Genomic DNA, 515,323 nt, shown 5'->3' with positions numbered 1-515,323 from the left:
CTGGGGAACAAACATGTCCACTGGGATAAACTCCAGCTCACCGAGACCATAGTTTAGATATAATGGGTATAGAAAATGGATGGGAGAGTGGATGGACAAAGGAAAAGAAATATAGTGTTTGGGTGACGGGCAGGTTTTTTACTTGAAGGGGAAGGAACACTGCAGCCTTCAGGCCCATTGTGGACTTTTAGATGTGTTTTCTGTCTGTTGTGAGCAGGCAGGATGTTCGCCTAATTCTCACTCTCTTCGTTGATTTTGTGACTTCTTACAGTGGTTACAAAGTCAAACAGCTTTTAATGAAAATAAATTGACAGCCCAGGACGATAATGGCTCTACGATGCTTTAATAATAGTTAAAGGTCATCATATTTAAACATATATTTAAACATAAGGCAGTTTTAATGATTTGTAGATGTAGGGGTGAATATATCACTCTTGTCCTGTGCAGGTCTTAATGCCCTCGCTCTTTCCTGCTTCTCCGAATTAAGTGTGCACGAACTCGGAGGGTGATTAAGACCAGTTGAGACATTTCTCCTCTCCCTTGTTAATGCAGTCATTATTTAATGCCACACTGACTGCCACATTTCTCCACAGCCAATTTAAAGTTGCAGGCTTGTTAGGTGAAAGTCGTGTGGATACTTCATACCGCAACACTTCAGTCTGGAGAGCAGATTTTCTTATTAAACTGTATTATCTGTCTTTATCAAAAAATAGGGTCATGAGGAGGATGGTGATAATGGCGACGGGTAAGGGTACATGCCGGACAGATAGATGTATTAGATATATATGGTCCAGAGAGAGACTGACACTGAAATTCATACACACACAGACTATTTAGACCAAATAACCTCAAATAGATGTTTGTGTTCTGTAAAACTACCAAGAAAGCCTCCCTGTGAGGCAAGAGTACTAACCACTGCACCTAGTGCAGGCCACTATATATTCTACTATAGTATTTTTATATTTTCCAATAATTTGTTTACCTGTGTTGATTACTATATGTAGATATGACTTGGAAAAAAAGTGCAAACTGTGCTCATTCACTCTTTCCAATTTCCTTTGTGAAGGCTTCACATTAAAACGCTTACATTTTGGATTCAACTCTATTTCTATGACCATTGAGTGATTCCAGCACACATACAGCTCATATGCGATATCTGCCTTCAGAAAAAAAGTTTTTTGATTTAAATGCTTTTAAATGTTATTCAGTATATTCTCAACAAAGATGCATTGATTGGAGTATTTAATATATTAAAATACTAACCAATAAAATGTCTTTATATGTGAATAGAGCATGCTCTCTAAATTACTAAAGATTTATTTAAAATAAGACCGACTCATTTATGACTTTTACTGGTATTCATCACGCTCTTATTAAAGTTAATGATCCTGCTTTGTGGATTTTTTTCTTTCTTTTTCAAAGTTTCCTCCTGATGTCAGACTTCCAATACACGAGCCCTGTAGTCAGATGTGTTTCCTGTGAAGACGTGCCAGACTCTTGTCATTATGGCTGCCGCCCTTTATTTGAGATGTCGCTTTGGTTGGAGCTATTACTTACATGTCATATTAATTGGTAAAAGTTTTGAAGTCACTTGACATGTTGGCGGCTGTGTTTTGGGTGCCTGCTATGGCGGCAGCGGTGATATAAAAGACATTTACAGCTTTAGGAATTATGTTTTAAAGATGTCAACAAAAAGGCTATAGCCTGAAAATAAACAGACTTATCCCTTCTGACAGGTTGAACTTGCTGCTTCCATTACTCGCATGGTCGTCTTTTAATAATAAGATTAACAAATAGCGTCTTACATAGAGGGCTCATTATGGGAAAGGAGGCCTTGAGCAAAGATATGCGACCCGACCCTCACCCTCCTTGAGAGACGTCACATTTATCACTTTGCTGGGTGACTGTGATTGATTGGTTCTCCCTCATGGTCGTTGTGCTTCTCTTTGTGAAGGCTGAAACCTACGTGGCGTGTGTCCTCCCTTCCTAGTTTCTGGTATAATCTCAAGTCCCACCTGTTCATGTGCCGAGGCGTCCTCGGGAAACCCCATTAACCCCAAGTTGCTTCCAGTGCCGGCACATTCAACACCTTGTATGGCGTCTCTGTGTGTCTGAATGAGATTAAAAGTGTGAAATGTATTTTCCAGTTCAAGCTGTGGCTGCTGGATGTTTTATGTCTCCGAGTGTTTGCTTTACAGGGTCGGATATTTGGAATCTGTGATCCCTGCAGGTTCTGTCCATTGCCCTCATTCAGTGAACCGCCCATGGCTACAGGACTGAAAACCAGCATTGTGTCTCAGAACTGTTCCGAATGTAATACATCAGTGCTTTTATAAATCGTGTTGGTGAGTATATCATATCACTACTGGGAGTCCACTGAGCACATCAGTGCAGTTAAATTTGAAAACATCCTTGAAGTAATAATGTGGACTATTTATTGAGGGAGAAAAGTTATGCAGCAGTTCTGTTATTATCAACTGTAAACTATAGATTTTACATGAAGAAAACAATATTTCCTGTGAATACAAACCCCCAGTGAAACCAGCTGTTTTATTTTGAGCTTACTTTTTGGAGACGGTTTTAAGTTTTGTGATTGAGAAGTTTTCTCCCAACAACAAGCAGAAAAGTGCAGTTTTCTGTTGTTCAACTCATCTGATATGCATTACTATGTTCACAAACATTGCTGAATTCTGTCAAAAAAAGATAAATATTGTCAATATGAACTACTACTACTACTGAAAATATAGTTTATCATTTGGTTTCATCAGCTTATATTTAATTAATCCATTCATAGTGAAGCTTTTTACTAACGTCTAATGGAATGTCTGATGTCTCGGGAGACATGTAAATGGAGGGATTAAAGGTCGACATAGGCTTTGTCATGGCAATTAAATACGTTTTTGGACATAAAGGCAAAAGAAACCTAAAATCAACAGAGTTCTATAAATCAATGTATTGGTTTAAGGCTTTTCTTCCGGGGCGTGCGATTAAAATACAGTTGAACATGAAAAGATTTTTAATCTATTTAGGATGGCCGCTGAATTATAGATGCAGTGTGGGCTTTTCAACATCGCCCCACTGAGTGCAGCTATATAGAGCACCACTGCGCCTGAGATCTTCAGGCAGTTCAGCACGGCTGCAGCTCCACTCTGTATCACTCTGACTGTGGGATGACGGACATGGCTGAGCAAATCCACTCTGTCAGAATACATAATGAATGGGTCTGGCGCATGGCAAAGTAATGAAGGTTAAAACATGAAAACATTGGTAGTGGCACCTTATACAGAGGCAGAAATCTCATTTTCAGCTCATTTCAAGGAGATTATCGATCAGACATGTCATAGCGCAGTGCCACGTTAAATGGTGACGACAGGTTCAAGTCCAGTACAGTGTTACAGTTAAAGCTGTGGTTACAATAATTGGCCACTCGGGGGCAGTAGAAGATTGCGCCAAGGTCTTTTGAGCTTTACGCAGACACGTCGTGTGCCTGACAAATGCCAGGACTCTGCACCATTTTAACTTTGCACCCAGTTGAACTTTATTGAAGTTATTAAAAAGGGATTTAGCATATACATAGAGGATGAATTATTTTCTGTTGAGGCAGGATGAATGTTTTCTCACAGTAATGAGGTATGTCACCAACAACCATGTTTCATCAGCTGCATAGACTTTCTGCACCTCACCTCTCCGAGAAAGCATCTTCTTCCCCAAGCTGGCCTCTCAACTACAGCAGGTAATATATAATAATAGAAGGAAATAGGTGTTTTCTTTAGGGTTTTTTTTAATCTACAGATGAATAAATTTTTATAAGGGCAGTTCAATCCAGCAGTGTGTCCATGATCAATCAGCTCTGATTTCCCTGGGGTAAACAGGGAGAAAAACAAATCTGTCTGGGAAGTGTTTTTTTTTTATTTTTAAAAGGAAAACATAAAGTCTTACCATTTAACCAATATGGATGAAACCCATTCACTAGTCTGCCAACTTCTGCAGTTTCATTAGTTATGACTGTTACTTTAAGTTGCTTTGATTCTTTCATTGTAACTCTGAATCATCATTGTAGAAGTCACATTAAGTAAGAACCATCTTTGAAGAATATTTAGAGCGTGAAAGCAAATAGTCAGAAAAATAAATACTCTGGTAAAGTACAGATACTTGAAAAATCCGCATAGGCCCACCCTATTAAATGTGTATATAAAAAGATATTAAAAGTGCTCAGGGTCTGTGACCTGTTAATAGAGATAAATGTATGAATCCTAGGAACTGAGGTAAACACCATCCGAATAAAGTAAAAATCCAAACAGCTTATACAAACACAATACCCAAAAGGGATTAATGAATGGTTTTGAAAAAGTTTTGGGGAACCCTATTTGTATTCAAAGACTTTAATTCTTGAATTGCTAACACAGATTCATGGTTTGAGGAGCAGAATAATAAAACATCCCCTTTTATTTCAGCTTTAAACTCCGATTAATTCTTCATCACGGCACCGTATTGGACATCTTTTATTTGACCAATTAATTGACTAGTTATTCCAAAGTGTTGTGTGAGGATGTTCCTGTGTTTGTGTTTGTATTTGTAATATACAGAAATAACCCTAACAACTACAACTGCATTCTTGTTGTTTTCTGACTTTTGATCTTCAACTTCAACCTGAGCTCTTAGAAACCCGCAAGGCACCTTAAGCCCAACATTGATTTATATTTTCAAGGTTTGAGAGATGGACCCAGTTAATACAACATCCATCCATCTTCTATATTGCTCTATCCTACTCATGGTTGCATGGCGGAGGAGTGGGTGAAGGCGGGGTGAACCCTGGGCAGGTTGCCAGTCCATCACTGAGCACATTTACAGCCAATTTCAAGTCAACACTTAACCCATTAACACTTAAGGCATGTTTTTTTATGACTATGAAAAGATAGTGAAGTGGAGAAAACTCATGTATCCACAAAGGAGAACATGGAAACTCTACACAGAAAAAGCCTCTATCTTGACCTGGACTCGAACCGGGAACATTTGTACTGCGCAACACAACATCGTCAGAGAAAACATCCCAGACCTGAATTTCCCACACTGATCTGTGGAGGTCAGTGTTGAAATGTGTTGCATTGTGTTCTCCCTCAGGAGTTCAGTGATTGTTGGAGGTGGCTGGTTTATTAGGAAGCTCAGCCGTTGAATAGCCTACACAACGCCGTGAATCAAGGCAGATAACCTGCCAGTTATCTGCCATCGCACTGCTCTCCCCACGCTCCACTCCCCCACTGTCAGCTCACTTTTCTCCTTCTGCCTTTTTGTAATTGCTTAGCTTTTACTTTGCCAATCTTCCCTCTGTCTCCTAAGTCATCATACACCCCCCAAACCTCCTTTTGCTCGCCCTCTCAAACTCTCTGTCTCTCTGACAGGTTCTGCAAACAGCTGATGGGGAGCAGAAAGTGGAACACTGCTGTGGGTTTTAATGGGACTCCCTGATAATCCTTATCTGACAGCTCATCAGAGGAGGCCACGCTGCTCACATTCCTTTATTTTCAGACATCGTTCACCAGTTTGCATGGACGTATAATCTGCGCCTGCAGCCATTTGAGTATGCGTGTGCATAATATAGCAGATTTAGTGACTACGACTGCAGATAGGAAGGAGTTGGAACGTGTCAATCAATGAACTAATAAACTGGAAGAGGTGAAAGGTAATTCTGCGTTTACAGGTGTATTAGTGAAATATGGCAGTGTACACATTAATCTCAGTAAGTTTAGTTAGAAGTCAATAACTGCAACTTTCTTTGGGGGGGGCTATTCTATCAAAGTGATACAGTATATTCCATACCCTCACCTCGGCCACAGCCGGATAACAATAGCTGTGAGAAAGCTGTAGAGACATTTATCAGTGGAAATAGGTTTGTGCAAAGGTGGAATTTCGTACAAAAAACTCAATTATGCTGAGAGTCAGACTTCAGATACAGTTCAGTGTGTGCACCGGCAGAGTTGCCGTTATATTACACCATTGATATTCCACACCTCAAACTTTTTAGCCAATTTTAGGAAATTCGAGACATCAGAGATCTTCAAAAAGAAGAGCTGTAACACAAGACTCAATATAGTCATAAATGATTACTGCATTTCAAATTCTTCTGAAATATATCAAATTTTTTTCCCCCAAAAAATCATAGATGAACTGACTGACGTATCTCAATAGTTCCTACTCTTTTTGTTTGGGTTTCAATACATTGAATACACTGATTTCCTTAAATTGTGAAATCACTACAAAACAATTAGTTAGAGAACAAATGATCTCAAACAGTGTGTGATTTTGTCTTGCTGTTGTCAGAAGTGTCGGTTGCACACTCGTGAGAGAAGAGGCTGTGTGAAAGTGCATAAAAACAATGGCACTGTATAACCAGGCGCATCTCTGAGGGGAAGAGACACACACACAGAGCGAGAATGACTAGGCGGGCCAGGATTTACTGGCTGGGATAAGTGGGCTCAGGTGCTCCACAGTCCTCACTGTTACCAAACAAGAAGATGAAACATAAGAAATTCGATGTTCTGCTCACAGCGGGAGACGCCACAGGAGGCTGGACAGCTCCTCTGCCCAGGGTGCTGACTTCTAGGAGTCCTCGCTGGTTGCCAGGCAACCTCTCAGTCACAACACCAATTGAAGTGTTAATGGGTGAACATTAAAAGGTGCCAGTGGCGTGATCGCAGCTTGACAGTAAAGCTGGGATTTCCAAACTTTTAATGGTTGAACCTGACGGCCGGGGAATGGACTTTCAGATGAGTGGTGTCGGAGTGTAATATATACATAACATTTTTTTTTAAACATTTTAATTCTCTGACATTTAGAAAGTAAAGACAAATAGAAGTATATAGCAGAGAAAAACATGTTGCCTAAGATAAAATATCACCAGAGGAAAAACTAAACTAAACTACGTGTTAAAAACTTAAAAATCATTAAAACTTTCAAAACATGCTGTTTGCCCTCACCAATATTTTGATAACATGCCCTGTGGACGACTGGGGATGTTTCTGTGGGCTACCGTATGCCTGTGGCAAATGCTACACGACATTAGTGTTCAGTGTCCGCCACAAGTAAATACTTAAGCTGGCATAAATGTTATCGCTTATGGCCAGCAGCTCCTTTCAAGTTTGACCAAATGACTCACAGCTCGTAGGAATTAAAGTTTACCAAGGAAGTCCGTATCCTCTTGGAACAGGCTTTATAAAAGTGAGACTAACAAGCCTGACCTTCACAGGTAGCAGCAGGGCAGGTGGCAGCAGAGAACGATGAGTGAGTGAAATCGACCCACCTAATTGGTGACGGCCGTACTGTATACTGTATGAGCATGTACTATGGGGGACACACAGCCTCACTGTGTGTGTGTGTGTGTGTGTGTGTGTGTGTGTGTGTGTGTGTGTGTGTGTGTGTGTGTGTGTGTGTGTGTGTGTGTGTGTGTGTGTGTGTGTGTGTGTGTGTGTGTGTGAGAGTGTGAGTGTGAGCGCGCGTGCGTGCGCGCTGAGTGTGACTTTGTATTTATTATCAGATATCTTTGCTTTAATGGTAGTCTGAGTGTAGCAGTCACAATGGCTGCAGAAAAGAGGAAATGGAAAAACAAAGGGATGAAGTGAAGCTGACCACAGAGGATAGCGTGTCTTGCGGTTGGAGGATGTATCCACTGAGTGCTTCCAGTGTAAATCATCATTTATTCTCGGCATGCCCAACAATGATACATACTGTGTGCACACATACGTGTACTAACATGTAGTGTTTATTGTCTGTTGATGGACTTTGCATTTGTTGTTGATCTGTGGATTACTTACAGGGCGCATGCCTGTGTTCCAGGCATTCGTCTTCTGATCCTCCCCTTGTCTGTGTAAACGCCATTTCAGCCACGAGCTCAGCCCACTCTACATGTTCTTTTCTTTGCGTCTCATTGTGCACTGTGCTCGATCATTGTCATTCCATTTTGGGGGGGGGGGGGGGGGGGTTCACCCAGAACAGATAAATATCCTGTTTGTCTAAAATCTAAGGCCTCGTTTTAGTCACAATCTGCTGAGTTGAGTCAGACATCTAGTTATATGCACTCTGGAATTGGTTTCTATAGTCTTAACATGGTTTATAAAGCAAGAAAGCACAGTCCACAGTTTCTGTAAAGTTGGGGACCGGAACAGCAAAAAGAAAACATTCGATGCATCATGAAACAAAAACCCTGGAAAAAAAAAAAAGCTAACATCTGGCAGGATTTCTCCCCATTTATTTAAATTACATTTCACTTAAAGTCCCACGTTAACAGTAGATTATATGTTATCTGTTGCTTGGAATTCATTTGATAAGAGTAGAAGTCACCCCTCCCCCACTCCCACCCCAAAACAAGAATCCCTCTTGTTTTCTTTTACGTGACATTGATGAAAGTAAAGTAATAAACACAGTTTTGGCTTTAGCACGGCAAGTATGAAATACAGAGTGCTATTTTAATCCCTCAAAGTTGATGTGTCAAAGCAGAAAGAAAATGGTCAAGTGTGAGAATGTGACCAAGTTTGACGAGATCAAAGTTATAATACCTGAGCAACTTGACAAGATCGTGTCCAAAGGTGTTATTATGTTGTACTGGTCTGCAGTAATCCTTCTAAAGTGGTGAACTGGGGCGAGGTTCATGAAGACTCAAGGTCGACGTGTGCGGTCCGATCTTTCGGATGAGCTGCTGTCGGCCAACGTGCCGCAGAAGTTCATGCTGTTTGTGATAGAGAGGTGTCACAATAGACAGAGCGTCACAGTTGGATGTGTATGGGCTACAAAAGGAGGACCTACAATAGTACTATCTGCACGTTATGGCTCAAAGCCTTTTACGCAAATTTTTTTGTCAGCCGGTTTCGTGCTCTTTTTTTGGGTTTCATGTATGCGTCTGCCATATAAAACCTTTTTGCAATTTCTTCGAAAGGGTTATTTGCAAAAGTGACCATTAGTATTAAAAAAAAAAAAAAAAGAATTTTTTTGTGGTAATTAATGCAAAATAGTTCCACACTGATGAAATGAGCATAAGTCTCTCGGGGGAATCACCCCTGGGTGTTTGACTGTCCACCCACTGATTAGGCGGTTGTCATCAGAGGCCTGGTTGCCACGGTAACCGTCGTCCGTCACCTCCCGTTCTCATTCGCTTCCTGCTGCTCTCTCGCTCCTGGCCTCACTCTCTTACACTCTTCCTGTCTTTTTTTCTCTCAAAGTGTGTGTGTGTGTGTGTGTGTGTGTGTGTGTGTGTGTGTGTGTGTGTGTGTGTGTGTGTGTGTGTGTGTGTGTGTGTGTGTGTGTGTGTGTGTGTGTGTGTGTGAGTGAGTGAATAACGGTGAGTTTGTGTTATCAGTCACGCAGGGTGGCCACTGTCTTCCCCGGTGACGGACTGCGATACCAATCTGTTGCAGCAGTTCACAACAAGTCTGTCAATGCTGAGGTGAAAAAGACGGAAAGTAAAAGAGGTGTTTTCAATTTACTCTGTCTACATTTCTGTTTCCTTCACTCTTTAACGCCCTTCTTTTCTCGTCTGATTTGGATTCCCTCCTCTACAGTCTTCACCTCTGCCTTATGTGGGTTTTTTTTCTGCTTTCTTGACTTTCTGATCCTCTGTTCTTTTTTTTTTTTTTTTACTTCCATGCATTTATCCCATTATTTCAATCCTCTTTGAATCTCCCCATCGCTGTCTCTTTAATTGTCCCTTACGTACATAGTTTTTCCATCTCCCTGTCCTCATTAGTTACTTCTTTTGACTTTATTTCCAACAGGCCCTTGACACGTCTTTCTTTTCTTTCCTCTCTACCCGTTGCCTACTTCCCAGTTGTAACTGGGAGGTGAAGGAAACATTGAGCACAAAGCATAAATATTCAAAAACATATTAGTTTCACAAACCTTGGACTGTGTAACTAATAAGAACTAGGACTGAAGGGATATCGGAAAGATTGCACGCATGGTGCCAATACTGTGATGGAAAACTAGATGTTCCATAATATAAAGCATCTCAGCATTAGATTTGGAAAATGACTGTAATTATGTGGGCAGGGGTTCACTAGAGGCTAGAAAAGCGGACTTGGGTTAGGGAGTTCGCAGGTTCGAATCCCACAGCTGATGTGTCACCACTGTGGGTCCATGAGCAAGAACTATGACCCACTATGAGTGTGTTTGATGGGTAAATGTCCCTATAAGCAGGAGGTCAGTGCATTAACCACTACACAATCAGGCCATCTTCTGAATCAAAACAGCCATAATATGTCACACATACGCTTTGGTCTCTTAAATGATATTATTAAAAGTAAAGATGAAGTCTGAAGGAAAAAAAGAAAAGAAGGCTCTGTAGAGCCGAAGCACCCTATGTGATGATAATAAGGAGATTGCTTTTGATAGAGTGAGACACATTGCCGGTGAATGATGGTAACCTGGGGAGAGATGAAGAATAGAGAGAGAAGCCAGTGTCACGGTGTGAGTTTAGAGTCACACCTTATCAAACAGCTCCAGGACACCTAGACCCAGGAGTGGCGGTCCCTGAGCCTCGGAAACTCCCCCTCCCCTCTCCATCTGTGTGTGCTTGACTGCCAGATGGACGCTGAGGTCTACCATCGCCTGAAGCAGAGCGGCAAGGAGCTTAATTCACATTTTGCCACCTGGAATTGTTACTTGTTTAGCGTATTACAACATCGTAGTGATATCCGTAATGTTTACATGTTAATATGCCTTAGGGAAAACAGACAATGACACTGCATAATGAATTTTCAGATGTTATGGGGATGAAAACATTTAAAATCTGGTGTTATGAATGAAAAAACGTGTAGTTTTGTAGCTCTTCCCATCCTTTGTTGTTCTCTTGCGTCACCTCCCTCCCTATTTACATGTTCTGCTCCCAGCAGACCGATAATTGGCGTAAGAGTTAGCAAAGGACTGGCTGGTCCCACAGGATGGTCAGTCCTCTGTATGAGTCTAATTAAACACAGCGTTCACTGTGGCGCCCCTCCCTCTTGCTATCCTCCTGCTTTCTCTCCTCCCTTTCACGTCCCTGCGATGCACAGTGAGCTTATTAATTACTCTGGAGTTTACAGATCAGCGGGCTCCCTCTCAATGTCATCCAGTGCAAGAACATACAAGCGCACTGCACTGCAGCATAGACGCCGCGTTTTCATCGTTATTCCTGAGAGGCCACTGACTAAACCATCGTATTTTATTCTTCCAACTCAGATATTTGTCCTGCATTTCCATATATCTCTCTGCTACTTTGATGTTTAACACAAAGGCAGACTTTCTATCCCAGACATCGGTTTATAGTGAGCCACCAACCAAAAGAAAGATAAAAGGATGGGGTGAGAAAAGCCCATACAAATTAAATACCTGTGTAGTGAAATGGTTTGGTTTTCCATATATGAAAGTAAAACCATGGCTTGGTGTTACATTCATAAATGGAAAATATAATGAAAACGGGAAAAAGAAATGTGAGAAAATGTATTTACCTGACAAGATTTTTGTTAAAGAGTGATACTGAACTCAAGTTCAAATGTGTGTATTGATTGTTTGTCAAATACACATCATAACTTAAGATAAAGAAGTTTTTAAGGTAGAATGCTTATGACATAGTTGACATTGTTGAAATGGACATGAGGGCGACGGTCTTGACCTTTACTGCAACCAACCACCAGGGGAAATCAAAACATTTCAGCTTCACTGACGGGAGCTCTCAGCATCCATCTTTCTAAACAACAGCCCTGATGCTTTCTGTGTTAACTTCAAGCAGACATTGTGGGTCAGTGTTCAGGATTGTTGTGTGTGTGTGTGTGTGTGTGTGTGTGTGTGTGTGTGTGTGTGTGTGTGTGTGTGTGTGTGTGTGTGTGTGTGTGTGTGTGTGTGTGTGTGTGTGCATGTGATTTTTGAACTGAGAAAGCAACAAATATATTTATATGATAAAAACTGGTGAGTATTCCTGTGGATCATGCCCCTTGTTTATAATTGATGTTTCACTTCCATAACTACCTGTAATATTGCATTTGGGGGGGAAAGAAAATGCTAATTGCTATGGCTAAGATGAACAAAGGGGCGGTGAATTAACAGCACAATTACCATTCAGACTGTAAAGTCAATTCACCCTGTGCCAATCATTTGTACCACTGAAGTGCTGCCAGCTGTGCTTTACAGTGATTGATGATTATCTTTGAAGAGTCATGAAACCCATGATCCCTGCAAATTTTTCATCTTTGCCAGTTCTCTAATGCATTTTCCCCTCGTGGTTACTTGCAGTCAGATGTTTTATGCCTTCTGTGTTCTTTCCTATAGAACATTTTTTTATCTTAGAACAAAGTCTTGGCTGTGTGATTGGGTCCATTCTGAACCGGCTGTCACAGTCGTGGTTTAAAGCCATGCCTCATATGTGACATCAAAACTATCATCAGTGAAAGACACCAAACAAACACTTCTTTTTTTTGTTTTATTTTCCGTGATCTTCACTACTTCACACAATACTTCAAACTGATTGCAGGTGAAAGATCTCATTTGAATTACAAGAAAGCAAATCTATTTTTACTGCATTGTCAACATGCAACAAACTGTACAGCAAGGTTTCTACAGCTTTCCACATCACTTGATACAAAAAAACAACAACAACAACAACAAAACAACAACACGATACTCTGAAAAGTCGAACGTGAGTAAACACTTTCTCGGTCCAAAATAGTCTGTTGATGATGTACAGTCCTGTTAGTTCAGGTCTATTTTGATGGCTTTTTCAGTGTGACTTCTGAAATCTTCATGAAATGTTTACAACTAATGAACTAATGTAGAGATCAGTGAAACAGAAAGTAATGTTGCCTTGTGTATACTGTATGTAGAAACGTTTATGCTTTTTCTTGGTTTGCCAGCTGATAATCAGATTTGACTCGGTCCCTCGTCCTGCAAATCAATTCAATCTTTGAAAACTGATAGTAATGCAAGACAATGAAGCAGGTGCTTGGTTATAACAAAGAGCAAATAAAGAATAACACAGAACTTAGAATAAGGAATCATTTTTGAAATGATCTGGGAATATATCAGGAGACTTTGTATGTTTTTCTTCAAGCTCTGGCTTCAAGTGTTGTTGTGTTGCACGGTGGTGGAGCATTTCAAATTCCCTGCTGGGTGAAGATTAGAGGAAGGGGGTGTTTAAGCACTAATGCAACGGAGTATATTCAAGTGATGATACAGTAATAAATTACACTTTCGTAATAATGGGATGTTACAACCATTTAAATCACTTTTTTTCTTTTACTATTTTCTGTTTTAGAATTAGAAATACCAAAAGAGTGGATGAGAACTGGGAAGTTAGGAGGGTTTCGCAGGCCAGGGCCTTTCTGTGATGAATTAACAGGTTCTCATTGTGCCACAAGCTAAAGACGGTTCTCTGTCTGATGGTGACTCTGTTCATAGGTGTGAATGTGTAGTATTTCTACATTTCTGGTGATTCTCTGGCTGTGTTGGTTACTCGTACTAAACCCTTTGTAAACGCCAAGGGCTTCAGGGTGAAACGTGTGAGTTCTGAAAGGATTTTTCATTCTGTTAAGATAATGGAAATCATGCCAACACTCACGCTGTAATACTTCCCACGCATCTAGAATATTTCAGCTTACTCTTTCTAAAGTGCAAAACAACTATTTTCTGCACACTTTATAAGATAGTATGCACAACTGCTCAAACTTCAACTCCAGTTATTCGCAGGCACGATAAGAAAGAACAATTTGATTTTTATAACGTTTTACTTGTCGCTGCTCCTCACCCCCTCATTTAAGATTGGATGAGGGACGCTTGGGGGTAGAGCTGGCCACAAAGGAAAAAAAATACAAAATTTTTGCATAAAGATTATTATCAGCAGATTTGTTTCATTAAGGATTGGACTTGACAACATCAGTTAACAACAGAGGAATGAAAAACTAAAGATCCAGATGTTTCTCTGAGAAGGAGGTGGAGACAAATCCAGAGCAGATGGTATTGCTTTTTCACTTGGAAAAATAACCACAATTGTGATATTTACAAGACGTCTAAAATGAGGCTTTTTGAGAGCTTCTGTTTCTCTCTCTTTTTTTCTTTTTTGCACCGTCAAATGAGCGGTTCGATCTTGCCCTGAAACAGGTCACCACCACATGCGACACGGTTGGGATGCAGATCAGCACCTACAAGTCTAAAGGTCTGTGATTCTCTTATGGAAAAATGTGGCCTGCCTTCTCCAGGTGAGTGTTTTATTCACAAGTAATGGGAGGAAACGTTACTGTACCGATGCAGTGACGAGAGAGCTGAGCTGTGAATTCATTCTCTCCACAGCCCTAACCTCCCCTGTGGTCATAAATTGTTGATCATGCCTGAAAATATGGGATTGTAGATACCGGCAGCTGAAATTAGTTTTGGCGACAGTGTGGTGGGCATCACTGTTTGTGATAGTGAGGAGGTCAGCCATCCAGAGAGGCTCAAAGTCAGGCCATATTGAGAGGAGCCAGTTGAGGTGGTTTGGGCGTATTATGAGGATTCTTCCTGGTCACCTCCCATTGGAGGTCAACCAGGCAAGTCCAGCTATGAGGAAGTCTTCAGGGCAGCCTAAGACCTGCTGAAGAGATCATCATTCATTTGATCTGGGAGCCCCAGAAGAGCTGGGCGAAGTTGGAGGAAAATTGTTGTCTAGGCTTCTTTGCCAACATGGCCCTATATAGACTAAGCAGGAGAATAATGATGGATGATAGATTCATACTGTATTTACATTCTGTTCTAACTAAGTGGCCACTAATGATACCTTAACACTTGAATTTGTTGGATGTTGTTGTTGTTATTTGCGGCAGGTTCTTATCCATCCATTCAGGAAACGCATGTTTCTTGGACTGTAGGAACTGGAGTACCCAGACAAATCCCACACATGAACGGGCAGACTGCAAACTCCACCAAGAAAGCCCAGATTTGAACCCATGACCTCCTGCAAACAGGTAAGCCACTTTAAATGTTGAAGGTTCCAGAAATTGTACACATGCTAGACATATTTGTTCATGTATCACCAAACATGGTCACTTGTCCAATGGAGAGTTATTGCCACAGTGGCTAATACATGTTGTGATAGATTTATGTTTATAGAATCTAATAAATCCAAACATACAAACAGTTTCTTTTTCTTCCCCCCAAAAAATCACAAGACAGATTTCAGGAGGGAAAAAAGATAATTAACTGTATAGGTCATCCAAACATAGAAAACTTTATACCAGATATCAACATTTTATTTCTTAGACAAGTGTAACATGTCACTGTTGCAGGTATGATATCAAAGTGACTAGTTCAAAACAGATAGGCCATAGTCATCATGGAAAAGTATTGGCTGGATTACAAGTTACTGCACATAACATGGAATGGACTAAAAGATGGACAGCAAAGAAGAGATTATCAACTCGACTCATTGCTTTCCGAACAATTGAAGTGAAACTGTGAGATCTATTTCTGATTGCCAGAGAGAGAGAAAAGACGAGGGGGTGAACTATGGAAGACAAAAGGGAGTGAGAAGGACACAGGAAGCTGAAAGTTGAGGGCAGAATGTGAGCGTCGTGGCCGAGGTGGTTGAATAACACTTTACTGGTGTGTGTAAAGGAGAAGTAGACGAGTGGTGGGACACCGGCCTCTTTGAAGGCAATTTTATTTGAAGCAGGTGTCATCTGATTGCCGACAAGATCGCAGAAACTGAAATCAAGCTTCTGATTTAGACGTGCACTTCAATTTCGAGCCTCATAAATAAGATAGTGCAGCTGCTACAAACAACTTGAATAAGGCCAGCGAGTGAAGTGATGAGAGCAGGTGGTTTTGTGCCTTGTGGTCATTTGGATGGAAAGCAGGGGAGCAGAAAGCTTTCAGCGGTCCGCCAAGACTGAATGAAAGATAGAAAAAAAACCCCACAGAGAATGAAAAAATAATGTAAGTAGTCAGTGGTAAATTTTGTCATTTTGTAATGAGACTTTATGTAGCACAAGCTCCCCTAGACGTAATGTTGGTTATGTACTAATGGCAGAAAATGTGATAAAATAAAGCATTTATTGGATCTAATATTTTGCAACTTTATTCAATACGTTTTAGGTCAATGAGTTTTTGTATGCTACTTCTCATTGGCGCAAGAAATAATGGTAAAGCGTTCCTTTTGAGATTGTATGAAGACTTTCTGTTCAGATATCTTAATCTATGTCTCCATTGTTCATGTCCCTATGGAAGAGCTGTTCATGTGCATATAGAAGTGCTAAACTGATGACGAATACGATCAATTGTGAACCACTAAGTAATTTACAAATGTAATAGTGGCTTTTGAGGGGAAAAGGCACCTGTTAATGTTGAAGCATGGTCCAAATGAATATGGTTAAAGTGGTTATACACAAGGAAGTCACTGACTTCATAATTCTTAGTAAAATCCTCTTTCTGCGGCTATGCTTCCTTTCCCTTGTTTTAGCATTATTTCTCAGTGGGGCCTGTACATTCTTGTAGTGGTTTTCTTTAGACTTGTGTGCCGACGCATTCATCTCAATATCCTCCCAATTTTTGTCAATATTCTCGACACTTTTGTCATTTTTCCATTCTAAAAACCACAGATGATGATTATTTATCGCTCTGAGGTCTGATTTTTCCAGAAAAGGAAGACAAACTAATAAAAGTGCAATGTGTTGACGTGACTGTGGAGGTTTCAAATTCATTTAGTCGGAAGGGCCAAATGAAAGGCCCACTTTTGCCTTACCATTGTAACTCCTGAAATGTAATCTGAAATAATTCCTACCGATGTGTTTAGCTTGGGACACATGTGGTCACATATTTTCACTGAATCACATGTACTGCATGTTGGACACCCCTCGTTTACCTGTAAAGCAACACTAAAACTGAAGTGAACGGGAGTTGCCAGCACATATTCTTCCCTGTAAGTTTTGAGAAGAAAGGATATTGAATAGAAAAAATAATTGGAGCGAGCTTTAAACATTAGCTTTAATCAAACTCACTTTTTTTTTTTTTCATAACTGAATGGGAAGTAAATGTAATGATTACCAATTAAAATGACAAAAGAACCTTTAATGTAAAACCATAAAAGGTTTCAACCTAATTTCAGAGTAATAGCCTCTAACTAGCGCACATCCGCAAGTGCTGTTTTTATGGATTCCAGCAGCCGTTAACAATAATAAACTTCAATTTTAAAGAACATTAGGAGGTTTGGCATTGAATCAAAAATTACTACTTGGCCTGAGATAAAGACTACAGTATGCGGTGTGAAAGTTATATGAATAAATTATGTGAGCTTCACATTTAATATGTGTTAGTTGATTGAACTGCTTTAGATAAATGTTTGACCTTTTGTAACGGAGCCTATTTATTATGTGTCTGCTTGGCAGACACATAATAAATAGCATTACGACAATACTAGGGTATACCCTAGTATTGTCGTAATCTGCAGTCTCTGGTTTAATTTCTGGTATATTCTATGGAGGAGAGTTAGCATTCCAAAAGTTCAAAGTGTGTAAATGAACTGACACCTATTGGATATGGTATTTCTGTACTCATTTAGAAATGCCTGGTTCATTTTGTGTGTAATGTCACAATATTTTCATATTATCAGTTTAGCGATTTGTGCTGTTTGTGGAGACAAGAGAGTTTTCTCCTGATTTTTAAGAGTTAGAAAAATATCCAGGTAATGTCTGGTGGTAGACTTGATCTAACCGCTTCACGAAAAGAATTCCGCCAAAAGGGAAAGACAGCTTCACAACAGAGACAAACTGTATCAAGCTCATACTACAAGTATGCAGAGCAAGTCTACCAACTACTGACTTCAGCTCATACGCATGGGATTTAGATGTTTTTGTTACGGTGTGTCGACTTGTCGACTCTGACAAAGTCTGAAAGAGATAAGTCAGCGCTTGCCATGGTATAACTGTGTCTCATGGAAATTCCACTGGTGGTCAAAAGTCACAAATGCATGAATTTACTTTTTTGTTTTTGTTATTGAAGCTGTTTATTATTGTCAAAGTTGCCAAAAGGACTGAAGTCATTAACTCTGTGGAGGTTCAGATACAGTACTTGTGTAGAGGGAAAGAAAGACTTTGGTTAAAAAAAATATATACAACCTCTTCAATTGTTAAAAATTTGAAAATACAGCTTCTGAAACAGAATAAAGTGCAGAAGTTAAAATAAGTTTCTAACTTTCTTGATGCACCAGAGTGAAAATAGTTAAATATTTTAATGAGTGTTTGCTCATAGACGATGTATGCCCAGTTTGTATCCCGTTGGAGGCCTTTCTATATGAAGTTTGACATGTCAGAAATGTTCATGCACACGTTTTTCCATATTTTTAACTCCCATATATTTAATATCGTTTTCCATTTTTAACTTTTTTTGTGGTTGAGAAGTGAGTACTTGATTCTTCAGTCTTTATTGTCTCAACTCCATTAAAGCAATAAAATAGCTATCATGGATAGCATAGATTGACAAAGGCTACATGATTTAAATTCTGTGTTGCTCTGTGATGGGCTGGTGAGGTGTCTGCGGTGTACTCAATCTTTATCCCTAAACTAGATAAAGTGGTTTAGAAGAAGGATGGATCCTGGTGTGATTCAGTCTGGGTGCTGTGATAGCGGAACAAAGTTGATACAGATAAAAAACATTTGTGTTCTCTTGTATAAGCTGAAGTAACGAGGCCCATGCTAATGAATGTAATTCCAATGAAGATTCTGCTGTGTGGTGTTTGTAATGCAAAATGCATCATGTAAGGAGTTTCGAACAAAACACGGTGTTGTTCTGAGGCCCAGCGGGGGTCGATACTCGAAAAGTGGTTGAATCTACGTATCAGCGTAATAAGATCAATAAGTAATTAGGTCTGAAAATGCACATCCCTGCCGTTATATGCAAACAATGAATCTTGAAGACGTCTGTAGATGAAGGCTGATAAGTGAAAGGAAATGGTACATTGGATTTTGATTTGTGGGCTGCGCAACCTGAAGACATGAAAGTATGTTCAACACAATCAGTGTCAATTTGAGCAGTAAATTCAAAATAGGCAAAACAGACTTGAACCACTTGACCTTTGAAATTAGGAAAAAAGTGTCAATGATAGCTTTTTCTACTCTCACCAACCTTGTCATTTTTTCATTCTTAGAAAGTGTCAGGAGAAGTTACTGGCTAAAGTTAACATCTGTAGATGAGATGGTGCATCCTCTGCAGATCACAGATAGCAGCCACGCTGTGCTGCACATCAATCGAGTCCATGTCCATATCAAGTAGTGGATCTGAACCTCCGGGTGACAGTGGGTTGAGATGGAGACAGATTGCATCATTCTCTGTCTTAACTCCTTATCACAAAAGCCACACTTATCTGCTCCCAGTGGAGCGTTGTTATTCGAGGCCTGAGTGAGGGGGGCGAAGAAAGACAAATGATTTGAGATGCAGAGGAGGAAGAACAGTGAGAGCTGGAGAGGCAAAACAAAGTTTAGAGTCAAGCCAATAATTAGGGATTAGGTGTGTGTAATTATAGGGAACACTGTAAATGAGTGTTGTTAAAATCACACGTTTGGTGGAGGAAAAGCAAGAACTACGTCACAACAATCTGAGTTTAGGAATTCAATGAGAAGGATATTGAATTACGGAGATGATCGTGGGTGAGTGTGAGGCGGGAGGTCTTCTGATCAGGCTGGTCTGAGAGTGTGTTTGCTTTGTCGGCTCGGCTGATTGTGGAGGTTCTGTCTCGGCAGATAAATCATAAACCCACAGATGATGCCTCAAAGAGATGAAGAGAGGGATGCAGAGGGAGGTGTGTGACTGGATAAAAAGAGGGATTAGCATAAGGTGGAGGTAGAAGGATTATTTGACAAAAAAAATAGGGATGAATAGGAGAGGTATGTTGGGCAGGAAAGAGGATAAATGTATGAAATGAGGCATTGGTGGGCAAGGCATGGGCGAGGGAATCTAACGAGGATGGGTAAAGGGGATGTAGGTGGGGGGTGAATCATTAAGAATGTATGTGTAAATGTAGTATTATGATTTATGGTAGGTCAACCATAATCATGAAGTGGTCACAGCTCAAAAAGGAAATTTTTTTATTGTTGTTCCAATGCTTCTCATTGTACGCTGTTAGAAAGAATTATCATTTTTCCTCAAAAGATCATACATCTGTGCGATTAGCTGGAAAAGCTGAGTACGTGCCTTACATGCAGGAACAGTTTCCCCAAACTTAAATTTGCATGGCCTGCAAACTTTGGTTATCTCAGACTCACTCTGCTTTCCTGTTCATCCCACAAGTGCATTTTTCTTGATAATTCCTGCGAATGTGCAAATGTGTGTGTTGTTCCCTCTGTGTTCACTGTGTTTCGCCTCTTTTCTTCACATTGCAAGGAATGCAAACATGATTTCTTATAGCGGTATAGCGGCTTCCTCGTTGCTCTTGCTTCAACATAACACACACTGTTTAGAAAGGAACATACGATGACATTGACAAATGTCTTGTGCTTCGTCGCCAGGAGTTTGTCCCGTGAATCACTTACACAATATGAAATAGCTTTGGAAAGACATTTAATGAGGCATATAGCACATGGGGCGAGTTGCACAAATAGCAGCTTAATTTCCTGTAATGTTATTATGCATCAGCAGCTTCATGCCGACTCTGAGGTCCGACCCTCTTAAATTCACCGACACAGTCAGCTGAGATCTAAAACCACATTGCAGGGACTTCCTGAGAACGTGAGAGTGGCTGATGTCCACTCCACGCTTGCATATTATGTGCTTCTAAGTAAAATCAGTGACAGTGGTCATGTTGTTTGGTTTGTCAGTTCACTGGAACATTTTTTCTCTGTTATATGAAACCTAAACGAAACTTCTGTTGTTACCATTATAGTGGAATAACTGCAGTAAGCCGCAGTGATGCTGAGGTATTTGCAGATTCTGTAATTCAATTTTTTTTTTCTCTCTTGTACTCATAAATAAGTTAGTTTGCACAAGTTTATAACGTTGGCTGCTTCCTGTGTGTGTGTGCGAAAGGGTGTGTTTGTGTGTTAGAACATGAATGGACATGTCAATGCAAATAAATTCATCTCCAGTGAATTTCAAAAACAAGGAGTAATAAAGTGAAACAACAGTGGGCCTGAAGAGCAGCTGTCAGGTGAAATAGAAAGTGTGTATGTGTGCGGTAAATGTGTGTGCATTCGGCCACTGTGTGTGTGTGTGTGTGTGTGTGTGTGTGTGTGTGTGTGTGTGTGTGTGTGTGTGTGTGTGTGTGTGTGTGTGTGTGTGTGTGTGTGTGTGTGTGTGTGTGTGTGTGTGTGTGTGTGTGAGCCTTGAATTCCTGTATCTCTGCTGATGCCAAGGGCTTGTGTTCGTGAGCTAAAAGGTACACGACGGAGAAGCGCTTTCATTTTTCTCGCCGTCAGCTTGATAACGGAGTGGGAGGGTTCTCACAATGGAGGTCTCATCAATTCAGCAAAAAAAAAAAAAACACCGACTGTACCACAGCTCATTCATCCCCACAACACCCGACCATGTAAAGGACGCAACGCAGCACCTCGCTCCCTGTGAAGGTCACAGATGATGAGAAATGATGAAAACTACCAGGAAGTAGAAGCTTTCGTTTGATTTTCGTTTCCTTAAAGATAGTTTTTTGGAGTTACCTTGAGTATTTGATTTAAAATCATTTCTTGAACTTTGTCATGCAACTTTAATGTACTACTTTCTCGTTAAACCACAACATGCTCTCACGTTCTTTGTGTAGTCATCAAAGCAATTATCACAAAGGAATCTACAGCCTCTTGGCTGTCATAACAACTCAGCGTGACGATCAATCCCTGTCCAGAAATCAGGAGGGGACGTATGAAAATGAGGGAGTCATTCGCCTGGGGCGAGTGATGGGCGATACCAATGATCGCCTTTCGGTTCAGATAACAAGTAAAACCAGAGCTGCTGTTTGATAGAGTGCAGACAGTTTCAGAATTTCTACATTTAGGAATATTTCAACATTTGGTTGACCGACAGCACATCCTTCCCTCTAACAAGCCGGGTCACAACAATCAAAACACAATTAGAGTTGCTGGATGAACTCTTTTGGTTCTTTAGTCCTCTCGGCAACAGCAAAAGCAAAAAGCAGCTTTAATACTATAGATGTTTTGAAAATCGAACTGTGTTTTAATAAATCAAGGTATTTTAAATTGTATCCCGTTTGGTAACACCAGCTGTGTTTTATGTAACATTTGCTAACTGTGCCTGTGAAGGTTTTCACTGGCTTTCTGTCGTAGTCCAAACATGTGCTTGTTAGGTTAATAGGTGACTGTGAATTGTGTTTGCGGTTGTCCGTAAGCCCAGGGACAGACAGGCAGCCTGTTATTTGTGTACGCTGCTTTTCACTCAATGTAAGCTGGATGGGCTACAGTCCATGTGACTCAAAACTGAATTAATGGAAGATTAATCGATTATAGAAATACCAGTTTTAGTCTGACGTTTAACTCATGACATGAAGAATGGTGTTGGATTCTAAACCTTTTGGGGCTCTTACAGGTGGAAGACATGTTCAGTCAGATTGGAATCAGGTGATTAACTCTGTCATTACAAGATATTCCACTTCGTCATGCGGAAAACCGCTGCGGCCGCGTTGATATCTACAGTTATAATCCTGTTCAGTAATGAAATGTTGTGATGTTTTGAGTTTTGCCGCTCAGAAATTCCTCATGTGTTCTTCCTGCTGCTGCTATCAGCAGAGAAACCACCAAAAAATGTAGGTGTACAAGTCCCAAAGGCAGCAATGTACGTGCATGTTTGACAGGTGTTGTAGGTTTGAGGGCAGGATGTTTCCATAAATTAGATTTTCGACATTTCTTTTGTCCAATGAACGTCCTCCTCCGGCAGTAGTTTTGTACATTTTCTGTGACGGATCCATCGCGTCATGAATCTTTGGAGGTTTTTTTCGAGAGACTTTTCTCGATTCTTCACAAGGAATACAGCATGAATCTCTACGTGTGTGTGTGTAGACCACGTTTCAGTTGCTTCGCAGCAATAAAGCATTTGTTTTTCTTTACAAAGCAATTGATTTTCTGTCTATCCATAAGACTTGTGCTTCCCCAGTGCACTGGGTCAATGAGTTCGTAAGCTGTCGTGCATTTGCAGATTGAACTCAAACAACAACAATGATAAAACAGCCAAATCATTAATTTATGAAGTGCCTTCGTGATATGATGATAAATGGCTGGATGATAAGTAGGGCTACTTGTACAAGTGAATCAGACAGAAATTGGATCTGAGTCATTCAAAGATAAAAAAAAAAAAGAAAAATTCCAGCTACTTCATAATTATCTCATGTAGCCTTTTTGTCTTCTTTTTGATACATTAAAACCATTGTAACACAACCGCTGCTTGAAATAAAATCCAAATGTACAAATGTTTTCACAAACTGTAGTAAAATTAGGTCTGAGAAGTATTCATTTCTCTAGATTTAAATCATACATTTTTCAGGTAATGGTCGGTGTGTACACGCTGCGTTACCTCAATGTATCTTCAGCAATCACTACCGAAGTGGGTCCCCAAAAATTTGAGGATTTTAGGTTAATTGGTTACTAAAATTGTCTGGACAAGTGAATGTGAGTGAGTACACGCTGAACTTCACCTATAATCAGATGGGATCAAGACCTCTGAGATCATAAGTAGAAAGAAGTCATATAGATAAGAATTTGATATTATTTGACAACAACTTTACATTAATTTCCTGAGTTTCCCCTCGTGGTCCTGCATTCTTGGTTAAAGTGATTTGTAAAATGAAATACTTGTGTGTGGGCACATGTGCTGTGATATCTATTGGCTACCTGACAGTGATAACGGCTGTCATAAATTACCTGTAGGTTTTTCACAAGGCTTGATAGCTGGTTAATCAGTTGTTATAGTCATCCCCGGGGGTCTATGAGCTCTCAGAGTTACTAGTGTGTCTGTGTGTGTGCGTGATCTCACAACTTCTCTATACTGCTTTACAATGACAAACATTTCTGATTAAGTGCATATTGCCTCTTAACCTTCGTACAGTAGGTTGTCCACTGTCTTGGTTCCTTAATGATCGACGTGTTAATGAGTGCCAGCTTGTATTTCCATATCATTTGCTGGTTTCTCTTCATTTTGTTCCATTTCCCAGTGAATAATGAGGTCATCAACACATTGGCAGGCTTTTCTAGCATTATGTGCTCAGGGCCACTCATCTGTAACACGTAAATATACGACAGGACGTCAGCTTGCCGGAGGTGTTCTGACAGGACAGATGTTCTGCTGCAGATTGTTTCCATAGAGCCATTTGTCCTGTTTGCTGATTTGCATGTTTGAACACATGTATGGGTTTTCTCTTCCTGCCTCTGCCTATCCACCGGTGTCTTTTGATTGCTCCTATTAGAACTGCATATGTTTTACAATTTGCATATTACTGTGGTTGTGCAAGGAGCACGTGTCTGTGTATATGAGTCTTTCCCTCTAGCACATTTACATTGGCTTTGATTTGTGGGCTAATCGCTTCGTTTGACTGCAGGTTCACCTGTGGGACACATGAATGCAGAGAGTTGAAGAACAGGAGCGAAGTTGGAAAGGAACTTCTGTGGCCAAAAGATAATTAGAGGGAGCAATAGGAAGTGACAAAAGCATATGGTGGCTGGATTTGTATTCTGTCAATGTGACTTTACACTCCTGCCGTTCACATGCATGATGCTGTCTTTGCACATCTGCAGTAAAGTAATGAGACCCCTTAACAGACGCCAAGGCTCTCATGCGTCCGAGGTGAGCTGATAGATTGTTGTTTGATAATCTCATAGCTCACAAATAGTTTTCCTACATATTTCTCTCTTTGAGGTACAATACACAGTCCTTATTGTGGCTGGATGTTCATGAGCTATGTGGCTTTGTTAGATCAGTTCCATAGATGCTAGTTATTGAATGTTTAGCTTCATGCAGTAGATGTTATCCACTGTGTTGTTAAATGTACTCAAGATATGTAAATATATATGTAAATGCAGAACACTAACAGTTTTGGACCAGCACAGTTTTATGTGTTTATAGATATAATTTATCAGAGGGAGTGCTTGCACATACTCCCACTCATTAAACATAGATGTGCGTGCCTGTACGCACACATGAGCTACACATTCATCTTCGTTAAAGCTGTGATTGGGAAATGAGGCCTGGGGGTGGTATTGGTAGTACTGATGTGCCTCTCTGATGTCTTTCACTCTTGTCTGTTTCAAATCAGGAGCTGTAGGCCTTTCATCTTCCCGGATAAACTATATAACCACTCCTCGCGCCTGATGTCTAAGTAGCCCTAAAATCACATTAAACCTTGCTGACATCAGAGCAGATAGACCACAGCTCTGACTCTCACTGGGACTGTTGTGCAAGGTCTATTCATCTCTGGAGATCTGGTTGCATTGTTTTTCCCTCTGGTTTGGATGAATCGACAGATTGCTCGGTGATGGGGTTATTTTCTCTATTTCCCGTCTCGATTCAGTGTTCCATCATGTTGACGTCAATGTGAAACAAATGGCTCGGGTAGAAAACAGTTTGCTCTAAAAACATCCATCTATGCATTCATCTTCCCGACCTGCTATATCATGATTTGTAACATCCTGCACAGCTCGCCAGCCCATCACCAACAATCACTGTGTACGCCTCCAACCAATGTAGAGTCACCAATTAACCTAACAAGCAGCCTTGGATTGTGGAGGAAATCTTGAACACTCTGGAGAAAATGCCACAGAGCAAGAATTTGAGGGAACCTTGAATCGGCCTTCTTGCTGTGAGACACTTTCTGACCACTTTTTTTTTTTTCTGTGAAACAACCACAAACTAATTCCTATGCACCTATTTTTACCAGCAAAATCATGCCGTTTGCTGTACTGCTTCATCTGAAAGACACATGTCCTACAAACTCCTAAAAGCATGGTCTCTGACAACATCATTTTCTTTTTGAATCCACCGTATTCTCAAATGCTGGTTATTTTTTAATTGCCGAAAGAAAGCATCTGAAAGTGTAATTACGAGCACGGTTCAGTTATCCTCGTCTGCCTCTGTGGAGGCACACCGTCTCAAAGGGAATGTATGCTAAGCTCACACGGTACCCATGGAGATTTAGGCTACAGTTTAATTTATGCTGATGTTTATTTTAATGGTCTGGCAAGCACACTTGTCTGTTATCAAGTTGAACACACGCACAAGTAAATACTTTGAAACACCCTGTTTGAGTTCGCACAGTGATTTGTCCCCCTTTCACGAGACACCCTTTCATCTATAAACATGGTTTTTAATATGAATGCACTCCAGCTCTGTTTGTACAGCACTGCCACAATTTCCCATTCATATTTGATGACTCATCGAGCTTAAATGATGAAGGTAATTGTGGCTGCCCGCGAGCCTTGGCTCCGGTCCAACGTCACAACTGGAGCTGCCAGCAGCGAACTCTCCTCTACCACACATGTGAGATAAAAGCCTGCTCCACCAATCAGCATATGGCTCAGTCTTTGCTCTGTTCACTTTGAGGTTTGTTTCGTCACACAATCTTTGATGGAAATTAAACGCTCAAGCCAATGTGCTTGAACCTGATTTTTCCACAAGGTCAAATGATGTTAATTCTGTCTAATCAGAGCCGACTGTGTGTGTGTGTGTGTGTGTGTGTGTGCCTTTATACAGCTTGCTTCTAAAACAGAGGACTGTACAGAGATTTACAGTCGCTCACAGTACGGCTCCGAGGTCATTATTGGAAGAAGGAAAGGGAGCCTGATGTTCATGGTAATGCATGCACTGATTGGATTGATGCATGAGTAAATCTCGTCAAAATATGTGCAAAGCAATGCACAAATTAGTAAATTTATGCATTTGATGATGCGGTTTCCTCAGTTTGTGGTGTAATGGGTAGTGTGCTCTCGGGTAGTTGACACATAAATATGTTTGGAATTGGGCAAGAGAGCAACTTGAACAGAGGTTTGATGAATTCACCAAAGGATTTATTGCACTGTTAAACATTTCTATGTACAGGTCGTCTCGGTCTCATTGAGGAGGCATTAATATATCAGGAAGAATGCATGTGACAAGCTTTCTTCATCTCCGGCTTTTCTTTCTTTAACTGATTTGAAGGTACAATTCTTAATCTGTGCACAATAAATCACTTTCAGTTTATTTACCATAACATTACAAAAATCATCTTTATAAAAATATATGTAAATAAACTCAGCACTTAAATTGAGTCTGCATTTATGCCAACAGTATTTAAAGCTGGAGGTTCATTTGGTTAGAAAGTGCCTTTTGCCAAATCCCATATATTCCAATTTTGTTGGTCGTCTTGACATGTTTTGACATTTCTATTATCTAAGTGGAGGTTATATGGAGCTGGTCCCTGTCACAGCAGAGTCTGAGTAACCTGTGTGTTACATGCCGAAGAGGTTGCTAGTCTATCACAGGAATCCGACGGAAAGATTACACACAAACACAGTACAAAGAGAAAGGATTAATCCCAGGAAAGAACCAGTGTCTTCTCTCTGTACTGTAAGAGGACCAACCTCTTAGTTTATTTTTTCTGGTATTAAACTGAACATCAGCCTGTGTACATAGAATCATTTTCACTTATTAGTCTGAATGTTTGACCTGTAATTGATGACAGGAACTTTTTTGGGAGTAGTAGAGTCACTTCTATGACTAAAGTGAATGCCGGTGGTGTCTTATCGCAAGATTTAGCTCAGATTCAGATTCAGAAGAACTTCCTCCCCAAGAAAATTTGTGTGGCAAGAAAGACAGACGAAGCAGGGTGTGTTAACGTTGAACATTTTAAACTAGTATTAAAATGGTGAAACCTTGCAAGGGTTAAATTGTATACGTTCACAAGTACGTATAAACAGTCAATGAGAACACTTTGGTGCACTTTGCTGCTGGATGTGCACCCAGCAGTGGATAATCAGCCATTTAGTATGACGTAATGGGGCCTGGGGTGTTGTGGTTGAGGAGGGGCACTGCCGCAGGAACAAAATATGAGGTGCAACTAGAATGTGAGTCATGTCCTGGATGATGCTCCTGGTCTTCATGCAGTTTGGCTGACCCCAATGAGGAAGACCTCTCTGAGGAAATACTGGCTTTGATGAGGTTTTTTTTTTTTTTTTCAATTATTTCAGATCAATGAGTCATATTATTTCAATTTAAATATATCTCTACATCTGTGGCTGTCATTCAGTGTACAGGACAGATTGATCACCAGATTATAGTCTCATGATGTAAAACTTGTTGAGGTTTATTTAGGACTCTATTTGCCCAGTGTGGGTCCCTTTGTTATTCATAGTCCATCTGTTTACTATTAAACACACCATCTATTGCAGCACTGGGCCGAGTGATTGACAGTTAAATTCAAGCGCTGCCCGAAATAGAAACACAAGATGAGTTTTTAATGAATGTGTGCAAGAGTTCACTGGTGACAGATTGTGGCAACTAACAGTCTAAGAGCTGTTGTATAAATCTATTATTAAGTTCATATATAACATCATTCATCACCATGTCGAGCTGGGAATGGGGTTGTTGAATTCTTGTTTTTCTAATATGTTTCCTGTCTCTTTTATTATGATGGTTTTCCAACTACTACTGTGAAGAGAGATGATGCTATATATACACTGTGACTGTCCGTTCTCCTTCCGCGTGTTCTTGAACGTGGGGTACCACTCAAACCATAAGCCAACAAATCTCTTTCTGACGAGTCTATTTGTGTTTTTTCTCCCGTGGGACACATTGTACTTTTCTTGTCATTAATTAAGAAGGAAGACGGAGCGCGTCCATGCGAGTGTGTGTTGGGGCGAGCGTGAAACAAAAGAGTGAACTTGAGTGGAATAGAGGAGAGGACGAGCTGTGAACGGCTGTGAATCATAAGTCTGTGATGAAGGCTAATGAAAAAAAAAAAAAAAAAGATTGGACAAGAGACAAGACACCGCAAAGCACCCGTCTTATCCTTGTCCTCTCTTCTCATTCGTCCCCCGTTCTGCTCCCACTTTCTTCACACCCTCCTCCTCCCATTGTCAGGAAGTCCTTGCATTTCTGTCTCTCCATTTCTCCTTCTCTTTGAAGGCCTCAGACAGATAATGGGAAAAGTGGACACAAGCAAGAATTGAGGGTTTCCTAATACTTCCTGAATGTGTCATTATATTTATCAGGCCTGGAGACCTGGAGCTCAGCAAATTTAATTAGCTATGAGGAAAGACCCCTTTATTACTTTAATCGCGGAATACTAATATCATGACTATTGCTTTTTCCGTGTTTGCAGAGAGGAGCTGCACACAACCTCCTGCTACAATATGATTCCTTCTGTTTCTTGAACCATCATCAGCAAAGTGTGGGCAATGCGTATAATGGATGTAGAAACAGGACACAAACAGAATGAGACATGATGAGTAAAGAACAATATGGAATATCTTCTGATCATGTTCAAAATGAGAATGCGTTTGCTAAACATTTGTCAACACTATTTTAACATTCTGTATTCTGTGTTTTCTCAATAGTGACCACATTTTTAGATTTAACTCTTCATAGGACACTCATGAAAACACATAACAGCTGAAAACATATACTGTATGAGGATCAAAATAATAATTCCAATGTCGAAGTAAGTGTACGAACACCATATATTCATCCAATACAATTCTATCAAGTCTTCCTGAAATCGCAAAGTGTATTCTTCCAGTCAAATTAGTTTTAGCTGTTTCTCATGTCTCTATTATTAATGGCTGAATTATTAAGAAATGTAATGCATGAGAGGAGAAAAAAGAAGTGGTGAAAAAAAAAAGAAGTTTAATTTCCTAACTTGGCAGGGGCAAACCAAGTTAATTAAACTTTTACATCCGGAATACGGAATAAGAAATTCAAAATACAGATAACTGAAAAATCTTCTGGATTAAAGGAAAGAAGTACAAATACTCTGTTATTTGCCTCCTTTGAAACTCTGTATCCGTGTTGGTGTATAAATGAAAGTTTGGGTTGAATAACAATGTTTACTTAAAAATACCTCAATTCCCCCATGATGATGTTCGTTCAGTTGTCAGGTGAGGTGAGGTGTCACTGAGACACAGTGATAGGAGACACCTGGACTCATAAAGAAGACAGATGGAGAGAGAAAGAGAGAGAGAGACACGGTGGGACAGAGACACAAATAAAAAATAAAAAATAAAAATAAAAGAGAGAGAGAGAGAGGGAGACAATATGAAGCAGACGAGTGGCTGCACTTTGATAGATAAGCCAGCCAATTCTCAGGCAGGTCCTCATATCTCTCCTTTTATGCCTGATTATGGGGACAGAATAACCTTTCAGGAACACCCCATTCTTCCTGCCTCCTCCTCCATCTTCGGCCACCAAATTAGTCTTGAATTGCACCGTGTGTTTTTTTTTTACATTGGATGGGCACCTGGATTCAATTCCCTGTGGCTTACATTGTCTTGTTCTTTTATTGTAGTTCCCAAGGTGGTGGAGTGACGGGAAGCAACAACAGAAATGAGCGGATACATTTGGTAATTCATTATGGAACAAGCTTTCTCCCATTAGGCAGTTGGCACGGTGCATTCCTGCAATGTTACTGTAGATAGAGGAAATTAAGCGACTGGAGAGGACAGATCAACTGAGAAATTTAAACTGAACATGATTTCATTACCGTCAAATCAAATGTTGACTTTGTGTCTTTCTCTTATTAGACAGAAAAAAAAGCAACTTTTTTTCTTGTGGTGGGTTGTTTCTCTCCTTCTTTCCTTTGTTTTTTGTCTTCCATCTTTCTCTGATTTTTTGGCCTGGGTTTCGGTTCCCAGCTCTGACTCGGCCAAAAGGCTCCTGTTAATCAAAGGGTGGGTTGTCTGCTGAAACAACCCTCACATCCTCGGGTTATTATTTTTGCTCGCCCCCTCCCCCAACGCACACAAAAAGCACCATGGCTAAACCTTCACTGCGTGGTCTCATCCATGTTTTTTTTTAAAAAAGCTAAGCTTTTCTCTACTGCTCAGTATATATTTTTTTGTTTGTTTGTTTGTTTGTTTCCTTCACTCTTCAGACACTCCTTTCAGGGCTACACTGAGGTGGGAGAGGAGAACGAGCAGCTGCGGAAATGCGAGACAGCGGAGACTTTAGGGGAAACAGTAACGAATCCAAAAGAGAAGAAAAGGCAGAGGAGCTGAACGACAGGAGAGCAAATACAAAGTGTGTGTGTGTGTGTGTGTGTGTGTGTGTGTGTGTGTGTGTGTGTGTGTGTGTGTGTGTGTGTGTGTGTGTGTGTGTGTGTGTGTGTGTGTGTGTGTGTTCATGTTGAGAAGAAAGTGGTGCCTCAGTCTATAGTTAAGCACCTGTGATCATTTTCTTATTTACTTGTGAGGAAAGAAGCACACTCGTGCTCTTCTCTTTCATCTGGCTCTTTACACACCGGTACATTTTACCAGGAATAACCATAAAACTAAGTTGATTTCAGTTTGATTACTGAACATTTTTCAGAAGAAAGACACATAGCAAATATGGTCAGATAGAGGCTTTCCACATTGAACATATCTGTTGATAAATCCAGTGTCCAAACTCTCATTCTGAGTCGGAAATATTTGAATGTATTGCCAGATAAGATATCTTCATCGGCATTACCTGATTTCCTTGGATACTGCAACATTGCCACTCGACATTGCATCAGGTTTGTTTTTAGTGTTTTCAGCGAGCATCTGTAAATTTGCTTCCCTTTATGCAAGGGTCTTTTTGTTTTATTTCCCTACAAAATTTTCAGGAGTCCTTTCCTTTCAGCGATATAAGTGTTTCATCTGACAGCAGCAATTGGCCAGCGGGAGACAGCTCCTGTCTTTTGCTCCACTGGCATAGCGGCCGTGCAAACACATACTGTACACACAGTCCTGTTTAACGAGCAGAAACCCCAGCCATGCAGCGAGTCGGCGGGATGAACGACGTTTTGCGCTGGTGTGTGCGCGTGTGTAAAAGAGGAGTCTTCATCATGAACTTCCACACTGTGTGCCCAGGCAGCATGTACTCTGCACACTTGTCTCATTTCTTTTCACCTCTTTGGATCTATAGGCTGAGGATCTATATAACTGTTTTCCCAGTTGCTTTGGCTGCCACTCAAATATGCGGTGGTGGGCTCCAGATGCTTTTGAGGGATTAATCTTCCCTATTGTGTTCCTCTTTAAAATTAAAATATGTTTATCAAGTATTCATAATTCATGTCCAAACCAAAGTGTTAGAGAAATGTTGCATCCATCTATCCACCTTCTATACCAGTTTAACTCAGGCTCTGTTTACACCTGCTTTAACGTGCGTTTCAGGTGATTACATCATATTTGGCGAGCTCTGGCGCAGACTGTTTAAACTTCTTCGTAAAGTGCGTTTCGGGATAACCACTTGAGTTTGAATTGTATCACTGCCACTAAGTCACTTCTGCTTAAAGGTCAAAGAGCGTATTGCAACATTATTCGGTCCCCAGACAAGGTTTGGTTTAATCTGGGTGAGCTAAGAACCACGATGTTTCTCGAGCTGTTTCAGATGTTTTTCAACAAAAACTCTCCAGGAACTCTCTAAATCTTGAGGAAGAATGGAGAAGAACGTTTGTTTCCCAAAACTAGATCAGCCGAAGACCGGATTCATATAGCCACATCATAGCACAGGTCAATAAAGGGCGGAAATGTTGGAAGCAAACGTGCCAGAATGAGAATTGGACCATGGTGGAGCTGCAGCCATAGGTTTTCTGTTTGTTTGTGGAATTAATTCAAGACTTAACCTTTCATGCAGGAAACGGTGAGGTCAAATTAAAAACAGTGACAAGAGGATAACATATGATTACAATAAAGGTCACCTCTAAATTAAATTCCAATGTATTCATTTGTTCCTAGCCAGTTAATAGGATTTGCTGATGTTACTCATAAACTACTGAAGCCACCAAACTGTGACAGGAAGTCAGAGCTCAGCGGCTCATGTGTGCAGAACGATAGTGCTGCTTTGTAAGAGGCTTCAGAGGAAGTAATCTCATAATGCTTTATAGGAAAGAACTGCTGTTTATGGGGGATAATCTAAATAAATATTTATTAATCATCGTTATTATTCACCAGGTGAGAGAGTCTGAACAAGACAGTTTGTCTCGGTACATGTTTGTCATTAAACATGGCTCCATATTGTTTTTGGTTGAATGCCGTGGGCTAATGGTATGACCATCAACCGACACCAATATTTCTTTCTATTAAATGCTGAGAAAAGAAAACTAGACAACTCATTTGAATTTCAGCCACCACTTCAATCTCGTTTGGCTCTCTCCCAGGTGGGAAGTGAACCGTTGGCTCCTGCAGCTAAGCCAATATGTGAAATCATTACCGAAGCGTCACAGAATAATGGGGTCTTCTCCCCGGAAATCGTGCCTTTTAGACCTCTGGTGTGTTTAAAATTGCATGACAGTTCAATAATGGCTTCCAGTTGGGTACATATTATTATCACTAATCATATAATTACACAATTTTAATTTGATTTAATTGTGTGAGTACATAATAGTGCATTAAAACATGTTTGACAGTATCGCAATGGGACAGACCTGCTTTGTATGTGAATGAAGGTTTTTTTTTTAATTCTTGCCCAACGCAAGTGAAGCATGGTCAATGAAATTCTAAGCGCTTGCAGGTTGCAATTAAAGTTTATCAGGATAAGTTAAATGCTCACTAAAAGAAAAATACAAAACTAGTAATTTCCCCAATGGGATAAATAAAATATGATTTCTTTCTTTCCGGTGAAGCCTATCATATGGTTCCTTTAAAGGTGCAGCGTGATCTAGAAGAAATGATTCCAAATAATGTTTTGAGCAGTAAATTAGGACACCAACAAATCAAACGCTGGGTTAGCAGGGGGCTGTTTCCATACTTTGTGGATTTTACTGAATCTGAAGACACTTCGGAAGTTATATTGAGAAGAAAGCTGTATTCCTCTGGTCACAGGCTGAAACCTCTCTGGTTTAATTGAACCACTTCCTGCATCATTTTTTTTTTGTAATGCTGCAAGCATTTGTTTTGAAAGCTCTCACTACTCTCTCAGCCTCATGTCACTTCCACTTCTTTGTTCAATAGTGTGAAAAATAGAGACTCTGCCAGCACCTTCATTCTCTCGGGACCTTTTTCAATTCACAGCATGGATTTCCCACGACTGCCCAAGCTGGTTGAGAGTGTGACATGAAGGCTTTTGGCAAAGAAAGCTAACAAGCCGTTTTTAAACTGTGGGATGACAAGAGGGCGGAGGGCCAGTATACTGCAGAGTCATTTACAGTTCTCAGAGAAGCTGTATATCTCTATAGATAAGATATAATATAAGTCAACAAAGGACATTGATTCAAGTCATTCTTTACATAAATCTGTTCTGTTTGGTCCATTACTCACCCCTGAGAGGTTGTTAAATAGCTGTAACATCATTTTGTTGTTTTGATAGCGTTTTGATTTGTGTGTGTGTGTGTGTGTGTGTGTGTGTGTGTGTGTGTGTGTGTGTGTGTGTGTGTGTGTGTGTGTGTGTGTGTGTGTGTGCGTACGTGCGTACGTGCGTGCGTGCGTGCGTGCGTGCGTGTGTGTGTGTGCGCATTTCCTTTTGCCTCTTGTCAGCTGAGAAAGATTCCATCGTCTCACAACAATTGTTGCAATCAACAGGTGTAGTATATACCTGGTTGATTTAATTGCTTGTGACTTTTTGGAGCGTTGTAAACAACTTTTTTGACAGTGAATACTATTTCTTCTTTAAAGATGACATGTCAAGTTGTGTTTTGCTCTCTTAAGTTTCTCCTCAGATTTCATTTATTGATTATGTCCTAGTCAATGAGCCATTAAGTCCATTTAGCCACAATAACTTTTTTTTTTTTTCATTATTTTCGGTTCCTAATGCCTGAATTTTAACTACAATATAATGAACGTTGACAGTGTTCTCCCCAGAAATCAATGCTATTGCTTTTGATGATGTCACCGTGTCATTTCCACTGTCACAGAATTTTACAGTTGGAGAGGGTTTGTGCTTTCCTTTGACGAGCCCCGCTTCACTCATAGACATTCATTCAGCCAATCAAGCCGCGCTGTCGATACTGATTCGGAAATTAGACTTCCATTCAAACTGACATCAGTACGTATTAATTTGATTTCAACCCAGGAGGTTTGTTTACTTAGCAGGGGGCCTCGCACTCGAGACTGCACTGCGGGGACATCCAGTTCTCCAGCTGTTGTGTTCAGCTGAGGGAGCAGCCGCGGTGCCACGGACAGTGTTGATCCTCCCAGCACAGGCCACTGGTGGGGATAATTGATGGCAGGTTTCATTGATCTGCTCTGTGTGAGCGAATGAAACCACATTCCTCACTCTGCGTAGACTTCTCGCTGGAGTCTGCAACAAGTCGCAAAAGCAAAGGTGCAAAAAGCTGCTGCTGCTGCACTATGGGAACATTTATGACAGCGATTCATCAACGCAGACTTACTCAGGAAAATAAAAGATTGTTTTTCGTTGGACTACTTCATCACTGTAATTGATTTTTAAACTAAAACTTTTAAAGAATTAAAATTGGGAAAGAGAGCAAAGAAAATCACTCCCACTGCTGTTTTTTGCTACATCGTTGGTGTGCAGGGAAAGAGTTTGAGTTTTGGTTGAACACATAAGAAATATAATGGTCCATTTATGAGTAACTGAGAGGTGAGAAAGGTCCCACTTCTCACTGGAAACTACAAGCCTGCCACAAAGTTGACATCATTCAACGTGGTATCGGTTTTGTTGAAACTTAAGGAATGTACTCACTCTGCACACAAACTTATTTTTTGTAAAATTGTGCTTATACCCATTAATTTAACATTTATTCCAACACTACCTCGTACTATCCGAGTGAAACAGACCAACATTTTAAATCTAAAGTAATATTGCAATGGATATAATTATTGCCAAATCATTTAACTACAGAAGAGATGGGTACAGCGAATACATACATGTGAATATAAGTTCTGCCTCCTGAGCTTTATTTCATCCTCATTTTGAGATGATAAGCTTATTTATCTTTTTTCTGAACACTTGAAGCAGCAACAAAGTGGTGGTGTGATGGTTGTTTTATTTTTTAATATCATTTAAAGATTGCAAACTGCCAACTATTAACTGTTTTACTCCAAAACAGCTTGATAACAATTGGGCATATTTTTTTGTTGCTTCTAAAATATGTGTATATATAAAGTGGTCGATAATGAAGGATGTAAATATTGATCACTGGCGATCATTTAACATTATAGAAAATTGAAATTCAGGCAACTGAAGGGGTTTTTAGTGAAGCACAAATGGTTGAAAATACATCAGCATAACAGAATATAAGAAACAGACAGAGGCCAAAAAAGATTTTTCGGAATTTATTTGCATGAATTTGCATGGCTTTATGTGCATGCGTGCATGCATGTGCATATGCTAGCACGCGGTGCAGGGTTGTGATAGACGACTACGCACGCGGCGTAGCTCCGTGCGATTCAGACAGCGACGCACACAGCGCCGGATCGCTTCTTAATACATGCAAAATGGCAGAATACCTCATTAAATGCTCTGTCACAAGTCGTTCATCAAATCCTGGCAAGCAGACATAATAAAAGTTTCAAACATTTCAGTGCCTCAGCCATTACTTGGCACCAATAAAATATGCATGGGGTGTGTATTGACTACAATATGAACCTGTTATTAAAATCTCAGCCGTGAAATATGTCATTGATGGAGGAATGGGGTTGGGAGGAGAGAGAGAGAGAGAGAGAGAGAGAGAGAGAGAGAGAGAGAGAGAGAGAGAGAGAGAGAGAGAGAGAGAGAGAGAGAGAGAGAGAGGCAAATATCCAAAGTAAACTAAAGGGCAAATCTGCAGTCCTCATGGGAGTGGTGCTCGCATTGATGGACGCATAATTGATTAAATGACCAGTAAAATGATCATGAAGTCATTGGCAGTTGATTGTGATTGGCATTCATGCCCTCCTTTCTCTGACACGTTAACACAGATCGGCCTGATGGAGCCAGAATGCTACAAGGCCCTTTTCACTCACGACTGACCCAACAAATACACCACTTTCATCCTCATTTAATCACACAGATAATGTGAGCGGCGTTTTACAACTGTGGTCGGCGTCTCCTATTCATGGCTTCTTGCACACTTTGCTACACATCAGCATAAAACCTATCCTTCCATGCAACATTTACCCTGTTTACTTTTTAATTTCATTGGATTTTACTCATCTCCATGTGCATGTTACCCTGAAGCGCATCCCCAATCTAATGTACAAATTAAAACAAATGGGTAAAAAAATTGATCTGTAATCCCATTATGCATTTTCTCCTTTTTGTGCTGCTTGTGGACAACATGCCTCCAGACCCGAAGAAATAATGACTTGAGCTGGTACCGAACAGAAGGATGTGCTTGACAGCGAGGGAATGAGTAGAAGACAGGGTGTGAAAAACAGGAGGACATTCATTATGCAGACCAACAGAAATGATTGATATTTGTCAACCTTTGCTCCTGTGTGTAATTTCCTCTTCGTCATTTAAACTCTGCAGCCCGGTTTCTTCACCAACACACTCGCAAGGGTCTAATTTACATGAGAAAACAGGAAATAGCAACGCTAATGGAGCCAAAGTTTGTTTCTGACCAACTCTGGGAGATATAAATGTTGAAAGAAGCTTCAAACTGACTGTGGGAGCAAAGTGTTCTATCGACGGTCCCTGCAAAACTTATGCTGTCAGCATTTTTCATTAGTTTTCTCTCTGATATCCCCTTCTGGCGTGAGAAATGTTTTACTGGCTATCTCGGGGATCTCAAAGTGCTGTGTTAAGACTGGGGAAGGAGTGCAGTCTCAAATAAATACTGAGAATGTCGGTGCTGACTCCAAAAAAAAAAAGAAAAAAGAACCGGGCAGAATTATTTAAAATAACAAAGCTCACTGGTGGTAACTGGTAGGAATACATGTCTGGCATATCAATATCAGTTTACATGCAAGTTACAGCTTTACAGACTGAGGTGTGGGTTGCCAAATAAGTCTGAGACCAAGACGAGCCCATCAAAGGGTCCATTCCTGCGTCATGACTTTATAAAAATTACAAAAAAAACAAAAAATATGTTATGGCACTGTGATGGTGAAAGCCAATGCAACACAACACTGAGGCCCAAGCCCAAACATCAGTGATGCAGCAGAGAACACGAGATACCTCGCTGCTCATGAAGTAACATTAACACCAAAGCCATAATCTGAGAGTGAATTTATAAGAATAATGAATGCTGAAAGGCGGCAGAAGAGCTCTGACTGAAAAAGAGACAAGCTTTTACATGTCACGATATTGTGCTCCAGGGGGCATCATTAAAAAATCCCATGCTGTTGAAATTGCACCCACAGTGCTTCACAGTAAAATAAACTGGAAATTTGAAGCTGTTATTGTTGAGAGGCCATAATAGAATTTTACTGGTTTTAAATATTAAGAGAAAGATATTCTGCATTTGCCATTGAGACAATGCCTGGAAAATGTTCCATCATATGTCTGTGTGCCTGTTAAAGGTAGCCAATGCTGTGCTACCCTGGAGCCCCTTGTAGCCCGACGGGATTATTTTCTAAAAATAGTGGTCAGTACAAACAGGATTTAATCATTTAGGAGTGAAAATTTTAATGGAAGTGGTAAATTGGGCAAAAATGTTAAATACATGATTCTGAACAAAAGTTTTCAAATGTATTTATTATTCAAATCTATTAAGATGTATTTAATTGACTCTCTACTTTTGGAGAAAAAAATTGAGATGAAAGTAAATGGATGATGCTGCCTTGCTAAATATATCTCTTTCTCATCGTGAATCTTTGTTAATGACCAAGTCTCTTAACATACTTGAATATTTATTGTCATTAAGAGTGATCAGGGTAATTGCATTCATTTAGGATGTTTGGAACAAGTAGCTCTCAGTTTCAAAAGGTTTGATGACTCCTCGTGTGGTGTTGTGCAGATTGCGGATGTGGTTTTTGATCGTCTGCCCGTTGACAGTAACGCTATTGTTCTCAATGCGCCTATTGTCAGCCTGCATAACATGAGATTTATTAGTCATCTTGTTTTTTTTTTTTATATGTGATTATGTCTGCATACAATGGATGATTTACTGATTGTTTATCTCATCAGACGATAGATAAGGAATCAAAACATGGATTTGCTACGGGTTGCAAGCACTGCTGCCAACACTGGGAGAGGACGGGAACAAGACAAAGGTGACGGTGACTTTGTGAATCTCCTACAACAAGGTTTGCAGTTTTCTATCTTTGACAGACTCCACAGAGAGTTAACACTCTTTTGATGGACTCTTCTGTCTGGATGTTGTAGATTTGCAGGGCTGAAACTCATTGTTTGAACCAGACTAAGGGATGGTTGGCATCACCAAACTGCACATCTGGTGTCCCCTGCTTCCTTCTCCTCTTTCTGACAGCTTGCCCAGCAGACTGGACTAACCTGGCCGCCAGAGGGATTCACCTGCTTGATTTTTAACCAGACACGAGAAGCTGCTCGGTGGCGGTAACACAAATAGAAACAGGTGAAAGCAAGGCTTGTGTGTATGAAGGGCTGTTGTCATGTCACATCTCAGTCTGTCAGTGTTGTGATAGATGCGTCCAATGTGAGATTAAGAATTGGAGCCAAATTAAATTATTTACCTGTTTGAATGAAAAAAGCACTTCAGATGGTCCCTGTTCTCTAATCGCTGTCTGATTCTTGATTCACTTTCAGAGTAGCCGTATTGTCCAATATGCGCAATATAAGAAGAATGTTTGGATCACTGGTAAGAATTGGAGTGGCATTTAATCTGATAATACTTGGCTTTTGCTGTGTTGCAACACATAATTCAATTACACCTGACCAGTACTCTCTGCTTTCCATTTATCCTTGTCTGTTTGACCTGAACACTCAAGGAATAGAGTATGACGGCAAACAGTTGAGAAGACGCACAGCCTTTAATGTGATGTTTAATTCGTGACAAATCCCTCCTTATTAATCATCTGCTGGCTTTGCTCTGAAATCACAATTTCACACAGAATATAGGAGTTCTCCTGCACAGGCACGTAGCCTTTCTGAAAAGTCTCATCAGTGATTTCTCAGCAGGAGTTCTTCCTGTGACAGACAATAGAAAACACCTACTGAGACACAATGATTGCACTGAGGACGGAAAATTTCAGACCCATGCAGAGACGCCATATTATCCAAATCTGATTTACCTACTCGAATAGGCAAACACTGGGTTTTTTTTTTAACATCCTTGAATTCGTCTAACTTGCCTAACATGTGTATTGCATGCATTTGTCTGTCCAGAACACAAGACTTTATGTTGCTTGTCTGTATTTTGAAATGGATGAAATAATATTGATGCAGTGGATTATCTGCATTGAGCAGAGGGAATAAGCGTGTCAATTGGACAAATGCAGCCCAAATGATGACCTCCCTTTTATAGACCTACTCAGTAAAACGTCCCCTTCTTGAATTGTGTGCTTCTTATACTTGCACTATAAATGCAGAAGAAGCTTGGGTTGTAGTGAAAACAAATTACTCTGGATGGATCCCACTTTAAGTAGCTTAGTGTAGCTTTGAAATCACATGCGTATAGGCAGAAAAAGCTTTTCTATGCAAAGCCATATGGCAGAGGAGGTATCATGACAGACCCCTACACACACACACACACACACACACACACACACACACACACACACACACACACACACACACACACACACACACACACACACACACACACACACACACACACACACACACACACACACACACACACACACACACACAGACGCACAGCCACTCAGTGCCACTCAGGATTTCATGTGCAGTGTTACGCTAGTTCACCCAATTCTCCTTCATTTTAAAATTAACGGTTGGGTTGTAGATTAAAGTGGAGCCCGAGCAATGCTAATGTGCTACCCGGTAACATTTTCTTCCATTCACAGTCACAAGGTGCACTCCACTTGGTATGAAAGCACAAATCGGTGTACTGGGAGGTTTAAAGAAGTGAGCCCAGCACCTTAAAGAGAGCATGGCAGCAGTTCAATGTCATTAAAAATTTCCATGTGTGTAATTAATTTTGCATGGCCGCTTCACCGGATTTTCAATTTGACTTCTATCACTGTATTGTGGAAACAAGTTGAAAATGTGATATAAGAATGATTCACAACTGCTCCAGTTTAATATAACAAGCTGATATTTAATTATGTGTGGGCTAGGTACCTTTATAATATCAATGATAATCATTTAGTTAAGCCACATGTTGGATGAACCAGTGAAAAGATAATTTTTCATTCGTATGATGATCAAAGGATAGGTACAGCCATCTTCTATACTGCTTTATCCAAATTAAAATCTATACATACACTGCAAGAACAGAGAACTGTTTTTTTTTTTTCTCTCCTTAGGCTGTGAGAAAAGAAAGATGCCAGTGATTCCTAACTGTTCTTGTCTGAGAGTTCATGAGGCTTATTCAGACCAATATGTTCTGGAAATAACTTTTTTTATTGTTATTGGTCAAAAATGTGAAATGGGTGTGGCTTAGGGCAGATGAGCAAACATGCTATCTGTTTAATGTTTTTCTCCCAACTTGGCTTGTGCTTGACACCTGAGAAAATGAACAACTTTCTACTTTGTAGCATATGTCATGGTTTTAGGGTGCTCCATGTTCTCCATGGACTGGTGCAACACAGGGCAAACACAAAGACACACCTAAGGACACCTAAATCCAGGGTCGAACCAGGTTTATTCTTGCTGTTAGGTGAGCATTAACCACCACAGCAACCTTCAGGCAAGCTATGAAACCATTACACATAATATTCTGGACTCCTCAAAGAGTTTGTTCAGGGATTGTTGAACGTATTATTTTTTTTCAACAAGCTTTAGTAAACAAGACAATTTGCACACTTTGATAGTGTGGTTAGAAAAATGACCACCAATTAAAACTGCTCTCTGTGAACGTGTTGTGTGCATAAACACAGGAGTGGATCAAAGGCCCCGGTCAGGACTGGTTAATGTCTGTGTGGGGGTGCAGGAAGTCTCTCATCATAGTTAATGGGTCTCTGTGTCCAATTACATGTAGCAGCAGCAGGAAAAAGCGAGAAGGTCCAGGCGATACTTCCAATATGATTATCCGGATTTCTTTTGAAATCCAGATTTTAAAAAAATTATAATAACTGGAGTATGAAATGTATTTGGTAAAAACACATTTTTCCTGACTGAATTGTTGTAAGTAGTGACTAATTAAAAAACAAAACAAATAAAGTGTGACAACAGCTGCAGTTTACCTAATAAGACCTCCTGGATTTAACATTAACACTTATTTTACCTGAACTACAAGAGCTGTTATTACCATAGATCACAATATTATTCAACACTTATACTATCAACATCTTGCTGCCTGGATTTCAACCAAAGATCAACAACAGGTGGGAATGTTAATTAACCCCTTAATTATCTGTCTCTCTTAACCCTCTTCTCCTTTGAAACACGACTTCAAAAGGAAGAGGTCCATTTACTGGAAATTGAGGACACTGTTGTATTAATTAGCTTAATGAAACTTGCAGAATCAGTTTGTAACATGAGGTTATTTGTTTTGGTAAAACAGAATAAGTACTGTTGGGGTTGGCCATCACTCAAATTCGCTGATTCCACCAAGTTCATTAAAGCCATTTTCAAAATGTACATCTACATTTATTTACTTCACTTCGAGCACTGTAGTGTAAATGCGTCCGTTGGTCAGTGTGAGTCAATTTATTTTGAGCTGGTGACACTTCATCTCTTCCATTTTGTAAAAGGTTGGCTTCCTGCGCGCGCACTCCGGGTGCGCTCTAATTGGCGAGCGCGCACCCGTGCCAAGGTGGAGGCTTGGTGCACATCGCTGCTGCGCCGCTCACAAGAAACTTGTCCTTTCGAAACTTTGACACACGCTGTGAAATGCCTGTCGCACGGGCACATTTCTTTATTTCAAAGTAAATGGTGCACAGGAACTCTCCAAATGTGTGACGAGGGAGAGGAAAGCGACAGCGGCGGGAGAGCGCATCTCTCCGAGTCTCCCTCCCCGCCTCAGTCCGTCAGTCTTCCCCGAGGATCACCTTCCTCTCCGCGGCCCCTGGACCTCTTCTCCTCCGCCTCTCCTCTTCTGGGGGACACGGACCCGCCTTACCTCGCCTCTCCGGAGTGTCTCCACGCCTCTCCAGAGGACCAGGAACTCGAGGTATCCACGCACTTCACGCCGCCAAAGTTCCCCCAGCGCGCAGTGGACGCCGGCTCTCCGCTGTGTTCGCGGCCGGACGTGCGGCTTGATTTGGCGCTCGACCGCAACGATGACCAGTTCCCCAAGTGGAGAGGACGCGGCGCGGCGACCCCTGAGCGCTTTCAGCACCGCGGACAGAGACTCCAGCGGGGCCCGGAGCTCGCGGACCACGGGAACCACTTCTCTGCAGAGCACATAGACACCGAGTTCAACTCGGAATCCCGACAAACGTGAGTCTCTCGTTATTATTACGCCCACAGTTTAATTCCCCCTGTCCAGTGAACCGGCCTTGTTCAGGGTCTGGTGCTTATTTATGAACTTTGCAGTTACGCAAAAAGGGATAAATGGCAAACCTATTTTGAGGGAGGAGAATCAAATAAAGAGCACATAATCCACCTGGAATGTCAACAAGTAGAGGTCACTTCTGTAAAGTATAAAGCAGCCAGAATTTTTAGCAGCACCCAGCCTGTGCATGGACCACAGGTCATTGTCATGTGCTTTATAAAGTCTGCTATGGATTACATTTGTTCTGGATTACAACAAGGTGACTGAACTGCACACTTTTGTAGATGAATTAAAGGTTACATGAGTTCCGCTTTGCTTTGCTTTCACCACAACCTGCGCTGTGTGGGGTCCCCACCATTCTCTGTTAAGATGAAAGTGTCCGATTGTGTAAAGTGGTGAGTCCCCATATACATGGACGAGGTGTTTTTGAAAGAACACATGACTTTAAATGTCTTTTTCCCCAGTTATTTGTTGAGAAAAGGTATGTTGATTGATCCTACTGCATGACAAAACACTAGGTGTGTGTGTGTGTGTGTGTATAATATAGTGGTCCCCAATATAATTTATCTAAATAATTAATATAAAATGTCATATAAATGTATTTGCATAACTTTGAGATAAAGGCTCACAAGGCCATTGGGTTGTCACAATTCCAGTGAAGTGGTTTCATGTAGAAACTATCGACAGAGACAAAGTGGCACACATATGATGACACTTAATGTAGGTCCATGTAGCAGTGCCAGCTTAGCTTTGACTAAGAGAAACTGAGACTGCCAGGCCTCAGTCCTGGGTCTTTGATCTTCCCTTGTCTGCCACTTTGATACCTCAGTGTTCATCTTAAAAGGCCTGGCATGGAGGAGAAGCATGTATGCTCTGACTGCTGCCTGACTTGGCTCAATATTGGCCTCCCATGTATGTGTGTGTCTTGTGTGAAAGAGGGTGCAGAGAAGAGGGGACATGTCTGTTTCTCATTACCACTAAATTACGGTGAGAAACTCACCTTTGATCTTAAAAATTGGCAATTTACTGCTTGAAAGGAAGCCCGTGTGTGCATTTGATAAAGGCAAAGGGAGAGCTGAGAATTCAGCTCTTCTCAAATATTCTGCTTGTGTCTTGGTACTGATAAAGTTGTCACTCATTAGATGATTTCTGCACATACTCCTGCTGAGCAGAAACACATTTCTCACTCTCAATTCTCGTTATTTGATTTCAGAGCTGGTTCCTCTCCTTTTCCTCTTGTCCCTGGTTCACCAGTAAATGACCCAACCTAATTGATTGCTTGGCACTGATTAGAAGTGACTTGGTTCAACCTCCTAAAGTTCATCTCTGAAAAGGAGGACATTGTGTGGAAATAAGACCTGGTTATGCAACTCGTTGCAAAACCGACACTGACATCCATTTTATGGTATTTTACTAAAGCAGTGATCTCCATAACATTTAGTGCTTCTCGAAGAGCACTAGAAAAGAAGAATGGACATCTATAAAAGGTGTCCGATCACTCTTTGCTTGTCTACTTACAGTTAATACAACAAATGTATGAGCAATATTCACATGGCTGCCACTCCAGACAAGTTTTTTTTTTCCACATTGAACATAGTTCTCTGGGTTTAAAAGAAAATATACCTCATTATAATGCTTATATAACATCGAAGTGTGAGGTTTCATAAGTTCGGGCTTTCCAAATGTACTTAATTAGTGAAACTTTGATTCAGATTGAACTTGTACAACTTGGTGATCTAAACTGGAGCCAATTAAATTTTTTAAATGTCAGAATGAGAACTTGAGCTGAATAGGGGAAGATTTTAGAATATGCCCCGGTGGTGTGTTGGAATCACATTCAGTGCTGAGACAAGAAGGTCTTTCTCTTTCTTCTGACAGTTTCTGTTGTTAATAGGCGAGGGAGCTCTGTGATTGGACAGCCACTCCGAGTGATCTGTGGCAGGCTCTGACCGAAACATTGAACATAGTTAACTCAGTGGAAGCTCAAATGCGGTGCTGTTTCAAGATTGAGAAACAATAATGCAGTGAGAAGTCCATTAACACAAAATCACTGAGTGTGAAAAGGTTACCATCACTGGTGATTTCACTATGAATCAAAACCCATTGATTTTCCATTCTGTGAGACTGAGTCTACCTCCCTTCCAGATGGAGTGACAATACACTTCACCGCCTGCTTCGCTCAGGATCCGATAAAGGAGAGTAGTAACAAGCAAATGGGCAGTTAAGACAGTACACAACAATAAAGCTTAGCAGATGGGCACACAGGGAGGCTCCTGAGGTCCAATGTTGTCATTTTTGCCTTGTTTGTTTGTCACAGACATTTCAACTAATGTACAGTTTTTCTCGGCCTGTTCTTATAATTCATATCTTGAAACAGAAGTTAGGGATAGGGTCTATACCCTATATAAACATATTGTACAAAACATTGTGCACGAATGAACATTGACACATAGATGAACTTAAACCATACCAAACAACATCACAGGAGAAGAAAAGAAATAAAAAGAACCAAGTGGAAAAATAGATGTTAAAGCAACATATAAATCAAAGCAATAAGCAATCAATACAGAGGATGTCCGAAATAGATGTGCATATGTCAGGTCCTTGTGTAGAAAAAAAAACTTAATACATTTGAAGGTGTCTTGTTTGTGTGTGAGTGAGAGGCTCCTATAAAAAAGGCCGGAATTCACTGGAGCGTGAAGCATGTGTTTGATTGCAACGCCAACTTCATCCCAATACTGCCATGTGGTGAGTTCTTCCGCCAAATCATTAAACTGATAAATGATGCATAAATACAATCACACAGTGGACAAATGAGTGCACATTCATAACTATCCTCTTATTTATTTTTCCTGATGGTCTGTCCGACATACACAGACGTCGTTCCTGTCTGTCGAGCCACCTCCATTGTGTCTGCCTCTGCCTGTCCACGTGACTTTAATTCTGCATAGAAATGATGCAAGTAAATTGTATTTAAGATCTGAATCACAAACAGTCAAAGATGGATGGGGAGGCGGATAGAGAGGGATGGAAAATGGCGATTCATTACCTGGTATCTGGAAGTTATCTAAATGGCCTGGCAGCCAGATTTGTTCATCCATTCATGAGGAATCCCTCTAATGCAAACAAATATGTGTGCGGGAGTGATGGTGCAACCACACACTGTGTGTGACTGTCACTTTGGCCTCATAGGAAGAGTGACGTCAGTTTGGAGCCAGGCTTGGGGTTCTTTCTGTGTGCCCATGTCTTGCAATGTGACGCAGATTTCCGAGTCTCCTGTCACATCCAACAAATACCCATTTGAGGTTGATTGGTTACTCGAAAAAATACCTGTAGGTGTGTATTTGAGTGTGTGTGGTCGTCGGTCTCTCTGCAATTGCCCTGTGATGGGCTGCTGGCCTCTATAGTCAGCTGGGATTGGCACAAGCCCCCTAGTTGGATAAAATGTTATAAAACATAGGTGAATGGAGTGATTCTGTGCGCATGGAGGTAGGAGGCTGTGGGAAACAGTCATAAGCCACTGTACCACACAAACGGTGGCCTAAGAAAACAACATTCTTCTTTCTAAGCAAACACAATAATAAGCTTCACAGGGATGGCTGTAGGGCTGTGGCATTGGTATGCTTGGTATGCATTACATTTTACAAATAATGTATATTGGATCCCCCTTCTATACGTGTGTGTGCGCTAGAGAGAAAGGGCCCTTCACTCCTTTCCCAATTGATTGATGCCCAAGGCGTGCACAGCTGATTGTATAAGTTGAAAAATCAAATGCTACAGAGCCTTTGCAACCTTGAATCAGAAGTATCTCTTAACTCCACCTTTCTGTGGTTGCTCCATACACACATCCACAAGATTTGCCTTGATGTGTTCTCTTCATCTTCTCTGTTCCACATTCTTTGATGGGGAGAGTGCTTCATGTTAACCTTTTCCTTCGATGTCCTGGCTGTGCACACATATACATCTGCGTATGCACACAGACACACAAGTTAAAAGGATTTCAACAAATTTAACTAACATAATGTTTTTTGATTATTTTTTTTTTATCAATATTTGATATAGACAGGACCAACCGATTATGGTGTAAGTTCACGAGTCGATGAGATTTCCTTCAGCCCACTCAATCAGGACTGTTCTGATTAGGCGCTGAGTGACACACTATCATATTAGCCTTTTCTAAATTAAATCTCGTGTCTGAATTGGTTATTTCAACGTGGAAAATCGATCTGTACTGGTCAATAACTTATTCGCCAAGTCCACTCCTGATTTTCCCTTCCTTATTTTCATTTCAAAGCTTTCCAGATGTTTTCTGGTGACCTTGAAGGGTTTTTTTTTTCCCTCCCCAGTGATTAGTTCAGTGTATTGAAGCATACAACAGTCAGAGATCATCATATGGCAGATTTCTGTGTTTTTAAAATGCAATTGAATCAACAAGAGTGATAATGTTTCGTGCAGTTTACAAGATGTCACATTTGAATATGCAATGATAATGAAGGTGTTTGTTTAGAGCTCAAGGTACATGTCCACGCCTGTAGTTAGGCAAGCGATGACCGGTAAAGGCACAGTCAGCAACGGTCGAAGAGTCATTTAAGATGACCTCCCTTGTGTTGTGTGAGTTTGTCATGCCCGGGCCAATTAAACTGACAGCCTCATCTCCGACTTGCCAATCACAGCTATTGACCTGAGATGGCCACTCAGCGATGCTTTGACCCTGGCTGCAGTTCATTGATCGAGCCAGGATACATCACTGATGTCTTGGTGATGCTTTCTATGAGCTCAGGAGAGAAGCCTGCGTTAAGCACTGTTGATTGTGTTTGAGTCAACCCTGTCCGCAGCAGACATGCACAGGAGGAGACACTAATGACTATGTTTTCCTTAAAACACCATAGGAAGTTGGATGGAACTAACGATGCTGTCTTTTCTTCTTGCCTGTACCATTTCTATTTCTGTTGTCCACTTTGGTGCCCCTCACTCTGTTTCGTACATGTCCTCTCGCCTCTATTATGACAATCAACTGTTCCTCATTTCACTGGTTCTCCCTGTCTCTGCTGTCTCCAGGGTGGAAGCCATGCATCGGCGGCACACCACGCTGAGGGAGAAGGGGCGTCGCCAGGCGGTGCGAGGCCCAGCCTACATGTTCAACGAGCGTGGCTCGGCCCTCACTGCCGAGGAGGAGCGGTTTATGGATGCTGCCGAATACGGAAACATTCCTGTGGTTCGCAAAATGCTGGAGGAGTCCAAAACCCTGAACTTCAACTGCGTGGACTACATGGGCCAGAATGCTTTGCAACTGGCAGTGGGGAACGAGCATCTGGAGGTGACTGAGCTGCTGCTGAAGAAGGACGGTTTAGCCCGGATCGGGGATGGGCTGCTACTGGCTATTTCCAAAGGTTACGTTCGAATTGTTGAAGCCATTCTCGCCCATCCCGCTTTCGGTGGGGGTCTTCGGCTGGACTTGAGCCCTCTGGAGCAGGAGATGCGTGACGATGACTTTTACGCGTACGACGAAGATGGAACACGGTTTTCCCATGACGTCACGCCCGTCATTCTGGCTGCCCACTGCCAGGAGTACGAGATCGTCCACATCCTCTTGTCGAAGGGGGCTCGCATTGAGAGGCCCCATGACTATTTCTGTAAATGTTTGGAGTGCGTGGAGAAACAGAAGAAGGATTCGTTCAGCCACTCGCGATCCAGGATGAATGCGTACAAGGGTCTGGCCAGTGCGGCTTACCTGTCACTCAGCAGTGAAGATCCTGTGCTGACCGCCCTCGAGCTGAGCAACGAACTGGCTCGACTGGCCAACATCGAGACGGAGTTTAAGGTGAGATGAATTCTGTGTTTTTCTTCGCTTTTGTCTTGTGAATCAATTAAATGCAACGCATTCTAGTATTTGATACAGGAAGCATTTCAATTCATTTTCAACCGAAGCTGATTTTCGTAATTACATCAATCAACAGAGTTATAAATGCTTATAAAATGAAATCAACACAGCTACACGTTCAGGTGACACTATAGACTTCACTTGCTTCGGTGATTTTCCAAATTCTTCATTGCATGTTTTGCGCATAGCTGTGCTCTGTCGTGCTCTTTCAGTCTTTTTTAGTTGTGGATGATAATGCAACTGGAAATTAACCTCATAATGAAGTGAACTATAGTAAAAAGTAGTAACTGTCATTACCCAACCTTTCATTTTGGGTTGGTTTGGTGGTCTGTGCACTCTTCGTCACATGCTACTGCTGCTCTGTGACAATGATTAACCCCATCCTTACCCATGCTTCCCGTGGGGAAACTCTTTACTCAGGCCTGTGCAGTATCCACACTACTACGGGGCCTCAACTACAACTAACACAGTGTATTAATATTACATATTTATCCGGTAAACATCAGTTCAGTAATTCTGATTTCTGAAGTGCAGAATTAGATCATTTTTGCATCACTCTAAGTCCCTGAACATGGCGGGCTAAGCAATATAACTTACTTTGAGACATTGTATAAGTCTTTCAACAGAGGATATCGTCTTTTCTCTTCTGTTTTCAAGTTTTTCCAATTTACATGTCTTTCTGTCATTCTCATTGAGCCCATACGAAAGGACAGTTTGCTAAGTGGTCACACATTTGCAAACATCATCTGTCCTTTTCTTCATTGCCAGTCGCCTCAGGGAAAGATTCCATACCTGATTTGCTGGTCACTGGTCTTTAAAGATATAGATAACCAGCTTTCAAGTTATTCCATCATTAATCTTTACATTCTGATCCTATTCGTTAGTGTGGTATAACTGTGCACAATCTTTTTACAGCTTCATATTTTTTTTCTTTCAGTTGAGGTACAAAAGAAATATAATGCTTAAAGAAAATCTGTAGCTTGGCCTCTGCCAGTGTTTTATCCATTTTTCTGGCAAAAATTCGACTCGACTTTCATCTTTAATGGATTTCCCAGTGCTCCGCTAACGTTTTAATACCCTTCCTTTAGCACCGGTTACCAATCGAATCGCATATCAAGTTGCGTTGAAATAAGAATTGCAAAGTAGGAACTCTCTATTGTTTGAGAGGAAGTCGAAATGAATTTTGCGGACTTTAACCGAGGGGAACAATTGCATTCAATCTACCGCAGCGACTGAACCGCATCTCTCCACCAAGATTGTGCTGGCAGAGCAAAAAAATAATGATAATATATAGAAATGTGTTTGTGTGTGGGTGTGTATTGCTCTCTTTGCAAGGACCCATTTAAAAAAAAAGTTGATGATGTCATTTATAAGTGTAAGCTATTGGATGCATAATATTAAAAATTGCTCAAAAATGTTGCACATTTGTGATGTTTGGTAAATTAACTGAGTGGAAAGTGATTTTAGTTATTAGAGATCAAACCCAGCTCTATGCTGGCATCTGTCCTGCTTCAGGCTGATTGCTTTGGGCTCGAGGTACAACATGTTACACTCTGAGGGACACGTGTGCAAGCTCTAAGTAGCAGCTTGAGGTGGAAAGGAAAGTAATTCCCTCCGACTATGCCAGCAAGTAAGTCTGTACCAAATCATTGGGCTCGGGATATTAAAGCCATCGCACTCACTGGCAAATGACACACAGTGAGCATTCGAACATGTTTACCCAGTTAAATTCTCGCCTCGATCATTTTTTTCCCAGCCCTTTGGGAATCGAGGCCCCACCCCGATAATGACAACGTGTTTCATTATGGATTTATCTTACATGTGCCAATCACTAACTCAAGCCCAGCTGTAACACACTCTCCTTCAGAGCCAGCTCATATTCCAGGTTAAAATAGCTACGGGAAAGAAATATTTCTTTTAAACTCCTTTGCTAATACTATTTCCTTCTTTCATCTCAAGCCAGGAGATTTGTCGCTTAGTTTTAGCGACTTTACTGACGCGTCAGTCAAAATAGTTTATTAATGAGATTTTCTGGTGCGTTTCTTTGCGTCGGTTTTATTTGACTTTGTCTCCACCAGTGTGCAGGTTTCTAAACGGGTTCAGTTTGTAGGTGAAACATCTAGCAGCCTGCAATATCCTGCATTAGTCCAGATCTTGTTTGCAGTTTTAGTATACACCTAATTATATTTGGAGTTGAGCTCATTAAATTGAAACGCAAACGCCTATAATTGGACCAACCAGATAAGAATAATCTTATCATGTTGCAGTTCCCATCTCTCTTTTTATTTGTTTGCCTTCATTCATTCATGCGTTGTTTTTCTTCTTTTTTTTTTTTTGTCCCCTAACACCCTTTTTAATTTCCGCCTACCCTTATGCCTATGTTCCTTCCGCTTTTTCTGGCCAGCTTTGTGTTTGATATTCACTCGTTGTGCTTGTCATTCTGTTCCCTGTCTTCAGACAAGTTAATGAGAAGGGCTCACCTGAGGGACCGGAGTTGTGTTGGAGCTCATCTGTCTCATTACCATCTCATTATCACCCCCCCCCCCCCCCCCCCCCCCTCAGTCTTCTCTTTTTATGTGTATGCCCATCCTTCCTCAGATCATCTTCTTGTTTATTTAAAATATGTAATAATGTTTTGACAGTCTGCCAATAGCCAATCAAGTTTTATATGGAGAAATTAAAGTCAAGGTATCTTGCTGCTGGCAAAGAAATGTAATAATATATTAGCACGAGGAACAAACTCCTGCAGGTGCAGTCTTGAACTATAATGTTAATTTGTACTGAAAACAAGTGCAAAAAAAACTCAAATAGTGGCTTAACAGACTGGCGTTAAAACAGTATCTCTCAAATGCACACATTCCCCTTACAATGCTTAGAGGTTTCTGTCAAAAAATGAATCATGAGAGTTAAAATGAACCCATACCACATGAATAATTGTGGAGGATAATGTTCTTAAACCTAAATCATCCCAACAGCAGTATGTTGTTATTTGAGAGATGGGTGTTACGAGTCTCTGCAATATACTGTTCACTGCTCCACATCGCCTTTCTCTGTCTAAACCTGTGATATCAGTAAAATAGTGAGAAAACAATGCAGCGTTAGACTGTAGCTGATGTGGTACTCAGGTTTAACTGGAAAAAAAACCTTCGGGCGTTAGTGTAGAACAGTGCATGTGCAAGTATAGTTGGCAGTATTGTCCGCGGAAATATGAAGTTTTTAATACAAGACCAAGACGCTTCAGCGTCGGATATTAACAAAGATGTCAAGAACAAATTTCACTGGGAATGACTTCAAAGAAAAGTCACAGTGAGGGGTTAAAATTGGGAATAAGATTAATAAGATCAGCAAGACACCTGTGCAGTTTTTTCAAGAAATGTGATGTGCCTGTGTAACTTGTATTCATTAAGTATGTAAGATTTATTCCAGGTCTCATGATGTTCTTGTATAAAATATAGCTAAAATGGCTTTAAAATGTGTAGAAATTGCTTAAAAACCTTCAGCGAGAGGGTATGGCCCCCAAGACCTCCAGCTGAAATCATTTATTGATGAAATGGATTACTCAAATATTTCTGGCATTTGGATGCCTGACCTCATGTTTTATTATATCTCCCATCTGATTCATCATATTTTAAAAGCAATGAAGCATGATTGAAAGCAGCACAACTTAAACCTCCTCCCCTGTTGACCTATTGTTGTTTGTTTCTGTCACCCTCCTAGATTATAAGTGTACTTCCATTCATTGCTTTTCCCAACCTCATCGGTCTGAATAGTATAATAAAACACTTCAGAATGTGTTTGAAAGACAGGGAGCAATGACCACAGGAACCTTTATATTTCCTTGAAGAGAAACGTACTTAAACTAACTTATGGTTTCAGTTTAACATGAGGTTTTGTCAGTCACAGTGCATTCCCCATCTTCAACCAGTAGCAAGCAAGTGATTGTGTTAATGCACTTTAAGATTCTGCCGAGGTGTTATTTTTATTCGTATGCATCAAATGTTACCAGGAACTAAATCGATTTGATTCATGCTTGCGGTTGTATTTACTGACTATCCACGGTTCATGTGTTTTGTACGCCACTAAAGCAGTAACGTACACAGGATAACTTCATCGTTTACTTACTCAGGATAGTTTGAAATGCAAGACGGGATGAGTCAGGGTGTAACAGCAGATGATACTGTGGACTTTTCTTCACTTACACAGTCACATAGTCACACAGTCACAGTTTTGAGGGTATTTGTTGCAGTTGGTCCTGATCTCCATCACAGCTGTCACTTTCACGTCATGTATTTGCATAGTTTATTCAACAAAAGTGGGATTCTGATCAAATATTTCCCAATTTCAAAGATATGACAAATGTGAACCCGTCTTACTCAGCATCATATTTCATATATTGTCTTATAGCATGTCAAAATTTTAGGCAAAACAGGTGAGTTATCAATAACGAGGGTAATTACAAACTTTTAAAACCATGTGCTATACTTTTTTATTGTTGTTCTTGTTTTATTCTTTCGTACGTAGCAGAGCAGGATTACTGTTGCAACAACACATCATCAGTAGGGTAAAACTAACCTGTCTCACGACGGTCTAATATATATATATATATATATATATATGTATATATATATATGTATATACAGTATGTGCGTGTGTGTATATGTGAAGATTCATAAACGTGAACAAGTGCAAACAGGCACCATTTTTCAGGGAGAATCAGGGTACACACACACACACACACACACACACACACACAGGATTACATAATATGTCAGTTTGAGAAAATACAGAAACGCAAGAGAAAAATAATGTATTTCATATTTTCATTTGCATTTCAAATTGGAATTTTATCATTTAAGTTCTATTTTAATTCATTTGTTAATTTAATGACAGAAGATGTCAAGCGAAGATGTAAAAAAAAAAAAGATTAAGGCGAAGGTTCACCGAAGTCCAATCTTTCTCTTCTTGTCATCCGTCCCACATCTCCTCCTCTCCCTCCCTTTGCCTCATGTCTCTCTCAGTTCACTCATCTGTGACCACTCTCACTCTGTTTCACACCATTCCGTCTACAATTTCAATCTCACAGCATCGTTCACGTCCCTTAATCTCAGCTCCTCAAGCAAAATCCTCATACCTTGTAGTGTGATTGGATTTGCCCATATGTGTGTGTGCTCATGTATGTCCTTGTTGTGTGTCATATAATGTAGATATCAATGATAGAGTATTTTTTGAAGATTGACCACAGAGAAAAAGATTGTAATTGATTTCTTTTACCCAGAGGCTTAAATACACTTAATGCTGACATTTCCGTCTTTCTCGACGGAAGGTGCTGTTGCTTGATGTGGAGATAGTGATGGGCTTTCACACCGGCCTTATTTTGATTTTGATTTGAAGAGAGTGATGGGTCTTCACGCCAGCCTTATGAAACGTGCCTCCCTGCTTCTGGACCGGAGGATAAAATGTATATTTTGCGGCTGGAAGGTGTACAAGAGTACGACCACCGTGATTTCACAAAACACTCATTTATATTCAAGGCAAACGGTGTCCAAGACATTCCCTAAGGAAACATGTTTTCTTAAAGGGTCACAAGCTGGAGGAATATAAATGATCTTCATGAACAGAAGGTGCACCATAATACCGAATAGCCTCACACCCCCACCAATTAATCAGGTAAATGTTTTTAAAGAAATTGAGGCCAGAACGGGTAATTTTACAACCATATTAGGGGATAACTATCTTACCGGAACGAGCCATGTAAAAAGGTTTTGCTTCAACACACTGTGATGGTTTGCTTGTACATAGCACAAACATGGTGTTGAATGTGTAATGAGAAACGTTCTTCAGGGGAACGGAGCCCCGGCATGCTGCCTGTCATTGAACAGAATGAGGCAGGAGGGTGAAGGAAAGTTGAAAGAAAGAAAAAGGCAAGGAGGTAACTGTGCAGATTGAATGAACTTAAAATATCCTTCAAGAAACCTAATCAGCTAATATTGTTTGTTAAAAGCTGCATTTACGGTATATCAGATTCTAATTGGTATCGAACTGCGACAAGCACATAAATCACAAGGCTTCATTTCGTATCTGGTGTGATCGAGAGGTTACTGCAAAGGTGAGCCACTTTGGAAAGGGGTTTGTGCTCTTCATCTGCACTCATTATTAGACCTTTGTATACATGCCAATTATAAACGTCATCTTCAGTTAAGGTCATTTCTCCTTCAAACTCCCATATTTTTACATTTTGTTAACACTGGTGAAAGAAAATACTTTATCATCACGTTCCTACATCTACAGCCTTGATTTGCTGATTTGAGGTACATACATTTATTTATATAGAGGTGCAACATTTATTAATGTTAAGTGTGGTGAACACCTCGGGGGTACCACAGGCCTTTGGGGGAGGTAAATCTATTTTCAGAGCATCAGTTCATGCAGTTCACTTGTCGAGACTGACCAGTATCATAGAGCACAGTTGGAGGCAAATTAAAATGATTCAAGAAAAGGGCTCAAACCCATAAGTATAACTGTGGGATTGAGCGTCCAACTAGCATGGGATAATTTGTCCCTTTTATTGCCTTTGTATCCCAACATTTGTCAACATTATCTTATAATGGGAAAAAACATTAGTTTAGCATTCAACCGAAAATCGCTACTTGTTGTGAGACGAAGCCAGACCTGGGTCAGACTCTACTCCTAGTCTTTTCGGTTTTCTGTGTGTTATTCAACATTTATTGTTTTATATTTATATATATATATATGTATATATGTTTTTTTTTTTGCTTTTTCAGCTGAAGATAAAATCCCAAAATATTGTGGATTTGGGAAAGGATTTTCAGGTATTTATTTTTAGCTTTTTTCCTCAGAAATTTCAAATGTGTACATAAATCAGAGGGATCAAAATGAACAAATTAAAAATTATGAATAATTCAAAGTGCCTCCCATATTTTCTTCTGCACAATTTTTGTATGACTTTAATTCCTGCTGCTCTGTGGACTGTGCTATGAGTTCTATATTTTGTCAAGTGAAGTTATAAATGGGAAAGGTCAACAAACCAATTCACACATTTAATTTCTTGGACATGAGCTGTTATCATCACAAATGTCTGAAGTGATGTTGACATTTCTCATGTCAAAGGGCTGGAGAAATGGTTTCAAGCAAGGCTCAACATTTTTATTTTTATTTTTAGAAATCACACAAAAGACTGTGGAGGTGGGTGACTACACTTTACACAGGCAGACAGATGCCCGCATGAGTCGACAGCCAATCGCCAGCTTTTGTAAGATGAGATAGCACTCAGACAGAATACAAAGAGCGCTGGTTGTGAGTTTGATTGAGGCAAGGCCACCAAAGTGCATGATGTGAGAATATCTAAGGTGATATATAAAACAAAGGGCGGAAAAGGCAAAAACAAAGGGGCAGCTGGAGACTGTCACAATCTGATGACTCCTAGAATTGATGTTGTCCTCACTCATATAGCAGATGAATGAATGTCTAACGGTGACACCTGAAGGTGACTTCTCAGCTAAAATCTTCTTCCTCATTTTGTCTTTTCTTCCCATGTCAACTGTCCACTTCATCTCCTGTGCAGAATGATTACCGTAAGCTGTCCATGCAATGCAAGGACTTTGTGGTGGGCGTGTTGGACCTTTGCCGGAACACAGAGGAAGTTGAGGCCATACTGAATGGCGATGTGGATCAGTGCCCACCTACCGCCTACAACCGACCCTGCCTCAGCCGCGTCAAACTGGCCATCAAGTATGAAGTAAAGAAGGTAAGAAAACAAGAGCGGCTTGATTAGTCTGCTTGTCGAATATTTTTAAAAAAGTGATTGAGGGAAGCTATCACTTCATGCCAATGTCACTAAGGGCGCGTTCCCATTTCCCCGTTTGATCCAGACCAGATTTCCCTTCACAGAGTTTCTTGGAAAAACTGTTTCATTTGAACGCTCTTCCGAACTCTGAACCGGATCTAACAAGGGATCTTTGGTCCCCTTGAAAATGTGGATTTCAGTTTGCTTGGAAATGGTCTTTCCAGCGGGCGGGGTGAGAGGATGCATTCTGGGTAGTAAGCAAACAAAGCTAACCACGCGAATCAGAAGACGCAGAAACGGGAAGAAAAAGTTGGAAAATATCTTGCGGGCAGACGTGGAGTAGTGAGGATGAAGTCATTGATATCTGGTCTGAATACTATATCTCGTGGTTGCTTGTGGCTACTCATTAGCCATGAGCTAAATAGCCTAGCCACCATGGGCTACAGAGGCGGGACTTCTGCTTTCGATCGGAACCAATCAATGAGCCATGTTTCTTCTTTACTTCCTCTCTGGTCAGTGTTGGTTACAATTGACAGCGCCTCCAAACGAGCAGCTTCTGTAATTGCATGACATTTTCCTGGCAGTTTGATCCGGTTCCAAAAGTGTTGCTTGAACACAAACCGAATCAGATGAAGGTGTGAAAATTCTTGACTCCCCGCCCCCCCAAATGAACCAATTCCCGGACTATCTGAATGTGAACGGCCTTGAACATTCAAATATGGTATAGATTTTCAAGAAGCTTCTATTTTACTGCTTTACAATAAGAGTCTCCTCCTAAATAGAGACATATTCGATATAACTCACACAAATATATTTTTTCACCACATATCTTGGAGATCTGTCATTTTGTGGTGGTGATGCCATTTGTAGTAAAAACAACCCTGATCCAGTTCACCACTCTATATGCTGTCCATTATTCAATGTAATTGCATTTTTGTAGTATAGAAAATGATTAAAATCTATATTATTGCCAGAATACAGAGTTCAATTCACAAGATTTAAAACAGACAATGCAAAAAAACAGACTAAAAGCAATCATCACACAAAGACTTATGGTGTGTACACTTTTCAATTTTGGGTGTCCCAGACAAAAAAAAATTACAGTTCGGGCCATATCTTTGACAACTACTTCTACACTGAGCTCTTTTTTTCCCTGTCTATAAATGCTACATAAACAACAATACATTTCTTGGTTTTCTATGAAATCCACATTACACTGTGTAGTAGGTAATCAGCACAGGTGTAGGAGGGCAGAAATAGTCTGAATGGAGATGAGGAATATGACGAAAACAGTGCGACACAACAATAGTACAAGACAAAAACACAGACACATTACGAGCAGGGAACAGTGTGGGAATCACAATAGAAAAAAAAGCAAAACACAAGAGTAGACACTGAGGCTATGACAGCCCATAAAAGCTCACAAAAGAGAGAGGTGTGTGTGGTCAGCCTTTATGTACCTATTTATGTAAATCTTTTGATTGGTGAGTATGAAATACAATAGTTTATGTTCAGATTTAATTAGTCTAATCTAGTCTGCAGGCAATAAATTCTCTGTGAACTTTGAATATGTAGCGGTGTCACCATATTAGCAGTTGAAAGTGCTTTACACTATTAGACACACACACACACACACACACACACACACACACACACACACACACACACACACACACACACACACACACACACACAGACGTGCACAAACCCTCCATCGGGAAGAATTGTGGTTCATTGTATTGCCGAAAGGCCTTCCAGCACATAAACAAGTGGAGAATAGGTTTGAGCTGCCAAACCTGGTTTTGGTGACAACCTGCTTTTCTCCCTAAGCCACAGCCACCCCAATTTATTTTAGTTTTCTCCAGGATTGTAGTGAGTAGTAATGAAAAAAAGAGCAGCATGGTGCAAAATACCAAGAAAGGGAGCCTCCATAGGTATTCATCCAAGCAAGCTTCCCATGACAAACCACCTCATGGCTTTTGCTTTAGGCAGTCTTGGCCTGGAGGCTAGAGAAGCAGACTTGGGATCAGCAGGTCACAGGTTTAATTCCCACAGCAGACAGGTCACCAATGTGGGTCCCTAAGCAAGACCCTTGAACTCCCCATCAGCTCCCCAGAGCGCCTTAATGTGGCTTCTTAAGGCATCCTGGAAATAAGATGAGTGGATGTGGAAATCAACAACAGGTGCTGTCACATCCCTGGTGTTTTCCTTTATATTCAGCCGTGTTTTGTATTTTCATGAGTTTTTTTCCCCTGACATTTCCTTTTGTTTCAGGTCTAGTTCACCTCTTGGTTTATCTCAGTCTATTCTTAAGATTGCTCTATCCTCTGTGACCTTAGCCATCCTATGTAGAGAATGAGCAATATTGAAAACATCGCACATCATGGCTTAAAAATCTGATTTTCCATTATAAAGAGAGACAGGTTTGTGGAGGGACTACATATAGCCTGGGAGTATTTTCCGACAGTGTCGGAAATGTCACTTCACCACAGAGTCTACGAGCTGCTGCTACGAGCTGCAGCCCTTAACAACCATTAGAAATGCAGCAAAGAATGGCAAGACAGCCCTGTGCTGTCTCAAAACAATAGTTAGCAGATTCCCAAGGAGATAAATGTCGCGTCATGTCCCAATTCTCCTGCCATTTCCATACCAAACATTTTCACTGTGCGTCCATGTTACGAGAACAGTAGCTCGATTCTGTGTTTCACTGGTTGACTTTATAAAGTCATTGGTGGCAAACTATATGTAGATAAGATAGAAGATAATGTTGTTACTCTTGTGTACTGACGTAGACTGCAGAGGTTGTCACCTCCTATTCATTGCAGTGATGTTCCGTCAAAATCCATAACAGGTAAACTCACACGGTCCACAGGAGCCTTTGGTGGAGTTTCACATTGTCTGCCGTGTCTTCTTCATGTTGCTTAGCTTCACCTGCTTGTATCAGCTATGGCTCCCCTGGGTTTGTGTTATTCAATTGCAACCTGTCCTTATGTCAGTGTTAGTTAGTCTGTCTTTTGCCTGTTTATTGTCTCCAATTCATTGATCTGTTGATCTTTGTCCTATTTTGGTGATGTATTCGGGTTTTTTTTTCTTTTAACTCTTGGTTGTGTCAAATATCTTAATCAAATGTTACTTTCCATTGTTCCATCCATGTCTTTATCTATGGCAATTGCACTACATCAAAGGCGATACTGCAATGGTTTGAAGCGTTTTTGCTATAACCTTGATTAGGATCTTTTGATGCTTTAACCATAATGTCAAGACTAATTGATTCAGAGCAGTGGAGCTACTGTAGCTAACCTCCTCATTATGGATAAAAAGCATAGAGACCGTGTCCTGTAAGTGGATCAATAGTGTATTACATCACATCACTAGTGAAATAAATGAAAGCCAGGGCAAGGGCAGGGCAGGCAGCCCATCCCACTGTCTAACATCCCTAAATGTATTTTATTCACAATGTCATTTGATGCAATAGTGATGATTTATTTGTTAATTTGTATTCTAAAAAAAAGTGGACGTAGAAATAGAACCACCTTCTCATGCAAGACAACACTTTACTGTTACGTAAAGTTTTGTACATCAACTCAACCCCGACAAGAGCTGATTTAACATATAACACACTAATCAGTGTTGTTGAATCTTCATCACTAAACCAATGCATTATAGAAGGTCGCAGAGTGGTTGGAGACTGCAGCCCACCCCAGCCCCTGAGACACTCAAGGAACCTGTCTATTATATTGTTTGCAGTTCTAGGATTTTTTTCTTTTTCTGGTTAGATTGCCAGTATTAATATATGTTAAATCTTATAAACAGCAACATTGAAACTTACTGTATACTTTTAAATATCTTTATTACATAGCTTGCTCAACCCTGAATAGCAGGGAGACAACTATTTAAAAAATTCTTTGGTGTGACTTGTGTGTAAGTTGGTGTCCATGAGCCTTTCTGTGCACCTATACATAGAGGGTTTTTGTATGATGCCGTGCATGTGGCCTCAAAGGGACCTAAGTAAACAACTCTTGGCCTCTCTGTAAGAGCTAATCCATGCTGAGCGGAGGTGCTTTTTCAAATGTCAGACCAAATCCCCTTTCTGTTTTGCTCTGACCGTACCCTCTCATCCACTGGGATCTCTGTTTGACCCTTATGTGCGCCAGCGTTTTGTCATCAGGTGTATTGCAAGTGCCTTTGTGCACGTACATTTGTGTGGTTGTGTGAGTGTGTCTGCATGTTGGGTACTTTTATTTTCGCCCTGTACAACAGAGTGTGCCCAAAACAACATAGCTGATTACAGGAGCGACAAGAAGAGGGGAGGATGGATTGCCATGGAAACCGGGTGGTGCATGACTGTGTGTTGTGCTGGACACGGGGAGGGTTCATGTCATGGGTCAGTGGTTTGATAGACCACTCACTGGACACCTGTGAGAATCTGTCTTGTATGCGTTGGGGGCATTTCCTTCTTCTATTTAGACCTGACTGAGAGCACCTATACACACTGTTTATGTGTGAATGTTTTCATTTGCAGAAGTAAGCGATGGATCTCAACTGGCAGCCTGGATAAATGCTAAATGTGATGGTAGAGGCTGGTGGGGGTGTGTGTGGGGGTAATTGATGGATGGAAACAAAGACACAGGCAAAAAAAGGACGGCAACTTTGAGCAGAAGGGAACATCTTGGTTCGATCAAGGACACAGACCAAGAATAATACACAACACAGTGTTAGATTGTTACACTAGTCGACCACCGACTGAGCATCGATTGTTCTGTTGTCCACATCCTCCCTCCAGCTGGAGGAAAAACATCCATCCTCATCAGACCATCTCAGGCTTCTATCTGTCACGTGTTTTCTTGGATTAAAGTCCGTAATTAATGTGAACACTCAGCCCTTCATATTTGCTGCTCGGTTTCTGTTTCATGTTGTATAATGAATTGATTTTCCAACCTGCTTGTTGGTGTGTTTTTCTTCTCTCTCGGCGGAGCAAAGTGGCAGCCATAAATACAACCATGTTGTGAATAATGGAGTTAGACTCTAATGAAAACAAAATAAATGTGGCTCTAAATACAGCCAGCACACTCAGCAGCTTGAGCTACCTTGAAATGTAGAGTATCATTATGAAGCCTTTTCATTGACGCAATATAGTCGTGAACCTTCGTGTCACACTGAAATATTTCCCACACTTATAGTACAAATTCTACCTGTAATATATTTCATGATAATGAACACGCGATAAGTGCTGTGGTTTTAAACCTGCTGTCGAGACTTACGGATTATTTTTCCGCAACCTGTTATGACCCTTCACAGGATGAAGCCAAAATGGATAATAGATAATGTGGTTGGTCAGGCCACATCCTGGAAATACATCCTGGCAGCTCAGTTTATACATTTTTTACATGTCTGTTCATGTTCATGCACTTTGGTTCAGCTGTAGCTTTTTTCTTTTCTTTTCTTTTCTTTTTTTTATGTTTTACAAATAACGTTGAGTTTAAAACGAAAGAAAATCCATGACAAAAACTTTTTAATCGATATAAACTGTTATAAATCAACATGTTCCTGGTTTATCACTCATTCATTTGAAGTTCTCCTCTTCTTTCCCTTCAGTTTGTTGCCCATCCCAACTGCCAGCAGCAGCTGCTCACGATCTGGTACGAAAACCTGCCCGGCCTGAGGCAGCAGTCTGTCGGTGTGAAGTGCTGGACAGTGCTGGGAGTCACCGTTGGCCTGCCCTTCCTGGCTATCGCCTACTGGATTATGCCGTGCAGCAAGGTAGAAACACACGGCATGCACCAGCACATTGTTAAACCAAACTAAACAACAAACTAAACCACACAACTAAGCACGCGGCACTTCAGGATAACTATTACGGGTGTTTTCATTTCTGCCATAACTTCTGAGAGAAATGTTCTCACTTATTATTATTGTTATAGCAGCAGCTGCTTACAATGCACTGGGTGGAACGTTGCTGTCACACCAGATATGAAATCTGTTTGCAGCACTATTTACACCAAACCTATACGGATTTGATGTTTGTTTCAGGACATTTCAGACTCAGCTTTACATTTAACTTGAATGGCACACCTATCTCTTAAATCCCATTTTAAAGTATTTCAATTTAAAAACAAATTGCATGCTTAAGGGATTCATTCAGTCCATCCATTTCCTGTTCTTTATCTGCTTTATTCCAATTCATGGGTTCTGTGTTCTGGATCCATTCTCAGCTGCCGATGAGTGAAATCAAACAGAGAGAGACACGACCGTACACTCTCATTCACACTTTACAGTCACCATGGGGAGTGCTTGCAGACGTCACCTAGGCTGGAACGAGGGATATCCTCCCTGTAACTGCTACAGTCACTTTAGTTGTGAAGCACTGTTTGTAGTTTGTAAACCTACCTCAGTTTGATTGTAGCTCATTTATAATAGCAAAGATTGTAATAATAAAGCAGGCATCGCAGCTGTATATGCGCTGCACACACGCAAAAACTAATTATATTGCTCCTCTTTGTCATCTTAAATGTTCCGCTCATAAGATGACGTTATGTATCCAAACTCGATGCTTTCCCACTAGCTGTTGGGACAATTTACTTAGTGCCAATATACACAGACAGAAAAATGCCTAACCTGTCTAAAAACATCAGAGATTTCCGGTTTAAAGAGCGCCGTGTAATCATCATTTGATTATCGGGCTTGAGGCACTTTTTCCTAATACTCCATCAAGCAAATTATAATTTGTAAAGTGACACAATACGACACACATGCAGCAGCTGAGCAAGCGGTTATGCAAATGTGCTCATCAACCGGAATAATCCTCAACCTCATCGTGGTGTGTGTGCGTGCGTGCGTGTTTAGGTGTGTGAATGTGCTAAACTGCTACCATTCGGAAAAACGCTGAGGACTTCTGAGTGGTTCACTTTATTTGTGAGTGATGAATTAGTCATTTTGTCGACAAAGTGGAAAAGAGCAGCTGATGTCAAGTGTGTGTGAGTAGATGTGGAGTGTTTTAGCGCAGCCTCTGCTGACCTATGGATTCCATCACGAGGCGATATCTGCATCTGATCTCGTTGTGCCGTCTACACCTGTCGATGTGAATATGTGTGGCAAGGGTGTACGTGTGCACACTCGTGTGTGTAGGATTACTTTTGATCATGAAGCAACCAACCGATGAGTCTGCATGTCACAGTCTGCAATTTTGGGACGCAGCTGAGAGAGCGCAAAAATAAGTTGCAGCGTTGAGAAATAACTGATTATTTTCGGCTGGAGGGCTCGGCGTCATCTGATGTTGTTGTTATCACTTTCTATTTCTTGTCGTGCACATCATTACAAAAAAGCTGTTTACATTCGAGATGTTTAAAGTGCACTGCTACGGAGGGTGGGATAGAAAAAGCAGTTTAATGAAACAAATAACAGAGGGGGGAAAAAGCATGTTTATTCATGCTTAACAACAATGTGTCATGGGGCTCGGCAGCGACAAAAAAAAACAACAAAAACAAATGTCCACTAAGGATTCAATAATGAAAAAGATAACAGAAAAAGCACACGAGAAAAATACAGAAATTAGACAGACAGTCCCGGTGCAGAGAGACGGCTTTGATGTGATTTGGTTGATTGTGTATAGTGTGTGCTCTTCTGCACCTGCAGCTAATCATGCTATTTTGTTCTGCTTATTGCCTCGATTGCTCATCCTCTGCAGCCCATGATATTCCCAGTTTCTGCAGCACCATAACACAAACCACAAACCACGTCGCATTTCACATCATCTGGAAGCGTTAAAGAGCACATTGATACGTTTCTTCTACAAACATGATAAATAAGTCCTTGATTACGAGCAGAAAAAAAACGTGGCTAAAATCCCTTTTATCAGAACCATATATTGGTTTTGATGGGATGGCAAATTTGATGTGCATTCAGATATACTTTGTTCATATCAATGAGATTAGGAAATAGTATAATAAAATCCTGTATGATAATCTAGTATGATGATGTTACATGTAGTTTAAACAAGATAAGAAGTTGGCTGTGAGACCTTCTGCATCAAACTTCTAGTTCGCCAGAACATTCACTCCGTCTCAGTATTTGATCAATAAATAATACATTTGTATTGCTCAATTAATATGTATGCTGGATTCATGAATACAGATGACCAAAATATTAGTAATATTGAGCGTTAAATATCTTGTCATGGGTGTCATATTTTCCTATAAAGCAGGATTCCAGCCTTGAGCAAGTGGGTTTTTACTTATGGCTATACCAGCTATCACAGTCAATTCATTGCTGATACGCTGACTTTTGCAAATACTATGAGTTGCTCCTTTATTAACAGATGTTTTTGTTTAATTACTTTCCAACAGTCTGCTAACCATTTAATTTGCTCGAATTTCATTGCACTGCGACTCTGACCACATTGTTTAGAGTTTTTGATGGTTGTGGTTCTATAAATGTATTCGGATAACATGAGGTCTCTCTATACTCTACTGCTGAAATAGTTACATTTCTCTGAATAGTTCTGCACTGGGCATAATCTTGCACATACTGTGACACTGGTGTGGCTTAAATACTCTATCAATAATATCGTGTTCCCCGATTTGACTAGATGGTCAGTTCAGTTGTAACTATAACTATACAAATATCAATGTTTAGCTCCCTATGAGAACCACAAGATGTTAAGGAATGAGAGGACCAAGCAACTTTATTCTGGCCATCTAAGAGTTTTATTTCACACCATACTTCTTTTTTTTTTTCAATCTGCATTAGCGAGCCAGCAGCAGCCAGCCTTTTGTCAGGGTGGAGAAAATCAACATTCTGCACCGTCCCACTCAGAAACCCACTGTGTTTTGCGACCATCACGCGTCAGAAAGTTTTATCCAAGAAAATCATCTCATTTGACCGACAACGTGAAACGGGTCATCCCTATCAGCACAGCAGCTGAGAGAAATAAAGAAGAAAAAAAAAATAGTGAGAGGAGGTGTTGTAGGGTTAAGAATCACCAGACAACCTCTTCCCACTCGGTTTTGGTACTGTGTGCGGCAATGGTGGAGCGACTGGATCTGATGTGTTATGGTGCATGCAGAGAGAAGAGATGTCCTGTGGGTAGTTAATATTGAACACAGCAGGTTCAGAGAGCGGCGGATGTTCGATCTCAAACGTCTCTATGGGGTTGGAGGTTTGTGTGTCGGCGTGAGCGTGTGAACATTTGTTGCTGGTGTGGAGACCTGAGTCTGTTTATGCAGTCACAGGTCCTTCTTATGGAGGCAAAAACGAATTCACAATCAATCCATTTTAGACTAGGAAATGGTTCAGCATTAGTTAAGTGGAAGGTGGAAGTTAAGCAAATTGATTTGAGTTTTGATTATGTCTGCAAGAATATAAGTAACTGCCATGTCATAGTCGAATAATGTTACATAACATGCCTGCGTGTCATTGTCTTGGCTCAGTTTAGTGCAGTTCTAAGCTCTCCTCTATGTGAAGGCATGTTGAACACTGTTTGTGCAGAAACATCTTGTATCACGTTCTCCCCATATGGTGCATTTCTCAAACTCTGCTGTTTGTTTGGCATCTAGTTACCCCGGCATTGTGTTGCCGTGAAAGCAATTGGCGGTTAAGCGCATCCATGACTGACAACAGCTGCTGTTTGCCTGCTATGATTGTTGTGTAGTGGTGCTTTTCAGCTTTTCATCACCGGGGACTGAAATCTCAGGAACCCCACTGAGAGAATGAGTTGTCCCGGTAAATAAAAACAGGTGTTTTCTTTGGCTGCAATTTCAACTGTTCAAAAACAAGTCATATGTTGTTTTTTCTATTACTCCCTGAGAATTAAACACATCTTGTTAGCTTTAACAATAGAGGCCGGATTGTTGAACTGGCTTTCTACTAAGTTTATCAAACACCGGTGTGAGATTTACCATTCCAATTAAGTTATGAGATTAATCTACTGATCATAGTCACGGTTCTTCATTCACTCGCTAATATTACCAAACCGCTTGTAAGACTTTCCTGAATCTTTTTCCCCAACAGCTTGGTCAAATCCTGCGAAGCCCCTTCATGAAGTTTGTGGCTCACGCGGTTTCCTTCACCATCTTTCTGGGTCTGCTGGTCGTCAATGCTTCTGATCGCTTCGAGGGCGTCAAGAACCTGCCCAACGAGACCATCACAGACCACCCGCGACAGGTGTTCAGGGTCAAAACCACCCAGTTCTCCTGGACAGAGATGTTGATTATGAAGTGGGTTTTAGGTGAGTAACGCGTATATAGATTTTCATTAGAGTGGATCAGTCACTGATAGCTCAAATTGTTCATCATGAGTGAATACATGAATGATTTAGAAAGTATTTGAGGCCAATTCAAAGTATCCTTTCAGGTTTATCTTAACAGCAACAGCCTGTTGCCCACCTTTTGATGTGAACCTTATTTAAAGTTTGATAGCACACTGTACCAACCGTAGCGATAAAAGCCAAGGTCCTAGCAACACAAGGATTTGTTCATTTCCATCTTCAAGAGATCAAAAAAAAGTTTCCTGGTTGGATTGATGACTGACTGGACTTCTCCAAGCCGTGGCCATGCCGAGTCTGAACTATAACCAAGAAGGAATTGGAAGTGAGAAGTGGTGTTGAAGATATGTTGAAGAAGTGAACAGATGGGGAGATTGTGAGAAAAGGGTTTGTTGTGAAAAGCAAAAGAAGGTGTGCCACATGTGAAAAAATAGGCATGAAAAAACGAGGTGATAGAAAGGCGTGACAGACAAAACAAACTCAATAGATAAATAACCCGTGGCACTAGCCTGCCAACCTCAGCTTTTTCCCGTCTGTCAGTGGTCTTCCCTGTCATGCACACACACACATGATAAAATTGGGTATGTGTTCTGTGTCTGTCGGCACGCACATGGTTCTGTTTTTATTTGCTGACATCTAATAGCTTCATTTTTTTCCCCATATTGGGTAATTTAGGCAGCAGGTGCTGCTTATCCTTCATAAACCTCCTTCGAACGTCTGTGTGTGTTTTCATGCGCACACGCGTGTGTGTGTGTGTGTGTGTGTGTGTGTGTGTGTGTGTGTGTGTGTGTGTGTGTGTGTGTGTGTGTGTGTGTGTGTGTGTGTGTGTGTGTGTGTGTGTGTGTGTGTGTGTGTGTGTGTGTGTGTGTGTGTGTGTGTGTGTGTGTGTGTGTGTGTGTGTGTGTGTGTGTGTGTGGACCTAGTAATTGGAATTCCTGCGCCATGCTTTGAAGGCCCAGTAATTGTTATAGAGATGATACAGATCAGGGCGCCTTTTTCACTAAGCAATTTTCTTCTTGTTTTCGCCCCAGATAGAGAAGTCAGAGTGGTTGCATAAGAGGAATTAATAAGTGTGTGCGTGTGCGTGCGCGTGCGCGTTTATACACTGACATTACAGGAGCTTGTTGTTCTTGTTGGTCAAAACAAATGTCCCCACTATTAAAATCATAGCATGTTTATGTAAAACACGCCTTTTAAAGTCAAACTGTGGTTGAGTTACGGTTTAGTTTAGAGTTGGTCATTGCAATGTCTGCAAGTGTCTGTGTGCGTGTGTCTACTTACAACCACATACAACCTTCCATGTATTTCTAGAACTTCAATTGATTTATATATATAAAATTGTGCTATATTTTTAAGGAACAAGCAGTTGTGGGATGAGTAGTAGAAAAATGTTAATGGAAAAATTGCTCTATCTTTTTTGTGAATGCCAAAGAGTTTTTCTTTGCTGTTGCTATTAACTCATTGGAGTTTATGGTAAACCCTTTATCACTGAGTAAAAGCTCTGAGTTTTTAGAGAAGAGCTGTCTCATCTTTTAGAGTCCAAATAAGTTTGTATTATTTATTCTCATTATTTGTTAATTCCACAACATAGTTTATTTCTTTGTGTATGTTCTCCACCTTCAGGTATGATTTGGTCAGAGTGCAAAGAGATCTGGACCGACGGGCCCAGGGAGTACATCATGCACCTCTGGAACGTTTTGGACTTTGGCATGTTGTCAATCTTTGTGGCATCCTTCACGGCGCGCTTCATGGCTTTCCTCAAGGCTTCCAAAGCCCAGCAGTACGTGGATATGCACGTACCAGATGAAGACATCAGCAACGCATCGCTGCCTGACGAAGTGGCTTACTTCACTTATGGTGAGCAGCAACTCCAAACTGAAAGACCGTTTTCACCACTGATTCACTGCACAATTCCGTTTTTGTGTAAAAGTGAATATTTCTGAGCCCCATCTTAGTTTCGCTTCATGCAACTTTTATTTTATTGTCAATTCTAGTATTTGACTCACTCTGTGTTTGAGGTTGTATTACTTGATGTCAACTATCTAATTCTTTCCACAACGCTGCTTCACATTTATTCTTTAGAAAAGGCCAACTTGACACCAAATAATAGAAAGTACAAACTCCTGAGTGCCTGTAAGTGTCTGCAGTAGTACATCTGTCATCGATAAGGACTGACAAATCAGAAGGTATCTGTGTGCAAATGTGATGAGTGCATAAAATTCTGAGATTGTGGGAGAACCAAGACAAGAGAATCTCGATGTATTTGTCATTTAGATGTAAATGTCATTTTTGCATACTTACCCTGAATAAGAATTTGTGCACGCAATCTCTTATTTGACAATCACAGCACTGCTCAGAAACAGTCTCAATGTTTGCAGCAGTACAACAACAAATACAAAGACATTCATGCAATCGCTCAGGCTTGCATGTGTGTTCAGAAATTACTCAGCATGGAGGTGAATAACGTATGCGGACAGATACAAAGACATGAGCAAAAAAATCAAACAATAGAATACAAGCTGCAGGCTTTATGGCCTTTTTAGTGGCCTCCTGGTGCAACCTTCATCAGTGCTGTCACCTGGTGGTCTGATGCCGTCATGACACAGCAGATCGACGGAAGCGTATCTCACAGACAGCAGCAGCAGTGGTCATCATCATGATCTGTTGTCCTTATGCCCTCTGATGTGTTGAAATGTAGATGGATTGTGTGTGTATCTCTGGATCTCAGTAGTCACAACAGCAAATATAGTCAACAGGAGTCCCTCAAGCTTTAATCATCTCGTTTTATGTTTCCCTCTCGCTTAATTATGTCGTCTTTCTTCATGTTGCCTCATCGGCAATCCATTTTTCTCATCTCTCACTCTGTCCTCACCTCTCCTTGAGGACTCTATCCTTTTTATGTGTTGCTGCCCACCCAGCTCATCCGCCTTGTGTTCCATCCCTCCTTTCCTCTTTAAGTGCGACTTTCCAACATCTCTCCGCACTTAATCCACCTCATGTGGTACCGTCTCCCTCCAACCAAACACAATATTCTTAATGGCCATGATTATGCATGATTTCCTGCAGATCCACTGTAATCACATGTCTACTCAGTACATGCTGTACTCAGGAAGGATTCACAGACCAAGCAAAATGATCACGAGCTTCAAAATAAATATGGGTAAACTGAGGTAAAATGGTTTATGTCCCCAATATGTTGATGGCAACAATTAAGAACAATGTTATCACTGATTTTAATTTTGTCACTCTTGTAAAACTGCTGATCTAAATTGATTTCCTTTGTACAAATCACAAAATAACTGAAAATATATGTTGATTCAGAAATGAGACATGCTCTTCTAAATAGTCATTACATGTGGATTTGCACCATAAACAGTTTTTTTTTTTAACAAAAATGAACAAGAACAAAGAAACCCTGTTCTTTCTGTCTTTCAGCTAGGAACAAGTGGAGACCATCCGACCCCCAGATCATCTCAGAGGGCCTGTATGCCATCGCTGTGGTTCTGAGCTTCTCACGCATCGCCTACATCCTGCCAGCCAACGAGAGCTTCGGCCCACTGCAGATCTCACTGGGGCGCACGGTCAAAGATATCTTCAAATTCATGGTCATCTTCATCATGGTGTTTGTGGCCTTCATGATCGGCATGTTCAACCTGTACTCGTACTACCTGGGAGCGAAGTACAACCCTGCCTTCACCACGTGAGTTCTGAGAGCCTGTTGGGGTCGCTTTCTCTGTGCACAGGAAACGTATCTGACTCTGTCTTCAACTTTGACATCTCTGGATCCGTCTCACTTCACATAGAAAAGCTTTTTCATTTTACTATTTTTGACGAGGTAGCATTACGATCAACTGCGAAAGAGGGAGAACAAAATTACTTCTAATCACTTATGTCAAGTCATTGAATTTGTATCCATCCGCATCATTTCCATAAGAGCTGCTGAGATGAGATTGTTTTCTGGGTTCATTAAATGCTCAGTGCTTTATCAGCAGCAGAGATCGAACTTTAATCTCCCCTCAGGTCTAACACCGGCAATAAGGCCATTTAGTTAAATTTAATAAGGAGAATGGTCAATGGGGTGGCACACTCACTAAAATCCATAACAAACGCCGGTGAATTATGGTTTTATCTTAAAGCTCTGACAGATTTATGGGTATGAAACTGGACATTTCTTTATCCCCAATTTGTATTCAGTGATTTGTACAGGACCAATCCACAGAATGAAAATGAATGAGAAAACAAAATTACAGATTTTAGTGTCAAATAAGTCTGATTTCTGTCTACTGCTGCAGTACTGATATAATTAGATTGTCTGTTTTGTCTGATGAAACAAATACAAAGATCTATGCTTACATTTGAATCAATATGGATTTGAAATGTCAAGAAGTGAACTCTTCTGGAGTTTTGACACTAATTGTGGGGATTTCATTGCCTCTGTGGTACAAGACTGAGCTCCTGAATTGATAACCACCAGGCTAAAGTCAGTGAGTTGAATTGACCATAGACTTAACGGTGACGGGGACCTTGACACAGAATTTACTTACTACACCCATATCCTCCGCTCCTCACTCACAGCCCGATGTGACCCAGTACGATCTGTGACGTGGTTTCGGGTAAAGGAAGACAATGAAAGTGGGACAGGTTATGTTTGTGTTCATTAATTGAACCTCGTGCAGACGGAGAGGGTATCAACAACACTTGAAGCTTTAAATGCACTCCGCCTGGTGAGAGTGCTATATTCAATGCAAACGTCAGGGTTGTTCAAATGGAAAAGGGTTCATTTTGACATGGGAGTTCTTTTAAAGCTGACCTTACAAAACTAAATGTGTTTTTTTTTTTTTCCTTTTTTCAAACATTAACCACTCCAACTAGTGATTCAAAGTCTATTGTTATGCATTACCATTAAATAAGCTGTGTAAACTTGAATATAAAAAAAATAAATTAACACATTCAGCACATGAATCCTTGAGGTTTTGTTTCATTCATCTCTCTGTGAATGCTTGACTTACACTGCCGGATATTTGAGGGAAAATGATATGTCTTACCAAAATCCCTCTCTGAGGTCCCAAATCCATTGCTGTTTTTCTCAGAGGATCTTGTTCGTAGATTTAAAGAGATTACATTATAATTAATCTGCCCAAATCCAGTAAAGGAAACCATACTTTAAAAAGTTCACATACTAGTGTTTTACTTACCAACTAGAGCAGAAACAATCAATAATGTTTAAATGTTTATCATGACAGAGATCTTTACACTCAAGGATGTGCTGCATGTTGGTGTACCGTTGCACACTCTTGCCCAACGGGAAGACAATTCCCAGTTTATTTCTAAATTCAACACATACTGCTTGGGGGATTTGTATGTGGAGTAGCCTGTTATTTCTTCTAAAGTGCTCGATCCAGCTCAGGGTTTTGGTGCACTGGAATCGATCCCAGCTGACTGTGGCTGAAGGCAGGTTACACAGTGAACAGGTTACCAGTCTATTATCACCGGCAATCGCATAGATACAGACAATTATATGTATTCCCATTCCCTACTATGGGCAATTTAGAGTCACTGATTAATGTCAAACACAATTTTGTATGGTTGGAGGAAGCCAGAGTACCCAAAGAATGTGTGTAATTTGTCTGGGTACTCAAAAAGTTCAAAAAGTTCTGTATTAGATGAATGCATTTCTTTAGACTTTCCAATTTAAAGTCAGGCAACGTTTTTAAGAAGATGGATGATAAGAAAGTCAAGGGTGGCAGAGCCATGCAGTGCTTAATCACTACTCACAGCAAGAATACCTGGGTTCAAATCCAGGCTCAGGCTCTCCTGTATGGCGCACACCTTGTGGCTGCATGTCCCTGAGCTCCCCAGCCTCAAACCAAAGACATGTATGTCATTACAATTGGTGCCAAAGGCTGCAAGGGAGTGTGAGCTGTGAACATATTTTCGGTAACCTGTCCAGATCCTTTGTTTTCATTTCATGGAAACTACTTTGTGGAAGAATAACTCCCCTTAGTTCTGTTACTCAGTTGTTCTTCTCATATCGAGCTTTCCAACCTTGACTAACTGCTGTCAGATGTCCACATCTTTATTATCAATTGCATAAGCCCTGTGCTGTGTGCCTCCTTGCTTGGCTTCAGACCTGTTTGCTTATTTGCTGGTTTGGAGTTCTCCCAGTACACCTTGAGGTAGTCAGAGGCGCCAAAGTTTAGCACTGCAGACTCACTGCACTGCACCCCAGCTTCAACGTCCCAGCACAACCAAAGCCGAAGGATTCAACACGATAAAGTTAGAATGACCTCAGAGGATTGCGACCGCTTTGTTGTTAGTAGTTGTTTTGGCAGGCTGCACAGTGAATGTGATCCAGTTTTCCTGGCAGCCTTTGTCATGCCAGTCAGCTTGATTGTCCATCTGTCTACTTTCTAATCTGGTTGTTCACCTGTAGGATACAGGAGTGTTTCTCTTTAACATGTGTGTATCAAAGCTGAGCCGCACTCTGTTTCCGTTTTTACATCTCAGTTCTGTCAACAACAGGGCAGAAGGTCCCTAAATTGTCGTCAATCCATTCTGATAAAGCAGCTTAAAAGCTACAGAAAAGAAAAAAGGGGATAAACACCAGATGCAAGGATCGCAAACAGCCTTTGATTTGAGCTCACTCAATGTATACATGTATCCTTACATGTTCCCATCAGCTGTGAAGTATGTGCACAGTGGAACTAATTTCCAAGTTTGTGTCTCACTGGAGGTTTATTTCAGAAAGGATAATGAATGATAAAAGGTGTGTGAGCTGACTTCCAGTGCGAGGACTCTGCTTTCCTTTGCTGTCTTACCCTGCACCTCCATGCCGTGCATACACACTAGTTCCTCTGCTGAGTTTCAGCACCAAGGGTGTTAGTGGCTCTGAGTTCTGCTCGGCAGCCCACATGGAGCCAAGGATCCAGGCAATGTGATGAGCAGACAGACGGAGCAGAGATTTCCCTGACAGGAAGGCACACAGACAGGTAGAAATAGTCTAATGGAGTTGAAAAGGAGTGCCGGAGAGATTGTGGTCACATCCCAACTGTCTGACATAATAAAGACTTACAAAAAAAAAAGAAGCCAAGAACAAGTACAGAAAATACCCTTGGCCTTGTAGATGGAAGCGTCTTATCACTGCTATTACACAGTCATTTCCACTGTGAGTGATCCGGCTCCATACATTGTCCCCTTATCGCTTTTCTTTACTACTTCAGACACCAACATCAAGGCTGATTTCAGAAATCAGCATTAACACAGAAATGTTAAAAATAGGAACCACTTCTTATTTGAACAGCCTTTCACTGCACTTCTTCTCAGAGTGATACGAGAAGGTGCCCCTGAATTTCTTCCTCATGAAAGAGGCTCTGACACTTCAGCTGCAAATTCTGGCTGAAAGAGATGCACTGACGTTTATGCCTGCTGTAATCTTTCCTGCCACCAGGGGTCAGTCTGACATCAACTCTCACTCTCACTCTCGTGGTGTTTGTCAGAGTTAATATTGAACTAAACTTAAAGGAGAGAAAGTACCGTAATGCATTTATTTAGAACAGAGACGTTTTTTTTGCCTGTGTAAATCATTTTTATTTCAGTAATTTTCTTTGCCATAAATTCATCATTGAAATTGCACCGAGACGCTTTTTTTTTTTTTTTTTTTAATGAGCCTGGTTGATTTCACTGCCACTTCGGTTTGATGTCTGTATCTCCCATCTCGTGTCATCATGCGGAGAACATATGCATTTATGGGTGTCTGTTTCTGTGCTCACCTCCACATGTGTGGGCAGTGTGTGACTTTGCGTATCTGACAGGATGCATTTGATGGAGGGCAGAAGAAAGGGCTTTGCTGATGGCTCTGACTCAAGAAGCTAAAGAAGGAGCCAGGTGGAGGTGGTAATGATACCTCAGGAGGGACCTTCCATCTGGGGGACAAAAGGCAGGGATGTGAAGGGCAGAATATTGGTGTATGACAGTAGAGTGAGGCTGGGGAAGAGATCACTCTCTTTCGCAGCGGCAAAACTCACACACATAAACGCACAGCTTGATGGGGCTTAATGAAGACTGAGCAGTAATAGCCACACGCACTATATCCCCAGAGGCGTGAAGACACCTCTGACTCACACACTTAAAAAAAACACACACACACAAGCCACATGCTCTTTGTGGAGTCCTACGCAGTTATGGTTTCACATGTGCAAACACACTTCAGATGGAGCATGCACGCTGATACGCACAAAGGACGCTCTCAGTGTCTCTCAGCAATATCCGATGACAGGCGCTTGATGCACAAACAAACCTTGAAAAGATCAATTCAAACTCATCAAGGACCCGTTCTTGTGTTTTCCAGTTAGCCCTGCATTACGACACACCGCAGAGCAAGGCAGCAAGGAAGTGGAGATGCATTAAAAACAACGTCGTTGAACCTCTACATCCTATATATATATATCAGGGCAGTATAAAAAATTAGACTGTGTAACACCTGGGCCAAAAAAAAAAAAAAAAAGGAACGAGATGATGTCTGTTGGGAGGAGGAGGAGGGCAGCGTGAGATGGAGGGAATGAGGGATGAGAGGAGAGCCACATGGAGCAACGCAGACGAGGGTGCTTTTGGCTTGGTTCTTTGTTCAGGCAAAATGCGGGAGATGGGCCAACTACATAGACAAAGGAGGAAAAAGAAGAGGGAGAGAATGAGAGAAGGTCACGCAGACCAGAGAACAGACAGAAACAGGCTCCGTACACATTTACTGTGGTTATTTGAAAAGAATGGATGTGCTTTGTCCACCATCAGTCAACTCTCTTTATTAAAGGGGACATATCATGCTAAATCCACTTTTTTAGCCCTTAAATGCATTTTGTTGTATATTTAGAGTGTTTAGAAGTACAGAAAAGTTCAAAGTAGTCTCTTCAGGTGCTCCGTTGATATCTTTATATTCTGTTTTGGTCATATTTTGCGATCGGTTTCGATTTTTCTATTCTCTATTACGTTTTTTGAACAATGACGTCACAGTATTCTCAGCGGAACTGCCAAATTAGGACATCGACATTTCGAGCAATCCGCCATTTTTGTTTCTCGCTGCGATTTTGTAGTCCAACCGAAGTTACGAGAGGATAAGTCGAAATGTTCGGTTGTTGGATGTAGTCACCCACAAGTTTCGTTACACCGTCTCCCAGCATCAGAACCTTTTCGAAGTGCCTGGTTGAGTTTTATTTTTCACAGAAATGTACCCACATCTGTGGGTAAGGTCATTTTTGTGTGCGCGAATCACTTTAAGGACGACTGCTTCAGCAACCTCCGCCAGTATAAAGAAGGATTTGCCGAAAGACTTGGTCTGATTGAGCGGTCAGTTCCTTCTATCTATGGAGACGACGAACAGAGCACTTCGGTAAGCTGTATATAACGCTAAAAAGTGTGATGATAAGACGTCCCTGTCATTGTTTTGTTAGCATTAGCAGTTGCACCGTCTTCATATGTTAGCGCTGTGTGCTCGTTTTAGATTATAATGTAACTTCTGTGTTAAATAGTCGTTGTAATACAGGCAGTATTGTAGTAGTGGGCATGGATGGAGAAGTTAGTGTAAATATAGTAACACACCATTGCGTTACATCCATATGAAGACGTTGTTCTTCAGGTGCATCATCGTCATTTTCATCTCGCTCCGCCGGGTCCGACTCTGGCTCCAACATGTATGGCTGGATGGACAAATCTTCCGTTGTTGACATTTTGTAAATAATGTGTGAATATAAAGTTTCTGCGCCGCTAGATAATTGTATCTGTTCTATCAAACTACAAAGATGGCCGAACAGGGTGACGTTGAACCGAGTGTCACCTCTGCAACCTGGAGAGGAGGAGGGGTATGAAGTGTCTCATTTGCATTTGAAGAGACCGCCCCAAAACGAGTTGCTCTCAGAAGCACATCAGAAAAGGGGTTGAAAAGGGGCCTGTGGAGCTATAATAATGAGGAATTCAGACCCAAGCATTGCAGTTTCGCGTTGTATAGACCACAACTGTATGATTTATATGTAAAAAGGAAGGATTTAAAAGCATGATATGTCTCCTTTAAGCATCTCATGATCATTGTGTTTCACCTAACTTATATGCCATTGTGCTGCTTCATGTCATTACTGCAATGTCTTTCATGCGAGACACTTTCAATGCAAGAAAATACAGGAAAGATAAGAGGCATTTGAGACTAAACTGAGGAACAAAGTCAGTGAACACAGAGAGGGCAGGGATTTAAGGGCAAAGAGAATAGTAGAGTCAAAGATGGCACAAAGAGTCGCAGCGATAAAGACGCACAAAGGAAGTTCAAATGAAAAGTGCGGTCTAAAAAAATGTTTGGGATTAAAGGGAAAAACTAAATGAGCGTTAAAGAGGGTCTGGAGTGGCGGATAGAAGACAGGTGGTGAAAGAGATGTGGTCTGAAAAGAAGATAAGAGGTTGGTGAGAGAACTGAGAGTCAAAGTGTGAACAAAAGACAGAATTTATTAACTCTGACGGCAAGGCAGAGGTGTCGTGTTCAGCCTTTACCAGTCAGCCACATCTAAATGTCAAAATAAGGAAGGGAAACGCCATTATGATTAAGGCAAGTCAGGCTGAGTGAAAAGAGACCCAAAAGTTACAGAATAAAGAATTCACTCACGCTACGCGTCCAGCACTGACTTTTGAACTCTCCTGCTCACATTGAAAGTGATATTTAAAATGTTAAAATAACTCCCCACATTATCATTACAAATGATGTCAAGCTTTAAATATCCTTCTTGGTGACATATAATACTTAGATTATCACAGAACACTAAATCTTTGCAATGAAAATTGTTCTTTTTGCAAGGCTTCACTCTTTACACGGTGTGTGACTACATCCGCAAACTTCTATTTTATTTCGCATTTCTTTTACTCCAATGCTGATAAGTTATTGGTAATCACAAATTATGTGATAAAGGAGTTGGTTTAGTTAAGATGAGATGTAGCTTCCCAAAGTTAGGGATATACATTTTGTATTGTGAGAGTTGAAGGGAATCGAATTGTTTTGATCGGGAGTCTAAAAAGTAGGCCGGCACCCCTACATATAAGAACACTGGAATAACACACTGGAATTCATTAGGCCCATAGTTTCAGGTCTTGTTTGTTGTTGAAACGGAACTGCTCCTGGCATCTAACTGCAATAACAGCGGTGCCCCTGTGTGCAGTTCAGCAGATCTACACGGGCACTCCAGAGCCAGGCTTGTTGTAGAGGATGCTTTTGCAATACTCGCAAACACCGTGGTGAGATTTTTGGAGGGCCACGGAGTGTGGCGTGGAAACCAAAGTCATCAAGGCATGTGTTGTTCTACATAACTGTCTTCCTGATGCTGATCCGTTTGAGCTGAGCGGTACGTCTCTGCTCTACGGATGGACACAGAAGCTGTATAAGTGTAATTGAGACGAACAACGTACTGGATACTCAGTAATTAGTGCCAAACAGAGCAACACAACATGCTTGGGTGAAATCAGTTAGCAGATTATTTTCCTACTATTGAGGGAAGAGTTACGCGGCAGCATGTGTAAAGGGAAAAAAGTCTTCTTAGTTACTTTGCAATTTTAAAATACAAAGATGCATTCATTCAATGCATTCAGTGTACATTTTAAACATGTTGGCAGGTTAAAGCCATGTCTATAAAAGTATTATAAGTGACTAAATTCATGGGCTCCTGTAAACCACCCTTAACATTTAGATCTGATCTGCTTCAAATAATTAAATTCTAGTCTTATCTCATGTAAAGAAAAATATGAATTGCATGGCTCAGACGTGCAAATGTCAAATTACAAAATATTAAATATTCCGAACAGGCACTCATGTGCAACAAAATAAATTGATGAATACAAAGGTCACTTTTTCCAGCGTCCAACCTTGTTGCAGAGATACAAAGAAAATGTTAATGCCTTGTCCTGAGCAGAGCATTAGTTGCTGTGTTACTATTACAAACCACTTTGCCTCCTGTTAAGGAAGTTGGAACAACATGCAAACATGGGAAAATATTGCTTGATTGAGCTTCTTGGCAAATGTCGTCTAGCATCAAGTTGTGCAGGGTCAACAGGATCAGGAGTCCAGCATTGTGTTTCCTTCTTTTTACTTACTGTGAAGTCCCAGATGGAGGAAGAGCAGAAGGGCTTACCACATCAGGGGAAGATAGTGTTCCTGAATCGAATGAAGCAAATCTGAAGCGCTGATCTCTCCTTCATCTTCCAAAGCACATGTGTCAAACTCCGGTCCTTGAGGGCCGCCGTCCTGCATGTTTCCATGTCTCCCTGCTTCAACACGGCATGTTCTGTTGAGCTTCACCTCCAGGACCTGACTTTGACATCCCTGTTCTAAAGGGTTCAACAAACAGGCCAGATGTAAAGGACGAGCAGTGTGAATGAACACGAGTCAAGTTATTTTCCCACTTCAGTCTGTCCAGTTCATTGATTTTACGGAGCGTTTGATAAAAACTATATTGCAATGAAATGAGAAATTGAGTTTTTATGTTGTGTGCGTGCAGGAGTATGTTGTTCTTTGTATTATATTAACTAGTTCAATGAAGTTTAGTTTAAAAGAAAACCATAAAATACTTATGTAGTTATTTATGCCATAAATAAGTTTAATTGTCTTTCAAGATTAAACAGTGTCTTTATTTGACATTACATTGAAATATATTTATCCATTTCTGTCTGCACATTGTGTAGATAAGCCAGATTTAGAGTAACAAAATCAATAGATTGAATTATTGCTGTTTCATTATCTAGTGAGATGGTAGCTGTCACTCTTTAATTGATATATGCTCTAAGGATCCAAGATGTTGCAGAAATGGTGTGTCCTTCACTTCATCAGGGGCATTACTGCTCTGTTGTTTGTTCCGGTGTCCAGCAGAAGAGTTGTCATAGATGCTGAACGTTTCTGACCATTCATACAACTTGTCTTTATAAAGTATAGCCATGTTCCTTCTTTGTATCTCAATCAATGGTCACACAGGATCATACTTTGAGAACAAAACTGGCTAATGCAGAAATATTTCCCAGTTGGTTTTGTCCCCAAGATTATCCATTTAGATAATGGAATGTAGAATTATGGGCATTAGTATCTTCATTTCCTATAGTATGTTTTTTTGCATTGAAAATGCTCTGAAAATCATTTCTCTCACGAGTCTGTGAAGCTGTAGGATTCAAAGTGCTGTTCCAGGGAATAAAGGGAACGGTCAATATGTTATTCAAATTTGTGAAAAGGAAAAAAATATATAATCTGAAGACAACACAGAATAACACAGACAGAAAAAAGACAAACATTGAGGGAGCAGGCAAATTAAAAAAAAAAAAAAAACTTGATGTCGTGCTTGATTCGCTATCAAAACACTCTTAATTGCTCATCTTGTGGTGTTGTATTCCCTGCTTAATAAGATTTCTCTCACAGCTTGCCTGAAGACACACACACACACACACACACACACACCCACACACACACAATGGCAACTCTTGTGCGTTGTTCACTTACTGCCTCATTTTCATTCCCACTGTCTGTCACACAGGCATGCACACACACTCATAAACAGACACACGCCGGTTTAGTGCTCAATTTCCCTTTAGTTTATCATTTCCCCCCCCCCCCCTCTTTATCACACAGACACACACGCACCAGGCCATCTCCTGGGAGCCGCATTCATGCATTCATCTTTCATTCATTCATTAAAAGCCTTGGTGGGCACGGCTCCACCCTGATTTCGCCATGGTTACAGCTCCACTTGATATAACAGAAAGTTAAACTTGATTTAATATTTAAAGACTTTTCATCTATATTTGTCTGTCAGACCACTTGTCTGTCAGCTGGAGACGAGAGGAGCAGCTATTGAGAACCTGAATTTAATATCTTGCTAATGACTGAAGGGTATAGGGAAGGCGGGAGAGCAGGAGACCGGGAGCAGCCATTAGCGATAAGCTATATTTACATTTGACCAGTATAAAAATATTGCCTCAGTTTAAACAAAGAAAAAATACATATGTGGAGGGAAGCTGATGTAAAGAGGGGGGAATAAAGTCAAGACTGGAGTGAGTGACAGAGATGGCTAAAAGCTGTCGGGCTGAAAGATGGATACAGCGAGAGCGAGGCAGGGAGAGCGATGTTGACGGAGATATAAAAGCAGTGGCGATGGGAATATAATGAGAAAATGGGTGCGAGATGAGGCAGCCGAGCAAGAGACGGTGACCATCGTGGAGGAGAAGAGGAGTTGAAAACGACAGCCGCAAAACATGAAACGCAAAGCTGGAGAGATGGAGACAGACTGAGAGCATGTCTCTGGGGCAAGGAGGTTGATTTGGGCCTGTCGGCGATTAGGCTTGGACTGCTCCGGCATAGCGGAGGTGACTCACCAGTCTCCCACACACACACACACACACACAGATGCACATCACGTTGTATGTGGTATGCGAGAGAGAGAGAGAGAGAGAGAGGGAGAGAGAAAGAAAGGAACAGGGAGCCAGCTATTTCCTGACAGTGTCCTGCAGCTGTAAATGTCTGTGTGAGCAAGAGTACCTCATAATTTGGGAACACACAGTGTTTCTGATTAAGTATCGTGTGGGCTCAAGTGATTTTGGAGAGAAGAAAAAAAAAACTTGCATCATATTAGATTTTAGGGTGAAGGCTTGGTTTAAGGTTGAAAAAGTCTGCAGCATATAGATGAAAATAACGGAAAGACCCTTGGGAGTGATTGGCACAATGAGGACCAAAATGGAAATCCCACTTTTTGGAAAAATGAATAAAGTTTTGGGTTCAAGGTCGCTCTGTTAGGATTAGGTTAGGGTTAGGCAAGTCGTCGTGGCTTAAAGTTTAACGTCAGTCTGCAGGTTGTCAATGCATATTACCCACATAAACATAGCATGTGAGCATGTGTGCGTCATTCAGCATCTAACTTCGCCTTTTGGAAGCTGTCACTCTTAATAACAGATAATAACATACAGGCTATCGCCCTCTCCAGCTGCTGACTTTCCACGCTGATTCACGGCCTGTGTACCAATTCCGTTATGAAATGCTCACATACCCGCAAACCGCCACACACACAATTCTGAAATGAAATAAGCGGATGCTCAATGTTGTTAAAACCTCTTCCATTATCCAGAGCATCAGGCACCGCATCCATCTCAGTAAGACACTTATTGTATTACACACACATAACCTGTGTCCTAGCCAATGTTGGTAAAACACAAATTCAAATTTATCCGTTCTCCTGATCTCTAAAGACACATTTAAAGTTTTCCATAATTGCACGTCCTCCCTGAGAGGCATCTCACGCACATTCCGAGGAATTAAATAAGCCGAAAACTGGGCAAGCAAAACAAATGACAATGCACAACGGTACTGGCGGCCCATACATCAGCATTATGCAGTGGGAAACAAGAACCTCTGCTCTGTCTGTACGTGTAATACGAAAAAAGCTGAGGTGTAATATACACATGCTGTACACTAACATTGGTTAAATGGAGTGGTGCTTTTAGGTGGAGCCACTAATTCCACCAACACATAAATATCCCACACGTTTTTGGAATTTATTTTATTTTTTTGTAAAACTAACAATCTGTCGGGGGGAACTGTGAATATAAATAGTCTGCTATGTGGTGATGTGTTATTATAATTTTGCGCCCGTGTGTGTGCGTGTGCGCACACACGCACGCACATTTGTTCCGCCCGTTGTGTGGTTTGATGGCACATTACTGTAGGCTGGAACAAAGCCCTTCATCATTATCTACATTTACATTTTGGGGACACGAGAATGTAAATCAACTGAGTATTTCACAGTGGTTGGAAAGTGAGCCGCAAGACTGATTTGAAGAATAATTTGATTTTGAAGATAATTGGGATATAACGTAATCGAGACCAGATAATTGTTCTCTTTATTTTGATGCGTTTCATATTTCAAAGCCACGGGGAATGCATCTTTATCTTGGAATAGAACCTTCAGATAAGTGACGAGACATTATTAAAAGAGAGAAGGCTCCCAATAACAGGATTTCAAGAGGAGTCCACCAAAATCACCTTCCTCCACTCATCTGATTGTAAGATAGGCTTGCGGATGTGTGTGATGAGAATAGTGAGTGAAGAGATGGTATTGTTGGAAACAGCCTTCCCCATTGCTATTAGTCTGAAAACAGTGTCCTTTCCTTTGCCATTGGGGCAAAAAAAACCAAAAAACTGAAAAACAAGAACAGTGTTTACACTCTGTCGCTGCATGGTTCTTTCTTCAGCAGTATAATGATGTTTGTAAGCCACAATTGAAATAGTCGCTTTTTTTTTTTTTTTTTTTAAATTGTCCATACTTAACACGCATTTTTGATCGTGCTTCGTGTCTTAAAGCAACAGTTGGGAACATCTGAAATAGGGTTGTTGTGGACAGGAGTTCATTGCTTCAGAGAAGATAACGTGCAAACAGCTAAGCAAGGGAAACTTGTAAAGATAAATGTCAGTCCAAGCTATAATCAGACGGTTCTTGTTGCAGCTGTCAGACAATCCTTTCTAATGGGAACTAAAGCTGTTAGAACGCTGTCTTTGAAGACACCCGGCTCCACTGACAAAAACAGTCATTTTATCTGCCAAAACACGGGACCTGCTGGTCCACTGACGTCTCAATTAGTTTGCTTGTGTTGGTGTGTGACTTCGTGGCATGTCACCAAAGTTGCACAATAACACAAGTAACTGATAGAGACAGCAGTCGGCCTGCATTGTCCGTGTCCGGGTGGGTAGATTAACAGTTTTTGACAGAGGAGCCTGATGCATGTACCAGTCCAGGTACCTTCTCTCCTGAAGAGATTTACCACAGATTGTACTCAAGTGTCTCTTCTGATCTGACTTCAAATAATCCCCAGGTAACAGGTATTGGTTTTCAGAATGACAAAAATATTCAGATTGAAGTTAGTTGGCAGCTGTCATAGAATAATATCGAGCTTGTTTCTGATGACAGTCAAAATCTGATGTAAAGATGTTTCTAACATCATTTTCAGGAGTCTAATGATGTCTGAGTGTTTCAGCAGTAACGTTTAACAAACACAAGCTTACATTCATGATAGCAGTCTGCTGCTCCCTGCATGTTTGTATTTCAACCCAGCTGTTTTGCCCAAACCTCTTCTCATTGTTATTGCTTCATGAATTCCTTTTTTTCAGAACCAATAACATGCAGAATATTGCTCACCTTCCCAGAAATAGCTGGTCAAACTTCAGCTGAACTTAATAACCGACTCAGCCATGAGACTGACCCACATAATGGTAACAGCTTGGGGAACGTGTCACAGCAACACTCCAATAACCTCCTATGTCTTCACTATTAAGTGAATCAAAGGAGACATGAACAATATTGCAAGAGTTTCTTTCCCAACATACCAGTAACTGCACTCCTATTTATATATATATTTTTTACAGAAGAACCTCAATTACACAACTATTCGGTTATATGAAAAACTTTGTCTCCTCTTGTGTTCCATTGCAATACAGATTTGCTAGTTTTCCAGTCCATAGGACTTGTCAGTCTATCCAGTTGGATTAAATTAAGAGCTTTCTACGGAAAGGAGAAATGATTTGACACTCTCCATGTTATATGTCAAGGCCATTTCTCCATTCAGAACAAGCTGTGACATATGGCCATTGTATTACTCTGACTTTGGTCACATTTGCAGTGGAACCCTGTGTGCGTTTCTATAATTGCTCTACAGCCATTATCCTTGAATACTCTTGGGAGCCAAGAAAGTACAGGTAAACCCGATGTTCCCTATATCTGCTATGTCAGCTGGTGCCATATTCTATTGGATTTCAGAAATGTAAAGGCTTCGGGAAAGTTCAGTCTGAAAAACCATGTCAGCTTACTGCATGCAGCCAATCTGGCATTTAAATTCTCTGACACATTTCTACAACAGTTATAATAGCCAGCAACTGCAGCTATAGTGTATTCTCTCATGCATATGGCAGTAATCACAGTTACAGTCTGTGTCTGTGTCAATAAGGCCGCTGAAAGTAAATGCAAAAGCAGCTCCCAGAGAATGCCACCTTCTGAACCTCCTTTAGCATGTTAATACTGAGCACTCGGCACAAAGTTCTGTGTACCCTATAAATTCAAATCATCTACATTGAGTGCCTCCGCTCGTGCGGACATTTTGACTAAATGTGATTGCATGTTTGAGGACCAAATAAATGGTTCATTTTTTAGAGTTCAGAAGCAATAAATATGAGGTCTTCCCACTTGTGTTCAGCAGAGCCAACAGAGACTATGTGCCAGCATCTCAAAGTCAGCTTGGTAAAAGAAAGCGTTTGTATGAACTATGCAATTAAATCTGTCGAGACATTGGCAGAGTATATTGTTAGAGCCCATTTATCCGAGTGAGACAAATAATACACAATGAATAACATCCAGATCAAGTGTCGAATGTTGAAGAGCATGTCGGGCTTCCTTCTTGGAAAGGTTGACGCTGAAGTGCCAAGAAAGGTCTTTCTGTTTGTTTCTCTGCTAGACAGAGGAGGGAACACTCTATTCCAGTGTCTGTTTCTGTCGGGGTTTTTGTTTTTTTATGCATGTGAGTGTTTCTTCACTCCGCGTGCCATCACCTCGCTGTCTGTTTGCCAGGGAAGCTGCATCCCTTTAAAAGAGGATCATTTGGAAGACACCGACAGCTCTCCAGTCCAGGAGCTCACTGATCTTCTCTCCCCACAGCCTCCCCCCTGCCCGCAGCCCCTCCAGCAATCCAACCAGGCAGCACCTTCTTCCCTACGAAGCCCCCCCTCATGGAATATTTAACAACTGACATGTACTTGAATATCAATGTTCACAGGTCTCTGAGCCTTGTGCTGTTTTTTTCCTTGCCCCCCCCCCCCCCCCCCCCCCGGCACAAAAGCACACACTGGGTTAGTGTCAGAGAGAATGATCCTTCAGGCAGAGATTTGATTGTGGACTTCAGGAGGAAGGTACCCTATAGGTCTGAATGAAACATTAGCCATGCTATCATTCAGTATGTAAATGCAAAGGGGAAATGCAAGTGAAGCTTAAGAATTGCATAGATTGCATTTGCAATAGTGAGATATTTAATTCAGAGTAACATTCAGAAGAAGAAAGTAATATGGCCAGCATAAATCTTTGAAAAACCTTCATTACAGTATTTAGAATAAACCGATGGACACTCCGAACACCCCCAAAACTTTATTCCAAAGTAGACAAACCATTATTGCTTTTCCAATAATTGCAGTGATGTTTCAGCATGTTTTTGCATAAAGGTTGACCCCGGACTACACTGCGGACCTAATGAACAGGGTTTTATGAACCAAACGGTCTCAAAGCCGGAGCCGAGTCGTCTACTGCCATGTCAGATCTGTTTCGTGCATGTGTTGGTGCTATATGCCTGTAATAGCAAGTGAATGTGCAACAGTGAGAGAGAGGCAGAAAATAGACAATGTGTTCAAATTGGACATGACTCATCAGGTATTTCATCAGTGCCACCTCATGAATCCCACAGTATTAAAATGCCTTTCATGTGCTTGCATGTGTAAATATGTGTAACTCAAAGAACAATTATCTGTTAATGCAATGGGCTTTTATGTGTGTTGGCACTGCCATGTGATTTTATTTAATTCCCTTGCAGGGTCGAGGAAAGTTTTAAGACTCTTTTCTGGTCGATCTTCGGGCTGTCTGAGGTGATCTCCGTGGTGCTGAAATATGACCACAAGTTCATAGAGAACATTGGCTATGTGCTGTACGGAGTCTACAATGTCACAATGGTGGTCGTTCTTCTCAACATGCTCATCGCTATGATCAACAGTTCGTATCAGGAGATAGAGGTACGTGAACGAGACGGCCATTCAATAGACAGAGGGATTGATACTGTTAATAAGGATTACAGAGAGTGGAACTTTCAATATTACCAACAGCTTTGAACAATCAATTTGGTGCCAACAAACAAAGAATGATGAATAGAGGAAGAATCACAATACAAATGGAAAAAGCTGGAGTAGTTTGCATTTGATTTTATTGATTTCTTTCAATTTTATCACTCACTCTTATCTGAAGAAATTTGAGCTGGTTGAGGGAATTTGCAGTTTGGGAGGGGTTTTTTTTACAGGTAGACTTATGGTTTGCTTGATTACTTTAAGCATAAGTGAGCAAGATGATGCCCATGGGCACAAGGGAGAGCAAGCAGAACTAAGACTAATGGTGAGTTGAGCAGGTGATAAGACAGGATACATTTACCTTAAATAGGCGGATCAACGCAGGCTGAGGAGGCTTGAAACACTTGAGGCTCACACTCAAGTGACATACACGAAGGGTGGACAACGAGACACTCAAGATGAGGGTGAGAAAAGGTACACTTAAACACCCATCCATCTTCCATACAGCTTTAACCAGCTCATCCAAACACTTTATCCAACTCAGGCTTACAAATGGTTATAGAAAGGTGAATTGTTTGGTTTCACTCTAAGAGTGCCCTGAAATGACTTTATTGTTTTTGGTGCTATATAAACAAAGTTGAATTAAATTGAATTATTTTAATCAGCTTTAAATGAATGTATGCGGACTGCAGGAGGAAATGTGAAGCAATTAGGGAAAACCCGCGCACAGAATAGGCAACTCTTCAGTTTTGGACACACGTTCATCACCCTCTGTCAGATTACTATTGCAACAACACAGCATCAGTACAATAAAACTAACCTGTCTCACGGCAGTCTAAACCCAGCTCACGTTCCCTATTAGAGGATGGCCAGTCCAACACTTCTGCTTCACAGTAATAAGAAGCGCCGACATTGAAGGATCAAAAAGCGACGTCGCTATGAACGCTTGCCAGCCAGTTATCCCTGTGGTAACTTTTCTGACACTCCCTCTCTGTCTGTGCAGGAGGATGCCGATGTGGAGTGGAAGTTTGCCCGAGCCAAGTTATGGCTCTCATACTTTGATGAGGGTCGCACCCTACCTGCTCCCTTCAACCTGGTCCCGAGCCCGAAGTCGTTCTACTACCTGGTCCTCCGCATGAAGTCCTGCTTGATACACCTCTGCAAGGCCAATGGCCATCGCCACAACAATGAACTAGAGATGGGCATGCTGAATTCACAGGCCAAGGTTGGTGTCAGTGACTTCTTAAGTACACAAACTGAATAATATTAGATCATTTTGTAAAGTCGCCTGTCAACGAATGGGGTGATTGTATTTGATATCGGTGCAAATGGGTGAAGTATTAATTTTCCAAACCAAGTGATTTTAACAGAATAATACACAATAATGTTTTGGTTTTTTTACATATTAATCTTCTATGAGTATTTTGTTTCAAACATTCTTGCATTTCGAAGGAACTGTAGAGTAGTTATGAAGTTATTGTCTAATAACTGCCATAACATGTACTTCTTGTATTTCATTTAAAATATGAAGGTGGTACCACCAAGTGTAATTCTGCAGAAACATCACCACTTTCTAATGGGTTTTATTTTATTGTGACATCACTTGTATGGTTTTCATGCAGGAGTGTTAAACTTAATTTCGTTTCCAAGCCAAATCCAACCCACTTCAATCTGACCCCGGCCAGTCAAATAACATAATGGCCTTCAAATACCAGCAACTCCAATTGTTTTCCTCTTATTTATGTGCAAGAAAACAGTACATTCTGAAATTGCATTTTCTACAAAACGTATTATGAACACACACAAATACAAATCATGACCATTCAGTGTTATCTTGGCAGAAGCCTATTGTTTCTCAGACTGCATTGTTTTTGCAGCCCTCAGTGCGCCTTTTCTCACAATCTCACCCTCACACTATGTATTTGATGTTAATGTAATCCCATTTGCAAAAAGATAATTACCTTACAAATCTTGCTGTAATTTGCTGTTCAGTTCTGGATTGTATTGTTGCGTAATATTTATGTTTGACTAAAACAGTGCAACAAACAATGGGCTGAACAGAAAACTTCCCATATAGACCTGCAGCGACAACAATCCTTTTTTTTAACGGGCCTTGGTCAGTAGGTTGTCAGAGGACACAATCTTTATTATACTATATGTCATGACCTATGAGTGCATTAAAATAGTCGTCGGGTTCTGACCCCAGAATTGGCAGATATTCACACTGTGAGAATATCAAAATAAAATTGGTGTAATGAAAAGAAAGACTTGCATGAAGAAAATAAGACAGACCATTTAATGTGGAATCAATGTGAGCGCTGCACTTGTCTGCAGACGTTCCCCCTGTCTGATCCCTCGGCTCAACGCAGCACCTCAGCGAGGCTATTAGTCAGGCCATCGGCTCTGCCTGCGTCCGCGCAAACGCCTTGGCAGGTTTCACACAGGGACAAGACGGGTTACACCCTGCTGCCTCTGTGAACACCTAAACTTCTGTGCAGCACAGAGCGGCCAATCAGGTGCAGCCGGCGATCGATGAGTAGCCTCTGACTGGAACGCTGTACAGCTTTGGAAATGTCAAGTGAGATGTGGGAAAAGGCAACGTGGGCTTTCTGAAACATTGCATGGTGCGGGTTTCTCAATCCTTTAAATTAGGTGAAGCTAATTATATTAATTTCAAAGCAACATATGTTTATGAAGATAACAAAGTTCGTCTTGGTGAAATATTTTAATGACTGGAATGTTGGAGGGAGGAAATAACTCAGCCACTGGTAATGTATTTTAATTAATGTTTGGAATTCATATTAAAAAAAAAAATTACTTTACATGTTCATTCAGGAAATGTTTGTACGTCTACTTGTTTGTGCTGTTTGACTGTGTGGGTTTGTGTGTGTATGTGCATTCTCCTGCTTGAGGACCGGAAGTTATGCTTGGTCCCTTTGGTGAATTTGCCTTTCATATATTCACAGCGGTTAGGACAATTAATTTTCTTGCTGAAAAGTAAGCAGATGAATTGAGTATATGTTTAATGGAGTCAGCAGAAGGCAACAAAGCAAGTTATTGCTAGGGAAGAGCTGACAGTTCCCAACACTACAAAGAGATCCAAGCATCGCCAGTTGGTCTTTGGAAAACTTCGGCATAAAAGATGTGTCCCCTCACTCTCACATGGAGATGAATCAGTAGATGCCATCTGAGCAAAGCCTTCAGAAATTGTAATGATAGATTGGGGGGGAAAAACAAACATTTATTCGCTTTTTTTTATAGCTCATAATTAGCTGTTGAGGGTAGGCGATATCGTACAGCCTTAAAAATAGGTACATGTTGTTTATGTTGTTTACAGCAGTGGAGTTTTCCTGCAAACTGAAAAACATCTTTCATGAATTTCATTATTACATTGAGAGAGTAATTGAATGCTGAAAGGTATTGCCTCTATAGTGGCTAATCATTGAACTAACCACATAATAAATGCTTATAGTCTTTTTTTATTTTTTTGTTAGAATTGACACATTCACAGTTCTATTTACATATGTCTACTGTAGTAAGCACAGCTTTATGAAACAGACCCCAAATGTAAAGTCGGGCACATAAATGATATGTTCTTCACTCTCAGTAGCAGAAAACATTCAGTTCCAATCCCATAGTTGAGTCACCAATTTTACTCTGTGGCAAAGTGTCCTTGAGCAAGTCAGTGAACCCTGAATTTCTTCCACTGGCGTGCAAACACCTTGCGTGTGTGCGTGTGTGTGTGTGTGTGTGTGTGTGTGTGTGTGTGTGTGTGTGTGTGTGTGTGTGTGTGTGTGTGTGTGTGTGTGTGTGTGTGTGTGTGTGTGTGTGTGTGTGTGTGTGTGTGTGTGTGTGTGTGTGTGTGTGTGTGTGTGTGTGTGTGTGTGTGTGTGTGAATATGTGATGGAATAAGAGAATTTTCTCCTTCAGGTCAAAGTGAGAAGGTCATGGGTTGAAATACTAGTTGGGCCCTTTCTCTATGGAGATTGTATGTTATCCCTGTGTGTGCACGAGTTTCCAGTATTTTCCTCTCACAGTCCAAAAATATGCATGTGAGGTTAATTGACTACCTTATATTGCCTATGGATGGATTGTTTATATTTTTAAATATTTCCTAAAAAAAAAAAAAATACTTGGTTCAAGTACAAATGATCAAAATACAAATACTCTACTTTTCACTAATTTCAACATTTGCAGCTTGACAATTGTTCTTGGGCGGATGAATATATTGTTTGTTTTTCCTTTTCCAGTTTTACACTAATAAGTTATACACACTGATAGCCGTCCGTGTCTGTACTGTATTACTGCTCACACTGGGGAGAAGCAGCTCGTTGCATGAGTCCACACTTGAATGAAAACTCATTTTTGCACCACGGTGCCAAAATGGCACACATGCTACAAAGCAAGGTCATGGACGTGGGAGGCATCTGGAAGTAAGCTAATAAAGATTCACTCAGGTCAAGTGTTGTTGTCGAATCTTATTGCCTTCACTCTGAAGACGTACGAGCCTCAGACACTAACACCAAGTCCTGCCTTTCATTGTTGTTTTGTTGTGCCGATATATTGCCCCTTTTAACACCTGTTTCGAATTTCTTCCATTTTACAAAGACCACTCAGCCATGAAATGCGAGGGTAAATCTGGGCTGCCGTCTGTTTCAGGATGAACGCTTCAGGTCTTATCCGCGACCAGGAGAAGAGTTCATCCAGAGAACAGCTCGAAAACACCCAACGAGATATCAGGTAAGACAGAGGCAGAATCAGAAACACAGGATGCAACACAGATGAATTGAACATTTGACGGAACCAAGAGGAAGAATGCAATGAGAGACAGAGAAACTCACAGGGTGAGTAACATGAGACAGAAAAAAAAAGGAGAGATATGTGGAGTCGGGGAGTGAGGAAGGCTGGAGTGTGTTGACAGGATGACAGGAGGAAAGGAGACATAAGGAGAAACTGATGCAAGAGACTGAGGTAAGGAGGTGTGAGAGAGATTGGCCAGAGACGATAGAGAGGAAAGAATTTAACAAGCTTGGATAGAAGGGCATCGACTGGAATGAAGTGGCGAAAAGAAAAGGAGAACAACAGGGAGAGGCTGACAATATCTCTAATGAGCTGTTTGGGGGGAAATCGAAGGCAAAGCGCTTCAATAAATGAGCTCAAAGTATCGGAGATGAGCGAAGGGAGCCTCTCTTCCTGACGCTGCTCTTCACCTTTACCCAGGGGGAAATCATACCTCCTTCGGAGGTTGAGTGCACTTTTGTCTCACAATTCCCATGTTGTGTGTGTTTTCCACTCCACACTCTCAACAGCAAGATTACTCATTTGTATGTGTGCTGTATGAGTGGTGACAGGTATCGACCCCCATTCCACAGCGGTTGCATGCAGCGAGCGAGGCTGTGCCAGCAGCTGCAGGACGTCCCTGTTGGCCAGAGATTAATTCTGAGTCTCTGACATCTCATCTCAGAGAGACGGCGCTATTGTACTGTTCACTTAGTTTAGTCCGCGTGTGCACACAGTGGAGGCGCACGCAAAAGTACAGACACTTCAGAATTTAACTAGCTATGTTTATTCGTCACCTAAGTTGAGCAGGTCACCTTGTCGCGTCCTCGCTATTGTAACCTTCTGCTTTCCTCTTCCCGTAGAAGATTATGAAGCGCCTGATTAAGCGGTACGTACTAAAAGCTCAAGTGGACAGGGAAAGCGATGAAGTCAACGAAGGTAATAATTCGGTCTTCATTAAGAACGGCTTCCACTCTGTCATTTCATGCTCAGGGTGCTTAAGGGAATTGACTGGACAAGTGTTGGTGTCAATGTGTGCGTGTGTGTGTGTGTGTGTCTGCATGGCTAAAATCAACTGTGCTGCAATGCGTACCATCTATCATTGTATAACAAGTGCTGTGTGACACTAGCACGTGCCATTGGCTGTGCTGCTGCCTGACCTTGTAGCCAAGTGCTCATCTGCATAGATCTCTGATTGTGATTGTCCTGGTTTTTTTTTTTTGCTCACTTCTTTCTCTTGTGTCTCTTTTCTGTGTGTTACTCTGTTGTAGGCGAGCTGAAGGAGATCAAGCAAGACATTTCCAGCCTCCGCTACGAGCTCCTGGAGGAGAAGTCCCAGGCCGCAGGGGAGCTGGCTCTGCTCATACAGCAACTTGGCGACAAGTTTGGCAAGAACACTATGAGACACTGACAGGACTAGTAGAACGAATGGGAGAGGGGAGGTGGGGGGGCGGGGGGGGTGCGGGTGGGGGTAAAATCAGAAGGAAGTAAGGGCAGAAAGAAGGGTCAAGGCAGGTATTTTTAAGAGCTCAATATTGCAAGAGAGAGAAACAAGAGAGCGGAAGCAGGATGTTTATGAGGTTGGACAGGATGAGTGGAGGACAGCAGAGGAGAAGTTTGAGATTAACTGGTCACAATGAGAATTTGCTTAAAGAGCCAAGAGATTTTGGTATGCTGCGACCAATTAGAGAGGAAGGAGGGGGGGATTGCGAGTGCAAGAGAGCGTGAGGTCAACGAGTCAGAGGTGAAGCAAACTCAGTCAGGGGGCCTTTGTGTTGACAGTTCAATTCTAATTAAACGCAGTGTCTTCAGGGAGTGAGAAGGGAGAGCAGAGGAGATCTTCGCAGGATGGGTGGGAGGCAGAGCGGGACGAACGAGAAGGAGAACCCAAGCACTGTGAGATATATGGGGAGGCACCACAGGGCACAAGTCTGAGGCAGCACAGTGAGGAGGGCCCCCACGTCCACTGCCAACAGGTATCGGTGCATCACCAACTCAGAGAGAAAGACAGAAAGGAAGGGGAAACCCAGACAGTAGATGACACAAAGAGAAAGCTGTGGGGGGGACATCGGAGGGAAAGATATCTTCAAAAACTGCCACTGTTATTCACTCCCGAGAGGCCGGCTTTGAGTCTGCCTCTTCACTTTTGTCAAGACAAGCAGAGATGCCTGTCGAGATACTGCACACACTTTTTATACACCAGGCTGTCTAATTAACACATTTCCATCCGTAATGCACAAACTTACGATCGGGAGTCCGACGATTCAGGAAAAAAAATAAAGAAGAAGAAAAATTGCAGGAAAGTATGATTTATGCACTCGTTTGAAAGTCATTAAAGAAACTCCTCAAAGACTAAACATCATCCGCTCATCTTAACGCCACCCAGAGACCGAGGTCCACATCACACGGAGCACTGCAGCAGGATGGACCTCCAACAGATCTGTGCATGTAAAAAAATAACTTGGAGTTACAAAAACCTCACAAGGGGCATTAACATCACTCCAGACGGCACCTGTCTTACCTTATTCGCGCTGACAGGCATGTTGCAAGTACGAGTGAATCTCGACTAGCAAATGCACGCCTCATGTATAAACACAAATTGGAAACAAATTCACGAGCTTGCTCTTTGGTGCGTGTTTGAACAACTCTGAACCAATGTGTTTTTAATATGACCTCCATAATGATGTTGTGGATATTTTCCTCCTCATTGTGCCTTCGCCGCACTAATTGTCTCCGTGCAGCGTGTCTTCTGAAATAATAACCAAATGTAAGATGTCCTGGAGGAGCTGTGTTTACAGCTGTAAAAATCCTGGAGGTCAGTGCTGCGGTGAAGCGCATAAAGTAAGCAAAACTGTTCTTGTCTGATTGCTTTAGGGGTGCCAGATGAGACAAGAAAATCCCAGCAACGTAGAGGTATGTTTATGTGTGCCATCGTTTGGTTGTAAAACTGGGATACTGCTGCAGAGGCTATATGTGGAGTCGCTCTTTGTTGCTCTTGTTTTTTTCTTCTTGAGACATATTTGACACACTGCTGCACAAACTGAGATATTCACTGACTTGTGGGAGTGTGACTAATAGGTGAACCGGAGCTTTGACTTTACATTTCTGAAAAGTATGATCTGGATTATAATGCTAAGTTTAAAATAACTGCTAATTTTACACACTGACACACACACACACCGCAAAATGGCTTTCCTTCTCGTGTAAATGGAGCCACATTTGTAAAGAAGATGCATTTGTTGGATGAGCAGTTGCCGGATTTATCGCCCCTAAAGCATTGTAACCACAAAAAAAAAGTCCTACCAAACTGATTTAGATGTACACAGGCGGGAAAGAGTTGAGCTGAATGATGAGTGGCGCCGACTTCAAAAGTAATCTCAAATAATGAGATTAAATCATATTAAAAAATAAGCAATATGTAACTGACAATTGTATGAAAACACAAACCTTTAGGACCTAATGTTTCAATTAATTCAACAAATTTAATCAAACTGAAATGCGCATGTATTTTACTGGCGTGTGAGACCTGCTATTGCATTCACTGTCACAATTAAGTCTCCAACTAGTAACTGTAAACAAATGTCAGCGACTGACATTGGCTCAGCTGTCAGACAACATAAATGTTCCTCTCCAGTGTGTTCCCTGATGAACTGATTCTCTTTTCCTTTTTGACATTGCTTCCTCCATTATCATAGGTTTCTCATTTGTGGCTTAATTTGTAATCCAGTTGGGTCCTACTGCCCCATATCTATGTGACTGATAAGAGAATTATCTTTTCAAATGGGATGACAGCGTTCATATCCGCTGCATATGAATGCAAGCTGCAGTTTGAATTTGTTAGACTATAAAAATACAATTTGCAGTGATCTGTGTTTGGGTGAAGTAGCAACATTTGAATGAGAAATTTGTGTTTGAAGTCAGACTTAATTTGATCTTTTCCTTATTTCACACTTGACCCTTATAGTGGAGTTGTTTACTAGAACCTCGGTCTCTCCATGCTTTTCCAACACCCATCAACATTGTTTCATTTAAATTTATTGAATCCACTGAACAGCATACATTTTTCTGTGAAGTCCAGTATTTGAATACCTCTTTCAGTCTTTTCACTATTTACAAAACATCAAAAAATAAATAAAAAAATCTAATTCCATCAAGCCAAAGCGGCACGCTTTTAGTATTCTATTATTGTGTGGCACTATCAAATGTCATTAGCCTGAAGACAGGCGGGTCAGCAGGGGCTTACTGCATCTATTTACACATTTAAAGGAGTGCCATTTGTTTTGACAGATTAGGAAAGGAAAAAAAAAAAAAAACACCTTTTGTTCATATCAACACCTGTTTCTTTTTCAGCAAACTTTCAACCAGCCATACTGTGCGATAACCTTTTGCCATAATAAATGTATTTATATTGAAATTCTTACTTATAGTAGGGCGAAACTCTTTGAGGTTGAAAGCCTAATCTCACAGGTGGGTATTGGTAGACCCAAACAGACTTCCCAGCACCATTAAAGTAGCGTGTGTAATATTCATTCTGATGATTTTAGTGATTAATGAAGGGATTGTCTTATTACTTTTTTTTTTTTTTTTTTTAACTTGTAGCAACTGATTGTTTCAAATACACAAATTCTATTTAGTCAAGTTTTCAGTTTCATAGTACTTCAGCTCTTGTTATTGTCTATTTTTTTTTGTGTGTTATGATTGAGAGCTGGTGACTTTTTATTTCTATTTTATTTGTTGATGTGAAATGGAAAAACTCAGAGATTGTTTTGTGATTCCCTTCTGACGACAAATTACCTGAAATACTGTATTTTTAACTTATGCGCAAGAAACACTGAATAAATCCAAAATCTTGTACTGTATATTGTCATATTTTTGATCCTAAATTAAACAGAGTAATCTCTAAACTCATGGGTTCGTGATTGATGCATTTGGTGTTTTTGTGCTGGAGGTTGAAATGGTCTAACTCTTTTGGTGTCAAACTGTAGTTCAGGTGCTACATACAACCCAAAACGGCCTCGATGGGACTGGAGAAGTAAAATGATAGCATAATAGCTTACAAATACAGGCAACTTCCATTTTTGTTCTTGAGTTTTAGCTAAAGGGAGAACCGTATGTCCTGAAAATGTTCATATGCGCTAAATGTTTTTCACAAAATCAACCTCAGAAACTACAATCTGAAATCATTTCCGCAGCAGTCCGTCTCCTTTACCACTTATTCAAATTATGACCGTGTGGCGCTAAGAGATGTTCCCAGCTGGCTGTGGGTGAAGACGGGGTACACTCTGGACAGACTGCCAGTCCGTCCGAGGGAAAGGACAGATACAACCCCGCACACTTGGATTTAGATCTGCAGGCACCATTTCTTCCTGTAGGAGGAAAGTGAAGCAGCCGGAGAAATATCACAAGCTGAAAGACCTTCAAGCCTGGACTCAGACCAGGGATATTCTGGTGTGAAGCGAGAGCGTTGATCACCACACAGCCCACCTTGTCTCACGACTTCTCCGGTCTTTAGAATGATTTCCACCAACTCAGCCCAATATCTTTTTACTGTGGACACCATTAAGTCAGCGATATTATTGCTGGATTTTTACTGCTGCATTACTTTGAGGATTCCTGCCATCTAGAAGTTACTTTTTTTTTTATTTCAAAACAGCAGCTAATCTCATTTTTATCCCTCAGCACGGGCTGCCTTTGGTCCTCTGGCCCGTCAGTTTAGTCCACAGGCAGCATGTTTGACACCCCGAGTCTATTTGTTCATTGAGGTTTGTTCCCAGATTCTGACAGATACTGCAGCAAAAACAACAGTGGCAGTGCCTCAACAAACCCACAAAGATACACAACAGTTGCACAAAGGAAAGGTTGTTGAAATGCATTTGAGGAGGTTACGCCATAGAAAAACGTTTACACTCGTACACTGTCTCACAGCACGTGAACATTTTTTTCTGCTTGTACAGGAAGCTATATTTGACCTTTTAGATGTTTGTAGTGGGGGGGAAAATAACTTACTACAAAACCTTTCACCACATCAGTAGAACATGCCTTGGAGTGTTGTATCCATGCTCAGTATGACCCCCGATCAATGTCTCCACAAGCTTTGTCCGTTGCCTACAGCAAATGTGTATGCGTTGGTGGAGCTGGCAGACAGCTTCTAAAACCATGTAAAGAAAGCTCCTTGAGCACAATTCACGAGATGGAGTATGCCGCGAAACGTGGGTGACCTGGGAACCAACTGTGGACCAAAACAGTGCCGTGGAGAGTACCTGCCCTCTCCTTCTCCGTCTTCTTTTTCTCAGCTTTTCTCTTCTCCGCCCGTTCTTCTCTGCTCCAGCCGTCTCATTCTGTTTTTTTCATTTTGTCACCACCCTTGTATTGTGTAGTTCTTGTTCTCAGACCTGTCATCCTCTGTGACAGGGTTTTCCAAACCGATATTTACTGGTGGGCTATTCATAGTGCACAGACCTAAATTTGTGAGAAACCTGTCTGAAGGTGTTTTCATATATATGTGGGCAGCAGTTGGCTAGCCAGCGTAGTTAGGAAGATACAAGTATTTAAAGCTTTAACGCAATCCAAGTTTGAGGATTAAAATAAAAAAAACACTTTCAGTACTTTTACATCCAATTATTTGAGAATGGCTTTCAAATATCTTGTGACTCATCCTATTCTTGAGGGCTTCCCCAAACTCTGCACCCACAGGGAGCGAGAGCAAAGCAAAGAGTATACGCCTGTGTTTCGTTCCTACATTATCTATATTAGGGCCGTAATATCACGCCTGCTGTGCTCATGGCTATTGGCAATTTAAAGCCACCAATCTTCAGTACGACAGAAAATCCTCCATTACCATTATATTTCAATGACAGCGCAAGTAAAATATCATCCCAAACAAAATTAAAAATACCCAACAGATTCCATCCATCCATCATACTGCTTCATCCTGTGCAGGATCACAAGGACACGACAGAACTGAAACCAATAAAATTATTAAATAAGTAGTAGAAAATGGAAAAAGAATTTAGAGTGTGTGAGAAACCTGTGAGGGACTGGAGAAAAGCTAAAAAAAAAAAAAAAACATGACGAAGAAAACAAAGAAGGCCAATAATGGGTTAAAAGCACGATAGTCAGAGTTGGTTGAACAAATTCACGGGTGGTTCTAGAACTGCAGCAGCTGGCTGAAGCCTATCGACAGAGCAGGTACTTCTGTGCATGGAAAATAATTGTGTCTTACACATCAGTGGAACGTAAATATGTTTTTCCTTGATCTAGAAACACATTTTTTGGCAGAAGCAACTTGTAGTCCATGGTACTTCTTCCCCAAACCTGACGTGTGGTGCAACGTCAGATACACTTTGTGTGTGTGTGTGTGTGTGTGTGTGTGTTGCACCGTCTGAAGCAGCTCTATAAACACTGCAGCTCGATGTGTTTCAGGCCTCAGGCCACTCCATACCATTCACTCACGCTTCTCTCTGCATTGCTTCAAGCTGTCACCGAAGGACCCACTTTTATTGTCTTGTCCTCTGTAACGAAAACCTCAACAAACATTGTAGCATCGTCACGAGAACAACCTTCCTTACTTGGTCATCGTTCAGTCAAACACATTTGTGTTTGCATCCATTCGAATTTATTGTCAGTTCTGAAGCGAGAGATATTCTCATTAAGAACCGTTTTTCCATTCAACTTTTCTTCTTTTATTGCTCTTTGCTTGTGTGTGTGTGTGTGTGTGTGTGTGTGTGTGTGTGTGTGTGTGTGTGTGTGTGTGTGTGTGTGTGTGTGTGTGTGTGTGTGTGTGTGTGTGTGTGTGTGTGTGTGTGTGTGTGTGTGTGTGTGTGTGTGTGTGTGTGTGTGTGTTTCTCAGTGACGCTACAGACAGTGATCAGTTTTTCTGACAATATGCCTACACAAACAAGATGCGGTTGAAAGAAAAGCTGAGGTATTCAGAGGAGCATCTTTAACTCACAATGCCGTTAAGTCTGGTATACAACCCCTGTCACATCCTGTCTCTCTCTCTCTCTCTCTCTCTCTCTCTCTCTCTCTCTCTCTCTCTCTCTTTCCCATCACTCACTGCTGCACTATATATGAACACTAATAAAGCAGGGATGCCAAAACACTGTCTCAGACACACACACAAAAAATAGAAGACGCAGTCTTAATTTAACCCTGCGGAGGACTGCCAAACTGAACACAAACAGCATCCGAGACCCTGACTGGACAACATCCAAAGCACAGAAGTCACTTTAAGAAATCTCTGCTTTTTGGAAACTCAAAGGAAATTCTATTATCTGATTTCCTTCCACGCTCCGATAGGACCTTTGGCCACACACAAAATATATGTGTGTATGCGTTCGTCTCTGTATGTGTGCACACAAATGCGTATGCAAGTACGTGCATGGATGTGAGTGAGTGGGCTACTTTGTCTCAAGCTGTTATTTGCCAGAAGAGGCGTAAATATGTCATCGTTGTAGTGCAGGACAAATGGTACAGAGGCGACCCCAGACTCTTGTTGCCATGAACCTGTTCACCTTTTAGCTGCAAGTAAAAAAAACGTCAGTATGAATGACATCTCCAGAGAAGCACAGTAAACATGGTTTTTAAGTTTGAACTAGAACGCTTTCAATGCCATCACAAAAACAAGTCAAGTTTACATCAAAATTTGGTTTTTGCCTCAAAAAAACGAACCGTCTGTCCCATAATGCTACGTTTTGACATGTGGGAGCGCCGTGTGTGACTGTCTGTGCTGGCGTGCGTGCGTGTGTGCCTGTGGATGTGACGTCGACATGTGTTTGTCTTTCGTCTGTTCTAACCAGACACCCTTTTATTGACGGAAATGTTTCTATTTATTCAGTTTGGAAATGACCTGTAAGTTAACATTGACCTGTGTGTGTGTGTGTGTGTGTGTGTGTGTGTGTGTGTGTGTGTGTGTGTGTGTGTGTGTGTGTGTGTGTGTGTGTGTGTGTGTGTGTGTGTGTGTGTGTGTGTGTGTGTGTGTGTGTGTGTGTGTGTGTGTGTGTGTGTGTGTGTGTGTGTTAGAGCAACACAGGATAACTGACATCCTTTCTCTGGTGTAATTTGTCCCAGAGGCCCAAGGCGAGGAAGTCTTCATAGTCTCTCTCCCTTCATCTCTACTCCTCCTCTCCTCTACGTCCTCTCTCTCTCTCTCTCTCTCTCTCTCTCTCTCTCTCTCTCTCTCTCTCTCCTCCTCCTCCACCTCCATCTGTCTTTCTCTGTTTCTTTCTCTCCTTGCAGAGTAGTGAGCGATGTGACCTCTTGTTTCTGAAAGGCAGTGATAGCAGGGATCCAAAGGAGCCTTTTCATGCACTCTCTGGTGTGCCCTGGCCTCCTGCAGAGGTCACACTTAACACTAGTTCACATGTGGAAATATATACGCTTGTATATAAGAACAGACACACATGGCAGCTCTGTTTCCTTGAATATAAACGTAGGTGGGCTCAATGACCATCTTCGCCAGAAATCCACACACTCGCTGAGGCGTGAAAGCACACATATGCATGCGCATTCTCACACCAGACCATCTGTTGTAAACATTCACATTTAGCCTCTAAATGATAACTTGCTTGTAAACAAACAGATAAAAGACTACTGGCGTTTGTTAATGGTTACATTCGCGCAGGTGAAGGTTATAAGTCCTTACGTGTGGCTCGTAGCCCCCACAAGATGTAGTGTAAGTATGTGTCGCTCAGCATTCTTAAACACGCTCACGTCAGGATACAGTTGCCATTCAAGCAATCAATCTCACCCTTGAGCCATCTCAGTTTCTCATCACAGTGTCTCATTAGAAGAAAGCCCTCCTGAGAGGACCTCGTCAAGAAAACTTGGTCAAATAAACTAAAGCGCCAGCATGGAGCATGAAGCTGTCACAGTCTTCCAGTCATGCTCATTTATCACCGAAAAGATCCACTTTGTCAGTTATTTCTTTCAACTTTATCATCATGAGAGCCTGTTAAAAAAATAAAAAAATAAATAAAAAATCACACATCCATTCTTGTGAGTTTTTTTTTTTTTTTTTTATGATTTCTCATTGCTGGTAAAATGCCAATATCTCATTTCGGCAGCAGTCAGGGGGGCTGATGGAGTGTTGGAGGACAGACCTATGGGGGGGCCATCAAAAGAAAAGATTTGCCAAGTGTTTACCAATTCTTCAAAGCCACAGTGCACCGGTTGGAGATGGATGGGGGGAAGGTTATGACAACTCTGACAAGCTCTCCAGGTGGCTCACCTGGCCCTCCAGCTACGTGGTCTGCCGCTCGGAGACGTGAAGCGCAGCCACGAGTGCACTCTTAATCGTGAGCGAAGCGCACAGAAATGCGTCTATGATGAGATGCTTTTCCTTGTGAAATGGTCATTATTGTTGCCTTCGTCCTTGTCGCGATAGGAAGGCGCCTCAGATCCGAGCAGTAATTTCATGCAATTGTGGCATATAGTAGTTCACCAAGCCAATCATAGAGTCTGATTATTACAAACCCTGATGCTTCCTGGTATGGAATCAAGTTTAATCAAGCAAGCATTCTTTGACCTGCTGTTTAACCTAATGTAAGGGACAATTAAGCTTATTTCAAGTCCTTTGTAAACGTGTTATCCTGATTAACACTCAAGTCCAGTGACTGCCCCCACCATTGTACCAGCTAGTGGGAGACATCGCTGGAATTTGGATATCTTAGTTTTATTCTACTTTTACATCTGCTGGGTGAAATGCTTTATGTTTTATGCTTTGTTAGACATTTCTGTCTTATACTGTATTCATCAAAGATCTTGTTGAATCTAGTCTTTAAAGGCAAGCATTAACCTAACAAGCCTGTGGATTGTGGGAAGAAGCAAAAGTTCCCAAAACAAAGCCTGTTTAATATATAACTATACAAAGAAATGCTCTGGCTCAAGATATATTTTTACATTGCTGGCCTCTATTTACGGTGTGGCCCATTACAGTACAACAAATGTCTGTTTATTTCTGACAAAGTCAGAGAATCTAAAAGTTGTATAAACAGTTTGACTCTTTTTTTTGGCTTGACTCTGTAGATCTTCGCTGTTTATTTAGCAGTAAATCGCTCGTCGATATCTGTGCCATCATAAATTCCATGCTCAAGTTTCCAATCACATGCCCATGCTTGGATTATTTTTAACATAATGACCAACATCGGGGAGTAACAGACATTTATGATATAGACTATAGCTGAATTATCCTGGATTGCAAACAAGCGCCCATTCACTCTCTGTGAACGCCAGGTGGGAGTAAGAAAAGAACGTAAGTGAGGCATGGAGAGGAAGTGGTGTTTATAACAATTCCAGTGCGGCTGCTGGTAATATAAAACAACATTTCCCCTCAGTTTATTTATGTACCTACGACATATTTTCCCTTTTATGGGTGAGCCATAGTTGTGGCGCTCGTCTGAGTCTTTGCCTTCTCATTCCTTCATATTTTTCTTCCAACCTTTACATTCTTTGAGTCACTCACCTATTCTTTTGTTCATTTCACATGTTTTCATCTGTACTTAGTTGGAGCATTTTTATCTATTTTTTGGGGCTTTTCCTTCTACCCTTATTCAAGCAGAGAATATGCACAAACCCGAACTTTACACACAAGAGCATACAGATTCATGACAAGACCTGGAAGTGTGTTCTATAAGGAACATCAGTTCTGTTATTTTCCTTTTGATCTGTTCAGGTACCCCCTATTCCTCTATTCTCAACACCTCCTCCTCACCTCTCCTTTAATCCCAGTTTCTCATGCTCTTCGGGTGGGTCTCTGCTCTGTCGCATAGCTACTGGACCGCAGGATCCCTCCTGCACTCACACAAGCACCCATTAACCTGGGGCACTCCCCCCGTTTGGTCCTGAAATCATCTGCACTCATCCCGAACATAACATCTCCAGAATGAGTCACATTTGAAATTCAGATAACTTGCAAGGAAATGCAGAGGCGAGCTGAGCATCAGCATCTTTGCTCCTTGTTCTCCGTTTCTTTATTATACCTGCCTTGAAATACATGGAATGTTCTGCTTTGGTCGTATCGGTAGGAAATAAATACATTTCTGACCTTACTCTGCTATGCAATATGATTAACTATCACCTTTTGTTCGAGGTTGGGATAATGTGTAATATCTAAACAAAAACGGGATAAACTGATGTGCTTTTATGAAAAACCTTTTCTATTATTCGTAGTAAAACATAGAGAACATAAAAGATGCAAAAGTAAGATTTTTTTTTTAATAAGTATTTTGATGCCAGCAATAAAACAAAATTGGGATTTGAAAAGTGAGATATATAAATGAGGTCAGTTGGCAACATCTCAGTAACATCTTCCGTATGCGTGTGAAAATGCACTTACAGCAATGTATTCCTAAATGTACATTTATACATTCTTCTACATTTCCGCTGTATATTATATTGGAACAATTCATATAATCTGGAGACATTTCAGTGCACAAGGTCACAAGATGTTAGACCACATGCTGCAGCATTCAGCTTGGCTTCACAGTCGCAGAGTCTGGCTGCTGCTGAACTGACCTGTGCACAGAGGAGGCAGGACTGTGGAGCAGCCAGATTCTTGAATGAGATAAGAATGCAACAACAGTCCCCTCTGAACAGTCTCCTCACCTCCCGAATGTTTGAAAGCTGTTGTTAGAGGAAGTCAATACACCACAGAAAGATAAACATTTCCCAGTCCCAACGTTTTCAGGCATTTCTGCTCTGCCATGTTATTCAAAATGACCCAATATCTGTGTGTGTACGTGCGTACATGCATGCGCGTTTGTCTATATAAAGAGTTGGAAATAAGGAAGGGTCATTTGCATAGCTGCCCTGAGTGCAACTTCTAATAGAGTAGTGTGTTTGGTTTAGGATGTACATCCTAAATCAAACATCTGATCACGAGTATTTTTTGCCATTTTTTCTGAAGTGCGTCTCTTTTCAGTTTTCCCTGACATGAGAAGGAGCATTTGGCGTTGTGGTGAGATAATCAAGTGACTAATTGTAGGGCATCTGATTTCTTCCATTGGTGGCATTTGATGTGCTGGCAGGGAGAATTTCTTTTCTTTTTTTTTTCTGGATGATTTTTCATCTGACATTAAAGGGAAGAGGGTTAGAACAAAACAAGCACAATTACAGAAAATGAAGCAGAGATTTGTGTGTCATGTTTTTTTTTTTTTTTTTAGATTCTTGCTGGAAATCTGTTGGAGTGTTAATAGAAGTTTGTTGACACAAGAAATAAAATAGTCCTCGCGGCTCATGCAGCCATTAGTGATCATATTGTTTGTGATGTGTGACAGCGTATTTCCCTGGCTCTGCCTGCCTGCATCTCTGCCTATGTTTATGTGAGTGTGTCGTAGTGTGTTGATAGCCCTGCCTGTGGTTTACGTGCCAGATGTCTCCTTCACAAGTGTTTGAGTGTGTACATGAAGGACGGCGCACATCAGTGTTCTTGTAATCTGTCTGGCTGTCTTCTTTGTGTTTTTGTCTGGGGAGTCTGTCAGGGGAGTCTCGCCATTATGAGATGCCATATGTATCTTTGTATGGGGGTCTGTTCTGTGTGTGAATGTCTTTGCACACAGAGGAAGATGGTTTCATTGTTTAGAAGTATTGATCATTAATGTTTTGGGGGCTTTGGAGGCAACACTTTTATGAGCCGATATGCCAGTGAAGCCATATTTCAGCTGTTTTTAGACTCTGTGGTGGCGAACAACTCCACTGCACTGTGGTGTTTGTCCAAAGGAAGGCAACAAAACAGTATTATTCTTTCATGAAGCAAAAATAAACAAAGCTCAGCTCACTCAGGCGATGTGGTCTCAAAGGAATTAGCAGTAACCACTGAGTAAAGCACTGCTGTGGGTACAGATTTCCACCTCTTATGACCGTGCTTCTTACTTTGCCCTCACTTGACAGGGCGTAATGCGAGGTGACTGGAGACTAATGATGTGAGAACGTGGCAGAGTGCTTTGAGGAAAGGTTGTATAGACGACGTCAATCGTTTCTCTCGCAGAAATAATGGAAAGTAAGAGAAACAAAATAACAATCCCTTCGGCAGACGCCTCTCAAGTCGCTCTTGAAGAATCATTGAGCACTTTAACAGAGTGAGTGAAAGAAAAAAAAGAGAGTGGTGTGGAGTGGTATGTGTAGCCCTACACATTTATAGCCCACTGACGCGTGGCTTGTCATTGGCTATGCTTACATCCCATCAATACGAGCATTAAGCTACTTTTCAGCATTGTTCCATTTATCTTTTTTCTTCACGGAAAAACAACATTCTTAAATACAAAGAAACAAAAACTACCAGACTTTTCATTCCCTTGTTTATCTCCATGCTGAGTTCTTAGTGTTTCATGGCTGAGTTGTCATTCGCCCCTTTTTTATGGATTAAAAGGATTAAGCAACTGAACGAGATGGAAAAAGGGGTGTAGGAAAAAAGGAGAGCGGAAGGAAGCTAAAGGCACAAAGAGAAGTAATAAAAACGGAATACATAACAGATTAAGCCAGTGTTGCACAAGTGTTCCTCTTAGTCATAGGGTGAAGCATCAATCAACTCATATGTTATGGTATATATAAGCACTTGGTTCTCTCCTGGCTTTTTTATAAATATATATTCTATGTTTTAAGGAGACAATGTTCACTGAACACATGGGGTTAAGTCAGGTCAACTTCTGACCATGTCGTGTTTGTCAGTGTGACACTATTCATCACTCGAAGGCACTCACACAGATTTAGACAAAAATAGGTCAGATTTTCTCAATGCTTCTGTAGAATGTGTGTGCGAGTGGCCGAGGAAAGAGAAGCCTGTAGCGAAGCACAGTGCCACATGCAAAGAAAAAAGAAAAAGACAAAAAAAAGCTGTAATAACAAACAGTAATCTCCATCACAATTGTTGCTGCCCCTTCACGTATGTAAACAAGGCTTTGGGCTGTATTTAGATTTCCCATGTGACATTCACATTCCACCAAACTCTGGCCCACTGTAATCCTCTTTTGTGTTTACTCCTAAGTTGATCTGGAACACCAAGCCATTAGGTATTTGTTTAATATTTGAAGAGTAGTTTGGCACAAACTAAGAATTGTTGGTCCATGCGCACATTGTGGCAATGTGGCTTCAAAGTTGTTTTCCAATTTGGATTTGACTTACGGTAAAGTTTAAGGTGTGTGTTTATGCTGTCTTTTGTGCCTTTTTGGGATCCTTTTCAATATCTAATGTCATTTCCGAGGCATTGTTTAAAGTTGTTTGATATGACTGAGTTATATGTTCAAGATAACACAAGGGTTCGGGTTTAGGTTTGGATAGAAGTTGTTTCCATGTCCTAACAGAGAGGGTGCAAAGACGTGCATGCGTGCGTGCGCGTCCCTCTGTCCTTGCTCTCTTTGCCTGCCAGCTAGTCTGTTGTGACAGAACAGGTGCAGATGAATATGAAACAGATCGGCATGGCTTTCAGGGGTCGGCTCTTTGTATTCGCACTCATGTCTGAAGCATCATGTAAGAGCAAACTGTCTTCCAACCTCCATCTTCAGCACCTTCTTTTTAATGTCTGCTAAACAAGAAATGGCCCTTGCGGGTTATTTCACACACAAAAAGCAAACTCATTCATATCCCAAATACACCAATCAAGGTTGATGATTTTACTCTCACTAATCAAAAGTCTTTGACCATTTACAGGCTTCAGGCAGTGAAGCTCAGATAATTAACAACGAGTTGAGCAACTTTTACAATTTAATAAATGTAATCACCGCCCCATGAGTTTATGAGGCACTCACCAATCTCACACCTTTTCCCGTTCTCTCATCACTCCTGTGTGAGACATTCCCCACACGGGTTCCAAAATCGCTCCGACTCAGCTTTCTCTCATCACTCTGGATAGATAGATAGATAGATAGATAGATAGATAGATAGATAGATAGATAGATAGATAGATAGATAGATAGATAGATATTATCTCATCTCCTTTTAAGACACATCTTTGTCCGGTGACGTGACTTCTCCGCCTTCCTACCTTCTCCTAATCTGAATGACACCCCCGCTCTTTCTCTCTCTCTCTCTCTCTCTCTCTCTCTCTCTCTCTCTCTCTCTCTCTCTCTCTCTCTCTCTCTCTCTCTCTCTCTCTCTCTCGCCTCTGTCACACACATAAAATACAGAGAGAAGGGACGACGCGCGCACGTCCAGGACCTGGTGTTCGGCGGCGTTTTCTCACTCATTAATCCCTTCTTTTTCTCTCATTTTATTGGCATCGGATCGATAAACCCGTGAGGGCAGACTGGCGGCCCGAGCGGTTCACCACGTGGTATTGATCTTTCACTGGATAAAAAGGGACAATCAAACCGAGACTTCTCCGATTTCATTGCGCTCTGGACGCGCTGCGCGCAGGTGACCGTCCTGCGCTGCGCACTTTACGCACAAAAAATGTGTGCGCAGCAGCGTTCCGTCGGTGAACTTCACCAATGCCAGACCTTTAGAGTCACCAGGATATCGCTACAGTAGCCTATGAAAACACACTCAGAGCCCAACCAACCGCGTGGCCAGAAAAATTTGGACTGGAAATCCAACAAGTGGAGATTGGTAATGTAGCCTTTGCTTTAGCGTGGATATTTTTGTCAGCTGTGTTGGATTAGAAGGCTGCCGCCAGGTTAGTGTCCCTCTTGGTGACATATGGTTTGTCGGAGCGGATTTGAAGCTGTTTGACGCTGCGCCCTCGGCGGCGCTGGAGCAGACTTTGAGCCGGGGACGACGAGGAATGCGGAACCCAGATTTAGTATCTTTCAGCTCACCTGCGGAACTCTTCGCAGCACACGTCAAAGTAAGTAACGCAGTTGTGGGAGTATAAAATGATCTATGGCATAATGCATTTTAAAGAATGCAGAATATTGTACAAAGTCTACTTTGGGGTGTTTGTTAAGGCATCAGTGTCCGTGGATCCGTGGGAAGAGACTGAACATTATGTATCAGTGACCTTGTCAGACATCAAGGCATTTCGAATGCACCCAAAGGCTGACATGGATTACTATAACTATAATCCAAATATCGCACCAAATGTACCAAAACCGCTTTTGTTTATCCTTTCGTTTTGTCATTGCTGTTTATGTCTTGCATGTACAAGAAACAAATGGTCAGCAGACTCCTCAATAACCTGCGTGGCTTTTCTTCCCGACGCAGCGGGTGAGCCCATCACGGAGCGCCATGCTGAGACAGATCCTCCTCAACTCCACCGACAGCCCGGACTTCGACCTGGTGCTCATGGCCGGGTCCACCACTCACGCCCCCTCCTCGCTGAACGCCTCCCACGGCGGCTCGGTGAGCGTGGCGGCCCTCCTGAGACCCACCGCGGGGAGAGGAGGCGCGGGACTGCGGGAGGGCGAGCTCCACAAGCCGGACCTGATCACCTACATAGTCATGTGCCTGCTGCTGTTTCTGTTGGTGCTGCTCATTGTGTTCTTCATCAACTGCCAGCTCCGGAACTCTTTCTTCGCCTCCATGCCATATGACAGGTCACTGAGGGAGGCTCGGACCTCCTACAAGTAGGACAACTTGTGGGATTCTGGGTGTTTGGTCAGACTCCTGTGAGGATTCAGGGATTAGCTACCCCTGAACAACAGCTGCACATCTGGACACATGAAGTTCTTGCCTTTATCAGTTGACACATGTGGACCTCAATGTCCTGGAAACTGGTCAGGGACTTGATTATGGCACATGGAGTCTCCATTTTTCACTTAAGGTCCATAGCTCAGAAAATATAGCATTTTGGGGAAATACTGTGGGTAGATATGAAGATAAAAGTATAACTCTTGATCACATGAGTGACCTGAAATAAGTGAAATAAGCTGTTATCTTGAGTCACCTTGTAGTTTAACAGATGTGAAACAATTTATCATCAGCTAACATTTTCATTTCCAGGCCCTGTGTTCCAAAGCTTGATTTATCTGATACTATTGCACATTAATTTGACCTGGCATCTTCAGTTTATTTCAAAACTGATTTGACAGTGGTTCCGTGAAGGTGAATCCTTTTGTTTTTTTGTTTTCATTTTTAATAAGAAAGTTTATCATGATGTCATCATAGGGGTTTGCAGTATTCTGTATATAGGCTAAACAATTTTGTAAGATTGTAACTTAACTGTCTTGTATTGTGAAGCAAAACAATCAACACACAATTCCTTTCAAAATTCTCCATTGTACAAATGATTGAATGACCTCTTCGGCGCCCATTAAAATATTCAAATTTAGCTGACTTTGAAGTCTTTTCGTCTGTGCACCTGTACATGACTAACGATGCTGAGGGTGATGCTGCAGCTGTGCGCGTAAAAGGCCAACTGTTTATCATTTAATACGTCATTGGAGGCACTTTTACGAGAGCCACAGGGCTGCCATGTCTTATCGTGCACTTTCACTTTTAATTAACCTCTCTTCCATAATTTATAGCGCCAATATGGCGGGGAATGAAGACTCGAGGCTGAAGTATGTCGAGTCCTGTCCGATAAACCAAACTGTTTGTCTGTTTCAGTGCCACCGGTGATGCGCAAATCCTCTCCAATCGTGTTGTTGGGGAAACATCTTTTACATACCAAGGCAGATAAACCGAGCCTATCTCTGTAATCCCGTGACTGGCTGTGTATGTGGGCTTGTTCCCAAGCTGGTGCACCATCGCTGGTTTTCAGACGAGAAGAAGCTGCATTTTAAGTAGCTATTGGACATGACTTCACAAAATTACCCAATTCACTGAAAGTGGTGTCAGACATTCTTCTGAGCAGAATTCGTTCAATGTCTTCTGGATGCTCCATCTTTGAGCTGTAAAATTTCACTGAGATGAGCTAAACATGGTGATAATTTCTTGCCGTGGTGCATAATCAAGATACGTCTTGGCTGTCAGGAGCCTTGAAATCAGTCATTATGAGCGGCAGGGATCTGCGATTGCTGAAAGTTGAACTCGCGATGCAAATAAATGCTTTTCTTTGGAGGAAATTATTCAAGGAATTGAGCAATTATTTACCACGCTTTTGACTTTGTGGTTTTGTGATGACTGCAGTATGTTTGCTTACGCTAACTCGTGCAATCTGCATATGCACATGTGCATAAAGACATTTAAGAGAAGGAAAATTACAAAGTAGTTTTCATCATCACAATTATACTGCGTTAATGAGCGAGACCAACAGGCCTGCTGTTTTTATTCTAACCACATGGTGGAGCCTCTGGTCTGGGCATTTGCAAGCAGAATTGGATTTTTGTACAGGGCAATTGAAGCACTGAAGCCATGGAAATGTTGGCAATTTGCATGTACAAAACACTTAAACCACCTACATAAAAAAGATATAAAGAATTCAGCAGCACCCCTCACTGGTGTCTTGAGAGGAAAGGCAGGTCGTGACGCACACTTTATTAATAGCCTAATCATTGTGACGCTGGTACAATTAAGATCTCTCTACTTCATCAGAGAGTTCCTTTGCAGATATGTGAGATGAGATAAAATGCCTGTATGTAATCATCAGGGAGTATGCAGCTTCAGAAGAGCGGAAAGAGGTTGGTGTTACACCTATACAGTACATTTTGAGAGATCCTGAAGATAAGTCCAGAATGCAATGACAGAGCAGGAGCAGGCTGCAGGTGCACAGCCTGCAGAAAGCTTTAAAAATAGCCCAAAGTCAGCACCGTAAATTTAGGAGAATTTTCATGCTACATTAATTTAATAACATTCTAGAGCAAAATGGATTTTCTCAACTTGCCTCTTTGACTCTGCCTGTGTTTTATTGGTATATGATTGTTAAAAAAAAAAAAAAAAGGAAAGAAAGAAAAAAAAAAGGCTTCTTGGGCTATTTCCAGTAGCTTGCTGCTGTTAAACATAAGTGTAGGTTGTAGGTATGGAGTTGACAGTGACTGCTGCGCCTTTTAATCCACGCCGTCGGTTGTTAATTTCATATCTCAAGACATCAGAAGGTTATACACCAGCAACTGTCGGCCTTCTCAGTATTCAGATTAACTGGGCTGTGCTGCCTGCTGCTGGTGGGTTAAACTACTACAATACTTTGAATTGACCTTTGTGTGGATTTTAAATAACTTTTGAAATATGGTACAATACATACAGTAATGCTTTTCTAAGCTGCACAGAAAAGGAAAACGTTACATAGCTTAAAGGATTGACAAACAAATGATCATCGGAGTAACGCGATTGAGAGATTATTTATTGTACATAGACAATTTGAAAAACCTGATTAATAATGATCACTGTGAAAGTCATAAGTGGAATCCATCAGGTGTATTATTGATCAAACTATATAAACTACAACTTGTTGCTGAAGTTATTTCTCACTGGTTTGACTTTTCCTCCTTCAAGGAAGTGCGTGAGCTTCACCATAAGGATCATCATAAATCAAATTATGGATGGAGACGAGTGTCACAAGTGAGTATTAAGGCTCCCAACTAGATCTAGTGAAAGATGTGTCGCATGGTTTTAGAGACAGAGACACTGACCATTTGATCAGTTTTAAATCTCTTGTATGAACTAACAAGAAACTGTAGCAGAATCATTAAAGATCAGTCACCCTCTTGTCCTATAATCCGGCAGGCCAGTCAAGATACCATCACTTTGTTATCTAGTGAAGAGTCTGGAAATGAAACGGTGTCAGAATGTGAAGAAAAAGTGACAAAGGTTTCATTGAGCACTGCAAGCTGAATCACCTTGGGCAATTACTAAAGGCATACTGAGAGGCATTACAAAGACTGATCTATGTCTATTATTTAATGTCTATGATTAGTTTTACAGTAACTGCTGTGACGACTTCACCCATGTCCAAGGTGCACACAATGCCCTTATTAGTGTGGCATAATTACTTTACCAAAGCTTTTTGACTTATGACATTCACCTGGGTCATCAAATACTAAAACTATCAATATTAATAATAAATATATTATTCAAATAAATGTAGATTTGACTTGTTTTGTGTTTTTTCATGTGAAGAATCCCTCATTTCACTCCTAATTAGACTTGTTAATCCTCTCTCTGAAACAGTCTGTTTTATCTTTGCCTCTTTCAAGCAGGTTCAGACGTCTGACCCCGCTGACAGACTGCATTGAGCATTTGTAATCAGGGGGGCATGGACATGTTTAATGTTGAACCAAGTCAAATAACCAATACCTTTTTCTTACAATATTTCATTCGACCATATATTTTTCATGCTGATTCTAAAATCAAAATAAAAGATTTTAAAGTCTTTAGTTTAGTGTGTCAAAATAACTTGTTTGTTTGTGATATTTTCTTATTTTTTCTTTAGATGTATCTGAAATCTTATTCATCATAAAGCAAGTAAATAAACATTCTATAATAACATATACTATAACTTTCTCCTAGCCCCTTTTCAGACATGTGGAATTAGATATATGAGTTGTGTGTGTATGCATTTAAGTATGTATAGGTGTGTGCATTCTTGGATATAGATGATTTATTTTGTGTAAACATATTTCATAAAATATGATTCTAAATAGTCATATAAATTATTTACAATGGGTTTATAGATAGATAGATAGATAGATAGATAGATAGATAGATTTGAGATTGTATATATATTTTTTCTTTTGTATTTATCTCTATTTTGTATGCTTTTGACATCATTACATATCGATAAATGACCATGATCATCCATCCTGGTGAAAGTGGAGTTGCCACCTTAATAAAGAGTGTCTTTGTGAACGTTTCCACTTAGCAGCAGTCGTGTTTCTTGGTGTGAACGTGTGCAGGAGGCTGACAGAGTTTTCAGAGCTGTCACTTAAATCCTCTCAGGTGAAGCTGCGGCGCTCAGACTCCTCCCAGCCAGCTCAACTCCGAGCAGAACAGGAAGCCTCCGCTGCCTCCTGCCAATAAAAAAAAAAAAAAAGAACGCTGACATTTAGGGGTTAAAAAGTTCATCAAACTTCGAGCAATCATGGAAACTAACCTGGGACACACCGAAGACCGAAGCCTCCCGTCACGCCTCCTTGTCGCTGGCGTTGCGGCGGCTTGATCAACTTGTGGAAGTTTGTTTTGTTTTTTGTAACTTGTTGCTTCCGCCGACGGGCTACTGGCCCAGCTAAGGCTAACGTTAGCGCGCGCAGTACCGCACGTTTAGTTTAAATTTACGTTGTTGAAGGGTCCGCTCGTGTTACACGCGAGGAGGAACGAGGTGAAACAGCGTCTCGGTTGATGTGCTTTCGGACTCGGCGGGTTGTTTTCACACTTTTTCTCCGGGGCGGACTTGTGGCCGAGCTTTGAATTTCCCTCCTTCGAGCGGAGCGGCGGCTCGTCGAGGGGCTCGCCGGGTTTCAAACTTGGACCTCCACCAAGTCATTAGCAACACGCTGCTAATTGTGGCTAGTTAGCCGGGGCTTTTCTACCTAGGCCCCAGGGGGAGAGCTCCGTTCCTCAAAGTTAATAAACACTATCGCTCCGTGGTTGGAAGCGAGGGGATTACCCGCCACACGTGCTTATTTTGACACCCGGTTCAAGGGAACGGATTACCGCATAAATATGGATCAACACACCGGGAATTCCGCCTCCGCTGCGGCTCCCAAGAAGGACAAGAAGTCCAAGAAGAACTACGAGGATGGAGATGGGAAGAAGAAATTTGTGAGTATAGCCTAAACACTTGAGTGTTGGAAGAGAAGCCACACTAACTGCCACCGTACCTGTAATTACTTTGACCGCCTGGAGCTGTTCACCAGCTGTCAACACACAGTGAAATGTCTCCCTGCAGGGTTCAGGTCAACTAACTGAGAAATGTCACTATATGAGGGAGAAGCTTCACTTTGAAAACTGGATGAAAGTTGAACAGAATGCAACCGGTTGATTCATCCTTCTCATATCCAAACCAAACATTGTTGTAATTCTGTATCCAGAGAGGACTGTGTGTGTGTGTGTGTGTGTTCTAATATGTAACTTTCCAAGGTAAGGAGTGGCTTGGATTTTTCCCAAACCTAATCTTAATGACCTCACTCGGTTTGTACCTGGCTGTGTCAGCGTGTATGATTCAGCATGGTGTCTGTGGGAGTCACAGGCAGAGCTGTCAGTCATCAGCCACAGCAAACTGTTGTGTAACTTGAAACCCATGGCCATGTCTAGCAACAAGTGGAAACTGATATTGTACATGGTAACTATAGAGGATGCACAGGCCGAACGAGCAACTCTATCACACAGACGTGGTTAGTTTTCAGTGATCTTGTCCTTTAGTTAAAGCCAGTTGGTATTTTCAACCTTGCTCACAGGAATGAACACAAATGGTTAAATGCTGCAAAGTTTGTTCAGACTTTTTGTGTGATTATACCACTTGAGCTTCAGCCCAGTTGCACAAATGCCAAGCAGCAGGGGTTGTTGTTGGACTTTGCTGAAGGCCCAGGTTTTGATGACAAGGTCAGGCATATAGTTTACGCGGCCATACGAAGCTATACACAACTACGTTGTTTGCATTGAAAAACAAAACGCATTCTGAGGCAAAGGGTCAGATTTCAGGGCATTTGTATTATGCTACAATATTATACTTGTGCACACATGGATCAGGTGGGGCTATAAGTAAACATGAGTCATAGACAGGAACTCATTATGCAATGATCCTGAGATAAGATTTTCTTTTTTTTTTTTTGCCTTAAAGTGTTACTGCCTGTCTGCATGAACACAACTCGACTTTTCAACTGACAGCGAAGAATGCCCTTGACTTTAGCACACCACTAAACTCTGAAATGTGAACCTCTTTTTTTTTTTTTTTTTTGCTGAATTTTTATTAGACCATCATTGCTAGAGGTCAGATGAAGGAAAAAAAAGCTTGACAAATTATCTGTGTTGAACTCTGTGTACAACACATCATGCACTTTTCCAGTCATCTTGTCTGTGACAGTGACTTATCTATGGCCTTATCTCATCTCATACCGGTGGACAATGACACGATGAGAAACATAGGATTTATGACGGGGTACATCGTTGCCATTCAACCTGTTTGGCATTCTGTTTTAAAGTTGTCTTTGTCTCAGTTGATCAACCATCTTTTTACAAAGCAATAGTAAATGAGACACAAAGTCTAATTTTCAAGAGAGCTCTTTATTCAGAAAACTTGTTAATACAAGTTAACAACCGGCTTCAGGCAGACAAAGAGTATCTGTAAAGTACAACATAGGCAATGTAGTGTCAGGCATTGCATGTTAAAATTCTAAAAATAAGGGTACGTTTTCAGAGGTTATTTTAGTGCTTTTTGAGGTGTTTCTTCTTTTTTTTTTTTTTATCAAAAGATTCTGCATTAATTAGCTTCAGTTTGGCTTAGGAAAAAAAAAAAAGCAATGATTGTTACTTTTCCCCTCGCTTATCTCACAAAAAGTAAAGTGTTTCTGTTCTTTCACACAAAGTTGGATTTGTGAAACATCTCTGACCTGAGCATTCAACGCATTTCCAATTGACATGAACGTACTGTTTGTGTAATGCTCCCCAGCCGTTTCTGTGTGTCAAATCATCAAACTGGGTGTATCTTCTCTGCTTAACCTGCAGTTCTTTCTATTTGGAATATACAATGACATTCACTGCTTACAGATACATCTGAAGCTTAATGTTCAATTTACAAATGCACGCAGAGTATAGAACCATGAAGCGTTTGCCGAGATATTCCGTTTGAAGCCAACAGCGGATCATTTTCACTGGGAACCCTGAAGCGCTATCACTGTTCTTAAGACACAGAGATACAAAGAGGATCAACATTCATGAATGCTGCTGACACAAACATGTAGGATCAACCCGGCAGGCAGACACGCTGTGGATTAGCCAGGGATCACTGCTTTGGACAGCTGTTGTGAATACAAGGTAGCCCAAATTCTTGATCTGGAATACCTTTGTTGAATTTGGCAGTTTGCTGGATTTGTCTTTCTTTTTTGTCTGGAAATTTCCTGTAAGAGATGTTTATTTTTTTTGTACACGGATAAGAAATTCAACCAAATAGAATAATACATATTTGGTGAGTAGTCATAGAAAATGTACAAAGTGCAGAAAGGCACTGGACTCAAACTTAGGATATTTCTGCTGGGAGAGGAGAACACTAACCACTACACAACTGTAAATTGTCACTGGCACATCATTGAGTCATTACAGTGTGGTTGCATTATTATCCAGGTTTATAGAGATTTCTTTACAACATTTGAATTTATGGCAGGAGGATATTTTACATTACTTACAAGGACACAGGGATATACCTGTATTATAATTCTACGGATAACCATCATACAGCGTAACTATTAGGTTTGCTGTATTCTTTAGCATTATATATGAAACATGTTCATGCATAATCACATTTTCCTTTGGGTAGAAGAAGACCAACCTGTTGTAGTTCATAGCAAACTGTATCTACGCACAACATTTTTCTTTCATACTGAATATTCACAGAGCTGGAAAATATGCTGACTTGCTCAAGCATGCAATCTCAGCCTGCCAGTTGGACCAGTTGTCACCAGGAGCTGATAGTAAAAGTAATCCATTAGAAGTTTGTATTTATTGCTTTGGTGTTATCCATGTAAAGTTACTATAAGACTGAATTAAATAAATGTGTCAAGTATGATTTTGACCCCACTTGGGCCCTCTAAATACAAAATGTGAGAAGTACACTTATTACCAACTTTACTAGATTTGTGTGTAAATCATCACCATGGAAATGATTCGATTTGTGCTTGCCACTCTTTTATTTACTGTGAGGATTGAGAGTATCCTCATGACCTATCAGTCTGTGAGTACACTAAATAAATCGGTGGCCTTGTTCTAGTCTGTGTCTGATTTTACTGTTGTCTGACTGTGTGCTCAAACTGTCGCCATTGTCATTGAGTTTCATTGAGTTTCATTGTCAAATACAGGTTAATATCTTGCCTTTTTTTATTACTAAAAGCTAGATGAATTGCAAAGATGAATGAATCTTCCTCCATGCATGAAATCTTTTACCTTTGTGCAGCAGTGCACTTGCATCCTTGGGGAACTACCTCAGCAAAAGCTTAATTTATGATGACGCCAGAAAGCACAGCACTCAGGTCACAACTCTGTAGTGACACTTGAATTTGACTCTTGTAGTTTGAGTCAAGTGGAATAGTTAGAGAAATCTTTCTTTGTTGCACATTGGGTCTCTTTGCCTGTTTCGTTGTTCTTTTCCTCCCGACACGCACTTCGAAGCATGCACAGACACACTGCTTCCTGTTCTGTACATCTCATGGGAAGAAGGGCACACTGCGAGTTGAAGAATAGGATGACTGAGTGCCAGCGTGAAACTGGAGTGGTTAATGGACTGCCGGTGGCAGGGGTCTCTTGGCTAAGAGTGAACGACGGTATTTTAGAGAGCGCGGCCAAACCACGTAAGCGAGTGAGCTATCATCGAGGAAGTGCTGGGGAGGCAGGCGCAGAGAGAGCAAGAAAGAGACTGAGAGGGAGTTAAGTGAAGAGCGTGACAAAAAGCTAAGAAAAAAAGAGTGGGAGGGAAGCCAGAAAAGAGAAGTGCAGATAAGGAGCTTGAGGAAAGCAAAGAGGGTGTAGTGAGTGTTAATAACAAGTTAAAGGTGATGTGAAACTTGAATTACAGAGTTGAATCCAACAAAGCTACGGCTACTACAAAATGAGTACTATATCACAGAAGTAGAGAATTTTTGCAACACTACTTTATGAAGATGGAACCTTTGAAATTTAATGGGCCTGTAGTCACAACCAAAGTCACTTTATTTCCAAGAATTGTGCATTAGTTGTCCTGGGCACGTGGTGACAGACGTTTATGCAGTATTGTTATTCTGAGCGATTGAAGCCCCTCTCAATGAGTGTTTACTGAACACAGCATACACATAACTGTTCTTGTGATGTGGATAGATGTGCATTTAATGGATGTCTGCATCATCAAAGCCTTCTCCGGTCAAACTTGTGGCATGCGCCAGGCATTTGGTCTGTTAAATGCTGTGAAAGCACAGTTGGTGAACCCTCTGTACCCCACTGGGTGTTTAGGTACATGATGTGTGAAATTGGTCGTATTGAACAAAGCTGAAATGCTTCTGCTTCTTGAAAAAAATGGCAGATACTGCAAATGGCTGCTGCAGTGTTTTCACATTCTTATTTCTGATCATCTGGGCTTGTTACAGGACCGTTGACAGCATGTGGCACAGAAATTGTCAGTTTATAGTAAGTTGGCTAAAATGATCTGGGTCAGTTTCCTGATCACTGATCAATTAAATAAACATTGAAATGCCCTAGATCAGATCAGGACATAACTATCGTGATATGCCCATGGATAAATACAAGAAAAAGTTGTTGCACCCTCCGGAGCAGTTGCTTTCAACACTCCAGCACACCACAGTTGGAAACGAGCCTGAAGCGGTGGTGTTATTTAATTTAAAAATATCTTTGGGCCTACATCTGCAAGGCAATGATAGTTTGAGTGCTCCATGCTTCAGCATCTATTTACTGAATGCATACAGCATTTACAACGGGTGACACACATTTTTGCTGAGAACTGGTGGAAAAGGTAAATGTCAGAATGTGTAAAAATCCAAATTGACATTCTTCAGATGCAAATTGTAAAAATCATGCAGCATTGAGTCTTTAAAAAAACCAAAAAAAACCAACTCTTTCATTTCACTTCACTTTTCAGATGCTGTCTATTGATTTCTGTCAGCGGTTCTATACACGAGCCTACTTGTCATTCATTCTGAAGCTAGACTAATAGCCTGTCCAGATTTCGGTAATTACATGGAAGGAAGACGGTTGGGATAATGTGCCCTGGAAGACTGTAATGATTAATGTACACATTAGCTGGTTTGCTTTATTCATACGGTAATTCAAAAATCGAAAAGGAGCAGCTGTTTTCTCTGAAGCCTGTTCTGACAGGATGTGAGCGGTGCGTTGTCTAATAAAAGTGCCACTGACCAATTTGTTGCGGCAGGCACACGGTGGAATGTGGAGTCACCGCGCCACTATACTTAAAGTGCATTCTCACCTTTTTGCAGAGGTGTTTCCTTCAAGTTTTTTTTTCTCTCTCCGCACTTCACCAATTATCCTCTGTGAGTCTATGTCTTACTATTTCATTATGTCAACTGACAGTGTGCCGCAGGTTGTTAACGGTAGGTATTCAGCCTGTGTCATACGGTGCAAGAAGTTCCACTTGGCATTAAGCTTCGATCCAGAATTCCCTGTGATCCACACCATTACTGTCAGAATAGTCTATCTATGTCTACGGACTCTTGGACAAGACATTCCACACAGCCAAGTTTGACTTGAAGTCCATCAGGCTTAACAATCCTTTTAATGTCATTTGTTCACAATAGCATATTAAGGAGGTCAGGTCTAATTAGGAAGTTCATATTCATGATGGAGGGTGACATTTTAATGTAATGATAACACTCCTGCCTCACTACAAGAGGATTCCCACTTCAAGTGGAGGCTCGAGGGGGCCCTCTCCAATCTGTATTTTCTGTAATTGGCGAATCCAAGTTCCGTTTGTGTGTGGAGGTGACTAGTGACCTGTCCAGGAGTGCACCTTCCTTTGCCTTTAGTCATCAGTCACTCACAAACAGTTGCTTGTGACCTGACCTTAAAATGCTGATATATCATTAGTTAGTGGCAACGATTTGAAACCTTATATCTTGTTTAAAGTTCCACTTCCTCTGTTCTTGTTTAGACTGTAAACTGAACGTCTTATGGCTTCTAGCTGCTGGTATGACCAAGCAAGACATTTGATCACCTCAACCGTGGTGTCTGAGAAGTTGAAATGAACTTTTCTCAGCACTTTGGTGATGTGACAACCACTTAGCGGAAAAAAATAAGCAGCAAATAAGTGCATAATGAAAGTAATTGTTAGTTGCTGTCCTAATCAAACTGCATGCACTGTGATAGAAGACTTAGGCTAATCCATGTTGCTCACACTTCAGTATCTGAGTTTTATTTGTGTGTGCAGTCCTTGTAGGCTTACTGTAGAAGATATTGCTTGTGTGTTTTGTGCAGCAATAAATTTACTAAGGGGCGGGGTCGTGTTGCTGTCTTATTAGCAGAAACCCCTGTGACAGCGGTTTTTCTGCCTTGAGAGGAAAAAGTTGTTGTTGCTCTTTCATTTTTGCGTTTCTATTATCATAGTTGCACTCAGTGGCAGAATGTACGACGAGCATTATTGTGCGGTTTTTAAGCTGCTCTGCGAGTGGTTAAGTTAAAGACTGAGATATCCAATAGAAAGCCATAACTAGTATGTGTTTCCCCTGTTCTTGTCAGGTGATGCAGTTGACAATACTATGTCATTTCTGTACCAAAGCATGTCTTCCGGTTTGTTTGCTGCATTTGTTTTTGAGTGTGACTTGGTGAGCCTGAAGGGGAAGCGTCGCACTCTGTTTCTCTGCTCGTCACACTTATTTCCCCTGAGAGAAGTTGCTTCAACAAATACCTATGTGCATATGCTGCCTGAGGTCGTTGACTGTTTGCCATTGTCGGGTTCATCTGCAACCACCTGAAGCCTTGTAGAGGTCATAAAGTTCACTCTTTGGCTCACAATGTTGGGACAAGTTTGTCCACTCAGGTCACTTGATTCTCTCATTAGTTTTACTAAAAAAAGAAGAGTTACAGCTGGAGAGATGAGGCTTTGATAAAGCAGTCTTACAAATTCAAAAATAGTCTGACCTCCTGGGTGTTTTTCTTTTCTTTCACACCCTCATTTTGTCAGTTGTAGTCCAATAAGCACACGTGAATGTTACTGCTGTACTGTAATTTTCTTTATCTCGAATACTGAGGGCCGTGGCAGGAAGTTGTGCAAATACAGTGAACAGGATGCTTCCGTATTCGTCCCCATTATTTTGTGTCCTTATCGCTCTCATTTTCCCTTTCCATCAATTGTACTAAAATGGACCAGTGGGGTTGTAAAAATGTCAAAGAACATGGACACAGCCTGACTTTGAAAGCCTGAATTATTTCCAGGCCTTGAGTGTGATGTTCATGTAAAGGGCAGCAGTCACTAATCAGTTGAAACTGTAATACCTCAGGTGAAACCACACATGGTTTCAGCTATTCAGATTTGTATTGAGTTGAGTTCATTTATATTTCATTGAAGCATCAGTAGATGCCTCTGTCGGCTACATCTCATCTGATGAACTTGAAACCATAGTAATGATCTCGGTGGGACTCCTTCGCATGAGTGGTGTTAGTTTATAGTCTTGTACAAACTAAATGTTTATCTTGACTGACTTTCACCGTGCTGTGGCTTTCATTGCGTCAGGGTGTTTGCTTTAGGTTAACCATTTCTCATATTTTCTCCTCACTTACTTGATTCTATTGAACTTATTCTCCCACCACACAATGTTGTTATTCTTAACATTGTGACCTAACCATTTACTTGTCTCATGAGTATTTTTTGCCTTCTATGGATAAACTCATGCTGGAGGAGACTTTTCTTCTGAAAATCTGTCCATGAAGTTGATGTAAAGGGAGTCCCATGGTGTATATGTCGAGCTAATCCTCTATCGTTTAAAGAGCCAGTAGAGAAGTGTAGAGACAAACCAGGAGACTAATACCGACAAGAGTCCTCTCACCTGTCTGCATTTTACATACGTTTTGTATTGGGTTGGTGGGGCTGCAGGCCTTAGTCAGGATTATAGTGTCACTCTGCTTCTGACTCTCCACGGTCTTCCCCTGAGAGATTAAAGCTAATCTCAGACTGCTGTGTCGCCACAAGTTTAAACGGCATGTGGATGGCAACACCTTATAGTCGCTATGAAGTCAGATGTTGAAACATTTAAGGAGACCGAGGCAGTTTAGCAGCTGAACACGCATGCACATCTCATCAAGGGATGTTTTGGTCTGCACTGTAGGAAACTGAGGCCACTGAAGTCTATTTTTACTTCACATTGTAATGGCTTTTTGAATGACGTTATATGAAATTTTCTGGCTCGCTAATGGCTAAATATAGCACAATACAAGTATGACTTAGTGTCTGGTATTCAACAGAAAAAGGTTTTTCCATGAAGTTTCTTCAACTGTGGAGCTCATTTAGGGTATTGTACCTTAAACAAAAAAAAGCCCAGTTTGCAGTCATTCCAAGACAAAATTGTCCACACAAAGATGCACATTATAATGAGAGAGTCTTCAAACGAACATCGCATTTTATATTTCCTTGTAAGCTTGAGGCCAAGGATCAGTTACAGGGAGAACTGTAAAAATCTATTCCTTGTCTGTCTCCTCATTCCTAAATCCGAAACCTTTAGGATCCCAGTATAATTGAAAGTACCCGGATGGCAGAGGGCCTTATTATGCACCAACAATGTACACTTTGGGCACTTGTGGAGAGTTGAAATATAAGTTTCTTGCATGCAATTTTATGGCTGAGAGCTTCAGTCTTTCAGTCTTGACAGGCTCTTGTGCAACAGCTTGACTAGAATAGTGTAAAAATATTGCTCAAAACTGTGCTGAATAATTGTCACATTCATTAACTCTCTTGCTAGAACGTGGGCTGGGGGTGGACTTTGTGTCGCCATTAACAACACTAGGCCAGGGACGAGGAGCAGTCATGCAGCAAACATGCCCCATTTGAGCTGATATACAATTAAAATGTCTTTCACACGTCGACAGTCTGTGCACTCAAATGCACCTCACGCCTATAGGACCGTAAGGTGTGTAGGATCATTAGAAGCGGCTATTCAGAGATTACATTTTTTTTTTTTTTACATTTATTAAGAAAAATCACAACATCACAGGCTTGGTGAACAATATCCCACTTTGGCTTCTCACCTATTCTTTTTCTTCTAAAAAGCTTTAAAATGGTGATTGACAATCAGGCTTCGATTCTCAAAAGAGCAGTTATGCCCAGACCTAAAACTGTGTATGTTTATAATTCTTATCTCTTAGCGACCCAAACTTGAGTCAGAAAGTGTGTGTGAGAATGCGTGAGTGCGTAATACATCGTGGTTGTTTGTAATTTCCTGTGATGACTGTATGCGTTGGAAACTTTAACCGTGCCTGGGTGTGCCCGCCCGTCTTAAGTACTGCCTCTTCCCCCTGCACGCTCGGTGTGTAGCTATGGTAACGCTTCAAGTCATCGTGGTTAACAAGATGACACAACACACACAAACACTGTTTTGTCATCCTAAAAAAAAAAAGAAGAAAAACTTAAGAAAATGTATAATGAATATGTAATCCTGATTATCTTTTTATAAATAAAACATTTAATAAACTATTTATGAACTTTATCACATTCTTTATTTTATATTTATAGTTATACAGGGAATAATGTTAGTATTGTTAGTTGTTATGACTGATTTTTAATAGACATGAAATGTACAACTTAAGAAGAATTGCTATTAATTACTATCGTCGCTTATTCATTTATTCGATAGATAGATAGGTAACTTTTTTGTCATTTTGATAATTGCATTAGCGATGCACTGCAGAACGAAATTTCGATGCAGGGTCAACGATAAAACACACAAAAAGTACCGGAGATAAAATAACTTCAAAATCCCTGAGGTAAAAATGCAGTGCAACAATAAATAAGTGGAAATAGGTTAAAACAGAAGAGGAAAAATTCGTTTGTGTGTGTGTGTTTGTTTATTTTTGATAAGGAATATGTTTTTGTGTTTGTTTTGCATGGTCTAATTAAAGTGGGTGAGGTCATAGCAAAACAAACAGATGGAAGAATGTTTTTTGCAGCCTTAAAGATTGTGTTATCATTAGTGGACAAACATGCTTGTATACACTATTGAATAAACAAAAATAATGAATGTTCAATAGAAAGAATAAAATCCAGCACATATTGCTGAGGCTTCAGTACCAACTTTCGACCGCTCTCTGTCTGTACCCTTTCATCCTCACCCTGTCTTCCCCCAGACTCACAATATATTCAGCACTTAACCAGTCCTGCCCACAGATTTGTCTCACCCCCAGATGATGTCTCTTTGACCTGTTCACGCAGGATCATATCTTAAAGGTTTATAGCCTGTGGCGGGAAGGTGCATGAATTAAATTGATTAATTACTGTTTTAACCTTCCAATATCCCCATGTCCACTCATGCCAGTATGTTCATTTAATTAAATTATCCACATGGGCACTCATTCTGCCCGTAAAGCTCTGGGGTAACTTTAATTTTTAACTGCGTCTTCATCTGCAGAAACTCCCCCAATGATAACAAACTGTCACGTGTGTGACACACAGACGTGGTTGACATTTCTCACCTCACTAGCAAGCCTTTCAAAAAGATGTAGTTCAAGTTTGATCCATCTTAACAGATAGGCCATTTGTCTTCCACCCCTTCCTTTAAATACCCGAAAACGCCATCCTCTATCGAGTCTATAATACCACAGTCTATAGTAGAGTAAAACATCAATATATTGGGAACTGAAATTATTTCTTTATGAATTTGACCGTCATATTTTAAAAATTCTTTCCCCAATAAAATCTTTTTAGATACCTGTGCCAACATTTTCTGAGTGGTCTCGGGGGGGGGAACATGAAAGGAAAATGAGTCACAACCAGGGTGGGAACTTTGCACCAGAGGCCTGTTAATTCTTGATGGCAGGTGAATCTGATCAGTTTACATGCCAGAAGGGCATGTTCGGGAGGCCGGTGGCAGGCGAGAAGAAACACTTTTTTGTGTTAGACTGTCGTGATGCACGGAAGCCTTCCTGCCATAGGAGAGTGATTAAAAAGAGTTTGTGTCCCGGGTGGGAGGGGTCGACCACGATCTTACCTGCACGCCTTACAATCCGGAACGGAAGGCGGATTGCAGCCAATGACCTTCTCAGTCGAGCGGACGATTCACTGCAGCCTGCCCCTTTTCCTTGGCAGTAGCTGCAGCGTACCAGACGGTGATGGAGGAGGTGAGGATGGACTCAATGACGGAGGTGTAGAAGTGTATTATCGTCTTTACTGGCAGACTGAACTTCTTTAGATGCCGCAGGAAGTACATCCTCTGCTGGTTTTAGGATTTTGCTCTCAAATCTCTTGGCACCTAATTGATTTCAACCATGACTTAACATATATGTTTAGTAGTGTGCATACCCTCTGTATGTTGCAAACATTTTGAAGTTAAACTTTTACTGTTTGTATTATTCATGCGCCTTCCATAACCAAAGGTTTTCCCACAAATGACCTAAACTATGACACAATGTGTCCTGCTGTAGTTTCTAAATCAACCCAAAATAACTTTACATGTCTCATAACACAAATAAACAAAATGATTTTCTGCTTTGCACCAGCACTTCAGTCCTGGAGCTCTCCCTCCGCCTCACTGAATACATGCTGTCAGCCCACACCCACTCACGGCAGCATTCACCTGTACATGAGGTCAGCAGATCCATCTGTGGCATTTAGTGGGAAAATCTACTCTCACAGGTAAATAACATGAACTCTGCAGCATCCACAGGAGTTTTATTTAGCACCGCTGGGCTGCAAGTAACATGAATGCAGGACTGATATTAATAATTTATGGTAATCAGAGTAATTTCTTTGCAGCAACGTGATGTCTCACTGGCGTCTAAAAATAGTGCCCTTCACGATTGAACATAAGTTTCGATTTGTTTGTGAAGTGGACTAGTTCATCAGCGCAGACAACATAGCTACTGCATATGTTCCTCCATCATATTTTGATGACATGCTGGAAGCACAGACATTGTGATATTTAATTAATTTTGAGGTGTCCCAATCGGGAAAACATCTTCCTCCTGAAAACGTGTTCTAACTTTATAATCCGCAGAAAAACATGACACATCTTTAAATCCCTTTCTTATAACCATTCCTACTGGGCTCGGAGCAAAATTGAACTTTATGCACACTATCTACTGAGAACTTTTCAATAACAACAATAATTAAAATATCATTGTCACTGCGGTGAGCATTTACACGCATGCTTTCATTAAACCGAAGGGAGCGGCTGCCGTGGATGCCTGCATACAATTGAAATATTTAGTATTTCTTTTCCGGGGACAAGTTTTGGAGTTTAAGGGGGAGAATAAGACCATACTGCATTATGTCTTTTAACTCTGTTTATTTCATGTGATCCGATTGCATCAGTAGCATATTTTCTTGCTGACATCATGTAAACATTTTAGTCTTTGGCTGTGACTGGGATCGACTTTTTTATTCAACATAAACCTGGAAAGTGTCGGGCCATTCGGTCAACAGTTATACTCGATGTTGCACAGTCACTAGGATTTGTACATTTTATGCTGAGGTCTTTCAGAACATAGTTAAACTATAGCCAAATCTGTGGATACTAGAGTTCTATAATATCCTATGAAGTGGATACTTTCTCTCCAGAAAATCATTTTTAAAATTACCCACCCGTACTCACACACACTTCTGTTAATGTTCTGTTAAATCGTTCCCAAACTCTTTTAAAAATGATATAAACGTCTTAGGCCCATCCAACTATTATACTTTTAAATCAGGTTGAAATACGAGACTTCTTATATCCCATACAACTATTCTATAGAAGTCTACATCTCCTCATTTATGTAATGTATTTCTGCAACACAACATTTATTTGCAGTGCAAAAGACAATTCCCATGGTCGTGAAATTTCTTTGTATTCACCCCCAGATATCAGGAAATATCAGTTGTTTCTTTTGTAGTTCTATGCTTTTAGATCTTGTTCCTTTCTTTACCTTTATCATATTGACATGGATAATGAGATTGGTAATGATTTCCAGTCCTGCAGCCAAGAATATGACTGACATAATACAATAATTAGAGGGGGTTATTCACTGTTTGTCATTGTAGCCATGAGGCAACTATAAAGCATGCAATAATCAGAAACCTTTTGGTAATAACTGTCAATAAAGTCTTCCCCCATATCACCATCTTGTGTAGATCCATTTTGGGGATCTTCTAACTTGACAGTGGGTACTTCATTTATTCTGTCAATCTGCATTTACTTAGTTTTGTTTCTTGCCCCCATTTACATACTCTTTCTCGCCACTCACTGGACCAGCTATTTAAATATGTATGCACAAATAGGCACAGGTGTACACACACACTCACAGAAACCAGCATGGGGCTGGCTCATTATGTGGCTGTCAGAAGCCGAATGCGTCGACTGATTTTTCTCTTCAGCTGTCCGGTTGTAGAGATGGACACGTGACACAGAGAAGGAGTCCTCGTTTTCTTTGGTGTCTGTAGCTCTGTATGGTAACCTCGTCGGGGACACCAACTGCATGTGGTTGGCCACATAAATTGATATGCAGAGTACATGGGGAAAACCCTATTTATCACAGTTTAGTCACTCTTGCAATATGTATATCACAGATGTTGATATGGCAATGATGATAAATTTGTGATATATTGTGTAGCCCTAAAAGCTCCCTACTTGACTGTAGACCTTACCCTGCATTCATAGAATATTTGTTTCAGTCAATTTTCAAACTCCAGGTAGGGGTAACTAGTGCAAGTTGAACTAATTGTCCAACAAATTGCATTCTTACCATGATTTCCTTAAACTTGGAGGAAATGTGGTTTACTTTACTAGTGTTCCACCTTTACAGTATTTGTTAATATTTTTTGTATATATTGCTTGGAAAATACAACAAAGGGTTGGAAGTTAGATCATTGCTTGCAGGCTGGGAAACGGCTGCCTGGAGTCTTTTTTTTTTTTTTGTCACTAAGACACAGTGTCTTAATAAAAACTCCTTGATTGTAGCTATTCATTTTAAGTTTAGTGGATGCCGCGTCTCCTGTTTTCCTTGCATTCTGTGTGGCAAGTGTCCAAACAACATGGGAGCTATGTGGAAGTGAAGTAGTAAGGTGATGGTGGTCGCACTGCCTCACACTACAGTAAGCGAGAACCCAACGCATATACAACGTGATGTAATGAGCTCATTGTATATTATTAGATGAATCAGCTCATTTAACCGGCTGCTTGAGCTTTGGGAGCTTTTCTGAATTATAATGAAGTAATGAGTCTGCGAGTTTGCTTTTCGTTCTAAATTAGAGGCGAAACCTTCAGACCTCATCATAGTATTTCATATCCCACAGAGAGGTTGCTTGTTCTGTCCAATCAGCAGTGCCAAACCCCCACAGGCATTTAAGTGATGCTGCGACTGGCACAAAGTTGGTAGGTTTTTCTTTCCAGAGGACTTGAGCTACCATCAGAGTGATTGTTGATTAGTTTTTTTTTTTTCATTGATTAACCATTGTTTTCTTTTAGCACCTGTTAGAGTAGAACAGCAACAAAACAAATCTCAGTATGTACTTTGAAGCCCAACCCTGCCAGTTTCAGTTACCCTTATGGTAAGTTGTTTTTAATTAAAACATGGTTGAAGCAAAGCCGTTTTTAACGCAGCCCATTGAGCTCTTTTCTTTGTCATGTTCGGTACTCGTGTTTAATTTTGTGTCTGTATCAGACTCTGTAGGTAGAGCGACCTTCCCCCAATTGGAGGGGTGCAGGTTTGAATCCCATCTCCACCTGTCCACATGCCGATGGGCAAGACACTGGAGTGACAGTGCAGCCTTCATTAGTGTTCAAATGGGTGAATGTGATTAACGATGTTAGGTGCTTTGGGATGAGCGCTGTTTAAGTGAAGTCCATTTACCATCAAATCAAACAAAAGTACTGTTACTTACCCATGTTGCTCAAGTACAAGTGAAGAGAAATCATCCCCCCCCATAATACTTAACAGTAAGACAATACTTGGATTAAAGCCGACACAAGTACCAAGTTATTTCTCAGTAACCTTGTTTACGTCCTTACATTAGGATGTACAAATTTGCATACACTGAAGCAATATAACTTTGTGACATTGGAAATAAATATGTCAAAATAACACATTGGAGCAACTCTTGCCACACACTATTCTTGATCATTGTTTTCTTTACAGTTTTGAATCCTTTTAAATAGCGCTGACTGCTAAATATGAGCTAAACACGTTCCTTTACATCAAGCAAGGAGCCTTAGTCTAAAGACTGAATTCAGTTCCAAAATAAGTCGTAGTAGTTTTGCATTGTTTTTACATTATATAAATCCTGTTATGAATTTTCTATCCATACAGATGCAGCATATTTTAAATAAATAAAAATCATGACGCATTTTTCAGTAAAACTCCAGTATTGTTTGAGTTTATCAAAGCCTTTTGTTTATGAAAGTGTGGTCCTGCCAGCTACATGTGTAATGCTGAATGTAAATCAGCGGACTACATAGTGAGCCAATGTGAGTGGCCACAACAGAAATGTTATCCTACGTGCTCCTCAACAGAATCGCTCACTATTTGTAGTTGGATTCAGGCAGGTTTTTCCTCCTGCTGCCGAAGAGTTTGTGTGCAATCATTTGACGGTCTTTGTTTGATTGGTCACCTGGAGTCCGGTGACGGAGCCTCAGGCAAAAGTCTGCTACTAAATAAATTACAGCGTTTTATTATATTCCCTTCAAAAGGAAATGCAATGAGTCGCTCAAAGGAACGGAATAAAACAGATTAAAAAAAGATTAACTAATTAATTGCACAATTTTCTGTAATTTAATTCTACTGAAGACTGGACTCAACACTCAGAGATTATATTTAAATTCAAAGACAATTTTTAAAACGTCCTTTTAGCTTTCCGTGTATGCCATTTCTCTCAAGATTAGCAAAATAATCAAAACATAATTATATAATTAATAGACATCCAACATAAGTCTGGGTTTGATTTAGAGTGCAGATTCACCACTTTGACAATTTGAATATTTCGAGAAACAAAGTTGTAACCTTAAGTTATTACATGAACAAAGTGTCAATAATGTACTGTCTCACACACACACACACACACACACACACACACACACACACACACACACACACACACACACACACACACACACACACACACACACACACACACACACACACACACACACACACACACACACACACAGACACACACACACACAGGAGAGCCGCTCCAGTAAGGGAGTAAAACAAAACAAAAACGGAAGTAAACAAAACTGTGTTGATTACGTGACTTTTTTTTAATGAGTTAAACGTTTCAAATCACTTAATTAAATGAGTGTGATATTTCTGACAGCACAAAAAAAAAAGTCATGTTTTTTCTCAATTAAAAAGTATGTTGCATTAAAACTATTCTCACGAGTACAATTTAACGAAACGCAGCAGAGTAAATGCAACGCTGTACTACACTACTGCAAGCAGGTGATTTGCAAGACAGTCGTTCCTGTTAAATGTCTAAATCGCAAACCTTTACTTGTTCAACATCTTGTACGAGATGCCAAGCTCACGCCTGAAGATGCCGCTGGAGGCAAAAAAAAACAACCCTATAGCGAACAATACTGGGAGCTTTTGCAAACACAAGAAGTGAAGTATGGGTGTATTGCATGATAGCCGTCTCTAGGAATAATAATTCTTGATGTTTTATTCCAATACAATATTTCAACATGACTCAGTTAGCACAATAATGCCTTTAAGATTTTGTTTTTGTAAAGATGCTGGTGCTGCGTCTCGAGCATGAATCAAGCATGGTGCATGTTGTGGTATTAGATACCCCTTGATTTCCCGAAGTCAGTGATCACAAGTCAAAACAATACATTTCGTTTAAAGAAACAAACTGTCATTTGATTTTGATTGTATAGATTTTGGCAACAAGATGTGGATTTTCACCTGGATTTTTTTTTCTTTCTTTTTGATGTGACACAAGTGATTTGCAGAGCACGGTGCACACACTTTGCATGCCACTCTTTTCATATTTTGCAGTACTTGCCAATATTTCCATACAGAAAGACATTCGTCACTTTGATTGCCAAAATGTGATCCTCAATTCACAGCTGAAGCCTAATAGTATATATTTTTGTGATCTTTTTTTTTACTCCGTGTGTTTTTGAATTGTGCTGTTGCCGTGCAAATGGGTCTTCGGTTAACATTTGAAAAGGCATTGTACTCAGTGATAGTCTTTGTCATCACAAAATAAATTGAACACTCTCACTTCTAATTTTGTTTTAAACACTGTACATGAGGACGTCCAGATGATTATTTAACGTACTTGTGGTATGTAAATTGGAGTTTCACAGTTTGTTCAGTTCAAGAACTTTTTGGGGGGTTTGGCTTCCTCCCCAAACTGTCTGTACAGCTTTCTGTCAGACGAGTTTTCAGTTTTCCTGCCAGCTCTCTGCTGTGTGTTTCCGTTTTGCGGTTTGAGTGGCACCAGCACATTTGTTTACTTGAGGTTAGTCTGCTATTTCATGTTTCGTGGCAGACACATCCTTTTCTTAACTCCTATCCCCTTAAGCAGAGGACAATATGCTTGTCATGTTGAAGGTAGTTCCTAATAAATTATCACTCTTTACAAATTCAGCTTTTTTTTTTTAGCCATCAAAGGTTTTGTTTGTGACAAAAAACCTGCACGCTTTTGTTTTATCAGCACTATATGCGGCCACTGTTCGTCATTTCTCTATATTATTCATTAGTTGTGTTGGTTGTCAGCAGGAATCTGCATGCACAAACACACACTTTGTACGGTGTGGTTTTTGTTAGGAAACACATTAACGTAACCTTCACAATACCCGCAACCTCTATTCTGAACATTTCTCTCATTAGCTCACCAAACCAAGTCTCAATTCAGACGTTCAGAACTTTTATATTATGATTCCTTTGTTTTTTTCCATTAACAACCGTCATATTGTCCACAATAATAATAGTTTGTTTTTTCAGATTGTAAAAAGTAAACTCTCCTTCAAAACTTTATAGATATGATGCATCACATTAAGTCTCAGTTAAGTGTGCCGGAAAAAACATTCTGAAACAGGCTCCTGTGCAGTTTGTATTAACTTGTGGTGGTGATCTCACTGAGAGAGAGAGATAGAGTTGCTGAGTAATTTTTTTTCTTCATATATATTTAGCATGAGAGAGCTGAACAAAAAATGCAGAATAAAAACCATTTCCTAACCGTGTGAAGTCTCTTATAAACCAAACTGGACACTGGCTGTTGCTAAAAGCAGGTTAAGAGAAACATCTGTCTCCATTGCTGCAGCCCTCGGTGTTGTTGGCAGCATTCCTTAAAGCAGACAAGATAAGGATGATCCTGTTTTGGGTTTGACTTTGTGACCCGTCGACCCTCAGGCCCCTGCAGCTTGCAGTAATCATGGAGTTTTGTCCTAACTCCTCAGGTCTTGTAGGCCGTTCAGTCTTTCAGATTAATAGTACCGTTTACAGTTCTCCACTAATGGACATGACAACAACTTTAGAAGTACAACATGTTTATTGTTCAACCTCAACTTTGATGTTTCTCTTGAGAGATAATTTTCAGTGCGCGTGAGGTACTTGATGTGTCTGTATTGTCTCCATGATACCATGTTCATTGTGATTAATCCTGGTTAAAAAGCTTGGCCTCATGCTGTCTGAAAGGACCCAACACAAGTTATGCTCACACTGAAACGTTGTTGTTAGTAGCCTGACATCTAGTGGCCAATGTGTGTGATGCGTTCCTTTCACGTCTGCATTCTGCTTCACTTTTTGCCATTTACCACTATAAACTGATAATAACGTGTAATTCCAGCCCTATTGAAGCCCGTAAAACCTGAACTTATAACGTTTAACCCTAATTTATATGAATTACGTTTGATTGAAGACCTGAATGAAGTTTTCATGATCATTGGTGTAATGTTTCTATCTGTCCTATTTCACTCCTCAGAGCTTTAGAATTTTTTTATTTCTTTTGATTCTCATCATGAATGATTTCTGTCTAATGGATTCTGAAATTTCTTCTCCCTTCACCCCCTTGTCATTTCTTTTCCCCCCACCATCTGGTTGATCTTTTTTTTTCCCGCCCCTTCCTTTTCTGGGCAATTTTCTTTCTTTCATCCATTCATTCCCCCACAGAAACTCAAACGGCTGATTCCCGATGAGGTAGGTCTGTTACAGCGCCCGTGTGCTTCTCCCATCTGTCCATGTGGAAACCACCTTGGCCTCTTGCATTTAATATCTTGTCGTCGTCGTTTCACAAGCCTAATCAGTCATAACACCCTTGTTATGTGTTTTGTCCTTTGCTGACTTCATGTTGAACATGTGTGTTTGCAGAATGCACGTTGGCGGCATGCAATCCATGGCACATTGCGCAGCGTTGCTTTAACCACCAATAACGAGAGAATGCGATCATTGTGTCGAAATGTGCCATGATTGCATGTACTGTAAAGTCAGCTTGTTTTCATGTCTTTTAATGTACAAACATTGTCCACATCTTGTCTCTTTCCCACTGTTTTGAAAACCAAAGGTTTTTGTGTTTTTTCCCTGCATGTTGACATGGTGTGGACAAAACCTTTTGAAGGTCTAATCCGCAATCATCCACTCACATTGCGAATCGGTCTTTATTTTTGCTGACAATGGCCCTTTTCAGAACTGGAATTTGTATTAAAAAGTTTATCAGGCTGCTAACGTGTTGGCGCTGTCCGACTTACACAAGTAGCACTTAGCAGTATGAAGCCTTTATGGCTTATTTCAGACATAATAGTGAACTTATGGTGATTGTTGTAGAGACATTGGAGGGAATTTAAGTTAAGAAAAATACAGCCAAAGAAGAGTATTTGTCCCCATTACTGCTAAATTAAAACACATTTTTTCATCCTATTTTTATTGCAGCCTTAGACTTCACTATGAGTACAAATTAAGCTTTCTCAATGTTCTGACAGTTATTTTAAGTGTACAACAGATGTTTTCAGGAAACCATAAATTTAATTTTCTGAAAGGAACGATAATGAAAATGCACAGAATTTCCCCTCTTACATTTGAATTAAGAAATTATTATTATTATTATTATTCCTACTCAGTGTTCAATTATCATTATGTTGCCAAGAATGATATGCTTATGTTTGGTTATGTACTTGGAGATCATTTGTGGAGAGATGTCCACAAAAAACTCAAAGCATATCTTTTATAGTTTATTAGCCAGTTTTTTTCAACTTGTATAGAAGACCACAATTATAGATTACTCATATAAAACAGCAACAGTTGTGTATTTCCTTGTGTTGCTGCACTATTCTTGTCAGATTTGAGATCAAATTACAGATTTTTCAGAAGAAAACGTCCATATCTGAAAAGGGCTCGTGTTTTATCCCCACAAAAATATTTAGATATTTACTATTATTCATGAAACGTAACATTATTGGATTCAAAAAGAATGTTCAGCCTAGTTGTATTCACTTACCAACTTTTTGTTTATGCCATTTGCTCTTCCAGTTGGAGCGTTTCACCAGCATGAGAATGAAAAAGGACAAGGAGAAGCCGGGTCAAATGCCAACTCAGAGACACTCGTCAGCCGCCACCTATGAGATCAACACCCAGAGTGCCATGCTGCATGATCACACCGATGAATACGTTCTGGAGCTGTTTGAACAGATGCTGGTGAGGAGCACTTTTCAGAGTGTGTGCATGCTTTATGTGTGAACACTACGTAACTTTGGAAGCATGGTAATGGTATTTAAATCAATAGAAATCACATATATTTTCCCCAAGAAACCTGTCTTTAGCTTATTAGGCATAATAAGTTGCTGATTGCAGGCTCGTATGAAGTGACCCTGATACTATTTGAAAGCATGTAATAATGCCTGCAGAAATACATGTACATGTTTTGATTTACTCCTACGGTAAATCTTTGTAAATGTTCCTTGTAACTTCCATACCAAGGCTCTGTGCCGAGCTAAAACCATTACACATGTTGGATTACTGTGGTAGTATTTTGTTTTGGCTACGAACTCTCCGACAGCTCATAAAATGTTTACAGGTGTCAGAACAGCAGCAGGAACTCCTTCAACGTGTCGTCAATTATGAGCTGGTCCAACACCGCAGCGCCTCTGAAACCTGTCATGGCGTTGAGCCTCGTTCAGGCTTCAGACTGGACAGCTTTTTATTTTAATTGGAAGTGTGAAATCCTTCTTAGAGATGTGTTTTTAACATTAGGTTCAGTGTCTTGAGCATAACGGAAGCACTGCTGCATTCAGCACCTCTTATGTATCCTCTTAATTAGTGGTCCCCATATCAAAAAGGATTGTTAAGATTTGTGGGTTCACCGCTCACTGCAGTTAGAGATTTGTTTCTGTTTAATTGCTTGAGTAGGTAAACTTTCCATCGTGCTATCTGCCTGTTTGAAAATGCTTTGCATATGTCACAACTTTTATTCCCTTTTCTCCTCTCCTCTTTCTCCAGGTGGATATGAACCTGAACGAAGAAAAGCAGCAGCCTCTCAGAGCGAAAGACATAATGATTAAAAGAGAGATGGTCTCCCAGTACCTCCATACGTCGAAAGCTGTCAGTATTTACACAGTGCTGTAGTACATTTGCCGAAGGCTCCACAGTGGTTATTTGACTTTTGAACAAAATCAGTACATTAGCATCAGAAGTCTATGATCCAATCCACCAGAGTTATCAGAGAAGAAAAGCTGATTTGCATTAAATACAAATAAAACAAACACACAATACATTGAATTGTTAAAGGAACTAATTAGGAGAGAAATCCTCCGCGATATTCTTTCATTATACTAACGTATATTCTTGACTGTTGCCCTTTCTGATGTTTTTTTTAATGGAAATACCATCAATTAGAAGCTATACCTGGACCGTTGTGATGCAGAGCATAAAGTCGTGTGGTGAGTTTTGTTATTGTCTTCTCATTAGGGCCAAGACCAAAAGGAGGGCTCCAAGTCGGCCTTGATGTACATTCAGGAGCTGAGATTGGACCACCGAGACGCACAACTGCTCAGCTGTCTGGAATCACTACGAGTCTCACTGAATAACAACCCTGTCAGGTTAATGCTCACATATGAATACATTTTTGCACAATTTTCCATTTATGTATTTTAAGTTCTGAGCGTCAGTATATTCAAGTAAAAAAAAAAAAAAGGCATTGACTGGACAAGTTAGTGTCTAAATAATTGAATCAATTTGCATCAGTAGAGAGTGACTTATTGTGAGCTTGTTTTTTTTTTTTAACATTATTTTTTGGACTTGATTGAGGACTATCGGCCAAATGAGCTGACACTTTAACCATTACAGTCTTCATTAAAAGTCACAAGTCAGACAGAGAAGTCGAAATTGAGCTCAATCTATACTGACCTGTTCTTTACTGAACTTTCCTTATAGTCGTCTTAAATGTAATGCACTAAATCAGTGATTCTCACACCTTTTACAGTGCGGTCCACCTGATTACTGAACCACCACTATGACCAACCTGATCATAGGAGTCCGCTTACCCAACTATCTATCACACAGGGAATATGTTCCGACCTTTCATTCAAATGATTTAGTGCAAATCTTTTAGTACGCTGTCACACTGTACGAATCGGGGACATTATACCAGATACTCAAATAGGTGACAGGCAGAAAAGTTTGTTTTTCATGATTGTAGTTTTAACTGACAAGTGATTACACTGCCAAACCATGTTTTTTTTTTTATTATCTTTAAGAGATCAATTTTGTTTGGAATAAGTAAATACAATGGGACCCAAGAAAATTCAAAGGGGAAGAGGTTGTGCAGTAGAATTTAAATATGAAGATTGTTTTATAAACCGTTTCGTGTCATTTCCAGTTGGGTGCAAAACTTTGGCGATGAGGGTCTGGCCCTGCTTCTGAACCTGCTACGGAGGCTACAGGAGGAAAAAGACGAGTACCCGTAAGTCAAGTGAACCACGATAGATTCAATTTTGCGATCAAGCATTGCTTTTCTAATGTCTTTCTGCATCGCTCTTCTTTCATTCACTTCGCAGGATGATGGGGGTGAAATGTCAACACGAGATCATTCGCTGTCTGAAAGCCTTCATGAACAACAAGGTGAGGTGTTTGTTCTTCTTTGACGAGGATAATACATCACTCTGATACATTTGCATTCACAGCTACTGGAAAAACAAACAAACATTAATTTTTATTAATATTTTTTCATTGTAGTGCAGCAGGACCGCCACTGGGTGGCAATGTGATGCTCTCAGTGTGATGGCAGCTGTCATTATTAACCTTTGAGAATTCATTGTGTTAGTGGACATAATTGTCTGCAATCATGATAAATCTCTTCAGTATTAATGTCATTTCATAATGAATAACCAATCATCATTACTCCTTATTAGTGTGAGTAACATGGCACAAAGAAAAAGCCAAGACAACAGACACGCCATCTATCAGGTGAAAAGGTGGAAAGCATCTGTTGTTATGAAATGTATGAAAAGTTATTTACAGCTTTTCAATTACAGTCAAACTGATGGCTCAGAGAAATCTTTATTGTGTGTCATCCAGTTTGAATTCTTTAAAAACACCGACAAAATAATACGTGGAATTGCCTTTGTGCTGAAGTATGGAAATGCTACCCGAGTGTAATCGCTGTCTAATCTCTAATAACAGCCTTTAGTAATAACATTGGTGGTAGACAACAATTAGGTTTTTTTCAAAGGGTGAGCTTTTGTCAACACAATTATATCTCATTTTCCAGAGCTGTGTTCAGAAAATGTCTTTTTTTTTTTTTTTTTTTTTTTTCATCTTCCACTATGATTTAAATTCATAATAAGCCTGGATTTCTCTTACAAAATGAATCTCGGTCTCTTTGCCTCATTCTGCTTCATTTCTTTCTCCTGCTCCTTCTTTCAGTATGGCCTTAAATCCATGCTGGATTCAGATGAGGGGATTCCTCTGCTGGTCAGAGCCATCAACCCCAGGGTTCCTCACATGATGGTGGATGCTGTTAAGCTGCTGTCTGCTATCTCCATTCTGGAACATTCTGAGAACCTGTAAGCGTCACTTATACAATGACATTGATTTTATTTGACTTGAATAACCACTCGCCATATGTTAAGCTCTGACTGCGAACCAAGCCTGTAGCTGGTACCATCAAGCATTTCCAACAGCATTATAAATATTTTTCTTTGTAAGAAATGTGGCAGATTTTATGAAAGACTGATTTACTTTGTGAACTAATGTTAAAAAGGTTATTTTTCTTATCTTCGTTGCAGCCATGAGCGTGTTTTGGAGGCCATAACTGAAGAGGCTGAGAAACGGGACATCGAGAGGTTTCAGCCTCTCCTTGAAGGCATGAAAAATCACAACATTGCTCTCAAGGTGCTTATTCAGACACACATTTACACACACTTTGTAAAATCTTTTATTTAGTAAGAAATGACGCCATGCTAGCTCTTTGGTTGTTTTGTTGACACACTGACCTCCAGGGAGTGACTTCCACAGTAAATTCATCTGTCGGATGTCGAGTGTTCTATGGCAGTTTTCATCCTTCCCGGTTGTCTACATTGTGAAACTAACAATGTGACGTGTTGTTGACAGGGCGGCTGCATGCAGCTGATCAATGCCTTGATCAGCCGAGGAGAAGAGCTGGACTTCAGAATCCATATTCGCTCTGAACTGCTCAGACTGGGCCTTAGAGACCAGCTGAAGGTACAGAAAATGTTTGCTTCTCATCTTTTTCTCGAGGGTGACTGCACCGCAACGCGCCGTTCCACGACCGCGCTCTTTGTGCTTCCGTGTTGTGATGGCCCTGATTTCTGATGAGCCGAAACACACGCATGCTCGCAACTTTAAACTATCCCAACTGAAAATGTTTGATTTTCACTCTTTCTCTGTGTTTTGTGTCTTGTTCCCTTTCTTCTCCGGGTCTGTATCCCATCCTTTTCTCTGCAGGACGTGCGGACTATAGAAAACGAGGAGCTGAGGGTGCAGCTCACAGTGTTTGACGAGCAGGCTGAGGACGACTCCGAGGACCTCAAAGCACGTCTTGATGACATCCGCATTGAAATGGAATATCCTTCAAATGTGAACTACTACTTCCGCGTTGGAGCCGTCAATGTCTATTATTTGTCTTTTTCACATACAGAGAATCAGCAGTATATACTTTCTGGAATACCCCTGGTTACTTGAAAAGCTCACATTTTCAAAATATTCGCGCTTGGCGTTCTGCTCTGTTTATTCTTGAGGGAAGCAATCGAACCCAAAAACAAAGCTGGTGGGGATATTTTTCTGATCTGGAATAAGACGGTCAATCTTCCTCGATATACTTTAAACTTTCACTCCTTATGGTTCTTAATATTCAAATATACCAAAATTTTCATCAAAAATGTTGATGGAATACATTTTAGAATTGATCTGCATTATATATTGACATTCATAACCTTTGGCGATAGCTCAGTCAAGTAGTTTGTGCATGTTTAATCCACTAGAGGGCATCAGGCAATCAAAAGGTGAGGGCACTTTTTGCCAGATAAGTATGGGCAAAAAAAAAAGAAAAGTGTCAAATGTTGATGTTTGGGGATATTTTTCATTATTGATACAGAAGTCTGCACATTACTCAAGTGCATTTATTTCTGTGGGGTTATTGTTGCAGATGAGTAAACTTATTGAACAGAGGACGTACATGACAGTTTGTGTCACAATAACACTCACATGTGAACGAACTCAAGTGTAAAGGAAAACACATTTTTAGAATAAAGAATAAAAGAAGTTTGAAGGGTGATTGTCACATCTGATTAGTTTTTATGTTTTCATATTCAACTCCCTAAATTTCTCCACTGGGAAATTCATTTTTTTCCTGCATTGATGCCCGCTATGATTGTTCCTGTCGAAACAAACCATTTAGAATCCCGAGGTAGTGGAAGCTATTTTATGGAAATATGATATCTTAAATCATGGCGGACACCAAACGAATAGATCCCAGGCATGTGAAGAATGCCTCGATCAAAACGCCCACCAGTGCATTTTGATTGAGGCTCAAATTGAAGGTTTTTAATGAAGAGCACAGCAGGGACCAAAGGCCTCTGAACAGACCCAGTGTATGGCATCATGTGCCTCAGATGTGCCACATCCTGCCACGTTGCATAAGGGATGTCTGAAACGAGGGAATGTTTGCTGCAGGTTTGACCCCTTTCAGCACGTTTTGAGCTGCTGGCGATTTCTGATCAGGCAGAATTACCACTACAATCATATTACTTGCATTGCCCGACACAAAGCGGGATTGTTGTGGAACTTGAAAAGATGTGCCACGGAATATGTTTCATGTTTGTCTTTTGGTCTGTTGTTAAATATGCCAGTTTCGGCTCCCAGCAATCTGGACAAGAGTTGAAACGTTTTCTTTTCAATTTGGACTGGGCCACAAGTGTCTTTTTCCCCAATAGCATGTAATATATTTACTCATCTGCAATTCATCCACCCACATAGAGGTCTTTGGTCTTTTGTCACTTTTGTAATCTGTCCTCATCAGGAAACTACATTTTTCTAACCGATGCACCACATCAATGATAGAAGCTGGTTAAAATGATAGAAGCTGGTTGAAATGATAGAAGCTGGTTGAATGTCAATTAGATTATGTGTTAGTGTGAAGGGTTATTCAACTGTCCCCCATAAAATGGAGGTTGACTGTTAGATCTAGAATGAGGTCATGAAAGTCTCTCCATAATTATCATCTTTTCTCTCCATTTGACATTTGAAAAAATGCATATTAGGAGCCCGTATCCCCTTCTCTCCACAGCTTTTTTCTTTTTTGTAACCTCTTCAACGGAATGGCTGCGATTCAGATTCATGTTCCTCTTGCTGTCATGCATGTATTTAAAAGCTGTTTTAACCACATTTCTGTCACAGTTCCAATGGATGCTTGTGACATGCACTTACAATTTCAAACACAAGATGTCTCCCAGGGCTAACCACACAGTGAGCGTGTGGCTGTATGATTCACGCAGTAATATTATAATCCCTTTAGAAAACACTAACATGCTTAATAGAAATGATTGCAGTCGTTGATGAATGTGTGCTGATGTTAAACCACATTATTTTCTTCAGATCCAATGAGATGGACAACTCATTTGCTCTTTGCCTTTGTGTAACTCCAGTGGGAATGTTGGTTAATTGAGTGGTTGTTGTCACAGAGCCTTAACCGTTTTCCCTTCAGTGATGTGAGGGAAATATTTGAGATCTTGGTCAACACCGTGAAGGACTCAAAGGGTGAAAGCCACTTCCTGTCCCTTATGCAGCACCTCTTGCTGATTCGTAATGATTATCTGGCCAGGTAACGCACTCGCACACCCTCACACGTTAGTGCTCTCTTGACACATGCTCCTATTCCAACATCATGCACTGTACTTAGTCGTGAGCAGAACACAAGTCCTTTAATTGTTATACAGCTCAATTTGACTTTGTTTTACTGTTGAATTCACACAATGTAGCTTAGTTTTTTTTGTAATCGACACCGTAGACAACCTATGTGATAAGTCACATGGTCATATATGTAATAAAACCTGACTATTCTTCTTCAGCCACACCATCTTTTCAGCCCGTTCCTGCATTTGCTGTTTGTTTGCCTGAGCACCGTTCCAAAGATTTGAAATTAATACATGCAAAGAATTCCAATCCAGTTTTAATAGAAATGAGCGCCATCAACTCTTATCACAGAGAATATGCTAATGCCTCTCCCCGTGTCTTCCAAAAGCCCTTGGAGTTTTAGCTTGAGAATTAAAAGGGGGTTGTGGAGACCAGCATGGACTACTTCAGGGGAAAGCCAAGACTTTCCAAATGCCTGGAGCAGGGATACATTTTTTATTATGAACCATGAAAACTGCTAAAAAATGCAGAGATGCCGCTATGAGAATTGGTTGTGTTGTTGGTCAGGGTTTCCTCGACGGTCTGAGACAGACCGGAAATTGTGGTTGATTTTAAACGTGGTTTTGGGAATAACTTTGGCCAGCCATCCTTTTCCATCTTCACAAACAAATGGCCTCAGCAGAAATCTTTTGAGCTCCCCCTCCATCTCTCCTATTCAGCTGTTTCCATCCAGGTGAACCAGTGGAACACAGTCGAGGTGGTCTCTAATGGACTCCTTAGGTAGACCGGAAAGGCAAGGGTGGGAGGGAACATTGTAGAGTGGCGCAAAATACTTGGTAATTTCAGACACTTGAAGTCAGGCACACAACGTGTAACTATTAAGTGTCTCTTATATTTACAATTGATTTTAATGTTATCTATATGTTTTGTTTTTATGTCTGGTATCTTCATTTAATGCGTTTGCTAGATGTAGGGTGCAACCAAATATGTTGCTGTTTACCTTTGACTCAGTTTTCCCGTGCGACACTAGATGTCTCTCTCGCTCCACGGATAATTTTAAGTTTTCTGAGGGGAGGGAAAAAAAAAAACACACTCTTTAAAGTATACTGAAGGAGCGGAATAAGTGTTAGACAAAGGCAGAGTGACTAAGAGAGGGACTGGGAAGGAGGGAGACCAAATAAATAAAGTATTGAGTTTTTGACTGTGGCAGGATCTAATGGGGTCAGGGAATAAGACATCTCTAAAATTGAGTGTCTGTGAGTAGTTGGCTTGATCAGACACGGAGCGCTGGACATAAAGCAGGACACTTTCACCAAAACGAGTGGCATGCAATCAATCTTGGTGACAAGAGACTCAAACTGTCGTGCTTGCACAGACGGCTAATCTCAGCCGCAGAGAGAGAAAGTCACAAGGCATGTGCGTTCACTCATTTGTCTGAACATATGAATCGAGTTGTTCTCTGTCAGTCTGAGCCACAATGTCAAATGTGATTTAACACTGGTTTTATTTTTTTACCGCCACACTTTGGCTTTAATCCCCCCCATGCTTTTCTATGTCATCGTGTGAATTTGTTTTTTGAAGAATGATGTGCTTTCTCTGTTTTGTTTTTTAGTGTCAAATACAAATTCTTCACTGTCACTCTCCTTTACATCTTATCTTCCTCATTTTTCTCTTTATCTCCTAATCCATCTGTCTCCAAATCCATGCCTTCCTCTCTCTCCCGCAGGCCCCAATACTACAAGTTGATTGACGAGTGTATCGCGCAGATCGTGCTTCACAAAAATGGTGCAGACCCTGACTTTAAGTGCCGCAACCTCAGCCTCAACATCGAAGGCCTGATAGGTGAGTCTTAGACCCCCCAACATACCAAGTATTATGTCTCTCGACCATTTCCTATACATGATGCCATCTTGACCGTCACCAATACATGAACACCAAACGTGACCACACTGAGACAATAAGGACACACGACACTGGTTGGAAGCAGTGTTATTTTTTGGCATTGAAACTGGTTTTATTCTGCTGTCAGCGTGTATTTTTAATATGTGATATCATGTTAATTTGGTCCTTAAGACTGATTGTGGAACGCCGTCGACTACATATATACAATCACCACCAGATGGAGCCAGAGGGAGTGTGCGTTTGTGCGGGTTGAGATTTGCCACAGGTTTTAACTCCTTTAGGTCAGTTGCATGAAATGAATTTTGGGATGCATTCAACATGTTTTGAAAGGCAGCTTTCTCCAAGTCTAATTTTAGTTTGGTGGCAAATTCCAGGGACCAGCATGGAATTGATTGAAAATAGGTCACTGGCACTCAGGTTCATGTTCCTGCCGCTCTCCTCCTGTGACTCGGAGTCCTTACCAGCTACAGACGTGACACAGACTTTTTTGAGGTCCGATTTATGCTCGGTCACAATCTAACCTTATTGAAAAAACAGAAGTATATGCACCTGATCCAAATGGCTGCGCTCAAAAATGTGGTGAAACGAGAAATCATTCAATTTCGGGGTTATTGGTGTACATTCACAGATAGGTACTTCAGGGGCAATTTTACAGTGTAACACTTTTTTTAACCATGAAAATGGCCTCAAACAGTCTAACAAATCATGAAAGAGAGATAGAGGGAGATCTTTGAACCTGTTACTGTGTCTCCTTGCCAGTCAATCAAGATTTGACGTGTTTATGAACGTGGGGTTGTCTGTTTCGTGAAGTTGTAAGAATGGTTGGACCTTAGTGGTAACCATAATCTGACACAGAAAGCTTTCTGTGACACGTTTTATGTCAGATTATGACGGCCACTATTCCTTATGATCAATTTTCTGTCACCCTTGTTTGACTAGAAAGATGAAATGTGGCATTTTCTTGGAACTATAATCATTTTGATGAAATAGCTCTGTGAACCGCACTGATGGATTTGTGGTTTTGAGTGGCAGCACTAAATGATCACTGGCTATAGGAGGCTAAAATGCGGCAGGCTGGAGGTGCGGGCCATGTCTTTGGAGTTCAGTGCTGCTCATGGCAGGTCTCTGTTGCTCACCGCAGGAGGCTCTAATTGCACTGCTTCTAAATGCGTCCTGACACGCGCGCGCGCACACACACATACAAACACGCGCCCCTACTGGCTGGCTGGCCTCCTTTAAGGCTGCCAGAGTTATTATTGGTGGAAAGCAGCCCAATTCTGCCCTGCATGCATTATTTAGTGTTTTTCTTTGAACTCTGAATTTCAGCACAGTTTTTTTTTTTTCCCCCCCTCTACATTCTGTCTCCCTTAGTGCGCGCTATTCCAAGTTTGTCCCATTTTGCATAGCCACCATGACAGAATTACACCCTCCTACCAATCCATTACACATCCAATAACCATGTAAACTCAAACCCAAATGCACACTCTGAAATTGGATGTGGGTTGGGATGTTATTGTGAAGTTCTCTCATGTGCTAAATTGTTAAGTTTTGTATTTTTCCCTGCCTTTTTTTTTTTATCTACATGTCGATATGCGGGCTCTTGCAAAGCTCTAACTTAGTGTTTTCCGTTCTTCTCCCATCCACATTTTCATTGACCGTCTTCATCTCTTTACAATTTGTACAGTTCACTTTTCTTGTAGTTCATATAATTTCGTCATTTTCTATTTTAGCTTTTCTCAACCTTCTATCTCTGCTCTGCATCTGCTTGATTCCCCCCCCCCCCCCCCCCCCCCCCCCCCCACCCCCTCCTGGGCATCCTGATTAGCAGTCTTTGATCCAGTGACATTGTGGCATTCATCTTCATGTTAATTAGCTCTTTTACTGCACAGGCTTGGTAAGCCCTTCAGCACTGAACCACCTGTAGACCCTGCAATTATTCTGCAAAAGTACCCCGATGGTCAGTCTGTGTCTTCCTCAATGTGTCCTCTACAGAGAGGATTTCTCTGCTCATATATTATTCCTATAGTGTTTGTTTTATTTTTGCTGTTGCCTGCCAGAAAAACGCTGCATGTGTTGTTTAAAAGTTAATGGAGCGCTGTGCAACACGTATCGCCTTATTGTAATGAGGTGCCTCCAGAGTCACCTCATAGATCTTGACTTTGAGTAGTGCGATAAGAGAAAAATAGGGAGACAGATGGGACACTTGCCCTGTGTGTCGGTGTCTGTTTGTGAATTTATGTGAGGACACAGCATGTGCCAGACTGGAGGGTACGACGACTTCACGGCCAGACGTGTGCAGGTGTGCCGAAGTCCTTATCTCATCCGCCATCTCTTTTCCTCTTTCCCTTCTTTTTGGCCGCAGACAACATGGTGGATCAGACCAAGGTGGAAACCAGTGAGGCCAAAGCCATTGAGCTGGAGAAGAAGGTGGATTACACACACACATTCACACTCAAAGCCATCAATGCACACGCTCAGCCGAATGCTTCATATGCCATCATATTAACATTGCAGCTTACAAGCTATTACAGTCAAAAACACAGAAGCTAACATTTCTCATCACACAGACAACCAGGCACATTTGGATTGTAATGAAATTCTGGGCGACCATTGTCTGTCATGAGATGACAAATGACAATGAGGGGGGAATAGAGGGTGACTAAAAGAAATGAGGATAAGCACGTTTGACAGCTACCCGACAGACAAATACTCTTATAGGCGAGCAGGAAACAGACACTTTCACACACTCTCACTTGGGGGTAAATGCCTTGATTGTGGTGTGCTGCTACCCCGATGTTTCTGTCCCAGTGACAGGATAATTGCAAAGAGGGAGCTGAAACTAGCCTTCAGTCATGCACACTTGGAGACGCTCTGTCTCGTGCGGGATCATATCTATTGAATGCACCCACATCTACACAGACATTCATTGCGCAAACTCTCTGGGACTCATTTTCATTGACCACGCACACCGCAATGCTGGTTGTGCATGATGGGGTAATTGCAGGCCGTCTCTTTGGCAGGAATTAGGAATAGGCCTGTCAAGACACTGTCGGCAGGAGTAACGAATCTGTTTTCTGTTAATTAAACAGCTGTGTACATTTGTGTATTCATGTATTCATCTATTTAAATACTCCCAATCTGTTTGTCAAGTGTCTTCGGAGAATTTTTCAAAATGTACGAGATTAAAACTTAATGTAAAACGGGTCTGTTTCTTATTTTTATGAAAGTGGAGACTTCGATATGAAATTAATAAAAAGATCTCATACAAGTGCACTAAGGCATTCTAACTCAAGAACTGACACCAATTTTCAGTGTGAATTATCCAGTAAAGATTGAAGAGGGATACTGAAATGCTAGTGTATGATCCCTAGACTATATCCATGATCGTTTGTGTTTTAACGACTAAGACTTTTTCTAACTATGATCTTGTGCATTAGCTGGTCTCCGAGTTGACGGCGCGCCACGAGTTGCAGGTGGAGATGAAGAAACTGGAGGGGGACTATGAACAGAAACTGCTGGACTTGAGCCAAGAGAAGGAACAGCTGGCCTCCTCTAAGCAAGAGAGGGAAAAGGAGAACCAGGGACTACAACAACAGCTTGACACTTTGCAAAAGCAGGTATGTGCACAACCACATACACGTTCCCAGCCTTCCCCTGTTTGTAGCTCATGAATTATCAAGAACTCAATAGTTGATTTATGGACTTGAGTGGAAACGTCTCACGTACAAAAATGCACGTAGTTAGTCTGTTATACATAAGAAGCTTGCAAAACCTGCTCAATTTATGTTGGGTGTTGGTGTAGAAAGTAAGTACACAGTAGTCACAAAATGTCCAGTCTGGAATAATAAAGATTAGATTAATAAACTGAGCCTTTTAGTGTACTTCGAATTGCATACACACAAAGCACTGTCTCCTATCCAGGCTGCAAAAAATACAGAAAAGGGTTGAGGCTTCAAGAAATACAATATTGCTAATCTAAGTAGCAAAAAGTTGTCCAACATTTAGGCACACCCACACAAACACAAAGCCCCCCAACCCCCTCATATTTAATGATTTAGCCAACCGAGAGCATGGCGTGAAAAGAGAGGAAAAAATACCTAAAAGGATATTGTGAGAAGAAGCCAAATCCTTTGCAGATTAAGACTCTCAATACATAAACATGTGAAGTGGGGAAATGGGACTGTAAAGAGTGACTGAAGAGAAAAAAAAAAAGAATAGAAAATGATGGAAATGGGACAAACAATTTTTAAGGCCAACATACATGCTTGTGTGTGTGTGTTCGTGTACACTCGCACTGTGGTGAGGCAAAGATGAGGATTGTTTAGCTGTCAGGGTCCTGCTGCCACACCAGCTGGATTCTGCCTTGCAGTGACACCCAAAACTCACAAACACACCAAGTGACCCAGAACAATCTGCCTCTGCCCATGTGTGCACATACACACATGAAGGTGTGTGTGTGTGTGTGTGTGTTAAACAACTATACAACTTCCAAAATGAGCCTCATCCAATGTGGCTGATGCCAGCAAAGTCATTTTCTCACCGCGCACAAACCCAAACAGACACACACACACGCACGCGCCCATGCACACAGTTGTCCAAAGCATCAACAGCATCGTGAGCCAGGCATCAAACAAGCTTCTCATACGAAGATGGCTCACTTTCTCTTTGTTTGAGGCACTGCCCATCGAAGATTTCTTCACATGTAGAGATCTCTCGCTGTTCCTTCTTGTGATGCTGTGCCCATTTTATCATCTGCTGCCTCGCTAAGAAAGCCTGCCTCAGAGGCGCTTTGTGTCTGCTAAAGTCTTCTTTTCAAAGTCCGAGAAAATGACACAATTTGAAACACTGCAAACAGTCGCTAACACTTGCCCATGCACACTGTTTACACTTGATGCACAGGGGAGAAACTTCTCAAGACGTGGAAACCCTCATCTGCTATCTTAGTTTCCTTAAGAGTGTCTTCCCTCTTGATTCAAATACTGAAATCATTATTCAGTTGTTGAAACAATTAGATTTTCCGCTCACTTTGAATTTTTAAGTTTTCCTTCTATTCAAAAATTCTCTTTGAATTCTCTGTGGACCTAATTCCATCTTGCTTTGGCTCTCTCCGCACCTTCTCATTTTTTCCTCCTTCTCTTCCAAAGCTCAGTCCTGCCCAAGCTCTGGCTAATCACTCATCCCCCTCTTTTGTTCTTTTTTTTTCTTTTGTTGGCATGGATATTTATTGGAATTGGAAATGCCAGTTCCATGCAAAATTAATGATAATGATAAAAAAAATAGAGTACATGCAGCCAGGACAGAATTCGGGATTCATTTACATACTGATGCTTTCTCCTCCTGCAGATTGACACGTTGTCAAAGGATCTGGAAGAGGCCAAAACCAAGGTGGTGACGGTTACTGTTCCTGTGCCAACACCCGGTTTGCCCGCTCCACCACCCGCGCCAGCCCTCCCTGGCACCGCTATGCCTCACCCACCCCCACCTCCACCCCCACCTCTGCCAGGGCAAGCAGCCATTCCTCCACCACCTCCTTTACCGGGTCAGACAGGTATACCTCCTCCACCTCCTTTACCAGGTCAGACAGGCATACCTCCTCCACCTCCTTTACCTGGCATGGGGGGACCTCCACCACCCCCGCCACTCCCTGGCATGGCTGGGCCGCCACCACCTCCACCTTTACCAGGGATGGGACCTCCTCCACCACCGCCACTACCTGGGTTTCCTGGCATACCGCCGCCACCACCAGGCCCAGGCATGCCCCCACCTCCACCATTTGGCATGGGGGGCTGGGGTCCTCCCGCTCCGCCTGCTCTGCCGTTCGGGCTGAAGCCTAAAAAAGAGTACAAGCCTGAAGTCCAGCTGAAGCGAGCCAACTGGAGTAAGGTCAGTCTGAGACCAACATTTCTGAGTTGTTTAAACTTGAATATTCAGAGAATGACTGCATAATTAGGATGCAAAGATATTGAGAAATCGTGATCGTTTAATTTCCTTGTTGGGCTTCATTTACATTGTCGATGTTTAATCAGATGGTGGTAGAACACACTGAGATTGGTCTGTGGTTTCACAAATTCCACCGCACTGTGGGTGGTGGTACCCTGAAATAAAATCCCACTGCACAAAGCAGTGATGGATAGTCCAATAACTCATGTACACCTCATCATTTGTCCTGGCCAATGCACCATCCTGTGTTCTTTCTTTAATTATCTCCCAGACAGAAGCTGGACATTGTTAAGCCATTGCTTGTTTCCACCAAACACCCCCCCCCCCCCCAAAACGAAAAACCTCTGAAAAGAACACCATTTTTCCATTTTTGGGTTACTTAAAGAAATGTGTTATATTTCAGGTTATTCATTACTCTTGCACAATTTAAATTGAAATTAAAGAAAAACCTTGGAAACTGGGATATTCTCTAACCATTCACAAAATAGTGTATGCAAATCACAGATTAATCCTCTAGTGTATGCAAGTCACAAATTAATAGCAAGGTTCATCCAATTTCCAGACACAGCAAGGTACATGTTGAACATGCTCTTGACCACTTAGAGCACAGAAGTCCTTGACTCGGCTATTAACCAAGATATATTACCATATTTGTTGGTACGTGGGACCCTGATTATAAGAAAACACCCCCTTTGACTGATTTTAAAGGCTTGACCGTGCCTTTGACATTCCTTAGATGTTTCCTAGTCGCTAGAAAAACAATATACACAGTCTTGAGTTTGTCTTGCACAGATATTCTGTCTACTGGTTAGACTCGAGCTATTGTTGCTCTCATGCTGCGGCTCCGCCTGCCCCTCCCGTAGGGCGACTTCTACGCTGCCAACCAAAGTATTTGAGACCTTTGAACAGCTTGTTAGCAACATGCCGAACCTGCAGCTGGTTTCCATATTCCTCCCGCTATTATCAAACCACTGTTCATCGCATGCACCTGAGCTTTAACTGGCTCCGTCAGGCATCTGATGTCAAGAATGTTCCTCTTGTTTCTGATATTCTGAAATTAGCAGACGACTGAGAGCTGAATATTAGATTGTGGATATTAGACAACTCTGCTTTTTTTTAGGTATTTCCCCCCCAAAAAACATCTTATATTGGACTGGTATGGTCATAATCAGCCTTTTACAATAACTTCTGTTTTTCTAAAAAAAAAAAAAAATTAAATTAAATTTGAAGTGTTTTCTACACAGTTTAACCAGTGTTAGTATTTTTCTTCCCTACTGATCCCCCAAAATTATCTGACCTCTAACTTGGACCCACAATGCATCTGGACCATATGTTTAATTTGCTATGTGTAAAGTTCCTGCCGGAGACGTTCATTTAAGTTGTGCTTGCTCGTGAGAAGTCTTGATGCCAAAGAAATCATACCTGTTTGGAAGTCGGGAGGCTGTCGACTAATTGAGTGCACATCAGTTACACATGTTCAAGCTGGCAGCTTGTGTAATAACGCGCAGATCCGATAAATTATTCAGCTTACGTGTCATTCTGCCACTCTGTGTTTCACCAAACAGTTTGAAATCGCTCTCGGTGTGCTTTTTTGTCCGTGCAACAGTGAGAGGAAGCGTCGACAGCGAGGTTCTGACCTAAAGTGACTCGCATACATACGTGTGTCTCATGACTATGTGCTTCATGTTCTTCTCCTCCCTCTCATCTGTGATGGTTAAAACATCAAAACGACCCTCTGTCTTTCTTTAGCCTAAAGCTACTGTTTAATGGCTTCAGCAGACTTCATCAGCATTAAGCTTCTCGCTCGCTCTCCCACCCCCCACCCCCCACCCCACCCCCCCACCCCCCCTGTTGGTCTGGTGAGAGTGTTTGACAAGGATGTCACAGAAATTGCTTTTTAATAAGCCTTCTTCTTTTAACTGCACCACTGAAAGATAATTAAATTGCTGCTAGAAAGGACGGTATTCTTTTGTAATTTAAATTAACTTTTTTTTTTTTTTTCCTGGCTTGGTCTCATCCTCCTTTTTACATGCTCTCTTGCTTTCTTTTTGCTCCTTCAGCTCATTCCCATATCACATTTCCTTTCCCTACTCTCTGCCTTTACTGTCCTACACCCATCCCTGAGGCTTTGTCCATAATGAAAGGCCTGATATCTGCAAACTTACAACCCCCCTTTTCACTCGCTCTCTGTTTCCCCTTCACTTTTTCTTTTCTCCCTTGATAAGAAAATATAGAGGGTAAAGGAAAAACATTCGGTGTTAATTGTGACTTGTGAGGGAGCTCTAGAGAAACGTTAACGGAGTAAAGAGTAAATCCTTCTTATTTTCTTCGCATATTCTGTGTGTGAAACTCGAGATGCTTTGTGGTAAAGACAGCATGTGGCAATTACAGAAAATGACTACTTTTTTTGTACTCTCGCTTTCCGTTCCGTTCCTTCCTTCGTCATTTTCCCCGCTTCCTCCACTATCAAACCCGTGCCCCTTTCTTTTGTTATTTCAACGACTTCATCTACTAATCTCATTGTTTGCCCAGGTGCATGGGTGACTATTTTTGCCACGCTCATTTAACTCATTTAACAAATACTGTTCACGTCTCTGCTCCTCTTGGTCCTCCTGTGTTATGTACTTTGTCTGTATGTCTCTCTGCTATAGATTGGACCCGAGGACCTTTCTGAAAGCAGCTTCTGGATCAAGGCAAAAGAAGACCGATTTGAAAACAATGAACTCTTCGCCAAACTCACCTTAACCTTCTCCTCGCTGACTAAGAGTGAGTTTGTGACTTTGTTGTTAGTATGCTCATTGTTATCATGTTCTCTTTCTCAGTAATGAAGTGTCTTTTTTTTCTTTTCCTGTCTTCTCGAACGCTTATTTAAATCCTCCTGCCCTACTTCCATCAGGCACTAAAGGTAAGAATGTCACGCCTACACTCATTTAGTCCTTTTCACATGTCTTCTCCAGGCTTTCGCATGTTTTTCTCCTTCAAAGAGGTAACCACAGATTTACATTATTCAAAAATGTGTCACAACAGTATCCCACATGAGGTCATAAATAAACCACACACACACACACACACACACACACACACACACACACACACACACACACACACACACACACACACACACACACACACACACACACATACACACACACACACACGTATCTCGGTATGTGTGTTCATCTTCCCATGTGCTCATGACTTGTACGGAGACATGCCACACTGCTCAGTACTAAAGATGAGTTGGGACAGAGGAGGGGACAGACAAAGGGATGTGGGTAGAGGGAGGGATACGGAGAAGGTCACTTGTGTTCTTTGACTAGCCACCTGCTGTCCTGGCACAAAGCGCTGACACACGAGTGTACGCTCACACACGCACACCTGTCCACTCCTATCACCTTGTCCTGGTGTCACGATGCCTTCTGCGCTGTCTCTTCCATATTCAAATTGTAACCAGGACACAGGAAGTCACAGGCGGTATGTGTGGGTGTGTATATAATTCTATCTGACCTTCAGATTCAGCCTCCCTGCACATCACACACACAAAGACTCTCACTCAGGTCATATACATAAACAGGAGTGTGCATGCACACATAAGCTGTTGACTTAAATGTCAGCCTTGGCAGCTGTCCCATCTGCATTCACCTGTATGGCAACTCCTAACGTCCACCTGTCACTCCTTAGATTGCCCCCCCCCCCCCCCCCCCCCCCCCCCCCACACTCCACCCCCTCGGCTCCACTCCCACTCCCTTTGGCCCATGCACCCATGCGTCTTCTTTTTATTGGCTAAGACAGCCGGCTGTTCTGGATGATGTCTAATAACCTTTTCTCAGTTCTGTGTATAAAGACACTGGCCTTTTCACATTCCCACACCTGTCGGCTTGTGTGGATGAGAGTGGCGGGATGGAACGGGGCAGTGAGGGGTAGTGGGTGGTTGGGTGCTGCTGATTTCTTTCAGCACGGCATAAATATTCTGATACTTAGTAGTTATGAATGAAATATTGTTTATGATTTAATTGGGATTTCAATGAGCTGCTGTGTGAACATACTATGCTTTTGTGTAGACTTGTGAGTGCGTGTGATTTCAATCTGTATCTCACATATACACATGGCCAGTAAGCAACCAGCTGTAGTAATGCAGGGTGGACTTTTACTACTTGCCCTTCATGCTGTGCTTTAAACATACTGTTCAAGGTCTAATACATTTCTCCTCCATCTCACTATACTTTTCTATACCCTTCACCTCTGGGAACTCGGCTTCACTCTTCCTCATCTCGCCTTTTCCTCTTTGTGTGCCAACCATTCTTCCTTACCACACGAAAAGCAGACCGACATCACACCAAGCGACTGCTGACCTGCTCCGACCCATCCTCCTCCTCCACTCCATCAGCTGCCCAGCAGCTGAATTTAGGAGAACGCACACACCCACACAAAAAGCCAACACACGGGGGGGCGGGGGGGTAGTGTGCTCAGGGCAGGGTCAGAGGTTTTGACCTCTGCTGCTTGCACGAAGAGCAGAGAGCTGATGGTGGGAGACACGCCCTCTGGCTACACACAGCTCTTGTGGATACAATTCACTTGTTTTGCACTCTTGCATGTATGCACACACAAACACACACACACTACAAGTCCATTTTTAAGGTTTTGCTATCAGCCCAAAAGTCTGTAACTGTATATCTATTTATGCTCTTTCTGATAGCAGGGTAAAGTTCAGCAGTTCACTTTGGGAAATCGTTCCATCTTCTGCTATTCAATATGTCGACATTTAACAAAAGAAATATGTCCCACCATCTGGAACATATTTATGTGATAATAGTTGTCACACACCAGGCTGCACAGCCTGGAGAGAAAGTGCCACAGACAGACCAGAAATGTCACGTATTTGATACCTCCGTTATCGAGACAGGTGGAGTCATATTGCTTTTTCATGATGACAACTAATTTGTCTGAACCGCATGAGTTATTACTTTACACATTTTTTCAATAGCTACTGAAAGCCAATGCATGCACAGTAAGAACTTACAAACTTCGCACACAGCATACTTTTAACACAGCGAAACTAATAGAGATTTTCATTCACGTTCATTAAGTGTTGTGTTCTAGTTTCATACATCTCATATGGTTTAATTACCTTTAATTCAAGACATTGACATGCACACATTAATCTAATACAGGGGTGTCTACATTGTTTTCAGTGGGGGCCAGATATATTTATGTAAAAGTGCCAGTTTCACTAGTGAAATTATTTTAAGCTATGCAGAAGTATTTTCATATCTAATTGCTTTTCTCTTTGCAATGTGTTGCATGCTTGTCATAGGTGAGCAAACTTGGTCTTTTTCTTAGAGGATGTGTTTGGCTATTTGCATAACATAGAATTGAATGTGAGGCAAACAATAACGACTGTGGCTGAGCTGCTCATTGCAGTTGTATGCATGCAACGCAATCATTCTGCCAACACGAGTTTAAATAGGAATTCAAATAATCAAATATTTAGGACAGAGGCTGTGGACCATTTAAAATCTCACCTTGGGTTTTGAACCCTCTTTATGGGACTGACGCTATTTAGCAACATTCATTGCTTTCTTGTGATAAGAATCCCTCAAAACCTTTAGAAAAGCTCGGTTTCTTTTCCTCGATCTTCTCTCGTTTTCACCGTACAGCATTCCATCTTTCTCATTTCATCTCCCCTTCTGAGCAACTATTGCAGTCATGTGCTGATGAACGTTTGATTTTCAAACAGAATGGGGAACACAAAACCATGCTTTCAGCATATAAAATGAGAAATATGCTTTTTATAGTCAAGCAATAAATGAGATTCATACCCTTCAGATGTAGGGCCACCTCTGTGAGTTGTTTGGGCATATTCTCAGACTAAGCTACCTGCTGCCTTTGTGTGTGTGGCCCAGTATGTCTGAATGATGCCGAAGAATCAGGCTGCAGGGAAGATGCATTTTTTACGATGGGTATCTCTGTTTTTCTAAAGAACTGTATGACTGTACTTTACAAATAAAACTTGTTATTGTATACATCCTTTATTAAACAGCACACTACAGTTTATCTGAACTTCCGTCTGTGCAATTTAAGTATTTTTTGGAATATTCACAGGAATTTACAGACATTATGACTTGTTAAATCACGCCGCTATATTTCCCATTGTTGTGTTCTGCAGGTGTAAAGGCTTATGCAGAGATGTGATATAACTACTTGGTTGTTTAGTGCTCTGTGGTTGTGTGAAGCAGTTTGTTGAAGCAGAGTGTGCTTATCTGCCCATTCTCCCTTCAGCTACCGGTTCTTTATTTCCTTACTTTGAAGTGCTCATATTTGCTTTCTCCTTTTTAGTGTTTGTTTTCTGCCCCCTCTCTTATAATGCCAATGAATAATATCAGTCGATCAGAATTCAGCGGTTGGTTTTATGCATACCGTTTTGGGATCTGCAGCTGCACAAGGACAATGCAAGGATTTGTACACAGATAATCATTTGTGCGTGCGTGCGTTTGCGTGTGTCTGTTATATATCCTCAACTGTCCTTTCTTCACTCTGTCAGTCTCAGTGTCTGATAGCAGGTGCCTTTTGAAGCCGGCACCTCAGATAGCACAATTAGCAAAAGAATGAGACAGAACGAAGGAGGTGGAGGTGGGTGAAATAAAAGAAAAAGTGAACCGAGGGAAAGACTTGGGCTTGAGGGAACGGTGGTGATTAATTTGATTCGGGAAAGAAAAGGGCCAGGAGCATATATAGTTATTAATCCTCATAATGGGAGGATCATTTTCATATCCCAATTCTCCAGCCTTCACGCCCGTCTCTCTGCTGTGTTTCAGTCTCTATAGCTGTGTCTTTGGTCTGTTGTAATATGCCGTCCTTATTTCTTTCTTTCTTTTTTTATTTATTTATTTATTTATTTATTTTTGAGTACCTCCCACCCCAAAAAACCCTTTCTGATGCCATCCACTGTGTATGACTGCATAACACACCTACACATATAACTGCTCCTTCCTGTATCGCCTTCACTTTCTATAAATTACAATCATGTTTATTGCGGATTAAGTCATGTTTTTCAGTGTGAGGATGTGTCTCTGTTGCATATGTGCTCAGGAGAGTGGGTGGGTGAGCTCAGCCACATTTACAGACCAATTATAATAAGCCTTTTGATCTCCCTGTGTTCTGACTAAATCAATTTTCCTCTCTGTAGGTGTGTGTATATGTGTAGGTGTGTGTGTGTGTGTGTGTGTGTGTGTGTGTGTGTCTCCTCTGTAGGTCTGTGTGTGTGCGCGTGTCTGAATTCATGTACTTATTTGCTGACTTTTTCTCTCAAATCTACTCCATCCACTTTTCACCTTAATGAGCCACCAATCAGTAAAAAAGTGCGTGCTGTGTGTATATGTGTGTGTGTGTGTTTGCACACAAGCCTGCCTGGGGCCTCACCAGGGTTGAAGACCAATCAGTTCAAGGGATGAGAAGTGTAATATATTAGCAATAAAGACGAATAGGCATGACGAGTTATGGTGCAGTGTTGATTACATCGTCTGCTTGACGGAGTTCACTATATTTGCTGCTTGTTTTGTTCCGGTATACCGGCACAAGGTCAACGTAAGTTACAGAATAATTACCATGCTAATGAGATAACTTGAACACCTGCCCTTCTAGCTCAGTTGTTTACAATAGTCTACGTGTCGGACATGGCCACAATTGTCAGCCATGTGATTCCATGAGGTATTGTCGCTGTTGTAGGACGCTTTGGCCAAGCACAATGTGAGTTCATGGACTATCATGTTAAAGGACAATGCAGTTACATGTTTCTTCTCAATCTCTACCTGATGGCTGTTTGGCCACTGCTCGATATTTGGCACACCTAATAAATACATTTCAGTTTTTTTTGCTGAACAGGACTAAAGGTGAAAAAGTGGATGGCGATGCTATTAGTGGTCAGAAACCTTCATTCATTACCTGCTTTGACCCCGGATTGATCATAAATTCACAACACTAAGTTTCCTTTTCAAATGCAGCTCTTATTTTTTTCCAGGGGCGGTTAAGGCAAAGAAATTAGTTAATTGTTTACTATGTGTGCTTGGTTCTATTCATTGGTGCATATTACTACAGGGTTTTACATAACAGTTTATGGGATGTGTAGACTCGGTGCTGTTGTCTCCCGAGATTGCTTAAAATATGTACTAATAAGCCATTTAGCTGAGGAATGGGCCTACTCTATTAAGCCATAACAGTGTTTGTGTTCGCCTGTGCAATTGGACTAAATTAGTATTGGCTTTGAAAAGCGTGTGCATAATGTGTTTTAACTTGTCTGGGAGTATGTGTATATCTCTGTGTGTATGTTTGTACTTGTGTAGTCTGCGGTAGCAAACCCTGTTATTAAATTGTGAAATGTTCAGACTGGGGCTGCAGGAAGAGAATGGGGTTAATGCAGGGGTCACTAATGCTGCATCAAGAGCCGGAGAAAATATTGTCATGCTTTTTTTCTCTCTCCTGATTTATTCCATTTTTGGGTGCAGCAGCTTTTTACGTGCTCCATTTCCTTTTCTCTCCACCTTTTTGCCATCCCTGGTCACATGACAGGGTAACGATAGGTTTGCATTCAGTGGCGCTTGGGGGATTCATAAAACTGATCAGCTCCCTGTGTCCTTCTCTGCCTCTTCTCTTATGTCCTCTCCGAGTAGCATTACAAGTTACCGTAAACGTACATGCAGGCCAGCACAGCAGTGTTACCAAGTTTCTCTGAGGTGGAATTGAAAGTCTTTCAGGGAAACCTCTAGGGTGAGGTTTTAATACCTTTATGCAATTAACAGACAGATTGTGAGTCACGACTACGTGATAACCTTGACACCAAATAAAAGCAGCTCTGCTTAGTGCTCCTTCTGGTTCTTTGTGTGCCTTATCCCGAGTGGGGAAACTCACTTTGGCCGACGGAGTTCCTGTGACTTAGACAATAGTTAATAGTTTTACCACACAACCAGCTAGCAGTCTTTGGTTGTGCAACTAGTTAGCACAACTGGTAAACATCCAGGTGGCTGTCAGAAAAGTAACTGACATATAATGGGGCAATGAAACAAAAGCCACTACTAGGAATGCTAACTGTCCACATGCAGGCCAATTTAACATTGCTCAAGCGCTTATTCCACCTGGACTTAGAAAGTTAACTTCCAGAGTGCTGCATGGCACAAAGTCCCTCATGCTTTAGCAGCATTTGAAATCCAATGTAGATATCAAAGATTGCGCTTAAATGCTTCAAATGGCCCATACTACAACATCTTAGGGGACAAGGTTTATAATACAGAGTTGCAAATTGTGCTGAGTCATCTGAAGTTTGTATTTTATAAAATAGCTCACTAGTCTTGATTGAAGACTTTATTTAGTTTCCAGAGAATGTGCTCCGTGCGAAATACCCTAGTTTATACACCTGTCAAATAAGTGCTACACTCTTGTGTGAGAACAGAATGTGTTTAATGAAGATTGATGTCCACACTTTATGTGGTCCCAGCCATTTTGAGTGTTAGATGTCTAAAACTGCCAGAATAGCGGTCTGCCTGTTCATCTTGCACTCTCGTCGTGCCTCCGCCATTAACCTAAAATACTGAGATATTCAGCCTGTTTCAAATAACTGTGTGGTTAAAATCAACCGTTTTGTGGCACAGAACTAATGAGCCCCGTTGGTACAAAAGCTCCTCCACATCCCAACATCTTCATACTCCATGCACACTGTCCCATTGAATGTTGACAGTCGTAGTGTAATTAGCAGCAGTGAGCCACATTTTATGCTCAGAGCCGGGAAGCAGTCTATTTTCCCAACCAAACTCTCTCCTCTCCCTGCTGCTCTGACTCAATCCTAGACATAAATTGCGAAACGAAGTCTGCTGAATATAGGTTAGCTTTTTAAGGTGCTTTTTAAGTATGACCCGCAAAGGAAATATTTTATGTTTATAGGTTGTGTTTGGTGTGTATTTGTGTGTTCATTTCAGGGTTTCTATGTCTACCAGTGCTTAAGTTAAATCCAAACGATAATACGTAAGCCCTCAACAGTAGCACTGCATTAGGTTTGGTTTGCTTGCTCTCTAAGCTTAGTGCATTCTCAGTAAGGCAATAGCCGAAGCGTTCCCTCATTCACCATCTCTTTATGTTTACGGAACACCGGCAAAACGCTGCTCATTCATCAGGCCTTATCAGGTTCAAACACATCTGTGCATGCACACATTGGCTCTCACTGCCAACTGCAACGGCTCACTTATATGCACAAACACTAACATACACTAAAGCACACACATAGCATGTAGACAGTCACACACACACTTGTGCTTTTGTACCACTCATTCTCTTCATTCCATCCCTCTCGCCATCCCTCCCTCGTTGCATCTTCCTCTCCACTGTTTTACATGCAAATGAGCTAAGTGTACTCATGGTGGAGCATTACCGCTGTGTGTGCCTAATCTCCTTGCTTCCTTTTCTCTTTCCTGGAGATTATCCTGTTTTTAGACGGAATAGGCCTTCTACGCTTCACTCGGCTCTTCTCCCAACCAGCCCGCCGGTCGGTCAGTTAGCCAGGCATCCAGCCCACCAGCGTCCCAATGCCTCTTAGCACTACCATTACCATTTAAAGGTTCCCAGTGGTTTGACAGCCGAGGTGTGTGTACATGTAGAACCTTTGCAATCTCTGTACATGTGTATGTTTAATTGAAGGATTGGCTGATAAGCTCAAGAGCTTGTAATAGATGCCAAGAATCCTGATTGTTAGGGACTGTGTCTCTTTTCACCTCGGCCAACAGGGAAAAAACATGAACAGAGCGGGAGGGCTGTGTGGATGAAGGTCTATATATGTATGCACACCTACAGTCTTTCCACCCACACTTCTCTTGGATTTTTGCTCCTCTCGGTCACAGCAGCATTCTCTTACTCCTCTCCCCCCTCTATCCAGCACAATCTTTTCCATAACATGTAAACTTAGTGTGTATTTCAGTGTGTACGACCTGCCTTTCTGAAGAGATGGGTGTTTTGGATTTGGTAGGAGGACACAGAGGATTCTGCGTTTAGAAGTCCTGTTCATCACAAGAAAAGGGGAATAATATCAATACTTAAGGTGGTGGCATGCTCGCTCATACAAACACAAACACCCCGCCGCAGACACACGAGAGACGTACCCCACTTTGATGTCACTGATAGCATACATACAAAAAATGGAGCGGTAAAGAGCAACAACTTCAAAGATTGTTGGATTTGAGAAGATAGGAGCTTTAACCCCCATCTCCCCTCTGCTGATTTCCTCATCTCTCTTATCTCTGGCTGATAAAGGGATTCTAATGAAACGAGACAATGAGGAGGGAATGATGGCAGCCGGTGTGGGTGAAGATAAACAAATGCTAAAATGTGTACAGGCAAGGATAGATTGCTGCAATAGAAGCGATTGAAAATGTCCCTGAAAGTCCAAATCCTCTATCTCGGTCTAATTGTTCAACAGTAGCCTTAAGCAACAACTAATTCATTCTTTGCTGGGTTATTAGGTGCTGCTAGCCTTTTAGCCTTTTGTGCTTCAGATCATGTCCTTAAGTTTCTCACATTTATTAAAAATGCCAGATTCATTCAGACGTCACGCACACTTGGTTAAGGGATACACTATTTGTTTATTTCCGAATGTGGGTGTTCACACAATTATGACCAATTTGAGCTTGGTCTAGGTTAATGTGAGCTGTGGGTCTGTTGTAGGTTTTACTCCGATTTCTGCTTCTGCACTAACATGAGCCCCGGATCCAAGTTGTGGAGGCTCCGTGTTACATGTATAACCCAGTGGCATTTCCACCAGACACCAATGGTATTTACAAAGCTCGGTAGGCGAGGCCACGCTCCACTTTCTGACCTTAATCTGCCACCAGTGTCCGTGTGACGGTATGTGTGTGTGTGTGTGTGTGTGGACTTAAATTATGTTTATATGTCATGAATGTTTGGGCCTCGAACTTTGACTTCTACACTGAGTTGATGTGAATGCAATTATGGTATAGATGTATATGCTGCCGAGTCAATTACAGTTGTTCTGCTCCCGTGTCATTGTGTTTGTAGCTGCCTGTTTGTTTGTGTGTGTGTGGTTTCCGAATCCCTTGTTCTATTACTCAGTATATGCAAGTGTCATGTTCTGTGAGATGTGGGTTCTGCTCTGCCTGGCAGGCACCTTAATTTTTTACTGCGTTATGTGGTACACTTACAGTGTACCGCATGAAAGTGTATATCTACACCCTCTCCTGCTCTCGCTCCCTCGTTATTCATCTACCTTCCCCCGTCTTCCTACTCCCCCCGCCACAACGAACAGCCTACCTACTCGCCTCTCGCCACACACTTGTGCGCCTAATCAAAGCGAGGAGCTCTCTAGATTAACACTTGAGAAACCTCCCTAAAGACATTCATTCATTTTGACCATTTTCAGGTACTTTCTTTCCTTCTACACACCACCTCCTTCTTTCTAGCTTTGAATTTTTAACCTCCCCACTGAATAAGAGATGTTGCCATCCTCATGGGGAAAGAGAAGTTGGAGGGAGGGCAAAGATTGAAGGGAGGGAGAAGGCGGGGGAGGCAGAAGGGAAAAGGTTGTCCCTAAACACGCTTTCACATTTATCCCCTAAAAACTCTACTCTGTGTACTCAATAATGCATGGCCATCTCTCACTCCCTATCCCCTCCCCCCTCCTCTCATTCCCCTCTTCCTTCATCTCCTTCATCTTCCTCTTGTTGGTTCCCCAAGCGCTCATCACTCCACCCAGCAGATTAACTGCAGGGTGAAACTGAAACTGGCAAATCAGGGTGATGGTAGCAGAGCATTGGGGACTAACAGTATAAGAAGAAAGAGGGAGAAAGCAGATGAGTCATTTGTCATTGTGCGAATGGAGTTACTACTTTAAGTATGGATCCGACTGAGTGGGCTTTGAAGTTGTACTATTTCAGAGGGGCAGTAGAGCTTGACTGGGCCTCCAAATTGGATTCGGACTCCAACTGAAACCTCCAAAATTTTTATCTTCACTTGAACAAAGCCTGTGGAGTGCCTAAAACCCCGCTGAAATTTCTAATCATTTTTTTCAGCTTGTTTTCATTTCCACAGACAAAACTATTTCAGCCAAACCTGAAATCTGTCTGTCACAGTTTTTTTTTTTTTTCTTCTAGTTTTTTTTATGTCATGAATATAAAATATTATTGTGGGCACACCACTGCCTTGATGTGCGGTCATAACAGAAAGTAATCCCAGGAAGGCCTTGAAGCAGTGGCCTTTTATTTGAGGTTAAATTCCACCTTCCCAAACCAGCTACAGTACATGACACATGCGCCGTCTCATATTTAGACCTATAAGTAATGCAAGTCGCAGATATTGCATGTCTGCTTCCTGTTTTGAAGGCATTCTACTTGAAAGTGCTTTTGTTTGCCAGCACTGTTACATTGTCAATGTGTTGCGGGCTTTGCAAAGTTTCCTGCTCAGGATTTGTTGTGCATGCACATGGTGTCAGCAGCCATTCCTGTCTGTTTGAATAAAGTAGTATGCTCGAGACTTCTAAAGATCTCTCTAAGAAGGCTTTTTCATGTCTATTCTTGAAAGTGAGAGTTTGTGCTTTCAAACTTTCATGATTTTTTTTTTTTTCTCACTCTCAAATATTCCTTTCTTGCAGTTTTTTTTATTTTTTTTCCCCCCCAAAATCTTAAAAGATGGTGGTTTCATAATGCACGAGCAATGGACCATAACAGCCCTATTAATAAAGAAAAGAGCCAAGTCAAAATATTGATTGATTTTAGGATTACTCTCTTGTGAATAAAATATGTGCATTGTGGGTAAAGAGTCATTTCTTTGTAGAAAAAAAAAGAAAATCAACACTGTTTTTGAATGTTCTCTATAAAGAGAAGAGATTCAGTATTCTACAGCTTCCTGCATGGAACTACAAACATGCTGCTGTCCCTTTCTTCTTGACGGAAAAACCACGGGCAGCACTAGATGCAACACTTCAGCTTTCAAGAGAAAAAGTTGTTGGCTCACAAGCTCGTTGGCCAACTTGGGGAAGAGGAAAATCTTACAATCATTATTGGAAAGTGCAGATTTCTGGCAGCTACATTGACAACAACAACTACGCTACTTGATTGAAGTTAGTTGACGTGAACAAACATGAAGGTTGCTGCATTGTTTACTCATAAAAAAAAAGAGCCCCAAAACATACAGAGGCAGATGGTGGTAGAAGGCGTGAAGGTTCACACCTTCCTTCGGAAAGTGAAGTTTGCCTTGAGAAGTCAATATATCAGTTTTTGTTGCTGTGCTAAAGTTCAAGAATTAAAGTCCCCATCCTCTCAAATAGTGTTGTTTTTTTTTTTTTTCTTCCCCCCCTTGTTCTCAATGTTGGTGTAGTTCATGGTGCAGAAAGATTTTATTTACAGAGTTTAAGGCTTCAAGGTTGTTTTTACTGCCATCTCCTGAAGGAGGAAAGTTTCTTTTGTGACTTGAATTCTGATTTATCGGGGCGGGGCTTACAAGCAGATGTAACATCACAAATGGCATTTGTCAAATATCTGCATCTGGGCTTAGACAAATACCCACATGATGTGGTCCTCCAGTGTGCATGGTGCAGGGTGGTGTCGAGACTGAATACTTTTTGTATAAAGACAATAGATTTGCATCATCAAAGATTGATACATTTTGAACCAAATGCCTATTTGGAATATATTTCTTTGTAGTAAACCCGACACCATTTTTGATTCAGAGTGACTTATTTTCTTCACAACCTAAAATTTGTCTGGTCTTCTATATGATATATTTAAGAATTTCTTTCCATCCAAGACGGTGTGAATGTGACATTTGAAACATGCAGGTGCTATTTGGAAACAAAGGAGAGATTGTTGTCAAAGATACAGATGGCTAGAGACTAATCTTGGCTCAGCAGATGAGAAGATGGACGGCGTTATTGAGGATGGAGTGACGGAGAGAGGTGCAGAATGGATGAGGCGCAGAGAAGGACGAATAGTGGCAGGAGTGATCTGTATACGACTGACGAGAGCACAGAGGGAGAGAAGGAAAGAATGACAAATGATGAAAAGGCGAGCAGACATGAAGCAACTGCTGTGATCGAAGAGGTGGATATGGGAGAGAGGGAAAGTGAGGAAAGTTAGTTAAGTTGGCTCTGAGAGTGAGAGAAGGTGAAACGGGAGCGCCGGGTCAACTCCAGGTGTTCAGGTTTTACCATATTACTTGCTGGCTCTTTGTAATCATTTATAGTAGGACTGAGAGCCCAGCAGGAAAGTTGACACTGTTGCTCTTAACAAAAGGTGACTTCATCAACGTGTGCGTCCGACTTGCCCTTTTCTCTGCCAGCATACTTTATGTGAGAGACCTTTTCTGTCTTTTAGTCTTTTTCTTACGTTCTGTGGCATTCTTTGTCTGGGCTGGTTGTCTCTGTGAGATCAAATACGTTGCAGCAAGAACTCGTCCCGCAGTGTTTGGCGAGCAGAAAGAGGAAAGGGAAGAGGATATTCAAGGGGGAGCCAAATAGGTTATTTAGGGCTCTGTACTTAACTGTACACAGTTAGCGGTCAGTCAGCACACACCACGCACACACTAAGCCACAGGGCTTCCTTAGAGATTGTCTGCTTAATACTGCATAGCACTTAGAGGCATCAACAAGCCCCGTGGTGCTCCACTGAGGCGGAGAACGCATGAAAGCATGCTAATTCCCCCCAACGCACTCCATCTTCCCCTTTGTGACCCCCTCTTCCATCTATCCATCACACCACTTCCACTTTCTGCCCCTCCAAATCTTTGCTGCAGCCAGCAGGGTTTAATGAGCTCGATGAACACAACATGATGTGCCGGGTAACAATACAGTGATGCATGGAATCAAGTTAGACTGTTATTCAGATGTAGGCAGTTTTCCAATGATCCTGCTGGAACAAGTGTTTGAATTTGCAGCATGGGAATTTATGAAAATATCTCCTTTTGGGTAGAATACATGTTTCATTTCAGCTTCTAATATTAAGATTTTGGTAAATATATGCCTTGTCATCTTAGTCTCCTAGTTATCTCTTGTAATCTAAATTCTTAAACGCGATCTATTCATTAGTATTGTCATTAGATTGGCATAGGTATAGTCATACAGTGGATCATTGTAGGTTAGGTGAAGCGATGCACTGTGCAACCCTGGAAATTCATTTTGAAGTGACTTAAAAGTGGTAGCCTAACATTGTTTTTTTTTCTTTTTAATCCATGTTGCCCAATGTAAAAGTAAATCACAATCTGTAGGAACCTTCAGAAAGAAATGCTGAGCATCTTCTTTTTATTTTTTATGCTCCCTCCCACAGTCGCCACAGCAGATTATGTGATGGGCATGTTTGCCTAAATGCTCTCTTGATTCTCTTGCTGTATGAAAGTGCTAACAAACAACACGCAGTTGTTGAATGCTGCTTTTCGTCGCGGGGCGCTTGAGTCAATCGCAGCTAACTATGGTGGAGGGCAGGACACACCCTGGACAGGTCGTCAGTCTACCATAGGGCAATGATATCGTATCACTGGTGTCCTGGGTAACTTAATGGGTTTGTAATGGATAGGCAAAAATAAGCCTTGGCTTCAGCCTAGACCCATTTCGGCATAGTGTGAGAACAAACAAAGAAAAAGAAAAAAGTGTGCGTGAACTTAAAAGCACTATGATTTGAATGGACAAAAAAAATCTACTTTTGCACTGAAGCTGTAACCGAAATAAACCATTCATTCATTCATTCATTCATTCATTCATTCATTCATTCATTCATTCATTCATTCATTCATTCATTCATTCATTCATTCAAACACACACTCCTCATCTGTCTCATTGGCAGCATACCTTTTCCATAGGACTTTATTGATGGTCACCTTCTCCATGTACACATGTCAGTTAGGATCAACATTTTGCTCTGCTCGAAGCGACTATATATCTTAGGATGTAATACTAAATTGTTCTACGCAACATCTGTGTACTATACGGGCGACTGTGGCTCAGTTGGCAGTGTGGGTTGTCTGTCAATGGAAAGGATTCAATTCCCCATCTCCCCCTGTCGAAATGTTGAAGTGTCCTTGAGCAAGACACTGAACCCCAAATTGATTCCAATAGATGGATTGAGTGCTTTGCATGGCAGCCGCCTCCATTGGTGTGTGTGAATGACTGAATGTGATCAACAATGTAAAGTGCTTTGGGGACTGATAAAGCAGTGGAGAAGTGCTATATAAGTGAAACCCATTTATCAAGTACTCTATTATGCATATTTAATATGTTGACAACATTCATGTTTACATGTTTTATATAGCTAAAAGAGGCATGCACTGTATACTGGGGATTTATTGATTCATACTTCATGCTGCACTCATGCAGAACTTTTGATTGGTATGTAACTCGAGACTTTCCTGAAAAATAGAGGAGTAAACAGAGACGAAAGTAACTTTCTCGTACTGAACACTTCACTTCTCAGCTCCTCTACAAAGCGAAGTAGAACATAAAATGAATTCATTAGTGTTGGTTTCCTTAGAGTGCTCTGGTTTATATTTCAGACTGCAGTGTAATGCAGAGCACATCACATGGGACAGTTTGTGTGGCAGTTTTCAAACCACGTATCTGTCTGTCAGGGGACCTGCGTCTGTTATGCAGTAAGCAAAACCCCCCCCCCCCCCATGAGAGTCCACACTTAAAATGTGTAAAGTAATGCTAAGAGTTTTAGCCACTTGCCACAATAATTCATAAGCATTTCAAGACCAGTGGTTTGGGGACTCCTTGCACATTTGTGTACGTGTAGTGCAGGACACATAGTGCATGTATGAGAAATGGTGAGAGAGTGAATGGATAAGAGTGTATCTCTGTTTGTGTCACGCGGGACCACTGACACTTTCAGCTTCATTTCCCAACATCATGTAACCGAGGACAGGCAAGCCTTATGGGGCTGCGAGCTGAAAAATGGCGATGTGACATCACATAGACACCCGACACACACACACACACACACACACACACACACACACACACACACACACACACACACACACACCAGGGCAGACGGGATATTCCTGCCCTTGTCATGCTCTGTGCCGTAATCCAGTTTAGAAGGATTAATTAGGAATTAAAGAGTGTAATGTTATCAGTGCATGATCCATTCACACACGTGCGCGCTTGTACATTCTCATGTATTTTACTCGGAGTGTGTATATAGGGCACGAATTATTCCAAACTAAGAGAAAAGTTTTTTTTTAAATTTATCTTCACAACCACTTTTTAATTTTTCATTTTCTCTCTGCCCTTTCATCCTCATCTTCTGACGGCCTCACATATTATCACCCACGTTACTTAATACAGTCTCCTTCTCTTCATTTATATTCGCTCTTATCCCCTCCCCCCTTCAACTTTCTTCACTTTGTGTGTTTTAGGAACATCCATAAAATAACTTTTTTCTGCCTTCTTCTTGGCCTTGTTTTCAGCTTCTTCTTTCTGTGCCGTGTGCCACCATTATCCTGTCTTTTAAGGTCTTGTGTAGGCTTTCATTCAGCGCTTTCATCCTTGCAGCTGAGCTTTGTCAAAGAGAGAAAGATGAGAGAGATTTCTATAGCGGTGCTACTCTTTCAAGAAGGCTCCAGCATTCAGGTGTGCCTCTCTGGATGTCCATTTTGTGTCTGGCTTCCCATTTTTCATATTTCTGCTTTATTCCTGTGTGAAAAGTGCGATTGGGGAGCCACGCTACTTATAGTTGCTTGACTCAAGTCTCAGCCTGTTTGCAGTATGGAGTAGCTCTGCTTTCAGACACGACTTGAGTGGCTTACCTTTGTCCTTGAGACGATGCTTTCAGTCATCTTGTTATTTTCCTACTTGTACAGCCGTGGAGTTGCTCATTTGTGATTGCGTGTGCTTGTATGTCCATATAGTTTGTGAATAATCTTGCACAGTGAATTTTAGAGATAGATTGGTAGATGAAAGGCATTAAGAAAGGTGGCGAATAAGGAGGCAAATTTGGGGGGGGTGGAGAGAAATACAATGCACGACAAGGTTCTTTATGTCTGCATGAGTCTTTCCTGGATGTAATTTTCTCTGTGTGCCTGGCTGTCTGAAACAGTGACGTGTGTGTCGATACTTCCTTAGGCAGACGGTAATGATATTGTTTTTATTAATGCCTGATTAAATTTTCAGTGTGGGGCTGCTAGAACTCTTAGTGCCTTTATAATGTGATGCTTCTGTGAGCCAACAGCCCTCCAAACACACAACTACAAAACGCTGCCCACTCCCTGCTTTGCCTTAACAAGTATTTGAATTTACTCAAGCAACAGTAGACTTGGTATCCATCATCCTGTGACCACTGTCCTTGCCATTATCTATTATGTCCATATTTTCATGTCTGTGATTTATGCCCCTTTTCTTTGTCTCCTTTCTTAAGCTGTCTGCTCTTCCCTCCATCCCCCTTTTCTTTCTCACCGTCTGCCACCTTTTTGTCTCACTTGTTCCCTCTGGCGCTATTGGCAGCACTCTGTCTCTGTCAGGTGTGTGCGAGATAGCCTTCACGCCATTGACTTGAAGGAGATAGACTTCTGGATGCCTCTGCCTCTGTTCAACTGATTCCTTAACTCTTCGTTTTCTGAACAAGACAGTGTCTTGTTTTCTGTTCTCTGCATGTATGATTGAAATCTATTACAAGCTCTCCTGGGGTGCAAAGTATGCTTGGCTCGCTATAATAAATGTCGCAGAAAATGCTGCTATTCATTGTCATGTTTTATATCACGTTTCCTTGATGGTGTTTTACTTTTCTGAAAGCATATTTTATGTTTGTGTCTTCTCTTTTCAGCAGGGTAGAGACATGAAACTAGCCCTAAATAATTTTCTCAGTGACCTTGATTCTTCTATTTTTGACCAAAGTTGCGTTCGTGTTAGGACATCGTCAATGGCACATCGTCAGTCAGACGAACAACGCAACAATCTAAATGCACAGATAATTCGACTCAAGATGAGTTCGATGGATTTTCTTCTGGTCATGAATGCACGTCACTTGTCGTTTCATGGAAGATAATAACTTCAAAAAGACGGAGGGCAAAGTACACACACTGTTGGCAGTGACAAAGTATACACCCCAAGGTAGTTGGTTTTAGTGAGTTGGCTTTCATTCAGTACTAATCCAAAAAGTTTTTTTTTCAAGCAAAGTCAGAACAACAAACCTTACGAGCTCATTTAGTTGTTATTCAGCCGGCAACAGAATAGTTGAATGTGGCTCACAGTTCTGGTCTAGATGTGTTCATCTTTTACCTAAATGGTATTTTTTTCAGAAAGAAACCTTATTTCTTTTAGCTTCTGTTAATCAAGAGAAGATTGAGAAGATTCAATATAATAGTTATTTGTGGTAGTTCTAGCCATCCATCCATCCATCCAGTGCCACTTTCTATAACTTAGGATGTTCAATTCAGAGTCACTAATTCGCCTGTGACGGTGCTAACCACTACACTGCCTTGCTGTTTCAGACATGGTGTCCTCTGGTTAACCTCAATGACCTGGAAGCTGCACATGGCTTGAGATGTAAATTCAAATTCTCAGTCGGCTAAACAGTCCTATAACTTAGATATTATCAGTATCGCATCATTCGTTGCTCTTTTGATATTCTGGAGAGAGAAAAATGCACACCCACATAATAAGTGTCATTTGGTACAGTCATTGCTAGAAGGGCGGTAATGTATATTTAATTAAAAAGCATTGTTAATAACATGAATTATTCGTACAAGTGTGGGCTCTTTCTAAATATTTTAACTGTATATGTGTTAGCAAGAGCATAGCAATTTTAAGTTCTCATTGGAAAATATTTACCTTGTTAAATAGTCAAAGCTGTGTTTGGATGAAATTTGAAGTTTTGTGTGTGTTTGCGTTGTGTGTGTGAGAGAGAAAGACAGAGAGACTAAAGCGAGAGTAACAAGGCCAGCTTTGCCTCCGGGCTGTTTGGCCCCAAACTCTCATCAGCCTGCTGGTCCTGAAACGGAGAACCTTCTGCCCCTCGCCACTGTATAACCACACACGCAGACAAACATACAACTTCACCAATGCGTGTACCTACATAAAGTCCCCCACATGCATTCTTAACACACAAAGTTAGAGACTAAACCATCTTCCCCATCTGTCACTGTCATCCTTCATGTTTTATCAGTGCATTCCATCTTCTTTTATCCACCTCCCTAATCTGTCTGTGCCTTATCAGACACTTTCTATTCCCATATCTTGCCTTGGAGATGAGCTCTCTTTTCTTGCTCCTCCACTCCCTTCATCCGTATCTCGTTTGCGCGCACACCCATACATCCACCAGCTTTAGATTACTTTAACAATGTTTCTCGTCCCCCTTCGTTTCCGTTTCTCTGTCGGTCTCCAGCCCTCTACCCCCTCCTCGCCTCTTTCCTCTCCTCTCCTCTCCGCTCTTCTCAGCGGTGGTTTTAATGCATTATGAAAATGGACTGGGGCTATGAAAGCGAAACAGGACAAGTTTGGCTGTTTAATGTGACTCCTTTCACTCCTCATCTGCCTCATTGGCAGCATGCGTTTGTGTGTTTGTGTGTGCGCACGTTCTTGCCGCTGTGTGAAATTGTGCTTTTTGTGTGCACATTATTGATATGCATGTAGATACACACACACACACACACACACACACACACACACACACACACAAACACACACACAACTGTTAACGCTGAATACTCAATGTGACCAGGGCATCGGCTGGTCTCTCAGAGATGTTGTGGCACTTTCCTGCTCTTTAACATGGACTTCCAACACTAATGCATACGTGCGCACACTTTGGGCAAGCATTAAACTACATGAATAATAAAAGAGACAAGCAGACAGCATGGAACACATGTTTCTGTGAGACATGTGCTAATGGAAAAGCATGCTTGGGCTTTAATAAAGGAAGGAAGTGGCTGGGAATGGCTTTTCATGTGACACAGTATAAGTTGTGCTCTATAGGGTGGTATGACCTGGATACAAGTCTCCCCATGTCTTTCTTTCTTTCTCACATTTATCTCAACCTCTTTTCAAGTCATTGCGCTATCCCCACTTTGCTAATTTGTGCAAAGTTAAACCTCTTCATCTCTGGAGAGACTGAGCTCATCCTGTGGGGAGACGGAGCCAGATGAGCCGATTAGATGGATAAAGATGAACTGATGTAGTTGCTGAGCAGGATGAAAACAACTGATAACCAAACATATTCGACTGGTAGATAAAGGCGGTGAGTGTCTAGGTGGTTTTAGGTCACTGACCCACCTTGTACTTCCAAGTCAACTTATAGTATTCAGAGTAGATGACGCTGATTGTATTTGGGCTCCCGGTTTAATGAACTTTCACTGTGCTGCTTGAGAGAACAGTTGCATTGATTTAAAATAGCCTCAGTCTTTTCTTGTCATTTCTTTTTTCCCTTTCCCAGCCTCCCCCTTTCTGCCTCTCTGCCACCTCCTCTCTTGCTTGCACTTTCTCTCTGGTGCGTGCGTGCGTGCGTGCGTGCGTGCGTGCGTGCGTGCGTGCGTGCGTGCGTGCGTGTGTGTGTGTGTGTGTGTGTGTGTGTGTGTGTGTTAGTGGATATTCTGAGCATGGACTGTGTGTGTGCGTCAGGGTTTAATTGCGGTGTGCATAGAAACGAGTGTAATTAGCCGGCGCTCGCTTCCCTGCCGCCCGGCTAACAACCAGCATCCCCTCTGTGCTTGCTCTTTCTCTCTCTGCCTTTCTTGTCCGTCTCCCTCCCTCTCCCTCTTGTCTCATGCCTGTTGCCACAACGACAAGCCCCACTCCGCCATTGTTTCCTGCTGTTCTCCAAGAACAAAGGAGGAGACTATTAGCTCCCTGAGAGAGGAGTGGAGGAAATGGAGGCTGGGGATAGAGAAAGGATTGCTGTGAGGGTGGGATGATGAGTGTTGAAGAGAATTGCTGAACAAGTGAGGGAAGGAGAGAGATGGGTGTTGAAGAAGTGTGCAAGGACACAAAGAGACTGAAATGGGGAACTTTTACTCAAAGGAGAAGAATGTAGGGAAGATGGCGCAAGAGGGAAAAAAAATGACTTTAAGAATAAGAAGGGAAACAAATTGAGAAGAAGAAAGGCTTGTGAGGCAGTTGAGACTTTTTTTTAGGAGAAACTGTTGAATAAAGAAATTAGTTTAATTTAATTCAGAGACACAAACTTTGGATGAAACTCTGCAAAGAGGCAATCCAGCATTCCTCTGTAAAGGGTCCTTCCCTCGGCTTCCCCTTGGCAAACCCCTCTGCCCTTTTTCAGTTCATTACAGGAAGAATTTAAGTGTACGTATACACTTTGTACTTTTTATATACTCAACGCTTGTGTGTCCTTGCTCTCCTCGCTTGAGAGTGTCTGTATGTGTGGACTCTGTGCGAGGGTCATTAGCAGCGAGTGTAGGCGGGTAATGCGCTGTCTGCAATGCTGGCCATCTGAATGTTAACAGATTGTAACACAGGACAGAAAGTGAATTTGGTTTCCCGGGGAAAATGGAGCAAATTACACTTTTATAGCTCTCTGCCACTATCCTTTGCTCCCACCATTACTCACTGGGTGTAGCGAGAGAGATGAGGGGAGGGAGAGAATGGGAGAACAAGTGATAGGGAAGATGTCCTTACTGTCGAAGACGATTGAGATGTGATGGTGAAACTATGGGTTATGAGGAAATGTAGGGGCAGCATTTTACGAGGCTGATAGCCTTTATCTTATTTTTCACATCATATGGAGCGTAGAGCTTATGGTAGTTTGCTCAATTATCCCAGGACATTTAGGTAATTGTCAGCTGTCCAGTTCCAGTAATAGAGGGAATTTGCAACACTCGCCTGTCATCAAAAGCTGTGCATGTACATTTGGATGAACATATCTCAGTGCTCCTCATACCCACATTTTTTTTTTTTTTTATTTAAAATCTAAGTCAGTTCTAGAAAGTGTCGACACAGTTACTGGAGAACTGTGAGTACTATGGTAATTCAGACATTTCACTTTCTAATGCTGATGTAATGACATGCAATGCCCACATGAATAGCTGTCATTTGAATTTTTGAATTTTTTTCCACAATTGGAATAATGTAATGTTTTAAAATCAGATGGACTGTGTGTAATAATGGTCGGATGAGGACAGCCTGTAACTATATTGACAGATCTGAACTATAGCCCATTGGCTGAGTTCTGCAGTCGAACCAGACTGAATCCGCTTCATACTAGTGGCTAAAAGTTACAACGGAGGTCATTTTCCATCACACATTCACATTTTGACCTCGACATGAATATTACTGGTGTGACACAATATTTCAATGACCGCTTCATAACTCCAAATTGCTTTTGAGAAAGTCTTCAGATCCCCTCTTTAATCCTGATTCAAAACATCACAGTGAAGCCAAACGCTCCAGGATAAACCCAAATATTAAAAGCAATCTGCAGTTTCCCAGGCCTGATCTAAACACCATTGTGGTTTTCTTTAAAGTGTGCAAATCTAATTTGATAACTTAAACCAAGTTTGGGAACCGCTGGTGTACGTAAATGTGGCATTGGTTCAACAGGTTATTGGCAAGTGTTGACATATACTGGGAGGTTTAACTGCAGCACATCTGTATTTCACCAGACTGCCTCATTGAGTGAAAATGCTGTGCAGCATCTGACTGCGATAAGTTCTGTGATTTTTACTTTCGAATAACCCCAGCTGCCCCCTATTGACCTTAGGTTAACTTAGATCTGTTCAACTCATTAAAATTGTATTTCTCCTTAAGATTCACATCGCTCATGTTTTCCCCTGACAGGATGCATGCATTATCTTCCACTACTGGCTGTAGCCTGGCTTTTTGAGTCTGTGAAGTCTTTGATTATTATAGACTGCAGCCCAAGTTGAGTCACTTTAACCCATTTAGTACTGCATCCTCCAGCGATCTGTGTGGGGTGCACCCTGCCTTCACCCACAGTCGGCTGGGGGTGGTGGCTCCAGCGCCTCCGCGACCCTGCTTTGGAGATGAATGGATATCCGTGAAGCGTCCCTGTAAGGTCGTATTAGGTTAACATGTTAGGAAAGACATGAATGAAAGAGAAGCTGCTTTGAACCTAATCGTGACTGTGGGAACCTACAATCTGTGGAGGATTTTACAATCTCGTTACCTAGTGTCACATTCAAAAGTGTTTTTTTCATTGAGGTTGAATAAACCACATCTGTAGTATTAAAAATAACTCAAATTGATATGAAATCAAATGTGTGTACCTCCTCTTTTTGACTCTTCATCTGTGGGGGGGGGGATTTAAACTACTGAAGAACTCCAGTTGAAAGACCAGCCTGAGAAACCCTTTTTCCTGTTGTTCTATCAATCCCTGATGAACACAGTGAAAGAGATGGCTTTTGAATTGAATTAGAGCAGAGCTTAGCTACAACTGAGTGATACAGCAGTCAAGGTTGGCTCAAGGGCAACATTTCGCAGCCAGGCAGTGAATCCGTTAGTGCAGAAGCACACAAATGTACACTCGCGCGCATATACTCTCATATGAGGATTCACCCGGCTGACCTAGCAGATCTGTTTCCCTGCTGTGGGAGATGGGGGGATATCTTTCTTGGTGATGTGGTGCGCCTTAGCATCAGAAAGATTGTATTCCCGCTTTGTGGAAGCGAGCAGTGATGGGGCATTGTCTCCATCACTCCAACTCTACCTGTCTCATCTGAATATTTTGTTTCTCCCCCCTCCTCCCACTCTCCCTGTCTCACTCTCCCTTGCTCCCTCCATCTGCTTCCCTCCCTGAGCTGACATTTGCTGTCAGGCAGCCTTATTATTTTGTTCTTCACATTTCTGATTAGAATTCTCTCGTTCCCTCTCTTTCTCTCCGTCTTACCTCCTCTCCCTCTCTTTGTCTCTCTGCTCTCCCATCCCTCCCCCAGGCCTCCCCCCACAAACACCTCAGTCCAGTAATGTTTCCTTTCCTGCTTTTTCCTCTCTCAATTTTTTCTTCTTTTGCCGCATTCAATTCGGCATAATCTAATTCAGTCCATCTCCCACTATCCCATCTTCCACTACACCTCTCTCATCTCACCATTTCTCTCTGTCTCACTCTATTTTTAAAGGTCAGTTTTCTTTTTACTCTGCTTTTTTCTTTTTTCTTTTTTTTTTTTTACTCTCCCCATAAAGTTCTTGCTGCAGTCACTTCCAAGGACTCTGTGTCTCTGGCTTTTAATTATACTCTGTAGGCCTTCTACCTTCTCCCCCTGGAAACATGCACATAAGCGAGTTTGTGCACCTGATGACGTGCACAGATGTGATGCACGCTTGCAGCAAGTAAACAGTATAAGCCTCTAAATGATCATCCAGGTGTTCCTTTATTGCCATTGTCTTTTTTTTTTTTCTCCTTGTTTCCTCAAATACATGTCTAGTTTGAACACAGCTTTGGAAAAAGTATGTGGGAGTTATTGCAGATTGATTATCGACCTCAATAGTAAGCAGGTATTTTGTCCGACCTGAGGTCTGCAAAAGTACCAGGAGTTCATCATGGAACTGGACAGCAAAGGAGAACGGAGAGGGTTGCCATGGTGATATAAATCTCTTGAGGTTATACTTTCCCCCTCATTTACTCTCCACAAGTCTGCATCCTGTCCAGCCACTGTATTTTTCTTTTGCTCCCTTGCCCTCTTTCGTTGCATCTGGCCACCTTTGCCTTACTCTCCCTGTTCCTCCGGAGCCTGTCGCACTCGGCTCCCTCCTTGTTTGTCATCTTCACATCCCTCTCAGGCTTCTTCCTCTATATCTTAATGTCTTACTTTGTTCCCATCTTTCCTGTTGTTTCTCTTTGTCTCCCCTTCCTTCTATCCCTGTAGCCCTCACCTCTTGTCCAGGCGTTGAGGGAGGGAGCAGCAGAGGAAGGAAAGGAATGCTAATTTTATCACCACAGTGACGGAGTGCAGAAGGAGAGACGGGAAAAGAGAGAGAGAGAGAGAGAGAGGGAAAATGTCACTCGTCTGAGGAAATGAGATGGCCATTGGTGTGTGTGCGTGTGTGTGTGTGTGTGAACAGAAAAGATCAGGGTGACAGTCTGAGTGACATTTCGTGTGTTTTTCCTCCGCTTTGCGTCGCTCCCCTGCTGAGTAAATGATACACGTGTGTGTGTGTGTTAGCGCACAGGGGCAAATGCTAATATATGTATGTTACGCGTCTAAGCAATTGTTTTTCCCCATCTAGCACAGGAGCTGTTTTCTACCCTCCCTTTGTTTTTCAAGTCAATCATCTGTCTCTCTCACTTTTTCTTCATTCCAGTGCTCTCTCTTCACCCCTCACTCATGTCGGAAATGTAATCACGTTCAGGGGCTGCACTGAGAAGGGAGGGGGGGGGGGGGGGGGGGGGGAAGAGAGGGGAGGCAAAATAGAGAGTTTGAAGCAAACGTGGGGACGAGGAGGAAAAAGGCATTGGTATGTGTACCCAATTACCACTCCAGCCAGCCCAAAGTCACCTTCCCAGAGAACGGACGCACGCGCTCTCAAAATAGCTACTTCCATCCTGCCGTGTGTGTGTGTGTGTGTGTGTGTGTGTGTGTGTGTGTGTGTGTGTGTGTGTGTGTGTGTGTGTGTGTGTGTGTGTGTGTGTGTGTGTGTGTGTGTGTGTGTGTGTGTGTGTGTGTGTGTGTGTGTGTGTGTGTGTGTGTGTGTGTGTGTGTGTGTGTGTGTGTGTGTGTGTGTGTGTGTGTGTGTGTGTGTGTGTGTGTGTGTGTGTGTGTTACAGTGGTGATGAGGTAGACTGAATAATATCATGGCCTTCCTCTCGTCCATCAGCACAAGGCTTATTATTACAAGTGTGTCATCCCTGTGCGCAATTGTAACTGTGAGTGTGTCTGAAAGTGAGTGTGTGTGTCTCCTGAGTCTGATTGCACTAGCTGATTGAGTCCTAGCCCTGCAGATTTCAACCCAGGCTCTCATCCGCTGATTAGGTGTTGTGATGTGAGACAGAAAGACATTTGGTGTGTGCGTGTGCGCGCAACATGAGCTTGTGAAATCTTCTTGATGTGTATTTGATTTTTTTTGTGAGACAGAAGTTTGGCTGCAGCACTTAGTAGTAAAGACAGGATATTAATTATTTTTTCGCTTTGTTTACCAAGATACAAATGAAGGGTTACGAGTTTGAATTATTTCAGACATTTGAATCAGGTAATTTTCGGTGTCGGTAGGTTCACGTTCAATCGCAGGGTAAACCGACAATTACAAGCAAAGTAATGCAAATGTTAGTGTGTGTGTGTGATTGCGTGTCCTTGTTGGCCTCGTTCCACCTTGCTTCTTAATTAAGAGACCATAGGCCCCCCCAGCACTGCCTGTTATCCTAAACTCCGATGGGGCAGAGAGGGACAGGTGCTGAATGAGAGGGGGAGCAGGAGAATGACCACAGACTGGGAGGATGGGAAGATGAAGAAGTATGTGTCTCCAAAAAATTTGAGTGATAGATTTAGAAAGGAAAGAGGGGGAAAACAAGAGATGGATTACGAGAGAATGAATGAGTAGCCAAACCTGATGAGGGAGAAAGCAATAGAAAGGATGGAGATGTGGATTTGGAGAGAAGGACAGGGCGGGCTGACGGAGCATAAGATCTGTACACATTCTCCATTTCCCCTGCTGAATTGATGCCACTCTTTTCCATAACTGTCTGTCTATGTGTGTGTGTGGTTTTTCAGTGGTAATCTGTTCCATCTCATTCTTTTCTTTCCATCTGTATAGGATCGTTCGCTCCATCGCTTCCCATCTTTTGCTATCACATCTGACTGGCTCCCTGGAAACAGTCGCGCATGTGCATGCGTGCGTGTGTGTGACGAACAGTGTGTGCATATCTGGGGTTAGATACATTCCTGTACATCATTGCATGCCTGCCTGACCATCTCTGCCATTCTTCCTCCCTCCCTCCCTTTTCAGTGTGTGGTGAGTGGTGAGATAGTGGGTTAAATTTTAATGGCGCTGCCATCTCTCAGTAGCTTCTGAGAGAGGCCCAATGCAGACTGACACACTCACTGAGCCATGAGAAGAGACAAGACGGAAAGAGCAGCGATAGCTTGCTCGACATACACACTCATGCTAGTCCCCCAGTCGGCGGTTCAGACAACAGGTACAATAAAGAACATGCTCCCTGTCCTGTATTACAAGATTGTGAGGAGTACTTAACTGACTTGTTGTGTAGCATTTAGAAAACTTCAGCGTTTTTTTTCCTGCTAATGTGTTGTTTTCTCAGTTTTTTTTTGTTTTTGTTTTTTTTTTAAAAGCATCATTCTGGTCAAATTTGCCACTGTCGGCATTAAAAATGTCATATTGTGAGATGTTAGAACATTTCAGTAATCGTCTCACTAAGTTATACATTATCAACCACAAATGAAATCAGACGCAATTAAGCCACATTGACATTGTTGCTCATACCTATGTGGTTTTTCTGGTACTTTAGTGGTACTGTTATTTATTTTTAATACATGTTCTAGTTTTATCTATAGCAGTAGTTTTCCAAGTGTGGGGCAGTCTTCTCCTGGGAGCCACCAAACAGCTTCAGGGGCGCACAGCAGCAGTAAAGCTCTGCGGGTCTGGGATGTTCCTTTTCTCAGCATGATTGTTTACTGTTAATTTTTGAGAAAAGGAAAACATCGGTCTTCTAATCCACTTATATCTTATTCAGGGTACCGGGTTGCTGGACTCAATCCCAGTTAACTATGGGCAAGGGCAGGATACACCCCTGGACAGGTCACCAGTGAATCACACCGCAACCACACACACACTCACATTCACACCTATGGACCATTCAGTGTCACTGAATAACCTCACAGAAAACCTGGTTAAAGAAATAAGTAGATGGTAAAAGTACAGGGGGGAGGAGTAGTATGTACAAAGAGTATTTCAATAACAGGATGAGACTAGATGTGCTTGTGGTTGTGCTGGTAGCGTCCTCTTCCAGTCGCTAGTTTGGCTTTTCATCCCCCGTCAATGTTCCGAAATATCCTTGGGCAAGACACTGAATCATAAATTGCTCCCGGTGGTGTACGGACGCTGCATGGAAGCTTTCATCATTGGTGTGTGAATGTGATCATGTAAAGCGTGTTGAGACTGCTGAAGTAGTAAATATGCGCTATTTACATTGCCGATGTTTGTAATTTACATACAAAATCTAGAGTGAGGTGAAGCCCAGAATATTGCTTGGCTATTATGAAACACTAGAGGGCTCTAGCTTTGACCTCCTGTATACAAGGGTTACCCATTTTACTTTTCCCCCCACTTGCTTGCTCCACATATAGGTAATCAATTGTTCAAGTTTCACTCACCACTGTTGTAATAGTGAAATCACTATATGGCCCAAATCACATACTGTATACCCTGTTGCTTACTTTGGTTGATGCTGACCAGTATTTGAACAGGGATTTGAAAGCACAGTAATCACACACAGTATTATTGATATATTAAAACATTTTTGAAAGGGTACTACCAACCATTAAATCCAGTAAGCTTTTCTATCCTAATAGAAACTGAACACTAATGCTCTTAATGACGAACAAAAACAAATCACGTCCAGGTCATCCTGTAGGTTGAATGCCTAAGAAGCTCAGCGGTGGTGAATATAATCCTGACGCTATATTCATTTTCCAGAGGCTTTTGGTCACAAGACGTACGATGAATCCTAAAAAAAAACGTGTTTCTTACTCACACAGGACCCAGAATATGTTCCCGTGTAGAAATGATTTGGGTAAGCACAGAGGGCTGTCTGGTGGGGTCTGTGAATCTGTGAACTCAGTCAAGCAAGCGCTCATCCACAGAAACGTTTACACAAACATGCCAGTCTCTGAGCCATATTGTGTGTTGGTTCTTGATTGTTTTCCTTCGCCCAGCCTCACATAGCTGTCTGATTGGCAACACGTCCCCTGATGGCTCACTAAGCACATGGAGGGATTAGGTGTGTACTTTTGTGAAATTGATGTTTTTGTTTGCGTCCTTGGTGTGTATGCAGTGTGTGTGTCTTTTTGTCTAGCCCCAGCTACAGCCAATTCCAGAGAGAGGGGCCAGCAGACAGATGTTCTAGGAGAGGATTTGCATGTCTGTCTGTATAAAAATATATTTCCCTTGTTTAGTTTATTTCAGGAGTTGGAGCTTCTTTGTGTGTTATGTTGAGGGGTTAAAACTGATTTTTAATCTGGAAACCCGGGAGCACCCGGTGGATCTTTGATGTGATAGACTTTTCCCCAGGTTCCCACACAAAGGTAGAGTTTGCCAGATCATGGTTGTCATCCCCCTCCAGCTACTTGGTTTGTCTATGATCTGGTATTTTTGATGTATTTCAAATATCTGCAGTAGATTTCCCACTGTATATGCAACAAAGAGAATGGTTCAGACACACAAATATGAAAGTATTCTTTACAGGGCTCTTGGCATTATGAACAACAAGTGATTGCAGGATCAATATACATTTATTTTTTAAAGTGATTCAAAGCTGAAAACCTAAAGCTCTTGTATCCAATTCAACATTGAGGCTTGTGCTTTAGTATTCAAAGTATACAGAACCTATCACTTCTTAACACTGTTGCAGAATTTAATTTGAAGTATTTTTGTCATCTCATCATGATACACTTTTGCAACCCACTATATTATAGTCCTTTGGCAAATCGAAAATTTCCGGATGTCAATTTTAAGGAATGACAAAGTTCTAACATTTGTGCTGGCCCTTTACGCTTTACTTACTATTGAATTTGTCCAGAAGTGGTTTGTCTTACGTGGCATCGTCCCATATCGCAACAAACACCCTGAATCCACCTCGTTCAATACTTGTTTGATTAAAATCCCACTTACATTTCAAAACTGAGCTTTACAAAGTAAGTTTATGAAACCTTTTTGTGAAGCTTAATGATTTCCAACCACATGGAATAGTCCTAGTGTTTGTCTTTCAGACCAACTGTGTAACACGGCACAAAGAGTATGGGGCAGGGGCTTTACAATAACTTTTGAGGAGTCATTCTAACGGCATCAATGGTTTGCTGCAAAGATCAGAGAACCTACTGGAAAAATGACCATCCCAGCAGCACTCCAGAAAACAGGCTTTTAGTGGCTAGATGGAAGCCACTTTGGAGTAAAAGGCATATAATGCTTGAGGTTTTTCAAAGAGCATGTAAAGAATTTGGAGAGCATGAGGGACAAGGCCGTAGAGACAAAACTGAAAGGCACTAATTATCTGGCTGATGCTTGTCAGTGGAAGCAACAGGGACACAGAAGGACGGATGAGTTTCGGTCTAATCCAGAGCCGCCATTGGGGAAAACCTTTTCCAGGGTGTACATGACATAACCCTGAGGCAACAGTTCACCTTTCAGCACGACGACAACCTGAAGCAAAAACCCGAGACAAATCTGCAGTGGCTTCAGGACTCGTCTGAGGTCGTCATTCGGAGCGCAGGTTTAAATCCAGGACAGCCATGAAGACATCCAACGATGGCACTTCATAGATGCTTCTCAGTCAGTCAGATGGAGATAAGAAATAGCTGCCACGTAGTACAAGAAAATCTGTCCAAATCCAAATGTGCAACCATTAGCAGGTTTGAACACAAGATTTTTATTTTATATATATTTTTTTTGCTGTAATTGCTGGACTTATCAACAATCATTAATGAAAAGTCTGTTTCATTTGCTTATGTGAATGTGCAGTTTTGATTAATTTTTCATTAGAAAATGCTAATCTTTCAAAGGTATTTTTTTCTTTATCCTCATTTATCATATGTACCAGTGGGACGTTATTTAAAATGTTTAAAAATTCTGTCTGCATCAGATTACAATGCAAAATAGAAAAGGACGCTCGTCAGAGAGCAATTAATCCATTCTAACATCACTGTATGTGGAGGGAGATGGCAGCTCTGTCTTAATCATCAGAATGGCAGAAAATGTTTTTTTATCAATGCTCTCTCCTTTTTCTGTCTTGGTTTTCAGGTGACTATCATGTTCTATCCGTCTTCCTCCATGGTTTTCATGTCCTTTGTTCCTGTCTCTCCCCCGACTATCCTGCCTCCATTTGTGATTGCTCAACTTTGTCACTCATCTCTTATCGTTCCTCCAGCAGTGGTCCCTACATCCCCCCCCCCCCCCCCCCCCCCCCCCCCCTTATAGCTTCCTCTCCTCAGCATGATCGTGTTTTCCAGTGACAAGCACCAGAAAACAGTCCAATCTTTTTGCCTCCAGACTTTGTGTCTGTGTCCGCACATATCTGCCCTGCGAGCAATGGCTGACATTAGAAACTTCCCCACTCCTTTCCAGCCCTCTCATGGCGCCTCGCTGGAGGGATAATTAGACCTACCGAAGCTGGCCCTTGTCATCCTCTTTGCCACATAAGTGTGTTTGCATGTATATTTCTGCGTATGTGGTTCCGTGTGCATTTGTACATGTGTGCCAATCTTTCCACCATGCGGTCAAGTCACAATTGCTAATCAGGCCCGTAAGCCTCGCCTGAAGAGACCAAGAAAAGGGAGGGTGGGGGGGGTGGGGGCAAATGATTGAGTGCTTTCCTTTGTCCTCATCACTGAAGCAGAGATAAAGACGAGTGAAGGGATGGATGGTTTGAAACGAGAGGACAGAAACTGAGGGATTAACAGGATGAGTGTGTGCACCAGCACTGCGACGCGCTTTTAACTGTCCTCCATGGCATGACACCGTGTAGACCTCCATTTTTCTCTGTCCTCCTTTCATCTATTTTGCTTTGCATAAGTCAGAACTGCTTGTATCCATAAAGTGCCTCTCTATCACATCCTCATGCTCCTTTTTTTCCCCTCTCCCTTTTTTCTTGCTCCTTCTTGCTCCCATTTGCTCTCTGCCTGCTATCTTTCCATAAGGTAATAATGAATATTTGAGGCCTGACAGGAGTGCAGTACCTAATCCGTTTTGCCCCGGGCCAAATGTGCCTCATGGGGTGCATGTGTGTTGGAGTTCATCTAACTTTTTAATTGAGATAGAAACCCAATTTTTGAGTTTTCATTTCTACCTCTATGTTCATGTAAATGAGACTTTCTGCACGGATGTGCATATATCATAGAAGCAGTCCGGATGGACACTTGACTAGCGGAGACATGCCCGTACTGTAGAATGGCCGCTGGCACTGAACATAGAGAGAGGAGCATTCACTAGCACGGACTGAGTCTAATCTTCTAACAAGATTAAGTATCCATGAGCAAGTGCATGTGTACCTCTCTGTTAAGTAGAGGGAAGGTGAGCTGTAAACTCACCTCAGTAGCTATGATGATATGTAAAAACTGCTAAAAAATGTCATAATTGCTGCTGGTAAGGGTTGAACTCCATCTGTGAGGTTGTTAGACCGCCACAGATTATAGTCTGTATAGTCTAATCTCATCCATCAGCCCCGCGCAGACAGATGTAAACAGTCTCTACAAATGTCACCGCATGCCATCCACAACTTTTGGAGCAAGGGATTGGGTTTTGATTAATACCCACATCAGTGAGCCTGCTTATTGATGTAATTCACATTGCTCTCCATAGAGGGAGCACTGTGCTGTGAAGGCCAGTGCAGCATCAAGGACGTTCACTCTGTGAATAACAAACACTAAAGCGCCACACAGACTGCCAGAGTACCATGGAAAAAGAAAAAACAAACAAAACTACTTATAGTCTCACTGAGTCACAGATAGTTGGTGAGAGTCACAGCTTGTTTGTGAGTCCAGACAAAGACCCCTTTGTGCGGTTGTGTTTGTTTCTCTACACTGTGCTCCATGCGCAGGTGTTTGGGTGGCTCAAGGTCATGTCCTCACCATCTTTGTCCTTTAAACTTATTTCTGTCCCTTGCCTCTTCATTTGCTTTCTCATTGTTTCAGTTTTCACACCTTTATTTGTTCTCGCTGCATCTGATTTGATTTTCTTTTCCCCTCTATACTCTGTAGCTCTCCTGCACTCCCTCTATCTCCCCTCCTTGTAATTAGCCAGTGTAATTGCTGTAGTAAATCTTTTCTGATGTCCCAAGGAGACTGGCTGATATAGGACTGATTTAATAAGCACACCATAGCGGCTCACCTCTCTCTGTGTGTGTGTGTGTGTGTGTGTGTGTGTGTGTGTGTGTGTGTGTGGGTGTGTGTGGGTGTGTGTGTGTGTGTGTGGGTGTGTGTGGGTGTGTGTGGGTGTGTGTGTGTGTGTGTGTGTGTGTGTGGGGGTGTGTGTGTGTGTGTGTGTGTGTGTGTGTGTGTGTGTGTGTGTGTGTGTGTGTGTGTGTGTGTGTGTGTGTGTGTGTGTGTGTGTGTGTGTGTGTGTGTGTGTGTGTGTGTGTGTGTCCTCTGTTATTTGCCATGGGGATTTATTGGGTGTTTGTGTGGTTTCAGCAAGTGCGAATTGGAGTTCAAGGTAGCGCTGTGCGGTGTCTGTGTCGACGAGCGCACCTTATCAGCAATGCAGGCTGCATACTCTGGGTGTATGTGTGCAAGTGTGTCTCATCAGCGATGCCGTTACGTGCCATGTGTGCGTCATCGCTGAAGACCTTCATGGCCAGAAGAGCAGAGAGAGGTCAGATTGGCCCTGAGAGAACAACACTAACACGTACACACATACCCGCTGTCCAACCTTCCTCCACCCAAGCACTTTACCACACTCTACAGCAACACATTTACATCAACACAAACTATATGTTCTATCACCTCTGTCTCTCTTTTTCTTTTCTTTTAACTAAACACATACACAACTTGGGTTGTGAGTGAGGTGGAGTGTGAAGGTAATGAACAGTGTTCTCAGCTGTGAGGGTTTTGCCATGCTCTTGTCACTAAGGACCAGTTCCCCAGTTGTACCAGTGGAGGGCACTGTGGCTCCATCAATGAATAGTAACTTGACTGATGGATCCTCACTTAATGCCTTCTGTGGCTCCTTGTCTATAGATCACACCATACTAAGGTACACTTTTTAACAGAATGAAAATATCGGGTAAGAATAACCTTTTTATTTTTAATACAAATATTACATTGATTCATCAAAAAAGAACATAGATGGATGTATATTTTAATTGTAATTGTCTTGTAGTTTATATTTTTAAAACTATCTATCATGCATTTACAGTGATTTATGGGAGACAACAGTTTTTCTTCCCCTGAATAAAAACATATGTCATTAAAATGAAGATATCCTTTAAAGCTGTTATCGACATAACTTTAATCAGTCAACAACTGAGATTGTGATGTTTTAAATTCCATGCAAACTTTTTATCTAATAGGTCAGGGGTTTGAAAATAATACGAATATTTATGAAGGGCAACAGGCATAGTAAACTATTGCACTCTTTTTTTCTTATTTATTGAAAGCTGGTTATTCAAACCTGTAGGTCATTAGAGCTGACCGTAAGTCAAAATGTAATACTCTATAAAAAGTTATATTTTGCAGAGTTTTATCATTTATAATGTAAGGGAATCATAATTAAGCTTTTAAAGTACAAAAGTACATTATTATAAAAAAAATAGGGGTTCAATAAAATATCAGCTGAAGTTGCACACTTCATGCACCAGGGGTGCGCAAGTGAGCAGACCCTTAGTCACGCCCATTTCCACGCCCCCGGCCTACTGGCCCTCCCATTTCCTGCCCAGTCCCCCCTCCTCACTGCCCCACCCTGCCATCTGGTCCTTTTCACACAATTGCACACACACACACACACACACACACACACACACACACACACACACACACACACACACACACACACACACACACACACACACACACACACACACACACACAGAGCCAGGAATCCTTTCTCCCCATTTCCTTTCACAGTGAAAAACAGGATGAAGGGGCTCTTTCAGACCCAAGGTTACCGTGGAAACCCCCTTATTCTTCTTCTGTCAAACACTTGCATCGTGACACACACACTTATATAGAGAATGACAGAATGTTGGACATTTAAACTTTAAAAGGACCAGGACTACAGCTGTCCTTCTGCCTGCTGTAGTTCGAGCCTTCTGTTTATGGTAGACAAAGAACTTTACCCCTCCTCCTCCTCTTAGTTTTTTCACTGCTTCTAATTTACCATTGCTAAAGTAAAACCTTCTGCAGCTAAAAACATTCAATGTTCTCATCAACTTTGGGTAAAACACATCGTTGTTTGTGTAAAAGTTGGCAACTGTTTTGTTTTTCTGTCTCTGTTGCACATTCAGCTGCTTTTTTTTCTAAGTGCTGCTCAGCCTAGAGATATTGATGTTGAAACTGTACACTCTCTCCCCTGCTCCACTTTGTTGAACTCCAGCACTGGAATGCTGAATGGAAAAAAGTTAGTTTGAAGTTATATAAATTTAATGTGGTGTCCTTCTCCTATTTTGCCACCAGAGGGCCCATGGAAAACATTCTGCATGCTGAAAATATACAATGGGGGACATCATCTGAAAGCTTTTAGTGGGTTAAAAATAAACCACAGCACTCCACAAACAGGGAGTGGTGATGGATAGATGAATAGACTGCATGTAAGACTGCAAAGCGATACTAAAGAGGAAAGGCTATGTTTTCTGAGAGACCTGAAACTATTCGAGTTGAGCCTGTAATTCAGAGGAGCCAGAGATGAAAATGTGATGTAGTCCTTTTCCTTTGTTTCTGCTCACTTTTCTTTTACCTCTTTTCCACCCATCTTTTTCTTTGTGTAACATTTTTTTTTCTCCTCAAAGCCTGGCTACCCAAACTCAACTACATATTTCTCCTTTTAAGGAAAGAGGGAATGAGAAAGGAAGGGAACAGGAGAGGGGGGAGTGAAGAACACGCTCAGGTCTGCTGACTGATAAACAGACTCCTCTTTGTGCAGATGGAGACAGACACACACACACACACACACTCAAACACACATACAGACACTTGGTTACATATTGACAAAAGACCTCAGCATAACTTGATGATTCTTTTTTCCCCCCATCCTCTCCCCCTCCCTCTCTTTGCTAATACTCCCCCATCTTTCCACTTAATTAAAAACAGAAGTCATAACCAGAAGAATTTCAAGACTCACTTATGTTTGTGTGCACGCATACATACACACTTGTACAAAGACCCCCCTCCCCTACATCATCTTTCACTGCCAGGCAGCTGTTGGGGAGACAAGGGGGAAGTGTTCCAGGAAGTGTGTGTGTGTGTGTGTGTGTGTGTGTGTGTGTGTGTGTGTGTGTGTGTGTGTGTGTGTGTGTGTGTGTGTGTGTGTGTGTGTGTGTGTGTGTGTGTGTGTGTGTGTGTGTGTGTGTGTGTGTGTGTGTGTGTGTGTGTGTGTGTGTGTGTGTGTGTGTGTGTGTGTGTACACTTTTTACATGTACTGTTGGTTGTGATTTGCTTCCTGAACAATTAATGTGTGCGTGACTATCTCCATAAAATGAATGTTAATATGTCGGCACTCTGTGTGTGTGTGTGCGTGCATGCGTGCGTGTCTCCAGTCACACATATGTTCTGCCTCAGTCATCTCCTTTCCGCCTTCCTCCCCCACAATGACTAAGAGGACTGTGACACAGTGCCTCATACTCACCACCAGAGGCGCCATCTGCTCATAAATGAAAATCTGTCGTGCATGTGGAAAACCACAGAGCAGCCATTTTACAATCTGCACAACAGACCCCATTTTATGAATCAGCCATGATGACAACATAGCTGCAGCTGATCCTATTGGTTAGAGCGCATCTGGCACTAGTGCTGTTGATCTACACATGCTCCCTCACCAGCCCGCTGTCTCTGAGACGCACACACATGCACACACTGACCCAGTGACGTGATGCTGCCACTAGGTCACTAGTCTTGTCCCAGACTAAGTGGATTGCCACCCCTTGAGATTATACACACTAGAATAAATGGTCAGGTGTGCTGTAAAAAAAAAAAAAAAATATATATATATATATATATATGTATATATAGTGATATGTCTTCAATAAGGGGGTTAAGGGGGTTAATTTATCATAGTTGTATCCTGTTTTTTCTTTCAGTCCTTTCTTTCATGGAGGATTATTATAGTATCTGCTTGATCAGTGTCACTGCGTTGACTCTGTCCACATGTTTTTATTGAGTCTTGTCACTTCTCTCATCTGACTGTTTTAGCTGTGACTTGCTGTGTTTCCTCTCAGACGTCCAGATGGATATACTTACTGTGTGTATACTGTGCCTTCCTGCTTTGGTTTCCTGCCCTCAGCGTGAACAATGCTTGTTGGAAGTGATAGTCACTGTTGATGAATACTGATATAATGCAAACTGTTAAGATTTGGACACTTGAAACTGAAGCCAAAAATGATGGCTGATTGTGTGTGAGGGGTTTAATGAAACTGATGCTAATATTTAGTGAAACAATGAGACGTATTGAGGCCACAGTCCACTGACTGCCTGCTCTGTGTGCTCTGAGTGACTGGCTGAGTGGAGAGATGAGGAGCTCATTAGGAGTCGGGCCTCATTAACAGACTGTTCAACCGATTGGCATCTCATGTGGAGACAAAGCTCAGTTTGACTGGACATATGGCTGGATAAACAAATGAATGAGTCACTAGTATTGCTGCGGCTGTTGTTTCATTGACTGTGGTCAGAATGATCATCTGCACCGGTAAACAAATAACAATTCTCCCATGTAACAAACTCGTATGTCTACATTCAAGGAGAGAGTAAGAAAGGTTTGATTCACACATGAACTGAATAAACTCACTCGGCAAAGAAACTTTGAGACTCGGTATATTTTAATTGTAGCGCACAACAGTTACCAACACTTGCATGATGACAAGTGTAAGTCCCTCATAACATTTCATCATTGCCTTTCTGTGGCTACAGTCTGTCCAGCAAGGATGTCCTGTAGTTACAAAGTCCCTGATTGTAACTTCCGATGGTGTTACGTGAGGTGATCTCCGGCCTGTGAATAGCAGTGCTGAGGATGGGAATTCTGGATTTGTTTATCTAATAGGCAGAGGTCAGACACACATACCCTGCACGTTCAAGTGGATTCTTGTTCCCTGTGAGAAGACATTGAAGAAGTTTTCTTTTCTTTTCCAGTTTTCATCCACTAAAAGTCACAGAGCTTATTGAATGTCAAGAATGAAAGGAACGAAGGGACCTTGAAGGTCACGAGACAGTTAGAACATCTCCACAGGATAAAAATGTGAGATGTGGCTTTTAAAAAGCAAAACAATAAATTCCATGCTCAAAGTTTGAAACAGTGAGATTGGAATGAGCAAAAGGAGTGCAATCTACTCTTTTGCTCACCTCGGCCTCCTCTGGTTTGACCTTCACAGAGGCTGCTCTGTGTTCCAGCTGGATTTAAAGAGAGCCGAATAGGACCCGTCAATATGTCAGGTTGTTTGTCCCTATAGTGTTTCTGGAAGATGTTACAAAATGTCAAAGGCACAACATCAACAACTAATATTAATGAGAACAAGACTTTTTGCATTGATACCACAGCAAATAAGCAATGTTATTCTATAGTGTATAAAATATAAACAAATCTAGCTATTCCCACTGGAGGTTACCTGAACATCCAATGCTCATTCTGATCCCACCTAATGAACGATCCAGCAGTAATTGTGATGAATCATCTGGTTTGAAGTTTGTAGTGCACCATACTGTAAGAGTTCATCTGTAATATTGAATCATGAACTGTGACGTCTAACACTTTGCTGACAGTAATGCTGATGTTCCTGGGTACAGTGCACTGTTATTCGATCAAGCTCATGTGAATGTTCATCTATTTCCTGCACCCCCCCCCCCCCCCCCCCACCCCCACCCCCACCCTCTGACACATCCTCACAGTCACAATGCTGACCTTGTCAGTACAAGTTTATGCAAACTGTCTGTCGGGTGTCATGGTGTTCTGTGTGCCCGCGCAGTAGATTGGAGTATATGTCCACGCACGTACGCTGGAAGCAAACTGGAAATGCCTCTCAGCTAACACGTGTCTGGTCTGTGTGAACCTTTTAAATATTTCCAGAGACATGAATCTTCCAGGGTTACAGGCATTTCGTGTTAGTTCAGTCTCACCATGGGCAACTTGTACAATAATCCCAACACCTCCTTGACACCACACAGTTGGGAGAGAGCAGAAAAAAATAGAATGCAGTGCCAAGTCTGTCACTTTCCATACCGTCACATGTGTACATCCCTATAATCCACTTCTTTCTCAATTACAGACCTCTCTGATATCGCTGCAGTTCCTTTAGTCAAGTCATCTTGCATTAAAAAATAAACAGGGAAAGAATTTTTTTTTAACCGTCTCTTTATCTTCTTTCTTTGTCACACCTCTGCAGCTAAAAAGGAGCAAGAAGGTGGAGATGAAAATAAGCAGGTGCAGAAGAAGAAAGTGAAAGAGCTGAAGATTCTGGATCCCAAGACTTCACAGAACCTCTGTATGTATCCTGGACTCAAGCCAACAGAATGTTGTAAACACAGATTTTCTTCTTCAAATCTCGGAAGATTAAACGAGTTGCTTATGTTTGCTCATACAGCCATTTTCCTGGGCTCATTCCGTGTCCCATACGAAGAGATTAAGACCGCCATCTTGCAGGTCAATGAGAAGATTCTCACAGAGTCCATGGTTCAGGTGCGGAGCTCAGATATGTCTTAATGTGTTTTTGTTTGTTCATAATTTACGGTTTAATATATGGTTTCTATAAACTTTTAACTAACTAAGCAGTTTTGTAAACTGTAATCAAGGAGTCGTTCGGTACTCCGATGCACATCTTTAGATTGTGAAGCTCATTTATGTTGTTGTTTTATTACTATGTAGAACCTCGTCAAACAGCTGCCAGAAGCGGAGAAGCTGGATGTCCTGGGAGAAATGAAGGATGAATACGATGACTTGGCTGAGTCTGAACAATTTGGAGTAGTTGTAAGTAGAGTGAAATACACTGCCATCGGCCCAAAAGTAGACCTGATTGTTTTGAGATAAAGTCTTTAATTTTCATTACCTGCTGACTTGGGAATGGTTATGAATGTAAATGATTTCACATAAGGTGTTAGAAATGTTTAGGTATTCCTATCACTGTCAATAGTTTAAGCACAGAACATCCTGATTTCCTTAAATATCTGGCTACTAGATTGAGTTGAGGTTTGTTTGATTTTATTGTAAAAACATGCAGTATTTAAGCACTTCTGTCCCCCTTTTTTAATGTGAATTTTCCATATTCTATCTGGCAGTTCTTGAGTATTACTAAGGATATTGAGAAGCTCCTGCTTGTGATTCTTGTCATTGATTAACCAGTCATACTAAGGACATCTGGTTGATCCACTATAATCATTTGTAAATGGAAGCAAAGCTATGTTTCTCTGTTTATTGGAAGTTTTTCTTTTTTTTTTTTATTATCATTTTTATAACTGTCACAAATGGTAGGCGATATCATTTTGAGAAACTACACATTGCACCAGCCCTGTCAGGGCAGACAGGATAGGACTAATATAGTTGAACACAAATGCCTTTGTTCAATGGTGGAGGATGTGAGTAATGGAGAATATCTGCCTCAGACACACTCGCTCACTCGCTCTCCTGCTTGCTCTCCATGTGGCAACAAACTTGCCAGGATGGGATCTGAAACCCTTCCTTTTGCTTTTGTTTCTCCAGATGTCCAGTGTGAAGCAGTTGATGCCACGGCTTGAGGCCATCCTGTTCAAGCTGCAGTTTGAGGAGCAGCTGAACAACATCAAGCCAGATGTGGTGTCTGTGACGGCCGCCTGTGAGGAGGTCATCAAAAGTGACAGCTTCTCTAAGCTCCTGCAGATCACTCTGCTTGTTGGCAACTACATGAATGCTGGGTCTCGCAATGGGAAGGCCTTTGGCTTCTCCATATCATACCTTTGCAAGGTGAATTGTTCAGATGTGACACGCCTATAAAAAAAGCTTGGTAAACTTATTTTCTTTAAGTGTAGACATACTGACCTGAAGTAAGTGATTTACAATTAGTGAAGTAAACACATTAATAGAAAATAATAAAGCATTTTCAATCCCATATCATTCCAGAATATAATTTATTGTCAGTCTGTGACAACAATACGAAAATGTTTATTAGCTCATGTTGTCAGCTCAAGATTATAATGAAAAAAAAGTGTGAATTAAGAATAATCGAAGCAGTTTTTAAGTCCAGTAAAATACCCATTATTTCAATAAGTTTCATGTGTCATCAACACTGAATCATATTTTATACTATCCTGGATGAAGTGTAATATATTCTTGCTACTTAGTTCAGTTCATGTAGTTTTGGTCTTTTAAAATCTTCAGAGATGTTGTGTGAATCAAACATTGACAAACAACATATTTGTGAGACTATATTCTTTCATAATGGAAATCCAACTTTAGAAAGTTTTGGCGAAACTTCAGAATGTTCAAATGTGCGAGAGGAAAAAGAAGAATCCATCCAGCCACTACACATTTGAAAGAACATCTTTCCATGCATCATTTTTGATCAATTCTTTTTTTCAATCAGCTGCGGGACACCAAATCAGGTGATCTGAAGCAGACGCTGCTCCATTTCCTTGCTGAAGTGTGCCAGGAGCAGTATCCTGAAGTCATGAGCTTTCCTGAAGAACTCATTCATGTTGAAAAGGCCAGCCGAGGTATGTTTACTATTAAACACATTGTCTAATATGATTCTGTACACAGTTTGATTCTTTGATGGCTGCTGGTTACATCACCTTTTTCTAATTGATTATAGAGTATTTGCATTTTACACTACATATCAATTTTCTGTTAATGTACTTATGCACAGTGAACAGTTCAGTTCCATGAAGGCTCTTTTGTTGGTTTCCAGTTTCTGCAGAGACTATTCAAAAGAACCTGGAGCTGATGGGCCGTCAGATCAAGAAACTGAAGAAAGACTTGGAGATATTCCCTCCTCCACAAAATGACGACGACATGTTTGTGGAAAAGATGTCAATATCCTCTTTACACGATCTTTTTTCCATCGTTATGTTGATATCAAGTTCCTAAATTGGTCTTTTTTTTTTCAAAGAAATTAAAAAATAGTCTGCCAACTTGTCTTATAGAAGTACTGAATATCCATTGGCATCTTTCTTAGTTTCATACTTGTATTTTGCATATCTGCAATTCTTGATTTGTTCTGTTATTGTTCCGTTTTTGTTTGGCTTTTACATGAAATATTTGCTTGCACCATACACAAAGTATATCGATCTCACTATGAATGTATGAACCTTGACAACACTTCTTCACAGTTTTGTAACCTCTGCCCACGAACAGTATGAGAAACTGGACCTGATGCATAAGAATATGGAGATGCAATACACTGATCTGGGAGCGTATTTTGTCTTTGACCCAAGAAAAATGTCTGTGGAGGAATTCTTTGGGGACCTCAAAACCTTCATAAGCATGTTCCAGGTTTGTGTGTGTGTGTGCGTGTGCGCGCACACGGGTGCTTGTCTGTATTAAAAAGAACAAAGACAAAAGTGAGCTGACAAAAACAGACTGGTGTGGTTTTCCAGGTTGTACACAAAATAGATAATGACATAATTAAAAGTATGTTCAACGACAAATACACGAGCATTTGTGAGAAGGCAGCAGTTGAAAAGAAAACATGAAGCCAGGTGCCCGTACACCTGTTTAAAGAGAGTGACGGCATTATATTGTGAGTCTAAACAGCCACTGTGGGTATAGGTATGGGAGAGCTTCTACACGAGAACTTGTTTTGCCAGTTTGTGAGGATAACGGTTATGAATAGTTACCTGCATCGATCAGATCAGCCGTTCGCCTGACATTTTTAAAGAATGACTGCGATGTCTTCAGGACTAATTATGCACTTACGTTGAATATTCACAGCAGACACTGATGTTTATTCCCTCTTTTGTCTCTTTCCCCCACCAGCAAGCTGTGAAAGAGAATCAGAAGAGGAAGGAGGCAGAAGAGAAGATCAAGAGGGCCAAGCTGGCAAGAGAAAAAGCAGAAAAGGAAAAAGAGGAGAAACTCAAGAAGAGCCAGCGCTTGGACATCAACGCAGGTCAAATTCTGATCATATCTGTTTATCTTTCTGTGAACCAAAGGCAAAGAGAAATGATGCTGCTCTCACGTTGTATTTCCTGTAGGTTCCAGTTGGGGGCAGTCAGAGTCCACACTTCTTAGAGCAGTTGTGTGTGTCTTTGTGTGTGTGTGTGTGTGTGTGTGTGTGTGTGTGAGAGAATCTGTGAATGCATCTCTGTTTGTCAAGGAGCAGCAAATCAGTAGTTATAGACCAGAGTTAATCTAATGTTGATGACTTGCTAGGCGTTTGCTAGTCACAATGAAGCTCCACATAAACCAAGAACAAGGAAGATGTATGCTATTAACTGTGACCTCTTTTCACTCTGCTGTGAGGTGCTTTCCATTTTAGAAAAAAAAAAAAAGTATACTGAGATATGTCTTTATCAGCAGAAACACATTTTCACTCTTCTGAGAGATGCTGTTATACTTTGAAAAGTGCTTGAAGCATTTTATCCCATGTAACACACACACACACACACACACACACACTTCATTCCTACAGACACACTCAAATCCTGCATTGCAGTCACACACTTATGCACAGGCACTTTCCCCCTTCTCTCTGACTGTGACCTACTTCCAGTACATTCTTCATCTCTCTGGCCGCAGTCATCTTCTCCAGAGGCCCGGCTGTTGAACACATTTGCCATAACCTCGGTGTGCTCCAACTTTTTGTGTGTTAGAAGTTACTGTGCTTCTTTTTTATTTTTTCTTCTGAATGTTTCTCTTGGGTATTGCTGATGAGTTGGAAAAAATGTTGTTTTGGCCAAAGTGTGTCCCGACTGTGTGTGCATGTCTGTCTGCTTTCTCAAACTCTCACAAAAAGTCTTTGTGGCCTTTCTCTCTTAGTTCTCCATGTTCCAGCTGGCTTCTTCGCTTCTCTCCTTCTTGCTTTTATTCCATGGCTCCCACTTTTCTTCTTCTTTTCCCTCCCCCTCTGTATCTGTTGCTCATGAACTGAACACTTAAAGGAACACATGCTCCAAATGGAATGTTTTCTTGAACGTTTCAAACCACTTGTTGATTTGGGGGGGGGGGGGGGGGGGGGTAGTTGAATTTTACACAATGGTAACATGATAGTGCTAAGGTGCATGAGCAGATCAGTGGACTGCAGATCATTTACATACAGGTGGCATATTTGACTATCCCTTCAGCCATAGCCATATGTAAATGTATTTGTATTCGTTTATAACCCTCATACAGGATGTCTTGCACACAATGGCTGTTTGTAGCAGGTGCTCCAATGAACACCAACCTGTTCTGAGTTTAGTTTTTTTCTCTTTTGGTCTCGCTCCTTTGTACTCACTCTTGCTATCGCATCAGTTTTTTCACTCAGTGTTTCTGGACACAGATAGTTGCAGTTGTTTGTTGAATCCCATGAGGTCAGAGTGTGTTTAGACATTGTGACCTTGCCATTCCTGTGTGAGTCAGACAGTTTCACCCATTCTAACCTCATTTGGCATGTCATGGTAGTTGTTGTGATTGATTTGATGTTCAAAGATTATTTGATAATTGTCTTTTTTTTTTTTTTTTTTTGCACTATTGGATAATCTAATCATAAAGTGTCTTTTTTTGGTTCTCATAAAGTTTACAAGTTTAGGACTGAGGCTTTTAAAGTGGCACAGCTTGCCACACCCTGCAGTCCATAGCCACCATCTGTGGTTGAATGTCAGATGTTTGCTCTAATTTGATTTGATAAATACAGTCTTGCTCGTAAAATGTGAGTTTCTCCCCTGGCTGCCATAAACCCATTTTTGGACTTATGCCAATGCTGCATTAAACACTGACTTTACCACCTTTCCACAACTAGGTGTCAGTACTGCCTGCAAAAGCCTGTGGGAGACTTTGACTTGTGGTGAAGGGTGTGTGCAAGTGCGGTACAGCCTCATCAGTGCTGGTATGGGAACTGCCTCTAGGAGTGCTCGTGCTCCACACAAAGAGCAGGAGTGAAGGGCGTAGTAAAGTGGGGGAGGGGAGGATGAAGACATGAAGGGCAGGGCAGCAGATGCTCTGCTGGGGATTAGACCGTCTTATCTGTTCAAAAAGCAGGCAAGGGGAGGAGAGAGAGGAGAAAGGCACAAGGTATGAGAGGAGATTAAACTGGATAAACCTAGTTTGCCTGATGTCTCAGACCAAGCGATTCTTATACTATGTAGTGAAGTTATATGCCACAATTTTGGCATACAGAAACGATGCTTCTATCCTCAACTAATAACCCAGTTTTGTGTTTTTTTTCCCAGTCACTGTATTCATTTAATGACATTTTTCTCTGATAGAAGTCCATTCTTGTTCTCATTATTGTGTGAACACCCAATAGGGGCACTATTGCTCCACATAAGCCTCTTGTGGCCTGTGTGTGTTAAACAGAGATGTGTTGGTCCGTGCATTCACAGTAGATTAGATTCAAAAAGGCAACTTTAAGAGCTCACCATCTAATGCTATTACAATAATTAATCCATCTTAAGTTCTTACAGTCTCCAGTATGTTGCTGTTTGTATCATGCTATGTTGTGTGTGTGTGTGTGCGTGCATGGGTGTCTAATTGTACTACTTCTAACACTGCAACCAAATGTTTGATGCCATTACAATGAGTATATTATTACCACCATGTGATTGAATGTGACAGCTGTGTTTCTTTTTCATTGCTCACAAACCCGACACTGTACAACTGTTCTCCATTTGTAAAGACCTGTGTCTGGTTTTATTGAATAGCGTTGCCCACAGCCACATCCATACAAATATACAAGAGACGTATGATTGAGGCTATAAAGAGCACACACCCCAGGACTTACCCGTTTTAACTGGGTGTTCACCAGATCAATAATAAGCATGTAAGAGCCAGTTAGGTCATTGTTTGGTGCCTCTACTGCCCCCAGTACATGCTCACAAATAGCTCTGTGTGTGTGTGTTTGTTTGCTCACACCAGTGGTTTAAGCCAGCCATGTGATTAGTGTAAGTGGAAATGATCCATATGTGTGTCACCGGAAGAGGAAACTCATGGCCTACATTTTCCAGATCTATCTGTGCAATTCCACCCCATGGACATTGAGGGGTGTATATGAGCCATGTAAGAGAGAGACTTTCTGTGACGTGACAGGCCAGACCACACGCCATCTGCTTCATGGCTTATTGCTCTGTGTGTGTGTGTGTGTGTGTGTGTGTGTGTGTGTGTGTGTGTGTGTGTGTGTGTGTGTGTGTGTGTGTGTGTGTGTGTGTGTGTGTGTGTGTGTGTGTGTGTGTGTGTGTGTGTGTGTGTGTGTGTGTGTGTGTGTGTGTGTGTGTGTGTGTGTGTGTGTGTGTGTGTTCAGAGGGTAGAGGAGGTGGCAACATAAACCTTTAACCCCCCCCCCCCCCCCCCCCCCCCCCCCCCCCACCCCCACCCCCTCCCTCCATTGAGGTTCAAATAGAAATAATCAAAACCATCTGCCTGAGTGCTGAGCTGTGCCACCGAAAGCTACCCTATGAGTTTCCATGGTAACACTCACACGTGTAAACAGATTGAGTGCCCCTCTTGGGTTGGCCCACCCTCATTTTATTTATGACCACCGGTCAGTGGAGCTGTGAGGAGAATTTAACTGTAAACAAAGATATAAAGAGGCCCCCAACACTAATTGTACCAGTAAACATACGTAATTATTGTTTCCCGTGTTTTTTGGGGTTGGCCACATTATTTTTCTATGTTTTAAATTTTATGTGGTTTTGGTTTTTAGTGGGTGTGTCTTTCCAATAAGCCTTTGTTTTACAAGCTCTGTATGGAACTCCAAGCAATGACAACTAGATGAAATAGGTCACTGCTCTTCTGGGTTAATGTTGCTAATTTGCCAACGTGGCCTCGTGGGTGTTAAATGTCCCCTCTGCCCACGTGTGTGTCGGCATATCAGAGAGAGGAGTAGGTCGAGAGTTTAGTAAAACTACTTATCATTCCCTTATGAAAATGACCATGTGTCACAGCAGAATTGATTAAAATGATAGGGTTTTGTGTGCGTGCATGCGTGCGTGAGAAAAAAAAGTTTACATCAGAACCCACGTGTGTATTTGATCTGCTTGATGCATTGCTGACATTGTGTTGTGATGCTGTTTACAGAGGGCGATGAAACTGGTATCATGGATGGCCTGTTGGAGGCACTGCAGTCTGGCGCTGCGTTCAGGAGGAAGAGAGGCCCACGGCAAGCAGGTACTTCTGCACATGCGCACTAGTAAATCCTCACCAAACATGCACATGTTTCAAACTTTAATCCCTTCCTTCCTTTCCAGATTTTTCTTATTATTGCTTCCACACATGTGGTACCCACCTTGGACAGAACCATGTGTGGCATTTGAGACTTTGCGTCCCCTTTCGTCACTCGGCCTCTATGTTTCAGTCAAGACACAACAACAGATTTGTTTATGTTCTCTTGCCTCCGTCCCATCTGTTGCATGGCTCAGAGGCTGTGGCCTGTGGACATTTTCCCTGGTCACCGTGGCATAGCCAAGACCATCAAAGGCTCGCACAACAAAGAGAAAGAGGGTGGGTGGGGACAGTAAGATGCCTAAGAAAAGAACAACTGAAGAGGGCGTGCTTTTGGAATAAGAAAATATACAAAGAACATGAGCATAAGAGACGGGTGAAGCAGAGTGCGGGCAGAACATGTGAGAGATATGTGGGTAGTAAGTAAAAAAAAAAGAAAAGAAATTCCTATGAAAAAGTAAAGGAGGAGAAATGTGTTACTTTTTTTTAATCACATTAATCTTTACTAATTTCCGCAGTGTCGGTAGCATTTCAAACAAATCATGTCTGCACAGTCCTTGAGCATAATAAGCACCACATATAAGACAACCAGGATTATAATTTAACCCACTCTTCCACCTCCTTTTACAAGGCTCATTTGGAAAAAAAAAAAGTCTTGCGCACTTAATTTTGTTTTTATGAAGACTTTGATAAAAAAATGTTTTAATTAAGATTAGAAAAACGCACAATCAAACCACTCCAAACAGTCTTTTGTGCCTGGACCCATACCGTAATCGATAGATTGATACTTGAAGTCTTTGTCGCAAAAAAATTTCTGAGTTTAGAAAACAAAGAAACTTCATGAGGAACAATCATAACATAGAGTTCATGTTTTGAGGCGTCTGTTGTGTGAAACTCCAACCTACTGTTATTATGTTACACACAAAATTCTGAAAACTTAAAATAAATCATTGTAGAGCTTTTGACCTAACACACCAAGCCACCCCTACTCAATTTTAATGACATGTACTACGCGGAACTTTTTTCCTCATCATTAGCCCAACCAGAAACTTTCATAATCTTTCATTGAGACCATATTGTTTGATCCTTCTGCGCAGATGCAGGCCAGTATTCTGATTATCTGTCTCAAACATACTGTCCTGTTCCTCACTTTTCAGAATAGTTTTCTTTTGTATTTTGTGCTTGAAAAGTTGTTCTTACAAAACATTTCGGCCTGATGAAACAGTGAAAATGGAAGCGACGCAACACGAGCTGTAACTTCGTAACATGATTCCTACTAGTATGACTCAACCAATGTGAGTGAGGAAAGTGTCCAGTGCCCATTAACTGAGAGGCAGAGGGGAGAGAAAAAGTGTGTGTGTGTGTGGTTGGGTTCAGTATTTGCACATAAGAAAGGCTTTGGAGTGTGTGCAACCCAATCTCTCTCTCTTTCAATAGAAGCCAGATGTGAAGCAGTGCTCCAGACTGGAATAGCTCCGAGGCAGAGGGGAGACTGCTCTCCTTTCTTTCTGCCTTGTAATCTCTCTTTCTCTCCTTATGAATTTCCAAGCTGTTTGACACTGAGCGGAGAGTTTACAGTCCTTTTAAAAACATTCCCTGATATTTGAACTAATTTTAGCCGCATCCCAGGCCATACGTGATTGTACCTTGTGGGTCATTTGTAACTGCAACCGATCCATCAGTGTTTGTCAGATCCTGTCTCGCTATGCAGTCGGCTCCAAGAAGTTATGCTTCGAATAAGTAAAGCCGAAGTAGAGTTTTACTCAACTGACCTTTCCTCCCTCTGAATTGTTAACAATCCATCTCGCCACAGAGCTCTGCTGGGTTAGCCAGAAATAATATCTGAAGTTTGTCAGACCCAGCCCCCTCAAGTCTTTCTCTAGTTTTTTGGCATTTGGATATGAATGGTTTAACAGAGTCTATAAATTGCAGAATTTTTTGCATAAACTATTTTCCGTTGACATCTTTTTGTCTCAGTCTTTTAAGCTATTTTGTGTTGTGGTAAGTGCACGTCGGTTGCTTGCATTAACATAAAGCTGGCTTTAGGACGTGGTCTTTCCACACCTTCTGAGTCACTTTAAGCAAATCATTGTGTGCGGGAAGTGCACTTAAGCAAACAAACACAAATGCACACACACTCCTCACAACTAAACTTCGAGACTCTAACAGTGAGAAGGGAAAAGGAGGGAGAAACAGGAGCTGGGAAGAAAGAGTGGGGCCCATTTGAGGGCTCAGTTAGTCATCCATAGTGCTGTTTGGCCACCTCACACTCCTTAACAGGAAATACCTCAACATGTGTGTGAAAAAAGGGGGGAATGAGCTCTGGCCCCTGCTCTTATTTGTCTGTAGTAAAGGATTGGAAAATATAAGTGTATTTCTTCTGTTTAGGTTCTCCTCCAAGTCTCAGTACTGTTTTGTTTTTTTGTTTTTTTGGAGTTTCATTGTCTGTGGTTGCTAAGTCATGTTGTGTTTCTCACAATCTTAGCTTTGTTAGGAGTTTATATTTTCTCCACTCGTGTTTAAAGGCTGCTCCTTCTCGGTTACCCACATTGCTTCCTACACTCAGGAAGGGACTTGCGTTGTTCACCCACCCTGTTAGAGCCTGTATTTATGTTGTTGTGCGTGCACACATGTTTGAGTGGCTGGTTGAGTCAGAGGTCTTATTTAGTGAACCTGTAGGAGGAGACGCATCCTGACTGGCTCAACCAACAGACCAGGATAACAGGCGTCCATCATCCAAGCTCAAGTACATCTGTAGACTTTTACTAATATACATAAAAAATAAAGACATATACATCTATAGAACTTCAATTTTCATGAAGTTATAAATATTTATTACATTCTTGTTTTGATTTTGTTAGTTTTGAGTTGTTTTTAAACAAACCTGTAATTCTAGTGAATACAGCTTAAATTATAGTACTCCCTAGAAATTAAAATCTTGTTAGATTCTGTTTTTTTCCCTCTCACCCTGACTCTTTGTGACATATCATATTTCATAGAATCAGTTAACGCCAGTGACCTATCGTAAATTTAAGTACTTTCCCCAGGTATTAAATCACAGTTAGCTTCAGCCAGTGTGCTTCATGTTATCACAAAATCAATTTCATTTCATTTGGTTGCAAACTCAGAACAAAGGTTCTGTCAGCCAGTAAATGAACAAAAAAAGCTAAAGTTGAGGGACATTTTCCTCTTCGCCATACAATGAAAGATGATATCCTAAATTTTAATCAATTACCTGATTCACCACAAATCATTTTGAAACACTTCTGAGTTACCACAGATAAAGATTTTACCTGCTGATCAGTATGGACTGGTTATAAGAACGACAGAACTGCAAGACGTTGATTGATGAAGCTTTAGAAGTATATACTTCTTCAGACCATCCTTTTACCTTCAGTTATATAGATTTTCTTTTTCAGCTTTTAGTATTTGACCATGTGGGGTTTTTTAAAGCAGTTTTGTTTCCAACATATTTTTGACAAACTTGCTGCAGGAGGGGCAGCAATATATTAAGTTCACTTTGGGGCTTAGCATGGAGAAGCATCACTTTTAACTGGCCCATGTAGTCAGTGTAGTAGTCACTAAAACAAATGTGTCACAACCACAATCACACCCAAAGCTCACCCACTACAGACAAAATCACAATGGCAGCTATGTTACACAAAGCCTGGAGTCGTAATCACAGCCACAGTTCTTCTCGGCAGGAGTCGAGGAGAGAGCTGGAGCACCCAGTAGTCAAGTTTTCTCTCTAAATAGACACAGCTGAGGCACAACCAGTGGCTCACAACTACACTATGTGAGAGTTGCTGAATAAAGCATTGTTTATTCCAGAATAAGACATAAGCAACCACAATAAATGCCCTCAAAGCAAGTTGTTCAGGAAGTAAAAAGCAGGCGCTAACTTTGTGAGTTGTTATACAAAGAAACGCTCTGTTTTGAATTTATTTTGAGTATTATAACCAGAGGCCTCTTCCCTTCAATCTGGATGAAACATCTTTATTGCTACCGATCTCAGTGCACATGATTGATCACACCCGTAAAAGGTTTATATATCTCATAAATGTGCTCCCATCATATCTGGCTTCCAAGGGAAAGTTGGACACCTGCTTCAAGTCTTCTTGGGTTACAGTGACTCGACTATTATGCATGAATAACGCCTGTGTTGAGATGAGTGATAATGAACAACACTACGCTAATCCACTGATTGCAGGTGAATGGACAATTAGATTCTGAATCTAAAGAAGTCTAAAGAGACAATAAGAAAACAGTTACACAAATAAAACAAAACTATATTGGCATGTTTAAAAAGTCAGCATACCCCTGACACTGAAATCATTACCATGTTAACTTTACATGCTCATGAAACAAAACTCACATCCTTTAATTCATTCACTACTTTTATGTATGGAAGAGGCTTCATTAGTGTCCCTCCCCTCCAGCTGCAGCGACTGCAAACGTCACCGACTCTGCATTAAGAGACTACTGAGGGCCCATTGAGTGTGTTGTCACGCTCATTGTGTCATACGGTGTGACTGAATGGGTCGCCACGAGGCTGTGGAGGCTATATACCCCCTCACCTTTGACCTGTGCCTCAGCCCCGTGTGTGTTGTTTGTGCTGTCTGTGTAAAAAGAGCAGACTGCACGGGGATCCTCAGCTGTCTGCTCTCTGTGTGTCCACCCTCCCCCTTTCCTTTAAATCACATACAGACAAAACACACACACCAGATGCTCGCATTCCGATACAAAGGCACACATGCGTGTTTGCATACTAATACGTGCACCCCAACAGGCACATGGCATTCCTGAGGACACACCGTCTAAAATACAACATCAACACTCTCTTTCAGTTCTACAGAAACACCCAAGAACTGTGTTTACTATCTTTTCTAGAAACACACTTGCCAGATTGGTTACACTTGCCTAATTATGCTTGTCTGTTCAAAGCAATTTAAGTGCTGGAATGGTGTCCCTACACACTCTCTACAGACCCATCTGCTGGGTCATGACCCTCACTGTAACAACCAATCACAGTAGCACCATGATGACAAAGCACCAATCACAACAGAGACCTCGGCAAAGGACGTAGCAACAATAGAGGCACACGCTGGCCCTGCAGACAGTCTGCTCCCTTAGAAAGGCTCCTCCAAAGCCTTGTGCTGTCACAGATGTGACATTAGAGGAAAGCATTATCCAGAGTTCTCATCAATCAAGCTGACTATGAAACAGTGGTGATGTCACATACATGTTTAACTCCCTCTGTGAAGATGTAGCCCAGCCACACGTACGCACCAGTTGAACCTATTTAGTGACATAAAATCCATCCTTTTACATCAATAGTGGCCCACACAGATTTGTCAATTGTGGTGTGGGATGACGTCACACTTTCCCACAGTCCTCCAGTGCAGATCAGTAATGTGTTACCCAGTGGAGCCTGGAGAGGGCGATACAAGTCCCTGCTAAGTTAAAGGTACTGATGAAGGTTCAGCCTACATCTGCAAATACAGTGTGGTTGTAGCACTTTTTGTACCTTATCACATGACTGCTGACAAGGTACTATATGGGGAGAAAACAAAGATGGCAGCTCGCTTGTATCACCGAGAACATTTCAAGGAGGATGTTGAAACTTACATTGCCAATTACATGTAACGCAGTAAAGCCACTATATGTCGTTTGTCTGCAAATTCTCTTCACTTTTCTTACTGTTTCTGTGCTTTCCCTTCCCAAGGGTAGCGGATCACACTGCACAACAAAGCATTCTTTCCCTCATAAGGCAGTGATTAGTTGGTGTCCTGGAGTGTAATGTGTTACAGACGATTGTTTCACCACACTATTTGTGGCACTGACCAGGCTCCACTAAGCAAACGCACTCCTTTTAATATCACGTCCATTCGTAAGCAGTCCCAAAAACCGCCTTTTGTCTGTGCTGATACAGCTGCTAAGCTTCATGCCAAGTCTATGTGTCATTTAGTCAACATTGGAGCTGCCATGTGTTTGCAACATACATGCTGAGAATTTCCTGTTTGTAGTGCCAAGTGGTGTACGGCTCCCACACAAATATTGTGCTTTTTTTTTTTTTTTTTCCCCAATGATCAGAGACTTGCTGGAGACGATTTGAGAAATGATGAGTCAAGGCAGCAGAGGCCGAGATATTCTGGCTGTCAATCACTTGTTTCTGGATCCAGAAATACTGACGGTCATTTCTGATCTGCAGGGTTTTCATTTTCAGTGTGAGGGCAGCTCAGTCGCATAATAGATTAACCAAACGGTGACATTTAAAGATGCCTAAAAAGAATTACAGTTGAGTGTTTTGTCAGTTATCTCTACATACATATAAACGGAAAAAGAAAAAAAAAAAACGTATGCTCTTCTAACATGTTGGAGTACTAACATATATTAAAGGGCAGTGGTGGCTGTGAGGTTAGAGAAGCAGACTTGGGTTTGGACATTCACAAGTTAAAATCCCACAGCCGATTTGTAGTAAGTCTAGAATATATGGAAGTTTATTTAAATTGTGTTAAAGTAGTTTTTTTGACACACCTGCCCACCTATCATCCAGAATATTGTAACCACTATAACGATGAAATTTAATGGGATTATTACTACAACTGATGGCACTCTTTATTGGGGCAGCTGTGGGTGGATAGGATGTATTGAACAGTTAATATTTTGACCTCATTGTTGATTTATTAGGAGAAAATGTATAAAGATTTGAGTGATTTGAAATAACCAGGGACAAATTGGGATGCTTGACCTTGAGGTCAGAGCATCTTTAAAACTACAGAGCTTTTGAAGTGTTTCTGGGCTTTAGTGGTCAGTATTTATTAAAAATGGTCCAAGTGAGGGGAAGTGGTTAACTAGAGACCGTCGTGGGCAGCCAAGAGTCTGGTGTGTGGGTGATGAAGTCTGGCTCATGTTGTTTGATCCAGCAGAATGATCCATGGCACTGTTAACTTTAACCTCTTTGGCTGAGTTGAAATGTGGAGTATCTCTCTGGTCTACATCAAAGCAAGACGATTGAATTGCCTTCCCATTCACCTTGCTTTCTCATTTTTAACATCTTATTTAAAGACGCAAGTTAAACCACATGTTCAATCATTTTCTTATCGACCGTATATGACATGTATAACCTCCATACGCTGTTTCTTGTGCTAAACAAGGTGGCATTTCTACAAACTGGCCTAATTTCTACAAATTAGAAATGGTGATCAGTTTTCAAACAGCTGCAGAATTGTGCCTGTTTCACATACCAGTGGAGCTATTCTGCATGTAGACGGCGGTTCTGACACCTGTCACAGCCTGTTTGGTCCATTTAAACTTCCGTGGCTCGTGCTCAGTTGGAAGACATTGATGGAAAAGTTTGACTGCTTCCAGAGATCCATTGTTGTTTTTATGGGATTTAAAGACGCTCATTAAGTTTGGTTTATCTGCGTAACATAATTTTTGGAAATGGCTGTTCATGTGTGCTCATTCAGTCTTTCCAGTCAAGTCTTGTATTTGCACCTCAAGCTTTTAACTAGATCCAATGAAGGATCCTTCTGCATCCTACTTAATTATGCAGGTTTCTGTCTGAATTAATCTTTTTCCTTATGCTGCTTCCACTGTAACAACCGTCTGATCCCGAGTCTTATCCCTGTCTCTCTTTCTCCTCTCTGTCTTCACTCTGAGGAGGAAGAGGAGGAGGAGGAGTGCTTGGTTTGACAGCCTTTGAAGAGCTTTTCTCTGCGGGTTGGAATTTTTAGGACAAACTCTGCACACCCGCATATCAACCACACTAACACACTCCTCTCGGTTTTTGGGTCATTTGCATAATGTCTAATTAGTAAGTTTATGAGTCAGGCCAATGTTAGAAATGGACAGAAATAGACACAGAGCGTGAGCATGAGGGAGTCGAGTGAGAAGGAGAGAAAATGTTCCCGTGTCCTGGTGTTTATGATGAAGAGAGATCTGTCTCACTCGGGGTGTTAATTCGACGCCTCAGCTGTCTGTGCTGATCAGTCCAGCTGAGACTCACAACTACAAGTCAACCATGAACGCAACCCTTAATCTACAATTCCTTCTCTTTCCACAGACTCAATTGTTTCTTTGTCACAGCTAATTCTGGAGACCTCGGTAACGTCATGTTTGTGTGTGTTTGTGTCCCTTTTTATTTCTGATTTTTTTCTGTTTTTGCCTGTTTGAATCATGCGACAAGTCTGTGTGTTGTTTGTCTTGTCATGGTGTATTTGCATGTTTGCGAGCATCAACATTACAGCAATGAGGTTTGTCCTTGTACTGATGCTTGAGAAGTGAAATGTGTGTATTATAGACTGATATAAAACTGCAGCAAACACACAAACACAATCTCCCACTGACCTATATAATTCAAAATGGCCGCTGCTGCGCAGCTGTCTTCCCACACGGGAGCAGTAAAGGATGGAGGGCGGTAGTGAGAGATAATGTGTGTGTGTGCGTGTAGAGGAGAGGAAATAACAGTAAGCAGGTAGAGGGACAAAAGCGACAACATCCTCAGGGCACAGTCTGTCATCCTCTATTTCCCTGTCCGTCCCTGTTTCTCATCTCGCCTCACTTGCTTTCTCAGTTTCTCATATTTCTGTCACTTCTTGTCGTTCCTCCCGGCTCACTTCTCTGACTCAGTCTTCTCTTCCGTGTTCATCTCATTTTCAGTCACCCCAGCCTCTTTAATCTTCCCACAACATGAATCATCCTGCCCCTGATGGTGTCTCATCCCTCCTTCTTACCCCGTGACCTTCCTCCTATCCTCCACTAGACCTCTTCCTCTTCCTCTTCCTCTTCCTTCAGAAGCCTTCCATCCTGCCAGTCTTTCCTGTTTTCCTTCATTGATATCATGTTAGGTCTTATCTGACAGTCTGACACTAATGAGGAGTTGCTTGGTTGTGTCGGTCAGTCTGGTCGTGACTTTGTGACTCATTCGCACAGTGTTCATGTTTCTGTTGGAGGCAGATGTAGTGGTAGTATTTCCTTTTTCCTTGGTTACAAAAAATCCCACACAAAAACAAGTCCCTTCTAAAACGAGCACATTTGTATCACTAAACAGTTGGAAGGTGAGTGTAGGAAATCAGTGAGAGCGCTGACATGTACCGAGAAACTTTGACCTGTTGTGAATATGTGGAACCTCGTGACCTGTATTCACTAATGACACTCTCCTTTTTGAAGGAGACGGATACAAACAGCTGCTGGTGTGGCGTATGACTAACTAGCATGTGTTTTTTGTTTTTTTAATTCCACGTCTTTTTCATCAGATATGTCACTTCATGGCATGCGCCGACATATCTGTTTGGTCTTGTGATGATTTAAAAAAATAGAAAAATAAATAAAAATCCCATCTGTTTGTGTCCCTCACCGTTTTCTCCTCCTCTCTTTGTCAGCCAACCACAGACGAGCTGGTCATGCTGTGACCAACATCCTGGCCAAAGAGTTGATGCAGGAAGACGACCCCTCATCCAGTAAAAGTTCTGGTAAAAAGCTGAAGCAGGAGGAGAAAGAGGAGCCCAAGCTTGAAGGAGCAGAATCGCTGGAGGAGTTACTGGAGAGGGCTGCTCCTCGGTCGAGTTAGGCCTCCGGGGTTGAAAATGTTTTTACTTCTGCAGTCGGTGATTTCTAAGCAGCTCTTCTCCAAGACATTCCATCGGCCAATACCAATATGAGATTAGTTTAGTGAAAGATGGGTTTTTTTTCCAGGCCCCTCTCCTCAAATCTTTCAGGATAGCGTTGATTGTGTCTTCTCGGAGAGCCGGAGCTGCAGGGCGGGGCTCTCACCTCCGCCTCAACTCCTCGAGGTCCCTCGCTGACCTTTGGCGCTTGGCCAGTGTCATTGGATTTGATTGCTTTCTTCGGCATATGCACATCTATGTCTTATTGTCTGTTTCTCTATATTTCTACATTCTGTGATTCACCTGTCGTCCGTCACAGGGCGTCTTAAATCATTCCAAAGACTCGATTAGCAGGGATTCACCTATTTTTCACTGTTCTCTAGAATAACCTGAATAATTCTCAGATTATACTGTAGACGTCCCAGCCAAGGCCACTTTCAATTGTTTGTTCTTTTTTCTACCTGATAATACAGCTTTGTAATAAGTCTAATATGTCGTACATTATTGTTTGTCGACAATATGATTTTTGTAATATTATTGAAAAAGTGCCAACCAATAGAAATCCAGTCTCGTCATTTCACTTATAAGTTTGATCCAGTCACAGTTTGCACTGTAGTAGCACGTGGACCAGTCCAACATTTTATCATCTATCATCTGCTTTATCTTTCAGTATTTTTCTGTTTTTAACTGAGAAGGGATTATTTAACTCCCACTGGTGTGCGCACAAGCGTTAACACAAAAATGGGAATCGTTTCGGTTATCGTGACGAGAGTTTTGTCGCCTCGTGTGCCCACAGCAGCTATATGAAAGATGCATACATCCACACATGAACATGATCATTCCGACAACCCTGAGTGTTCAGTCAGATAGGATGAGAAGGGTTTTTCCACGCAGTCTAACCAAAAACTAAACACACACAAAAAAAAAAAAACTCTTTAAAACGGTGCTTCCATGCAAACGAAGCCCGTTTTTTGTATGTAAAAGATGTGAGTGTGAAGTAATTCGCCTATAGTTAGATTCAAGAGAGAGTACATGTGCATTGCCATCTGTAATTACTGTATGGTACTGACCATGCTGTCATAAAATCTTAGGTTTCATGAACAGCTTTGTGGTCTTTCTGCTGAGGATAGCGCACTGGAAAACTGCCTAAAAACTGCTGAGACAAGTGTGTGCGTGTGTGTGCGTGTGTGTTGTTTCCCCTCTCACTGAACTGCATCTGTAGTTTCCGAGAGTCTGGCCTTGCTTCTGTTTGTATCAACAGCCTACATGTTGCCATGATGTTATGGTGTAATATCAGACAGCTGCTCCATGCAATACGTATTCCTATGCAAAGTGCACGGCTGTATCGTGCACCCTCGTCTTCGATACCCAGCTCAGAATGATCTTTTAAAATAAATGGTCAGTGCTTTACTTTGGTGATGGTTAAGAGGGAAAATTCTCACAGTTCCAGCATTTCAGCACTTGGGGTTTTTTTTTTCTTCTTCTTCTTCTTCTTCTTTCCACCAGCATTGTTGAGGCATCTTCATTGAAAAGTGAATATCTTTGGAGAAAATGGCACTTAAATCACCATCAACAAAAATGATCTGAAGGAAGGGAGGTGTATAAACAATTGGTGGCGCTTCATAACACTGAGAATTCCTGCTGCACCTGCTCACAAACACACAATATCTCACTTTCTGTTTGTTCAGTCGTCAGGTATACACAGACGAGTTAAAGAGAGGGAAGTTCGTAAGATATCAAAAATATCACTGGAATAATTGTCTTGATTTGAGTTATTCCTTTTGTTTGATTGTTTTTTTTTTTAAGAATTTTTTTTTCTGTGAATTTTTTATGGGTGATTATTTTTAATGTATTTGAAATGAGAAGTTTTTTTTTTTTGTTTTTTTGTTTTTTTTTCCCTGAATGCTCTGTGGATACAGAATAATGCACACAATCGTTCTGTTTGTTACACCGAACCATTAAAAAATGTCTTAAGTAATTTACTGAGTTGATCGGGTCATTCTTTGCTCGTGCTGCTGCTCGTACGGGGATACCAGCTCAGTTGTACTCCTGTATTTTTGCCAATGTAAATTCTTTTGAAGCACTTTTGCTCGAGCGTCTCTCTCTCTCGCTTTCTCTCTCTCTCTCTCTCTCTCTCTCCCTCATGTAAACACATTCTGCAGTGAAATACCAGACAGGCTCTGCACACTGTTATGCTATAATTTTATTGCCAAGAAGCAGCCGTAGAATGAATCAACAGTGGACTCGGTTATTTTTACAGATAAATCCCAGGATTTCCCGAGGCTCCAGCGTGTCCAGAGACATTTTCCAGTATTGATGGCCAGGACATCGTCACTCCTGGGGACACATTGCTGTTGACGACTGCACATAAGAGTAAAACAGTTTAAAATGTGTTTTTTCTTTAAGTTTGATATGAGGTTGCATTTGACTCCGGTTATCATCCAGTGAATTGGTTTGTTTCAGGCGGACTAAAACATTCAATATACTTGTTTTTTTTTTTAATGGTGTGTTCATGTAGTTTCAAAATATTCAGTGCTTTTCAATTGGGAAGATTCAGATGAATTCCAAATTTGAAATATTCAAACAGCAAATAATTTACACTTAGAATCATGGTGGCTTTTATTAATCTCATTCATGTGCATGTTTGTTTTTTCTACCAACACACACCAAACCAGACTCGTATCTGGGATATTCTCTATGAAGCATTACACCACTGCTGCTAATATACTGTATATAAAGTATACCGTCAACGTTTTAGTAGCAGTAACCTTCTACACCAGGGGTCTGCAACAGGCGGAGCTATATCATTCACAGTATTTTTATTTTACACAATTGTCCATTTAAGGACTCTAAAAAGTGTTTTTCTAAAGCCACAAGAAATTTTAAAAAAGAAATGCTAAAACTGCTTTAAAAACTAAAATGAGAATTTCTGAAAGGAAATTATCTCAATATTACTGAAAAAAAGGGTAAAACTGCAAAAATCTGGTAAAAAAAAAAAGCTGAAAATGAAATGTTTTCCCTCCCAAATTGTAATTTAAAGTTAATAAATGCAACATAACTTATAGTATTTGTTAGTTTATTAAATGTATATATGTGAAACATTATAAGCAGTGTTCGCTTTTTAAAGGTTGGACATGTTTTGCTGCTCCAGTTAAATTTGATTTGGTGGAAAGTGACATAAAGCGGCTCTCCTGGTCATGAAGGTTGCCGACCTCTGGTCTAATCTGTGTCATTTGTGATGTAGATACTGGAAACAGGAGGAGGTTAAGTTCACAGACTGAACATATTTGTCACCATGATCCGACTCTTATGTACTTCAACTCTGCTGATGTCAGAAAAATAACTTGACATCTCAAGATTAGATCGGTGACTCAAGTGGTATAATCTGAGGAGCGTCTCAGACTCTGCACAACCTATTCTAAAGCAGAAAATTACAAATGTGACCTTAATAATTTTACATAACTTTGTCTTAGCTCTGTAAAGAGAAGTGTGAAATACTGTTTGTATATTCCTAAATAACTTGCAGAAATATCACCTCCCGTTCATCTGCCAGCAACATCAAGGTGCTGCTATCTGCTCTGTTGGAAACAACACTTGAATAAAAACTCAATTCTCCTGTTGATTTTAACCGCCAGCGGTGGAGAGATCTCAGATCCTGTACCAACACATGTCTGTCAGAATCTGAAGATGTTCCCACGTCTACTAAATTTTAGGCTGACAGGATATTCGTGTCGGTTGCAGCTCGTCCAGGCCGTAATCTCTGCACCTGCTTTTTATTCAAACCGGAAAGAGAAAAGCATGAATCTTGGATTCTCAGGGGCTACTGTTCTTAAAAACACACCTGTAAAATGAAAGCAGCGGTTTTTTAATGTTCCCGGTAAAAATACGTCTTTGACCTGTCATTCATGACCGCTCAAAATGATTTTTATTACACAGTAAAAACCTGCAGCAACATTCAGTGCGTCTTGTGCCCAGACTCCAAGGCCTTGTTCTCATTGAACACATATGTTGTGAAAACTTAATAAGATAAATCAATATATAAAAATCTGAGAATTCAGAGGTGATCCATGTGTTTTTCTTAATTCTAGTGTTTGTCAGACGTGATCGAACATTAATTAAATCCACACAGTGATTTTCACTTAGACTTTCTATCTGCCACACGCGACATGAGAGTCAGTACAAAATAGTTGGTTTCTGTTTTCAGACTCCGTTTTATGTCCAACACATTGGACTTCCTTTTCCCTTGCTCTGCTCTGCACTCTGACTCGAGGCCTCTGGTGTTCAGTAAACGTGACACTGGCATCCTTTCACCTCGTTAACCAGCCCTGTTCATTTAACCACAAAGCCCCAACTTCCTTTCATCATTTACGATCCTTTCCTTTATGTGCGCACACGTGCAGGCCGTCGGGCAGCAGCCATCCTGGCTGCACACTGAACAACATTGTGAATCAGAATATCTGTGCATGACTTCTTTGTTTCCACGTGTGTCTGTCATACTTCCTGTCTCTTTGAACTCAAGAGCTTAATCCGATCCCAATCCCAGGAAGACTAATGTGGTCAGGACTTTTTCAGCATTTCTTACTTTTCTTACATACATTTGTTCAGTTGTCAATGTCATATTTTATTGATGTTGTGAAGACTGACTCGTTGGCTGCTCGGGAAACCTTCCACAACGAGTAAGTTTCCGAATTCCCACGTCATGAACGCACCATTACAACTGGGTTTAAAACACACACACGGGCTCAACTGCAACTTTCAAAAACCAATGAAAGATGTCCGGAAAGCGATTTTTCAACTCTAATAAAGTACATGAATACCTCATGTGGGCGCATAGTTTATTTAATCTAATAATCAAGATGTCTTTTAGTAGCACGTGGAGTCAGGAAGCGGGAGCATTTGGAAAGCACGTGAACGCAGCACGAGACCACGACACTGAGCAGGGTGGTAAGTATGGAGAGGTTAAGTCTCAACAAGGACATGTGGAAGCTTTTATGAAGTTGTAAGGTCTAGTAACGTTTAGTACAACAAGATAAAGCCTTTTTACATAAACAACTTTCATTTGAGGGAGGTTTATACTTGTTTATTCTTTATGTGACTTCAGTAAGAAGAATCACAACTTTTTTTTGATGGTAAATCCTTCTGTCATCTTATGTCACATATGTAATTTCAGAGTACAGAACCAGAAACACTGCAAAAAAAAAAAAAATGCAGTTAGCATGCCAGGTGCTGTTTGTTTTTGTAATGAAACCACACAGAGAATAACATGCTATAAACATTAACAATGGTGAATACATGGCTATTAGTATGGAGAGAGTTGGATTGCTGGTACTTCTGACTCGCCACTATAAATTTACCACGTCCATCTACTCCAGCATGTGCAGAAGAAATATTTACTATGGCCGTGGTGTGCATGTGCCGTTTCAAAAAAGTTGCATTTTTTCAAAATTTTTACGCAGAGATGTTTTAGAAGGTCGATATATTGTTATTGTCATTCATAAATACACGCCACAGCCACACACATGAAAGAAACTGCACCAGTCAGCCAGACGCAGCACCTCCTCTCGGTTTCTCCCGTTTACCCAGAAACAGAGTTGAAGCGTTTTCAGAGAAACTCCCATCTTGGGAGCCATTTTCAAAAAGTTGCCTTTTCACTGTCTCTGAGAACCCTTCATCCGATCATCTGATAAACTATGAATCCCTTTATTAACATACTGAAAACGGTCTGGTGTCAAGTGATCACTGCTGAGGGAAATCAAACCACTAATACTAAAATTTAAAACAAAATGCAATCTACCGAATTACTGTACTTCTTCATCTGAAGGGGAAATTTAAAAAAAAAAGCAGATTTCGACTTCCAATGGGACAAAACTGTAAGAAAACATCATAGCAAACTACAAAACTTCATGTTGTAGCCGTTGTTTTGAATCCACTGTAGTTAGAAAGTCCACAAACAGTAACGCTGGTTAGATTTCATACTGGGAGTTTTGGATAAACCAGTTCGACAGTGTCTGACTCTCCCTACAATGTTTGACTGTTTAAACTTCAGTTTCTACTTCTTTCACATATGTTAACACATTTCTGAATGCACTTTACACAGACTCACCTGTTTAAATTACTCAATAAACAGGGATTTTAAATCATGAATTACTTACTTTACTTCCTTTTAAGTGGAGCTCCCATTTTGGGTTTTGTTTTTTTTCTCTCTAAACTTTTCGACACTATTGCTTATATTCTGTTTATACACTGTCTTCTCCTGTTCACCCTATTACCATAGCCGTGTTAGCATAAGGTGGTTCAGGGGACTGTCAAGACAGATTAGTTAATTTAGGATGATGAGGCTTTGAGTAACAAGGACGGGAAAGAAGCTCTAAACAAACAGACGATCTTTACACTTAATAAAGAACAACAACATAAAGAAGTCTGCAAAAGACAGCTTGAGCAGTTACTGAAGGGTGAGGGACAGTGGGGAAGCTGGAGAACGAATGAAAAAGAGGAAAGAAAGGAGCGGATGAAAGAAACCAACAGGGCGGATGGGAGGAAAAGTTGGCCATGATGAAGTGATTAGTTTGGCAAACACAAGTGGAGGCCCAGATTAAAACTTTGAAGACTTTTGTCCACACTGACAAAAGTGTGTGTTTGTTTGGTCAGCAGCACATTTACGTGTGTGTGTGTGTGTGTGTGTGTGTGTGTGTGTACACGCACCCCGTAGGTGCGCTCTCATGTGGGTGTGTCTGAACTTATGCTCGTGTTTTGTGTTCAGTTAACCGCGTGCTGGTGGCCGTGTTTGTTCAACACACATCGTTGTGTCAATATGTGAGCACATCCTGCTCAGAGGTCTGAGAGGAAGAGGAAGACAAAGTGTTGGTGGTTACCCTGTATTTTCCCACATCAACAGAGAATGTATAAAAGAAGGAGACACAGCCGTCACCGCACAGTGTTGTCTCATCTTTGTAGTTCTGTTGTCCCTCCTGCTGGTTGTCCCAGTGTATTAATTTAATTGATTCATTCAACTCTATTTGTCCCGAGGAAGGTGGATGGATGGTTAAACTGTTTGTTCTTCTCAGTTGCCACCAGGCGTAGCATCTATTATATTAAGTGAAATACAGTCCATCGGATATTTTATGTTCAGCCGTTCTGGATGTGCTTTGCCTTTTGTGTCGGAAATTCCTGTCTGGTTCGATCTCCTTTGTGCAGCTTGGCAGTAGTCGGTGGAAAAATAGATAGCACTGTGTGAAACAGATGTGGATCACACTGAGTTCAGTCGGTGTAAAGTTTAACTTCACATCGGCCACAACTTTCTGCTTCCACTTATCTTCACTGAGCATTAACTTAGCATCTACTTAGTGCCACTTGGCATTCAAAACCATCAGTTGTTTATCCCCTCACCATGGCTAATACCTCGTCTCCTCAGCTTGTAACTTAGCCAGTGGATGATTATTAGAAAAGAAAGACGGTGCTGCTCATTTCATTTTCAGCTCTATATGTTCCTCTCAGTGAGAGGATGTACTGTATTTGGGCTTGATGCTGATGACGATGTCTCATTACTATGAGTTTCAGGTCCTCCTCATTCTCAGACTCTCTCATGCTCTTCGTGTGACATTCTGGGGAGTCGGGGGAGATTTCTGTGTGTGTGTGTGTGTGTGTGTGTGTGTGTGTGTGTGTGTGTGTGTGTGTGTGTGTGTGTGTGTGTGTGTGTGTGTGTGTGTGTGTGTGTGTGTGTGTGTGTGTGTGTGTGTGTGTGTGTTCTGGGCTATGCCGTTCTATGCACGAAGGAGGGTCTGCTGGTAAAAAAAAAAAAAAAAGAAGGTTCGAACAAAAAAAGAGGGGCAGTATAATTGGCTTCAGCCTTGCCAGACGACACAATGACACGGCTATTGATAGTGGAATGAGTTCCCGGCAGCTGAGGACCAATGGAGGAGCGGGAGACTGTTTTTCACAGCCTGTGATTGGCTGGACGAGGGAGGCTGTCGGTCTCCAGGTAGCAAAGTGAACCTCGGAGCATGTCTGCCACCTCTCTGGCTCCTGGAGGAGGGAGGGAGTGATAGAATATGGAAGAGAAGGTCTGACCGTGTGACCTCAGCTGAGGAGGAATAAAAACAATAATGCACGCAACATATCACCCTCATGTTTACGTTGTTGTTTTCTTTTGTTTTCTTCTGTGTGTGTGTGTGTGTGTGTGCGTGTGTGTGTGTGTGTGCGTAGTTCACATTTCTCTGGCTGCTGTTACCATCACCATGCCAGTACTCTAAAATAAATGTGTTTCATTTGTCTTTAACTTGGCTGTACACTCTCTCTCTCTCCTTCTCTCTCTGTTTCTGAGAACTTGCTTGTTTAGATTGGCCATTTCTCAACTTTCCTGCTGCTTCAGGAGAGAAACACACACTGCTACACGGTGGCATTTAAAGTCCACAGCAACAGGCTGAAGAAAAGGAAGGAAAAAAGGGGCTTGAGTGGCAGTTTTGAATGTGTGTGTGTGTGCTTTCATGTGTGTGTGTGTGTGTGTGTGTATTTGAATATGTGCCTGAGCTCATTTGCCTTGTTTTGAATGTGTCCACATGTGAGAGCTCATACGTTGACACAGCTACATGTGTGCTGAACCCGGTCTCCTTGCTTGGTATCTTAATAATATCTCTTTGATCAAATTACTCGGCTGCTTGTAGCAACACTCTCCATGTGACACGCGATTAGCACACAATTAACATGGGCCAGGGAGTGTCAACCGATTGGCTGTGCCATCACGCCACTGAGTGACATCTCCATCATTGCAGAAATGTCCGTCGTCCCACTGAAGCCCCCTCCTCACCCACCGGGTCCGTCACTCTGCCTCTCTGTCCATTTCTTTCCAGCGCCAAACTCTCTCTCCCTCCTTAAAGATGCACACATGTTGTTTACCGCCGAGCCCACTTGTTTTCATCCTCTCTCTCGAGTTCATATCTGCCTGTCATCATATTTTCATGCCTGTTTGTCCTGTGCTGGCTTCTTGTTTGTCAGTTCACTCATGTGGAAGTGAAGCGTCTCTTCCTTGAAAAAAACAATGTGATGCTGAAAAAACAGTCAGCATAATCGTGAGCCCATGTGAGTGAACTTTGATGTATCTGTGCCTGCATGAGACGTGAAAATGTCCTCCACAGAGGGACAGCCTGAGCATTAAATCCTCTTAAAGTGCTGATGTGGCTTTAGTAACCAAAACGATCTGAGATGGGGTCGTTTGTTGTTATTTGAGGACAAGTTGAAATAAATTGATATTTCTTCATAATGAGCAAACAAACAAGGTCTGTGTCGGCCTTTTTACCTCATGTCCCCCTCTTTCTCTCCTTTGCATCTCTAAGTATCGTCAGTAAAAGGGGGAAATATATAAATTGATTACGCAACAAAAAAGAAAATTATATTGATCACTTTTTCTCAAACTTTTTTTTTTAATTAGTATTTTTATGATCTATTTGCAGATATTTTAATTGAGCAGGACTGAATAGAATGTGTAATTAGGTTTATGTTGAGTGTTAGTGTGTGCTTGTTACTCTTAAACCACATAAATGTGACATTTTTGGAGTGCAGCCAACAAGTTATGTCAGCTCACCTCATAGCTCGTGGCTAAACTTTACAGTGTTTCTTCCATCAAGCTCCTTTCTCACATGTGAAATAAGTGTTTGACCACAGGGTCCTTTCTATGACAAACATGAGATGCAACTTTCATATTTGCAATTTTTCTATAATTTTTTTTTTTTTAAGCATGCTGCTCTCCTTTTGCCTAAAGTCAGAGCAAACCATAATACACTTCCCACCACACATATAAACGTGCCCATATGCAACCACCACCCACAATTTTCATTTATCCACAATGTCATGGCTCATCCCAGCGAATCACGGTCACTCTGGGGATGTATTTCTCCCTCTAATATGAGCGCGGCTGAGAGAGAGGAGGTTCTGTCTGCTCTGCAGGCTCTGCTGAAGGCTGATGCAACCAGAATATCAATAAGCACTAGAGGTTACACCACCACATGCATGCCCTTTGTGTTCCTCCTCCCTGATTTTCTCCAATTCTTCTTTTTTTTTTATTGCACAAAACCACACAGGGGAATTCAGAATTCACATGAATTCCTACAGTAATGTGAATCTAATGGTTTCTATGGAGTGGACTAATGGAGCTTGTTTGGAGCTGAAAGAGTCAGATCGCATTATGTGGTTGCGACCATCATTTACAGTGAGGACAACACAGACCTGACAGTCAATTGCACACACAGCCTGTCGTGAGAAGTTGACAACCTGTAGCCATGTGGAGTTCAGTCCTGGTGGAGCCTCCCGTCCTCATGTCGACGGCGGTCCTGACAAGGTGTTAATGTGAGCTGAGCTGTGCAACCTGGATCCATGCGGTCACTCTGGGTTTTCTTTCCGGCTGTCTGTCAGTGGATCTAAATCTCTGATTGGAGCATTGAACCCTGTTATCAAGCAGTTAGTGACTAAGGTGTAAGGTACTGTATAAACTTCTAAACTCAACAGGCGTAAAGTGACTCTGAAACAGAGGAAATATTCTGAACGTGACACTGACTATAGAAAACAAGATTACAGCTGTCATATGAACATGGATCCAAAGAATGGCTTGGTGTTGTAGTTTTGTTATCAGGGTGATTGGTTGAGATGCAGCACAGGTTCACAGGGAAGAAAATAAGAACTGAGGCTTTTTTACGGGAATAAATCCTGGACAAAGGCTCTTCTTAACTTTTTGATATTCCGGGACATGGCCGTGAAGAAAGGGCGGGTGTTGAAGACGTCAATGATGACTAGCGACAGTGATTTGAAGAAGTTGAAATGATGCTTGTATCCATGTGGAACATCCCTCGGGGCTATTGTGTCTATCCAGACGAGTCAGGCTCTAATCACAAGGGTCTGAGCCTCTGACCCATCCAGTGAGATCATCCCGTTTGTTTACACTATGTTTAGGAAGCTTGCCTACACACACGTAAGCTTGTTGCCGATGGTTACAGTTTGATGTCTTGTTTCATCTGGAGCAATAACTCTCAATAACTCACGAATGAGCTTGTGCTTTATTATGAGCTTTGCTTATTTATCAGACTCATACGAAGGTTTTCTGTCGTGTGTTTGATGTGTATTTTTTAATATTGTAGGAACTGCGATTTGCCCACGTAGACTTTTCTTCCTTCGACGTTGTTTCTCTTTTAGGTGAAAACCTGTTTTAAAATCAAGGAAATCATTGAAAGTCTTCTGGAAATTAATATAAATCAGCGCGGTGTCCCCCAAAAACACAACAATAGTGTAAGTGTGTCTTCTTGCCCCCTACATGTCGACCCACGTTGGTGGAGGGAGGGCAGTTGTCAGTGACTTGACCTATATCAGCTGAGCCTGCAGCGGTCTGATTTCCTTTGGGGGTCATCAATTTGTGGGTGTGGCCGTTTGTGTGTATGTGTGTGTGCATGCGTGCGTGTGATTCTGAGCACGGACTGATGAAAACGAGGCGACATCTGAGGTGACATTTAGAGGTTAACGGTGCTTCTGCACCTACAGACACTATCAATGTCCCCAATTAAAAACAAACCTTCCGTGAATTGTAATTTTACCATCATAGCTTGTAATACATATTTAATCTGCACCAGCCTTCAAATATAGTGTTTCTTTTTACACGTCTGCAGCTGCATATGTATCCACACTATTAAATGTATATTCTGTTAATAGTCTCATTCTTGTCCATCATGTAAATGTGTGGAGATTTGCACAGATGCTCATGAAATAAAAATTTGGGGGGGATTCTTGTAATATTGAACAAGTTCTCAATGTTAAAAAACAAATATATATATAATACTCAATGACAAAAGAAACACAGTTGATGTATCAATAAAAATAGACGGGGTGAACATTAAAGGGTTAAAAAAAACAAACTCTTGGGAGTCATTATTGATGAGGACCTCAAATGGAAGTCACATATAAATTATATACAGGGAAAAACAGCCAAATCCATCGCAGTGTTACATAAAGTCACATTTTCTCTACATCAGTCTTCTTTACTCATTTTATATAACACGATGATTCTACCATATTTAACTTACTAGTTGCAGAGAGCAGTTGTTTTCAATTTACAGTATATCAGCTTGCTGTCAAAGGAGTGACTCCAGTGTCTGAGGACGGACCGCTCCTCTTTAATGTTTTTTGTCTGAAAATGCATTACTTTCAGAAATGTAATTGACTAAAACAGATATCCTGTCAAGATTTGTTGTTAAAAAAAAAAATAAATTGGGTAGGGAAAAGTCACTGACCCCCACTCACCCCCTGCTGCTGTGCCTCTTTAAGCTCTCAGAAAGTGAGAAGTAATACATCACAAATATGCATTTAAATATAAAATTCCCATTGTGTATGTTGACTATAGAACATCTGGCAGTCAGTGAGGTGTATTGAGCCTAAGGTCACTTTAATGATGATGTTTGTCTGTAGAGAATGGCTAATGTCTGCTGTACTCCTATCACGTGTGGAGGCTAAATATAACCTCAAAAATCCAAATACATAACTCAGTGTAGACACCTGTTCTCTACTGATAAATGACAGACAGGTGAGAGACAGACCCTCAACCCCCTTAAAAAAGATCCCGCTGCCATCTATTGAAAGCAGTGACATCATCCTTTGCCTGGTAACCATGGTTACTGTTCCCTCCTGCTGCTAAAAAACAGCCATACCCGACTTTCCCTGATTTTTCTTTGTTTCCCATCCCTGCATGTCATGTCTGCGCTCTTCGCTCCTCCCTCTGCTTCTGCTTACTCTTCATATCATCTCTTCTCCTTTCTTCTGTTGCCTTATGTTCATTCCACCTCCAACTTTCTAAAACCTTCAGGCTCTCCTCTTAGTTTAGAAATACGGTAAAAATACGACAGGAGTAAAAACAAAGGCAGGCCCACGTAGAGTGCGAGTTGACCCACATAGGCCGAGAAGGCACAGATGTGCACGTATAGCTGCAGCTGAAAGGGCAGAGCACCTCACACACACAGGACAGTAAACACTGCGGCTGATGCTCGGTCATATGGAACGTAATGAGAAAGACAGAGGCGATGATAAGAAAAGATCAGGCTCGTAAACAACGACTCAGATTGGTGGGGGGAACAAAGTCCAAGCCTGATTATCTCAGTATGAGGCACAGATGGGTCGAGTTGAACGTCTATTTGTTTCATATTTTGATCTTCTCATGTCTACCTTCTGAAAATTATTATATTTTACTGTTACACGTGCGTTATAATTATTATTATTTGTTGATTCATTAACAGAAATAGCCACAGTAACGAAGTACATGAGGATATCGGGAACAGTCCATTTTGCAGACAGTCGGTCCGGGTGGGGGGTGAAGGGGTATTAGGGGTCTTTGTGAAGCTGTATTATGTTAAGCTGCTTACAGTCACTGTGCTGGGATGCTTCTTCATGGGTGGGGGGAGTGGAGAGACAAAGAGGAGTACATTTTCATCCCGGGGTCCTCCCCATTGAACACGTTTTTTTTATTTTTTTTCATTCAGCTCTTTTTTCCTTCAGACTTCTGCTCTCCTTTTATTTCTATTAATTGTTTGCACTTTATTCCATCTCCTCTCCCTCTTTACTTCATATCTCTCTCTTCTGAGTGATGCCAAGCCCCCCTCCGCCTTTAGCTACATGTTTTCCAGCGAGGTAATCACCCCTGCCCCTGTTCCTCCGTCCCTCCCTCCCTCACTGAGTCAAGAGAACGGGAATCGGATGGTGGAGGTTGCCATGGAAACTGGGAATCTTCTTGCCAGCCGACATCATCTGTGGCTACGAGGAGCGAAGCAGGCGCATCAATATTTGAGCATTATGGACATGAGCAGACGAGGGACACGAAGTGGATCCCCATCGCCCTCTCAGACGGAGATGCAGAGAGGTCACTGCAGAGGAAAGGAGGGAACACGAGGATGGGTGCATGGATGAGTTGGTTCACAGATGAAGGAAAGGCGGGGTCACAAACAGAGACTGACAGACCTCCATTTTATCTAGGGCAGAGAGTCTGGCTATCTAGGTTAGAAAAAGTAGAGACAAGAAAATGAATGCGGGGGACAGTGAAAAGCAATGAAGGGGAAAATGTTTGAGCAAATAAATGATTTTATTTTCTGTGCTTGCAGAAAGGCAAATGGGAGGGAAAGAACAAAGAGTGTGAGTTGAAAGGAGGGAGGGAGGGAGAGGTTCTGTGACGTACCATGAGAGCAGTGAATTAGGGCACTGGAGCTTGTTTTTCCCTCTCTTCTCTCCTCCTCTTCTCTCTTCATTTCTCTGAACATCCTGCAGTATTTCCTAATTAATCCTCTCACAGGGTTGTTGTCTCTGCCCGCTGTTTAGGCACATACAGACACAGACACAAACACATTCACGCAAACAAGCCAGTCATGCTTCATGCAGATTTCCAAATGAGACAGTGAACTGATTTAGGAAGTTTAATTGTGCACAGCCCGACTGCACTGCGTCAAAAAAAAAACACTGAAACTGGAACAAATACGACTCATAACCTCCGCAGTGTTCACATACAGTATTCTCAGTACGAGCAACATGCCAGCATTGTCAGACTGTTTCTTTTTCAAATGTGTTGAGTTTATATCATCAGTGGGAGTGTGAACAACGGTTCCCCGACATGTCTTTCTGTTACAGTGATCAGTGCAAACCTCATGGATGTTTCATGCTGGCTCTGATTTCCCAGGTTTCCCTGGGTGAAGTCCCAGTGTGTTTCAGAGTCCTCCTCTGCTGATGGCTTTACCGCCTGTCCCAGAGGTCCTGCCATGAACCACAGTCCACTGCTGACATCCAGACCATGCTCACAGTTTGACATAAAGCTCCATATTCCCATGATTCCCCTTGCTGACTCCACAGGCTTAGATTTTTTATCCCCCAGAGTTTCTCAAATATGCAACCTTGGCCTGGCTTCTACTTCTGTGCATGTTTGCATGTCTGTCCTCACTGGCTGGCTTAGTCATTACTGTGGAATTTAATTGGAATTGCTCATTTTTATCATGTCTATGTGAATTCTGGTGACAAAGGAATACCTGCTCCTTGATATTAGTGAGTAAAACTGATAATGGTTGGTTCACAGCTAATAGTGCTTCAGGATTAAAGCTGCAGTCGTAATTAGTTATGTGAATCCTAAATACAGTAACTCCATGAACGTACTTGCTGGGTCCTCCATTTAATACCATACCTCTAAAGATTGAGAAAATTCAGAGTTGAAACAGAAGCACTATCAGAATTAACCCACTGTGTATATTGAAAGATCTATAGATTAAATGTACAAGGTTTTGTTTTTTTGTCCTTCAAAGTTTAAAAAACAGGCCACACAGAAGAACAGTGTTTGGACAGATGGAAGTTGAAAAAAGTGTTAAATATGATCACTAGGGAAAGAAGTTAGTGGGTGGAGAGTCACACTTTTCCATTGAGTGCTCATGGTGGCGACCAAAAAAGAGCTGAAAGAAAGTGAACACAGCATTTAAATGTGAAGAGAGAAGACAAGTTATTGAGTTACATTAAGGTCTGGGTGGATAGATAAATATAGAACAGAGGCCATGTAAGGCCATGATAGATACCACAAATATTTAGTCTGTACACTTTATTTTTCATTTTATCAGGACAGAGTTTGATTCATTATTTTTAGAGTTTTTTACGTTTATTCCATACATTTGACACAAATATCGGTGTAATTTAAACTCTGTGTTCTTTACATGAAAGAGACTACAGTTGTTTGTGTTTGCTTCTATTAGAAGACAAGTATCTGGACTTTCGTCTCCTTATATGGACTAAAAAAATGACATGAATGTACTTTGATGACAGCTACAGAAGCGGACGAGATTCCACACCGTGAACAAGATTTGGACCGTCCTCATTAGCTGCTCCGTCTTATCAAACTGTCATAATCCAATAATTATTCTGCTCTGTGTCAAAGATGAACTTCCCCTCCAGAGTTTGCATTCCTGCTTCTTATTATCAGCATGTTGATTCAGAGCGTCGAGGGGAGGCGGGGGTGACGTTCGGAGTAGCTTGATGGTGCACCGCTATTAGGCTGAAATATCCATGCAGCAGCTGCACCATTTCCTCGGCAACACCTGTCGCCATGGCGCTGAGCTGTCGACATGTCTCCGTGTGAGTGTCAATGTCTCAGGAACCGCACATTCACAGTCCAGCCTTTGGAAACACACACGGACACATGCTTACATTCACAGGAATGTGCAGATTTTAAACACATGATGCCGACTTGTAGTCACATACACACATTTTGTTGTCTCATGCCCGCAGCTCCGCTCTCCTTCCTCTGTGCCTGCTGCCATTGCTGGAATCAGGATTTTTTTGTTACAGTGACAACTGCAGTGGTGACGGCAATGGATTAGATACAATGGGTGTGTGTGTGTGTGTGTGTGTGTGTGTGTGTGTGTGTGTGTGTGTGTGTGTGTGTGTGTGTGTGTGTGTGTGTGTGTGTGTGTGTGTGTGTGTGTGTGTGTGTGTGTGTGTGTGTGTGTGTGTGTGTGTGTGTGTGTGTGTGTTCAGAGGACAGAGGAGGTGGCAACATGAACCCACTACACACACACTGCTTATGGAGTGCACAGCTTGTAAAGGGGGATTGGGTTATTAGTTGAATGGAGCTTTAAATGTGTGTGTCTGGGTGTGAGCGAGGGTGCAGCTACAGGGTGGGGGTAGAGGATGCCCTCCAACCACAATGCACCAGATGGAGGCTTTTGATCTTCGAACACACACACACACACACACACACACACACACACACACACACACACACACACACACACACACACACACACACACACACACACACACACACACACACACACACACAGCCCCTCTGTATCTACAGTTCATCCTTTTCCTGTGAGACGACTTCACTGCCACTGATTGTCACTCGGACCCTTGACTTCACACAATCCTCTTCCTCCTTCTTCTCTTTTCTCTGGAGCGAAATCATAATGAAGCAATTAACCCCGGCTCTCCATCAGCCTAAATTCAGACCTCTCAATCCCTCAGTCTGTCTCGTTCATTCCTCTCTCTCGTCCTCTCCCCCTCCCCGCTGTCTGATTTCCATCCTCTCAGCTGAGAAAACAGGAGCAAGCGCTCTTGGCAAAAGAGATGAGGAGAGCGAGGGATGAAGTGAACTAGAGAAAGAATAGAGAGGAGACTTTTCAGTGCAGGGGGAAAAAAAGGGGGTTGAAAGGGAGCATTGTGTTGTTTCTTCCACGTTGCCACAGCTCCATCTCTGTGATTTAATCGAGCCAGCAGCCAGCACATTGCTGTGTCTCTTTAAATCAGGGCAGTGTTAGCCTTAGCAACGTTCAGGCTGCAGTGCTCCAATGCTCCTCTTCAATGGCCTCCTCTTCTTCTTTCAGTCAAACAGAACTGAACCCCCTTGTAACTCGGCCTGATGGGCACATTCCTCTCAGCTGAGATAGTTTGCACACACACACACACACACACACACACACACACACACACACACACACACACACACACACACACACACACACACACACACACACACACACACACACACACACACACACTGATTAGACATTCTGTGAAATATATCTCCATAAAGATGATAATAATAAAGCACATGGAAGTGTGTGTGTGTGCTGTCATGCTTAACCCATCAGCGGGTGGTATTTGGATGTTATTTTTAGAGTTGCGTGCCAACAGAGAAAACATTCCCATCTATTTCTCTTCCTGTTAATTTTTAATAGTGAACGTCCCCCTAAAAAAACTGCAGAGCCTCTTTTCCTCTAACTGGGCCGTGTGAGAAGACGCCACATTGACCTGATCTGATTCTCTAACATCTCCATGTGCCGTTTGGATTCAGGCCCCGCTTAAATGGTTTGGCTCTGCAAATGTATACATTTCATCCCAGAGTTTTTACCCGCTAAAGTCCAGATTAAGCGGCTCTCTATCCCGGCTGTGATGGCTTCACAGAGGAGCGCTCTGTCCTCCAACATGTGGCGACCCAACATGCTGCAGACACAGCTGCAGGATAGGAGGGCAGGAGGGAGGGGTGAGGGCAGGGAAGGAAGAAGAAAAGAGGAAGTCATGGCAGAGGATGCGGGGGAGGATTCCTTTCTTTCACTTTACAGCTGAGGGAGACCCCCCCACCCCACCCCCCATCCCCCACCCACAAAAACAGGCGCGGAAACTGACTTCCTGTCCCGCCACTAGCAGCTTATTACGTTACATCCTTCTCCTTCCTCCCACTGCTCAGATCCTCGTCTCCCTGAAGTGGGAACGTAGAAGTTCACGGCTTTGCTTTCTGAGAGAAAACTGAATAAAACTGCTTTAGGGTGTTCTTACTTTGATTTAGTAATTGTGGCCTTGATACATGAATATACGCATATAGAGTCAACACATGACACTTTGCGATCATAAAATATCAAAGAATAAACCAACCATCTCATGTGAGCAGGCAAAGTTGAATGTTCAGAGGAAAAACTAATTAAACAGAAAGAAACTTCAAACTCGAGACTGGCTAACAGATTCAGTATTAGGAGCCAGAATGTACACAGCAAAATCTGCAAGAACTATATTATCCTTTATCACACAACAGCGACATTATACCACATGAGATTTTTTGACATCAACCAGAAAAATATTAATTTATATTTTCATTAGATTATATTTTCACATTGGCAGTCTTTGCCCTCTTCACTGTTGCCATTAATGCCGCTTTCAGGTCGATACCAGAGGACCTGTCTTTTAACCAACTGTTCTTGAATGTAATAAGACTCAAAGCAACAATGCTAACATGGCAGTGTCTGAAATCTTGGTCATTTTTTTTATTTTTTTATTTTTGTCATAACTGAGTCTTCTTAACAGATTTGCCTTGTGCTTGTAAAGTTCAGTGTCTTTCGGAAACTCCTTTGCAATATCAGCATGCAGCGAGGAGAAATGGTGCTCTGGATGTTTAAAATGGGACAGTGATCTCTGGCATAGCAGGCAGAAGGGTTACAATTCCTCCCATTCAGGAAATGTCCAGAGCTCCTCTTCCTATTTTCTTTTTGCTTTGCGTTTCTTATGCTACTTGATGATAAGCTGATGTTCCTTTTGTGTCTGGACAAGATAAGGAAACTTGATGTAGAGCGTGTAGTGTGTGCTGGAGAGAGAAGTGGTTGTTGTTGATGTTAACGATGCCTATGTGGGCTTGAAGTGAACTTTTCTCTCTTTTTTTAAAAAAAGGGTCCATAACAGGGAACCACTGACAGTGTGAGCACTGCCGAAGTATGTCTGTGGACTGCCTCATACTCAGGATGTGACAGTCGCTCTGTCTTGTGTTCAGGACTGTCTGACTAATGCTGTTACGGCACACAGGCTGTCCATTGTCGAGGTCCAGTCAGTGATGGCGCCCCACTCTTTAAGCCACTCTGCTATATTTCACTCCTTTGAAGCCTCTTTTTTTTTTTTGGCCTCTGTGTGACTGTCAGTGTCATTCCATTGTGTATATCTGAGTGTATAATCAGCAGGAATGTGCTTAATTAAGCGAGATAGGGGTGGGGTGGGTGGGTGGGGGTATGAAGGGGGCAATAAAAGAACAATCTGCTCTTTCTGCTGGGGCTTTCCTCGGGGAAATGTGCGACACATGGGGACAGTGAGGACAGCAGGAGTCTCTGTGAGTCACAGGATGACAAACATCAGCTGACAATGTCACTCCAGAGCGGTTTTCTGTTATAATAGTGTCCTGTGGAGCTTATGAATGACACTCTGGTTTCCTTTGATTGTTCACCTTAAATAGAACATCTCTCCACTAAAAAACTAACACGGAATCTAAGTGGGGCAAACCTGCAGTGCTTCATTACCTCTGACTCATCACGTTTCCTCTCCATGTTGCCAGGTTTGACTAATTGCTCAATATGTTTATCGCAGTGCAGGTCATTCAGGCCCCAGTCACGAACAAATCATGGCCTCTCGGCTGTTCTGTAAGGAAGATGTGCATCACGGAGTAGAAGCATTGGGAGATGGGGCTGCTGGTTGCTGCGGAAACCGCACAACACAACGGAGAGAAGAGCCAGAGGAGCCGGCCATTTTGGATCTGTGAGTCTGCAGAGACTGATGCTGTAATTCTTTATTGTGAATTCTTTACATTTTATTTTGATCTTCAACTGGGAATTTTTCTGTCAGTGTGTTGGGAAACCTCATTATCTATAACCCTATCTTTAAAGAGCAACCTGAGTCATGAGCAGCCCTCACATACTCTCCATCACTCTTGCATCTAAGTGCCTCCCTCCATCCCCCAACATCTGCAGCAGTGAGCTGAAGCCCGCTCCTTTTGTTTTGCTTAGTGACGTCCCATCGGCTATTTATAGGGACGAGTGTTATTGTGTAAGAGCTTGTGAAAGGCACAAAGAGCTGCGGCAGGCTGAGATGTTCCCCTCACCGGCCCCCAGGATCTGCAGCAGGAAAGATGGAAAAAAACATGTAGCTCCACAACGATGGACGAGTCAGGGAGAGGCTTTAAAGAATGAGGTGCCTGCGTGAAGACGTATCGTGCTTCTATCACAGTTTTCAGTATTTCCCTGACGGATATTGACAATAAGATGCTGTGTATTTTGTTTCACCTTCGGATGATTGTTCAAACAAAAAAAGTGTAATTCTGTACTTGGTTTTCATTTGAGACATCATAGAGCTAATAAAATGTAGATGTCATGGCAGATTTAACTGTGGATCCTTTAATGAACAGAAATGAAGGGAGATTAATCTCATTAATACGTTACGAGAAAACCAATGCACATTCTCAGTATTATGCATATTATAGAAAGTAAGGGCTTGAACACAGATATTCTTTCAAGGACTGGAAGGACTGAGTAGAAAATAAGAGACTAACTACTTACACAGATAACCATTGTTTGAACTCGTAGTCTTTGTTTAATGCTAATGCTAAAGCTAACAGGCTGGTCAATAAGGAGGAGCAGGAACAACAGTCGTTCTGCAACTGTTTTCATGAACTCTCCAACATAAGAGCACATAAACTTTAGTGGTGTTACAGTAAATCAGCTTTCCTGCAGTCACACACAGAGAAATGAGCCCAGGAGAGGCTTTTAGTGCAGGGGACACAGCGTCTTCAATCAAGATGAGTTTTGGTGATTAAAAAAGATTAACAGCTTTAATAATGGCAGGTGTTAACTCCCTCCAAGCAGCTTTCTTTGAAGAATTAAGACACAAACCACACATTTTAGTATTTTTTTTTATATGATTTCAGAATCTTTTTATTTGAAATGTCAGTGTTCAAGAGAAAATAAAACAGCAATATAAATATTAGCATAAAAATAAGAGGATAACACAGGGGTAAAGCGTGGGAGGGGCTAAGCATTTGATAAGAAAGATAATACAGCAGGATAGAGTAGTATTAATTCAGCAGCGGACGAACATACACATATATAATATTTATAATCATTTGTTCATATGGACAGAAAGAGAATGAGAGGCATTCTTTCACAAATGCACGAGATAAAATCACCGCAAAAGAACATTAAGAGGTTACAGAAGGATAGAAACATTTCCATTTTTTTGTTGTTTTTTTTGTTTTGTTTCTTTACAGGGTGATAAAAGATAGTAGAGAGAAAATAAACACAAAAATATGCGCAACACATACCACAAGTTAACTATTCTACGTGTGTCACTTTGTTTACTTATCTAAAGTTATCTTTAATTCATTTATTTACACTTAAGAGTTAGTTGGCTTCCATGGTGCTTAGTTACTACATTGCAACACAAACTGTTGAAGAACATCTCAAATTTTTATTCCTTTATTTTGATTTTTTTTCAAAGTGTGGTTTTCTTATTTTTCTTGAAAAAACAAAATGCAACACATTCCAGTAGTAAGCCACGCCTTGTGGAGAGGGACTTTTTTTATTTTTGAAAATGTTTGACGTCGTCCCTGCTTTACAAACACCTGGCTCATACCATCGACAGGACTGGTGCTTATTTACAGTGGGGAGGAACCTCGCAGGACCAGGGAGTGGACGTGGAGAGGTTAGTGGTAGAGAGGCTGAGGTTTCTCATTGATTTCAGTTGAGGAGCGAGATGTCAGAGGGTTTGTGTGATGGTATCTCCTCACTAACAGGGACGGCTGTGCTTGGCTCTGATGACCTCTGCCTGGGTCAGTGCATTAGAGAAAGTTTGTGGGGGGGGGGGGGGGGGGGGGGGGGGGGTGGACTTGCCAACAGTGGTTCCTGTGTACATTCAGGGGGCAGAGCCGAGGTTGTTTCTCCACCCCCTCCCTGGTCGATACAACGATGCCACCTCAGTCTGTTTACCCCTCACTGTGCCCCCTCCACTCCCTCTGACCCAGCCTACAGGATGCCTTCTGTTCATGCAGTTGTATCCGGCCGAAAGCCTGACATATAGATGGACGGCAAAGTAAAGACTTCATATCTTATACACATTATGCCTCTATGTTATCGAATTATCATCTCCCAAAGAAAGAAAAAAGCAAACAAACAAAACAAGTTACTGTCACATCAAGAAGTTTCTTCAACACTTCAGGGTAGTGAGGGGAAATACTCCATCGTGGCCCTAAAGGTCCTACAAAGTGTCTAGAAACTCCTAAGCACTTACAGTTTACCACATCTACATGTTTCCCTAAAGACCGAAGTGATTACTACCCTTACTTTATCTCGTCTTCAGAATACAAACAGTGCATTTCTATTTGTTTGGCTCTCATCGTGGGGTCATGAGTGGAGGGAAGGACACAAGCTGGGTGTGAGGAGGGGTTTGCAGATGGTGTGGCGCAGCAGGAGGCGTCTGCACCCACCTGGAGCTGTTATACAAGAAGCAAGTCCTCTGCTGCACCCCCCCCCCCCCCCCCCTCTCTCTGCCAGCTCCTCCACTCCTCCTCTGTTTGCATGCTCAGGTCATAAAAATATCAGGTTAAAATCTTCTTTTTTTTTCTCTTTAAACTATGATTACAAAAGTAATTTTCATTTTGTGTCAAGTAAATGCTACATGTGCATTATATTGACCTGCGATTGAAAAGAGGATTAAAGATTCAGGATGTCCTCCACTTTGTTTTTGTAATGCATAGTTTGCAACTCTAAACTAGTATATGTGGTCTGAGCCTTGATGAGCATGCAGAAGAGTTTGTAACAGGTGTCAAACAGCAGCCTTGTATTAACAGGATCTTTGCTTCAAGAACCTGCAAGGCTGACCCTATAGGAATCTAATGGATAGCAACTAGCGTACTTTACAACAGCTGACTTTCCACCGACAGGAAAGTGCACAATAAATCCAACATGAAAGACGTCAACATTTCATTTCTGAATACATCACTGCGTATAGCCTTGTCACCCCAGCAAGGTTCCCTACATTGAATCTCTTTGTCCAAGTTAGATTTTTTTTTTTGTTTTTGCCAAAAGGTAAAAAAAGAGGAAAAACAGCAGTAACCCCCCACACCCTGCCAATAATATCTCCAGACACTGAGTATGTGAACAATACTGAACCTTCAACACAGCACAAGGTAGCAACACTAACAGCCTTCGGCAAATTCTAATTCTGAGGTCTTCACAAAACTTTGAAAGGACCAACAACATCGTTCAGAGTAACTTGCTGTCAACGTTTAGACTGTGGCTTCATGAGTGACAGCAGAGCAGGGAGATACGTGGTGGTGGGATGTGAGGGGTTGGATTTCTCTTCCGATCAGGCCGGGATTTATCATTCTTCACCTCTTTGCATCCACATCTACTTCTTCTCCTTCTTGGTGGACTTCTTCTTGGAGGCCGGGGTTTGGGCGGCCTTGGGGGGCTCGGGTTGGGCCGACACCTGAGGTGGGGGCAGCGCCTGCTGGGCTGCCTGCTGCGCGGTGGCCTGCTGCTGCTGGGGGTTGGACGTCAGGGTGGCGGTGCTGCCTGGGATGTAGACGTTCTGGCGATAGTCGGGCACGTGCTGCAGGGTGAACTGGGGACTGTAGCGGGTGCTCAGACCCATGGTGCCGGGCCCGAGGGTGGCCGTCGCTTCGCTCACTTCTAGGGGGAAGAGGGACAGAGTGGGGGTAAGAGGGGGTGAGGAGGGAGTGGAGAGAGGGATGAAAATTGTTAGAAAGAAGCATTTGGAAGTTTTAGTATGACAGTGTTACACAGAGGTGGTGAAAAGTAAACAGGTGATAAAAAGACACTAAGCTAATGAACTAATGAGGCTTGGACTGTACAGATCAACATCAACAAGAGGTGCGACAAAGTGATTGATGGTGAGCAGATGTTTGGAGGTTAATCTGAAGTGGATGATGAAACGGCTGTCCGAGCACACTCCTCCGACTTTCTGGTTTTCCATCAGCCGTGCACTGTGTGTGCATGACGTAGCTGCTCATCTCATAACTCTCCCATAGCCCCTGCATTGCAGAGCCAGAGCCACAAGCGCTCCCTCCCCCATCCAGCCGTCCCTCTCAGCCTCTAGAAACACACACGGGTGTGATCTGTCACGCTAACTTGTGCTGCCTCTCAAAGGGCAAAAGCAGAGACGCAAAACACTCTTCTAACGTGAGGCTCAAATATTGAAGGAATCCTTCCTGAATCAAGCTCATCTACACAGAGACTTCTAAATAGTGTTCGTCACCAGCATTGTTTGTTCTTTCCACTGCGATGCTTCGGGCTGTTCAGCCTGTGAAGTCTGCTACTGACTTGCAGGTTAACGTCACCCTCAAGAAATGTGCTTTTCCTTCTCTACCTCTCCGGTTTGGATGGAAAACAAAAATCCCACACAATGTCCGGTGCAGTGTCCAGAAGAGGACGAGTGTGTGTGTGTGTATGTGTGTGTGTGAGTGTGTGTGTCTGTGTGTGTGTGTGTGTCTGTGTGTGAGGTGAGGGAGAGACAATGTGCTGAAATAACAGTGGAAACCCTGGTCTGTGGTGTGTCCCTTCATCACCTCCGTGCAGTTCAGGTTTGCGTGTTGCAGCACTTTTACTTTTACTGCCAGTTTGATTGTGTAATTTTTCCATTTGCAGAGCCTGAAGATGAGTCAGTGAGTGTGACAGACCGGAAGAGTGTCATGGAATATGTTTTAGTTATAGGAATGTGACGCCTCCATGTTAAAATACGGTTTGCAGATTTTATTAAAACAGTGAGCATGTGTCTGGTGTGTAAAGTGGAAACATGCATTTATGTCTTGTTAGTAAATTCAACACACTGTCCCGTGTCAGAGAACCTGCAGGTCGTTACATTCGCTGAATGAATATCATCGGAATCTTCCACTGCGTATCTATCAGTACAGGTTCACCACATGGAAACATCAATGTGGACAGACTGAGCTTCATCAATGAGTGCGTCTGGCGGGCTGCCCTCCGACCAAACCGGGGAGACCAACAAACCGCCTCTTCCCACACGTCCTGAATCCGTGTGCCAAGTGAAAGATAAATCAGTTCGGAAAAGACAGCATGAAATGAAAGCAGGGAGGAAGCGGAGATGATGAGGTGTAGGACTCACCGTTGGCTGCAGCCATCAAGGCCTGGAGTTGCTCAGCCTCAGTTGGGGGCTGGGGCCAGGGGCCAGTTCCCATGGCAACCTCAGGTCCTCCAGTTGCCCTGTGGTGAAAATAAGGAGACAACAACTGTAAATAACTCGTGGTTCATCCTCTGCAGTGTGTGCATGTGTGTGTGTGCTTCGCTCACTGCCTCGACAGTTGGCCGCTTATGATGTAAAAGCAAAGCAGCTGACAGTGAAGTACACAGCCTGAAGAGAACTCAACAAGTATAACAAGGAGGATTTCTAGTGTACAAAACAGGGCGTGTCTCAAACAAACACACACTCGTCTTCAGGCTTTTACAAATGTGCCTGCACTCAGACACACAGCAGAGTGTGAAGCCACATCCATTGTACAACATGACCATGGGCACGGCGCCGTTGAGTAAATCTGATTAATTATTTAATGATTCTGCCTTTAAATGAAATAGTTTTGAATATACCCCTTGGGGCAAACTCACTCTTCAAAGGCTGTTGTATTTAAAGTTTGCATTTTGCGTGTAGAAGAACCACAGACCTATGATCTTGTTCCATCAACATTTCTACGTGTGTGACACGCTAAGAACACGCTCTATAACGGGAAAACTAGGTCACAATGTTTTAATCCCAGCTCTGCTTCTGTTCACAAAGTACCAGATACTAATGAACGTACATCTTTGGATTTTCAAGTTAAGCGTACGGTTGACACAAGACTACAGTGTTTCATATGGATGCTACCAGTCCCTAATATTAGACAAAAGACATTTCATTGCGACAAAGATAATTTGTCTATAATAACAACAGTTTGTAGCTGGTGAAAAACACGTAAGAAACAAGTTTAACTGTCGTTCGCCTGGTAAACTGTGCAGTGTTCGCTGGTTATTTGATACTTTACTTTTTCTGAAACTCCCTTCAGGACACTTATATTCTGATTATATGTGCCGCTCACAGTCAAAGATACACAAAGAATTCTACAATGGAAAAAGGAAAGTACAACTGTTTACACTGTGGTGAAATGTTTCAGTCACAACAGAGCTGAGTTTTTAGGATCGGTCCTGGCTAGAAGGACTATTTGGAGCATGTTGCTTCCCTTAACTCTCTCCACCTATTTTTCCTGCAATGCCAGACGACTGAATCCATTGAAAATGCCTCCAAAGATATTAACAGAAGTTTACTGTATACATTCTTTAAGCACAAAGTTGAGCTCGGATAAACAGTCGGGTGAAGTGGTACAGAGCTATGATCTCAACATTAGCAAAAAGTCTGATTTTGCAGAGGACACAAAATGAGACAACTGAAATCTGCAGAGCAAATGTGGCAATAACTTCAAAATGCCTGAAAAAAAAAAACATGCCTGCATCTATTTTACATATATCTGGGAGTCCAACTACTGTTTTGAATAGTGCCACTCTTAGTACCTAAAAGCTTTACATTAGATGGGTTTAAAAAACTGTCAACATTATAAACAGGACCGCTTTTTTCTTTTTCAAGCCAACTCGAAACCCCCCCCAAAAAACTCTCTTGGACAAATTGGTGAGCTGCAGAGGATTAGCAGAAAGTAAAGGACACAGTGAGAGAAAAAGTGAAAGAGGAATTCCAAACACAAAAACTCGGCTCTGTTGAAGCGCGGGTTGCCAGATTTGGCTGCCAAAACTCTGAAGTGGTTTTTCAGCGCAGAGCCAGAGAGGGAGACCAGGGGAGAGAAACATGCATGTTCTGTGCCAGACAGCCAATGAGAACCAGGCTGGGTAAAAGCACGGCCAGACACGCCGAGGCAGCCATTTTGTGCCTCCTTGCACAAGTTAAGATAAAAGGAAACGCTTCATTTATGCTAAATTAGCGTCTCTTTCAGTTGTTATCACATCCTGTGGTTGTGTTAGGCATTTCCTGTGGTCAGGACTATCACTTCCTCAGAGAACGATTGCACACTGTGGTCTGGGAGGACATCATTAGTTGGCCAGACAGGATTATCATGTCTTTCCCTAAAACATGTCCTGCTGTTTAATTTGTCTTTAAACTGTAATAATAACTCCCCATGTTATCTTTTCTTTCAGATAACTTTCTACACGTCAACTTCAAGTCAAGTGGTTGACATTTTATGTTTATTAGTCATTTGGCAACACATTTAACCTCCAGCTGGTTTTGTTTTTCTTCATAATGAATCAATATTCAGATTTTTTTTTGTTTGTTTTTTGTCTTCCAGGTTATAAATCACATAAAAAAGCTGCGTGTGGTGGCATTAAGCTACAACCATCACAGACATACATCGAAGGCAACACTGCATGGTAAGCCGGTCTTGTAGGAGTGAAGAGGTCTGACTGTATGTAGCACATGTACAAGGCATAGCAAGTCTACAAAACACTGCACACAAACTCAAAAGTTTCACAATCCTGTCTACGCCACAGCAGGCATTGTGGCCTATGCACATTGATCAACAAACCCCATCAAACTTTTAGGGGAGACTAACAGAAGCTATGGGTCAGGTACAGCTACACACAGCACAGCACTCAACTGCAGTGCACTACCTAAAACCATTTGAGACACTCTATGTCCTCATCAGCCGCTCTGCTGCTTTCGCCACTGAATGGTGGCTCTTTATATGGCGGCTTGATCAGCTGCTGAGGACAGAAAGCAACCACACAGTGTCTATGTCTAAATCGGTACCTTGTCCCACTCTTCGGCGTCCATCGTATGTGTGTACCGTATGGCATGTGGGGACTAAAAAAACAACAAGTTATACAGCCTGAAGGTTGAGGTTAGTGAAGAAAAGGGTTAAAACGCTGGTACATTGCTTTTTTTGAGATTTCACTAGAAAATATGTAGAGTCCCTGATTTGAAATAACAGAAGTCTATGGTTTCTTTTCTTTTCTCTGAGCACAGAAACCAGGTCTCATGTATCAATCATCCTGGTGGTCTCTGTTTTTGTGTTGTAGAGAAGCTTTTTTGCCCCAGCTGGTGTGTTTTAGGCAGAAGCCTTGACTCGCAGAATGTGTTGTGTAATCATTGTTGTGAAAAATGAGCCGCACGCCCTCCATTTTATCCCAGTCCACGTGAGCAAGTAGCAGTGATCAACCATCAAGACACACAACACACATGTCCACACACCAAACAACAAAAACAGGGTGCCACATTCAGTCTAGTGTCATAAAATCATAACGCTACTGATGTAAAAATTAAGTCACTCATATGTCGAAGAAAGGAGAAAAATCTAGACACATGAAAGCTCTGTCCCATCCCCCCCAGCGTGCTCTGGTCACAGTCGCTCATCAGCAGTACTGAGTGATGGCGCACAGGCTCAGGGAGCGCAAAGAGGAATGGAACAGCAGGAGAGGGGGAGGGGGAGTGGAAGCTGCGGCAGCCATTTTATAAAGCAGCCTGCAAAAAGGCAGAGATGCTAGAACAGGAGACAAAACCCAGAGTCTGAGTCTGCCGAGAATAATCGTGCTGTTAAATGCAGTGATAAATGCATGATGCACACATCAATGCATGTAATCTAAAGTCAAATTAAAATGTAACAGGCTGACTTCACAATTGTCAATTTGCAATAAGAGATATGCTGCCACCACAGCAGCACCAACCCTCCTCTTCTTTTACTCCTCATCCTTCCTCATGCTTCAATGATAATAACATGGCACTGAAATGGCAGAGCACTTTATACGTGTGTGTGTGTGTGTGTGTGTGTGTGTGTGTGTGTGTGTGTGTGTGTGTGTGTGTGTGTGTGTGTGTGTGTGTGTGTGTGTGTGTGTGTGTGTGTGTGTGTGTGTGTGTGTGTGTGTGTGTGTGCGCACGCCTTAGTTTACTCACCCACTAGGTCCAGGTCTCTGTCCCTGTGTGAAGCGCCAGTCATTGTTGGGCGGCTTTTGCTGTGAAGAGAACAGAAGATGAGACATGAAATGTGTGCTGCGGTGCAACATGAGCGAAATCTTTCCGAGGTGCGTTTTGATTCACCCCACATTTATTTGTGGCTGATGGTGTAAGTCTATGTGTATCCTTTTGTATGCTTCTTTGAACTATTTTAGGATGAAATCCTTAAATGTCTCAATATTCATGTTGTTCCCAAAGCTGTGGAACACACAACCCTGTGATGGAGCACACACAAACTGAAGCTGTGCTTATAGAAACTGTGGTCATGACTAAAAACAAAACACAGACAGTACTGCACAACAAATACATCCATTTACAGTTTGACTTTTTTACCAGCTGTTCAGTCAGCAGATGAAAACTAGAGGGTTTGGGCAACTGTTGGCACATTTGTACCGTGTTTTCAGATGATAAATGAGTAATGGAAAAAAAAGAACGAATTACACAATCGCCTAAGTGAGACACTGAGTACATATTAGACAAATGAACCAGTGCCATTACATGATGACTTGGACAATCTGACATGTTTCAACAATTATCTTCAAATATGAAAGTGCACATCTCTTTCTCAAAAACTGATTTCATCCATGAAATTATGTACAACAAAAAAAGCCAGGAGAGTGAAAGGACACAGGCCATTGAGAAACAAATAAGCTAAACAAACTTCAGAGCATAAAAGTTGACTTAAGTGATGGCAAAAGGGAGGCAAAAGCCTGACTCTTTTTTAAGGCATTTGCTCGTCTATTAATGTCTGCAAGCCTACTGCACTCTTGTCTATCTGTACCACACCCGGCCATGTCACCATGTCTTTTCCTTCACTCTCACTCTCTCTCTTTCAATCTCTTTCTCGCTCTCTCTCAACTTGTCTTGTTGTGCAGCGATGCGGTGAATAGACCCCTGGCCTGGCTCCAAACTCTGCTGCCTAATCAAAACTAGAGCTCCCTGGAGAGAAAAAGGCCAGCGGGATGATGTGCTGCATTATTAAAAGAGCTGTCCGACCCAAAGGAGTGATGGAGAGATGCAAGACAGCGGGAGAGAAAACCAAACGATAGTCTCTCTTGAAAATACCTTCACAACGAGAACAGTATTGTGGGATGAACAGGTCACTGTCATGGCCAGACTATTGACTAGAAAACAGCTAATGAAAGGATGAATGCAGTAAGTGATAGCCACAAACTGTACAAACAGATGTGTACAGATTTGTACACGATAGAAGTGCAGGTAGTACAGAGTGGAACATTAAATCCCAACGTTCCCTTCACAGTGACGGCCATGGAGCAAACCATGAACAGAAACAAGTGTGTCAGATAAACATATACGGGCTGGTCGCTTCCTCATAACAAACTTTGATGCCAGAACTCACAAGCTGTTATAACTACAACATGAGATATCCCAAAGTGGGTGAAGATGAAAAGCGGAGAGCAGAATGTGAACGCAGAGCCCGGTTGATGCGTAAAGTCTAAAAATTGACTCAGAGGAGTGTACGTGTGCGTGGGCAAGCGAGTCCGTCTGCGTTCTGGTGAGAGGAAAAAGATGGGTAGTGAGCGGCGGCAAACATCCACAGTGAGGCCCAGCATTCCTGCTGTGTGACTCGCTCTCACCGCACACATTCGCAGACCCATGCATGTCATTTCCAAGGTCAGCTCCCTCCCGAGGCATGTGTGAAAAAGGGTAACAACATACCACACCTCGGTGATAGTTTAAGGTGAAAGATCTAATGTTGTGCAGTCTGGCAAGTTGGTGTGTCACACTCGCACGGGTGCAATGCTTATCAGCTGAATAAAAAGGTCAAACCATGGAATGTTCACACACAAATCTGAACTTTAAACGATTACATGTTGTTGAGTTTTTAAAAGTGGTTCAGACAACAAGAGCTGTCAGGCAAAACCAAACCAAAGTTAATGGTTATGGTGCCGATTATCTGAGCAACTATTTCTTCTCAGGACACAAATTAAACTTGAAGGAAAAAAGCCAAGAACCTAAGACACACTGCAGAGAGAGGTGGATGGATCACAGCTCTGTGGGCCTTACTACTCATCCCACACAAAGACCATCATACTAACCCTGAAGCTTTAAACACTTCCCGTCTGCTTCTCTTACATCTTTATACTGAATCACAGGATTTTGAGGGATCTTCAGGTGAATTCCATCATGAGGTCACCGATAAAAACCTTGACGACCATTTTACTCTACAGCTTTATCATCTATCATATTTACAAAAATCTTGGCCCTAATCTGTACACAATCTGTGGGATTTAGAAACTCTAAGACAGATAAATTAATCCATGGCCTGAAACAAACGTTATACTGTATTAAAATGGAGGAGGCCAGATATAACATGCAACACACAACAAGTCACACTCTTGACATATAATGCATTTTTCCACCAAACCTCCTGTGTGAGCACATGGTTAAAGAGAGTGTGCCGCAACAGCTCACTGCGAATGAATAGAGGAAATAAAGAAGAAAGGGACCAAGGCCCCAAGGTCCTGCTAAAATTAAACACTACTGGATGGCTCCTTGTGTCCTGTGCTTTGTACACACTATCTCATGCATACGAGCTCATAAACGCACACAGTGAACGCTGCAGCTCTAAAAGCCTGCATGGCCTAAGACGTCTGTCAGTGGCACATGTGCATTAAGCTATCCTATCTCTTCAGTTATCTATCCCTCTATCGCTTTTTTCTCTGTTGTCCTCATTGCACACGTGTCACTAGAGCAGGAGGACAGATGGTATCCTGCTGACCCCAGGGACAACCTAATTCAGTGCACACCCACGAGAAGCATGAGAAATTTGTGGATATTAAATATTCTAGGGCAGCAACCGTGATCAAAATGCTATGCAACAATGACAACTGACCATCAAGAACACGACATCAAATACAAAATGAAAGATTAAAAAATGACCAAATCAAGTTTTCTCACTGAAATCTTAGTCAATACCTTGTTGACTTGCTGAACTATTGAGTTATTTTTTCATGTATGTTTTGATCCTATTGGCCTTCATTTAATGTCCTCTCAATGAATGTATCTAAAATGACAAATAGAAAAAGTGGCACAGATCACACAGTAAAGTCTGCCTCACTGATGCTGACTCCTGGATCCAATCACTGAAGCTTGAGGACAACAGGAAGCCGGGGTCAGGCCACTGACCTCCTGAATTCCTGTTTTTCAACTACTGCTTTATTCTTTACCTCACTCCCTCCATCCCTCACCCCATTTTCCTCACCCTCACCCTCCATCTTTCCTTCTGGCATCCTGTCTCTTGACCATCACGCAGAGCCAGCTCAGCCGGACCTATTTTCATCTGGCTGTTTCCTCCTCTCCATCTGCTAGGAGCTACTATTTTTGTCCTTTTACCCCCAATCCTTTCACTATTTCAACTTGTTTGTTTTTCTACTCACTATCTCATTATCTGCAGATTTCTTTAAACACAAAGAGCAGCATTCTCCGTTATTCATGTCGCCTAAAGTGAGAGATAGTAACCACATTTCACACCCTCAAGTTCGATTAAATATTAAACGCATTATGACTTGACCTGAACCTGTTGACTAAAAACAACACATCTCTCATAGCCCTGTCAGAGAGAGATCCTCTAACTGAATGAAGTTGTTTTATATAAGATGCTGCAGAGCTACATGACTAAGTTATTCTCAGCTACAATTTAGTTTGAAAATTGCAATCAGTGACAAATTCTTGACACAATTATACCATTAACATATCAGAAATGTTTCTTTTAAAGAATAAATTCCCAAACCAATGCATTCATACTTCAGCAGTTAACGTGTTGCAGTGATTGCTCCCCCATTTAAGCCCTCACCTCACTGGCTGAGTTCATAAGGTGCTTCCTGCTGAGCGTCATGTTGAGCGTGTTGTTGTGACTCAGCATGGGTGTCTTCATAAATACAAAGTCACTTCGGCTTGATAAGGTGGAGTAGCAAGGCCTATAGGTGCGTGTATGTGGGTCCTGTGAACCCCCCACAACCTCCATATATCTAATAGGTCCGTCAGTGTTGAGCTGCAGGTGCAGGTCTTTGCTGGGCCTCTGATGATAGCGGCTTGACCTGTGGCGACCATAGCAGCAGCACTCAGACTCTCCCAGCCCCGGGTCACGGTGCCTGAGGCAGCGCACCATGAGGACAGCAAATGTGATGAAGGCCACGCCGGATACGCAGGCAAGTGAAATGATAAGGTACAGAGTGATATCCGGCATCCCCGTGCGGTGGTAGAAGGGCGTGTGACGCGGGTGTGCTGGTGCCTCGTTTGAGGTGCCCTTCTCATCCACAGTCACTGTGATGTTCACAGAACTGGACTTTGGTGGGTCACCATTATCCTGAATGATGACCATGATGTCGTAACTTGAACCATCTTCCTCCTCAGCCCACTTGCGGGCTGTGCGGAGCTCCCCAGTGTGTGCCCCAATACGAAACATTCCAGCATTTGGACCAGGGGCAATGGAGTAAAACAACCATGCATTGTGCCCACTATCTGCATCCACCCCAACCAGCTTATTTATAAGGTGGCCTGGGCCTGCAGATGGGGGCACAGTCAATTGTAGTCTTTTGTCTTTTGGGTAGGAGGGGTGTACAATCACTGGTGCATTGTCATTTAAATCCACCAAAAACACATGCACAGTGACGTTGGTTGTCCGTGAGGGAACCCCAGCATCCCGGGCCTGCACCTCAATCCGGAAAGCGTTAAGCTGTTCATGATCCAGTGAGCGCATGCTGTATATGTGGCCGCTCTCTGGGTTAATGTAGACATAAGATGATATGGGTGAACCCTGGACCATGCTGGGGAGGATGGAGTATGAGATGTGAGCATTGTCACCAAGGTCCGGGTCAGTGGCAGAAACAGCAGCAATGGGGGCACTAGGGGCATTGTTCTCAGGGACATCCACTGAGTATGAAGGCTGCGAGAAGGTGGGGGCATTATCATTTACATCAGAGAGCTTCACCACAAAAGTTGTTTGGGATGAAAGTGGAGGGGAACCACCATCGGTGGCCTTGACAACTACCTTGTACTCTGGAACAGCCTCACGGTCCAGGGTTCCAGCAGTGGTGAGGCTGTAGTGTGTGGCAAATGCTGACTTAAGTTTAAAGGGCAAACCTGGTGGGATAGTTAAGGTAACTTTCCCATTGACACCAGAATCAAGGTCCCGTGTATGTATGAGCGCCACCACGGTCTCTGGTGCAGCGTCCTCTCTGATGGAACCGGTCTGTGACGTCACTGTCACTTCTGGCACGTTGTCGTTCACGTCAATAATATCCACGATGACGTTACAGGAGCCCTCCATAGCGGGGGAGCCACCATCTCTGGCCTGCACTGTGATGTGGTATGTAGTGGTTTTCTCATAGTCCACATCACCATTCACGCGGATCTCACCGCTTTTGGAGTCCACAGTGAAAACAGAGATGGGCGTGTATTTACTAAACAGGAATGATATTTCCCCATTGTTACCCGAATCCGCGTCAGTCGCGTTTAATTTAGTCACTAAAGTGCCCGGTGCAACGTTTTCTAAAAGCCTAACTTTTTTCACAGGTTCGTCAAAAATGGGCGCATTGTCATTCACGTCCAGAATTTTAATGAGCAGAAGCGTGGAGCCAGATTTATGTGGCTGACCTCCATCCACTGCAGTGAGCAACAGGCGAAACGAGTCCTGGGTCTCCCTGTCCAGAGCTTTATTCACTGCCAGTTCTGGAAACGTACTGCCATCACTTTTAGTCTCCACATTCAAAACAAAGAAGTCATTTGCTGCCAAGTGGTAGGTGCGTAAAGAGTTGACACCCACGTCCGGGTCGTGCGCGCTCTCCAGGCGGAATCGCGTCCCCGGCACTGCTGCCTCAGATATCTCCAATGAAATATTGCTGGTTGAAAACTGTGGTGCGTTGTCATTCACATCCCGGACCTCCACCTCGACGCGAACAATCTCTAAAGGATTCTCCAGAAGAATTTGAAGATGTAGTGAACACGATGGACTCCGTTCGCACAGTTGCTCCCTGTCAATTTGTTGTTTAATCACCAAATCGCCGGTCGCCTGCTTCACCTCGAAGTACTGAGTTGTTGATTCTGAGACAACTCGTAACTTTCTCTGAACGATCCGCTGAGCAGTGGCATCCAAATCTTTTGCGATATTCCCAACGACAGATCCCGGGCTTAATTCCTCCGACACCGAATAGCTGAGCTGCGCGGACGCAAAGGAGACGGAGGCCAGATAGAGGTAGATCCTCCACAGCCTCCCTCCTCCGGAGCGCTTCCTCTGTCTGGAGTCCATTGTGCTGCGCTCCGAGGATCGGGAAAGTTTCTAACTTTTTCCCCTACCGTAACGTATCCATGGTAGTGTTAAAACGAGACGGATACGCTCGAATATAAACGTGTCCATTTTAAAAACAAAAGAAATGGAAGTTTTGAGACGATCATGGCGTTCACTTCCAAAGAAGAAAAAAAAAAACGAGGAGAAAAAGTATTTGTGCCTCCGCTGGAACTCTGCGGTCTCCCCCGCCTCTCTTTCACTCTCTGCATGGGCGGGGAGAGGACACAGAGGAACTCCCTCTCATTGGAGGACAGGACTGGACCAGCACTGTTGCACATCTCTCTCTCTCTCACACACACGCAGAGAAAACTTTTCAACAGGCGCGCAGCAACTATAAAACTTTGAGAGAGAGATACGCCAAACACAACGCGTAAAACGAAACGCACTGACGCATTCACGAATTCGAACGTCACACGAGGAAGCCAAAACCTTACAAATCCGACAGTTTCAGTATTTTCATTGAAAACATTGCTCTCAGCAAAACAGTGCTCAAAGCGGCGGCGCATCAACAGGATGTCATTGAAAACGGCACTTTCTGTCCGCCTGGGGGCGCTGTTCCTTTACTGGTTATACCAACAAAAAAAGTTTTCCCCAGGCTCAGAAAGTACACCGAAACAAGATCTATTACAGTAAACACTAATCAAAGTCTTTCTTTATCAATTTGTGAAAAATGCCCTATTGGAGAGAGATATGTGAGCTAAAGTTGAGGAGATAGATAGATAGATAGATAGATCTTATTTTCTTGACTGATTCTAGTTTTTCATAGCTATGAAACAAAACAGTGGAAATAATTATAAGTATAGATAGTATACAGTGCTGTATAAGATAATCCCATCAAAGTAATAATTCCCATTTTTAATAATCAGCACTACTAATTTTAAGAATTATCACTGCAACTCATGGACAGTTCAGACAAAGGTTATTTATGTTTCTGTTATATTCGTATGTGAAGCAACAGTTTTAAATCAAGTAATTGAATCAGATTCTGGAGCGGGCAACAGAGCGCAGGAATAATAACGTGTTGTTAAGTTAAAAGGTCCAAAACCAAGAGACTAAATAATATACTAACCTTTAAGGCTAAAACGTAAACCATGTTTATAAATACAATCATCTGCTCACCTGCTGGCTCTCAAAGGTCCAGGTGCTGTCGGGTAACGACGCATCCAGCACACTGATCACCTCCTTAAAGTCTGTGGTGCTGCTGGGTTTGATCAGAGTGAAATCACTGTATTCGGACATTGGAGACATGCAGGACCTGAAGGACTGACTCTGAGACAACATGTCTCCTCCCAGGACCTCCACGTACTTTATGGGTCCATCAGTGTTGAGCTGAATCTGCAGGTTTCTGTTGGGGTTCTTGTAATCATCACAGTCGCTCCGTCCCGTGCAGCAGCTCCCGCTACTTCTGCTGCTCCTGATGCATTTCACCGCTAAGATAAGAAAAGTCACCAGAGACAGCACGGACACCGAGGCCAGAGACAGAATCAAATAAAGGGTGATTCTGCCAGTTTTCTTGCTGGGCTCAACCGCTTTCTGTCGGAGGTCTAAGATGGGTTCATGGAGACCGTCCTCGATCAGGATGGACACCGTGACGGTGGCGGACTGGACCGGTTCTCCGTCGTCCCTGATCTCAATGAGCAGCCTCTGAGAGGACTCGTCCTGCTCGTACACAGCGCGTTTAGTCCTCACCTCTCCTGTGTACAGATTGACGGTGAACAGAGAGGTGTCTGTGGCCTCTGCCAGTTTGTAGGAGATCCAGGCGTTATGGCCCGAGTCTGCGTCCACAGCCGTCACCTTTGTAACCAGGTGACCCGCTTTAGCGGAGCGGGGCATCCTCTGATGAGAGAGGGAGCCCAGGACAGCGGAGGAGGGGTAAATAACAGCGGGGGCATTGTCGTTCTGGTCCAGGATGAAAACATGGACAGTGGCGTTGCTGCTGAGAGACGGAGAGCCCTGATCCTTTGCCTGAACCTGAATCTTAAACACCTTCAGTTTCTCATAATCAAACAAGTGCATGCTGTAGATGCTGCCGTTATCCGAGTTAATGTAAACATAAGATGACACAGAAACGTCCTGAACTTTAGAGTCCAGTATGGAGTAAGTTATTTTAGCGTTTTCACCAGAATCCAGGTCAGAAGCTGATACTGAGTACAGTATAGATCCAGGTACTCCATTTTCTTTTAAATACACATTATAAGAGGGCTGAGTGAATAAAGGAGGGTTGTCATTCACATCGGTGATAGTGACAAATACAGTTTTCTTACTGGACATTTGAGGGGAACCTGAATCAGTGGCTGTGATCTCGATACTATAGTCCGAGCAGCTCTCTCTGTCTAAAGCACCACTGGTAACGAGTGCGTAATTGTTAGAAAAAGATGGTTTCAGATTAAAAGGCGGGCCTTTTGCAAGTTGTAACGTTACTTTACCGTTATCAGCAGAGTCAAGGTCTCTAGCACTGATCAAAGCAACTACAGTACCGCTTGGTGCGTCTTCCCGGACTGGCTTTGGCTGAGAAGTGAAAACAATTTCTGGGGCGTTATCATTGAAATCTGTAATATCGACCTGCACACGACAATGGCCTTCCATCTGAGGACTACCTTTGTCTTTTGCAGTGATATCAATGTCATATGACTTAACAGTTTCGTAATCTAAATCACCCTTTAGAGTGATTTGACCTGTTAAGGGGTTAATATCAAAAACTGACAAGACAGATTCCGGTGTCCTCGAGCCGAAAGAAAATTCTATTTCACCATTTAGACCTTCATCTGCATCAGTGGCTTTGGGGTTAATGACAACGGTTCCTTTTACACTTCTCTCACTCAGGGATACTTTGTAAACGTTTTTCTCAAATATTGGAAAATTATCATTTATGTCAAGCACGCTTATTGTTATTTGTGTGGTTCCAGATCTTACTGGAATGCCTCCATCTAATGCTGTTAATAATATTTTGTGAACAGACTTTTTCTCTCGATCGAGAGGTTTTTCCAAAACAAGTTCCGGGACAATCTTACCACCCTCAATTTCTTTGATTTTAAGGGAAAAACACTCATTTTTACCGAGTGTGTATGATTTCAGTGTATTACTTCCAACGTCTGGATCAGCTGCACTCTCTAATGGGAAACGAGTGCCAACCACCGCTAATTCGGCTATGTTCAGAGACAGTTCATTTGAAAGGAAACTTGGGGAATTATCATTAATGTCTCTGATTTCAACCTCTATCCGATGTAGCTGCAGTGGATCCTCAATAACTACCTGCAGCGGCAGAACACAGCTGGCGCTTTGTCCACATAAAGCCTCTCTGTCGATTCTGTCATTCACCACCAGCTCACCCTTTCCCGCATCCACTCTGAAATACTGCTCACCAGCTTCAGAGGCGACGCGCAATTTACGTTCAAAAACATCTGATAGTCCCAAAGTCAGATCTTTGGCAAGGTTTCCTACCACAGATCCTTGTTTTAACTCCTCTTGTATGCTGTAACGAGTCTGTCCGTCTATTGTACTCCACAAGAGAATAAAATGATTCCACCATAGCGCCAGCCACCTCCAGTCTCGGTATCCGTTTCTCTTTGTCATCCCCGGTTCACTAAAATGCATCATTTCCATTTCACGGCCACGGAAATCAAAACGCCAAAATCCATATTCCAAAAGCGAGAGACATCCCTGAAAAAGGCCGACTGATCATAGCCAACGATACAATTAAGATATTTCCCCATAGTCGTTTACCATTAAAGGCACCCACTCCCGTTACACTCTGATCATTGTGGTGCTGAAGCTGCGTGGGGGAGGGAGTAGATCTCTTTGTACAGTTCTGAACGCCATTGGTCCGCAACATCCATTCCTGACATCCAATGAGAGTGGAACTGAGCAGCACAGTTAAACACACAATAACCACTATACACTGGCATGCTGAGACACACCACATCATACGTGTCGGATATAGACATATGCTACGAGATACATAACGTGATAAATTCATATAAATATGATATTTAAAAATAATATTAGTAATAAAAAAATTAAGCAAAAAGCCAACTTCAAAAAGAGACGCGTTGCTTTGTGATGTTTCTATGGTCACTCTCTCTGGTACACGCGGTCTTTATCTGATTCTATAAGAAAAAAATATTTCAAACAATTAACCTCACTATTTTAGCTTAATGTGTTAGTTAAAGGTCTATGTAGTTTCATTCATTATAGGTGTTCCTCAAACACCGAACAGTCATTCAGGCGCTCTGTGTCGCTGTCCCCCACGCTGGTGCTGAAACGGTCAGCGCCAACACCAACTCACCATCCAACACGCTGTTGAGGCCAAATGATAACAAGTATTTTTATAAGGGGAAAAAAATTTATGTTTTTTATTGAAGCTTATCAATTGATAAATAATACATAGAATATGTTAAATGATTTTGAAGAGTTTTCCCCGAACAGAAACCGAGGCAGGAGGGAAAAAAAACACACGGCACTTCTCACTGACGGCCATGAACACGCTACACTTAACTAAATTAACTAGGCTAACTAAACCACAAAAACACAATAAAGTACAATCACTATGAACGCAATGACAATAATATAAGCCACAATACCGATATGTAAACCCCAACAACCTGAACTTCCATGGTGCATTGCATCACAACAGGTCAGTCCTGCTCTGTGATCGTTACAATATTATTACTCGCTTCAAAATCTGACACTCAGTGAAGTTATTCACATGTGGAAATGTTATTTGCTCACCTGCTGGCTCTCAAAGGTCCAGGTGCTGTCTGGTAACGACGCATCCAGCACACTGATCACCTCCTTAAAGTCTGTGGTACTGCTGGGTTTGATCAGAGTGAAATCACTGTACTCGGACATTGGAGACATGCAGGACCTGAAGGATTGACTCTGAGACAACATGTCTCCTCCCAGGACCTCCACGTACTTTATAGGTCCATCAGTGTTGAGCTGAATCTGCAGGTTTCTGTTGGGGTTCTTGTAATCATCACAGTCGCCCCGTCTCGTGCAGCAGCTCCCACTGCTGCTGCTGCTCCTGATGCATTTCACCGCTAAGATGAGAAAAGTCACCAGAGACAGCACGGACACCGAGGCCAGAGACAGAATCAAATAAAGGGTGATTCTGCCAGTTTTCTTGCTGGGCTCAACCGCTTTCTGTCGGAGGTCTAATATGGGTTCATGGAGACCGTCCTCGATCAGGATGGACACCGTGACGGTGGCGGACTGGACCGGTTCTCCGTCGTCCCTGATCTCAATGAGCAGCCTCTGAGAGGACTCGTCCTGCTCGTACACAGCGCGTTTAGTCCTCACCTCTCCTGTGTACAGATTGACGGTGAACAGAGAGGCGTCTGTGGCCTCAGCCAGTTTGTAGGAGATCCAGGCGTTATGGCCCGAGTCTGCGTCCACAGCCGTCACCTTTGTAACCAGGTGACCCGCTTTAGCGGAGCGGGGCATCCTCTGATGAGAGAGGGAGCCCAGGACAGCGGAGGAGGGGTAAATAACAGCGGGGGCATTGTCGTTCTGGTCCAGGATGAAAACATGGACAGTGGCGTTGCTGCTGAGAGACGGAGAGCCCTGATCCTTTGCCTGAACCTGAATCTTAAACACCTTCAGTTTCTCATAATCAAACGAGTGCATGCTGTAGATGCTGCCGTTATCTGAGTTAATATAAACATAAGACGACACAGAAACGTCCTGAACTTTAGAGTCCAGTATGGAGTAAGTTATTTTAGCGTTTTCACCAGAATCCAGGTCTGAAGCTGATACTGAGTACAGTATAGATCCAGGTACTCCATTTTCTTTTAAATATACAACGAAGGAGCGTTGAGTGAATGTCGGAGGGTTGTCATTCACATCAGTAACAATGATGTTAATAGTCTTTTTGGTCATTAAAGGGGGAGAGCCTAAATCAGTGGCTGTTATTTCAATATTATACTCAGAGAAAGACTCTCTGTCCAAGGCACCAGCTGTAACCAGTGCGTAATTATCAGAAAAAGAAGGTTTTAGATTAAAAGGTGAGTCTTTTGGAAGCTGTAATGTCACTTTGCCATTATCTCCAGAATCGAGGTCTCGAGCTGTTAACAACGCCACAACTGTGCCTCTAGGTGCATCCTCGGGCACTTTGCTCGGTTTTGATGTTAGGACAATTTCTGGTGCATTATCATTTATGTCTTTTACCTCGACTTGGACACGACAATGGCCTTCATTTTCCGGAATTCCTTTATCTTTCGCAGTAATATCTATTTCATGTGTTGCAGCGCTTTCATAATCTAATTTTCCAATGAGAAAAATCTCTCCTGTCACCTGATTGATCTGAAAAATAGACCGTAACGACTCCGGTGTGTGGTCAGCGAATGAGTATTCAATTTCACCGTTAACACCCTCGTCCGGGTCTGTTGATTCAACCTTTGTCAGCACGAATCCACTCTGACTGTTTTCCGGTAATGTTATTTTATACAAAGGCTTTGTAAAAATAGGAGCGTTGTCATTATTGTCTAAAACAATCACTGTAATTTTCAATGTTCCAGTTTTGACGGGATTGCCTCCGTCTGACGCTGTGAGCTGTAACTGATGCACATTTTGTTTTTCTCTGTCGAGTGGTTTTTCTAAAACAAGCTCCGGAACTTTTCTTCCACCAGCGAGATCTTTCATTTTCAAAGTGAAACATTCGTCTTTACTTAAACTGTAGAATTTTAGTGAGTTGCTTCCCACATCCAGGTCTTGTGCAGTTTCCAATGGGTATCTCGTGCCCACCGCTGTCATCTCCGGAATTTTGAGATTTTTTTCTTTTGTGAGAAATGTAGGGGAATTGTCATTAATGTCTTTAATTTCTACCTCTATCCTGTATAGATGTAATGGATTTTCTAGTACTACTTGCAGAGGCAACACACAGCTGGCGCTTTGTCCGCATAAAGCCTCTCTGTCTATTCTGTCATTCACCACCAGCTCGCCCTTTGCCGCATCCACAGTGAAATACTGCTTATCAGCCTCAGAGGCGACGCGCAATTTACGGTCAAACATATCTGTTAATCCCAAACCTAAGTCTTTGGCAAGATTCCCGACCACAGATCCCTGCTTCAGTTCCTCTGGTACGCTGTAACGAGTCTGTCCGTCTATTGTACTCCACAAAATAAAGAAATGATGCCACCATAGCGCCAGCCATCTCCAGTCTCGATATCTGCTTCTCTTTGTCATCCCCGATCCGTTAGAATATGTTACTTCCCATTGATTTAGTCTCCACGCTGAATTGCCACGTTAATTCCAATGCCAAAATGAATAATCCATAATACATCAGTCCGCAATTGCACGAAAAACGCAGATTATTAAACTGCAGACAATTTGTGATAGGCGCATTTCCTCTCCACCTCTGAGCGCTGACAGAGCGTCCACCCTGAGACTGAATGGGGGATGGAGTAGATCTCTTTGTACAGTCCTGCATTCTATTGGCTCCCAGCATGCAGCGGGACTATCCAGTCACCAAGCTCCATCATTTCTGGGAAGGTTGCTACACCTCCTCTGTCGTAATATTGACATTACATGGGAATGAATTGTAAAAAAAGTGTGATACCAAAAGGGGAGGGGCTTAGAAAAGAAGAGTTTTAACTCAAAAACACACAGCATGAGACATGTATTTGTTGGATGCGTCCAGAATTAACAAACATTGAAAATTGCTATGGAATTAATACTGAGAAATTATAGGGCTGTCATTTGTTAAGTCGGTTGTCAAAGAGCCTATCAAGTTATGAATATCCATGATATATTTTCATTTCCGATATATCATGAATATGCTATGCAATCTGTATTGTGCATTTTAGTTATGAAAAAGACAAGAAAAAATGAAGTAAATTAAAGTTAAATTGAGATACAAAAAACATATTTGCAAAATCAATATTGTGCTCTGTTGCGTTGAACGCATACTGCGAATAACATTTTTTTCTTATATGTAGAGCAAAAAACACCTATAATGCAAACTGACAGCACATCTAAACCTTGGTCGTCAGTGACACTGATGAGGCTACATTTTCAAAGGATTTTTTTCAAACACACATCTGCAAGAACTGATGAATAAAAAAATACAATCGCAGATTTACAGTTATCTGCTCACCTGCTGGCTCTCAAAGGTCCAGGTGCTGTCGGGTAACGACGCGTCCAGCACACTGATCACCTCCTTAAAGTCTGTGGTGCTGCTGGGTTTGATCAGAGTGAAATCACTGTACTCGGACATTGGAGACATGCAGGACCTGAAGGACTGACTCTGAGACAACATGTCTCCTCCCAGGACTTCCACGTACTTTATAGGTCCATCAGTGTTGAGCTGAATCTGCAGGTTTCTGTTGGGGTTCTTGTAATCATCACAGTCGCTCCGTCCCGTGCAGCAGCTCCCACTGCTGCTGCTGCTCCTGATGCATTTCACCGCTAAGATGAGAAAAGTCACCAGAGACAGCACGGACACCGAGGCCAGAGACAGAATCAAATAAAGGGTGATTCTGCCAGTTTTCTTGCTGGGCTCAACCGCTTTCTGTCGGAGGTCTAAGATGGGTTCATGGAGACTGTCCTCGATCAGGATGGACACCGTGACGGTGGCGGACTGGACCGGTTCTCCGTCGTCCCTGATCTCAATGAGCAGCCTCTGGGAGGACTCGTCCTGCTCGTACACAGCGCGTTTAGTCCTCACCTCTCCTGTGTACAGATTGACGGTGAACAGAGAGGCGTCTGTGGCCTCAGCCAGTTTGTAGGAGATCCAGGCGTTATGGCCCGAGTCTGCGTCCACAGCCGTCACCTTTGTAACCAGGTGACCAGCTTTAGCGGAGCGGGGCATCCTCTGATGAGAGAGGGAGCCCAGGACAGCGGAGGAGGGGTAAATAACAGCGGGGGCATTGTCGTTCTGGTCCAGGATGAAAACATGGACAGTGGCGTTGCTGCTGAGAGACGGAGAGCCCTGATCCTTTGCCTGAACCTGAATCTTAAACACCTTCAGTTTCTCATAATCAAACGAGTGCATGCTGTAGATGCTGCCGTTATCCGAGTTAATATAAACATAAGAAGACACAGAAACGTCCTGGACTTTAGAGCCTAGTATGGAGTAAGTTATTTTAGCGTTTTCACCGGAATCCAGGTCAGAAGCTGATACTGAATACAGTATAGATCCAGGTACTCCATTTTCTTTTAAATACACATTATAAGAGGGCTGAGAGAACAAAGGAGCATTGTCATTCACGTCAGTAATTTTGACAGCTATGACTTTTTTACTGGAGAGTGGGGGTGAGCCTGAGTCTGAGGCTGTTATTTCAACATTATAGTAAGAAAAAGATTCTCGATCTAATGAACCGCTGGTAATCAATGCATAATTGTCGGAAAATGAAGGTTTCAAAATAAAAGGAGATCCATCAGAAAGTTTTAATGTTACTTTTCCGTTATTGCCAGAATCAAAGTCTTGCGCACTGATTAGAGCCACAACTGTGCCTTTTGGCGCATCCTCGCGAACTGGATTGGGCTCTGATGTTAGAACAATTTCTGGGGCATTGTCATTCATGTCTATAACAACTACTTGCACACGACAGTGTCCTTCCATCTCAGGAACCCCTTTGTCTTTTGCAGTAATTCGTACTTCAAGCATCGCACTGCTTTCATAATCTAACGGACCAACCAAAGATATTTCGCCTGTATCAGCATTCAGCTGAAATATAGACAACAACGACAGGGGTGTATGGTCAGCAAATGCGTAAGTAATCTCTCCGTTAACACCCTCGTCTGCGTCTGTGGCTTCAACTTTTACCAGAACAGAGCCAACGACGCTATTTTCATGCACAGATATATTATACAGCGGTCTTTTGAAAACGGGGACATTGTCGTTGTTGTCAAGTACAGTCACTACGATTTTTGCGGTTCCACTTTTGACAGGAGTCCCTCCGTCCAGTGCTGTCAATAATAACTGGTGAACACTGTCTTTCTCTCTGTCTAGGGATTTTTCGAGAACTAATTCCGGAACTTGTCTATTACCTGATAAATCTTTCATTTTCAAACTAAAACACTCATTTTTACTTAATGTATAAGACCTAACTGAATTGCTGCCAACATCCTGATCCTGTGCAGTATCTAAAGGGAAGCGTATGCCCGTGGCAGTGGATTCTGCGATCTTTAAAAAGCGCTCCTCTGTTATGAAAATGGGAGAATTGTCATTTATGTCCTTTATTTCAATTTCTATTCGGTGCAGCTGTAGTGGATTCTCTGTTACAATCTGCAGAGGTAAAACACATGTGGCGCTTTGTCCGCATAAAGCTTCTCTGTCTATTCTGTTGTTCACCACCAGCTCGCCCTTCCCCGCATCCACAGAGAAATACTGTTTACCAGTATCAGAGGCGACACGCAGTTTATGCTCAAAAATGTCTGATAGTCCTAAACCCAGATCTTTGGCAATATTTCCTACCACAGATCCCTGTTTCAATTCCTCTGGGATGCTGTAATGAGTCTGGCCGTCTATTGTACTCCACAGGAGAAAGAAATGATGCCACCAAGAAGCCAGCCGTCTCCATTCTCTGTATCCCATTGTCTTTGTAATTCCCGGTCCGTTAAAATTTGCAATTTCCCATTCTTGTTTGAATGATAAATAATCCAGTTACCGATGTCATTGTCAGAATGGAATTTCCCACAGAAGCATTTCCCTAAATATCACAGATAAAATATATATTCCGGACGCCATCGACGAATAGTGGCATCCCCTCTCTAGTTCTGCACGCAGTGGGGGCGGCGAGAGAGAAAAGGGGGATGGACTAGATCTCTTTGTACAGTTCAGTATGCCATTGGTTCGCTTCAGTCACCAATAGCACCCAGCCATATGGAAATAAACATACTCAGAAAGCTGCAGCAGTCACAAGCTCACAGGGCAGTTGGACAAACGTTCCACCACGTCATTAATGTGTGTTCAATACCAGTATAGAAGATCCAACACGAATCACTCTTGTGTGTGTGTGTGTGTGTGTGTGTGTGTGTGTGTGTGTGTGTGTGTGTGTGTGTGTGTGTGTGTGTGTGTGTGTGTGTGTGTGTGTGTGGCTTATATTTTTTTCAAAACCTTGAGTGATTGTCCTAACAACACGATTACATTAACACAAATAATGACTCTAGTCAAAAAAAAGCCAACCGTTACACAAACAACTAACGAATTATAACTTGTTCAAACCACACCGATCTTCCCACATTTACTCCACAAATTCTAATGCAAGAAAAAAAGAAATATATATATATTTTAATATAACGTATTCAGTCTGCATTTGAATAGAAAAATAAAATGGAAATACAGGTCAAATGATAACAGCTACGTTGGCAGAGAAAACTCTAAGTTACTACAAAAATATTCGTTCGTCATTTTACTGAATTGATTAATTGTATCTCTTATTATAGCGCATTAATTGATAAAGAATCCATAAAGTAAGTTAAAATGATTTTCTACTTAGAGTTGTCCTTCCTTTGAGACCAGTGGAAAACAGATGGTCTTAAATATATATACACGTTAGCGACACGATGCCTGGGTCTCCGTGTTCAAATGTCTATTCACTGCCAGTTCGGGAAAAGTATGTATTTTCACCATCTTTTGACACTCAGTGAAAGTATACACATGTGGAAATTGAATATTCTCACCTGCTGGCTCTCAAAGGTCCAGGTGCTGTCGGGTAACGACGCGTCCAGCACACTGATCACCTCCTTAAAGTCTGTGGTGCTGCTGGGTTTGATCAGAGTGAAATCACTGTACTCGGACATTGGAGACATGCAGGACCTGAAGGACTGGCTCTGAGACAACATGTCTCCTCCCAGGACCTCCACGTACTTTATAGGTCCATCAGTGTTGAGCTGAATCTGCAGGTTTCTATTGGGGTTCTTGTAATCATCGCAGTCGCTCCGTCTCGTGCAGCAGCTCCCACTGCTGCTGCTGCTCCTGATGCATTTCACCGCTAAGATGAGAAAAGTCACCAGAGACAGCACGGACACCGAGGCCAGAGACAGAATCAAATAAAGGGTGATTCTGCCAGTTTTCTTGCTGGGCTCGGCCACTTTCTGTCGGAGGTCTAAGATGGGTTCATGGAGACCGTCCTCGATCAGGATGGACACCGTGACGGTGGCGGACTGGACCGGTTCGCCGTCGTCCCTGATCTCAATGAGCAGCCTCTGAGAGGACTCGTCCTGCTCGTACACAGCGCGTTTAGTCCTCACCTCTCCTGTGTACAGATTGACGGTGAACAGAGAGGCGTCTGTGGCCTCTGCCAGTTTGTAGGAGATCCAGGCGTTATGGCCCGAGTCTGCGTCCACAGCCGTCACCTTTGTAACCAGGTGACCCACTTTAGCGGAGCGGGGCATCCTCTGATGAGAGAGGGAGCCCAGGACAGCGGAGGAGGGGTAAATAACAGCGGGGGCATTGTCGTTCTGGTCCAGGATGAAAACATGGACAGTGGCGTTGCTGCTGAGAGACGGAGAGCCCTGATCCTTTGCCTGAACCTGAATCTTAAACACCTTCAGTTTCTCATAATCAAACGAGTGCATGCTGTAGATGCTGCCGTTATCTGAGTTAATGTAAACATAAGACGACACAGAAACGTCCTGGACTTTAGAGTCTAGTATGGAGTAAGTTATTTTAGCGTTTTCACCAGAATCCAGGTCTGAAGCTGAAACTGAATAGAGTATAGATCCCGGCACTCCATTTTCTGTTAAATATACAGTATAAGAGGGCTGAGTGAATACGGGCGAATTATCGTTCACATCAGTAATAGTGACTTTGATCACCTTCTTCACGGACAGAGGCGGGGAACCTAAATCAGTGGCTGTTACTTCAACATTATATTCTGAGAATGCCTCTCGGTCCAAAACACCAGCTGTGATCAGTGCGTAATTATCAGAAAAAGATGGTTTTAATTTGAACGGAGATCTCTTTGGGAGCTGTAATGTCACTTTACCGTTATCACCGGAATCAAGGTCTCGAGCACTAATTAAAGCCACCACTGTGCCACTCGCTGCATCTTCAGACACGGAGTTTGGTTGGGAGGTGAGAAATATATTAGGAGCGTTATCATTAACATCTACGACCTCAATATGGACCGTACAATGACCCTCCATTCTCGGAGTTCCTTTGTCTCCTGCAGAAATGCCTATTTCATAATTTGCAGTTGTTTCGAAATCCAGCTTTCCTTCCAGACTTATTTCACCGGTGACTTTATCAATATCAAATATGGATTTTACTATATCTGTTGTGTGTGTTTCAAATGAATATTCTACTTCTCCATTGAGCCCTTCATCCGCATCATTTGCTGTAAGTTTAATGATAGGTGCTCCCGGTACGCTATTTTCACTGATGGTGACTTTATAAATATTTTTCTCAAACAAGGGGAAATTATCATTGATATCCATGACATCTATAGTTATCTGACAAGTCCCAGATTTTACTGGGTTTCCCCCGTCTAAAGCTGTTAATTGGAGTTGATGCTTCGGCTTTTTTTCCCTGTCAAGAGATTTTGACAGGACTAACTCCGGTACTTTTCTCCCCCCGGAAACATCTTTGATTTTCAAACTGAAAAACTCATCTTTGCTCAAAATATACGATCTCACAGAATTCACTCCAACATCAAGATCTTGTGCCGTTTCTAAAGGAAAACGAGTCCCTGCTGCAGCAGACTCTGCTATTTGGAATATTTTATCATGAGATGGGAATTTTGGGAAATTATCATTGATATCTTGTATTTCCACCTCTACTCGATACAATTGTAAAGGATTATCTATGACAACTTGCAGAGTCAATACACAGCTGACACTTTGTCCACATAAAGCCTCTCTGTCTATTCTGTCGTTCACTACCAGCTCACCCTTTCCCGCATCCACAGTGAAATACTGCTTATCAGCCTCAGAGGCGACACGCAGTTTTCTCTCAGAAATGTCCGAAAGCCCTAAACCCAGATCTTTGGCAAGATTTCCTACCACAGATCCTTGCTTTAATTCCTCTGGCACGCTGTAACGAGTCTGTCCGTCTATTGTACTCCATAAAAGTAAGAAAAAATGCCACCATAGGGCCAGCCATCTCCAGTCTCTGTATCCTATTGTCTTTGTCATCCCGTATCCTTTAGAATTATTTTCCAATGAAGCAATCAAAAATCCGACATTGATCATCCAATTCCATGACGCTGTATTCCAAAACAGCTATCCAAAACCAGATGAAATGAAAATTACACCGTGTTTTTTTTAAAAAGAAAGAAAGAAAGAAAAAAACCCTCGCAGAGCATCACTGCCTCTCATCATATCTGTGCAACAAAAGTGTGCATATTGCTGCGGTTGCTTGGGGGAGGGACTAGATCTCTTTGTAAAGCGCTTTGCTTCATTGGTGCACAGACACAGTCTCCTGTAACCAGTCAGAGGAGAGGAGTGCTTTTAAAGTCACAGTGGTTGAAAATAGGATGCCACAATGTTTTACATGGTTTTAAAAGATAAAATCGCATTTGAAATACGACGTACACACACACACACACACACACACACACACACACACACACACACACACACACACACACACACACACACACACACACACACACACACACACACACACACACACACACACACACACACACACACACACACACACACACACACACACACACATTAATTGTTGCTTATTCACAACTGTGAAAAAATAAATCAATCACATATGACATTCAGAAATGTCAGTAATGACAAATCTAAGCGTTTGGTAGAAAGTCACCTCAGTGTCGCTGTCCGTGGTGCTGAAATGAATTAGGTTCCATTCCATTGTGACAGTGTTATGAGACCGGGGAAATAATTCAAGAAGATTAAATAAACACCATGTTGTGACAGCCTGGTTTAAATTCTGGATGAGAAAAAAAGCACATCGAAATTCACACACAATAGTCTGAAATACTAATATTCTACAGGAATACAAAACGTATGGCACATAGAGCATTGTGCTTGATCATTTCTTTTTCACCTTTTGAACCGCACAAAGACATGTTCCCAAATGGGAAGCAATGGAGTATTTTTACTTTTCATCGTTTCAAACAAGATAAAACAAAACAGAAAATCGTTATCTTCTGCTCACCTGTTGACTCTCAAAAGTCCAGGTGCTGTCGGGTAACGACGCATCCAGCACACTGATCACCTCCTTAAAGTCTGTGGTGCTGCTGGGTTTGATCAGAGTGAAATCACTGTACTCGGACATCGGAGACATGCAGGACCTGAAGGACTGACTCTGAGACAACATGTCTCCTCCCAGGACCTCCACATACTTTATAGGTCCATCAGTGTTGAGCTGAATCTGCAGGTTTCTGTTGGGGTTCTTGTAATCATCACAGTCGCTCCGTCTCGTGCAGCAGCTCCCACTGCTCCCGGTGCTCCTGATGCATTTCACCGCTAAGATGAGAAAAGTCACCATAGACAGCACGGACACCGAGGCCAGAGACAGAATCAAGTAAAGGGTGATTCTGCCAGTTTTCTTGCTGGGCTCGGCCACTTTCTGTCGGAGGTCTAAGATGGGTTCATGAAGACCGTCCTCGATCAGGATGGACACCGTGACGGTGGCGGACTGGACCGGTTCTCCGTCGTCCCTGATCTCAATGAGCAGCCTCTGAGAGGACTCGTCCTGCTCGTACACAGTGCGTTTAGTCCTCACCTCTCCTGTGTACAGATTGACGGTAAACAGAGAGGCGTCTGTGGCCTCTGCCAGTTTGTAGGAGATCCAGGCGTTATGGCCCGAGTCTGCGTCCACAGCCGTCACCTTTGTTACCAGGTGACCCGCTTTAGCGGAGCGGGGCATCCTCTGATGAGAGAGGGAGCCCAGGACAGCGGAGGAGGGGTAAATAACAGCGGGGGCATTGTCGTTCTGGTCCAGGATGAAAACATGGACGGTGGCGTTGCTGCTGAGAGACGGAGAGCCCTGATCCTTTGCCTGAACCTGAATCTTAAACACCTTCAGTTTCTCGTAATCAAACGAGTGCATGCTGTAGATGCTGCCGTTATCTGAGTTAATGTAAACATACGACGACACAGAAACGTCCTGGACTTTAGAGTCCAGTATGGAGTAAGTTATTTTAGCGTTTTCACCAGAATCCAGGTCAGAAGCTGATACTGAGTACAGTATAGATCCCGGTACTCCATTTTCTTTCAAATACACATCATACGTTCGCTGAGTGAATACTGGAGCATTATCATTCACATCAGTGATTTTGACCGGTATGATTTTTTTACTGGAGAGTGGAGGTGAACCTGAGTCTGTGGCTGTTATTTCAATATTATAATCTGACCTGCTCTCTCGGTCTAAAGAACCACTCGTAACCAGCGCATAATTGTTAGAATATGAAGGTTTTAAAGTGAAAGGGGAGCCTTTTGGTAATCGCAGTGTTACTTTGCTATTATTACCAGAGTCAGCATCACGTGCATTGAGTAAAGCCACCACAGTACCAGTTGGTGAGTCTTCGCGCACAGGCTGTGGTTCAGACGTCAGAACGATTTCTGGAGTATTGTCATTAACGTCCACAACATCTATTTGTAAACGACAACTACTCTCCATTACAGGAATCCCCTTGTCTTTTGCAGTAATTTCGATTTTATATGACGAGGCTCGTTCATAATCTAGCCCTCCTTTCAAGCGTATTTCTCCAGTTAGCGAATTGATCTCAAACACGGATAACACGGAGTCTGGTGTCCGTGGACCAAAAGAAAATTCAATTTCCCCGTTTGGTCCTTCATCAGCATCAGTCGCTTCGATTTTGACTACAAAGGTATCTTTTGAAGAATCCTCATGTACGGACACTTTATAGACATTTTTATCAAAGATCGGGAAATTGTCGTTGATGTCTAACACTGTCACAGTTATTTGTGAGGTGCCAGACAGGACTGGGGTTCCGCCATCTAAAGCTGTCAGTAACAGCTGATGGACTGCCTTTTTCTCTCGATCAAGGGGCTTTTCTAATACTAACTCGGGGACTGTTTTACCATCATCAACCTCCTTAGTTTTTAGAGTAAAACATTCGTTTTTCGCTAATGTGTAGGATTTTACTGAATTACCTCCAACGTCTAAATCCTCCGCACCTTCCAAAAGGAAACGAGTTCCAACTGCAGCCGATTCCGCAATTTTCAAAGATAATTCTTTTGAATGGAAAATGGGTGAATTGTCATTAATATCTTTTATTTCTACCTCAATCCTGTGTAAATGTAAAGGATTTTCAAGAACTAGTTGGAGAGGCAAAACACAGGTGATGCTGTAGCCGCATAAAGCCTCTCTGTCTATTCTGTCATTCACCACCAGCTCGCCTTTTCCCGCATCCACAGAGAAATACTGCTCACCCGTTTCAGAGGCGACACGTAGTTTACGGTCAAAAATATCTGTTAATCCCAAACCCAGATCTTTGGCAAGATTTCCTACCACAGATCCCTGTTTCAGTTCCTCTGGTACGCTGTAACGAGTCTGGCCGTTTACTGTATTCCACAGGAGAGAGGAATAACACCACCAGAGCACCAGACATCTCCAGTCTTTGTATCCCATTTTCTTTGTCATTCTCGGTCCGTTAGATTATGTTGTTCGCCATCAAGAGTAACAAAGTAAATATCCACTTCCAATGCGCTCTGTCTCCGCCTGATAAATTATCCAAAACAGTTTGGGCCATGTCTGAAGCTTACAATAGTGATTTTATTCTCAGCTCCGTGATGTGAACGCATCCCACCGTCCTTCAGCCCGTTGCATTGTGAATGTTTGTGGTGCTGAGGCTGCGGGGGGGAGGGGGTAGATCTCTTTGTACAGTCCTGCATGCTATTGGAGCAGAGCGTCTCTCACATCGTCCAATACGCAGAAGCCCGAGTGATGCCTTGAACGAAATAGCTGGGCCTTTTGAGAATTTCAACGGATTACATGCAATGCGTGATTGAGGCTTGTTTGTAAAATGTCCACAAGTATCTTTACGTGATCGAGTTGCTGAGATATGATGTTATCTCCACAATTAAATAAAACATACGATCTCAGAAAAAGAGAGAGCATTTATAACAAATGGGAAGCTGAAACGCCAGTTCTGACTCTGCATTAATTAACTCGAATTCAAGTAACCAAACCTGAATAAATGACACCAGACAATAAAAAAATCAATAACACAATCTGCGCTCATAAAAATAATGTACCGACGGCGGCGGGATGCTGATGAAGCAAGGGAGTATGGGATGTTATTTCCCGGTAATATGAATCTAAGTTTTTGTAGATACACCGGTTGGTTTTGTGTTTCTGTTTTTGTTTCATCGTTACTATCCTGCTCAGTGCAGACGGTGTTAAACATGTGTTCATGAACAAGATATATGTTGCAGCCAATCACAACCCTGTGTTGTATGATGCATTATAATCCGTGTGAATAATTACCAATTCTGAATTCTAAAAAGAAATTCAAAGTACGTCCTGTCTGCTACGGCACAATGCCATGAGGCTTGTGCGTTATTCAGCCAAAATGTTCATTACTACGATCTGTATGAAATAGATGTTTGAGCATTTGTCAAACATATTAAACACATGGAACATAATATCACAAATCTGATTAATTTTGGTTCAAATCGAACAGACAAAAAAAAAAGAAAAGCTCAGCAATCTATTCTTTATCAATGAAACTGGGAGGTTCAAACGGCAATCCAACGACAATCAATAAAACAAACAAATATATAAAAATATTCAAAAACAATGAAGACTTCAAAACAGATTTCGCCTCACCTGCTGGCTCTCAAAGGTCCAGGTGCTGTCGGGTAACGACGCATCCAGCACACTGATCACCTCCTTAAAGTCTGTGGTGCTGCTGGGTTTGATCAGAGTGAAATCACTGTACTCGGACATTGGAGACATGCAGGACCTGAAGGACTGACTCTGAGACAACATGTCTCCTCCCAGGACCTCCACGTACTTTATAGGTCCATCAGTGTTGAGCTGAATCTGCAGGTTTCTGTTGGGGTTCTTGTAATCGTCACAGTCACCCCGTCTCGTGCAGCAGCTCCCACTGCTGCTGCTGCTCCTGATGCATTTCACCGCTAAGATGAGAAAAGTCACCAGAGACAGCACGGACACCGAGGCCAGAGACAGAATCAAATAAAGGGTGATTCTGCCAGTTTTCTTGCTGGGCTCGGTCACTTTCTGTCGGAGGTCTAAGATGGGTTCATGGAGACCGTCCTCGATCAGGATGGACACCGTGACGGTGGCGGACTGGACCGGTTCTCCGTCGTCCCTGATCTCAATGAGCAGCCTCTGAGAGGACTCGTCCTGCTCGTACGCAGCGCGTTTAGTCCTCACCTCTCCTGTGTACAGATTGACGGTGAACAGAGAGGCGTCTGTGGCCTCAGCTAGTTTGTAGGAGATCCAGGCGTTATGGCCCGAGTCTGCGTCCACAGCCGTCACCTTTGTAACCAGGTGACCCGCTTTAGCGGAGCGGGGCATCCTCTGATGAGAGAGGGAGCCCAGGACAGCGGAGGAGGGGTAAATAACAGCGGGGGCATTGTCGTTCTGGTCCAGGATGAAAACATGGATAGTGGCGTTGCTGCAGAGAGACGGAGAGCCCTGATCCTTTGCCTGAACCTTAATCTTAAACACCTTCAGTTTCTCATAATCAAACGAGTGCATGCTGTAGATGCTGCCGTTATCTGAGTTAATGTAAACATAAGACGACACAGAAACGTCCTGAACTTTAGAGTCCAGTATGGAGTAAGTTATTTTAGCGTTTTCACCAGAATCCAGGTCTGAAGCTGATACGGAGTACAGTATAGATCCCGGTACTCCATTTTCTTTTAAATACACATTATAAAATAACTGGGTGAATACTGGGGGGTTGTCATTCACATCAGTGATAGTAACAGGTATGATTTTCTTGGTTGAAAGCGGTGGGGAGCCTGAATCAGTGGCAACAATCTCAATATTATATTCAGGAAAGATTTCTCTGTCTAAAGTCCCACTAGTGACAAGTGCATAATTATTAGAAAATGACGGCTTTAGAGTAAAAGGCAAACCTTTGATCAACTGTATCGTTACTTTACTGTTATCACCGGAGTCAAGATCACGGACACTGAGCAAAGCCACCACTGTCCCACTGCGAGAATCTTCAGGCACTGAAGTTGATTTTGAAGTGAGCACAATTTCAGGTGTGTTGTCATTTATGTCTAATACATCTACCTGGACACTACAACGACCCTCCATCTTTAGAAAGCCTTTGTCTCTCGCAGTAATATCTATACGATACGAAGTTTGAGTTTCATAGTCTAACTGCTGTTTTAAATATATTTCTCCTGTCAAGGCATTTATATAAAACAGGGACTGCACGGATGGTGATGTGTGCACACCAAGTGAGTACTCAATCTCTCCATTTGGACCCTCATCTATGTCAGTTGCTTTTGTTGCTGTTATAAACGAACCATTAGCGGCATTTTCTTTAACGGCCACTTTATAGAAATCATTTTCAAATAATGGCACGTTGTCATTAAAATCAAGCACGGTTATTGTTATTTTTGAAGTCCCGGACTTAACTGGGCTTCCTCCGTCCATAGCAGTGAGAATCAAATTGTGAACGGCTTTTTTCTCTCGATCCAATGATTTATTTAATACTAATTCCGGTGTTTTTCTGCCGTTTTCAACTTCTTTTAGTTTCAACGTAAAACAATCGTCTTTGCTTAATGCGTATGTTTTCAACCCGTTACTTCCGACATCCGCGTCTTCTGCCATTTCTAGGGGAAATCGAACACCAACAACGGTGGATTCGGCAATTTCTATCACATGATCGTTTTTGAGAAAAGTGGGAGCGTTGTCGTTTACGTCTTTTATCTCAATCTCAATCCGGTGCAACTGCAGTGGGTTTTCTATAACAACCTGCAGAGGTAAAAGACAGCTCGTGCTTTGTCCACATAAAGCCTCCCTGTCTATTCTATCATTCACCACCAGCTCACCCTTTCCCGCATCCACTCTGAAATACTGCTCTCCAGCTTCTGAGGCTATGCGCAGTTTACGCTCAAAAATATCCGAAAGTCCTAAACCCAGGTCTTTGGCAAGATTTCCAACCAGAGATCCCTGTTCCAACTCCTCGGGGATGCTGTAACGAGTCTGTCCGTATATTGTACTCCACAGGAGAAAGAAATGATGCCACCAAAGAGCCAGCCGTCTCGAGCCTCGATATTCCATTCTCTTTGTCATCCCCGGTCCGTTACAATGCAACAAATTTCCCCATCAATATGTTCCATAAAACAAAGAAGTCGACATGGAAATCCAGCAATGGAGATCTTGCTACACACAGAAGACATCTGTAATTACACATCTTGAGATATAAATAATATGTATGTTATTTAATCCGAATTTTAAAACGCATCCTGTTGTCAGCTCGGGCTCCAAGCTACTACTGACTACAGTGGGGAGGCTGGAGGGAGTAGATCTCTTTGTACAGCTCACGCTTCTATTGGTGGAACATCCCTCCGCTGCCTCCAATAACGCAGCCTGAATGTTCAAGAAGCAGCATTGAGGCTCCACATTGTATGAAATGGCTCAACATTGCGATTATCAATGAGAGAGGAAAAGAAGGCTTTGGCAAACAAAAGCATGGCTGAAAGGGCTCTTTTTTAATTTGACTAATTTCATCCAGAATGCAAATTTATTACCATTTTTACAAACAAACAGTCCAATAACAAACCCGAACTCGAACACGTGAAATTACATTTTGGGTGGGTGAGAAAACTATGGCACACACACACAAACACGCACACACGCACACAGACACACATTTTTGCTTATTCGCTAATTCACAACAATAAAAAATAACTAAATCACATATGACATTCTGAAATGTCAGCATTTGCAATGACAAATCTAAGCGTTTGGTAGAAAGTCAGCTTAGTGTTGCTGTCCGTGGTGCTGAAACACAGGAGGTTCTATTCGCTTGTGACGTTGATATAAGATCGGGGAATTAATTAAACAAGATTAAATAAACACCATGTAGTACCAGCCTGGTTTGAAATTCTGGATGAGAAAAAAAAACACTCCAAAATTCACGCACAATAGTCTGAAATACTAGTATTCTACATGAATAAAGAACATATTGCACACAGAGCATTGTGCTTGAGCACTTCTTTTTCACCTTTTGATCCGCAACAAGACATGTTCCAAAACGGGAAACAATGTAGTATTTCTACTTTTCATAGTTTCACACAAGATAAAACAAAACGGAAAATCGATATCTTCTGCTCACCTGCTGGCTCTCAAAGGTCCAGGTGCTGTCGGGTAACGACGCGTCCAGCACACTGATCACCTCCTTAAAGTCTGTGGTGCTGCTGGGTTTGATCAGAGTGAAATCACTGTACTCGGACATTGGAGACATGCAGGACCTGAAGGACTGACTCTGAGACAACATGTCTCCTCCCAGGACCTCCACGTACTTTATAGGTCCATCAGTGTTGAGCTGAATCTGCAGGTTTCTGTTGGGGTTCTTGTAATCATCACAGTCGCTCCGTCCCGTGCAGCAGCTCCCACTGCTGCTGCTGCTCTTGATGCATTTCACCGCTAAGATGAGAAAAGTCACCAGAGACAGCACGGACACCGAGGCCAGAGACAGAATCAAATAAAGGGTGATTCTGCCAGTTTTCTTGCTGGGCTCGGCCACTTTCTGTCGGAGGTCTAAGATGGGTTCATGGAGACCGTCCTCGATCAGGATGGACACCGTGACGGTGGCGGACTGGACCGGTTCTCCGTCGTCCCTGATCTCAATGAGCAGCCTCTGAGAGGACTCGTCCTGCTCGTACACAGCGCGTTTAGTCCTCACCTCTCCTGTGTACAGATTGACGATGAACAGAGAGGCGTCTGTGGCCTCAGCCAGTTTGTAGGAGATCCAGGCGTTATGGCCCGAGTCTGCGTCCACAGCCGTCACCTTTGTAACTAGGTGACCCGCTTTAGCGGAGCGGGGCATCCTTTGATGAGAGAGGGAGCCCAGGACAGCGGAGGAGGGGTAAATAACAGCGGGGGCATTGTCGTTCTGGTCCAGGATGAAAACATGGACAGTGGCGTTGCTGCTGAGAGACGGAGAGCCCTGATCCATTGCCTGAACCTGAATCTTAAACACCTTCACTTTCTCATAATCAAACGAGTGCATGCTGTAGATGCTGCCGTTATCTGAGTTAATGTAAACATAAGAAGACACAGAAACGTCCTGTACTTTAGAGTCCAGTATGGAGTAAGTTATTTTAGCGTTTTCACCAGAATCCAGGTCTGAAGCTGATACTGAGTACAGTATAGATCCAGGTACTCCATTTTCTTTTAAATACACATTGTAAGATTTCTGAGTAAACAATGGAGCATTGTCATTTACATCAGTGATTCTGACTGGTATAATTTTGCTGCTAGAGAGATGAGGAGAGCCTGAATCTGTGGCTGTTATTTCAACATCGTACTCAGAGAAACTCTCTCGATCCAAAGCACCACTGGTAACCAGCTCGTAATTATTAGAAAAGGAAGGTTTAAGAGTGAAAGGAAAGCGTTTGTGAACATTTAATGTCACTTTACCGTTATTTCCGGAGTCTATATCTCGTGCGCTTATCAAAGCAACAACTGTGCCACTTGGTGCGTCTTCGCGCACAAGACTCGGTTTAGAAGTGAGCACAATCTCCGGAGCATTATCATTTATATCCTCTACGTCCACCTGTACTCGACAGTGTCCCTCCATTTCAGGGACCCCCTTGTCTTTAGCAGTTATGTCAATTAGGTATGATCTATAACTTTCGTAATCCAACGCCCCCTTTAAGACAATTTCCCCAGTCGCATGATTAATATCAAATGTGGATAAGACAGAGTCTGGAGTTCGCGACCCAAACGAATATGAAATTTCCCCATTCAGACCCTCGTCAGCGTCTGAAGCTGTGAGTTTGATTACAAATATCCCTTTGGTGCTGTTCTCTTTTAAAGAAACTTTGAACTCATTGTCACTGAAAACTGGAAAATTATCATTGTTATCGAGCACAGTAACAGTTATCTTACATGTTCCTGATCTGACAGGATTTCCTCCATCTAATGCCGTTAACAGCAGCTGATGAAGGGCATTTTTCTCTCGATCCAATGGCTTCTCTAACACTAATTCAGGCACAGCTTTACCATTCTTCGTTTCCTTAAATTTTAAAGAAAAATGATCATTTTTACTCAGAGAGTATGTTTTTAAAGAATTGCTTCCAACATCAGGGTCGTCCGCATTTTCTAAAGGAAATCGTTTTCCAACAGTAACTGATTCTGGTATATTCAGGTTAATCTCACGAGTAACAAAACTGGGAGAGTTATCATTTATGTCTTTTATTTCCACTTCAATTCGATTTGATTGCAAAGGATTTTCAACAACTACTTGCAGAGGCAGAAGACAGCTGGCGCTTTGTCCGCATAAAGCTTCTCTATCTATCCTCTCATTCACGACCAGCTCACCCTTCCCCGCATCCACGCTGAAATAGTGCTTACCAGCCTCAGAGGCGACACTCATTTTGCGGTCAAAAATTTCAGTTAGCCCCAAACCGAGATCTTTTGCTAAATTTCCGACTACCGAGCCCTGTTTTAGTTCCTCCGGGATGCTGTAACGAGTCTGTCCGTCTATTGTACTCCACAAGAGAAAGAAATGGTGCCACCAAAGCGCAATACATCTCCAGTCTCGGTATCCCATTCTCTTTGTCATCCTTGATCGGCTATATCACGTTAATTCCCATTAAGATCATCCTTACAGCAAAGCTAGAATCCAGTAAAATGTAGAATACTCCGTTCTCCTAAAACGCGATAGTGTTTGCGCATGGCTGCGAGTTGAAGAAAATACAATATGTAGAAAAGCCGACTTCATTGCTGTTTCCTCCGGAGCTCATTTCATTGTTGTAAGTGCTATAGCTCTGAGGCTGCAGGGGGGCAGGCGATAGATTTCTTTGTACAGTTCTGAATCCTATTGGAGCTCAGCGTCAGTCCCCAACACCCAATGAGAGGGAAGAGGATCGAGGCTCTTAAAGTGGCAAAGTCCCGGATAGTCGTTATACGTGTGTGCGTGTGTGTGTGTGTGTGGGTGTGTGTGTGTGTGTGTCACGGCAGCAAGGCAAAATAAGAACAAATATTTGATTTGAGAGAAGAATATGTAAACAATGAAAACATGTAGGGCAATAGTGATATTTTCTGCAACAGAACAGATACACAAATAAATATGATCGCAAATGTATAGTTATCTGCTCACCTGCTGGCTCTCAAAGGTCCAGGTGCTGTCGGGTAACGACGCATCCAGCACACTGATCACCTCCTTAAAGTCTGTGGTGCTGCTGGGTTTGATCAGAGTGAAATCACTGTACTCGGACATTGGAGACATGCAGGACCTGAAGGACTGACTCTGAGACAACATGTCTCCTCCCAGGACCTCCACGTACTTTATAGGTCCATCAGTGTTGAGCTGAATCTGCAGATTTCTGTTGGGGTTCTTGTAATCATCACAGTCGCTCCGTCCCGTGCAGCAGCTTCCACTGCCGCTGCTGCTCTTGATGCATTTCACCGCTAAGATGAGAAAAGTCACCAGAGACAGCACGGACACCGAGGCCAGAGACAGAATCAAATAAAGGGTGATTCTGCCAGTTTTCTTGCTGGGCTCGGCCACTTTCTGTTGGAGGTCTAAGATGGGTTCATGGAGACCGTCCTCGATCAGGATGGACACCGTGACGGTGGCGGACTGGACCGGTTCTCCGTCGTCCCTGATCTCAATGAGCAGCCTCTGAGAGGACTCGTCCTGCTCGTACACAGCGCGTTTAGTCCTCACCTCTCCTGTGTACAGATTGACGGTGAACAGAGAGGCGTCTGTGGCCTCCGCCAGTTTGTAGGAGATCCAGGCGTTATGGCCCGAGTCTGCGTCCACAGCCGTCACCTTTGTGACCAGGTGACCCGCTTTAGCGGAGCGGGGCATCCTCTGATGAGAGAGGGAGCCCAGGACAGCGGAGGAGGGGTAAATAACAGCGGGGGCATTGTCGTTCTGGTCCAGGATGAAAACATGGACAGTGGCGTTGCTGCTGAGAGACGGAGAGCCCTGATCCTTTGCCTGAACCTGAATCTTAAACACCTTCAGTTTCTCATAATCAAACGAGTGCATGCTGTAGATGCTGCCGTTATCTGAGTTAATGTAAACATAAGACGACACAGAAACGTCCTGAACTTTAGAGTCCAGTATGGAGTAAGATATTTTTGCGTTTTCACCAGAATCCAGGTCTGAAGCTGATACTGAGTACAATATAGATCCAGGTACTCCATTTTCTTTTAAATACACATTATACGAGGGCTGAGTGAATAAAGGAGGGTTGTCATTCACATCACTTATGGTGACGGGAACAATTTTCTTAGTAGAAAGTGTGGGAGAGCCTGAATCAGTAGCCGTTATCTCAATTTTATATTCAGAAACATTTTCCCGATCTAAAGCACCATTGGTAACCAGTGCATAATTATGGGAAAATGATGATTTCAGGGAAAAATGAGATTTCAAGGGAAGTTTTAGCGTAATTCTTCCATTATCACCGGAATCAAGATCTCTGACACTCAGCAAAGCTACAACTGTGCCATTCAGTGAGTCTTCACGTACTGGCTTCGGGTGAGAGGTCAATATTATTTCAGGTGCGTTATCATTAATATCTAAAACTTCAACATGCACAGTACAATGTCCCTCCATCCTCGGACTGCCTTTGTCTTTCGCACTAATGTCCAATTCATAATTTGCAGTCTCCTCAAAATCCAACTTTCCTTTAAGAAATATTGTACCTGATATTTGATCCATAGTAAAAACAGACAGAACCGCATCTGATGTGTGTGCCCCAAATGAATATTCAATTTCTCCGTTTTGACCATCATCCATGTCTGTCGCAGTTGTTTGGACTATCAGTGTACCTTCTACGGCATTTTCACTTACAGATACTTTATACAGCGGTTTCTCAAAAACAGGGACATTATCGTTGTTGTCAAGGACTGTGACAGTTATCTGAGCAGTCCCTGATCTTACTGGATTACCTCCATCTAAAGCTGTTAAAAGCAGCTTGTGCAAGCCTTTTTTCTCTCGATCTAACAGTTTTGCTAAAATCAATTCAGGGACTTTTCTTCCACCTGCGACTTCCTTAACTCTCACACTAAAACATTCATCTTTACTCAGAGTGTATGATTTTAATGAATTGCTACCAACATCCAAATCCACTGCGCTTTCGAGGGGAAAACGAACCCCTGTAACAGTGGATTCCGCTATTTCTAAACTAATATCATTTGATGGAAATCTGGGTGCATTGTCATTTACATCTTGAATATCGACTTCAACACGAAAAAGTTGCAATGGGTCTTCGATTACAACTTGCAAAGGCAACACACAGTTGGCGCTTTGTCCACATAAAGCCTCTCTGTCTATTCTGTCATTCACAACCAGCTCGCCCTTTCCCGCATCCACGCTGAAGTACTGCTTACCGGCCTCAGAGGCAACACGCAGCTTGCGGTCAAAAATCTCTGACAATCCCAAACCTAAATCTTTGGCAAGGTTTCCTACCACAGTTCCCTCTTTTAGTTCTTCCGTGATACTGTAACGAGTCTGTCCATCAATTGTACTCCACAAGAAAAAGAAATGATGACACCAAAGCGCCAGCCACCTCCAGTCTCGATATCCTTTTCTCTTTGTCATGCTTGGGCTGCTATAACACATCAAATCCAATCAACATCGTGCCAGGAAAAAAACCCATCTGTAATCCATGATCGCTGGTGTGATCCCGATCGAATATTTTTTCACAAATTAATACGTATGGAATCAAATCTAAATATGGAATCGTCATCTTGTAAAATCTGAGCTCATGGCTCTCTCTCTTCTTTGCATTGTCGGAGTCTCAGCGCCGAGGCTGAATGGGGGCAGGGACTGGATTGCTTTGTACAGTCCTGGATCCTATTGGTGCACAGCGTTCAAGTCTGTGATCCAATAAGAAGCACGTTGATCTACACTCTTAAAGTCACAGCTTTTTTCGCCTGTCTGCACTGCCCCGGAGAGTTAATTTGATGATAATCCAACCCGGGACACCAAAGCGCACAAAACACATTATATACTGCAAACTATTGTGTTAAACATGAAGGAATGTAAACAATAATAATGATTAAAAATAACATCTCACACCATGTTTCCGAGTTATCGGTTGCAGTGCGAGTCGCTGTCTACCTCCATGGTGCTGAAGTGCTGACAACTGACTACTGAAATGTGCGCTTTGATTTTGATAGATAGATAGATAGATAGATAGATAGATAGATAGATAGATAGATAGATAGATAGATAGATAGATAGATAGATAGATAGATAGATAGATAGATAGATAGATAGATAGATAGATAGATAGATAGATAGATAGATAGATAGATAGATAGATAGATAGTATTCATAATGTCATTTTGAGCAGTTTATTGCAATTGAACTAATGAAATATTTATTTTTTCAACATTTACCAACACATAAAACCGAATAAAGCTACACAATTTTTATCTGCTCACCTGCTGGCTCTCAAAGGTCCAGGTGCTGTCGGGTAACGACGCATCCAGCACACTGATCACCTCCTTAAAGTCTGTGGTGCTGCTGGGTTTGATCAGAGTGAAATCACTGTACTCGGACATCGGAGACATGCAGGACCTGAAGGACTGGCTCTGAGACAACATGTCTCCTCCCAGGACCTCCACGTACTTTATGGGCCCATCTGTGTTGAGCTGAATCTGCAGGTTTCTGTTGGGGTTCTTGTAATCATCACAGTCGCTCCGTCCCGTGCAGCAGCTCCCGCTACTTCTGCTGCTCCTGATGCATTTCACCGCTAAGATGAGAAAAGTCACCAGAGACAGCACGGACACCGAGGCCAGAGACAGAATCAAATAAAGGGTGATTCTGTCAGTTTTCTTGCTGGGCTCGGCCACTTTCTGTCGGAGGTCTAAGATGGGTTCATGGAGACCGTCCTCGATCAGGATGGACACCGTGACGGTGGCGGACTGGACCGGTTCTCCGTCGTCCCTGATCTCAATGAGCAGCCTCTGAGAGGACTCGTCCTGCTCGTACACAGCGCGTTTAGTCCTCACCTCTCCTGTGTACAGATTGACGGTGAACAGAGAGGCGTCTGTGGCCTCTCCCAGTTTGTAGGAGATCCAGGCGTTATGGCCCGAGTCTGCGTCCACAGCCGTCACCTTTGTAACCAGGTGACCCGCTTTAGCGGAGCGGGGCATCCTCTGATGAGAGAGGGAGCCCAGGACAGCGGAGGAGGGGTAAATAACAGCGGGGGCATTGTCGTTCTGGTCCAGGATGAAAACATGGACAGTGGCGTTGCTGCTGAGAGACGGAGAGCCCTGATCCTTTGCCTGAACCTGAATCTTAAACACCTTCAGTTTCTCATAATCAAACGAGTGCATGCTGTAGATGCTGCCATTATCTGAGTTAATGTAAACATACGAAGACACAGAAACGTCCTGCATTTTAGAGTCCAGTATGGAGTAAGATATTTTAGCGTTTTCACCCGAATCAGCATCAGTTGCTGATACAGAACACAAAATGTTTCCAGGAGCATAGTTTTCTCTTACATACACTATGTATGTGGGCTGGGAAAAAAGTGGCGGGTTGTCATTTACATCCATTAATTCAACAATTACTATTTTTTCACTTTTTAATGGTGGTTTTCCAGCATCCGCGGCAGTTATCGTGACACTGTAACGGTTATGTTTTTCACGGTCGAGTCTTTCTTTTGTCACCAGTGAATAGTGATTAGATACCGACGGATTTAATTTAAAAGGGGACATAGGAGATATATTTAAATTAACTTTACCATTGTCACCAGAATCCGTATCTTTTGCAGTTAATATCGCAATAACTGTTCCTATTGCCGAGTCCTCAGATACAGGTGTCGTTAGCGATGTCACAATTATTTCGGGGACATTGTCGTTAATGTCAATTACTCTAATTTCAACACCACAATGTCCATCCATCTGTGGATTTCCTTTATCTTTTGCAGTGATATCAAATCTGTGTAAAAAGTTAGTTTCGTGGTCTAAAATACCTTTAATTTTTATGACTCCAGTGGACGGGTCAATGTCAAACATTGATGATGCCAGATCAGTCGTTCGCTCTGCAAAAAAATATTCAATTTCTCCATTCGGTCCCTCGTCTGCATCTGTGGCTTTAACACGTAATATTTCAGTTCCAACTGTTGCCTTTTCGCTGACATTTGCTTCATACACCTGCCTTTCAAACTGAGGTGCATTATCATTATTGTCAAGTACTATAACAGTAATTTCTGCTGTACCTGAGCGTACTGGATCGCCACCATCTACAGCAGTGAGGATTAAATTGTGTTCAGGTAGTTTCTCTCGATCAAGAGGTTTATCCAGGACCAATTCGGGGATCTTTCTTCCGTCCTTGTGATTTTTCACAGTTAATTTGAAATTGTCATTTTTACTAATAAGATAAGAGCGCACTGAATTGACGCCTACGTCCGGGTCCTGTGCGCTCTCTAGAGGAAATCGTGTGCCTGGATTTACCAGCTCTGCAATTTTCAACACTTGTCCTTTTGTAAGAAAACTCGGAGAATTATCATTTGTGTCTTGTATTTCAATTTCAACTCTGTGCAGTTGGAGGGGGTTATCTAGAACCAGCTCCAAAGGCAACAAACACGACGGTCGTTGGCCACACAGTTCCTCCCTGTCAATCCTGTCAGTCACCACCAATTCTCCTTTCCTCAAGTCCACATTAAAATACTGCTTACCAGCTTCCGAGGTGATACGCAATTTACGCCGATACAATTCCGAAACAATCAAACCCAGATCTTTGGCTAGATTTCCTACCACCGAGCCCTGGGAGAGTTCCTCGGGGATGCTGTAGCGAGTCTGTCCGTCTATTGTACTCCACAATAGGAAGAAATGATGCCACCACATTAACACCTGCCATGTCGGCAATTTCTTCCACATTATTCCACGTTCAATGAATCCCGTATCTTTCCACTCGAATCCCAATTTCGTAAATTAAATATCAGGGTTGTATAATCCAAAGGAGTTGCGTCCTCAAATAAAACGATGTCAGTCATGCTTTGCGTCTGCATATGCATTCCTCCCCTCCCGTGCAGAAAATTGTCTCGGTCAGGAGGCTGATGCGACTCTGTGTAAGAGAGTGGATCTCTTTGTACCACTCTGTATCTCATTGGTCGAGAGAGAAAAGCTCCTTCCACCAATCCTATTACCAGTGAGCGTCTACAGATCATTCACGTGGAAGGGTGAACAACAGAAAGGGTCTCCCCGTGTCCATCATGTGCATTTCAACTACAGACATCATTGAAGAGTATTTTCTATTTTCTAAATCAGCCTTTTCTAAATAAATATTTTCTTATAATATCTGAAGAAAATAGACATTACAACGATAATAAGTTGAAATACTCCCAGTATATATTTAAATATATAAAATTACTAATAACAGTGTGATTTAACTGATTCCTTGACTGATAATTGCATGATTAATCATTTAATGTGTTTATAATATTCCTTTCACTATCCTCTCTCTATGCACCTGCATGCATGCACAGGTCTTTGTTGCAGAAAAGGCTCTTCGTTGCCTTCCCGTGGCCATAAAAAGCCAGTACAGGCTATCGACGTCATTACGTCTTCACGGCTTTAAGCACGCCTCACAGAGATAATCCTGTCTGCAGCTGCCGCGCAGAAAATACCCGTATGGAGGTCTGTAGAGCAAGTGCGATGGGAGGGGGAGCTGCAGATGGAGCAGGAGGGCGTGTACTCTCTCTCTCTCTCTCTCTCTCTCTCTCTCTCTCTCTCTCTCTCTCTCTCTCTCTCTCTCTCACACACACACACACACACACACACAGACACTCAGACATAGCCTGCCTTAAGTCTTTCTCATACCTTGGTATAGAGCAGACAGAGCAGTATTATTTTTATTAGAACATTTCACGCTATTCTGCGTTGTTAAAACTTTAACCCTGGTAGACGCATCATCATAGTAAAAAAATAAGATCATTGTATATCATAAAGTTCCACTTTAATTATATGATAAATGACAAAACAGATGTAAATATATAACATCACCACATAGTGAAGCAGAGCACAATACGATGTAAAAATTAATATGCAAATACATCATATTTTTATATTTGCAGGTATATTTGCAGAAGTCACATTTCTTAAATAGAAGTGGGCGACAGGGGGAGATGAAGAGAGCCTGTGTGAGAAGCAGCCAGTGGGAGGGAGTGAGAGAGTGCCACTTTCAGCACCAGCAGGGTGGACAGCGCCACACAGGCGGCCGACTGCTGCTGCTGCATGCTGCTGGAGACACAGCCAGTCTCTCGCAGGGAGGACAGACCTCAGGACTATTTATAATGTTGTGTATCACAATGACACACACGGTACAAATATGCCAAGAGTGTGCCATTTCTAATAACAAAAAGTGGCAGATACAAATCCCTTTTTTTAAATTTATTATTTATTTGGGGATTTATATTTATTTATTTATTCTGGCTTGAAAAATACAGTATTCAGACACACCAGCTTTGGATTTAAAGTGAGTGTAATTTATAAATCTAGTATTTCTTTATCATATTCCCAGCAATTTTTTATGATCTTTTTTCACAAGTTCAACATTTTATGCAAATATTGATCTAAAATCACACATAAAAGTGAAACAGACATCTACAAGCACTTGCAAAAAGGTAAATGGACTTCAGGATTGCATAGTTTCACCACCTTGTTCAAAAGTTGTAAACACTCTTAATCTCATTCAGTCTGTTCCTTAAAACCATGCACAACCATGTAAATAAGGTTGACAGCTTGTATGGAGCAGCTAAAAGTTCCCCGTCTTGTCCAAGCACAGGCAGATGGGCAGGTAGAGCTGAGGATCGAGCAGCCAATCTTCAAATTGGAGGACAATCCATTGTACCACCTGAGCCACCGCCTCCCATCAATGTGTTATTTGTGGAAAAAGTACATGCGTAATCATTTGTAGTAGTTAATTAAAAAAGTAAAATATTGTGATTTCTGACATCACAAAGACATTTTAACAAGATATTTTCAGACAGTCTTTGTTTATGATGAAAATATCCATGGATACGTTTGTATTTTTAGATAGCAACAAATAGTAAGATAGAATCATACAAGATAGAACAAGAGACTGTCAACAAATGCCTCCTAACACACACTGTATACATAGAGTAGATTAAAAAAATATATGATATGATGAATAACGTGTACATTTCTAAAAGCTGTAGTGTCTTAAATTGGCTTACACACAAAAAAGCTGTTATTAATCCAGCCGTGTCAACACAGAATATCAATACTTGCGGATAAAAGTTTATTAAGCAAGCCTGCAACAATAAACCTTACCTTGATGAAGACTATCATGTTCAGCTATCAGCAATTTGGGAAGTGACATTGACCTATCGGGATATGTTCTTCTATTTTGATGTCAGTGCATTTAAATTAGTGATAAACTATAAGGAATAGCTATAAAAGTATGGGAAGGTTTTAGAGTAATGCACTGTTCCTTCAATATTAAGGTAATTAGAGTAGATTTCGATGGCGTTCGTGTGAAGAATTTGTACAGCAAGCTGTACGTATGTCAACAATGTATGTGACAATAAATTAAACTTTTTCAACTCATGAAAAGTAATCAGTAACTAAAAATGTATCAAACATAAAAAGACTAATAATTACATGAATTGAAGTTTTGAAGTGCCACATAAACCAATAGCATTTTATTAAAACAAATGGTTGTGGAGGTTTTATTCAGGAAAATAAAACAACAGTAAACTGGGGGCTAAAAAACACTAGACAGTGTTATAATGCAAAGATTACATTGTCCGTATACCACAAAGCCAATATTTTTGTTAATTGTAAACTTTAAATTATATCATTTTATTTCAGCTGGATGTGCTTAATTATTATGGATCATGTCACAGTGTGATACATCCTTTACACTCGCTCAGCACTTAACAGTTTAAATAAGCAAGTATGGTAAAGTGTAGATAGGCCTGTGCTTTTTTTAAACATCCAATGTCTGCATGACATGCTTAGCATTTTCTAACTGACTATTTATGCTCTTGTTTGTCTTTATACTGTGATTTAATATGTCATTTATTGATTGTAATGTGACACTATATTTCACTAAATGAGGGGCAGCATGTATCACCAAACCAATGTCTAAAATTTAAGATACTGAGTAGGATAATTGCTGCAACTCTGTTGATTTACTCTAACAGCTGGTCTTCACTGCTAATACTTTCTTTAAACCATGTAAGCCTGTTTGTAAGATGAGCAGTCCAATTTGCACTAATGTCGTAAGGTACTTCTGCTAACTATCTCCTCCATGTGTCCATCCTTTTGATGGAGTGTCTGATTTGTTGTTAGTGTTCTGTTCAATAGTCAAAATGTGTTTTGAACACAAATCCTCTTCCCTGAACTGATGTCAACACCTATGTAATCTGTCAAGTAACAGTATTATGATATAGCAGATTAAATTCAGTATTATGTTCACTGGTAAACTGCCATGTTTGTAGATGAACTAATGTTTGTACTACTGGACTTGTTTAAAGGCACTTTTGTGTGAATAATAGAAAAGTGGCTGGTCTTACCTTATTTGTTGATTTAACAGGCATGGGGAAGGAAACGGAAGCAGGACCAAGCAACAAGGGGGAAACATGAAAGAGAAAACAAAAACGAGAAAAATGGACGTTTGGTTAGATTAGTGATGATACAGAGCTGGACATTGGGAAGTACAGAAACCACCTGCAGCATACTTACCATGAGGCTCACAATAAACAAAGTTATCTTTGTGTATGTTCACCCACAGAGTCTGTGGAAAGTTAACTAATTGTCTATTGCGAGCCTGTTGTATAAGAATACATAAATGTGTAGGAATGTGGAAAAAATTGTTTTCTTTGCAAAAATGTCAAATAATATAGTGTAGTATTGTAGTGTACTGTAAAAGAGAAATTCAGGTTAGAGAAATGCATTGAGGAGATAATCATCAGAGCAGAATTTCCTAACAAGGTTAACATGTGAGTGAGTTATCTTTTTTCTATAATACAGTATGTGAGACCTGGATGGCTGTGTGTTGTGTTCTCTGTCTTCAGACAGAGAGATACGAGAGAGAGAGAGAGAGAGAGAGAGAGTGTGAAGGAAAGATGAAGAGTTAGAGAACGTATCTTGAGTTACCCCACATTAAAAAAAAATTTAAATCTATTGAAATAACATGTTTCACACTCAGCTGCAGACCACAGCAGAGACATTCTCCCCCCCAAAAAAAAATAATAATCACAGTCTGATTTAGAGCAACTATTAATCCCAATATCATCTGAACTGTGCATGTGAACCTTGAAACTTCTTAAAAAGTCTCCATTCAAAAATACATCAAAAAAGAAAATTAACATGACCTGGAAAAAAGAAACCAAATCAACATGTAGGATATAGAAGACAGATCATTCCAAGTTGCAGGGTGTAAACTCTAATAAAACATCGAGAGAAAAACAAACGGACTTGATGAAGATTAATGATCGAATAATTGCTCGTGAAAGTAGGAACCAAGATTTAAACAGCTGCAAAACAACAAAACAAAAAACAAATAAAGCAGTTGAATTTGATCTGGATACAGAACAAGACATTTTAAAGAACAAATTAATCACTCTACCAGCTGCTCAAAAGTATATAAAGCAACAGTAAAACCACCATGGCAGTATTTTAAAACGTGTCTATATTTTTGTATCTTTGTCTCTCTGTCTTTTCATATTGTAATTCTTATAGTATACATGTACTTGTATATCAAACCATACATCATATTCTATTATTCAAACCAAAAATTTAAAAGTTGATCATACAAACAAAAAACAGAGTAAAAATGTACCGTTGATGAAGAATGAAGCAATATAATTAATATAATATAAACAATATAAAAAAAAAACAAACAGAAACTAAAAGCATTTGAAGGAGAAAAAGACACAAGAAACTTTAACCGTTCTATCGATGTTGCTGTAGCATGAAAAACACTTCCAGTAATACATCTTTTGTAAAACATTTCAATGGCACTGACTAACAATTTGAGGATTTGATGTTTGATGATAATGAAGATGTATTATTATTAATGCATATAACCAAAATAGTGTAAAGCAAGCATATCTATCTTTAAACACACACGATTAACCTTACAAATACGGAGCAGAAAATGAGGACTTATACTATTTTCTGCAACATTAATGACACTAAGAGTGCATGAATCACAAGCCTAATACTGCACTGCTGCACAAAATCACTACCTTCAAAGCAACAGCAGAGGGCCTCGAGGCGATGCCCCGTGATTAAACCACTAGATCTTTATACAGTGGACCCATGAATATTGCAGCTGAGTATCAGTGGGAGAAAACTGAAGCTTTATAAACAAAGCAAACGACCCCCAGGCTTGATTTTATGTGGTGTGCTATATTATGAAATACAGTATGCAATATGAAACATCACCTTTACCAGATACACATACAAGGTTTACATAACCACAAAAGATTACATAGGAGAATTAGGTCATCTGGTCTATAATAAAGAAATTGAATAACAAAAGAATTGCCTCTCATTTTCAGTTGAACTGAAACTGAGAATTTATAAAGACATATCAAATGTGTTAACACACTCAATATGTACAAGACATACCATAAAAATGGAAGAGGAATTAAACAAGGCAGCACATTTTACAACAAATACTACAAGCAGCCATGACTGCCCACTCCCCCTCCTCCTTCCCCATCACCAGACACCCCAGATCTAAGCAAGCAGCACTGTTTTTTTTTTTTTTTTTTTTCTGAAACAGGGGTGTCTCCTGCGGTCCCAGTTCCAACAATTACTGAGAGCAATCCCATATCAGAGGCTGCATCTGCTGCTGACCCCCTGTGGCTTGCTAAAATGGTACAGTCCTGCCAGTGAGTCAGCTTGTTGCTATGGTAACACATCCCACCTCATTTGCTCGCATCCCACCCTGCAGCATGCAAACTGGCAGGGTGGAAAAAACAACAACATTGTGTATGAAGAAGATGGAAGAGAAAAAATATATATATATATGAGAGAGGACTACTCTCCAGATGTAGTGAAAACGTGGTCAAATAAAGCAGGCTTTCCTACACCACTGGGTACTAAACAACTGCTTGACAAATTTGAGAAAAGCATTTCAAAAAATATGATTTTGCATGTCAGCAATATTGCAGCAACAACAGATATATCATGACAGTGTATGACGTCTTTTTATAGACCCGACAAAATGTCCTACAGTGAGAAATCATCCTCTCCCTTTCTCTCTCACTGTCTTTCTTTCTCTGCAGCAGAGTGGTGCAGCTGGAGAGGGGGGAGGGGAGGGATGGAGAAAATGAGATCAGGAGGAAAAAGGAGAGCCTGCTGGAAACACAGAGAGACTGACGAGTGGTTCTCATCTTGTTGTAGCTAAAAAATTGCAGTTTTGCAACTAAGCTAATGTCAGTTAAAAATGCAAAGATCTGTATAGTTGTGAAGCAAATGTCAAAAACAATCTTAACAATTATATGAAAAAACACCTGGTGATGTCCTAAAACATTTAATAATTACTCTCCTTCCAACATCCATGTTTGTCCATCCTTCTAAATCACAGCTTTGTCGAGTTTCATATCTCATCAACCCATGTAATCGAGAGTGGAATCCTTCGAGGACAACTAACCAGAGCAAAAACCGAATACTTCACAACACCATCTCACATCAACACATACCATTTTTTTGCATGATATTAAGCCATCACATGTCTAAATGACATGGCATCATGCAAAGATACACCCAACTAAAACAACCTGATCTGGAATATTTTGACTTCAATATATTTTGAATTCAATATCGTATCACCCTGAGACACTATGTGCAGCATAGTGCTCTGACATAGAGAGGAGTCATAAACTCTGATCCGAATAATAACTGGGATTATTCTTGTAGCTGTTGTCCATATAAACTGGGAGTGGTGGGCTTGCACTATCAATTGCCTTGTGTTTGAATCCTTTGTAATCCTAAATGAAACTTCCTGTGCAGTGTCGAAGCCCCGACACCTCATCTTTGACTCTGCCTCACAAAATCCCACAACACAACTTAAGAAGTTAAATATAGGTTAATTTGGGAGGCACTTTGTGACTATTCCTCCTCTTTCTACTTCAACTACTACTGATTTTAACCATGATAACAATAACAATTTCAACCGTGATAACAATAACAATAACTCAATTGTTCTCAAAAGTGGAGAGAGTATTGTTTTTCTGAACCTGTTTTATATTTTTTGAGAACATCAGACTTTCTGTCTTACTGAGAAGTTTATTTCATAGAAGTAACATTTCACTCAAATGTCCAGAATATGTCAGATATGACAAAAAGAAACAAATGGTGATAGTATAAACAACAATACCCAAAACATAGTGCACAATGTGTTGATGAGCCCCACCGGCATAAACATGGACACACAGCTGCTGACCAGCCTGTCTGGGAAGGCCGTCTGCTTCATAAAAAAAAAAAAAAAAAAAAAAGTTGAGACCTGTGGGAACCAGGAGCTTGTGTGAAAGAGTATAATGTTGTGGTTACTACTAACCAGGAGTTTGTATAGGATAGAAAAGGCCCGATAACAGCTTAAAAATAGGTTCCTCAAACAAACACAAAACAGCATCCTGAACTTTTACAAGAAGAAGAGCAGGTTGAATCACTTATCTGGCTGAAAAGATTTAACCACAGCCGGTACAGCAGGTAAAACAGACACAGATGTGAGTTAATTATTGTGAAAGAATAATACCAGCGGATCTGGGGGTTACCACAAATAACCCATCCAGGCGTTTGCTTTGTAGTCTGTCATCATTAGTTTTCACATGCTCACATCCCAAGCATCATGCAGACTTTACAGCTGAACCACATCCACCACTAGAAAGACTCATCTGAGCAAACATACCCGCACCAAGACTACCAAAGAAATAGTCCTGCAGGTAAGCAGGCTACACATGACAAAAAGCACTAATACATAAAGAAATAACAATAAGTTGTACAACTAAGCAAGACAATTTTATTTTTATTTTTACTGCATCAAAACAATAAGAGCAGTTTGTCTGTGCTCTGTCAATCAGACACACACAATGCAGGATTGTCATGCTTCTAAAATGTTTGTCTTTGTGAGCGACTGTAGTTTTCAATAAAAATGAGGTCAGTTGTACTGTGTAACTATGCCCTATTTAATACACACAGCCTCTATCCTAAATACTGCTATTCCCTTGTCATTGGTTATATAACTAGTCAATCACTGCTCTTCTTGCATTCACTTCTTTTATTTCTTTATGTTTCATAAAGAAATCATATCTCAATTTTTCTTGCGGTCTTCAAGGTGCGAAGCATAAAAGGAGCCTGATGTTGCTGTTTCACACACAAGATTGATTTATTTTTACCTTGTTATATAGCGGACAAAGAAGAGATCAAAATGGCTGCTGTGCTTCACTCACACAAATGCTGCACAGGGATGGTGAGTCTGTGCCGGTTACCACGTGCCTCTTCCCCTCCCCCGCTCTGCCTCTCTCCTCCTCTCCTGCCTGTCTCCCTTGCGTTCAGCCTCCTCAGATCAGCAGTGACTACAACCTCTTTTCAATACCACAGTTTTAACATCAGCATAAAAATATATCTCCAAAAATTGCATTTTTGAACAGATTTATATTGATTCCCCTGTGTTATATTTGAAATAATGTCATAGACACTTATTCTGTCTGAACACGAAGCCCTGTGCAAATGGCTGCATGGTGTTATGAAGGGAACTAGGTCACTGATAAAGTAGTGCACTGCATGGTTATGTGTTTCTAAGTGAGCGTGGTCTGTATGAAGCTTCAGCAGGGATGAGCCACAGACTGTTTTCTTTCAACATTTTTCTATTTTTCTCCCATTCCACTTAAATTCATCCCAAGTTGCTCTTTGCAGTACAGTGCAAATGACTTTAAAAAGACTCAGCAGAAGAAGCAAACCATTTTTGTTGATTTTAGTGTATAACGCAAAACAAAAGATATCTACAAGTGTGCTATTTATCGTGAGTATGCACAGGACCATGCTGTTGGTATGTATGAAAGATACCAATGGATTAGTCACACAGGAAAAATACAATCTTAGTCGGAGCTTTTAAGATACTGTATATTATAAGTCAAAATGCTTAGAATAAGGGCATACTGCAAACCTCACACAATTAGGAATGAGAAAGTCTTGAAATATTTCAACTTACAACTAAAATCCAACAACAGGACACAATTTGATTTTCATTCTTCAAAAACTGTAAGTGTTTTAAATGTCTGCTATGGCATATCATGACAGAAAGAGAAGAACAATGCACAGACATACACAGGCACAGACGCACGCATGCACACACATGCAGGCACGAGAGTGGGTCTTATCTCACCTCTGTGACTATACTATCTGTTTTAAGTCTTGGCACTGTCCTGGAGCCACTGTGGTCGACACTCAGTGTGCTTTGACTGCTTTGACTGAAAGGTCCAGAGAACTTAGTATCACTCATCCGGGAGTCAGTGGTTCCGTACACTTCATAGCTTCCAGGCTTTAATGTGCCAGTGCCACCAACATCTGCATAAAGGGGTGGGTAATACGGAATAACAGGAAGATGTCCACCAGATTTGTAAAAGAGGCGCTCATGTCTCCATCTGTAGATTTTCACTGATATAATCACCACAACACAGGTGATGAAGAGGAAGGAAACTACAGCCAGAGCCAACACTAAGTAAAAAGTCAGGTTGTCATTGTACTCCTTGTCGTGGATCAGGTCGGTGAACTCTGACATCACTTCAGGGAAGCTGTCCGCCACCGCCACGTTTACAATGACTGTAGCTGAACGAGAGGGCTGTCCGTTGTCCTCCACTATAACAGCCAGTCTTTGTTTCACTGCATCTTTATCATTCACCTGGCGGATGGTTCTGATTTCTCCATTCTGTAAGCCCACTTCAAACAGCGCCCTGTCTGTGGCTTTCTGTAGTTTATATGAGAGCCAGGCATTCTGTCCAGAGTCCACATCAACAGCCACCACTTTAGTCACCAGATAGCCCACATCCGCTGAACGAGGCACCATCTCAGCCACCACAGAGCCACCAGTCTGCACTGGATACAGGACCTGAGGGAGGTTGTCGTTCTGGTCCTGGATCTGGATTTTCACTGTCACGTTGCTGCTGAGTGGAGGAGAGCCTCCATCCTGAGATTTTATGTGAATCCAGAATTGTTTTGTTTGCTCATAGTCGAAGGAGCGCACAGCCGTTATTTCCCCACTTTCTGCATTCACTGAAAAATAAGACGAGGCTGACATCCCATTGAGCTGACTATCCTCTAGGAAATAGGAAATGCGCGCATTGCTTCCGTAGTCTTTGTCACTGGCTTTGACAGAAAGGATGGACATACCAGGTGAATTATTTTCAGCAATGGAAGCTGTGAGCAAATGCTGTGGGAACTCAGGGGCGTGATCGTTTACATCTGAAATTTTCAAGTTAATGGTCTTGTTTGTGGAAAAGGGTGGTGAACCCTCATCCATTGCGGTTATCGTTATGTTATATTCTGGCACTGTTTCTCGATCTAAAATGTCATCAGATACCAAGCTATAAAAATTTGCTGTTGTTGAAGGCTTCATTTTGAAAGGTAGATTAGAGCCAATAAAACATCTAACTTGGCTATTTTTACCCGAGTCCAGATCTTTAATGTTAAGCATTGCTATAACAGTATTCAAAGCAGAATCTTCAGGTATTGGGTTTGATAGAGAAATTATGCTTATGACAGGTGCATTGTCATTTAGATCTATCACCTCAATTAATACCTTACTTGTGTCTGCTAAGCCCCCTTTGTCTGTTGCTTTAATGTCTATCTCATGTTGTTTTGCTTTTTCATAGTCTAAAACACCAATTAAAGTAATATCCCCGCTGTTTGGATCAATGTTAAACAGGGAGGATGCTCCATCAGTGTGATGAGAGAAAGAATACACGATTTCTTCATTGGCTTCCTTGTCATTATCAGTCGCACTGACTTTTACAATGACAGCACCCTTTGCTGCATTTTCTGGTATAGATACACTATAAAGTGACTGGGTGAATACTGGGGCATTGTCATTAGCATCTAAAACGACCACGTTTATTCTGACAGACCCTGACTTCTGAGGATTACCACCGTCAATAGCAGTCAGAGATAATTTATGCTCTTCCTGCGTTTCTCTGTCGAGCTGCGTGTGAAGAACCATTTCAATATATTTTGTTCCATCAGCTCGAGCTACCGTATTCAGTTTGAAATGATCTGCAGGATTAAGTTTGTATGTTTGAATCGTGTTTTGTTCTACATCTGGATCTTTTGCACTCTCCAGTGAATAACGAGCCCCTGCAGAGGCAGATTCACTAACCTGGAAACTGTACTCCTTCTTGGGGAAAGCCGGGGCATTATCATTAATATCTGTAATTTCGACATCTATTCTGTGAAGCTCCATTGGATTTTCAAGAATTATTTGAAAGTGAAGAGAACAGGGAGATACTTCCTTGCACAATTCTTCTCTGTCGATTCTTTTAGCAACAACCAAAGTGCCCTTTCCTTCATTCAGACCAATGTACTCACTGCCATCCTCAGTAAAAATCCGAGCCCGACCCGATTTCAGTCGCTTAATATCCAAGCCGAGATCCTGAATGATATTCCCAACAACAGAACCCGTCGTCATCTCCTCGGGAATAGAATACCGGACCTGACCGACTGCAATTCCTGCGACGCAGATGCAGATAAGCAGCGAAAACCATGATAATGTTTTATATCCGGCCAGACAACAAAGAACAGCCATGGTGGGGAGAATGTCTGCACGAACCAAAAAAGCAACAAAAAACAAACAAAACCAGGGTGCCAATATGCGTAAAAATATATGACCGAAAGCTTATTGTCGAGAGCTGCACGCAGGCTCCGTGTGTTTAGTTCCGATGAAAAAACGAACCTATTTTCACCCACCAAACAGGGGAGTGCAATTTCACTCTGAAAAAAAGAAAAACTGCCAAAATGGCCCACAGTGGCACCTAGAGACGAATAAATGAACAGCAGCAACAACCACAACAACAAAACATATTGACAGTAATATGAATAGATATACAGAAAAACAGATAGCTAGATAGCTAGATAGATAGATAGCTAGATAGATAGATAGATAGATAGATAGATAGATAGATAGATAGATAGATAGATAGATATGATGGAGAACCACCAACTAATTCGGGTCTGCGCTCTCCAGGGTGCTAAGATTGTTCAGGCCAAATGAAATCCTCTAAATAAAGCAGTAGCCTGTTGTTTAAAATATCTAGTCACAATTGAAATAATGATTGAAGTAAATAGATGCTGTGACAGATTTCTAACCTCTATAGGAGAGTCAGGTTCATCCAGGATGCTCTTTTCACTCTGTATCCGCTGCATCGTCCCTGTTGAACTGGGGTCCATTATCAGCACGTTCTGACTACCAGCTCTGCCGAACTTACAGTCACTCTTTCTGGAGTCAGTCGTCCTGCACACCTCGTAATTGTACACATGTTGGAGAGTTCCTGTCCCCAAAGTGTCCGAGTAACGTGGTGGATAATATGGAATCACAGGCAGGTTGGAGTGATACAGGATACGAGACTGTCTCCATCTGTAGATTTTCACTGATATAATCACCACCACGCAGGTGATGAAGAGGAAGGAAACCACGGCCAGAGCCAACACTAAGTAAAAAGTCAGGTTGTCATTGTACTCCTTGTCGTGGATCAGGTCGGTGAACTCTGACATCACTTCAGGGAAGCTGTCCGCCACCGCCACGTTCACAATGACTGTAGCTGAACGAGAGGGCTGTCCGTTGTCCTCCACTATAACAGCCAGTCTTTGTTTCACTGTATCTTTATCATTCACCTGGCGGATAGTTCTGATTTCTCCATTCTGTAAACCAACTTCAAACAGCGCCCTGTCAGTGGCTTTCTGTAGTTTATATGAGAGCCAGGCATTCTGTCCAGAGTCCACATCAACAGCCACCACTTTAGTCACCAGATAGCCCACATCTGCTGAACGAGGCACCATCTCAGCCACCACAGAGCCACCAGTCTGCACTGGGTACAGGACCTGAGGGGGGTTGTCGTTCTGGTCCTGGATCTGGATTTTCACTGTCACGTTGCTGCTCAGTGGAGGAGATCCTCCATCCTGAGCTTTAACATGAAACTGGAAATCTTTGATCTGTTCGTAGTCAAACGAGCGCACTGCATGGATGACTCCACTATCTGCACTGACAGACACATAAGAGGAGACTGGCACTCCGTTAACAGAGGAGTCCTCCAGTAAGTATGAAACACGAGCATTCTGGTTCCAGTCAGTGTCTTTAGCTTTTATTGTAAATATAGAGAGACCTGGTGTGTTATTTTCTACTATATAAGCCTCATATGAGCTCCTCTCAAAGACAGGTGCGTTATCATTTACATCAGAGATCTGTAAGGTGAGAGTGACGCTGCTGGAGAGGGAGGGTACTCCCTCATCAGAGCAGGTTACTGTGATATTATACTCAGAGGATGTTTCTCGGTCTAAATCACTATCGGTCATCAAACTATAAAAATCACTGGTGGTAGACTTCATCACAAAAGGAATATTATTACTTATAGCACATTGCACCTTCCCGTTTTCACCCGAGTCTGCATCTTTAATATTTATCATTGTTACAACAGTACCACGTTGGGCATCCTCTGTTATTACGTTAGTCTTAGACATTATACGGATGTGTGGTTTATTGTCATTTATGTCAATGACGTCAACCATTGCTTTACACGAGTCAACTAGTCCTCCATCATCACTCGCACGAACGTTTATCTGGAAGGATCGAGCCTTTTCATAATCAACATTTCCTTTTAGACGAATTTCACCAGTTTCCTCGTTTACTTCAAATAATCCACGGGCATTATCCAGTATACTTGAAATTGAATAGGTTATCCGACCATTAGATCCGTGATCTGCATCTGTTGCAGTGACCGTCATTACAACTGTTCCGAGAGGTGAATTTTCATGTACAGATGCTTTATAAACAGGCTGTGTAAAAACAGGAGCGTTGTCATTCGCGTCTAAGACCGTGATCAGAATCTGCATTGTTCCAGTCATCTGCGGCTCTCCTCCATCCACCGCCGTGAGAACTAAAGAGAGATGCTCGCGCTTTTCTCTGTCGAGGGGCTTTTCTAAGACCATTTCCACGTTTTTCGTCCCATCTACTTGATCGTGCAACTTTACAGCAAAATTATCCGACGGTTCAAGTTTATATGTTTGCAACCCGTTCAAGCCGACATCGAGATCAACAGCTCGGTCTAATATGAATTTAGCTCCGTTCACAGCGGACTCGCTGATCTTAAATTTGACGTCGTTCTTTTCGAAAGACGGTGCATTATCATTAACATCTATAATCTCCACAGTCACGGTGTAAAACTCCATCGGATTTTCCAAAATAATCTGAAAATGTAACGCGCAGGGCGTCGTTTGTCCGCAGAGCGCCTCTCTGTCGATTCTGTTTTTTATGAGGAGGACGCCTCTGTCGTTGTTTAGCTCAATATAATCCTCGCTCTCTGGTGTAAAAATACGAGCTTTGCCCGACTTCAGTCTCTTCATGTCTAAACCAAAATCCTTTGCAACGTTTCCAACGAGAGACCCTTTTGACATTTCCTCAGGAACAGAGTAGCTGACCTGTGCGAAGCCCGAGTCGAGAGAAAGAACCAAAAACAACAAGACGTGCCCTCTCATTGTTCTGTCCGATGTTCTTCCAGGGTGAACCATTAAAATCCTTGCAGATTCCCAATTTATATGTCACCAGGAGGGTTTTGGCGTATTCCAGTCAGCGGAGAAGTGATAAGACGTCTTCTCTATAAATCCCAGACGGTGCGTTTAGCTTCTGAGGTTTCTGCCACGACAATAAAAGCGTGGTGTACGAGTCTGTTAAATGTTAAAATATCTGGCCGACAGCGGCGCTGTGAGTCCATGTCAAAAAACTGCATCTAAAACGCCCAAACCACTTTATCAAGACCATGATTACAGCAGTGAACAAAGATGACCTAGCTTCCTAAGAATAACGGTGCTATTTGTTACCACACTGCGGTGATTTAATAAAGTTCACATAGAATTAACAAAAGTGTGTCATAAGATCAGGTAAAATGAAAGACTAAATATAGTTTTTAAGCCAAAGAAACATTAACGAATAGAGTGCATCGCTATCCGAGGTGCTGAAAAGACAGAAAGCATGATAGAGCGCGTTATCAAGTCGTAGAAAATACGATGAACACATTGTAAGCAATTTTCTCAGTTTTCTAACCTCTATAGGAGAGTCAGGTTCATCCAGGATGCTCTTCTCACTCTGTATCCGCTGCATTGTCCCTGTTGAACTTGGGTCCATTATCAGCACGTTCTGACTACCAGCTCTGCCGAACTTACAGTCACTCTTTCTGGAGTCAGTCGTCCTGCACACCTCGTAATTGTACACATGTTGGAGAGTTCCTGTCCCCAAAGTGTCCGAGTAACGTGGTGGATAATATGGAATCACAGGCAGGTTGGAGTGATACAGGATGCGAGACTGTCTCCATCTGTAGATTTTCACTGATATAATCACCACCACACAGGTGATGAACAGGAAGGAAACTACAGCCAGAGCCAACACTAAGTAAAAAGTCAGGTTGTCATTGTACTCCTTGTCGTAGATCAGGTCGGTGAACTCTGACAGCACTTCAGGGAAGCTGTCTGCCACCGCCACGTTCACAATGACTGTAGCTGAACGAGAGGGCTGTCCGTTGTCCTCCACTATAACAGTCAGTCGTTGTTTCACTGCATCTTTATCATTCACTTGGCGGATAGTTCTGATTTCTCCATTCTGTAAGCCAACTTCAAACAGCGCCCTGTCAGTGGCTTTCTGTAGTTTATATGAGAGCCAGGCATTCTGTCCAGAGTCCACATCAACAGCCACCACTTTAGTCACCAGATAGCCCACATCTGCTGAACGAGGCACCATCTCAGCCACCACAGAGCCACCAGTCTGCACTGGGTACAGGACCTGAGGGGGGTTGTCGTTCTGGTCCTGGATCTGGATTTTCACTGTCACGTTGCTGCTGAGTGGAGGAGAGCCTCCATCCTGAGCTTTAACACGAAACTGGAAATCTTTGATCTGTTCGTAGTCAAACGAGCGCACTGCATGGATGACTCCACTATCTGCACTGACGGACACATAAGAGGAGACTGGCACTCCGTTAACAGAGGAGTCCTCCAAGATGTAAGAAACACGAGCATTCTGGTTCCAGTCAGCATCTGTAGCTTTTACTGTGAATATAGAAATACCTGGTGTGTTGTTTTCTACTATGTAGGCCTCATATGAGCTCCTCTCAAAGACAGGTGGGTTATCATTTACATCAGAGATCTGTAAGGTGAGAGTGACGCTGCTGGAGAGGGAGGGCACTCCCTCATCAAAGCAGGTAACAGTGATATTATACTCTGATGATCTCTCTCGGTCTAAATCACTGCCTGTCACTAAACTATAGAAATTGTTTGATGATGATTTCAATATAAAAGGAATATTATCATTTATGAAACACTGAACTTTTCCATTTTCACCAGAGTCTGGGTCTTGGACATTAATCATTGTAACGACTGTGTTGGACTCTGAGTTCTCTGATATAATTGTTGACTTCGACATTATTTTAATTATCGGTTCATTATCATTTATATCAACGACATCGACAATGACTTTACAAGAGTCCGACAGCCCTCCGTTGTCTCTTGCGCGTATGTTGATCTGAAAATGTTTTTTCTTTTCAAAATCTAAACGCCCTATCACTCTCACTTCACCGCTTTCCTCATGTACTTCAAATATATGTCTGACGTCATCTAAAGTGTTCGTGATCGAATACGTTATTTTGCCATTCAATCCATGGTCAGCGTCAGATGCGCTCACAGCGGTGACAATTGTGCCTTTTATTGAATTTTCAGTGATCGTTCCTTTGTATATGGGTTGTGTGAAAACAGGTGCGTTATCATTCACGTCTAACACTGTAATCAGAATCTGCATTGTTCCTGACATCTGTGGCTCTCCCCCATCCAGAGCCGTCAACACCAACGAGATAAACTCGTTTTTTTCTCTATCTAAAGGTTTCTGCAAAACCATTTCCACATTCTTCGTCCCGTCAGCTTGGTTGTGGAGCTTAAGTAAAAAATTGTCGCTCGGTTTGAGCACATAATTTTGGAGAGTGTTTGTTCCTACATCTAAATCAACGGCTCTCTCCAAGTCAAATTTTGCACCGACGACTGCGGACTCGCTAATTATGAATTTGATTTCATTTTTTTCAAATGTTGGCGCATTATCATTAATATCTGTAATTTCAACCGTTACACTGTAAAACTCCATTGGGTTTTCTAAAACAATTTGGAAATGCACAGCGCACGGTGCGGTGTCACCACACAAAGCCTCTCTGTCAATTCTCTCTTTTATGATCAGAGCTCCTCTCTCGGCGTTCAGCTCGATGTACTCTGTGCTATCGCCAGAATAGATACGAGCCTTTCCTAACCTCAGTCGCTTAACATCCAAACCTAAATCCTGAGCTATATTACCGACCACGGAGCCTTTCGCCATCTCCTCTGGAACAGAGTAACTGACCTGCCCAAAGACTGCACCGAGACACAGAACTGAAATCAACAGCAGTACTTGCCGTGTCATTGTGAGATAACGCCACTGCGAACAAACAACTGGGTCCTACAATTCCTTGGGAAGATGAACGGCCATCGAACACAATGGGAAGAAAAGCAGTTCACTAACATGAAGAAAAAACAAACGGCGGTCGTCCTCGTGCTGTAGCCTACATCAACCCAAAATACAAAGACAATGCGTCTGACGGTATTCATCAAGAAAGAGAGGCGGTACTGCTGCAAATGCTACAACTTTGATTGAAAAGGCAATAGCGGCCCATTGAGTTCATCTAGGGAAACTGCAGAAAAGGCGTGCTGAAAAAAATATGAAGGGAAGAATAAGTAAAAAGCTTCTTGTTATAAATAACCCATGTCCAATCCGTGTTTATATTTTCGCAACATCTCCCCCCCCCAAAAAACCCCCAACAAAACATACTTATTTTTTTTAAAAGAGATTGAGCACGAATAATTTACTGTCAAAATGAAATATATGGATATGTTGCTTACGAGATTGCTGATATATACAAGATGTAAGGACGTTAAAATGAATTGTCTTTTAAAAATCTGAAAACTGCAAAGACAATAGAGGGTGTACCAAATTTCTAACCTCTATAGGAGAGTCAGGTTCATCCAGGATGCTCTTCTCACTTTGTATCCGCTGTATCGTCCCTGTTGAACTGGGGTCCATTATCAGCACGTTCTGACTACCAGCTCGGCCGAACTTACAGTCACTCTTTCTGGAGTCAGTCGTCCTGCACACCTCGTAATTGTACACATGTTGGAGAGTTCCTGTCCCCAAAGTGTCCGAGTAACGTGGTGGATAATATGGAATCACAGGCAGGTTGGAGTGATACATGATGCGAGACTGTCTCCATCTGTAGATTTTCACTGATATAATCACCACCACACAGGTGATGAACAGGAAGGAAACTACAGCCAGAGCCAACACTAAGTAAAAAGTCAGGTTGTCATTGTACTCCTTGTCGTGGATCAGGTCGGTGAACTCTGACAGCACTTCAGGGAAGCTGTCCGCCACCGCCACGTTCACAATGACTGTAGCTGAACGAGAGGGCTGTCCGTTGTCCTCCACTATAACAGCCAGTCTCTGTTTGGCTGCATCTTTATCATTAACCTGGCGGATAGTTCTGATTTCTCCATTCTGTAAGCCCACTTCAAACAGCGCTCTGTCTGTGGCTTTCTGTAGTTTATATGAGAGCCAGGCATTCTGTCCAGAGTCCACATCAACAGCCACCACTTTAGTCACCAGATAGCCCACATCTGCTGAACGAGGCACCATCTCAGCCACCACAGAGCCACCAGTCTGCACTGGGTACAGGACCTGAGGGGGGTTGTCGTTCTGGTCCTGGATCTGGATTTTCACTGTCACGTTGCTGCTGAGTGGAGGAGATCCCCCATCTTGAGCTTTAACATGAAACTGGAAATCTTTGATCTGTTCGTAGTCAAACGAGCGCACTGCATGGATGACTCCACTGTCTGCACTGACGGAAACATATGAGGAGACTGGGACTCCGTTAACAGAGGAGTCCTCCAGTAAGTAAGAAACACGAGCATTCTGGTTCCAGTCAGTGTCTCTAGCTTTTACTGTGAATATAGAAAGACCTGGTGGGTTGTTTTCTACGACGTAGGCCTCATATGAGCTCCTCTCGAAGACAGGTGCGTTATCATTTACATCAGAGATCTGTAAGGTGAGAGTGACGCTGCTGGAGAGGGAGGGCACTCCCTCATCAGAGCAGGTTACTGTGATATCATACTCAGAAGTTCTTTCTCGGTCTAAATCATTGTCTGTCACGATGCTATAAAAATTACTTGCAGTAGAAGTAATCGAAAATGGTATATTTCTGTTAATTGCACATTTAACTTTTCCATTTTCGCCAGAGTCGGGATCATTTACGCTCATTACAGCGACCACGGTGCTCTGACGTGAATCCTCACCGATCGTATTTGATGATGAAATTATATTAATCACCGGACTGTTATCATTAATATCACCCACATCTACAATTACTTTACAAGAATCAGAAAGACCTCCGCGATCCACAGCCTCGATATCAATTTCATATTCTTTAGACTTTTCATAATCAATGGGGCCATTTAGTATAAGGCTCCCGTCTTCAGTAACGAGAAATAAATTTTGAATGATTGCAACACTACTACCAATAACATAACTAATCTCTCCATTTGAGTCTTTGTCTGCATCTGAAGCACTCACTTTAGTAATCAGTGTTCCTTTGACAGAGTCCTCTTTGACACTTGCTTTGTAAACGTTTTTTGTAAAAACAGGAGCATTATCATTAACATCTAACACCGTGATATGAATTTGCATTGTCCCGGACCTTTGTGGATCTCCTCCATCGACAGCTGTCAATAACAATGACGCAAACTCTTGTTTCTCTCTATCGAGGGTTTTTTGTAAAATCATTTCTACTTTTTTTCTAACATCAGACTGACTGTGCATTTTTAGAACAAAATGATCATTGGGCTTTAGTGTATAGCTTTGAAGACCATTAAGTCCTATATCTGGATCTATCGCTTTTTCGAGCAAGAATTTTGAGCCGACAACTGCCGACTCGCTAATTTCAAACCTCCTCTCATCTTTTTCGAATACAGGGGCGTTGTCGTTAATATCTGTGATTTCGACGGTAACTGGGAATATTTCGATGGGGTTTTCCACTGCGATCTGAAAATGTAAAGCACAGGGTGTCGTCTGCGCACAGAGAGCTTCACGGTCTATCTTCTCTTTGATAACGAGCAGTCCCTTTTCTCTGTTGAGCTGAATGTACTCCGCATTGTCTCCTGTATGGATGCGAGCTTTTCCAGCCAGCAATCGTTTAACATCCAACCCTAAGTCCTGAGCTATGTTACCAACCAGAGAACCTTTTGCCATTTCCTCGGGAATGGAGTAGCTGACCTGGCTGAGCGCTGACTGCAGACAGAGGACCGACAAAAACAACACTACTTGCCGTTTCATTGTTCTACCGAGCACATCCGTTGTACAAAAAAAAAGTTATCTCCTCGTTTTCCAGTCAGTAATTCCAATGCAAATACAACAGAAAAGCAGTTCTCCTTTTCAACAGGAAAAAAAAAACCATTCCAACAATGCATTCCGTGTTTTCTATTTCGGTTACTGTCGACGAAGCGGTGTGCAGAAAATCTCCTCGCTCATGTGAGAGCTCAGAAGATGTCCCCGTTTAAATATCAATATAAACTCATTGGAGCTGGTCGACAGCGGCCCACCGAGTTCAAAACAAGAAATTGCAAGGCAAAATCGGAATAAAACCCTGGTATTACTTCAATGGCAGCTGAAGAAAATACCATAGGATTAAATAAGTTTTTAAATCACAAGAACAAAGTTATTTTCCTATGCGTAATAAAAGACACTAACAAATGACAAATCAATACATAATGAAACACACTTGCTCTTAAAAAGAGAAAGAAAAATGTTGTAAATAAAAATACAACTGCAGTGGAAAGCAGTGCCAGTGTCTTCGCTGTCCAAGGTGCTGAAGCTGAATGCATTTATAATTCTAACGCTGAAATATAAAATAACTAATTCGTTAAAAAAAAAAAAAAAAAAATTGTCTAACCTCGATGGGAGAGTCAGGTTCATCCAGGATGCTCTTCTCACTTTGAATCCGCTGCATCGTCCCTGTTGAACTGGGGTCCATTATCAGCACGTTCTGACTTCCAGCTCTGCCGAACTTACAGTCACTCTTTCTGGAGTCAGTCGTCCTGCACACCTCGTAATTGTACACATGTTGGAGAGTTCCTGTCCCCAAAGTATCTGAGTAACGTGGTGGATAATATGGAATCACAGGCAGGTTGGAGTGATACAGGATGCGAGACTGTCTCCATCTGTAGATTTTCACTGATATAATCACCACCACACAGGTGATGAACAGGAAGGAAACTACAGCCAGAGCCAACACTAAGTAAAAAGTCAGGTTGTCATTGTACTCCTTGTCGTGGATCAGGTCGGTGAACTCTGACATCACTTCAGGGAAGCTGTCCGCCACCGCAACGTTCACAATGACTGTAGCTGAACGAGAGGGCTGTCCGTTGTCCTCCACTATAACGGCCAGTCTCTGTTTCACTGCATCTTTATCATTCACCTGGCGGATAGTTCTGATTTCTCCATTCTGTAAGCCCACTTCAAACAGCGCTCTGTCTGTGGCTTTCTGTAGTTTATATGAGAGCCAGGCATTCTGTCCAGAGTCCACATCAACAGCCACCACTTTTGTCACCAGATAGCCCACATCTGCTGAACGAGGCACCATCTCAGCCACCACAGAGCCACCAGTCTGCACTGGGTACAGGACCTGAGGGGGGTTGTCGTTCTGGTCCTGGATCTGGATTTTTACTGTCACATTGCTGCTGAGTGGAGGAGATCCTCCATCCTGTGCTCTAACACGGAACATAAAATCTTTGATCTGTTCGTAGTCAAACGAGCGTACTGCATGGATGACTCCACTATCTGCACTGACGGACACATAAGAGGAGACTGGCACTCCGTTAACAGAGGAGTCCTCCAGTAAGTAAGAAACACGAGCATTCTGGTTCCAGTCAGTGTCTTTAGCTTTTACTGTGAATATAGAGAGACCTGGTGAGTTGTTTTCTACGATGTATGCCTCATATGAGCTCTTCTCAAAGACAGGTGCGTTATCATTTACATCAGAGATCTGTAAGGTGAGAGTGACGCTGCTGGAGAGGGAGGGCACTCCCTCATCAGAGCAGGTTACTGTGATATTATACTCAGAGGTTCTTTCTCGGTCTAAATCACTGTCTGTCACGATGCTATAAAAATTACTTGAAGTACAAGTAATCGAAAATGGTATATTTCTGTTAATAGCACATTTAACTTTTCCATTTTCGTCCGAGTCGGGATCATTTACGCTCATTACAGCGACCACGGTGCTCAGACGTGAATCCTCACCGATCGTATTTGATGATGAAATTATATTAATAACCGGACTGTTGTCATTAATATCACCCACATCTACAATTACTTTACTAGAATCAGAAAGACCTCCGTGATCCACAGCCTCAATATCAATTTCATATTTTTTGATTCTTTCATAATCAATTGGGCCATTTAGTAGAAGGCTCCCATCTTCATTAATAAGAAATAAATTTGGATTGATTGCATCACTACTACCAACAACATAACTAATCTCTCCATTCGAGCCTTTGTCTGCATCGGAGGCACTCACTTTAGTAATCAGTTTTCCTTTGACAGAGTCCTCTTTGACACTTGCTTTGTAAACGTTTTTTGTAAAAACAGGAGCATTATCATTTGCATCCAACACTGTAATATGAATTTGCATTGTCCCGGACCTTCGTGGATCTCCTCCATCGACAGCTGTCAATAACAATGACGCAAACTCCTGCTTCTCTCTATCGAGGGGCTTTTGTAAAATCATTTCTACTTTTTTGCCACCATCAGATTGGCTGTGTAGTTTGAGAATAAAATTATCATTGGGCTTTAGTGTATAGCTTTGAAGACCATTAAGTCCTATATCTGGATCGATCGCTTTTTCTAGCATGAATTTAGAGCCGACAACTGCCGACTCGCTAATTTCAAACCTCCTTTCTTCCTTTTTGAATACAGGGGCGTTGTCGTTAATATCTGTGATTTCGACGGTAACTGGGAATATTTCGATGGGATTTTCCACTGCGATCTGAAAATGCAAAGCACAGGGTGTCGTCTGCGCACAGAGAGCTTCACGGTCTATCTTCTCTTTGATAACGAGCAGTCCCTTTTCTCTGTTGAGCTGAATGTACTCCGCATTGTCTCCTGTATGGATGCGAGCTTTTCCAGCCAGCAATCGTCTAACATCCAATCCTAAGTCCTGAGCTATGTTACCAACCAGAGAGCCTTTTGCCATTTCCTCGGGAATGGAGTAGCTGACCTGGCTGAGCGCTGACTGCAGACAGAAGACCGACAAAAACAACACTACTTGCCGTTTCATTGTTCTACCGAGCACATCCGTTGAACAAAAATAATGTTATCTCCTCGTTTTCCAGTCAGTGATTCCGATGCAAATGCAACAGAAAAGCAGTTCTCCTTTTCAACAGGAAAAAAAAAATATTCCAACAAGGCATTCCGTGTTTTCTATTTCGGTTACTGTCGACGAAGCGGTGTGCAGAGAATCTCCTCGCTCATGTGAGACCTCAGAAGACGTCCCCGTTTAAATATCAATTTAAACTCAGTGGAGCTGGTCGACAGCGGCCCACCGAGTTCAAAACAAGAAATTGCAAGGCAAAATCGGAATAAAACCCTGGTATTACTTCAATGGCAGCTGAAGATAATACCATAGGATTCAATAACTTTTTCAATCGAAAGAACATAGTTATTATCCTATGCGTAATAAAAAACACTAACAAATGACAAATTCATCGACAAATCAATACATAATGAAACACACTTGCTCTTAAAAAGAGAAAGAAAAATGTAAAGAAAAATACAACTGCAGTGGAAAGCAGTGCCATTATCTTCGCTGTCCAGGGTTCTGAAGCTGAAGGCATTTAAAATTCTAACGCTGAAATATAAAATAACTAATTCGTTAAAAAAAAAGAAAGATCATAATCTAACCTCGATGGGAGAGTCAGGTTCATCCAGGATGCTCTTCTCACTTTGTATCCGCTGCATCGTCCCTGTTGAACTGGGGTCCATTATCAGCACGTTCTGACTACCAGCTCTGCCGAACTTACAGTCACTCTTTCTGGAGTCAGTCGTCCTGCACACCTCGTAATTGTACACATGTTGGAGAGTTCCTGTCCCCAAAGTGTCTGAGTATCGTGGTGGATAATATGGAATCACAGGCAGGTTGGAGTGATACAGGATGCGAGACTGTCTCCATCTGTAGATTTTCACTGATATAATCACCACCACACAGGTGATGAACAGGAAGGAAACTACAGCCAGAGCCAACACTAAGTAAAAAGTCAGGTTGTCATTGTACTCCTTGTCGTGGATCAGGTCGGTGAACTCTGACATCACTTCAGGGAAGCTGTCCGCCACCGCAACGTTCACAATGACTGTAGCTGAACGAGAGGGCTGTCCGTTGTCCTCCACTATAACAGCCAGTCTTTGTTTCACTGCATCTTTATCATTCACCTGGCGGATAGTTCTGATTTCTCCATTCTGTAAACCAACTTCAAACAGCGCCCTGTCTGTGGCTTTCTGTAGTTTATATGAGAGCCAGGCATTCTGTCCAGAGTCCACATCAACAGCCACCACTTTTGTCACCAGATAGCCCACATCTGCTGAACGAGGCACCATCTCAGCCACCACAGAGCCACCAGTCTGCACTGGATACAGGACCTGAGGGGGGTTGTCGTTCTGGTCCTGGATCTGGATTTTTACTGTCACGTTGCTGCTGAGTGGAGGAGAGCCTCCATCCTGAGCTTTTACACGAAACAGGAAATCTTTGATCTGTTCGTAGTCAAACGAGCGTACTGCATGGATGACTCCACTATCTGCACTGACGGACACATATGAGGAGACTGGCACTCCGTTAACAGATGAGTCCTCCAGGATGTAAGAAACACGGGCATTCTGGTTCCAGTCAGTGTCTCTGGCTTTTACTGTGAATATAGAGACACCTGGTGTGTTGTTTTCTACGATGTATGCCTCATAGGAGCTCTTCTCAAAGACAGGTGCGTTATCATTTACATCAGAGATCTGTATGGTGAGAGTGACGCTGCTGGAGAGGGAGGGCACTCCCTCATCAGAGCAGGTTACAGTGATATTATATTCAGAGGTTCTTTCTCGGTCTAGATCACTGTCGGTCACGATGCTATGAAAATTACTTGAAGTAGAAGTAATCGAAAATGGTATATTTCTGTTAATCGCACATTTAACTTTTCCATTTATGCCCGAGTCGGGATCATTTACGCTCATTACAGCGACCACGGTACTCAGACGTGAATCCTCACCGATCGTATTTGATGATGAAATTATATTAATAACCGGACTGTTGTCATTAATATCACCCACATCGATAATTACTTTACTAGAATCAGAAAGACCTCCGCGATCCACAGCCTCAATATCAATTTCATATTTTTTTGCTTTTTCATAATCAATAGGGCCATTTAGTATAAGGCTCCCGTCTTCAGTGACATGGAATAATTTAGATATTCCTCGCATACTATTTACTATAACATAATTCATTTCTCCATTTGAGCCTTTGTCTGTATCCGAGGCACTCACTTTAGTAATCAGTGTTCCTTTGACAGAGTCCTCTTTGACACTTGCTTTGTAAACGTTTTGTGTAAAAACAGGAGCATTATCATTTGCATCTAACACCGTGATATGAATTTGCATTGTCCCGGACCTTTGTGGATCTCCTCCATCGACAGCTGTCAATAACAATGACGCAAACTCTTGTTTCTCTCTATCGAGGGGCTTTTGTAAAATCATTTCTACTTTTTTACCACCGTCAGACTGACTGTGTAGTTTGAGAATAAAATTGTCATTTGGCTTCAGTGTAAAGCTTTGAAGACCATTAAGCCCAATGTCGGAATCTAATGCGTTCTCCAGAATAAATTTTGAGCCGACAATTGCCGACTCGCTTATTTCAAATCGCCTCTCATCTTTTTCGAATACAGGGGCGTTGTCGTTAATATCTGTGATTTCGACGGTAACTGGGAATATTTCGATGGGGTTTTCCACTGCGATCTGAAAATGTAAAGCACAGGGTGTCGTCTGCGCACAGAGAGCTTCACGGTCTATCTTCTCTTTGATAACGAGCAGTCCCTTTTCTCTGTTGAGCTGAATGTACTCCGCATTGTCTCCCGTATGGATGCGAGCTTTTCCAGCCAGCAATCGTCTAACATCCAACCCTAAGTCCTGAGCTATGTCACCAACCAGAGAGCCTTTTGCCATTTCCTCGGGAATGGAGTAGCTGACCTGGCTGAGCGCTGACTGCAGACAGAGGACCGACAAAAACAACACTACTTGCCGTTTCATTGTTCTACCGAGCATATCCTTTGAACAAAAATAATGTTATCCCCTCGTTTTCCAGTCAGTGATTCCGATGCAAATGCAACAGAAAAGCAGCTTTCTTTTTCAACAGGAAAAAAAATATTCCAACAAGACATTCCGTGTTTTCTATTTCGGTTACTGTCGACGAAGCAGTGTGCAGCGGATCTCCTTGCTGGAGTGAGAGCTCAGAAGACGTCCCCGTTTATGTATCAATTTAAACTGAGTAGAGCTGGTCGACAGCGGCCCACCGAGTTCAAAAAAAGAAAGTGCAGGCCTTAATCTTAATAAACACCCTGGTTTACTTAAGTGACAGCGAAAGAAAATACTACTGATGAAGAAAAACATTTTTTTTCACCACAACAAGAAAGTATTTTTTTCTGCGTAATCAGTAAATGACAAAAAAAGAAAAAGAAAAATCTAGTCATGGATATATAACGAAAGACATTGCTCTCAAACAGAGTAACAAAAATGGTACAAGAAAATGTCAGCAGAAAGGAGAAAGCCACTCATTTTCGCTGTCCAAGGTGCTGAAACTGAAGACGGTTCAAATTTTGACATTAAAGTATAAAAGAAGGAATGAGTTTTACTATATAAATATTGTCTAACCTCGATGGGGGAGTCTGGTTCATCCAGGAGGTTCTTCTCATTCTGTATCCGCTGCATCGTCCCTGTTGAACTGGGGTCCATTATCAGCACGTTCTGGCTACCAACTCTGCCGAACTTACAGTCACTCTTTCTGGAGTCAGTCGTCCTGCACACTTCGTAATTATACACATGTTGGAGAGTTCCTGTCCCCAAAGTGTCCGAGTAACGTGGTGGATAATATGGAATCACAGGCAGGTTGGAGTGATAAAGGATGCGAGACTGTCTCCATCTGTAGATTTTCACTGATATAATCACCACCACACAGGTGATGAAGAGGAAGGAAACTACAGCCAGAGCCAACACTAAGTAAAACGTCAGGTTGTCATTGTACTCCTTGTCATGGATCAGGTCGGTGAACTCTGACATCACTTCAGGGAAGCTGTCCGCCACCGCCACGTTCACAATGACTGTAGCTGAACGAGACGGCTGTCCGTTGTCCTCCACCATAACGGTCAGTCTCTGTTTGACTGCATCTTTAACATTCACCTGGCGGATAGTTCTGATTTCTCCATTCTGTAAGCCTACTTCAAATAGCGCCCTGTCTGTGGCTTTCTGTAGTTTATATGAGAGCCAGGCATTCTGTCCAGAGTCCACATCAACAGCCACCACTTTAGTCACCAGATAGCCCACATCTGCTGAACGAGGCACCATCTCAGCCACCACAGAGCCACCAGTCTGCACTGGGTACAGGACCTGAGGGGGGTTGTCGTTCTGGTCCTGGATCTGGATTTTCACTGTCACGTTGCTGCTGAGTGGAGGAGAGCCTCCATCCTGTGCTTTAACATGAAACTGGAAATCTTTGATCTGTTCGTAGTCAAACGAGCGCACTGCATGGATGACTCCACTATCTGCACTGACGGAAACATACGAGGAGACTGACACTCCGTTAACAGAGGAGTCCTCCAGTAAGTATGAAACACGAGCATTCTGGTTCCAGTCCTTGTCTGTAGCTTTGACTGCGAATATAGAAAGACCTGGTGTGTTGTTTTCCACGATGTAGGCCTCATATGAGCTCCTCTCAAAGACAGGTGCGTTATCATTTACATCAGAGATCTGTAAGGTGAGAGTGACGCTGCTGGAGAGGGAGGGCACTCCCTCATCAGAGCAGGTCACTGTTATGTTATATTGTGGAGCGACCTCTCTATCTAAAGCTACTTCCGTCATCAAACTGTAAAATCCAGTCATTGTGTTTTGTATTCTAAAGGGAATGTCATCATCAATGCTACATTTTACATCTCCATTTTTCTCAGAGTCAGGGTCATTTACGCTCAGCATAGAAATTACTGTATTCTCAGGAGAGTCCTCTAAAATGTTTTCTGATATAGAGAGTATTTTCAATTGAGGGCTATTATCATTGACATCTGTAATATCAATTATAATCTTACTCGAATCAGACAGCCCTCCATTATCTATTGCCTCGACATCGATTTGAAAGACTTTATTTTTTTCATAGTCTATGTCACCAGTTAAGATAACCTCTCCTGTTTTTCTGTCAATCTGAAATAAGTCGGCTAACCCACGCTTGTTATTTGAAATGGCGTATGTTATTTCTGCGTTCGACCCCCCGTCTCTATCTGATGCAGTCACAGTTAGAATACTGGTGCCTCGCGGGGAGTTCTCCGTTAGAGTGGTTTTGTATACAGATTTTGTGAAAATCGGTGCATTGTCGTTTGCATCTAACACAATGATAGTTATCTGCATTGTGCCTGACATCCGCGGCTGTCCGCCATCCAGAGCGGTTAATAACAATGACATTTTTTCTTCTTTTTCTCGATCTAGAGGCTTCTGTAGGACCATTTCGACCTTTTTACTCCCATCAGCTTGATTTTCTAGTTTCAATGCGAAGTTAGTTTTTGGATTAAGTGAATAGCTTTGAAGCCCGTTTGTGCCAATATCAGCATCGATGGCTTTCTGCAGTACAAATTTAGATCCAATAATGGCAGATTCGCTTATTTCAAAGCGTTGCTCACCCGTTGTAAAAACAGGAGCATTATCATTTATGTCGGTGATTTCTATTGTTATCCGAAACAGTTCCATCGGATTTTCCAGAATCAGTTGAAGATGTAAAGCACAGGGCGTCGTTTCTCCACAGAGTGTCTCTCTGTCTATCCTGTCTTTGATAAGGAGGACACCTCTGTCTCTATTCAGCTCGACATATTCCGCACTGTCTCCCGAATGAATCTGTGCTCTGCCCGATTTAAGCCGTTTAGGATCCAAACCCAAATCCTGAGCAAGATTACAGACTAACGAACCTTTCTCCATTTCTTCGGGGATGGAATAGCTGACTTGCCCGAAGACGGAGGCGAAAGAGAGCACCGAGGCGAACAACAGTACATGCAGTCTCATCTTCTGGTCTTAATATTCCTTTCTTCGCGTAATAAAAGTGTAATCCACACGAAGTATTTTAAAAATTCAGTCCGTGTCTCGACCAAATGCTCAACCACAACAACAGCAAAAAATGAATAAATAAATGAATAAAAAATCCGCTCTTGGTTTCCGTGGCGCAAGATTCCAAAGGACGGAAGACCATTTGCGTGTGTTTTATTGTCTGCAAGATCAGAAAATAAAGGGGAGGAACATTTGCCACCAGCCTTATGTACGACTGCCACACTCTGGCCAAAAGCGGCCCTTTCTCTTCAAAACACGAAACAGCAAAATCCTATTTGAATGATGTGACAAAGGTAGAAATACTTACCAACATAAATTTCTATAAAATATTATTATTATTATTATTATTATTATTATTATTATTATTATTATTATTATTATTATAGTCGGCGAGGCTCAAGAAAATTGAAAATCTTTTTTTATTTTTTTATAAGTCATGGTAATAAAATGCAAAGATAAAATTGTGAAAAATTACTCAGAGATTAGTTCATCCTTCCATCTTCTAAGCAATTCTGTTCAGGGTCAGTGGGTGCTGGAACCAAGACCAGCCAACTATGGGCGAGGTCAGGGCACCTGTCAACTGTCCATTACAAATATTGCAAATTCACAGAAACAAACAACCACACAGACCTACATTCACACAGGTGGGCAAGACCATATTTTAACTCCCGGATTGAGAATGATAGAAAACAGACGAAAGGTTTTCAACAGATCAATGATGATAACATATTTTGTTGAAAGGTTTCAGTACCAAAATAATAAGATGGCAGTCTAACCTCTATAGGAGAGTCAGGTTCATCCAGGATGCTCTTCTCACTCTGTATCCGCTGCATCGTCCCTGTTGAACTGGGATCCATTATCAGCACGTTCTGACTACCAGCTCTGCCGAACTTACAGTCACTCTTTCTGGAGTCAGTCGTCCTGCACACCTCGTAATTGTACACATGTTGGAGCGTTCCTGTCCCCAAAGTGTCCGAGTAACGTGGTGGATAATATGGAATCACAGGCAGGTTGGAGTGATACAGGATGCGAGACTGTCTCCATCTGTAGATTTTCACTGATATAATCACCACCACACAGGTGATGAAGAGGAAGGAAACTACAGCTAGAGCCAACACTAAGTAAAAAGTCAAGTTGTCATTGTACTCCTTGTCGTGGATCAGGTCGGTGAACTCTGACAGCACTTCAGGGAAGCTGTCCGCCACCGCCACGTTCACAATGACTGTAGCTGAACGAGAGGGCTGTCCGTTGTCCTCCACTATAACGGTCAGTCTCTGTTTCACTGCATCTTTATCATTGACTTGACGGATAGTTCTGATTTCTCCATTCTGTAAACCAACTTCAAACAGCGCTCTGTCTGTGGCTTTCTGTAGTTTATATGAGAGCCAGGCATTCTGTCCAGAGTCCACATCAACAGCCACCACTTTAGTCACCAGATAGCCCACATCTGCTGAACGAGGCACCATCTCAGCCACCACAGAGCCACCAGTCTGCACTGGGTACAGGACCTGAGGGGGGTTGTCGTTCTGGTCCTGGATCTGGATTTTTACAGTCACGTTGCTGCTGAGTGGAGGAGATCCTCCATCCTGAGCTTTAACATGAAATTGGAAATCTTTGATCTGTTCGTAGTCAAACGAGCGCACTGCATGGATGACTCCACTATCTGCACTGACAGAAACATACGAGGAGACTGGCACTCCGTTAACAGATGAGTCCTCCAGGATGTAAGAAACACGAGCATTCTGGTTCCAGTCAGTGTCTGTAGCTTTTATAGTAAATATAGAGAGACCTGGTGTGTTATTTTCTACTATGTAGGCCTCATATGAGCTCTTCTCAAAGACAGGTGCGTTATCATTCACATCAGAAATCTGTAAGGTGAGAGTGACACTGCTGGAGAGGGAGGGAACTCCCTCATCAGAGCAGGTCACTGTGACGTTATATTCACAGGATGTCTCTCGGTCTAAATCAGTCTCTGTCACTAAACTATAAAAATTATTTGATGTTGACATAATGGACAGCGGGGTGTCACCATTAATAAAACAGTGAACCTTCCCGTTTTCATTTGAATCTCGGTCTTGAACGTTCATCATTGCAACGACAGTGTTAGTTTTAGCGTGTTCAGAAACTGTGCTTGATTTTGACATTATATTAATAGCTGGTTTGTTGTCGTTAATATCCACGATTTCAACTTTGACTTTGCAAGAATCTGTAAGTCCGCCATCATCACTTGCACGTATGTTAATATGATAACTCTGTGCGTTTTCGTAGTCCATTTTTCCAATCAGTTTAATTTCACCCCGGTTCTCGTCGATCTGAAACAGTGTATGGGCCTGATCTAAACTGTTTGTGATATAATATTTCACTCTGCCATTTGTTCCAGTATCTGCATCTGAAGCACTAACGGTGGTTATAATCGTTCCTTCTGGTGCATTTTCAAACACCGTGGCTGTGTAGGCTGACTGCGAAAAAACAGGCGCGTTGTCATTGCTGTCTAACACCGTAATGAAGATTTGGATCGTTCCTGACATTAGCGGATCACCACCATCAAACGCAGTTAAAATTAAAGGTACGGACTCCTCCTTTTCTCTGTCAAGAGGCTTTTGTAAAACCATTTCAATTCTTTCCGTTCCATCACCTTGAATATCCCGTTTCAGTACAAAGTTATCTGTGGGTTTGAGTTCGTATTTTTGCAAGCCATTTTTGCCAACGTCTAGATCTATTGCTCTATCCAAAGCAAATTTCCCACCGATTATAGCTGATTCGCTGATTTTAAAATGCACCTCGTTCTTTTCAAAAGTGGGGGGATTGTCATTTATGTCTGTAATCTCGACTTTAACACTGTAAAACTCCATGGGATTCTCCAAAATGATCTGAAAATGTAAAGCACAAGGCGTAGTCTGCCTGCAAATCTCTTCTCTGTCTATTCGCTCTCTCACCAGCAGGACTCCGCGGTCTTTATTAAGATCTATGTATTCCGCACTGTCTCCGGTATAAACACGAGCTTTGCCAGATTTCAGTCGTTTTACATCTAAACCCAAATCCTGAGCAATATTCCCAACTAAAGAGCCATTTGGCATTTCTTCTGGGATGGAATAGCTGACCTGGCCGAAAACAGCGCTCAGATAAAGAACCGAAGAAAACAACAGTACTTGCCGTCTCATTGTTCTATTCGATATATTCCCAATAAAATCTAAAAGCGCAAAGAATATTCCATCATGAGCTAATGTCCATCACATTCCACAATCGAAGGTTTTCCCCAGAAGCATTCGCACTGATATAAAACAAAACAAAAGACGAGTTTTAAAGCGCCGTCCTTCTGTTGGCAGACACCGACGGTTTGAGAATCTGTCTTTCTTTTTCTCTCTTATAATAGAAGGGGAGGTTTGTCTAGATATCTGCGGTGTAAAATCATGAGATTGGCCAACAGCGGCTCTACGAGTAAAAAAGTTGAACTACAGGATGTTATTATAACATTTACACATCAAATATTATTCTGTTAGAAGACCTCTAAAATGTGCTGCAGCCAAAGAACATCATTGATCAAAACGACTTCATATATTTATATATATATTTATATATTTTTTTTTTATAATTACAATGTGTATCAATTACAACACAATGTTGAAGTCTTAAATAACATCATTACTACAGAGGAAACTCAAAATTCAATGAACATATCTCATCACGAAAACAAGTCAGTCAATTAGACTCACATATTAAATTAAAAGATAGACAGATAGACAGATAGATAGATAGATAGATAGATAGATAGATAGATAGATAGATAGATAGATAGATAGATAGATAGATAGATAGATAGATAGATAGATAGATAGATAGATAGATAGATAGATAGATAGATAGATAGATAGATAGATAGATAGATAGATAGAATAACCAACACTCTTGCAGTAACTCTACTCTGCCACTGTCCATGGTGCCGAAGGCAGAAAGAAGAATGACAGCTTGCTAACATGATTTGCACTGAAGTAAATCTATTTATTTCAAATAGCAAGACCATAATTTCTTAGTTGAGATGAACATCAGGTGGCCATGCGTAAGGAAAATGTTAAAGCAGTCTAACCTCTATAGGAGAGTCAGGTTCATCCAGGATGCTCTTCTCACTCTGTATCCGCTGCATCGTCCCTGTTGAACTGGGATCCATTATCAGCACGTTCTGACTACCAGCTCTGCCGAACTTACAGTCACTCTTTCTGGAGTCAGTCGTCCTGCACACCTCGTAATTGTACACATGTTGGAGAGTTCCTGTCCCCAAAGTGTCCGAGTAACGTGGTGGATAATATGGAATCACAGGCAGGTTGGAGTGATACAGGATGCGAGACTGTCTCCATCTGTAGATTTTCACTGATATAATCACCACCACACAGGTGATGAACAGGAAGGAAACTACAGCCAGAGCCAACACTAAGTAAAAAGTCAGGTTGTCATTGTACTCCTTGTCGTAGATCAGGTCGGTGAACTCTGACAGCACTTCAGGGAAGCTGTCCGCCACCGCCACGTTCACAATGACTGTAGCTGAACGAGAGGGCTGTCCGTTGTCCTCCACTATAACAGTCAGTCTTTGTTTCACTGCATCTTTATCATTCACTTGGCGGATAGTTCTGATTTCTCCATTCTGTAAGCCAACTTCAAACAGCGCCCTGTCAGTGGCTTTCTGTAGTTTATATGAGAGCCAGGCATTCTGACCAGAGTCCACATCAACAGCCACCACTTTAGTCACCAGATAGCCCACATCTGCTGAACGAGGCACCATCTCAGCCACCACAGAGCCACCAGTCTGCACTGGGTACAGGACCTGAGGGGGGTTGTCGTTCTGGTCCTGGATCTGGATTTTTACCGTCACGTTGTTGCTGAGTGGAGGAGAGCCTCCATCCTGAGCTTTGACAATAAACTTGAAATTTTTAATCTGTTCATAGTCAAACGAGCGCACTGCATGGATGACTCCACTATCTGCACTGACGGACACATAAGAGGAGACTGGCACTCCGTTAACAGATGAGTCCTCCAGTAAGTAAGAAACACGGGCATTCTGGTTCCAATCAGCATCTGTAGCTTTTACTGTGAATACAGAGAGACCCGGCGTGTTATTTTCGACTATATATGCCTCATATGATGTCTTTTCAAAGAAAGGTGTGTTGTCATTTACATCAGAAATCTGTAAAGTGAGAGTGACGCTGCTGGAGAGGGAGGGCACTCCCTCATCAGAGCAGGTCACTGTGATATTATATTGAGAAGTGAATTCTCTGTCTAAGGGGATCTCTGTCACTAAGGTATAAAAGCCATTCGATGTAGACTGTATTCTGAAAGGTGTGTTATAGCCTATTTTACAATCAACGTTGCCGTTATTGTCTGAATCAGGATCATTAATGCTTAACATCGCAATTACAGTATTTACCGGCGAGTCCTCTGATACAGACTCTGATTTAGAAACAACGTTTATTTGTGGGTTGTTGTCATTTACGTCAATAATCTCAACGACCACCTTAGTTGAGTCAGAAAGCCCACCACTGTCGATTGCTTCAATATCAATTTGATAAGTGTTTGCCATTTCATAATCTAATTCACCCGCGAGAATAATCTCACCGGTTTGGGAGTTTATTTTAAACATTTTGGACAAAATGCGGTTGCTGGTTGAAATCAAATATGATACATCACCGTTTGAGCCTATGTCTTTATCAGAAGCACTTACAGTCGTTATGCTCGTGCCTTTGGGTGCATTTTCGAGTATTTTTATTGTGTACATATTCTTTTCGAATGTCGGCGAGTTGTCATTCACATCTAATACAGTAACAGATATCTGCATTGTCCCTGACATCTGCGGCTCTCCCCCGTCAATAGCAGTCAACAATAGTGACATGGATTCCTGTTTCTCTCGATCTAGAGGCTTCTGGAGGATCATCTCCACCTTTTTACTGCCGTCTGCCTGGTTTTCCAGTTTTAGTACGAAATGATCGATAGGAGTCAGTGAGTACTGCTGTAAGCCGTTCATTCCTATGTCGGAATCCACTGCTTTTTCCAGGATGAATTTCGATCCTATAACTGCAGACTCGCTAATTTCGAAGCGCTTGTCTGAATTTGTAAAACTCGGTGTGTTATCATTGATGTCGGTAATCTCAACTGTTACACGAAATAATTCCATCGGATTTTCCAGAATTAACTGGAAATGCAAAGCACAGGGCGTTACTTCTCCACACAAAGCCTCTCTGTCGATCCTTTCCTGGACAAGCAAGACCCCCTTCTCTTTATTCAGGCCGATGTATTCCACGCCGCCTCCCGTGTAGATCCGAGCTCTACCAGATTTCAGTCTTTTAAGATCCACGTCCAAATCCCGTGCAATATTTCCAACTACTGATCCTTTAGCCATTTCTTCAGGAATCGAGTAGCTGACTTGCGCATGTACAAGGCTGACGCAGAAGAGCATTAGCAAATACAGTACTTGCCGTCTCATTGTTCTGCGCGATGTCGTTTTTTTACTTCCAACAACGAAAATAAACATTCCTGTTTCAGCCAGGGCATAAAACAAGACAAAAAAACACCCTTTGCACAATAGTATATGGATAAAATCCGAAGTATTCAGCTCGGTAGTCCCACACAAGGCTCTATCTGAATGCGACCAGCTTTCACGGACTGTGTCTTTCATATCAGTAGTGAAGCAGGACCCGGTCAGAAAAACACCCAAAACACCCAGTCACATCTCGACACGCTTTCCAACAGCGACCCTCTGAGTTGAAATTCTATATTACAAGACTTCATGTAAAATAAAAAACAATAAACACATAAAATAAATGCAGTGAAAAGACGTAAGGACAGCCTGACTGACACATAAAGCTGAATTCACTCATATTAGCATTTCACAAAATGTTTAAATTGAAAATGTATGCAACAGGTTTGGTAGAACATTCAAATATTAACTCCAAAAATAGCCTTTCTGAACTGCAGTGGATGGAGGTGAAACAGATGACAAACAGCAGCTTCTTCCATCAGCACCACAGTTGTGTTACGAGTTGCTGTCCATGGTACTGGAAATGTGAGTTCGTACATGATATGCACTTTATACATACTGTGCAGAAACTTGTTTTGCACATGTTTTCTGAAGCAAACTAAACAAGCGCACTGTGATATGGCATTAATCTGCATGGAAGGGGAAATAATGCTATTGTAGCAAAATTCTAACCTCAATAGGAGAGTCAGGTTCATCCAGGATGTTCTTCTCACTCTGTATCCGCTGCATCGTCGCTGTTGAACTGGGGTCCATTATCAGCACGTTCTGACTACCAGCTCTGCCGAACTTACAGTCACTCTTTCTGGAGTCAGTCGTCCTGCACACCTCGTAATTGTACACATGTTGGAGAGTTCCTGTCCCCAACGTGTCCGAGTAACGTGGTGGATAATATGGAATCACAGGCAGGTTGGAGTGATACAGGATACGAGACTGTCTCCATCTGTATATTTTCACTGATATAATCACCACCACGCAGGTGATGAAGAGGAAGGAAACTACAGCCAGAGCCAACACTAAGTAAAAAGTCAAGTTGTCATTGTACTCCTTGTCGTGGCTCAGGTCGGTGAACTCTGACATCACTTCAGGGAAGCTGTCCGCCACCGCCACGTTCACAATGACTGTAGCTGAACGAGAGGGCTGTCCGTTGTCCTCCACTATAACAGCCAGTCTTTGTTTCACTGCATCTTTATCATTCACTTGGCGGATAGTTCTGATTTCTCCATTCTGTAAGCCCACTTCAAACAGCGCCCTGTCAGTGGCTTTCTGTAGTTTATATGAGAGCCAGGCATTCTGTCCAGAGTCCACATCAACAGCCACCACTTTAGTCACCAGATAGCCCACATCTGCTGAACGAGGCACCATCTCAGCCACCACAGAGCCACCAGTCTGCACTGGGTACAGGACCTGAGGGGGGTTGTCGTTCTGGTCCTGGATCTGGATTTTCACTGTCACGTTGCTGCTGAGTGGAGGAGAGCCTCCATCCTGAGCTTTAACGCGGAACATAAAATCTTTGATCTGTTCATAGTCAAACGAGCGCACTGCATGGATGACTCCACTATCTGCACTGACGGACACATAAGAGGAGACTTTCACTCCGTTAACAGATGAGTCCTCCAGTAAGTAAGAAACACGGGCATTTTGGTTCCAGTCAGCATCTGTAGCTTTTACTGTGAAAATAGAGAGACCCGGCGTGTTGTTTTCCACTATGTAGGTCTCATATGAGCTCCTCTCAAAGACAGGTGCGTTGTCATTTACATCAGAGATCTGCAATGTGAGAGTGACGCTGCTGGAGAGGGAGGGCACTCCCTCATCAGAGCAGGTTACTGTGATATTATAGTCAGCTGATGTCTCTCGGTCTAATTCATTATCGGTCACCAAGCTAAAAAACTTTTTTGATGTTGTTTTCATTAAAAAGGGCATTTGCTCGTTGATATTACACGTGACTTTGCCATTCCCTCCAGAGTCAGGATCCTGAACATTAAATATAGTTACCACAGTTCCTGGCCTGGTATTTTCTGATACAGAATTGGTTTTGGACATGATATTAATAGATGGGTGATTATCGTTTGTGTCGGTTACATCAACAATAATCTTACACGAATCTGTTAGTCCTCCTTCATCACAAGCTTGTACGTGTATTTCATAAACCTGAGCCTTTTCATAATCCAGGTTTCCAATTAAAGACACAATACCGTTGTCTTCTTCAATTTTAAACAAAAGAGACACATCATCCAACGTATTTGTTATTGAATACAACACGTTTCCATTCGAGCCTTCATCAGCATCTGATGCACTTACGGTGCACAATATTTTACCTTTAGGAGCAGTCTCAGTTATAGAAACCTTATAGATTTCCTGCGTAAATACTGGGGCATTGTCATTTGCGTCCAGCACTGAAATTTCAATTCGCATTGTACCTGACAGCTGAGGGTTTCCACCATCAACAGCCGTGAGCATTAAAGAAAGGTGATCTTGCGCCTCTCTGTCTAGATGTTTTTGCAAAACCATCTCCACCTTTTTACTCCCATCCTGCTGACTGTGGAGCTTCAGATGAAAATTATCTGTGGGTTTTAACGAATAACTCTGCAATCCATTCACACCCACATCGAGATCCATTGCTCTTTCGAGCACGAATTTTGCCCCGATCACGGCCGACTCGCTGATCTTAAATTTCATCTCTTCCTTTTTGAAACTCGGCGCATTGTCGTTGATGTCATTGACTTCGACCGTTACTGTGAAAAATTCAATCGGGTCCTCCAGCGTAATTTGAAGATGTAAAGCGCAAGGTGTTGTCTGCGCGCACAGCGCCTCTCTGTCGATGCTCTCTTTAATGAGAAGGACTCCCCTGTCTCTGTTCAGCTCGATGTACTCTGCATTGTCTTCTGTATATATGCGAGCTTTACCCGACGTTAGCCTTTTCACTTCTATCGCTAAATCCTGCGCTATATTACCAACGAGGGAGCCTTTGGGCATTTCCTCGGGAATGGGGTAAGTCACTTGCCCGACCACTGAGCTTACGGTAACAATCAAAAGCAACAACAGTACTTGCCGTCTCATTGTTCAGTCCGAAAATATTTATCCACCAAATAAACGAGATGTGGAAGGAATCAAGTTCCAATTCGCAATTTTCCTCAATGACACAATATCCCAGAAGAGAAAAAAAGGGCTTGTTCGTGTATCCTGAATCTGAAAAAAGTGAAACGCAGCGAGAAAACCTCATGCCTTTCTTCAACGACTGCTGTGTGCTAAATGTGTGTGTCTTTCTCTGTTTAATGTATAAAAATAAGCGACGGACGCTCTCCTTTAGTCGACAGCGGCCCTGAGAGTCCAAACAAGTGCACTGCAGGAAACAGCAAAAAGAGCTTCAATACACGAGATTGTGATCAGCAGTCCCAGCTGTTACCTGTCATCTCGCGATGAGTTATAGCTCATTCTACAGAAAACAACTCAAATACTTTATTTTCATAATTGTTTTGAGAGTTCAGTTAGGATAGCAATGTGGAGTGAAATGTTTCCAGTGCAACTTGTTGAGATATTTTCATTGCTTTACTATATTACTTCATAAAATTGTATACATTGTGCAGACAGTGAATTTGAATAGTTAAGTATATAAAATAGATATTTCAGAAGATTAACAATAAACATTTGATTTAAAAAGGTAGCGATTGCAAGAGCTGGTCACAATGACCAAACTATTGGGCTGCAATGCAAAATTGGAGTTCAGGGTTTTAGGAGTTTAATAGTCGTTATTGTGGTTTATTCTAGTGTCACAGTCTTAAAAGTGGTTATGGTTTATTGTGGTTTTGTTATCGTAGTTACTTTACTTTTGTAAAGTGTAATGTTTACCCGACCGTGATTAAGAAGGGTAGTGTGTTTGATCTCGTCCTGCCACTGTTTAAACCAATCTGTTCAAAGATTGCTAAAATACAATCCCCTAGTCACTGCAAGGCACATTAAAAAGTCCTCTATCAGCATTATTCTTTAACGCCACTCACCGCAATATGTTGTGGATACTTCAAGGTTGAACAGTGACACAAAGGCAGAATAAATTAAATGAAATGATCAAATATTAAAATTAATTGTCTGTTATATTCATGAACTCACTCCTGGGATAAAACATTCAAGGTGATTTTCTGCAGCAGAATATACAAATATGTTTGCAATCATACATTTTAGCAAATAAGAATATTTGCTGGATTGAAAAAAATAATAATCTGCAGACTTAAAACAAGGACAAAGGTCAGTGATGTCCTTGTAATATTTTTATTCAGACGATATCAAGCACAGTGTGAAGAACCAAATGGCATTAAGAATATTTTTGGGGTAAGAAGGAATTTAGCTCCTATAGCAACATTTTACTTACTCTGTTTTCTTAACCTTCTGGGTTCTGTTGCCAGCAGACTTTTCAGCAAACCTGACCCGATACAATAGTGAGGTAAAATATATGGACTTGAAAATAGCTATTATTTTGGTCATTTTTCGAAATGTTTTGTCAGATCTCGACAACAAAATTAGTCACAAAGAACTGCGCTACTGGATGCTGATGGTTACATATAATATTAATAGTCAGGTAAGTATCTTTAAAATCATGACTTTAGATGTTTGTGTAGTAAATTTGAAATGCTCATACAACCTCTGGCCATAATTGGTGAGCTAAAGTGAGGGATAAAACAAATTATTACTCCATGAAACTAACCTCAATGGGGGAGTCAGGTTCATCCAGGATGCTCTTCTCACTCTGTATCCGCTGCATCGTCCCTGTTGAACTGGGGTCCATTATCAGCACGTTCTGACTACCAGCTCGGCCGAACTTACAGTCACTCTTTCTGGAGTCAGTCGTCCTGCACACCTCGTAATTGTACACATGTTGGAGAGTTCCTGTCCCCAAAGTGTCTGAGTAACGTGGTGGATAATATGGAATCACAGGCAGGTTGGAGTGATACAGGATGCGAGACTGTCTCCATCTGTAGATTTTCACTGATATAATCACCACCACACAGGTGATGAAGAGGAAGGAAACTACAGCCAGAGCCAACACTAAGTAAAAAGTCAGATTGTCATTGTACTCCTTGTCGTGGATCAGGTCGGTGAACTCTGACATCACTTCAGGGAAGCTGTCCGCCACGGCCACGTTCACAATGACTGTAGCTGAACGAGAGGGCTGTCCGTTGTCCTCCACTATAACAGCCAGTCTTTGTTTCACTGCATCTTTATCATTCACCTGGCGGATAGTTCTGATTTCTCCATTCTGTAAGCCCACTTCAAACAGCGCCCTGTCTGTGGCTTTCTGTAGTTTATATGAGAGCCAAGCATTCTGTCCAGAGTCCACATCAACAGCCACCACTTTAGTCACCAGATAGCCCACATCTGCTGAACGAGGCACTATCTCAGCCACCACAGAGCCACCGGTCTGCACTGGGTACAGGACCTGAGGGGGGTTGTCGTTCTGGTCCTGGATCTGGATTTTCACTGTCACGTTGCTGCTGAGTGGAGGAGAGCCTCCATCCTGAGCTTTAACAAGAAACTGGAAATCTTTGATCTGTTCGTAGTCAAACGAGCGCACTGCATGGATGACTCCACTATCTGCACTGACAGAAACATATGAGGAGACTGGGACTCCGTTAACAGAGGATTCCTCCAACATGTAAGAAACACGGGCATTTTGGTTCCAGTCAGCATCTGTAGCTTTTACTGTGAATACAGAGAGACCCGGTGTGTTATTTTCTACTATGTAGGCCTCATATGAGCTCCTCTCAAAGACAGGTGCGTTATCATTTACATCAGAGATTTGTAAGGTGAGAGTGACGCTGCTGGAGAGGGAGGGCACTCCCTCATCAGAGCAGGTCACAGTTATATTATATTCAGATGATCTCTCTCGGTCTAAATCACTGTCTGTCACTAAGCTATAAAAATCATTTGATGAGGTTGTAATAACATAGGGTATATTAGCATTTATTCTGCAGTTCACTTGACCATTACTAGCAGAGTCTGGGTCAAGGACAGTGAACATTACTATAACGGTGCTGAGGGGGGAGTCTTCTGGGACTGAAACAGATTTGGAAAGTATACTGATCACTGGTTTATTATCATTAATATCAATAATATCAATTATAATCTTGCTAGAATCTGAAAGACCACCACTATCCTTGGCTTCAATATCTATCTGATAATATTTGGCTTTCTCAAAATCAACTTGACCTACCAATATAACCTCTCCGTTTTCATTTATTGTAAATATGTCAGACACGAGGTCAATTGTAGTTGATACTGAATAAGAAACATCTCCATTCGTTCCTTTATCTGCATCTGCGGCACTTACTGTGACTAACGTTGTTCCCATTGGAGAATTTTCCGCTATTACTGCCTTGTAAACCGACTGTGTGAAAACTGGAGCATTGTCGTTCACATCAAGAACTGTAACAAAGATCTTCACTGTTCCAGACATCTGAGGTTCTCCTCCATCTATTGCCGTCAAAAGCAGATGTATCTGTTCCGCCTTCTCTCTATCTAAAGGCTTGTGTAAAACCATTTCCACCTTTTTTCCTCCATCTGCTTGATTTTCAATTTTCAATCCAAAATTATCGGTGGGTTTTAAGCTGTAATTTTTTAGCCCGTTTATGCCAATGTCCGCATCGATCGCTCTTTCTAACACAAATTTCGACCCGGTAACTGCAGATTCACTAATTTCAAAACGCTTTTCCACATTTTTAAATGTGGGTCTGTTGTCGTTAATGTCGGTGATTTCAATGGTTATTCGAAAGAGCTCCATTGGATTTTCCAGAATAATCTGCAAATGTAACGCACAAGGCGTCGTCTGTCTGCAGAGCGACTCTCTGTCGATTCTCTCTTTAATAAGGAGGACTCCTCTGTCTCTGCTCAGCTCGATATACTCGGCAGTATCGCTTGTGAATACACGAGCCTTGCCTGATTTCAGTCTTTTAACATCCAACCCCAAGTCTCGGGCAATGTTTCCGACAACCGAGCCTTTTGCCATTTCCTCCGGAACAGAGTAGATTACTTGACCGAAGCCAGAAGCCAGAAAAATAAACCAGATGAAAAACAATACTTGCAGCTTCATTGTTCTATCCGCGGCTCGCCCTGCGCCACAACAAAGGTGCCACGATCCGTTTCAAGACAGAAAATATTCCCGTATGTAATAAAAAACAAACAAACGAAAAAACTAAAAGATGGACATGCACTCCCGGGGATGTAGAGGAACGGTACAACACTTCCACGAATACATCCAAAATGTTCTTAATTCGAGAAAGGCGTTCTTTTCTCTGTTACCCTCCTTCAAAATAGGGATTGAAATGGGAGGAACTGATTCAAATCATGTCTACCACTTCAACCCGTTGACCAACAGCGGCCCATTGAGTGCAAAAAATATAACTGCAGGAGAAACAGTCATGATGAGAGTTTGCACCAAGCAATATTTGCAATACAGCTGTATATAATGTGAAGAGGATTACCAATACAGAAAGACATGTGTAGCCTTAAAAAAAAAAACTCAGCTCATATTTTATTTTAACTTCACTAGTCTAATATAATCTATAGTTTAGGTGCACCTAAACTATAGATACATATGAGGATCGAGACTAATTAAGCTAAAAATGAGTGAAAGTAAATCAGATGCCTAAAAATTAACAAAATCAACTCCACACAAAAACTCTTTACCAATCATTGGAAAATATATATTTAGTTCATAATATTTGAGCAAGTCGAAATATGTAATGTATAATAATATTAATAATATTAATATTAATAATATTAATAATAATAATACTAATAATACTACTACTAATAATAATAATACTACTACTACTACTAATAATACTAATAATATTAATAACAACAACAATACTACTACTAATAATAATACTAAAAATATTAATAACAACAACAACAACAACAACAATAATAATAATAAGAAGAAGAAGAAGAAGAAGAAGAAGAAGAAGAAGAAGAAGAAGAAGAAGAAGAAGAAGAAGAAGAAGAAGAAGAAGAAGAAGAAGAAGAAGAAGAAGAAGAAGAAGAAGAAGAAGAAGAAGAAGAAGAAGAAGAAAGAACAAGAACTAGAACAAGAATAAGAATAGAGCCATTGACACTTCACTGGCTCTGTCCATGGTTCTGATACGTTGCTGACAACGACAAGACACATGACAATTCACGCAGAATAAACAAAAGTAAATTGAATATTTCTAACCTCTATGGGGGAGTCAGGTTCATCCAGGAGGTTCTTCTCACTCTGTATCCGCTGCATTGTCCCTGTTGAACTGGGGTCCATTATCAGCACGTTCTGACTACCAGCTCTGCCAAACTTACAGTCACTCTTTCTGGAGTCAGTCGTCCTGCACACCTCGTAATTGTACACATGTTGGAGAGTTCCTGTCCCCAAAGTGTCCGAGTAACGTGGTGGATAATATGGAATCACAGGCAGGTTGGAGTGATACAGGATGCGAGACTGTCTCCATCTGTAGATTTTCACTGATATAATCACCACCACACAGGTGATGAAGAGGAAGGAAACTACAGCCAGAGCCAACACTAAGTAAAAAGTCAGGTTATCATTGTACTCCTTGTCGTAGATCAGGTCGGTGAACTCTGACATCACTTCAGGGAAGCTGTCCGCCACCGCCACGTTCACAATGACAGTAGCTGAACGAGAGAGCTGTCCGTTGTCCTCCACTATAACGGTCAGTCTTTGTTTCACTGCATCTTTATCATTGACTTGACGGATAGTTCTGATTTCTCCATTCTGTAAGCCGACTTCAAACAGCGCTCTGTCTGTGGCTTTCTGTAGTTTATATGAGAGCCAGGCATTCTGTCCAGAGTCCACATCAACAGCCACCACTTTAGTCACCAGATAGCCCACATCTGCTGAACGAGGCACCATCTCAGCCACCACAGAGCCACCAGTCTGCACTGGGTACAGGACCTGAGGCGGGTTGTCGTTCTGGTCCTGGATCTGGATTTTCACAGTCACATTGCTGCTAAGTGGAGGAGAGCCTCCATCTTGAGCTTTAACATGAAACTGGAAATCTTTGATCTGTTCATAGTCAAAAGAGCGCACTGCATGGATGACTCCACTATCTGCACTGACAGACACATACGAGGAGACTGGCACTCCGTTAACAGAGGAATCTTCCAGTAAGTAAGAAACACGAGCATTCTGGTTCCAGTCAGGATCTGTGGCTTTTACTGTGAATATAGAGAGACCTGGTGTGTTGTTTTCTACTATGTAGGCCCCATATGAGCTCCTCTCAAAGACAGGTGCGTTATCATTTACATCAGAGATCTGTAAGGTGAGAGTGACGCTGCTGGAGAGGGAGGGCACGCCATTATCAGAGCAGGTTACTGTGATATTATATTCAGATGATCTCTCTCGGTCTAAATCACTGTTTGTCAATATGCTGTAAAAGCCATTTGATGTAGTTTCAATAATAAAAGGTAAACTGTCACTGATAAAACATTTAACCATTCCATTATCATCTGAGTCAGCATCATGCACATTCATGACAGCAACGACTGTTTTCAAAGCAGCATCTTCTGGTATAGCTTGTGTAGTTGACATTAAATCAATAACCGGACTATTGTCATTCACATCTGTAATATCAACTATAAGTTTACAAGAGTCACTGAGCCCACCGTGATCCCTTGCTTTAATGTTAAGCTGATAATGTTTTGATACTTCATAATCAAGGTTGCCAATCAAACGGACCTCACCACTGGTATAATGTATTTCAAATAAATCCAAAACACTGTCAATATTATTTGATATAGAATACATCACATTACCATTTTTTCCATGGTCAATATCGGTGGCTCTTACGGTCATCAATAAAGTTCCTTTCGGCGAATTTTCCATTAAAGTACCCTTGTATGTTGACTGCGTAAATATTGGAGCATTGTCATTCGCATCTAACACAGTGATGTGAATTTGCACCGTTCCTGAGAGCTGAGGTTCACCTCCGTCAATAGCAGTGAGTGTAAGAGTCAACCGCTCATCTTTTTCTCGATCGAGGGGTTTATCTAAAACCATCTCTACCTCTTTTCCTCCATCGGCGCTGTCACCAAGCTTTAAAATGAAATTATCTGTCGGTTGAAGAGAGTAGCTTTTGAGTCCGTTAACCCCAACGTCAGAATCCAGCGCTTTCTCAAGTACAAATTTTGCGCCCCTCACAGCCGATTCACTAATGTCAAATAGCATGCTGTTCATCTTGAAAACGGGGGCGTTGTCGTTTATATCTGTGATTTCTACCGTAATGCGATAAAACTCGATGGGACTTTCTAAAATCATTTGGAAATGTAAGGCACACGGAATCGTTTGTTTGCATAAAGCCTCCCTGTCTATCTTCTCCTTGATGAGAAGGACCCCCCTTTCTTTGTTCAGCTCGACGTATTCGGCGCTGTGCCCGACATGCAAGCGAGCTTTTCCCGTTTTCAAACGCTTTAGGTCCAATCCTAAATCCTGTGCTATGTTACCGACCAGCGAGCCTTTTGACATTTCTTCAGGAATAGAATAACTAACTTGCCCGAGGGCAGGACGGGAAGCCAGCGTCACGAAAAACAACAGTAAATGCCACCTCATTGTTCTCTGTCGGTCTTCCTCTATTTTCGGGTCGAAAAAGAACAACAATCCAAGAAACGAGTGTGGAATATTCCACACTCAACAAAGTGTAAAAAATGAAGCTGTGTCAATGCAAATGCCCAGAAAAAAAAAATAAAAAATCAATCGCGTATGCCCGTTTGTAGTGTCCTCGATATGTCGGACTAAATACTGTCACGATTCTGCATTCAGCAAATCTAAATGATCTGGGAGGTGCTTGTGGAATCTGAAGTGGAACATCCACGCATTGGCCAACAGCGTCGCTAAGAGTGAAATACATGAAACTGCACGGGTGTACAAGACGGCGCAAAAAAAGCCAATGCATGTAAGGAAGTTATTCAAAGTCTTGATATTCTATCTTCTTTTTTATTATTTGTATAATAAAAACCAAAGTCACAGAGAGTCATATTGCGTAAATCCCACGTGTTTAAGAAACAAGGAGACATACAACACATTTTTTTAGTGCCAGGACAATGTATAACAAAAGAAATAAACAACTGCATATCAGAGGATTTGATTTTTGCTGTCCGTGGTGCTGAAATACATCGCGGATGCCAGATGCGTCAATCTGCGGTCCAGCATGTTTTAAATGGCTCTCTTTTTGAACACGCCTCGGCCTAATGTTGATGGCATCCAAAAGCTTGGGGAAAAGCCAATAACGACCACTTGATTGCAGTTCGGTGTGCAACCAGGAGATACCAAAAAACATGGAGGACACCAACACTCGAGTACCAAATTTTGACACAGAAGGCGGGGAAAACAAGAATTTTAGAACATAGGTGCGCTTATCTTAATAGATCATATTGGTTTTCCTGAGACTATTTTAAATAACAAAACGTCAACAATAAAATCCTGGCGTGATCATACAAAAAAGACCAACCTCGATAGGAGAGTCAGGTTCATCCAGGAGGGTCTTCTCGTTCTGTATCCGCTGCATCGTGCCTGTTGAACTGGGGTCCATTATCAGCACGTTCTGACTACCAGCTCGGCCGAACTTACAGTCACTCTTTCTGGAGTCAGTCGTCCTGCACACCTCGTAATTGTACACATGTTGGAGAGTTCCTGTCCCCAAAGTGTCTGAGTATCGTGGTGGATAATATGGAATCACAGGCAGGTTGGAGTGATACAGGATACGAGACTGTCTCCATCTGTAGATTTTCACTGATATGATCACCACCACACAGGTGATGAAGAGGAAGGAAACTACAGCCAGAGCCAACACTAAGTAAAAAGTCAGATTGTCATTGTATTCCTTGTCGTGGATCAGGTCGGTGAACTCTGACATAACTTCAGGGAAGCTGTCCGCCACCGCCACGTTCACAATGACTGTAGCTGAACGAGAGGGCTGTCCGTTGTCCTCCACTATAACAGTCAGTCTTTGTTTCACTGCATCTTTATCATTCACTTGGCGGATAGTTCTGATTTCTCCATTCTGTAAGCCCACTTCAAACAGCGCCCTATCTGTGGCTTTCTGAAGTTTATATGAGAGCCAGGCATTCTGTCCAGAGTCCACATCAACAGCCACCACTTTAGTCACCAGATAGCCCACATCTGCTGAACGAGGCACCATCTCAGCCACCACAGAGCCACCAGTCTGCACTGGGTACAGGACCTGAGGGGGGTTGTCGTTCTGGTCCTGGATCTGGATTTTCACTGTCACGTTGCTGCTAAGTGGAGGAGAGCCTCCATCCTGAGCTTTAACAAGAAACTGGAAGTCTTTGATCTGTTCGTAGTCAAACGAGCGCACTGCATGGATGACTCCACTATCTGCACTGACGGACACATATGAGGAGACTGGCACTCCGTTAACAGAGGAGTCCTCCAGTAAGTAAGAAACACGGGAATTTTGGTTCCAGTCAGCATCTGTAGCTTTTACTGTGAATATAGAAATACCTGGTGTGTTGTTTTCTACTATGTAGGCCTCATATGAGCTCCTCTCAAAGACAGGTGCGTTATCATTTACATCAGAGATCTGTAAGGTGAGAGTGATGCTGCTGGAGAGGGAGGGCACTCCCTCATCAGAGCAGGTCACTGTGATATTATACGCAGATGATCTCTCTCGGTCTAAATCACTGTCTGTCACTAAACTATAGAAATTGTTTGTTGAGGTTTTTAAAGCAAAAGGTATGTTGTCATCAATGAAACATTGTACATTTCCATTTTGCCCCGAGTCTTTGTCCTCAATGTTTATCATTGTCACAACTGTATTTATTTTTGCGTTTTCTGAAACAACATTGGATTTAGACATTATGGTTATTTCAGGCTTATTATCATTCTTATCCTGCACGTCAACAATTAATTTACAAGAATCAGTAAGTCCTCCTTCATCACTGGCAAGTAAATTTATTTCATAACTTCGGGACTCTTCAAAATCAATATTTCCAACCAAGATAATTTCTCCATTGTCCTCATTTATAGAAAACACTTTACTGATATCATCTAATGTATTTGTGATCGAATACGTTACTTTACTGTTAGAGCCTTGATCTGCATCGGAGGCTGCTACAGTGGCGACGATTGTGCCTTTAGATGAATTTTCAGTTACTATAGCTTTGTACGTTTGCTGAGTAAAAACAGGAGCGTTGTCATTCACGTCTAAAACTGTAATAACGATCATCATTGTTCCTGACATCTGCGGCTCTCCTCCATCTACCGCTGTTAACACGAGAGATATCTGCTCCTGTTTCTCTCTGTCTAAAGGCTTCTGTAAAACCATCTCAACGTTTTTATTTCCATTGGCGTCACTGTGCGTTTTTAGAGCAAAATTGTCTGTCGGCCTCAATTGGTAGCGTTTTAGATCATTAATCCCGACATCAAGATCCACCGCCCGCTGAAGAACAAATTTCGCACCGATCGTTGCGGACTCGCTGATTTTGAAAATCATTTCGCTCTTTTCAAATGTCGGGGCATTGTCGTTAATATCAGTGATCTGTACACTAACCGTGTAAAACTCCATCGGATTCTCCAGAATGATTTGGAAATGTAACGCACACGGCGTAGTCTGTCTGCAGAGCGCCTCTCTGTCGATTCTGTCTTTTACAAGGAGGACTCCTCTTTCTCTGTTCAGCTCGATATATCCGTCGCTGTCTCGTGTAAAAATTCGGGCTTTGCCAGAAATCAAACGTTTTACTTCAAAACCTAAATCCTGCCCTATGTTACCGACTAACGATCCTTTCGTCATTTCTTCAGGAATGGAGTAGCTGACCTGTCCAAACACCGAGCCGACGGAGAGGATACAGACAATCAACAACACTTGCCTTGTCATTGTTCAATACGATTTGATTTACTGTCCTCGCGAATGATTATATTCCACCGGGTTGAAAAATATCGTGTATCATTCCTTAATCCAGGAAAGGCATCACCCACATCAGTCAGATATTCCCAAAGATCGACGTGTTATTTAAATTCGGCTCAAAACTCGAGTGAATGTTCCTCTACGTCGTGTTCTTTCTTTATTGTGTCGACGAGATATGGGAGGTGCTGCAACAATCCTGCTGCCTGAAAGAAACACTCACAGGCCAACAGCGGCCCTAAGAGTTCACATCGGAAAACTGCAGAAATTGAGCATGAATTACTTTTTACTCGGCATTTCGAACAACAATATACAGGTGTTGTGAGCTTTCATCGCTCCATTGTCAATAATGTCTCAAGGACCACAAACTTCACTGAATAAAAATCTTTGTCTTTATTAGGTGTGATATTTTAAAAAAGCACCTATTTACTGTGTTGGACTAACATGCTGTCCAGGGTGTCCCATGCCCCTGCCCACAATTAGCTGAGTTTGGTACAAAAACCCCGTTATTGTGCACAGGATAAAGTGGTCGACATTGGATGAATGAATTGAACCATCTACAAACAAGCATATACAAGACCACTAGTTGAAATACTTCAAAAATGTCACTATTGGAATTATATAAGGACGCCACTAACGCAGGAGGCGCAGCAAAAAAGGACTAATACTAACGGTCGCTGTCCAATGTTCTGAAAAACACAAGGCGAACACAAAGCACTACCAAACGTGCCAACACCCACACAATAATGGATTATAACAGAAAGCCCCTAAACCACAGGCATGCCTTGAGATTATTGGAAGCCACAGTTCGAAATAAATATATAGGTAGTATACTTTAAAAAAATTAAACATAAAATAATACCAAAGAGAAGTATCGCCATCAACACAATTTGGAAGTTAGCTTCTCCACTTAGTTGGAGATTTATTATTCAATACAATTTACAATGTAACTCTTGGTAGGTGTGTGACAGAATGCAATTAATAACCAAAGAACAAATAACGTAAGAAATAAGTAAAATGGAAAGTATCAAACAAATGTCCCAAGAGTAATATATAAACACCGGATTTAAACCACCATGAGCTGAAAAACCCATTATTTATTTATTTATTTATTTATTTGATTGGTTAAAACAAAAACAGAGAGGCATCGAGCCAATAAACTTAACATGTTCACCTTTTAATATAGCTAAAGCTTTAACATGGAACGTCCATAGGTAATAATGTTTAAGAAAAAATGTTAAGTCTAACCTCTATAGGAGAGTCAGGTTCATCCAGGATGCTCTTCTCACTCTGTATCCGCTGCATCGTCCCTGTTGAACTGGGGTCCATTATCAGCACGTTCTGACTACCAGCTCGGCCGAACTTACAGTCACTCTTTCTGGAGTCAGTCGTCCTGCACACCTCGTAATTGTACACATGTTGGAGAGTTCCTGTCCCCAAAGTGTCTGAGTAACGTGGTGGATAATATGGAATCACAGGCAGGTTGGAGTGATACAGGATGCGAGACTGTCTCCATCTGTAGATTTTCACTGATATAATCACCACCACACAGGTGATGAAGAGGAAGGAAACTACAGCCAGAGCCAACACTAAGTAAAAAGTCATGTTGTCATTGTATTCCTTGTCGTGGATCAGGTCGGTGAACTCTGACAGCACTTCAGGGAAGCTGTCCGCCACCGCCACGTTCACAATGACTGTAGCTGAACGAGAGGGCTGTCCGTTGTCCTCCACTATAACAGCCAGTCTTTGTTTCACTGCATCTTTATCATTCACTTGACGGATAGTTCTGATTTCTCCATTCTGTAAGCCCACTTCAAACAGCGCCCTGTCTGTGGCTTTGTGTAATTTATATGAGAGCCAGGCATTCTGTCCAGAGTCCACATCAACAGCCACCACTTTAGTCACCAGATAGCCCACATCTGCTGAACGAGGCACCATCTCAGCCACCACAGAGCCACCAGTCTGCACTGGGTAGAGGACCTGAGGGGGGTTGTCGTTCTGGTCCTGGATCTGGATTTTCACTGTCACGTTGCTGCTAAGTGGAGGCGAGCCTCCATCCTGTGCTTTAACATGAAACTGGAAATTTTTGATCTGTTCGTAGTCAAACGAGCGCACTGCATGGATGACTCCACTATCTGCACTGACGGAAACATACGAGGAGACTGGCACTCCGTTAAAAGAGGAGTCCTCCAGGATGTAAGAAACACGGGCATTCTGGTTCCAGTCAGGATCTGTGGCTTTTACTGTGAATATAGAAAGACCCGGTGTGTTGTTTTCTACTATGTAGGCCTCATATGAGCTTTTCTCAAAGACGGGTGCGTTATCATTTACATCAGAGATCTGTAAGGTGAGAGTGACGCTGCTGGAGAGGGAGGGTACTCCCTCATCAGAGCAGGTTACTGTGATATTATACTCAGCTGATCTCTCTCGGTCTAAATCACTGTCTGTTACTAAACTATAGAAATTATTTTTTGATGATTTCAAAATGAAAGGTACAGTGTCAGTCATGAGACAATGTATTTTTCCATTTTCACCCGAGTCTTTGTCATCAATGTTTATCATCGTAACAACTGTATGCAGAGCAGCATTTTCAGATATCACAGTTGATTTTGACATTATGGTAATTTCAGGAACGTTGTCATTTACATCCTGGACATCAATAATTAATTTTGAAGAATCTGTAAGTCCTCCGTTGTCACTGGCGTGTAAATTTATTTGGTAGATTCTTGACTCCTCGAAATCAACATTTCCAATTAAAATAACTTCACCATTTTCCTGATTAATTTCAAATATTTTACGATCATCATCTAACATATTTGTAATTGAATATTTTATTTTACTGTTAGAGCCTTGATCTGCATCTGAGGCTGTCACAGTAGCAACAACTGTGCCTTTAGGTGAATTCTCAATAATTGCAGCTTTGTATGTTTGCTGTGTAAAAACAGGAGCGTTATCATTCGCGTCTATGACAGTAATAACGATTAACATTGTTCCTGACATCTGCGGCTCTCCTCCATCTACTGCTGTTAACACGAGAGAAATCTGATCCTGTTTCTCTCGATCTAAAGGCTTCTGCAAAACCATCTCCACGTTTTTATTGCCATCCCCGCTGTTATACACTTTCAGAGAAAAATTATCCGTTGATTTTAATTCGTATCCATGAACACTATTAATTCCGACATCCAAATCCACTGCTCTTTCTAACATAAATTTTACACCGGTGGTTGCCGATTCGCTGATTTTGAATACCATTTCACGTTTCTTAAAAGTCGGTGAATTATCGTTAACATCAGTAATCTGTACAGTGACCGTATAAAATTCCATCGGATTCTCTAGAATGATTTGGAAATGTAACGCACACGGCGTCGTCTGTCTGCAGAGCGCCTCTCTGTCGATTCTGTCTTTTACAAGGAGGACTCCTCTTTCTCTGTTCAGCTCGATATATCCGTCGCTGTCTCGTGTAAAAATTCGGGCTTTGCCAGAAATCAAACGTTTTACTTCTAAACCTAAATCCTGCCCTATGTTACCGACTAACGATCCTTTCGTCATTTCTTCAGGAATGGAGTAGCTGACCTGTCCAAACACCGAGCCGACGGAGAGGAGACAGACAATCAACAGCACTTGCCTTGTCATTGTTCAATACGATTTGATGTACTATACTCCACAAGATTTATATTCCACAGAGGTGAAAAGTATCGTGTGTCCTTCCTTAATCCAGAAAAGGCATCACTGAGATTGGTCAGATATCTCCACAGATCGAATTGTTTTTTTAAATTCTGCTCAAAACTCGAGTGACTGTTCCTCAACGTCGTGTTCTTTCTTTATTGTGTCGAAGAGATATGGGAGGTGCTGCAACAATCCTGCTGCCAGAAAGAAACACTCACAGGCCAACAGCGGCCCTAAGAGTTCACATTGGAAAACTGCAGAAATTAAGCATGAACTACTTTTTACTAGGCAATTCGAAGAACAATATAGAGGAGTTGCCAGCTTTAAACTCTCCTGAAGTCATTATATATATTGTATTCGGGATCACACACTTCTTTGAATGAAAATATGCATCTATATTTGGTGCGATATTTCAAATAATCAACTAAGTATAGTGTGTTGGACTGACAAGCTGTCCAGGGTGTACGCTGCTCTTATCCAAAATGAGCTAAAATTGGTCCCAGCAACCCGCTATTCTGCCCAGGATAAAGTGGTCGAAGATGGATGAATGAATTAAACCATCTACAAACAAGCATACAATAATCACGAGTTTCAATATTTCACTTTTGAAATTCTATATGGATGCCATTGCACATTGTGTAACATAAAGCTTCACAATGTGAAGCAAAAAAAAGGACACAAAAACTGTCGCTGTCCAACGTGCTGAAACATACAAAAACGAAAACAAACAACTTCAAAACCTGCTGATACACACGTTAAATGGCTTTCTAAGCCCCATACCACACACATGCCCCGATCCAATTGGAAAACAGGTAGAACTGTGAACTAAAAAAAAACATTCTCAGTTATTTCCACCCTCACAAAAATAATTTGTTGAGTTAATGTCATCTAATCATGTCACACATTTCTAAATATTCATAATAAGTAGATTTCATCCCCATTATTCATATTACCTTAACAACAATTATTAGAATGAACCATTTAACAACAAGAAACTCAATATACTCATGTCAATCAAACATATTTCTGATATGTAAACTGAAAAACTGCTGAGTTGATTTTCTTTTTTTTAGTGTGGATGTATGTATTGTTATTATCTTATTTTTCAAACAAAACGTAACACCGTAGACATGTAATGGAATGTGGATTCTCAACTTAGTTGAACATTTATGACACAACAAAATCCAGATTACAACACTCGCTAAATGTGTGATAAACTTCGATTTAAGAGCAGAGGACAAATTACATAAGAAGTACGTAAAATGGAAAGAATGAATTTAAGTTTCTAAGAGTCATACGTAGAAGGCGGATGAAAACCACGAGTAGCTGTAGGATTAAAACCACCAGCAGCTGTTAAACATTTTTTGACTGGTTGAAAAGAAAAGAAAGAGCCATTGGGCCAATAAATGCATGTATTCACCTTTAAATGTAGCTAAAGCTTTAACTTGAAATGTCTATAGGTGGCCATGCAGAAGAAAGATGTTAAATAAGTCTAACCTCTATAGGAGAGTCAGGTTCATCCAGGATGTTCTTCTCACTCTGTATCCGCTGCATCGTCGCTGTAGAACTGGGGTCCATTATCAGCACGTTCTGACTACCAGCTCTGCCGAACTTACAGTCACTCTTTCTGGAGTCAGTCGTCCTGCACACCTCGTAATTGTACACATGTTGGAGAGTTCCCGTCCCCAAAGTGTCCGAGTAACGTGGTGGATAATATGGAATCACAGGCAGGTTGGAGTGATACAGGATGCGGGACTGTCTCCATCTGTAGATTTTCACTGATATAATCACCACCACACAGGTGATGAAGAGGAAGGAAACTACAGCCAGAGCCAACACTAAGTAAAAAGTCAGGTTGTCATTGTACTCCTTGTCGTGGATCAGGTCGGTGAACTCTGACATCACTTCAGGGAAGCTGTCCGCCACCGCCACGTTCACAATGACTGTAGCTGAACGAGAGGGCTGTCCGTTGTCCTCCACTATAACAGCCAGTCGTTGTTTCACTGCATCTTTATCATTCACTTGACGGATAGTTCTGATTTCTCCATTCTGTAAGCCAACTTCAAACAGCGCCCTGTCTGTGGCTTTCTGTAGTTTATATGAGAGCCAGGCATTTTGTCCAGAGTCCACATCAACGGCCACCACTTTAGTCACCAGATAGCCCACATCTGCTGAACGAGGCACCATCTCAGCCACCACAGAGCCACCAGTCTGCACTGGATACAGGACCTGAGGGGGGTTGTCGTTCTGGTCCTGGATCTGGATTTTCACTGTCACGTTGCTGCTAAGTGGAGGAGAGCCTCCATCCTGAGCTTTGATGAGAAACTGGAAATCTTTGATCTGTTCATAGTCAAAAGAACGCACTGCATGGATGACTCCACTATCTGCACTGACAGAAACATATGAGGTGACTGGCACTCCGTTAACAGAGGAGTCCTCCAGTAAGTATGAAACACGAGCATTCTGGTTCCAGTCAGCATCTATAGCTTTTACTGTAAATATAGAGAGACCTGGTGTGTTGTTTTCTACTATGTAGGCCTGATATGAGCTCCTCTCAAAGACAGGTGCGTTATCATTCACATCAGAGATTTGTAACGTGAGAGTGACACTGCTGGAGAGGGAGGGTACTCCCTCATCAGAGCAAGTCACTGTGATATTATAATCAGAGGATGTCTCTCGGTCCAAATCACTATCTGTCACTAAACTATAGAAATTATTTGTTGATGTTTTTAAAGCAAATGGTACATTTTCGTTGATAAAACATTGCACTTTTCCATTCTCTCCTGAATCCAGGTCTTCAGTGTTTATCACAGTCACAACCGTTTGAAGTTTAGCATCCTCTGATATAAGATTAGATTTGGACATTATGTTGATTTCAGGCTCATTATCATTAACATCTTGCACATCTACGATTAACTTACAGGAATCTGTCAGGCCTCCATCGTCACTTGCAAGCAAATTTATTTGAAAGTGTTTTGATTTTTCAAAGTCGATACTTTCTATTAATGAAATTTCCCCGTTTTCCCCGTTGATCTTAAATATTTTCCTTACATTGTCTAACGTGTTAGTGATTGAATAGGTTATTTTACTGTTTGAGCCTTCATCCGCATCTGAGGCCGTTACAGTAGCAACAACTGTACCTATAGGTGAATTTTCAGTGACTGTCACTTTGTATGTTTGCTGTGTAAAAACAGGGGCGTTATCATTAACATCTAAAACAGTAATAACGATCAACAATGTTCCTGACATCTGCGGCTCTCCTCCATCTACCGCTGTTAAAACGAGAGATATCTGCTCTTGTTTCTCTCTGTCTAAAGGCTTCTGTAAAACCATCTCCACGTTTTTATTGCCATTCGTGTTACTCTGCAATTTTAAAGCAAAATGATCGGTTGGTTTTAAAATGTAATCCTGCAGGCCATTGACATCAACGTCCAGATCTACAGCTCTGTCTAGGACAAATTTTGCCCCAGTGGTCGCTGATTCGCTAATTTTAAATTTCATCTCGTTTTTTTCAAAGGTCGGAGGATTGTCATTAATATCAGTAATCTGAACAATAACTGTATAAAACTCAATCGGATTCTCTAAAATGATCTGGAAATGCAAAGCACAAAGCGCCGTCTCTGTACACAGCGCCTCTCTGTCGATCCTTTCCTTGACGAGGAGGACTCCTCTTTCTCTGCTCAGCTCGATGTACTCGTCGCTGTTTCGAGTGTAGATTTTTGCCTTCCCGGATATAAAACGTTTAATTTCCAATCCCAAATCCTGCGCTATGTTTCCCACTAGAGATCCCTTTGACATTTCCTCTGGAATAGAGTAGCTGACCTGCGCGATCACTGCGTCGAAGGAAAGGAGGGAAATAAACAACAGTACTTGCCGATTCATTGTTCAACTGGATCTTTTGTCGACAGTGAAGCTACAAAATCCACGTATAATCCATAAAACAGAAACCACAATAATCCAAAACCTATTTTCAGTGACGTCTTAAGAATCCGATTGATCCAAACTGAATCGAGATATGTTTCATTTGTAATCAGTCCGCCATGACCAGCATTGTCCGATCCTTGGTCGTCATTTTCTCTTTGTATAATGACGATCTCAGAAAGGAGGGACTGCTACAAATACAATCTCAACCAGCAACATTCATCATGGTCAACAGCGGCCCTAAGAGTCCAAATATTGAAATACACCGAATAAATACACACACACACACACACACACACACACACACACACACACACACACACACACACACACACACACACACACACACACACACACACACACACACACATATATATATATATATATTGGACATAAAAATCAATGCATTTATAATAAAATAATTATTAAGACAAAGCATGTCCGATAATGGAAAACAAAAAGAAGGCGTGTGTCTTGACTGAGTGGAGAAGATATTATCTGAGAAAACAACCACTGAAGAGAGTTAAACAGATGCAATAATTATGAGGAAAAAACCTTCAGATATACTACATGAGGTGAGAAGGAGAAGACTGAATGCAGAAAAAAAATTATTGAACATCATTTCCACACAAGTTTACGGATACTACAACTTCAACTAATCACGTCGCTCTCCACGGTTCTGAAATACATTTACTGAAGGAAGAGCACTTTAAATTGCAGCAGGTTCCACATGTTACTGAAAAAAAGCTACTGAAAAACGACTGTGTGAAGGATACGAAACATCACTCAATCAATCAATAAATTAATTAATCAACCAATCAAGCAATAAATCAATCAACGAATCAATCAAGCAATCAATCAATCAAGCAATCAATCAATCAATCAATCAATCAATCAATCAAATACAAATTCCCGATCAAAATTCTAAAAATTTCCATCAATGAAACACATTGTCATGGATAAAATAACTACATTTTAAGGGTGACCAAGCATGTGTCAAGAGATAAAAACCAAAAAAAACCAGCAGAAAAACAAAAACCGCTCAGCTGCTTGCCTTTTAATAAGCTCATGAAAAGAAACAAGAAATTAATAATTGTAATTATGTAACTTGTTAAACAATAACAGTTTGAAATTCGTCTAACCTCAATAGGAGAGTCAGGTTCATCCAGGATGCTCTTCTCACTCTGTATCCGCTGCATCGTCCCTGTTGAACTGGGGTCCATTATCAGCACGTTCTGACTACCAGCTCTGCCGAACTTACAGTCACTCTTTCTGGAGTCAGTCGTCCTGCACACCTCGTAATTGTACACATGTTGGAGAGTTCCTGTCCCCAAAGTGTCCGAGTAACGTGGTGGATAATATGGAATCACAGGCAGGTTGGAGTGATACAGGATGCGGGACTGTCTCCATCTGTAGATTTTCACTGATATAATCACCACCACACAGGTGATGAAGAGGAAGGAAACTACAGCCAGAGCCAACACTAAGTAAAAAGTCAGGTTGTCATTGTACTCCTTGTCGTGGATCAGGTCGGTGAACTCTGACATCACTTCAGGGAAGCTGTCCGCCACCGCCACGTTCACAATGACTGTAGCTGAACGAGAGGGCTGTCCGTTGTCCTCCACTATAACAGCCAGTCTTTGTTTCACTGCATCTTTATCATTCACTTGGCGGATAGTTCTGATTTCTCCATTCTGTAAACCAACTTCAAACAGCGCCCTGTCAGTGGCTTTATGTAGTTTATATGAGAGCCAGGCATTCTGTCCAGAGTCCACATCAACAGCCACCACTTTAGTCACCAGATAGCCCACATCTGCTGAACGAGGCACCATCTCAGCCACCACAGAGCCACCAGTCTGCACTGGGTACAGGACCTGAGGGGGGTTGTCGTTCTGGTCCTGGATCTGGATTTTTACTGTCACGTTGCTGCTCAGTGGAGGAGATCCTCCATCCTGAGCTTTAACGTGAAACTGGAAATCTTTGATCTGTTCGTAGTCAAACGAGCGCACTGCATGGATGACTCCACTATCTGCACTGACGGACACATATGATGAGATTGGCACTCCGTTAACAGCGGAGTCCTCCAGTAAGTAAGAAACACGGGCATTTTGGTTCCAGTCAGCATCTGTAGCTTTTACTGTGAATACAGAGAGACCCGGTGTGTTGTTTTCTAGTATGTAGGCCTCATATGAGCTGCTCTCAAAGACAGGTGCGTTATCATTTACATCAGAGATTTGTAAGGTGAGAGTGATGCTGCTGGAGAGGGAGGGTACTCCCTCATCAGAGCAGGTCACTGTGATATTATACTCAGATGATGTCTCTCGGTCTAATTCACTGTCTGTTACTAAAGTATAGAAATTATTTGCCGATGATTTTAACACATAGGGGACATTACCACTAATAAAACACTGTATTTTTCCGTTTTCTCCCGTATCTTTATCCTCGATGTTTATCACAGTAACGACAGTATTGAGTTTGACGTTTTCTAATATCACAGTAGATTTAGACATTATATTAATTTCAGGTTTGTTGTCATTTACATCTTGCACATCAATTATAAGTTTACAAGAGTCTGTAAGTCCTCCTTCATCACTAGCACGCAAATTTATTTGAAAATTTCTCGAATCTTCGAAATCAATATTTCCGATTAAAGATACTTCTCCATTTTCTTTATTCACTTGAAATACCTTTCTGACGTCATCTAATGTATTTGTAATTGAATATGTTATTTTACTGTTGGAGCCTTGATCTGCATCTGAGGCCCTTACGGTACCAACGATTGTGCCTTTGGGTGAATTTTCGGTGACTGTAGCTTTGTATGTTTGCTGTATAAAAACAGGCGCGTTATCATTCACGTCTAAAACTGTAATAACGATCAACATTGTTCCTGACATCTGCGGCTCTCCTCCATCAATCGCCGTTAACACGAGATATATCTGCTCCTGTTTCTCTCTGTCTAAAGGCTTCTGCAACACCATCTCCACGTTTTTATTTTCATCAGTGTTACTGTATCCCTTCAGAGCAAAGTTTTCAGTGGGTTTTAATTCATACCTTCGGAGATCATTTTTTCCAACATCTCGATCCACAGCGCGTTGTAGCACAAATTTGGACCCTATCGTGGCAGACTCGCTAATTTTGAATTCCATTTTCTCTTCCTCGAAGGTCGGTGCATTGTCATTAATATCTGTGATCTGTACTGTGATCGTGTAAAATTCGATTGGATTCTCTAAAATTATCTGAAAATGTAACGCACACGGCGTGGTCTGTCTGCAGAGCGCCTCTCTGTCGATTCTCTCTTTAACAAGGAGCACTCCTCTTTCTCGGTTCAGCACAATGTATGCGTCACTATCTCTTGAATATATCCGAGCTTTACCAGAAGTCAGACGCTCGATTTCTAAGCCTAAATCCTGCGCAATGTTACCGATTATTGATCCTTGAGCCATTTCTTCAGGTATTGTGTAACTGACCTGGGTGATCACCGAGCCAAAGGAAAGGAAAAATAAACACAGCAATATCATTCCCTCCATTGTTCTTTCAAAGATTTCTCTCCTGATGAGATTCGGGAATCCGTCTATATATCCAAAGAGAGGTGAACCATCCCGTCAAAAATAAACAAGTCGTTGTTATTAATCCACAACACGTAAAAATGTCCAGAAATTAGTCGAATAAGAGATTGCGCAGATCCACAATGTCGATCCTTTCGCTCCGAGGCTTATCGCTTTATGTCGGCGGTATAGGAGGTGCTGATACAGTCTAACTCTGCCACCAACACCATGGTCAACAGCGGCCCTGTGAGTTCATAACACAACACTGCAGAAACCCACCAGTATATTGTGCAGGATGTTATACTGACGAAGTACTACAAAATGAGAGAAACCAGCAATAAATCACACCAATTTTAAATATAGTAGTTGAGAGCAGCTTCGTGATAAGTTGTGGTTATGAATTCCCACTAAATGCTAAACTATTGGTATATATGTCAATAAAGACACGAGAAGAAAGTTGCTAATGGTCCAGTAAATGTAAATGCAAAGAAAAAAGAAAATAGAAAGACAATGCAGCGGGAGCGAACTGATCAGTTTGTTCCTTTCGCTATCAGAGATCCTAAAATCATGAAGGTCTCGTAGGTTTTCAAAACAAGCAGTGAGGTCTCAATTGAAACAATACATATATGCAATGAGCGGTTGTTCAAACATTTTCAAACGACAATGAAATAAAAAATAAATAAACAAAGTCGGATAACTTTTGCAATAGTTACAAGGCTGTCAGCTGATTCTAAACTCTCACAATGAAATGCTAATATAAATTAGAAAAAAAAAATATATACATATATATTCATGAGAGTAAATGTTTACAATTGTGAAATGTATTTTTCGACAATATATTATTTGATGGTAAAATACCCACAAAAATGACCAAAAAAAACATACATCACGTGGCAAGATGAAAGAAAAATCTGATTTATAGCTTTCAAATAGCAAAACTATGGAATCAAACTTGGAAAAACAAACACAAAAGCATGACCACACGTTAATACTGACTGCAACTTAAGGATGGAAAACAAAATTTGAACTTATGACAATTTCGAGTTATTGTCACAGATTTATCCTCAAGAGCAATTTGAAATGTATTCATGTAAAGCGTCACTATTGAACTAACCTCTAGAGGAGAGTCAGGTTCATCCAGGATGCTCTTCTCACTCTGTATCCGCTGCATCGTCGTTGTTGAACTGGGATCCATTATCAGCACGTTCTGACTACCAGCTCGGCCGAACTTACAGTCACTCTTTCTGGAGTCAGTCGTCCTGCACACCTCGTAATTGTACACATGTTGGAGAGTTCCTGTCCCCAAAGTGTCTGAGTATCGTGGTGGATAATATGGAATCACAGGCAGGTTGGAGTGATACAGGACGCGAGACTGTCTCCATCTGTAGATTTTCACTGATATAATCACCACCACACAGGTGATGAAGAGGAAGGAAACTACAGCCAGAGCCAACACTAAGTAAAAAGTTAGGTTGTCATTGTACTCCTTGTCGTGGATCAGGTCAGTGAACTCTGACAGCACTTCAGGGAAGCTGTCCGCCACGGCCACGTTCACAATGACTGTAGCTGAACGAGAGGGCTGTCCGTTGTCCTCCACTATAACGGCCAGTCTCTGTTTGACTGCATCTTTATCATTCACTTGGCGGATCGTTCTGATTTCTCCATTCTGTAAGCCAACTTCAAACAGCGCTCTGTCTGTGGCTTTCTGTAGTTTATATGAGAGCCAGGCATTCTGTCCAGAGTCCACATCAACAGCCACCACTTTAGTCACCAGATAGCCCACATCTGCTGAACGAGGCACCATCTCAGCCACCACAGAGCCACCAGTCTGCACTGGGTACAGGACCTGAGGGGGGTTGTCGTTCTGGTCCTGGATCTGGATTTTCACTGTCGCGTTGCTGCTGAGTGGAGGAGATCCTCCATCCTGAGCTTTAACAAGAAACTGGAAATCTTTGATCTGTTCATAGTCAAACGAGCGCACTGCATGGATGACTCCACTATCTGCACTGACAGAAACATATGAGGAGACTGGGACTCCGTTAACAGAGGAGTCCTCCAACATGTAAGAAACACGGGCATTTTGCTGCCAGTCAGCATCTGTAGCTTTTACTTTGAATATAGAAAGACCTGGTGTGTTGTTTTCTACAATGTAGGCCTCATATGAGCTTTTCTCAAAGACAGGTGCGTTATCATTTATATCAGAGATCTGTAATGTGAGAGTGACGCTGCTGGAGAGGGAGGGAACTCCCTCATCAGAGCAGGTTACTGTGATATTATACTCAGAGGATCTCTCTCGGTCTAAATCGTTGTTTGTCATTAAACGATAAAAATTATTTGAGGATGATTTTAGTATGAATGGTATATTTTCATTGATAAAACATTTTGTGTTCCCATTTTCTCCTGAGTCTAGATCCTCAATATGTATCATCGTTACAACTGTATTGAGCTCAGCATTTTCTGTTATAATGTTTGACTTTGACATTATATTGATTTCAGGTGTATTGTCGTTTATATCCTGAACATCAACAATTAACTTGCAAGTATCAGTCAGTCCTCCATCGTCACTTGCAACTAGATCTATCTGGACATTTTTAATTTTTTCAAAATCAACATTTCCAATTAAAAAAACCTCACCAGTGTCCTCCCTCACCTCAAACATTTTTCCTACATTGTCTAACGTGTTAGTAATTGAATAGGTTACTTTACTGTTAGAGCCTTCATCTGCATCTGAGGCCGTTACAGTAGCAACAACTGTGCCTTTAGGTGTATTCTCAGTAACTGTAGCTTTGTATGTTTGCTGTGTAAAAACAGGAGCGTTATCATTCGCGTCTAAAACTGTAATAACGATCATCATTGTTCCTGACATCTGCGGCTCTCCTCCATCTACCGCTGTTAATACGAGGGGAATCTGCTCCTGTTTCTCTCTGTCTAGAGGCTTCTGTAAAACCATCTCCACATTTTTATTGCCATCTGCATTATTGTGCATTTTTAGAGCAAAGTTATTTGTCGGTTTGAGTTCATAATGATGAACCCCATTCCGTCCTACATCCAGATCGGCTGCTCTTTTTAGCATAAATTTAGCTCCGGTCGCTGCTGATTCACTGATTTTAAACAGAATTTCATTCTTCTCAAAGGTCGGTGCATTATCGTTAATATCAGTAATCTGTACAGTAACCGTGTAAAACTCCATCGGATTTTCCAAAATGATCTGGAAATGCAAAGCACAAAGCGCCGTCTCTGTACACAGCGCCTCTCTGTCGATCCTTTCCTTGACGAGGAGGACTCCTCTTTCTCTGCTCAGCTCGATGTACTCGTCGCTGTTTCGAGTGTAGATCTTCGCTTTGCCGGATATCAAACGTTTAATTTCCAAACCCAAATCCTGCGCTATGTTTCCCACTAGAGATCCTTTCGACATTTCCTCTGGAATAGAGTAGCTGACCTGCGCGATCAATGCGTCCAAGGAAAGGAAGGAAATAAACAACAGTACTTGCAGATTCATTGTTCTACTCGATCTGTTTCCACAGAGAACCTACACAGTCCACTTATAATCCACAAATCAGAGTCCAAATCGATCTCATAGCCTGGTTTTCAGTAAAATCTTAAGAATCCGATAGCTCCAAAGTGAAAAACGCCATGTTTAATTGTTAATCAGTCCACCTCGATCAGCATTATCCGATCCTGTTTCGTCGGTTTCTCTTTGTATACTGACGATCTTAGAAAGGAGGCACTGCTACAAATCCTCTTTCATTCTGCAACAATTTATCCAACAGCGGCCCTAAGAGTCCAAATAACATTACTGCAGAACACCAACTAAAAATCAAATGTACTGTTTGCGAATAATGAGTTTGATTTAACGAAAAAAAAAAAAGAACAATGCATTTTGATGGCATGCTCCACTTTCCCTAGGAGTTCAGAAAACCAATCAATAATTCTTGGCTTGTGATAAAAGTCGATAAAATAATAATATCAACATATGAATGGATTGTTTAATCAAAGCAACCCGACTTGTACAGAGCTATCTTTAAGCGGAGAATATCCATTCAATGTCGATAGATTAAATAATACATAATAATGTGACACCGATTAAAACTGATGTCCAAATATCAATGTTAAAAATAAAAGATGTTTGGTCTCACAATACAATTGTGGAAACACTCTACTTTATTGAAAAGTACTACATGCTGGAACATGGGGATTGGTCTGTGTCTCGCTGTCCACGGTGCTGAAGTTAAGTAACCGAGTGACGGGCAATACTAGCAATGTTGTAACCTTGTAAGATTATCAATACCACTTTTATCAACACTTCAACTGGCAGTCAATTTCGAATTACTGAATTATGGTCCTAAAGTTAGAACGGCCAGGCATTTTTAACCCCCCCCCCCCCCCCCCAAAAAAAAAAAAATCACAGAGTTGTATTCAAGCATCAAACGTGTCATACGAAAGCACAACCAAGTGAGACTTATGGATGATTAGAAAAAACTGAGATGAATACAAGTGAGCACGTAAAAAAACATAGAAAAATAAATATTAAGAGCTTCTAACCTCAATAGGAGAGTCAGGTTCGTCCAGGATATTCTTCTCACTCTGTATCCGCTGCATCGTCCCTGTTGAACTGGGGTCCATTATCAGCACGTTCTGACTACCAGCTCTGCCGAACTTACAGTCACTCTTTCTGGAGTCAGTCGTCCTGCACACCTCGTAATTGTACACATGTTGGAGAGTTCCTGTCCCCAAAGTGTCCGAGTAACGTGGTGGATAATATGGAATCACAGGCAGGTTGGAGTGATACAGGATGCGAGACTGTCTCCATCTGTAGATTTTCACTGATATAATCACCACCACACAGGTGATGAAGAGGAAGGAAACTACAGCCAGAGCCAACACTAAGTAAAAAGTCAGGTTGTCATTGTACTCCTTGTCGTGGATCAGGTCGGTGAACTCTGACATCACTTCAGGGAAGCTGTCCGCCACCGCCACGTTCACAATGACTGTAGCTGAACGAGAGGGCTGTCCGTTGTCCTCCACTATAACAGCCAGTCTCTGTTTCACTGCATCTTTATCATTCACTTGACGGATAGTTCTGATTTCTCCATTCTGTAAGCCCACTTCAAACAGCGCTCTGTCTGTGGCTTTCTGTAGTTTATATGAGAGCCAGGCATTCTGTCCAGAGTCCACATCAACAGCCACCACTTTAGTCACCAGATAGCCCACATCTGCTGAACGAGGCACCATCTCAGCCACCACAGAGCCACCAGTCTGCACTGGGTACAGGACCTGGGGGGGGTTGTCGTTCTGGTCCTGGATCTGGATTTTTACTGTCACGCTGCTGCTCAGTGGAGGAGAGCCTCCATCCTGAGCTTTGATGTGGAACTGGAAATCTTTGATCTGTTCGTAGTCAAACGAGCGCACTGCATGGATGACTCCACTATCTGCACTGACAGACACATATGAGGAGACTGGCACTCCGTTAACAGATGAGTCCTCCAGTAAGTAAGAAACACGGGCATTTTGGTTCCAATCAGCATCGGTAGCTTTCACTGTGAATATAGAAAGACCTGGTGTGTTGTTTTCTAGTATGTAGGCCTCATATGAGCTCCTCTCAAAGACAGGTGCGTTATCATTAACATCAGAGATCTGTAAGGTGAGAGTGACGCTGCTGGAGAGGGAAGGTACTCCCTCATCAGAGCAGGTTACTGTGATATTATACTCAGATGATCTCTCTCGGTCTAAATCACTGTCTGTTACTAAACTATAGAAATTATTTGTTGATTTTAACATAAATGGAATACTTTCAGTAATATAACATTGCACATTCCCATTCTCTCCGGAGTCTATGTCCTCTATATTTATCATTGTAATCACTGTATGAAGTGGTGCATCTTCTGATATCATACTTGATTTGGACATTATGTTGATTTCGGGTGCGTTATCATTTATGTCTTGCACGTCAATTAATAACTTACAAGAATCAGTGAGTCCTCCTTCGTCACTTGCACGTAAATGTATTTGAAAATGTTTAGATATTTCGAAGTCAATATTTCCAACTACAGATACGGCACCAGTCTCCGGTTTAACTTCAAACATTTTCTTTAGATTCCCTAATGTATTTGTAATTGAATATGTAATTCTACTGTTCGAGCCTTGATCAGCATCTGAGGCTGTTACAGCAGCAACAATTGTGCCTTTAGGTGTATTCTCAGTAACTGTAGCTTTGTATGTTTGCTGTGTAAAAACAGGAGCGTTATCATTCGCGTCTAAAACTGTAATAACGATCATCATTGTTCCTGACATCTGCGGTTCTCCTCCATCTACCGCTGTTAACACGAGACATATCTGCTCTTGTTTCTCTCTATCTAAAGGCTTCTGTAAAACCATCTCCACGTTTTTATTGCCATCTGCGTTACTGTGCATTTTCAGAGAGAAATTATCCGTCGGTTTTAGTTCATATTTTTGGACGCCATTAGTTCCTACATCGAGATCCTCAGCTCTTTCTAGGTCAAATTTTGCTCCAATAACCGCAGACTCACTTATTTTAAAAACAATTTCCCGTTTTTCAAAAGTGGGTGCATTATCGTTAATATCAGTAATCTGTACAGTAACCGTGTAAAACTCCATCGGATTTTCCAAAATGATCTGGAAATGCAAAGCACAAAGCGCCGTCTCTGTACACAGCGCCTCTCTGTCGATCCTTTCCTTGACGAGGAGGACTCCTCTTTCTCTGCTCAGCTCGATGTACTCGTCGCTGTTTCGAGTGTAGATCTTCGCTTTTCCGGATAACAAACGTTTAATATCCAAACCCAAATCCTGCGCTATATTTCCCACTAGAGATCCTTTCGACATTTCCTCTGGAATAGAGTAGCTGACCTGCGCGATCACTGCGTCGAAGGAAAGGAGGGAAATAAACAACAGTACTTGCCGATTCATTGTTCTACTCGATCTGTCTCCACAGTGAAGTCACACAGTTCACTTATATTCCACAAATCAGAGTCCACATTGATCCCACAACCAGGTTTTCAATTAAGTCTTAACAACCCAATACATCCAAAGTGAAAAGCGTTATGTTTAGATTTTAATCAGTCCGCATCGACCAGCATTGTCCGATCCTGTTTCGTCGTTTTCTCTTTGTATAATGACGACCTTTGAAGGGAGGCACTGCTAAATCCTCTATCATTCAACAACAATTTAGTGAACAGCGGCCCTCAGAGTCGAAATCGTAATACTGCAGAACAAAAACTAAAAATCAACTTTGTATGAACTGTTTATGAAGTATGAGTGTTATTTAACAACAAAACACATTTTGATAGCATGTTCCACTTTGCTTCATATTTAATAAACTAATCAATAAATACTGGAATGTGATATAAGTCGATAAAATACTAATATACATATATGAATTGATTTATTTTTAAGTGGGAAGAGCTGTGCACAGAGCTGCCTTTATGTGAAGATCATCCATTGAGTGTAGAGAGTTGAAGTTATTTAATATCGTGATAATGGGAAATCGATTCATTAAAATGGATTGCCATGTTTCAATGTTAAAAGTAGATCGTTGCGCTAATCATACAAACATGTGTTAACAGTGTTTCAATGAAAAGTTCGATATGCCGCAACAGGTGTCTCGCTCAAAATGCTGCTGGCCACGGTGATGAAGATACACAACAAAATGAGAGGTTACAATGTTTTCATCATGCATGACTGCTTTTCGCGATATTATCCCCACCACTGGTTGTCAACTGACTTCAGGACCCCCCATGATACCTTCTAACAAGCTGTTACCCAAATCTATGTACATTGTGCTTCTCAAAATTACTGAATCATAAGACAGTGCAATTTGAACCTGCTACAGTAAACTACAATAAAAAAGATAGCAGTAAGCGAACACATAAAACAAGTTTCATGATAAACCAGAATGACTAGCAAGTGGCCATGCTCGAGAGGGAAATATTCCCTTAGAAGTCCAATCAGCACTGTAATTAAAACCAGAATGATTTACTTCAGTAAAATCTGATTACTTTTTTCAGATTCATCAGTGCTTCCGTTCACAATTGTTAAGAATTCTACAAGTTATAGTGGAGTGTGGCTTCCTGCTTTTATTCTGAAGTGGGCGCTTTTATTGTTAAAGGCCGAGTGGGCACTTCCTTCCACCTATGCACGTTCGGAGGCAAACACGTTTACGATGGTGAAGCAGTCACTGACGATAAAATGCTAAACCGTAAACTCACCATGGCAAACTCTGATTAGTAAAATACAAAAACTGTGTGCCCCGTTCACTGCGTTGTATGCAGAATACTCCACCGTTCATAAGATTCCTCACTAAAGGACTGAAATCCTCTCTGATGTCTCGTGTGCTCTCTGACTGGAGCCCTGTAGTGGTCAGTTAGGCAAAATTAATCAGCAACAGAGGTCGTATTCCTCAACAACAATCATAAAACATAGAAAGTCTGAAAGGTCATTTCTAAAAGGCTCAAAATGCTGAGTACCCACTAAACAAATAAATAACAGTGTCCCAATAAAACTATTCAGTCACTCATTCAAGCATTAATCAAAAGGCTTACATAACAATCAGATCATTTCAGTAATAGCCATTGTTAACAGACTCAATTGGTGTTTTCATGCAAAATACATGGAATTAAAAGGACAACTACTGATAATTATTTTTTAAAACAGTTAAAATTATGTATATTTAGCTGAGAACCCTCACTCACTGAATCCATCACAACTAAAACGTACTATGGAAATGAAATGAAACACTTTCTTCAGTCTCACTATAGAATCAGAAGCTCAAATTGAGTTAGAAAAAAAGTGCAATTAAAAGGATTCAAGTATATGAAAAAAAATAAAATAAAAAAAGGATTACCTTATCAGAAGGTAATTTAAGCACCACTCACGCCAAATCTGGACATAACACTGACATCATAAACCAGAGTGTGACAAAAGTAATGGGAGAACAGGGCATGTTTTCTTTTTGTTTGTCTTTTTTTTGTGTGTTTTGCTCCTGACAAGAGTCTTGAAGTCAAGAGTATAGTAGTCAAAACATCTATGGGCTCCTACTCAATGTCCAGTCTGTCTATATTTTGTCTTTAGCTGAACCAGAGCTGAGAAGCCACACTAACAGGTAGTGCTGAACGGCAGGAGAATTGTTTTAGTGCTCGGGTTTCAAGTGAAGGATACCCACTCATCACAGTGCTGCACCAAAACTGGCAGAGGCTTACCTTGGTCAAACTCTTTTTCAATGTGTGTTCATATGACAGCTCCACCAGGTGACTCTCATTGTTGCTCTGCAACAAGACACCTTAGGGGCGATATGCCCAGTCGTTAATATAGATGTGCCGTGATTAGTTTCTTTATTATTTTTTTCCCCCTGCTGTGTTCAGTTGTTGTGCCTCGTAACATGCACTTGTAATGGGGGACATGTCGAGCCGCCTTTTCGAAACATGATTCGCCAACAAGGAGAACTCTTTTGAATGTATCCATCTTGTCCTATTATTAAAAGATCTTATATCCCATCCACTGCACAGACACGATAAATGTGTCTGTGCATATTATCGAGTTTATCTCATGAATCAAATACATCAGCAAGATGAACAACGTGTGTGAGCCACACACTGTTCTGAGCAAGGAAAGCTGCTATTTCAGCAAAGTAATTTACCGGAATGGGGAGGTACCTCTACCCTGGAAAGCAAGCCCAGCTCGACTAAATGCAATACCTGTACAAGGTCGCCACCAAGATGCTGGCACATTTATTTATTTTTTTAATCCCTATCTTGTATAGTCTGCGTCACATATGCGTTTTGCTATGCTCAAACACACTTTGTGGGTGATCTTCTATGATAAGAAATGGCGGAGGTCAACCTGCATTACAGAGCACCAATGCAAATTACTGTTGCAGGTGTGTAACCTGATAACACACTGTCTAATAACACTCCTTCAGGATTTTTTCCATGAACATTTATTTGTTTCCGCTGGCAAAAGCCGGTGACCTCCTGATAATGGGTTTGCAAGACACTTTTGGGTCACCAGTTGAGAAGCATCTACACCACGAGCGATACTCATTTTCATATTGTTGTACTAAGCTTGTAAGATGAAATGTTCAGGTTGATGTTTTAAAAATTCTGAATTCACAAGAAGAGGTGCATTGCAAATTGATAGAACAATAATAACAACAACAACAACAAAAAAAACACTACAAGTGAGACATACAGCTAAAAAAAATGTCGAATACAAGGGAGCATGGCAAAAACATCAAACAACACAAATTCGTCTAACCTCGATGGGAGAGTCAGGTTCATCCAGGATGCTCTTCTCACTCTGTATCCGCTGCATCGTCCCTGTTGAACTGGGGTCCATTATCAGCACATTCTGACTACCAGCTCTGCCGAACTTGCAGTCACTCTTTCTGGAGTCAGTCGTCCTGCACACCTCATAATTGTACACATGTTGGAGAGTTCCTGTCCCCAAAGTGTCCGAGTAACGTGGTGGATAATATGGAATCACAGGCAGGTTGGAGTGATACAGGATGCGAGACTGTCTCCATCTGTAGATTTTCACTGATATAATCACCACCACACAGGTGATGAAGAGGAAGGAAACTACAGCCAGAGCCAACACTAAGTAAAAAGTCAGGTTGTCATTGTACTCCTTGTCGTGGATCAGGTCAGTGAACTCTGACAGCACTTCAGGGAAGCTGTCCGCCACCGCCACGTTCACAATGACAGTAGCTGAACGAGAGGGCTGTCCGTTGTCCTCCACTATAACAGCCAGTCTCTGTTTCACTGCATCTTTATCATTCACTTGACGGATAGTTCTGATTTCTCCATTCTGTAAGCCCACTTCAAACAGCGCCCTGTCTGTGGCTTTCTGTAGTTTATATGAGAGCCAGGCATTCTGTCCAGAGTCCACATCAACAGCCACCACTTTAGTCACCAGATAGCCCACATCTGCTGAACGAGGCACCATCTCAGCCACCACAGAGCCACCAGTCTGCACTGGGTACAGGACCTGAGGGGGGTTGTCGTTCTGGTCCTGGATCTGGATTTTCACTGTCACATTGCTGCTGAGTGGAGGAGAGCCTCCATCCTGTGCTTTAACATGAAAGTGGACATTTTTAATCTGTTCGTAGTCAAACGAGCGCACTGCATGGATGACTCCACTGTCTGCACTGACAGAAACGTATGAGGAGACTGGCACTCCGTTAACAGAGGAGTCCTCCAAGATGTAAGAAACACGAGCATTCTGGTTCCAGTCAGCATCTATAGCTTTCACTGTGAAAATAGAGAGTCCTGGTGTGTTGTTTTCCACTATGAAGGCCTCATATGAGCTTTTCTCAAAGACAGGTGCGTTATCATTTACATCAGAGATCTGTAAGGTGAGAGTGACACTGCTGGAGAGGGAGGGCACTCCCTCATCAGAGCAGGTCACTGTGATATTATACTCAGAGGATGTTTCTCGGTCTAAATCACCGTCTGTCATTAAACTATAAAAATGTTTTGAAGATATTTTCAAATTAAACGGTATATTTTCGTTTATGTAACATTTAACATCCCCATTTTCTTCTGAGTCTAAATCCTCAACATTTATTACAGTAACGACTGTGGCTAATGTGACGTCTTCTGATATAACATTAGATTTTGACATTATATTAATTTCAGGTTCGTTGTCATTTATGTCTTGAACATCAATTATTAGCTTACATGAACCAGTGAGTCCCCCTTCATCACTCGCCCTCAAATTTACTTCAAAGTGTTTGGATTTTTCAAAATCAATTTTTCCAACTACAAAAATTTGCCCAGTTTCCGAGTTCACTTCAAACATTTTAATCACATTTCCTAGTGTATTTGTAATTGAATATGTTATTTTACTGTTAGAGCCTTGGTCAGCATCTGAGGCTGTTACAGCAGCAACAATTGTGCCTTTAGGTGTATTCTCAGTAACTGTAGCTTTGTATGTTTGCTGTGTAAAAACAGGAGCGTTATCGTTCGCGTCTAAAACTGTAATAACGATCATCATCGTTCCTGACATCTGCGGTTCTCCTCCATCTACCGCTGTCAACACGAGCGATATCTGCTCATGTTTCTCTCTGTCTAAAGGCTTCTGTAAAACCATCTCCACGTTTTTAAGACCACCTGCGTTATTGAGAACATTCAAAACGAAATTATCAGACGGTTTGAGTTCATATTTTTGAACACCATTAGTTCCTACATCGAGATCCTCAGCTCTTTCTAGGTCAAATTTTACTCCGGAAACAGCAGACTCACTAATCTTAAAAATTATTTCATTTTTCCCAAAGGTCGGTGCATTGTCGTTGATATCAGTAATCTGAACAGTCACCGCGTAAAATTCAATCGGATTCTCCAAAATGATCTGGAAATGCAAAGCACAAAGCGCCGTCTCTGTACACAGCGCCTCTCTGTCGATCCTTTCCTTGACGAGGAGGACTCCTCTTTCTCTTCTCAGCTCGATGTACTCGTCGCTGTTTCTTGTGTAGATCTTTGCCTTCCCGGATATCAAACGTTTAATTTCCAAACCCAAATCCTGCGCTATATTTCCCACTAGAGATCCTTTTGACATTTCCTCTGGAATAGAATAGCTGACCTGCGCGATAGCAACGTCGAAGGAAAGGAGGGAAATAAACAACAGTACTTGCCGATTCATTGTCCTAAACGATCTTTTTCCCCCACAGTGAAACTACACAGTCCACGTATGATCCACAAATCAGATTCCAAATTGATACCAAATCCTGGTTTTTAACAAAGTCTTTAAGAATCCGATAGATCCAAAGTGAAATGCGGAATGTTTAATTTTTAATCAGTCCGCCTCGAACTGCATTGTCCGATCCTTGTTCCTCGTTTTCTCTTTGTATACTGACGAAATTAGAAGGGAGGTACTGCTACAAATCCTCTTCCATTCAAAAACAATTTAGCCAACAGCGGCCCTAAGAGTCCAAATCATAAAACTGCAGAACACCAACTAAAAATCAACTCTACTGTCTATGAAGTATGAGTTTGATTTAACAACAAGAAAACACATTTCAATAGGAGGCACCACTTTCCATTGGATTTAATAAAAAACATCAATAATATTGGCATGTATTGAAAGTTGATGAAATAATAATATAGCTATATGGATGGATTGTTCAACAATGAGACCCGCACTGTACAGAGCTGACTAGGAGCGAAGAATATCCATTCAATGGAGAGAGATACAATTATATGTAGTTATTATGGTAAGCCATTGGTTAAACTTGATGTCCATTTTTTCAATGTCAAAAGTAGAATTTTTGCCATACAATACACGTATGTGTTACCAGTACTCGATTGAAAAGTTCGACATGCCGCAACAAGGCGCTCGATCATTTTGTCGCTGTCCACGGTACTGAACTTATACAGCAGAATGACAAAGGTATTTAAACAACGTTTCAAACTTGCATGATTACTATCGGTCGCTAAAATCAACACCATGACTGACTGTCAAAACAGTCATAGCGACATAAATTATTGTACTGTGGCTTTAACGTCAGAACCTCCAGTGAGATTTTTTTTTCTTTTCCAAATGAATTTATTCTTCTCCAAACCCCCTTTTGAACATGTAAAGCAAGTGCCATACAATAGAAATTGGAGTGTGCTAGCCCTAAATAAATTATATTTTTTTGCTTTACCTATTTTGATGGTTTTCCTTTCTTTCTTTCTTTCTTTCTTTCACTTGTTTTTCAATTATTTTTTGTATTTTTAAATGTTCAGAATACATCCATTAATTCATTCATTGGTTCAATAACATAGACTTGAACGTGTAATACAAAAACATAACTAAGTGAAATGTATGGGTTATAAAATGTGTATACAAGAGAGCAACTGAAAAAAACTCCACAAAGAAATCATTAAATACGTCTAACCTCTATTGGAGAGTCAGGTTCATCCAGGATATTCTTTTCACTCTGTATCCGCTGCATCGTCGCTGTTGAACTGGGGTCCATTATCAGCACGTTCTGACTACCAGCTCTGCCGAACTTACAGTCACTTTTTCTAGAGTCAGTTGTCCTGCACACCTCGTAATTGTACACAGGTTGGAGAGTTCCTGTCCCCAACGTGTCCGAGTAACGTGGTGGATAATATGGAATCACAGGCAGGTTGGAGTGATACAGGATGCGAGACTGTCTCCATCTGTAGATTTTCACTGATATAATCACCACCACACAGGTGATGAAGAGGAAGGAAACTACAGCCAGAGCCAACACTAAGTAAAAAGTCAGGTTGTCATTGTACTCCTTGTCATGGATCAGGTCAGTGAACTCTGACAGCACTTCAGGGAAGCGGTCCGCCACCGCCACGTTCACCATGACTGTAGCTGAACGAGAGGGCTGTCCGTTGTCCTCCACTATAACGGTCAGTCTTTGTTTCACTGCATCTTTATCATTCACTTGGCGGATAGTTCTGATTTCTCCATTCTGTAAGCCCACTTCAAACAGCGCTCTGTCTGTGGCTTTCTGTAGTTTATATGAGAGCCAAGCATTCTGTCCAGAGTCCACATCAACAGCAACCACCTTAGTCACCAGATAGCCCACATCTGATGAACGAGGCACCATCTCAGCCACCACAGAGCCACCAGTCTGCACTGGATACAGGACCTGAGGGGGGTTGTCGTTCTGGTCCTGGATCTGGATTTTCACTGTCACGTTGCTGCTGAGTGACGGAGAGCCTCCATCTTGCGCTTTAACATAGAACTGAAAATGTCTGATCTGCTCGAAATCCAAAGAGCGCACTGCATGGATGACTCCACTCTCTGTACTGACGGACACATATGAGGAGACTGGCACTCCATTGACGGAGGAGTCCTCCAGGATGTAAGAAACACGAGCATTCTGGTTCCAATCAGCATCTGTAGCTTTTACTGTTAATATAGAGAGACCTGGTGTGTTGTTTTCTAATATATAGGCTTCATATGAGCTCTTCTCAAAGACAGGTGCGTTATCATTTACATCAGAGATCTTTAAGGTGAGAGTGACGCTGCTGGAGAGGGAGGGAACTCCCTCATCAGAGCAGGTCACTGTGATATTATATTCAGGGGCTGCCTCTCGGTCCAAATCACTGTCTGTTATAACAGTGAAGAAATGGTTTGTGGACGATTTAATGTCGAAAGGTATATCTTTGTTTAGAACACACTTAACTTTGCCGTTCTCGTTTGAGTCTGGATCTTGAATATTAAGCATTGTCACCACCGTTCCTGGGTTCATGTTTTCAGACAGCGTATTTGCTCGAGACATGATATTAATCATCGGAGCATTATCGTTTGTGTCCGTCACATCTACAATGACCTTACATGCGTCCGATAACCCTCCTTGATCTGACACCTGTACATCGAGCTCGTAAAGTCTCCGTTTTTCATAATCTACATTGGTCGCTAGTGCCAACACGCCACTGTCAGGATCTATTTTAAAAAAACTTGCTGCTGCTGACTTAGGAATCATATAGGTCACTTTTCCGTTAATTCCTTTATCTACATCGGTGGCCTTAACTGTCGTTATCACAGTGCCAACCTGAGCGTTTTCTTTTACACCTGCTTTATACTCTGCCTTTGAACAAACGGGTGGATTGTCATTTACGTCTAAAACAGTTATAGATATTCGCAGTGTCCCTGAGCGCTGTGGTGAACCACCATCCAGAGCGGTCAGAATTAATGATAAATGCTCGTGTTTCTCTCTATCTAAGGGTTTTTGTAAAACCATTTCGACATGTTTACTGCCATCCCCTCGGCTGGTGGTTTTCAATGCAAAATTATCGCTGGGTTTTAGCGTGTAGCTGCTTAAGCCATTTAAACCAACGTCGCCGTCAATCGCCTTTTCTAGGACAAATCGAGCTCCAATGAGAGCAGACTCGGATATTTCATAGTTCATCACACCTCTCTCGAATGTTGGGGGGTTGTCGTTAATATCAGTGATTTCAACCGTCACTGTGTAAAACTCCATTGGGTTTTCCAGGATCATTTGGAAATGGAGCGCGCAAGGCATTGTTTGACCGCAGAGCGCTTCTCGATCAATTCTCTCCTTCATCAGGAGCACTCCTTTTTCTCGCTTCAGCTCGACGTACTCCTCAGTGTTGCCAGTAAAAATACGAGCTTTACCGGAATTCAATCTGCCTACTCCTAGACCTAAATCATTGGCTATATTTCCAATGACAGCTCCTTTTTCCATTTCCTCTGGAACAGAATAGCTGACCTGCGCCCGTATGACACGAAGAGAAAGCATCGAGATAAACAACAGCGCTTCCATTCCCATTGTTCCGATCGACGCGTTTTTGAAGAAAAGTGGTAAAATCCCTCTTCAGCTTCCAATTTTGACTTCGAGACAAAACAATTAGGTCCAAAAGGTAAAATCTATTCGGAATGTTTAAAAAATAAAGAATAAACAATCATTATTCGCCACATCCCTTGCTTCTGATCTTCATGGGAAATCCGACTGGAAGCGCAGGCTTTGCTTCTGAATGCACAGTGCTGACGTGTATGGGAGGTACTGCAACATGTTTCCTCAGAAACTTAACGGCGAACAGCGTCACACTCTGTGCAGTGTGCTGGACTGCAGGGCGCTTTTAGAGGCATCGTAAAACTAAACAACTAAGAACAGGCAATTAGTTTTACTGAAATAATTCTAGTTTCATTTAGGATCATAACACGTCAACAATGACATGTTAAATTACTAATCGATCACACTGAGTAAATACAGGATATAATATAAAATAGGAAAAATAAAGCAACAACGAAAACATAAATGCTACAGTAACAACTCACAAAAAGTTTATTACTTATGTGCACACTGCAGAATATTCTGAGCCGAGGATTACAACAAGGGATACGAATACAACACCTAAAATATCCTAATTAACCGCAATGCTGTTAAATTAATATACAATTTACACACGTTGATTCTTCTGCAATAACACAAGTAGCCTATTAACCAATGACACAAGGAACTACTGAAAGTATATTTTCGATGCTGTTTTTCGATGTTTTCTGTAAGTATTAATATTTATTTAAATTAATTAATGAATTACATAATAAAAATATGAGAAAGAGAAAGGGACAAGTGCTTTCTTTTGCAAGCACTGTCCGTGGTGCTGGAACTCAAGCTACGTTTTGTAGACCGACTTTTGCAAAACAATGACGCTAATGAAACATATTGCAGATGCTGTTGTCAGTATATTTCTGTGTTGGAAAAAAATAAAAAGTTAGGACTGTATAAAAAAAATCTAAATATGGTAGAGACTAACCTCAACAGGGGAATCAGGTTCATCCAGGAGGTTCTTCTCACTCTGTATCCGCTGCATCGTCGCTGTTGAACTGGGGTCCATTATCAGCACGTTCTGACTACCAGCTCTGCCGAACTTACAGTCACTCTTTCTGGAGTCAGTCGTCCTGCACACCTCGTAATTGTACACGTGTTGGAGAGTTCCTGTTCCCAAAGTGTCCGAGTAACGTGGTGGATAATATGGAATCACAGGCAGGTTGGAGTGATACAGGATACGAGACTGTCTCCATCTGAAGATTTTCACTGATATAATCACCACCACACAGGTGATGAACAGGAAGGAGACTACAGCCAGAGCCAACACTAAGTAAAAAGTCAGGTTGTCATTGTACTCCTTGTCGTGGATCAGGTCGGTGAACTCTGACAGCACTTCAGGGAAGCTGTCCGCCACCGCCACGTTCACAATGACTGTAGCTGAACGAGAGGGCTGTCCGTTGTCCTCCACTATAACAGCCAGTCTTTGTTTCACTGCATCTTTATCATTCACCTGGCGGATAGTTCTGATTTCTCCATTCTGTAAGCCCACTTCAAACAGCGCTCTGTCTGTGGCTTTTTGTAGTTTATATGAGAGCCAGGCATTCTGTCCAGAGTCCACATCAACTGCCACCACTTTAGTCACCAGATAGCCCACATCTGCTGAACGAGGTACCATCTCAGCTACCACAGAGCCACCAGTCTGCACTGGGTACAGGACCTGAGGGGGGTTGTCATTCTGGTCCTGGATCTGGATTTTTACTGTCACGTTGCTGCTGAGTGGAGGAGAGCCTCCATCCTGAGCTTTGACAAGAAACTGGAAATTGTTGATCTGTTCATAGTCAAACGAGCGCACTGCATGGATGACTCCACTATCTGCACTGACGGAAACATACGAGGAGACTGGCACTCCGTTAACAGAGGAGTCCTCCAGGATGTAAGAAACACGAGCATTCTGGTTCCAGTCAGTGTCTGTAGCTTTTATTGTGAATATAGAGAGACCTGGTGTGTTGTTTTCTACTATGTAGGCCTCATATGAACTCCTGTCAAAGACAGGTGCGTTATCATTTATATCAGAGATTTGTAAGGTGAGAGTGACGCTGCTGGAGAGGGAGGGTACTCCCTCATCAGAGCAGGTCACTGTGATGTTATACTCAGATGATATCTCTCGGTCTAAATTACTATCTGTTGTGATACTGAAAAAATTATTCGTTGTGGATGAGACTGAAAATGGCACATTTTTGTTTATATCACAATTAACTTTTCCATTTTCACCGGAGTCTGGATCTTGAATATTTACAATAGTCACAACTGTACCAGGCAGGATGTCTTCTGGCACCACACTGGACTTTGACATCACATTAATTGTTGGTTCGTTGTCATTCGTATCAAGTATTTCGACAATAATTTTACTAGAATCGGCCAGTCCACCTTCGTCACTGGCTTTAACGTGAATTTGATACTGACGTTTCTTTTCAAAGTCTGTCCTTCCCACTAATTTAACTTCACCAGTTTCTTCGTGTATGTCGAATATTTCAGAGGAATCATCAACAGAGTTTAAAATTGAATAGGATATTTTTCCATTTGATCCCTCATCTAAGTCTGTGGCACTAACTGAGATTACTACCATCCCTGATGGTGAATTTTCCCTCAAGGTCGATTTATACGTTCTCTGTGTAAACACTGGAGCATTATCGTTACTGTCAAGCACAGTTATGTGTATCTGAACGGCGCCTGAGAGCTGCGGCTCGCCGCCGTCTATTGCAGTCAGGACTAGCGACACATGATCTTGTTTTTCTCGATCAAGAGGTTTTTGCAAAACCATTTCAACCATCTTGCTTCCGTCTGCTTGATTTTGCAGCCTTAACGCAAAATTATCAGTTGGCTTTAACAAATATCTCTGTAGGCCATTTTCACCCACATCCAGATCTATTGCCTGTTCGAGTAAAAATACCGTTCCAATAACAGCCGACTCGCTTATTCTGAATTTCATTTCACCGCGTTTGAACATCGGAGCGTTGTCATTGACGTCTTTGACTTCAACGTTAACGCTGTGAAATTCCATCGGATTCTCTAAAATAACCTGCAAATGCAAAGCACAGGGTGCCGTCTGTGCACAGATACGCTCCCGATCTATTTTATCTTTGACGAGGAGGACTCCTTTTTCCTTATTCAGCTCGATGTACTCTGCGCTGTCACCCACATATATGCGAGCTTTTCCTGACTTCAATCTTATCACATCCAGACCCAAATCCTGTGCAAGATCACCTACGAACGATCCTTTCGGCAGTTCCTCTGGAACAGAGTAACTGACCTGCCCAGTTACTAAGCTGATGCCAAATAACGAGATGAGAAGCAATACTTGCCGTTTCATTGTTCTGACCGTCGTGTTACTGTCGAAATAAAACGCGCACAAATCCAGATAACATCCAGTTTGAACGGAGACGTACTAAGTTTTGTAATCACCAAGCAGACTGGAAATCACACTGGAAAAAAAAGTATCCGTCCACTCAGTAAGAATCAAGTCGACATCATATTCCGTTCTGTTCATTGTGTCTTTTCTCTTGTCCTATATTCGTACTAATGGGTGGAGGGACTGCTGGCTCCTTCTCCTCACAATCACCGTTTGGTCAACAGCGGCCCTAAGAGCCCATCAAGTTGAACTACACACTGCTGTGGAAGGCAGAAAATAATGTACTGCCACCACGTTATTTGATACCCTCGGTATAGTCAGGAACGATACAAAGAACACGAAAGATTACCTTCACTGTGTGATGTAGGGAGAAGACAAACCGGTGGCACCTCCAATAAATACATAAATAAATAAATACAATAAAAAAAATCAAGAGTGACAAATTCACTCTAAATGTATATGTATTCATCTGTATGTAAAATTATGCGCGCACACACACACACACACACACACACACACACACACACACACACACACACACACACACACACACACACACACACACACACACACACACACACACACACACACCCACACACACACACACACACACCCGGAGGAAATGCCGGTCTGAACTGTAACGACAAACTGTTTAACTTTTGATCACACTTCTTGGCCTGTTCTAAAACCTCAAAAACTGTCCCAAGGGTCGGCTGGGGAGCTTTCCATGGTGCTGATTGAAAATAAACGACACAAGGATACTTTCCCCCTTGAAATGATGCCATACATGACAAGAAAAAAAGAAAATAGAAAATCAAACGTTTAAATAAATATACATTTTTTTTTTTCTTTCCTTCGTCACGCATCAATAAACAAAAACAACAACAACAACAACAAAACTATAGCCAGGGACAAAAAAGTAACGTGTTTTTATCAAACCAATTTTTCTGTTAAACTAACCTCAATAGGAGAGTCAGGCTCATCCAGGAGGTTCTTCTCTTTCTGTATCCGCTGCATCGTCGCTGTTGAACTGGGGTCCATTATCAGCACGTTCTGACTACCAGCTCTGCCGAACTTACAGTCACTCTTTCTGGAGTCAGTCGTCCTGCACACCTCGTAATTGTACACGTGTTGGAGAGTTCCTGTCCCCAACGTGTCCGAGTAACGTGGCGGATAATATGGAATCACAGGCAGGTTGGAGTGATACAGGATACGAGACTGTCTCCATCTGTAGATTTTCACTGATATAATCACCACCACACAGGTGATGAAGAGGAAGGAAACTACAGTCAGAGCCAACACTAAGTAAAAAGTCAAGTTGTCATTGTACTCCTTGTCGTGGATCAGGTCGGTGAACTCTGACATCACTTCAGGGAAGCTGTCCGCCACCGCCACGTTCACAATGACTGTAGCTGAACGAGACGGCTGTCCGTTGTCCTCCACTATTATAGCCAGTCTTTGCTTCACTGCATCTTTATCATTCACTTGCCGGACAGTCCTGATTTCTCCATTCTGTAAGCCAACTTCAAACAGCGCCCTGTCTGTGGCTTTCTGTAGTTTATATGAGAGCCAGGCATTCTGTCCAGAGTCCACATCAACAGCCACCACTTTAGTCACCAGATAGCCCACATCTGATGAACGAGGCACCATCTCAGCCACCACAGAGCCACCAGTCTGCACTGGGTACAGGACCTGAGGGGGGTTGTCGTTCTGGTCCTGGATCTGGATTTTCACTGTCACGTTGCTGCTCAGTGGGGGAGAGCCTCCATCCTGAGCTTTGATGAGAAACTGGAAATCTTTGACCTGTTCGTAGTCAAACGAGCGCACTGCACGGATGACTCCACTATCTGCACTGACAGACACATATGAGGAGACTGGCACTCCGTTAACAGATGATTCCTCCAGCAAATAAGAAACACGAGCATTCTGGTTGCAGTCAGCATCAGCAGCTTTTATTGTGAATATTGAGTGACCTGGTGTGTTGTTTTCTACTATGTAGGCCTCATATGAGCTTTTCTCAAAGACAGGTGCATTATCATTGACATCAGCGATCTGTAATGTGAGAGTGACGCTGCTGGAGAGGGAGGGAACTCCCTCATCAGAGCAGATCACTGTGATATTATACTCAGACGATTTCTCTCGGTCTAAATCACTGTCTGTTACTAAAGTAAAGAAATTATTGGACGTGGACGCCATTTTAAAATGAGTATTATCATCTAAAGTGCAGTGGACCTTTCCATTTTCGTTTGAATCTGGATCCTGGACTTTCATCATCGTTAAAACAGTACCTTGCTTAACATCCTCAGATGTGGAGGATGACGCTGATACGATGTTAATTGCTGGCGGGTTATCATTCGTGTCAAGCACCTCAATTATTACTTTACATACATCTGAGTTACCGCCTTCATCAGATGCTTGAACGTCGATCTCATAATGAGGAAATCTCTCATAATCAAGCTTTCCCATCAGCACGACCTCACCGTTTTCGTTATTTATGTCAAATAACCCTGAAGTTCCTTTTGGTGCATTGGTAATGGAATACCTTATTTTGCCATGGGGGCCTTCATCCGCATCTGACGCACTGACTGTGGTTAGAACAGCTCCTTTCGGTGCATCTTCTTTTACATTGGTCTTATATTCCGTTAGAGAGCAAACGGGTGAATTATCATTGGCGTCCAACACAGTTACGATAATCTGAATTATTCCAGATCGCTGTGGGCTGCCGCCATCCAAAGCAGTCAACACTAATGTCACACGGTCCTGCTCCTCTCGGTCAAGTGTCTTTTTCAAAACCATTTCAAGATTTCTACTGCTCCCTATTCGGTACGGATTTAAACGGAATATTTCGTTGGAATTGAGCGAATAGCCTTGCAGCCCATTGTTACCCACATCGTCATCCACAGCTTTTTCTAAAACAAATTTTGACCCAATATGGGCATTTTCACTTATATCAATCTTAATTTCACCGTTTAGAAACTCTGGTGCGTTGTCGTTAATGTCGGTAATCTCGACAGTAATGCTGTAAAATTGCATCGGATTCTCCAAAATGATTTGAAAATCAAGAGCGCAGGGCGTCGTCTGTCCACAAAGAGCTTCTCTGTCTATTGGATCTTTAGTAACGAGGACTCCCTTCTCTTTATTTAGCTCGACGTATTCCTTGTCTTCTTCTGTATAAATTCGAGCCTTTCCCGTTTTCAACCGCTTTATATCCAAACTGAAATCCTGTGCAATATTTCCGATCAAAGACCCTTTCGCCATTTCTTCAGGAATGGAGTAGCTGACCTGCGCAGAGATCGAGTTCAGAGTCGCAACTGAGAGAAACAACAGTAAACCTACTGCGTGCGCCATTGTTCTGTCAAAATCCCGTGAACAAAAAGGAGAATGGAATCCAAAGAGCAGCAAGAATATTCAATTGAATAAATGATAGAAAACAAGACCAAACACTCGAATTTCCGACAATAATCCGTGTAATATGTCCGTGTGTGTTCATATCCAGGTTTTAACTGTGCCTGTATTTTCTCTCCTTCTCCGTCACATTTCAAGATGATGGGTGACGTACATACATTGAGCCTGAGTCATTCTGCACACTGGTCAACAGCGTCCCTGTGAGGGGGATGGGCTGAACTACACACTGCAGAGACAAGTGGGAATTACCCCGTTGATGTAAAGGCCTGATCACAATGTGTCCACGAGTTCATATTTACTTCATATTTACTCTTCAAGCATGCCAAATATGAAAACTACAAATTGCTCTATGCGAGAGCAACAAACAAATCATACACCATTTGTGCTTGAGAATACAAGTAGTTGGGATGATTTGTTTGACACAAAGGATGCACCAAACATACCACACCAGGAAAGGTCGTCACAACAAGAACAAGTATGAAACACTACAACTAAGTAAGGTGACATCGTTTGGCTATTGACTAACAAATGACCACAACGTTTGTTATTTTACATATAAATGTTCACTTGAATTCTGCTCCACTATGACATGTATTGCTAAATAATATCAATGATATCAATACTAATATCAATAACAATAACAGCAACAACATCAATAACAACAATAACAATAACAATAACAATCATCATCATCATCATCATCATCGTCCTTATTATTATTATTATTATTATTATTATTATTATTATTATTATTATTATTATTGGTTAGTATATAAATTTATGGAGGACTAACATGAAGGTATGAGTAAATACATATCTGGAAAATAAATATATATTTTTTATTAGACTAATTGTCAATGAGGACAAAAATAATGATGAATGGCTCATTATACTATATTTGCATACATCAAAAAACACAAAGTTGAACTCAAAATACATATCTTGGTTTTTTTCTATGCTCTTCGTCATCTTTTATACTTTGCCTCTTTTAACTGAGACGTTAATGTCAAACCAGTTAGTTTAAAAAGAAGGCTTCCTGTGAAACCAAATATCATACTGCTGGTATCCATAAAACACTCTTACTAGTGAATAAAAACTTCCAACAATCTATCAGAACTAACCTCAATAGGAGAGTCAGGTTCATCCAGGATGCTCTTCTCACTCTGTATCCGCTGGATGGTCCCTGTTGAGCTGGGGTCCATTATCAGCACGTTCTGACTACCAGCTCTGCCGAACTTACAGTCACTCTTTCTGGAGTCAGTCGTCCTGCACACCTCGTAATTGTACACGTGTTGGAGAGTTCCTGTCCCCAAAGTGTCCGAGTAACGTGGTGGATAATATGGAATCACAGGCAGGTTGGAGTGATAAAGGATGCGAGACTGTCTCCATCTGTAGATTTTCACTGATATAATCACCACCACACAGGTGATGAAGAGGAAGGAAACTACAGCCAGAGCCAACACTAAGTAAAAAGTCAGGTTGTCATTGTACTCCTTGTCGTGGATCAGGTCGGTGAACTCTGACATCACTTCAGGGAAGCTGTCCGCCACCGCCACGTTCACAATGACTGTAGCTGAACGAGATGGCTGTCCGTTGTCCTCCACTATAACAGTCAGTCTTTGCTTCACTGCATCTTTATCATTCACTTGCCGGACAGTTCTGATTTCTCCATTCTGTAAGCCAACTTCAAACAGCGCTCTGTCCGTGGCTTTCTGTACTTTATACGAGAGCCAGGCATTCTGTCCAGAGTCCACATCAACAGCCACCACTTTAGTCACCAGATAGCCCACATCTGCTGAACGAGGCACCATCTCAGCCACCACAGAGCCACCAGTCTGCACTGGGTACAGGACCTGAGGGGGGTTGTCGTTCTGGTCCTGGATCTGGACTTTCACTGTCACATTGCTGCTGAGTGGAGGAGAGCCTCCATCCTGAGCTTTGATTGTGAAAAAAAGCTCTTTAATTTGTTCATAGTCAAAAGAGCGCACTGCATTGATAACTGCAGTTTCAGAGTTTATTGACACAAAGGAAGACACTGACTGTCCACTGATCTGCGTGTCTTCCAGAAAATATGAAATTCTCGCATTTTGGTTCCAGTCAGCATCTTTTGCACTTATACTGACTATTGACATACCAGAGGGATTGTTCTCAGTTATATATGCAGAATAACTTGGTTTGGTGAAGACCGGAGCATTGTCGTTTACGTCTGAAAGTTTTAGATGTAAGGTTTTTCTCGTGTAAAGTGGGGATGAACCTGAGTCAGTAGCAGTTATTGTTATATTGTACTCAGGTTTTGCTTCGCGATCAAAGGCGACATCTGAAAGTAAATTATAGTAACCAGTCAAAGAAGATTGGATTTTAAACGGGAGCTTGGAATCTATTGAACAAGATATCTGGCCGTTTTTTTCAGAATCTGCATCTTTCACATTAAAAACTGCTATAGTTGTGCCTGGCGAAACATCCTCTGAAATGACACCCGAGAATGACATTATATTAATAAGGGGAGCATTATCATTCACGTCTACAACCTCAACGACAACTTTAGTGGCGTCACTTAGACCACCCTGGTCCTTAGCAATAACTCTAATCTCGTATTTTTTGTCTTTTTCGAAATCTATAACATCAAGAACTGATATTTTTCCAGAAACACTGTCAATTTTGAATTTCCCTGCATTTTTCCCCTTGACGTCAGACAAACTATATGTAACTTCGCCATTTGAGCCCGTGTCGGCATCGGATGCATTGACTGTAGTTATATAGGTGCCAATAGGAACATTTTCTTCCACTGCAGCTTTATACAAAGACTGATTAAATACAGGAGGGTTATCGTTTACATCAAGAACAGTGATCTCTATATTCACTGTACCAGAGCGCTGTGGAGTCCCTCCATCGACTGCTATCAGCTTTAAAGAGAGCTGCGGGTTCAACTCCCTGTCCAGTGGCTTCTGTAAAATCATCACAGCAAAGCGAACTCCGTCGGCGTTGGAATGTTGCTTCAAAACGAAGTTATCATTTGGCGACAAAACGTAATTTTGCAAGCCGTGAATCTCAGCATCGGGATCATACGCGCTCTCCAAGTCGAAATGGGATCCTATCGTAGCAGACTCGCTTATTTCTAAATCAATCACTTTATTTTTGAACGTGGGTGCATGGTCATTGACGTCTAATATCTCGACCGTTACCCTGTGCAGTTCAATTGGATCCTCTAAAATGATTTCAAAGCTAAAGCTGCACGGTGTGACCTCCCCACAGAGCTCTTCTCGGTCTATCCTCTCGTTCACCACTAAAATCCCTTTGTCTGTCTTCAGCTCGGTGTACTGGTTGTTTTCTGCGGTCACAATCCGGGCCCGACCAGACCGGAGCCTTCTCAGATCCAAACCAAGGTCTTGTGCTACATTACCGATCATGGATCCTTTCTTCATCTCCTCTGGAATTGAATACCGAATTTGACCACCGATCATGGATATCGCCGAAGCGAGAATATATAGTTGCCATGTCGCTGTCCATTTTCCGCATCGTTGCTGCTGTACGCCCATGTCGTTATGAGTAAAACTCCGAATCTATCGACCAATCAAATCATTCATTTACGCATAACAATCCCCCAAAATAGACTTCGTCGCATAAATATGAAAAAAGAAAAGAAAATGTATGATCCAAAATGTGGAGTCAGAGTGACTGGCTCTTCCTCATATCCCCACACGTACTAAGACTGCTTTTACCCCCTCCTATCTCTCTCTCTCTCTCTCTCTCTCTCTCTCTCTCTCTCTCTCTCTCTCTCTCTCTCTCTCTCTCTCTCTCTCTCTCTCTCTTGCTCTCTCTCCTCCGTGAAAAACCACCACCCCGTCTCTGTTTTACTGACCAACAGCGTCTCTTAGAGCCCGAATCGAGCAATGAATAGCCCCGAGTATAAAGAGAATTTAACAATCGTTTCCATCATGTGATCTAAACTATCACTCAACACATAAAGTAAACAATCAACTGAATTCGAAGTAAACTTAAGTGATGTCAAAGTATCTTATGAAGACAGTACAAAAAAAAACCCTCAGATGTCTGAGTTTCACATTATTGGCATATTGAATATATCATTAATATACTCCTGAATCGCTGAATTATACCAAACAAAGAAAAAATGCTGGAAATATTGACAGAAAAAACATACATGAAAGAAAAGAAATAGATACATACAGGCGGAACAGAACCTTCAAAAGTGACAGTAAGTATGTTTTCCATTATTACCAACACGCTATTATAAAAAAAAAAAAAAAGAAGAAGAATAAAACAGATAAGCCTGCCTCAATACACAATGCAATCATTTTTGAGGGAAGTTAACACAAAGGATAAGATAATGGAATTGAGTTGTGGGTAATGTGCTTAGAGTTTGAGAGTATGAACTAATAGTACATTTGGGGAGGCAAATACAGTTGCTCTCCATGGTTCTGATAACACGAGTCCGCTGCCACAATGCTTGGGATTCACTATTCTAAATGCAGATACAACTCAGGGCATGTCAAAAAACAGTAGAACCACGGTAACGTCTCAAGGGAACAAACATTGTTCAACTAACCTCAACAGGAGAATCAGGCTCATCCAGGATGCTCTTCTCACAATGTATCCGCTGCATCGTCGCTGTTGAACTGGGGTCCATTATCAGCACGTTCTGACTACCAGCTCTGCCGAACTTACAGTCACTCTTTCTGGAGTCAGTCGTCCTGCACACCTCGTAATTGTACACATGTTGGAGAGTTCCTGTCCCCAAAGTGTCTGAGTAACGTGGTGGATAATACGGAATCACTGGCAGGTTGGAGTGATACAGGATGCGAGACTGTCTCCATCTGTAGATTTTCACTGATATAATCACCACCACACAGGTGATAAACAGAAAGGAAACTACAGCCAGAGCCAACACTAAGTAAAAAGTCAGGTTGTCATTGTACTCCTTGTCGTGAATCAGGTCGGAGAACTCTGACATCACTTCAGGGAAGCTGTCAGCCACCGCCACGTTCACAATGACTGTAGCTGAACGAGAGGGCTGTCCGTTGTCCTCCACTATAATAGTCAGTCTTTGCTTCACTGCATCTTTATCATTCACTTGGCGGATAGTTCTGATTTCTCCATTCTGTAAGCCCACCTCAAACAGCGCCCTGTCTGTGGCTTTCTGTAGTTTATATGAGAGCCAGGCATTCTGTCCAGAGTCCACATCAACAGCCACCACTTTAGTCACCAGATAGCCCACATCTGCTGAACGAGGCACCATCTCAGCCACCACAGAGCCACCAGTCTGCACTGGGTACAGGACCTGAGGGGGATTGTCGTTCTGGTCTTGAACTATTATTCTAATCATAGCCACAGAGCTCAGAGGAGGAGACCCAGCATCTCGAGCAGTTACATTAAATTCAAACCATTTAATTTGCTCATAATCAAATGATCGCATTGCATGAACGATACCAGTTTCTGAATTTATTGACACTAATGATGACACAGCGATGCCATTAATTTCCTTTTCCTCCAGAAAGTAAGAGATGCGAGCGTTTTGGCCCCAGTCTGGATCAGTGGCAGTGAGAGTGAACACTGAAAGCCCAGGAGAGTTGTTCTCTGGTACTATTTTATTATATTCAGAAATGTCAAATTTGGGCGGACTGTCATTCACATCGGACACTTTTACATTGATGTTTTTGCTGTTTATTAGGGGAGGTAAACCCTGGTCTGACACAATTATGGTGATATTATACTCAGGAACACTTTCTCTATCTAACAAATCATCGGTCACTATGGTGTAATAACCTGTTAATGATGACTCGATTTTAAAAGGAATATTAGAGTTGATGGAGCATTTCACAACACCATTCCCATCAGAGTCTTCATCATCCACATTAATAACAGCTATAGTGGTACCTGGAGCTGAATCCTCCGATATGGAGTTAGAAAATGACATGAGCTGTATTGTTGGGACATTATCATTCTCATCAATTAATTGAATAATTACTTTGCATGTATCAGTGAAGCCCCCGTGATCACTCGCCTGAACATTTAATGTATAAATCTTTGACTTTTCAAAGTCTAGTTTGCCCGCAACTTTAACCTCTCCACTCTTATCATTCACTTCAAACAGCTGAGTTTCCTCCTTGGATAAATGTGGCATGGAATACATAACTTCGCCATTAATTCCCTCATCTGCATCATTGGCACTAACTATGGTGACTATTGTTCCTTCAGGTGAGTTTTCCTTGATCTCCGCTTTGTAAACAGCCTGACTGCACACTGGCGCATTGTCGTTGGCGTCTAAAACAGTAATATGAATACGGACGGTCCCTGATCTGTGTGGCTCACCACCATCTGTAGCTATTAGAACGAGTGACTGGGTCTCCTCCTTTTCTCGGTCTAATAGGTTTTGTAAAACCATTTCGATTGATCTGCCCCCATCCGGGTGATTTTGTCCTTCCAATTTGAAATTATTAGATGGTTTAAGGATGTATTTTTGAATATCATTAAGACCAACATCAGCGTCCTCTGCACTCACCAAAGTAAAACGAGTTCCCGGTGTTGCATTTTCAGAAATTTTTAAGCTAATTTCATCTCTTGGGAACGATGGACTGTTATCATTGATGTCTATTACTTCCACTGTCACACGATAAAGCTGGATAGGGTTTTCTAAAATGACCTCGAAGCTGAAACTACAGGGCGTCGTCTTTCCGCACAGCTCCTCTCGGTCGATCCGCTCTTTAATAACAAGGGTGCCTTTGTCTCGGTTTAGATCGACATACTGTCGGCTTCCTTTTGTTATTATACGAGCTTTACCTGATATTAGTCTCGCAACATCCAAGCCTAAATCCCTCGCAATGTTTCCGACAATCGATCCCTCCGACTGCTCCTCCGGTATGGAGTACCGGGCCTGACCAGTCACCGAGCTCAGATTCAGAAGACAAAGAATAAAAAGCGGTGTTTGCCATCGGCCTCTGCCAGCAACGATCCACAAACAAGCCATCATAAATCCAAAGGTACAGACGATGTGATCCTTCTGCTGAAAAAGGAATAGCATAAAATCCTTAAGTTGAAATGATACAAGACCTTTCCACGAAGGACACAGGATGGATGGCACCACACTATGAAAACGTCGTCTGTCGGTGCTTTAAATCCGAATTATTTCAAAGGGGAGGAACATTGCACTACCATCAGGAACAGTCAGATATTCAGTCATGTAACAACAGCGGCACTCAGAGCCCATTCAAGGTAATGTACTTGGTGAAGAAGATATTCAAACGTTACAGCTAAAACCTAAAACGCATATACACACATATTGGCATGATAGAAACTCAATAATGATCAGAAAACATTCTGTTTCACGCTAAGTACTATTGAGTCAATCTTCCCAGCAGTGGTTATGGCGAGTTTTCTCGCTCTTAGAAATAACCAAAAATACAATGAAATTATGTTGATATCCATTTTAGCTTTACTATTACCCAGACAAGATCAGAAAGGAGAAAGATAGTATGCAGGTGTAAATGACTCATCAACATACTCAAACAAACCAAAACACAGACTCGGTACTTAAAAGCTGGCAACAATTCTTGCTCGTAAATTATGTAATACCTTGGCTAAAATAGGAAAAGTAGAGGATTCAGTAATTTTGCTTTGGTGAAAGCCTTTAGTAATTTTTAGGACAACATAGTGACATATAATTCTATAAAACATTAAATCACTACATGTTTTTTTGCTATTGTCTTATATGAATAAGGATGCCAATAATGCTAATTCACATATTCTCAGGTATATAGATATACTGTATTTGAATATGGATAACTACACTGTACATGTTAATACTAGTAAGCAGTATGGTGAGTGGGATTGTGTACTGGTAAATCTTTTTGTGCACTACTGGAATCTATCCAAAGTTCTGACAGGGAAAATGTATTGTTTTGTTTGAAAAAGTAGAAACTGCATTGAGGTCAGAATGAGTCCTCAAGGAAAATAACATATTGCAAAGCAACACTCAAATGCAACTGAAATAGCTTTGGCATTTGATTTAAAGCATTATATATGAAGACAACAAAGCATGAAGAAATATAAAATACAAATAAAAATAAATAAATACTGATGACACTTACCAGAGTTGACATTTGAGAGAAGTGGCCTGAAAGGGTTTTTTCCACTTGTGGTGTATCCATCTCAGTTCCATCCACACTCACAAGATTTTGACATATCGGCTGCATGTATTTCATGTCACTCTTTCTGGAGTCAGTCGTCCTGCACACCTCATAATTGTGTACATGTTGGAGAGTTCCTGTCCCCAAAGTGTCTGAGTAACGTGGTGGATAATATGGAATCACAGGCAGGTTGGAGTGATACAGGATGCGAGACTGTCTCCATCTGTAGATTTTCACTGATATAATCACCACCACACATGTGATGAAGAGGAAGGAAACTACAGCCAGAGCCAACACTAAGTAAAAAGTCAGGTTGTCATTGTACTCCTTGTCATGGATCAGGTCGGTGAACTCTGACAGCACTTCAGGGAAGCTGTCCGCCACCGCCACGTTCACAATGACTGTAGCTGAACGAGAGGGCTGTCCGTTGTCCTCCACTATAACAGTCAGTCTCTGTTTGACTGCATCTTTATCATTCACTTGGCGGATAGTTCTGATTTCTCCATTCTGTAAGCCCACTTCAAACAGCGCCCTGTCAGTGGCTTTCTGTAGTTTATATGAGAGCCAGGCATTCTGTCCAGAGTCCACATCAACAGCCACCACTTTAGTCACCAGATAGCCCACATCTGCTGAACGAGGCACCATCTCAGCCACCACAGAACCACCAGTCTGCACTGGGTACAGGACCTGTGGGGGATTGTCGTTCTGGTCTTGAACTATTATTTTGATCATAGCCACAGAGCTCAGAGGAGGAGACCCAGCATCTCGAGCAGTTACATTAAATTCAAACCATTTGATCTGCTCATAATCAAATGACCTCATTGCATGAACGATACCAGTTTCTGAATTTATTGACACTAATGATGACACAGCTATGCCATTAATTTCCTTTTCCTCCAGAAAGTAAGAAATACGAGCGTTTTGGCCCCAGTCTAGATCATTGGCACTGAGAGTAAACACTGAAAGCCCAGGAGAGTTGTTCTCGCGTACAATTTTACTATATTCAGAAAATTCAAATTTGGGCGGACTGTCATTCACATCAGATACTTTAACATTGATGTTTTTACTGCTTGTCAGGGGAGGTAAACCCTGGTCTGACACAATTATGGTGATATTATACTCAGGAACACTTTCTCTATCTATCAAATCATCGGTCACTATCGTGTAATAACCTGTTAATGATGACTCGATTTTAAAAGGAATATTTGAGTTGATGGAGCATTTCACAACACCATTCTCATTAGAGTCTTCATCATCCACATTAATAACAGCTATAGTGGTACCTGGAGGTGAATCCTCAGATATGGAGTTTGAAAATGACATGAGCTGTATTCTCGGGATGTTATCATTCTCATCAATTAATTGAATAATTACTTTACAAGTATCCCTATAACCGCCTCGATCACTAGCTTGAACATTTAATGGATACGTTCGAGACTTTTCAAAGTCTAGTTCACCTGCAACTTTAATCTCTCCGCTTTTTTCATTCACTTCAAATAGCTGCTTTGTCTCTTTAGCGACATGCGCTATGGAAAATGTTACATCACCATTAACTCCTTCATCTACATCACTGGCACTAACTGTGGTGACTACTGTTCCTTCAGGTGAGTTTTCTTTGACCTCCGCTTTATAAACAGGCTGACTGCACACTGGCGCATTATCGTTAGCGTCCAAAACAGTAATATGAATACGGACGGCTCCTGATCTTTGCGGCTCACCACTATCTGAAGCAGTCAGCACGAGTGTGTGACTCTCTTCTTTCTCTCGATCTAACGGATTTTGTAAAACGATTTCAATAATGTTTCCCCCATCAGACTGGGCTTTCACTTCGAGTTTGAAATTGTCAGTAGGTCTTAGGGTGTATTTCTGAATATCATTGAGACCAACATCAGGGTCTTCTGCGCTCTCGAGCGAAAAACGAGTCCCTGTCACAACACTTTCTACGATTTTCAAGCTAATTTCATCTCTTGGGAACGATGGACTGTTATCGTTGATGTCTATTACTTCCACTGTCACACGATAAAGCTGGATAGGGTTTTCTAAAATGACCTCGAAGCTGAAACTACACGGCGTCGTCTTTCCGCACAGCTCCTCTCGGTCGATCCGCTCTTTAATAACAAGGGTGCCTTTGTCTCGGTTTAGATCGACATACTGTCGGCTTCCTTTTGTTATTATACGAGCTTTACCTGATATTAGTCTCGCAACTTCCAAGCCTAAATCCCTTGCAATGTTTCCGACAATCGATCCCTCCGCCTGCTCCTCCGGTATGGAATACCGGGCCTGACCAGTCACCGAGCTCAGATTCAGAAGACAAAGAATAAAAAGCGGTGTTTGCCATCGCCCTCTTCCAGCAACGATCCACAAACAAGCCATCATAAATCCAAAGGTACAGAAGAAGAGTTTTGTGTTCACCCAGAAACGGAAGATATAAAGTCCACAAAGCGAATAGGAAAAATTAATTTTCCGCAAAGAAAAACAAGCAGCGCTTCGACACTGACACAAATCGTATCTCTGAGCTTTAAATCCAAATGGCTTTAGAGGGAAGGGCCACTGCACTGGCTCCATCAGAATCCAGAGATGTATCAACAGCGGCACTTAGAGACCATTCAAAGAAGTGTATCTGGCGTATGCATCAAAAATATGTTTTGATCCAAACAATAATTTAAAAGCCATTTTCTCAGGTTAAAAAAGAAAAAGACTAAGCAAGTCACACTGATACGTTCTTTGAAAGACTGAACATGTCAAAGAGTAAAAATCGTATTTTTTTTGTTATTTTTTCCAAATATAATTTGTTGCACACCCTGAAGTAGACAATCATTATTTCTTGAGAAGCCATTTGACCTATACTTATTAACAAATTTCGTGTAAATAAAACAAGAGTAAACATGTTGAGTACATTGTGTCATTTGCAAGTCATAGGGTGATTTGAATCCAAAATACATTTGCAAGCAGTGCAAGTCACAAGGCGAGTTAATTTGATAATAAATGACTGACAATTTCAGTACAATGGTCAGCGACAGTCAGGCGCACGTACTGACTTGCACTGAACATTTGCAGATTCGTAGAGGCGGAAACGTTAGCTCGTCAATTAGACAAATAAAACAATGAACTTCACAGATAACACTCACCAGAGTTGACATTCGATAACACGTTCCTGACGGATGTTGTTCCACTGGAGGTGTATCAGCCCCAGCTCCATCAACGCTCACGAGACTTTGATTCATTGGCTGCATGAATTTCACAGCACTCGTTCTGGAGTCAGTCGTCCTGCACACCTCGTAATTGTACACATGTTGGAGAGTTCCTGTTCCCAAAGTGTCTGAGTAACGTGGTGGATAATATGGAATGACAGGCAGGTTGGCGTGACACAGGATGCGAGACTGTCTCCATCTGGAGATTTTCACTGATATAATCACCACCACACAGGTGATGAACAGGAATGAAACAGCAGCCAGAGCCAACACTAAGTAAAAAGTCAGGTTGTCCTTGTACTCATTGTGGTGGATCAGGGCGGTGAACTCTGACATCACTTCAGGGAAGCTGTCCGCCACCGCCACGTTCACATTGACTGTAGCTGAACGAGACGGCTGTCCGTTGTCCTCCACTATAACAGTCAGTCCTTGTTTCACTGCATCTTTATCATTCACTTGGGGAGAAGTTCTGATTTCTCCATTCTGTGAGCCCACTTCAACCAGGGACCTGTCTGTTGGTTTCTGTAGTTTATATGAGAGCCAGGCATTCTGTCCAGAGTCCACATCAACAGCCACCACTTTAGTCACCAGTAAGCCCACATCTGCTGAACGAGGCACCATCTCAGCCACCACAGAGCCACCAGTCTGCATTGGGTACAGGACCTGAGGGGGGTTATCGTTCTGGTCCTGGATCTGGATTTTCACTGTCACGTTGCTGCTGCGTGGAGGAGAACCTCCATCCTGAGCTTTAACAACAAATACAAGCTCTTTAATTTGTTCATAATCGAATGACCGCGCAGCATAAACGACTCCACTTTCTGCGTTGACAGAAATGTGTGCAGACATTCGAGATCCGGTGACATTAGAGTCTTCTAAAACATAAGAAATTCGAGCGTTTTGGTTCTCGTCGGGATCTTTAGCTCTGAGTGTGAGAACAGAAACATCTGGTGAGTTATTCTCAGTGATAAATGCATTGTACACGCTCTGTGAAAACACAGGGGCATTATCATTCACATCCGAGATCTTTAAATGAATGATTTTGTTTGCAGATAGAGGAGGCATCCCCGAATCTATTGCAACTACACTGATGTTATACTCTGAAACACTTTCACGATCTAGTGCAGTGCCGGTTATTAAAGTATAATAATTTCTCAAAGTTGATTCGATCTTAAAAGGAGCATTTCCCTCTATTTCACAATGCACTTGTCCGTTATCACCTGAATCGAGATCGTTAACTCCTATAATACCAATAGTTGTGCCAGGAGGAGAGTCCTCTGACACATGTCTATTGAGTGACACGACGCTGATACTCGGGGCGTTGTCATTCACATCCAACACTTCTATTATCACTCTGCTATTATCAGTTAAACCTCCCTGATCTTTTGCAACAATTTGCAATTCAAACTTTTTATCTTTTTCATAGTCAATAGCTCCTGTTACTGAAATTCTGCCGGTTTTTTCATCAATGGTGAAAAGGTCACCTCGACCATTACGTTGATCAGAAAAAGAATACGTCACAATACTATTTGATTCGGAATCCGCATCACTTGCATTCACTGTAGTGATATAAGTATCTCTTGGGGAATTTTCCATTACTGTCGCTTTATACAAAAACTGATTAAAAACAGGTGCATTATCATTCGCATCGAGAACAGTGATGTTTATGTTTATTGTTCCAGATCTCTGCGGAGTTCCACCATCCACTGCAATTAGTTTCAGAGACAGATGCTGATTTGTCTCTCTGTCTAACGGCTTCTGAAGCACCATTTCTGCATATTTCTTTCCATCTGCATTTGAGTTTTGTTCAAGAACAAAGTTGTTGTTTTCTGTAATAATATATTCTCTCAGTCCGTTCATGCACAGATCAGGGTCATCGGCACTTGCAAGGGAAAAACGAGCTCCGGTCATAGCGGATTCGCTGATTTCAAATTTCAGATTGGTAATTTCAAATGTTGGCGAATTGTCGTTTATATCTGTTACTTCAACTGTTACGTGATAAAGCTCCATGGGGTTTTCTAAAATGACCTCAAAGCTGAAGCTGCACGGCGTCCTGTCTCCGCAAAGCTGCTCTCGCTCGATCCTCTCGTTCACCACTAAAACCCCTCGGCCTGTCTTCAGCTCGGTGTACTGGGTGCTCTCTCCGGTCACGATCCGGGCCCGACCAGACCGGAGCCTCTTCAGATCCAAACCAAGGTCCTGCGCCACGTTACCGATAAAGATGCCTTTTTTCATCTCCTCAGGGATTGAATATCGGACATTTCCACTCACCGAGTGATTGAGACAAGAAAGGAGAAAAAGAAGCTCCAAAATATGTCCGCAGTAAAAGCGCCATTTTACAGAAACTGTGGTGCATCTTATTCCAAAAGCCATATCAAAAAAAATAGTTAAAAAGAATAAAAGATATAACTAAATGTTCAATATCTGTATTATGACGACCCTTAACCAGAAAGTACAACGAGTGTCGCACTGCATATGAAATGAAAATTTCAAAACAGGACTAAATGTTCCGTTTCTCTGGTGGTCAACCTCAATATAACGCCTGTTATCTCCTTTTCTCTCTTACAAAACAGTGGAAAAGGAGGGAAGCGTTTTATAATATTAAGACAAGATTATAGCTTGACCAACAGCGTCTCTTAGAGTCAAGCACCAGTAATTTCAAGCAACATGCTAGTATTTCTCTAGATTAAAGGAATGATAACATGAAGTGTGAAAGAAATCCGCGATTTCAATTCCAAAATGTATTTAGAACAACGCTACAAAAAGTGCACGATGAAATATAACTATAGGACGAGACATAAATTCCAATACTTCATATACATACAAGAACATGTATGGTTTAATCCTGACAGGGTAAAATTTATATATAAAAAAAGACATATTACAACGAGTGATTTTCATGTTTTTTTAAGTGGGATTAGAAGGCAGTGTACTCTATCAAGCTAATGAATATAATCATCAGACCTTGGAGATAATTCAGAGAGTAGGCCGACTACAAACAGTTGATGCATTTTTATTAGCGGTTTCTTGAAGAAAACAACCAAAAAATGAGCCAGTATTAAAAATGACCGGGCAATGTACCTATTAATGAGCACAGCACAGAAAATCAAAAGCAAGATTATTAGTTGCAGTCGACAGATGACAAAGTGATTACTCTCCATGGTGCTGACAAAAGCTGCCTAAAAAGAGTAAAACTATTTGAAGCAAAAATGACTGACCTCGATGGGAGAATCAGGTTCATCCAGGATGTTCTTCTCACTCTGTATCCGCTGCATCGTCCCTGTTGAACTGGGATCCATTATCAGCACGTTCTGACTACCAGCTCTGCCGAACTTACAGTCACTCTTTCTGGAGTCAGTCGTCCTGCACACTTCGTAATTGTACACATGTTGGAGTGTTCCTGTCCCCAAAGTGTCTGAGTAACGTGGAGGATAATATGGAATCACAGGCAGGTTGGAGTGATACAGAATGCGAGACTGTCTCCATCTGTAGATTTTCACTGATATAATCACCACCACACAGGTGATGAAGAGGAAGGAAACTACAGTTAGAGCCAACACTAAGTAAAACGTCAGGTTGTCATTGTACTCCTTGTCGTGGATCAGGTCGGTGAACTCTGACAGCACTTCAGGGAAGCTGTCCGCCACCGCCACGTTCACAATGACTGTAGCTGAACGAGATGGCTGTCCGTTGTCCTCCACTATAACAGCCAGTCTTTGCTTCACTGCATCTTTATCATTCACTTGACGGATAGTTCTGATTTCTCCATTCTGTAAGCCGACTTCAAACAGCGCCCTGTCTGTGACTCTCTGTAGTTTATATGACAGCCAGGCATTCTGTCCAGAGTCCACATCAACAGCCACCACTTTAGTCACCAGATAGCCCACATCTGCTGAACGAGGCACCATCTCAGCCACCACAGAGCCACCAGTCTGCACTGGGTACAGGACCTGAGGGGGGTTGTCGTTCTGGTCCTGGATCTGGATTTTCACTGTCACGTTGCTGCTGAGTGGAGGAGAACCTCCATCCTGAGCTTTAACAACAAAAACTATTTCTTTTAGTTGTTCATAATCAAATGACCGAACTGCGTGAACGACTCCACTTTCTGCGTTGACAGAAATGTGTGCAGAAATTGGAGATCCAGCGACATTAGAGTCTTCTAAAACATAAGAAATTCGAGCGTTTTGGTTCTCGTCGGGATCTTTAGCTCTGAGTGTGAGAATAGAAATGCCTGGAGAGTTATTCTCAGTAATAAATGCATTGTACACGCTCTGTGAAAACACAGGAGCATTATCATTCACATCCGAGATCTTTAAATGAAAGATTTTGTTTGCAGAAAGAGGAGGCATCCCTGAATCTGTTGCAACTACACTGATGTTATACTCCGAAACACTTTCACGATCTAGAACAGTGTCGGTTATTAAAGTATAGTAATTTCTCAAGTTGGATTTAATCTTGAAATGAGCATTCCCTTCTATTTTACAATGCACTTGTCCATTATCACCTGAATCGAGATCTTTTACATTAATAATACCAATAGTTGTGCCAGGAGGAGAGTCCTCTGACACAGGACTAGTGAATGACATGACGCTGATACTCGGGGCGTTGTCATTCACATCCGTAACTTCAATTATCACTTTGCTAGAATCAGTTAAACCTCCCTGATCTTTTGCATCTATTCTCATCTCAAACTTTTGATCTTTTTCAAAGTCAATATCTCCTGTCAATGATATTATGCCGTTTTTTTCATTAATAGTAAACAAATCACGAAGGGCACTGGTCCTGTCTGAAAAATAATAAGACAAAACACTGTTTGATCCAAAATCTGCATCACTTGCATTCACAGTAATAATATGAGTATCTCTTGGCGCATTTTCCATTACTGCAGCTTTGTAAACCGATTGATTAAATACAGGTGCATTATCATTCGCATCGAGAACAGTGATGTCTATATTTACTGTACCAGATCTCTGCGGAGTTCCACCATCCACTGCAATTAGTTTGAGAGACAGATGTTGATTTGTCTCCCTGTCTAACGGCTTCTGAAGCACCATTTCTGCATATTTCTTACCATCCGCATCTGAGTTTTGTTTAATTACAAAATTGTGGTTTTCAGTAACAAAATATTCTCTCAGTCCGTTATTGCCCACATCAGGGTCATCGGCACTTGGAAGGGAAAAACGAGCTCCAGTCAGAGCGGATTCACTGATTTCAAAAACGATACGATTGCTCGAGAATGAAGGTGAATGGTCGTTTATATCTGTTACTTCGACTGTTACTTGATGGAGCTCCATAGGATTTTCTAAAATGACCTCAAAGCTGAAGCTGCACGGCGTCGTGTCTCCGCAAAGCTGCTCTCGGTCGATCCTCTCGTTCACCACTAAAACCCCTTTGTCTGCCTTCAGCTCGGTGTACTGGATGCTCTCGCCGGTCACGATCCGGGCCCGGCCAGACCGGAGCCTCTTCAGATCCAAACCAAGGTCCTGTGCTACGTTTCCGATTAAGGAGCCTTTTTTCATCTCCTCTGGGATTGAATATCGGATATTTCCACTCACCGAGTGATTGAGACAAAGAAGGAGAAACAGAAGCTCCAAACCATGTTCGCAGTCAAAGCGCCATTTTACAGGAACCGTGGTGGATCTCATTCCAAAAGCCATCTTAAAAGAATAAAAAACCAAAAGGCCCAGTATCCGTATTATGACGATCCGTAAGCAGAAGTTATAGTAAGTATATCACTCCATATAAAATAGCAAGTTGAAAATTGGAAGAAAATTTTCGTTTCTGTCGACAGTCACCGCCAATAAAATGCACTCTATCTCCTTTTCTCTCTCCCACCACAGTGGGAAAGGAGGGACCTTTGCGGCAATGCTGAGAAAGTATTTAGATTGACCAACAGCGTCCCTAAGAGTCAAGTACATGCAATTTCAAGCAACAAGCCAGTATGTGTCTGAACACATGGCCTGATAACGAGGTGTGACTCAAATCAAGGTGCCCTATTAAAACAATCAGATGAATCTATTGAATTTATTACGAATGTCAAATCCATTTTATTAACACCATCACTTTTAACGCCAAATGTAATATAGATATGCACGAAGACATAACCTTGCAAAATGTCTGATAAATGTGTCAGAAGTCGTGGTTCAAATCTATCCTGGTAGAATTCGTTCAAAAACATATTATTGTTGTCAAAAGGAGAACACACCTATTATTGTTCTCGATGGCGTTTAATATGAAGAATATTTGTATCCGCTTTATATCTATTCTTTGAGAAGGGTTTCATAAATCAGACAGAAAAAAACAAACAAGAAAAAAACAACAAACTAACCAAAAATAAAGTAAAGCAAAACAAAACAAACAATATGATATAACAAAGACAAATGTATGGTGTTTCCAAATAGCAAGCACACAGATAAAAAGTATAAAAAGCATGACCACGTTGCACACCCGATACGCTAAAGCGAGATGCTCTCCATGGTCCTGAAAAAAGCCGTTTAACAAAATTGAAAGTGTTCTAAATAAAAATGACTAACCTCAATAGGAGAGTCAGGTTCATCCAGGATGCTCTTCTCACTCTGTATCCGCTGCATCGTCCCTGTTGAACTGGGATCCATTATCAGCACGTTCTGACTACCAGCTCTGCCGAACTTACAGTCACTCTTTCTGGAGTCAGTCGTCCTGCACACCTCGTAATTGTACACATGTTGGAGAGTTCCTGTCCCCAAAGTGTCTGAGTATCGTGGTGGATAATATGGAATCACAGGCAGGTTGGAGTGATACAGGATGCGAGACTGTCTCCATCTGTAGATTTTCACTGATATAATCACCACCACACAGGTGATGAAGAGGAACGAAACTACAGCCAGAGCCAACACTAAGTAAAAAGTCAGGTTGTCATTGTACTCCTTGTCGTGGCTCAGGTCGGTGAACTCTGACAGCACTTCAGGGAAGCTGTCCGCTACCGCCACGTTCACCATGACTGTAACTGAACGAGAGGGCTGTCCGTTGTCCTCCACTATAACAGCCAGTCTTTGTTTCACTGCATCTTTATCATTCACTTGGCGGATAGTTCTGATTTCTCCATTCTGTAAGCCCACTTCAAACAGCGCCCTGTCTGTGGCTTTATGTAGTTTATATGAGAGCCAGGCATTCTGTCCAGAGTCCACATCAACAGCCACCACTTTAGTCACCAGATAGCCCACATCTGCTGAACGAGGCACCATCTCAGCCACTACAGAGCCACCAGTCTGCACTGGGTAGAGGACCTGAGGGGGGTTGTCGTTCTGGTCCTGGATATGGATTTTCACTGTCACGTTGCTGCTGAGTGGAGGAGATCCGCCATCCTGCGCTTTGACAATTATTTCAAGCTGCTTAATTTGCTCATAATCAAAAGAGCGAACGGCGCTAATAACTCCGGTTTCAGAGTTTAAGGTGACGTATGAAGAAACGGGACTCCCGCTGACCTGCGTGTTCTCTAAAATATAAGTGATTCTGGCGTTCTGATTCCAATCAGAATCCCTCGCACTAACCGCACATATAGACATACCAGGGGGGTTATTCTCTTTGACGTAAGCAGAATAATGAGCTTCATCAAATAAAGGTGGGTTATCATTAACGTCTGAGATAAGAAGATTTAGTGTTTTTGAACTGGAAAGAGAAGGAAACCCAAAATCGGTGGCTTTGATTGTTATATTATACTCTGAGACCAATTCTCTATCAAACTGTTGATCTGAAATCAAATTGTAATAGTTCGTTATAGATGATTCAATTTTAAAAGGAAGTTTGCCCTCAATAGAACATTTTATTTGTCCATTTTTATCCGAATCAGCATCTTTTACGTTTAACACTGCTATAGTGGTACCAGGTGGTGCATCTTCTGATAGGGGACTGGAAAATGACATAACATTTATAACTGGCGTATTGTCATTTACATCTAGAACATCAATTACAACTTTACTGGTTCCGGTGAGACCGCCCTGGTCTTTAGCCTCGACTCTAACTTCGTATTTCTTATTTTTTTCATAGTCTATTTGCCCAGATACACAAATTGTGCCACTGGTTTGGTCAATGGTAAACATATCTGCGGTGCTTCCTTTCGTTTCGGACAGGCTAAATTTAAATACACCATTTGAACCACTGTCAGCATCTGTAGCATTAACCGTAACAATTTTAACCCCTTTCATCGTGTTTTCCATCACAGAGGCTTTGTACACTGTTTGGTTGAAAACTGGAATATTGTCGTTGGCATCCAAAACATTAACGTTGATATTCACCGTTCCAGATCTCTGTGGCGTCCCTCCGTCAACTGCGATCAGTTTTAAAGTCAAATGTGGGTGTTGTTCACGGTCTAAAGGTTTCTGAAGCACCATTTCTACATATTTACTACCGTCAGGATTTTCATGTTGCTTCAGAATGAAATTGTCGTTCGATGATAAAACATAATCTTGTAACGTGTTTTTGCCAACATCGAGATCCTCTGCACTCTGCAATGGGAATTGAACTCCAATAGCAGCTGATTCACTTATTTCAAAACGCAAAGGTTTATCCATCTTAGGGAAGACCGGGGCATGATCGTTTATATCCAAAACCTCAACAATTATTCTGTGGAGTTCAATAGGGTTTTCCAAAATAATTTCAAAGCTGAAGCTACAAGGCGTCACGTCTCCACAAAGTTGTTCTCGGTCTATTCTCTCATTCACCACGAGAATCCCTTTGTCTGTCCTCAGCTCAGCGTACTGAATGTTTTCTCCGGTCACGATACGGGCGCGCCCAGAACGAAGCCTTTTAACATCCAAACCGAGATCCTGCGCTACATTGCCTATCACTGAGCCTTTCTTCATCTCCTCCGGCACAGAATAGCGAATCTGACCAGCGACTGTGCTTACCAGATAAAGCAGAAACACAAGCAGCCTTACTTGCTGTCGCAATACGCAAAACCAACGCCATTTTAATGAAGTGTAGGTTCCACATCCCGCAATCGCCATGGCAAAAAGGAAACAAGAAAACAATTAGGAGAACTAGTTGGTACAGCTACAAAGTCCAAAAATATAGCACTTGTATTCCAGCGAGATGGGTGAAAATCCATACATCCAGTTCAGACGCTTACGACCTTAATGGAAGGCAGAACCATAATCACTGTGCTCCGGGTGATGGGCTGAACTGAATGACGATTCATACAATTTCGTTTCGCTGACCAACAGCGTCCCTTAGAGTCCACTGTGTGCAACTCATATACAACATTCAGCATTCAATGGTACATTAGAAAGACCACAATTTGATATACGTGGTGGACAAAAAAAAAAAAGTAAATGTGTCTGCACACACACACACACACACACACACACACACACACACACACACACACACACACACACACACACACACACACACACACACACACACACACACACACACACACACACACACACACACACACACAACATAAGAGGATACATTTTGGGTCTTTCATAGTTGTGGTGGTCAATTTAACTACTCCTAATGCAGCACATTCACATCCACAGTGAACAAATACTCTATCCGTGGTGCTGAAATTACGACACACCGTAACGACAAGTGAAAATTATGAAAATCAACTAACCTCTATAGGAGAGTCAGGTTCATCGATGATGCTCTTTTCACTCTGTATCCGCTGCATCGTCGCTGTTGAACTGGGATCCATTATCAGCACGTTCTGACTACCAGCTCTGCCGAACTTACAGTCACTCTTTCTGGAGTCAGTCGTCCTGCACACCTCGTAATTGTACACATGTTGCAGAGTTCCTGTCCCCAAAGTGTCCGAGTAACGTGGTGGATAATATGGAATCACAGGCAGGTTGGAGTGATACAGGATACGAGACTGTCTCCATCTGTAGATTTTCACTGATATAATCACCACCACACAGGTGATGAAGAGGAATGAAACTACAGCCAGAGCCAACACTAAGTAAAAAGTCAGGTTGTCATTGTACTCCTTGTCGTGGATCAGGTCGGTGAACTCTGACAGCACTTCAGGGAAGCTGTCCGCCACGGCCACGTTCAAAATGACTGTAGCTGAACGAGATGGCTGTCCGTTGTCCTCCACTATAACGGCCAGTCTCTGTTTGACTGCATCTTTATCATTCACTTGACGGATAGTTCTGATTTCTCCATTCTGTAAACCAACTTCAAACAGCGCCCTGTCTGTGACTTTATGTAGTTTATATGAGAGCCAGGCATTCTGTCCAGAGTCCACATCAACAGCCACCACTTTAGTCACCAGATAGCCCACATCTGCTGAACGAGGCACCATCTCAGCCACCACAGAGCCACCAGTCTGCACTGGGTACAGGACCTGAGGGGGGTTGTCGTTCTGGTCCTGGATCTGGATTTTCACTGTCACGTTGCTGCTGAGTGGAGGAGATCCGCCATCCTGCGCTTTGACGATTATTTCAAGGTGCTTAATTTGCTCATAATCAAAAGAGCGAACCGCGCTAATAACTCCGGTTTCAGAGTTTAATGTCATGTATGTAGAAACCAGACTGCCGCTGACCTGCGTGTCTTCTAAAATATAAGAGATTCTTGCGTTCTGATTCCAATCTGAATCTGTTGCACTGACTGCAAATATAGAAATACCGGGAGGATTATTCTCTGTGACATAAGCAGAATAACGAGATTTATCAAATAACGGTGCGTTATCATTAATATCAGATATTTTTAGATTCAGTGTTTTTGAACTGGAAAGGGGAGGAAACCCAAAATCGGTGGCTTTGATTGTTATGTTATATTCTGAAACCAATTCTCTATCAAACTGTTGATCTGAAATCAAATTGTAATAGTTCGTCAGAGATGATTCGATTTTAAAAGGAAGTTTGCCCTCAATAGAACATCTTATTTGTCCGTTTTTATCCGAATCAGCATCTTTTACATTCAAAATTGCAATAGTCGTACCGACAGGTACATCCTCAGACAGCGGGCTGGTAAATGACATGACATTTATAACTGGCGCATTGTCATTGACATCTAAGACATCTATTATAACTTTACTTGTTCCGGTGAGACCGCCCTGGTCTTTAGCTTCTACTCTAACTTCGTATTTCTTATTTTTTTCATAGTCTATTTGCCCAGATACACAAATTCTGCCACTGGTTTCGTCAATGGTAAACATGTCTGCAGCGCTTCCTTTCGTTTTGGACAGGCTAAATTCAAATAAACCATTTGAACCACTGTCGGCATCTGTAGCATTAACCGTAACGATTTTCACCCCTTTCATCGTGTTTTCCATCACAGATGCTTTGTACACTGTTTGATTGAAAACTGGAATATTGTCGTTGGCATCCAAAACATTAACGTTGATATTCACCGTTCCAGATCTCTGTGGCGTCCCTCCGTCAACTGCGATCAGTCTTAAAGTCAAACGTGCGTGTTGTTCACGGTCTAAAGGTTTCTGAAGCACCATTTCTACATATTTACTACCGTCAGGATTTTCATGTTGCTTCAGGATGAAATTATCGTTTGATGATAAAACATAATCTTGTAACGTGTTTTGGCCAACATCAAGGTCCTCTGCACTCTGCAGTGGGAATTGAACTCCAATAGCAGCTGATTCACTTATTTCAAAATGTAAAGGCTTATCCATGTTAGGGAAGACCGGAGCATGATCATTTATATCCACAACCTCAACAGTTATTCTGTGCAGCTCCATTGGATTTTCTAAAATGATTTCAAAGCTGAAGCTGCAAGGCGTCATGTCTCCACAAAGTTGTTCTCGGTCTATTCTCTCATTCACCACGAGAATCCCTTTGTCTGTCCTCAGCTCAGCGTACTGAATGTTTTCTCCGGTCACGATACGGGCGCGCCCAGAACGAAGCCTTTTAACATCTAAACCGAGATCCTGCGCTACATTGCCTATCACTGAGCCTTTCTTCATCTCCTCCGGCACAGAATAGCGAATCTGACCAGCGACCGTGCTAACTAGATAAAGCAGAAACACAAGCAGCCTTACTTGCTGTCGCAATACGCAATACCATCGCCATTTTAAGGACGTGTATGTTCCACATCCCGCTATCGCCATGGCAAAAAGAAAATACCAAAACAATAAGAAAAATACGGCCTTGTTGGTACGGCTACTGACAAGTTAAAAAAAATACAGTATTTATATTCCAGCGAAACAGGTGACGATCCTTACATCCAGTTCAGCAAGACGCTTACGACCTCGATGAAAGGCTGCACCATAATCAGTGTCCCAGAGATGGGCTTAACTGAATGACAACTCAACCAATTTCTTTTTCCTGACCAACAGCGTCCCTTAGAGTCCACTGTGTGTAACTCATATACAACCTTCAGCATTCAATTGTACAGTCGAGAGCCCACACTTTTATATACGAGGTAACACACACACGCACACGCATACACACAAACATACTCACGCACACACTCAACACACAGGCACGCACACACACGCGCGCAAACACATACACACAGTGGATATATTTTGGTTCGTGTTCATGCGTATGGTAGTCCATTAAAATAGGCTACTCTTAATTGAATCGCATCAACTGCGAACAAAGACTCTGTCCATGGTGCTGAAATTACGAAACAGCATAACGGAGCACAGATATTTAACTGGCGAATTTGAAAAGACGACACGTGAGAATTATGCAAATCAACTAACCTCTATAGGAGAGTCAGGTTCATCCAGGATGCTCTTCTCACTGTGTATCCGCTGCATCGTCGCTGTTGAACTGGGGTCCATTATCAGCACGTTCTGACTACCAGCTCTGCCGAACTTACAGTCACTCTTTCTGGAGTCAGTCGTCCTGCACACCTCGTAATTGTACACATGTTGCAGAGTTCCTGTCCCCAACGTGTCCGAGTAACGTGGTGGATAATACGGAATCACAGGCAGGTTGGAGTGATAAAGGATGCGAGACTGTCTCCATCTGTAGATTTTCACTGATATAATCACCACCACACAGGTGATGAACAGGAAGGAAACTACAGCCAGAGCCAACACTAAGTAAAAAGTCAGGTTGTCATTGTACTCCTTGTCGTGGATCAGGTCGGTGAACTCTGACAGCACTTCAGGGAAGCTGTCCGCCACCGCCACGTTCACAATGACTGTAACTGAACGAGAGGGCTGTCCGTTGTCCTCCACTATAACAGTCAGTCGCTGTTTTACTGCATCTTTATCATTCACTTGACGGATAGTTCTGATTTCTCCATTCTGTAAGCCCACTTCAAACAGCGCCCTGTCTGTGGCTTTCAGCAGTTTATATGAGAGCCAGGCATTCTGTCCAGAGTCCACATCAACAGCCACCACTTTCGTCACCAGATAGCCCACATCTGCTGAACGAGGCACCATCTCAGCCACCACAGAGCCACCAGTCTGCACTGGGTAGAGGACTTGGGGGGGGTTGTCGTTCTGGTCCTGGACACGTATGATCACCGATGTGTTCGCAGTTTGTGGTGGTGAGCCACCATCTTGTGCTTTCACGTTAATTTTATACTCTTTCACTTGTTCATAGTCAAATGATCGCAAGGACTGTACAGCTCCACTTTCTGAATTAATAGAGAAAAACGTTGACACTGGATTTCCATTAACCTCATCGTCAATCAGAAAATATGATATCCGAGCATTCTGACCTTGGTCAGCATCTGTGGCTTGGATCTTCAGCAGAGCGACACCTGGGGAGTTGTTTTCCATCACCTGCGCGCTATAAGAACTTTGACTAAAAGATGGAACGTTGTCATTAATATCAGTGACGTCTAAAATAATTTCTTTTCTGCTGGATAGAGCAGGAAAACCTTCATCGGTGGCAGTTAGTGTAATGTTGTACCTCGAACGCTTTTCTCTATCTAGGTTTTGCTCTGTGACGAGAGTGTGATAGTTTCTTAAGGATGATTTAATTTTGAAAGGCAGACTCACATCTATAGATAAATGCACTTGTCCATTTTTACCAGAATCTTTATCTTGGACGCTAATTAAACCTACAACCGTACCGGGAGGAGAATCCTCTGCAATCTTTCCCGAAAATGAAGCCATTATGATTACTGGAATGTTGTCATTCACATCCACTACTTCGATAACTATTTTACTGGCGCCCGCCACACCCCATGGATCTTTTGCTTGGAGATTTATTTCGTAATTTTGAGACATTTCGTAGTCGATGTCACTAATGAGCTTAATCTCGCCAGTGTAAGAAATTATTTCGAAAGGACAAGAGGAATCCGCTTCAAGATGGGTGAAAGAATAAGTAACATTTCCATTGTAACCTTGGTCTGCGTCGATCGCACTGACTCTGGCAATAACAGTGCCTGGCAAAACATTTTCCAGGACGGACGCTTTATATAATGACTGCGTAAAAACTGGCGCGTTGTCATTTGCATCCAAGACAGAGATATGTATATTTACTGTCCCTGATCTTTGCGGCTCGCCCCCATCTACAGCTGTCAAAATGAGCTTGTGCTGCGTTTGCTTCTCGCGGTCCAAACCATTCTGAAGAATCATTTCGGCGTATTTACTCCCGTCCGATCGAGTATTTTGTTTAAGAACAAAATGCTCATTTGACTTTAGGGAATACCTCTGTAGTGAATTGATGCCTACATCAGGATCAACTGCGCTATCAAGCAAGAATACGGTGCCGGCAGGTGTCGACTCGCTGATTTCCAAATTGATTTCCTTCTTCGGAAACACCGGAGCGTGATCATTTACATCCTGAATTTCGATAGTAATGGAAAACAACTCCAGGGGATCTTCGAGGACAATTTCTAGACCGAAGCTGCACGGGGACTTCTTAGCGCACAACGTCTCTCGGTCTATTCTCTCATTGACAACGATGTGTCCTTTGTTCCGGTTCAGTTCGACATATTTGTTATCGTCATCTATAGCCACTCGAGCACGACCAGAAACCAACCTTCTGACATCCAGGCCCAGGTCTTTTGCAACGTCTCCAACAAATAGTCCTTTCCTCATTTCCTCTGGGATCGAATAACGGATCTGTCCACTGATAGTTGGAACAACAAAGGAAAGCAAAATGGAGATTTTCCAGTCCAACACGATGAGATTGTGCTTTAGATTACACATCCTTTCCGGAGAAATAGTAGACAAAAAGAAGGAGTTTGTTTAACTACTCCAACATTGAAATATATAATGTGCATTTAGTTCTCATCAAAATCCACAGGATACGTCAAATGATCTACAACCTTCGTAGCTGTGCACAACCGTCGCATATTTTGTTTCAAAGATGGGTGGTGGTTTTAGGAGGAGAACGATGACACACATGTCTGCTTAGGCAACAGCACCACCAGCAGTAATCAAGTAAAATCACATCACTTGAATGGGTGGTGCAGTGAATCGATGTCTGGTCTGTGACATTTCACACACACACACACACACACACACACACACACACACACACACACACACACACACACACACACACACACACACACACACACACACACACACACAATTTTGAATAAAAAAAGACCTACTGGAGGTACTTTGTCGTGCAAAGAAGCGGCTCAGTCCCAAATGTAAGTAAGGAACCGACATGATTCAATAACTGACTGTATAAGGCCTTACACACAGACACATAAAGTTTTCCATACAGAGTGATTGACAAATACTTAGAGAATTACTTACAAAAGATAGACATAAATACATAGATAGATTACATAGTTATATAATCTACTCCCTGAGGATCTGATCTAACTCATAAATCCAGTGACCTACATTCAAGCTGTGGAATCAGCAGCTATACTACTGTCACACTTGTCCTGACAAATATCACAGCTGCGTTCTCCGACTCCATCTACAGGCTGGTAGGGAATGCCTATATTCTTAAAAGTGGGTCACCACCTTAGTTTGCTTTTTCCATTTGCTCACATTAGCATATCCTGCTGCAGAGGGGGGAAAAAACTCTGCACATCATGGTTGTGCATTATTTAGGGAAAGAGTGTACAGCATCAGCCAATGTTAATGATATCTATGTACCATGATGTCTTCAGTAGCATACAGAGCTCAAACAAATGCAAACAACATTTTGTACTCCCAAAATTTGAGCAAACATTTTTTAAGGTATGGTACTTCATAATGTAGCTTGTGTCAAGAGTGAGAAAGAGAGGAAGAGAGATACAGAGAAAGTAACAGTGGGAGATGTGTTTTGTCTTGATTTTGGGAGCTGAGGATGGTGTCAAATCTCATGTGCAGCTCATTTTAGAAATACATAATTATTAGTGTACAAAAAAGATTTTCTTACCTATCGTATCAGATGTTTCATCCAGGGGGCCACACCAAGAAAAGAAGAAGAAAGATAACATTTAGTGTTCAATAGTTTTCAGAAGACAATAAATAAAGAAATCAACATTATTGTGCCACAATTCCTCTTCAGTTTATTGATAATACAAACACATTAAATGAGAAGAAACACAACAGTTTGATCTCCTCACATGCAAAGACATGATTGTGTATAAATGCACCATCAAGTCAAACACTTTGGCAAAACGTCAAATCTGAGCATATTGAATGAAGGTATCTCTTAAGCAAAGAAAATATATTCTAAAATATATTTATCCATCCATCCATCCATTTTCTTGCGCTTATCCGGGGCCGGTCACGGAGGTAGCAGTCTAAGCAAGGATGCCCAGACTTCCATCGCCCCAGACACTTCTTCCAGCTCTTCCGGTGGGACCCCACAGATACCCCAAAGATATTTAATTTCAATATATTGAAATAATTAGTATTCTTATTTATTGGTTAATTGAAAGGATTTCATAAAGTTAATGTCTGCCTTGGCAATACAACCTGATTATGAATCATAATTAACTAAATAAAACAACAAGCATAAATCTAAAAAAAATCTGTTACAAATAAATGGAATATCTATCTATCTATCTATCTATCTATCTATCTATCTATCTATCTATCTATCTATCTATCTATCTATCTATCTATCTATATATATATATATATATATATATATCTATATCTATATATATATAGATATATCTATATATATACAAACAATTCCATTTATTTTTAACATACTATTTTTATATATGTATATATATGTATATATAATTCCTATTTTATTTTTTATTTTTTTTAATTAACCCACCCACCCCCACCCCCACCCCCCACCCCCTATATTACAGTATATTATTGTTCCGTAAGGGATGACTGCTCTGAAATTTTACGTCAAAGTATTAGTAGTATTATTAATTTAAAAAAAAACAAAAAAACACTTTACTGCTGTTTTATCAATTTCATTATATATATATATATATATATATATATTTTTTTTTTTTTTTTTTTTTTTTTTTTTTTTGTTTTTTGTTTTTTGTGATATCAATGAACATTGCAAAAAGTACACTCAAGAACAATATAACAGCAACATCACGGCGAACAGTTTATCAGTAATTCATATCAACAGCAGAAGCCTGTACGCTAACTTCCAAAGCATCAAAATACTTTTTAAGTCAATTCAAACATACTTTAAATATTATTGCTCTATCAGAAACCTGGTTAAACAGTGAACTAGGCATGGACTTTAACATTGATTGTCTTGCGATGGTGCACAGAAACAGACAAAACAAGAGTGGTGGTGAGGTTGCCTTGTTTGTAGAGAGTAACCTTGAATCCATGGTGGCGGAAAAAAATCCCGCAGTATTGTACAGTGTATTGGAATGTATAACTATAGAAAAAAAATATGAAGAAAAAGAAAAATTTTATTGTGAGTTGCATTTACAGAGCTCCAGGTTGTAATAAAGACACATTCAAAGAATGGATGGAGGAATATCTCTCAAAAACAAATCAAAAAGGTATGTTAGTTTGTGGGGATTTCAATATTGATTTGCTCAATCCTAATAAACATCAAAAAACAGAATCATTCCTAAATACACTGTACAGTTAAAATGTATTTCTAAAAATTACAGACCAAGCAGGATTACTACACATACTGCAAAATTAATTGACAATATATTTACAAATATTATAGATGATATCATAGTGATTGGACTATTAATAAATGATATCAGTGACCACTTTCCAGGTTTTACTATTTATCACAATAACCACAGAAATACTAAGATATAAAATCACTACAGACAAGTGAGAACTGAGTAAATTTTTGAATAAACTAAATCGTGAATTACAATCATATAACTGGGAACCAACTTATAAAGAAAAACATGTTGATAATGCTTATGATAGATTTTTAAGTGCATTCAAGTTATATGATAAACACTGTCCTATTATAAAAAAATCAAAAAGAAATCAAGGAAAATAAAATACATAAAGATAATCAATGAATGACAAAGGGGTTAAAAAATGCATGTAAAAAGAAAAACACATTATATAGAGAATTTATGAAATATAGAACAGAAATATAGGCAGAAAACAAATACAAGAACTTTAAAAACAAGTTAACTAACATTATGAGAGCATGGAGGAAGGATCTGGGAGAGTTTAAAGCTACTCAAGTTTTGTACAAAGCAAAGAATAACTTATTACCAGGCAACATCCAGAAAATGTTCAGTGGTACAGTGAGTGGGTATGAGTTCAGAAGAAGGTAAAATTTCAAGATGCCTAAAGTGCGTACAACTCTGGAAAGCTTCTGTGTCACTCTCTGTGGAGTAAAGAGGTGGAACAGATTAAGGACTCAGATAAAACAATCATCAAATATAATTCAATTTAAGAAAAGATATAAAGGATTGATACTTGGCAAGTACAGCAGTTTATCTTAGTGATGGTCTGCTTGTTTAATAGAGAATACTCCAAATTGCAAATTTCTCCACATGCGAGATAAATAAAGGGATATCTTATCTTATCTTATCTTATAAATAGTGCCACAGTTTATCATAATCGTCTGTGCAATTGTTGGTGTTAAATTAGATTACAAAGGAGTTTTGTCACTGAGTGTTTGAGGGGTAGGAGTTAAGATGTTTTTTTTGACTTCTTCCTACTCCTTTTTGTCATACAAATGTGGATCAAGTGGAGTGTGTTGTTTCATTGTTTGTTTAGTTTTTGTTTAACCAATTTAGATTTCAATATTTATCTTTTATTTTATTTATTTTTTCTTTTTATTTGTATGTTCGAAATAAAGGTTCATTTATTCATTCATAATTGCTTATCTTCCACTTAGTTACAATTAAAATAATTGCAATGGATTGTAGTTTAGTTTGGTAAAAAACTTGGTATCAGGTGTGTGAGTTTCTTTTACGCCATATACAAATGTTCCGCAGTTTCATCAACAAAGACACAGTGAGACTTTAACGGACAACTGAAATTAAAGATTGCGCAAAGCATTACAACAAAAAGAAAAATAAAGCTGTAATAACTTATTCTTATGCATTCTACAAAAAAGTATAATGAAACAAAAAAAAAAAAGCTTTGAAGCCGACATAACATACTCTCACTTAATTCAACACTATTGTGAACCTTTCTTCCCAGAACAGATTTTCCGTGACCCAGATTGTGATAAACAAATGTTAAGCATATTACTTTTTCTTCCCTGCACGGCTCAAAATAGGAGCACAAATGAGCCTGAAGGTAAAGCATGAACTGAGACGCAGATGATTTCAGCAGGGAATATTTTCATGGGACAACCTCTCTGCTGCACCGCCATGACACAACTGAAGGCATGAAAGAACATGCATGCACAGACACTCAAATGCCACAGCTGAGTTCTTTAATTCTGTACCGTTATTTTATCTTTTGCTTTTACCGTGTTTAAATGTGTTCCAGCTTCTGTTTTATGTCCAAAACCAAATATAAAATACCAGTTAGTTATTTCTAAAGGAATGTGAAGGAAGGAGTAAAATAAATATATACATTAATAAAAAGCTAAACAAGTACTTTTTTTTTTTTTTTTTTTATGATAGCAGCTGGCGGCAATGTTTAAGAGTCGATATTACACAATTTACATCTAACTTGAAATAAAGAAAAGGCCTTGCAGACATCAATCAGAGATTCATCCATAGTTGCAGATGCAAATGCATGTATCAGCTTTTGAACTTGTGGAACAAAACAACAATGGCTTAAACAGCATTTGCAACCATCTCCGTCCACTCAAAGCTTGATCTGTTATTTTTTCTAACAGCTCCCTTGTTTTTTCCCAAACAGCTCCCCCGAAACTACTTTCCAAGAAAGCCAAAGTCAGATAACTGGAGCCCCTATACAAAACAATTTGTCATAATTTCTCACACAGAAATATACACACTCATACATTACTCTACAAGGCTTCAGTATCTCAAACCAGAAGTATTGTTTTTTAAAATCTTAATATTTGTGGAAAATAAAGAACATGGTGAAATTGTATGCCCAAATTGCTTGTTCTAAATATGTTTGCCCTATCTAGTTAAATGCATTACTGTTCTGGGAACACTGAAAGTGAAAGCAGGAAAGGTAATGAGTTTTGTTTTCAGAAAACACACACCTACAATCTTCAAACATAAAATACAACTTGACTAATATAACCTTATATGGCCATAGGTGAGAAACTGCTATGAAAAAGCTGGCTAACCTTCCACAGGCTGGGAGCACCTGTATTATGAAAGAAGAAAGAAAAGAAAAGAAAAAGTGACTATTCATGATGTGCTCTTACCAAAGTTAAAAAAAATGTAAGCAACAAACTCTTCTTTGATGTGATGAGCCATGAAGTGCTTTGGGGCTCCTCGCACAGCTGTAATGTGCTATATAAGTGAAGTCTATATACCATTTGACTCAAACAATGGTATAAATAGAGTCACCAAGTATTTAATATATCACAACAAAAATAGATTTGACCAAGAGAAGAAGCCATTGAACAACAAGAAAATCTGCATTGTTTCTGTTTCTAAGTAGGAAAGTTTAATTTATTTTATTTTTTAAATGGGAACAATAACAGTGATCAGGCTTACACGATGTAGCTTTAGATGTGTTTGTTTATAGTTCTTTCACATATTATTTAGATGATTTATAAACATGGTCAATAGATCACATGAAGATCAAAAATATATTCTACCCTTTCGGCTTGATTTTTGTTCAATGTATACAATGACAACAATGTTTGTGAGGAGTAGAATACGCTTACTTTTTTCTGTAGCACAACAAGCCATTTTTATGTTATGGAAAAAAAAGAATCACAATCATATTATAATACACTTTAATTTAAAATAATGTACAAAAAAAAACAAAAACAACTGTGATCAATGCATTTCTTCAAGATTTACACTCTCAGAAGATCCAGCCTGGCTAAATCCTGAAAAGTCAGAAAGGTACACAATGTGTTTAAAGTGGAGGAAAATGTCACATGTACTTAAACAGATGATGACATCCTCCAATCCAGTTGTCCATAAATATTCTTGTTGAGGTACAACGATGAAATGAGGTTGAAGACACCGTTATTTCTTAACATTGTAATAAAATTAGGTTTTCACACCACGCTTTATTATATAGATGCAGAACTGGACTTAAAAGGATTATGATAAATATGATTTAATTTGGATGACAAAATTAATACACCACTACAAGATCTAACTGGCTACTAAAATTATATAAAAAAAATGAAAAAAAATGTCACAAAATAAATATAGGTCAATACAAGAATTACTTAATTTATGCATCTGTATTTTATCCATTAAAAAAAATAAATAAAAAAAAAGTACCATCACCTTGAGATCAGGAAGTGGAGTGATAAAGCTGAGGTTCAAAACAAAAGTTCTCGTATACTAAGCAAGACAATAAAGTTAAAAACTTAAAACTGCACAAACACGTTGGTCAAAATATGACCTATTAAACATTTACACATAATATGAATAAATCAGAACATATTTGGCAGTTAGGTTTTGTTTCATTAACAACATATCTTAGGTAACCCTCTCATTTGATGACGTAACAAGGTTGCGGTGCACCTGCCCTCACCTTCAGAGTACCTCTATCTACACTCACACGCCTCAGTGTGTTTTTCTGATAAGCAGCGCTCCTTTTCTTGAGTGTGTCTGTGTCTGTGCTCGACCCGAAACGAAAATCGCCCCTCCACGACCCGGTGGTCAAGAAGGGATCATATCGATCATCTTTGAGCAACGTCCCACATCGACTAAAGTCAGTAAAGGTCGAGGGGCAGTAGGTCGTGGGGAAAACTGGGAGACTGGCTGTGGTGGACCGGTAAACGTAACTACGGCGGCATAGTTTAAAATAGAACACACTCCCAATTAAAAGGATTAATAAAAACGAAACAGTGGTCAAAGCAATTATCAAATACAGTGTCAAGTTATTGCTGTCCTGTGATTCATCTGCGAACTCAAAAAGTTCGCTCAAAACTGGCAGACCGTCTTCAAGCATGATGCTGACTGTGGCAGTGGCAGAGAGAGATTCGTGCCCGTTATCCGTAACTAAAACGATGACCGTTTGTTTGGGTTCATCATCCGCCATAAAGTTGCGCAGAGTTCGGATTTCTCCCGAATGCAGATCGACCATAAAGAGGTTAGACCGAGTTGCTCTGATGATTCTGTACGAAAGCCAAGCGTTGTGGCCAGAGTCAGCATCTACAGCTACGACTTTGGTCACCAGGTAACCTCTGGGCGCTTCGGCTGGCACTATGTCCTCAGCGATAAACCCAGAGCTTTGGACCGGGTAAAGGACAACGGGTGAATTGTCGTTTTGGTCCTTGACGTAAACATTTACTGTGCACGTTGTGGATAGTGGAGGCCCGCCCCCGTCTAGAGCTGACACTTTAATTTGGAAGTGAACCAACTGTTCGTAATCAAAGGAGCGCGAGGTGAACAGTTGCCCTGTTTCTGAGTTGATGGTGAGAAAAGACGACAATTCTGAGTTTGTGTCTAATGATATCTGATACAAGACCTTAGCATTAGATCCATCATCAGTGTCATCCGCTTTCACTTTCATCACAAACGTACCGACTGGTTGGTTTTCCAACACATTGACACTATACTCAGACTGCGTAAAAGTCGGGGGGTTGTCATTAACATCAGTAATAACAATTGTCATAACTTTTACACTTGTGAGAGGCGGGGAGCCGGCGTCAGAGGCTGTGATCGTGATGTTGTACTGTGGTTGGAGTTCTCTATCTAACATTCCATCAGTCACTAACATGTAATAGTTTTTTACCTCAGATACAAATTTAAAAGGAACATTATCTGAGATTGCGCACGTGATGCGTCCGCTGTTCCCCGTGTCGAGATCAAAAATATTAATCAGAGCAACCATCGTCCCTGGTTTAGAGTCTTCAGCCACGTTAGCAGAAGCCGACTTTATTTCTATTACGGGTTCATTGTCGTTCACATCAATGACATCAATCATAAGTTTACAATGCGAGGCTTGTCCACCGCCATCTTTTGCCTGAACACCCAGCTCATGTGAACTGGCTTCTTCAAAATCAAAAAGTCCTGCCACACGAACTTCTCCATTCGATGGGTTGATTTCAACTACTCCTCCACTGTTGTCAGACAGATGAGTGAATGAGAAAGTTATCTGTCCATAGAGGCCCTCGTCAAAGTCTGTGGCATTTAGCTTTGCAATGACAGTCCCCAATGGTGAGTTTTCAAGCACGGATGCTTTGTAAACTCGTTGGCTAAAAACTGGGACATTGTCATTGGCGTCCAAAACTCGGATGTAGATAGAAGCAGTTCCTGATCTGACTGGTTTCCCCCCGTCAATTCCATTGATTTTTAGTATGTGTTCAGTTTGCGCCTCCCGATCCAAGGCCTTTCTAAGCACCAGTTCAGGATACGCATTGCCGTTTATCTGGGCACTCATTTCCAGAGCAAAATGCTCGTTCTGGCTTAGTTTATATTCGCGCACAGAGTTGGTGCCCAGATCCGGGTCATGTGCGCTCTCCAAGGGGAAGCGCCTCCCCAGAACAGTAGACTCCACTAAATCCAGCTTTATTTCACCAGCAGCAAACACTGGGCTGTTGTCATTTATATCGGCAATATCCAAGACAATGCTGAACGCTTGAAGGGGATCTTGAAGTAATAGCTGATACTGTAGGATGCAGACAGCAGCTTGAGCGCAGAGTTCCTCTCGGTCTATCCGTTGGTTGATCAAAAGGTTTCCTGATCCAGTGTCCAGTTCACATAGAAGGCTGGTACCTTCTGCAACAACCCGGGCACGTCGAGCATTAAGCTCCGCCACCTTCAGTCCAAGATCCCGCGCAACATTCCCGATAACCGAACCTCTCTGCTTCTCTTCTGGAAGAACATACCGCACTTCTTCAAACGAAAAACCACAATGCAGGATAAATGTTAAAATATGCAGCAACCATTTCAAGTTTGCACGACGGTCCGTTTCAAAATATGATCCCCGAAAACGATGTTCCGTAGTCATTGTGGCTAAATTCTACGTGATAGCATCCAAATACAGTGAAACATTGGAATGAAATGAAAATGCTGCTGTAATCCAACGATTCCCCGCTCCTCTGGCTGAGTTAATCATGCTCTACTAGGGACGCTGTCAGCTTGCATCCCTCTCTCTTTTGGTCCCATTTCTCTCTCTCTCTCTCTCTCTCTCTCTCTCTCTCTCTCTCTCTCTCTCTCTCTCTCTCTCTCTCTCTCTCTCTCTCTCTCTCTCTCTCTCTCTCTCTCTCTCTCTCTCTCTCTCTCTCTCTCTCTCTCTCTCTCTCTCTCTCTCTCTCTCTCTCTCTCTCTCTCACACACACACACACACACACACACACACACACACACACACACACACACACACACACACAGTCACGCAGCCTCTCTGCTTCTCTCCCTCTCATACACACGCCAACACAGAGAAACACGTTAAGGCGCATGCACATTAAGCCCTCGGCTCTAACCCAATACTCCAGTTCCACTGACACAGATAGAGTGAGACAGGAGCATCCATGACTCAGACATTATAGTAGAGCGTCACCAAGAGCCTGGGAGAAGAAGTACAACAGCCAAACCACATTTTGGACAAACACAACCAAAATGAGGTCAATTAAAAATCAAATGTCTTAATAACAACAACAACAACAACAACAACAACAACAACAACAATAATAATAATAATAATAATAATAATAATAATAATAATAATAATAATAATAATAATAATAATACATTTAATTTGAAATGCACTTGTAAGGTAGGCTATTATAGTATACTAACACATTCATAAAAACCAGCCATGAAATCTCATTGGAAACATTTTCAGCTAGTAATTATGACCATAAAGTTAAGGAAGACTATAATGGATAAAATGTGTTGCTATGTTCTGCGAGCGGACATTTTTCCTAACATATTTCTGTGTCTTGACGTCTGTCTTCTGCTTTGACTGGAGTCCCAGAAAGGGTAAAGGTCATAGCTCAGGAGGTTCACATCCTGATAGTTCTCAGCTTAGTTTATGCTCCTGGTAAAGCTTCATTATTTGTTTGAATGTATTAACTTCATTTCTTTCAATTTGCATGGAAATTGCTTTAGTTGGCTTCTCAAAAGTAGGGTGACTGAAAAAGAGTCAGATTACTCTGAAATAGGTATTTCTAGATTGTATTAAAACAATGTTAAGGGGGAAAGTATGTTAAAAACTTGAAGGTTTGAGCATGAATCCTGTGTAAGTCATTGAAATAAAACATGTAATGAACATGGTTGCAATTCCCCCTACACCCCCCACCCACCCACCCACCCACAGACACACACCCACACACAGACACACACACACACACACACACACACACACACACACACACACACACACACACACACACACACACACACACACACACACACAATTTTGAATAAAAAAAGACCTACTGGAGATAAATAAAGGAAAAAAAAAACGTTTTCAGGACCACGGACAGCAACAATAGAAACAAAAAGTAAACATGTTGATGATGTTCAGCAGCAAAAGACTAAAAACCAGCCATTGCAGTGAAGTGACAAAGTTAAGAGGGTAGATGGGACAAGAATTTAAAGTTTGGTGCAAGAAACACATGAATTCAGAAAGCTACATGAAATATGTGCCTACCTCTGGAGAACTGTCAACGTCTCCAAAAGCATCAGCAAAGTCTGATGGACTCTTCCTCAGAGTCTGGTCAGCAGGCAGCGTGTTGTCATTATAAGAGCTCACAAACTTAAAGTCACTGGTTCGAGATCCTGTTGTCAGGTAGGCGTCATAATTATATGTGCTGCGTAAAGTTCCTGTGCCGTCAACATCTGTGTAATTTGGGGGGAGATAAGCGCTGGGGATGGCCACTGCTCCATCAAACAACAGTCTGGGCTTTCTTTTGCGACAAAATCTCACACCCAGGATGATGATAATGAAGGTCAGAAAAAAAGTGGACACAGACACCAGCGCAATGATCAGGTATGAAGTCAGCTTGGAGTTCTTCTCATCATAAGAAATGTCCTTCAGCTCAGGAATCTCAGCCAAGTTATCCGAAATAAGTAAATACATGGAGCAGGTGGCGGACAGAGAGGGCTGTCCGTTGTCTTTCACTGACACTATCAGGTTCTGTTTCATGCTGTCAGATTCTGAAATTTCCCGCTGTGTCCTGATCTCGCCGGTGTGGACACCGATGGTGAAAAGTCCCGGATCAGTGGATTTCACTATCTGATAAGACAGCCATGCGTTCTGTCCGGAGTCTGAGTCCACTGCGATCACTTTGGACACCAGAGAGCCTCCGTGTGCAGCTTTGGGGACCAGCTCGGTCATGAAGGAGTTGCCCTCCGGGGCGGGGTACAAGATCTGAGGAGCGTTGTCATTCACATCTGATATGAACACACTGACTGTCACGTTGCTGCTCAGTGGAGGAGAACCGTTGTCTCTTGCCATCACCTGCACTTTGAAACTCCTCAACTGTTCATAATCAAACGACCTCACAGCGTGCATCACCCCCGTGTCTCCGTTCACAGACAGATACGAGGACACCGGGGCACCGTTCACCTCTCCAGCTAACAGAGAATAAATCACGGTGCCGTTTTGTCTCCAGTCAGGGTCTCGAGCAGCAACGGAACACAAAGTGGAGCCAGGTTTGTTATTTTCACTCACATATGCGCTGTACGACCCTTCCTCAAACACAGGTGGGTTGTCGTTGATGTCAGCTACAGATAACTGAACAGTTTTAGAGGAGGACAGAGGTGGAGAGCCCTCGTCAGTGGCAGTGATTGTAACGTTGTAATCAGACACCAATTCACGGTCCAGTTGTCCTGTGGTGACCAGAGAATAATAGTTTTTAATTGAAGGAACTAACTTAAAAGGGACACCCTGCTGGAGGGAGCAGCGGACCTGTCGGTTTTTCTCAGAGTCTCTGTCCTGCACATTAATGATGCCCACCTCTGTACCAGGGGGGATGTTCTCAGATACGGGGTTAGTTAATGAATTCAAGTTGAGAAAAGGGGCATTGTCGTTTACGTCTGTTACAGAAATGATGACCTTAGCGTAAGATGACAACCCTAAACCATCCTTAGCTTTAACACGTATTTCGAACGATGTGGTAGTTTCATAATCTACAGCTCCAATAACACGTACATCACCAACTTTACGATCAATACTAAATATCTTCCTCACGTCTTCAGTCACATGTCCAAAATCATACGTCACATCTCCATTCACTCCTTCGTCTGCATCACTTGCGCTCACTGTGACCACAACAGTATCCAAAGGAGAGTTTTCAGGCAGACTGGCTTCATAAACGGTCTTACTGAACACTGGAGCGTTATCATTGGCGTCCAGCACGGTGACATGTATGACTACAGTACCTGATCTCTGAGGAGAGCCGCCATCGAGAGCTGTGAGGAGCAAATCGATCTCCTTTTGTTTTTCTCGATCAAGCTCTTTATCAAGAACCAGCTCAACTATGTTTCCTTTAACATCTAAAATAAAATGATCGTTCTTCTTCAGGCTGTACTGCTGAACTGCATTATGTCCTACATCCGCATCGTGCGCCTCCTCTAACACAAAACGAGCGCCCCTGTCTGCAGACTCGCTGATTTCTAAATTGATCAATTCCTCATTGAATTGTGGAGAGTTATCATTAATATCTTGGATGTGAAGGCTAACACGATGAAGCTCGAGAGGATTCTGCATCACAAGCTCGTATTTTAGGACGCATGAAGCCTTTTCACCACAAAGCGCTTCCCGGTCAATCCTGTCATGAACGACCAGCTCTCCGGTATTCAGCTGGATGTCACAATAACGTCCATTAGCTCCGTCGGTGTCAATACGGGGTCGTCTGTTGGACAGCGCGCGCGTCTCCAACCCGAGATCTTTGGCGATATTTCCAATGGCCGACCCCCGTTTCTGCTCCTCCGGAAACGAATAGCTCATGTCTCCATATGCGCTGCACATCCAGAAGAGGAAACAAAACCAACACGTCTGAAATCGGATTGTTTTTGGATCCATGATCATGACGTCCAATCAAATTAAAAAAAGGAGAGAGAAAGATAATAAAGCACTGAGAGCAACAAGATCTGCAATCCTTTAGGATAGTCCTTACTGAATGAGCAACCACAAAGAAAAAGACCAAAAGAGAGAAATACGTTAAGGTTGGTCAACAGCGCCACCGTGAGGTAAAATGTTTCACTATGACTGTAAACAAACTAAGGAAGCCCAAATATATATTAGGAGTTATTTCTCATCAACTATTTAAAATAGTCAGCCAAAAGTTGTGATACACAACAAACTTGTGAAATAATCATCGTTCATGAGATTAAAGTTGTGGCATTATGACATTTTTAAAAGGTCAACTTTTGAATTAGTTTAACTTTCTATCATTACTGCAATCCTTGTTTTCAAAACATGAAATTATATATATCTTTTTTTCTCTTTTATACTGGAAGGAACCCACCAAATGTTCTTCATTACTTGTTTAATTTCTTCACCTTGTATATATTGCCAAGTCAAATGTCCATGTATTAAAATATGCTTGAGACCCATGCAAATATGTATTTGTGTCCGATGAACCACTGAGACTGTATTTGTAATATTTGAGTGTTTCTGTCTACTTTATTGATATAACTGATTTAGCATGGGTCTGTTGAGCAGAAGTGTTCATCCACAAAGCCGTATGTTCAGACTATTGTAATAAATAGTATTTCTATTTGTGTAAATTACTGTCAGTATCTTCCCATCTAAAATATACTTTTCAGATGTAGTCTTTGTTGTAACAAATAGATATTATGCAGATAGTTCTGTTGGAAATTAAAGCTTTTCTTGGTTATAATTGATTTGTGTATTTCAATCACTTTATTTAAAAAAAAAAAAAAAAGCTTGGAAATATATGTGACAATGATCCTGCAGTGCAGTCTTAAAATTGTGTGTGTGTGTGTGTGTGTGTGTGTGTGTGTGTGTGTGTGTGTGTGTGTGTGTGTGTGTGTGTGTGTGTGTGTGTGTGTGTGTGTGTGTGTGTGTGTGTGTGTGTGTGTCAGAAGTTGGTGAGTGGATACGAGCGAGATATATTTCAAAACTCGTTTCCCTACAAACCTCAGGAAATAACACATCCAGAAAAAAGGAGAGATGGATCGTCGACTTTTTTGTATCAAAACTCCTTATTATTTCAAAAGAAAAAAAAAATGTCACAGTGAATAACACCCAAATATTTACACAGATGTCAGAAATAAAATCGACTTATTAAAAAATTCCTTTAACAAAAAGCATTCGAGAAAACAAAATGTTGCAGAGACGTAAAGACCGAGGACACAAAGTATGGCCACAGTGTAACAATTTTCTATTGAAGTAATTTCAGATAAAATAATGTTACGATGTATTTTTTTTGTTGATCTATGAAAATTACCTCATGATTCCAGTTCTAATTTGCTTTACGACAAGAAACTTGTGTATCTTAAGAAAATCTGCAAAACTGGAATTAGCCAAAGTGTTGACAGCTGTACACCAAACCACACTGAGTTTATATTTTACCTCAACCAGACATTGCACCGATCTAAGAAACGGAGTGATTCAAAGGCTCATCTTACCATAATAGCGAGATAGATAAAGTATAACTGAGATTTTAAGCAAGATAGCAGCAACATTCGTTGTCGTAAAATCAAATCAAATAAAGGAACCAGAGAACCTTTTTAGTCCAGAAAAAAAACTATATAAATTGTGTCAGTTCTCAACAGAATTGGAACAGCTGTTGATAAAATTATTATATTAAACAAAAGCAAAACTTCAAAAACCAGCCAGCAAATTCCCTCCATCAATTCATTCAACATGTCAAGATATGTTGTGTGGAACTCAAATATTAATGTAGAAGCCATTTTATGTTTTATATGGGTTTGTTTATTTCTGTTTGTGTGTGCTCTCCTGTTGACTGGCCATTTGTGTTTAGAGTTTATGTTTGCCCACTTGGTGGAGTTAGGGCAAGGTGGAGGTTATAAAGCCTCCACATATTCGATGCCAGGTGTGTAGGACAAGGGAGCAGACAGTTTTTGAACCGTGCCAGGGAGACGTGTCAGTGAGAGTGGCAGTAGAAGGAAACATTTATTGTGTTAGAGGAACTCAGTAGTGAGCTGAGGAATTGATGACAGGCATCAACTTTTTGGACTGTGGATATCAAATAAATGGATTGACGTATCCAAAAGAAAAACTACGCTTTGGACCTGAACATTGTTGCCTCTGAGCACGTTCTTAACAAGTTACCTGTCCTCACCAGAGGGGCTCCTTAAATAGGTTAAGGTGCTACTGCAATTATCAATGAAAATGCTCTGGAGTTTAAACATACATGTGAATGTTTATGCTCTCAGTAAAATAACAAGTATTTCATTGAGAATTTCCAGTCTGTTTAAAAGTTGTTTCAGTGAAACTTACAGTGTTTATACAAGTGAAAAAAACAAAAAATAAAACGAAAGAACAGCTAACAGAGAATAAACAGCCTTAGGGAAACTCATAGAAGGAAACAAAGAAAAAATAATATGTGAGTGAGGTGTAATGGAGTCATAAATGCAAAGGCTTAATGAAAGTGATAACTGTATATATTTCCAACGAATCCATATTGACAATGTCTGGACATGTTTGATCTAGTCAGGGAATATAATAATGACAGTAAAATGGGCACACGCAGACTCAAGTAGAGGAGACAACTTCTGAAGTTAAAACAAAAACATTGATACAAAATGGACAAAAACATCCAGAAATACAAGCAGAAATTTAGATTGAGCTTCACAACAAGCCATTCCAGATGTATGAAAATACCAGTGGCTGTGTGTGTGTGTGTGTGTGTGTGTGCATCTGTGTGTTTGCAGAGAGAGAGAGAGAGAAAGAGAGAGAGAGAGAGAGAGAGAGAGAGAGAGAGAGAGAGAGAGAGAGAGAGAGAGAGAGAGAGAGAGAGAGAGAGAGAGAGAGAGAGAGATTCAAACATCAGTGAGAGTCAGCTAAAAAATCAAATTGAAACATGTTCTTTCAGATCACCTTCAAATGATAACTCCTCAAATCCAGTGGCTTTACTATCATTATGCTCCAGCACGACAATATTGTTGTTTCAAATCGAGAAAGAACAAATGTGACAATGTGTAGAAATGCTCATCATAATTGAAAAACTGAGAAATACCTTGAGACAAAATGGCAACAAATGATTTGACAAAGTTAAGAGGGTGGATGGGATAACGCATAAAAATTGAAAGTTTGGTGCAAGAAACACATGAATTCAGAAAGCTACATGAAATATGTGCCTACCTCAGGAGAACTGTCAACGTCTCCAAAAGCATCAGCAAAGTCTGATGGACTCTTCCTCAGAGTCTGGTCAGCAGGCAGCGTGTTGTCATTATAAGAGCTCACAAACTTAAAGTCACTGGTTCGAGATCCTGTTGTCAGGTAGGCATCGTAATTATATGTGCTGCGTAAAGTTCCCGTGCCGTCAACATCTGCGTAATTTGGAGGGAGATAAGCACCGGGGATAGCCACTGCTCCATCAAACAAAAGTCTGGGCTTTCTCCTGCGACAAAATCTCACACCCAGGATGATGATAATGAAAGTCAGAAAAAAAGTGGAAACGGAAACGAGCGCAATGATCAGGTATGAAGTCAGCTTGGAGTTCTTCTCATCATAAGAAATGTCCTTCAGCTCAGGAACTTCAGCCAAGTTGTCAGAAATGAGTAAATACATGGAGCAGGTGGCAGACAGAGAGGGCTGTCCGTTGTCTTTCACTGACACTACCAGGTTCTGTTTCATGCTGTCAGATTCTGAAATGTCCCGCTGTGTCCTGATCTCGCCGGTGTGGACACCGATGGTGAAAAGTCCCGGATCAGTGGATTTAACTATCTGATAGGACAGCCATGCGTTCTGTCCGGAGTCCGCGTCCACTGCGATCACTTTGGACACCAGAGAGCCTCCGTGTGCAGCTTTCGGGACCAGCTCGGTCATGAAGGAGTTGCCCTCCAGGGCGGGGTACAAGATCTGAGGAGCGTTGTCATTCACATCCGATATGAACACACTGACTGTAACGTTGCTGCTCAGTGGAGGAGAACCGTTGTCTCTGGCCATGACCTGCACTTTGAAACTCCTCAACTGTTCATAATCAAACGACCTCACAACGTGGATCACCCCCGTGTCTCCGTTCACAGACAAATACGAGGACACCGGGGCACCGTTCACCTCTCCAGCTAACAGAGAATAAATCACGGTGCCGTTTTGTCTCCAGTCAGGGTCTCGAGCAGCAACGGAACATAAAGTGGAGCCAGGTTTGTTATTTTCACTCACATAGGCACTGTACGACTCTTCCTCAAACACAGGTGGGTTGTCGTTGATGTCAGCTACAGAAAACTGAACAGTTTTGGAGGAGGACAAAGGTGGAGAGCCCTCGTCAGTGGCAGTGATTGTAACGTTGTAATCAGACACCACTTCACGGTCCAGTTGTCCTGTGCTCATCAGAGAATAATAGTTTTTAATTGAAGGAACTAACTTAAAAGGGACACCCTGCTGGAGGGAGCAGCGGACCTGTCGGTTTTTCTCAGAGTCTCTGTCCTGCACATTAATGATGCCCACCTCTGTACCAGGTGGGATGTTCTCAGGAATGGGGTTAGTTAAATATTTTACACTGATAACAGGGGCATTGTCGTTTACGTCTGTTACAGAAATGATGACCTTAGCGTAAGATGACAGCCCTAACCCATCTTTAGCTTTCACACGTATTTCAAATGATGTGCCAGTTTCATAATCCACAATTCCAATAACACGTATTTCACCAATTTTACGATCAATACTAAATATCTTCCTCACATCTTCAGTCACATGTCCAAAATCATAAGTAACATCTCCATTCACTCCTTCATCTGCATCACTTGCGCTCACTGTGACCACAACAGTATCCAAAGGAGAGTTTTCAGGCAGACTGGCTTTATAAACGGTCTCACTGAACACTGGGGCGTTATCATTGGCATCCAGCACGGTGATATGTATGACTACAGTACCTGATCTCTGAGGAGAGCCGCCATCTAGAGCTGTGAGGAGCAAATTGATCTCCTTTTGTTTTTCTCGATCAAGCTCTTTATCAAGAACCAGCTCAACTATGTTTCCTTTAACATCTAAAATAAAATGATCGTTCTTCTTCAGGCTGTACTGTTGAACTGCATTCTGTCCTACATCCGCATCGTGCGCCTCCTCTAACACAAAACGAGCGCCCCTAACCGCAGACTCGCTGATTTCTAAATTGATCAATTCCTCATTGAATTGTGGAGAGTTATCATTAATATCTTGAATGTGAAGGCTAACACGATGAAGCTCGAGAGGATTCTCCATCACAAGCTCGTATTTTAGGACGCATGAAGCCTTTTCACCACAAAGCGTTTCTCGGTCAATCCTGTCATGAACGACCAGCTCTCCGGTATTCAGCTGGATGTCACAATAACGTCCATCAGCACCGTCGGTGTCAACACGAGGTCGTCTGTTGGACAGCGCACGGGTCTCCAGCCCGAGATCTTTGGCGATATTTCCAATGACGGACCCCTGTTTCTGCTCCTCCGGAAAAGAATAGCTCATGTCTCCATATGCGCTGCGCATCCAGAGGAGGAAACAAAACCAACACGTCTGAAATCGGATTGTTTTTGGATCCATGATCAGGGAAGACTTCCAATCAATTTAAAAAAGAGAGAAAAGGAGAATGAACTTTCTAACAGGAAAAAGACGCACACTCATTCAGTGATCGTCCTTCTTGAATGAGCGACCACAAAGAAGTCAACAGAGAAAGAAAAAAAAATTACAATAAGGTTGGTCTACAGCGCCACCGTGAGATAAAATGCTTAACTGTGAAATAAAACAAACGCAGGGAACCAAAATCAATTTTACATATTGTTTTTTCATTTATTTTGGAGAATAAATGCCTCAAGGTTGCAATACAAATAAAGCTGTGGAGTGGCAGTAGTTCCTCAGGGGCATATCAATTTGCAAGTCATTTAAAAAAATTCTATATATTGGGATACTTTTTCAACATTACATTCCTTGTTTTCATAACATACATTTTATTTTCTTGTGACTGTCTTTTATTTTGGAAGGACTCTGTCCGGGTTCTGCACTGCTTGTTTAATTTATTCTCCTTGTATGTATTGCCAAGTCAAATGGCCTCATATTAACAAAACATGCAGTTAACTTCCTCAGAGTTAGACAAATGACAGAAAAAAAAGTAGTATCATTCAAAAGCCAAAGATGAAGCATTTAAGAAATATCAAACAGTTTCCGAGACAAACCGACTGATATAATGATGTCTGGCCATGGTGGGGTTGTATTTTTCTATCCGAAGAATTTCAGATAGAACAATGTTGGAACGCATTTAGTTGGTGATGAATGAAAATAACCAAAATAATTATCTCAGCTTTTATCAGCTTTATAACAAGAACCTTGTGAAACTCATTTAAATCAGCAACGACTAGAATTCCTCAAACTGAAGACAGCCGTTTATTATACCACATACAGTTTAGATTCAGACTGAACTGGAGAATGTACCAATCTATAAAATACAGTGATTCCAAACAAATGCTTATCCAATCATCACAGCAAGATATATATGGTGTTACTGAGATTTGTAGCAAGACTGCAGCAACAACTTTAAGGTAAAATGAAATGTAATAAAATAATCAAACAAACTTGGCAGTCCAAAAGAATAAAAAAAAGGGTTTAAATCGTGTCAGTTCTCAACAGAAGTGGAACAGGAGTTTTATAAAATTGATGTAAAAAGCAATACTTGACATATCAGTCAGAAAAATCCCTGCATCTGTTCAATCGACATATAAAGATATGTTGGATATAAGATATGCATATCTTTTTTGGTTTTTCCTTGAATTGGCCTTTTTGTATATTCCAAAAGAATAAAATAAACATTTTATCATAAAAAATGAACAAACAAACAGAAGAGAAAAAACAACCCAAGAAAAAAAAAAACATTTGAAGGTATGCTGTGTTGAACTTAAATGTGGACAATGAAAATGCTCATGAGTTTAAAAGGACATGGGGAATCTATATATCGTAGGTAAAATAAAAAAAGGGTAATTCTTGAGCTTTTCAAAACAGCTGACACAAACAATGTAGCAAGTATGTTATAAAGTCAATTCAGTGAAACTTTGACAGTTTCTCAAAAAGTTAAAATATATGATTTTTGAAAAAAGGAAATAAAAACACTGCTGATATGTACGGTCACATTATTGACAGCCTTAGGAAAACTCATAGGAGGAAACAAAGCAAACCAATTTTGTGAGTGAGGTATGTTGGAATCAAACAATGTAAATACTCAATGAATGTCCATCCATTCATCCATCCATCCATTTTTGCCCGCTTATCCGTTTCCGGGTCGCAGGGGTGGCAGTCTGAGCACGGTCACCCAGATCACATTACACGGATTAAAAACCTTTCCTGCAGGTAGGGAGTCCACGAGAAGGTGGCGCCGGGCGTGGGACACAAACTCACTACCTTGAGATTGCAAGTCTCATTGCTCTAACAAACTGAGCTAGCCAGGGACTCAATGAAAGTGATAACTCTATTTATCGCTCATGAAGCAGTATTGACAATATGTGTGGACTTGTTTGATTTAAACAGGAAAAATAATAATGACTGCAAGTAACTACTGCACACTACCTAAATAAAGGTCAAATACAATCGTACACACTCGCATTCTTTAAGAGGAAACAACTCATGAAGTTAACACAAAAAATATAGAATATCAAATAAAATGAAGGCAAAAAAGCCTGAAATACAAATCAAAAAGTTGTGTCTGAGCTCAAACCATAAACAAAATGATAAAACACTATATCAAAATATCAGTTTGTGTGTGTGCAAGTGAGTGAGTAAGTGAGTGAGTGAGTGAGTGAGTGAGTGAGTGTGCGTGAGGTTAAAATAACAATGAAAGCCACATAAAGAATGAGCTATATGACATTAAAATACATTATTTCAGATCACCTTCAAGTGTTCAGCAGAAAATGACAAACTCCTCTAACCCAGTGGCTTTAAAATTGTGATGTTCCAGCTGGAAAATATTTTTGTTTCCTTTTACAAGGGACAAATATATGAAAAATGACAATGATTAGACACGCTAATCATAATCCTGATCATCAGAAATACAATATGAAAAATTGTATTTGTCACTTTGATAAGTTACAAAGCTCAAAAGGTGGATGGGGTTCAAACATAAAAAGTGACAGTTTGCAGCAATAGACACATAAAATCAGAAAACTACATGAAATATGTGCCTACCTCAGGAGAACTGTCACCATCTCCAAAAGCGTCAACAAAGTCTGATGGACTTTTCCTCAGAGTCTGGTCAGCAGGCAGCGTGTTGTCATTGTAAGAGCTCACAAACTTAAAGTCGCTGGTTCGAGATCCTGTTGTCAGGTAGGCATCGTAATTGTAAGTGCTGCGTAAAGTTCCTGTGCCGTCAACATCTGCGTAATTTGGTGGGAGATAAGCACTGGGGATGGCCACTGCTCCATCAAACAACAGTCTGGGCTTTCTCCTGCGACAAAATCTCACACCCAGGATGATGATAATGAAAGTCAGAAAAAAAGTGGACACAGACACCAGCGCAATGATCAGGTATGAAGTCAGCTTGGAGTTCTTCTCATCATAAGAAATGTCTTTCAGCTCAGGAACCTCAGCCAAGTTATCAGAAATCAGTAAATACATGGAGCAGGTGGCAGACAGAGAGGGCTGTCCGTTGTCTTTCACTGACACTATCAGGTTCTGTTTCATGTTGTCAGATTCTGAAATGTCCCGCTGTGTCCTGATCTCTCCGCTGTGGACACCGATAGTGAAAAGTCCCGGATCAGTGGATTTCACTATCTGATAGGACAGCCACGCGTTCTGTCCAGAGTCCGCGTCCACTGCGATCACTTTGGACACCAGAGAACCTCCGTGTGCAGCTTTGGGGATCAGCTCGGTCAAGAAAGAGTTACCCTCCAGTGCGGGATACAAGATCTGAGGAGCGTTGTCATTCACATCTGATATGAACACACTGACTGTCACGTTGCTGCTTAATGGAGGAGAACCATTGTCTCTGGCCATCACCTGCACTTTGAAATTCCTCCACTGTTCATAATCAAAGGACCTCACAGCGTGGATCACCCCCGTGTCTCCGTTCACAGACAGATACGAGGACGCCGGGGCACCGTTCACCTCTCCAGCTAACAGAGAATATATTACGGTGCCGTTTTGTCTCCAGTCAGGGTCTCGAGCAGCAACGGAACATAAAGTTGAGCCAGGTTTGTTATTTTCACTCACATATGCGCTGTACGACTCTTCCTCAAACACAGGTGGGTTGTCATTGATGTCAGCTACAGATAACTGAACAGTTTTAGAGGAGGACAGAGGTGGAGAGCCCTCGTCAGTAGCAGTGATTGTAATGTTGTATTTAGACACCATTTCACGGTCCAATTGTCCTCTGCTCACAATGGAAAAATAGTTTTTGATAGAAGGAACTAACTTAAAAGGGACATCTTGCTGGAGGGAGCAGCGAACCTGTTGACTGTTCTCAGAATCTGCATCTTGCACGTTAATGATGCCCACTTCTGTACCAGGAAGGATGTTCTCAGGTATGGGGTTGGACAAGGATTTTATATAGATTACAGGTATATTATCATTTACATCGATTACATCAATAATTACCTTTATGTATGAAGATAACCCCAAACCATCTTTTGCTTTTATGCGTAAATCGTAAGTTGTAACAGCTTCAAAGTCAATATCACCATTTACTTTAATTTGTCCGTTTTTACGATCAATGCTAAACACCCTTTTCACCTCATCAGAAACATGTCCAAAGTCATACGTCACATCTCCATTCACCCCTTCATCTGCGTCACTTGCGCTCACTGTGACCACAACAGTGTCCAAAGGAGAGTTTTCAGGCAGACTGGCTTTATAAACGGTCTGACTAAAGACGGGGGCGTTATCATTGGCATCCAGCACAGTGACAGTTATGACTACAGTACCTGATCTCTGAGGAGAGCCGCCATCTAGAGCTGTGAGGAGCAAATTGATCTCCTTTTGTTTTTCCCGATCGAGCTCTTTCTCAAGAACCAGCTCTAGCGAGTTAGCATCAGCAGCTAAAACAAAATGTTCATTATTCTGAAGGCTATACCGTTGAACTGAGTTTTGCCCTACATCCGCATCATGAGCCTCCTCCAACACAAAACGAGCGCCCCTGACTGCAGACTCGCGGATCTCGATACAGTGCGATTCTTCGTTAAATTGCGGTGTGTTGTCATTGATGTCCTGAATTTTTAAAATGAAAGGGTGCAGCTCCAGAGGATTCTCCAGGACAAGATCGCGTTTTATTACACAGGACAGCCTTTCTCCACAAAGCTCCTCTCGATCAATTCTGTCGGACACAGTTAAATCTCCAGTGCTGGCATTAATGTCACAATATCGTTTGCGGTTCCCTGTGGTATCCACACGGGCATTCCTCGAGGACAATTTACTGAAATCCAGGTTGAGATCCTTTACTATGTTCCCGATGAAAGATCCGCGCTTCATTTCCTCCTGTACTGAATAGGTAACGTCACCATTAGTCGTGTCCCACAGCAAGAAGAAAACCAACCATCCACACGGTCGTCCCATCGTGACCATGTCTGAACAATAATACTAATATTTAAAGAGGTTTCAAAAGTCAAGACAGACCATACACTCATCCAAAAATCCACAGTAGCTCTGTTCCTGTTTTCCGATGGACGGAAAAAGAGAAATCAGCGTCTCACAGGGCGACACAAAAGAAGACGGCCTGGAAATGCTACGTTTCCTAGTAAATAGCGACACCATGAGTGCAATGACAAAATCACCATCTACTCATTCAATTACGGATCTGTGTTACTGAGGACTGCACAACGACTGCGAAACTTCTACACTAATTTCCACCCTACACAATGTACTTTAATTGGGAAACAAAAAAAAAAAAAAAAAAATTAATAAATATATATATATATATATATGGTGAGCGTTGTCATATATATATATATATGAACATACGTTCAAGCAATTGCTGTAAGACACCATTGATTAGGCTACTTAACACATTCAACAAAAGTGTATTGCCTTACAAAGTTATGACGAATGTAATATTCTGACTATTTGAAAAGAAAATATGTATTCAAAAAATCTACAACAGCTATGTTAAAGTTGTAATTTGTTTATTTGAAAAGTGAAGTCGAAAGTTATGGCGAGGAAAGCTTTAGTGTTTGCAACAATTTTGACACGTGAATCCCGAAGCAAATTGACATATTGAGAGGTTTAACGCAGTATCCTCCACTCCAAATAAAAGCAATTCCGTTTAATGACAAAAAAGTGTACTTCTTTATCCAAGAAGAAACTGTAAAAGAAAAGGAATGATAATTTCAGTAAATATAAAAACTAGTCTCATGTATAATTTATCGTCTTGATAAAAATGTATGCATATAAAACGGTATCAACATACAGTGGGCCCATGCATTAACATAAAAGGCAACAAATATAATAATAATAATAATAATAATAATAATAATAATAATAATAATAATAATAATAATAATAATAATAATAATAATAATAATAATAATATAGTGTTTACATAGAATAATTTCTTTACATATGAGTAAAAAGATTTGGGAAATACTGTAAGCACATGTTTAACCCAAGAGAACTCAGACTATTAAGATCCCGACTACTGATAGTTAAACTGTCACCATAAATTTGCTTACAAATTTTTACCATGAAATTTAGATTCCATATTAATTCTGTCAAAGTTTCAACATATTTTGGCACCATTTCTTTAATGCACCGCTTGATTAATGTTGGAATTATTCTCAAGTAATCATTGATTTGAAAGGTTAACATAAAAGACACTTTAAAATAAATTTCACAAAGCCTGGATGATGTATTTACGAACATCAAGGGTGGTGATAAATATTTGTTATAAGAAAAATCATATCTTGAACGAATTTGAAAGAAAAAAACACCTTAAAATGCACTTTTATACACTTTTGAACACTCAGTAAACACTATGAATTCATATCAAATGGATCTTTTCTTAAAAAAAAAATAAGAACTCCAGTTGATCAAATGTTATTCTCACTTCAGAACCATGGACAGAGAAAATGAAACGTCATCTCCAAATCACACCAGCAAAAAGCTATTGAATAACACTTGAAGGTAAAATAGATTTGGAAGTACACTGCGAAAAAGTAGTTTATATGGAAATGCAAGAAGACATCACAGGCCATGACAGTATTGTGAAAAAAGCAGAGACAATAAAAAATAAAATAGACGATGATACTGAAATAGCTGGACACTATTTCTGAAGTATTAGTTTTGTGCCTACCTCAGAAGCAACATTGTAATCTCCAAAAGCGTCAGCAAAGTCTGATGGACTTTTCCTCAGAGTCTGGTCAGCAGGCAGCGTGGTGTCATTGTAAGAGCTCACAAACTTAAAGTCACTGGTTCGAGATCCTGTTGTCAGGTAAGCGTCATAGTTGTAAGTGCTGCGTAAAGTTCCTGTGCCGTCAACATCTGCGTAATTCGGAGGGAGATAAGCACTGGGGATGGCTACTGCTCCATCAAACAACAGTCTGGGCTTTCTCCTGCGACAAAATCTCACACCCAGGATGATGATAATGAAAGTCAGAAAAAAGGTGGACACAGACACCAGCGCAATGATCAGGTATGAAGTGAGCTTGGAGTTCTTCTCATCATAAGAAATGTCCTTCAGCTCAGGAACTTCAGCCAAGTTATCAGAAATAAGTAAATACATGGAGCAGGTGGCAGACAGAGAGGGCTGTCCGTTGTCTTTCACTGACACTATCAGGTTCTGTTTCATGCTGTCAGATTCAGAAATGTCCCGCTGTGTCCTGATCTCTCCGCTGTGGACACCGATAGTAAAAAGACCCGGATCAGTGGATTTCACTATCTGATAGGACAGCCATGCATTCTGTCCGGAGTCCGCGTCCACTGCGATCACTTTGGACACCAGAGAGCCTCCATGTGCAGCTTTGGGGACCAGCTCGGTCATGAAGGAGTTGCCCTCCGGGGCGGGGTACAAGATCTGAGGAGCGTTGTCATTCACATCTGATATGAACACACTGACTGTCACGTTGCTGCTCAATGGAGGAGAACCGTTGTCTCTGGCCATGACCTGCACTTTGAAACTCCTCAACTGTTCATAATCAAACGATCTCACAGCGTGGATCACCCCCGTGTCTCCGTTCACAGACAAATACGAGGACACCGGGGCACCGTTCACCTCTCCAGCTAACAGAGAATAAATCACAGTACCGTTTTGTCTCCAGTCAGGGTCTCGAGCAGCAACGGAACATAAAGTGGAGCCAGGTTTGTTATTTTCACTCACAGATGCGCTGTACGACTCTTCCTCAAACACAGGTGGGTTGTCGTTGATGTCAGCTACAGATAACTGAACAGTTTTAGAGGAGGATAGAGGTGGAGAGCCCTCGTCAGTGGCAGTGATTGTAATGTTGTAGTCAGGCACCACTTCACGGTCCAGTTGTCCTGTGCTCACCATAGAATAATAGTTTTTGATGGAAGGGACTAACTTGAAAGGGACACCCTGCTGGAGGGAGCAGCGGACCTGTCCATTACTGTCAGAGTCTTTGTCCTGCACATTAATGATGCCCACCTCTGTGCCAGGTGGGATGTTCTCTGGTATGGGAATGGATAGAGATTTTAAGTGTATGACTGGGGCGTTATCATTTATATCTGTGATCTCAATCGTCAAAGTTGCATATGTTGCCATTCCTAAACCATCCTTAGCACTTATTTGCATTTCATAAGAGGACTCCTTTTCAAAATCAATTACTCCAGCTACTTTAACTTCCCCTGTATGGGGATCCATAAAAAAAACTTGGTTCTCATCAGAAACTTGATCAAAACTGTAAGTTACTTCACCGTACATCCCTTCATCTGCATCAGCTGCACTAACAGTAATCACCACTTTGTCTAGAGGAGCATTTTCAGGTAGACTGGCTTTATACATATTCTGACTGAATACGGGTGAATTGTCATTAGCATCCAATACAGTAACGTGTATAATTGCCGTACCTGATCTCTGAGGCGATCCGCCATCAAATGCAGTAAGCAAAAGCACAATCTCCTTTTGGTCTTCTCTGTCTAATTCTCTGTCTAAGACGAGTTCTCCGTATTTACGCCCACCTGGTTTCGTGTTCACGTTTAATTTGAAATGGGCATTTTGCTGAAGTGAATAGCCCTGAACAGCATTTTCTCCGATATCACCGTCATGGGCCTCGTCCAGCAAGAAACGCGCACCTTTGACGGCCGATTCCTGAATCTCAAATTGAAGGGATCCTTCTTTAAACTGTGGCGAATTGTCATTTATGTCCCGAATGCGGATATTTATACGATGCAGTTCTAATGGACTTTCCAGCACAAGCTCCTGTTTAACAACACACGATGCTTTCTTCGAACAAAGACTCTCTCTGTCGATTCGCTCATGTACAATTAACTCGCCTGTATTCAGATTTAAGCTGCTGTATTGCAAACTATTATCCTCCGTGTCAATGCGGGCTTTGCGTGCAGTCAGATCTCCCAGACTAAGTCCCACATCCTTGGCGATATTTCCGATTACAGATCCACGTTTCATTTCTTCTGGAACCGAGTAGCTTACGTCTCCATTGACGGGAGGGTGAGCGAGAAAAATTAAAAAAAGGCCACACTTCAGGACAATCGTGCAGCACTCCATTGTGAGGACAACACAAAGTACACACGTTGAAGGACTTCGGAAAAGTAAAATGTATCTTCGAAGAAACGAAAAATCAAAAATCGTGGGTGTCCACGACACACTGTTTCCACACAACAGCAGAGTCAGGGCTTGACTCCGCTGGTACAGTAGGGTGGAGTGTAGCTGCGTCTTTGCATTTCCTGGTCCACACTGACACCATGAGTTTAAGTTTGGCTATAACATGCTTTATGGGTGTATTGCGTAATTAAGTAATTGTGATTGAATAATGCAAATAATTGTTTATAAATTATACTGTCCTGTTTGACAGTTACCTGTTGATGACTACTGAGTGAATTCACCAAGTTTCAAAAAGGTGAACTGTCACGTAAAAGACATAAAGTCCACCTACGTTTCCAAACGAGGCTGTACTTGTCAAAAATTGGTGGGGAAAGTAAATCGAAAAGATTCTGAAGCCGATTAACAATTATCAACACCCAATTAATGATTCACCAATATACAAGATGGGCCAAAAGTGATATTGCACAAATGCGCATGGATATATAGATGATGATCCACAAAACGCACCTCTGATCACGTCTGGTAGGCATGCTAATAACTCCTCGTATTAATTCATCATATTTGCCATCCATAAAAATTAAACGTCGGGCTTGTATTCCTCAGTGCGCAGAAATTCAGAAAATTAAGCTCGCCTAACGTCATTCCAAGACAACATTGTAGAATCTGTTCCTCTATCTGATGAAAATGAGAAGCACTATCCGAAAGCACACTGGGGACGACAAATCCCCCAAACGAGACCACGTTAAACAACAACCAATAAACCGAATAATGTTGACAATCAAATGAATGTGAGTAAATGCATTCAAAAGCTATATATATATCCACCAAGTCGTGAGCTAAATACGTTAATAAAGCATGATAAACCACAAGCTCACTGTTGTAAGAGTAAACGCCAATTTTTACTAACAAAAAAGAAAAAAAAATACAACTTCAGAAACAAAAATTGTAAAACCAAAGATAAAGTGAGGGATACATGTTTACAGTTACAAGGGACATTTATTCATAAATTATTTTTCTTTGAACAAAGTATACAATATAAGATAAAGCGCAAGCATAAGAGGGAATTAAGGTAAGTGAGATATTGTGGAGGCTGAGAATGATGAGACGGACGAAGGAGTCGAGTCGGCTTTCTTTATTGCCTCCAGCCACATGACAGTTCACCTGTCAAACATCATTACCTGTGCGTCACAGCACTTCCTCTTTTAACACCTCCCCATCACCAACACACCCCCGCACGTCACCGACACACCCACTCCATTCTGCTTGGGAGAACCTCCCTCAAGGTGCACACCACACAGGCCCCCCCCGAACAATCAGAATGGTACTACTATCAAAAAAACAAAAATACGCACCAAAAAAAATGTTTGCTTGTTTTTTCTCTTTTTTAGTCCCTTTTGGGAGGTCTTAGCACCCGACCAAAACGGCTGCGTTGCACCTCCAATGGAGTAGGTGCAAGTACCGGCACCGGGGTTAAGGCAGGTGCAGGGGACATTGCAGGAGCTGATGACTTAGGGGGGCGCCCACGTCTCGGGGGTTGCGCCACCTCCACTGGCTGCTCTGGCATGACATGGGCAGGTTTCAGACGGTCCACTGAAACCCGGACATGCCTACCCCCCATGTCCACCACAAAGTTCTTCGGCCCTGCCTCGAGGACGTGAAACGGGCCGTCATATGGCGGCTGAAGTGGAGAACGATGAGCGTCATGTCGAATGAACACATATTCGGCTGCCATCAGGTTCTTCGGGAAATAGGACCGGGGCAGACAGTGATGAGCTGGAACCGGGTTGAACATGCGGGCCGGCTCCTTGAAGACTGGCCGCCTTGCTGTAACCAACCAGGGTTCTGATGGTTCTGGCAGGAACTCTCCGGGGACCCGCAGAGGCTGACCAAACACCAGCTCTGCAGATGACGAGTGGAGATCTTCCTTCGGGGCCGATCGCAGGCCCAACATGACCCACGGCAGTCGGTCGACCCAGTTGCTGTCAGTGAGGGTGGCTCGGAGAGCGGCCTTCATCGTGCGATGGAAACGCTCACACAGTCCATTGGCTTGAGGGTTGAAAGCCGTCGTCCGGTGTAGCTGCACCCCCAGGCCTTTAGCCACCTCTGTCCACAGCTCTGAGGTGAACTGGGAGCCTCTGTCCGAAGTGACGTCCAACGGCGTGCCGAACCGGGCCACCCAGGTGGATATGAAGGCGCGTGCCACCTCCGCAGACGTCGTCGATGCCAGAGGAATCACCTCCGGCCACCTAGTGGTCCTGTCCACCATAGTGAGGAGGTGAGTGAAGCCTTGAGAGGGAGGAAGTGGACCCACCAAGTCCAGATGCACATGATCGAACCTCCTCTCAGGGATAAGGAATGGCTCCAGGGGAGCCTTGGTGTGACGGTGTACCTTGGACCGCTGACACGCCACACAGGAGGCCGCCCAGCTCCTGACATCCTTCTTGAGGCCCGGCCAGACGAACTTTGCCCCCACCAGCTTCACGGATGCTCTTACACCCGGATGCGATAGAGCATGAACCGCATCAAAAACCTGCCGTCGCCAGCCAGCAGGTACCATGGGGCGGGGCTGTCCCGTAGACACGTCACACAGGAGTGTGGTCCCACTGTCCTGGAAGACCACATCCTGCAGCCGTAACCCTGTGGTGGCTGTCCTGTAGGCCTGGATGTCACAGTCAGTCAGCTGGTCGCTGGCCATGGCAGCATAGTCCACTCCAAGGTGCACAGAGTTCACGTGTGCCCGGGAGAGGCAGTCGGCCACAGCATTGTTTTTTCCAGCTACATGCCGAATGTCTGTGGTGAACTCTGAAATGGCAGACAGGTGGCGCTGCTGCCGCCCAGACCAGGGCTCCGAGGTCTTGGACATGGCGAAGGTGAGGGGCTTATGGTCCACAAAAGCAGTAAACTGCCGGCCTTCCAACAGAAACCTAAAGTGACGTATGGCGAGGAAAAGAGCCAAGAGTTCTCTATCAAACGTGCTGTACTTCCTCTCATTGTCACGCAGTTGTTTGCTGAAGAATGCCAGAGGCTGCCAGGCTCCAGCCACCCACTGTTCACATACTGCCCCCACTGCGTAGTCCGAGGCATCGGTGGTGAGTGCGACCGGTGCGGTTGGAGATGGGTGGGCGAGCATGGCAGTGTTGGAGAGCGCAACCTTGGCCTTCTGGAAAGCCAGGATCCTTTCTGGGGACCAGTCCACGTCCTGCTTGGCCTTCTTGCCCCTCAGAACTTCATACAAGGGACGCATTAGGTGAGCTGCGTGTGCGATGAAGCGGTTATAAAAGTTCACCATGCCCAGGAATTCCTGCAGTGACTTTATGGTTCTCGGACGTGGAAAGGCAGTGATCGCTTCCACCTTAGCCGGTAAGGGCACCACTCCCCGTGAGGATACATGGTGGCCCAGAAACTCAATTTCTGATAGTCCAAAGCAACACTTCGCTGGGTTCACAATCAGCCCATGCTCATTAAGTCTCTCAAAGAGCTGCCGCAGGTGTAACAGGTGCTCTGCAGGTGAGGCGCTGGCCACTAGGATGTCATCCAGATATATGAACAGGAAAGGCAGTCCCCTTAACACGGAGTCCATCAAGCGCTGGAATGTTTGTGCTGCACCTTTTAGTCCAAACGGCATCCGCAAAAACTCAAAAAGTCCAAATGGCGTGATCACTGCAGTCTTGGGCACATGCTGCGGGTGAACTGGTACCTGGTGGTAGCCTCTTACCAAATCCACCTTGGAAAAAACCACTTTTCCTGTCAGATGGACGGAAAAGTCTTGGATGTGTGGAACGGGGTACCGATCATGTGCGGTAATATTGTTGAGGCGCCGGAAATCCCCACAAGGCCTCCATCTTCCATCTGATTTCGGAACCATGTGCAAAGGTGAGGCCCAGGGGCTGTCAGAGCGCCGCACAATCCCAAGCCGTTCCATAATGGCAAACTCTTCTTTAGCGATTGCCAGCTTAGCCGCATCCAGCCGGCGAGGGCGAGCAAACACCGGCGGCCCAGTCGTGGGGATATAATGTTCCACTCCATGCTTGACAATGGAGGCTGAGAAGGTAGGGACCGTCAGTTCGGGAAACTCAGCCAGAAGCTGCTGGTACACATCCCCTGAAGCTAAGATATTGGCGAGGGATACCGCCTCCCCCTTCCCCAAAGTGCAGGAGTAAGAGGAGAACGAGACGGCGTGCACCAGGCGGTGATTCGACATGTCCACTAATAGTCCGTGATCGCACAGGAAATCTGCTCCCAGGATGGGCACAGACACAGCAGCCATGACAAAATCCCATCCGAACTGACGGCCATTGAATCCCACAGTCACGAACCTGGTGCCAAAGGTGCGGATGGGAGTCCCGTTAGCGGCATCCAGAGGCGGCCCTTTCACGCCGCTCGCGACGTCGGTGAAGGAGGCGGGGATGATGCTCCGCTGCGCTCCGGTATCCACGAGAAAACGCCTCCCGGATACAGTGTCTTTAATAAACAGCAGCTTCCCGGTGTTCCCGGCGCTCACAGCTGCTATCGAGCGCCGGGTCTGGCGTTTCCCTGCACAGAGAAGGAGCAGGGTGGCGTGCAGCGGTGGGCTCTGCTCCCGAAACGCCGGTGGAAGAAACACAGCTGGACGTCTTTCTTGAGTCGATCCGTAACTGCCCTGATCGTAGCCTGCGCTTCCTCCTCCGGCTGGTTTCCAAGTTGCGCCGGTAGAACTGTTTGCACTCCGTACGACCGCGACGCGAGCAGGATCCTGTCAGCCTCTTCCGCCAACCCACGATAGTCTTTAGTGCGCACGAGCGGAGAGCTGGCCAGAGCGGTGCGCACCTGAGCAGGTAGTTGACGCAGGAACAGCTGGATGAAGAGGAACTCAGCGTCACCTGATCCCCTCAGCGCCAACATGTTCTCCATCAGCTCCGTGGGTTTGCTGTCTCCCAAGCCATTGAGAGACAGAAGGCGCTCCGCTCGCTCGGCGTCGGACAGCTGGAACAGCCGGAGGAGTTGAATTTTGAGCGCGGTGTATTTTCCGTGAGCCGGCGGGTCCCGAAGCAGCCCCATAACTCTGCGGGTGGTGGAAGAATCCAGCGCAGCGACGACGTGGAAGTACTTCGTGTCGTCTACCGTTACCCCTCGTAGATGGAACTGAGCCTCGATATGCTGGAACCACGGCTCCGGATCGTGCTGCCAAAACTCCGGCAGTTTGACAGCAGCGGCGTACACCGCGGGAGCTCCGGCTCCCGCGCTGCCGGCGATTGCACCGCTGCTGGTTTCAATAGACATGTTCAAATGTCAGGGTCACCAATGTGGAGGCTGAGAATGATGAGACGGACGAAGGAGTCGAGTCGGCTTTCTTTATTGCCTCCAGCCACATGACAGTTCACCTGTCAAACATCATTACCTGTGCGTCACAGCACTTCCTCTTTTAACACCTCCCCATCACCAACACACCCCCGCACGTCACCGACACACCCACTCCATTCTGCTTGGGAGAACCTCCCTCAAGGTGCACACCACAATATACTCATTGAGTTCTGTTCACTAGAAAGTAAATTGATGATAATGAGGGTAATTAACGTATGAAAAGGTCAGATATGCTCAGAGCAGAAAAGATTGTCCTACCTCTGGAGAACCGTCCAAAGTTCATATCCTTCTAGAAATTCACGCTGTACAAGACAACGCATGCTATTCATAAAATATATTTTTTGATGGACCGATTCTCCAGGCACAAGAGTTAGCATTTTCTCTTTAAAATATTAGATCCTTCCAAAATATTTTAGAGTCATACATCAATAAATGTGTAATTTTAAACTGTTTTTGCAATCCAAAGGAGGTCAGAAATATGGTTTAAAAAATGATACACCGAATATTGGATCAATGATATATTCATGCAGGAACTTGTGCGAGTTATAATTGAAACATAAATAAATAAACGAACGCTGTTATTCATTAAATTCCAAAACACCAAGCGCTTAATAAAATGCATCTGCGAAGAGTTTCAATACAAGCTAATACATTTATTTTATGAAAATTACAGAAAAAATGTAGATTTAAAAATATCACAATGAAACACATTTCCTTTTCGTCCCAAAAAGAAGCAAAAAGCCGAAAGAAACATGAGACCGCAGCCGAGAAAAAAATAAACGTTGTGAGTATTGCTTCAGGACCATGGAAAGAGACAAGAGAGCGTGAGTTTCATTGAAGTCTGTAAAATTACCATTGAATAAAGCATTTTGAAAAAAATAAATAAAATAAAATAAAGAGTTGCAATAAATATAGTCGAAAATAATCCATAAAACAGTGCATTGCATGAACCAGTTTAAACAAATCTTAGTAATGCTAGATTCTTGCCTACCTCAGGAGAACTGTCACCATCTCCAAAAGCGTTAGCAAAGTCTGATGGACTTTTCCTCAGAGTCTGGTCAGCAGGAAGCGTGTTGTCATTGTAAGAGCTCAGAAATTTAAAGTCACTGGTTCGAGATCCTGTTGTCAGGTAGGCGTCATAATTGTACGTGCTGCGTAAAGTTCCTGTGCCGTCAACATCTGCGAAATTTGGAGGGAGATAAGCACCGGGGATGGCTACTGCTCCATCAAACAACAGTCTGGGCTTTCTCCTCCAGCAAAATCTCACACCCAGGATGATGATAATGAAAGTCAGAAAAAAAGTGGACACAGACACCAGCGCAATGATCAGGTATGAGGTCAGCTTGGAGTTCTTCTCATCATAAGAAATGTCCTTCAGCTCAGGAACTTCAACCAAGTTATCAGAAATAAGTAAATACATGGAGCAGGTGGCAGACAGAGAGGGCTGTCCGTTATCTTTTACTGACACTATCAGGTTCTGTTTCATGTTGTAAGGTTCCGAAATGTCCCGCTGTGTCCTGATCTCTCCGCTGTGGACACCGATAGTGAAAAGTCCGGGATCAGTAGATTTCACTATCTGATAGGACAGCCACGCGTTCTGTCCAGAGTCGGAGTCCACCGCGATCACTTTTGACACCAGAGAGCCTCCGTGTGCAGCTTTTGGGACCAGCTCGGTCATGAAGGAGTTGCCCTCCGGGGCGGGGTACAATATCTGAGGAGCGTTGTCATTCACATCTGATATGAACACACTGACCGTCACGTTGCTGCTCAGTGGAGGGGAACCGTTGTCTCTGGCCATCACCTGCACTTTGAAACTCCTCAACTGTTCATAATCCAACGACCTCACAGCGTGGATCACCCCCGTGTCTCCGTTCACAGACAGATACGAGGACACCGGGGCACCGTTCACCTCTCCAGCTAACAGAGAATAAATCACGGTGCCGTTTTGTCTCCAGTCAGGGTCTCGAGCAGAAACGGAACATAAAGTGGAGCCAGGTTTGTTATTTTCACTCACATATGCGCTGTACGACTCTTCCTCAAACACAGGTGGGTTGTCGTTGATGTCAGCTACAGATAACTGAACAGTTTTAGAGGAGGACAGAGGTGGCGAGCCCTCGTCAGTGGCAGTGATTGTAATGTTGTAATCAGACACCACTTCACGGTCCAGTTGTCCTGTGCTCACCAGAGAATAATAGTTTTTAATAGAAGGAACTAACTTAAACGGGACACCCTGCTGGAGGGAGCAGCGGACCTGTCCATTACTCTCGGAGTCTCTGTCCTGCACATTGATGATGCCCACCTCTGTACCAGGTGGGATGTTTTCGGATATGGTGTTGGACAGAGATTGTAGGTTTATAACTGGAGGGTTATCATTCATATCAGTGATATCAATTATTATAGTTGCATACGAGGCCAGGCCGGGACCGTCTTTCGCACTAATTTGCATTTCATATGACGATTTCTTTTCGAAATCAATAATGCCAGTCACCTTAACTTCTCCAGTTTTTGGATCTAGAGTGAAAACTTGATTTTTTTCTGAAACATGGTCGAAACCATAAGTCACTTCACTATTCATTCCCTCATCTGCATCAGTGGCTGTCACTTTTAAAACGACAGTATGAAGAGGACAGTTTTCAGGTAGTTTTGCCTCATACACAGACTTACTAAATACAGGTTCATTGTCGTTAGCGTCCAGTACAGTTACATGTATAACCACAGAGCCTGATCTCTGTGGAGAGCCACCATCAAACGCAGAAAGCAAAAGCACGATATTTTTTTTATCTTCTCTGTCTAATTCTTTGTCTAAGACTAGCTCAGCATATTTACGTCTACCCGCCTTTGTCTTAACATTCAGTTTGAAGTGGTCGTTTTGTTCTAGTGAATAGCCCTGAACAGCGTTTTCTCCAATGTCCTCATCGTGCGCCTCGTCCAGAAGGAAACGCGCACCTTTGTCTGCAGATTCACGGATTTCAAAATGCAGCGATCCCTCTGTAAACTGGGGAGAATTATCATTTATGTCCTGAATGCGGATATTAATACGATGCAGTTCTAATGGGCTTTCCAGAACAAGCTCCTGCTTAACAACACACGCTGCTTTTCTGTCACAGAGCCCTTCTCTGTCGATCCGTTCCTGTACAATCAAGTCTCCGGTATGAATGTTTAAACTGCAGTAGTTATCACTGTTGTCCTCGGTGTCTAAACGGGCCTTACGCGCAGAGAGTCTATCCAGCTCCAGTCCCAGATCTTTAGCGATGTTTCCTATGACATATCCACGTTTCAGCTCCTCCTGGATAGTGTAAGTCAAGTCTCCATTGACGGTAGGAAAGGCGAGAAAGACAAAAGCCAGGCCGCAGTGCAGAGCAAACGTGATATAAGTCATTGTTGCAGCGATGGAGAACACGCGCCACATTTAAAATGAGCACTGAGACGAAAAAATACCTAAATTAAAGATTTACGATATACTCTAAGGAAGAAAAATTCGCCCGACACGAAGAACTGCAGTACTGATTATACGCAGGCTTTGATTTCACTGACACGGGAGGGTGGAGAATGACTGTTACCTCCATCAACTGGTGCACACTGACACCATGAGTATATTTTGAGGCACGACATGTCCAACTCTTTCAAAAATAAAACAAAGTATCACCAGTTATAGCAACAGATAAACCAAAAAAACAAAAAAAAAAAAAACATCTTTCATTACGAAAACTGATTTCACTTGAGATATTAGTTATGATTGCAATGTAGTGATGCATGAAAAACTACGATGCAACGAATCACGCACACTACTTCCAGGAAAAGCTCAACCGAGATAAAACGTTGATCTAAGTACTAGATTTAGAATAATAACTGAAAAATGCCCACATTGTGAAGTGGTTGTATTCATTTTGAAATAAAATCAGAACTGGAACAGAGAGGAATCCAAAGAAGGAATACCAGACACCGCTTCAAAAAACTAAGTAACATTCATTATCTCACAATACTCTTCAACAAATACTGATTATAATAAAAAAAAACAAAAAAAAAAAAAAACGAATTACTGTCAGCATGAATTCTGAAGATTAAATAAGATTGAGATACTTCAAACAAGAGAGAAGTTATTACTGTTCATGACTATGTGCTATAAATATGAGTTGTATGAAGACCCCCCCCTCGCCCCCCCAAAAAGAAAGAAAATAATACTGATTGATGTATAAAAGGAGTCCATATTTAAGATTCACCCCTATGATGGAAAACTGGTAAATAAATGGCTTCAATGACAACCTCTGCTCCTGTTATGAAGGACAAGCACCTACAAACCAAAAACAAAAACAATATACAACTTCAAAAGCCTAAACATATAAATAGATCTCATATAACATTCCCGAAGGGAAATATCAAGAGAGTGACACAATTTTAAGAAAGATATTCTTTGATGACAGATCAGTGTTAATGTTACATTTAGTGGGAACAGATGAAAAACATATATAATCCACATGCACTACCTCTTAAAGTGATGTGAAACCAAAAATAATGTGTTTTTAATAATAAAAACTATGGAGACATGGCTAATCATCATTTGTTGTCAAAAATGATGGGTCACACACATGAACATGTTTGCAAGAAGTGTGCTGTCATTGTAAAAGCTCACAGACAAACAAATTGTCAGTGTAAGAAAGCTATTTAGCATTGTGAAGCATTAGCAGAAAGCACAAAACTGATTATGATGACAGAACTGTAAAATAGCTCTTTCAGAACCATGGACAGAGGAAAATCACTTCAACAGACAGCAACTTCTCAAGACATAATTAAATAAATTTTTTCTCACAAAAAGGTTTGGGGTTATTCACCATAACATGTCCTTAACGGACAGCATCATTAAATGCATGATCATGACATACTGAGTGGAATCAAAAGGGTCCACATACAATAAGATTGGCTGTTGAAAAACTTCACAGGATCTCACATTAAATACTTTGGAATCAGCCTATCTATGAACCCCTCACAATTCATTTGTTAATTGTACCGATAATAATAAACTAATAATTGATGATCTCAGTGGGTGGGGCCTGCTCCCTCTGGACTTTGGCAGTGGAATAAGAGTTGTTGAAATGAATATCCTCCTGAGCTATTATATAATTTCTTACACATAAAAATCCTCCAATAACGATTTAGGGAATGGAACACACACATCTCACTATTAATTTGGGAAAATAGGGGACCAAGAGTCAAATTGACCACACTGCTGCTGCCGAAGCAAGAGGGGGGCATGGCCCTACATCAGTGAAGGATTAAAATATATGAGTACATTTAAGACCCCTAGTACAATGGTGTAATTCATCTTATTTGGCCAAATGGAAGACTATAGAGTTATCAAAAACAGACACACTAATGCAATGTCTTTTGGGCCATTGGGAAAAATTGAGACACCTCAGACGACAAGTCAATTTACAAAACTTTCTTTGAGTGTATGGGGGAAAGTGGTCAAACGCTACCAGCTTCAAAATGAGATAAACATATTTAGATTGCCAGCGATTGACCTAAAGTTTAAACGAGCAACTCTGGATTAGAGGTTCAGACAAAAGGCTCACTGTAAAATTACATGCATGTGGAAGATTGTTAAAAAAAAATGATTTTCTTGATCCAACGACTGATGTGAAACATATTGCTTAGACAAACAGGACTTTGTTCATTATTCGCAGCTATTGGACTATTTTTGTGAAACAATAAAATGATGCAGCACTTCTGCACTCACTGAATTATTCATGGGAGTGTTTAACTATGGCAATAAAGAAATATTTGTAAGCAAGTAATACCACGGCCTCACCTCTCATAAGGTGGACAACACGGACTAGGTGAAACAAAGATGGGACAGCGAGCAATGCACAGATATCAAACAGTATATGTGGCTTAGTGAATGGAACACACAGGTATCCTTCACCAAACTCAAAAATTTGGAGGCACTTTTGTTGGAAGAACCTAATCGATTTTTTATCATCCCTAAAAAGAAATCAAAGCAAATGGGCACCCAACAAAACTGTGCTGGAGGGGAGGTGGGGCGTTCATGGCTGATCACACTTATATAGTTTTGTAATGCCCCATTATACAGGTCTATTGGATTAACGTATAAAGAATTATATCAAAGGTCCTAGGCTTTAATAGTTGCATGTCATTCCCACTTGATCTTGGGACTATCCCTGATGATATAAATACAAATGATACATACCTCTTTAAGCTACTGTTGGCAGCAAGTAAAAAAAAAAGAAAACCTCACAAAACACTGGCTCCAAAAACAGAAAGCCCTACCAAAGCCCTCTTTATCAAAATTGTTAAGAAGCTTCAGACTCTGGAAGAAACATTCTACTCTCCAAAAATACAAGAGATCAAAGAGATAAACAATGGAGAAAATGGTATGTGTCTATAGCCATTGAAACAGAAGAAAATTAATTACAACATATTGTTACTTTGATGCAGAGACTTTTAAATAATTTTGAGACCCCGACCGACCCACCCCAAATTCTTTGTTTTGCCAATGTTTTTTTTTGTAGTTTTTTTATACCTTCCTTTTTTGGGGGCGGGATGTTATATTATACACAGTTACTTAAATTGTTAACGTTATTTAAAGAATCATCTAAATATAAATTAAAACAAACAAACAAACAAACAAACAAACATCACAGGACACAGTGCAAGAATAAAAGCAGAATTCACCACAATCCACGCTTCAAAATTCATAATGACCAAATATATCTGAGGAGGATCGATTCAATAGGCCGATTTGTGTTGTTAAACAATGCTATTGAACGTGTTGTTTCCTACCTCAGGAGAACTGTCACCATCTTCAAAAACGTCAGCAAAGTCTGATGGGCTTTTCCTCAGAGTCTGGTCAGCAGGCAGTGTGTTGTCATTGTAAGAGCTCACAAATTTAAAGTCACTGGTTCGAGATCCTGTTGTCAGGTAAGCGTCATAATTGTATGTGCTTCGTAAAGTTCCCGTGCCGTCAACATCTGCGTAATTTGGAGGGAGATAAGCACTGGGGATGGCCACTGCTCCATCAAACAACAGCCTGGGCTTTCTCCTGCGACAAAATCTAACACCCAGGATGATAATAATGAAGGTCAGAAAAAAAGTGGACACAGACACCAGCGCAATGATCAGGTATGAGGTCAGCTTGGAGTTATTCTCATCATAAGAAATATCCTTCAGCTCAGGAACTTCAGCCAAGTTATCAGAAATTAATAAATACATGGAGCAGGTGGCAGATAGAAAGGGCTGTCCGTTGTCTTTCACTGACACTATCAGGTTCTGTTTCATGCTGTCAGATTCAGAAATGTCCCGCTGTGTCCTAATCTCTCCGCTGTGGATACCGATTGTAAAAAGTCCCGGATCAGTGGATTTCACAATCTGATAGGACAGCCACGCGTTCTGTCCGGAGTCCGCGTCCACTGCGATCACTTTGGACACCAGAGAACCTCCGTGTGCAGCTTTGGGGACGAGCTCGGTCATGAAGGAGTTGCCCTCCGGGGCGGGGTACAAGATCTGAGGAGCGTTGTCATTCACATCTGATATGAACACACTGACTGTCACGTTGCTGCTCAGTGGAGGAGAACCGTTGTCTCTGGCCATCACCTGCACTTTGAAACTCCTCAACTGTTCATAATCAAACGACCTCACAGCGAGGATCACCCCTGTGTCTCCGTTCACAGACACATACGAGGACACCGGGGCACCGTTCAACTCTGCAGCTAACAGAGAATAAATCACGGTACCGTTTTGTCTCCAGTCAGGGTCTTGAGCAGTAACTGAACATAAAGTGGAGCCAGGTTTGTTATTTTCACTCAAAGATGCGCTGTACGACTCTTCCTCAAACACAGGTGGGTTGTCGTTGATGTCAGCTACAGATAACTGAACCGTTTTAGAGGAGGACAGAGGTGGAGAGCCCTCGTCAGTGGCAGTGATTGTAATGTTGTAGTCAGGCACCACTTCACGGTCCAGTTGTCCTGTGCTCACCATAGAATAATAGTTTTTGATGGAAGGGACTAACTTAAAAGGGACACCCTGCTGGAGGGAGCAGCGGACCTGTCCATTACTGTCAGAGTCTTTGTCCTGCACATTAATGATGCCCACCTCTGTGCCAGGTGGGATGTTCTCTGGTATGGGAATGGATAGAGATTTTAAGTGTATAACTGGGGCGTTATCATTTATATCTGTGATCTCAATCGTCAAAGTTGCATACGTTGCCATTCCTAAACCATCCTTAGCACTTATTTGTATTTCATAAGACGCCTCCTTTTCAAAATCAATTTCTCCTGCCACTTTAACTTCCCCTGTATGGGGATCCATTTGAAAAACTTGGTTCTCATCAGAAACTTGATCAAAACTATAAGTTACTTCACCGTACATCCCTTCATCTGCATCAGCTGCACTAACAGTAATCACCACTTTGTCTAGAGGAGCATTTTCAGGTAGACTGGTGTTACACCACTCAGACGGCATCGACGTGGCGTGAAGATCAGTTGACTTTATTTACTACTGGCAGGACAGGTACAGAATCAAGTCACCATCAAACCAAACGGGATCACACACAGCTTCGCCTTCCACACCGGAAACCAAAACCAAAGCCACTCCTCTTCTCTCACTTGACTGGCTCTGTTTATCTTATACAGTCTTCACTCGGCCCCCTGCTGGCCAATATGATTAACTACATGAACACAAGAACAGAAAATAACCAACTAAAGTTGAATACAATATTAACTGTAAACACAGAAATACATTATATACAAGCATTCGCTTTCAGGTGCTACAATCCTCCCCTGCTAAATAAATGTTGTCCTCAACATTAGCAGCAATTAAAAAGTATCTTTCACACCCAATGTTATTAATCATAACTCAAACATGAAAAATAACTAGTTTCCACATTCCTACAATGGCAACAGCTTCCTTTTGGAACCTAAAAGACATTACTACGGGTTTTACCCAGTAAGTACATTACTATGTGACCTCATCACATTTTACTTTCCAATGACACTACAGTGTTTAAACCTAGGAAAAATCTAGTTCTTAGTAGTTTTCTTTTTTTTTTTATTATTAGTGCAGTACTCATTTAAATGCTCTAAAATCCAAATTTCTGTCATTCCTCTATACATTCCATGGAAGCTTCAACTTAACTGACATACCTTTACCAAATTGCCATTTACATAATTTCAATGTCATAACTCATTCCAAATTTTCTAGATGACCACGGGAACCTTTGTTACATAACCCATAGCAGATATCATCCTTTAAAAGAAAAATCTTTTTTTTTCTTTAAACCAGACAAGTGTAAGAATCACAGTAGGTAATTTGACATCACATTCAAATCACGTTTTGTTATTTTCTTTCTTCATATTTTCACATTATACAGTAACCACTCAGTTAAACAGTCCATGTTACTGTCTCGATCCCACACAGAGTAATCACAACAGTCCACAGTGACATAAAAATTTCCTTTTTTTTTTAGTAATATCCTGTGGGAACGAGGGTGGGATATACCAGATGTTGACCAAACATCTGTACAGGTATCCAAGGCACACTGTATTGTCCATGTACTGATGCCAACGTGTTCACATACAGTGGGTTAATGTAAGGCCCTATCACACGGTGAGTAGGTTGGCCCAATGAGTCATACGTCAGCGTCTCTTTGGGTCGTCTTTCTCTCTGTGACTTACGTGGCTGTGTGTCAGTGAACTCGGGTCCTAGACAACTTGGCAGGTCTGCTGCCTGACCAGTTTGAGAGTCCTCTGGAGCATCATGTTCGGTTGTATCATTCCTGGAGAAGTCATCATTCAACAGCATTTGAACCGGAGTCTCAACCCTGAACTCCTCTGCTTCCACATTAAGTTCGGGCTGCGGTGCCGTTTCAGGAATGATAGGGGGTGCAACATTTTGATCTGTGGGCTGGTGGTGATGGTTCCTCAATCTATGAGCCCAGTAATGTTGTTCCTCATCTGAACTTTCTGATGTTTCATTTTGTGTATTGCTCCTGAGTGTCTTTTTGTGTTGGCCATCAGGTTTTTGTCCTCTTACAGTGCTTTGGGCGGGTTCTTGAAGTGGTAAAGCATTACATGGCATTAACATGTTACGATGGAGGATTCTGCCTCTCCCTGTGCCACATTCAGGTTTTATTTCATAAACCGGGCTGTCCTTCCCTTTTTGTGAGATGACAATGTGTATTTGATTCTCCCAGTATGAACGTAGTTTTCCCGGTCCCCCACGCTCTGACATATTTCTCACAAGGACCCTGTCACCGGGGGACAGCACTGAACTTTGTCTCTTTTGATCATAATACACTTTTCCCCTTATTGTAGTCTTTTTGATGGTTTTAGATGCGATGTCATACGCTTCCTTCATTTGTTGCTGCCATTTCTGAGCATACTCCTGATGTGAATTACATCCTTTTTCCTCATTAATTCCAAAGATCAGATCGATTGGTAGGCGGGGATTTCTACCAAAAAGTAAGTAGAAAGGAGAATATCCTGTTGCCTCACTGATGGTGCAGTTATACGCATGTACAACTTTACTCACGTATTCACTCCACTTTTCCTTCTTCTCTTCATCCAAGGTCCGCAGCATTGATAGTAAGGTACGATTAAACCTTTCAGCTGGGTTTCCTTGCGGGTGGTAAGGAGTTGTTTTTGAGTTGGTCATACCAGTGTATTTTTGCAGCCGTCTGAATAACTGATTCTCAAACTCCTTGCCTTGATCGTGATGTATTTTAGCAGGGAAACCGAATTTAAGAGAGAAATCATTAAAGATTTTGTCAGCCGCTGTTTTGCCTGATTTGTTGCGGGTTGGGTAGGCTTGTGCAAACTTAGTGAAGTTGTCAATGATCACTAAAATATACTCATACCCTCCCCTGCTTTTTTCAAGATGAAGATAGTCTATTGAGACCATTTCGAATGGTGCTGTTGCAGGCACATGGCACATTGGGGCTCTGCTCTGCACTGGGGGTTTTTTCTGGATGTTGCATTTACATATTTCTGATATGAAAAAGTTAATATCTTTTTGCATCCCAGGCCAATAAAACCTCTGCCTCGCAAGGTGTAAAACTCGTTCTACCCCTAAATGTCCCATCTCACAATGCAGGTACTTGTACACCAGTTCTTTGTACTGTTCCGGAAGCACAATTTGAGTACATGTTGCCGTTTTACGTTTTAACAGACCATCTTGCGAAACATGTAGTCTTTTCCATTCATGTAACAGCTGTTTAGTTTTTGGCATGTCCATCTTTATAGCTCTCCTGTCTGGTTTTTCCCCTGATGTTTTCAACTGGAGTATGTGGGATATGTGTGGGTCTTGCAACTGAGCTTGTAGTAACTCCTGTAGTGTTACCTTTATGTCAAGCTGATCATGTGCAGCTAAGTCCTGTACCTTTGGGTTGCAGGTAATGGCTGAGACCCAATCCACTTCTTGACGGTTTTGCATTTCAACAGCACAGAATATTGCGTTTAACATGTCAGGGGTGTACTGCTCTGTACACTCGCTCATATAAGAGTCCATACTCACAGGAGTACGAGACAGAAAATCTGCGTCTGCGTTTGTTTTTCCTGGACGATACTTCAGTGTTATGTTGAAGTCTGCGAGCTCAGACACCCAGCGATGTCCGGTTGCGTTCAGTTTAGCTGTGCTCAAGACATAAGTAACAGGGTTGTTATCACTGTAGACTGTTACAGAGGGAGCATAAAACAAATAATCTCTGAACCTGTCTGTAACAGCCCATTTGAGCGCTAAAAACTCGAGCTTCCCTGAATGCAATCGGTAGTTTTTTTCTGCTGGTGTCAAAGTCCGTGAGCCGTACCCAATAACTCTGAGTTTTCCTTCCTGCCTCTGGTATAAGACTGCTCCCAGTCCTTGTTCTGATGCATCCACGTGAAGAATGAATGGATCCTCAAACCTTGGATAGGCCATCACAGGTGGATTAGTCAGGACATCAACTAAATAGTTCAGAGCTTGCTGGTGGGTGTCATTCCAGACTATTTTCTGATGTGGGGGGAGTTGTCCAGCCCCAATTGACCGGGAGGTAGGCTTTGACTCAGTGTTTGGGGTTACGTCTGTCGAGAGCAAGTCATAGAGACATTTTGCATGGCGAGAAAAATCTTGCACGAAGCTTCTATAGTACCCTAGAAAACCTAGAAGTTTACGCAGTTCTTTTATGTTCATTGGGGGTTTGGTTTTCAGCGCTTGAACAACTGCTATTTCTTTGTTGTCCATCCTGTAGCCTTCAGCTGAGATCACTTTGCCAAGATAGCGGACTTCATTTTTGAACAGGTCACACTTATCTGGCCTCAGTTTAATTCCCCAGTCTTCTTGTCGTTTTAGGACAGCTCGCACATCCTCAACATGCTGTGTGAATGTTTTACTGTACACCAAAATATCATCTAAATATGGAATGCATATTTTGTCTCTCAGGCCTTCTAGACTCTCTTCCATACTACGCTGGAAAGTTGCTGGTGCATTTGTGAGCCCAAATGGAATTCTGTTCCATTCGTACAGCCCCCATGGGGTAGTAAAGGCAGTGAATTCCTTTGAATCCTCACTAACGCTCCCTTGATGATACGCTTTGCCTTGGTCCAGGACACTGAACCAAACGTTTCCACCAAGACCATCAAGTATCTCCTGTATGCGTGGTATAGGATGCCTATCTGGGATTGTCTTTTTATTGAGCCCCCTGTAGTCAATGCAGAGTCTCAGGCTCCCGTCTCTTTTTCTCACGCAAACGACTGCAGCTGCATATGGAGAAGTGGATTTGCGGATAAAATCTTTGTTCAACAAGTCCTGAATGTGATTCTTGACCTCCTCATACAATGGACGTGGTATTGCATTGTATGTTTTGGCTACAGGGACACCGTCCGTTAACTTAATGTCCATTTTTAAGTTTTTGATGTAACCTACATCATCTGAATTTCTGGCAAATGCGCCGGATTCCTCCCTGAGCATTTGTTTCACCACGACTTCTTGTTCACTGGTCAAATGGTCCAGGTTGACGGGTGGATCATATGGTTTCTCTTGAGAGCCGCCTTGAGGAGATCCGTTGGTGGAGCACGATGGGCTCTGTGAACTTTCTGTAACAACGGGAGTAACAACGTTTTCCTCTGGTTGCACCAAGTTATAATCACTTATTCTCTGTATGCTCCCTATCACCGTTTTACTTGGTATTGTGATGTCATGTTGAAGGGTATTCCTCACATAAATGTTAACTTTACGAGAGGAACAGGAAACACTTATTAGTTGACAGGTGATTTTAAGTCCTTCCTCCAATGATAAGTTCCCCTCTGGTTCAAAAAGCATTTCCGTCCTTACTTTGCCATCTGTTTTAACAGGACAAGTAATACATTTCATTTGTCCCCCTGGGACCACAATGGATGTGCGTCCTGTTCGAACAAGGTAAGTGACATTCTCATTTGTAGCGTTCTGAATGGCATTTAGCAATGCTTCTGCCTTTCCTGATCCTAGTTTTAATGCACTTCTAAGCAAGGAAATACTTTCACTGGGCTGAATCTGGTCTTCCTTGTTTGTTAGAATTTCCTCAATGGCATTAAATCCTATTATAGGCCTCTGCAATATGTCTCTACTCACGAGAACTGGAACTAATATCTCCTCCGCCTTTGCCTGTTTTGCATTTGGATCACACAGACTGAAACTAACTGGAACCCAGCCCTCAAAGGGAATTGCTGAGCCATTCGCAGCTCTTAAGTCCAGTAGTTCATCACTATTTAACAGGTCGCTGATTGGACGGGTTATCGTATCAGGTAAGTTTTGAGATTTCCAAGCCTCACTCATAATGGACACTTGGGCTCCTGTGTCCCACAAGGCTTGTGTCTTAACATTGTTCATTTTGCACCAGACAAGACACTTTTTGCCAACTAGTTGTGCCACTTGTTTGCATTTTGTACTAGGCTTGTTTGAGTGAGAGGGTTGGTAATCTTTGAGGTTCACATTTACTTTTGAAGATGTTGAGGGATGATAAGCTGGAAGTTTTTTTCTTTCCACCTTAACTTTGCACAAGTCTACACACCCTGTTTGAGGTTTCAGCTTTGAGTTATTCTGGGACTTTACTTCAGAGGCTATGGGTCGTCCCCCAGTCACAGCCTCTACACGTTTCCCGAATATTTCTGTCTGCCCCCCACTTTGCAACCCCTTGCCCAATGTGTGTCACTGCCACACTTGAAACAATGGGTGCAATCCTTTTTCTCTTGCTGACATGCCACACATTGTCTCTTCGGTCTTTTAAAAGTATCTACTTGAGCCTGGGTTGTTTTGTAGTCGACAATTTTGCCCCTGTGCTGGACAGTTTGTACAAGGGACGCTACTTGACCTGTGAGCTCCCTAATTGCTGTGTTGTTCTCCTCCATTTTTGTAAATAGAGAGTTATCTTTAATTGGCTTTTTGGGCTTAGTACAAACCGGGGTTGGTGAAGGGCCATCCTCATCCTCACTTCTCTCAACTGCACTCAAACCTGCCCTGTAAGCTGCTTTAGTTGTGGCTTTACTCTTTTGAGCTCTTTCATTTTCATTGTATTCGGCAGTTTGCATTTTCTGTAAAAGCGACTCATCACTACTTGTCTCATCCTAGAGATAGATTCTCATTTCTGTTCTGATGTTATCATTTGACAAGCCTGTCATGATGGATTGAGAACACTGGCTATATACTAGTTCTTTGTTATACTTCAGGCCAGACTGAGCACGTTCAGATGCAAACAGGACCTTTTGCCGCAAATCCAGAACTCGCACTAGAAAGTCAAGTGCACTTTCCCCAGCCCCCTGTACAGCTTTGGTCAGTTGTTGGTACAGTACAGTTGCATCTTTTTCTGCATAGTGGGCTCCTAAGATTTGCCTGAGAGTAGCTAGGGTGAGGTCTATTTTACCCTCTAAATAACTTCTCAGTTTCAAGCGAGGATTTACAGCACGAATTACAGCCTCCACGACTTCCACTTCTGGGTAACCTTTCCTTAATCCACTTTCAATCTGGTGTTCAAGGCTGCTGAAGCTCAGACTGTCCTTCGAGATTGACTCACCGATTTGTCCATTTATCTTGAAGTCCTTTCTGACAGCACTGGAAGGCCAGCCGTTGTTGCTCATGGACTCTCTACCTCTGCTTTGAGTTTCCTTCTCCCGCGATGTCTCGTGCATGACTTGTGTCTTAGAAGATGGCGGTGTAAAGTAGCCATGTTGTCGTCCCAACGCCCCTTGAGCTTGGCCCACCGTCTCCTCCTCCTTGTCGCCAGCTGCAGGCGATGAGTAAGATGGCGCCGCTCCCGCGTCGTCGGTCTCCGCTGGGACCTCCCGCATAGCATCGAGTGCATCGTTCAACTCCAAAAGCACCGTCATGCCTTCATCTTCTCTCTCCAACAGCTCCTCACGTTCGCAAAAGTTAACAATGAGCTTAACCAGCGCACGGCGCGTCTTGTTCTGAATGTCCTCGGAGTCTTTTCCAGTAATTTTACAAAACTCACAGACTTGCCGTAGTTGTTTCAAGCTCAGTCCAGTTAATTTCGCTTCTATCTCCAACATAAACTCTTCTCGCTGCTCCGACATCTTTGCATCAAACTATAACTCGTAGCAACTTGCGTAAAAAAACACAGAAACGAGACTGCGTAGCTCCCACTACACGTCAACTGTTCTCTAGAGCTAGCGTTAGCTCACTTAGTTGACTCTGACAGCGCACATGTCCGATTTTTACCGCTTTTCTGGAGTTGAAACCAGTCCTCTGCCGTGAAATAATGTCCGTCTCGATCTCGGTGGGACCTCCAAAATGTTACACCACTCAGACGGCATCGACGTGGCGTGAAGATCAGTTGACTTTATTTACTACTGGCAGGACAGGTACAGAATCAAGTCACCATCAAACCAAACGGGATCACACACAGCTTCGCCTTCCACACCGGAAACCAAAACCAAAGCCACTCCTCTTCTCTCACTTGACTGGCTCTGTTTATCTTATACAGTCTTCACTCGGCCCCCTGCTGGCCAATATGATTAACTACATGAACACAAGAACAGAAAATAACCAACTAAAGTTGAATACAATATTAACTGTAAACACAGAAATACATTATATACAAGCATTCGCTTTCAGGTGCTACACTGGCTTTATACATGTTCTGACTGAATACGGGTGAATTGTCATTAGCATCCAATACAGTAACGTGTATAATTGCGGTACCTGATCTCTGAGGCGATCCGCCATCAAATGCAGTAAGCAAAAGCACAATCTCCTTTTTGTCTTCTCTGTCTAATTCTCTGTCTAAGACGAGTTCTCCGTATTTACGCCCACCTGGTTTCGTGTTAACGTTTAATTTGAAATGGGCATTTTGCTGAAGTGAATAGCCCTGAACAGCATTTTCTCCGATATCACCGTCATGGGCCTCGTCCAGCAAGAAACGCGCACCTTTGTCGGCAGATTCATGAATCTCAAATTGAAGCGATTCTTCCTTAAACTGTGGCGAATTGTCATTTATGTCCCGAATGCGGATATTTATACGATGCAGTTCTAATGGACTTTCCAGCACAAGCTCCTGTTTAACAACACACGATGCTTTTTTCGAACAAAGACTCTCTCTGTCGATTCGCTCATGTACAATTAACTCGCCTGTATTCAGATTTAAGCTGCTGTATTGCAAACTATTATCCTCCGTGTCAATGCGGGCTTTGCGTGCAGTCAGATCTCCCAAACCAAGTCCCAAATCCTTGGCGATATTTCCGATTACAGATCCACGTTTCATTTCTTCTGGAACCGAGTAGCTTACGTCTCCATTGACGGGAGGGTGAGCGAGAAAAATTAAAAAAAGGCCACACTTCAGGACAATTGTCCAGCACTCCATTGTGAGGACAACACAAAGTACACACGTTGAAGGACTTCGGAAAAGTAAAATGTATCTTCGAAGAAACGAAAAATCTAAAACCGTGGGTGTCCACGACACAGTGTTTCCACACAACAGCAGAGTCAGGGCTTGACTCCGCTGGTACAGTAGGGTGGAGTGTAGCTGCGTCTTTGCATTTCCTGGTCCACTACTGACACCATGAGTTTAAGTTTGGCTATAACATGCTTTATGGGTGTATTGCGTAATTAAGTAATTGTGATTGAATAATGCAAATAATTGTTTATAAATTATACTGTCCTGTTTGACAGTTACCTGTTGATGACTACTGAGTGAAGTTCACCAAGTTTCAAAAAGGTGAACTGTCACGTAAAAGACATAAAGTCCACCTACGTTTCCAAACAAGGCTGTACTTGTCAAAAATTGGTGGGGAAAGTAAATCGAAAAGATTCTGAAGCCGATTAACAATTATCAACACCTAATCAATGATTCACTAATATACAAGATGGGCCAAAAGTGATATTGCACAAATGCGCATGGATATATAGATGATGATCCACAAAACGCACCTCTGATCACGTCTGGTAGGCATGCTAATAACTCCTCGTATTAATTCATCATATTTGCCATCCATGAAAATTAAATGTCGGGCTTGTATTCCTCAGTGCGCAGAAATTCTGAAAATTAAGCTCACCTAACTTCGTTCCAAGACAACATTGTAGAATTTGTTCCTCTATCTGATGAAAATGAGAAGCACTATCCGAAAGCACACTGGGGACGACAAATCCCCCAAACGAGACCACGTTAAACAACAACCAATAAACCAAATAGTGTTGACAATCAAATGAATGTGAGTAAATGCATTCAAAAGCTATAGATATCCACCAAGTTATGAGCTAAACACGTTAATAAATCATGATAAATCTACAAGCTCACTGTTGTAAGAGTAAACGCCAATTTTTACTAACAAAAAAGAAAAAAAAAATAGAACTTCAGAAAATAAAATTGTAAAACCGAAGATAAAGTGAGGGATACATTTTTACAGTTACAAGGGGCATTTATTCATACATTGTTTTTCTTTGAACAAAGTATACAATATAAGATAAAGCGCAAGCATTAGAGGGAATTAAGGTAAGTGAGATATACTCATTGAGTTCTGTTCACTAGAAAGTAAATTGATGATAATGAGGGTAATTAACGTATGAAAAGGTCAGATATGCTCAGAGCAGAAAAGATTGTCCTACCTCTGGAGAACCGTCCAAAGTTCACATCCTTCTAGAAATTCACGCTGTACAAGACAACGCATGCTATTCATAAAATATATATTTTTGATGGACCGATTATCCAGGCACAAGAGTTAACATTTTCTCTTTAAAATATTAGATCCTTCCAAAATATTTTAGCGTCATACAGCAATAAATGTGTAATTTTAAAATGTTTTTGCAATCCAAAGGAGGTCAGAAATATGGTTTAAAAATGATACACCGAATATTGGATCAATGATATATTCATGCAGGACCTTGTGCGAGTTATAATTGAAACACAAATAAATAAACAAACGCTGTTATTCATTAAATTCCAAAACACCAAGCGCGTAATAAAATGCATCTGCGAAGAGTTTCAATACAAACTAATACATTTATTTTTATGAAAATTACATAATAAAAATGTAGATTTAAAAATATCACAATGAAACACATTTTCTTTTGGTCCCAAAAAGAAGCAAAAAGCCGAAAGAAACATGAGCCCGCAGCCGAGAAAAAATAAACGTTGTGAGTATTGCTTCAGGACCATGGAAAGAGACAAGTGAGCGTGAGTTTCATTGAAGTCTGTAAAATTACCATTGAATAAAGCATTTTGAAAACATAAAAAAAAAAAAAAAGAAAGAGTTGCAATACAGTCGACAATTATCCATAAAACAGTACATTGTATGAACCAGCTTAAACAAGTTTGAGTAATGCTAGATTCTTGCCTACCTCAGGAGAACTGTCACCATCTCCAAAAGCGTCAACAAAGTCAGATGGACTTTTCCTCATAGTCTGGTCAGCAGGAAGCGTGTTGTCATTATAAGAGCTCACAAACTTGAAGTCACTGGTTCGAGATCCTGTTGTCAGGTAAGCGTCATAATTGTATGTGCTGCGTAAAGTTCCTGTGCCGTCAACATCTGCGTAATTTGGAGGGAGATAAGCGCTGGGGATCGCTACTGCTCCATCAAACAATAGTCTGGGCTTTCTCCTGCGACAAAATCTCACACCCAGGATGATGATAATGAAAGTAAGAAAAAAGGTGGACACAGACACCAGCGCAATGATCAGGTATGAAGTCAGCTTGGTGTTCTTCTCATCATAAGAAATGTCCTTCAGCTCAGGAACCTCAGCCAAGTTATCAGAAATAAGTAAATACATGGAGCAGGTGGCAGACAGAGAGGGCTGTCCATTGTCTTTCACTGACACTATCAGGTTCTGTTTCATGTTGTCAGATTCTGAAATGTCCCGCTGTGTCCTGATCTCTCCGCTGTGGACACCGATAGTGAAAAGTCCCGCATCAGTGGCCTTTACTATCCGATAGGACAGCCATGCGTTTTGTCCGGAGTCCGCGTCCACTGCGATCACTTTGGACACCAGAGAGCCTCCGTGTGCAGCTTTTGGGACCAGCTCGGTCATGAAGGAGTTGCCCTCCGGGGCGGGGTACAAGATCTGAGGAGCGTTGTCATTCACATCTGATAGGAACACACTGACTGTCACGTTGCTGCTCAGTGGGGGAGAACCGTTGTCTCTGGCCATCACCTGCACTTTGAAACTCCTCAACTGTTCATAATCAAACGACCTCACAGCGTGCATCACCCCCGTGTCTCCGTTAACAGACAGATACGAGGATACCGGGGCACCGTTCACCTCTCCAGCTAACAGAGAATAAATCACGGTGCCGTTTTGTCTCCAGTCGGGGTCTCGAGCAGAAACGGAACATAAAGTGGAGCCAGGTTTGTTATTTTCACTCACATATGCGCTGTACGACTCTTCCTCAAACACAGGTGGGTTGTCGTTGATGTCAGCTACAGATAACTGAACAGTTTTAGAGGAGGACAGAGGTGGAGAGCCCTCGTCAATGGCAGTGATTGTAATGTTGTAATCAGACACCAATTCACGGTCCAGTTGTCCTGTGCTCACCAGAGAATAATAGTTTTTAATAGAAGGAACTAACTTAAACGGGACAGCCTGCTGGAGGGAGCAGCGGACATGTCCATTACTCTCGGAGTCTCTGTCCTGCACATTAATGATGCCCACCTCTGTACCAGGCGGGATGTTTTCAGATATTGGGTTGGACAGAGATTGTAGGTTTACAACTGGAGGGTTATCATTCATATCAGTGATATCAATCATTATAGTTGCATACGAGGCCAGGCCGGGACCGTCTTTAGCACTAATTTGCATTTCATATGACGATTTCTTTTCATAATCAATAATGCCAGTCACCTTAACTTCTCCAGTTTTAGGATCTAGAGTGAAAACATGATTTTTTTCTGAAACATGGTCGAAACCATATGTGACCTCACTATTCATTCCCTCATCTGCATCAGTGGCTCTCACTTTTAAAACGACAGTATGAAGAGGAGAGTTTTCAGGTAGTTTTGCCTCATACACAGACTGACTAAATACTGGTTCATTGTCGTTAGCGTCCAGTACGGTTACATGTATAACCACAGAGCCTGATCTCTGTGGAGAGCCACCATCAAACGCAGAAAGCAAAAGCACGATATCTTTTTTATCTTCTCTGTCTAATTCTTTGTCTAAGACGAGCTCAGCATATTTCCGTCCACCTGCCTTTGTCTTAACATTCAGTTTGAAGTGATCATTTTGTTCTAGTGAATAGCTCTGAACAGCGTTTTCTCCAATGTCCTCATCGTGCGCCTCGTCCAGAAGGAAACGCGCACCTTTGACAGCAGATTCCTGAATTTCAAAATTTAGCGATTCCTCTTTAAACTGAGGGGAATTATCATTTATGTCCTGAATGCGGATATTTATACGATGCAGTTCTAATGGGCTTTCCAGAACAAGCTCATGTTTAACAACACACGATGCTTTTCTGTCACAGAACGCTTCTCTGTCGATCCGTTCCTGTACAATCAAGTCTCCAGTATTAATGTTTAAACTGCAATAGTTAGCACCGTTGTCCTCGGTGTGCATACGGGCCTTACGCGCAGAGACTTTCCCCATCTCCAGTCCCAGATCCTTAGCGATGTTTCCAATGAGAGATCCGGGTTTCAGCTCCTCCTGGATAGTGTAAGTCAAATCTCCATTAACGGTAGGAAAAGCGAGACAGACAAAAGCCAGGCCGCAGTGTAGAGCAAGCGTGCTGTAAGTCATTGTCACAGCGATGAAGAACGTGCATACGTCTAAAAAGAGCATTGAGAAGAAAAAAATATTTTGAAGAAATATTAACGGTTTGTTATGAGGAATAAAAATGCGCCACACGCCACTAACTGCTGCGCAAAAGCAGACTCAGGCGTTGACTTCATTGACACAATAAGGGTGGAGAATGGCTGTTGCCTCGATCAACTGGTGCACACTGACACCATGAGTATATTTTCAGATATGACACGTCCAATTATTTTATAAATAAAACAAAGTTCCAATCACTAAGAGCAACAAATAACACAATCGTTTCAAAATGAAAACTCGTTGCCCCTGTGATGATGTATTATGATGGGAATTTGGTGATGCATGAAAAACAGCTATACTAAACATCAGAAATATTACTGCCCGGAATAGGTCAATTCAGATACAACTCCTATCAAAGGCCTAGATGTAGATCAAATGGCTGAAGAATTCACACATTGTGAAGAACTATTCTTGTTGAATTGAGAAATGGAACACAGAAGAATCCAATGAAGGAAAACAAGATACTGTTTCCAAAAACCAAGAAAAATGTATTGCCCAAAATGCTATTCAAGATATACTCATAAAAAAGAGAAATAAACAGATATCTGTAGGCATAAACGCTGATGATAATGGCAGATTGAGATACTTCAAACAAGTTATAAGTTAATACTGTTCATGAATATGTGTTCTTAAAAAAAAAGTTTTATAAAGCCTACTCCAAAAAATGGAAGAGTTATTGACATATAAAAGAAGTCAATATTTAAAAGTCTTCCCATGATAAAAATCTTATAAATACATGGCTACAAGTTGAGGAAGTTGCAGAAGTGTCCTCAGCTATTTCTACAGAAGACCAACACTGATAAATACAACAGAAACAAGTCACACAATTGTAAAATAATAAACAAACGAATCGACCTAATTTGAGACTGCCAATCAGAAATGTAATTAAAATGAGGAAAATTGAATAAAAGTAATTTTTGATAGCAGATCAGTGTTACGCATGAACTCAGTCGGAAGTGAACCGAAGAAAAACAATGGCACCTCATACAGTATATGTTATGGCTTGAAGTGCTTAGAAGCCCAAATTAATATTTAAATAAAAATTGAAAAGATAGAGACATGGTTCATTCTGATATATTCACAAAAAATGTTTGGCCGACACAAAGCTAAAACAAAACAAAACAAACTTAACCCAATAGTTAACCCAGAACTTATTTTGTTTCAATTACCATAAAAAACCCTAAGGTCCTGTTTGATACTATTGAAAAAATGTATTGCACCCTCAGCTCCTCAGGTGCTTGTGTACACACAAGAGGACTGTAATAACTATCTAAACTTCTTTGTATACAAAGTGCAACACATCAGGGCTTGCATCAGTCCTCCCCGAAACAGCTTATGCACTGTGTCATCTCCAGTGTGCTTGATGTCCTCCTTCACTCCTTTCAGCCGACAGGATTTGAAGACTTTTTTGGGCAAGATGAAACCCTCATCGATCCCTGCTGACATTTTACCTATGTCTCTGTTTCTAAATGTTTTTCATGTTGTAGGTCCCTGGATTATATTATTTCACTTCAGTCTGACTTGGTCCCCAGCAAATTCACACATGCTGTGATGAAGCCTATTAATTAAAAAGCCAAAGCTTGACGTTGTGGAGCCAAAATATTACAGGCCTATATTAAAACTTCCATTTCCGTGATCCGATTATTGTGTACAGCATTTTGTGTTTTTTATTGGTAAAAAAAAGCCTTTTATAAAAAAGCTTCACTTACTTACAAAAGAAATGGTTTGAAAAGGTAACAAGCTCGATCATAGGGAGTGAACTGGAAGTGTGTTGTAAAAGTTCACAGATTAACAAATTATCAGTGTAACACAAAACACTATGAGCAGTACAAATTACAGCTGTAAGGACGGAACTGAATATACTGACTTCAAAATCCAACTTTAAGTACCATGGACAGAAAAACTAACGTCTACAGAGAGCAACTTCTCAAGACTGTCAACCACATGAGTTTTTACTTACAAAACATTGTTGGGTTATTCACCACATAATTTCCATTAATCGGATGACATCATCACCTGATGATGTTGACATATTGAACAATAACACAAGGAATGATAAAGCTCCAAATACAATATGATTAAGTGGCAGTTGTGGCAGTTGTGAAATAACAAATGAAGCTGTACTAGACAAAAAGCTGTATGAAAAAGGGTAGCATGATGAAAACCATAATAAATAAATATGACAATGAATGTCCAAAATTATGTCAGGAAGATCGCATTCATATATGAATGACAAAACATAAGTCGTTATGACTGTGTGTTGTATCCTACCTCAGGAGGACTGTCACCGTCTCCAAAAGCGTCAACAAAGTCTGATGGACTTTTCCTCAGAGTCTGGTCAGCAGGCAGCGTGTTGTCATTATAAGAGCTCACAAACTTAAAGTCACTGGTTCGAGATCCTGTTGTCAGGTAGGCATCATAATTGTAAGTGCTGCGTAAAGTTCCCGTGCCGTCAACATCTGCGTAATTCGGAGGGAGATAAGCACTGGGGATGGCCACTGCTCCATCAAACAACAGTCTAGGCTTTCTCCTGCGACAATATCTCACACCCAGGATGATGATAATGAAAGTCAGAAAAAAAGTGGACACAGACACCAGCGCAATGATTAGGTATGAAGTCAGCTTGGAGTTCTTCTCATCATAAGAAATGTCCTTCAGCTCAGGAACCTCAGCCAAGTTATCAGAAATAAGTAAATACATGGAGCATGTGGCAGACAGAGAGGGCTGTCCGTTGTCTTTCACTGACACTATCAGGTTCTGTTTCATGTTGTCAGATTCAGAAATGTCCCGCTGTGTCCTGATCTCTCCGCTGTGGACACCGATAGTGAAAAGTCCCGCATCAGTGGATTTCACTATCTGATAGGACAGCCATGCGTTCTGTCCGGAGTCCGCGTCCACTGCGATCACTTTGGACACCAGAGAACCTCCATGTGCAGCTTTGGGGACCAGCTCGGTCATGAAGGAGTTGCCCTCCGGGGCGGGGTACAAGATCTGAGGAGCGTTGTCATTCACATCTGATATGAACACACTGACTGTCACGTTGCTGCTCAGTGGAGGAGAACCGTTGTCTCTGGCCATCACCTGCACTTTGAAGCTCCTCAACTGTTCATAATCAAACGACCTCACAGCGTGGATCACCCCCGTGTCTCCGTTCACAGACAAATACAAGGACACCGGAGCACCGTTCACTTCTCCAGCTAACAGAGAATAAACCACGGTACCGTTTTGTCTCCAGTCAGGGTCTCGAGCAGCAAGGGAACACAAAGTGGAGCCAGGTTTATTATTTTCACTCACATATGCGCTGTACGACTCTTCCTCAAACACAGGTGGGTTGTCGTTGATGTCAGCTACAGATAACTGAACAGTTTTAGAGGAGGACAGAGGTGGAGAGCCCTCGTCAGTGGCAGTGATTGTAATGTTGTAATCAGAAACCACCTCACGGTCCAGTTTCCCTGTGCTCACCAGAGAATAATAGTTTTTAATAGAAGGAACTAACTTAAAAGGGACACCCTGCTGGAGGGAGCAGTGGACCTGTCCATTACTCTCAGAGTCTCTGTCCTGCACATTAATGATGCCCACTTCTGTGCCAGGTGGAATGTTTTCTGGTATCGGATTGAATATGGATTTTAAGTGAACTACTGGACCGTTATCGTTCATATCCACAATTTCAATGATCAAAGTCGCATATGAGCCCAAACCTAATCCATCTTTAGCGCTGATTTGCATTTCATAAGATGGCTCTTTTTCGTAGTCAATAGATCCAGAAACTGTAACCTCTCCTGTTTTGGGATTCAGGGAAAAAACTTGGATTTCATCTGAAACATGGTTCAAACCATAAGTGACCTCACTATTCATTCCCTCATCTGCATCGGTCGCTTTCACTGCTAAAACGACAGTATCAAGAGGAGAGTTTTCAGGTAGTTTTGCCTTATACACAGTCTGACTAAATACTGGTTCATTGTCGTTAGCATCTAGTACAGTTACACGTATAACCACAGAGCCTGATCTCTGTGGAGAGCCACCATCAAATGCAGACAGCAAAAGCATGATTTCTTTTTTATCTTCTCTGTCTAATTCTTTGTCTAAGACCAACTCGGCATATTTCCATCCACCTGCCTTTGTCTTCACATTTAATTTGAAGTGGTCGTTTTGCTCAAGTGAATAGCCCTGAATAGCGTTTTCTCCAATGTCGCCATCGTGTGCCTCGTCCAGAAGGAACCGCGCACCTTTTACTGTAGATTCCTGAATGTCAAAATTTAATGATTCTTCTTTAAATTGAGGATAATTGTCGTTAATATCCTGAACGCGAATGTTAATACGAAACAACTCTATTGGATTTTCCAAGACAATCTCTTGCTTCACAACACACGATGCTTTTTTGGCACAAAGCCCCTCTCTGTCGATCCGTTCGTGTACAACCAGGTCTCCGGTATTAAGATTTAAAGAGCAGTACTTTACTCCGTTGTCCTCAGTATCTATACGAGCCTTGCGTGCCGATAGTTTTCCCAAGTCAAGTCCCAAATCTTTAGCGACGTTTCCAATTACGAATCCACGTTTCAGCTCCTCCTGGATTGTGTAACTCAGATCTCCATTGACGGGTTGGATGGCGATAAAAACAAAAGCCAGGCCGCAATGCAGACCAAACGTGTTGTAAACCATTGTCACAGCTACGACAGCTTGCAGGTTTGAGAAAAAGCACTGATAAGGCAAAATATCCTGACAAAATAGTTCCAAATCACTCCGTACAACACGATCCCACACTGTTTTCATATACGGAGCGTATAACCCGAACTGCAGTACAAAAGCAGACTCAAGGTTTGATTTGATTGACACAGAAGGGTGGTATAATGTGAGCTCCGTCTTCTGGTGCACACTGACACCATGAGTATTTGTTGAGGTATAACAGGGCGATGTCTAAAAATGTGTTACACTCTAAATAATCGCAACACCTCCAATTCATTGAACAGGAAAAATAAATACTTCTACAATTGTTTTAATTCATGGAACATGCGTAGATCTATTGATGCATTTTAACATTCAAATGATGTGATGCACTTCAAAACAGATAATATGAAAAGGTCTTGCAATATAGCATTTTTCAACTCCTCTTTTACGACAGAGCTCAAGCTTTCCAGCAGTAAAATGATTTTTATTGAGTCATACAGTATTTACGCTATACCAGATCCGTCGATATTTAAAATAATAAGTGCAAATCACAGTTGAGATTAGTACAAACATTGAGACCATGAAAAATAATATATTGTTGTATATAATGTAGGGAAAAGGGTCCTGGTATCTCAGCTGAAACTAAAAAATCAGCTACGACAATAAAGACTTAAAGGGTGACTGAAAGAAATATAGAACAGTGTTTTTCAGGAACAATGTGGATTACATATATATCGTTCTTACCTCAGGAGAACTGTCACCGTCTCCAAAAACATCAGCAAAGTCTGATGGACTTTTCCTCAGAGTCTGGTCAGCAGGCAGCGTGTTGTCATTGTAAGAGCTCACAAACTTAAAGTCACTGGTTCGAGATCCTGTTGTCAGGTAGGCGTCATAATTGTAAGTGCTGCGTAAAGTTCCTGTGCCGTCAACATCTGCGTAATTTGGAGGGAGGTAAGCACTAGGGATGGCCACTGCTCCATCAAACAACAGTCTGGGCTTTCTCCTGCGACAAAATCTCACACCCAGGATGATGATAATGAAAATCAGAAAAAAGGTGGACACAGACACCAGCGCAATGATCAGGTATGAAGTCAGCTTGGAGTTCTTCTCATCATAAGAAATGTCCTTCAGCTCAGGAACCTCAGCCAAGTTATCAGAAATAAGTAAATACATGGAGCATGTGGCAGACAGAGAGGGCTGTCCGTTGTCTTTCACTGACACTATCAGGTTCTGTTTCATGCTGTCAGATTCTGAAATGTCCCGCTGTGTCCTGATTTCTCCGCTGTGGACACCGATAGTAAAAAGTCCCGGATCAGTAGATTTCACTATCTGATAGGACAGCCACGCGTTCTGTCCGGAGTCCGCATCCACGGCGATCACTTTGGACACCAGAGAACCTCCGTGTGCAGCTTTGGGGACCAGCTCGGTCATGAAGGAGTTGCCCTCCGGGGCGGGGTACAAGATCTGAGGAGCGTTGTCATTCACATCTGATATTAACACACTGACTGTCACGTTGCTGCTCAGTGGAGGAGAACCATTGTCTCTGGCCATCATCTGCACTGTGAAACTCCTCAATTGTTCATAATCAAACGACCTCACAGCGTGGATCACCCCCGTGTCTCCGTTCACAGACAGATACGAGGACACCGGGGCACCGTTCACCTCTCCAGCTAACAGAGAATAAATCACGGTACCGTTTTGTCTCCAGTCAGGGTCTCGAGCAGAAACGGAACATAAAGTGGAGCCAGGCTTGTTATTTTCACTCACATGTGCGCTGTACGACTCTTCCTCAAACACAGGTGGGTTGTCGTTGATGTCAGCTACAGATAAATTAACAGTTTTAGAGGAGGACAGAGGTGGAGAGCCCTCGTCAGTGGCAGTGATTTTAATATTGTAATCAGACACCAATTCACGGTCCAGCTTTCCTGTGCTCACCAGAGAATAATAGTTCTTAATAGAAGGAACTAATTTAAAAGGGACACCCTGCTGGAGGGAGCAGCGGACCTGTCCATTACTGTCAGAGTCTTCATCCTGAACATTAATGATGCCAACCTCTGTACCAAGTGGGATATTCTCTGGTATGGGACTCATCAATGATGTCATGTATATCGCTGGTGCATTGTCATTAACATCTGTGATATCAATCATCACTTTGGTATCCGTTGAAAATCCGTAACCATCTTTCGCATCCACACGCATTTCAAACTTTGAATTACTTTCAAAATCTAACCCTCCAATAACTTTTAACTCCCCAGTTTCACTGTTCAATTCAAAGATCTTCTTAGCTTTTTCTAAAATGCGACTAAACTCATATATCACCTCCCCATTGACACCCTCGTCTGCATCAGTGGCGCTTACAGTTAATACTACTGTATCCACTGGAGAATTCTCTGGTAGACTCGCTTTATATACAGCCTGATCAAACACAGGCGCGTTATCATTGGCATCAAGCACACTCACATGTATAATAGCAGTCCCTGATTTCTGCGGATTTCCACCATCAACTGCAGTCAACACAAGATTTAATTCTTGCTGTTTCTCACGGTCTAACTCTTTGTCTAAAACCAGCTCGATGTTCTGAGATCCATCTGTTCCACCTTGTACGGACAGAACAAAGTGCTCATTCTTTTGTAAATGGTATTGTTTAACTGTATTCTTTCCGCTGTCCGCGTCGTGAGCTTCATTGAGACGATAGCGGGCTCCTCTATAGGCTGATTCCCGTATTTCTAATTTAAATATATCCTTTGGGAAAACAGGTGAATTATCGTTTACATCTTGTATGAGCACAGACATGCGGTGCAGCTCCAAAGGGTTTTCTAGGACTAATTCAAATTTAACCATGCACGAAATCTTCTCCCCGCACAGCTCCTCTCTGTCAATCCTTTCTTTCATGATAAAATTCCCAGTTTTAAGATCAATGTCACAATAATGTTGGTACTTTCCTTCAGCATCTATACGGGCTTTACGGGCGGATAGTTTCCCCACTTCCAGGCCAAGATCCTTCGCAATATTTCCAACAATGGATCCTGGTCTCATCTCCTCCGGAACGGAAAAACTCAGGTCCGCCGAGGTGAGGTGGAAAAAGACAACGATGCAACAGAAATCAATGAGCCAAGATCGTCTTGTTAGATCCATATTTTTCCTGGAGGACGATTGGGACACAAAACGTATCCTTTTGTCTAAAAATATCACAACTAGGCTCTAAAATCCCTGTAGGCATATACTACCCGTACAACAATGGCTGCTGATGTTTGTATAGAATGACTGTTGTAAATGTGGGTGGAGAATCGACCGTCTTCATATCTGTGAGTGAGCAGCGACACTCGGTGTGTATTCCACATATTACAAAAAAACATCCTCCAATATAGAACAGTTCAGCAAAATAGTTACCAATATCTATAGAGAAGAACCATATCTTAGTTGTTTTTTTCACATTCATTTTTTTATTTTTTAGAGTCCATGTGAAATCACTCTGTATTTTGCCAGTCAAGCGAAAATAATCAGACAGTACCATGGACAGCGCCACTATTGCAAACGCTTCTTTCCCGTGAATTATAATATAATTTTACCATGAAGCCTCACTTGGACTACTTCAATCAGTAACAGGGTATTTTGTTTTGTTAAATTTTTCTTGAGTTGAGTGTTTATAAAAAGGCAAGCAACTATTAAAATTATCTGGTATCTCTGTACTAAACGGAAATCTGTGCAATATCAGATTCTGTAATATGCAGGGATGACAAGGTTTATTCAGAAGAGATGAAAAAGATATCACCACAATGAAAGTGCAGCTTCACGTCCTCTGAAACGTGACGAACTTTGACATAATACCAGCAGTTAGGTAAAATCTATTATCAGATTCAACACAAAGATAAATCCAAATCATGGAAGATCAAAAAACACAGGTTTGATCAATCCCGAATATCTGAAATGTGACCCAACATAAACACGTTCCAATTCCAAATTCGTTTCGTTTTCCTTGTGGTTTGATTGGATCCTTATTTGTGACTGACAGATGGCTGGTCCAATCACTGTGCTGGGTCAGGCCCACCCCCACTTGTAATTGTGGACACACTTAAAAATGTATGTGAGCCGCACAATCATATGTGCGGGTGGCGAACTTCTCAGCACATTTCTGGACAGGCACAAGTACCTGCAGGGGCTGAGTAAGTTATGTGCAATTTAAACCACAAATAAACAAGCGGGGAAGCAACGCAATGGCATGGCGAAAGACAGAGGTTGCTCACGAAATAGATACATTGAGACCTGAAGCACGTAATGACCATAGAGAAAAAAAACAACAAAAAAAAAACGGTCGGCATTGTTAATGCTGTTGAGAACTTCGACTCTCTGTGCAACCCACTCCCACACAATGTCTTGTTAAAGCAGAAAGTTCACCATTAAATCTCAGTTACCCTCAAAGTCCCAAATTCTGCCAAATGAACAAGTTCATGTGCATGAGAGAGTAAGGAGCATATTTTCAACAAAACTAAAAAAAACAATCCCTGGATAATTTGGGAAGATCTGCAGGGATATATCAACGGAATGATAATAGTCTTGCAATCTGATCATTTAGAAAGGTTTCAAAAAGTTTAAAAATTAACTATTTGGTTTGTTTTCTGACATTTACCCATTTTTTAATCCAGAAATCCCATTACAGATTCCAAAATAAAATAGTCTATTGCGTCATTATTAAAAAGTGGCTTTCTTTCAAAGTTTATTTTACTTTATTTTTTATTTAATTATTATTTTTTTTGGTCGAGTGAGGATAAGAATGTGAGGTATTCGTTCTGTTCGTGATGAATTTACTCCAAGAGACTAACGGGTATTAACCAACAATAGAAAAAATAATACAGACGTTTTAAATAATAATGATATACACATATAAGTCAGCGAATTAGGCATTACAATAGTTTTCGGGGGAGCACATGAAATGTAGTGGCTAATATCCTTACATTTAAGAGGGATGGATCCCATCCAAAAAAGCCCAAGCCAGGTTTTCATCCCAGTATGTAAAATAAACATGCATGTAGCACAATGATGCAAATAGAGTTGATACACCCACTGTGAAAATAGTATGCCAATAAACACCTTAAAGTGTGATTCATTTTCACGACTCCAACGACAGAGTTGCCGTATATATAATGATCTCTTCAACTTGCCGATAGGGCTGCTTGTGATTTGAGGAATCTAATTCTCATTCAAACATGGGCACTCAGTGTGGTGCATCAACTGAACATTGAAACCATGGATAGAAATATCAGACAATGTGCATTGTTGTTTAGATATTAGAAAAGAAGACAAATGTCCTACCTCAGGAGAACTATCGGACTGGCCAAAAACGTCAGCAAAGTCTGATGGACTTTTCCTCAGAGTCTGGTCAGCAGGCAGCGTGTTGTCGTTGTAAGAGCTCACAAACTTAAAATCACTGGTTCGAGATCCTGTTGTCAGGTAGGCATCATAATTATAAGTGCTGCGTAAAGTTCCTGTGCCATCAACATCTGCGTAATTCGGAGGGAGATAAGCACTGGGGATGGCCACTGCTCCATCAAACAACAGTCTGGGTTTTCTCCTGCGACAAAACCTCACACCCAGGATGATGATAATGAAAGTCAGAAAAAAGGTGGACACAGACACCAGCGCAATGATCAGGTATGAGGTCAGCTTGGAGTTCTTCTCATCATAAGAAATGTCCTTCAGCTCAGGAACCTCAGCCAAGTTATCAGAAATAAGTAAATACATGGAGCAGGTGGCAGACAGAGAGGGCTGTCCGCTGTCTTTCACTGACACTATCAGGTTCTGTTTCATGCTGTCAGATTCTGAAATGTCCCGCTGTGTCCTGATCTCTCCGCTGTGGACACCGATAGTAAAAAGTCCCGGATCAGTGGATTTCACGATCTGATAGGACAGCCACGCGTTTTGTCCGGAATCCGCATCCACTGCGATTACTTTGGACACCAGAGAACCTCCTTGTGCAGTTTTGGGGACCAGCTCGGTCATGAAGGAGTTGCCCTCCGGGGCGGGGTACAAGATCTGAGGAGCGTTGTCATTCACATCTGATATGAACAGACTGACTGTCACGTTGCTGCTCAGTGGAGGAGAACCGTTGTCTCTGGCCATCACCTGCACTTTGAACCTCCTCAACTGTTCATAATCAAACGACCTCACAGCGTGGATCACCCCAGTGTCTCCGTTCAAAGACAGATACGAGGACACCGGGGCACCGTTCACGTCTCCAGCTAACAGAGAATAAATCACGGTACCGTTTTGTCTCCAGTCAGGGTCTCGAGCAGCAACGGAACATAAAGTGGAGCCAGGTTTGTTATTTTCACTCACATATGCGCTGTACGACTCTTCCTCAAACACAGGTGGGTTGTCGTTGATGTCAGCCACAGATAACTGAACCGTTTTAGAGGAGGACAAAGGTGGAGAGCCCTCGTCAGTGGCAGTGATTGTAATGTTGTATTCTGAAACCACTTCACGGTCCAGTTGTCCTGTGCTCACCAGAGAAAAATAGTTTTTAATAGAAGGGACCAACTTAAAAGGGACACCCTGCTGGAGGGAGCAGCGGACCTGTCCATTACTCTCTGAGTCTCTGTCCTGCACGTTAATGATGCCCACCTCTGTACCAGGTGAGATGTCCTCTGGTATTCCATTAGAGATGGATTTTAGTTGAATAACAGGAGCGTTATCATTCATATCCAAAATTTCAATGACTAAAGTTGCATATGAGGCCAAGCCCAAACCATCTTTAGCGCTGATTTGCATTTCATAAGATGGCTCTTTCTCATAATCGATAGATCCAGAAACTGTAACCTCCCCTGTTTTGGGATTCAGGGAAAAAACTTGGTTTTCATCTGAAACATGGTCAAAACCATAAGTCACCTCACTATTCATTCCCTCATCTGCATCAGTGGCACTCACTGCTAAAACGACAGTATCAATAGGAGAGTTTTCAGCTAATTTTGCTTTATACACAGACTGACTAAATACTGGTTCATTGTCGTTAGCATCCAGTACAGTTACATGTATAACCACTGAGCCTGATTTCCGTGGAGAGCCACCATCAAATGCAGAAAGCAAAAGAATGATCTCTTTTTTATCTTCTCTGTCTAATTCTTTGTCTAAGAGTAGCTCAGCATACTTCCGTCCACCTGCCTTTGTCTTCACATTCAGTTTGAAATGCTCGTTTTGCTCAAGTGAATAGCTCTGAACAGCGTTTTCTCCGATGTCGCCATCGTGCGCCTCGTCCAACAGAAAACGTGCACCCTTGTCTGTAGATTCCCGAATGTCAAAATGTATCGATTCCTCTTTAAACTGAGGAGAATTGTCGTTAATATCTTGAATACGGATGTTAATACGAAACAGCTCTATTGGATTTTCCAAGACAATCTCTTGCTTCACAACACACGATGCTTTTTTAGCACAAAGCCCCTCTCTGTCGATCCGTTCGTGTACAACCAAGTCTCCGGTATTAAGGTTTAAAGAGCAGTACTTTACACCGTTGTCCTCGGTATCTATACGAGCCTTGCGTGGCGATAGTTTTCCCAACTCAAGTCCAAGATCCTTAGCGACGTTTCCAATTACGAATCCACGTTTCAGCTCCTCCTGGATTGTGTAACTCAGATCGCCATTGACGGGAGGAATGGCAATAAAAACAAAAGCCAGGCCGCAATGCAGAGCAAACGTGCTGTAAGTCATTGTAGCTGCGACAAGGACGGCTTGATGCTTTGTTAAAAAGCACTGATGAGTCTAAATATCCTGACAAACTAGTTCCAAATCACTCTGAACAACACGATCCCACGCTGTTTTCATATATGGAGCGTATATTCCCAACTGCAGTACAAAAGCAGACTCAAGGTTTGACTTCATTTACACAGAAGGGTGGAGAATGTGAGCTCCGTCTTCTGGTGCACACTGACACCATGAGCATTTGTATAGTTATAACAGGGCGATGTCTAAAAAATGAGTTACACTCTAAAGTTTAGCAACAGCTCGAATTAATTTAACAAACAAACAAATAAATAAATAAATAAATAAATAAATACTTAAATACTTAAATACTTAAATAAATACTGAAATAAATACTTAAATACATACTTAAATAAATACTTAAATAAATACTTAAATACTTAAATATTTAAATACTTAAATACTACAATGGCTTCATCCATGGAACATGCATAGATCTATTGAAGTTTTTTTCAACATCCAAATGATGAGATGCACTTCAAAACAGACTATATGCAAAACATAAAAAAATAATTATCTGCTCTTATACGACAAAGCTCAAGCTTTTTGAGCAGTGAAATGATTCGCATTGAGTCATATATTATTTACGCTTGTACAGAGTGCCAGAATGAATTTAATTGATTTTGTAACATTGACAATACAACCTTCCATCTTCAATTAGGAAAATATCTTCACCTTTTAAACATTAATACCCACAAACTCGGATAGACCAGAGATTAATATCGCTTTTTAATTCATTCACTATCAAAAGTAAAAGACACACGTATCTCATGGAAATGCTGATATTTAAGTTATATATGTTATTATAACTGATCAGATTAACTTATATAATGCTGAGGTGAAAGCTGAAACTCAAAGGTTTCTATTTTTGTTTCCCCTTTTGCAATATAACAATATGATTTCCCAGCCCATTGAATAAGAACCAAGCAAAGCTCCATTGAACAATTCATAAGACCTAACATTTAATTCAGGGCTATTGTAAAACTGTGAACACTGTCACTGTGTTATGATCAACTTTGAAGTGAAACAAATAAAACAATGACTCGAAATATGATTTGAATGTACGTCTACCTCTCACAAACTCCCGGAGAAGCTAAATAAATTGTAAAATTGCCAAATACTACCGACGACATCACAATCTTCTTTCAAGTTATGATTGGAAAAAGACAAGACAACATGTGCGTCTGCAATAACGTGTAGACGTTAGCGGACATGCAATCCACAGATTGGTGGCACACCAAATTATATATTTCACAAATGTTCAGACAATTAGCAGGGAGTATGCTTTTTCTTCAAGTGTTTTCGTCACTGAAAAAGTGACGGATAAGAAGAAAATGCATTTGCAGCGGAAGCATATCTCAAACTTTACACTGAGCCAGCGATCATAGCAAAGCAATACCTTCGTCAATACTAATCTAAATTAATAGAAAGACAGCACACAGTGCTGTAGTTTGTATTCATAAATTATTTTTCAAAAGCAAATACCAAGAGGTGTAGAAGAAGCAATGCCAAAATACCCCCCCCCCCCCCACCCGCCAAAAAAACAATAAAAAAAAAAGAAAATCATCGGAAATGCAACACGTCAATGATTTAAGGGAAAGCGGCACAGAGGAGAGTGAATACAGGATTATATGAAGTAGTAGAATCATCAAGACAATGCAACATAAAAACATTAAAGCTATCAATACAAAGAGTAGAAAAAAAGGACTACCTATATTAATACAGAAGCTCACCAATGACCCACTAAGTCCAAGTTTTCAACATCAAAAAAAGTAAACGTACATTGAATGATACTTAGCATTGTGAAAAAATAAAAAATATATTAAAAAAAAAGAATCAGCCAGTATGAATGTATATGTCACTGTTAATGCTTCACTGACGTAAATAATGTGATGCATTGTGATGTCTGAATGTATATCCATATTGGTTAATACGGAGAATTAATTAATGATCAGTGAATATTTAAAATAAAAAATAAGCACGTATCACAGTTGAGATGACTACAACCACTGAGACGCAGAAATGCATTGTATTGTTGTATATAACTTAGGAAAAAGTGTGCCGGTATCTCAGCTAAATCTAAAAATCAGCTACACCAATAAAGAATTAAAGGGTCACTGGAAGACATAGAGAAAATTATTTTTTCAGTAACAATGTGGATTAAATATATAACGCTCTTACCTCTGGAGAACTGTCACCGTCTCCAAACACATCGGCAAAGTCTGATGGACTTTTCCTCAGAGTCTGATCAGCAGGCAGCGTGTTGTCATTGTAAGAGCTCACAAACTTAAAGTCACTGGTTCGAGATCCTGTTGTCAGGTAGGCGTCATAATTGTATGTGCTGTGTAAAGTTCCTGTGCCGTCAACATCTGGGTAATTTGGAGGGAGATAGGCGCTGGGGATGGCCACTGCTCCATCAAACAACAGTCTGGGCTTTCTCCTTCGACAAAATCTCACACCCAGGATGATAATAATGAAAGTCAGAAAAAAGGTGGACACAGAAACCAGCGCAATGATCAGGTATGAGGTCAGCTTGGAGTTCTTCTCATCATAAGAAATGTCCTTCAGCTCAGGAACCTCAGCCAAGTTATCAGAAATAAGTAAATACATGGAACAGGTGGCAGACAGAGAGGGTTGTCCGTTGTCTTTCACTGACACTATCAGGTTATGTTTAATGCTGTCAGATTCAGAAATGTCCCGCTGTGTCCTGATCTCTCCGCTGTGGACACCGATAGTAAAAAGTCCCGGATCAGTAGATTTCACTATCTGATAGGACAGCCACGCGTTCTGTCCGGAGTCCATGTCAACTGCGATCACTTTGGACACCAGAGAACCTCCGTGTGCAGCTTTGGGGACCAGCTCGGTCATGAAGGAGTTGCCCTCCGGGGCGGGGTACAAGATTTGGGGAGCGTTGTCATTCACATCTGATATGAACACACTGACAGTCACGTTGCCGTTCAGTGGAGGAGAACCGTTGTCTCTGGCCATGACCTGCACTTTGAAACTCCTCAACTGCTCATAATCAAACGACCTCACAGCCTGAATTACCCCCGTGTCTCCGTTCACAGACAGATACGAGGACACCGGGGCACCGTTCACCCATCCAGCTAAAAGAGAATAAATCACGGTACCGTTTTGTCTCCAGTCAGGGTCTCGAGCAACAACAGAACATAAAGTGGATCCAGGTTTGTTATTTTCACTCACAGATGCACTGTACGACTCTTCCTCAAACACAGGTGGGTTGTCGTTGATGTCAGCTACAGATAACTTAACCGTTTTAGAAGAGGACAGAGGTGGAGAGCCCTCGTCAGTGGCAGTGATTGTAACGTTGTAATCAGAAACCAATTCACGGTCCAGTTTTCCTGTGCTCACAAGAGAATAATAGTTTTTGATAGAAGAAACTAACTTAAACGGAACACCCTGCTGGAGAGAGCAGCGGACCTGTCCATTACTCTCAGAATCTCTGTCCTGCACATTGACGATGCCCAATTCTGTACCAGGTGGGATGTTCTCAGGTATGGGACTCATCAATGATTTCATGTATATCGCTGGTGCATTGTCATTAACATCTGTGATATCAATAATTACTTTGGAATCGGTTGAAAGCCCATAGCTATCTTTTGCATCGACACGCATTTCATATTTAGAATTACTTTCAAAATCAACTAACCCAATGACTTTTATCTCCCCAGTTTTACTGTTAAGTTCAAACATCTTCTTAGCTTTTTCTGAAATGCGACTAAACTCATAAGTCACCTCCCCATTGACTCCCTCGTCTGCGTCGGTGGAGCTTACAGTTAATACTACAGTATCCACTAGAGAATTTTCTGGTAGACTTGCTTCATAAACGGCCTGATCAAACACAGGTGCGTTATCATTTGCATCCAGCACACTCACATGTATAATAGCAGTCCCTGACTTTTGCGGATTTCCACCATCAACTGCAGTCAACAGAAGATTTAATTCTTGCTGTTTTTCACGGTCTAACTCTTTGTCTAAAACCAGCTCAATGTTTTGAGATCCATCTGTTCCACCTTGTACGGACAGAACAAAGTGCTCATTCTTTTGTAAATGGTACTGTTTCACTGTATTCTTTCCACTGTCCGCGTCATGAGCTTCATTGAGACGATATCGAGCACCTCTGTCGGCTGATTCTTGGATTTCAAATTTAAATATATCCTTTGGGAAAATAGGTGAAGTGTCGTTTACATCCTGAATAAGTACAGAAATGCGGTGCAGCTCCAAAGGGTTTTCTAGGACTAATTCAAATTTAGGGATGCAAGAAATCTTCTCCCCGCACAGCTCTTCTCTGTCAATCCTTTCTTTCATGATCAAATTTCCCTTTTGAAGATCAATATCAAAGTAATGTTGATAATTTTCTTCAGCATCGACACGGGCTTTACGGGCGGATAGTTTCCCCACTTCCAGGCCAAGATCCTTCGCAATATTTCCAACAATGGATCCTGGTCTCATCTCCTCCGGAACGGAGTAGCTCAGGTCCGCCGTGGTAAGGTGGAAAAAGACAACGAAGCAGCTCAGAGAAACCCACCAAGATAGTCCTGTAGGAGCCATCGCATCACCCGAAAAAAGAACAAAAAAAAGAAAAAAAAGAAAAGAAGATTGCTAATAATCCTTTTATTGGGAAATAATACAGCTCAGCTGAAATGTTCAGAGCTTTCCAGTGTTTCTATCAATGGCTGCTCTGGTTTAGATGCAATGCATATTTGCTGTGGGTGGAGAAAGCCAGTCTTCATATCTGCGAGTGAGCAGCGACGCCCGGAGTTGTTTCATTATATTACAACAAAACAAGTTAGAGTAAAATTTCATTTTTCAGAATTGTCGTCAAAATCAACTCTGAAATAGCTCACTGTGCTGTATTAGATAGCTTGTGCAATAACTCTGCTTCAGTCCATGCATGTTAAATGAAAGAGAAACGTTTCAGGACCACGGACAGCGTTTAAAAGACACCCAACAAAGCAAAATAATTGTTACTATTTTGACTTGCACATTGTGAAAACAATTATGTGTTCCGTGATTACCAAATTTCTAAGGATAATAATCAGCTTTTTTAAAATGATTATTACTTAAAATCTTGAATCTGTAGAATTAAAACACATTTCAGGTGTTTAGAGTTCATGACTTGTCAGGTTACAAAAAGTAAAGTATTGGTCAAGTTTAGAAGTTGAATTGCGATATATGACATCAAAGACCGTACTGTGTTTACACTGCAAGAATAATGTGTAACGTGACCAATCAGATTTATCAAGATGATTAACTACAAAATACATGTTTTAAGTTATATATATATATATATATATATATATATATATATATATATATATATATATATATATATATAACTTAATCATGATATATGATGATACTAGCATTTATATATATATATATATATATATATATATATATATATATATATATATATATATATATATATATATATATATATAAATGCTAGTATCATCATCAAAAATTATATATTATATTTTAATAAGACAAAACTGAATACAGTACAACAACCGGAAGAAGAGCTTTATCTTAAAGTGTAATTCTCACTAAAAGTGTTTTTATAATATTTTGAGGGGAATCGTTTTCAATTAAACATATCTAATTATAAGCTTAGCCAACCATCTCCAAATAACAAAACGCCCCTTAAAAAAAATCCCAAACCTAGTAGAAAAGCCCTAATGACGGCACAAATGTCAGAGATAATGAAACTGATAAATTAAAGGTTACAGCACAGTAAATAGAACAGGCAAACAGCTGAAAACAATGGCTTAGAAAGTTCGATCAGTTTCAACACTCCGGACAGAGCTACAGAAACCATGCAGTCTAATGAGACCAATAAAATGAAATGTAAAAAGAAGTCAAAAGGGGAAAAGGTTGAAAATAATGGCTTGACACATGTAACACGTCGGGAGACGTGATTCAGCACCAAGGACAGAGACAACAATATGAACCATCTCGCAACAGAAAATACACCAGTAATTCATCCAATCATTAAACCGGTCGATCTATAGAGGGACACAGTCCAACATCCTCTTAATTATTATGATATTAATTTAGAAAGGAGTACAACTGGTCAATAAATCAGTGGTTTCAAGATGAATAAAAACTAAAGCCAGCCCATGTTTTAAGAAAAAAATAAAAAACAAAAACACTGAAATTACTTTTGAAAGACACTTTTCATGTCACAATTAGAAGAGAAAGAAGAACAAAGAGCGAAAGGCAAAACATTTTGCTGGTGTATTGCCTTAATCTTAGAATTTAAGTTATGTTGAGCTAATAATGAAAGAAACGTCCTACCTCAGGAGATGAATCACAAGATCCAAAAGCGTCAGCAAAGTCTGATGGACTTTTCCTCAGAGTCTGGTCAGCAGGCAGCGTGTTGTCATTGTAAGAGCTCACAAACTTAAAGTCACTGGTTCGAGATCCTGTTGTCAGGTAGGCATCATAATTGTAAGTGCTGCGTAAAGTTCCTGTGCCGTCAACATCTGCATAATTTGGAGGGAGATAAGTTCCCGGGATGGCCACTGCTCCATCAAACAACAGTCTGGGCTTTCTCCTCCGACAAAATCTCACACCCAGGATGATAATAATGAAAGTCAGAAAAAAGGTGGACACAGACACCAGCGCAATGATCAGGTATGAAGTCAGCTTGGAGTTCTTCTCGTCATAAGAAATGTCCTTCAGCTCAGGAACTTCAGCCAAGTTATCAGAAATAAGTAAATACATGGAGCAGGTGGCAGACAGAGAGGGCTGTCCGTTATCTTTTACTGACACTATCAGGTTCTGTTTCATGTTGTCAGGTTCCGAAATGTCCCGCTGTGTCCTGATCTCTCCGCTGTGGACACCGATAGTGAAAAGTCCGGGATCAGTAGATTTCACTATCTGATAGGACAGCCACGCGTTCTGTCCAGAGTCTGAGTCCACCGCGATCACTTTGGACACCAGAGAACCTCCGTGTGCAGCTTTGGGGATCAGCTCGGTCATGAAGGAGTTGCCCTCCGGGGCAGGGTACAAGATCTGAGGAGCGTTGTCATTCACATCTGATATGAACACACTGACCGTCACGTTGCTGCTCAGTGGAGGAGAACCGTTGTCTCTGGCCATCACCTGCACTTTGAAACTCCTCAACTGTTCATAATCAAACGACCTCACAGCGTGGATCACCCCCGTGTCTCCGTTCAAAGACAGATACGAGGACACCGGGGCACCGTTCACCTCTCCAGCTAACAGAGAATAAACCACGGTACCGTTTTGTCTCCAGTCAGGGTCTCGAGCAGCAACGGAACATAAAGTGGAGCCAGGTTTGTTATTTTCACTCACATAGGCGCTGTACGACTCTTCCTCAAACACAGGTGGGTTGTCGTTGATGTCAGCTACATTTAAATGAACAGTTTTAGATGATGACAGAGGTGGAGAGCCCTCGTCAGTGGCAGTGATTGTAATGTTGTAATCAGACACTACTTCACGGTCCAGTTGTCCTGTGTTCACCAGAGAAAAATAGTTTTTAATAGAAGGAACTAACTTAAAAGGGACACCCTGCTGGAGGGAGCAGCGGACCTGTCCATTACTCTCAGAATCTCTGTCCTGCACGTTAATGATGCCCACCTCTGTACCAGGTGAGATGTCCTCTGGTATTCCATTAGAGATGGATTTTAGGTGAATAACAGGGGCGTTATCGTTCATATCCAAAATGTCAATGATTAAAGTCGCATATGAGGCCAAGCCCAAACCATCTTTAGCGCTTATTTGCATTTCATAAGATGGCTCTTTTTCATAATCGATAGATCCAGAAACTGTAACCTCCCCTGTTTTGGGATTCAGGGAAAAAACGTGGTTTTCATCTGAAACATGGTCAAAACCATAAGTGACCTCACTATTCATTCCCTCATCTGCATCAGTGGCACTCACTGCTAAAACTACAGTATCAAGAAGAGAGTTTTCAGCCAATTTTGCTTTATACACAGACTGACTAAATACTGGTTCATTGTCATTAGCATCAAGTACAGTTACATGTATAACCACAGAGCCTGATCTCTGTGGAGAGCCACCGTCAAATGCAGAAAGCAAAAGAATGATCTCTTTTTTATCTTCTCTGTCTAATTCTTTGTCTAAGAGTAGCTCAGCATACTTCCGTCCACCTGCCTTTGTCTTCACATTCAGTTTGAAATGCTCGTTTTGCTCAAGTGAATATCCCTGAACAGCGTTTTCTCCGATGTCGCCATCGTGCGCCTCATCCAGCAGAAAACGCGCACCTTTGACAGCAGATTCCCGAATGTCAAAATGTATCGATTCCTCTTTAAACTGAGGAGAATTGTCGTTAATATCTTGAATACGGATGTTAATACGAAACAGCTCTATTGGATTTTCCAAGACAATCTCTTGCTTCACAACACACGATGCTTTTTTGGCACAAAGCACCTCTCTGTCGATCCGTTCGTGTACAACCAAGTCTCCAGTATTAAGGTTTAAAGAGCAGTACTTTACACCGTTGTCCTCGGTATCTATACGAGCCTTGCGTGGCGATAGTTTTCCCAACTCAAGTCCAAGATCCTTAGCGACGTTTCCAATTACGAATCCACGTTTCAGCTCCTCCTGGATTGTGTAACTCAGATCGCCATTGACGGGAGGAATGGCGATAAAAACAAAAGCCAGGCCGCAATGCAGAGCAAACGCGCTGTAAGTCATTGTCGCTGCGACAACGACGGCTTGGCGCTTGGTGAAAAAGCACTGATGAGGCTAAATATCCTGACAAAATAGTTCCAAATCACCCCGAACAACACGATCCCACGCTGTTTTCATATATGGAGCGTATATTCCCAACTGCAGTACAAAAGCAGACTCAAGGTTTGACTTCATTTACACAGAAGGGTGGAGAATGTGAGCTCTGTCTTCTGGTGCACACTGACACCATGAGCATTTGTTTGGTTATAACAGGGCGATATCTAAAAAATGTGTTACACTCTAAATTTTAGCAACAGCTCGAATTCATTTAATAAATAAATAAATAAATAAATAAATAAATAAATAAATAAATAAATAAATAAATAAATAAATAAATAAATAAATAAATAACTACTTAAATACTTAAATACTTAAATACATAATACAATCGCTTCATCCATGGAACATGCGTAGATCTACTGAAGCTTTTTTCAACATCCAAATGATGAGATTCACTTCAAAACAGACTATATGCAAAACATTAAAAAAATGATCTGCTCTTATACGACAAAGCTCAAGCTTTTTGAGCAGTGAAATTATTCTCATTGAGTCATATAGTATTTACGCTTATACAGAGTGCCAGAATGAATTTAATTGACTTTGTAACATTGACAATACAACCTTCCATCTTCAATTGAGAAAATATCTTCACCTTTTAAACATTAATACCCACAAACTCGGATAGACCAGAGATTAATATCGCTTTTTAATTCATTCACTATCAAAAGTAAAAGACACACGTATCTCATGGAAATGCTGATATTTAAGTTATATATGTGATTATAACTGATCAAATTAACTTTCATAATGCTGAGGTGAAAGCTGAAACTCTTAAGGTTTCTATTTATTTATTTTTTTCTTTTGCAATATAACAATATGATTCTCCAGCCCATTGAATAAGAACCAAGCAAAGCTGCGTTGAACAATTCCCAAGACCTAACATTTATTTCAGGGCTATTGTAAAACTGTGAGCACTGTCACTGTGCTATGATCAACTTTGAAGTGAAACAAATAAAACAATGACTAGAAATATGATTTGAATGTACGTCTACCTCTCACAAACTCCCGGAGAAATTAAATAAATTGTAACATTGCCAAATACTACCGACGACATCACAATCTTCTTTCAGGTTATGATTGGAAAAAGACAAGACAACATGTGCGTCTGCAATAAAGTGTAGACGTTAGCGGACATGCGATCCATACTATGGTGCCACAAAAATTATATCTTTCACAAATGTACAGACAATTAGCAGGGAGTATGCTTTTTCTTCAAGTGTTATCGTCAATGAAAAAGTGACGGATAAGAAAAAAATGCATTTGCAGTAGAAGCATATCTCAAACTTTACACTGAGCCAGCGATCATAGCATCACCCCCCCCCCCCCCCCCCCCCAAAAAAAAAAGTAAAATCATCGGAAATGCAAAAAGTCAACGATTTAAGGGAAAGCGGCAAAAGGAGAATGAATACAGGATTATATGAAGTAGTAGAATCATAAAAACAATGCAACATAAAAACAATAAAACTATCAATACAAAGAGTACAAAAAAAGGACTACCTATATTAATACCTATATTAATACAGAAGTTCACCAATGACCCACTTTACAGCAGTAAAGTCCAAGTTTTCAACAACAAAAAAAGTAAACGTTCATTGAATGATACTTGGCATTGTGAAAAAATAAAAAATAAAAAAAAAATAAAAAGAATCAGCCAGTATGAATGTATATGTCACTGTTAATGCTTCACTGAAGTAAATAATGTGATGCATTGTGATGTCTGAATGTATACCCATAGTGGTTAATACGGAGAATTAATTAATGATCAGTGAATATTTAAGATAAAAAATAAGCACAAATCACAGTTGAGATGAGTACAACCACTGAGACGCAGAGATATATTGCATTGTATATAACTTAGGAAAAGGTGTGCCGGTATCTCAGCTAAATCTAAAAATCAGCTACACCAATAAAGACTTAAAGGGTCACTGGAAGAAATATAGAAAAGTATTTTTCAGGAACAATGCGGATTAAATATATAACGCTCTTACCTCTGGAGAACTGTCACCGTCTCCAAAAACATCGGCAAAGTCTGATGGACTTTTCCTCAAAGTCTGATCAGCAGGCAGCGTGTTGTCATTGTAAGAGCTCACAAACTTAAAGTCACTGGTTCGAGATCCTGTTGTCAGGTAGGCGTCATAATTGTAAGTGCTGCGTAAAGTTCCTGTGCCGTCAACATCCGCGTAAATCGGAGGGAGATAAGCACTGGGGATGGCCACTGCTCCATCAAACAACAGTCTGGGCTTTCTCCTGCGACAAAATCTCACACCCAGGATGATGATAATGAAAGTCAGAAAAAAGGTGGAAACAGACACCAGCGCAATGATCAGGTATGAGGTCAGCTTGGAGTTCTTCTCATCATAAGAAATGTCCTTCAGCTCAGGAACCTCTGCCAAGTTATCAGAAATAATTAAATACATGGAGCAGGTGGTAGACAGAGAGGGTTGTCCGTTGTCTTTCACTGACACTATCAGGTTCTGTTTCATGCTGTCAGATTCTGAAATGTCCCGCTGTGTCCTGATCTCTCCGCTGTGGACACCGATAGTAAAAAGTCCAGGATCAGTAGATTTCACTATCTGATAGGACAGCCACGCGTTCTGTCCGGAGTCCCCGTCCACTGCGATCACTTTGGACACGAGAGAACCTCCGTGTGCAGCTTTGGGGACCAGCTCGGTCATGAAGGAGTTGCCATCCGGGGCGGGGTACAAGATTTGGGGAGCGTTGTCATTCACATCTGATATGAACATACTGACTGTCACGTTGCTGCTCAGTGGAGGAGAACCGTTGTCTCTGGCCATAACCTGCACTTTGAAACTCCTCAACTGTTCATAATCAAACGACCTCACAGCGTGGATCACCCCCGTGTCTCCGTTCACAGAAAGATACGAGGACACCGGGGCACCGTTCACCTCTCCAGCTAACAGAGAATAAATCACGGTGCCGTTTTGTCTCCAGTCAGGGTCTCGAGCAGAAACGGAACATAAAATCGAGCCAGGTTTGTTATTTTCACTCACAGATGCGCTGTACGACTCTTCCTCAAACACAGGTGGGTTGTCGTTGATGTCAGCTACAGACAACTGAACAGTTTTAGAGGAGGACAGAGGTGGAGTGCCCTCGTCAGTGGCAGTGATTGTAATGTTGTAATTAGAAACCGCTTCACGGTCCAGTTGTCCTGTGCTCACCAGAGAATAATAGTTTTTAATAGAAGGAACTAACTTATACGGGACACCCTGCTGGATGGAGCAGCGAACCTGTCGGTTTTTCTCAGAGTCTCTGTCCTGCACGTTAATTATGCCCACCTCTGTACCAAGTGGGATATTCTCAGGCATAGGATTTGCTAATGAATTGACGTGTATTACTGGCGCATTATCATTTACGTCTGTTATTTCTATTACCACTTTTGCTTCTGTGGAAAGCCCATAACCATCTTTTCCCTCAATTAGCAATTCAAATCTCGACTCTTCTTCATAGTCAACGTTTTTCACTAAAGTTAGTTCTCCAGTCACTTCATTTAATAAAAATATGTATTTTGCTATGTCACTTATTCCACTGAATTCATAAGTTACTTCACCATTCGCCCCTTGGTCTGCATCAGTGGCGCTCACGATCACCACCACTGTGTCAAGAGGAGTGTTTTCAGGTAGAGTGGCCTCATAGACAGCCTGGCTAAACACAGGAGCGTTATCATTAGCGTCCAACACTGTGATTTTTATGGCTGCGGTGCCTAATCGTTGAGGCTTTCCGCCATCGAAGGCAGTCAGTATTAAACCTACCTCGTGCTCTTCTTCACGATCTAATTCTCTCTCCAAAACAATCTCACAGTACTTAGATCCAACAGAATTGGTGAGCACATTCAAAACAAAATAATTATTTTTTTGTAAGACGTAGTTTTGAACAGCGTTTTGCCCGATGTCTGCATCTCGTGCCGCAATTATTCTGTAGCGAGAGCCTTTTGGAGCAGATTCGCGTATTTCTAGTCTAACGGTATCCTTACCAAATACGGGTGGATTATCATTCACATCCTGTATTTGTAAAGATATCTGGTGTGATTCAAGAGGATCCTCAAGGACCAGTTCGCATTTCAAATTACATGAAGCCTTAGTTCCGCATAGCTCCTCTCGGTCAATCCGATCACCGATTACAAGCTCCCCGGTATCCGTTTTGATCTCACAGTAGCGTTTGCGGTTCCCTGCAAAGACAATACGAGCCTTTCGAGGTGGAAGTCTGCTGACTTGAAGCCCAAGGTCCTTGGCAATGTTTCCAATCACAGATCCGGTTTTCTGCTCCTCCATAAAAGAATAGCTCACATCACCACGAGAGAGCTTCAAAGCCAAAAGCAAAAACAGAGACCCGCAGATGAATTTAACGGGCCAACTGAGCCACGCCATCGTTTCGAAGAAGTAATTAGTAAAACAAAATGAACCGATTAGTGTCACCCATATACACATATAGCTGTGCAGTTCGAGACAAATGCAAGTATGACAAACAATGAGGAGGAAAAAGCTTTGGGTGGAGACACTGAAAGGTCTCAGTCTAAGCACTTTAGGATTTTGATTGGTAGACAGCGACACTTGCAGCATTTCCCGAAGATTACAGAACATACAATAATACAAGTGACACAAACTGCCACCACTTCCTTCAATAGTATTCATTATTGATATATTGACAAAAGTATAGGACACTGATAACCAATTAAATTAGCGATTGCAGTGCACTCTGCCTTAAAGTACGGAGGGATATATTACTTCTGTGTATTTTTTTCTTGAAGTAGTTGCGCACAAAATACCAAGACGTGAACAAAAACTGAAAAAGGCAAAACGCTAAATAAAAAAAACACTGTCTGACTATGAGGCCTGATATCTAATTTTGCAGAGTACCATGACAAAAGTGAATCAAATTCAGAAGTGTTTCAAAATGTATCTAAATTGACTAAGTTGTTTGCCTTTTTTTTTAAGTCCTCATAGAGGAATACATGTACAGTAGTGCTAAAAACTCACTGTTAATTGCTGAGTATTCGATTGCGTTTCATATTACGGAGAGGATATTAATTGTGTATGCAAAATGCCAAATTGAAATGCAAAACTTTTCTGCTAAGTGCAAGCGAGTTGCGCCTTGAAAACAAATGAAGGGATTAATTAATTAATTATGCCGTGTGAACCATGGAGAGCGATTGAAAAAAATAGAAAAAGGGACTGATAATCATTGAGAGCTTTAGATCACGTCATATCTAATCAAATATTATGAAAATATTTGAATAACACAGGCACAAATAAACCCATTTTACACCCATTTTGTCATAAAACGGTAAAGAGAGCAAATAAATAATCAACAAGAAAAAAAACTGATTAAAGCCCATGTAAATAAACAAACTAAAACTTTAGAAATTATGTTATTGTATGTTGGCACTGACAATATAAGGATTATACTTGATTAAAAAAATTAAATGAGAAGTAAAAAAGCGAATAATTCAGGCAATAAATCTTACCTCAGAAGAATCATCGTAATCTCCAAAAGCATCAACAAAGTCAGATGGACTCTTCCTCAGAGTCTGGTCAGCAGGAAGCGTGTTGTCATTGTAAGAGCTCACAAACTTAAAGTCACTGGTTCGAGATCCTGTTGTCAGGTAGGCGTCATAATTGTAAGTGCTGCGTAAAGTTCCTGTGCCGTCAACATCTGCGTAATTTGGAGGGAGATAAGCACTGGGGATGGCCACTGCTCCATCAAACAACAATCTGGGCTTTCTCCTGCGACAAAATCTCACACCCAGGATGATGATAATGAAGGTCAGAAAAAAAGTGGACACAGACACCAGCGCAATGATCAGGTATGAAGTCAGCTTGGAGTTCTTCTCATCATAAGAAATGTCCTTCAGCTCAGGAACCTCAGCCAAGTTATCAGAAATAAGTAAATACATGGAGCAGGTGGCAGACAGAGAGGGCTGCCCGTTGTCTTTCACTGACACTACCAGGTTCTGTTTCATGTTGTCAGATTCTGAAATGTCCCGCTGTGTCCTGATCTCTCCGCTGTGGACACCGATAGTGAAAAGTCCAGGATCAGTGGATTTCACTATCTGATAGGACAGCCACGCGTTCTGTCCGGAGTCTGCGTCCACTGAGATCACTTTGGACACCAGAGAACCTCCGTGTGCAGCTTTGGGGACCAGCTCGGTCATAAAGGAGTTGCCCTCCGGGGCGGGGTACAAGATCTGAGGAGCGTTGTCATTCACATCTGATATGAACACACTGACTGTCACGTTGCTGCTCAGTGGAGGAGAACCGTTGTCTCTGGCCATCATCTGCACTTTGAAACTCCTCAACTGTTCATAATCAAACGACCTCACAGCGTGGATCACCCCTGTGTCACCGTTCACAGACACATACGAGGACACCGGGGCACCGTTCACTTCTCCAGCTAACAGAGAATAAATCACAGTGCCGTTTTGTCTCCAGTCAGGGTCTCGAGCAGAAACAGAACATAAAGTGGAGCCAGGTTTGTTATTTTCACTCAAATATGCGCTGTACGACTCTTCCTCAAACACAGGTGGGTTGTCGTTGATGTCAGCTACAGATAAATGAACAGTTTTAGAGGAGGACATGGGTGGAGAGCCCTCGTCAATGGCAGTGATTGTAACGTTGTAATCAGACACCAATTCACGGTCCAGTTGTCCTGTGCTCACCAGAGAATAATAGTTTTTAATAGAAGGAATTAACTTAAAAAGGACACCCTGCTGGAGGAAGCAGAGGACCTGTCCATTACTCTCGGAGTCTCGGTCCTGCACATTAATGATGCCCACCTCTGTACCAAGTGGGATATTCTCAGGAATGGGACTCATCAATGATGTCATGTATATCGTTGGTGCATTGTCATTAACATCGGTAATATCAATCATCACTTTGGAATCGGATGAAAGTCCATAGCTATCTTTTGCATCAACACGCATTTCATATTTTGAATTACTTTCAAAATCGATTATTCCAATGACTTTTATCTCCCCAGTTATACTGTTCAGTTCAAAGATCTTCTTAGCTTTTTCTGAAATGCGACTAAACTCATAAATGACCTCCCCATTGACTCCCTCGTCTGCATCAGTGGCGCTTACAGTTAATACTACTGTATCCACTGGAGAATTCTCTGGTAGACTCGCTTTATATACAGCCTGATCAAACACAGGGGCGTTATCATTGGCATCCAGCACACTCACATGTATAATCGCAGTCCCTGATTTCTGCGGGTTTCCACCATCAACTGCAGTCAACAGAAGATTTAAATCTCTCTCTTTTTCACGGTCTAACTCTTTGTCTAAAACCAGCTCGATATTCTGAGAGCCATCTGTTCCACCTTGTACGGACAGAACAAAGTGCTCATTTTTTTGTAAATTGTATTGTTTGACTGTGTTCTTCCCACTGTCCGCGTCGTGAGCTTCATTGAGACGATAGCGAGCTCCTTTGACGGCTGATTCTCGGATTTCAAATTCAAATATATCCTTCGGGAAAATGGGAGCATTGTCGTTTACATCCTGAATAAGCACAGAAACGCGGTGCAGCTCCAAAGGGTTTTCTAAGACTAATTCAAATTTAAGCATGCAAGAAATCTTCTCCCCGCACAGCTCCTCTCTGTCAATCCTTCCTTTCGTGATCAAATTCTCCGTTTTAAGATCAATCTCCCAGTAGTGTTGGTAGTTTTCTTCAGCATCGATGCGGGCTTTACGGGCGGATAATTTTCCCACTTGAAAGCCAAGATCCTTCGCAATATTTCCAACAATGGATCCTGGTCTCATCTCCTCTGGAACGGAATAGCTTACGTCCGCCGTGGTGAGGTGGAAAAGGATAACAAAGCAACAGAAATCAATGAAACAAGATCGACGTGTAAGATTCATATTTTTCCTTGAGGGCGATATAGCCAGGCAAAAAATATTTGTGTTTAAAAATACCACAGCTACTCTCTAAAATCTATGTAGGCATATGCTACCCGTACAACAATGGCTGCTGTGGTTTAAACAGAATCAAAGCTGTGGCTGTGGGTGGAGAAACGACAGTCTACATATCTGTGAGTGAGCAGCGACACTCTGAGTGTATTCCGCACACTACAAATAAAAACTTGTAATTCAAAACAATTCAACACAATCGTAGAGAATATTCATCTAGAAGATCCATATTTTAGTTGTTTTCTTTTCTGTTTTTTTTTTTTCTTCTTTTTTTAATTTTCCGACAGAAATCACTCGACATGTGACTATTCTCGCAAGTCATGAATTTGTACCATGGACAGCGCTATATTTCAAATCCTTTCCTATGGATAACAATTCATCATGAAACTTCACAGATATTACTTCAACCAACACTAGCATTTGTTTGATTCTTCTTAAGTAGATGGTTGACAAAAAATAAGCAACAACTGAAATTACCTGATATTTCTGCAATAACCTGAAATATGTGGAATGTCAAACTCTGTAATATGCAGGAGTGGCCAGGTTTATTCTAAAATGCGTTCAAGGATATTATTAGAAAATGCAGCAGATTATTCAATAATGTGGCGCTACAAACCTTTCTTCAGATTTAACACGAATAGCAATCCATATAATTGAAGAACAAAAAACCAGGGCTGATAAATTCCGAATATCTGAAATGTGACACAAGCTTAACACGTTCTGATTGCATCATCGTCTCGTCTTCCTTTTAGTTTGATAGGATCATTATTTATGATTGACAGATTCCTGGCCCAACCACTGTCCTGGGTCAGGTCCACCGCCACTTATGAATGTGGACACAATTGGAAACGTATAAGAGGCGCACAATCATTTCTGGAGGTGATTAACCTCTCAGTATATTTTATGGACAGGCCCAAGTACTTGTAGGGGCTGAGTAAGATATTTGGGATTTAAACGATAATTACACAAGCGAGGAAGCAACACAACGACAAGGAGTCGTTATCAAGTGGCTGCAAACTAGATAAAGTCAGACCTGAAGCATTTTATGAACATAGAGAAAAAAAAAAAAAACAACAACAGTCAGCATTGTTGATGCTGTTGAGAACTTCAACTCTTTACGCAACCCATACAGACACAATGTCTAGTGAGAGCAGAAAGGTCACCATTAAACCTCAGTGAGCCTCAAAATCTCAAATGTTGGCAAATGAACAAGTTCATGTAAATGAGAGTACGGAACACATTTTCAACAAAACTGAAAAACCACAACATGGACAGATTGAACAACTTCAGTGACACATCGACAGGGTTGTTTTCTGACTTGAACCCATATTGTAACCATTAATCCAAATACTGATTCCAAGACAAAACTGGGAATAGCGTCATGACTAAAAAGTGTCATTCTTTCAAAGTTTTTTTTTTTTTTCAGGTGAGGATATAAATGTCAGGTTTTCGTTGTGTTCCCGAATGAATTTACTCTCAGAGAGTGACAGGTATACAACAGCAATAGAGAAAATAATAAATTTGTTTTAAATATTATAGAATATGAAAACATCAGTGAGTGAAGAGTTTTAATTCTTTCCAGGGACCACATGAATGGTGGTTACTATCCTTACAATTAAGATGGATTGAGCAGATCGAAAAATGCCAAAGACACTTTTTCATGCCAGTACGTAAAATCAACTAAGGTCCCACATGCAGGCATGTAGCAAAACCAAGAAAACAGAGTAGATACACGCAATGTGAAAACATTTCCAGCGGAAATCACCTATGATTCTACTTCACCACTCCAGTGACACTCTGAGTTCCGGTGAATATACTCACCTATTGGACTTAAAACATATGACTGTTAGTTATTTAAAGAATCAAATTCAAAGATTCAAACATTGGCACCAAGTATGGTGCATTAGAACGTGGAAGGACATAGCACAACATGTTCATTTAGTTTTTGATCTTAGAAAAGAAGACAGATGTTCTACCTCAGGAGAATTATCAAAATCGGTAATAGCATCAGTAAAGACTGATGGACTTTTCCCCCAGAATCTGGTCAGAAGGCAGTGTTGTCATTGTATGAGCTAACATATGTAAAGTCACTGGTTCGAGGTCCTGTTGTCAGGTAGGCGTCATAACTGTAAGTGCTGCGTAAAGTTCCTGTGTCAACATATGCATAATATGGAGGGAGATAAGCACTGGGGATGGCCACTGCTCCATCAAACAACAGTCTGGACTTTCTCCTGCGACAAAATCTCACACCCAGGATGAAGTTTTTTAATTTAAGTATAAAATAATGCGCTAATAATGTTGGACTCTCCTAAAATACAAAACATTGTATATATGTTGGTTTAACATAGGTAACTTCACCTCTAGTAATACATTCAATAGCACACTTCCTTCATTTATCTAATGATTACCAATTTGAGAAATAACGGGAAGAACAACGATAGTAAGTAAAAATATGAAGGGCCGTTAAGAATTGCAGGACCATGGAGAGATACTTCAACATGTATTGCGCGGGTGGTCCGGGCTAACCCAAGCTTCAATCACCACGGGCATTGATCATGGGTAGGCTAACAGGTGATTCATGGGTAAACTCGTGGCTGAATGAAGTTTGCTTCATGGTCGTTCATCATGGTGGAAAGGAGATTGATACATCGTGTGTCTCGGACAAAACGGGGAAGGTAAACCAGCCTAATGGCAGTTCACAATGGAGAAAATAACATCATATACCCGCTGAAAAAAGATCCACAATAGTCCTCTCCTCGTTTAAATATGCAAGTCGGCCCTGACTATAAGCCACAGTACAAGTCAAACTGTGAAAAAAGTGCAACTTGAATTCCGGAAAAAACGGTAATCAATATCGATTGAATGTTTCGGCCGGTTGCAGATATGTCCACGTAACAAAAATTCACTGGCACTTATCAGATCCTGGAAGTGAACAAAACGCAGAACATTCAGTATTATAAAGGCACTTTATGATCAAATCAGAAAGCAACAAGAGAGCGTAAAACAGCTCATACCTCTTCAGATGAATCCAAATCTCCAAAAGAGTCAGCAAAGTCAGATGGACTTTTCCTCAGAGTCTGGTCAGCAGGCAGCGTGTTGTCATTGTAAGAGCTCACAAACTTAAAGTCACTGGTTCGAGATCCTGTTGTCAGGTAGGCGTCATAATTGTACGTGCTGCGTAAAGTTCCTGTGCCGTCAACATCTGCGTAATTTGGAGGGAGATACGCACTGGGAATGGCCACTGCTCCATCAAACAACAGTCTGGGCTTTCTCCTGCGACAAAATCTCACACCCAGGACGATGATAATGAAAGTCAGAAAAAAGGTGGACACAGACACCAGCGCAATGATCAGGTATGATGTCAGCTTGGAGTTCTTCTCATCATAAGAAATGTCCTTCAGCTCAGGAACCTCAGCCAAGTTATCAGAAATAAGTAAATACATGGAGCAGGTGGCAGACAGAGAAGGCTGTCCGTTGTCTTTCACTGACACTACCAGATTCTGTTTCATGCTGTCAGATTCTGAAATGTCCCGCTGTGTCCTGATCTCTCCGCTGTGGACACCGATAGTAAAAAGTCCCGGATCAGTGGATTTCACTATCTGATAGGACAGCCACGCGTTCTGTCCGGAGTCTGCGTCCACTGCGATCACTTTGGACACCAGAGAACCTCCGTGTGCAGCTTTGGGGACCAGCTCGGTCATGAAGGAGTTGCCCTCCAGTGCGGGATACAAGATCTGAGGAGCGTTGTCATTCACATCTGATATGAACACACTGACTGTCATGTTGCTGCTCAGTGGAGGAGAACCGTTGTCTCTGGCCATCACCTGCACTTTGAAACTCCTCAACTGTTCATAATCAAACGACCTCACAGCGTGGATCACCCCCGTGTCTCCGTTCACAGACAGATAGGAGGACACCGGGGCACCGTTCACCTCTCCAGCTAACAAAGAATAAATCACGGTACCGTTTTGTCTCCAGTCAGGGTCTCGAGCAGCAACGGAACATAAAGTGGAGCCAGGTTTGTTATTTTCACTCACATATGCGCTGTACGACTCCTCCTCAAACACAGGTGGGTTGTCGTTGATGTCAGCTACAGATAACTTAACAGTTTTAGAGGAGGACAGAGGTGGAGAGCCCTCGTCAGTGGCAGTGATTGTAATGTTGTAATCAGACACCACTTCACGGTCCAGTTGTCCTGTGCTCACCAGAGAATAATAGTTTGCAATAGAGGGGACTAACTTAAAAGGGACACCCTGCTGGAGAGAGCAGCGGGCCTGTCCATTATTATCAGAGTCTCTGTCCTGCACATTTATAATGCCCACCTCTGTACCAACAGGGATGTTCTCTGGTATGGGACTCCTAAGTGATTTAATGTATATCGCTGGAGCATTGTCATTAACGTCAGTAATATCAACCGTTACTTTAGAATTTGAAAAAAGACCATAATCATCCTTAGCATAAATGCGCATTTCATATTTATTGTCAATCTCAAAATCGAGAGTTCCGACTACTTTTATTTCCCCAGTTTTACTGTTCAGTGTGAACACCTTCTTAGCCTTCTCTGAAATGCGACTAAACTCATAAATCACCTCCCCATTTACTCCCTCGTCTGCATCAGTGGCGCTTACAGTTAATACTACTGTATCCACAGGGGAATTTTCTTGTAAACTCGCTTTATATACAGCCTGATCAAACACAGGTGCGTTATCATTGGCATCCAGCACTTTTACATGTATAATAGCAGTCCCTGACTTCTGTGGATTTCCACCATCAACTGCAGTCAACACCATTTTTAAATCGTGTTGTTTTTCACGGTCTAACTCTTTGTCTAACACCAACTCAAGGTTTTGAGATCCGTCCAATCCACCTTTTACAGACAGAACAAAATGCTCGTTATTTTGTAAAATATAGTCTCTAACTGTGTTTTGTCCGATGTCAGCATCGTGAGCTTCAATAAGACTGTATCGAGCTCCTCTGGCAGCTGATTCACTGATTTCTAACTTAAATAGATCTTTCGGAAAAACGGGTGCGTTGTCGTTAACATCCTGAATGAGCACAGCAATGCGGTGAAGCTCCAAAGGGTTTTCTAGGACTAATTCAAATTTAAGGATACACGAAACCTTCTCCCCGCATAGCTCCTCTCTGTCAATTTTTCCTTTCATGATTAAATTCCCAGTTTTAAGATCAATGGCACAGTAATGTTGGTAGTTTCCTTCAGCATCGACACGGACATTACGGTCGGATAATGTATCCACTTGAAGTCCAAGATCCTTCGCAATATTCCCAACAATGGATCCTGGTCTCATCTCCTCCGGAACGGAATAGCTCAGGTCCGCCGTAGTGAGGTGGAAAAAGACAACGAAGCAACATAAGCCAATGAGGCAAGGACGTCCTGTTAGATCCATACTTTTCCTGGAGGACGATTTGGACACACAAAAAATAATTCTGTTTAAAAACACCACAGCCAGGCTCAAAAATATATGTAGGGATATGCTACCCGTACAACAATGGCTGCTGTGGTGTATACTGAATGACTGTTGTGGCTGTGGGTGGAGAAACGACCGTCTACATATCTGTGAGTGAGCAGCGACACTCGGAGTGTATTCCACATATTACAAATACACAACTTCCAATAAAGAAGAATACACAATTTCAGCCAATATCCATACAGAAGAACCACATTTTAGTTGTTTTTTTTTTTTGTTTTTTTTTTCTGTTTTGTGTCCATGTGAAATCACTAGATATGTTGCCAATCAAGCGAAAGTCATCAAACAGTACCATGGACAGCGCTACTACTGCAAACGTTTCATTCCGATGAATTACTTACAGTATCACTTCACAATGAAGCCTCACGGAGACTACTTCAACCAATAACAGAGTTGTATTCAATCTTCTCGAGTTGAGTGTTCATAAAAAGACAAGCAACGATGAAAATGATCTGGTATCTGTGCACTAAACTGAAATCTGTGTCGTGTCAGATTCAGTATTATGCAGGGAGGACAAGGTTTATGCACAAGAGATGAAAAGGATGTCACCACAATGAAAGTGCAGCTTCATGTTATCTGAAATGTGACGGATTTTAACAAAATACAAACAATTAGGTAAAACCCAAATCATCAGAATCAACTAGAAAAAAAATCCAAATCATGTAAGCTCAAATAAGAATAGGTTTGATCAATTCCGAATACCTGAAATGTGACTCATGCTAAACAAGTTCTCATTGCATCTTCCTCTCGTCTTCCTTGTGGTTTGGTTGGAGCATTATCTGTGATTGACAGAGGGCTGGCCCAATCACTGTCCTGGTCAGGCCCACGCCAACTTATAGTTGTGGACAAATTTGAATATGTATGTTAGCCGCATAACGATATGTGGAGGTGATTAACCTCTCATCAGTTTGTGGACAGGCCCGAGTACCTGTAAGGGCTGAGTAAGTTATGTGCAATTTAAACTATAAATACACAAGTGAGGAAGCAACACAATGACAATGAGTAAGACAGGAGTTTGCAACAAGCATCAGCAAACTAGATAAAGTGAGACCTGAAGCATTTTATGACAATAGAGAGAGAGAAAAAAATAAAACGGTCGGCATTTTTGATGCTGTTGAGAATGTCAACTCTTTATGCAACCCATACAGACAAAATGTCTTGTTGAAGCAAGAAAGTTCACCATTAAACTTCATTGAGCCTCAAAGTACCACATTCTGCCAAATGAACAAGTTCATGTCCATGACAGAGTACGGAGTAAAATTTCAACAGAAAAAAAAAAAAAAAAAACAGTACATGGGGAAATTGGGAAAAACTGCAGTGATATATCAACGGAATGATAATAGTCTTTCAATGTGATCCCTAAGAAAGATTTCAAAAAGTAAAAAATATTGGTTTCTTTTCTAACGTTTGTCCATATTTTAACCAGAAATCTCATTACTGATTCAAAGATAAAACAGTCTATTGTGTCATGATTAAAAACTGGCTTTCTTTCAAAGTTTATTTTTGATTTGATTTTTGATTTTTTTTTTTGTCGGGTGAGGATAAACATCTCAGGTTGTTGTTGTGTTCGTGATCAATTTACTCCAAGAAGCTAACGGATATTCATCAACATTAGGTATAATAATAAAAAAAAATTTCAACAACAGATAATATCCACATATCAGTGAGTGAAGCGTTAAAATATTTGTCGGGGACGACATGACATTTTGTGGTTAATGTCATTACAATTAAGAAGGAATAGTCCGATTCAAAAAGCCAAAGCCACTTTTTCATCCCAGTATGTGAAATAAACAAAAAATCAATACACAGGCATGTAGCACAATCATTAAAATAGAGTAGATAGATCTACTGTGGAAATTGTATACAAATAAACACCTTACAGTATGATTCTACTTCACTACTCCAAAGACAGCGTTGCCTTACATATAATGACCTATTCAACTGAAACAGAGAGATGCTTGTGATTTCAAGAACCTAATTCCATTTCGAACATGGGCACAGAGTAACCGACCATAAAAAACGTGAAAAGAAATATCAGACTACATTCATTGTTGTTTGGATATTAGAAAATAAGACAAATGTCCTACCTCAGGAGAACTATCAGACTGGCCAAAAACGTCAGCAAAGTCTGATGGACTCTTCCTCAGAGTCTGGTCAGCAGGAAGCGTGTTGTCATTGTAAGAGCTCACAAACTTAAAGTCACTGGTTCGAGATCCTGTTGTCAGGTAGGCGTCATAATTGTACGTGCTGCGTAAAGTTCCTGTGCCGTCAACATCTGCGTAATTTGGAGGGAGATACGCACTGGGAATGGCCACTGCTCCATCAAACAACAGCCTGGGCTTTCTCCTGCGACAAAACCTCACACCCAGGATGATGATAATGAAAGTCAGAAAAAAAGTGGACACAGACACCAGCGCAATGATCAGGTATGAGGTCAGCTTGGAGTTCTTCTCATCATAAGAAATGTCCTTCAGCTCAGGAACCTCTGCCAAGTTATCAGAAATAAGTAAATACATGGAGCAGGTGGCAGACAGAGAGGGCTGTCCGTTGTCTTTCACTGACACTACCAGGTTCTGTTTCATGCTGTCAGATTCTGAAATGTCCCGCTGTGTCTTGATCTCTCCGCTGTGGACACCGATGGTGAAAAGTCCCGGATCAGTGGATTTCACTATCTGATAAGACAGCCATGCGTTCTGTCCGGAGTCCATGTCCACTGCGATCACTTTGGACACCAGAGAGCCTCCGTGTGCAGCTTTGGGGACCAGCTCGGTCATGAAGGAGTTGCCCTCCGGGGCGGGGTACAAGATCTGAGGAGCGTTGTCATTCACATCTGATATGAACACACTGACTGTCACGTTGCTGCTCAGTGGAGGAGAACCGTTGTCTCTGGCCTTCACTTGCACTTTAAAACTCCTCAACTGTTCATAATCAAACGACCTCACAACGTGGATCACTCCCGTGTCTCCGTTCACAGACAGATACGAGGACACCGACGCGCCGTTCACCTCTCCAGCTAGCAGAGAATAAATCACGGTACCGTTTTGTCTCCAGTCAGGGTCTCGAGCAGCAACGGAACACAAAGTGGAGCCAGGTTTGTTATTTTCACTCACATATGAACTGTACGACTCTTCCTCAAACACAGGTGGGTTGTCGTTGATGTCAGCTACAGACAACTGTACAGTTTTAGAGGAGGATAGAGGTGGAGAGCCCTCGTCAGTGGCAGTGATTGTAATGTTGTAATCAGAAACAAATTCACGGTCCAGTTGTCCTTGGCTCACCAGAGAATAATAGTTTTTAATAAAAGGCACTAACTTAAAAGGGGCACCCTGCTGTAGTGAGCAACGAACCTGTCCATTACTGTCAGAGTCTCTGTCCTGCACATTGATGATGCCCACCTCTGTACCAGGTGGGATGTTTTCAGGGATTGGATTCATCAATGATTTCAAATATACTACAGGGACGTTATCATTTACATCCGTGATATCAATCATCACTCTTGAATCAGATGAAAGTCCATAAGAATCTTTGGCAAAAATGCGCATTTCGTATTTGTTATTACTCTCGAAATCAAGAGTTCCGATTACTTTTATGTCACCGGTTTTACTATTTATTGTGAACACTTTTTTAGTTTTTTCTGAAATGCGACTAAACTCATACGTCACCTCCCCATTGACCCCCTCGTCTGCGTCAGTGGCGCTTACAGTTAATACTACTGTATCCACAGGGGAATTTTCTGGTAGACTCGCTTTATATACAGCCTGATCAAACACAGGTGCATTATCATTGGCATCAAGCACACTTACATGTATAATTGCAGTTCCTGACTTCTGTGGATTTCCACCATCAACTGCAGTCAACAGAAGATTTAAATCTTGCTGTTTTTCACGGTCTAACTCTTTGTCTAGAACCAGCTCGACGGTTTGGGATCCATCAACTCCATCTTTTACAGACAGAACAAAGTGCTCATTCTTTTCTAAACGGTATTGTTTAACTGTGTTTTGACCGCTGTCCGCATCATGAGCTTCATTAAGACGATAACGAGCTCCCCTGACGGCTGATTCTTGTATTTCTAACTTGACCGAATCTTCTGGAAAAACGGGTGAATTGTCGTTCACATCCTGAATGAGCACAGATATGCGGTGCAGCTCCAGAGGGTTTTCTAGGACTAATTCAAATTTAAGCATACATGAAACCTTCTCTCCACACAGCTCTTCTCTGTCAATCCTTTCTTTTATGATCAAGTTTCCCTTTTGAAGATCATTATCAAAGTAATGTTGGTAGTTTTCTTCAGCATCGATACGGGCTTTACGGGTGGATAATTTCCCCATATCCAGGCCAAGATCCTTCGCAATATTTCCAACAATGGATCCTGGTCTCATCTCCTCCGGAACGGAATAGCTCAGGTCCGCCGTGATGAAGTGGAAAAAGGCAACAAAACAGCATAAAGAAACCAACCAGGATCGTTCCGTAGGAGTCATAGTCAGAAAAAGGAAAACAAAAAAATCAGAATAGCAAATAATCCTTATATTGGGAAAAAAATGCAGCTCATTTGAAATGTTTAAAGCTGTCTAGTCCTTCCATAAATGGCTGCTCTGGTTTAGATACAATGACTATTTGCTGTGGGTGGAGAAAAGCCAGTCTTCATATCTGCAAGCGAGCAGCGACGCCCGGAGTTGTTTCAACATATTGCAACAAAACAAGTTCGTTATAGTTTAAGTCGTCAGAATTGTCGTTGACATCAGCTCTTAAATAGCTCATTGTTGTATATTAGATAGCGAGTGAAACAACACTGTTTCAGTCCTTCGCATGTTAAATGGAAGAAAAACTATTCAGGACCACGGACAGCGTTAACAAGACACGCAACAAAGCAAAACAACTCTCACTATTCTGACTTGCACATTCTTAACGTAATTTGGTGAGCTGTGATTTATACATTTCTTAGAAAAAGAATTAGCTGTTCTTTTTATCATTATTACTAAAAAAATTGAAATTAACATACATTTTAGGTGTTTAGAGCGTATGACTCGTCAGATTACTTACAAAGTAAAATATTGGTCAAGTTTAGAAGTGGAATTCTTCACTAAAAATGCTCTGTAAACCACACGATTGAAAGCTTATTGATTTTTAGTGAATATACTTCACTTAAAAGTGGATATAAAGTTTGATATTAAAGAAAAATGGACTGAATAGTACTGAATGTATGAAATAATAAATATTAGATTTTGTTTTAAGCAACATAAAGCTGATTAAAGTTGTCATGGAAATTGATGATGGGGACGGCTAAGGAGTACCTCCTCTAAGGTGAAAACACTACTTTCCGTGAAAGTGAAAAATGAACAGTGACCCACAAGAGGCAGCTTCCTTATAGGGACCTTTTTCATGTGGACATGATCCATTTCAATGAAATAAAATAACAATAATAAAAAGATAGGATTCCGTAAATTGTAAAATGCTCTGGCTGAAATTATGGCCCTTGTCTTGTTAGGCTGCCATCAAAAAATTAAGAAAAAGATAAGATTATAAAGTGATAATTACAGAAAAAACTGAAATCATAAGTGCACTATTAGCCAACACACTGATGACAAGTTCTTCTCCAAATCATGTGAGATTCAGGGGATTCTCATTTCGCCTTGATTTCCCTGCACAAAAGTAAAACAAACAAAAAGATGGGCATGGTCAGACATGTGAAGTCAATTCAGTAGAGAGTTGGTGAATTAGTAAACACAACTCCAGTTTCCAGCTTGCAAAAATGAAAAAAATTTACAATGCGTCAAGTTCTGGTATACATTTTTTGGTGAAAATTAGGAAGTTGACACAGCAGTATAGCAATAATTATGATCAGGTTTCTGAGGAGGAAGACGACGTAGAGTATCATCAAGAAGAAACAGACAAATCTGATGTCTGATGAGGTGACCCATGGTAAAGCTGTATCCACCAAAAGATTCAAGTGCAAATGTTTTAAGATCTATTGGAGCTCAGTACCCCGTGATGTACATGGCAGTTGCGACAGATGTCATCAAAATGACAATTGAAATCACCAGGATTGTTGTGAATCAATGATATCAAGACGTGTTTTGGGATGTTTTGCCATTATCACTAAAAATGTTAAATATTGTTATGATAAACATTGAAGGTACAAAAAAATTAATCTATGGTAATATGTGGAAAGACATAGATGAGGAATACCTGGATGCTTATATTGGCATTCTTCTTTGAGAGTGAATAGATCTTGTCAGAAGGTCACTGATGTTCCTTGGGAAGCATTGTAAGAAATTGGGCAGCCCTTGATGCAAAAACCAGCTTTTCCTGGAATCCACACATTTACATAGGGGAAAGGTGCAAGTGGCATCCCTGAGAGAAAACCAGAAAAGTGTGTGTTCCTCAATATTTCTACAGGACTGTAGGGTCGACATATCACTTGTGACAATGTTTTCACCATTGCGCAAAGGGAAAGGTTGCCCTGACACCTGGAAGCTACAGCCTTGGTCAGATATTGGCAGAGCTCACCTTGCATTCCACCCACTTCATCGGGCAACATAAAAAACATCTGCACCAGCACCCTCCACAGACAGCTACAAGTCAACAACAACCAGAACTGCCACAACCCCACTCAGACCACCTGATAATAATATAAAGAGCTGTATGTCTTCCCAAGCAGTGAGGACAAAATGAGAGTTATGGTGAGCTTCAACTGCAATTAATACTGTATATCTGCAAAGAACACAATAAAACTGTGATATTTTGCGACAAATGTATCTCATCTCACCAAATACAAACACACGGATGCATGTTCTCACACAAAGAGACTGCTTGGATTTCCATAGCTGGCTATTGTCTGTTTTACTTTTCCAACCTATATTTTGTGTAATTTCTTGTTCTGACTTTCATAAAATCATGTTCTGTTTGGAGTGAAATTCTCTTGCTCTTGCAATTATAAATGTTACAATAGTTAATATAATAGTAAAATGAAAAATACTCAGAGAGAAGCCCACAACAGAAATATTAAACCCACATTTTCACAATAAATTAAACAAGGGATGAAAAACAAATAGGATGATATTCGATTGTTTTGAGTGTCATTTAAAGCTGATTCAAGACAGTGGTCGAACCCTAAACAATGACACGTGGTTGTTTGGGTTGTGAAAGATTAGGATCAGAAGTAAAATATCATCTAAGACGTAAAAAACGAAGGGGGATCTCTGAAATGAGCATTATTGGAGGATTGAAGCACTCAATGCAAAAAATAAAACCAAAATTAAAATTCAGAAAACGTATATATGACGACCAAACAAAATATTGGGCGTATTTTCTTTTACAGAAATGAAACAAGGCATATACAATTATTAGATACATTCGTGAATTGGAATTTATCCTACCTCGGGGGAGCTATCGGGATCGCCAAAAGCGTCAGCAAAGTCTGATGGACTTTTCCTCAGAGTCTGGTCAGAAGGCAGCGTGTTGTCATTGTAAGAGCTCACAAACTTGAAGTCACTGGTTCGAGATCCTGTTGTCAGGTAGGCGTCATAATTGTAAGTGCTGCGTAAAGTTCCTGTGCCGTCAACATCTGTATAATTCGGTGGGAGATAAGCACTGGGTATGGCTACAGCTCCATCAAACAACAGTCTGGGCTTTCTCCTGCGACAAAATCTCACACCCAGGATGATGATAATGAAGGTCAGAAAAAAGGTGGACACAGACACCAGCGCAATGATCAGGTATGATGTCAGCTTGGAGTTCTTCTCATCAAAAGAAATGTCCTTCAGCTCAGGAATCTCAGCCAAGTTATCAGAAATAAGTAAATACACGGAGCAGGTGGCAGACAGGGAGGGCTGTCCGTTATCTTTCACTGACACTATCAGGTTCTGTTTCATGCTGTCAGATTCTGAAATGTCCCGCTGTGTCCTGATCTCTCCGCTGTGGACACCGATGGTGAAAAGTCCCGGATCAGTGGATTTCACGATCTGATAGGACAGCCACGCGTTTTGTCCGGAGTCCGCGTCCACTGCGATCACTTTGGACACCAGAGAACCTCCGTGTGCAGCTTTGGGGACCAGCTCGGTCATGAAGGAGTTGCCCTCCGGGGCGGGGTACAAGATCTGAGGAGCGTTGTCATTCACATCTGAAATGAACACACTGACTGTCACGTTGCTGCTCAGTGGAGGAGAACCGTTGTCTCTGGCCATCACCTGAACTTTGAAACTCCTCAACTGTTCATAATCAAACGACCTCACAGTGTGGATCACCCCCGTGTCTCCGTTCACAGACAGATATGAGGACACCGGAGCACCGTTCACCTCTCCAGCTAACAGAGAATAAATCACGGTACCGTTTTGTCTCCAGTCAGGGTCTCGAGCAGCAACGGAGCATAAAGTGGAGCCAGGTTTGTTATTTTCACTCACATATGCGCTGTACGACTCCTCCTCAAACACAGGTGGGTTGTCGTTGACGTCAGCTACAGATAATTGAACAGTTTTAGAAGAGGACAGAGGTGGAGAGCCCTCGTCAGTGGCAGTGATTGTAATGTTGTAATCAGACACCATTTCACGGTCCAGTTGTCCTGTGCTCACCAGAGAATAATAGTTTTTAATAGAAGGAACTAACTTAAAAGGGGCACCCTGCTGGAGAGAGCAGCGGGCCTGTCCATTATTATCAGAGTCTCTGTCCTGCACATTAATAATACCCACCTCTGTACCAACAGGGATGTTCTCTGGTATGGGACTCCTAAGTGATTTAATGTATATCGCTGGGGCATTGTCGTTAACGTCACTAATATCAACCGTTACTTTAGAATTTGAAAAAAGACCAAAATCATCTTTCGCATAAATGCGCATTTCATATTTATTGTCAATCTCAAAATCGAGAGTTCCGACTACTTTTATTTCCCCAGTTTTACTGTTCAGTGTGAACACCTTCTTAGCCTTCTCTGAAATGCGACTAAACTCATAAGTCACCTCCCCATTTACTCCCTCGTCTGCATCAGTGGCGCTTACAGTTAATACTACTGTATCCACAGGGGAATTTTCTGGTAAACTCGCCTTATATACAGCCTGATCAAACACAGGTGCGTTATCATTGGCATCAAGCACACTCACATGTATAATAGCAGTCCCTGATTTCTGTGGATTTCCACCATCTACTGCAGTCAACAACATTTTTAAATCGTGTTGTTTTTCACGGTCTAACTCTTTGTCTAAAACCAGCTCGACGGTTTGAGATCCGTCCAATCCATCTTTTACAGACAAAACGAAATGCTCGTTCTTTTGTAAAGTGTATTGTTTAACTGTGTTTTGTCCGATGTCAGCATCGTGAGCTTCAATAAGACTGTATCGAGCTCCTCTGTCAGCTGATTCACGGATTTCTAATTTAAATGAATCTTTCGGAAAAACGGGTGCGTTGTCGTTAACATCCTGAATGAGCACAGAAATGCGGTAAAGCTCCAAAGTGTTTTCTAGGACTAATTCAAATGTAAGCATACACGAAACCTTCTCACCGCACAGCTCCTCTCTGTCAATTCTTCCTTTCATGATTAAATTGCCAGTTTTAAGATCAATGTCACAGTAATGTTGGTAGTTTTCTTCAGCATCGATACGGGCTTTACGGTCGGATAATGTATCCACTTGAAGTCCAAGATCCTTCGCAATATTTCCAACAATGGATCCTGGTCTCATCTCCTCTGGAACGGAATAGCTCAGGTCCGCCGTAGTGAGTTGGAAAAAGACGACGAAGCAACATAAACCAATGAGGCAAGTTCGTCCTGTTACATCCATGCTTTTCCTGGAGGACGATGTGGACACACCAAAAATAATTCTGTTTAAAAATACCACAGCTGGACTAGAGAATCCATATAGGCATATGCTACCCGTACAACAATGGCTGCTGTAGTGGATACTAAATGACTGTTGTGGCTGTGGGTGGAGAAACGACCGTCTACATATCTGTGAGTGAGCAGCGACACTCGGAGTGTATTCCACATATTACCAATACACAACTTTCAATACAGAAGTATACACAATTTTAGCCAATATCCATATAGAAGAACAACATTTTAGTTGTTTTTTTTCTTTTCTTTTTTTCTTTTTCAGTGTCCAAGTGAAATCACTAGATATGTTGCCAATCAAGCGAAAGTCCTCAAACAGTACCATGGACAGCGCTACTACTGCAAACGTTTCATTCCGATGAATTGCATACAATATAATCTTATAATGAAGCCTCACGGAGACTACTTCAATCAATAACAGAGTTGTATTCATTCTTCTCGAGTTGAGTGTTCATAAAAAGACAAGCAACGATGGAAATCATCTGGTATCTGTGCACTACACTGAAATCTGTGTCGTGTCAGATTCAGTATCATACAGGGAGGACAAGGTTTATCCACAAGAGATGAAAAGGATGTCACCACAATAAAAGTGCAGCTTCATGTTATCTGAAATGTGACGGATTTTAACAAAATACAAACAATTAGGTAAAACCCAAATCATCAGAATCAACTAGAAAATAAATCCAAATCATGTAAGCTCAAATAAGAATAGGTTTGATCAATTCCGAATACCTGAAATGTGACTCATGCTAAACAAGTTCTCATTGCATCTTCCTCTCGTCTTCCTTGTGGTTTGGTTGGAGCATTATCTGTGATTGACAGAGGGCTGGCCCAATCACTGTCCTGGGTCAGGCCCACCCCAACTATAGTTGTGGACAAAATTGAATATGTATGTGAGCCGCATAATGATATGTGGAGGTAATTAACCTCTCATCACAGTTTGTGGACAGGCCCGAGTACCTGTAGGGGCTGAGTAAGTAATGTGCAATTTAAACTATAAATACACAAGCGAGGAAGCAACACAATGACAATAAGTAAGACAAGAGTTTCTAACAAGCATCGGCAAACTAGATAAAGTGAGACCTGAAGCATCTTATGATAATAGAGAAAGAGAGAAAAAAAAAACGGTCGTCATTTTTGATGCCGTTGAGAATGTCAACTCTTTATGCAACCCATACAGACAAAATGTCTTGTGGAAGCAGAAAGTTCACGATTAAATCTCAGTGAACACCAAAGTCCCAAATGTTGCCAAATGTACAGGTTCATATGCATGAGAGAGCATGGAGCATATTTTCAAATAAAACTGTAAAACCACGATGTAGAGAGGTTAGAAAAACTGCTGTAAAACGACGAAGGAATAATAATAGTCTTAAAACCTGGTACCGAAGACGGGTTTCAAAAAGTTTCAAAATTAACCGCTTAGCTTGTTTGCCAACATTTACCCATATTGTAATCATCAATCCCATTATTGGTTCTAAGATAAAACAGGTTATTGCGTCATGATTAAAAAGTGGCTTTCTTTTATTTTCGTTTTTTTCACGTGAGGATTAAAATGTCAGATTTTCGTTAGGTTAGTGATTAATTTACTCCGAGACACTACTGGATATAAACCAACAAAAACAATGATAATTCAAATGTTTTAAATATTGGGCAACATACATATATCAGTGAGTTAAGCGTTACAATTTGTTTTCGGGGGACAACATGGATGGTAGTGGGTAATATCCTCACAATTACGAGGGATTGATTCGATCCAACAATGCCAAAGCCACTTTTTCATCCCAGTATGTAAAATAAACTAAAATCCAATAAGCAAGCATGTAGGACAATCAGGAAAACAGAGTTGATACACCGACTGTAAAAATGTTTTCCCAATAAACACCTTAGAGTATGATCAAATAATCCACACTGCAAGGACACATAGTTGCCTTAAATATAATGACCAATTCAACTTAAAAATAGGGCTGCGTTGTGTGATTCCAAGAATCAAGTTTAAATTAAAACATAGGCACAACGTGTGATGCATTAACTGGCCATAAAGAAAATCGTGAAAATAAATATCAAAATTTAATTCATTGTTGTTTGAATATTAGAATATAAGGAAAATGTCCTACCTCAGGGGAACTATCGGAATCGCCAAAAACGTCAGCAAAGTCTGATGGAGTTTTCCTCAGAGTCTGGTCAGCAGGCAGCGTGTTGTCATTGTAAGAGCTCACAAACTTAAAGTCACTGGTTCGAGATCCTGTTGTCAGGTAGGCGTCATAATTGTAAGTGCTGCGTAAAGTTCCTGTGCCGTCAACATCTGCATAATTTGGAGGAAGATAAGCACTGGGGATGGCCACTGCTCCATCAAACAATAGTCTGGGCTTTCTCCTGCGACAAAACCTCACACCCAGGATGATGATAATGAACGTCAGAAAAAAAGTGGACACCGACACCAGCGCAATGATCAGGTATGAGGTCAGCTTGGAGTTCTTCTCATCATAAGAAATGTCCTTCAGCTCAGGAACCTCAGCCAAGTTATCAGAAATAAGTAAATACATGGAGCAGGTGGCAGACAGAGAGGGCTGTCCGTTGTCTTTCACTGACACTATCAGGTTCTGTTTCATGCTGTCAGATTCTGAAATGTCCCGCTGTGTCCTGATCTCTCCGCTGTGGACACCGATGGTGAAAAGTCCCGGATCAGTGGATTTCACGATCTGATAGGACAGCCACGCGTTTTGTCCGGAGTCCGCGTCCACTGCGATCACTTTGGACACCAGAGAACCTCCGTGTGCAGCTTTGGGGACCAGCTCGGTCATGAAGGAGTTGCCCTCCGGGGCGGGGTACAAGATCTGAGGAGCGTTGTCATTCACATCTGATATGAACACACTGACTGTCACGTTGCTGCTCAGTGGAGGAGAACCGTTGTCTCTGGCCATCACCTGCACTTTGAAACTCCTCAACTGTTCATAATCAAACGACCTCACAGCGTGGACAACGCCCGTGTCTCCGTTCACAGACACATACGAGGATACCGGGGCACCGTTCACCTCTCCAGCTAACAGAGAATAAATCACGGTACCGTTTTGTCTCCAGTCAGGGTCTCGAGCAGCAACAGAGCATAAAGTGGAGCCCGGTTTGTTATTTTCACTCACAGATGCGCTGTACGACTCTTCCTCAAACACAGGTGGGTTGTCGTTGATGTCAGCTACAGATAACTGAACAGTTTTAGATGATGACAGAGGTGGAGAGCCCTCGTCATTGGCAGTGATTGTAACGTTGTAATCAGATACCAATTCACGGTCCAGTTGTCCTGTGCTCACCAGAGAATAATAGTTTTTAATAGAAGTAACTAACTTAAAAGGGACACCCGGCTGGAGGGAGCAGCGGACCTGTCCATTACTGTCAGAGTCTCTGTCCTGCACATTGATGATGCCCACCTCTGTACCAGGTGGGATGTTTTCAGGGATTGGATTCATCAATGATTTCAAATATATTGCAGGGACGTTATCATTTACATCCGTGATATCAATCATCACTCTTGAATCAGATGAAAGTCCATAAGCATCTTTTGCAAAAATGCGCATTTCGTATTTGTTGTTACTCTCGAAATCAAGAGTTCCGATTACTTTTATCTCCCCGGTTTTACTATTTATTGTGAATACTTTTTTAGCTTTTTCTGTAATGCGACTAAACTCATAAGACACCTCCCCATTGACTCCCTCGTCTCTGTCAGTGGCACTTACAGTTAATACTACTGTGTCCACAGGGGAATTTTCTGGTAAACTCGCTTTATATACAGCCTGATCAAACACAGGTGCGTTATCATTGGCATCAAGCACACTTACATGTATAATTGCAGTTCCTGACTTCTGTGGATTTCCACCATCAACTGCAGTCAACAGAAGACTTAAATCTTGCTGTTTTTCACGGTCTAACTCTTTGTCTAGAACCAGCTCGACGGTTTGAGACCCATCTGCTCCATCTTTTACAGACAGAACAAAGTGCTCATTCTTTTGTAAACTGTATTGTTTAACTGTGTTTTGTCCGCTGTCAGCATCATGAGCTTCATTTAGACGATATCGTGCTCCTCTGACGGCTGATTCGCGTATTTCAAAATTTACTGAATCTTCTGGGAACACGGGTGAATTGTCGTTTACATCCTGAATGAGTACAGAAATGCGGTGCAGCTCCAAAGGGTTTTCTAGGACTAATTCGAATTTAAGCATGCACGAAACCTTCTCCCCGCACAGCTCCTCTCTGTCAATCCTTTCCTTCATGATCAAATTCCCAATTTTAAGATCAATGTCACAGTAATGTTGGTGATTTTCTTCAGCATCGATACGGGCTTTACGTGCGAACAATTTCCCCACATCAAGGCCAAGATCCTTCGCAATATTTCCAACAATGGATCCTGGTCTCATCTCCTCCGGAACAGAATAGCTCAGGTCCGCCTTCGTGAAGTGGAAAAAGACAACGAAGCAACAGACATCGATGAGCCACGACTGTCCTGCAGGATCCATGATTCGACCGAAAAGAGAGGAATCTGAACAGAAAATATTCTTCTAGTTGGAGACAACACGAACAGCTCGGCTTCTTTCTCAACAATGGCTGCACTTGCTTTCAATACACTGGATATTTTTCTCTGTGGGTGGAGAAACTGTCGACTTCTTATCTGCTAGGGAGCAGCGACGCCCGCAGTTTTATTTGATATATCGCAAATAAACAACATCCAGTACGATTGAATTCGTAATAATAGTTGCCATTTATCAACACTGAAGTAGCTCACTTTGGTGAATCACAGTGTAAGCAAATTGATTATGTTTCAATAAGTAAAAAAAAACAGCACCCATTCAGCACCATGGACAGTGTTGAAACGGTAAGCGAATGATTCAAATATGCTATCAGGACTGACCCCCGTCAAAATTAGTTTCATGGATCTTTGCAAATAGAGACAATTCATTGCTTGTCTTCGAGCAGAATTTGTAACGTATCAGATTATGTAAAATCAAATGCTGGGCAAATGTGGAATTGGTCATTCAGGAAAATGACAAGAAAAACGGTCCCTTTTTGGAAGTGGAACTAATACACTGGAAGTACTCTGGATTCATTTAACAAGTGGAGCAACTTACAATTATACAGATCAAAAGATATTTTATGTCCTTTGACAAAATCTAAATTATGATTAAAATATTAGGGAGGGGGGTTTGTTAATTTTTTTCAGACAATCATATCATGGACGAACTATATGCTGCTCTTACATGCAGAGCCTATGCAAATAAATGGAAACATTGACAAGGCATGCTCTTACTTTCAAAATTGATGTGAATACAAGATCAACGCTGTGGGAATACAAATATGCATTAACGTGAAATTAAAGACAAAATAATAGAGAGATAAATTAAAAATGTCAATGATTAGAGAAACTTTTATGTATAGAATTATTCACGAATTTAAAAGTTTGTATCCGTGAAAGAGGACAGCACAGAGCACTCGAGTTGACTTTCTTTACGATAGCTCACCTTTCAAAGGTTTATCTCGGGCATCACCTCAATTCCTCGTTTGACCCTTCAACCGTCACAAATACACCCCCATACGTTACCAACACACCCACTCCATTCTGATTGAGAAAAATTCCACCAAGGCACACATCACCACGTACTGAAAAGTATTCAGTGAAGTACTGTATACAACTAAGCCGTTCACGTATAAAGAACTTATTTGAACTACACAAGGCAAAATGTAAAGCTTCTGAGATAAAATCCCATTTGAAATCGTACATCACAAGTTACAATAAAACAATATCAAATAAGCATACATGAAATAATTTAAAACACGCATTAGTATTGTAATAAAGGCACTTGATCCAACAACAACAATATGTAGTTTTAAAACAAAAGGACATTTGATCCCTATACATAAAGACTGTATCAAAAAATGACCTGGTCCATTGAATTTCACTGAAATGTCACAAAAAGTCGTGTACAACCTTAATTGAAATTTATGAAAGGGAATTTGTCCTACCTCAGGAGAATTGTCACCGTCTCCGAAAGCATCAGCAAAGTCTGATGGACTTTTCCTCAGAGTCTGTTCAGCAGGCAGCGTGTTGTCATTGTAAGAGCTCACAAATTTAAAGTCACTGGTTCGAGATCCTGTTGTCAGGTAGGCGTCATAATTGTACGTGCTGCGTAAAGTTCCTGTGCCGTCAACATCTGCGTAATTCGGAGGGAGATAAGCACTGGGGATGGCCACTGCTCCATCAAACAACAGCCTGGGCTTTCTCCTGCGACAAAATCTCACACCAAGGATGATGATAATGAAAGTCAGAAAAAAGGTGGACACCGACACCAGCGCAATGATCAGGTATGAAGTCAGCTTGGAGTTCTTCTCATCAAAAGAAATGTCCTTCAGCTCAGGAACTTCAGCCAAGTTATCAGAAATAAGTAAATACATGGGGCAGGTGGCAGACAGAGAGGGTTGTCCGTTGTCTTTCACTGACACTATCAGGTTCTGTTTCATGCTGTCAGATTCTGAAATGTCCCGCTGTATCCTGATCTCTCCGCTGTGGACACCAATAGTGAAAAGTCCCGGATCAGTAGATTTAATAATCTGATAGGACAGCCATGCGTTCTGTCCAGAGTCTGCGTCCACTGCGATCACTTTGGACACCAGAGAGCCTCCATGTGCAGCTTTGGGGACCAGCTCGGTCATGAAGGAGTTGCCCTCCGGGGCGGGATACAAGATCTGAGGAGCGTTGTCATTCACATCTGATATGAACACACTGACTGTCACGTTGCTGCTCAGTGGAGGAGAACCGTTGTCTCTGGCCATCACCTGAACTTTGAAACTCCTCAACTGTTCATAATCAAACGACCTCACAGCGTGGATCAACCCCGTGTCTCCGTTCACAGACAGATACGAGGACACCGGGGCACCGTTCACCTCTCCAGCTAACAGAGAATAAATCACGGTACCGTTTTGTCTCCAGTCAGGGTCTCGAGCAGCAACGGAGCATAAAGTGGAGCCAGGTTTGTTATTTTCACTCACAGATGCGCTGTACGACTCTTCCTCAAACACAGGTGGGTTGTCGTTGATGTCAGTTACAGATAACTGAACAGTTTTAGAAGAGGACAGAGGTGGAGAGCCCTCGTCAGTGGCAGTGATTGTAATGTTGTAGTCAGAAACCAATTCACGGTCCAGTTTCCCTGTGCTCACCAGAGAATAATAGTTTTTAATAGAAGAAACTAATTTAAAAGGAACGCCCTGCTGGAGGGAGCAGCGGACTTGTCCATTACTCTCAGAGTCTTCATCCTGAACATTAATGACACCCACTTCTGTACCAGGTAGAATGTTTTCAGGGATTGAATTAATAAACGATTTCATATATACTGCAGGGACGTTATCGTTTACATCGGTGACATAAATTAGTACTTTTGAATCAGATGAAAGTCCATAGGCATCTTTGGCATAAATGCGCATTTCGAATTTATTATCATTCTCGAAATCAAGAGTTCCGATCACTTTTATTTCTCCAGTTTTACTGTTTATGGTGAACATCTTCTTAGCTTTTTCTGAAATGCGACTAAACTCATACGTCACCTCTCCATTGACCCCCTCGTCTGCATCAGTGGCACTTACAGTTAATACTAATGTATCCACAGGGGAGTTTTCTGGCAGACTTGCTCTATATACAGCCTGATCAAACACAGGTGTGTTATCATTTGCATCCAGCACACTCACATGTATAATAGCAGTCCCTGACTTCTGTGGATTTCCACCATCAACTGCAGTCAACAGAAGATTTAATTCTTGCTCTTTTTCACGGTCTAACTCTTTGTCTAAAACCAGCTCGACGGTTTGGGATCCATCTGTTCCATCTTTTACAGACAGAAAAAAATGGTTGTTCTTTTGTAAACTGTATTGTTTGACTGTGTTTTGTCCGCTGTCAGCATCATGCGCTTCATTGAGACGATATCGAGCTCCTCTATCGGCTGATTCACTGATTTCAAAATTAACTGAATCTTCTGGGAAAACGGGTGAATTGTCGTTTACATCCTGAATGAGCACAGCAATCCCGTGCAGCTCCAAAGGGTTTTCTAGTACTAATTCGAATTTAAGCATGCACGAAACCTTCTCCCCGCACAGCTCCTCTCTGTCAATCCTTTCTTTCATGATCAAATTCCCAGTTTTGAGATCAATGTCATAGTAATGTTGGTACTTTACTTCAGCATCGATACGGGCTTTACGGGCGGACAATTTCCCCACTTCAAGGCCAAGATCCTTTGCAATATTTCCAACAATGGAGCCTGGTCTCATCTCCTCCGGAACGGAATAGCTCAGGTCCGCCGTGGTGAGGTGGAAAAAGACAGCAAAGCAACAGAAATCAATGACCCAAGATCGGCCTGTAAGATCCATGGTTCCACAGTAAACGAATAATGAATTGAAAATGTTATTCTAATTGGAAACGAAACATTCAGCTCGGCTGCTTCCCCAACAATGGCTGCAGTTGGTTTCCAAAGAATGATATTTTTTGCTGTGGGTGGAGAAAAGACCGTCTTCTTATCTGCGAGTGAACAGCGACGCCCGGAGTATAGTTCAACATATGGCAAATAAACAACACCAAACAGATATTAATTCGCCAGAGTTGTTGTCATTCATCAACACCAAAGTGGCTCGCTATCGCGAATTAGATTTTAAGTAAAACGACTTTACTTCAGTCAGAAAAGAGACAAAAGAAAGAAAGTAACCATTCAAGATCATTGACAATGTTGAAACGGCAAGTCAAATATTGAAAGATTCTCTATCCTGACTGACTCATTTAACTCTCTTTAATGGAACTATGAAAATGAAGACACATTATGTTTGGTGTCTCGGTGGAATTTGTGACTTTTTACAGGTTATTTAAAGTCAAATACTGGCCACATGTGGAATTGTTCGGTGGCGAGATGTGATAATAAAAAAGTGTACCCTTTTTTGGGGGGAAATGATTCCCATACCTTGGAAGTACCTTGACAAAATCTGAAATCTGGAAGTTAAAAAAATCGTAAATCGCATTCCTACTTCATATGATTGTGTTTGTTTCGCTTTTCTTCTTTTTGTTTTGTTTTGTTTTTTGAGACAATTACACCTTTGGCAAGTTATGGTTAATGAAAACATGCAAAGCTTATTAAAAAACTATATAAACATTGACTACGCATACTCTTGCTTTTAAAATAAATGTGGCAACAAGATAATGTTATGTAAATCACATTTTGTAAAGCATTTAGATATTCAGCAAATCTATATTTATTTGTATAGAAGGTGGATCGATGGAAGACACTATGGAAATATTAATTTGCCCGAATATGAAGGAACAGAAAAAAAATAGGGATTTGTTTTTAATTACGTGACAATATTGGATAATAGTTAGTAAAATAATGTGTACAACTAAACCTTGCACCTGTGGAAATTTATTTTAAACTAAATATAACAATATATATAACTTATTAGGCATGAATGCAGTCTGAAATAGCATGTCAAAAGTTAAAGAAAAAAAACATATTATGAAAGCATACAACATGAAAGACCATAAAACACGAATCACTATTGCCACACAAACACTTAATCCAAAAACAACGCAAACTATGAAGAGGAATGTGTCCTACCTCGGGAAAACTGTCACCGTTTTCAAGAGCGTCATCAAAGTCTGATGGGTTTTTCCTCAGAGTCTCATCGGCAGGCAATGTGGTGTCATTGTAAGAGCTCACAAATTTAAAGTCACTTGTTCGAGATCCTGTTGTCAGGTAGGCGTCATAATTGTATGTGCTTCGTAAAGTTCCTGTCCCGTCAACATCTGCGTAATTCGGAGGGAGATAAGCACTGGGGATGGCCACTGCTCCATCAAACAACAGTCTGGGCTTTCTCCTGCGACAAAATCTCACACCCAGGATGATGATAATGAAAGTCAGAAAAAAGGTGGACACAGACACCAGCGCAATGATCAGGTATGAAGTCAGCTTGGAGTTCTTCTCATCATAAGAAATGTCCTTCAGCTCAGGAACTTCAGCCAAGTTATCAGAAATAAGTAAATACATGGAGCAGGTGGCAGACAGAGAGGGCTGTCCGTTGTCTTTCACTGACACTATCAGGTTCTGTTTCATGTTGTCAGATTCTGAAATGTCTCGCTGTGTCCTGATCTCTCCGCTGTGGACACCGATAGTGAAAAGTCCCGGATCAGTGGATTTCACTATCTGATAGGATAGCCATGCGTTCTGTCCGGAGTCCGCGTCCACTGCGATCACTTTGGACACCAGAGAGCCTCCGTGTGCAGCTTTGGGGACCAGCTCGGTCATGAAGGAGTTGCCCTCCGGGGCGGGGTACAAGATCTGAGGAGCGTTGTCATTCACATCTGATATGAACACACTGACTGTCACGTTGCTGCTCAGTGGAGGAGAACCGTTGTCTCTGGCCAACACCTGCACTTTGAAACTCATCAACTGTTCATAATCAAACGACCTCACAGCGTGGATCACCCCCGTGTCTCCGTTAACAGACAAATACGAGGACACCGGGGCACCGTTCACCTCTCCAGCTAACAGAGAATAAATCACGGTACCGTTTTGTCTCCAGTCAGGGTCTCGAGCAGCAACGGAACATAAAGTGGAGCCAGGTTTGTTATTTTCACTCACATATGCGCTGTACGACTCTTCCTCAAACACAGGTGGGTTGTCGTTGATGTCAGCTACAGATAACTGAACAGTTTTAGAGGAGGATAAAGGTGGAGAGCCCTCGTCAGTGGCAGTGATTGTAATGTTGTAATCAGAAACCAATTCACGGTCCAGTTGTCCTGTACTCACCAGAGAATAATAGTTTTTAATAGAAGGAACTAATGTAAAAGGAACACCCTGCTGGAGGGAGCAGCGGACTTGTCCATTACTATCAGAGTCTTCATCCTGAACATTAATGATGCCCACCTCTGTACCAGGTGGGATATTCTCAGGTATGAGATTAATTGTTGATTTCATATATATCACCGGGGCATTGTCGTTAACGTCAGTAATATCAACTGTGACTTTAGAATTTGAAAAAAGACCATATCCATCTTTAGCATAAATACGCATTTCAAATTTATTATCACTCTCGAAATCAAGAGTACCGATCACTTTTATGTCCCCAGTTTTACTGTTCAGTGTGAAACCCTTTTTAGCTTTTTCTGAAATGCGACTAAATTCATAAGTCACCTCCCCATTGACCCCCTCGTCTGCGTCGGTGGCACTTACAGTTAATACTACTGTATCCACAGGGGAATTTTCTGGTAGACTCGCTTTATATACAGCCTGGTCAAACACAGGTGCGTTATCATTGGCATCCAGCACACTCACAAGTATAATAGCAGTCCCTGATTTCTGTGGATTTCCACCATCAACTGCAGTCAACACAAGATTTAATTCTTGCTCTTTTTCACGGTCTAACTCTTTGTCTAAAACCAGCTCGATATGCTGTGATGAATCCTCTCCACCTTGTACGGACAGAACAAAATGCTCGTTCTTTTGTAGCATATAGTCTTTCACTGTGTTTTGTCCAATGTCAGCATCGTGAGCTTCAATAAGACTATATCGAGCTCCTCTGACGACAGATTCACTAATTTCTAATTTAAATAGATCTTTCGGGAAAATTGGTGAATTGTCGTTAACATCCTGAATGAGCACAGAAATGCGGTGCAGCTCCAAAGGGTTTTCCAGCACTAATTCAAACGTAAGCATGCACGAAACCTTCTCCCCGCACAGCTCCTCTCTGTCAATCCTTTCTTTCAAGATCAAATTCTCAGATTTCAGATCAATGTCACAGTAATGTTGGTACTTTCCTTCAGCATCGAAACGGACTTTACGGGCGGATAATTTCCCCACTTCCAGGCCAATATCCTTGGCAATATTTCCAACAATCGACCCTGGTCTCATCTCCTCCGGAACGGAGTAGCTCAGGTCCGCCGTGGTGAGGTGGAAAAAGACAACGAAGCAGTTCAGAGAAACCAACCAAGGTCGTCTTGTCAGAGCCATAGTTCCAGAGAAAAGGGGAAACTAATTCTATAGACAATACATATTATATGATTTCTAGTTGGAATTAGAACGTACAGATCAGCTTCTTTTCCAACAATGGCTGCCCCTGGTTTCCATATGATTACTATTTTTGCTGTGGGTGGAGAAATTACCCCTTTGTTATCTGCGAGTGAACAGCGACGCCCCGAGTTTTTTTCGACATATCGCATATAAACAACGTCAGTTGCAGAGGACTTCATGAAAATTGTTGTCAAAAACATCAACACTGACGTCGCTAATTGTACTGTAAATGGAAGAAGTCTGCTTCAATCTTCTGGCACTCAGTAAACAGGAAACATATCAGGACCGTGGACAGCACTGCAACGGCAAGACAAAGATTCAACGATTCTCTATCCGGACTGGGCCAATCACTTTCGTGAATGTATGAAAATCAAAACAGATACTGTCTGGTGACTCAGTAGAATTTGTAACGTATCAGATTATATGTGGTCAAATACTGACCACATGGGGAATTGGTCATTCAGATGTGTTTATTTAAATACTAACATTTGTGGAAGTCATACAAATACGTTGGAAGTACTCTAGATACATTTAACAAGTGGATTCATTTCAACGTATATAGATTCTAAGATATCTTTTTGGCGTTTGAAAAAATCAGACACGTGATCCAAATTAAAAATGTAAATCGCATTCTTAATTCATAAGCGTTTACATTTTTTTTTTTTCTTTTCAGTATTTTACAGAATTAGATGTTTGCTGAACTTATGGTTGCTTAAAACATTCATGACATATGAAAACAAATGCTAACATTGACGTGGTATATACTTTTAAAATGAATGGGATTACACGATAATGTTACGTAAACCTCATATTCCGTTGTAAGAAGGTGGCTCGAGCTTCGAACCAATGGATAAATAAAATTATCTAAATTTGAAATAAACGCGGGAAACGTGAATGGAAATTTGCAATGATTAGCAATACCCTGGACACAAAAGACTTCATTTTGCAGAATATATATATATATATATATATATATATATATGTTTTTCAATTAACATATATAATTAATGTTTTTCAATTAAATTGACATTTATAGAAAAGTAGTAAGTGACATAGCGACTGGATACAACTAAACCGTTACCAATAGAGACATTTTTTAACCAAAAAATGAAAACAATGTATAGCTTATGACATGTAATGTAGTTTGAAATTACAAATGACAATTCATACTAAAGCATCATAACAGCAAACAAAAGACTAAAACAGAAAATATGCACCATCCTTGCCTGACAAGAACGTAATCAAAGCAAACAAACAAAGATCCCCCCAAAAAATAGATATAAAACAAGGGAAGCTTGTTCCCTATATCTCTAGGGTAAGTAATATATGGGCAAATGGTTGGGTGCGTTGACTTTCAAAGTAATGACACAATGTGATATTCACCGTTTAGAGACATTTATGAAGAGGAATGTGTCCTACCTCAGGAGAACTGTCACCATTTCCAAAAACGTCAACAAAATCTGATGGACTTTTCCTCAGAGTCTGGTCAGCAGGCAGTGTGTTGTCATTGTAAGAGCTCACAAACTTAAAATCACTGGTTCGAGATCCTGTTGTCAGGTAGGCGTCATAATTGTAAGTGCTGCGTAAAGTTCCTGTGCCGTCAACATCTGCGTAATTTGGAGGGAGATAAGCGCTGGGGATGGCTACTGCTCCATCAAACAACAGTCTGGGCTTTCTCCTGCGACAAAATCTCACACCCAGGATGATAATAATGAAGGTCAGAAAAAAAGTGGACACAGACACCAACGCAATTATCAGGTATGAGGTCAGCTTGGAGTTTTTCTCATCATAAGAAATGTCCTTCAGCTCAGGAACTTCAGCCAAGTTATCGGAAATAAGTAAATACATGGAGCAGGTGGCAGACAGGGAGGGCTGTCCGTTGTCTTTCACTGACACTATCAGGTTCTGTTTCATGTTGTCAGGTTCCGAAATGTCCCGCTGTGTCCTGATCTCTCCGCTGTGGACACCAATAGTGAAAAGTCCCGGATCAGTGGATTTCACTATCTGATAAGACAGCCACGCGTTCTGTCCGGAGTCCGCGTCCACTGCGATCACTTTGGACACCAGAGAACCTCCGTGTGCAGCTTTGGGGACCAGCTCGGTCATGAAGGAGTTGCCCTCCGGGGCGGGGTACAAGATCTGAGGAGCGTTATCATTCACATCTGATATGAACACACTGACTGTCACGTTGCTGCTCAGTGGAGGAGAACCGTTGTCTCTGGCCATCACCTGCACTTTGAAACTCCTCAACTGTTCATAATCAAACGACCTCACAGCGTGGATCACTCCCGTGTCTCCGTTTACAGACAGATACGAGGACACCGGAGCACCGTTCACCTCTCCTGCTAATAGAGAATAAATCACGGTGCCGTTTTGTCTCCAGTCAGGGTCTCGAGCAGCAACGGAGCATAAAGTGGAGCCAGGTTTGTTATTTTCACTCAAAGATGCGCTGTACGACTCCTCCTCAAACACAGGTGGGTTGTCGTTGATGTCAGCCACAGATAACTGAACAGTTTTAGAGGATGACAGAGGTGGAGAGCCCTCGTCAGTGGCAGTGATTGTAATGTTGTAATTAGACATCACTTCACGGTCCAGTTGTCCTGTGCTCACCAGAGAATAATAATTTTTAATAGAAGGAACTAACTTAAAAGGGACACCCTGCTGGAGGGAGCAGCGGACCTGTCCATTACTCTCAGAGTCTTCATCCTGAACATTTATGAGTCCCACCTCTGTACCAGGTGGGATGTTCTCAGGTATGGGATTTGAAAGGGATTTCAGATATATCACCGGGATGTTGTCATTTACATCAGTCACATCCACTAAAAATTTGGCATATGAGGTTAGTCCCAAACCATCTTTAGCTTCGAGTCTAATTTCAAATGAGCTTCTTTCTTCGAAGTCAATTGCACCTCGCACTTTTATTTCTCCAGTTTCAGGATGAATAGAAAAAACATTTAAATCGTCGTCGTTCACATGACCAAAATCATATGATACGTCGCCATTGACTCCTTCATCAGCATCAGTTGCAGAGACACGAATCACTGCTGTATCTGGTGAAGAGTTCTCTGGCAGACTCGCTTTATAAACAGCCTGACTGAACACTGGGGCGTTATCATTGGCATCCAGCACAGTAATATGTATGATTACAGTACCTGATCTCTGAGGAGAGCCGCCATCTATAGCTGTGAGAAGTAAACTGACTTCATTTTGCCCCTCTCGATCGAGTTTATTCTGAAGCACCAGTTCAACTTTGTTGTTATCGACAGAAAGAATGAAGTTATCGTTTTTTCGAAGGCTGTACCTTTGAACGTCATTATTCCCTATATCTGCGTCGTGGGCCTGCTCAACGGAGAAGCGACTCCCCTTCTCCGCTGACTCCCATATTTCCATTTCAATTAAATTATTTTTGAATTTGGGTGAATTGTCGTTGACGTCCTGAATGTGAAGGTTCACACGATGAAGCTCCAAAGGAGAGTCCAGCAGCAGATCGATTTTCACGACACAGGAAGGTTTCTTTCCACAAAGGCTCTCTCTGTCAATTCGGTCCGATGCGATCATATCTCCAGTATTCATGTTAATATCACAGTAGCGTTTACGAGTTCCTTTAAAGTCAAAACGACCACTTCGAGAAGAAAATGTTTTAAGGTCAAGCGCAAGATCCTTGGCTAAATTTCCGATTACAGAATGCTGTTTCATCTCTTCGGGAATAGAGTAAGTAAGCTCTCCGTGAACAGGGTGCAGCGCCATGACGAAAAGAGCAATGCAGAGCATCGGACAAAGCAAAGAAAATCCTTTGTCTCCCATCCTGGAATAAAACTGGCACTCCTATGTACAACTTATCTTCTTCACTGCGCACTAACAAAACTTGTTCAAAAATGCACAGGAGTCCAACAATAAATGCGATGTTCCCGACATCAAATGACTAACATGTAACCGTTTCACTGGATACTTGTCAGGAGACTGGGTACATTAGGAGGTGGAGCTGGGGCTGCCTTCATTCTGTGAGCAGACAGCGACACTCTGAGTCATTTGATATTACTTACAGTTGTGTAAAGTCATATCAGCTTCAGTATAACGTCAAACAACCTGACAGGAGAGTAATTCAACACGCTTACGTGTATTTGGTTTGTCTGAGGACTGACATGTCAGTAATTCATTGTGACTGTTTTAAAAAAATATTTTCCATTTGCTTCATTTTTAAATTAGTTTTTCAAGACAATAAGCCCCCCCCCCCCAAAAAAAATATAGAATAAATAAATAAATAAAATGAACATCCTGTTTTGTTGTGGGGTTTTATGTTTGTTTGTTGGAGCCCCAAGCTCGGACGGACTTTTATAATTTAATTCTGAAATAATGTGTTAATACATTTGGAATTTCCTGAAATACATAGCAAATAAAGCTGGGTTAATATTGAGAAGTAAAACTATGGCAATACACTCAATTGCAGAATCTTTTTATTTATTACATGACTACCATTGTGACATTTTGAAAAAATGACAGGAAGAAAACACGAATCGGACAAAATATAAAAAAAGCTGAAGCAGTTTTTTTTAATTTGTTTTTTTCCAGCACCATGGACAGTTAATTTAACGTTCCAGACCGCGCTGAGGTGCTTCGACCTAAAATGTAGAGATGACGTTCTCTGCTGATAGCTTTGGCAGGTTTAACGAGGTGAATATCTGAAATATTGCTCAAACTAATTTTTAGTAAAATTGGATTAAAGCTGAGTTGACAGAACATTTATTTTCATTGTTTTTAAACACGCATATGTGTAGATTTAAGCTTTGGTCTTTGTTCCTGAGTAAATATATTTAACAAAGCAGAGTTGATTAGACTCAATGTTAATTTACTAATTGATTAGGAAAGGTTCATAGAAATCTAATTCATTGGCACTTATCAAAACCTAACATTTAAATACAAGCTGCACAGCATGATAAAAGCATACCGTGAACAAATCAAAAAGCAGCTCATACCTCTTCAGATGAATCCAAATCCCCAAAAGTATCAGCAAAGTCAGATGGACTTTTCCTCAGAGTCTGGTCAGCAGGCAATGTGTTGTCATTGTAAGAGCTCACAAATTTAAAGTCACTGGTTCGAGATCCTGTTGTCAGGTAGGCGTCATAATTGTAAGTGCTGCGTAAAGTTCCTGTGCCGTCAACATCTGCGTAATTCGGAGGGAGATAAGCGCTGGGGATGGCTACTGCTCCATCAAACAACAGTCTGGGCTTTCTCCTGTGACAAAATCTCACACCCAGGATGATGATAATGAAGGTCAGAAAAAAAGTGGACACAGACACCAGCGCAATGATCAGGTATGAGGTCAGCTTGGAGTTCTTCTCATCATAAGAAATGTCCTTCAGCTCAGGAACTTCAGCCAAGTTATCAGAAATGAGTAAATACATGGAGCAGGTGGCAGACAGAGAGGGCTGTCCATTGTCTTTCACTGACACTATCAGGTTCTGTTTCATGCTGTCAGATTCTGAAATGTCCCGCTGTATCCTGATCTCTCCGCTGTGGACACCAATAGTGAAAAGTCCCGGATCAGTGGATTTTACTATCTGATAAGACAGCCACGCGTTCTGTCCGGAATCTGCGTCCACTGCGATCACTTTGGACACCAGAGAACCTCCGTGTGCAGCTTTGGGGACCAGCTCGGTCATGAAGGAGTTGCCCTCCGGGGCGGGGTACAAGATCTGAGGAGCGTTGTCATTCACATCCGATATGAACACACTGACCGTCACGTTGCTGCTCAGTGGAGGAGAACCGTTGTCTCTGGCCATCATCTGCACTTTGAAACTCCTCAACTGTTCATAATCAAACGACCTCACAGCGTGGATCACCCCCGTGTCTCCGTTCACAGACAGATACGAGGACACCGGGGCACCGTTCACCTCTCCAGCTAACAGAGAATAAACCACGGTGCCGTTTTGTCTCCAGTCAGGGTCTCGAGCAGAAACGGAACATAAAGTGGAGCCAGGTTTGTTATTTTCACTCACATATGCGCTGTACGATTCTTCCTGAAACACAGGTGGGTTGTCGTTGATGTCAGCCAAGGATAACTTAACAGTTTTAGAGGATGACAGAGGTGGAGAGCCCTCGTCAGTGGCAGTGATTGTAATGTTGTAATTAGACACTACTTCACGGTCCAGTTGTCCCGTGCTCACCAGAGAATAATAATTTTTAATAGAAGTAACTAACTTAAAAGGGACACCCTGCTGGAGGGAGCAGCGGACCTGTCCATTACTCTCAGAATCTCTGTCCTGCACATTAATGATGCCCACCTCTGTACCAGGTGGGATATTCTCTGGAATGAGGTCAGACAGAGACTTTATGTCTATCATGGGTTCATTATCATTCATGTCAGTAACATCTATAACAACTTTAGCGTATGAAGTGAGTCCTAAGCCGTCTTTCGCGTTCACTCTAATTTCAAATGAACTTCCGTCTTCAAAATCAATCGCACCTGTCACTTTAATTTCTCCTGTTTTGGGATCAATTGAAAAAATATTTATGTCGTCGTCAGACACGTGACCGAAATCATATGTCACATCTCCATTTAGTCCTTCATCTGCATCAGTAGCACTGACACGGACCACCACAGTATCTGGTGGAGAGTTTTCAGGAAGACTGGCTTTATAAACGGCCTGGCTGAACACTGGGGCGTTATCATTGGCATCCAACACCTTGATGTGTATGACTACAGTGCCTGATCTCTGAGGAGAGCCGCCATCTAGAGCTGTGAGGAGTAAATTGATCTCATTCTGTTTTTCTCGATCTAGGTTTTTCTCAAGCGCCAGTTCAACTCGGTTACTGTCTGCAGCGAGGATAAAATAGTCATTTTTTTGAAGACTGTACATTTGAACAGCATTTTGACCTATGTCTGCGTCATGGGCCTCTTCGATGGAGAATCGGTTACCCTTATCTGCGGATTCACTTATCTCCATGTCGATCAAATTATTTTTAAATCTTGGTGCGTTGTCGTTCACATCCTGAATATGAAGGTTTATACGATGGAGCTCCAAAGGATTTTCTAACAACAGATCCATCATCACAACACAAGACGGTTTCTTTCCACAAAGGCTCTCTCGGTCCATTCTCTCCATGGTGATCAAATCCCCGGTATTTAGATTAATGTCACAGTAGCGTCTCCGAGTTCCAACCAAATCCACACGGGCTTTCCGAGAAGACAAGGCTTTCATATCAAGGCCGATATCCTTTGCAATATTTCCAATCACGGATTGCTGTTTCATCTCTTCTGGAAAAGAATAACTCAGATCTCCGTAGACAAGGCGCATCGTTATGATGAAGAAAGCAAAGCAGACGATCGGCCCGTGCGCTTCGACTATTTTGTCTCCCATCCTCGGAAAAAAAATACAATTCCAGTTTTCCCACAAAAATACGGTTTCAAGCAAAAACAAAAAATCCAAAAACAAAGAAATGAGATCAAACAACTAAGCAGTGATGATTCCTCTTAATTCCGTCGCAAAACGGGATTCTTCTCCAAATGTACTGGAAATAATGCAGGAGTGGCTGGATAGGTTTGCACATATATTCTTTACACTGGTCCACAGCGGCACCAAGAGACCATTCCTACTACCTGCATGCAGGTTTGTCCTATATGCTCACATAAATGCCGAATCTCGCTCCATTTAAAAGCTACACATACAAAAGGCAAAAGATTATGATGGCTTAATTCCCTCATGAACTTCATGTCAAAAGTCAGAAAAGTTTCTACAAAATATAAAAATCGTTCAGCCCATTAAAAAAAAATTAAAAATCATTGCTTATTTCATGTGGGCAGTTATTCATTTCACGATTTACCTAAGTTATGAGACAACATACATGTTATGATGATGGATACGCAAGTAATGTGTAAACACAAATTGTATGAGAAAGTACTATGATAAAACATTTCAAAAATTATATTCTTAGCAAATGATTTTCAATCAAATACATAGTTACAAAATGTTAGGGGTTTTTTTGCCAGAAAACTTAAGCAATTTTGAAAATACTCAGCATTTACATAAATATGCCTTTATGTTTTTCAGAAAAATAGGATGTATTTTGGAAAGCAATAGCAAAAGTTACATCATATTAGGTCTCATCAAAAAATAAATCTTGTTTGTTTCTTGGTCACAGACATGGACGGTAATAATATTCTATGGAAATGAGCAGATTGTTCTGCAAAAACACATACATATTTTCTTAGGAGTTTGTTTTTATTTTTTTCCAGCCATGGTACTGACTGATTAAACAACTGCAGTTCAAAAGGGCTTAAAGACTCTGAAAGACCACGTACAACTGTGATTAAACATAAATCTGAAGACTTTCAGCACCATAGAAACATCATACATATGTAACACAAAGCTTTTCACTTGATGGTCCTCAACATGTGAAATTTAGAAGCAAGACATCAAATCATTGCATTGTTTTCAAAGCATAGAGTGATTGTAAATAGTATTTCCAAAGATAAGCATCCCAACAACAATATCCACAATGGAAAAGTTTAAAATGTTTTTTTCAAACCATTACGAAGAACTCCATCAGGAAAAAAAAAAAAGATGAAATGTATTGTTAGTCCTTCTTGTTTGTTTCTTTGTTTTAACCCTAATGGTCATTATCAACTACGAGTAGTCGTACTAACTAAACCCATTCCAAACCATGGGAGCTGATTTGGCCAGCGATTATCTCCAGTTTCAGATAGTTTATAATTACACCTGGATGGGACACTGGTCCATTGCAGTTACTCTCCAGGATATGCTGGCATTCATTTATACAGGTGAGTGGACTGGAGCGAAGATGGGCAAAGTCAAGGTACCAACCATAGATATGTACAAACTCTAGACCGTGCATAAGACTATTTGAGGCGGTCAATGAGCTCTGATTTCCAGTAGTGGCAAAACAACATCGAGGAGCAAAACAAGATAGTGAAGTTTGCTGTACAAATCAAAGGGTTCATCCATCACATTTCATGTGTAAGTACATGATAAATAATTAGTAAAACTTTCATGTATGTACCCATGATAACATTTGTTCATTTCAGAGTTTTATATTGAAGCATTTTGAGGCATATTGAAGCTATTGTCATATCTTTGGAAAAATAAATAAACTGCGATTTCCATAAAACCTTCATTATATTTCTTTATCTGTGTTTCTTTATGTAAAGCCTCTTTGAGTGCCCGAAAAAGTGCTATACTACTTTTATGTATTTATTATTATCATTAAAATAAATAAAATATACTCTGAACTGATGTAATTTGATGTACATGCCATGCTTAAGAGACAGAAGTAGTTGAAATGCTTGACAGTAATTAGTCATGTAATGCTAGGCAGTGAGGGAATTCAAAACATTAATATTCTTCAAAATGCCACTTGTATTACTATTGTATGAGGTTATTGTGAAGCCTCTTTCTGATGTGATGTAAATATTTATACACATGTATGTTTTTTTATTGTTACATGAATACATATACCTATATGTATGTCATATTGGGTCAGCACATTATCTTTTGCATAAGTAAATGATAGTACATTACACTTTATTGACTTGTTTTTATTTGGATATTATATAATATTTATCAATTTCAAAGACTGACAATGTAATAGCAATATAATAATATATAGCACATAGAAGATGAATGGGTATTGTTAACACTTAAGTTAATTTAATTATATTATATAAATAACTAAATGCATTAAATAAAAATATTTATTTGAATATGTCTTATACGTATTTCAGCTGTTGTGTTTATTTGTAATGTAACATGTTCCTTAATCATTGTTAATGTGTTAAATAGCAGATAATATGAGGTGCAAATCCTAATTGCAATTCACACCTTTAACCTGTGGCTCATTTTTGATAAATTAACAGAGCTGTCAAGAACCACATGGGTTGTAAAGACTCAGATTATCTTTACTTTCACTCATTGTAATGGTGCTGGCGAGTGGCTTTTTGACACTTCAGGTGTCTGTGCCTATTTGCCATGGCGGCCAGTAGGTCTATAGTTCATCATATGCCCGGTACCAACACAGTGAAATGGCCAGAGATTGTACTCATGACCTTTGGGTGACAAGTCAGACATGTTAACCACTTGGCCACTGTGCAACTTCATAGCTTCATTTGGCATTAGTCTTCAGCTTGAGGTAACACAGATTTCATTTATTTGTGCAGCTCAGATACAATTTATATATTCATTTAATAAATAATTTGCCCACAAGACCATTCTTTCAAATGACTTCAATATGTAACATTAGCAGTTACTTTTTGAGGCGAGAGAGAGAGAGAGAGAGAGAGAGAGAGAGAGAGAGAGAGAGAGAGAGAGAGAGAGAGAGAGAGAGAGAGAGAGAGAGATTTGACTGCGGGAGGAAACCGGAATACCCAGAGGAAGCCCACAAGAACATGCAAACTCCACAAAGAAACTCACAGCCAGGATTGGAGCCCAGACCTTCTGGCTGAGAGAGGAGTAATCACAGCAGCAGCATTGACTCTCTCTCCCTGATGGACATTTACATCTCCAAATGCCTCAGTGGAGCACAAAACATTATCAAGGACAGCTCCACCCTGGTTACCACCTGTTTGACCTGTTGCTACGGGCGTATCAAAGGAAAGACAAGCAGATTCTAAAAGTTTATTTTCCAGAGCCATGACCAACCAAAATTTCCCCATTCAATGATTCGTGCACATGCTGCACGTCACAAACAACTCAAAATCCACTGTGAAACATCTGGAACCTTTTGTCATTTTGCACAATTCTTCCTCATATTTGTGAGAGGAGCAACTCCGCTACACATTGTACAATGATAATAAAGACTTTCTATTTCTAATGATAATGTCATCATCATGCTTGTAAAAGAAGCCACTTGGATGTGATGGAACTGGGACAGACCTCGAAACATGCAGGACATCGGCCCTCCCAGGCCTCGATAGGACACCCCTGATGTAGGGTGTCAATGGACTTATATTGTTTCAAATCTTTATAAATATTTTGTAAAAGCTCTGTGAAATTGTAAACAATAGGAATACATTTTATTTCTAATGCACTTTTCATTAAAAAAAAAAATCTCAAAGTGCTACAAGCATACAGTAAAAGAAAAAGAGACAACGTAAACACCTAAGATTTCAAAATTAAAAAGAGTCCATTAAGAGAGTTAAAAGCATCTGCAAAAAGAAAGGTCTTAAAGTGTTTTTAGTTTGGTTTTTTTTAAGAAGCCACTCTTGGTGGGGTTCTGAGGTGGCTGGGTAGGGAGTTCCACAGATTTACTCGGCAGCAGTAAAGGCCAGATCTCCCGTGGTCCAGAGCTTGGTTCTGGGGGGGGGGTTGGAGGTGGTGTTGGTGTGAAGAGCATGTGTTCTGGATTGGGGTTTGTTGAATGAGCAGTTCTTTGAGTTATGGAGCGTTTCCATAAAGGCATTGATGCATAAAGAGCACAACTTTATAGTTTATTTTGGTAGTAACGGGAAGCCATTAAAGCGTGCAGAGTATTGGGGGTGACGTGTTTGTGCTTTCTTACTCTGAGTAGGATCCTAGCAGTACTGTTCTGGATCAGCTGGAGATTGTAGAGACTTTTGCAAAGTCATCAATGATGTCCTCATATGACAGTTGCTTGCCCATCTGATGGTTGAGGCCGATTGTTGTAATACCAGGAAGGCGATCCTGTCCCGTCAATGATCATAGGTAGGTTTTGATGAGCTTCAGCTTTTAGATGCTCCTCTCTGCTGAGGTTACAGTCACAGACGGAGTGCAGGCCAATCTCAGGGCAATCCACAGATTGAGATAAAGTTCCTCCAAACGTTGTTTTGTGGATGAAAGTGGGAAGCTCTAGAGCAGTCATGTCATCGGAAGGCATGGTTGGCAAGTTTTTTTGTTCTATTTTGTTTTTTACCTCATACTGGTTTACCAAAAACAGGCAGCTGATCATGGGCCCTGCTGCTTCCTGGTCAGGAGGCGGTCCTGAGGAATGGGATGGCCCAGGGGCTTCATGGTCAGGAAGTTGTAATGATCCCTCTGGCTCAATGCTTGGAGCCGAAAATATTTTTCAATTCCTCCTGCAAAGACAAAAATGATTATACACCTGTCTTCCAATTTTAGAAAACACAGTGATGTTGCAGTAATACAAAAAAATTGATCTTTTATCATAAATGTCCCTTTAAAGCATGTACCCAATGGAAACATGTTTGTTTTTAAGAGGTTTCTGAATTAATTTACACATTGCACAAGTTAAAGTCATTAAATCAAGCTGAATGAGCCACTGCCACAATAGCATTAAATAACCACCAATAGTCCAAATATCTAACTTAGAATAAACCTTTAAAATGTGTTTTACTGATAAAGCCGCAAGCAGCTTCATACTGGAGACCTGTATAATGCACACTAAAAATGGTATACTACTGCTAAGTAATGCTAAGGTAATGTTAAGTGTCACATCAGTAACAGACAATGAACACATGACAGCCAGTCAGTCCCAGGGAATCACACACTGAAACTGAGTTTATGACAATTAAATCCTCACCAGCGTGTCAACAATTATCCGAAGCTAGCAGAGCTAGCGAAGCAACCTAGCAGGAAAAAATAAACATATTGGCAAAGAACTCGGCGTTAAACCTCCTTCTATCTCGCCAACATCACGACAAAATGCCATACCTTTATCCTTTGACTGTCTTTCTTCCTCCACTTTCTTCTTTTTTTTTTTTTTTTTTTTTCCCGCTCCACATAGATAACAGCATGTAGCTGTCAACCGCTCCATCAACTGTCACAGGCCCGCTGTGTCACTCACTGTGTGATGATGCGTCCAACAAATATGACTTAAGAATGCCACAAAAACACCAGTCACAGCTTATCATTGCATATTTTCTTATTCATATCCTACATATACGTTTAGGCATATGGGGGACATAATAAATACATTATAAAACTACAGAAAATGACAGGTATTTTCTAATTCTCCTCAGATGAGGCACGCTGTTTTTTTTGGGTCTCAAAAATAATGTCAGAGTGAGCGCTCTTTTTGTTGGGTTTCAAAAATAATGTCAGAGTGAGCGCTCTTCTAGTCGATTCGTGTATTTTGGGTGACGGTTCTTTTCGTTGTTCTCAAAATGAACAAATTATCTGGGGGTGGGCGGGGGGTGTGTCAGTCTATCAGTCTATCAGGAGTCTGGTTGGAAAAAAACATGCATGCATACGCAGAAAATGATTTTGTTTTTTTTTCCACATTTCAGATTTGTTACACTAGTTACTTCAAGACTCCTGAATAAATCTTAGCTTCCAAACAACAAAAACCTTTGGAGCCTGAATGCTGAAACCACATCAGTTTTCTCAACAAACTGGAAAACATCATTTCAAGTCTCCAACCCAGTGGAGTGTAAGGTCATCTACATCAACTTTTGCCATCACCGGAAGGTCAGGCAAGGCCTTTCTGATGGCAGCGAGTCGGTCATTCTGGACCTGAGGATAAATGATGACCAGTTGTTAAGTTCATAGATGAAAGAAGTGAAAAGAAGCTTATTGAAGTGAAACAGTACAAAGTGTGAACAGATACAAAGCAGTAGTGAAGATATTTTTAATGTGTCTTGAATAACACCTGCACTTCAAAAGGAACTTTGATATGTTTACTGTCTGTGCTGTTTTGGTGTGAAACAAGTTACCTATGCATTTCATGTGTTACTTCAGGCACTCGGTCCGCTGGAGATGTGACTATTCCTTTAGTTCAAACAACATTTTATTGGAATGTTACATGACGGCAAAATGAAGAGCATTTCAAGTCAGTACATACATAATAGACAGTATTGTCGTACAAATGCTTTGAAAATGAAACGGTTAACAGAGACCAAGGCAGAAAAAAAAAAAAACACTGACATGTTTCAGTAAATTTCAACTATAATATGGGAAATAAATAAATAATTGTCTCACCCCTCCAGGGGACATCCTGAAATATAAATCCAATCTTATTGCATTTAATATTTTAAACAGTAAATGTGTTCGATTCAGGTCCTACCTTTGGGTGATTTGGTGTATGAATGCATGCAGGAAGATAATAAAAAGAAAATCAATTTTAGTGTAATATTTAGTCTAAATTTGCAGAAAAAATTTATGCCAGGTCACTTTAAGATCCAACATTAAGAGATAATTAGAATGTACAATGTAATCCAGCCCAGTAATGAAAACGTGGTGATGATTATTTTTAAAGAGAAACTTTAAGCCGAAACACAGTTTGAAATACATTTGGGGTGAAAGGTGAAACGTGATCATATGTCTTTAAACCAGTTTTTTAGTTGCGGCGCTCCCAAATGTGCTGTGAAATTTCAACCAGGAGATGGCGCCTGTTGTTTGGCAGTCTTGCAAATAGAGCAAGTGCAGCAGATGGGAATGAATGGAGGAAAAATGCGAGATCATTATAAGCTCAGTATTCTGAAACGATTGAATTTATGCTCACTGTTCAGGATTTTCAACAAAAGGAAAGCCTGGTGGCCTATGGTAATCCCCTTGATATATTAGGGACATGGTGGGTGCGTCTCATACGAAATCCCACGTCCTGCAAGAAATGCATCATGGGTTATGAAGTCCCACAGCTCTGCTGCACCCAGCACACGTCTGAACCAGGACTGAGGATTTACTTTCTGTTCTGTCAGCGCGAAACACGTGACGAGGGCGGATGAATGGGGATTAATCACGTTGACTCTTACCAGATATGGCAAATATGCACTCACATATTGTACAATTTTTTTTAGGACACCGGGTATTGGTTTACAATAGGCAGAGGAGGATTAAGGTCATCATGGGCCCCTAGGCTATCCTTTTTTTGGGCTCCACTTATGCGACCCAACCCCAAATTAACTTTTAGTATGTTAACAATTACAGTAGTCCAAGCACGTTAGACACACACACAAACACACACACACGCACACACACACACACACACACACACACACACACACACACACACACACACACACACACACACACACACACACACACACACACACACACACACACACACACATACACACACTAGGTACTTGCATTTCTGCAACTCGGAGGCCACGTTTACACGTACCCTGGATTTTTACTGAAACTGATATATACACCTGGTTCAGAGTGAGTATGAGCAGCCAGACCTGTAGGGGATAGTGTAATGAGAAGCATGAAGCGATTATAGCCCGTCAGAACACATGGAAATAAACACAACGTCACAAGTAGTGACGTAAATGTCCACCTTATAGATACAAACAATATTATAAATATTCCTCCTGGGTCTCCTGCGCTTCCATCTGCCTATATACATAAATAGTTGCTGAATTTTGTTAATTTTGTCATCTTAAATGTATGTTATTGTTTCGTTTTTACCAACCTGGTGGCAGTAAAAAAGAAACTATGACATACATATATATTTATCTAATTATCTGCTTATTTATGCATAATCTATGTTCTGTATGCCACTATAGTTGTGCAATGTGGAGGTGCCGTGATGACCAGATTTTACCATCAAATCTAACAGCCTTCAATTGTAAGAAAAAAAACCTACAAAACAGATTTTAGCTAAACCAGGATGCAACATCTGCAGCAGCAGCACAGACCAGTCTGGTTTCATAAAGCAAATCAAGTAGATGAGCAAAACAAATTTAACAACAAACAGTAACACAGAAGCAGCAGCAGCAAACATGAGGATCATAATGACAGCAATGCAACAGCACTGCAGCCCAATGAAAAAAACTTTACCTTTACGGGGCTCTTCCTTGTTTTCCTGGCTGAGAGTCTTTGTTGAGGCTGTAATGTCATTTTTCTGAGAACATCACTCTTAATGGCCACCAGAGAGGTGATTCAGTGTCTTTTGGTTCATTGTGGATCTCAGTTTTAAATTTCAAAAGTCTAGGTTTTGAGAATGAGAGCCCCCCCCCCCACTGGCAGTGGTTATAGTTAAAGTCAAATAGTGTCTCAGTGTCAACGTGTGGAGACGGACTGACGTCTATGTTCCTCTTACAAGATTCAGAAGTGAACTCGCTGAGCTGTTCTCCTTCATGAATCCTCTGAATTGTCCAATTTCATCCTGAAAATCTTCCCCTAGATCAGTGATTTCAACCTTTTAATTGAGGAACCCACATTTTTACAATTGTAAACCTGGGCAACCTAAACCAGCCGTACAATTGCTAAATAAATTTAAGGAACTTCATAACAACTTCTTTATTATTTTCTGTAACAATGTGACAATGTAACAAAGTCTTTGGGTTTACACTCTGTCTCAGTATTTCAGAGGATAAACTCTTTGGTGTACCCTCTGTCTCGGGGTGTTTGGTGGGGTGAATAGACAACTCCTCCACGGACAACTCGTTCACAAAATTGCAACCCGTCCATGACTATTTTCTTTCAGCGTTATTGATTTGAAGGATTAGGATTTCAAAATATATTTCACACATTTAGTCAGATTATTAAGTGTATTCTGGATGGGTGAACGTGATTAATGATGTCATGATGTTGATTTTTTTGGTTTTGTATTTGTCTCCTTGCCGCATAGCATAATGGAACATTCACAACGTCCGTAGAGTTCGGTTAACTCTGCCACACATATCCACTTCATTAGCCAGAGAATCTCTGCTCTGCAGGCCAAAACACTGCTGGCTGCTTTTCCGTACACTGAAGCAATAGGCTCCTGGTAATTTGTTTGTATAACTCAAATAAGTCAAAATTTAGAAAGACCAAGCCCAGCACACTTATACACACATATGCTGTTCACAGAACTGCGTCGTCAGATCAGCAGCTATTGTCACATTGTGTATTGTGCATCTCAATGACACATGAAAGGATACACCCTTGAGCCCAGTCTGGGTACACCAGTGTTTCAACCCTCCTGTGTTTGCTGAGTAAATCTCAGCATATCAGGCTGTTTGGCTGTTGGTATATAGAGACTACTAACAGCTGCGTGGGAACAAATCTGTCTTGCTGAAGAGAAATAATTAATAACAATATAATAATTTTTCTTCCCAACTTTGAAAAGAAAACTATCAATATATCTCAAAACTAATCCTTCTCCCTATAACCCCCCATCATCGCTTCAGATATTACTGAATATGATTCATCATATGTTGTGAACACATATTCAAGTGTTTTGATGATTGAAAAATCAGGTAGGCTACAAATACTGCAGTGTAGCTACAATAATATTTAATTGTCTTGTTATGAAATGTATACTGCAGGACATACTGTACATATGTCTAATCAAGCAACTTAAAATACCCCAAAACAAATAATCATGACTAAGTTTTCTTCGTATTTCCACATGGGAATTGTGACAGCAGCTCACTTTATTCAGATATGTTCTATGTCTTATCACACAAACTACTTGCATATCTTCATGAAACTCCTTATTGGCCTTGATCTCTTTGGTATAGTCTTCATACTTTATTATTGTTAAATCATAATGAAAAATAAATAAATATCAACCTGGAACTAACTATCTCTCACTAACGAAAGACAATTTTTTTTACATCAAGCAGTCAAATCACCATAAATGTCAAATCTGATATTCTTTCTTGAGCTCTAAATTACCTTATAAAAAAAACTACAGAGTCTGTAACTGCATAGAAGTATTGCATATCAATACTCCATTTCATCTAGGCCAACATGACTGATGTCCTTCTATTGTGATTTTATTCTTATTCACCCGAACCCACTGGGATACAATAAATCTACTTAGCCACTCTATTAAATTATTTTGCATCTGGAAGCTTCCTTTCACAAGGGACTGTTTGCACCATCTGTGACAATGCTTTCAATGAGGAGAAATTAGGTGCCCAAGCCAGGCAAATTGTTTAGCCTTTCGTTCATCTCCGGTGGGACTGGGGCTTTCTGAATGCTTGTCATTTCAGAGATGTAAGAGTCTTTCATGATTGAGGGGAACAACATGCAGCTAGTTTGTTGGCCTTTCCCTCAGTGACACAATCTACAATTCATTTTATTTCACTGAAGATTTCTTTCTCACACCTCTGGAGAGTTGATTATAAGCTTTATAAAAATGTCCTCTTTAAGTTGGATCTGATATTAAATTCATCTGTGATAAGAATCTACTTTATATATATATT

At 41.6% G+C, this 515,323-nt stretch overlaps 30 protein-coding genes and 1 pseudogene across 43 annotated transcripts; 4 read left to right on the top strand and 27 right to left on the bottom strand.

The window, feature by feature from the left end:
- The first annotated feature begins 42,849 nt into the window (after window positions 1–42,849).
- Window positions 42,850–92,204, top strand: trpc7b (transient receptor potential cation channel, subfamily C, member 7b). The gene is made up of 10 exons (XM_080464907.1): window positions 42,850–43,485; window positions 48,599–49,361; window positions 57,004–57,186; window positions 62,821–62,985; window positions 67,231–67,447; window positions 69,107–69,340; window positions 70,919–71,183; window positions 87,101–87,296; window positions 88,348–88,569; window positions 92,004–92,204. The coding sequence occupies exons 1-10, from the start codon at window positions 42,998–43,000 to the stop codon at window positions 92,127–92,129; spliced, it is 2,859 nt and encodes a 952-aa protein (XP_080321033.1). The 5' UTR covers window positions 42,850–42,997; the 3' UTR covers window positions 92,130–92,204.
- Window positions 92,205–108,224: 16,020 nt separating this feature from the next.
- On the top strand, window positions 108,225–111,856 carry smim32 (small integral membrane protein 32). Of its 2 annotated transcripts, none has more exons than XM_080466227.1 (2): window positions 108,225–108,900; window positions 109,257–111,856. In XM_080466227.1, exons 1-2 carry the CDS (start codon window positions 108,838–108,840, stop codon window positions 109,620–109,622), a joined length of 429 nt encoding a protein of 142 aa, XP_080322353.1. In that variant the 5' UTR covers window positions 108,225–108,837; the 3' UTR covers window positions 109,623–111,856. The 2 variants fall into 2 exon arrangements, with proteins under 2 accessions (XP_080322353.1, XP_080322354.1); XM_080466228.1 differs by having other exon boundaries at window positions 109,201–110,321.
- Window positions 111,857–113,912: 2,056 nt separating this feature from the next.
- LOC308111342 (protein diaphanous homolog 1-like) lies at window positions 113,913–157,110 on the top strand (the record flags this gene model as incomplete). The annotated part of the gene is made up of 19 exons (XM_080466204.1): window positions 113,913–114,689; window positions 133,875–133,901; window positions 135,228–135,392; window positions 136,194–136,295; window positions 136,662–136,792; window positions 137,572–137,655; window positions 137,750–137,813; window positions 138,618–138,757; window positions 138,980–139,085; window positions 139,305–139,415; window positions 139,659–139,777; window positions 141,916–142,032; window positions 143,791–143,906; window positions 146,329–146,393; window positions 147,404–147,583; window positions 149,310–149,849; window positions 152,558–152,672; window positions 156,996–157,003; window positions 157,093–157,110. Exons 1-19 carry the CDS (start codon window positions 114,591–114,593, stop codon window positions 157,108–157,110), a joined length of 2,307 nt encoding a protein of 768 aa, XP_080322330.1. The 5' UTR covers window positions 113,913–114,590.
- A 33,958-nt stretch (window positions 157,111–191,068) lies between these two features.
- LOC308110828 (protein diaphanous homolog 1-like) lies at window positions 191,069–210,621 on the top strand. Its single transcript, XM_080465429.1, has 10 exons — window positions 191,069–191,188; window positions 191,288–191,382; window positions 191,569–191,670; window positions 192,400–192,639; window positions 193,259–193,388; window positions 193,583–193,708; window positions 194,003–194,166; window positions 194,650–194,782; window positions 198,886–198,975; window positions 208,416–210,621. Exons 2-10 carry the CDS (start codon window positions 191,374–191,376, stop codon window positions 208,601–208,603), a joined length of 1,182 nt encoding a protein of 393 aa, XP_080321555.1. The 5' UTR covers window positions 191,069–191,188; window positions 191,288–191,373; the 3' UTR covers window positions 208,604–210,621.
- Window positions 210,622–229,850: 19,229 nt separating this feature from the next.
- Window positions 229,851–314,598, bottom strand: LOC308110668 (protocadherin gamma-C5-like; the record flags this gene model as incomplete). Of its 12 annotated transcripts, none has more annotated exons than XM_080465117.1 (4): window positions 229,851–232,621; window positions 234,075–234,172; window positions 237,894–237,952; window positions 312,214–314,598. In XM_080465117.1, 4 exons carry the CDS (start codon window positions 314,596–314,598, stop codon window positions 232,338–232,340), a joined length of 2,826 nt encoding a protein of 941 aa, XP_080321243.1. In that variant the 3' UTR covers window positions 229,851–232,337. The 12 variants fall into 12 exon arrangements, with proteins under 12 accessions (XP_080321243.1, XP_080321233.1, XP_080321234.1 ...); XM_080465107.1 differs by lacking the exon at window positions 312,214–314,598 and adding an exon at window positions 290,625–293,009; XM_080465108.1 differs by lacking the exon at window positions 312,214–314,598 and adding an exon at window positions 287,678–290,059.
- On the bottom strand, window positions 250,849–254,797 carry LOC308110674 (protocadherin gamma-C5-like; the record flags this gene model as incomplete). The annotated part of the gene is made up of 1 exon (XM_080465131.1): window positions 250,849–254,797. The coding sequence occupies one exon, from the start codon at window positions 254,795–254,797 to the stop codon at window positions 252,344–252,346; it is 2,454 nt and encodes an 817-aa protein (XP_080321257.1). The 3' UTR covers window positions 250,849–252,343.
- Window positions 262,961–268,934, bottom strand: LOC308110910 (uncharacterized protein; the record flags this gene model as incomplete). Its single annotated transcript, XM_080465530.1, has 2 exons — window positions 262,961–265,450; window positions 266,457–268,934. The coding sequence occupies 2 exons, from the start codon at window positions 268,932–268,934 to the stop codon at window positions 262,961–262,963; spliced, it is 4,968 nt and encodes a 1,655-aa protein (XP_080321656.1).
- Window positions 293,535–295,967, bottom strand: LOC308110909 (protocadherin beta-16-like; the record flags this gene model as incomplete). Its single annotated transcript, XM_080465529.1, has 1 exon — window positions 293,535–295,967. One exon carries the CDS (start codon window positions 295,965–295,967, stop codon window positions 293,535–293,537), a length of 2,433 nt encoding a protein of 810 aa, XP_080321655.1.
- LOC308110908 (protocadherin gamma-A11-like) lies at window positions 302,752–304,976 on the bottom strand (the record flags this gene model as incomplete). Its single annotated transcript, XM_080465528.1, is given in 2 exon segments — window positions 302,752–302,783; window positions 302,786–304,976. Coding segments are annotated over 2 exon segments (2,223 nt in total).
- On the bottom strand, window positions 305,521–311,460 carry LOC308110907 (protocadherin beta-16-like; the record flags this gene model as incomplete). The annotated part of the gene is made up of 3 exons (XM_080465527.1): window positions 305,521–305,570; window positions 305,770–307,173; window positions 309,144–311,460. The coding sequence occupies 3 exons, from the start codon at window positions 311,458–311,460 to the stop codon at window positions 305,521–305,523; spliced, it is 3,771 nt and encodes a 1,256-aa protein (XP_080321653.1).
- A 1,621-nt stretch (window positions 314,599–316,219) lies between the features above and the next one.
- LOC308111341 (protocadherin gamma-A9-like) lies at window positions 316,220–318,619 on the bottom strand (the record flags this gene model as incomplete). Its single annotated transcript, XM_080466203.1, has 1 exon — window positions 316,220–318,619. The coding sequence occupies one exon, from the start codon at window positions 318,617–318,619 to the stop codon at window positions 316,220–316,222; it is 2,400 nt and encodes a 799-aa protein (XP_080322329.1).
- Window positions 318,620–319,705: 1,086 nt separating this feature from the next.
- Window positions 319,706–339,986, bottom strand: LOC308111340 (uncharacterized protein; the record flags this gene model as incomplete). The annotated part of the gene is made up of 8 exons (XM_080466202.1): window positions 319,706–321,156; window positions 323,099–324,466; window positions 326,789–328,117; window positions 330,704–332,032; window positions 334,270–335,224; window positions 335,714–336,493; window positions 337,686–338,572; window positions 339,815–339,986. 8 exons carry the CDS (start codon window positions 339,984–339,986, stop codon window positions 319,706–319,708), a joined length of 8,271 nt encoding a protein of 2,756 aa, XP_080322328.1.
- A 1,112-nt stretch (window positions 339,987–341,098) lies between these two features.
- Window positions 341,099–349,222, bottom strand: LOC308110670 (protocadherin beta-16-like; the record flags this gene model as incomplete). The annotated part of the gene is made up of 2 exons (XM_080465120.1): window positions 341,099–342,529; window positions 346,928–349,222. The coding sequence occupies 2 exons, from the start codon at window positions 349,220–349,222 to the stop codon at window positions 341,099–341,101; spliced, it is 3,726 nt and encodes a 1,241-aa protein (XP_080321246.1).
- Window positions 349,223–350,444: 1,222 nt separating this feature from the next.
- LOC308111339 (uncharacterized protein) lies at window positions 350,445–363,354 on the bottom strand (the record flags this gene model as incomplete). The annotated part of the gene is made up of 5 exons (XM_080466201.1): window positions 360,818–363,354; window positions 357,190–358,571; window positions 356,304–356,323; window positions 353,868–356,230; window positions 350,445–351,868 (listed from the first exon to the last, which is right to left on the bottom strand). The coding sequence occupies exons 1-5, from the start codon at window positions 363,189–363,191 to the stop codon at window positions 350,445–350,447; spliced, it is 7,563 nt and encodes a 2,520-aa protein (XP_080322327.1). The 5' UTR covers window positions 363,192–363,354.
- An 856-nt stretch (window positions 363,355–364,210) lies between these two features.
- LOC308111338 (protocadherin gamma-A1-like) lies at window positions 364,211–374,259 on the bottom strand (the record flags this gene model as incomplete). Its single annotated transcript, XM_080466200.1, has 3 exons — window positions 364,211–364,372; window positions 371,072–373,288; window positions 374,203–374,259. 3 exons carry the CDS (start codon window positions 374,257–374,259, stop codon window positions 364,211–364,213), a joined length of 2,436 nt encoding a protein of 811 aa, XP_080322326.1.
- A 79-nt stretch (window positions 374,260–374,338) lies between these two features.
- On the bottom strand, window positions 374,339–376,641 carry LOC308111337 (protocadherin gamma-A9-like; annotated as a pseudogene). The gene has a single exon. The product of its transcript is annotated as a protocadherin gamma-A9-like (transcript).
- A 267-nt stretch (window positions 376,642–376,908) lies between these two features.
- On the bottom strand, window positions 376,909–381,950 carry LOC308111336 (protocadherin gamma-A7-like; the record flags this gene model as incomplete). Its single annotated transcript, XM_080466199.1, has 3 exons — window positions 376,909–376,944; window positions 377,518–378,483; window positions 381,549–381,950. The coding sequence occupies 3 exons, from the start codon at window positions 381,948–381,950 to the stop codon at window positions 376,909–376,911; spliced, it is 1,404 nt and encodes a 467-aa protein (XP_080322325.1).
- A 1,674-nt stretch (window positions 381,951–383,624) lies between these two features.
- On the bottom strand, window positions 383,625–497,193 carry LOC308111335 (protocadherin gamma-A11-like; the record flags this gene model as incomplete). The annotated part of the gene is made up of 2 exons (XM_080466198.1): window positions 383,625–384,251; window positions 495,409–497,193. 2 exons carry the CDS (start codon window positions 497,191–497,193, stop codon window positions 383,625–383,627), a joined length of 2,412 nt encoding a protein of 803 aa, XP_080322324.1.
- Window positions 392,823–395,288, bottom strand: LOC308110906 (protocadherin beta-3-like; the record flags this gene model as incomplete). Its single annotated transcript, XM_080465526.1, has 2 exons — window positions 392,823–393,564; window positions 393,673–395,288. The coding sequence occupies 2 exons, from the start codon at window positions 395,286–395,288 to the stop codon at window positions 392,823–392,825; spliced, it is 2,358 nt and encodes a 785-aa protein (XP_080321652.1).
- Window positions 402,561–414,063, bottom strand: LOC308110905 (uncharacterized protein; the record flags this gene model as incomplete). Its single annotated transcript, XM_080465525.1, has 4 exons — window positions 402,561–404,930; window positions 407,583–408,765; window positions 409,153–409,870; window positions 411,672–414,063. 4 exons carry the CDS (start codon window positions 414,061–414,063, stop codon window positions 402,561–402,563), a joined length of 6,663 nt encoding a protein of 2,220 aa, XP_080321651.1.
- Window positions 420,416–422,839, bottom strand: LOC308110904 (protocadherin beta-15-like; the record flags this gene model as incomplete). Its single annotated transcript, XM_080465524.1, has 1 exon — window positions 420,416–422,839. The coding sequence occupies one exon, from the start codon at window positions 422,837–422,839 to the stop codon at window positions 420,416–420,418; it is 2,424 nt and encodes an 807-aa protein (XP_080321650.1).
- LOC308110903 (uncharacterized protein) lies at window positions 425,270–445,392 on the bottom strand (the record flags this gene model as incomplete). The annotated part of the gene is made up of 5 exons (XM_080465523.1): window positions 425,270–425,290; window positions 426,259–427,909; window positions 435,537–436,270; window positions 438,271–440,327; window positions 445,053–445,392. The coding sequence occupies 5 exons, from the start codon at window positions 445,390–445,392 to the stop codon at window positions 425,270–425,272; spliced, it is 4,803 nt and encodes a 1,600-aa protein (XP_080321649.1).
- LOC308110901 (protocadherin gamma-A11-like) lies at window positions 446,122–448,533 on the bottom strand (the record flags this gene model as incomplete). Its single annotated transcript, XM_080465521.1, has 1 exon — window positions 446,122–448,533. The coding sequence occupies one exon, from the start codon at window positions 448,531–448,533 to the stop codon at window positions 446,122–446,124; it is 2,412 nt and encodes an 803-aa protein (XP_080321647.1).
- LOC308110900 (uncharacterized protein) lies at window positions 450,158–457,644 on the bottom strand. Its single transcript, XM_080465520.1, has 2 exons — window positions 455,329–457,644; window positions 450,158–453,123 (listed from the first exon to the last, which is right to left on the bottom strand). Exons 1-2 carry the CDS (start codon window positions 457,618–457,620, stop codon window positions 450,586–450,588), a joined length of 4,830 nt encoding a protein of 1,609 aa, XP_080321646.1. The 5' UTR covers window positions 457,621–457,644; the 3' UTR covers window positions 450,158–450,585.
- Window positions 459,445–461,856, bottom strand: LOC308110899 (protocadherin gamma-A11-like; the record flags this gene model as incomplete). The annotated part of the gene is made up of 1 exon (XM_080465519.1): window positions 459,445–461,856. The coding sequence occupies one exon, from the start codon at window positions 461,854–461,856 to the stop codon at window positions 459,445–459,447; it is 2,412 nt and encodes an 803-aa protein (XP_080321645.1).
- LOC308110898 (protocadherin gamma-A12-like) lies at window positions 467,417–469,825 on the bottom strand (the record flags this gene model as incomplete). Its single annotated transcript, XM_080465518.1, has 1 exon — window positions 467,417–469,825. One exon carries the CDS (start codon window positions 469,823–469,825, stop codon window positions 467,417–467,419), a length of 2,409 nt encoding a protein of 802 aa, XP_080321644.1.
- On the bottom strand, window positions 472,882–479,738 carry LOC308110897 (uncharacterized protein; the record flags this gene model as incomplete). Its single annotated transcript, XM_080465517.1, has 3 exons — window positions 472,882–475,285; window positions 477,293–477,333; window positions 477,447–479,738. 3 exons carry the CDS (start codon window positions 479,736–479,738, stop codon window positions 472,882–472,884), a joined length of 4,737 nt encoding a protein of 1,578 aa, XP_080321643.1.
- LOC308110896 (protocadherin gamma-A12-like) lies at window positions 482,727–485,126 on the bottom strand (the record flags this gene model as incomplete). The annotated part of the gene is made up of 1 exon (XM_080465516.1): window positions 482,727–485,126. One exon carries the CDS (start codon window positions 485,124–485,126, stop codon window positions 482,727–482,729), a length of 2,400 nt encoding a protein of 799 aa, XP_080321642.1.
- On the bottom strand, window positions 485,445–493,498 carry LOC308110895 (uncharacterized protein). Its single transcript, XM_080465515.1, has 2 exons — window positions 491,101–493,498; window positions 485,445–489,668 (listed from the first exon to the last, which is right to left on the bottom strand). Exons 1-2 carry the CDS (start codon window positions 493,472–493,474, stop codon window positions 487,249–487,251), a joined length of 4,794 nt encoding a protein of 1,597 aa, XP_080321641.1. The 5' UTR covers window positions 493,475–493,498; the 3' UTR covers window positions 485,445–487,248.
- A 1,446-nt stretch (window positions 497,194–498,639) lies between the features above and the next one.
- Window positions 498,640–501,000, bottom strand: LOC308111334 (protocadherin gamma-A11-like; the record flags this gene model as incomplete). The annotated part of the gene is made up of 1 exon (XM_080466197.1): window positions 498,640–501,000. The coding sequence occupies one exon, from the start codon at window positions 500,998–501,000 to the stop codon at window positions 498,640–498,642; it is 2,361 nt and encodes a 786-aa protein (XP_080322323.1).
- A 1,220-nt stretch (window positions 501,001–502,220) lies between these two features.
- Window positions 502,221–504,611, bottom strand: LOC308110678 (protocadherin gamma-A11-like; the record flags this gene model as incomplete). The annotated part of the gene is made up of 1 exon (XM_080465136.1): window positions 502,221–504,611. One exon carries the CDS (start codon window positions 504,609–504,611, stop codon window positions 502,221–502,223), a length of 2,391 nt encoding a protein of 796 aa, XP_080321262.1.
- Window positions 504,612–515,323: the final 10,712 nt, after the last annotated feature.

The sequence above is a fragment of the Lipophrys pholis genome, assembly GCF_963383615.2.
Source record: "Lipophrys pholis genome assembly, chromosome: 6".
Classification (NCBI taxonomy): Eukaryota; Metazoa; Chordata; class Actinopteri; order Blenniiformes; family Blenniidae; genus Lipophrys; species Lipophrys pholis.
Note: the sequence above shows the minus strand (reverse complement) of the source record. Positions and strands in the feature narration are given on the sequence as shown.

What these genes read in the sequence shown, in the direction of transcription:
- trpc7b (XM_080464907.1), top strand. Translation starts at nt 42,998, where the DNA reads ATGTGTGACGAGGGAGAGGAAAGCGACAGCGGCGGGAGAGCGCATCTC. An exon ending in ACATCGAGACGGAGTTTAAG is followed by an intron (nt 49,362 to 57,003) that starts GTGAGATGAATT and finishes TCTCCTGTGCAG; the next exon opens with AATGATTACCGTAAGCTGTC. An exon ending in AGTGGCTTACTTCACTTATG is followed by an intron (nt 69,341 to 70,918) that starts GTGAGCAGCAAC and finishes TCTGTCTTTCAG; the next exon opens with CTAGGAACAAGTGGAGACCA.
- smim32 (XM_080466227.1), top strand. Translation starts at nt 108,838, where the DNA reads ATGCGGAACCCAGATTTAGTATCTTTCAGCTCACCTGCGGAACTCTTC. An exon ending in TCTTCGCAGCACACGTCAAA is followed by an intron (nt 108,901 to 109,256) that starts GTAAGTAACGCA and finishes TTCCCGACGCAG; the next exon opens with CGGGTGAGCCCATCACGGAG.
- LOC308110828 (XM_080465429.1), top strand. An exon ending in CTGAACAATTTGGAGTAGTT is followed by an intron (nt 191,671 to 192,399) that starts GTAAGTAGAGTG and finishes TTGTTTCTCCAG; the next exon opens with ATGTCCAGTGTGAAGCAGTT. An exon ending in TGTTGAAAAGGCCAGCCGAG is followed by an intron (nt 193,389 to 193,582) that starts GTATGTTTACTA and finishes GTTGGTTTCCAG; the next exon opens with TTTCTGCAGAGACTATTCAA.
- LOC308110900 (XM_080465520.1), bottom strand. Translation starts at nt 457,620, where the DNA reads ATGAGACCAGGATCCATTGTTGGAAATATTGCGAAGGATCTTGGCCTG. An exon ending in ACGGTGACAGTTCTCCAGAG is followed by an intron (nt 453,124 to 455,328) that starts GTAAGAGCGTTA and finishes TTTTTAACAAAG; the next exon opens with CATCAAGCCGTCCTTGTCGC.
- LOC308110895 (XM_080465515.1), bottom strand. Translation starts at nt 493,474, where the DNA reads ATGAGACCAGGCTCCATTGTTGGAAATATTGCAAAGGATCTTGGCCTT. An exon ending in AGTGAAATTCAATGGACCAG is followed by an intron (nt 489,669 to 491,100) that starts GTCATTTTTTGA and finishes TGGATCCTGCAG; the next exon opens with GACAGTCGTGGCTCATCGAT.